The 542,403-nt window shown below is 41.8% G+C and overlaps 9 protein-coding genes and 1 pseudogene across 33 annotated transcripts; 4 read left to right on the forward strand and 6 right to left on the reverse strand.

Moving 5' to 3' along the window:
* Window positions 1-37,230: 37,230 nt before the first annotated feature.
* Cflar (CASP8 and FADD like apoptosis regulator) lies at window positions 37,231-119,665 on the forward strand. 17 transcript variants are annotated; one of them, XM_027396959.2, is made up of 11 exons: window positions 37,233-37,384; window positions 39,873-39,950; window positions 55,354-55,780; window positions 58,027-58,132; window positions 59,560-59,695; window positions 60,664-60,749; window positions 65,068-65,122; window positions 68,774-68,823; window positions 69,553-69,634; window positions 80,016-80,523; window positions 81,450-82,650. In XM_027396959.2, the coding sequence occupies exons 3-11, from the start codon at window positions 55,485-55,487 to the stop codon at window positions 81,583-81,585; spliced, it is 1,455 nt and encodes a 484-aa protein (XP_027252760.1). In that variant the 5' UTR covers window positions 37,233-37,384; window positions 39,873-39,950; window positions 55,354-55,484; the 3' UTR covers window positions 81,586-82,650. The 17 variants fall into 17 exon arrangements, 16 of the variants coding, with proteins under 16 accessions (XP_027252766.1, XP_027252760.1, XP_027252764.1 ...); XR_003481496.2 differs by lacking the exons at window positions 37,233-37,384; window positions 39,873-39,950 and adding exons at window positions 101,234-101,523; window positions 119,180-119,665 and having other exon boundaries at window positions 55,485-55,780; window positions 81,450-81,813; XM_027396965.2 differs by lacking the exon at window positions 55,354-55,780 and having other exon boundaries at window positions 37,231-37,384.
* An 8,934-nt stretch (window positions 119,666-128,599) lies between these two features.
* Window positions 128,600-155,851, forward strand: Casp8 (caspase 8; the record flags this gene model as incomplete). The annotated part of the gene is given in 9 exon segments (NM_001246796.1): window positions 128,600-128,685; window positions 139,005-139,337; window positions 144,010-144,118; window positions 146,522-146,660; window positions 146,741-146,791; window positions 148,310-148,374; window positions 150,213-150,354; window positions 153,661-154,159; window positions 155,578-155,851. Coding segments are annotated over 8 exon segments (1,446 nt in total). The 3' UTR covers window positions 155,714-155,851.
* A 4,071-nt stretch (window positions 155,852-159,922) lies between these two features.
* On the reverse strand, window positions 159,923-183,820 carry Flacc1 (flagellum associated containing coiled-coil domains 1). Its single transcript, XM_035440966.1, has 14 exons — window positions 183,708-183,820; window positions 183,020-183,097; window positions 182,210-182,258; window positions 180,524-180,657; window positions 178,218-178,311; window positions 176,621-176,682; window positions 174,301-174,398; window positions 173,329-173,381; window positions 171,492-171,591; window positions 169,676-169,779; window positions 164,432-164,494; window positions 161,412-161,501; window positions 161,188-161,297; window positions 159,923-160,278 (listed from the first exon to the last, which is right to left on the reverse strand). Exons 1-14 carry the CDS (start codon window positions 183,818-183,820, stop codon window positions 160,155-160,157), a joined length of 1,272 nt encoding a protein of 423 aa, XP_035296857.1. The 3' UTR covers window positions 159,923-160,154.
* A 13,243-nt stretch (window positions 183,821-197,063) lies between these two features.
* Window positions 197,064-254,411, reverse strand: Trak2 (trafficking kinesin protein 2). Of its 3 annotated transcripts, XM_027396976.2 has the most exons (17): window positions 254,194-254,411; window positions 241,279-241,502; window positions 226,882-227,171; window positions 222,709-222,903; window positions 220,483-220,559; window positions 218,273-218,389; window positions 215,749-215,958; window positions 215,111-215,189; window positions 213,878-214,008; window positions 213,391-213,465; window positions 210,402-210,539; window positions 207,006-207,082; window positions 206,426-206,629; window positions 205,205-205,500; window positions 203,695-203,961; window positions 201,558-201,663; window positions 200,055-200,733 (listed from the first exon to the last, which is right to left on the reverse strand). In XM_027396976.2, exons 3-17 carry the CDS (start codon window positions 226,970-226,972, stop codon window positions 200,055-200,057), a joined length of 2,742 nt encoding a protein of 913 aa, XP_027252777.1. In that variant the 5' UTR covers window positions 226,973-227,171; window positions 241,279-241,502; window positions 254,194-254,411. The 3 variants fall into 3 exon arrangements, with proteins under 3 accessions (XP_027252779.1, XP_027252777.1, XP_027252778.1); XM_027396978.2 differs by lacking the exon at window positions 241,279-241,502 and having other exon boundaries at window positions 197,064-200,733; window positions 254,194-254,410; XM_027396977.2 differs by lacking the exons at window positions 241,279-241,502; window positions 254,194-254,411 and adding an exon at window positions 234,712-234,928.
* A 108-nt stretch (window positions 254,412-254,519) lies between these two features.
* On the forward strand, window positions 254,520-275,147 carry Stradb (STE20 related adaptor beta). Its single transcript, XM_027396979.1, is given in 13 exon segments — window positions 254,520-254,789; window positions 257,583-257,682; window positions 259,558-259,638; window positions 264,524-264,626; window positions 268,318-268,439; window positions 269,651-269,759; window positions 271,145-271,268; window positions 272,046-272,217; window positions 272,495-272,599; window positions 272,757-273,001; window positions 273,630-273,672; window positions 274,324-274,357; window positions 274,360-275,147. Coding segments are annotated over 12 exon segments (1,257 nt in total). The 5' UTR covers window positions 254,520-254,789; window positions 257,583-257,670; the 3' UTR covers window positions 274,467-275,147.
* Window positions 275,148-277,144: 1,997 nt separating this feature from the next.
* Window positions 277,145-373,261, reverse strand: C2cd6 (C2 calcium dependent domain containing 6). Its single transcript, XM_035438834.1, is given in 21 exon segments — window positions 277,145-277,261; window positions 277,264-277,382; window positions 277,385-277,493; window positions 281,898-285,298; window positions 285,890-286,716; window positions 286,822-287,276; window positions 288,765-288,836; window positions 291,513-291,575; window positions 296,830-296,891; window positions 303,143-303,179; window positions 323,750-324,025; window positions 330,430-330,535; window positions 334,503-334,634; window positions 339,541-339,620; window positions 342,244-342,312; window positions 343,339-343,383; window positions 344,459-344,584; window positions 347,540-347,685; window positions 349,350-349,401; window positions 350,470-350,556; window positions 372,926-373,261. Coding segments are annotated over 21 exon segments (6,717 nt in total).
* A 5,935-nt stretch (window positions 373,262-379,196) lies between these two features.
* Tmem237 (transmembrane protein 237) lies at window positions 379,197-406,014 on the reverse strand. Of its 2 annotated transcripts, none has more exons than XM_027396986.2 (13): window positions 405,837-406,014; window positions 403,852-403,883; window positions 403,312-403,322; window positions 401,828-401,884; window positions 400,020-400,157; window positions 395,158-395,278; window positions 394,276-394,433; window positions 385,537-385,660; window positions 385,098-385,289; window positions 383,870-383,943; window positions 382,989-383,079; window positions 381,744-381,865; window positions 379,197-379,804 (listed from the first exon to the last, which is right to left on the reverse strand). In XM_027396986.2, exons 1-13 carry the CDS (start codon window positions 405,879-405,881, stop codon window positions 379,743-379,745), a joined length of 1,227 nt encoding a protein of 408 aa, XP_027252787.1. In that variant the 5' UTR covers window positions 405,882-406,014; the 3' UTR covers window positions 379,197-379,742. The 2 variants fall into 2 exon arrangements, with proteins under 2 accessions (XP_027252787.1, XP_027252788.1); XM_027396987.2 differs by lacking the exon at window positions 405,837-406,014 and adding an exon at window positions 405,234-405,341.
* An 814-nt stretch (window positions 406,015-406,828) lies between these two features.
* Mpp4 (membrane palmitoylated protein 4) lies at window positions 406,829-447,550 on the reverse strand. The gene is made up of 21 exons (XM_027396988.2): window positions 447,461-447,550; window positions 445,883-446,004; window positions 440,341-440,418; window positions 437,775-437,855; window positions 436,684-436,815; window positions 435,947-436,028; window positions 433,253-433,338; window positions 431,278-431,349; window positions 429,572-429,768; window positions 428,693-428,757; window positions 425,873-425,890; window positions 424,469-424,507; window positions 422,351-422,371; window positions 418,769-418,783; window positions 416,440-416,481; window positions 414,360-414,530; window positions 413,145-413,225; window positions 410,881-410,974; window positions 409,994-410,102; window positions 408,799-408,933; window positions 406,829-407,020 (listed from the first exon to the last, which is right to left on the reverse strand). The coding sequence occupies exons 1-21, from the start codon at window positions 447,534-447,536 to the stop codon at window positions 406,829-406,831; spliced, it is 1,908 nt and encodes a 635-aa protein (XP_027252789.1). The 5' UTR covers window positions 447,537-447,550.
* On the forward strand, window positions 440,797-445,289 carry LOC113833110 (annotated as a pseudogene).
* A 5,747-nt stretch (window positions 447,551-453,297) lies between the features above and the next one.
* Window positions 453,298-525,357, reverse strand: Als2 (alsin Rho guanine nucleotide exchange factor ALS2). Of its 6 annotated transcripts, XM_027396983.2 has the most exons (35): window positions 525,209-525,356; window positions 511,532-511,609; window positions 509,174-509,328; window positions 506,062-506,732; window positions 505,831-505,977; window positions 501,121-501,475; window positions 499,080-499,248; window positions 497,953-498,049; window positions 494,899-494,976; window positions 491,030-491,212; window positions 487,878-488,049; window positions 484,804-484,984; window positions 482,879-482,944; window positions 478,715-478,877; window positions 477,789-477,920; window positions 477,362-477,490; window positions 476,486-476,556; window positions 476,045-476,111; window positions 475,250-475,452; window positions 475,066-475,131; window positions 473,833-473,931; window positions 473,114-473,278; window positions 470,276-470,387; window positions 469,870-469,947; window positions 468,996-469,129; window positions 467,254-467,421; window positions 465,885-466,002; window positions 464,230-464,387; window positions 461,654-461,776; window positions 461,055-461,231; window positions 459,647-459,692; window positions 459,414-459,475; window positions 458,721-458,870; window positions 458,133-458,229; window positions 453,298-454,531 (listed from the first exon to the last, which is right to left on the reverse strand). In XM_027396983.2, exons 2-35 carry the CDS (start codon window positions 511,549-511,551, stop codon window positions 454,493-454,495), a joined length of 4,851 nt encoding a protein of 1,616 aa, XP_027252784.1. In that variant the 5' UTR covers window positions 511,552-511,609; window positions 525,209-525,356; the 3' UTR covers window positions 453,298-454,492. The 6 variants fall into 6 exon arrangements, 5 of the variants coding, with proteins under 5 accessions (XP_027252784.1, XP_027252783.1, XP_027252781.1 ...); XM_027396982.2 differs by having other exon boundaries at window positions 467,254-467,418; window positions 505,831-506,732; XM_027396980.2 differs by having other exon boundaries at window positions 505,831-506,732.
* Between the last annotated feature and the right edge of the window lie 17,046 nt (window positions 525,358-542,403).

A 542,403-nucleotide genomic window follows, 5' to 3' on the forward strand; every position in this document is an offset into this window, starting at 1 on the left:
CTCCAGTTGTCTTACATGTGACCATTATTTAAACTAGTACACATATCATGTGGTTTTTGTCTCTCAAACTTGACCAAAGAACATTCAAATGATACTAATTACATGAACTTAGCCTCATAAATAAGCACCATACATGATAATATGTAATAGTGTTATTAGACCTACTTTGTATGTGGGACAAGTCCATAGAATAAAAGTCACAAAACCCAAAGTGATTTGGGTAATAAGCTTGAAGTTAGATTTTGAACATGGATCTGATGTGAGAACCAATAGGAACACTATTGTTACATTGTCTATCAGGGTGTACAGGACAAGCAGGACCGTGCACTGACATGGAAGGAGAAAGCATTTAGACTTCTAATCATACTTATCTTCTTGTTTATTGCTGATGAATTATATCTGGCTGACTTTCTTTTCAGCACTGGAGATTGAAACTATTGCCTCATTCTCTTTTATTTTAAAGTAGCACCTCAGTAGGTTGCCTAGGCTGGCCTTGAACTCCTGTAACCTGAATGGGTCTTATGGTACTCAGCCACAGTCTCTCAAGTACCTGGGATTTCAGCCGTTTGCCACCAGACTGAGATCTAATAAGTAAATTCAAAATGGGGTATTCTCTCACAAACTGGGTACTGAGTGATTACCTAGAATTTAGGAAGGGACCTTTTGAGAGAGAGGTATTTTAACCTCCACAGGAGAATACAAAGGTTGTTCAGAAAATCACTACAGGCTGCACTTTATGTGTGCCAGCTTGGTGGAATTTATAATCCACAAATTTTAAATAACTAACCTTCATTAAATACCAGAGCAGCTTAAAGATAATTTTACAAAGAAACCACTGACTGAAGCTAATACCAATAACCAATAACACAAGAACAAGCAAACAAGAGAATCGCACAGCTATAGACTGTCAGCAGTGTTGCGTGTGACATCTCATCACTCGAAAACCATCTACTCCCCTCCAAAGTATCAAGAAGACAGAACTATGGACTTGGACCAGCTATCAGTACAGGGAACCTTGCCCCAGGAGTGTGCTGACTTGGCTAATGTAGCACAGAATCAGTATGCTTAGAAAGGCCTTAAAAACTATAATTCATCTATATCTTGCCTTCTGTTTCTACATTTATGTGTTTTCATGTACATATCTGATAATATTAACATATAAAACATAAACTCACTTAAAGATCATTAATGCTTTAGACTCTATTAGAATGAATTACCTTTGCTATATATGAGCAATGTTAGACAGGACCTTAATAGTAAAAAAGAAATCCCCATATTTCAAGATGTGTTTGTTTTTCTATTTAATCTCACATGCAACAAAGTGAAGTAATTCTTTTGAAATATCCCACAAGTTACAAAACAAACTGGAAAGAATTTTAGTTGTTACTAAAGACTTATGTTTCTGGGAATGCACGTTGCAAAATAAGAACATTGTGTACACTTCAGCTAGAAATCGGGTCTTGTGTCATTTGAAATACCATATATTGTTAGGTTTTGTTTTAAAACTGAAGGGATAATTCTTAATCATAGGGCACACCAAGCTCCTCAAGATAAATTATGTCTAAAAGAAATAATTTACATCTAGGCTTTTGTAAGTTATACACAGTTTGTAAACTATTAAGTTAAAACACTATAAAGAAAGGGTTTAACATTCACTATAAATGTGTCATCTGTTTTATATTTATTTACTCGGTTGCAACTGAATTTGGAAATAAGAAAAGCATTTGATGTTTTCTGCTGATTTGATAATCAATCAAACATCTTTTCAACTTTCTTTTTTAAAATATACTAGTCTGGAATTTTTCCTTATTTAGAGTAACAAGGAGGTTAAAAACTTTTTAATTATGTATTTAATTGAATCACACGATTGAGGGAATGTTTTGCATGATTGCAGTTCTTGTAATATATATATATATATAATGTATGTATATATACATATATAATATATATACTATATATGTGTATATATATGCGTGTATATTTTAATTTCACACATTATCTTGTTTCTAAATTTCCATGGCAAATACTAACTGTTCAGGGACGTAATCCTGAAGGCCAACTCTGTGGTTCACGGTAACCATAGCAATACAGTCCTAAAAATAAAGAGTGCCTCTGTCAGTACAGATGAAATCATCTTGCTGAGGAAGATTCAGGGTTGCAGGAGGTGGTGTCACCAGGACCTGAGAGTCCATGTGATAGTAACCAAACGCTGAAGCATGAGGGCTTAAAATTGGATATTATAATCAGACAAGACATAATTAGAAACTAAAATGTAACCTGTAAACACTACATAATTTTCAGTGAGATAAATTTTGCAACTTCCATATCTAACAATGGGGAGTTCACTGAATTGGTGACTATACACAAGATCACAAAGGAACTGTGGTGATGACTTGGACATAGATTGCAGAGTCAGGAAGCATTTTCTTTCTTTTTTTTTTCTTTTTTGTTTGTTTTGAGACAGGGTTTCTTCGTGTAGCCTTGGCTGTCCTGGAGCTTGCTCTGTAGACCAGGCTGGCTGGCTTTGAATTCAGAGTGCTGGGATTAAAGGCGTGTACCACCACCACCCACCCAGGAAGCATTTTTTTTTTTTTTTTTTTTTTTACTCCAGTAGCAAGGACTTTACAACCTAGTGGGGCCTACACATTGACACATGTGATATAACTACCCCCTCGTCATTCGTGTTAAAAACATTGGCCATCATGGGTCTAGAACAGTTTATAGTAAGACCAGCCAGTGACTCCATCTGTGGCAATTGCATGTAATAAATGTTCCTCTTTTAAGATGCTGGTCTTTGTTGGAGGTGGTGGAGGTAGTAGTAGTAGTAGTGTGTGTGTGTGTGTGTGTGTGTGTGTGTGTGTGTGAGAGAGAGAGAGAGAGAGAGAGAGAGAGAGAGAGAGAGAGAGAGAGAGAGAGAGAGAGAGAGACTTGTGTGGAGCTCACTTTTGAGGGTCATTTCTCTCAGGAGTCCTGGAAAGGGAACTCGGGTTACCAGGATTTGCAGAAAGCACCTCTAACTACTGAGTTATCTGGTCAGCCCTGCTATTTTATGAGTTGTAAACTCATCAGAAACAGAAACCCAAGTGCAAATTATGGGATATATGGGCGCAACTTCTTCCAACATCAGAATCAAGGAGACTCCCTGGAATGGCAACTAGAATGGAAGCGAACATTTCAGCACAGCTTCCTTGAACTTTGTTCATTCATTTCACAAATACGTATTGAGCGCTTCACAAGTGCCGGCATTATTCATGGCACTAGGGACAGGTGAATGAACAACACATATTTCTCTTCTCTGGACGCTTGCATTCCAGGGCAAGGCTGCTACTCTCTCTTTTTCTTCTGATACTATTAGTGGGATCTGTACTACCTACTAAGCCTCGGAGAAATTATTTCCACACAGAGTATATTTTGCCAACCAGCCTTTTCCAGGAACATAAATCTGAAATTGTGGTTTGAATTAGGGAAATGTCATTATTCGTCCTCTCCCTCCTTTCCCTCTCCCCCCTTTCCTTCTCCCACTTTTCACTATGCTTCTCCCCACCCACCCCTATACTTCTTTTTCTTTCTTCTCCCTTCTCCCTTCTCTTTTGTCCTTCCTGTGAAACAGAGTCCAGGCCGGTCTCAAGCTCTATTGTCTCAGGTTCTCAGGTTCTAGGGTGATAGACACAAGGCATGGCTTGGGCTTTGAGGTTTGGTTGTTTGTGAGGAGAGGGAAGGGGAGGGATGGAAGACTGAGACAGGTCTCATGTAGCCTAGTTGGCTTCCAAATCACTATGTAACCAAGGATAACTCTAAACTCCTGATCCTCCTGCTTCTGCCTCCCCAGGGCTGGGGTTGTAAGTGTGCAGTGCCAAGCCCAGATTTTGATATTTGATTCATGACTATAGTCCAGTCCTACAAATTGCACATAACTTTGTCTTTTGATAGCTAAGAAAACAGATCTTGCCTTGTCTTATAGCTCAGATTTTTTCATACTTGTCCCATTCTTCTTTACCAGATTATAAATCTTGAAAACCTTGCCTTATTTAGCCTCTAACCGTCTACATAGTAAGTTGCACACATTAAACCATCAGCAAATGTCTAATGTGGACTTTAATTCCTTAATAATGAGCACATTAATCACAATTTTTTTTTTGAGACAGCCTCATCATGTAGTTCAGGCTGACCTGAAACTTGTGGCAGTTCTCCTGTCTCAATTCTTGAGTGACAGCATACAGGCATGAACCACTACAACTGGCTCATAAGTTTTATGAGTATAAATATAAATTCTCATTGAAAGAACCAACATGCAGTCACACTAATATTTTTACAATACTTTGTGAAAAGGAAAACTTAATAAATATTCATAAAGTGAATATTTAAGTGACTTGAATTGAAAATGTTTGAAATAATTTTACTCTTTTTTTTGTTTTGTTTTGTTTTTCAAGACAGGGTTTTGTCTGTATTGTTTTGGAGGCTGTCCTGGAACTAGCTCTTGTAGATCAGGCTGGTCTCGAACTCACAGAGATTCACCTGCCTCTGCCTCCCGAGTGCTGGGATTAAAGGTGTGCACCACTAAAGCCTGGCTGATTTTACTCTTTTAATTTTCAAATCAGTCTTTACAGAAGTGTAAATGTCTCTTACACTTAAGGGTCAAAATCAATCCAAGACAGGTAGACAGCAGCAGCAGGATCTGTGCTTCAAAATACAATGTTTCCTTTCCATTCCATTCACATTAATCTTTATTTTTTTCAGACAGCAACTCACTAAATAGCCGAGGCTGAAGTTGAACTCACCACTCAGCATCTTCCTTCCTTGGCCTCCCAGTTGGTGAGATTATAGGTCTGGGCTATCACACCTGTTTAGAAATCTCTCTCTGATGAAAACTATTACTCAGTAATTCATTGATTCCCTCTCCTTTTTTTTGTTTTTTTTTTGTTTTTTTTTTTGTTTTTTTTTCGAGACAGGGTTTCTCTGTGACTTTGGAGGCTGTTCTGGAGCTCGCTCTAGGCTGGCCTCGAACTCACAAAGATCCGCCTGCCTCTGCCTCCCGAGTGCTAGGATTAAAGGCGTGTGCCACCAATGCCCGGCTTTCCCTCTCCTTTTGATATCATTCTTTCTCCCCTTCCATTATCCCTTCAGGCCAATCTATTATTAGTATGAATAAGAAAGAGCATAATGAAATGTATAATTCTAAAACATACTAAAGCCAGTTAGGTATATAAGCAGACTGTTGAGAAATGCAGAGGACATATTTGCATAGCTGGCTGGTAATGGGGAAGAGATGGCCTGGTCATGCAAATTTTCTGGCAGCTTTGTCTTTGCTCAAGGACTTGTGGCCTCCATTAGCCACAAGAGGCATCTGCTTGCTAAGCCAGAAACCACATAGGCGTAACTACAGCACCATAGAGGGCCAACATTCAACATCTGGTGACGCTGAAACTCCAGGCTATCTCTCCACCTCCTCTTCACTTTAGAGGGAACTGATTCCTGCCATCAATGTTGAAGTCCCACCTCTTGTAGCCCTTGTCGTGATGCTTGGACTTGCTTTACTGTTGCTCTCATTTTGCTGTGCTCAACTGTTCTCTCACCTCTAGACTGTGAACTCCTTGAGTCTAAGGCCAGACAGTTTCATGTTCATTTCTCACCCCTTCCTTCTCATTCACCCTGGGTGGTGAAGCTCATTAAATAAGAGTAAAATTCTGGGGGTGAGGGGGGGCTGGAGAGATGACTCAGCCATCAAAGGGCACTGGATGCTCAATTCCCAGCACCCACGTGGCAGCTCACAATTGTCAGTAACTCTGGTTCCAGGTAATCAGATACGCTCACACAGTCATAAAATCAAATCAAATTAAATTAAAAAATAAAATAAAGAGTAAACTTCTGTTCTAGGATTTCTTCGACAGTAGCTTCCTTTGTGACTACTAATGCAGCAATGTTAATGGTTCATTCTGGGTTATCATATAGGCCACAGTGAAGGGACTTTCTACAAATGAGTAACTATGGTGTGTAGCTGGTGTATATCTGAGTGGTATTAATAAGGAGTAATATAGTCAGAAACCAGAGTGTATGGAAAGATTACTTTTATTGACAATACTAGAAGGAAACATTAAAAAAAAAAAAAAAACACAAAAGGCACCCAAAAATACTTCACTCACCTTGCCCAAGAATGCCCTGTTACTATTTGCTCCTGATCCATGTTGACTGGGGTAACAAGCATACATATTTAGTTCTCCTAAGTCATATTTAAAGTTCGAGAATCTGTATTTCAATTCAGCCTTTTAATTTATAAAACGAGTGCAATTGAAATTCTCAGCTTTCAGCCTGATGAACCCAGCATAGCAGTCAAATGAATCTAGGCATTGTTTAGAATATGGATACATAGTCAGAATTTTTTTAGCCATTTCTGGGAATTTTTCACAGGAAAACCAGTAGGAAGGGTGAATGGTAAAGTCTGCTGGAAATGAGGGCAGAAGTCTGGGACAAAGGGTTCCTGTCAAACCATGTCAAGAGAAAGTGCTGAGAGCCAAAGCTAGAAAATCCTGTCCAAAGGGATTGTGAAAAGCAGGTTGTGCAAGATGTAAGCATGGATTAGAATTCAAGAGATCAATCAGAGTGCTGAGCAGGCAGAGAAAACAACCCTGAACAACCAATGGCAGGCCTTCTAGAGGAAAACTGGTGATAATGGCTGCAGCCTATTGCTGGAACCCAGCTGTCAGGACTTCAAAGGTTGTCTTAAAGAGTCTGTAATGGGGTGGGCATGAAATTTGGTGTGTTGGCTGGTGTCCAGGGCTTCCAGGTCTTTAGTTCAGTCAGGCTTTGGCCAAAGGGAAAATTCCAAGACTGATTGATAGGTCAGTCTTGTCCAGGGACACATTGTGGCAATACATTGTGATAAAAATACCTCTTATATTCTAAGAGACTAGAACATTTTTTGGAACTCACAGCTAGAGTTAAAAATACACCTTGAGGTCAGGTAAAACTTAAGACTTCTCTCCTACTATGGACTCAGCCTGTTTGTTTAACCTGCTTTTAAGAGAACATTAATAAACAACCTTACCTGCCTTAGATTTCCCATGTAATCCAAGTTTACAACCAAAGATAATTCATAGCTGTAATCTTATCTACCCTCCCATGCCTCCTATCCAAGAGTAAAGCACGTGTGTTATTCTATCATTTGCTGAAAACAGCAAATAGGCTGCAAGTGGCCTTATAAATGAATATCCACCATAAATGATGAAAGCAGTGCATGTATATTGCTTAATAACCAATGATTTGTTTTTTTGTTTTGTTTTGTTTTTGGAGACAGGGTTACTCTGTGGCTTTGGAGCTCTTGTAGACCAGGCTGATCTCAAACTCACAGACATCTGCCTGCCTCTGCCCCCCAAGTGCTGGGATTAAAGGCAAATGCCACCACCATCTGGCAATAATCAATGATTTTTGTAATACTGTTTGTTCTCTGGGTCAGTTGGAGCCAATGATTTAATCCCTTATAAAATTCTTTCAAAGATTTCTATAAAATATCCCTCATTCCTTCCCCATGTGATGATGTCCGTGCTGTTCAACAAAAGGGAGAGCAAAGGCCTTTGTTAGGGATAGATATACACACAGACACATTCGCATAGACAGCTGCAAGGACAGATTGACAAGTCAGCATTCAGGTAGGCACAGATTTGGACTTAAACAGCAGAGAGACAAGGGAGAACAGAAGATGCAGGAGTAGTAAGGTAGAGAATTCAAATCCGGACTCACTCTTGGTTAAATGACACCAAGGAGAAGTGCTTTGGTTTCTTTCCTTAATGTGACAGGGATACATCATGGGTGACTCAGAGTTCATTATTAATGTACCTAATCTGCTCAACATGTCACTGTCATCAGGTGGTTGATCACCATGTTTTTTTGGTGTACTTTCATTTACGGCTTTTGTACTGGGCATTCATGGAGCTTCTTTGATCTGTGGGTTTACGGCTCTCAACTGACTCATCAATTGTCGAACATTATTCATTCACATATCTTATCTCTTCACACCCTTCTCCAGGAGCTTTAATTGCACAGACATTAGCCTATTAAAGTTGTCGTGCCACTTTTCTGGTATTCTGTTTATTTTGTTCTTTCTGTCTCTTTCTCTAAGTTTCATTTTGAATGGTCTCTATTCAGGTTCACTAATATTTTCTTCCTCAATTTCCAAGCTGCTGTTTAGTTCATGCAATGCAGTTTTTTCATCGAAAACACAATAATTACATCTAGAATTTTATTTTAATTTGTGTATGATGTATGCGTGTGTATGTGTACTCATGTGTTTGTATAAAAGTGGAGACAGAGGTTGATGTCATGCACGAGTCTTCTGCTCTCCACCTTATTTACTTTCTAGTGTAATTTTCCTGTTTTGCATTACACCTATCTATCTATCTATAGTATGTATGTGTGTCAGTACATGTTGGGTACTTAGGGGTAGTATCATTGTGGCATGGCAGGTATGCGGAGGTCAGAAGCCAATTTACACAAGCTGGCTCTCAGCTTTACTCAGTTGTCTCTAGTGCTTTTTTGCTGGAAGCCACGACATAAGAACAGCAGATGGCAATTAATATTCAAGGTGTCAGCCTACCAGGAAGAAAGTCTCTGGTGAGAGAACCTTGTTAAGGCAAGGCCATGAGACTCCAGACTCCAGAATATCTTTTGCTTCACCCATGCTGTTACAATTTTTGCCTAATAAGCTATGGGAAATCCCCCATTGCCTGTATCTAGTGTGTGGGTATCTCATGAATACATCCCAGTCTACTGGGCATTTTCATCTGTGGATTGTCAGGAAGGTGGATCCTCCTTAAGCTGTGTTGTCTAATTGATATTAATAATGATAGCTTACACAGTTTTGATGAATAAAAATGAATACAAATGCTACTCAAGTCAGGGGTTATAAGTCACCCCTAAGATCTGTCTTGAATCACATTTCAGCCTGACATTAAGAAAACAGCTTTATTTCCCCAGCTGCCAGATAGCTGTTCATGATTAGCTGACTGAAAACTTCAAAGTAGCTTTAGATTAGACCAGGTGCCTTGATAATGGGGTTTAAGTAAATTATTCCCAGAAAAAGCAGTCTAAGGACATATAACAAACTGTCTGATCTGTTGTACTAAGGTAAAAAGTGCAAAGCAACCTAATTGCTGTGCCAGTCTCCTTGCTAGGCCTGGCTGATAACCTAGGACAGTGAGTAACTCTCTGCACAAATTCCTAACCTTAGTTTTATGGCTTCTGTTCAGATACACCTCAAGGAAAGATTCTCTAACTGGCCAGGGCTTCAAAAAATAATCTGACTTCATAACCCCAAGAAAGAGTTACAAGTTTTCTTTTTTATCATCAAGGGTTACATACAGGGCAAAAAGTACATTTTCAGATTTAAAAGGCTTCATCTTTCGAAGTGCTGATTTGAGCTGATACTAAGAGATTTATGGTTATAAATATCTTTATAACCTTTATGAGCTTTTATAACCTTTATAAGCCTTTTTCTGAGTCTGAAAAAGAACGGCCTTTACCACAAAATGTTTAGTTTAGTTTAAAATGTTTATACACTTACAAGTATAGGATATAGCACACAATTTCCTTATTTTTCTTAGACTCCTTAGTAGTTTAGTTTTATAAGGTTACCTCTATAGATCAGATAACAAACAAGACAATTCTTTCTTTGCAGCTGCAGGTTACAGCCTACCAATTAGGAGTTGACTGAGAGAAAGTTCTCCATCCTTGCTCTTGACAAGTTACCTAGATTTATTGCATGTAAGTTGTCAGGATGACTCTGCTTTTTATCATATATTTAAAAAATGAAATGTGACCTTCAAATGTAGTGTCTGAAAGATTTTATAGGTATTTAAGCTATAAAGAGCAAAGGGAATGGAACTTCAGGAGAGAAATGCCATGAGTGAAGGATAGCATTACATATGAGAGAATTAGAAAGGAAACATTAAGTGTAAAGATAAAGTTAGGCAGGGCGTTGGTGGCGCAAGCCTTTAATCCCAGCACTTGGGAGGCAGAGGCAGGTGGATCTCTGAGAGTTTGAGGCCAGCCTGGTCTCCAGAGCGAGTGCCAGGATAGGCTCCAAAGCTACACAGAGAAACCCTGTCTCGAAAAAACAAACAAACAAAAAAACAAAAGAAAAAGATAAAGTTAGAATGAGAAAAAAAAATGTAACAAAGGAACACCATGAGAGCAACTTAAAAGAATAAAGACAGAAACCATCAGAATAGATGTGAGTGTGTTTTTTCCTAACCCCCTCAGATAAAACAGTCTTAGTTTGTGCTATGCTGTGGAGTTTCCCTTTGAGCCCTGTCTGCAGACTGGAAGCTAGTTCTTCTGGACTGCTATTCTTTTCCCCCCGTCCAGCTTGACATGTTCATTGGTGTCATCTTTGTTCAACTCATGTTTGCGCAGTCATGTTGGTGAGATTTTATGTGTGTAGTTTCAGATGTAACTAGGAGGCATAATTTCACAGCAAACTCCCTGGTCCCCTGAATCTTACAATCTTTCCACCTCTTTTTCCATAATGTTCCCTGAGTTTAAGGTGCGTGAGTGTTTTGAGGATGTAGCTGCCACTGGGACTGGACTCCACAACTCTGCATTTTGATTGGTTGTGGTTTTCTATAGTAGTCTCCATCTGTTGCAGAGAAGTTTCCTTGATGAGGGTGAAGACTATACTTATTTGTGGGTGTGAAAAGAAATGTTTATAGATTGTTGCTAGTGATTATGCTGGTTTAGTAAATTAATGGTTGCAGATTCTCCTCCAATAGCCATGACTTCACTAGCACTGATTAGCTAGTTAGGTTTCCAGTACGGGGCATGGTATCCCTCTTGGTGAGCACATCTGAAGTCCAATTAGAGAGCTGTTGTTTACCACAAAGGTATGTGCTCCATCACTGCACCCAGTGTTATTGTGTCATGCTGGCCATTGATGTGGATCAAAGGCATCACAAGTGGGCAGGACTGTTGGTTTCCTCCATTCAGAAGCTTGCATAGCGTCTCTGATACCATGAAAGTTAGTCCTGGGGTAGGGGGTTTCAGGTCAGTTTCAACTCAAGGTTCTCTGGGCCCCGTTTCTAAAGTGCATGATGTCTTGGCAATAGGGACTAAGCTTCTACTTCTGGGAGGTAACCAAGAGCAACAGCAGTAGGCTGCTATGCTTGGGACAGCTATTAGACAGTCCTAGCTAACAACCCCAAAGAGGGCTTCTCATGCCTGGTATTGGGGTTTTTGTTAAGGGGTCTTTGATTCTTGGAGGAAGCGCTGGCAGCTCAGATGAAAAAAGTTCATTAGGACTATTTATGTATTTTTATATAACGAATTACTTGCATTACAGTTTTTTAGTCAATAGTGTAAGTCCTTCCGGCTTTTTCTGACATCCTAATTAGTATTTGACCTATTTCCCTCTTTATCCTGTATTTACCTACCTCTCCTCCCCTAAGGACCCCCTCTCCCAGTTCTCCATCAGATGACTTGTTTCCTGCCATTACCCTTCACCCTCTTCCCACCTTCTTTATTATCCTGCTCCATGTCCCAAAGAAGCCTCCCCTTTCCCCATCTGTTTTACTATTTCTATTCTAGATACTAATTTTATGGTCTGTGGAATTTCTTTTTCTTCTCTCTCTCTCTTTCTCTCTCTCTCTCTCTCTCTCTCCCTCTTTTTTTTTTTTTTTTGAGACAGGGTTTCTCTGTGTAGCTTTGTAGACCAGGCTGGTCTTGAACTCACAGAGATCCACCTGCCTCTGCCTCCCAAGTGCTGTGATTAAAGGCAAGAGCCCCTCCTGGCTTGTCTGTGAACTTCCTAAACCTAATTCTATTGGTTGGTTGTTTTCTTCATTATGTATCATATTTTCCTTAGTCTTTATAGTTTCATAATTTTAAATTAAACACTTGGCATTGTGAATCTATTTTATGCACTCTAATTTTTTTTGTATTTCTATAAATTTTTTTTAGCCTTGTTCTGAAATGCAGCTAAATCTCGTATAAACGATTTAATCTTTTTCATATGTTTAGGCTTTGCTATATGGACCAGAATCCACTTTCATCTGGGGGCTAACATTTCCCCATTCTAAGAGGTCCATGAATGTTAGATTTTTCATTCTGTTCAGCACAGACTTAAACTATTCCTGTCTCTGTGTGAGCTTTGAAAACTGGTGCCTCTCCCCAGCAGGTGGTTCTTCTCTTAGTCATAGGCACTGATTAGCACCCCACTGAGCTTGTGGGGGTGACTTGCAGATTCTTAGCATTATCTCTTTTACAGCAGTCCTGTCCTGTCCCCTCTGGTACTTTGCCCTACAAACTCTAGCCACCTTGGCCTTCCTGGACTTTGTCTCTTCTAATGAGGAAGACACTCAGACTTAGCCCTAGTCCTTCCTCCTTGACATGACCTAGAAACTCTTTCTAGACAGCAAGCTAAGGTGATTATGGGCTTTTGTGAAGATCACTACCGCTCACTGCCTGATATCCATTGTCTGAGGTTTGTTTAATAGCCTTTGCAGATCTGGGTTTTAGTTATGTCCAGTAGGAGGGTGCCTTGGTTACTGCTCTGTTGTGATAAAAACACCCTGACAAAGCAGCTTAAGGGAAAAGGGTTTCATTTGGCTTGCAGTTCCAGAGGAACACAGTTGACCATGGGAAGGAAGACATAGCTATAGGGAGAGGAAGAATGGTAGCAGGAGTGAGAGGCTTGCTGGTCACTTTGTATCCATATTGAGGAAGCATAGGGTGAACAGGAGATAGAGCAGGGCTGCAAAGCCTTACAGCTTGCTTCCAGTGATACACAGTCTACAGCAAGACTCCGTTTCCTCAGGTTCTACAACCTTCCCAATAGGGGACCAGCTAAAATATCAAGGGTCCAAATATATGAGCCTATGATGACTGTAGCATGAGTAATAAAAACCCAGAGACAGATATTGGGGTTCAAGCCTAAGATCAGAAAAGCAAAGCAACCAACCACTAGAGAGTTCTTACCTTTACCAAGACTAGGGCGATCCTATCCTCAGAATGACTGAAGATTAAATACAGACTGAGTCCCTGAACTCCTGCCTTTTATTTCTCTCTAGTGCTGGGATTAAAGGTTTATACTACCACTGCCTGGCCTCTATGGCTATGGCTAGCTTTGTATTCTGATCTCCAGGCAAGCTTTACTAGATTTTTTTGTTTTGTTTTGTTTTTGAGACAGGGTTTCTCTGCATTGCTTTGGAGCCTGTCCTGGAACTCGCTCTATAGACCAGGTTGGCCTCGAACTCACAGATCTGTCTGCCTCTGCCTCCCAAGTGCTGGGATTAAAGGTGTGTGCCATCAATGCCCAGCCTCTTTATTAGATTATAAACAAAATATCATCACAGATGGCATTTCACAGTCAAACTACAACATTCCACCTTTTACCCCGATAGGCTTGTAGCCATGTCTTGTTGCAAAATGCATCTTGTCCAATTTCCAAACTCCCAACACTGTTTACAACTCAAAATTTCAGTCTCTTCTGAGACTCCAGACAACCTTTCAACTATGACACCCTATAAAATAAAAAACCAAACTGTGTACTTCCAACACACACAGAGTATACATTTGCATTCCCCAAAGAAAGAATGGGGATGTAGCAAGGAAAGATCTGATCAAAGAAAAACCAAAACCTGGAAGGGCAGGCACCCAATCCTGTGGTTCCACATCTGGCAACTGAGACTTGTATTGGATTCGTCTCTGTTCCAAGGACTTAGGTAGCCCTGGCACTTCTTAACACACAGTGTCTCTCTTGGACTGACTTCACTTCATGAAGTGAAGAAATGTCCACTTCTTGGGTGGACAGCCCATGATTCTTACCTCTCTAGTATCCTGGGTTCCATTGCAATGTAGGCTTCCCCTTCACAGTACTATGCAGTGGCCTCCCAGGACCTCCGTGCAAGGATTTTGACCCTGCTAACTATTGTTTAGCGTCAGGTGGCCAAGCTGACCAAAGACACACCGATACCTGCTACTCCAGCTTGCTGTAACATGAGATATATATCAACAGAGCCACCGATGATTGTATGCAAAGCTCCATTCCCAGAGATTTGCATGCTCTTACTTGTATAAAGAGTTAGTTAGTCCTAGAGACTTTCTTCATACATTCATACACATACAGTAAGTGGTTAAGCACTGTGGCAGAGATAGCTAACTACCCACCAATATCTGTTCATTTTCCATACTATGGATGGCTTTTGAGAAGTAGCTACCAAGCCAGAGACAAAGCTCTTCCAGCCTATGACTGCTCTGTGACTGAATGACCGGTCTTCACTAGTGAGTGCATGTGGACATGCATTGTGTCACTTCTTAAGGCACAACTTTCGAGAAGCAGGTGTGCTTTCTTCACACTTTTTTTCAGTTGATAGCTGAACACTGAGAAGGACAAACACCTTGGGAATGGTGAAGCCAAACTATGAAGAGTCTCAGTTCCTCCAACCACTGCAAAAGTGGAAGATGCACACTAGAAACAAACCTTACACTGAATACCCAGGTAAAGAAAAAAACAAACGTCTACGGCATTATGACACTATGTTGTTGAATCATGCAGTATTACCCAAACTGACACAGAGAGAACTTCTGTAGGTCAGACACTGTCCTAGGTGCTGAACTCACAAGAAACGGAACAGTCATAGTCTCTGCCTTTGTGAATCTTGATGGGATTAAACCCAGAGCCTTATTGCATGGTAAGCCAGACTCTACCCCTGAGCTATACCCCAGCCCTGGCCTTCCAATATTAAAGATTAATCAAGAAAGATACAAAGAAAGATACAAAATAAAGAAGAAGAGAAACAGAAACGTAGTTACACCTTTCCAAACACCTCCCTGGCTCATGTCTTCTCTGTATACTGACTGGCTAGATTGGCTGACCAAGGCGTCCCAGGGATCTGCTCCTCCCAGAGCTAAGGTTATAGAAGTATGTGACCACACACAGCTGTTACATGGGTGCTAAGGATCCAAATGCAGGTCTCCACGCTGACATGGAGGCACTTTGCCAACCGATCCATCTTTCCAACCCCTCTGCTACAGTTTAAACATATCCAGGAATAAGAACTGATTTACGGATACCATCTCATCTTAGTCTCACAGCTATGCTTTTGTTCAATCAGTTCTCAAAGCTACCATTAGTTCCAACCCTCCTCCCCCAATGACGGTAGTTTGGCTTTCTCTTTTGTTCTTGCCTTAATTTATAAATAGAATTTTTATTATATATTATTTTTACTGTAGAATTTAGTGCTATTATGTGTTAGTAATAATCAAAGGCGAAATTTTCCCAGTTGTTTGGTGTCGCCGTTCAAGCGAATACCCTAAATAACTCAATTCCATAAAGCTTAAGCTTGCTTTTGCATTTGAATTATTTTGCACAAAAAAGTCTTTTGAAATGCATTCAGTATTTCTCTCCCTCTTGAAATAGCACACACAGAACATCCTTTAACCTTTGTCTGACTCAGGCGCTGATTGAAAGCATCTGTTATTGTACTGGTCCATGGCACGAAGATGCCCGATACTAGATGGCTCCAGATGCTTTTTCTGTCATGTTCATCATGTATTCTTCTGCCTTGACTGCAGGCAGCTGCCACTACTTGCTTCTTATCCAACTCTGGAAGCTCTCCCCTCAACCCCCTTAATTCACAGCTCCTAATAATCTAGGAAATCAGCCAAAGAACTTGTTAGCATTTGTGATAAAAATAACTAGACCCCAAGGATCTTAAAAATAAACTGAATTAATTTAATAGTACCTTTTGCACACTTCAGTACCTCATTTTTCCCCCTGGTTCTGTTTGCTAAAAATTATTTCTTGACAAGGTATTGTCTTCTATGCATACCCCATATCCATCATCAGTAAAATAATATGCATTATGCAAGAGTATATACACATACATGCTTAATGCATCAGTCAATAAGGTTTTGTTTTTGAGTTTTGTTTCTTGGGTTTTTTACCCCATTTTTCAAGATGGGCTTTCTTTTTGTGTAGCCTTGGCTGTCCTGGAACTAGCTTTGTAGACAAGGCTGACCTCAAACTCACAGAGCTCTGCCTGCCTCTCACTCTGGAGTGTTGGGATTAAAGCTGTGTGCCACCATTGCCTGACTATTCACTAAGCTTTATGTCATGTGTCCTCCTTAGGAATTCATTGAGGACAGATTTAAAAAAAAAAACAAAAAACAAAAAACAAAAAACAAAGTACCTGAAACATAGGGAGAGCTCAACAATGGTTTTTCAATGAATTAACAAGTTTTATAGTATAGCTTCCAGATATGGTAGAAAATTTTAAACATTTATTTGTGTGTGTGTGTGTGTGTGTGTGTGTGTGTGTGTGTGTGTGTGTGTGTTTCACTTTCTCCTTCTTCTTCAGTCCAGGGCTCCAGACCATGGATTGATGCCACCCACATTCTGGATGGGTCTTCTTCCTTGTTTAAAATCTCTGGAAGTGTTCTCCCAGACACCCTAGAAGTATGTCTCCTATGGTTTTAAAGATGAGTCAAGGTTACCATCACAAAGGCTTTTACCTTTTCTGAAACATAGAAGGTGAGGACATTCCCAACTGGGTGAGGGAAGTCAATTGAAGGCTTGCAGTCTATATAGGAAGTCTGAGACCATCAAACAGAAGGAAGACTTGGCCAATTTGGCTGAGATTAAAGTCTAATGAGACAGGAGTCCACCATGTTGCTCTTGAATGGCTTTATCCCACTCATATGGTGAGGTGCAGAGCCAGCAGATGGTTAGGTTTATTCAAGTTTGCAGCTTTCCCAGCAGGATACATGGAACAGGAATTGAGGGTATGAGAAGGGTAATTAAAAAGTTGGTCCTGAATTCTAAGCTTCAAAGGGAAGAAATTAATGAAAGAGGGGACATATTAGGTAGTGAGGGAATGACATGGCCAAGTGGGGAGCTGAATGTTTATAAAAAAAGGAAATTGAACCTAAAGAGAGTTACTATGAATGGTTATCTAGCCATCTTGATCTTCAAGTGTTTGCTGGCGAAATGTGAGCATGAACTAAAAGTTTTCCAGGGTTCTTTCTAGTTATTTTTTCCTTGTTACAGTTTTAGATTATGCTTATTTGTTTCTTTAAAATTTTTTTCGTTGTATATGTGCATGTTACTGTGTCACATAAGGACATTTTCTTACAAAAATTGTACATTGAATTTATTCCTTTTTAAATCCCTCTAACTCTTCTCCCCATCCCCTGTCATTAGCCCCCCTTTCCCTAAATGAAGTAGCTTCTACTTTCATGTATTTATATTATTTATATAAACATAGGAAACACATATGAGAGGAGGTATATATGATATTTGTCTTTGTAAGTCTGGCTTAATTTTCTTACTATGATTATTTCCTGTTGCATCTATTTTCTTGCAAATGTTGTTTATGGTCAAAAAAAACTTTTGTTGTGGGCACTGGGGAGACAGCTCTGAAGTTATAAGCACTGTTGCTCTCTCTCTTTTTTTTTAAGATTTGTTTATTTATTATGTATACAGTGTTCTGCCTGCATGTATGCCTGGACACCAGAAGAGGGCACCAGATCTCATTATAGATGGTTGTGAGCCACTATGTGGTTGCTGGGAATTGAACTCAGGTCCTCTGGAAGAGCAGCCAGTGTTCTTAACCTCTGAGCCATCTCTCCCTAGCACTGTTACTCTTTACAGAGGGCCCTGGTTCAGTTCCCAGCATCCACATGGTAGTTTACAATGTCTACACAACTCCAGTTCCAGGGACCCAACGCCCACCAGAACTGCACACATGGTGTACAGGTATATACATGCAGGAAAAACAGGTATACTAGTAAAATAAAAACAAATCTTTTAACATTTCATTGTGTGTTTTGTGATATTTCGATGGTCCTGAGGCTGACAATAAAGTCTGTTTTGAATCAGAGGGCAGAGGTAGCTACTAGCTGACCAAAATTAACCATAGAGGTTTTAGATGACTGAAGATAGACAGACACAGGAAGTAGTAGGGCGGGGCTTAGAGACGGTTTCAGACTTTTTTTCAGATCAAGACATGAGGGAGATGAGGGAGAGGGAGGGAGGTGTCACTGGTAACTTGGGTCCTTTGTCCATCAGACACAGTGGGTGGAGTAGGAGGGACCCCTATCCATAGTAGGGCAGGGCGTATATTGGAGGTAGTGCCTGGGGGTCTGCTAGTTGCATAGTAACAGTCTCAGGATTGGCACAACTCTGGGATGGGGGAACCTGTCCTGAGTTGATTGGTCAGCTGCTATGCCTTTAGGCTATCTGAGGGCCATTGCTACCTACTGCACTCCACTATTAACAGTAAAGAACATCCAAAGCTGTCAGCTAACTTCTGATTTGTTTCTTACCACATGGAGGGTTTCTGGCAGTTTCTTCCCAGTAATTAGGCATAATGATAAATCTTTCCGCCAAGCTGCCTGAGCCCTGCTGCCACATGACACCCAAAGTAACACACAGAGACTTATATTAGGTGCAATGTTGCTGGCCAATGACTAGGATTTCTTACTTGCTAGCTCAGTCTTAATTATCAACCATAACTACTAATCTTTATATTTTATAAGAACTTACCTTATGGAAGATGGCAGCTGTATGCACCCTCTCTTGCTGGCGATCACTAGGCGACTCCAGAGAAGAGAAGAGAAGAGAAGAGAAGAGAAGAGGAGGAAGAGAGTGATTTCCTGCTTGTCCCTGCTTATATTGAGTCTGCCTGCTATGTCACTTCCTGCCTGGATCACAAGACTTCTCTTTACTACATTTCCTAGAATTCTCCTCGACTCTTAGTCCCACCTAACTTGCTTCCCTATTGGCCAACAGTACTTTATTTCTCAACCAATAAGACAAACATATACATAGAAGGACCTTCCCCATCAATTAGGGCAAGGTCAGGGGGCTCAGCACATCCTGCTGAGTCAGGAGCCTAAATCTTGCTGGGTCTTTTCTGCAGCCTGTCATGGCTGCCAAAGCAGGGGGCTTGGTGAGGGTTTAGGCCCTTCACATACATCACATTTTCTTTATTTATTCTTCTGCTGTTATTGGCTCTTGAGGCAGTATCTCACTGCAAGGCTGATTGGCCTGGAACTCTGATCCACCCTCCTCAGCCTGTGAAGTGCTGGGATTACATGTACAGCACTGGGATTACATGTGCACCACTATACCTGGCTACAATGTTGCACTGAACTGTGGTAATTTGAGAAGTGGTGAGGCGAGAGTGCTAGCACAGCTTTCTAGGCTCTTGGTCTTTTCCTCACTATTTTTACAGAGCCTAGATCAATGCCAGGCAAACAGTATTTACTAGTTATTTGGCACTGTCTTAGTCAGGGTTATCATTGCTATGGTGAAACACGATAGCCAAAAGCAAGTTGGGGAGAAAGGGTTTATTTGGCTTACACTTCCACATCACTGTTAATCATTGAAGGAAGTCAGGACAGGAACTCAAACAGGGTGGTAACCTGGAGGCAGGAGCTGATGGAGAGGCCAAGGAGGGATGCTGCTTATTGACTTGTTCCTCTTGGCTACTTTCTTATAGCGTACAGGACCACCAGCCCAGGGTGGCCCCACCCATAATGGGTTCAGCCCTCCCCCCTCAATGGTTAATAAGAAAATGCCCTACAGGCTTGCCTGCAGCCTGATCTTACAGAGGCATTTTCTTAACTGAGGTTCCATTTTCTCAGGTGACTACAGCTGTCTAAAGTTGACATAAAACTAGCTCACACAGCCTCCTAGACACATTCTGAAGATCCATTTACTATTTGTAGTAACTCTGAGCAGTTAGGACTATGATTACCTATTTAAAGACAGTAAAACGAAAGCACAAGGTCAGGCATTGGTGGCACACAGGCAGGGCATTTGGTGACGAAGCCTTTAATCTGTAACTAGTACGTAGATTAGGCTGTCCTCAAATTCACAGAGACCTGCCAGCCTCTGGCTCCCATGTGCTGGTATCAGAGGCACGCACCACCATACCTGGCTCCTGGCTTTAAAAAATAAGTTTACAACAGCATATCTCATTATATTTAATAATGGGTTTCTTTACAGCATCTCCATACATGTATGTAATAAATTTTGGCCATGTTCACTCCCATTATCATCTCTTACTTGGACTGACCCACCTCTTCCCAAATAACTCCTTTCCTACTTTCTTTTTTTTAAAGATTTTATTTATTTATTATGTGTACAACATTCTGCTTCCATGTGTATCTGCACACCAGAAGAGGGCACCAGATCTCATAACAGATGGTTGTGAGCCACCATGTAGTTGCTGGGAATTGAACTCAGGACCTCTGAAAGAGCAGTCAGTGCTCTTAACCTCTGAGCCATCTCTCCAGCCCCTTCCTTTCCTACTTTCATGTCTCTTTAAAGTATGGGGTTGCTCCAAAACTTTATAGAGTTGTCCCAAAGACTTTCCTTAGGGTTGCTTACAGGAACATCTTAGTTAGGGTTTCTATTGGTGTGAAGAGACACCATGACCATGGTAACACTTACAAAGGAAAACATTTAATTGGTGTGGTGGTTTACGGTTTCGGAGATTTAGTCTGTTATCATCATGGCAGGGAGCATGGTAGTGTGAAGGCAGACATGTTCCTGAAGAAGCTGCTACATGCTGACATGAAGGCAACAGTAAGTAGACTGTCTCACTGGGCAGTTTCTTGAGCAAATATGAGACCCCAAAGCCCGCCTCCACAATGACACACTTCCCCTAACAAGACCACACCTACTCCAACAAGGCCACACCCCCTAATAGTGCCATACTCTTTTGGGAATCATTTTCTTTCAAACCACAAGGAGCATGGGTAAAATGTTACTGACACGAACAAAGGCAACTTACTAGTGGCTGCACCACTGAATAATACGCACACCCTCTTCGAGAAACGACTGTCTCCAGATGTCCAGTGGGGCCTTATGAGACCCTCCTCCACTATGATAGAATGTTGAGCAGGTAATCATGGCTCTTATGACTTCAGGAGTACAGTAGTCATGGCATGCCAAGAACACAGCATCCCACTACTTCCTCTCGCTGTTACAGTCCTTCTACTCCCTCTTCTGCAGTGTTCCTTGAACCTTAGAGTGGGTGATATACATGTTCCTTTTAGGACAGAACATTCAATAATCACCTATTTTCATCATTTTGACCAGTTCTGAATCCTTCAGTAACTGTTATCCACAGGAAAGAGAAGCTTCTCTGGCCAAAGCAGGACTAATCTATGGGCATAAACATCATTATTTTTCCTTTTAATTGCATGCACTGGTGTGTGTGTGTGTGTGTGTGTGTGTGTGTGTGTGTGTGTGTGTGTGATCTGCCTGTTTGTCTATCTGTCTGCCTGACTGTGTATATGGGCATCAAAAGACAACTCAAGACAGTTGATTATTGCCTTCCACCATGTGGGTCTTGGGGATTGAACTCATATCTTCAGGCTTGGTAGCAGATTCTTTCTTGGTAGCAGAGTCATCTTTCCAGCCCCAACATCATTATTTAGAAGGTAATTTGATAGGCATGTCATGTCCATTTAGCAAAAACAATAGCACTAGGGCATCCCCAACCATGGACTTTTGGTCAAGTTTATCACACCAGATTTGAATTCTATTCTGTAGAGTAGGCATCCAACCAATCAGGAAGGGGTTGGTTTGCCAGTATTGGGCCAGTTTACACACCTTGCCTTGCTGTTTGGTAGTACAGCATTCAGGCTCCACAGCTGTGTAAGACTATTAACCCACAACTCCCCTTCAGCACCCTGCACAGAACCTTCTGGCAACATCAGAGTCAGCTAGCAGGGAAGTGTTCAGCTCAGTTTCAACTTGATTTTTCCAAGTCCTGTGACCATAACTTGTGGTGTCTTACCATGTAGTTTTGTGGCAATTGCTTGTATTGTTTTGGTAGTCTCAGGGTCTCCCTGACCAACAAGCTGTGGGGAGGTAGCCCATCTCTGCTGGTGGCAACTGGCTTTTTGTGTATGTGGGTTCTTGGGGTCTTAGGTCCCCATGCTTACGTGGCAAACACTTTACTGGCTGAGTCACTCGTATATGCAATACATCTAAATCTATTTACTGGCTACATAAACCCCATATTCTTCATCTGGGATTTGAATTATGGATGATTGAGGAGGCAGAAGGCATTGGATTAAACCAGTTGTTCTGACGTGTGGGCATACATTGAAACAATGTGGGCGCTTTAAAAACTACTAACCCTGAGTCCCCTTGGCAGAGACTAGGATTTAGTTAGTCTGAGATGACATCCAACTCCAGTTTCCAAAGCTCTTCTGGGAGAGCTCAAGGTGCAGTCAAGGTTAATGGCCGTTAGAGTCAATGAAAACACACATACCTTTTTGTTCTTTATTAGCTGTGGAGAAAGAGAGCCTTGAAACTGAGAGAGCTATCAGGCCCTGATTCTAATGGGCCTGCTCCAGCTTTCCCAGGTTGCATCTTTCTCCCAAGGTGGTGAGCGATGAGGAGAGTCTGTGAGACCCAGGGGACATTTCACAGAAAAAGCTCTCTTCCAGACCAATGTACCCAAAAACTGCAGTCATATGACCAAAGACCCTCAGGCGCTCTGCCTCTTCCCCAAGTCTATAACTCAAGGGCAAACTGTATTTCAAGCACAAGCTTAAGGGATATGTGTGGAGGTCACTCTGATCATGCCTTCTGGGGCTGGCTACAGGTGTACCTGTATCTAGGGGGCATGGACAGGGTGATGTGAGGGTAGTTTAAAAGTCAGGGGCACACGTGGAAAAGCCCCTCTTTTCCCTGCTGCTTCAGCTTGCCCTACTTTTCTGCCGGTTGGCTAGGTGCACAGTAAATAAGACATTTTCCCGAATAAATATATCCTAACCATTACCTGACTATGTATTGGTAATTAACATCAATAGATGTGTGTTTCTGGGGGAGCACGGATGGAGAGTGACTTACAGGCTGGAGTGTTTCCAGATGGTATACAGTCAATGTCTGAGGACTGCTGGATACTCAGATGAGAAAGGTACAGGGGCCAGGGTGTTAAATACCTGGCTTTATTAGTCCATCAAAGGGGAAGGCAATTCTTTTTTTTTTTTCAAGATTTTTTTTACTAATTCTTATTTTACATATCAATCCCAGTTTCCTCTCCCTCCCATCCTCCCATGTCCCTCTCTGACCCCCCCAACCCCCCCACTCCTCAAGGAGAGTGAGGCCTTCCACGGGGATCATCAAAGTCTGTCACATACTTTCGGGGAGGGCCTAGGCCCTCTTTCATGTATCTGGGCTGCAATAGTATCCCTCCATAGGGAATGGGCTCCCAAAGTCCATTTGTGCACTAGGGATAGAGAAACCAACCAATCAACCAAACAAACAAAAATCCATATATGAGTGAGTACATACCATGTTTGTCTTTTTGTTACTGGTTTACCTCACTCAGGATGTTTTCTTCCAGTTCCATCCATTTGCCTGCGAATTTCAAGATTTCATTGTTTTTTTTTTTTCCCCACTGAGTAATACTCCATTGTGTAAATGTACCACATTTTCTCCATCCATTCTTTGGTTGAGGGGCCTCTAGGTTGCTTCCAGGTTCTGGCTATTATAAACAACGCTGCTATGAACATAGTTGAACATATATGTCCTTGTTGTATGAATATGCATTCTTTGGGTATATGCCCAAGAATGGAATTGCTGGATCTTGAGGTAAACTGATACCCATTTTCCTGAGAAACCACCATGCTGATTTCCAAAGTTGGCACTCCCACCAGCAGTGGAGGAGTGTTCTTCACATCCTCTCCAGCACAGACTGTCATTGAGTTTTTGATTTTAGCCATTCTGACAGGTGTAAGATGGTATCTCAGAGATGTTTTGAGTTGCATTTCCCTGATGGCTAAGGATGTTGTGCACTTTCTTAAGTGTCTTTCAGCCATTTTAGAGTCTTCTATTGAGAATTGTCTATTTAGTTCTGTACCCCACCTTTTAGTTGGATTATTTGGTGTTTTGGTGGCTAGCTTCTTGAGTTCTTTGTATATTTTGGAAATCAGCAGGGAAGGCAATTCTGTTATTTCGAACATGACATTAAGCTCTGGTAACTTGATTATTTCGCCTGTCTGACCTTCAGGTTCATATTAACGGACTGGAAATGATGGTACTTTGTGAAGATTATGTGAGATAATTGTATATAAAGCACACATTAATATGTTCAAGACAGAAGAGCTACTGTTTATCATATACTTGCCTTCAAATGGCCCTCCTCTAATAAAAGTTGCTTTGTAGGTCCCAGGAGGAGATGTGTCGGTGAGCCTCGTGATCCCCTGGGGCTCATGCCTGCACTGTAGAGGAAACAACACTATTTTTAACTTCAGTATTAGGCACTAAAGCAGTGCATGTGCCTTTGTGTCTAGCTTCTTTCATTTGGCATTATATTTTCTTCCCATGTATTTTTTAAATAAAAGAAGGGAGACCAGGGTGCCTAAGCATTTTCTTTGTGTTCAGAAAGGACTCTCCTGCGGTGGAGTGGAAAAGCAGAATGGAATTAGGTCAGCACAAGCACAGAGAAGCAGTATGCAACTAAGATGTCTCTATAGCCAGGCTTTGCCTCCATCTGTGTCAGTCTCTCCCTCCGAGCATGTGACGTTACTGAACCAGCTGGTGGCCATCAGCTCTGAGGATTTTGTCTTCTCTGACCTTGACTCCCTCTCTTGGTCAAATTCTGTAGTCCTGTTCCCTTAGTGCTTCAAAAAGGAAGGCAGAAGACAGGCCCTTAACAGAAAATGGGTGAGCTTTCGTGGGTACAGAAACTGGAGGAACACGGCCAAAGATGCTTGGCTATGGAAACATATAAAGAATTTGAGCTTTGGAAGAGGTAAAAATTGTTTAAAAGCAGAGTGTGTCCTTCTGGTTTCTAAATCTATTCCCCACGTGCCTGCAATTTTCCTGTGCCGTGCTTTTAAATTAGTCATGTTTTTTCGTAATCAGATACTCTGTTAGAGAAATGATTTCCAGCCCTGGCTGACATGAGAATTGCTGGGGAAGGTTTTTTTTTTTTTTAAATCCCTGGGGTGGAGTTCAGGCTTTGATAGTTTTTAAAACTCCCCAGTGTTGAGAAAGAAGTTTACAGAATTGAGAAATATACATACATACTAAAGATGACAGTGGCTTTTGGTAGTTTGATAATGTTCTTTTGTTTGCTTTTCTTTTGATTTGCACAAAAATGGGTTTAATGACACAGTTACTGTGTTGTGCTCTTTGTGATCCTGAAGCTGCCTTATAGAGACTTAGAAGTGTGGCTGTGACTCTTTAAGAGTTTTGAGGAGGGTGGACATGGGAACTTGAAAGATGGGGTGGGGTGGGTGGAGGGGGACAGTGCTGAGAGGGATGACTGGAAAGGGGGGCTTTACAGAGCCGGGTAGAAGTCTGATGCAAGGGAAACTCCCATGAATCTGCAAGGACAGCCCCAGCTAAGATTCCTGGCAGTAGTGGATGCATTGCCAGAAAGGACATTCCCTGGGATTGGATTGGTGACTGAAGGGACTAGACCCTCACCCAGGCCCCTGCTTTGGCAGCCATGTCCTCTGACTCAGCAAAATGTCTTTGCTTTTGCATCAGAATTGGTCTCTTGGTGATTTGGGGGTCCAGAATTTGGGCACAACAGTGACTACTCCAGTTGTCAGCAGAGAGCCTACATCCAGTGACTGATGGAGCCAGGTTCAGAGACCCTCCACCAAACATTGGGCCTAGCTTGGGGAATCCTGCTGAGGAGAGGGAGAAGGGATTGTCGGAGCTGGGACAGGGAGGTCAGGAACATCAGGAAACCCCACAGAAACAGCTAGTCTGGCTCATGGGAACTCACAGAGTCTGAACCCAAAACCAGGGAGCCTGCATGGGCCAGACCTAGGTCCTCTGCATGTATGTGACAATTGCATAGCTTGGTCTATTTGTGGGACTCTTGGCATTGGGAGCAGGGCTGCTTCTGGTGCTTTGGCTGGCTCTTGGGAGTCTATTCCTCATGCTGTATTGGCTTACCCAGCCTGAATACAAGGGGAAGTGCTTGGACTTATGGCAGCTTGATATGTCATGCTTTGTTGAACCCCATGGGAAACCTGCCCCTTTCTGATTGAGGTGGGAGGGAGGAGGGAGTGTGAGGAGAGGAAGGAGGGGAGGCTTTGGACAGGATTAAAATAAATAAATTAATAAAAAAAGAGTTTTGAGGAAACTATTGACATTATGTATTTGATTGACTCTGAAGGGTTATATTGTTGCATGAAGGCCTTATTTAAATAAAACAAGGTTCTGAATCAAGCGTGAAAAAGAAGAATAAAATTCTGGTTGAGAAATGAGGACTTTCAAGGACATAACCAGCTTTAAAAGGCAAACAAAGGAGCTGAGTTGTGAAAGCTCAGGCCTTTAATCCCAGCATTCAGGAGGCAGAGGCAGAGGTAGGCAGATCTTATTGAGTTAGAGGCCAGCCTAGTCTACCAAGTGAGTTCCAAGACAGCCAGGACCATTACACAGAGAAACTCTGTCTCAAACAACAATGTTGGATCACCTGGGACACTGTTTCAGGGGATCTTGCTTCATCAAACCATATTAGTCTGGAAGGAATCCACAGCTTTCCATTTTCTGTGGAAACACAAGCAAAAACTCTTTTCCCAAGTAACCTGTCCTTATATTTAAATTTAGAAGTCAAAGCATTTTTAAAATATACAAGTTGGACTAATTTAGCAGCAATTATAATCAAATGTATTTTAGCAGCTGTAGCTCTTTCCTCGGCAATCAAACAATTTAAAGACAATATAGCATACAGTATCCAGACTCTCTGTGTATTTTCCATCTTTACGTGGCTTTTTATTATTCTATTTCTTTTACTTCCCTTTCTTTTCTTTTTTCCTGAGACAGGGTTTCTCTGTGGAAATCTGCCTGCCTTTGCTTCATTCCTTCAGCAAATCTACCAGCATGCACCATCACCACTGGCTTCTTTCTTTCTTTCTTTCTTTCTTTCTTTCTTTCTTTCTTTCTCCTGTTTCTTTTCTCTCACAAGCCTACATATATTTTTAAACACACTGTAAACCTTTAGAGGTTTTTCTTCATCTGAATCTGTCTTTATTGTAAATCTTTATCTTTTTATGGCCACACAATCTTTTATCTGCTAAACAACACTGCTAAAATTAAAGTGGCGGCTGTTTTAGCCACTGTCTTTCCAAGATGGTGGACATACATTTATTGCCAGCACTGAGAGCTGTTTTCACTGCCTTGGTCTATACTGCCATCAAGGAGTATGTTGCCAGCTTGGAGATGTGGTGACTTGCCACTGCCAGCTGCTCATACACACCATTCAATTGTTAGCAAGAGCCCTGCATTTTTTTCCACTTATGTTGAGTCAGGAAACCTCTCTTAAAGGAGCCGCTTGAGTCTCTGCTTGTCTCTAGCAAAACAGAAACCACCCGAGAAAATGTTGCTACCAAGAGGTCGTGCTTGTCTCTGTTCTTTTGTTTCTAAAATCCCTTTTTAAGATTTTATGAAGTTTTTATGTGGAAGTTCATAAAACCACATCCTGACACCATTTTGTAATGATAAATCTTTCTGCCAAGCCGCCCAAGCCCCATCACCACATGGGAGCCCAAAATAACACACAGAGATTAATATTACAATGCTGCTGGCCAATGACTAGGATTTCTTACTTGCTAGCTCAGTCTTAATTATCAAACATAACTACTAATCTTTATATTTTATAAGAACTTACCTTATTGAGGATGGCAGTTGTATGCACCCTCTCTTGCTGGCGATCACTAGGCGACTCCAGAGAAGAGAAGAGGAAGAGAGCGATTTCCTGCTTGTCCCTGCTTATATTCTGAGTCTGCCTGCTATGTCACTTCCTGCATGGATCACAAGATTTTTCTTTACTACATTTCCCAGAATCCTCCTTGACTCCTAGTCCCACCTATCTTGCTTCCCTATTGGCCAACAGTACTTTATTTCTCAACCAATAAGACAAACATATACACAGAAGGACTTGCCCCATCAGATCTCTGTGAGTCCCAGGCCAGCCTGATATATAGAGCAAGTTGTAGGACAGCCAGGGCTACACAGAGAAACCTTGTCTCTAAAACCTACACATCCACACATCCAGATTAAGGTAGCCACTCAGATAAACTCTTGCCCAACATTTGAGTGGCTTCCTGAATTTAGATTTTGTAATTGCTAAAGTTTATATTTATATTTTATATTTTATAACCTGGCATTACATGTGTCTATAATTCCTACTCTTGAGAAGCAAAGGCAGGATGGTCAGGAGTACAAAAGCAGTCTTGACAACATGGTAAGTTTGGAGTCAATGTAGGTATACAAGATTCTGTCTCAAAAGTAGGCTACACAAGATTCTGTCTCAAAAAATGAATAAATAAAATTTAAAAAGCATGTTTATATATTTTTGTGAATATCATTTATATTTTAAATTCTGAGTTTACAGATAATTTCTCTCTTCCTCTCTCTCTCTCTCTCTCTCTCTCTCTCTCTCTCTCTCTCTGGTTTTTCAAGACAGGGTTTCTTTGTGGTTTTGGAGGCTGTCCTAGAACTAGCTCTTGTAGACCAGCCTGGCCTCAAACTCACAGAGATCTGCCTGCCTCTGCCTCCCAAGTGCTGGGATTAAAGGCGTGTGCCACCAACGCCCAGCCGATAATCTCTTTTTAATTAAGTTTTTTATACAATGTATTTTCATCTTTCTTCTCCCCCGACCCCTTCTAGATGCTTGCCACTTCTCTACCCACTCAACTTAACGTTTTTTCTCTCTCTCTGAAAACATGGAAATCAAATCAAATCAAAACAAAACAAAACCTTAAAAAACCAATAAGAGAAAAAATTACTAAAAATTAAAACAAATACACATACGCAAAAACTTGGAGTCTGTTTTCACTGGCCAGCTACTCCTGGTAATAGGCCTGCCCTGGACAGTGATTAATATACACAGAGTTTCCCTTTCCCAGAAGATATCAATTACACAGAACTTCATGGTTAGGGGTGGAGCTTTGTGTCCACTTCACCTTCTCTGTGTCCAGTGTGGGTCTATGTGTCAATTATCATCTCCCACAAGAAGAAGCCTCTCTGGTGAGGGTAGAATGGTGCTCTATTCTACGAGTATAGCAATATGTCATTAGGAGTCATTTTATTGCTGTGGCCTTTAGTAGAATAACAGTAGTAGGTTTTTTCCTAGGATCCGTGACTTATCTAGTCTCAGTTTCTTGGCCACTTTAGCAGCATCATATATGAGTTGCATCTCATCAAGTTAAGTCCAATTTTTAAAAGTGACCAGTTACTCCCATAACATTTGTGCCACTATTGCTCTAGTATATCTTGTAGGCAGGTTGTTGCTGTTATAGGCTGAGAGGTTTGTAGCTGGGTACTATAAACCTTACTTTTCTTCTTCCCATATTCCCTCCTTTACTCTACCCTCCCACCCCACCCACATATTCAAATTCTCTTTTTCTATTTATATTACTATATTCTATTTCTCTGTCCTTAGAAGATCCCCGAGTCCCCTACTAGCTACTTAATCTCTGTGGTTATTTGGACTCAAACACACACACAAATAAAGATTAAAAACTAACATCTTTACAGAAAACATGTAATATTTATCTTTGGGGATCTGGGTTACCTTACCCAGGATAATTTTTTTAGCCTCATCTATTAGTATTCAAGTCATTTGTACTGGCCTGCCCTTGGGTGCCTGACTAGGCTATGTCCTCAGCTGCAGTCACTAAGATCACCTTCTGTGTGCATTTACCTCGTTCCCTTTTAAAACATGGGCCTTGCCCACTTTTAGTCTCTTTCTCTCCCTCCCACACCCCCTGTTTCTCTGTCTCTCCTTCTCTCTCCCTCTCCTCCCCCCTCTTTGCCTCTCTTTTTTTTTGCCACTCCTGTCCCCAGAGGTCTGTCTCATCTCTTCTCTCCCCCCCTTTCCCATTCATTCTCCTCCTTTTGACAGAACCTGGGTGGAGGGGTTTCTCATTGGAGGAAAGTGAATAAAACTCCTGAAGAAAGGACAGACTCCAATACTGGAGCACAGAAACAGCAAGTTGTATGTGAAACATTTGGAACATTTGGATATGGAAGCTATCAAGGAAGTGCTCAAAGAACCAAATGAACACAAAGCTAACTTGAAAGGTCTTTTCTGGGCCAATTGGGAGATAAGTTGAATATCAAAAGAAGTATTGATTGACACAGATTTTCACCCCTTGATAAAAGTGTGAACTCATAAATCGATAGTAATGTATATGGGTGAAGGCATATGCCAAATTGCCCCATCTTCAAGTGCTCACCCTGATGGAAGCTCCTTGAGGCTCCTGGGACATCGAATACTCCAAGAAAATGGGCTATGAAAGGTTCATTGGCTCAGGAAGGAGGCTTCCACTTTACAACACTGTTGCCAGAAGACTTACAGCTGAAGGATAGCAATGGAGGATTTCCATGTGGTTGGCAACTGAAAGAAATATTCAGTTGAGCCCATTACACAGTCTAAGAGCAAATGCAGCAGGTTCTGGTCTAATGAGCTTTAAGATGGCTTTTGGAACCCTAGGCACTCTCTCTCCACCTCACTGCCTCATTTGAGGGATAGGGGCTGTGGATTGGTATAAACTTCTATGGATGGATATGTAACTCAGTGTGATTCTTAAGTTTAAATACTCTCAGGATCCGCAGATTGTTTCTTGGCTTTTACAGCTTGGGCTTCCTAGTTTCAAGTCAACTTGAGCAAGCTATAGTCATCTGAGAGAAGGGAACCTAAACTGAGAAATCGAGTGTGTAAGATTGGGCTGTAGGAGAGTCTGTAGGGCACTTTCTTAATTAGTGATATAGGATGGCCTCTAGATTCCAGCCCTGCTTGAGTTCCTGTCCTGACTTCCCTCAGTGAACTGTGATTAAGGGTATGTAAGGCAAGCATACCCTTTCTTCCCACAGCAATGGTAACCCTAACTAAGATACAGCTAACTTCATTGTCTGTTCCCTGGACACCATGAAGCTTCCTAACAATCATGCACAGTCCGTTTTTTGGCTGCATCAGAATCACTGAAAGCCTTTTTGGATGTTAAGGAATAAATGGATGAGATTTGGGAACTTCATCCAGAAAAACTCAAAGTGCAACTTAAAGTGCATTACTGAGGACAATTGCATTAGGAGATGAGACCTCTGTGAAAACAGAGGAACACCCCAGGAATGTTTCTATGCTTCCCGAACACAACCATTTTTTTGGAGCTGGCTGACCACATGAAAAAAACCCTTGTAGTAAAGATAATGTATGTTTGTGGGATGCAGAGAGAAGTTGAAAGATATTTTAGGAACTGACTTATAAACTCATGCCATTCTAGAAAGACCTGGCTTCCAGCTAGCTTGTGGAATTTGTCATAGCTATCTTGTTAATGGCACCATTCTTGAGTACTCTTGCAATAGCCCCTGGTGTGGACAACATTCCCATCAAATGTGCTGTAACTAGTGATGGGGGGGTGGAGTTAGTATTTAGTAGGCAGAATTTCAACATCACATTGGGTAATGTCCATATTTTATGTCAACTGCCTTGAAAATTTCTTGGAGGAAACCCTAAAGTCAGAATGTAATATTTCTGTGATGGGCTGGAAATTTTAAAAATCGTCAAAATGATTTTTTATTCTTTTAGAAAACATAAGGCAGGGGCTGGAAAGGTGGTTCCGAAGTTAAGATTACTTGCTTTAAGACTACTTGCTGCGCTGGGCAGTGGTGGCGCATGCCTTTAATCCCAGCACCCAGGAGGCAGAGGCATAGGCAGGTGGATCTCTGTGAGTTTGAGACCAGCCTGATTTACAAGAGCTAGTTCCAGGACACCCTCCAAAGCCACAGAGGAGCCCTGTCTTGAAAAACCAAAAAAAAAAAAAAAAAAAAAAAAAAAAAGACGTGCTACTTTTCCAGAGGACCTGAGTTTGGTTTCCAGCACCCACACCACATCAGATGTTTCACAAACAGCTGTAACTCTAGTTCCATGGGATCTGTGTGGTCTCCTCAGATACCCACATACGTGTATGCACACACACAGACACACATTTGCAGCAAAATAAAAAGTATATATACATATATGTACTCATTCAGAGAGAGAGAGAGAGAGCGGCAGGTGTGGTGGTTCATAGCATACACCTTTAATCACAGCACTTGGAGAGGCAGAGGCAGGTGGATCACAATGAGTTCTGGGCCAGCCAGGGCTACATAGAGAGACTCTGTCTCAAAAATCGAAAAGAGGGAAGACATACAGCAACAGGAAAATAGATTGAAATCCCAATAGTTAAGAATAAGGGGGCATAGCTAAATTTCTATAGAACTTTCTAAGTCTGTGACCCTATGGTCAAGTAAAAGTGTACCTATAAAAAGATGCAGTGCTTGACTCTTAGACTAAGTGTGATGTGGTAAAATCTCAATGGGGTTCATGAGATTAATTTGAGGACAGTATGTCACTAGTTGCTTTTTTTTTGGGGGGGTGGGAGTTCTTGATAGAGCATTTTTTGTCTCCTCAGCATGCTCTCCTATAGAAAAATTACACTTTGTTAATTTTTGTTATCCAAGTATTTTTGTAGAAACCCTGTAAGAATGAGAAAACTTGAAACACAAGAAAAATAATAACATATATGAGTGAATGAATGGATGCTCAGGGTAAGAATAAAACGAATCCAAGTACGGATATGGTCCCTCAATGGGCAGCTGTGCCTTATTGTCTTCCAGTGGACATACATCCCTTTGCCTTCTAAGTTACATATTTTACATTTTATTTATTATTTTGTGTGTTCTATATATGACATACATTCTTTTGCTTTTCTTTTTTCTTTTTTCTTTTTTGATTTTTCAAGACAGGGTTTCTCTGTGTAGCCTGACTGTCCTGGAACTCGCTTTGTAGACCAGGCTGGTCCCAAACTCACAGAGATCCACCTGCTTCTGCCTCCCAAGCTCTGTGCACTACTACCACCCAGCTCTTTTGCTTTCTAAGTTACACATTTTACATTATTTATTTATTATTTTGTGTGTTCTATGTATGCATTGTTATTTGTATGGCATGACACACGTGTGAATGTCACAGGCCACCTTTCTGGAGTGGGTTCTTTCTTTTCTCCTTTACTCGGGTTCTAGGAATCCATCTTAGGTCTTTGGACACAGGGAAAAGATTCACAAGCTGTGTCATCTGGCCCAATCCTTAAGTTACATTGTTTTTTCGTTTGTTTGTTTTGTAAGGGGCATTTAAGATTTTAAGATTTAGGAATGGGTCCAAGCTGTTAAAACTCAAAGTCCTAAATAATGTTGGCTTTAATACCCTATGACCCACCACAGTGACCTGTATGCAAGACACACTGGTACAACAGCAGCATGAATGTTATGGGAGTAACAAACCACTGTTGGATTGGATTTAAGGCCCACTCCATGGGATCCCATACATGACACTGCTAAAGTGGCCAAGACCTGAAACTGGATAGGTCATGAACCCTAGGGGAAAATCTACTACTGTTACTCTACTAAAAGAGCAAAGTAATAGGGAGGTTTCTTTATGCAGTAGATGGGAATTAACACAGAGACCCACAACTGGACAGTGTGTGGAGAGTGAGAAATTTTGGAGCACTCAGCCCTAAATGAGATGTCTTCATTATACCCCTCCCCTCAGGGATCAGGGATGTATGCAGAAGAGGAGATGAAAAACTTGTTCCCTTACAAGTAGTGGAGGTAGTGGATGACTCCAAGACACAACAGGACTGATACACAAATGAATTCATGAAGGCTTTGACAATAGGCACAAGACCTGCATAGGCTCAAAACGGACAAAATCCCAGCCCTGAGAAGGGGAAATGGACACAAAGTCTCATGACTAACCATGAAGCTATGTGACACCTGCTGGGAAGAGGTATTCTTTCATTGTGCTCTTTTGGGGACAACAAAAAGCAAAGCAAAGCGGCTGTATCAGTCACAGGCTTTAGCAAACTTCCTAAGTTAACATCCTAGCATCCATAGAGTTGAAAACCATGATATTAACCCACACACCTATGAACACCTGATTTTTGACAAACAATCCAAATTTATACAATGGAACAAAGAGAACATTTTCAACAAATGGTGCTGGCATAACTAGATGCAGACATGTAGAAGACTGCAGATAGACCCAAGCCTATTTCCATGCACAAAGGTATCCAGGGTCCCAGGCCACGATCACGGTCACCCCAATCACTAGGCGGATTTGAGAGCTTGATGCAAACTGCATGAGGCTTTATTATAATTTAACGAGCTAACCCCATGTTAGCTCGGGTCTTTCACCCACCTGCCATGGTGGATGGCTAGAAAAGACAGCTCCTAGGGCCTCCCAAGAGATCTTATAGGACAGCGTAAGGGGAGTGTCTAGGGGTACGCACAGGCTCATGATTGGTGTGCCTCCAGGCTTGGAGGGCTTGCCCTGTGTTGATTGGTCAACTGGTTGATATGGCCCATAGGTCCTCCCAGGGTGGTTGCTATGCTTTGTGCATCATTGCTGTGCGCTTGTCCATAAAGCACACCCAGGGTCGTAAAGCATAGCGCTACCAGCTAACTTCTGATTGGTTCCTTGTCACGAGGCAGGCATCTGACCTCTAAGTGACCAAGGCAGATTTATGGCAAGCACGTGTTATGGCTGCTGAAAGGGAAGCTGGTCCCTTCAGGTCTACCACAAGATCCAGCAATTTTACTCTTGGGCATATACCCAAAAGAAGCACATTCATACAACAAGGACATCTGTTCAACGATATTCATAGCATCTGGCTATTTGTAATAGCCAGAAACTGGAATCAACCTAGATGCCCCTCAACCGAAGAATGGATAGAGAAAATGTGGTACATTTACAAAATGGAGTACTACTCAGTGGAAAAAACAATGGAATCTTGAAATTTGCAAGAAAATGGATGGAACTAGAAGAAACCATTCTGAGTGAGGTATCCCAACACAAAAAGACAAACATGGTAGGTACTCACTCATATGCGGATTTTAGACATAGAGTAAAGGATTACCAGCCTACAATCCACACTGCCAGAGAAGCTAGTAAACAAGGAGGACCCTAAGAGAGACATACACGGTCCCCTGGAGAAGGGGGAAGGAACAAGATCTCCTGAGCAAATTGGGAGCAAGGGAGGAGGGGGGAGGGAGCTACGAGAATGAGAAGGGGAGAAGAGGATGGATGCAGAGGACATGAGGGAGCAGAAAGACTGAGTCAGGTGAAGAATAGAAGACAACAAGAATGGAGATACCATAATAGAGGGAGACATTTTAGGTTTACAGAGAAATCAGGCACTAGGGAAATGTCTGGAGATCCACAAAGATGACACCAGCTAACAATCTAAGCAACAGAGGAGAGGCTACCTTAAATGCCCTCCCCTGATAATGAGATTGATGACTGACTTATATGCCACCCGATAGCCCTCATCCAGAAGCTGCTGGAAGTAGAAGCTGACACCCACAACTAATCACTGAACTGAAATGGAATCCAGATGCAGAGAAGGATGAGTGATGAGCAAAGGGGTCCAGACCAGGCTGGTGAAACCCACAGAAACAGCTGACTTGAACAAGGCGAACTCTTGCTCCTCAGACTGATAGCTGGGAAACCAGCATGGAACTGATCCAGACCCCAGGAACATGGGTTTCAGCGAGGAAACCTCGGAAATCTATGGGACCTCCTGTAGTAGTTCAGTACTTATCCCTAGCATAGGTGTGGACTTTGGGAGCCCATTCCACATAGAGGAATACTCCCTGAGCCAAGACACATGGGGGTGGGCCTAGGCCCTATCCCAAAGGATATGATAGACTCTGATGACACCCTATGGAAGGCCTCACCATCCAGGGGGAGCTGTGATAGGTAGGGTTTTAGTTGGGGGGGTGGTAGGGGAGGATGGGAGGGAGAAGGGAACTGGGATTGTCATGTAAAACAATCTTGTTTCTAATTCAAATAAAAAAATCTGCAAAACAAAACAAAAATCCTAGCATCTTATAGCCAAAAGCTGTACCACTTAAAATATAATTCGAATTTAAGCCTGGCTTCAAGGTTGTAAAAGCTCTTTGACCCACACCCACACTTGGTTGGGTGCTCGGTTTCACTATAAGAAGAGGCCCCAAGTCAGTCCCCACTGCCACAGCTTCACACGCTCCATCCCTGAATGTGGTCCCAGTTAACTGGTAAGCTTTTTGTGTCCCATGGTGATTTTTGTTTTAATAAAGTTTGCTTCTGCTTCAGACTTGGGGGTCTGTTCCCCCACTCTTTGCATCCCTGGACCCAACAAACAACACAAAACAGCATCCTCTGTGTATGTGTTGCTTTGCTTTTGGTAATTTTTTGTCTTACTGGTTTTTGCTTGATTTTGATCTCTTTGGCTTTGGGGTCATTTGGGGAGAGAGAGAGAGAAAGAAAAACGAAGTTGGGTGGGTAGGGATGTGGGGAGGAGTTTGGTGAGGGGAGAAAATATAATAAAAATATACTACCTATAAGAATTTTAAAATTCATAAATAAAAAAGAAAAAGGGTAAGATTCTGCTGGTGTAAGAAGATTATCAGACATTCTGGGTTCTTTAAATCTAAAGAAAGATGATTTATTAGTCAATGTCTTTGTCTTTTAGACAGAATCCCATATAGTCCAGGCTGTCCTTGAACTTGCTAGGTAACCATGGGTGGCTTTGAATACCTGATCCTCCTGCCTCTGCCTCCCAAGTCATGAGATTACAGGCACTAGGCAATTTATCAGTCAATAGTCAATATCTAACCATTTAAAAAGTATGGCTTCTTCTTAGAAAAATTACTGGGGAAAAAAAAGGCTGGTGGTGGAGCACACCTTTAATCCCAGCACTTGGGAGGCAGAGGCAGGCGGATCTCTGTGAGTTTGAAGCCAGCCTGGACTCCAGAGCGAGTTCCAGGACAGCCAGGGCAACAAAGGGAAACCCTGTCTCGAAAAACAAAAACAAACAAACAAAAAGATTAGTGGGAATTAAGAGGGAACTGCAGCAATAAGAAGGGACTACAACACAGCAAGGGAGCAGAAGGCTTGATGGCCACCAATCCTCTCCCAGTGGAACGATTCCACTAAATGAGAAAGGAGGCTGTTTTTACTATCTTATTTGCGTTTTTCTGTATTTTAAACATTTCTACAAATTAAAATAAAAGTGACATACATGACTAGCCAAAGCCCTTTTATTGTCTATATAAAGTTAAGTAAGGGGCTAGGGAGACCGCTCATCGGTTACAGTGCTTAGTGCTCTTGCAGAGGACCTGAATTGTGTGTCCCCAGCACACACAAGATGGCTCGGGATCCTAAATGGTCTCTCACGGCCCAGCCCCGGGTGGGGAGCCGCGCCTGCTGCCACGTCCGCCTCTCCTGGTTTCGGTTTCCGTGTGCCTCCATCTTGCCTGCGCAGACCCGACATCCGCAGAGTCAAGTCCCAGAGATCTGAGCCACCCCAGCCACCACTTAGGGCAAGACGGGTACGTGACCTGCGCGGTGTAACCCGCGCGCCACACGCGCTACTTGTGTCGCTGCGCGAGGCCGAGACGCCATGTTTTCCCTTTCTCCGCTGTTAGCCTCCCGGCTCGGCCCTGGAGGCAGCTGCGAGCCGCTCGCCGGCGCACAGGAGGGTACGGGCGGGCGGAGCCCGGGAGGACTGCAGTTCCTCTGCCGGCTTGGCCCGCTGGGCACTGGCCTGGGCGCAGCGCTCGCAGCCCTGTGCGCAGTCCTGCTTCGCTTCGCTTCTTCTTGCTGTGCGGGTACCAGCAGGGCGGCCGCAGGGGGCGATAGCCCAGCCGGAGGTGGCCTGGTGTGTTCAGGCGATGGGACCCGCGGGGATGTAGCCCAACACGACCCTTGAGCACCCCGGAACAGGAGGGAACCCATAAACCTCAGGGGGAATACCCCTGTGTCCCCAGGCGGGAAACTAAAGATTAACTTGGCTGGTCAAGCCACAAAAGCCTTGCATAAGCATCTTGAGAGTTATTCGTTTCCTGGAGTTGAACTGTCTGAACTACGAATTTTTGAAAAGTTGATGATAGGGATCATTTTTTCTGAGTTGTGTGCGTTCTCGATTGAGTTTACTCAGTTCCTCCAGTTTCACTTTCAAGAGCCTAGTGAAGTGCCTAGGTTATTTCCCAAAGCACTTTAGTGTTGTTGACAAATGACAAGAAACCTTTCCCTAGGAATATCTATCTATCTATATCTATCTATCTATCTATCTATCTATCTATCTATCTATCTATCTATCTATCTATCATCTATCTATTCCTTAAAGTAAGCCCGATCCTGCTACTCTTTCTCATCCACTTAAGATGGGGTAAAACTATGAAGATTTTAAGATGTTTTCTCTTAACCAGGTCTGGATTGGTGTGGGAGGGCAAGTTCGCTTGAACATTAACAAAGGAATGCAATAGAACAAAGGCTACTGTTGTTCATAGTAAGTTCTGGAGAGCTGGAGTAAATTCAAGGGCACCAATAAATCCTTCTGGGTTAGTTACCTTTGAAATTTGTTCTTACACTAAAGGGGTGAGGCCAGTACGGGGTCATATAAGGCAGGCCTTGACCAACTGGGATGGTCTAAAATGAAATCTAAAACCTCTACAAAGAGATTTTAGATAGAAGAATGATGACTTTTAAAAAAGGTTCTGAACAAACAAAATGCTCAGCTCTCCGGTATCACAAACACCCTTGGTTTGTAAGCAAATTAGTATCTATTTTTATGTTTTGGTTTTCTGAGACAACGTTCTCTGTGTAGCCCTGGCCGGCCTTGAACTCATTATGTAGATAGACTAGGGTGGCCTAGAACTCACAGAGATCCTCCTGCCTCTGTCTCCTAATTGCATTGCTAGGATCAAAGGTGAGCACCACTGTTTGTCAGTGTTCCTGGGAGCCCACTCAGCCATAGTTTATAGCCAGTTGAAAGTATTTATTCCAGCCAGCTGGGACTACCCTTAGGTATTCAGAACCTAAGTGTAGCTCTCAATGTTCCTAGCAGGGCTTTGAAGGCAGAAACATGTCCAAGCATCTCAATCGGCAGCTGGGGGTGGGGGTGGGTTGGCACTTTGCTTAAGCAAGCAATTTGACAAAAGGCAAGTAGGCAGGCAGTTTAACAGAAGCTAAGCTAGCCGGGGCGGGCACCTTGAACTTGAGTTCCTCGAACAGAGTTGGGCAATTTCCCACGGAATTCTCTATCAAAGAGTTCAAATTCTAGTTAAACTTGAAATGGCCTTAGCAGGAATTGAAGATGGGGGAACCTCTATCTAGCCCTGTCTTATCACCACCACCTAGCTGTAAGTGAATTCTGAATACTTTTCTTACAGGAACTTTCTTTTTGGTCAAGTTATTTTACTTGTAATCTTTGTGTTGGATGAGTTGGTAAAAATAGGTTTTTTTTTTTGACTGGGTCTTACTATGGCCTGCAATTCGTGATCTCCCCTCCTTGGCAATCCCCCCCCCCCAAAAAAAAATAAGGGTCTGGGTGGGTGCCATCACACTCAGCTTAAATGGCTTTTTCTATAAGTTTTATGTTGTACTTGGTTTTTGGCGACATTTGAACTTTAGCATGTCAATACTTGCTAACCTAAACCAGTTCCCCGCCCCGAGGGTGTTGCTTCCTCTGGGGAAGTAGGCGTGGCGGGCACGGGGGGGGGGAGAGGGAGGTGTCGTGGTGGTGTCGTGGGTGGGTGTCTGAGCCTTGGCTGGTCGGTTCCGCCAGCAGAGGCGGAAGTCGGTTTGGTCTTGTGGCCTCCTATTAGGGTCTTGGGATCCAGCATGGCCTTGGCTCAGTCTTTGTGGTCTGGGGGGCATTCATATCTCTTCGGAGCCCTCCTCTGGTCACTGGAAGGGTGCGCTGTCCTTTGCGCTGGGCGGGTACCAGCGTCCGTGAACCTGTTGGACTTGCTGGCAGGTCACCTAGCTAGCAGCTGGCAACTTTCTAGAACTCCAGATGTCTTGTGTTCTTTCCAGTGTCTTCTGGAGGTCTCCGGCGAGGACAGGCGAGATTCTGGGCCACTGTTGAGTAGGATGAGCCGGCGACCGCCCGGCGTGAGTAAACCGAGACCCTGCCCATTCCCTCCTATTCTGACTTTACCCCCAGGGACTCCGGACGTTGGGGGAGCTGCATTAACAGCTGTCCTGTTAATGCAGGAAAGGGTTCCTTTCCTGTCTGCCACCCTTGGTCCTTTTCTGAGTTTTTATTGGGGACCCACTTGTAGCTCCTCCATACTTGTGATACTTTTAAATTCAAGTCTTTTCTTTTTTTTTTCTTGGAGAGGGTCAAAGATTGATTAAATTAAACTCGTTACTGGACTCAAACGCCTGCTTGTTAATCCAGTGAGCTGCTCCGGATGGAGCAAAGTTCTGGACATGGTACTTGGTTTTGTTTTGTTTTTCTGTAACCTCGGTGGAGAGGCTGCCTGGACAAAGCCCAAGGACAGCCCGTCCTGGGAAGAAGCCTGCTGGACAAGTGTAAGGCAGCAAGCGCTTGGCTCAGGGTCCTTCCTATACTCAAAGCACGTTTGTTTTTCTTAGATCTCTGAAGCAAGAAGCTCTACCAGTTATGCCCTAGCTGACTTTCGCCCCTCAGACCAGACACCCCACCTACAGGAGCATCCCCCACCTTTAACAAGCTGGGGTAGCTAGCTGTCTTGCCCCTTAGCACAGGATTTCACTTCGTACTTTGCATTTTAATATCCAAAACCTCTCTGACAAGTTCCTGTGTTTAGTGCTTGCATAGCAATAGAGATTCAACTCTCCCCCTACCTCCCCCCCCCATGAGCCTATTCTCTAGAGATAGCCAAAGGTTGCTGTTTTCAGCCTTTTATACATTGTGTATTCAACTACAGTCTGTTTGCTTTTTTTTTTAAATGTTCCCTCCCTCCTGCTTCCTCCCTCCCTCTCCACTTATTTTTGTATGATGGATGTTCTTTCTCCAAACTGTCTTTCAGAACTGATGTTTGTGGTATCATTATTTCTGCTTCCCTGGCCTAATGCCCCTCCCTCCCTGTTTCCATCTTTGGGCAATGGTCTCTTCAGAATGTGAACCTCTGTAATTGGTTTCATTTGCCCTGATTTCCCTCTTCCCTCTTCAATTCTTAGCTTTGGGGAATAATTTCTTCTTTTGTGTCACACTTGGAAGAAAACGACTGTGTTGTGTGTGTTCGTGAATCATTTCTTTCCAGGTAAAATTGTACTCTTGTGCTCTTTGTACCTTGTTCTGTATTTATGCTCATTTGATGCTGCACTCATAGCCACTTTTTCTTTAATGCGAGGAAACAAAAACAATTCAAGAGCAAAAGACCTTAGTTGTAGCCGGGCAGTGGTGGTGGTGCACACACTTAATCCCAGCACTCGGGAGGCAGAGGCAAGTGGATCTCTGTGAGTTCAAGGCCAGCCTAGTCTACAGAGCGAGTTCGAGGACAGCCTGGGCTACACCAAGAAACCAATGGTTGGGGTCCATTGGAGGAATTAAGTTCTATCAACTTGGTATCAGCTTCACCACATACTCAAGATTGTGTCTTCTGTAGTGACTGCTTCAGGTGAAGAGGGTAGTATCTTTTCTTTTTTTTTTTTTTTTTTATTTTAAGACAAGCTGGCATAGGTTGTCCTTGAATTCTCCAAATCTACTTGCCTCAGCTTCCCATGTACTAAGATTACTGGCACGAGCCATTAACCCAGGCCCATCAGTGTTTTTTATCTGTATCTATCACCTCAGGTTTTCAGTGCAATTGAAAACTCCTGCTGTTTAGACTTCTTCCAAGGCTTGGTGTGTTTCGGAGTGAATGACTTCCTTTAATGACCTGGCTTCATGAGTGGGAACCAAAGCTTTCATCCACCTGTGAAGGCTCCTGCTTTTTTTTTTTTTTTTTTTTTTTTTTTAATTTCCTTTGCCTTTATAATCTGTGGTCTTAAAAACAAACAAAGAAACAAGAAAAAACAAAACTGTTTTTCTTGAAGCTTTCAAAAGTAGTTTTTGTTTGCCATCAAGTCTCCTGGAGCCTGGGCCATCCTTGAACTCCTGATCATCCTGCCTCCATCTCTCTCTACTGCTATAATGACAGATGTGTATCTCCATCCTTGACTGAAAAGCAGTTTTTAAAGTCAGTCGGTTCTTTGCTTTGAAGGATAGGTACTTCACAGACCTCTTACATACCTCTAGGTGTTAGGAGGGCCCACCAAAGCCCCCGAATGGTCATCATAACTTCCTGGCAGAACTCAGAGTGAAAGTATGTACTTGCATTGTCCTCTGCTGACTGAACTTCCCTTCTGATTAGGAAAACCCAAAGTAGTAAAAAGTTAGGTGCAGAACCTTGGCTGGGTTGACTACTGAAACCTCAATAAAAGTTTCCTGACTGCCTTATGCTCTGTTTTAACCCCAATGCCATGCTATTTAATCTGATAGATAGCTATAAAGTTGTACTTAAGGCCTGGGGAACCTATTAAAATTTTGTGGTGGGAACTGGGAAGCTATTTATAACACAAAGCTGTCCCCGTGGGAAGTGATGCAATTACTCTGCCTAGGCTATCCGTAAACAAGCTGGCCATCGTTCAGCCTAAATGTAGAATAAGTCTCTCTCTTTAACCTGGGTTGTTTTCAGGAATGTCAGAGAATCTTAAAGAATCAGACAGGTGAGAGTATCAAGGATGACCAAATGAAGCAGAGGGGGCAGTTTTTATTTTATTCTCCCTGTTATTTTGTTCAATTCAGAGTCTCTCATAACAAAGAGAACTTTTCATAATTAGAAAAAAAACTATACTGAAAGGAATTTTAGAAGCTTTATATCCTTGGTATATGTATGACTTTTTAGTCCGCAAACTGAGCTGTCTGCTGAAGGATCAATCTAGAGAATCTGTGTAACTGATCAAATGTATTTGCTTGGCTAAAATGTTAATTCAAGACAAGCTTCAAATCTACTAAATATTGAGCTGTTCTCTTAGGCATTCAGGGTTGTTTCTTAGCTCACCTTTGTTTGTTTGTTTGTTTTAAAGAAAGTATCAGTATATTGCCCAGCCCAGGCTGGCATTGAGCTCACTGTTCTTCAGCCTCAGCCTGGCAAGTGTGTATTACCAGGCCTGAGAAACAATGTGGTTCTTCCTGACTGCTGGTTCATGAAAATGTACACCCAGTTCCTCTACACTCCACATCAGATGGTTTAGACATGCAAAAGAACAACAGCATCAAAAGACAAGGCCCATCCACTTCTTCCTTTGTATACCTAGATGAGATTTGGTCTTTGAACTAAGGTTTTACCAAAGAATTAAAATTTGAAATCTTGCCTAAACCAAGCCATTTGGCCTGTTGTTTTTTGTCTGCCAAGGAAATCGAAAGCTTTGTAATTTGTGAGTGAAGCAAATATTTGCCTGTGACTTTCCCCAACAAAGCCAGTGGACACCGCCACATACAAGACAGTAGTAGTTCTGAGGAGAGCAAACTGCTTTCTGTCCTATTTGGGAAAAATTACTTAAAAATTTCTTTTGGGGGGGTGGTTCGAGACAGGTTTCTCTGTGGCTTTGGAGGCTGTCCTGGAACTAGCTCTTGTAGACCAAGCTGGTCTCGAACTCACAGAAATCCGCCTGCCTCTGCCTCCCGAGTGCTGGGACTAAAGGCGTGTACCACCACTGCCCAGCTATTTTAAATTTTATATACATTTATTTGCTGGGCATGGTGACATTTAAGGTGAGGCATCTTGCCGGCTTAAGGAGGTTCTGCCTAGGATCAAATCCAGCCTCTTAGAATCGTATTGTAAGTCCCCTGAAACAACACCGTGGTTATTTCACACAGTGTAGAACAGTCACAAGCACTGTCTCCAGGTTCCAAGTATGATATACCATCATGCTGCCAATCCTGCTTCAGTGTCAGTTGCAAAGGGACAAATGGACATTCTCTGTGTGCCTATCTACTGCAACTGTAGTCATGTGTCATCTACTCAGGGGCTCTGATGGCTGCCCAGGGCCTACCACCCAACTGACTGAAGGTGAGAGCCTGTCCATATCCTGGACTAACTTCTGCATAGCATAAAATAAATGCCCAAAGGTGATTAAAAATGCTGTGAAGCATGACAAGATCCAGTTTGGGGACCAGGACAAGCTATGGAAGAGAGCTTGAAAGATGCAGACTTTCAATATGATGCTGAGAGGAGCTGGGGAGCTTTCTGAGTGGGGACAACTACATAGAGGTAGAAACAAAATGCTGGGGAACACAGAGATATCTGGAATTGGATTGTGGGTAGTGCACAGAAGTAGGAGGATACACTTAGTACTTGGGATAGGTGTGAAATGTTTGTCCCAGCAAAAATTTAACTTTGGTTAAGATGGAGCAGGCCACTCCTACCAACACGTGTTCCATTGCTCCTGGTCGACTCTACTCATGTTTCTGGATCCAGCTAGATCTTTCTGCCTCTATTTCCAAGTATTGGGATTATAGGTATGTGCTACCATGCCTGGCTCTAATCACTTTGTAGGTGGATTTTTCTGTCCTGTAAGCCAGCTTCCAAATGACCACACAGAAACTTCTCATTATTTATGAAAGCTCAGCCTTAGCTTAGGCTTGTTTCTAACTAGCTCGTATAACTTAAATTAACCCTTTTCTGTTCATTTACGTGCTGTCTCGAAGCTTGTGACTTGTTACCTCCTCTCCTGCAGGTCCTGCTTCCTCTGTGTCTGATTGGTGACTCTGGGAGTCTCCACCTTTTTTCTTCCCAGCATCCTCTCTGCCACGAAAATCCTGCCCAGCCACTGGCCATTCAGCTTTTTATTAAACCAATCCCAGTGACACATCTTCACAGTGTACAAAAAGATTATTCCACAACATCACTTCTTGAAGTCCCCAACTTATTTTTTGTTTGTTTGTTTGTAGTATTCAGATTGAATTTGGAGCCTCACACATGCTAAGCAAGTGCTTCGCCACTGAGCCACAGCCCTAACTCTGTTTCTACTTTTGGAGATGGTCTCACCAAGGTACCCAGGCTAGCTTTGAACTCACTGAGTCCAGTCAGGTCTTGAGCTTCGGTTCTTCTGCCTCAGCCAATTCAATCCAGGTCTGTGTCACCAAGTTTGGCTTTAAAGCCCCCCACTTGCTAAGTCTCTTACCTTGGCAACGTGGGAAGTTTGGAAGGGATGCATGCAAAGCAGAGGAGTTTCATCAAAGAACTATATAAAATATGCCTTCTACTTTTGTGTCATTTTATAATTGGGACCATTTATCATCCGTGGCCAATATTTTTATGAATGAACTGTATTGCTTGTGAAGCCAAATAATTTTTTAGTACCTGCTTGTCATCAATAATAATCATGGCTAGTAACATCCCAAATTAGTAGGTATTTATTACTTTGCCTCAGCCAATGGCCTTCTCGACTATGTTTTAATTCATATCTCTAGAGCCACCAGCTGGGAGCTATGAGATGATTATTGCACACCCTCCTTTGACTAACGAGAAGGGGTGGAAAGTGGCATTTGAAGTAGACCTTATATTTAAAATGACCACAGCTGGGAGAGGAAAGGTAAGTCTATTGTATTACCCATCTATGGGTCCTGGGCACAAATGGAAGAATAGATGGGCTCTGTGACATTCAGGGTAAGTGCACAGAGCTCTGTGCGGTGGCAGTGTTGCATTTTCCATTCTCAAGCACTTCGTGTTCTAACCTCACTACAGCTTCTTGAGTCCAGGGAAGCTCCGAGTTTGCATGCTGCTTTCTGCCCCTGGCAGGATAGGCTTAACACGGAACTGCCCAAGTTGCTGAAGTACTACCATTTGTTTTCGCACTGCCTCCACGGAGGTAACTTTGCTGTTGTTGCTATACCCCCCTCCTTACTTCAGGCAAAAGGCAAGGCAAGTAACAGATTGGATACGTCCTAAGGAAGCTAACCGGTCATATTGTTTGCTGTGTGGCTGATGGGAACATTCTATATTTTGGACACGAAATGGTTGGGAGGCCCTTGACATTCCATGAAACAGTTTCAGAAGGCTGACCAAAGTTAACCACATTTTGTTGTTACCTGTTCTGGCTAATGCTAGATGCCAGAGGGGTGAGTTAAGTGATTGACTGGAAGCTTGTCTGCAATGGATGACTATACATAGGAGTTACCGATCATACCCATGTGGGCCCTTCCAGGGGAGATTTACACAGCAGGTGGAGTTCAGCTGGGCCTGCAAGTTAAGAAGGTGTGCAGATGGGTGGAAAAATGTAATCAAGGCAGACGCTCATGGAAGACGACTTGAGGTTTAATTAAGGCTGTGCGTGTGTGTGTGTGTGTGTGTGTGTGTGTGTGTGTGTGTGTGTATTGATAAAGATGAGGACAGACACCAGACCATGAGTAGCCTTGTGCAAACAATATTGGGACTTGCAGTGGGAGAAGGGCTGTCACTGAAAGGGTTGAATTAAGAGAATTTCAAGCTTGAACCTGGACTTCTGCAAGTTCATTTTGATTAATATGGATAGATATGCACAGCTTAAAGTCAGAGGCCAGGGGATGAATAAGTCATTTAGGGAGAATTTAGGCAGCAAGTGCAGAGAGTGCCCTGGGGAGGGTATGATGGCCAGAAAAGGCTTGGGTCGGAATAGTGGGGAGGGGTCATGGAGGGAAACAGTTTTAAAGAGAAATTAACAGTATCTGGTGGGGCAGAGCAGGTGCATGAAGACAATTTAAATATTCTGGTATATATTTAAAACATACCTGTTAAGATAGTTACACAGTAGAATACTTGTATAGTTGGACAGTCATTGTTTAACCTAGCTGCCTATGTCTCCTTCGGTGGCAAGAGTAGTTCTAAATCCACTCCTTAGTAGAAATCCTAAAAATAATACACTTTCATCAAAAATTTTCAGCACAAAAACACTTCGAGCAAAAAATCCTGAGAACAATAGTTCTCAGACTGCAGTTCAGCCTTTTGCTTGCTCATCCTGCCTATCAGTGACTTAATATCCTTTGACCTAATATCTCCCTGCTTCCTGTCTCACGCTTGGCTCTGGTAACCATTGCTATCTCCACCTCCATATATGTGACTTCTTTTTTTATTTATTTTTTTTCCCTAAAGACAGGTTTCTCTGTAGCTTTGGAGGTTGTCCTGGAACTCACTCTGTAGACCAGGCTGACCTCAAACTCACAGAGGTTGCTTCTGCCTCCCGAGTGCTGGGATTAAAGGCATGCACTACCACCACCTGGCATTTGTGACTTTTTTTTTTTTTAAAATTAGATTCTGCATATAAATGAGGCCATGCAGACATTCCTGTGTTTTTCTTAATTTTATTTCTCATTATATCCTCTAATTCCCATGTGGCAAGTGGCAAAATTGGCATTTCTCTTTTTGAGGCTGAATCATATTCAATGGTATATAATCACACACATATATGTATGTTATATTCAATGCTATATACACACACATATATGTTTGTTGTATACCACACATGAATGTTATATTCATTGGGATATACACACATATGTTATGTGATTATAACAATTTATTTCTTCATCCTTGGATGCCTTTTTATATCTTGTTTAAAATATGGATGCAGTGCAGTGGGGGTGCTGGTGTCTTCTAAAAGTTTTTTTTTAGTTTATTTTATGTGTATGAGTGTTTTGCATGTGGGTGTCTCTGTGTACCATGTGCATGCCTTGTGCCCCAGGAGGCCAGAAGAAGGTGGAACTGGAGTTACAGATGCTTGTGAGCATCCATGTGGGTGCCGGGAACTGAACCCAGGTCCTCTGGAAGAGCAGTGAATGCTCCCAACCACTGCACCATCTCTCCAGCCCCAGTGCTCGTATCATTTGCTAAGTTCATTTCCTTTGGGTGCATACTCAGAACAAGGACTGCTGAGTTATCACTGAGAACTTCTACAAGCCCTTGAATAGGACAGCTACGGCTTCACAGAGCCCTGGACAAGAGCAGTGTCATCAAGACTGGGTAGGGTGAGGCAAATGTAGGTATTCATGTTCCAACACCATTTATAAGAGAGGAGAGTGCTCAAAAATTCAGTAATCAAGATAAATAATATTTAGCACAATGTTAAAAAAAGTCAGCATAGGCACCCAAGTCTATGATAAGAAAATTATTAGACAGCCGGGTGGTGGCAGCGCGTGCCTTTGATACCAGCACTCAGGAGGCAGAGGTAAGAGGATCTCTGTGATTCCAGGCCAGCCTGGTCTACAGCAAGTTCCAGGACAGGCTCCAAAGCTACACAGAGAAACCCTGTCTCAAAAAACCAAAATGAATAAATGAAATTATAATTTTGCATAATAAAATGAGCCTCAACATCATTGTCTTTTCCTTCTGCTCTAGACGCCAGTGTGAGGTATTGCTAAGCGGTATTGTGGGGATGGGGGTCCAGGTGGAGTTATACCAAGGAGTGGTCAAAGTGGAAGAAACTGAACCCGAGTGCAGCCTATTCCTTCACAGGGTCCTAGCTCCGTGTGAAAGGAGTCAAAGTGAAGGGCACTCAGGCCCAGCAGCTTTGTGATGGTCACTGTTTAAGATGGAAGAGCCTTCGCCCTGTATAGGAGCTGCTGAGGAGTGCTGCCCCAGGAAAGTGGAGGGAGGACCGGGACGGACTGTGAAGGCTGGAGTCTTCTCTGGGGGGTGTGAAAAGAGGCTGACCAGAATCCTGTAAACAAACTGCCTCAAGGATGCCTAAAATACAGGAAGTGGTGTTGTGGGCTCTGTGCTGTGTGATATTTCTTCCTCAGCTTCCTGCTGTAATTTTATTTATTGTATGTGCTCCTGCATGTGCGTTTACACGTGTACTAAGGTGCTCTTGTAGAATTCAGAAAAACCCAGAGGGGTTTCTCCTTTCACCATATGAGTCAAACTCATGCTTGGTGGCAGGTACCTTTACCCATGGAGTGCGCTCTCTCTCTCTCTCTCTCTCTCTCTCTCTCTCTCTCTCTCTCTCTCTCTCTCTTTCTCTCTCTATGTATGTGTGTGTTTTATATTTTATAACAAGTACATTGACTTCTGGATTCTAAGAATTATTCACCTGTGCTGAGTATCTGTTCAGATGCTTAAAAATTGTGTATTTTAATTAGCTTGCAAAATAGTAGGTTTAATCCTTAGTTTTGGTTAACTCTCTCCTCTCCCCTTCAGCTTCTGCCTCTCTAAATGTGAGTGGGAGAGACTGGGGATCTGAATATGGGGTGCAGGTTGACCAGATGTCCCAGTTAGCTCGGGGACAGAATATTTCCTGTGATATAGGAATTTTGGTACAAACACCATAAAAGTCCTGGGCATGCCTGGTTCGCTTGCCCACCTGAGATGCTATAGGGATGGTGTCAGGAGGCAGAAGATGGGGAATTTAAGACTCTGGCCAGAGAATTTGGTTTCAGGTCCCGTACAGAGAAAAGGAAGTGAGATCATTTCCAGTACTGTCATATGTAACCCATTCATTCATCCCTTTGCGTACAGAGTGCCAGCTCTGAGTCAGACACAGATGTCTGAACAGAGTGACCACCAGCTGGCCTGTGCCCTGGTCTTGGCGATGTGCCTCATGGAGCCCCAGAACCTTTGTTAGAAGCTCACCCTAGAGCCTCTTTCTTCAGCCTTCTCAGCAGTTTTGGAAATCTGATATTAAGCATTTTCTGACTGCGACCCTGTCGCTCTCTGTCTGAGCTATCATCTCCTTTGGTGAGCTTGTGTGGCTGTTACTCCAGAAATGAAACTGAGACTGATTTTAGGTTTCCAGTCCTCTGGTTGCCAAGGTTAGAGACAGCCTGTACCAAATGGGAACATATGTGGGTGTGGAAAAACAGGGGAGACATGGAGGGAGAGTTTCATCTGAAGAAAAGGGGAATTCCTTTAGAAAAGCCCAGTTGCCAGTTCTGTCTGGCCATACATAGAAGCTGCATGGGTTGAAACAGGAACAGGGTTACGTGATAGGATGTTAGTCATTCAGGATTGGGTATTTGATAAGCAGGTAGGAATCAGTACCTCTCTCAGGAGTGAGGAGAAAGTGACTCTTCAGGAGAGGTAAGTGGAATGCTGAATGGAGTCCCAAAGGGGGTTTGTCTGCTGATAGTCAAGTCTTTCTATTGAGCTTAAAAGACTTTGGTCTGGAATGTGGCTCCATTGGTAGAGTGCTTGCCTAGCATGCATGAAGCCCTGGGTTCAGTCACCAGCACTGCTTAAAACCAGGCATGGTGCTGGGCCTAGTGGCACATGTCTTTAATGCCAGCACTTGGGAGGCAGAGGCAGGCTGATCTCCGTGAGTTCAAGGCCAGCCTGGTCTATACAGTGAGATCTCAGACAAAGCAACATAGTGAGACCCTGTTTTTTTTTTTTTTTTTTTAAACAAACATAACAACAGCTCCACCCACAAAAACCACCCCCAACCCCACAAAACAAAACAAAAATCTCACTTGTAGTGGCATGACTCTGTAATCCCAGCACTGGGGAGGGTCAAGAATAAAACAGTATGTTCAAAGCTAGCCTGGGCTACATGAGGCTCTTGTTTCAAAAGAAATAAAACAAAAACTCCTATGGCTGCCCCAAAGCCCTCTCTATCATTTGAACCAGTAAAATCTGCTCTGTCCTTGTAGATAATTCCAGGAAGACTTTAGACATTTTTGTTCTAAAGTCTTTCCATCTGCATGTACAATATACACCAAGGATGTTCTGAAAGCAGTTTCAGTGCTGGGAGCCAAGTTTCTCCGTGTGTGCACTTTCTGTACCTGTATTTCTTTTTTATAGTACTTATATCTGGTAAAGACTCAGTACAGAAGAGACAGAAACTCAAGTTTCGGGTCCCAGACTTCCTAAGTCTTTCTATACCTTAATAATGTCTTTTACCTCAGTTGCTCCATGGCCAGAGACTGTGATGTGAGGTGTACTGCCCTCCCTTCCCTGAGGCTTTGCATTTGGTGGCTCTGCACACTTGTGATCCCAGTGCCAGGGGACAAGGACAGGAGGATGCCTGGGCCCACTGGCCAGCGAGACTTGCCAACTGTGAGAGTTCCAGACTAGTGAGAGACCATCCGTGCCTCAAAATATCAAAGTGGATGATGCTTGAGGAATGATATCTGAGGCTGTCCACTGGCCTTCACATACATGTAGACACATGTGCATATACACCTGTGTACACACACACACACACACACACACACACACACACACTATCATAATATAAATCTTCAACCGTCTACTTCACTCTTAAATGAAGTTTCATGATTTCTCTTTTAAATGTCTTATTACTAAACATGAGGTGTTATTGCTATTTTAAATGCTATCTTCTTGAAATTTACATTTTTCCTGGCTGTTTCTAGTTTATAGAATTGTAGCTGACTTGCTTTTATTTATCATGGATTTCAAAAGTTTAACCTCTCATTAATCTAGCATTTTGCTTGTCATTACTTTTTGATTTGCCTACGTGGGAAATCTTAATGTCCACGAATAATAACAGTTATTTGTTTGGTTAAGATCTATTTTTTATTGTCTCTGCTTTGTTCTTCAATAAACTGTTGAACATAATGTTTATATTCCAGCTTAAGCCTGAATTTTAAGGGACTGCCTCGAACACCTCACCAGACAGAGCAATATTTGCTGGGGTTTTTCCTCCTTCATAATTTCTCTTTGAATGTTTCTGAATTGCTGCCTGACAAGATAATTCTTAACCTATTCATCTGTGTTTTGGGGGAGCTATTTTTCTCATGTGTATGGGTGTTTTGCCTGCATGTATGTTTGTGTACCACATGTATGCCTCGTGCCTGTGGAGGCCAGAAGAGGGGTCATATCCTTCAGGTCCCCTGGAACTGGAGTGACAGTTGATTGTGAGCCACCATGTGGGTTCCAGGAATAGGACCCAGGTCTTCTGGAAGGACAGTCAGTGCTCTGAACCTCTGAGCCATCTCTCCAGCCCCAGGAGCTAATATTTTTATTAGTTTGAATCTTCCTACTCATGAATAAAGTATGGCTCTCCACTTAGCTGGGTCTTTAGTAATGTCTTTTTAATAATTCATGTTTTGTTCCATTAAGGTCTTACATAGCTTCTCTTTGGATCATTCCTACATGTTATCTGTGTGATGTGATAATAGATGGTAAACTTGAAATGATTAGCACTGCAGTTTTTAAACTGCTTTCTTTTTGACCCACTATAATTTTTCTTAGTCTTTTATATCAGATGTGTATTTGAGCAGCTATTTCTGTGTTTCATTCTGCCTCTCTTTGTATACTGTAGCCAGAGTTTTGTTTTTTGTTGTTGTTGTTGTTCAGATTAATAAGCTCCTTGTTTTATTTGAGACATGGATGATCTCTTACTGGCCTGTAACTCTCATGATGGGCAAGTCTGGCTGGCCAGTGAGCCCAGCCGTCCCCCCTGTCCCTGTCCCCTGGCACTGGGATCACAAGTGTGCAGCACCACCGAATGCAAAGCCTCAGGGAAGGGAGGGCAGTATACTTCACATCACAGTCTCTGGCCATGGAGCAACGGAGTTCGAAGACATTAATAAGGCACAAAAAGACTGGGACCTGAAACTTTAGGAGGTTTCTTGGACTCAGTGCTGTGGGGCTGATAGTTCTTGAGTTCAGGGAGATGAGAGATTGAGGGATGTTTAACAGCAATCCTAGCCTCTGTTCACCAGATCCCAGGGCTACCACTGGAGGATGATGACCATAATCCGACATCATCAAATGACTATTGGGGGGGACAAACTCCCTGTGCATAAGAGCTATTGACCTGGCCTGTGGAATGCAGAAAGGCCCGTTTCTCCTTAAAGTCACCTGCACACACTCACGTGAACTTTCAGAGGCAGGCCCTGAGGATTTGAAGTCTGTTTGTTTTGTCTATTTTTGTGGTGATTTTAATTTTTAAAGGGCCTATTTATTTTTATTTTATGTGTATGAGTGTTGTGTATAAGCACCATATGAATACAGAGCCCAAGGAAGCCAGAAGAGGGCGCTAAATTCCTTGGGAGCAGAAGTACAAAGGCTGTAAGCTGTCCAGTGAGGGCTGGGAGCCAACCCCCCCACCCCACCCACCCCCGGGCTTCTGTGGAAGGCGCAAGTGCTCTTTGCAAGGGAGCCATCTCTGCAGCCAATGACTGTAATTTTGTTCATGCTAACTGATACATGAGTTTCCCTTCAGTGGAAGATATTTCTTCTCTAGCTGGGTATGATGGTACTGACCTATCAGCACTTCAGAGGCTGAGACAGGATGATCGCTATGAGTTAGTTTCAGGCTATCCTATGCTGCACAGCAAGGTCCTATTTACAAAGAAAGAAAGGAAGGAGGGAGGGAGGATCGAAGGAAGGAAGGAAGGAAGAAACCCTCTCATACGGGAAGGGGATCTTCTGTGGGGCTTTTGCATTTGCTTCTGGAGACCTTGTTGACTTCCCTACTCTTGGGCAATGTTTTTAAATGATAATTTCTTGGCCTGGTTTAACAGAAAACCCAATAACATAGTGATTATTTAGATTATAGAGGTTGCTGTTACTTCTGTGCCCAATGAAGCAGCCACAAGAACTGCCTGCGCTGCCCCCCAGCTTCTAGACATGGAGGTTCTCTGCTTCTCAGTGGCCTGACTCTGCACAGGAATTTGTATTTTCTTTCCAATTATTTTTTCACCCTACCAGCTGTTCCCTCTGAGTAATTGAGATTTGGCTGCCAAACTGTCCCCCCCCCTCAGCACGGGGGGGGGGGAGACAGCACAGCAGTGCTCTTGTGAGCCTTGGTGACTGGCAGAAGGCACCGTGGGCCTGATAGCAGGAGAAGGTGACCGGAGCAGCTACTGCTGTGTGTTGACTCTGGCTACATTGTTTCATTTGTGATGAACCACACAAGTTAGGTGACTGACTGCCTTTGCAGGCAGAATTAAATGGTTCCTTTCTACTGGTTTTGTTCAGTTCTTTTCCAAGTATGTCTGGAGAATTTGGATTTTTCTTGCTCTTATGTTTAATGACCTCTTATTTTTCCCTTATTTATTTCTTGTACACATAAGTATTTTAGAGGTTAACTTATAATAACATCTACTAAGAATATTACAGCTTCTAGTGAATAAAGTAGAAAAAAAAACTTGGCCTTCTTGTTGCAGAAACTAGCAGTTAAGTTAAAGTGTTATCCTCCCGTGGGTAGCATGCTCGCTCCGTGGGTGGCACAGCCCCATGGGTGGCATGCCTCCGTGGGTGGCACCTCCTGTGGGTGGCATGCTGCCGTGGGTGGCATGCAGGCTTTTGGTATCTGAGGCTCATAGAATTAGTCATTGGGACTTTTTAAAAAAGTATTCTGAGCACTGCTTTTTCTACATTGAGTGATGATTTCAGTAAATCCCATTCCTTTAGTTATAAATAGTCCTGTTTAAGTTGTTTGGATAAATGGGTGTTGTGATTGGCATAGCCACACCAATCTTAGATAAATACTTAAATATCATTATATAAAATATGTGAAACCATTATCATCTAAGAGTTGGATTGTGTTTTCATTTTTTACTTTGAGATCAGAGGATTTTTTGTTTTGTTTTTTGCTCAGAGACAAGGTCTCATGTATAAGGTCCAGCAAGGTAGTTCAGTGGGTAGAGGTGCTTGCTGCCAAGTGTGAGGACCTGAATATGATCCCTCATAATAGGAGAAAACTGACTCACAAAAGTTGTCTTCTGACCTCTAGTTGCGTGTGGAATGCCCACAAATCCTTTCCCTGTATACACAATAAATAAATAAATAAATAAATAAATAAATAAATAGTGTTTTTAAGTTAAAATCAAAAGAACAGTGGCTATCCTGTATATCCTAAATGTGAAAACTGCTCAGTTCTGATGGAAGAAATTGACAGTACACGATCATGCCTTGAGCTGGGCATCTCACTCAAGTGTGGTCCTCCTGGGTCTTCCATACACTTCCACTGATGCCATTGAGAATTTTGATGGCCATTGCTGCCATGGAGCAGTATATTGAGGGTTGGGGAACCTGGAGCTCAAGGTCTGAGCACCTGGTCAAAACTCAAAAAGCTCTTTGCCCAGCCTTGCTGGAAGGGTGGGGCTGCAGCAGAGCCTTCAGCTGTGAGTGAGGGGTGGAACAATGGGAGAGCTACTGGGAAGGAGACTGGGGAAAGGATAGAAATCTTGCTCAGGAGGCCCCTGTAGAGAGGCATTCCTTGTGTTTGCCCAGCCCTGGGTGGAGCTAAGGAGTGGGCGTGGGTAGCAACTCCTGTGACAAGTTTCTCAAGTTAGCTACTTAGTCACTGGACTTTTCCTCTTCCTGAGTTCTCTCATGAAGTGCTCCCCAACTGTGGTTTCCCCTTTACCCTGATTTACATTCTGATTAAACCATGTGGGGTTTTTTGGAGGTAATTTTGTCATTGAATGTCTGGGTTTTCTTCTGTGTCTTTTGGCTTTTGGGTCAGTCTTTGACTCTGTCTACAGATGATCTCTTGAAGCTACCCCCTTACAAGAGACCAGCAAGAAAGGGAGAGAGAGCCTGTGCTTCCAATCTTAGGTGATCCTGATAAGAGGATAAAAAGTGTTCTTTCACTACAGAGCGCCTCTACTGCAAGAACTCTGAAAGAAATGAAGAAAGCCTTCCAAAATGAAGTTGACATCTCTTGGTATGCAGAGCCCTGCTGAGTGGATGGAAGCTGGATGAGAGCCTGGCTGTTGACTTCTGGAACATGGCGATGTGCCCTGTGTCTGCCGAGGTCATCCACCAGGTGGAGGAGTCCCTTGATGAGGATGAGAAGGAGATGATGCTTTTCTTATGTAGAGATGTGGCTGAGAACCTGGCCCCATCTAATGTGAGGGAGCTCCTGGGCAGCTTAAGTGAAAGAGGCCAGCTCTCTGTTGCTACCTTGGCTGAACTGCTCTACAGAGTGAGGCGCTTCGACCTGCTCAGGAGGGTTTTGAAGACAGACAAAGCAGCTGTGGAGGCTCACCTTCGCAGAAACCCTCACCTTGTTTCTGATTATAGGTAACTCCCGAGCTCTGAGCCAGCCTGCACTAGCGGGAGGGAGCTGGGTGGTCTAGACGGTGAGGGCAGTGAGAAGAACCTCATCCCTTCCATTTCCTTCTGCTCAAACTACCTGCGATACCACTTATGGCATGGGACTCTCTGGATTCTGTTTGTTTGTTTTGTAATTTTTGGAAGCCCATTATAGCTCAGGTTAGCTTGGAACTTACTTTGTAGCCCAGGCTGGGCCTCCAACCCATAGCAATCCTCCTGCCTCAGGTGTGGGGTTACACCTGGTTTGAATTCATAAAACACCGTTGCTTATCGGGTAAAAGATCATAATGGAAGTGGAAAGGACAGATAGCCTGTGCATGCCTGAAGGACAGATTAACAAGAAAGGAAGAAAGAAGAAACAGCATAGAGCCACACTTTCTTGCCAGTCCCTGATGGCATAGGAGCTGCGTTGCTTTGGAAAATTCTGGTACCGAGAAAGGAAGTAGCAGTCTTCCTACCTCCACAGAACTGTAGCCCTTTCTAAATTTTTCTCTGTGCTTCTCCGGCCAGCCAAGGAAGTACAACAGGGTGGGTTCCCTTCCTGTAGTCCTGCCTTGCTGACTCTGAGGAGCCCAAGTCTGATGTTTCTTCAATGAACTACCTTTCAGCACCCTTCTGGTTAAAGCGGGAGGACCATCTGAGTCCCTTAAGTCTGAAAGCCTCCTAGTTACTCCCCTCCCCAATCTTCCTGAAGCCACTGGAAGGACTGAGTTTTCTCAGGCACGAAAGAGATCTTGTTCCTTTAAATTGCTTCCTGTTCCTCCAGGCTGCAAGTTTTGTTGGTTGTGTAATATGTATTAGGGGATGGTGTCTATTATGAAAACTACTGAAAAGAGCTGAAGGCAGCATGGGCTTTGGAAACTGTTGAGAGTTGGGTTTGGAAGGGCTGTGCTGAGCCAGTAACTAACTTTGCAAAGTAAAGAATAATATAGTCCAGCTGGCTGCACTTGGTGATGGAGACCTGCAATCCCAGCTCCTCAGGAGACTGAGGCAGGAAGATTGTGAGTTCAAGGCCAGCCTGAACAACTTAATAAAACCCTGTCAGAAAAGATAGGAGGGGCCATGTGTAGACCCACAGCTCAGCAGAAGGCACTCGGTTAATGTGTGCAAGGTTCTAGGTTCAGTTCCAGCACCACAGACAATGACTGAGCGTCACAAGTTTATGAGTCTCTTTGGATACTGTACCAAGTGGCTTTCTATGTGAGATGCTTGGGGTTATTGTTATTCTTGATAAATTTTCACTTGTTCAGTCATCACCTGATGTTAGTGATCTCACACATTTGGGGGACACTTACCGGGACTTGGGGACTAGGTTCAGGTGCAGTGAGTAGGAATGGGGTGGAGGGCCCTCTAGAAGAGGCAGGCAGTTGAGGTGATTCGGTTGACCCACTCACGCATCTGTCAGGAGCCTTCACCAGTGCCTAGTTAAACTCAGGGCAGAAAAGAATCCCTAAGGATATGGGAGTCCACCTGGGAAATCCTCCTACACAGGAGTCCTCACAAAGTTCTGTGTCTGCTCCAGTCAGAGCAGAGGGAGGTGCTTTCCAGACTTAACACTTGTGGTCAGAAGCCCCATGGCGAATGTCTTTTACTTCTCAAATTCAAACATGGGCCAAGAAGTCAGAGATGCTTCTTTGCTTTAGAATCCTGAGATTTGAAGTACAGTTCTTGGCCAGTGTCACCTGGAGCTTGTCAGAGAGGACAAGGCCACTCTGAATTCTGTCTTTCCTGTTACTAATTCGTTTCATTTCACTATTACTTCTAGGGACCTAGGGGTTTTTTCAGGGAAGTCTGCTCGCCCAGTTGTTTTCAGAGCTGTTAGTTAGAAAGGGAAGTACTGTGTGTCCTACTGCAAACAAAGGAAAGGCCAGGTGTGGTGGGGCAGGTGTGTAATTCCAGCACCTGGGAGGCAGAGACAGGAAGATGGGAGGTAGTGAGTGGTCTGAGGCAAGTCTGTCTACACAGTGAGTGCTAAGACAGTCAGGGCTGCATCGCAAGGGGTCTCAAAAAACCAAACCAAGCAAACAAATGGAGGAGGATGAGTTTTCTTTTTGACTTTTTAAATAGTCTCTTGGAGGACTATCAAGGCTTCCTGCTTTATAGAGTAAGGGCACACTCCATGGGACAAGAATTAGTCTAGATGTTGGCCTTGATGAGGCATGGGCTCTTAGATTCTTGTGTGGGTTTACTAAAGAAACTTTTGGGATTTACAGAGTGCTGATGATGGAGATTGGTGAGAATCTGGATAAATCCGATGTTTCCTCGTTAATTTTCCTTACAAGAGATTACACAGGTCGAGGCAAGGTAACCAAGGACAAGGTAAGTTGTCTTTTCTAGATGCCCATTCCAAAGAGCTGTGAGAAGTAGGGCCTACTCCTTGTGGAGAGAGGGAAGTGGGCAGCTTGCTGCCGTGGTTTCGGGAGCTAGGCATCTCAGATGGTTTCTCTATAACACTGGAAGCAAGAGAATGAGTTTTTAATTGAGAAGAAAATAGATTGGTACCTGTGACCTTGGGTGTTTCTTTTATGCTTAGATTTGGTCCTGACTTCTATAAAAGTCACAGGCCTGTCAGGGCAGTGGTGGCACATGCCTTTAATTCCAGCACTCGGAGGCAGAGACAGGGGATCTCTGTGATTTCGAGGCCATCCAGGACAGCCAGGGCTACACAGAGAAACCCTGTCTCTAAAAACAGTCACAGGTCTGGCTTCTATGCCAGTTCTCTGATTTGACACTCTCCTCTGGGAGAAGGATTCCTATCTGCTTTAGTGGAGTGGAGACCTGAAGGGCTTGCTGGTCCACTCTCATTTGCTGGCCACTGCTGTTTTATTTCTCTCAGTGGCCTGTGGAGGTGGGGAAGTGGCTAATGTGTAGATTAGGATAGAAATGTGGTGACCATATTAGAGTTATTGGGGTTGCTGGAAGAGTGTTTGAACTCCTGGTATGGTTAGCCAAAGGATGGGCCCAAAAAAATCTTTGTCTTTGGGAGTGACAGTAAGTCTTCCAAGAGGCTACCCTGCCTCTAAGAGTTTTCTCAGGCTCCTTGATTTTAGGAATATAGGAGAACAGCATGTTCCCACATCAAATATAGAATGAGGAAGAAAAGGAAAACAGGAGTTATTTGGGGGGGGGGTTTCCCTAATCAACTTTTCAATTTATATGTAATTATGCTTATTGTCTTTGTGAACTAATGATTAACAGTTAAGTAACCAAATGTTAACCATCAGCAAAATAAAATTCAAAGCAATGCTTACTTTGGAAGTCTAGTTTTTTTTAATGATCCTGGTGTTTCGGGTTGAACGAGTAGGAGAGCCCCACCTTTTCTGGTGGCCTTCTCTTGAGACAGAATGATTTGGAATGTCCAGCATCAATGAAAACACTTTAAGAACTTTCAGATGGCATTATGAAGATTTCCCATATCAAATTTTCCTCAGTTAACCCCCCCACACACCCACACATTCTGAGACGCCCTTATGGTGTGTGGTGTTGGGGATCAAGCCCAGGGAATAGCTATGCATGCTAGGCAAGGACTCTACCCCCTGAGCTACAGCCGTAGCCCCCCATCTCTTTGAGTGAAACTCAGGAGGGTGATTTGTTCTGGGCAGAACTGTCTGGATTGGGATCTCCAAGGGTTACCCGAAGGTCTCATCTTGTCACCTTTTCCTGCTGTTATGAGCAGATGGCCTGGAGTTTGCACTGGAGACTTGTTGGCTCCACTCATGTGTGTTTCTTGTTGGTGACTCTTTTAGAGTTTCTTGGATCTGGTGATTGAACTGGAGAAACTGAATCTGATTGCTTCAGATCAATTGAATTTATTAGAAAAATGCCTGAAGAATATCCACAGAATAGACTTGAAGACAAAAATTCAGAAGTATACGCAGTCTGGTAAGAAATTTGGCTTCTCAGTGGTCTTTAGTGCACAATAGGAATGGTTGGTGGAGTCATTTGCTGATACATGGTCGAAATAGAACCTAGGCATCCCAGCCCCCTCTAGCCTATGTCAAGAAATTATATTCCTTTATAGCCTTCATATCCCAATATTCCAACCCCATTGGCAAGTCTCCTCCCTCTGAAAATTGCCACCAAGCAGGTCTTAACATTCTGGCCTTTAAAGAAGTCTGTGTCTCTGTTTTTAAAGGGTAGAGAGAGAGACTGTGAACATTTATGACTTGGATTGTAGGTTGAACCCTGTTATCCGGCTCCATGTTGGACCTGATGACCACCGTCCAACTATGGGCAGTGTCTCTGGGTCTGATTGCTGTCCTACACATGTGGTCTGTGTCTCACTTAACCTCATGGAAAAGGTCACTTTTGTTTTTTTCTTTAATAAAGTGGGTTGGCCTTGTCCCTTACACTATTACCATAGGGTCACAGGGTAAAGATCATGACAGAAACTTGCTTATAATTCTGAATGACAATCAGAAATAGGAATAGTCCTTAATTTTCTTTTTAATTTACAAACATGCTCATATATTATTTGTGTGTGTGTGTGTGTGTGTGTGTGTGTGTGTGTGTGTGTGTGTATGTGTGTGTGTGTGTGTGCGCGAGCCCATGTACACACATGTATGCATGCCTACATGCCATGTGGGAGTGAGTCATTTCTTTCCTTCCACCATGTGGGAGGAAATTAAGTTGTCAGACTTGGTGGCGAGTGCTTTTATCCACTGAGTCAGCTCAGCCATCCTGTTAGTCATTTTTGCTGATGGGCAGAAGTCATCTGAGCTGATGATGTTTTGAACTCAGATGGTTCAGGTCTAAGGTGTTTTGAAAGATGACGATCGACTGGGACTGAAGCATTGTTGAAGACTCACTTGACAATTTATGGACCTTAGCCCCTCTCTCTGTCTTTACAGGCCAAGGAGTAGGATCAAATTATATGAACTCTTTCCAGGCTTCTCTTCCAAACTTGAGTATTAAGGAGCCTTCATATAGTTCAAGGGTGAGTCTGGAGCCAGTGTGCGGAGTGCTAGCATGAACCGGTTTCAGAGATGTAATAAAAGTGTGCATCTCATTTCATGTGTTGTAAAAGCTGAACAAATTATGTAGACATGTATTTTATTAAGAATGTGTGCAACTTCTTATGATTATAAACCTTAAAAAATGCTCAGCTGGTGGGTAGTGATGGCGCACGGCTTTATTCCCAACACTCGGGAGGCAGAGGCAGGCAGATCTCTGTGAGTTTGAGACCAGCCTGGTCTACAAGAGCTGGTTCCAGGACAGCCTCCAAAGCCACAGGGAAACCCTGTCTCTAAAATAATGTGTCTGTTACTAGGTATTACTACTATTAATATTTTGGGATACTTCCTTTTGCTCTCACTCTTATGTGCATTAGTAAATGTGTCTATTTATATATTGGACTTTTTTTTTCATTTTTTGTTTCTTTGAAGATTCACTTTTAAAATAAAAGTAGATAGTATGTACCTATAGAGAGAAAAACTTAAATGTCCCCAAAGAGATTTTAAAATTGTGTTTTCTTCCTACCCCATAATACTCATGTCCCAGTTTCTTGACCATGCAGAGATGGTCTACATACATACAGTAATTCTTAGACATTGTACCATAAAGTTCATATGAGATCTCACCCTGTAACACAGCCTTGCTTGGAATCCAATATGTAGCCCAGGTTGGCCTTGAACTTGCAATGACCCTCCTCTTGCTTCAGCGTCCTAAATGCTGACATTATAGGCATGTCCTGCCAGGAAGGCTCATGGCTTCCATTTTCCACACACACCAAAATGTATTTAGTTCTTTTTTGATGATTTATAGAGTGCCTCTGTTATTTTGTTAACTAGAAACAATGCTGTAAAATAAATGTTCTGATTCTTACTTCTTTGTGCATTTTCTTTTTTAAAATATAATGTAAAATATTTTACATTTTATTTTTGTTTATGTGTGTGCATGTATGCCTGCCTGTATGAGTTTTTATATACCACATGTATTCAGGAGCCCATCAAGGTCAGAAGAGGGCATCAGACCCCCTAGAACTGGAGTTACAGGCAGTGGTGAGCCACCATGTGGGTACTGGGAATTGAATCCAGGACCTCTGAAAGAGCAGTCAGCATTCTTAACCTCTGAGCCACCTCTCCAGTTTTCCTTTTGCCTTTTTACTGTGTCTTAATAATTTAAAAATTGGCAAACTTTTTCTTTTTTTAATTGAGTGATGGAGCAAAAGATTTCTTTTTCTAGTTAATGGTCATAAATGTCACATGGTTGTTTATGGTTGTACTCCAAGGAGCACAGATCATCTTGGGCTTCTTCCCTGGTTAATCTTTATCGTGAGAAGAACCTTGGTATAATATCAACCTAACCCCACTTAAAGTTATGCAGAATTTGAGGTGGACACAGACTAGAGTCCAGTTTTGTGGTTGAATTATAAACACTTCTATAAACGTGTATCATGAGAACTCCTATTTTATAAGCAGTTTCTTGGAAAGCACTAGCAATAGGAGGTACTACTGAGCAACAGACTTGCAAAATTAAATGGCTGCTAAGGATTGTATTGCCCCACCCACTGACCAAAATAAGGACATGTATGTGTAAAGCACAGGAAGTATATGTACCTCCTGCAGGCCCCGCCAGGCCCAGCCTCTGTTCATCCCACTGTCTCCTGATATATCTATACAGTCATCTCATTGCTTAGGTACAGTTTTTTTGTTTGTTTTGTTTTTCGATACAGGGTTCTCTGTGTAGCTTTGTAGGCCAGGCTGGCCTCAAACTTGCAGGGATCCTCCTGTCTTTGCCTCCTAAATGCTAGTATTAAAGGTGTGCCCCACCACTGCCTGGCCTTAGGTATAATTTTTAATTTGTCCTTCCAGTCTCCGATATACTAAGTCATAGACAACCCAGATTCAGGATTTTCTGAGCTCTTTCTCCCGCTACCTGTTTATTATAACTTATACTATCTTAGTTAAAATCCTTCTATATTTTCACTACTGTGTTTCTGTTCTGCAAATACAGCCAGGCATCTTCACTCTCCATGTAGCCTGCTTGGATCCAAAATGCTATGTGCTTCATTTCTCTTTGTACATGCTGTAACTAGCACGTGGCTTGATCTCTCATATAGTAAGCAGGCACTATGATATATGAACCTGGAAGCTTTCTCTCAATATTTAGGAACTGCATGGTTATGTTTTTTTTGTTGTTGTTGTTGTTTTGTTTTGTTTTTTGAGACAGGGTTTTTCTGTGTAGCTTTGGAACCTGTCTTGGAACTCGGGATCAAAGTACTGGGATCAAAGGTGTGCGCACCACTGCCTGGCTACATGGCTACGTTTTGTCTCATACAAGGCTACAAAAGTGCCTTACCAGTGACAATGGCATTGCCTGACACAAGAATCTCAGGTGTTAAAAAAAATCAAAAAGTTACCTGGCTGCACTGCCATGCTTTTAAAGTCTGGCTTTGATTTGGTCCTTTTCAATAGCAAGTAAAAGTGAGTGTGCATCTGGTTTGGGTGTCGGTGATTACCAGGCTCTGACTAAATCAGGATTATTCCTGGGGGGAACCATAGCTTGCATATCTTTCTTCAGTTTATGCACAGTTGTCCCTCAGATGAAGCTTAATGGATAATGTACTTCTTTCTTTGGTTAGGATAGCTACAGAGATCAGCTGTTGTTGAGATATGAGTGGTCAGATGGTGATAGGAAGAGATGTGTCATCTTACACAGGTCCTGTCATCTGAGAGGAGAGGTCAGTTCAGTGTTTCAGGAGGGGTTCATGCAGAATTCTAGATTGTCAAGAATCATGCCCACATATCACTTATCTTGCAGCTCAGAAATAAATTTTTAAAAAGCTATAATGGGGGGGGGTGCTGGAGAGATGGCGCAGTGGTTAAGAACATTGACAGCTCTTCCAGAGGTCCCGAGTTCAATTCCCAGCAACCATAGGATGACTCCCAGCCATCCCTAGTGGGATCTGATGTTCTCTTCTGGCATGTAGGCTCTATATGCAGATAGAGCACCATATACATAAAATAAATACATCTTTAAAAAGCCATAATCGGGCCTCACTTATTTATTTATTTAGGAGCGCAGCAGATTGTACCCAGGTCTTTGGGTATATGAATTTATCAAGTGCTTCCATGCACGGTATATTGCACTGGGTGTTTGTGAGTATTGGAACACCATAAATACCCTTTTGGGCTAAGGCTAGAGAGATGGCTCAGTATTTAAGAGCACAGGTTCCATTCTCGGCACCTACATGATGGCTCACAACATGGTGACATGTAACTCCAGTCCCAGATGATCTGATGCCCTCTTCTGATCTCCATGAGCACCTAGGCTCATACATGCATGTAAAACACACACATCAAAAAGCAAAAAAACAGCCGGGCGTTGGTGGCGCACGCCTTTAATCCAACACTAGGGAGGCAGAGGCAGGTGGATCTCTGTGAGTTCGAGGCCAGCCTGGTCTACAGAGCAAGTTCCAGGACAGGCTCCAAAGCCACACAGAGAAACCATGTCTCAGAAAAACAAAAAAAAAAAAAAACCAAAAACCAAACAAACAAAAAACCAACCTCCCTACTATACATATGGCAGGTACTATTCTATTCTTATCCTTATTGTTGCAGATGAAGAAGCAGATAGAGAGGTAATGAGTGCTCAAGACTGCATAAGTATGAACTGGCAGTCAGGATTCATAGCCAGAGTATATGGCTAAAACTCACACTTGTAGCCATGCTACACTTTGCCTTCGTGTTAAAGGAATAACGGAATGTCAGTCTTGGTTTCAGCATGGTCTAAGTTGGGGCTGTTCTAACACCCATGCTGTACTCTAACAGCTGGCTTAGAGTTCTATGAAGCAGCCTAGAATACAAGTTTAGTATAGTTCCACCTTCATAATGTTTTCTTTTCTTTTCTTTTCTTTTCTTTTCTTTTCTTTTCTTTCCTTTTCTTTTCTTTTCTTTTTGTGACAGGGTTTCTCTGTAGCTTTTTGAAGCCTGTCCTGGAACTCTCTCTGTAGACCAATCTGGCCTCAAACTCACAGAGATCCATCTGCCTCTGTCTCCTGAGTGCTGAGATTAAAGGTGTGTGCCATCAACGCCTGGCATGTTTTCATTTCTTACTGAGAGTTGATTTATCTTCGACAGTATAGTGTGGAACTTATGGAGTTAACAGTCCCCGCAGTTCATTTTTAGGTAATCGCGAAGGTGATATTTTTATTTTTCCCCCCTGTGTAAAAATATTGAGCTATTTAAAGAGGTGTAACATAGTGAGCTTCTGAAAAAAACTAACAGTGTGACCTTCTTTTTTTATATTTGAAGTTCCAGAATGGGCGAAGTAAAGAACAAAAATTTGTGGAACACCTTGCCATTCAAAGTAAGGCCATCAATCTCTTACATCTATTCTTTATAAATGCTCAATAATTTAAGTATGAGGGGCTGAGGTATAGCTCCATGGTAGAGCACTTGACTAGTGTGAATGAGGCCCTAGGTTTGAGCTCCAGTACCAGGAAAAAATTCACACTTGTGTCTGGTGGTCCCTGCTTATTGATTTAGTTGCTTGAGAGACGGAAATAGGAGGATCTCTTGTGCCCAGGTGTTCAAGACCAGTCTACTTAGCAACATAGTGAGACCCTGTCATCTAAAAAATGAGAAAAAGAAAGGAAAGAAAAAGAGGAAAAGTTCCATTTTAGAGCTAATTTCTTTTATCCACATATTTTAATTAAGCACTCAAAGGGCAGTAAACACATTCTTCAAATGTATTCACTGACACTCGAAGTTCCTCTCTGACTCTCTCATCTAACCCCGAATAACACCCTGTCTGTCAAGCACATAACCTTGGCTGTCTTTGTAAGACATGAGACATTTGTACATCTGAAATGGAGCTATATGTTAAACATTAATTCAGCCATGATAGTGAACCACATGAAACCAAATATCTAGCAGCAGGAAGAAGAATGGTTAACTAGACATTCAAGGGCAGACAGTCTCTTCCATAAAAAGAAAAGAAATGCAATTAAAAGATTGTCCATTTCAACCCATATGTTCTCGTCTATCTTAAAACAACAGCTCACGGCATTATTTAAATTCTTATCGTTTGTGTGTTTGTTGGGGATGACTACAGACAGAACCTTGCCATGTAGCCCTGGCTGAGCTGGTATTTATGATGTAGCCCAGGCTAACCTCAAACTCACACAATGCTCCCATTTCAGTCTTTTGAGTGCTGGGATTTCAGGGATGTGCTACCACGCACGGTTGGCTTATAACATCATTTTTTTAAAAAAGCATTTCTTTCCTGCACAGAGGCCTTTCTAAAGTGAGAGCCGAGACTTAAGCCTTATGCTGGTGAGGTAGCCTGTGTTTAGATTCAGCATGAACAGGCCTCTTTGCCACAATGGAGGGCCTTTGAATCTATTGTGTGTGCAGTAGAGGAGCACCAACATGAGTGGGGTGGTTCCCTGATGGAGCCTTGTCTGGGTAGCTTGTGTAGCCTGCAGGCTGCGTGTGCTCCAGGAAGCTGAGAACGGTTTTACCGTTTTACCCCCGACTAGCCAGATGGTGCCACTCACGCCTGCCACTCCCTAGCTAGCATTCTTCTCTCCAATGAAAACTGTTGAGAACGGAGTTAATTCCTGAAGTGACAGCCTGTTTCTTAAAACACTGGTGGGGTGGAAGAGTTAGCACTCTCAATGCTGTTTAAAGTGGAAAATGGGAGACCCGGCATCCTTGCTTAGGAATGTAAAACAAACGTGTTCTTTCCACTGTGATCCTATCGCTGATTGATTGGTCCAGGCAAGTAGGTAAGGCTCCCAACACCTGGGGACACTGTTAGAGGGCCATCTTTCAGCCTTGGCCTGGCCGTGACTCACTAATAAAAGGAAAAGCACTCAGTTAGGTTGGCCTTAAACTAAGAAGTTTAAGATAATCAAGCCATGTGTTCATGTCAGTTTGGACTTCGAAATGGTTCCTACTGAAAGATTGATGGTGTTGGTGAATACCACTTAGCTCTTTCTAAATCTTCAACCTAGATAGGCGTGGCACTGATACAGATGTGTCACTGAGATAGATAGGTGTGCCATACACTTTTGTTTTTTGTTTTTTGAGACAGGGTTTCTCTGTAGCTTTGGAAACTGTCTCAGAACTTGCCCTGTAGACCAGGCTGGTCTCAAACTCACAGAGCTCTGCCTAGCTCTGCGTCCTGAGTGCTGGGATTAAAGGCATGCACCACCACTGCCCCGCATCACACACATTGTCTAAGGAAGAATTGTTTGAGTACATGCCATGGGGACAGCAGGCTGGGCAGTAATCAGAGTACTATCTGTAACCTCACTAATGGGGTTTCTTTTCTGTTAAACAATGATATAACAGAAGAAAACCAAACAAAATGCCCTCCTAATTTCAGTAGCAGGGATAGCTGCAGTTAATGTTTGATTTATTTTATTCTATTGTCAATTCTTATTAGAAAGGGTCTCATGACATAGCTCAAGCAGGTTTCAAATTAACAACAATCATCTTCTAATGTGCTGGGATTGCAAGCATGGACTACAACACTCAGCTGATGTTTGGTTTGCATGCTTTTTTTCTTTTCTTTTTTTTAAATATACTGTTGGGGATTGAACCTAGAACTTCACAAGTGCTGGTCAAGTGCTCTCCCAATGAGCTACAACCCCCAGGGGTTGATTTAAACCTCTTGATCTTTATCTAGAAGTATACTCACTTGTCTTTCAGTATCTGTAGGGGATCCAGCATTCCCTGTGGGTACCAGAATCTTCAGATGCTCATCTCTTATACAGGAGGGTGTAGCATTTCCATATAACCTGTCCACATCTATCCCTACGGAGTGAGAGATTTATAGTGAGAGATTTTCTGTAATGAAAACTAAGATGAAAAGTGAGTAAGAAAAACACATCAACCTTGGCCTCCACATGTGAAAGCAGGGGTGCTTGCCACCTGCACACACACACATGCCTATTCACAAATGCACAAGCACAAGTGGGTGCATACACACACACACACACACACGCACACGCACACGCACACACACACGAACACGCACACATACACACACAGACTGGTTTGAAGCCAGCTGTGGCAGCACTGGACTGTAATGCCAGCACTCAAGCTGAAGCAGGAGAAGAATAAGTTTGGGGCAGGCTCAGCCTGGGCTACATATCAAGAGCCTACCTCTGAAACAAAACAAACTCAAAACAAAACAATGATAGAAAACAAGCAAACAAACAAGAACCCAATTCATTTCCCCCAAACCTTACAGATTCTGGTAAGATTGTTTTTGGTTTTGTTTTTTTTTTTTGTCCTATCTTTAGACAGCATTTCTCACTTTTGCCGCAGTCTTGGCCTAGCAATTGAATGAGGAGACAGGATGACAACTGCTCAGCGCGAAGGTGTGAGCCAGCCCTTTCATGAGTGCTTGGCTTTGGAACCCAGTACGTCCCCACTTGTGCAGTCTAATTGAGTCATTGTTGTGGAGAAGAGTTTGCTGTAGGCTCACCACTTTCCAGGCTTGCTGTGCAGTGTCTTGCTGCTGACATTTGAGTTTATCATCTCCCAGCATCACTGAACTATGAAAACATTGGCCATCTGTTCTGTACATGGCACACATACATAAGCTTCCCTTTCCTGCATGCTCCAAGCTGTTCCCTTTAGATGTTATCCATAGTTTTGGCCCGTGGAGGAAAGCCATCAGCATAGTGAAGTGAGATTTTTTGAATTCTTATCAGGTTAAAAGCTCACCAGCCACCTGGTCATTACCTGGAGGAGGGTGAGGGAGAGCCTTTTTACACTTGAATATCATGGTTTTTCTACACAGTCCTGGAATAACAGGAGCTCTTGAGTTTTCTTTTGAGTCAGGCTCTTCCATGTGAGGTTGGAACTTTGGGCTGAGCCTAGCTGGAGAAAGCAAAGGTAGGTAAGGGATGAACAAAGAAAACAGCCATGATAGAAGGAACCCAGCCAGCATGGGCGTGGCTAAGCTCTGCTCCATAACGATTCTCTCTCTCTCAACCCCCAGGAAAACCAGTGAAGACATCCATCCAGGAATCAGGAGCTTTTCTGCCTCTGGTAAAGAACAAATTCTCTGATTTGGTATTGTATGCACAAGTATCTGCTTGAACACTGACACCCTAAAAAAACAAATAAAACAGCCAAACTGTTTTTGAAAAATTCTTTGTGACAACTGGGTACCTATGCATGATCCCTCTTAGAACTCATTGGCCAGGAACCTTGAATATAGCAGAGAAAACAAATGTTCAGGTGGATGGCATGAATGAACTTTGGAATTTGGGGAAATTCCAAGTTGCAGCCCATGTCTTGGCTGGGTAACTACTGAACACACAAGTGGGCAGTGATGCTGCGCTGAACTGTGTTGTGCCCCAGCTTTCGTCTGGGTTGGCAATGTCCTCTGCAGAGGAGGCAGTGGAAGTCCATTGTTTGTAGTGGCTTAGAAAGGTGTCTCTTGTTGCTACTTTAGGTGTCTGTGAAGGCACATGACCCATCTTTCTTCTCTCTTTCAAATTATCTTTATTCTGCAAAACTAAGACACATGTAAAGAGATGAGGCAATTCTCATTAAAATTACGTGAGAACTGAAACAGCACATTATCAGAACGGAGGAAAAATTTGACATTAATGGAAAATGTCAGCTGTGATTACTTTAGGCCACGTCTATTGAGTGACTCACCTGCCAAAGGGATGTTTAAGGCAGTCCAAAAGAAGAAATGGCAGAGGGGCAAGATCTTAAGGGAACAGAGAGGTACCCAGCATCTCTAATTATGCCCACCTTTCTTTCTAGCACATATACGAAGAGAGTTACAGGATGCAGAGCAAGCCCCTAGGGATCTGTTTGATCATCGATTGCATTGGCAATGACACAGGTAGGTGTAGAAGCCACAGAGTAACCGATTCCCTACAGCATGGTCATGACCAAGCAAGCTGGATCTGTCAGCATGGTAAATGCTAACTGCAGTAACGAAGTGCACTCTATTTCGATGCTTGCTTTTTACTCCATGGGGGAGAGGGCTTAGAGTCTTCTCTAGGATCCTCTATGCGACTGATAGAGGGGATGAGGGGATAGAAACTGTGTAGAGGATCTCATTACAGATTTCAGGGACCAAGCCTGAGAGTGATGTGCCTCATCTTACCCACATTCTACTGGTCAGAACTTAACCAAGTGGCTCAAGCTAACGACAATGGACATAGATAAATTAGTCTAGCAATGTGTTAGGAGGAACAGATGGACACGAAAGCCTTCCTCGGAGCTATTAGAAACAGGTTAACTCTGTGTTTACTTAGAGGAATGTGAATAATGTTTGAGCCACGTGTCACTTTGAGCCTGCCTATGAGCCATCATCATTTGGATCTGAATTGTTTTACTCAGTTGTTGGATGTATGATGCAAACTGAGTCACTGGTGATGCATCAAGAGAGAACTAGAAGAGCCTAGATGTTGGGAATAACATCCCATTTAATCATCTCGCCCTTCCTTTAGAGGAGTGAACACTAAAGTTCACGGTTTTCGTGCCTGTCAACATTCCTTAGCATGAGTCAGAGATGACTCCCTTGAAATATTACAATGGGGAGTTTTATGAAAAGAGACTCTAAGAGAAGGTCAAGTTAGCAAAGATGAAACTATATTTTCCAGGATTTCAGCTACGATCCCACTTTCTCGTGTCCTATTTTTGGTAGGTGTGAAGACTGTGTCTCTTTAGCTGTAGAGAAGCGTCCTTTCCCTTTGTATTGGTTTGAATGAATATGGTCCCCATAGGCTCATGTATTTGAATGTTTAGTCCCCCGGTGATAAACTGTTTGAGAAGAATTAGGAGGTGTGGCCTTGTTGGAGGAGGTGTGATGCTGGGATGGGTTTTGAGGTTTCAAAAGTCCACATCAGGTCCAATGTCTCTCCTTCTATTGCCTGTGGATCAGGATGTAAAGCTCTCAGCTACTGCTCCAGTGCCATGCCTGTCTGTTTCCTGCAGTGATGATCATGGACTAACCCTCCAATCAAATATGCCCTTTTTATGAGTTGCCTTTGTCACAGTGCTCTATCACAGAAGGAGTAGCCCTAACTCTAAGACATCCTTTTAGCTGTTAGAGTCTACAGAAGAATGAGGAAATAGCTTCTTAGTGAGACACTGTTCTAAAGGACATTGTGGAATTGTCCTTTGATTCTTGATTGTACTGGATCTTGTTTCATTCATCATCAGGAAATATCTGAAATACATAGCTTTCTATGCTGTACTTCTGTTTATATTACGGGACTCACAAAGATCCAGATGCAACCTGCCATATCCAAAGCACTTAGTTATTCATGGCTGACGCCCAGCGCCCGTGCTAAATTCTGTTGCTGAGTTGTGGATGGGGGCTAAATGCATACCTGTATCTCTCCAATTATAGGAGTGCATCAGAGTTGGGCCCTGGCAAATGATTGCCTAGATTTTAATCATGACTCTGCTGTATCTTAGCTTGTGCCTTTGGGCTCAGTGTCTCTGCTGTAGCATGGGTTAATAACAGAACTTCCCTAGTGTGATGGTTAGGAGAATGAGTGAGATTATACCCATAAAGGGCATAGGTCAGTGCCTGAGACAAAGTGGCACCTAACTTTTTTCTCATTTTGTTTGTTTAACTTTAGTGGAAAACTACTAAGCTTGGCACTTAGTACATTGAGTCTGCTGTCAGATGAGGAAGGGGATGGAGGGTCTGAGGAATACACTCGGTCAGAGTGAGTGGGGCCTATCCCACATTTGGTGGCACAGTGGAATGGAGGCAGTTTACTTTAGAGGGAACAAATTTCAAGTGGAAATCTCAAAAAAGTAAGGTTGACCTGTGACCTCAACACATGTGCACATGTGCACATGTACACACATACGATCATTCATACACACACACACATACACACACACACACACACACACACACACACACACACACACACACGCGCGCGCGCGCGCGCGCGCGCGCGCGTGCTCATTCACTCTGGAACACACATGCACACACAGAATGGAGCTCCAGGCAGCAAATCCTCAGAGTCATCCTTTCAAGGTCAGTATCTTGAAGTTGGAGTGTGGGACTAGAGTGAGCCTGGCCCTACAGTGAAGGGCACTTTAGCTGTTCAGCACTACCCCCCCCACCCCCACTTCAGCGAGAATCAGGGTTCTTTTGACTCCTTTGCTCTTTGCCTCTGAGAGTAAAACTGGAGTGGAGGTCACTTATGAAACCTCCCAGCTCAGCTGGCCAGTCAGCCGGTAAGAGACAAGACAGTATAGCTTTGCTCAAATTGTGTTGTGCTCGTGTCAACGGAGAGGTCCCAGATCCCTTTGTGAGACTCAGCAGGAGGCCATTAATCATCGGAAACGGGAGGACAGAAAGGGCAGCCTCCTCACCCACGTCCAGCTCTGTGTTCGCACTCTCCTCCGAGGACTTCGCACTGAGGACTCCGCACCCTGCTTCGGAGCAAAGACTCTCCGTAGCATCTTTCCCATCTTACTAGCGCTAGAGCCCTTCGCCTAGCGTTACTATGGGGGATTTCCTCTTTCTAGTTAACTTTGCCGACTGGTTAATGTTTAACATTTGGGGGATGTGCAGGGGTTAGATAATAAGCAAGCAGACAAGGTGATTGCCAACTGAAGTTAAGTCTCTGAAAGCAACCAGCAGTAACAGACTGACGATCACGTGTGCGATCACGTGTGCGTCATTTAATAGAACCTGCCGTGTGGCAGGGACTTTGCTAACTGCTTTGCATGGCTAGTCATATACCATAGAGCTGGGTTCTGAAACTTGTCTCCAAAGCCCATGCTTCTAGCCGCTGGTGGAAGTTCCACAAGGGGAGATGGAAGAGCTTATCTGTGTGTTTTACTGTGTGTCACCAGCAGCTGAACAAGTGTCGCATGCACAGGCACACAGTAAATATTTACTAAGGAGTGCCCGGGATGGAGTAGGCTCTCCTAGCAACATGTGTTTCGAAACCAGTCCTTTAATGTTTAGACTTTAATGGAGTCTCTTGAACTTATTTCTCTCTTTTAGCCTACCCCCCCCCAAAAAAAGCCCAGGCTTTAACTAAAGACTATACAAGTCCCCTAAATATTTATAGGCATATTATTTTCTTTGGCCCCGTGTGGAGCACATTTGAGGTGGAGTCTGGTCTCAGGGCCAGTGAGAAAAAAACAAGGCTACTTTTTGGTAAATTATTTTTGAAAAGAAGCCTTATACAATGACCTCCTCCTGAGGTGGATAGCAGTAGGTTTCTGGCCTGTTATGTCAGTTTGGTAGGATTCAAGCACATGTCTGTGGTGTCCAGGCAACTATGTCAGTGACTTAGCAAAGGCTGGGTCTTGGTTGGTGAGCTGTGCTAGCCTTGATCTTCCTAGGCACGCAGAAGCAAATGTCTCAGATCACTGGCAGGTAGACGTAAGGTCTGGTTTAAGGCTCTGGCTGTCTTGCTGGTTCCTGTATAAATGACAGCATTTGCAGATTTTTAAAGAGGAAATATTTTTCCCTCTGTTGCTTCTGATATTTTTGTCATGCTTTAACTAAGACACATTTTCCAGCAGACACTGCAGTTTCTACTGTGATGTTAAGTGAAGAAACTTCCTCTTCTGGCAGTGCCAGGCTAGGGGCTACTCCATGCCTCCTCGTGTGGTTTTTCTTTTAACGGAACTGGCAGGACCTTGAATGAACATCATTTTCTTGTAGTAACACTTATATGATAGGGACATTTCTGCAGAAGTGAAGTACTTACTATGACCTCTGCTCATGGGGACAAGGGGCAAGTGACATTCAAAATGGTAGAGGGATGCTTTGTTCAGAGGAGCAGTAGACAAGCCCTTCCAGCCCCTCCTGGTCTCGTGGAATCATTACACTGTGGATGGTTTCTTCCTGGGAACAGGATGTGTGATGAGGTACTTTTTGTTTTCTGGGCATTTCTATCATCTGGGCCCAAGCAGATAATTTGCTTAAAAGCCTACCATTGTTAATGGAGTTTCCCTCTGAGTCCTTCATTCCACCAGGCCAAAGTGCAGGATGTACTTAAGAAGTATATGTCTACAGGCCCTTGCTGGAGGCCCTCGTATTTTAGAGTTTAAAAAGATAACGTGGTGGCTGGGGGTGGTGGTGCATGCCTTTAAATCCAGCACTAAGGGAGGCAGAGGCAGGCAGATCTCGAAGAGTTCTAGGTCAGCCTGGTCGACAGAGCGAGTTCCAGGACAGCCAGGGTTACACAGAGAAACCCTGTCTCAAAAAACCAAAAGATGAAAAGAAAAGGTAATGTGGTATAAGTAGGGTAGCCCCTTTGATAAGTATGTTAACATTTCACTTGCTATTCACATGATATGGGATAGGCTTCTTTGGCTCATGGAAGGCTTTACCAGAAAATGAGCTGGCAGAAAGGAATGTAAGGCCTTTGAGTGCTGGAAGTGCTGGAATTATGGGTGAGTTTCGGGTATGTACCACAGAGTATTCTCAGCTGTCTTGGGTACCTCAGACACCTATTCTGGCTTGTGTAGACTGATATTATTGTCCCCTGATATGAGGCAGCCTGGCAAGAATTACCAGTAGCCACTTTTGCTTCCTAAAGAGTCTTAGAAGGTACTTTATAGCCTTGCGTGTGTGTCTGCAGCAGTGAAGCTTTAGCTGGCATAGGTGAGCAAGTGCAAAGTTGGGTCTATGCCAGCTCGCCCTGTTCCCACCCCCCCTTGTTGCCCCTAAGTGTGCCTTTGTTCTCCCACATCTCCACCTTGTCAGGAGCATGGGTCAGAGAGACTTTAATGTCCCTTACTCTGATTTTTCAGGCTCTGGCTTAAATTATACCTTTTCCCATAATGCCTGCTCCAGTACCTGAGACCACACTGCCCTTTGTTTCAATTTGCCCCAAGACCCCACTGAACCATGAGACATTTCAGACATTTGCATGCACACACTTATTATCTTACTTCTCCAGCAAGGTTGTACAATCCTTGAAAGACATTGACTGAGTTGTGTGCTTGATCCGTGTCCCTTGTCATAGCTTCTGGTAAAGTAATAAGGGCCACTTAGTAAAATAGCAGTTTGGGGAGGCAGTAATTGTTGCCTTCCCAGGTGCAGAGTGTTACATTGGGTTCCTATGAAGAAGCCTGTTTTATACCCTGTGGCTGCTTGTCTGCCACATGTCTGGCCTCCAAGTTGGCTCAAATAGCATGACAGTTCTCCCGTTCTTCCCAATTCTCCTCCTCCATTCAGCTGCTGAGTTTTCTAACTCTTAGCCCTAGGGGTATTTCTTTTACACTGATAAAAATTGATTGTCTTCAAGCCAGAAAAAAAAAAAGTTAAAAAAAATTGGAACACTTGGTCCTTAAAAAAAAAAAAAAGTAATTTTAGGATTAGATTGCTCATGGGTAAAGGTGTGCGCTTACAAATGTGAAGGCCTGAGTTCGAATTCCTAGATCCCAAATAAACGCCAACATGTAGTGCAAGTGGCTGTAATTCCGGCCCCACTATGGGGAGACAAGAGATGTTCTGGAAGCTCATGGGCCAGCTCGCCTGACATACACAGCAACAGAACAGCCGAGAGAGCTTTTCAAACAAGATGGAAGGATGAGGCCCAAGGTTGTCCCATGACCTCCGTGTGTGCACACCCTCAGAAATCCATTTTTGCCTTGCCCTCCATGCCTGTCCTATACAGTTTGATGGAGAGCTCCATTTTCTTCCCAGGGTATCCTGCCCACCCTGTGTTGCCTTATGGAGGGCACTCTGCAACTGATTGTAAAACGACCGGTGAAAGGTCTCATCTTAATTGTTCCATATACATTTTTAGAAAGCATCAAGATAAGTCTGCTTATTTAACTCAAATGAATTCTTTTTTTAAAAAATTTATCTATTTTATTTTATATGTATAGGTATTTTGCCCACATGTATATACTTGTGCACCACATGTGTGCCTGGTGCCATCTATCTCCTGAAACTGAATTTACAGTTGTGAGCTGCCATGTGGATGCTGGGAATTGAACCGGGGTCCTCTAGAGGAGCAGCCCTACTGAGCCATTTCTCCAGCCCCTAGGATCAATTCTAAATTAATAAAGTCCTGGTGTTTTTCTGAGTTAGCTTTAGAGTCCCTAGCCCTGTGGGTAGTTTACTGGCAGTCTTGCACTAACTGCAAGGTCAGGGAACATTCCATGGCTTCTAGAAGTGTTTTCTAAGAAGCAGTTGTAACTTACCAAGCTGTGGCTGGGTGGGGTAGTGGGGTTTCCAGGGTGAGGAGAAGGAGAAGTGGGCCTTCTGCATTTTGTTGAAGTTTTATTTTCCAAACCCGGCACCCAAGTGTTTCTTCCTCTATTTGTAATCAATGGTATGACAGCTGTCTTAGTTAGGGTTTCCATTGCCACAGAGAAACACCATGACCAAAAGCAAGTTGGGGAGTGAAGGGTTTATTTGGCTTACACATCCAGATCATATTCCTTCACTGGAGGAAGTCAGGTCAGGAACTCAAACAGGGCTGGAACCTGGAGGCAGGAGTTGATGCAGAAGCCGTGATTGGGCACTGTTTACTGGCTTGCTTCCCCAAGGCTTGCTCAGCCTGCTTTCTTATAGAACCCAGGACTAGCAGTCCAGGGATGACAACACCTAGCAGGAACTGGGCCCTCCTCCATTTATCACTAATTGAGACAATGCTTTACACCTGGGTCTCATGGAGGCATTTCCTCAACTGAGGCCCCTTCTTCTGATGACTCTAGCTTGTGTCAAGTTGACACAGAAAACCAGCCAGTACAGCAGCTAAGTCATTCGTGGGACACAAAGTCTGTCCACTCCAAGACTCTTAGTTTAGAGTAGGGAGACCTCCATTCAAGTCATAAGAAGTGGCATTTATGAAGAGATACATGGCAGGGTCCCTGATTTGGGGGTTGATGTGACTACCTTCATTTCCTTTAAAGTTAATCATTGCGCTTGAATAAAATGCAGTTCGTAGCATCTTTACTGAAACCTTGTGGGTTCTACTGTTTCGTTTAGGTGTTGGTATTAATCCTATTTCATAGACAAATAAATGGAAACTCTAATTTACTCAAAGTTGCATGGTCCCCACCCCTTAGAGCCTGGGTTACCTGCTTGTCCTTAGTGGCCCAAGAAAGATGGGAATGCTGATGTGTGGGCCACTCCAGCTGTCATTCTTACCCTCCTGGCCTTGCCATCTAACAACAGAGGAAGTAGGGTACTGGTGGGAAATGACAGCTGTGATGACCTCAGGCTGCATCTGCTGGGTGACTTCACCTTGCCAGGAGCATATTGAAGGATATTGGCTGTTCTGTTTTGTTCCAAGTCCCATTTGGATTTGGGGTTCTTCCTGTTGGTGTCTGTGCCACTTGGGACCTTTGCCTTTCCCATCTTGTACTGGGGAAGGATTTTCTGCTTTAGATTTTAGATGTCTGTCCTATGCTTAGCCCTTCTGAGGAGGCAGAGACTTAAGGAGGAGGTAGGGAACCGGGACTTAAACTCAGATCTCGGGCTTTGCTCCCCTTTGCTTCTGCACATGTCGCAGCCTGCTGACTGCAGTGTGACAGGATGTTACCACTGAACCTAAAGAGAATGGAGGCGCCGGAAGGCAGAGGGCAGCCTTTGTCCTACCCATGCACATCTGTTTGGAAAGGAAGCCCCGCTGAGCTTTCTGTCAAGGCTTTAATAAGGAAAGACTTAATCAGTGAAGAGACTTCTGAAGAAAGCCAGCCAGTATATGACAAGTGAGCAGGATAGTTTTGTAATCTGCATTTCCCTGTTTACTTCTGCCCCCTAGAGGAGAGAATACGCCATAGCAAGAGAATGGAATGAGAGCAATGGGACTGTTTGTTACCCAGGAGATGCTAGCCCAGGTAGCGCTAACAAGCTATGTTCCTTAACCTTTCCTTGGTAGGACAATTAAAAACACAATTACTGATGAGAAGCAGAAAAAGGATATTTATGTGATGTGGCCACATTGGGAAAAAAAGCAAAGAGCTTCAGTGACACTCTAATCCATCTTCAGGGTCCCTACAGCAAGTTTAAGTTTAAATAAAAGACAGGAGTTATGCATAACTAAGCTGTCCTGGCCAAGGTCTGGCCCTGCCCACCATCATCTCCTCTATTCCAGTCTCTGGTAAATCTATCTGCCCAGTCACTGAGCTTCAGCCCTTTCCTTTTCCCAGCTTAAGGTCCTAGGGTAATTCTGGTTTCTTGGGGTTGGTTATTTCAACAGTCTGTCATAGGGAGGGGCACATATGTCTCTAGGATATCTTCATTTCTGGGAGGTGGTTACAGTCCTAATGTAGTGTCTCTTGTTTTCTTGTTCTGGACCCAGTCTGGGTATAGTTCTAGGCTTTAAAGCCTTGCTTACACCCCAGGGAGGTGGCTAGGGTGGGTCAGTGTGGCTCAGTCATTCCATCCCCCAGCTCTTACAAGGGAAGGAGGGGTGTCCAATAGGTTATCAGCAGTCTGTGAATCACATCCCCATTTCCTTAATAAGATGCTCAGACACAAGGCCTCGTGTGTGCTAGGCAAGCTTCCTCAACTAGTCATATCCCTGGTTTCCATGTAGGTTTGGCAGTCATGTACACACTTCCATTGCAGAGCTCAATAGAGACGTTAGCAAGTCTGGTCTACAGTCAATGTAAGAAGTGCCACCCGTCTTTGTAAGAGAGGAATGTCAAAGACTCAGTGAACATATTTTAAAACCACTTTGTCTTGGTACAATGCAGGGCATGGAAAGTTCCAGTATACACTATGCACAGGTCCTGTTCTTAGTATGAGTGACTTAAATTCCAAGTACACAAGCTGGCTCCCACCAGTCAGGGGTGGGACTATCCCAGACCATTGCTTACCCAAAGCTGTGTTCCTTTTGCATCTTTATTTTGCGTCCCCATTTATCACTAGGCACCAAGAAGACAATCTGAGATTTTCCTGTCTTGGATTTATAGTTTATTTGTGGTTGGCCAAGCTGGATGGGCAAGAAGGCTGAAGCTGTGAGTGTGACTTGTTTGTGACGGTCTGAACTTCATACGGATCCTAGTTGACTTGAGTCTTCAGTTGTTTTCTCCTCTTGATCCCTTGCTGTGCAGTCTCGTCTTATATCAGGACTTTGTTCTCAGTAGAAGTTGTGGTGCTGTAGTTATTGTTGTGTGGTTTGGTTTGGAGCAAACTCAGGATAAGACTTCCGGAAGTCCACACCACAGAAGAGGGGTTGGCATTAGTGACAAGGCACAAAAGCAGACCCAGAGAAGTCTGAATGGGAGATGCTTGCTGAGTGTCTCAGTTCAAGATGGAGCAGTTTTTCTGCTCAGTAAATTAAGAACTGGAGGTATTGATCAGATAAAGAATAGAAAAGCGTAGGTAATGTAACAGGATGCAGAATTTTTGAATGGGGAAGAGAAAGAAGTTTTTTTTAATAAAAGATACTAATTGATTTAAGAGGCTGTGTTTATTCTCCCACTAAAGACAAACTGAACAGATGAGAAAAGTGGACTTGATAGGACCTCTAGAGCCATAGAAACTTCTAGAATATGGGGAAAATCTTTTAAACAACAGAATAAGAAGCAATATTTACATTAGCACCTTATCTTTATTTGTCTTGCTTAATCCTTAGAAAATTCTTTGTTAATGCTTCCATCAAGAGCTAGGGAGACCAAACTTTCTTATGGTCCTGTAGCCCAAGGTGGTAGGTAGTAAGGTCAGGATTAGAAGGCAGGTTTGTTGGACTTAATACCTGTTCTTTCTACTACCGTATAGTGCCTTTCAAGGCAAAGGCAGCCCAAGACTAGGAGTAGAACAGGGCAGTCTAGAAATAATCACAAGTTAGATCTAAGGACCTCTGTCTAAGTCCACAGCAAGCAGAGGGAACTCTTAACTCATGCTGCCATTTTGGCAGCCATCTGGACCCCAGCATGGATTTGTACTCTGCAAACACTTCCCATTCCTATGTATTTTGAGGAAAGGGCCTTTTGAAGAATCTTCCACTTCATTTTGGTTGACAAGACAACAGTTCTGTTCTTTCTTGGTTCCATTCCATTGGGTGGGTTGTGTTTGGGCCCTGTCAAATCTGCTGGTGGCGGTGGATAAAGACAGCAGTGTAGCGGGGAATGTGCCTTTGTGAGAAGCCTGGGACATGAAAGTCACACGTTTCATGTTTCCTTACTTCTGAATTGAGAGGCCTCAGAGTATCATTACACAGAAACAGGTACATAGTGGAGACTAGACCATGCTAGGAGTCATATACAGTGTCTCCTTGGCTCTTCTCACTCCAGTGTTGTTTTCTGTTTGTTTTCTTCAGAATATCTTCAAGAGACCTTCACTTCCCTGGGCTATTGTGTCCAGACTGTCTTGTTTCCTAATGCGGAGGATATACCCCAGACTCTTCGTCAATATGCCCACCTGCCCCAACATCGAGACTACGACAGCTTCATATGTGTTTTAGTGAGCCGAGGAGACTCCCAAAGCATGATGGTCGTGGATCAGGCTCGCGGGGGGTTCTCCTTGGAGTCTGTCAAGAATATGTTCATGGGGGACAGGTGCCCTTCTCTCATAGGGAAACCAAAGGTCTTCTTTATTCAGAACTATGAGGTGATAGGTGGCCAGTCGGAAGACAGCAGCCTGGAGGTCGATGGGCTAGCAATAACAAACTGGGACTCTAAGGCCGTGCGTCCTGGCCCCAGCATGACTCACCGGGAAGCCGACATCTTCTGGAGCCTGTGCACAGCGGATGTGTCCCAGCTGGAGCAGCCCTCCAGCTCATCCTCTGTGTACCTGCAGAACCTCTCCCAGAAGCTTCGGCAAGAAAGGTGAGCACTCCAGTCTGTGACTGCCACCTTGATCATTGACCATGTGTTTATTGCCCTTCTACCAAATGAACATCACCACAGTGCTCTGTCTGAAGGCCTTCCCCAGGAAAGAGACTTTACCTTCCCCATAGGGCTGCTTTGGGGTATGATACAGACTCGGCACAGCTTATCAACACTTCAGCTTGTAGTCTGGGTATATTTCTTATACTCTGCTAACATGAATTAAGCTTTACCATAGGTGTGTATTATAGAAAAAGCACAGTGTATTCACTGTAGGGTTCAATGCTGGCCTGCTTTCAGACATGATTCCACTAAGGTTCTTCCACAGAAAAAGGCATGACTGTAAACATTTTTAATGTTTATTAGGAGTATTTCCCTAAAGGATCCATTACTGTCCTGGCTTCTAGTTAATTTAATGAAGCTACAGTGCCCTTCAAGTGTAAGATTAATTGGCCTTTTTTATTTGCCCCTCCCCCAATTACAATGGGCAATAATGTTTCTGAGCTGCCAGTCAAATGCTTGTATTCTAAGGACCTCAGGTACCTCTCTAGCTTTCTCTCACCAGTCTCCTCAGCGCCGGCTCAGTAGGGTGTGTGTTCTGGGAGTGATGCAGCATTCCAAAGGAGATGCTCCAGGGATCAAGGGTAGTGTTGGCCTTTTGCAGTCTTCCCGTCTTTGCATATGTGATCACCTAGCTGGTATGTTCTCAGTAAAATTCAGCTGTCTCTGTGGAAGGAGACACTGACCACTGGGCCAGAGTGCTGCTGACTTGTTTGGATTGTTTGCTAAGCATCTTATGGAGCGTTTAAAAAGAATGAGTTTCAAAGAACGTTCATACCTGCTGGCTCATCTCACCACAATGACAACGTGTCTTCTCTCTTTGGAGTTTGCTTGGCATTAAAATTTACCTTTCTCTTTTCTGCTAGGAAACGCCCACTCGTGGATCTCCATGTTGAGCTCATGGACAAGGTTTATGCCAGGAACAGCAGAGTTTCTCCTAAGGAGAAATACTATCTGAGCCTGCAGCATACTCTGCGAAAGAAACTCATCTTATCTACATGAAAACCCGATGCCTTCCGGATTCTTGGGATGTAGACCAGGGTGGCTTGGAGCTGGCAAATCTCCTGATTGCTGACAGCACTTGAAGGTCACAACTGCTCTGGTTCTGGTGAAAGCCTTGCTGCCATGGACCATGCCACTCCAGCCATCATTCCTCCTCACTATGATGGCCAAGTGAACCTCTCCTCCTTAAGTTCCTGTGTCAGATGTTTTGGCACAGTGTGGAAAATGGTAAGATGTAATCACATTGCTTCTTGGGTTTATCTACCAAGATGTACTAAGTTATTATAAGAGTTATTTATAGTCTATGGTCAAGATTTGAACTATGACGCTTGAATATAACTTAAGGAGGAGATTTGCCTGGGTTCATCATCTAATTGGGTAAATTGTTTCTGTGTTTTGAGTATCTGCCATAATCATACATTAAATTATTAGCTTATTAAGTTATTAGAAGTATCCATTGCATCACAAACTAGGGATTTCTGGCATTGTTGCTCTTGAACTTGCACATTTGTTTTGGATGTTGTTTTGGATGTTTGTGACCCTAGCTTTACATGTATGTTATTTTTTCAAAAACAAATTTTGTTATGTATGTTTAAAATTTACAACATGATGCTTTGGAGCACATACATGTTTCCACAGTGAAACAAATTAGCCTATCTCTAATTTCATATAGTTAACTTTTTTTGTGGAGAGCACAGTAAGATCATTAAACATGTTGGAACAAGTCTGGAATCCTAGCTAAAAACCTGTCATACTAGTACTAGGGTGGTTGAGGTCAGAGGATCACAAGGTCTGATCCCAGTCGGGCTATGTAGTAGTAGCTATGTGATGAGATTGTGTGTGTGTGTGTGTGTGTGTGTGTGTGTGTGTGTGAGAGAGAGAGAGAGAGAGAGAGACAGAGACAGAGACAGAGACAGAGACAGAGACAGAGGCAGAGAGACCAGAGACAGACAGACAGAGAGGAAAGAGACAGATTCCAACATAGTCTAATTTTATTAACTGCTATAAATGTCTTGGGTAATCCAATAATCTAATCTCTATTTGTATTTAAGAATAGAAAAAAAAGAATAGTCATCAAAGGCTGGACGGTGGTGGCACATGCCTTTAATCCTAGCACTTAGGAGACAGAGGCAGGCAAATCTCTGTGAGTTTGAGTCCATCCTGGGCTACAGAGTGAGTTCCAGGACAGCCAGGGCTACACAGAGAAACCCTCTCTTGAAAAACACACACACACACAGAGAGAGAGAGAGAGAGAGAGAGAGAGAGAGAGAGAGAGAGAGAGAGAGTGACTCCTGAGAGAGAGAGAGAGAGAGAGAGAGAGAGAGAGAGAGAGAGAGAAGTGACTCCCCAGCATCTTCCAGACACAATAGAACTGACGCACATATGAACTCAGACTGTGACAGCATATACAAGATCTGTACAGGTGGAAACCAGACAAAGTCCCAGCACTGAGAAAGGGTGTAGGAATGTGGAGGTCCTTGTGCTCACAGATGAGCACTAGGGAAACCAGGAGTGTTAAACGGGCAGGGTTGTCTCCTCAAATGGAGAGAATGTGCAACCCATTTTCTGCCCAGAAGGCTGGGAAAGGGTGTGGTTAATGGCCTGGTGACCTCTGCACTATCTGTGAGGTCAGGCCACACTGCCTCCCCCAGACTCTCATGTTTATCTCAGTCAGTCTAGAGCTCTGTCTCCCCCCCCCCCAGAGCCTCATGTTTATCTCAGTCAGTCTAGAGCTCTGTCCCCTCCCCCTCAGAGCCTCATGTTTATCTCAGTCAGTCTAGAGCTCTGTCCTCCCCCAGGACCCTCACCAGGAGCACAGTTTACCTTGAGCCTGTTTCCTCAGTTTATCCAGGGAACCTATCTTTATGCAAGACGTTACTTGTCCCTTACAAGACTGTTGATGTAGTCATGTCTTAAGCTATTGTTGTACACACAGGATTTTGTTCAATATCACCAGGAAACTTTTTTTCCAAATTGTGCTGCACTTACATAGGCCTAAAATAAACTACCGGGTATGTTTGAGCCAACACTGGCTACTGACCGAGCCATCCTGACCCCGACTTCCTCCTTGCCTCATGTGGTTCTGCACTCTGTTGATCATGGTGTTTGCAGAGACCCCCAACAAAGGGAAGTGGACACAAAGCCCCACCCCAATCAAGAACCTATGTAACGATGTGCAATAGATACCTGCTGATAAATGAAAGTCAGTTTTCTCCAATGGAGTGCCACTGAGTATATCAGCCACACTCCAGGGCAGTCCCCATGCCCAGGAGTAGTTGGCCAACACAAAATAGACTCTGCTTTGTGTGTGTGTGTGTGTGTGTGTGTGTGTGTGTGTGTGTGTGTGTGTGTGTGTGTGTGTGTGTGTGCGCTTTTTCTTTTTACTGGTTTCTTTCTTTTTTTTTTTTTTTTTTTGAGTGAGGAGTGAGAAAGAGAGAACATAAAGTTGGTTAGGGAGGTGGGATGACGTGGGAAGATTAGGGAAGGGGAAATAGTACCTTACAGGACTGTTGCAAGGATGAAGTGTGAGGTTCTTTGCACTGTTTTTTGAGCTGTGCTTTTTAAAACATTGATTGTGTCACTTGACCACATTGTGAAAGGGCCATTTGGAAGGACTGATCAAACGCTGGTGGGGTTTGGCAGGTTGAGATAGAGAAGAAGAAATAAACCAAGAGGAGGAGCAGATGGGAAAGATGCACACTATGTTTAGAAACCTTGGGGATAACTTTTAGCTGGAATAGATGTAAATAGGGACGGGTGATAAGCTAGGAGATGAATGTGGTCCAAATGAGGAGAGCTTCCTTTTAGCTAATTGTCATGTATGATATTTTTCTTTCTTTAGTAATGGGACTTTTGATTCCTTTTTTTTTTTTTAAGATTTATTTATTTAGTATGTATGCAGTACCTGCATGTATGCCTGCATGCCAGAAGAGGGCACTAGACCTCATTATAGATGGTTGTGAGCCACCATGGGAATTGAACTCAGGACCTCTGGAAGAACAGCCAATGCTCTTACCCTCTGAGCCATTTCTACAGTTCCTTTTTGATTCCTTCTATGTCACTTTTGTACACAACATTCAGTGGTTCCCACTGAAATGTTTTAGACACACTAAAAGATAATGATATATGGAAAAGAATGAATACCCTGCTTAATAGCATGTCCTAAATATGTGTATGAGTACTTTTATATAGCTTTTTAAGGCTCTGGTCCTAAGCGTAGAAGTGATAAGTACCCTCAAGCGTTTAAAAGTCAAAAAGTCATAGTTAGCCAAGCATTCAGGTCAGTATAGTTATGGTAGGGTACCAGTAGAAAAGAACTTTATGTTGCTATTAAGATTTTATGTATAAATAAGAACATTATTAATTATCATGCATTAAATACCTGGTCCCAGTTGGTTGTGCCATGTGGGAAGTGTGTCACTGATGGCAGACTTTGAGGTTTCAAAGTTATGCTATTTCCAGTTTTTTTCTCTCTGCTTCCTGTTTGCTCTTCAAGATATGAACACTCGCCTTCCTGCTTTTGCTCCCATGCCTTTACTATGAACTCAAACCTTCTGCAACCATGAACATAAGCTTTTTCTTCTGTAAGTTACTATGGTCGTGGTGTCTTATTACAGCAATAAAAAAAGGAACTAATACAGTAGATACTGTCTACATTATTATTTCTTCCCATTTTATAGATGAAGATGATGTGGCATTGTAATATCAGCTTAGAATCACTCCACACTAGGGTATGAACTCAAACTGTAAAGAGAGTCATGCCATGGCCCTCGAGATATGGGCTCTATAAAGAGTGTTGTCACCTGAACACTGTTTATATAACAAATGCTTATTGCTAATATTATATGAAAGAGGCATAGAAAACATAAAACAATTTGTCTAGTATGTTTACAGTAACTCTGTTTTGGGTAAAGTCAACACCACTTTTCATAGGTCAGAAAGAAACACTCTAAAGTGGGATAGGAATGGTGGGACTGTGACTGATAGGGTCTCTCATTCCTGATTTCTGAATTTTCATCAATACCTGTATATGGTGGTTTGAAAGAAGATAGCCCCCAAGCGAGTGGCACTTTTAGGAGGTATGTCTTTGTTGAAGTAGGTGTGGCCTTGTTGGAGGAATTATGTCATTGTGGGGGTGGGCTTTGAGGTCATTTTTGCTCCAGTTTCCCTCAGTGTGACACTCAGTCTACTCCCTGTTGCCTTCTGATCAAGATGTAGCCAGCACCATGTCTGCCTATACACTGCCATGCTCCCAAACATGATGATAATAGACTGAGCTTCTGAACTGTAAGCCACCCAATTAAAAGTTTTCCTTTATAAGAGTTGCTGTGGTCATGGTGTCTCTTCTTAGCAATAGAAACCCTAACTAAGACAGAAGTTGGTACCAGAGACTGGCATATTGCTGTGATAGGTCTGACCATGATTTTGTTTGGAGGAACTTGAACTTTGGAAATCTGTGTTAGGAAAACAGTGGAATGTTTTAAGCACTGCTTAATGGACCATATTAGTAGGAGCATGGAAGACAATGGTGCTGATAATGATTTGTGGTGTCTGGGGCTGGATCAAGATGTTTCAGAGGAGAAGAATTTTAGTATGTGGCCTAAAAATTGTTCTTGTGATATTTTGGTGAAGAATGTGGTTGCTTTTTGTCCTTGTCTGAAAAGTCTGTCTGAGGCTAAAGTGGAAAACACAAAATATGGCCAACCTAAAGGTCATTTTTTCCCTTTTAGAAATTGTACTATTTTGCATTTTGTGCATCTGTAATAAATTTTGAATTAATTTTGTAAAAAGTGTAAGATTGGTATGGCAATTGTTTTTGTGCTTGCTGGCTTGCTCTGTGCCATGTACTGAAAAAGAATTTTCCTACTGAGTTTCTGTGGCTCTTTTCAAAGGTCATTTGATTACATTTGCAGAGTCTGTTTGTGGACTTTGTTGTGTTCTATTGATACATCGATGTGTTCTTTCAGTATCATGCTGTCTTGATTGCTGTAGCTTTATATTAAGTCTTGATGTAATATATTCTTTTGTGTGTGGGGGCGTATTTTTTCTTTTTACAGGATCTTACCATGTAACTCAGATCTAGAATTTATGATATTCTGTCTCTGCCTTCTGGTTGCTGGGATTCCAGACATAATCACTCTGTATTACTTAAAGGATTTTCTATTATTACATTAAAATATTTTTATAAGAGTCTGATGTCTTTTAATATTTATCAGCACAACATATGTATGACATAATATATCTGTTTTGTCTTCCTTTCATTTATAGGGCCATATCTATGGGTTTTTATATGATATTAAAGCCATTCACATTTTTTCACTATTTAAGCAAAGGGATAAACAAAACAAAAACCTGTATACTGGGAACCTCTATCATTTATTACAGACATAGCAATTAATATTCTAGGTATCAACTCCAGAATATTTGTTGCTGCGAATTTGGCTGTATATAGAAAATATATATACTGGGTGCTTTGTATTCTCAAATAGGCCCCAGAGGAAGGAATTCCTTCTCACCAGGGCATCAGCAGTAAGAGCTGTAGCCTTCGGATCTCACACTACATAGCCTTAGTTTTTTCCTTTGATATTATTCTGAGAAGACCCCTTTAAACAGTTAACAGCACGAGTTGCAAGTCACGTCCCCCACCCCCCAGACTTAAGTTTGCAAGTCCTGTCCAGGGGAGAGACGTGAGGCACCTGCTTTTCTTAAGACCCTACCAGCCTTCCTGCTTGCATGCCCCTTTGTCAGAGAGTTGTTAAATATTCCTGTGAATATAAAAACTAGAAGCCTTGTGGGATAGAAGGCACTTTTGGAGACTTTTTAGGAGGAGAGAACTTTTAGAAGAAGGAACTTTTGGAGAATTTTTAGGAGGAACTTTTGGCAATTTCTCAGAAGGAACTTTTTGAAGAACTTTTAGAAGGCACTTTTTGAGGATTTTGTTTTTTTGTTTGCTTGTTTGTTTTGTTTTGTTTTGTTTTGTTTGTTTTCTAGACAGGGTAGCTGTGTAGCTTTGGCGCCTATTCTGGCACTCGCTCTGGAGACCAGGCTGGTCTTGAACTGACAGAGATCCGCCTGTCTCTACCTCCCAAGTGCTGGGATTAAAGGCGTGCGCCACCAACTCCCAGCTTTTTAGAGGATTTTTAAGGAGAACTTTTGAAAGAGAGCTTTTAGAGAGAACTTTTGGGAAGAACACTCATGAAGAATAAAGAGCCATCCCTAATCCGCCTGCTGTATGCCACCTGACTGAACCCCATACCTACACTGGGTGGCCTTGCCCAGCCAGCCTAATACAAGGGGAGGTGCTTAGTCCTACTACAGCTTGGTGCACCATGCTTTGTTGATACCCATGGGAGGTCTGCTGCTTTCTGAACAGAAACAGAGGAGGAGTGGGTTGAGGGGGAGGGTGGAAGGAAGATGCGGGGAGGGAATGGGAGGAGAAGAGGGAGGGAAAACTGTGGTAGGGATGTTAAAAAAAGAATTATTAAAAATATATTTATTTTTCTTTAATCGCATTGCCAGAATCTTTAAACAGGGCTGAGGAGTCATTTTGAATATTTGAACTCTGGGAAAGGACAGGACTTTCTGCGTATATCATTGTTATTTGCTTCAGTGAACCTTGTGGGCCAAGCTTTACAGAGCATTTCTCATTTGGATTTTCCTTTCCTTTTTTTTTTTTTTTTCCCCCAATTTTTTTTCTGACTCTGCTGCCTCCACTTCCTGTGTACCATGACCACAGCTTGCACCACCTGGCCAGTTTAAGACAAGCAAGCATTCTATCACACGAGTTCATCTTCAACCTTGATCTTTCTATTCTAAAATTTATTCATTAGCTTCTTTTTACTGTGCCAAGTATGACTTTCCTCATGATACTTCTGTGGATGCATAGAATGTCCCTATCCCCACAGTACCTTCAGATATTCCTCCCGCTCGCTGCCCAGATCTCCTCCAACGGTTCGCTTCCTTCCTGCCCTCTCCTGAATCCCACATATGAGAGAAAACATGAGGATCTGGACTTTCTGAGTCTGGCTTATTTTAAGTAACAGGATGATTTCCAATTCTATCCATTTCACTTTAAATAACATTGTTTTGTTCTTTATGTCTAAAATACACCATCATTATAGAATACTTTCTTAACTCCTTTATCTATTGGTGGGGACCTTGGTTGATTTCCTAGCTTGGGTAGTGTGGATAGTGCCCACGTAAGGATGTATGTGCAGATATTTCTTTTCTTTTTTCTTTCTTTTGGTTTTTTTGAGACAAGGTTTCCATGTGTACACTCCGCAGACCAGGCTGGCCTCTAACTCCCAGAGATCCCTTGCCTCTGCTTCCCAAGTGCTGGGATTAAAGGTGTGCACCACCGAGTAGTACTTTTTTTTTTTTTTTTTTTTTTTTTGAGACAGGGTTTCTCTGTGGCTTTGGAAGCTGTCCTGGAACTAGCTCTTGTAGACCAGGTTGGTCTCAAACTCACAGAGATCTGCCTGCCCCTACCTCCCGAGTGCTGGGATTAAAGACTTGCACTACCACTGTCCGGCCCGAGTAGTACTTCTATTTTCAATCTTAAACATGGTTTGCATGTATGTCATATGTCAGCGCATTCCATGCATACCTGATTTCTTTGGAGGCCATAAGAGGGTGCCAGATTCCCAGGGACTTATAGGTGGTTGTGAGCCATCGTGTGAAGGCTGGAAATTGAAGCTGGGTCCCCTGGAAGAGCAGCCAGTGCTCTGAACCACTCTTCTGTCCCTAGTTTCAATTTTTTCTGGAGGGTGGGTCACTCCATACTGATTTCCATTACCATCAATCATGATAGCTATTCTGACTAAGATGAGAGAGAATCTCAATAGTTTTGATTTGTTGACACTTCCTTGATGGCTACAGATGTTGAACATGTTTTCATATACTCATTGATCATTTGTGCATCTTCAGTTGAAAAATGTCTATGAATTAATTGATCAGATGATTTGTTCTTATCGTTTAACTTTTGAGTTCATCTTGTATTTTGGCTATTAATTCCCTCTTGGATGAGTTGCTAGCACAGGTTTTTTTCTTGTTGTTTTTTCATAGAAAGTGGTCTCTTTACTCTGATATTTCATTTGTTGTGCAGAAGGCTTTTAATTTGATAAAATACTGTTGAAAAATTCTTGCTAGTATTTTCCAAGCTACTGGATTTCTACTCAAGAAGCTTTTGCCTGTGCTTACATTTTGAGGTTTTCCCCCTGTATTTCCTTGTGGCCTCAAACTCACAGAGATCTGCCTGCCTTTGCCTCCCAAGTGCTGGGATTAAAGGTGTGCACCACCACCGCCTGGCTTAAGTTCCATTTTGAAGCAATTTTTTTTTGTATAGAGTGAGAGATAAGGATCTAGTATCATAATTTTAGATGTGAACTTCAGTTTCCTAGCAACATTTGTTGAAAGGCTCTTTAATATATATTTTAATATATTTATTGTACATCCTAGGTATAGTTTCTCCTTCTCTTCTCTTCTCTTCTTTGTCCCTCACCCTCACCCCCCATTCCCACCCCTCAATCCACTCCTTCTCCCTTTGGATATCAACAAAACATGGCGTATCAAGGTGCAGCAAGACTAAGCACCTCCCCATATATTAAGGCTGGGCAAGGTGACCCAGTATGAGGAGCAGGGTTCCAAAAGCCAGCCAAAGTGTTAGGGACAGTCCTTGTTCCCACTGTTAGGAGTCCCACAAGAGGACTAAGCTACACAACTGTAACATATATGCAGAGGGCCTATCCATGCAGGCTCCCAGAATATCAGTTCAGCCTCTATATGAGCCCTGTAAGCCCAGGTTAGTTGATCTGTGGGTTTTCTTGTGGTATCCATGACACTTCAGGCTCCTACAATCTTTTCTACTCTTCTTCAAGATTCCTTGAGCTCTCTTTGGTTGTGGGTCTGCACTTGTTTCCATCTGCTGCTGGATGAAGCCTCTCTGATGACAATTAGGCTAGGCATTAATCTATGAGTATGGCAGATTATCAGTAGACACCATTGCACTGACTTTTTTTTCTTCAGTCTTGTTTGGGTCTATCCTACATCTCTGGGTCATCCAGCCTGTGGGTCCAGGTTCTCCAGGCAGTGTCATAGGTGGGCTTCCTTTCCTGGCATGAATCGGAGGCTAGAACAGTCATTGGTTGGCCATTCTGTCAATCCCTAGCCACCCTTACCCTAGCACATTCCATAGGCAGGATGGACTGTAGCTTGAGGGTTTTGTGACTGGGTGGGTTTCCCACTCCCTCCACTGGAAGTCTTGCCTGGTCACAGGAGATGGCCCATTCAGGTTACGTACCCACTATTGCTAGGAGTCTTAGCTGGGGTCATCCTAGTAGATTGCTGGGAGATCCCTTTGTGCCAGGTTTTTACCAGACCCTGAAATGTGCCTCTCCCCTCCAGTAGTTTCTTTCAGTACTCTTCTGCCTATTGTTAATATATAATTTTGACACCTTCATTAAAGAGTTCAGTGTCTGGCTATGGTGCTCATTTCTGGGTCCTCTAGTCTAGTCCACTGGTCCACATGTTTCATGAGGTTGTTCTTTTCTTTTCTTTTTTTTTTCTTCCCCGAGACAGGGTTTCTCTGTATTGTTTTGGAGCCTATCCTGGAACTCCCTCTGTAGACCAGGCGGGCCTTGAGCTCAAAGAACTGCCTGTCTCTGCCTCATGAGTAATGGGATTAAAGGCCAAGTTGTTCTTATATTGCTCTGTAATAACAATTACAGTGATTAGTTTTTTATATCCCAGCATTCCTGTTTCTTCTCAGGATTGCTTTGTTTGCTAGGCCTGGTGGTGCACGCCTTTAAAACACTCAGGAAGCAGAGGCAAGCAGATCTATTGAGTTCAAGGCCAGTCTAGTCTACAGGGGAGTTCCAGGAGAGCTAGTGATATACAGAGAAACCCTGTCTTGGGGGAAAAAGGATTTTTTTTTTAATTTGGGGTCTTTTGTGTTTCCATACAAATTTTAATGTTTTTTGTTTTGTTTTATTTTTTTGTGTGTAGAGCATCATTGGAACTTTTATTGGGACTGAATTGGTTCTGTATATTGTTTTTGTAATAAAACCATTTTTTCTATATTATTTCCTCTGATCCATGAGCATGAGAAATCTTTCCATTGTCTAGTATCTTCTTCAGTGTTTTGAAGTTTTTTCATTGTAGTGGTCTTTCACTTCCTGGTTAGGCTTATGACTAGGTTTTTGTTTTTGTTTTGCATTATTGTCAATGAGATTTGTTTTCTTGAATTCTTTTTCATCCAGTTTGTTATTGGTATGTAGAGAATCCATTGATTTTTTTTTCTTTTTAAATTTTGCACCCTGCACTTTGCTGAAAGTATATCAGATCTAAGCATTTTCTGATAATCTGAGCATCATCTTCAAGGGTCTTTTAAGAATAGTTCATCTGGCCGGGCGTTGTTGGTGCATGCCTTTAGTCCCAGCACTCAGGAGGCAAAGTCAGGTGGATCTCTGTGAGTTCGAGGCCAGCCTGGTCTACAGAGCAAGATCCAGGACAACTTCCAAAGAAATGCAGAGAAATCCTGTCTCAAAACAAACAAACAAAAAAAAACCCAAACAAACAAAAAAAGAGAATAGTTCATCTGAGGGGTGAGAACTAAACCTATCTGTAGTACAAGTATATGTATTTAGGATTAGGAATTATGAGGGTCTAGTAAAGTGGCTATGCTATGTTCTCTAAGATCCATGACCTCACTAGCCCTAGGAAGTTGATTAAGTTTTCAGTACCAGGCATGATACTGGTACTCTGTTGAGTGGGCCTTAAGTCTAATTAGAGAGCTGTTGGTTACCACCAAGAAATGAATGTCACTATTGCACCTTTAGGAGTATCTTACAGAGCTAAATTGTTATTGTTGCAGTTCATGAAGCCATAGCCAGTCAAAATACAGGCAATAGTTGACTGTGGGATGCCCAGCCCCAGTGGATATCTACAACATAACTCCTGCACCTAAGGCCCAGAGTACATCACTGAAAAGAAAGCAGAAAGCCAGGGGACTTGAAAGTCTGCTATGAGATTACGTTTCCTAAAAATGACAAGGAAGCTACACCCATGATATTGTAAAACTAAAGCTGCCTAAACAAGACCCCTAAATGATAACATCGATAGATATGCTAACCTGGAAAGGGGGAATCTCACAGTGCCCCAACCTTAGACAGAACTACAGACAACCCAATGTCAAGTGGTCAGCCCTGAAATCATGTACATAAAATAACACTAAACAGATTCAGTGGATTGTAGTTATATATTTGTGTGTTTGTATATATGTAGAAATAATGATCAAAGAAAGAGAGACCATGAATTTGAGAGGGATTAACAGGAGGGAACATGGGAGGTATTGGGGGAGGAAAGGCAAAGGGAAAAATGATGTAACTATATTTTAATTTAAAATTTATATCGGCAAATGGGAATACTTTATCCTTTCCTATCAAAATTTAATTTCTTTTTTCTTGTCTTTAAAATTAGATCAGTCCCCATAATTGGACATTTAAAAAAGAGATTTATTTATTACGCACACAGTATACAAGCATTGTGGTTGCTGGGAATTGAACTCAGGACCTCTGGAAGAGCAGCCAGTGCTCTTAACCTCTGAGCCATCTCTCCAGCCCCCCTCCTTTTTCTTGTCTTACTGCTTTAGCTGAGATTGAGAGTAACATATGGGGTATTAATAAGGATAGAGGACGTGTGTTCACTTTTCACCCATTCAGGATGACGTTGGCTATCAGTTTGTTGCACAAAGCTGTTATTTTGTTGAGGTTTTATTATAGCAATAGAAACTGTAAGACAACTAGTAAAGGCAAAAGAGCCCTCTGAAGAATGCTGGAGTAGCCAGTGTGGTGAACAGCTGGCCTCTAGGGCTCACGGAGGTACTCAAGGAAGGAACGGAATGGGAAGACTTGTGTTGAGTGCACCAATGATGGGCACAGAACTGGATGAACATGCAGCTTTATCATGAGAGAGAAGTTGATTGAGGGCATGGCCATCAAAGAGGAGCTGGGGAGCGGGGACCTGCCCACACAGATACTGCCACAAATTTCTACTAGTGAGCCTACAGGGTTGCCTCCATGCTCTGGCTACCCTACCACAGGAGCAGGGAAGGAAATTCCCTCCTTGGCCAGGCTTTGCACTGTGCTTTCAGCCCCCTCTACAGATAAAGCTTAAAATTGTGCCAGATGGCTAGGGAGGTCCTCTACAGCTGGCAGATCACACCTTTAGCCTGGAGGTCGCCTGTGCCCTAGGATAGTTTAGGATGGGGCTCAACAACAAATCGTAAACTTATTGAAAACATTATGTATATTTGGGGGTGCTTTTTTTTTGTAATGTGATTGCATGATTTTTGTTTGTTTGTTTACTGAGACAGGGTTTCTCTGTAGCTTTGGAGCCTGTCCTGGAACTCTCCTTGTAGACCAGGTTGGCCTCCAAGTCATAGAGATTCACCTGTCTCTGCCTCCCGAGTATTGGGATTATAGGCATTCACCAACACTGCCTGGCAACTGCGCTATTTTTGAGCATAAACTTTGTAAGTGACAATGTTGTGTTAACAATGTGAAAAACTTGGATGCACCTGCTAGCTACGCTGTCACAAAACAAGATCAAAGAAAAATGACTTTGCAGTGAAGAAGTAGCATATAGAAACTAGGAGGTAAACTGACTTTGATTTTGTAGACAAAAGTTACTCTCTCTTTCTATATATAAATGTGTGTGTGTGTGTGTGTATGTGTATGTGTTTACTTTTGTCTACACTTGTGTTACCCTGAATATTAGCTGTTATAAGTATTTCACGTGTGTTAACTCAGTTGATTTTCATAACTCTCAAGTGCACAAATTATCAATATGAGTGGTATTTTTCTTTTCTTTTGGGGGAGTGGTTTCGAGACAGGGTTTCTCTGTGGCTTTGGAGGCTGTCCTGGAACTAGCACTTGTAGACCAGGCTGGTCTTGAACTCACAGAGATCTGCCTACTTCTGCCTCCCGAGTGCTGGAATTAAAGGCATGCACCACCACCACCCGTCAATGAGTGGTATTTTTCAAACAATAAAATAATAAATGACAAACCACCGAGTCAGGCTACAAAAAACAATGTGTGACTGAGCCTCCCAGGAGGCTGGGGTAAAGGAGGTCATTCCCCACTGGAGTGTCAGTGGCTTGGGCAAAGGTTTGGAGGAGGGTGACTCACATGTCCTGAGCTTAGTCCACATTGTGTCTGGACTGGCCTGAAGCCTTTTTAAAAGCCAAGCTACCTGCCTCCTTTTCTTGTCAGGCAGGGGTAGTATAATTGCCTGCAAGTATGAGGGCTAGCTCCTAGCTGCTAGAGGGGAAGGAGTTAGGTCCCCAGAGCACCTGCTTTGACTAAAACAGTGTATAAACACCACATCTACCAGCTTCCCTCCTGGGCTGAGTAGTCATTTTCACATGCAAAGACTGCTGGCACACACCTTTAATTCCAGCATTCAGGAGGCAGAGGCAGGCAGATTTCTGTGAGTTCGAGGCCAGCCTGGTCTACAGAAAGAGTTCCAGGACAGGATCCAAAGTTACACAGAGAAACCCTGTCTTGAAAAACAAACAAACAGTGGCTGGAGAGATGACTCAGAGGTTAAGAGCACCGGCTGCTCTTCCAGAGGTCCTGAGTTCAATTCCCAGCAACCACATGGTGGCTCAGAACCATCCATTATGAGATCTGGTGTCCTCTTCTGGTGTGCAGATATACATGGAAGCAGAATGTTGTATGCATAATAAATAAATAAAATCTTTAATAAAAATAAAAATAAAGAAAAACAAACAAAAGAACTGGGTCTCAGTGAAGCAAAGGAAGGTGCCTGAGTTCTTAGTGAGTTCTTAGAGGCCTAGCCAGGAGTTGAATTCAGATCCATCTGGGACTAAAGGCCAAGTTCATTCCACAATATCAAGTTGAGATGGGAGAGAAAAGGCAGGGAGAATCTTTGGGGACACCAGAAGGGAGGGGAACCCCTCACTGTGGCATCCAGTTGGAGCTTTGTGCCAACAAAGAAGCAAGAATCCCAGCCTGATTATTAACTGTTCCAGTTGTTAATTCCTTTCCCCATCCCAGCCATAAACCTATAACTGTCGGTTTCTCTCACTAGAAATCCAGTTACAGGAAAAGATAACCCCTTGTGCAACTCTTGTGGTTCCAGTTTAACATTACCAGATTCTAATTCTAGCCAAAGCATTTCCAGAGATACGTTATAATCGCACTAATCGAAACTGAAAGGGAAGACGAGGCTGAGGAAATGGCTCCGCAGCTGAGGGCACTTGCCGTGCAAGCAAGGAAATCTGAATTCAGATTCCCTAGGACTCATGTAAGAGCAGGGCATGACAATGCATGATTGTAATCCCAGCATTGGGGGGCAGAGACAATTGGATCACTGGAGATTTATGGCAAGCCAGCCTAGCTGAAATAATGAGCATCGTGTTCAATGAGGCACCCTGTCTCACATCTTCCTCCATGTGAACACCTAAAAATGACTACTTCATTTCTTCTTACAAGTGTTTTATTTAGTTTGCAAATTTTTAGAAGTTTCTTTAAAATTTTCTGTTGTAGAAAACTTCTGGCCACTTACACCCAGATCCATATCTTTGGCAGAACCATGGGTATTTCACATCAGTCAGTGGTTATTCCAGTTGTGAATTTTAGGCCATTTGTGACAAATGCCTAATAGTTCCACCAGAGGGCAGCAAGGTAACATGGACAAGGGAACGCAGGCCAGAAGGCCCAGTAGAATGAGCTCAGGAGTCTTTAAAAACAGGGAGAGGGAAACTGGAAAGGGGGTTGGGATGAAATTCAAAGGAAAAGTAGATGCAAAGCTCTATACAGTTTTTGTAACATTTAGAGATGTCTTGAATGAAAGGAAGAAGAAGGAGGAGAAGGAGAAGGAGGAGAAGGAGAAGAAAAAAATTGACTTTCAAATGTAAAATTTGCTAGGACATGCTATGGGATTTCCCGTCCCGTTCTGACGCTGCCTTGCCCCAAATGAACACAGAGATGCCATATTAATCATGAAACTGTTGGCTGGTGGCTTGGACTTCTTATTGGCTAGCTCTGTCTTAATTATTAACCCATAACTACTAATCTATGTATTTCTACGTGGTCTTATCTTACCTGAGAATGCCTGACTTCTTCCCAGGCTCACATGACGGTCCCCACCCCCACCCCATCGCCTACACTTCCCAGAATTCTCCTCTGGTAGCCCTGCCCATCCTTCCTGTTTGGCCACTAGCCAAACAGTGCTTTATTCATTAACCAATAAGAGAAACATATGTACAGAAGACATCCCCATCATCTCCTCTTTTCTGCCTAAATAAAAATAAGGGTTTTAACTTTAACATAGTAAAATTATATATAACAAAGCAGTTATCAAGTAAGAACTATAGTTACAATATTTAGTCCATTAACATTTAGCAAGATTTAAAGAAAATATTCTATCATCTATCCTATCTTTGTGAGTCTAAAGTTTTATATGTAACTTATCTCTTATCATAACTAATAAAAAACATAACTATCTATCTTCAACTCCATCAAAGACCACAGAAGGATAATATATAAACTCTAGAATTGACAGAGACATCTTGATGCCTGGACAGTCATCCAAAGTTCCTCTAACGTTGGAGCATCCATCTTTGGCCATAGGCTATAGTGTGTCTGGCAGACTTCTCATCAAAGCAGGAAATTTGAAACTGTTCACCTGTATTGGCAGTTTGTCAGTCATTTTTCTCTGGGTCCTGCAGAATGTCTGGCCGACTCTTCCATGAAGCTTGAACCCATGTTGTTTTGGCAAATTCAGCAGTCACTTTCCTTTGGTCCTGCATGTCCACCTTATACAGCATACAGTCAAACAGTCCAGGCAAGAACAGTTTCTTGCCCAAATGGCTAGTCTTGCCATGATGTCGAAGGCAAACTCTATAACATATGTCTTCAATGCCCATCTTCCTCTCTGAAGTAATTGGTGTTGCCAGAAGCAGTTGTGTCTCACTGTCAAGAAAAACCCTAAACCATTTTAAATGCCATATGCTGTAGGTCTTTGAAAGGTTTGAAGACTATCCATCTCAAATATATCTCTGTATATCTAGGAAACATAACTAACCTAACTATTAGTTTTGATAGGTGGCTATCATCTTATTTAATTATACTTTACATTTTAAAAGATCTGTATAAACATACCTAAACAAGAGAAATATACATATAGCAAAATTGACCTTAAATTTGTATCAATAAATGAAAATCCATGCCAATGCAAAGTATTCATTTCTACATCACAGACACACATCCTAAACATACAGTACAGTGAATTGACTTTCTGGTTTTGTGTCAGAGAGTGCAGGCCTTCAGCAAATAGACCTTCTGCCTTGGGCTCAGACACAGGCAAACCATGACTACCTATTTCCTTTGTTTCCTCTCGAAATCAACAGTTTCACTCCTTTCCCAAGTACATGCTTTTCTCAAGAGATCTGGCTGGAAAGTGTGGCCTTGCACATCAGTGTGTGGTTCTGCATCTTCTGGCTTTAATTTGGCTGGAAGACACCAGCAAAGGTGAACATTAGAGTTCACAGCAGAAGTCTTTATTTTTGCCACTGATTCGTAGGGGCCTGCTCTGTGCAGTGACTTAGCATAGGCTGGCTATTGGGTCTGATGTAGTTAGAAGGAGTTCCAGGGAAGAGGTATTTTGGAATCTCACCAAAAACCTTAGAAACTTTAGAAACACTTCAGGGAGGCTGTATGAAGATGCAACAAACAAAACACAAACGAGAGACACTGTAGTAGTTTTAGTAAGAATGTTCCCCATAGACTCTTGTATTTGAAACTTGGTTTCCAGTTGGTTGGCACTGTTTAGGTAGTGAAGCCTTTCAGGCCGAAGTATATTGTTGGGGATAGGCTTTGAGGTTAAAAGCCTCACACCATTTCTAGTTCATTCTTTCTGCTTTGTGCTTGCGTTTGAAGTTGGGAGCTCTGGGCTTTCTTCTTCTGATGCCATGACTATCCGAGGGCTTGCTTCTGTGCCTGCCTGAGGCTTGCTGCAGTGCTTCTCTGCCAGGACAGATTCTTTTCTCCAGGAACTGTAAGTCAAATAAACTCTTCCTATTACAAGTTGCCTTTGGTCATAGTGTTTTAGCATAGTAACAAAAAAGGAACTAATAATACATAACCTTAGGCTATGTATATGGATCTGTTAGGGTGGCCTTACTTTGGAGGTGGCCTTTCAAGCCAGGACAACATAAAGCAGAGGGCCAAACAGAAAAGGGTGAGAGGACAACATGGCATTCTTCTGAGGTGGAACTGCAATTGAGGGAACCCAAAAACAGCTCTGGGAAGGCTTGAAGTATCTTTCAAGACCCATGGAGAAGTTGTTCTATTTGAACAAATGTGCCTTGCTTTGTGCGAGGTTGCTTAAAGACTTCAAAATAATTTTATAGAAGAGTTACGTCTTCTATAAAGAGCTGGCATGGACCTTTCTGAATCCCAGTTTTCAACAGATATTTTTTTTTTAAGATTTTATTTATTTATTATGTATACAGTCATCTGCATGCATGCTTGCACACCAGAAGAGGGCACCAGATCTCATTACAAATGGTTGTGAGCCACCATGTGGTTGCTGGGAATTGAACTCAGGTCCTCTGGAAGAGCAGTCAGTGCTCTTAACCTCTGAGCCATCTCTCCAGGCCCTCAACAGATAATTTACTTCTTGGTTATGACAAACTTTTGAAAGTGTTACATGGATAATAATTGGGTCCAGGCATGATGAGGCACACACACTTGTAATTCCAGCATTTGGGAGGCAGTTTTACCCCCATAGGTATGGTTACAGCCTGGGCACTGGCAACTCAACAACTCAATAGACCAATTGAAGAGGTCAGCAACAGTGAAAAGCAGAGAAAAAAAGATGTATGCAAATGTGTCCATGCTAGGAAGAGGAACAATTGAAGAGAGCCAGTGATCCCCAAGGCCCCATGTCTCTCAGGCTATCTGATTATTAAACAACAGACCCCAAAGAAATGGGAATTTCTCTTGGAGTCTCACATTGAGAGAAATAAAAGGTTACACCCAGAGAGAGGAATCGGCTCTCAAATAGAGATTTCTCACAGTTCTAACAGCTTGGCAGGCCACCTTCCATGATGAGCCAGAAGCCAGATTAATGAAGGTCAGTGGTGGGCACGACCACAGCTTGACCTGGAGTGCTTAGATGTGCGTTTCCTTGATCCTTATTCAAACTTCAGTTTCACTTCAGGACCCCAGAAGATGCACTTGGGGTGGGGGTGGGGGGCTCTGTATCTCTTGGTCCCTCTTCCTAACGTGGCCACATTGAGAAATGTCCTTTTTCTGCTCTCCACTATTGATTTGTCTCTACCTTATCTTATGAAGGACAGCTAGTCAAACCGGCTAGGGGCACAGGATGTGACCCCCAAGTTCAGTAACAATAGCAGATCCTATCTCACAAAAAAAAGAAGGAAGGAAGGAAAGAAAGTTTCCCTTCCCCTTTCTATGTCTTCTCCTGGTTCCCGGGAGGGTATCTTGTACTTTGGGCTCATTTGCATTTGCTTGTGGTCACACCTCGGGTTTCCTTCCTTTGTCTTTGCAGTTTTCATGCTTTTTGAGCAAGGTCATCCCCTCAGGTGAGACACTTCGGTGACTCCTAGCCTCTGTTGTCACTACATTGGGGAGCTCCTACTTTTGAAGGCAGTGCCTTGGTGTCCTTCAGAGCCACCTGGCACAGCATTTGCCTGTTGAAAACAAAAGAAAAACTCATGACACTGTTCCTCTTTGCATTATCAGTGAACTTTTATTCTCAGAGTCCCTTGGAGGAACTTGAGGTCCCTTTTAGTTCCCTGTGCATGTACCCCCTTTCTTTCTGAAAAGGGAGAAGCCTGCAAATAAGTGGGCTTGTGGGGTTTTGTAGTTTCTGTTTGCCTGTTTGTATCTACAAGCCTCACTACATAGCCCTTGCTAACCTGGAACTTACTATGTAGACCAGGTTGGCCTCAAACTCACAGAGATCCATCTACTTCCATGCACCACCATGCCTGGCAAAGCAAGTGATCTTAAAGTATAGCTCACAGGTATTCCTGGAGTCCTCCTGATACTGAAATGCCATTCATCGCACATGGGAGCCAGGCTACAGCTACATCCACAGTGCCACCCCAGGGCCTGTCTGACCCAGGGAGCTGGCAGCAGAGAGCAAGACCATATTCTCTTTGGCCTTGGATGATAGACCTGAGCAGATTAAGTCAGGCTCACTGAGTTTATCAGGTGTGGAAAAATGGAAAGGCTCTGTGGAAGACCTTCAGGATTTGTAAATGTAATGACTCAGAGAGAAGGGCTGTAGATTACAGAGAACTAAGAAAATCAGCACCGCGCACACATGCTTTGTACGCAACTTGGATCTGTGGAGTAGGCAATTGACAGAAATAGCTAGAACCTTTCTGCACCATTGCAGACATTGCTTGTGCTCTGCTTCAGTGTCTTCTTAGTTGTGAACTTCTGGGGGTCACCTGACAAAGGATTTCGATGGTGCTTCACCAAGGTTATATTTATTATGGGATGGTGGTTCGGGATGCTGCTTTGTCCTGTCTGTTCTCTGGAAAGGTTTTGTTATATAGTGATATAATGCTAACCCCCAAGTGTTTTGCAGATTTGGAAAACAAGCAGGGCTTGCTATAAAAGGAAACAACAACAAAAACCCAAAAGGCACCATACAAGGGTGGAAAAGGACACACCCAGAGTCAAGCTGCAGAGAAGACTCTGAAACCAGAGCAGCTGCCTGAAGGTTTAGACCAACTGAAGCACCTGGGAGGGACAGCGTTCAACCTGTTGATGGCCTGCAGGCTGTGCAGTGTGCTCCAAGTCTCCAGCTTTGTGAGCTGTCACCCATGCTGGGGTGGGCTTTGGTGATGCAGCTGTCTTCGAGTCATTTCTACTCAGGTAAGTAAGCCCTCACTCATATTCCTGTAAGTATCCCAATAAAATTCATTGATTCACAAAGTTGGACTTTGGTGGTATCTGTACTTTGGTCTGTCATCAGTTTCCTATCTGGGGTGAGTATACGTGTGTTGCATCTCCTAGGAAAAGTTTTGTCACACAACACCAGGGGAAGAAAAGTGTCAGCAATGACTCACTTCTTTCAACTAGGCCCCACCTTCTCGTTTTCACCATTCCCAATAATGCCATGAAATATGAGTCCATCAATGGATTGATCCGTTCCTTAGCTCAGAGTCCTTGAGATCTAAATATTTCTAGAAATTCCATCAAATTCAATGCTGGGACTGAAAATTATGGCCTAGTAGAGGCTCGGTGAGAAATCACCTACTAAGACACACCCTAGATTTATAGACTTGAGTGGAACAACAGTTGTCAGGAGCTGGGAAGAGGGGCAAAGGGTCACTAACAGATGGTTATCAAGTTTCCACTTAGCAAGGTGAGCATGCTCCACAAATACACTGCACCATTGGACTAATAACTGACAGTACCGTAACACATACCTAAAATGTCCTAGGGGGGAGATTTCATTAAATGTTCTTACCATAGCTCCGTAAGACTGATGACATAGTGAAAGGGGGACTGGAGTGATGGCTTAGGGGTGAAGAGCACTTGCTGTGCAAGCATAAGAATTTGATCTCACCATCCTAACCTGACATTGTACCTATGACTACAGTCCCAGCTCCAATGGCACAGAGACAGGGGCATTACTGGGGTTTTTTAGCTGCCAACCTCACTCAGAAAACTCAAGCCTCAGGTTCAGGGAAAACCCTACCTCAAAGGAATAGTCAGAGAGTGATAAAAGGAACACTGGACACCTTCCTTGGCCTCTGGGTGCATGCACAGGTGTGTGAACCCCGCCTCATACACCACACACAATAAAAGTATTCACACACAAGTAGGTGAGTGCCAAAGTGAGGGAATCCCTGTGCATGAAAAGGTCAACACTGCATTTCACTTAATAAGTAACAAAAACCAAATGTATAGTCAGTTGAAACACATCAGTTTTTCTGTTATCGAGGCAGTGGCAAGCTATGGGAAAAGAAATTTCTTAGCTCATTTTCTTTCAGATCTTAATTGGATTTATTTGTAATTCTAGAATTGGGCAGCAGTCTGGATTAAAAATGGTTCAGAACAAGCCGCTATACCACGTGGGGTGGCTGTATTTATAGTCACATCCCAGTTTGTTTATCAGGTGCACACATAAGCTCAATGTACTTAGGTAGTTTATCTAACAGCCTGAGGTAGTGGTTGGGGAAATGCCTACCCAGCTATGATGCACATGAATTACAACAACAACCAGCAAGACACAATAATGCTAAAGGCGCGATAGTGGTACACATGGCTTGATGGAAACCAACGACTCTCTAATTGGGCTTAAGATCTGCTCAACAAGAGGGAAATCTTATCTGGTACTAGAAACCTATCCAAACCACTCAGAGCTAGAGAAGTCATGGATCTTAGAGAACCCCATAACTACCACTTTACTAAACCGGTGCAATTCTTAATATATTCTAAATACTTGGCCTTATATCCATGTATGGTGTAGTTTCACTTCTCATCAAAGAAATTTCTCTCTAAAGACCACTTTAGAAAACCACATTCAGTCAAAATGCAGAGAACAAGAGATCATGTGGTGCCCAGCTTCAATGATACATCTATAACTCAACCCCTGTACCTGAAACTCAGGAATCATTGTGGAAGAGGGGGCAGAAAAAGTGTAAGAGCCAGAGACACAGGAAGTTTGCTGTGATGTATCTCCTAGAAATGCCAGAGAGGCAACACTCAGGAAGTCTTATCAACATGGCTACCTAAACAGGACATGAACAAGGATGACACTAACAGGCATGCTCACATGTTGGTGAGAAAGCTCAAGAGATTGCAACCTTAGACAAGGAACTAAGGGCAACTAAGTGTGAGAAATAGTCTTCCTTAGAAAAGAACACCCTCCATTTGTATTCAATACCAAGGGGGTAACCCTGAAATCACAAGTCAAATACATTCAAGTAACTTTATTTGGACTGAGCATGTTGTATTTATACATTTAAGTGTGTGTGTGTGTGTGTGTGTGTGTGTGTGTGTGTGTGTGTGTATAAGAATAATTAAAGAAGGAAAGGTCAGGAATTTGAGAGAGTACAAGGCTGGGAGGGCACATGAAATGATATGGAAGGAGGAAAAGGAAGAGGGGAAATGGTATAATTACAATTTTTAAAAAATAAAAAAGAGTCTGAGTTAGAAAAGTTCTATAACTATCTGTAAAGATTTTGAACTTTTTGAATAATTAAGTGAAAGCTAAAATGGAAGGCAAAGTCCCTAACGATATATACCCACCATATCGTGCTGCATTCTAGAATTAGAAAATTGGACTACTTCGTCGAGCATGTGGAAGAGACTATGGCCGTACCACCTAGAATGCACCTGGTGTCATCAGAATGTGCATAACAGCACTGCCAGCTCAGATACAGGAAAAGCTGGCTAATTCTGACCACAGTTCCCTGAAGAGTCTGGTGAGGGCAAACCTCACAGGTTTCCCTATGAGGCTGCCGTGTAAAAACCTTTGCAATTGCCTATGGTCAGGCCTGAAGGATCCTAGGATCTGGGCCTGGAACAAGACTTCATCTTCAGCCTTTGATTTTTCAAAGCACAATGGCGACACAGTCTCAACTGTCAGGGCTTCGAATGGGTAGTGTAGGGTTTTAAGGAGCTGGGTGAAGAGCCGGAACCTTTATTCCTTTTCCTGTTGCTATGATAAAACACCCTGTCAAAAGCAGCTTAAAAGAGGAAGGGTTTACTATGGTATAGTCCATCCTGCAGGGACTCAAGGCAGTAGGAACTCCAAAGAGCGGGTCACTGACATCTGTTGTCAGAGAAGAGCACAAAGAATGAATGTGGGCTCTTGTCCGGCTCTGCTTCTCCATTTTGTACAGTCTGGCACCCCTCCCTGTCCAGGGGATAGTTCCACCGACATTCAGGTGGGTCCTCCCACATCAACTAATGTAATCAAGATAGTCCTTTACAGGCATGCCCAGAGATCCATCTCCCTGGAGATTCTAGATCCTGACAGCTTTGACCCGTCCCGCATGTCCAGTCATTCAGGGTTCCAAAGGGGGGCTGCCTGAAAGAGTCATGGGTGAGAGAAAGAAAGGAGACCAAGCATCGAAAGAAAGGACAAGAGTCTCTCTGTGCAGTATCAAGGTCTCGATTTATTGGGGCTTAGAGTGGGTTTAAATAGCCCTGCAACAATAGAATTGGGGGGAATAATAGAAGGAACATCAGGTATTTGCTGGGACTGGAACATTCTTCTTGTCAGCCGGAACATCCAAGGAACGGTCTTCCTTGGAACAGCGAACAGAAAAGCCCCAGGCTCTTTCTCGGAACAGAAGTGGTTAGCAGTTCCACTTGGCCAAACCATGTCTAATTATAGGTTACAAGAGGCTCACAGAGCTGGCTTTAAGCCGCAAACTTAAAGGTCATTAAAAGGCTTACAAAAGTGGGCTTTAAGCCACGTAGTTTTGGGCCCACGGCCCCTTACACAGCTTGACGGCTGACAGGGCCATGTGAACCACAGTATAACCAGGCCTTCCTGGAGGATAGAGCACAATCACGGGCCCTAACTATTGCCAAGTCAAGGGAAGTTGGCTCTTCTGGGGTTATGTCAGAGAGGATATTCTTAAACTTGTTGATGGACTCTTCCATTTTGCAAATCTCCTTGGTCCAGGGCAAAATAAGATATTGTCAGTCGCATAGACCTCTCTTTGCCTGCAGAAAGCTAGAGATATGCAGTTACCTGACACACACAAAGAAGTTAGAGATGTGTTTATGTTTCTCAAAGTAAAGTAGTACCCTCAGTGATCAGTAAGGGTCAAAGACAATGAGTTCTAATTAAAAACACAAACAGTGCAAACATTCACTTGCAAACAAGAGAGGAAGTGTTTGGGTATTTGGGGATTACTCATGCCCTGTATGCGCACATTTCAGTGACAGGTGGATATACACAAGGCAAGTCTTTAATAAGATAAATCATCCCCAAGAGAACGTACATAATTATGTAAAAGTTAAGCAGCCAGAAGTCCTGGTGGACATAGTCTGAGTGGAATGGAAACGTTTATGTAAGATGGGGTACAGGAAGGCCTCCGCTACTGAGGTCAGAATTCCCCCAGTGGTATACGCTACTTCCTTCCCCCTGATATTTCCTTTGCCCCCAACTCACATAGGAGCAAGATGGCATCTACGAAGGTAGTTAGTGAATTTGGTGCCTCATAAGTGTGTAGGAGAGAACGGGGCAAGGGAGACTGATCTGACTCTCCATCCCTGTCTTAGGGTTTTTATTGCTGTGACCATGTGACAGCATGTGACACCATGATCATGACAACTCTAATAAAACATTTAATTGGGGCTTACTTACAGTTCCGAGATTCAGTCTATTATCATCATGATGGGGAGCATAGTGGCCTGCAGGCAGATGTGGTGCTGTAGTAGCTCAGAGTCCTACATCTCTCAGGCAACAGGAAGTCAACTGACACATTGAGTGGTATCTTAAGCATAGGAAACCTTAAAGCCCACCCCCACAGTGACATACTTCCTCCCACAAGGTGTACCCACTCCAACAAAGCCACACCTCCTAATAGTGCCACTCCTTGAGATTATGGGAGCCAATTACATTCAAACAACCACAGTTCCCAAACCATGACTCTTAGGTCCCAAAATGTTCAGCTCTACTGGCTGGGGGAAATTTTTTTCTTTAGACTATGAAATTAGTATGGATGGTCTCTTTTATCTGTCTGCCATGAAGATGAACTCTAATTTTGACTCAGTCGATTTTGTGACCCAACAAGTTTTTCTTCAGCACATTGGTTTTCTATCCCATGGGACTAACTTGGGCAGAGCAGCACAACCACCTTAAGGACAATGTTGAATTAGAAACCTCAAGGTGATGTCGATTTTTGAAGCTCTTGTGGGCAAAACATCTATGCTCTGCACCCGAGAGATAAGTGAAGGAGCAGCTTACTGTTGGGAACCAAAGATCTCAGAGCTTGGCATGAGATCCTAGGCCATTCTTGGCCAGCCACATAATTGTATATTAACCTTTACATAGCAGCTCCTTAGAACCTCAGCTCAAGAAACAACTTGACCCAGTCCTCCACCCACAGGCTCAGTCACCTAGGCAACCCTTCCCAGACCTCTTACTTATGAACTCTTTACCTTGCCAAACATCCTCTTTGTGGCTTCCTAATATCCTGCCTACACTAATACCTGGTGCACAAACAACCCATTTTATCCCTCCCCATATCCTGCTCTACTGACTATATAAGTTAGTCTGAGAAAAATAAAGTTTGCCACTTGATCAGAATCCTGTCTTGTGGCCATTCTTTCTGTGTCTCTTGTCCCCATTCCCTATCCCTGACTTTCTTGCCCCAGGTTGACGTCCTGCAGGTTGGGACACTTACTGTCCTCCAGGTAGGGTAATAGCTATTTTAGTCTTACATCTGTAGACAGATCTTTCTTTTGGGCCACTGGTTCACGAAAAATGACACAGAGACTTATTACTAGTTAGGAAAGCTCAGCCTATAGCTTTGGCTTGTCCCACTAACTCTTATTAACTAAATTAACCCATTTCTATTCATCTACATGTTGCCACAATGGCTTTTACCTCTCCTCCTGCATGTCTGTTCCATCTGTATCTACGGGTGACTCCACCTTTCTCCTTCCCAGAGCTCTCTCTGTCCAGAAGTCCCACCTATGTCTCTTGCCTAGCTATTGACTACTTAGCTTTTTATTAAGCCAGCCACAGTGACACATCTTTACATAGTGTAAAGGAATATTCCACAACATTTCCCCCTTTTTGTCTAAATAAAAAGAAAGGTTTTAACACAGTAACCGTATAAAATAAGAACAATCATCAGGGGCTGGAGAGATGGCTCAGCAGTTAAGAGCACTGACTGCTCTTCCAGAGGATCCATGTTCAATTCCCAGCACCCACATGGCAGTTAACAACTGTCTATAACTCCAAGATCTGACACCCTCACAGACATATATGCAGGCAAAACACCAATGTAAGTAAAATAAATTTTAAAAAAGAACAATTATCAGGTAAGAATTACATTTACAATGTCCAGACCATTTGCATTTGGCAAATTTAGAAAAAAATATTACATTATCTATCCTATAGTATTCCAAGTTTATATGTAAGCCATTTTTTTGTTATAACTTGTATTACCATCCTAAAAATATCTTTTTTAGATTTTTAAACATCATTACAGACAATTTAAGCTTTTATGGTTCTCAACCTTATAAACTTTACATCTTTCATGTAAGTTTCTTTTCTAAATTTGTTGACAAGGAAAACTGTAAAACTATAACCATACATTCTTCAACTCCATCAGAGACCCAAGAAGGAAAAGATATTACTTGAGTAAACAGGAAGTTCAGAGAAAACAACTTACAAAACTAAGGAATGACAGAAGCAGCTGGTTTCCTGGGACAGTCACCCAAGGTTCCTCTACAGACCTAGAATATCTGACAGATTTTCTTGTAAAGCAGGAATTCTGAAGGACTATCCTGTTTTGTCTTGGCAAAGTTTGGCAGTTGCTTTCTTTTGTGTCTTGCTTATCCAGTGTGGACAGCATACTGTCAGTAGCCAAGGCAAAGGCAGCCCCTTGCCCACATGGCTAGTTTTTGCCACAAAGAAAGCAAACTCCATATGGAGCTTCTTCAATCCCTATCATCCTTTTTTGAAGTAAATTGGTGCTGCCAGGAGCAGATGTGTCTCACTGTCATTGAAAATCATGTTATTAAAAACATTTTGAATGTCATATTCTGTAGGTCTTTGAAGTATTTGGAGAACACCTATGTCTCGAAAATGTATCTCTGTATGGCCTTGAAACCATACTTAACATGGCTATAAGTTTGATTGTTATAGGTGATTAACTACTACCTTGCATTTATTTATTATCCTAAGTAGTTTGTAATAATAGCTTTCAAGGACTAGAAGTTACATTACATTTTAAAATGAACTGCAGAGGTACAATACCTTAAACAAGAGTAGAACCATATATATAGCACGTTCTAACAAAAATAACCTTAAATTTGTACTAATATACAAAATTCCATACCAATGTAAAATATTTAGTTGTTCAAAAGATTCAACAATGCCGTATTTTCTAGACTGCTGTTTTCAGGCAGGGTGTGTGTGGCATCATCTCTAGGGGACTCTGAGAAAATTGAGATAATGGTCAAGGCCTTCGAAAACTAGACATAACATTTGTTGTCTAATTTCTGTGCAATGGGAAAGCAGAAAGCCAGGAGATAATGTAGTCCTGGCTGGAGTAGTCTATGAGGCTGGACCATCTCAACCAGCAGCTTTGAATCTGTTCTGGATATAGAACTCTGAGGAAACAGCAACAGAGGCAGTCTGAGAGGCTGGATCACCCACCCACTTTCATTGGTGTTATGTCCCCTTACTCTGAAAACACACAAATTTTCCAAGGTAACACACATATCTGTATTAACACAAGTATGGACTTCGAATTGTACATAAGCCAGACATAGGGTTTTTTTTGTTTTTGTTTTTTTATGTTTGAGCAGGTAAAATATATGTCACCTGTCTTGCAGTTTTTCTAGTATTATTTCTTTATGTCTGTAGCCAATATTTTCAGGGAATTCCTAAAGTATCTAGGCTGGTTTAGTTCAGCAGTCCCTTCCACAATCCAACATCTCTCAGCAGTTGTCATTCTCTGTTCATTAGCATTTCAAAAATTAAAAACTAACAAAGCACAGATAAGGTCCAAACTCCTTGTGATATAATATTTTACACCCTTATGTGGTTTACTTTTTTTTATTATATTACTTTACTCTTTTTTAAAGACTTTATTACTTTTAAACTATTTTTTTCTATGATTGTCTATGTGTTCTTTCTTCAGCATCTAAGCACATTTTAAAACATGCTGTACCCCATTTAGAGGTTTTTCTGTGTCTGGATCTGTCTTTACTGAGCATCTGCAGCCTCCCTGATTGCACGAGACAAATCTTAAACTGCTATGTTAGCTGCCAGTGCAGCTCAGCTTGGTGCATGGTGCTGGCGAGTGGTGCTGGCGGCTGACTTCAGCCACTAGGCAGTCTCTACACTGAGTGTACTCGAGAGACCTTAGTCAACAGGAAGCCCTGCCAGGAAGCCACGTTTGACTCTGTGTTTTGAATTTTTTTTTTTTTTTCTTTTTTGGCTTTCTTAGGCCTTATGTGGATATATGTGGCTGGATGTTGGGCGCCATCTGTTGTCAGTGTAAGCATTTCGACAGATCGGATGGGATGGACAGGGATAGATTCTGGCACTCGGGAGCCAAACAATACTGAGCGTCACAGCTTGGATGGAAAGGTATTCTGGAACTCAGGAGTCACAGAATACTGAGTGTTACAGCTCAGATGGAAAGGTATTCTGGTACTCAGGAACCAAGGAATACCACAGGTCACAGTAAGCATAGCAGTTTACAGCCCTACTTTAGGGAAAGGCTTCCCCAGTATATCAGCTCTGCTTCCAGCAGGACAGGGTTTCCCTGGCGAAATTGTTACATTTCTGCTCCAGTGCCTTGGAGAGCGAGTGTAACAACTTCAGTTAGCCAGGGGAAGGTTTCGCTGCTGCTCGGCTCCTCCCAGGGTCATCTCTGGTGGAAAGAAGGTCTCACCCAAACCTCATTCAAGAGATTTATTGGGAGGGAAGAATCCAAAAGAGTGGTTACCCTCTGCCAGGATCAGCAGGAACAGCCATAAGCTGAACAGACATGGGGCTTCTTAGGGGGTCGAATTTCTCCAGGGAGATTTTCAGGGTGGAGATTGGTCAGATTTCAATCCCCGAGTTCGGAATGGATAGATCTCCTGATCAGGAATTGGTTGGTTTTCTGCACAGTATATCAGCAGATTATAGGGTCAGATTTGGCTCTGGTTTCAGGGCCAAAGTGTGTTTATTTGGCTTCCTCAGGGTGTGTTTCTTTAGCTGGCTCTTCTTCCTTACAGTCAAACTTTTTTGTTGGGACCATCGACTACCCAGTAATGACATGGAGATATATATTAATTATGAAAGCTCGGGGGATAGCTTAGGTTTGTTTCTGCTGGGAATCTCCACTCTGTACTCGTCCCCAAATTCTAAATTGTGCCCAGATATTTATAGCTGGGAATTCTCTTTTGGTCCCACCTCTCTCTCTCTCCAGACTCTGGCTTCAGAAACCCCGCCATTAGTAGTTCCTCCTCGAAACTGCTCAAGATCATGTCTACAGGATATTTAAGACCCAGTCGGGCCGGTGTTGAAGCCACACGCCTTTAATCCCAGCACTCTATTGGCAGAGGCAGGCGGATCTCTGTGAGTTCGAGGCCAGCCTGGTCTCCAGAGCGAGTCCCAGGATAGGTTCCAAAGCTACCCAGAGAAACCCTGTCTCAAAAAACAAACAAAACAAAACAAAAACAAAAACAAAACAAAAAAAAGACTCAGTAGGGACCTGCCACGTGATTTCTCTTGCCTTTCCCAAGAGTCACCTGGGAGTTGCTTTGCTCATTTATTAAATCTGGTCTTATTAATTCGGCTGGATTTGGCTTATGGTATGGCAGAGAAACCCACAACCGGGGATTTTCAAAATACAAATCAACTTGGTGAGGAACCCATGTAAGACCCCCAGAAGCTCAGGCCTCCAGGACCATGGTCACCCCAATCACCAGGTGGAGTCAAAAGCTTGATGCAAACTGCATGAGGCTTTATTACAGTTGTTTAACGAGCTAACCCCATGTTAGCTCGGGTCTTTCATCCACCCACCATGGCGGATGGCTAGGAAAGACAGCTCGAAGCAGCTGCATAGAGATCTTGTAGGGCAGCATAAGGGGAGTGTCTAGGGGTACACACAGGCTCAGGATTGGTGTGCCTCTAGGCTTGGAGGGTTTGCCCTGTGTTGATTGGTCAACTGGTTGTTATGGCCCATAGGCCCTCCCAGGGTGGTTGCTATGCTCTGTATGTCATTGCTGTGCAGTTGTCCGTAAGGCACACCCAGAGCCATGAAGCATAGCGCCACCAGCTAACTTCTGATTGGTTCCTTGTCACGAGGCAGGCATCTGACCTCCTAGTGACTAAGGCAAGGTCACACAAGCACGTGTTTGGCTGTTATGGCTGCTGAAATGGGGAGCTGGTCCCTTCATTCCCCCATTTTTTTTTTTTTTAGAAATTCCAATCATGGAATTGCTGTTTCTCTAGCATCCCCATCAGGGAGTGAGAGATATTGGCATCCCCATGCAAGGGAGTTCCTTCTGATTTAGCATTTCAACCAGGGAAGATGGACAACATATTCTTTCCCATGCTACTTCCTGCTGACTTTGGGACGAAGTTAGGGACCCAGGAAGGCTGAAATGCTAGTCAAAAGCAAAAAAGGGAATTTAGGCAATGGGGATTCCATCAGGAGCTTCTGGTTGGCAGATTCTGTTGCAGAGACAGGAGGTGTCCACATCAGCTGGACTGGTTCACATCCACAGCAAGTCCAGGGCTCACAGTCTACTTAGGGACAGCCTGTAGTCAGCAACTGATATACTCAGATGTGTCTGCCAGAAGCAGAAACCTGTTTAAGACATGTTTAAACTAGGAACAGAAGTTAAAATTTATTTACTGAAGCCCACAGTGTAGAAAAAAAAGCAGATATCTGGATATCTGTTCAAACAGCAGGAACATATTTATAATTTTGGGTCCTAGCAAAAATACAGATTTGGGCTATAAGCATGTACATTTTTCTTCTGTCCAGAGAGCCAGGTGTGGATTGGACAGAGGTGCCTTTGGCCTGATGAAAAGCCCTTTAAGTTTATACTTAGATGACAACCAAATAAACCTAGAAACCTTGAGCTTGTGACTGAACAGTAGGTAGTCATTACTTTATCAGCTAACATGCTGACTATAGTCTTGTGGATCTGACTGTCTGATGCTGTCAAGCTGACAACTATTAATATTTCAGAGATCTGAGAAGGGTATATTTTATCTGAAGCTATTAAAAAGTGACAGAAGCCAGTTAGAAGCCAGTCCATATACAGTTAGTCATACCCAAGTCTCTCCATTATCGCTGGAGGCAGATGTCTCAAAGAACAGCAATCTTCACCAGGCCTATAAGGTGAGAGTGTTTTTTTCCTCTCTGTGGAAGAGGGACATGGAAAAGACTGACCTTGTTTTATCTAGGCAAAGGGGGTACAATCAATTTTCCAGTGTCCAGCAGCTTTGTCCACAGTCTCGGCCAGGTCCTGGTAGGTGCCAGGTATCACATCTGAGCATCTCGCTCACTGGTCCAGGTACAGGAACTGGGGTGTCTCATAATCTTCTTTGGAGACTTTGGGTCACTGTCAGGATCTGGCAGTCTGTCTGATATTATAAACTTTAAAGATAACAATTTAAATGCCATATTCTGCAGGTCTCTGAAGCATTAGAGGTCTGTCTGTCTGTTTTAGTTACTTGCCTTAAGCACACATTAAGCATACAGGTGGCTAGGCAAGGTCTTATTTCTGTAATTAATTTTCAGCCTGACTGTAACTGGTTTTAACTTAGTAAAATATTTGAAACTTAGCACAGCTGAATTTAAAACTGCATAGAGTTATCTTATATTTCTTAAACAGTAGCTACATGTACATATTTTAGCTGCTCGCTTAAACTTAAGTTCTTTCTGAGACAGAGTTTTTCTGTGGCTTTGGAGCCTGTCCTGGAATTCAATCTGCGGACCAGGCTGGCCTTGAACTCACAAAGATCCACCAGCTTCTGTCTCCCGAATGCTGGGATTAAAGGCATGTGCCACCAACCACATCAACTTAACTTCTTGTTAGACCCCTGGAAAACTCAGGTATCCGGGGTCCCAGGCCACGACCGTGGTCACCCCAATCGCCAGGCGGATTCGAGAGCTTGATGCAAACTGCACGAGGCTTTATTGTAATTTAATGAGCTAACCCCGTGTGAGCTCGGGTCTTTCACCCACCCGCTGTGGCGGATGGCTCGAAAAAAGATAGCTCGAACCCGATGCGTACTGATCTTATAGGGCAGAGTATGGGGAGTGTCTAGGGGTACACACAGGCTCACTATTGTTATACCCTCTAGGCTGGGAGGGCTTGCCCTGTGTTGATTGGCCAACTGGTTGTTATGGCCCATAGGCCCTCCCAGGGTGGTTGCTATGCTTTGCGTCATTGCTGTGTGCTTGTCCGTAAAGTACACCCAGGTTCGTAAAGCATAGCGCCACCACCTAACTTCTGATTGGTTCCTTGTCGAGGCAGGCATCTGATTTTCTAGTGACTAAGACAAGGTCATAGAGCACATGTTCGGCCGTTATGGCTGCCAAAAGGGAAGCTGGTCCCTTCATTCTGAAAACATAAACTGTAACATCTTATAATAGATTAACAGCTTTTATAAAACAAGAACTTTACATTGTCAGGCTTTGCTTAAAAAATGATTCTAAATTGAAGCTCTTTAAGCACAAACATTAATTAAAAAAAGACATTAAAAAACATAAACATTGCCGGGTGTTGGTGGCACAAGCCTTTAATCCCAGTACTTGGGAGGCAGAGACAGGTGGATCTCTGTGAGTTCCAGACCAGCCTGGTCTACAAGAGCTAGTTCCAGGACATCCTCCAAAGCCACAGAGAAACCCTGTCTCGAAAAACCAAAAAAAAAAAAAAAAAAAAAGCATAAACATTTAAAAAACTGATTTTAAAAAGAAATTTAAAATCCCTTAATGTCTTTCTGTAATATATAGAAGCATTAACAATTTAAATCTTAACTGAAAAAACTTGTTTCTAAGATGGTATCTCTAATTTCCATGCAGTCATCTTTAGTCAAAATGGTGGTTTACGTATCTTTTTTTCAACTTCAGTAAAATGGCTACCAGTCAGCCATGCGACCAGTTTGCCATGTGGCTGGCTACAAAATGGCGGTGACCTGCACCATTTGTTTTAGCTGTATGCTTGTAACAGAACTTAGATTATGCCAGGAAACAGATCATTTTAAAGCAAGTATACATAACTTACTTGAGAAATAAACAGGACTTTTTAAACAGAATTAACTTAATATAGTTAAAATTTTTAACTTATGTTACAAATTTTTAAAATTTACTATTTGTAGACATGAGAAACCATAGCAGTTTACATTTTTTCTCTGACATTTAACAACCTTTCCTCTGACCTTCTACAACTCGCTTTAATCCTTTATAACTTTCTATATACCTTTAGTTCATTTCTCTGATTTTCTTAGACATTCTTAGACAAATTTCTCTTTCCCTTTCCCTCTTTATTACTTTAGTCTCCTACATGCTCTCTCATTTCTCAGTCGACATAAAAACTCTTATCAAAGTCCTTTTTATAGCTATTAATAACTTTAAGGCTGTTTTTTTAGAACGTCTGGATCAGGCCAGATGGTTCACCCACCCCAGCTCCATGTGCTCAGGGCAGAGACCTGGCAGGGGGTGCTGCTGGTAATCCCAGACCCTCTGCCAATGCAGGGGGAAAAAGACCCCCTCGGTTTCCCTGCATACCACATGTGTGGAGCACAGAGAAGACCAGGCAGCTGAGCAAATGGTGGCATTGCAGCCATGTGCTCAGGGCAGGGAAACTCCTTCCATAAGCCAGGACCCACGGCAGGATGGCAGTTGTGGCAGAGACAACCTCACTTCACATGCCTCGTAGACCGGCAGGTGAGGATGGAAAAACAGACTCACCTACATCGGCCAGGCTCAGCTGTGAGGGCTGCAGCAATGGTTGGAGTTCAGAGTAGCAGCCTCAGTGGACTCCGACGCAGTACACTCTAACCCATGGCGCATGGCAGAGGAAGTTCTGTCCCATGCCACGTGCTCAGGGCAGCAAGAAAAGACCCCTGACTCATGCATGCCATGTGCGTGGGCAGTAGGGACAGAAAGAGATGCTTAACACACAGCACGAATGTGAAACTTGGACAGAACAAAATTAACAGAAGCAGCAGACCTGAAAACATAAAACTGACACACCACCAAAAAGCAGGCGGGTAGGTTGTGGACTGCAACACATCAGATAACACAGATAACAAACCTGCTCAACTGCCCAGTCACCCAGCCCATTCCAACCCTCCAAACTTTACAGAAACCGTACAGAAACAAAGACAGAAGAAAGCTACCTAGTGTGGCGACATATGACTCAATGAAAGGGGGTGTCGTGGTGGATCCTGAATTGAAAACCAATGATGAAAACACAGAGACAGAATAGACAGAAAAGAACAGACGCTAATCCAATCCGTCCTCGCTGCTTATAAGGCAATGTCGCCGGGAAGACAGGCAGCAGAACCGGGTGACAGAACCAGGCGGCTACAATCACTGCTAACTGAGGAGGGGCCAAGCGTCCTTGGCCCCCGTCCGTACCTCCTGGGTGTCCTCAGGGAAGCAGTCTGTGATCCTCCGGGCACATCTGCCGATCACAGTTGAGGTGGAATCTGGGGATGGGGGTAGTTAGTATGGAGACAGACACAAACAGCAAAAACAGAAGGACAGACACAACAGACAGGACAAACCGCATGGCAGACCAAAATACAGACATGGCACCAAACCAAAATTGCAAACAACCCTTGGACTTTCATCCAGGGCAGGACCAAGGGGTCTCAGGACACGTCTGCCTCTGAGGCATGTCTGCTTTCCCTATGGTCCAAATCAAACCACTCTCGGACTTTAGTCCAGGGTGGGACTTCAGAGTCTCAGGACATGTCTGTCTCCCCCTGAGGTCCAAATTACCAAATACAAGTCCTGCGCAGGCACAGATCAAATTCAAGTCATGGCACCAAACCAACAAAACAGCAAGAGACATAACAAGACACATTATCAAACATGGACATAACATTGAACATATAAGTTGCGAGCTCGATCGATCTTACCTCCAAGATCGAATCCACTCAGGTGAGGGGTGGTTGCAAATCCAGGACGAGCCCCCAAATGTAAGATCCCCAGAAACTCAGGCCTCCAGGATCTCAGCCCAGGATTGAGATCACTCCAATCACCAGGTGGATTCGAGAGCTTGATGTAAACTGCATGAGGCTTTATTATAGTTGTTTAATGAGCTAACCCCATGTTAGCTCGGGTCTTTCATCCACCCACCATGGCGGATGGCTAGGAAAGACAGCTCAAAGCAGCTGCATAGAGATCTTGTAGGGCAGCATAAGGGGAGTGTCTAGGGGTATGCACAGGCTCAGGATTGGTGTGGCTCCAGGCTTGGAGGGCTTGCCCTGTGTTGATTGGTCAACTGGTTGTTATGGCCCATAGACCCTCCCAGGGTGGTTGCTATGCTCTGTATGTCATTGCTGTGCAGTTGTCCGTAAGGCACACCCAGAGCCATGAAGCATAGCGCCACCAGCTAACTTCTGATTGGTTCCTTGTCACGAGGCAGGCATCTGACCTCCTAGTGACTAAGGCAAGGTCACACAAGCATGTGTTCGGCTGTTATGGCTGCCGAAATGGGGAGCTGGTCCCTTCAATGACAAGATACCTGTGTTTGGTCTTTATTACCACTGGGTTGCTGGGAGTTTCCAGGCCCATGCACCCCTACTCAGGCAGAACCTCATGGCTGTCGTGGCTTGGAGCTGACAATGTTCTACCTTATTATAGCTAAGGAATTGGGTATGGTTAAAAATCTGTAACACAAGTTAACTTATAAGTGGTAACTCCAAATTGAAACTGCTCTGGAAAACACCGCATGGACAGCCACCATTTTGACTAAGGATGGAGAAGGGAGGTCATATGACTTCACCGACATCTTGAATAAAGGTGACCACATGGAGTGTCCCCACCAAGGAGACATTACATCTCCAATATATTTTAGGACACAATATATTTCTGTATGATAATTCTTATTCTGTCCTATAAACAAGATTTATGAAAGATAGGATTTAAAGCAATGTTGGTTTACTGAAGTAAATTGTTTTACAATGTTAAAACTTGGTTTTGCCTTTTACAGACTTTGATTATGCTCTATGTCTTAGGACCACAGCTGAACACCAGAGACTAAGAGATTCCTATTTTATGATGCAGCCAGACGACGACCTAAACAGTCTGACAAAGGGTCTCTCCTTATCTAAAGTCTATCCAGGCTAACCAAGGTCAATTAAAAAAAATATATGCCTAACCTTCTTGCTTTTTACTAACATTGGTAAGCTGTAGCTAATTTGGTAAACTGAATCATACAGAAATCTGTTATGTCCTATAATGTTGTGCTAAGACATACAAGTTCGCCATCAGTTATCTCATAAAGGATCAACTTCTTTGATATGTCCAGATTTATCTTATATATATGTTCTCCAAGTTAAGCCTAAGTAACATTTGTTTAATTTAAATATACCTAACAGATAATGATCCTCGGATTTTCAAAAGCCTCATAGATCTGAGACTATGGCATTTTAATAATAATAAAAAAGCTCATAATAGAGACACACCAACTCCTGGCAGCATCCTGTATCTCCTCCAAGGGAGATGGGTGGCCACAGAAGAGCTTCTACTTGGAGCTTGCCTTAAACGTAGCAGATCCAGCGATGTAGTGGAGAACTATTTTGTACCTTAATGGCTGCCAAGGCCCTGTCCAGACTGTGAACAAGCAGAACACCCGGGAATTGATTACCCCACTTTGCCAAGATAAGGTAGACCAATATACCCAAATTTCTACTCCACAGAAAAGTCTGTCAGGTCTCCTGGGCTTTGCAGCTGAAGACTGATACTGTCTTGACAGCCACGGAGAGATCTGGGGTGGCTGCCTGGGTAGCTGGAAAGCTGTCTTACTTCTCACTCAGGTTAAATGCATTCTTCTCAAATCTGATGGTGTTTGATGACTATGGTACTGACAAATACACCAGTTTAACAGCTCTCCCCCAGGATCACCAAGGCTACAAACACGTTGGTAGCTCATTAGTTAGGTTTCCTGTTAAAAATACAGATAGATTCGCCTCGTTCACAGGCTTCATAGTACAGGATAAACAGGTTTCAGATGTCACTTCAGAGGTTCAGTTTTAGCATTGATAAATGTAGTTTTGATAAACTGATAGAGCACTGGCTACAACTAGTTTTCAGAAGTTCTTAAAAGACTGTGGATTTTACTGGTTCCGGCTTTTAGGACTGCAAATAAAGTCCTTTTCAGCATTACTGCATTGTCTCCAGCCACATATGACAGAACTTTGCTAAAATGCCAACTCCTCCCATCTGAAACAGGTTAGCATTAAAGGGGGTAGGGAACTCTGCAGGTGTGTTCAACTCCATCCTCCTCCACTCCCTCAACCTCTTTTGTTCAGTGAATTTCCTCTGGTTGTCTTTTGTTTGTTTGTTTTTGTTTCCTGAGACAGGGTTTCTCTGTATAACAGCCCTGGCTCTTCTGACACTCATTTTGTAGATCAGGCTGGCCTCCAACTCACAGAGATCCACCTGTCTCTGCCCAAGTGCTGGCATTAAAGGCGTGCACATCACCACCTGGCTTCCTCTGGTTGTCTTCTAAGTATAGACTTAAAGTTGTGTTTCATCAGGCTAAAACCAGGCCCTAGGAAAAATGTTCATAACTTTTAACCCAAAGCCACAGTCTTTTACTATGACACCAATGTATAAATCCAGATGTTTTACAGGTACCTGCATGTTCTGGGGAATGAGTTCTACGACTGCATCAAGAAATCTGTTCTGGTGGATCAATCTCTAGACAGGTCTACTCCTGCTAGACATTTGCCAAGCCCAACCTGCAGAGAGTTCTCCAGGTATACCAGCCCCTGCACCAGCTCTGAAGACATCAGCCAAGAACACTAACTGGGCGAGTACTGGCAAGTTGACTTCACCCACGTGTGCACTCATAAAGGCTCAATTTTCTCTTAACTCTTATGACACCTTTAAGGATGGATGGAGGCATTTTCCTACCTCCAGGGAAACAGCAGATGTGATGACTCAGGCACTCCTGGAATGCACCATCCCTCCAGGTTTTGGTGTGCCAATCCACTCCCCCCGCCATCTCCTGGGACATCAGCACTGACACCACCCCTCCAAGCTCAAGCAGACACCAATCTAGCAACTGGGACCTGGTTTTCCAAGATGTCCCAATAAAAGGCACATCTGCTCTTGGATCTTGTGCATTCATCTTTGTCATTCACCCTTGCCTCTTCTGTACAACCAGGGCACATCTCTGTTCCATTCTTTCTGGCAGTCTTTACTCTTCCCACTGCTAACCCCATTCATAGGGCCAGTGTTAATAATCTATTTATTCTCAAAGCAACCTGCCTTCTCTGCCTCCTCAAGATCCCGGTTCCTGAGGTCTCCAGGATGGCAGTTAACTGAATGCTTCTACACTTATACCTCCCATGAACATGAGCCCAGCCACTCCCTCCCCACATCGTCCCTTGCCAACAGGAAGTAGCCAGACATGAACCAGCGCCCATGCATACCCCAAAAGGTTGAGATGTTGGGACTCTCACTCTGGTCTCACTCCTCCATTCCAGACCCCACCTAGAGGTTTAGCTGGGAACTCCACTTTGGCCCCACCTCTGTCTCTCTAGACCCTGCCTTTAGAAAGCCCGCATTCACAGCTCCACCCCTGAGATACTGGGGACCATGCCTACAGCGTATTTAAGACCCTGTCCATAGACTTGCCATGTGATTTCTCTCCTGCCTTTACTGAGAGTCACCTAGGAGTTGCTTTGCTCTGTTTATTAAACCTCGTCTTATTAATTTTGCTGGATTTGGCTTATTGCATTGGTGGAGAAACCCCCAAATGGGGGATTTTCAAAATACTCATCACTAGCTAGTTCTTAAAACTTAACCCATTCCTATTCATTTACTTTCTTCCTCCTGGCTTTATTACCTCATCTCCATATTGCCCATGCTGCTTGCTGTGTATCTCCTAGCATCTCCACCTTCTTTCAGTGTTCTCTCTGCCCTGAAAATCCTGCCTAGCTATTGTCTGTTTAGCTCTTTATAAAACCAATCACAGTGGCACATCTTCACACAGTGTAAAGGAATATTCCACAGCACTCATCTGTTGTGTGATATTTTGTTTGTGTTATAACAAATAAAGCTTGCCTGGGGATCAGAGGGTGGAGCTAGCCACTAGTTTACCAGAGATCTAGAGGTCTGTACAGACAGGAGACAGGAAGTAATAAGGTAGGGTGTAGACAGGATCCCAGCCCCCTTTTGGTCTGAGATTTGGGAGAGGTAAGAAGTGAGTATGGCTGCTCCTTTACTTCTCTGATATTCCTGCTTTTACTCTGCTATCTGACTCTGGGTTTTTACTGATAAGACTAATTAGGCTCATGCTTCACTAATCTGTGAGACTCCAGAATGGGACTCAAAGGGATAGGAGGGTCTCTAGGAATTCCTTGCATCAAAAGGCTGTACTATTATGTACTATTAGAGGAAGGGTTGCACGACCTGATCAAATGTGCAGTGCAGATGATTTATACCTTTCGGGACACTGAGACCCAGACTGCTTGCCTGGCATGTGTCGTCCATGATGGCATCGTTTTGTTTATTCTCACCAGTCATTTGACCCCGACCTTTAATTGCTCACTAGAGTATTCAATCACACTGGCCATTGTGGGGTGGGATAGACTATGGAACATCTATCATATCCTTTGTGGTTGGCCCATTAATATGTGTCTTGAACCACAAATCTGGGGACTTTGCCAGATGACTTTCATGCCTGGGAACCTTCCAGGGAACATCTGGATTTTGTTGCCGGCAGACTGGTCTGGCCTTACTAGCTTTCACTGGTTTTGGTGTTGTGGTTTGGTGAAATGTCTGCCATGAGCATTTAGTCTCAAGCTGTTGGTGCTACCTGGACAAGCTGTGACAGTGAGCCCCTGGGAGCAGCCTGGTCCCTAGCCTAGTCCCATTTCCTGATTACACAGGTGGTATGACCAGCCAGCCTCCTGCTTCAGCTGCCACGCCTTTCCTGTCATGATGGTCTATTCCTTGGACTGTAAGGCAGAATAGACTCTTCCTTAAATGGCTTCTTCTTGTGTATGTTGTCACAGCAATATGAAGCAGTGTACCCGGCAATAGCAGGAACAAACAGAAGCCTCACACTCTACCCTTCCCACTTCCTCAATGCAGACCAAAGGACAAGAAGGGTGGCCTGCTACCATTCCAGTCTGGAGTGAGGCATGGATCTGAAACCTGGTTATTCTCACCCCCACCCCTCGCGTGTGTGCGTGTGTGTGCGTGTATGTGTGTGTGTGTGTGTGTGTGTGTTGTGTGTGTGTGTGTGTGTATGTGGTCCCTGATGGGGTGTGACTCATGGCTCTTTTCCTGCTAGATTCCTGCCAGGTTACTGCCCCACCCTGGTCTTTTGATTTTGTTTTTCTTTATCCATATTTTAAAACATAGGCTTATTAGTAATCTTGAATCTTCTAATGTCTCATCCTGGAAGATATGGGATTAAAAATACACCCAGAAAGCCAGGCATTGGTGGCACACACCTTTAATCCCAACACTCAGGAGGCAGAGGCAGGCAGATCTGGGTGAGTTCGAGGCCAGCCTAGAGCGAGTTCCAGAACAGCCTCCAAAGTCACAGAGAAACCCTGTCTCGAAAAAAAAAATACACCCAGAGCAAGCCTGGCCTTGGTGTCACAAGCTTGTAATCCCAGCTACTTGGGAGACAGAGGGAGAAGGATATTAAGCCAAGGCCAGCTGAAACAACTTAACCAACATTACATTTCAAAATACAATTTTAGGGGTCTGGAGAGATGGCTTGGTGGGTAAGAGAGATTGCTGTGCAAGCACTGTGATCTAAGTTCAGATCTCCAGCACACAGGTGGAAAGCATGGCCTGTGACCCTGACAATGGGACCAGGACTAGCTGCATGGCCTGTGGCTCTGACATTGGGATGGGGACAGACTGCTTGGCCTGTGACCCTGACACCGGGATAGGAACAGATTGCATGGCCTGTGACCCTGACACTGTGACAGGGACTGGCTGTATGGCCTATGGATCCAGCACTGTGATAGGGACTATCTGCATGGCCTATGATCCTGACACTGGGATGGGGACTGGTTGCATGGCCTATGATCCTGACACTGGGGTGGGGACTGGCTGCATGGCCTGTGATCCTGACACTGGGATTGGGACAGATTGCATGGCCTGTGGCCCTGACACTGAGACAGGGGTCTGTACAAAGATGGGAGGCTTACTGGGCATTGCTGACTACCAGTCTTGCTGGGAAACAAACAAACAAAGGAAAAGTAGTGAGCTTCCAGGGTTAGTGAGAGACCCCGTATCAAGGGAACAAGGGGGAGAGCAATAGAGAAAGACACCCAATATCCTCTGGCCTTCACACACACTTGTCCATGCATGCACACACACCTGTACACCACACACATACATTCTAAAAAATCCATAAAGGGTCTGTGAATGTAGCTTACCTCGCTGCCTGGGGTGAACCCTAGCATAGGGTGTATGTGTGTGTACAGAGGAGACAAGCAGGACACAAGGTCCCTGGCCGGTTAGCCCTTTACTTCCTACCTCTCTCAGACATGCTATGGTCGTTGACTTATTCCCAGAGGATGTGGTTTTCTTAGGACTAGAAGACCTTCCTCTTCTCCTCCACCCCTCTAAGTTTAGACAACTTCTTACTCTGTAGCTCATTTTAAATTGTTGCTCATCGCATGGCTGACTCCAAACCCTAAGTGTTGTGGAAGGGAGCTAGTATGTGGCAGTACATGGATTTTAGTCCATATGTCTATTAGATGTCCTGGGCTCCATAATCCTGGCTCAGTGCTGCAAAACACAGATTGCTATGAATTCCTAGAACATGGCTAGGAACCAGGGCTTTCCCTCTTTTGTGTGCACTTCCCTAACACTTGTGACCCCTCAAGAACAACCCTAAAATAGGATCTTGGCGTGTGTGTGTGTGTGTGTGTGTGTGTGTGTGTGTGTGTGTGTGTGTGTTGGAGTCCCTGAGTTCAGTACTGAGTTTAGACCACTGCACACAAGTAAAATTTTTCTTTCAGATGTCATTTGAAGGTCTAACTTTACAGTTTGAAGGATTTCCAGGGGGTAGTTCTGGCTCCCTTGCTGGTAGTTTGGTGCACAGTATGAAATCCCTTTCTTCAGAGAGGTTGGAAATTGAAATTGGGCATTGGCTCCTCCTGTGTGTGTGTGTGTGTGTGTGTGTGTGTGTGTGTGTGTGTGTGTGTGTGTGTGTTATTTTCTTTCATTGTCTACTGTAGCCCTGGCTGACCCAGGTCTACAGTTCTAATCTCCCTGCCTTTACCTCCCCGAGTGCTGAGATTACAAGCATGCACCATGCATCCAACCGGTTTACCCATCTGGGTTTACAAGCTGTAGGGTTTCTGCAGGGCAAGCAAACACTCCACCCCACACCCACAGCCCCATCCTGTCTCAGGAAGAGGGAGCGAGAGGTGGGGACAATGAGGAAGTGTCCTCAAGAATTGGCGGGAGTTCGTAAGGCGGGGAACAGTGAGGTAGCAGCCTATAGCTAATGATCAACTCAGCATCTGGGGGATGAGTCATTTCTATTCTCTGGGTAGTTTCGCTTAGCTATTTCAGTTGCTAGTTTTTCTTCCTCTTGGTGAAGGCTGGAGCCTGCCGGTCTGCGGAGGGCCCTAGACTGGCTCTCCTTCCCTGACCTAGGGTGATCAGGTTTTAAAACCTGCCTTCTTGGAATCGCTGGTAGAGCGTCACCTGGACGCGTGGGAACGGGAAGTAAGCGCAGCCCTGGAGCCACGAACGCGGCCTGGAGCCCCTGAAAGCAAAAGCTAGCAGCGGCCTGTGGCAGGCTTCGTCCCTGAAGCCGCTCGCCCGGGGCCCCGGAGCTGTGATCCGCAAGCTCGGGAACTGTGGCCCGCGAGACCCGGACCTGTGATCGGCGGCGAGCAGGGACTCTACGAACAGGTGAGTGCAGCACTGCGGCCTCGGTCCACTCCCACCAGCCGGCCACGCGGGCGGCCGCTGCTTCGGTGACGATCTAGCGTGCCGTTTCCCGAAACACAGCCGCTGAGGTGCCTCCCTCGCCGGCAGGACCCTCAGCGACTTTCTTGTCACCTCTCCAGGAAATTTCATACAACTTCCTAGGCTTACTTTCTTTTTCAGCCTGAAGCTGAGCTTATCATTCGGTGACATCACCTTGCGGAGTCTTCCCGCCTCTGCTGCGTGTCCTCCTGCCTTTTATGCTCCTCCCAACTCTTAAAAGACACCTCCCCACCTTAATAACCCCAAGTTCTCTCTCCATTTCTCCCCTCCCCCAGTCTCCCTCTCTCCCTTCTCCCCTCCCTCCTACTATCTTGAACTTTTGAAGTTCGGATTTTCCAACTCTGCACTTAAAACAACAACAGCAATAACAACACACACACACACACACACTCACACACACACACACACACACCTATGACCCGTAAAGTCTCAATATGCCTTAAGCAGTTTCAACAGGTGTTAGCAATTATCGCATAGTCATATTTCTATTTCTTTTTAAAAAAGGGAGCCCTCCATGTTCCTTCTGCTTGGTTAGGTCTCAGTCTTTTTCTTTACAACATGATTTATTGCCGAGCGGTGGTGGCACATGCCTTTAGTTCCAGCACTTCAATCTCACTGAGCTCGAGGCCAGCCTGGTCTACAGAGCGAGTTCCAGGACAGGCTCCATAGCTACAGAGAAACCCTTTCTCGAAAAACAAAACAAAACAAAACAAAATTTTATTTCTATTTTTATTTTATGTCTATGAGTGTTTTGCCTGCGTGCATGTATGTGCACTTGGTGTGTGTGTGTGTGTGGGGGGGCACAGATTCCCCTGGAACTGGAGTTACAGACATTTTAAGAGACCATGTGGGTGCTGGGAAAGACACATGGCAAGACTGGTGAGTGCTCTTAAACTGCTGAGCCCTGTCTCCAGTCCCAACAAATTTATTTTTAGAAATAGGGTAGTGATCAAATTAGGATGATCAACACTCATTTCTTACAAATCCTATTTAAAGAGACAAAACAACTCAAATGTGGACACAGGGGTTGCTGGTTGTGGTTATGTGTCTTCTGTGTCTTCACTCAGGAGAGAGATGACCCCCTAACACCAGGTCATTCAGGTGGTGTTTGATTTTGTCCACTAATGCCACAATAAGAAAATCAAATCCTGTTTGTGGCTAAATCTACTCCAGGAACTAATATGACTTCTCCAGCAGCTATATAGTTGTTTTTTTTTTTTTTTTGAAAATTTTAATAGGAAAGTGGATATCTTCTTGCTTTATTCAGCATTTCCCAGGCTTACTGACTCGTTTGCTATACCGTCCTATGCTTTCATGGACTCGGTGCCCATTAGGGAACTTCATGTTCATAGCCATTGCCCCTTTGCAGGGTTTCTTTTCATTGATGATTTTTAGGCTGTTGGTTTAGGTTCAGTTATTACCATGAAAGCTGCAGTTGCTGCCCCCAGGAAACTCATGGTCTTGGACAGGAAGTTCTCAGGAATGAATGGGCCAGAACTGGGGTAGAGGTTGTGTAGGATTCGGGGGAAACCATAGCAAGTCCTAGAGTGGATTGAGACACAAACAAGATTTGATTCTGTTACTGTGGTCTCTTGCCCAGGTTCTTGGGCAGAATCAAACGCCAGATAAAGGTACTGATGTCATGGGGTGGGTCACCTTTACCCAGACCTCTTGGATGTAGAGGCACTTGCTGACCTCTTATTAATCATCTCAACTGTGAAGTTGGGGCTCTTTACTGTGAAAACTTACAGTCTATATTAGATAGCAGAAAACACAGTTTCAAAGTTCTTTTTCTTCTTTTAACACTAGAAAACATTTTAACCAATTTCATAGCAGGGAGCGTATGTGTTTGTTCATGTGGTGAAGGGCCAGGGTTTGTCTTTGGGTGAGATTGCTGTAGGAAGCCTTTGGTTTTAGAGTTCTTTAAGGAGCTGTAATTGGAAACTGTTGAATTGAGACCAAAGACAGCATCCGTGTGTAACAGAGTTAGCTGTGGGAGTTGGAAAACCCTCAAAGCTTAGGACTTCGGTCCCATCAGAGGTGTTACCAGTAATTATGGAGTGAAAACATATTGCACTTATAATGGCTAACCCAGAAAAAGCTTTAAAACCCTGAAAAATAGGAGCCCAGCAGTGGTGGCACACACCTTTAATGCCAGTACTAGGGAAGCAGAGTAGGCAGATCTCTGTGAGTTAAAGGCCAGCCTGATCTACAGAGTGAGTTCCAAGACAACCAGGGCTGTTACTCATAGAAACCCTGTCTTGAAAAACCAAAAATAAATAGATAGATAGATAAAAAATAAAAAAATTGTGAAATAGGAAAAGAAAGCGCTGAAATATAAAAAGGACAATAACAGTGACACTGGCTTATTTCTTAAGCCCATTTGCTTGGACATCCTTTTTTACCCATTCACATTTAAGGCAGTGTTTGTTACTTTGATGTTGAAGTGCTTTTTTTTTTTTTTGTCGGCAACAAATAGATGGATCCTGGTTTTGGTTTATTTATTTATTTTTTTAATCCAATCTTTTAAATTGTGATACTGGGACCACTAGTATTCAGAATTATTATTGAAAGGTGTTGCTCAACAAGTATGCCCAACGGTTGCCCAAGTGAGACCTCATGAAACTAAAATGCTTCCGTATAGTAAAGGAAATGTTAACTGGGCAAAGAAACAGGCATACAGAATGGGAGAAAAAAATCTTTACACACTGTGTATCTGACAAAGCATTGGCATCTAGACTATACAAAGAACTAAAATAGTAAGCAATATGAATGGAAAAAACCCAGTTAACAAATGAGCTAATGGAATGAACAGGTGGTTCTCAAAAGATGAAATACAGCTTGACTAAGGGGGCAAAAGCACTTGCCATCAAGCCAGACAACCTTAGTTCCATCCCTAGAACACAAACCATGGAAGAGGACAGACTTCCAAAAGTTGTCTCCTGACTTCCACAAGTGGCAAGGATGCTCCTCACTCTCAAATAAACAAACAAATGGTTAAAAAAAATTACAAATAGCTAAAATCCGTGAAGAAATGCTCCACTTTACTAGCCATCAGAGAAGTGTGAATTAAAGTACATTGAGATTCCACTATATCCCTATTAGAATAGCAGTCATTAAGATAACAAATAACAACAAATGCTCCAAAGAAATTAGATAAAAGGGACCCTTCTACCATTCTGATGGGACTGTAAGCTGGGCTGGCCTCTGGAAAATCAACATTGAGGTTGTTCCAAAAATTAACAATAGATCTACCATGCAACCCAGCTGCAGGTATGCACAGGACTAAGTCAACATATCATGGAGACATTTGCATATCCATAGTTATTCACAAGAGCTAAATTATGGAACCAACCCGACAATTATAAGCAGAGGAATGGATTAGGAAAATGTGGCATTTTACACACACACACACACACACACACACACACACACACACACACACACCAATCACACAAACAGAAATTTTCAGCCACAAAGAAAAGAGTATTTAATTACTTATTTAGATATTCAAAATCTTGCATAAAAAAATAAAATCCACCTGGGCAGTGACAGTACACGCCTTTAGTCCCAGTACTTGGGAGGCAGAGGCAGGTGGATCCCTGTGTTTGAGGCCAGCTGGGTCTACAGATCGAGTTCTAGGACAGCCACGCTACACAGAGAAACCCTGTCTCCAAAAACCAAAACCAACCAACCAACAAAAAAAAAAAAAAAAAAAAAAAAAAAAAAAAAAAAAAAAAAAGAAAAAGAAAGAAAGAAAGAAAGAAAGAAAAGACAATTATTTGCAGGAAAATGGACAAAAACTGAGATAATCATATTAAGTAAACTGAGCCAATCTCAGAAAGACAAATGTCATTTGCTTTTATCATTTGTGGTTCCTAGATTTTATATAGTTACATAAACTGGTGAGTACGGCATGAACGTAGAAGTGAAACTATCTTGAGAGTGGGGGACAAAGGAACTAACAGGAGATCCTCAGCATACCCGAGGTCAGCCCTCTTCCTCCTGCCTTCTGTACCGCCTGTGCCAGGAGAGCAGGAAGTAGACAAGGTCTAGCCTCCAGGTCTGGGTTTCCCTCTGCCTGCCACACACTCCAGAGAAGGGGCTTGGGAGCCAAGTGCCCTTGGTGAAGACCTCGCTCGGGTTTGTTTCTGATAAGGTCAGTTGAACTTTTAAGGGGGAAGGATCATGATTCTAGAACTTTCTAGGTTTCCGTGGGATCTGGAGTCCACATGGCTGTAGAGGGATTCAGGGTTTGAATACTGGAAGGGAAGCCAGGAGCTTTATCTATGTGGGTAGCTGCCCGCTGCCCTCTGTGGGCCTTCTGCCACCCCACCCCACCCGACCCCATAGACGTGCTTCTGGTGTTTCTGGAACACAGCAAGTACAGCCGTCTATTGGAAGGCACCTCCTTGAAGAGAAACCAAAATTTTAAAATTTCAACTGACTTGGCCGCTCCATTTCCTGATCCACTTACCTGCCCCCACATTTTCTGATATACACATGCAAACCCCAAACACAAACACTATCTTAGCGATCTGAATATAAATACACACACACCCACACACCCACACACACACACACACTGCAGTCCACCGAACTACCTCTCCAGCCTATCATTTCTCTTAAAAAAGAAACAGGACCGTCCGGAGAACGAAACAGTAAGGAAGGAGAGATAAAAACTCAGAAATCTGTACTGGCAGCGAGGTTAGACGTCTTACACTTAACGTTTAATTAGAAAATGATGGCGTTGGCTGTATATTTTATTGAGGTTTGACTGCCTTTGCTGGTATGTATGGAACACCTGCCTACAGAGGCTTCGTGGTAGGATCTTGGAGAGGCAGAGCTTGGTTAGAGCCCCACTTCCCGGAGCTCCCTTGCCTGGTGGCAGAGGTGTCACTAACAGTTACACTTGGCCTGAGAGAGCCTTTGGATGACTGTAAACTTTTATCCCTGGAAAGTCCTAGCAAGTTGCATTTTATGCTCCCACCCGGCATATTGGAGGTAGTTCTCTAAGTGGAAATAGTTCTCTAAGTCACGGGAGGAGCGGGCTGTGCCTATTATTCAAGGAAGGATAGTGATTAGACAGTCAACTGAGGCACGTGGCAGAGCCCGAGTGAGCTTCCGCTCTAAGGTAGACTACTCCTTGCTCCTCAATGGTGGGCCAGCCACATTCAAGGAACAGCTTTTTCCCGTTTTTCTTTTTTTCACTTTTAATATTTCTGAAAATTTTGATTATTTGAAAATATGATTATTTGTTTTTCTGTTGCATCTAATAGTAAATAGAATAAAATAGTATATCTTTTTATGAGTGTGTGTGTGTGTGTGTGTGTGTGTGTGTGTGTGTGTGTGTTTTCTTCATGTGCTTTCTATCTGGGGTTTTTGCTGGACTGGAACTCACCAAGCAGCCAGGATAGGTTGGCTGGTATTACAAAAATTCTATGTTTTTATGGTGTGTGCTGTTGAAGCCCTTGAGTGACACATGGGAATCTGAGCCCATGTCAGACTAGGTGATCTAAGTTGTGACTTAAGGCAGTAGTAAAATGAAGTCTTCTTGTAAAATGAATTAAGAGAAATGTTGTATGCTGATATGGATGCTTCTGAACACTTACAAGTCATAACAGACATTTACTTCCATTGAAAGATTATAGGTCATACATATATAAAATATTAAATGCTCTTGTATATTATAGTGTGCAAGCATATTTAATGAGATTATTTGACGGCAATAATAGCACATATACATGATATGACCAACTTCTCAAATTTATTTATACTTACACACTTAGGCAGAAATGTGAATAAATTTCAGCACAAAATGCCAAATGTAAACAGAGAATTATTTCAAAGTGTTAGGATTTAAAAGATTTTTATGCTTTTCTATACTTTCTCTGTGAGGTGTTTCCAGGAACAGAAGAACATAGCAGCAAGCATTATTTAAAAAACACTAACAATGGTAATTTCCTGTGAGTTCAGTCTAGGTCCCATAAAAAAAAAAAAAAAAAAAAAAAAAAAAAAAAAAAAAAAAAAAAAAAAAAAAAAAACGAGACCACAGGTAGTCTCTGTAGTCTCTGTTCTTACAGAGCAGGCAGTCTAGCAGCAGTTTTTTTTTTTTTTTTTTTATGTCTCTTAAATTCCACGAAACTGATTGCTTTTGGGATGCTATGACTAGAAAAACATGTGTGACCTAAACAAAAACAGCCAAATAAGACTGAATGTTGTGGGCCATGGAGTGTCTTAGGAAGCTAAGAAAAGTGCCTGTTAACAGTTAGGACTTGTTTGTTACATTATTGCCAAGGTGATGAAATGAGTGAGTTGTGATGTGCACAGGGCCAGAGGCCAGTCACATTATGTCAAAGCTCACTGTCATAGTGGCCTCAGATAAAAATGGGTGGGTGCTTTTGTTTTGTTTTTCTGTAAGAAAATGCTGTTAAAAAGACATGAACGTGGGAAGGAAACTTGTGAGGAAGAGGGAGGGTGACAAGGATAAACATATGTACACCTATGAAATGGTCAAAGAACATGCTTAACCAATTAAAACAATTACAAGCTTTAAAATAAGAGAAAATATTGTTGAATATGTGACAACTGAAAAGGCTTATTAATGTAATTTCTTGATCTTGTAATATTACTTACAGGAAAATATCCTAAGGACATAGGAGTACATTCAGAAATTTGAACTTTCAAACCATCCTAAATTTAATAAGGCTGAGTCTGGAGAGATGGCTCAGTGGTTAAGAGCACTGACTGGTCTTCCAGAGAACCCAGGTTCAATTTCCAGCACCCACATGGCAGCCCATAACTGTCTGTAACTTCAAGATCTGACACCCTCACACAGACATACATGCAGAGAAAACACCAATGCACATAAAAATAAATTATTTTTAAAAATCGATAAGGCCTGGTTATGTGAATTATGTCCATATGGTAGATACCTTATGGATATTAAAATCTGTGCTATAAAGAAAAAAAAGATATCCAAAAGTACTTTAAATATTATAGTGGGAAAATAAGTATGGATAAAATATTTTGGTAGAAGCCAGGCAGTGGTAGCTCACGCCTTTGATCCCTGCACTTGGGAGGCAGAGGCAGGCTGATCTCTGTGAGTTTGAGGCCAGCCTGGTCTACAGAGAGAGTTCCAGAATAGCCAAGGCTAAACAGAAAAACTCTGTCTAAACACATACACACACACACACTCTTTATATATCATATATAAAATATAAAGTATATATATTGTATATATTTTCACCATATATATGGTAAAAAAGCAGTAAAATACTACTATATGTTTATTTTTGATTGGTGGAATTACAGGGAACTTTAATCTTTATTGTAAATATTTTTCTAAAATAAATAATTACTTTCATCAGAAAAAATAAAGGAAAGAAGGAAGTCTTCTTTTCCTTGTGAATTTTTCCATTAAATGGGATTTTAACAGAGATTGAACTTCTTTAAAATTTTAAGGGGGTAGGGACCAGTTTCTGATCTCTTTGCTGAATGGCTTCTTCTGGATGTTAATCCTGATGCCTCTTTCTCTCCTACTCTCTGGCCATACCTGGATTATTTTTTGCAAAATATTTTACTTATTAAAGAAAAGATTTTTTTTGATTTTTAATGACTTTTAGGTTTTCTTTTCTATTTACTTTTACCACTGCATGATCATTTACACATTTTACCTTAATTTTATTTGTTTGTTTGTTTTGTTTTTTCGATACAGGGTTTCTCTGTATAGCCTTAGTTGTCATGTAACTCACTCTGTATGTCCAGCTGGCCTTGAACTCACAGAGATCCGCCTACCTCTGCCTCTCGAGGGCTGGAATAAAAGGCGTGAGCCACCATCGCCAGGCTTATTTTATTTTTGTGAGGTGGTGACATAGTTCAGCTGGTAAGGTTGCTGGGTGAGCAGGCCTGGCGATCTGAGTTTGATCCCTGGAACCATGTAAAGAGTGCAGGGAGAGAACCAATAATACACAGTTGTCTTCTGACCCCATGAGTGCAGGTTGCCATGCACGTGTGCTCGCACAGAGCTGTTTAAAGGGTCAACTCATGGATCCATTACTCGGTCCCTCCCTCCATCCATCTGTCCCACTGTCCCTCCCTTCTCTCTCTGGGCCTCCTTCCTTTTGTTGGAACCTGGTATGCTGCTCCCGCCCCCTGATAATGGGTGGAACTCACTCATATTGGCATTCAGGCAGATACTTAGGCAGCTCAAAAAGGCCCTGTGTTGCGTGGCCACTTCATGGCTACTTCACATGTTACAGGGCTGCATAAGGACTCAGTACCCATGTGCAAGCATCCCCTTTTAAGCGTGTACTTCTACATTTTCTCTCTCTCTCTCTCTCTCTCTCTCTCTCTCTCTCTCTCTCTCTCTTCTCTCTCTCTCTTTCTTTTTTCTCTGTTTCTGATGGTTGACCACTAATACTCTTCTTACTGTCTCTCTTACCTTCCTCGCCCTCTCTGTCTCTCTTTACTTTTCTGTCTCTCTTGTCTCTCCCACTCCCGCCCTCTTCCCCGCGCCCCCCCCCCCCATACGATTAATGTAGTCTCTAAGGTTGGTGTTCCATCGCGCCGGTTTCTTTTTATTTTTCTAATTTTTAAGCTTTTATACAGGAACACCACTTTTGAAGTTTGAGCAATTCTTCTCAAACAGTGTCTTTAAGAGCCCAGTCAAGTTTGCTGTTCTTTGTCTAGTATGTTTGGGTCATTCTTCCTGTGAGTTACTTTGTCTTTTGGGGGGAGTCTACAGAGACTGTCCTCGTCGTGGCTTTTGCGATTACTTCGATTACTTCGTGTCTTTGGGAAGGACATGTGTGCTCTCCTGAGAGAGGTGTGTGTGTGTGCAGCTACAATCTGTCACCCGCTCTGTCAATTCACTCTTCAGGTTTCTATGAGAGATGTGTGAGCTGCTGCTGTTTGGGGGGAAGGCAAGTTTCCAGTTCTCTCAAGAACTTGGGTTCTAATACTTTTTTTTTTTTTTAAGAGCATTTCAGGTGCTGGTGCCTGCTCTGAGAGGTACTTCCTGCCCTGCCCTGGACTTCCCAGAAGTCCACATTCTGTCTTCCACCTCATACAGCCTTTAACACATGAACACACCCAGTCAGTATTCCTTTTCATTTTCATATTCTCTCTCCTCCCTCCCTTCCCCCCCACTTTATTTTTTTTCTAAGGCAGAGTCTCACACTATTAGTTATAGTAGTTAAGGATAGCCTGGAATTTACCTACTCCCTAGATGGCCCCAAACTACGGTGATTCTCTTGCCTCAGCCTCTTGACAACTGAACTGTATGGGTAAGCCACTATATAGGCTTCCAAGACAGCACTTTCATTCTTTTTTTTTTTTTTTTTTTTTTTTTTTTTTTTTTGGTTTTTGAGACAGGGTTTGTCTGTGGCTTTGGAGGCTGTCCTGGAACTAGCTCTTGTAGACCAGGCTGGTCTCGAACTCACAGAAATCCTCTGCCTCTGCCTCTGCCTCTGCCTCTGCCTCCCAAGTGCTGGGATTAAAGGCATGCGCCACCACAGCCCGGCTTGCACTTTCATTTACAAAAATAATATCTGCATATATTACCCTGAAATCTATAGAACTTCCCTAATTTCACTTTTAGTTTTTACAGAATATCTCTGAAAAATCTACTGCATTGCTCTGAATATTATTAAAAAGCAGATGTGTGATTTTTTTTTTGTTTTATTGTATTTGTTTTTCACTTTTATCAACACAGCTTGGATACTGTGGAATGTAGCGCCGAGGGCTGCAGGCCATGCTTCGAGTCTAGCCAGTCCGCCACTGGAGTGCACTGAGCTCTTCAAGGCTACATTTCACACACTTGCTTAGTTGAACACGTATGCTTCCATTGAGAGGGGATTCTTGATTATGTGTAAGTGTGTGTGTCTGTGTGGGCATGTATGCGTGAGTGGAGATGCCTGCAGAAGGCAGAGGAACATGTCAGGTCCCGGGAGCTGGAGTTACAGGTAGTTGTGAGCCACCTGATGTGGGTGCTGGGAACTGAACTCACTTTTGAAAGAGCTTCCAGTGTTCTTAACTGCTAAGCCATTTCTCTAGCCCCAGTAGGGGACTCTTATGTAAGGAATGGGATTATCAGTTTGTTCCCTTGTGTGCCTAGGAATTCTTGTTTGTTGTTACTTTGAACTTGTAACTGTTAAGTGCTGGCCAGGTTTCAAATGCCTTTCTTTAAACACACACACACACACACACACACACACAGCAACAACAAACAAAACACAAAATAGAACAAAGACTCCCAGTACACTTGTGACTCCATGCCTCATGCCTGTTTCTTTTTTAAAAAATAAAATTTTTATTTTATTTTATGATATGGGTGGGTTTTATTTTGTGTTGTTGTTTTTTTTTTAATTTTATTTTATGTGTGTCTGTGCACCATGCCTGGTGCTACCAGAGGCCAGAAGAAGAGGTCAGATCCTCTGAAACTGGAGTTAAGTTTTGAGCAACCCTGTGGGTGCTGGGAACCATACACTAGTTCTCTAAAAGAGCAGCCAGTATTCCTAACCACTGAACCATCTCTTCAGACCCTTAAAATGCCTTTCTTGCCGGGCGTTGGTGGCACACGCCTTTAATCCCAGCACTCGGGAGGCAGAGGCAGGCGGATCTCTGTGAGTTCGAGACCAGCCTGGTCTCCAGAGCGAGTGCCAGGATAGGCTCCAAAGCTACACAGAGAAACCCTGTCTCAAAAACCAAAATGCCTTTCTTAGGTAAAAGGATTTTTCATGGTAATTGGTCAATTTTGCAGTGAAAGATCCAGGGTCCAAAAACTTTGGGAATCAAATGCTAAGTGGATTCTTCAAAATGCTGATCGTGTTTTCTAAATCAAAAAAACTTGCTTAAATGACCTAATCTAGAGCTCAAAAAAGCAAAAGGGGGGCTGGAGAGATGGCTTAGAGATTAGGAGCACTGGCTGCTCTTCCAGAGGTCCTGAGTTCAATTCCCAGCAACCACTTGGTGGCTCACAACCATCCATAATGAGATCTGGTGCCCTCTTCTGGCATGCAAGCATACGTGGAGGCAGAATGTTGTATACTAAATAAATAAATAAATAAATAAATAAATAAACTCTAAAAAAAAAAAAGCAAAAGGAAGTTTTGCTTCATAATTCCAATTGTAATAATACATTAAGAAAAGAGAGAGAGAAGACCTGTAAGATGGCTAATCAGGTAAAAGTGCTTGCTGTGCCAGGCTGGTACCTGAGCTCTATCCCCAGAACCTGTGTAAAGGTGAAAGGAGAGAACACGTCCCACAGAGTTATTCTCTGACCATCACATATGCCTATAACTCACCTCTCTCTCTCTCTCTCTCTCTCTCTCTCTCTCTCTCTCTCTCACACACACACACACACACACACACACACTAATAATGGATTCAGTTTAACTTTAAAAAGGGTAATAATCAAGGATATGTAGAAGATGCAAAAAGTGTCTGAGTGTGGTGTTACTCTAACAATGGATATGTGGATGTACTGGTCATGGCACACATCTTTCATCCCAGCACTTGGAAGGCTGAGGCAAGAAGACTGGCATAGTGCACAGTGAATTCCAGGCCAAGCTGAGCTACATAATAGGATCTCTCTTTCCCTCCCTCCCTCCCTCCCTCCCTCTCTCCTCCTCCCTCCCTCCCTCCCTCCCTCCCTCCCTCTCCCCTGCCTCCCTCCCTCTCTCCCTCCCTCCCTTCCTCTGTCTTTCTTCTTCCTTCCTTCCTTCCTTCTTTTCTTCTTTCCTTCCTTTTGTTTTTTGAGGTAGGGTTTCTCTGTATAGCGCTGGCTGTCCTAGAACTCACTCTAGGACCAGGCTGGCCTTGAACTCAGAGATCCACCTGCCTCTGCCTCTGAGTGTTGAGATCAAGGGCGTGTGCCACCACTGCCTGGTACAGGACCTGTTTCAAAAAGTGAAAACAAAGAGCAAAAACAATGATACAGACTATTGTTTCTAGGAAGTCTCACTATATCTACATGCAATGAATAAAGAAACATAAAAATGTACTTCGTAGAGCATTATTGTTTATTATGAATATCAAGTGAATAAAACCCCAACAATGGGTGTGCATATCGATATATGTAGTATGATTCTAGTTTTTTTAATCCCTGTATCCTTGTGTGTGAATGTGTAAGTGGCATGTGATTGTAATAATGTGGCCATATTTTAATTTATTGTATTTTGGCATTTTACACACAGAAGTCAACAGTTTCTAGACCCAAGGAGGGGAAAGGCACTTCTGAAAGAAAAACTATAAGTCTTTTGGGCTATTAAAAAAGAAGGAGGAGCCGCTTGGGAGGTGGTGGAGCACGCCTTTAATCCCAGCACTCGGGAGGCAGAGGCAGGCGGATCTCTGTGAGATTGAGGCCAACCTGGTCTACAAAGCTACACAGAGAAACCCTGTCTCAGGAAAAAAAAAAAAGAATAATAAAAAAATAAAAAATGGGAAAACTACCGTAATGTGAAAATTTAAAAATGAATATATTTTACTTATTATTTATCTATGTGTTTGTTTGTTTTGATGTTTTGAGACAGTCTTGCTGTATAGACCTAACTGCCTGGGACTGCTATGTGGACCAAGTAAACTTTAAACTTTCGGTCAATCCTCTTGCTTCTGAATATTCAGTGCTGGTATTACAGGATGAGTGACCATACCCAGCTAAAAATATTCTTATTTTAACATCAACTGTGTATTGGAAAGCCATAGGTGCATTCTGTCAGTCACTGTCTCTGAGTGCTGGCTCAGCTTAGTATTTTCAGTCACAAATATTCAAGAAGGACTGGTTAAGTTCTTAAGGCTCAGAAACAATTCTCTTTGTTGTAGGGGAGGAGACAGCTTTTGTGGATAGAGGTTTCTGTTCTGCCTGGTCCCGAAGCCCTTTAGTCCCAAATAAACACACAGTGGCTTATATTAATTATAAAATATTTGGCCAATGGCTCAGGCTTCTTATTGGCTAGCTCTCTCTTAATTATTAGCCCGTTTCTATTAAACTCTGTATTGCAATGAGGCTGTGGCTTACTTGTAATGCTCTGGCATATTACTCCTTTGACGGCTACATGGCATCTCCCTGGGACTCTCCTCTTGTCTTTCCTTTTCACAGAATTTTCCTAGTCTGGTAGCCCCACCTATACTTCCTGCCTGGTTCCTGGCTAATCAGCATTTATTCATCAGCTGATAAGAGAAACATATATTCACAACATACAGAAGGACATCCCCCATCAGGTTTGAGGTTAAGGAGAAGGGCAGTGTCTGAGATGCCATGGTAGTGATGGGGCTGTGTTGGAACAGAAAGGTTTTCTAGTTGAAGGGTCTCAGACAGTCTCCATCAAGACTTACCTCTCGAGGGCAAGGCATCTCTTGAGTAAGACAAGGAGCGCCTCAGCTGAGGATAGGACTGCTACTTCCAAATGAACGTCCACAGCTCTCAACCCAATAGGAGAAGTAAGGCGAGGAAAGCATCCACTATCCCAGGTCTTGAGTGTTTGGGTCTCCTTCTGGCTAGTTTTTAATGTCAACTTGACACGAGCTAGAGTCAGTTTTGAAGAGGGAACCTCAATTGAGAAACCCGGATTGGCCATGGGCAGGCCCGTGGTGCATTTTCTTGATTGATGTATTGATGTTGAAAGGGCCCAGATCTCTATGGGAAGTACCACTGCTGGACTGATGGTCTTGGGTGCTACATGAAGGCAGGTGGAGCAAACCATGAGGAGGAGGCCAGTAAGCAGCACTCCTCCATAACATCTGCAGTGGTTCCCACCCTGACTTCCCTGGATGATGGAGTCTACAAGCTGTAAGATTAAATCAACCCTTTCCTCTCCAAGTTACTTTTGGTCATGTTTTATCACAGCAGTAGACACTAACTGAGCCAGGCCCTGTGACCAGGCTTTGTCTTTCTTGGGGGTTGGCATGTTTTTGGTGTTTATTAGTAGGTGAGCATTATTCGATATCACCTAAGAGTCTCAACGTCAGGAGATAGGTAGCCTTTCTACTCCTCACTTTACACACAAAGACTCTTGCAATACTTCTAGCAGCTTCCCAAGGCAGAGTGGCCTATGGCACAGCCAGGCTTTGATCAAGGTGGAGCCCATGTTCCTAGCCATGACACTTGTTGTCCTTGTATAGAGTTGCTCTACTGAAGTCTGTGTCTGTCCAGTTTGCCTCTACTTTTTGCATGCCCCTTTTCTTCAAGAACTGCTTTTCTAGCCAACTCCCCAAAGGTCTCTTGCCTGTAGGAACCCCTATTCCCAAGACTGTTACTGCACCAAGTGGAGACCGTCTGACCAGTGACTCTCTGTGTATCCACCTCCCTCCAAAAAGCTCCTGAGAAGTAGGAACTTGTTGTTTTCTTTCCCATTATTCTCCATTTCTTCCCTCCAAAGTGTCTGGAACATGGTAGATGCAATTAGTACTTGACAAGAAACAAGCTTGTAGATGGCACTTTACTTCCTCACTTGATCATGGTATCGTGTGTTGACCTAGGTCACCACTCTCCTGCCTCTTGAAAGGAATGGATTTCAGAAACTGTCTTTACAAGATTGCTGAAAACCTGGATAGCAGTGAACTGGCTGCCCTCAAGTTTCTGTGCTTGGACTACATCCCACAGAAGAAGCAGGAGCCCATCAAGGATGCCCTGATGCTATTTCAGGTACTGCAGGAAAAGGGACTGTTGGAGGAAGACAATCTGTCCTTCCTGAAGGAGCTGATTTTCCTCATCAATCGGCTGGACCTGCTGAGCAACACCCTAAACAGCAGCAAGGAGGAGATGGTGAGGGAGCTGCAGGTTCCAGACAAAGCCCAGGTTTCTGCCTACAGGTGGGTAGAAGTGCCAGGAGCATGGGCTGAAAGGGTGTGACTTTGGATGCTGCTGCTGCGGTCTATATTGTGAGGTGACTGGCCAGTCTCTGGGCTGAATATATAACTCAGAGAAAAATGCGGAAGCCGTAAAATCATTTGTTTTCATGCAGCATGGCACAGAAGGGGACTACTGGGGAGGAGAAGGGATTTGGCTGCAGAAGGATAAGACAGGGAAATGTGTGCCGGTGGAGTGGGTGTGTGGGTGTGTGTATGATCAAAGCCCTATGCGTGCCAGTTACTTTCCTGTTGTTGTGGTAAAATGCCATGAACAAAATTAATTTATAGAAGAAGAGTGTAGTTTGTCTTTCTGATTACACCTTTTTTTTTGGACCACCAGCCCCCAAATAGTGACATAGAGACTTACTGTTAATTAGGAAAGCTTGACCTTAGCTTGGGCTTGTTCCCAACTAGCTCATGTAATTTAAATTAGCCTGTTTCTATTAATCTACATTGGCAAATTTGGAGAAAATACTCTTATCTATCCTATCTTGATGAATCCAAAACTTTTACCTAAACCACTTTCTATCATAACTTGTATTACCAGCCTAAAAATTATCCTTTTAAACCTTAAAACATTTTCTTAAACAACTAAGCCTTTATGTTTCTCAACCTTTATAAACTTTACATCTCTTTTGTAACTTTCTTTTTTGAATTTGGTAGCAAAGAAAGCGGTAAAACTCTAACCATCTAGTCTAACCATCAGAGACCTGTGGAGGATAAAATATTACCTAAGTAATCAGGAAATGCAGAGCAAACAACTTCAAAACTATAGAAATGACAGAAACAGCTGGCCTCCTGGAAAGTCACCCAAATTTCCCCTGCAGCATTGTAGCATCCATCTCCTAGAAATATATGATGGACTTTTTCTGTGAGGCAGGAATTTTGAAGAACTGTCCTACCTTGTTTTGGCAAAGTTTGGCAGTTGCCATCTTTTGTGGCCTGCTTGTCCAGTTTGGACAGCACGCTGTCAGCAGTCGAGTGAAGGGCAGCTTCTTGTCCAGTGACTAACTTTGTCACAAATGAAAGCACACTCCATATAGAGGTTCTTCAATGCCCATCATCTTCTCAGATGTAGATTGGTGCTGCCAGGAGCAAATGTATCTCACTGTTACGAAAAGCCTTATGTTATTAAAACAAATTAAATGTCATATTCAGTTGGTCTCTGAAGTGTTTGAAGATCAACTATCTGTCTAGAATATATCTCTGTATGACCTTGAAAACTTATCTCTAACATGACTACAAGTTTGGTTGTTATAGATGGCTAACTACTAACCTGTATTTCTTAATTATCCTAAATAGTTTATAATAATAGTTTTCAAAGACTAGAACTTTATATTACAGTTTTAAATGAGCTGCATAGGTACAATACCTTACACTATGTTGAAACAAAAATAACCTTAAATTTGTATCAATATACAAAAATACCTTAAACAAGAGTAGAAACATAGGAATATGTTATAACAAAATAACCTTAAATTTGTATCAATATACAAAAATACATACCAATGTAAAATATTTGAGATTAATAGTTCTTTTAGCTTAAAAGTAGATTTCAATAATCTACCCTTTTATCCTATTATTCCTATATCTCCCTTTTTCTTTTCAAAAAGATATCCCTGAATCTAACTTCCTTTGCTTAGTTTTTTTCCCTGACCACGACCCCTCTAAACAACAGCAAGCATCCACAACCCATCAAATGACTAAAAGCCACCCACCCCACCTCTAGGGAATGTGGGCATTGTGTTCTTAAGATTACTTCCTATTGTCTGGGGGTGACAGCATCTTTAGGGTACCCTGAGAAAATTGGCATAATGGTCAAGTCCTGGGAGAGCTAGCTGTTGTCCAGTCTGGGTATGATGAGAAAGTGCAGAGCTTATCTGAAATCCTGGCTGGAGTCATCTGTGAGGCTGTACCATCTCAGCTAGCAGCTTTGAAGTTGTTATGGATGCATATTTTTGAGGAAACTGTAACAGAGGCATTCTGAGAGGCTGGATCACCTGTGCTACTTACTTACCTTTATTTGTCTCTTGTCTTTTTTCTTCTGAAAACACACAAAGGTAGCATGCGTGAGCATGAGCTGCATAGGTACAATACCTTACACTATGTTGAAACAAAAATAACCTTAAATTTGTATCAATATACAAAAATACCTTAAACAAGAGTAGAAACATAGGAATATGTTATAACAAAATAACCTTAAATTTGTATCAATATACCTTACAAGTATGGAATATGTGGTGTGCACAAATCAGCTAAAGATGATTCTCTGTTCTATGCTTGATCATGTAAAAGACATCTGTTAACTTTGTAAGTTCCTTTGGACTACATAACCAAACAGTAACATAAATCTCCTTCCATGCCACATGAAAGGATGGCATGTGATAATAAGTCATAAGGGCTCTGTAGCTAAGATTTATAATGTCTCAGCCTATCTCAGAGCTGTTCCCATATAGAGGGACCAGCACATACATCATCTGTCTTGTAGATTTTCTTTGGTTTCCTCCTTTATGTCTGCAGTCAAGATTTTCAAGAGGCCTCCCTTGGTCAAATCTGAACTTTATTTTGAAGGAATCCATAACTTTTTATTTCATGTGGAAACAAAGGCACAACCTCTCCCCCAACACAACACATTTCCTGATTTCCATTCTGATGTTAAAGATCTCCTTAAAATATATAGACTGGTTTAATTCAGCAGTTTTCATAATCCAATGCTCTTAGCAGCTGTTGTTTTATTTTCCTTCATACAAACTTTTGAGTTTTTCTGACTTATTTTTTTCCAAACGTTTAAAGATTTACTTATTTTTATTTTTAATTACGTGTCTGTATTTGGGTATGTCTATGTGAGTACAGATGCCCTCAGGGGCTAGAAACCTTGGCTCTCCTGTAACTGGAGTTACAGCTGGTTGGGAGCTACCTGATTTGGATGCCAGAATTGAACTCTGGTCCTCTGCAAGAGTGTCGTGTGCTCCTAACTGCTGAGCTACATCTTCATCCCAAGTTTTGGTGACTTCTAAAACATCCTTTTGTTTATTTACTTGGCAAGTATTTTCCAAGGTCTTAAATGTGTTTATAAATAATCTTCTGTGGTGTTTTGAAAGAAAATGGCTCTAAAGGGAGTGGCACTATTAGGAGATGTGGCTTTGTTGGAATAAGTGTGGCCTTGTTGGAGGAAGTTAACTGTGATAGTGGGCTTTAAGGTCTGCTTTGCTCAAGCTACACACAGCGAGACAGTTCACCTCCTATTGCCTGTGGATCAGGATGCAGCACTCTCAGATCCTTCTCCAGCACCTTGTCTGCCTGCATGATCTCAGGTCGCATCATGATGGTCACAGACTAAACCTCTGAAACTGTGAGCCACCCCAATTAAATGTTTTCCTTTCTAAGAGTTGCCATGGTCGTCTTGCCTCTTCACAGCAATAGAAACCCTGAGGCAGCGTCTGTCACTTACTGAACTCTTAGTGTGCTGCCTAACTGTTTGGGCAATGATGTGTGTTGTTCATATGTGATGTTGGTCCTGGGAGATTATGCTACCTCACTAGTGGTGTCTTAGTGCTCTTAGTTTAAGAGCACATTGTGATGTTCACAAAATGAAGAAATCCGTTGATGAGGATCTCAGAATGTGCACCTGCCTTTAAGTGACATGTGACTGTAGTTCATGGAAACTTATGTAATTCACAGCTGTCTGTGGGGTAGATATGTATTTAGCTTCTATCTACAGATGAGCAAAGAATTGCGCAACACATCTAAAATTACAGAGTTCAAACATTGCATCTCACAAATATCAGGCTAATGGAAATGAAAAAGGCTTGGGCCAGGCTGTCAGGGGGCTTGGGTGGTTTTTTTGTTTGTTTGTTTCTGTTTTTTATGACAGGGCTTCTCAGTGTAGCCGTGGCTGTCCTGGAACTTGCTCTGCAGACCAGGCTGGCCTCGAACTCACAGGGGTCCACCTGCCTCTGCCTCTGGAGTGCACCACCACCACCACCTGGCATCTTGGGTGGTTTATAGACAGACTGTTGTAATATGTGAGTTGTCTTTCTGGGGGGAAAAATGAAGGTTCAGTGAGAGAACAGAGCCCCAAGCACTCTTGGGCAATGTGGTGTGATTGCAGGGGGCAGTGGACAAGGGAATGCAGGGTGGGGAGAACCCAGGGCGGTTGGTTGTGTTGAGAGCTTCAGGACCTTTGGTATTGCTGATTGGAACGGTGTGTGTGTGTGTGTATGTTCAGAGTACCTTGTATTCTAGAACCAAATGTTTAGCCTTCTTCCTGAAGGAAATAGCTTGGACATTGACCAGGATTCTTAGAAGGGAATCAGTTCTGATGTGCACTGTGGAGAACATGATTCCCCCAAATCATCTCCCCTGGATCTTGATTTTATAACAGCCTAAGAGCAGCATGATTGTTTTAGCTGAAGTTAGTTGGAAGACAAAGGTGATGGGACTTTGCTCAGAGTGGGCTGGTTGGCTTGACTCGGTAGATTTTCATCACTATCCAGCCTTTTCCTGAGGTTCACCAGTCAGGCATAGTTGGCTGTTTTAAGGAGGCCCTGGGAGTGGGGCCTGCGGTTAACTCTGTGCAGCGATGGGAATGATCTAGGGCGTGTTTCTAAAGTGTCTCCATTTCCTACCACAGGGTCATGCTCTTTAAGCTCTCAGAAGAAGTGACCAAGTCAGAATTGAAATCTTTTAAGTTTTTTTTGAATGAAGAGATTCCTAAATGTAAGCTGTATGATGATAACTCGGTAAGACCTGGTATGTCCTTGAGATGGGTCACCACTGGTGGATCTGAGATCAGAGGGGACTGTTCTGCCAACAACAAACTGTATTCAAGGTTGTTTCCACTTGTTTGTTTGTGCTTTCATTTGTTTGTTTGAGACATGGTATCATTAGCCCAGGTTGAACCCAAACCTGCAATATAGCCAAGGATGGCCTTAAACTTCTGGTCTTCCTGTCTTCACCTCTTGGGTGAGGGATTACTGGCATGTGGCACCACTCTCAGTTTCTGTGGTTCCAGGATGGAATTCAACAGCTTTTGCATGATAGGCAAGCACTCTACCAGCTGAGCTATACCTTAGTCCCCATGTTCTCACTTCTTACCTGGGGAAAGTAAAGTAGTGAGGCAGGGTAGTAGTTATTTATGGCTTTGATGCCTTGACACTGTAAAGTGCTACTACTCAGCCATGGGGCAGACCCAGGAGACAGAGTAGGCAAGTTGGGCAGTGCCACAATACATGGGACCAAGCAGGGCCAGGGAGGAAATGCAGCCTGGGGTCACATCTTCCTCACCTCTGCTGCTTTTGAAATGTCACGTTTGCTTGTTTGTTTGTTCCCCCAGTGTGTGGTATGTGTCTTTATGAGTAGGTTGTATGATGTATGTGTCTGTGTCTACATGCTGTGTATATTGTGTGTGTGCTTCTTTTTTCTTCTAATACATTATTTAATATCTTACTATGTTACCTCTCTCTAATATACTCAGTGCCTCAGTGACAATAATGTCATCCAGGCCCCCACAGGAACTACAGTGGGGAAATGAATACACAGTTTGCCTATAATAAGCCCACTCCAACTTCCCTTCTGTTTTTAGGTTTCCTTTTTATTAATTTTTTTACATTCCAATCCCAGTTCCCTCTCCTTCCTCTCCTCCCGGGCACCTCCCATCTGCTCCTCAGACAGGGTAAGGCCTCCCCTAGGAAGTCTACTAAGTCTGTCTCATCATCTCACTGAGGTGGGATCAAGGCACCACCTACCCGCTTCCCTGTGTCTAGGTTAAGCAAGGAATCTCTCCATATAGAACGGCTCTACTAAGTCAGTTTGTACATTAGAGTTAGATCTTGGATCACTGCCAGTGGCCTCATATACTGTCCCAGTCACACCATTGTCAGGGAGTCTAGTTCAGTCTTATGCAGGTTCCCCATTTGTCAGACCTGAATCAGTGATCTCTCACTAGCTCGGGTCAGCTGATTCTGTGGGTTTCCCCATCATGGTCTTGACTCCTTTGTTCATATTATAGCTCCTCCCTCACTCGAGGAGCTTGGCCCAATGGTTAGTTGTGGATTTCTGCATCTGCTTCCATCTGTTTCTGGAAGAGGGTTCTAGCTTCTCTGGCGTTGTGGATTGTAGGCTGGGTATCTTTTGCTTTATGTCTGGTATCCACTTATGAGTGAGTACACACTACATTTGTCTTTCTGGGTCTGGGTTACCTCACTCAGGATTATTTCATACCATTGAGTAGTACTCCATTGTGTAAATGTACCACCTTTTCTTTATCCATTCTTCAGTTGAGAGACATCTATGTTGTTTCCAAGATCTGGCTATTATGAATAAGGTTGCTATGAACGTGTGTGTGTGTGTTGTGTGTGTGTGTGTGTGTGTGTGTGTGTGTGTGTGTGTGTGTGTGTGTGTTTGTGTTTGTGTGTGCTTCTTATGTATATGTGTGGCATATGTACCTGTGTGTGTGGTGTATACCTCTGCGTCTCTGTTGGTCTGAGTCTACCTATGTGTAGTACATATGTGTATGGGTTTCTCCCCACCCCACCCCCCGGTGTGTGTGTGTGTGTGTGTGTGTGTGTGTGTGTGTGTGTGTGTGTGTGTGCTTTTGTGTGCTGTGTGGTGTATTGTAATTCTGATGTTTGCTTTGTCCAAGTGTATCTTTGTACATTTGTTTAGTGTGGGTGCATACGAGCGCACATGAACACGTGTGTACATGCTCATGGCCTCTCTGTGTGTGTTTGGTGCCCTGCACATGTCTCTCTCTCTGTATGTGCATTCGCTGAGGTTTAGAGGTGGATAAGGCAATGCCAGAGTATAATGCAGTCTCCAGGGCTGTTCTTCCCACACTCCTCCAGGCTGGTCCATAGATGAAGGCTTCCACAGATAGTTTGGGAACAAGGCCTGGGGACTGGTGACATCTGACATGGCTTCTCTTTTTTTTCTATGTTTTTATCCTTTTAGGCCAGAAAACACAGAATGGCCTTCCTGATTACTGTCAACTTTGAGGGATCAGTATGTGCTCAGGGGTGGGAGGGCGATCTCTGTGGGAAATAAGACTGGGCTCTTGCTTTGGAAGAAGTGGAATTAAGGAAACAAAAACCTAGTTCCCAGGCCTGAGCACTCAATCCATTTGTCCCTTGCTCTCTCCTCCCCAGAGCCTGCTTGATATTTTTGTGGAAATGGAGAAGAGAGTCATCCTGAGGGAAGAAAACTTGGATGCCCTGAAATCAATCTGTGCCCAGGTCAACAAGAGCCTGCTGGAGAAGATTGAGGCTTATGAAAAATCAAGCAGAGGTAGACAGCTGATGGTTATGAGGCGGCAAAGCCTCCAGAGCCACAGCTGTTTCTGATCTAGCTCTTCCTTTTGAATGCAGGGAGAATGAGCCTTGAAGGAGGGGCAGAGTCGCCAGTTTCAGTTTTAGATGGTAAGACTTCCAGATTCATTTCTTTGATGCCGAGGCACTTAATTCCCTCTTACTCTCTTCCCACCACCTTCTGCCATAGCCTAATATCAGGATGAAAGTTTGGTGGTCACTTGTCACCCCTGCGGCTCTCTGGGAGATAAAAAGAATTTGCAAAAGCCCTATGGGAACATTTGAAATGAGCACAGTTATTCTACAAGTGGGTCTTAAATCTGTTCTGGCTGTGTCTTCTTTTCCTTTGAGATGTGGGTAGCTAGATTCAAATAATTTTCCAGAATATTCTTGTGTTTTGATTTGTTTGAGACAGCCTTGGCTGTCTTGGAACTCTCTACGTAGACTAGGCTGTCCTTGAAATCACAGAAACTGGCCTGCCTCAAGTGCTAGGGTGAAAGGCATGTGCCATATCACACCTGACTTTTTTTTCCCAGAACATTCTTGATCAAAGCTTTTGGCTTTGGGAGAGGCCCTTTGGCCAAGTGTTCATAGTTCTTCTCTGTTAAGTCCAGGCTCCCACTGCCCCTGAATTCCTCCACCATGTGGCTGCCCCAGCCTGGGATGCTCCAGCCATATTCCCTGCCTTGACTACTGAGCTGTCTCTCCAGCCCCCTCCAAATTTTTTATTAATCAAATATTCTGACTATAAAAATCATATGTGTTCCCTTGGGGGTGATTCTTAATTTTAGAGAAAATGTGAACAGCACCACCAGTCTGTAAACATTAATACTGGTAATAGCCTTCTTATGTTTTCACTATTGTTTTTGCTGTGTAATACATTTTGGAGCACTCTGCTTATTTACTTTAAGTTCACATGTAAGTGCATGTGGGTGAGTGAGTTTATGCACTCCACATTTATGCAGAAGCCTGGCTATGTCAGAAGGCAGCATCAGATCCCCTGGAAATGGAGTTGCGGTGCTTGTGACTGTGAGTGCTTGGAATCTCTGGCCCTCTGCAAAGAGTGACAAGCTCTCTTCCACTCAAGGATCACCCTCCTTTAGAAATGAGGCCAAGTACCAGCCAGTTCTTCCCTCTATTCATGCCTACCTGAGCCCAGCAATTTCCGAGTACCTTTGGAAAGTTTGAGTCAGGGACTGACTCATACTGACCTCTTGCTTTGATCAGACCCACCGCACAAACAAGGCAGTTTGCACTTGGGTTTCCAGAAGCATGCTAAATGCCCTTCCTACAAGATCTACACATATGAAATATCCTCAAGGCAGTTTCAATGATTATTTTTAAAAGGACCGGCCTGTGGGGGCCGGTGACTTACATTAGTAGGTAAAAGTGCTACTTTCAGGCCCAGTGAAAGGGGAAGGAGGGAACCAACTCCTCAAAGTCCTCTTTGATCCCCACACATGAGTGCTCCCTACATCAGGCATGTGTGCGTGAATGTTCATATGCATGCATGCATGCACGCAAGTATGTTGACATGAAATGTTTTAAGGTCCTTAGGTTGTCCCAAGCGTTACATATTTCTTTACCGCCAAGCCCCTCATTCTGGATACTTTTCTTGGTTGCTTGCAGGGGAGAGTTACTTCAGAATGCAGGAAACGTGGGACTCCCAAAGAGAACAAGACAGCGACTCACAGGTACACCTCCTTGCTCTCTCTGCATGGAAGTTTCTGTCTCTTGTGTTTGTTAGCTCCTTTTAAGCTTCCAGATAAGCTAATAAGGGGGTGGAGCCTTTTGGAAATTTTGAGAACTCTGAGGAAGAAAAACCTACAAAAGAACCAGTTTTTTTTTTTTTTTTTTGGTGTTAAATTATGTATCACTATTATCTCTGTTCAGTTTGTTTGTATTCTGAGACCGGGTCTCCTATAGCTCAGACTGGCCTTGAACTCATTATGTACCTGAGGATGACCTTGAACTCCTGATTTCCCTGACTTTACTTCCCAAGTGCTGGGATTATAGGTATGGGTCACCACATAGGCTCTAATTTTATTATAAGGCACAGGAATTGTTGGAAGGTAGAAAGTGTGTGAGGCCTCCCTCTTGTTCTAGCAGCTGTGTCAGCTAAAATGAGTGCTTGTGGGGGAGGGGGTGAGGCTTCGAGAACAATGGCTGCTTTGGTGGGGGTGGGGTGGGGTGGGGGAGTTGCTCTAGCAGGCTTCTCTTTTAGCCTGACATTGCAGAGGGATCCCCCCTTTGTGTTAGGCAACAAACAGGATCTCAGCAAGTCTTAGTTTTCATCTCAGGGAAGCCTGTAGAAAGATTTCCTTCCTAGACGTAGCTTCTATTTATAGTCTTCAATAATTCACCGATTACAGTTCAGCCCATTAGCCTCCTCCCCGTGGCAGGAAGCACGAAGCGTCTGGACACTTTGAGAAAGGATATGCACTAGGGTGGCCTTCTGAGAAGATTCTCAGGCCTTGTTCTCAGGTCCAGAAATCAAGAATTAGTCAACATCATATGTTACTTTGAGATGGTCTGGCACTCTACAGTATTGTCCTCTCCAAACAGCTAAATATATCATGTGAATATCTTATTAACTGCCTGTATTACAATATCCCAATAAATCTACTTAATATAAATAGGAGATACTTAGGATAATAACAAATACTGAATATACCCTGTGTTTAATAAAGTACCTTATGTCACAGAAAACATTGAAAAGTGAAGGATTTGTACAATATGAAGAGGAGCTCAGTGTGCTATAAATTGTTAAACACTAGATTAGCTAAATTGCCCAGAGTCCTAAGGTTTTAAGCCTTAGAAGCTGGCTTTTGTCCCCTAGTCTTGGGTTCTTTTCTGTATACTTCAGGAGACAGCACGGACTTCCAACTAAATACTGGGACTCTCAGCTTGAAACAGCCCTAAGAGAAAAACAAGTATTCAGGCCCTCTGGTGTTTACTGTCAGGATTCCATAAACACAACTTGAGTAGTTCCTTGCTCTCCACCTGCTGCCCAGTTCCTTTGCAGTGGCTTAAGGCATCAGCTTTAACCAGAGAGACTGCACTATATCATGTGCGAAGGGCAAGTCCCTCGCTGTTAGCCAAGAAAGGCAGATGAGCTGAGTAGACCCCAGAAAGATTGCCAAGGTCATGGAGGGCCGTCCCAAGAGGTCACCGTTGAGTGAACTCTTAAAGTCCCACATGTTATCTGGCCTGAAGCTCTTCTGGATGCTGAGGGAAGCTGAAGCAAGCACAGTGGTAACAAACTGTGATAATATCAGGGATGTATGTGACATCTGGGGCACTTAGCAGGCCCAGGTCCCCTTACTGTACAGCTCATGAGAGGCTGTGCAATCGGAGGAGCAGAAAGTAGCTTTTCAACAAGATGACCCCAAATCTGGCTGGAGTAACGGAAGGAAGCAATGCTTCCCAGGGGAGCTAGGCAGGGGTCTAGCCTCTTCCTGGGCAGTTGTTACTTACAGGCTGGTATCTGAGCTACAGCGTCAGCTCCCCAGACTCGGCTTTTGTTTTCCAGGTATCACACAGAATTTACCAAATGAAGAGCAAACCTCGGGGATACTGTCTGATCATCAACAATAATGATTTCAGTGAGGCGAGGAAGAACATACCCAGATTCCACAAAATGAAGGACAGAAAAGGAACAAACTACGATGAAGGTACAGCCAAATCCAAAGAAGAGGCATGAATAATTTTTAATTCCTGTGGTGCTTTTAAAAAGAAGAGACAATAGTCCTAAAGGGCCCTATATTTTGAGAAATGGAGTCATGGTTCAAGAAAATCTATCAAGCATTTATTTTTATTCATTTTATTACTATTTCCTTGTGGAGGTAAAAGAACATTCTTACATATCTGTTCTGAGTTTTGTAATTAGGTTTAAAATCAAAGTAATATATACATTGTGATAAAATGACAACTCTTACTAAAAACTTTGTAATGAAGAGCATGAGTGAACTTTAGAAATTTTTAAGTTTTATTTCACTTTTTATTCATGTGTATATGCCTCTATGTGAGTATGCCCATGTGTGTGTGGATGCCCCTAGAGTCCAGAAGAGAACATCAGGTCCCCCTGGAGCAGGAGCTGGGAACTGAACCTGGGTCCTCTGCAAGAACTCTTCACCGTTGAGCCATCTCCCCTGCCCTGAGTTTTCCTTTTAACTCACTAAATGAAAAGTGTTTCTGTAGAATGAATTAGTCCAAAAAATTGCTGTGGTATCAGAGTAACTGCAGGGATTTTGCTCATAAAAGTTATTCCATTGCAGCAGGAGTTGTGAGTGCCCAACAAAATGCTAAACTATCCAGAAATGTTTGGAGCAGCCTATCAATAATTCATAATATAAGAATATAAAAAATGGGGGCTGGAGAGATGGCTCAGTGATTAAGAGCACTGGCTGCTCTTCTGGAGGACTCAGGTTCCCAGCACCCACATGGCAGTTCATGGTTGTCTGTAACTCTAGCTCCAGGTGATCTGATACCTTCACAGACATACCTGCAGGCAAAACCCCAATGCATTTGAAATTAAAAAAATAAAAAGAATTATTTAAAAATAATTAAAATGACAATAACTAAAAATATTAATAGAAATCATCCAAACCAGCCGTTTGAACTTATGAGCCAAGATATCAGTTAATGACTTCTTTCTTAAACTGAGTAAAGTTTGGAAAGTTAGTGTAGACTGACCATACTCATCGGGACATGTAATGATCTCTGTTTCCATGTGATTTGCTTATGCAGAAAGATATTTAAAAGCTTCTAAATTGGAGGCCAAAGGTCAGCATACACTGGGTATTGAAACTAAATTTCAACCCTTTTTTTATTCATTTGTTCTTTTTCTATTAAGACCACATTTGAAAGTAAACACATCAGCACATGCCTATCATCCCAGCTCTGCAAAGCTAAAGGCAGGGAATTAGGAGTTCAAGGTCATTCTCAGTTACAAGTAAGTGGTAGGCCAGCCTGGGCTACGTGAGACAAAAGGAGGATGGATTGTATTTTATTCCATTTCTGTATTTTTCTTGGACTTGACTTTGGTGACTGGGTCTGTGACCTAGATTTGGGGTTGTGTGGCTTGTCTTCCTGTTCTTGTACTCAATACTCCATATTGATGCTGCTGTGTTGTTTTCTGTGACACTTGACTACAGTGCCTTCTGAACTACTTTGTGGTCATTTTTTTCCATCCACTTCCCACATTCCAAAGGAATCCCAAACTTTCCACAGAACCAAAGCTCTCATGGTTTGTCAAAGTTCTTCAGCCCCGTAACGATCATTGCATCCCAGTTTTATTCTCTATTCCTGATGTTAGACCATCTCCTGACAGATGATGCGTATTTAGCTTTGGTAGAAAGAAAACCAAAAAGATTATTCCAGGACTGGGAGAATAGGAATGGACACAAGAGCTGATAAAAGGTTTTGGAAATGAGAGGAGAGACAGTGTATAAAACAGAGCAAATGGGAGGTACAATCTAAGTGATTGTGGAGGAAAGTACAACAGAAACAAACCTACTTACTCCACAGAGTCCTGAAAGAATTGAGGAGTCAGAAGTACAAGGTTTAGGTGAAGCAATGAGCTACAGAGGGAGGGTTTGTTGAACACTTACAGAAGACACAATGAACCCTAGATCTGCCACCTAGAGACAGATTGCGTTTTACCCTCATACAGAGCAGAGAGAGGGCACGCTCATAAAGTTTAGCCAGAAAGACTCTAGATTGGGGAACCAGGTCATGCAAAGGAAGCAGTGTAGCACCGTGTTGAAAAGAGATAGTAAAGAACACATAATGTACTGGATACAGGAAGTTAGGTTTCTAACTCAAGTTGACCCCAGAACACTGTAGATATGGGTTGTCATCTACAGATAATGAGATCTGGTGATATCCTAGTGAAACGGGCAGTGCCCCATCCAAGCAACCGGCTGCAAAATCCCTCAGTGAGTAGCCACACTCCAGATACAAAGCTTTCTGCCAATGTTTTAGTTGATCAGTTAGTCAATATCAAAGAAAGGAAATGCAATCAAGAAAAGAAAATACAGCTGTGTAAATGAAGCTAACACATTGCAGAGAAAAACCTTTAAAATCTGTACTTAACATTCTCACAGAGATTCATAAAAAAAGATTAGCGAAATGGTATGAAAAGAGAAGGAATCATTAAAAATGAAGTGTATAGAAACATTGGTCTGGGGAGATGACTCAGCAGTTAAGGGCACTGGCTGCACATTCAGAGGACCTGGGTTCAAGTCCGAGCACCTCACGGCAGCTTACAACCATCTCTATATAACTCCAATTCCAGGGGATCTGATGTCTTCTTCTAGCCTCTGCAGGCTCCAGGCATGCATGTAGTACACACACAAACATGCAGGCAAAACACCCATACATACAAAATGATAATTTAAAAAATGTAAAATAGATGAGCAACAATACAAGTGTGGGAGGCAAAGTCTCAGAAGGTTGGACAGAAAGAAAATGGCAATGGAAAGTGGGAACCAATGGGTAAGAAAGCACAAGTACTAGTCAAGGATGCCTGACCTGTGACCATGAGTTCCACAAAAAGAGAACAAGGAGCAGAACTATCCAAGAAGACAATGAGCAGTCTTCAGGCTGCAAGAGCTCACTGTATCTTAGAAACCGAGGAGGGAAGAAAGGGAGGAAAAGTCAAATATATAAAGCAGCCATGGATCAAAATATCATTGGATGTCATAGTGAATCTGGAAGCTAAGGTGACAATTCAGAGGGTAGGGGCTTTTGGAAAGAACACTCTCTATAGCCAAACAGAAAGAATCGTGATATAAGAGCTCAACAAACTTGTGTTTTGTGCACAGTGCTTTCGGTAGTAAACATTAGACACCTATAGAGTCCAGTTAGTAGGATAGAGGACCTTGCCCAAGCTCTACCACCGGCCTGCCAGTGTTTTATCCATCTTGAGCTGTTTTCTGGGAACTGTTGTAATATATGGTTTCCCCTTTCCCTTTCAGAGGCATTGACTGAGACCTTTAAAGAGCTTCATTTTGAGGTCAAGCCTTACAGAGACTGCACAGCCAATAAAATCCATGAGGTTCTAAGATTCTACCAAAGCATGGACCACAAGGACAAGGACTGCTTCATCTGCTGCATCCTCTCCCATGGAGACACGGGCATCATCTACGGCACTGATGGGAAGGAAGCCCCCATTTATGAACTGACATCTTATTTCACTGGTTCAGAGTGCCCTTCCCTGGCTGGAAAACCCAAAATCTTTTTTATTCAGGCTTGCCAAGGGGATAACTACCAGAAAGCTGTACTTGTTGAGACTGACTGGGAAGAGATGGTCAGCTTCTTAGACGTGGACTCATCTCAAAAGAGCTATATTCCAGATGAGGCTGACTTTCTGTTGGGGATGGCTACTGTGAAAAACTGTGTTTCCTACCGAGATCCCACGCAGGGAACCTGGTACATCCAGTCACTTTGCCAGAGCCTGAGGAAAAGATGTCCTCAGTGAGTTTTGCCTTCTGGGTCCTTCTCAGGTTTACACTGCCTTACTCACCGCCATAGTCAGAGTCCATTAGGTGTTTGTGGTTGAGATAATATGTACCAAGCAGAGAAATACCCATGGGGAGTGTTTCATCTTTGAATGGAACTCACATAGCTGTGTTTTCCAGGTCAGTTGCAAAGTGGAAGAGATGGCACATATTGCTCTCTTTAGTTCATGGATGGGAAAGACTAATATATTTATTGAGGAGTTTCCTTTATTCAGCAGCCAGGGCACCATAGAGCTGGAGAGGACACTAATATCACACAATCCTACTCTCTGTCTTTGGGCAGCAACATGACAGAGGCAATCCATCTGCTTTGAGGAGTCTTCTAAGATGAAAGCAATCCACTTTAACCTATTTGAACCTTGTTAGAAGTCCTGTTCTAGGGTTGACAAGATGGCAAGGTGGGTAAAGGCACTTTCTGCCAAGCATGATGATTTGAGTTCAATCCTAGGACCTACATGGTGGAGAGAATTCTTTCCAGTTATCCTATACCTCCACATGTATGCCCACCCCCACACACAGATAAGTAAATACAAATTTTTAAAAATCAGAAAGAATTCAATAGCTATCTAGCCTTCACTCTTCTTAGCAAACTGTGGAAAGTAGTGAAGAGTAGAGACCCTTATGTTTTTACTAATTTGATCTGCTTTTAAGCCACAAATGTGGGACCAGGGCCCTATGTCGTCTGGTCCATCTTCAGTTAAATTAGGGCTCCATGTATTTTGGGTTCCCCACATGCACACCAAGCTGACAGCTGAACACTGAGGAGCCCTTCTATAGGATTCTTTTAGATCTGTGTCTTGTTTCCAATGTATGAAGAGTGAGAATTCCCCATGGCATGTGGAGAGTAGACCATAACATCAGTGTGGGGGTTTCTTTTGTAACACAGACTGTGAGTCTGGCAGGATCTGTGTCAGCTACACAGAGACATAAAGAGGTTGCCCAACAAGATTGCTCAGACAGTTGGTGACAGAGGGGTGGAGATGGCTGCAGAAAGCTCTTGACTTTCACATTTTGGTAGAAATCTGTGCATGATTCTATAGGAGCAATGCTGATCTAGGTAGAGGTCATTGGGAGATGTTGAGGTATTTGTGGGGTCCAAATGACAGTCCGTGGGACAGAGCAAGGAATGCACATATTAGGAGGGAGGAGGTCAGTTCTGATGGGAATGCTGAGGTTTCTTGTAATCAGCAGAGATCCCAAGTAAACAGAAGGTAATTCAGTGTGCTTTGAAGAAAGTGGTTAGCCAGGACAGTTGTGGTAGGTCTTGATTCAGTGACTTGTGAGAGACAGAGCTAGAGGACTTGGGCACAGCTGGCAAGACCTTGGGTACTGCTGTGTTCCCCTGATCAGCACCAGTGTTGCTTTGTTTTTCAGAGGCGACGATATTCTCAGCATCCTGACTGGTGTGAACTATGATGTGAGCAATAAGGATGACAGAAAGAACATGGGGAAGCAGATGCCTCAGCCCATCTTCACACTACGGAAGAAGCTGTTTTTCCCTCCTAAGTGATGTGTGCTCTACATGGTTGACATTATGTCAGTCTATGCACTTTTGTTTGGGGGGAGGGGTGGGTTTTAATTTATTTTTTATGATTTCTTTTATTTTGAGATATTATATCATTTACCTCTTCCCTTTCCTCCCTGAAAAGTTGGAATTTGAAGTCCAAAGCAGAAGCTTGATAAATGGAACATCAGTTCTAAGTAAGGTGGCACTCTGAAGCCAGGAAGGTTGTACGCTAACCTTACTGGCTTCTATTTACTAGCTCCATGTCTGTCTGACAGAACGTTTAATTTCTGTAAACATTAGGCTCCACATCAGTAAAGTAGGAGCAATGAATTTCTAGATCAGCAAAGCCCTTAGCACAGGCATGGTATGTGCTAAATGCTCAGCAGCACTCTGGCCATTTTACTGTTTCTTCCTAGTTGAAATGGATGTGTTCCCATTCTGACGCCCTGTAAACAGGGATTGTGTTCATTATTTCTGTGGTTACTGGTGGGTATTAAAGGTGGGTGAATGCTGGTCATGGTGTGTAGGCTCTTGTGTCCTGGAACAAAAACCTGAACAGAGACAATGGCAGTTTGTAAGCTAGAACACACTTCCGAGACAGCAAGTGGGCCAGCTGGGAAGAGGGTTCACACATATTCATGGAGTGTGAAGAATGGCTTAGGGAGAGTAGTGACTTTCAAGTTCTACATTTTCATATTATTTACAACAAAAGCACCACCATACACAGTACAAATTTTCTGGACAAAACAGGTTAGTTGCGAATACGGACACAAAACTACTGTGACAGCATACACAAGCCTGTGCAAGCTCAAACCACACAAAGTCCCAGCATGGAGGTGGGGATGTGGGCATGAAGTCCAGTCAACATCTTATAGCTGCTAAGAAAGGGAGGGAGAGTCAGTTGTTTGTGTTTGTTTTTAAATGATATGACCTATGGCAGGCCAATCATACTTCAAAAGGGCCTCACTCCCAACAAATTGGATTCCATGGGTTTACAAAAAGAAAACCTGAATTTGAGTGTGTAGGAAAAGTAAGATGGGAGAAAGTAGATCTGGGACAAGTTGGGGGAAATTCTATATGAAATTCTCAAAGAAGTAATTAAAATAGTTCCCACGCCCCCCTCCCCCACCCCCTCTGCAATTCCCCACCCTCCCCCCACCCCCGTGCAATTCTTCCAGGTTAGTTTTCATTTGAGGACACTAGTTCTGAAAGAATCTCTCTCCAGGGTAATTTCCTGACCAATTGAAAGCCTTCAGATGGAGAGCTGTTGGGAAACGTGTGTGGTGATAAAAAGAAAACGTTCCCTCGGGTTTTTGGAGGGAATAACTTTAAAATAGTTTCATTGCTAAGTTTACTTGGTGCAGTTAGGAATTAAACTTGACTGGAATGAGGAGGCAACTCAGCAGTTAAAGTATTGCCAAACAACTATGAGGCCCTGAGGTAAGACCCCTAGAGGTCATGCTGACCCTCCTACGACTCCAACATTTGGAAGGTGGAAACAGATCCCTGGAGCAAGCTGTGTAGCCAGACTAGCAGTATCTGGGGCTCTGGGTTCACCTAAGCGACCCTGCCTCAATGACGAAGGTGGAGAGTGACTGAGGAAGACCACATATGTAAGCAAAAGCATGTGCACCCTCACACACGTGCTTATGCATGTGAACAGGCATGCAAGCACCCTCCATATACATACACACGAGAAAAAGTTTAAAAAGTTATCAGTTTTAATATTGTTGCTATATCTTCAGTAAATATATGCAGCATTCTTGTTTTTTAAAAATGTGCAACTTGCTGCCAAGACAGAGGACATGGCTTGATCTCTGGGACCAACATGGCAGAAGGAAAGAATTGACTCCTATAAGTTGCCTTCTGATTTCATTTACACACAACACAGGAATGGATAAACAGATGTAAACAAAGTTTAAGTAAAACTGAAGCCAGTCATGGTGGCCCCAACTGAACACTTCAGAAGAGGCAGAAGGATCAGGAATACAGTGTTATCCTCAACTACAAAATGAGACCACCCTGTTTAGAAAAGAAAAAGAAAAAACCAAGGAGGAGTAAAATGACTTTTGTTAGTTTATAGGTAACTTATAGGTTTTTAATTAATGTACTCTTAGTTAATGGTCCATCAGAAAATTTTATTATTTTTTTCTGGGAGTCTTTTTTTAATTTTTTGTTTTTTTGAGTCAGGGTTTTACTGTATAACTGTCTTGGATGTCTTGGAACTCACTCTGTAGACCACGTTGGCCTCTAACTCACAGAGATCCGCTTGCCTCTGCCTCACAAGTGCTGGGATTAAAGGCGTGCGCCACCGCTGTCTGACTTCTGGAAGTTTTATAAAAGAAGACTTTGTAAAATGTTTTATAGGATAATGATATTAAAATGAAACCAATTTTAAAAACTATTCTATTATGAAATTCTTGTAAATATACAAAAAGTAAAGAAAGCAGGAGTAGCATGACAACATCGTGTGTGTCCCCACCCACTTCAGAAACTGTCCTGTGGTATGTCCTGATTGTGACCCCACCTGCCTGCCTCAGGGGGGTTGGCTGAGTCCCATAAAGTGGAATACTTTTACACCAAGTGTCCCTAAAGAAGAGGCCTTCTTAGATACTAAGTAAAAATTAGTATTCAAAATTCCCCAATCTTCTTGCATTTTTACAGTTTGAATAATGATCTAGCAAGATCTGTATCTTGAATTTTGTTTGTATTTCAATTTTCACAAATACATAGATTTTTTTCTATATTTTCATATATCTTTTTAAAAGAAACTGTTTGTCCTACAAATTGTTCTTTGGTATATATTTTACTGAATTTGAATTGATAGAATGATATATTTTTCTGTGACATCCTAAATAAACTGTCAGTGAGAAGAAAAATCTGTTTTTAAAAGTAGAATGCATTGTAAATTGACCTTCCTGTTTCTAGGGGATGCTTTTGCTGTGGTTTTGTGTGTTTGTTTGCTTGACAAATGGCAATGTTCACATGAGGGAAACATTCAGCTCCTATTATTGGCTTCTACCACTGTTTAACATTCACTGTCCACACTTACAAGGAGCACTTCCACATAAAACCCAGAATTTGGGCTGGTTTTGGCAATGGTGAATGCCTTTAATCCTAGCACTCAGGAGGCAGAGGCAGGCAAATCTCTGAGTTCAAGGCCAGCCTGGTCTACTCTAACTCACAGAGTAGAGTAGAGTAGAGTAGAGTAGAGTAGAGTAGAGTAAGTTCCAGGAGAGCCAGGGATGTTACACAGGAAAGCCTGTCTTGAAAAGAAGAAGAAGAAGAAGAAGAAGAAGAAGAAGAAGAAGAAGAAGAAGAAGAAGAAGAAGAAGAAGAAGAAGAAGCAGCAGCAGCAGCAGCACTTCCACATAAAATCCAGTATTTGGCTAGGCAGTGGCAGTGCACGTCTTTAATCCCAGCACTGGGGAGGTAGAGGCAGGTAGATCTCTAAGTTTGAGACAAGCCTGGTCTACAGAGCGAGTGAGTGCCAGGACAGCCAGGGCTACACAGAGAAACCCTATCTCGAAAAACCAAAAAACAAACAAACAAAAAAACAAAACCCAAAACACACAACAACAACAAAACCAAAACCAAGATTTGTTTTTTAAATCATAGTGACCCCATGCACCCAAATGGCCCGCAATCCAATGAGTTTAAGAAGTGGCATGATCAGGGCTGGAGAGATGGCTCAGAGGTTAAGAGCACTGACTGCTCTTCCAGGGGTCCTGAGTTCAATTCCCAACAACCACATGGTGGCTCACAACCATCCGTTATGAGGTCTGGTGCCCTCTTCTGGTGTGCAGATATACATGGAAGCAGAATGTTGTATACATAATAAATAAATAAAATCTTTAAAAAAAAAAAGAAGAAGAAGTGGCATGATCAGATATGGTGAGGCTCTGAGCTCACCTGGGTTTCCCTCTAGACTCCCACCTGGGCGTTAGCATGCTACTTATGTGATGGGCTCTCTTGTGTCCACCCCACTCCCTTGTAGATGCTGCCTACCCTGTGGGTGTTTGAATTCTCAAAATGACCAGAGACAGGGTAGTCATCAGTGACACTTCCCGAGTCACTGGGCTAAGGCATATGATGTATCAGAGAAGAAATTCTTTTTTGGAATTAAATCAATGAATGGTCTTGCTTGCTTTTTGCACTTGGGATACAAGAGTCACACCTCAAAATGCATCATTTAATAAGAAGTCCCTTCAAACCAGTATTTGATCAAAATATATAACAAGCAGAAAAAATAGTGCATGAGAGTCACCATGTAATTGAGATAAGAATTCAGACATCCCTAATCATTCTGGAGAAAGCAAATTGCACAAAAGACAAAAAATAAAGACAGAATAACCCATCTGCATCTCTCCAGAAAACCTTGCTGGAGTCTGCGGTTCTGCTGGCAGTGTTGCTGCTGCTCCAGCCACAGAGCACAGTTTGTTATCTATGGTGCTTGCTTCTTGTTGCTGCTGTCTTCGTCACAGTTGGGCTCATGAACAGAAGGAGTGGAGGATGACTGCTCAGATACTTCTTCAGAATTTTCCTCATCCATGGTCATGATCTTTTGCCTATAAAAAAGGACAGTGCATCACCATAATCTCAAAGAGTAGATGGGACGCAGGATGTTTGCTGGTGTCGGAGAAATGTGGTTTTCTTCCTGCCTGAGGAAGCAGTCTCTCTCATCACTGCAGTTGCTTTAAATTTGGTGAAATGTGGAGTATGGGTGATCATACTCCCCCTGGAAATTGATGCAATCGGAACTAACTTATCTTCTATGTTGGTGGGTTTAAGAGGCCTCTTCAGGGCCTGGAGAGATGGGTCAGTCATTAAGAACACTGACTGCTTTTCCAGAGGACCCAGGTTCAATTCCCAGTACCCACATGGTATCCTACCATTGTCTAACTCCAGTTCCAGGGGATCTAACACCCTCACACCAATGCATTTTAAATAAAATTTAAAATAAAATTGTGTGTGTGTGTGTGTGTGTGTGTGTGTGTGTGTGTGTGTGTGTGTGAATGTGTGTGTGTGTGTATCCAGAGACACAATACACTCTAAATAAAATATATAATTAAAAAAAAAAGAAGCCCCTTCAGAGAACAGTGGCTCTGATAGGCAGCTGGTCTCAACAGGAAACAGAAGTGCCAAATTTAAGAGTTCAAACTCTTCAAAACAAGCCTTAGTCACAGGACAAAGCGGCTCAGAGATCCAAAGGCAAATTTCCCGTGTTTTACGCAAAAACAGACTAAAGGGAGAGAATCTAGATACACCATAGACAGACACACTGCCCACCTCAGACTAACAGTCTACCTCCATGGTAAGTGTGTGTCCAGGCCCAGTTCCATGCCTCCTCCTAAATGATCAGGACTGTGACATCGCCAGGAGACCTGGTTTGTCTTGACTGAGTCCTCATGTGGACACCCTACCACTCACTCTGGGAGGTGACTCAGCCATGGCCTCCTGAGCATAGGTACCCGTACCTGAGGAAGTTGTTTTCTTCTGTCAGGGTCTGTATGGTGTGCCTATACTTTTCTTCAGTCTCATTGAGTTTCGTCTGGAACAGCTTCTCCAGATTTCCCACTGCAGTTTTCTAAAAGATAAATTTAAGCAGCTGTCTTCTCCCAGAGCCCGTGGGCCGAGGCTCTTGGGCAGAACAGCACAGTGTTCTGTCTTCAGCCCAGTCTCCCCTCTGTCCAGGACTCACCTCTCTTTGGAGCTCCAGCTGGCAGTGGTAAAGGTTCGTGTTAAGTGTCTCCAGAATGACAGCCTGTGCCCGCAACTCAGCCTCCAAGATCTGCACGAGAGGAAACTGCCTCAGGATGCCTTGCTGATGTGATGTCCTTGAGGCAGGAGAGGTCGGTTTCCCTTTCTGGGACACTTGGAATAGAACAAAGTCTGCCAACTTCAGCTACTTCCTCTTGTACCACTTACAGCCTACCAGTCACCATGCTGTCATTTCTATCCTGCATCTTGCTCTTGAGACTCACTGTCACTGCTGCCAAAGCAGCCCTCATCAGAGTGCCAGTGGCTAGTCACAGGGTCACCAGCCACGCATTCATTCATGGTCCTTTTATTTTCATCTATCTATCTATCTATCTATCTATCTATCTATCTATCTTGGTTTTTCAAGACAAGGTTTCTCTGTAACCTTGGCTGTTGTGGAACTGTAGACCACCTTGGCCTCAAACTCAGAGATCCACCTGCCTCTGCCTCCTGAGTGCTGGGATTAAAGGCGTGAGCCGCCACCACCTGGCTAAAGATTTATTTTTAAAATGTAATAGTTTTATTAACTTTTGAGAATTTCATACATGCATTGTAATGCATCTGATCATATTAATTTCCCACTTCTCCCCTAACTTGATCCACATCTGCCCAACTTTGTGCTCTCTCTCTCTCTCTCTCTCTCTCTCTCTCTCTCTCTCTCTCTCTGTTTTTTGTTTGTTTGTTTTTTGAGACAGGGTTTCTCTGTGGCTTTGGAGCCTATCCTGGAACTCGCTTTGTAGACCAGGCTGGCCTCAAACTCACAGAGATCCTCCTGCCTCTGCCTCCCAAGTGCTTTGTGTTCCCTTTTAAAATGTAATATTATTTAATTTTTATTGTCCTGTGTGCACACATGCCCAGAAGACAATGTCCCTGTCTTTCTGCTCTCTACACACACTCTGTCATTATGTCAGGTGTTGGGATACCATCTCTCCTGGTCCACATTCTAAGATGCAGAGATAACTATCTGTATCCAAATATTAAATAGCATACTGCAACCCTTGCTGGCCTATTGCCTAAGTGCACCCATCCCCAACGGGGCTAATGAATGGTTCTTTCCTCCAAAGGAATGATATCATACTTATATTTGATCATAAATATATCTTTTTCTGCCTGTCACGGTGATGCAAGCCTTTAATCCCAGCACTCAGGAGGCAGAGGCAGGTGGATCTCTGTAAGTTCGAGACCAGCCTGGTCTACAGAGTAAGTTCTAGGACAGGCTCCAAAACTACAGAGAAGCCCTGTCTCAAAAAAAAAAAAAAAATTAATGGGAAAGAAAACATTCAAAAATCCTCCCTTCGCTGAATTTATCTGCTTAGGTGATTATAAATTTATGCAGAAAAGCAAAACAAAGAAAAAGAAGTGTTGGGGCAAAGAGCTGAGCCTTTAAATAGTGACTCCCGAGAGGCTGTCATTTGAGTAAAACCAGAAGAGGGGGAAAAGTTTGCGATGGAAATCTCTGGGAAAGAGATGTCTAGGAAGACACACTATCAAAGCAAATACCCCCAAGGCAGGAACACTCTGTCCCTTTAAAGAACCAAGAAGAGCTTCAGTAACTGTGGGGTGGAGTGACAGAGGCGGAAATAAAGGGGATGAGTTGATGAAGAGAAGGCAGGAGGTGGAACAAACCCTCAGATGACACAGGGCTGAGAGTAATTCACAGACCCACCAGCCAGGCTGAGGACTCTCAGAAGGGGTTGCTTTACACTAAGCTTTAATTCCCACTAGCAAGACTTGAAAAGATCAGACTGTTTCCAAATCATGTAACTGCATCCTGGAACAAGGTTTGTGAGCATTTAAAACTTTAAAATTTAAAGAAATATAGACATATCCAGTACCCAACAAGGTAAGTGTGGTGGTGTGAAAGAAAATGGCCTCCAAAGGGAGAGTGGCTTTATTAGGAGGCGTGGCCTTGTTGGAGGAAGTATGTCACAGTGGAAGTGGACTTTGGGGTCTCATATATGCTCATGCCACACCCAATGAGACAGACCACTTCCTGTTTCGTGCGTGATACAGGACTCTCATCTACTTCTCCAGCACAATGTCTGCCTGCATGCCACCATGTCCCACCGTGATGATAATGGAATAAACCTCTGAACTGTAAGTCAGCCCCAATTAGATGTTTTCTTTTGTAAGAGTTGCTGTAATCATGGTGTCTCTTCACAGCAATAGAAACCCTAAGGCAGTAAGCTACACTATGACCAGCACCTATTAAAAACTCAGCAGGCTTGCAAACAAAATAAATCAGAATGGAAACAGACTCACATATTATACCTATAGTAGAATTAATAGAGAATCTCAAAAGAGCTGCTCTCAGAACACAAGAGAACTCCCTAGGTCTGAGGCTGCCTCCTGTACTTGTAGGATGGTGCAGTTTGTTTGGCCCTTACATTGCTGGCCCTGCCTGGGCTTGAAGATAAGATTTCTTCATGATGTCTGTGCAGTGACTAATCTTTTTCTCAGGCATGTCTATTCTGGATACAAATTAAATTTTCAGAGAAAAGGGAAACACAAGTTACTTTTATTTAACAGATTTTTTTCATCTGCCTTCACAAATGGCCTTGTGTGTCTCAGCAGAAAGGAACCCTGCAGAAACTGTCATGTGTAGGGTACACCCAAAAAGAGGGGCTTAGGGACAAGGTTCTGCAGGAGATATTTGGAAGATTCAGGTTCAAAGGGAAGAACATGATGTTTTGTAACTCAAAGTCCTGTGTTTTCAGCTTTGCTAGACACAGAAGTTATTCAACATTGATAACCACACAGTAGCTTGCTGATGTATTTATTCACAGCTGGCTCCAAGAAAGGCTGCATGTGTTTTACATACAGTCCAAGATTTATTTTGACTTATTGAGTCCAACACTTAGATTTAGGTGCTCCACTAATTTTACTAGTTTGGGTAAATTTGCATTTCATTTTCCCGAGAGTATATCATTTGCAAGACACTAGTTTCATAGCAATGCTTACCTCCTTGGATCTCTTCAGCTCCTCCATTTTCAAGATATCTTCATTATGTTGTTTGATGAGCTCCTAAAAACAATTTTATCTGGAAAGGTCAGTACTATGGTTTTGGATATTCTTTTAGAGAATTAAGAAGCCACTGGAGAATTTGGGACTATAACACTCACTGAATCTAGGTGTTATCAATGGAGATGGGGAATTTTTTTAAATCATTTTTTAATTTGAATTAGAAACAAGATTGTTTTACATGACAATCCCAGTTCCCTTCTCCCTCCCGTCCTCCCCCACCCCCCAACTAAAACCCTACCTATCACATATCTTTTCTTCTATTCTGCTCCCTCATGACCTCTGCATCCTTCCTCTTCTTCCCTTCTCATTCTCATAGCTCCCTCCCCCCTCTTCCCATGCTCTCAGTTTGCTTAGGGGATCTTGGTCCTTTCCCCTGGAGATGGGCATTTTTAAGTAATATAATGACTATCTTATTTAACTTCATCATATATATACATATATTTATAAGATGACACACACATATATGACAAACTCTAAAATTTACACAGAAATGCAAAATGATGAAGAAAAGTAAAGCTCATCTTGGAAAATAATACCAAAGCTAATTAATAAATAAAATGAAATAACAGGAGGAAAAACAAAACAAAAAAGCAAAGTCAGACTATCTGTACTAACTGGCTCTAAATAGCACCAAGACAACGCATTGTTGGCTTGAGTGTAGACAAATGATTAAGTGGTTAAGCAGAGTGGGAAAGAGAATCTTGTCCTTCACTCCAAGGACATCAAGACAACTCAGTGAGAAAGGAAAATTTCTCTTTTCAGAAATGACAATGGAATAATTGTATATTCATATAGAAAAATGACCTATGATCTCTGCATCATTCAATACACACACAAATTATTCAACATGGATCATAGAATCAGAAATGCTAAAATTATAAAGTTTCTCAAAAGAGAATATATTCATGGCCTTATGATAGGCAACCATGTTACAGGGAAGACAGAAAAAGGTTTGAATTATAAAAAGAAAAGTTTGACAACTTGTCTTGCATCAAAATTAGAAATTTTTTGCTCATTGAAAGATAACATTTGCAAAATGAAAAAGCAAACCCACAGGCTGGAAGTTATTCTTTGCAACATGTATACACAATATTTGAATCTATATCTTTTTTTTTTTTGAGACAGGGTTTCTCTGTATAACTTTGCAGACCAGGCTGGCCTGGAACTCACAGAGATCTGACTGCCTCTGCCTCCTGAGTGCTGGGATTAAAGGCGTAGGCCACCACAGTTAAATGATAGAAGAGTCAAACAGATACATCAAAGATAGTGAGATGTCAGTGCTACACTCTCCCATCTGGAAAAACTGGCCAATGTGTTTAGTCATTAGAGAAACTACAGATGGTGAAATGCCACTTCACACCCACTAGAATGTCCTTAATTAAAGACAGAATGCACTAGCTGTGGAGGATTTAGTCCAGTCGGAATACACATTATTTAAGGTCTGAGAGTAAACAAGACTTCTGCCATGGAAAGCACGAATTTCCTATGTGTACCCTGGAGCTCCAGTAGCACTTCAAGATAAGTAAGAGCTAATGTCTATGAAACCCATATCTATGTTCATAGACACTTTGTTTAAAAGCCAATAAATGGAAATAGCCCAAATATTCCAAACCAGGAAAACAAGGAACACATTGCATGACATTTCTACAAAGGAAGACTCCTGAGCAGTGAAAAGGAACAACAGCTGGATATGGTCTCATGCTTGCAATCCTAGTACAGGGGTGCCAAGGTAGGAAGATCAGGAGCTAAGGGTCAGCCTGGGTTACACATCAGTTGGAGTCCAGCTTGAGCTACACAGAGAGATCTGTCTTAAAACACCTTTACGAAAGTAATTTTATGAATATGAAAAACAAATGAATCAATTTCATCCATGTTATTTTGAGGGAAAAACTATATATAGAAGGGCATAGCTGCACGGTTTTGTCTACATTAAGTTTTAAAACCCGAAAACTAAGCATTGCTGCTTCTTGGCTAGTTTGAGCTTGCTGGGCCAGGTGTGCAATCAGATGTGTTCACTGTTTGCCCTCCTCTCACCGGGTTCCTAAGCAGATGTGGGCCCAGCACTGTCCAGGTGCCCCTAGGTCTTTTATTGCTCTCGTGATGCCTCCTTTGAGGGCGGGGCCTGAGGCTGGATGTGGGGGTGGTATCTGTGCCCTCACTAGCCCACCTCGGAGGTGCGGCAATCCTGCCATGCTGCAGTGATTTCCCCGTGGGCGTCAGAGTTTGCTATTGGGTGAAGGTGATGGCCGCAAGAAGGATGAGGAAGCTGGGGGCAGGGATGAGGCTGACTCTGGTGGAGATGGGGAGCTTGCAGGGATGGGCTCCAGGAAAAATATGAGCCAGAGGATGGTCAGGAGGGCGGCAGGGGCTTTCCACACCCTGATCCCACAGGAAGTGACGTCTGTTGAGAAAAAGGAATAGGGCTGTCCTAAGAGAAAACTTGGGGTGGAATTTCATCAACTGTGAAAGGGAAGGAAGTGGAGGGATATGAAAAAAAAAAAAGATAATTACTAAGAGAAGCATAAGGAATGGGGACAGGAGAAATAAAGACCAGGAAGGGGAAGGAAAAAAAAAAAACCAATTGTTACGAGATGTTAATATATATTTGGTTTTTTGAGAGACAAGGTCTCTCTCCATAGTCTTAGCTGTCCTGGACTTCGCTCTTGTAGACCACACTGGCTTCCAACTCACAGAGATCCTCTTGCCTCTGCCTCCCTAGTGCTGGTATTAAAGGTGTGCACCACATGCCTGGTTGATAGTAATAAATATTAAAAATAAATTTCACTAGTAGAGAGAAAAATCAGCAAAGAAACCGGAGAAAGAGTGTTTGCACAGAAAGGCAAAGGGAAAGTATTAAGTGTGAGAAAAACAGCTGAGGGGAGGGAGACGAAAGGAGAAAAAAACGAACAATTACAAATCAAGCTGAGGAGGAAAGGGAAAGTGGGGGAGCTAGGGATGGCTGGAGAACGCCATACCTTAAACTAAACCAAGCTACCACTAGCTACAGAAAGCCAACAGAAGGCTCACAGGTCTCCATCGTGGAACCCAGGTCCTGAACCAGTCTGTTGTTACAGAGTTTGAGACCCCACTAAAAAGAAAGACTCAATCTGGGTCCTAACTCACTAAATGTATTGATATTGCTAGCAGGACAAAAACCTCTGAACCAAAGGAGCCCGCCATGCAAAGGGGAGCGAGAGAAGGGTTTTTAAAAGTGTAAACCACAAGAAGACGCTGAGTATCTGCACACGCAAGCCAGGAGTTGTTCTGCTCTACCAAGTTGAGGCAGTCAAGGTAACCTCAAAACAGTCCTTGACTGTCTTCACAAGAAGGGTTCCAGAAGCCAGAAAGCAGTTAGTCATATCATAACAAGCAGATGGTCAGAGCTGTGCATTTCTGGGTGGAGTTAACTGGGTCAAGGTTACTGGGAACTCATCGTCAAGAGTCAGGAGACACAAATGGATAGTGAGCACCAAGATGGACACCTAGCATAAAATGGAGTTTCTTTAGCCATCACACTGTCACACTCTGTTCCACAAAAGCCCATCCATATGGCCCTTCCCAAAGAAACCAAGGATCTGTCAGAAAGAACACCGAAGTCATCATCACCTCTGATGGTTTCATAAGGACACAGCGACCTTTGCCTTGAAACTGGGCAGAGTTCAGAGACACTGTGTGGGGAAAATAGCATTTCTTTACCTGGAGTTAAAAATCAGAGTTATAAAAAAAATCCTGCTCAATTGTGTGATGATTGACAAGCCCCGGCTTTTGTCTTAGTGTTCACATTATCCTTAGAGGGTCACTGAGGATATTTTCTATGTTTGGTTTTTATAAACGTTTTAAGGTTGATTCTGGCATGTTGCAAGGACGACTAGCAACTGTGTTTGTATTTATCTTATAATAAATTATGCTATCACAACAAAACTAACAGTTTTATTTTTTTTTAACAAAACAAAAACTAACGATAAATCTAGTCCCTGGTGGTAGAAACCGAAAGAGTGGTTATCTGGGGACAGGTGTGATGGAGGTGGGCTTAATGGAAGAGGAACCAGCACGATGGTTAGAAATGCACACGTGGGTGAAATAGTCAAAATAGCCCAAATATTGCAAAACTCGCCATTTTGCATGAAAAGGATGGAGGAACCTAAGAAAGCTTACAGCTTGTAGATGTAGAGGTGATACCTAAGATTTGATCCCAGGATGGCCCTTTGCTCTGGCTGCCTGATGGTGACAATGGTTGCTTAGAACTCTGCCTCTCTAGACTACATGTGCTGCCCGCAACCCTTTAGTGTACCCAAAAGCTCAGACATCTGGCATGTGATCTGACATCTTTCTTTGCTTAGTCGGTGTCTATTTGTTTGGGAAAATCTTGTCTAGAACTTTCTTATTGGTTAGCAAGTGTATGGATCTTCTCTTACTTTAGCTCTTAGGTAGCTACTTTCATTTACTAGGAGTGGTTCATGAACAAATTGGTTTGACTAGTTAACGCCAATGACTTTTTTTTTTTATCTATAGAAAGGGCTGGGGGGGAGCAGGTATTCAGAGATACAATTTTGGCAAACCATGGAACTTTAGAGATTTTACATGTTTAGTGTATTGCTATTTCCTATTAATTATAACTCTCATTCCAAAAACCCTGTGCTAAGAGTGTCTGGCTATAAATGACCCCAAGATGATCATTCTCCTACTTAGCTTCAACTGTCAACTTGACACAGCCCAGAGTAACTTGAGAGGGTTTTAATTTGGGGATTGTCTCCATCAGATTGGCTGGTGGGCATGCCTATGGGGCATTTACTTGACTGCCAATTGATGTAGAATGGCCCAGGCTACTGTGGGTGATAACATCCCTAGGCAGGTAGGTCTGGGCTGTATAAGAAAGAGCAAGCAGTGCTCCTCTGTGGTTTCTGCTTCAAATTCCTGCCTTGATTTCCTGCATCAGAAGTTGATGATGGCCTACAACCTGAAAGATGAAACAAATCCATTTCCTTCAAACTGTTTTTGGTCATGGTTTATCACAGCTACCAAAAGCAAACTAGAACAGCCATTGTTTTTGTATATATGTCTAGGAAAGCTGAACAAGGAGGAGCATGTTCATTGTGTGGGGGGGGGCACATAAGCATGTAGGCCCAGCAGACTCAGCTGCACCACCTGGACCACACTCTCAACCAGTGAGCATTCCGTTACCTCCTTCTCTCGATTGAAGTTCTCAAAGACAGCACTGAAAGATTCAGTTATTCTCCTTTTTTCTTCTTCCGACTCTAACTCAAACTTTTTTGTTATCTTATGTTCTGTGGAGGAGAGAACAAAGCAGGTTTGTGTATAAAAACATGGGGAAAGCTGGCCAGACAGAAAGTCAGAATAACTGAAATTAGTAGCAGTTCCAGACTTGACTCAATCTGAAGACCTTTCAGCCAGGGCTGCATGCTCTGACCCTCAGCTGGGGGATGCTCAGCTGAAGAGATGCTTGGGGCAGGGTGAGCATCCTCCTCTGTGCAGGACAGTAGCCACATGGGATTCATTGGCAGTGTTCTTTAGTGTGTAGTTTAGTTTCTAGCTTCTGCTTGTTGCTCTGTTTCCTCTGCTGAAGTAATGAGTGTGCTTATTCTTGGGCGTTTTCTTCTTTAACGCTCTTAGCTAGCCAGATTGTTCATAATAAAAGTTTATGCCCAACACTGGGGCAGAGGTAGGCTCATTGTATTTAGGGCTGGAAGATCTGGCAGCAGAGCCCCAGGACCAAACAGGAGGAAGGGAAGAGCAAACACAAATTCCCTCGGTGTCCAGCTACAGGGATGGTGGGTGTCTCTGGGCTGACTGGGTAACTCCAGTGGGCTACATGATGTAAAGCTAACTGGGGTTGCACCCTGACTTAGTTTTTTTCTTTTCTTCAATGTGGAGCTCTTCTGGTGATGCAGTATCCCAGGAAAAGCCCTATACATATGTACCTCCATATCTCGTTCCAGCCTCAATTCCAGCATCCTCATGCTGCCAAGCCTGGGCAGTCCTTACTAGGAGAGCTGACTTTCCCAGAAACCTTTGTATTTAAGTGATTAATTGGATTTTAACCAATAAATGTACAATGAATGGAGCTGGCATAGACTTTGGAATAGGTGTGTAGAAGGCTCACACCTGTCTCAATTATTCCTCTAGACCCAGGGACAATTTCTTTTTTTTTTTTTTAAAGATTTTATTCATTTATTATGTATACAATATTCTGCTTCCATGTATATCTGCACACCAGAAGAGGGCACCAGGTCTCATAACGGATGGTTGTGAGCCACCATGTGGTTGCTGGGAATTGAACTCAGGCCCTCTGGTAGAGCAGTCAGTGCTCTTAACCTCTGAGCCATCTCTTCAGCTGCGCCCCCCCCCCCCCCGGACAATTTCTACCCCTTCCTTCTTCCTTTCCTAGGAAGCTCAGTGAGTGAGAACTGCATCTGTATGGCATTTTGATCTAAGCTCTAGCCAAGTATTAGAAATATTGAAAATACTTACCAATCATGGCTTCTATTGTGGGGTATGTGGGGGACATGGAGGCTGTCAGTATAACAGACTTGTGTTGTCCCCACCCCTTTCCCCGCCCTGTTCTCCCCCTCAGCTGAATAATTTAAATTCTAATTCTAGAATTCCTCCTTGGATTTTAGATTCCACATTCTTTATAGGTCCCAGTTCCCATATTTGTTCCAACCCATGATGGTTGAACATGTAAGTTTTGGATCCCTTCATTAATAATGTGTCTGAAATGAAAAAAAAAACAAAAACAAAAACCAACTAAACAGACAACAACAGCAACAACAAAACAAGTCTTGCCCTCGGTGTCCTTTGTTTCTTAGCAATGCAAGGCACCGTTCATTCAGAAAGTTCATCATCTGGCCTTTCACCCTTGGTAAATCCAGGGCCCCTTCCCTCAAGTCAAGGTCAAGATTGACAGCAGGTTTTGTTTGTTTTTGTGTTTGACACTCTTGTTATGGTTGAAAAGGCCAGTAGTTTCTGTGTTACTCACTTTGTTGCAACAGAATCTTTTCTCGCTCCATCTTCTCATCCTTCTCCCATTCTGCCTTCCGCCTGGACCATGTATCTTCCATTTCATCATAAACGCTATCCTGTGGGGGCACAGAGGCACTTTGAAAAGAGCTATAACATGGGGGTGGGCACTGCAGATGCTTTGACAGCACCCTTGGGCACTCAGCAGAGCACTGGGACCTTGCTCTCCCTTCAACTGGGCATCACCAAGGGGCCCCTATGTGGGTGATACTTAAAAACAATTCCGGCTAAACTTTTATGTTTCTGGTTATGAGCCTACCCTTTAACAGCTGAGCCATCTCTCCAGCCCCAGCTAAGCTCAGTGGGGAACTAGGATAAGCTCAAGGGTCAAAGGGCTATCTACAAACTTCAAACAGCGTTTGCCAAGCTGGATCTCAACTTCCTTTGAAGACAGGAAAGGCTCTCTGTTTCAGAGATCACATCCGATTCTGCATTTTCCTGTAAGAGAGCTAGCTCCAACTCTGGAACTTGATCAAGTCTGGGGAATTGTCCTATTTTGTTTTCCATTGCTGTGACAACAGACAGATCAAAAGCAACTTGGGCAGGAAAGGGTTTATTTAGTTTATACTCCTACATTCTATTCCATCACTGAGTGAAGTCAGGGCAGGATCTCAAGGCAGGAACCGATACAAAGACCATGGAGAAGTGCTGCTTACTGGCTGGCTCCATGGCTTGCCTAGCCTGCTTCTACATACACCCCAGGCCCACTTGTCCAGAGGTGGCCCCACTCACAGTGGGCTGAGCTCACCCACAAGAGTTATTAATCAAGAAAATGCCCACAGACTTGTCCACAGGCGATGGAAGCAATTTCTCAAATGAGGCTCCCTCCTCCTGTTTGTGTCACGCTGACAAAAAGCCAACCAGCTCAGGGATGAAAGGAATGGGCTATGTTCTGAAATAACTCCAGCGTTGAGTTCATGGACTGTGTAGAATGCGACAGACTTTTTGGATAGCAACGTGACCAAATCCGTGAAAGGCCTTAAATCTGTTCATTCCTTTGACTAGCATGACTAGTACTCCACTGCTAGGATCAACTGTGTTCAAAGTGCTATTTTCCATCACAGCAAGTGACCGAAACAGCACATGGTCAACAGGAAGGGGACAGAGAGATGCCGAAGGCATGTTCATTAGGATGGGCAGTCATGAAAAAGGAAGGAGAGGCACTAATATGCCCAGTGAAAAGATACAAAAATGTACATAGATTCGCTATGCCATAGTCTCAGTGAAAGTTAAAGCAAAGCACAGGTATTTGCAGGGGTCACCTCTGGTGAGTGACAATTCTTTCTTTTAGGTGTTGCTGTTGTTGGTTATTTCCACTGTGTGTGTGGGGGGAGACACTTACTTGTTTTATGTGGATAAGTGTTTTGACTGCACCTATGTCTGTGCATTGTGTGTATGCCTGGTGCCTGAGGAAGCCAGAAGAGGGAGGGCATTGGAACTGCAGTTAGAGATAGTTTTGAGCTACCATGTAGGTACTGAATCTAGGGTCCTCTGGAAGAGCAACCAGTGCTCTTAACTGCTAAGCTATCTCTCTAGCCCTTCTCTCCTCCCCCCATTTCCTTTTTGAAAAACCGTCAACAGCTATTACTTTGATGACCACAAACAGTTTTTTTCAATAGACCTCTTCAGATTTGCACGGTTGGTCTGTCAAGCATGGAAGCCTCTGGTTCATGCTTCCTGCTGGGTACAGTAGTGACACTGTGGTGGAAAGATGTTAGAATCTCTACATGTTGTCAATCAGAGATGAGCCTTGCTTCTCATCCTCTCAGAATCTATCAGACAACTCTGAATCTCACCTGATACATGTGAAACATATTCTTCAGATACTTATATTCTTTGCTCATTCCATCTGAATGGAAAGAAAACAAGGGCATCACTATTTCTGACAGGCACACTTTCCAAATCTCATGTGAACTACTCAGCACCACACTCGAGGTCCTCCCAAGGTGATGAAATCTTCCTATGACTCCCCAGTCACTCTGGAAGCTTATTAAAAACCCAGATGTTGGATCCTGCCCGAGCCAACTAATGCAGAGCATCTGGAGGTGGGGCCTGGCGCTCCTTGACACATATGCTTCTCAGTGATATCGACACTCACCTGCTCTGCTCAACCATTTTAGTAAGAACCCTCGGAAGTACATGCTTGTCTGTGGGAAGAAGGAACAGCACTTCCCAGCATGCACCTGCTTCTCCTCCCAGCATGCACCTGCCTCTCCTCCCAGCATGCACCTGCTTCTCCTTTTAGTAACACTTGTCCCTTTACAATGGTTCTGAAAACCACATATTCTCTTTAGGAAACTGGAAAACAAGCAAAGTATAAATAAGACACTAACTTAAAATAAAGGACTATAGACTCTATAGTTTAGAGTTTCTCCTCTCTGTGGGCATAAGTCTGTAAAGCCAGTATCTGAAGGATGCACACTGCTCTTCCCAAGGGCAGTGTAAGCAGTGAGGCTTACCCAGTAGAGCCCTATGTGCTACAGAGCCTTGCAATCACAATGTCAATTAGGATGTAATAAAACACTGCCATTTTACATGTGAGAAAACCTGAAGAAATCATAATGATATAGTAATTTTAGAACTTCAAAATGCACTTAAAATATTTCACATTCTCACATCACATATAAAAGCAGATTTTTCAGAAAAAAAAGCAAGTGCCATTCTTAGTCACTCTCATTCCCCTGAGCTTCAAAGAGGAAATCTTAGATGTCCGGCTATGCCAACCCATGGCCATGGAGCCTGGACTAACCACCTTTCCTAGGCTTTACCTAGTTTCTCCTGGGCAGAAGCTTTCTCCGACTTCAGCGCTTCTTTATAGCTGCTCTCTAACTTCTCAAGCTCCACTTTGTGAGCCTTTTTGAGATCCCTGTAGGACAATCAGTGAAAAGAAGTCCAGAGTCAGCAAGCTGGCTCAGTAGGTAAAGGTGCTTTGCCACAGAAGCCATGGTGAAAGGAAAGTACTGACTTAGAAAAATGGTCTTCTGCGATCCACAGAACACTGCGACCAAGTGCGCTGTCACTCCAGTTCCAGGGGATCCAACGCTTTCTGGCTTCTACAGGCCCTACTCTCACATATACAAACCCACACAGAGATACACACATATAAGCAAAATTGAGAATCAAAATCAAACTTTTTTTAAAAAGAAAAAAAAGTGGATTTCAAATATTCTCACCGACAAAAAAATTGATTGAGTTGATGGCTGTGCCAACTAGAGCAGTTTAATTATTACACATTGTATTCACAAATTAGAACAGCATGTTTTTACTCCATAAGTATCTGGAATATAAATCATCATTTATAGCAAAAACAGAAATCCTAGTAGAGACAGCACCCCTATATGAGCCACAGCATTTTACATATGCATTGACATATTTTTTCATTATTTTTAACAGTTTAAAGTTTAGAGCAAAATTACTGGAAAGGCGCAGGGTGCCCACACTCCTCTTATGCCCCATCCTACAGCCTCCCTCCTTCTCAGTGTCCCTGAAAGATGTTACGTTTGTCACAACTGATGAACCGGCATTGACACTTCATTGTCACCTGCTTGGGGGGTCATTCCTGGTCCAGAACATTCTTTGTGTTTGGGAGATGTGTGTGGACAGGCATCCACTGTGAGAGCGTTGTCCATAGTGGTTTTACTATCTTACTATGCTCCACCTGCTGACCCCTCCCACCCCTTCCCAAGGCAATGCCTAGAAACCACTGGCTGTTTTTATTGTCTCCACAGTTTTTTTCTTGCTTAATGTTGGAATAATATAGCATGTGGTCTTTGTGGTCTTTGCAGATAGCCTTTTTTTCCTTTAGTGATATATGTTTGTTTCTTCCATCTGATTTATGGTGTGGAGGCTCTCACTTTGATACGAAAACACTATCAGCACATGAATGCTGGCACCGGGCTGGATCTGGGCTTCTATACTTGTTCTCAGGGCTTCTGTAAGTGCATGTAAGCAGCAACTGGTGACTGCTGAGGGGAAGCCGAGGCCCTTGCCAAAGCTCTGTTCAAAGCAGTGACTGTAGGAAATGTCTCACTGGATAGAAGCCAGGAGAATACTCCAGAAAGTGAGGGTCCCACCTCATTGAGGGAGGGTGTGTGTGTGTGTGTGTGTGTGTGTGTGTGTGTACTGTACATGCATGCATAGAGGCTAGAGGTTAACTTGAGGACTCTGTCTTCTTCTATCATGTGGGTCTTGGAGATTCAATCCAGGTCACTAGGCCTGTTGGAAACACTGTCCCAAATTCTGTACACTTTGATCATCACCTCTCAGGGGCTAGTCTAAGTAACCATTTATCTATGTTTTTTTCTGTGAGGTTTAGACTTCAAATATAAGTGAAAACACATTAATCTGCCTTTGTCCTTCCCTTCCATCTCTGTCATCACAAATGAGAGGATTTCCTTCTCTTTGGGGGCAGACTAGATAGCATTTTAAAATCTCATCTGTTGACAGGACACAGGTTGGTTCTATAATGAGGCGATTGTGCACAGTGTGCAATAAGCATGGGAGTTCAGACTCTCTTATCAAGAACCTAAAAAATGTTCTAAAAAACAATCAGAAGTAATTATAAATAAGTGGCTGTGGATGACGCAGCAAGAGGTGCTGTCTCTCCGCCAGGAAGCCTGCATGCCTTCAAGATTCTCCCCGCACACAGACAGCACACTTCCTTCTCACTCCCGTGGACTTGTTCTATTCCTCTCCCCCATTTCTTTCTTTGTTGCCCAGGCCCTGAGCTAGAGGGGGAGAGTGGGTGGAGGGAAGAAGGAGGAGGAACAGAGGAGGGGGGGAAGGGAGAATGTGCTCACAACAAATCATGTATGACAAAGCTTCGTGGAAAACAACAACAACAAAAAAATGGCTTTTCTCCGCAACGGATCAAAAGAAATACTACAATGGAAATGGAAAGGATGAATGATACAAAAGCAGGAACACAAAGCATAAACTGTTTCATCTTAGTGACCTCCAACAGAGCCACCCTGCTCTCTGAGGACACCTCTCACACACCATAGCCAGCTGCCCTTGGTCCCACTGGGAGCCCCAGGGAACTGGAATCCTGCCACTGCTTTGCACATGGGCCTTTGCCAGGAAGCCTACCTGGTCTCATTTTCAAACTTCTGTTTCATCTCAGTGCAGCGGAGTTCCATCTCGTCGGAGAGCTGGAAATGGGGCCAGTGTTAACAACATCGCATGCAGGGCTCCAGGGGGCTCTAATCTACATCTCTGACGCCCCTCCCTTCAGAGGTGATGTCTGCCTCAGTCTCTGCTGGGTGGGCTCTGCAGTGCAGAGGGCACACACTTTGAGGGTGGGTCTGCTTCCTTTGGATTCTTTCACTCTTGGGAATCACTTATTTAGCAACAGACTTGGCTAGAAGAGTAAAAAGAACCAATCATCAGACTGCAGACATATTACAGGGTTACCTGTGGCCACGCATTCCCTCCTCACCGTCCTCCTTGCCCCCAGCTGGGGAGTCGGCTATCTTGGCCACAGGCTCCTTTGAGAAGAACTATCTCCTCCACACTGTGGGACATCCAGGCTCTTCTTCTGAGTCCCAGTGCGCTGAGGCAACGGGGTGTAAACTCCTCAGTCTCTGCCTGCTGTTGTCTGTCTGTTCGTGGTAATGACTCTTCTAAAAATGTCTTATCCCTAACCACCATCTCACTGTCATCCTGAAGTCACACTGAGACCTTTCAAAGGTCTCACTACTAACGGGATGTTCACAGTAGGAATATTTTCAGGACACCCCCAATAAAGACAGTCTCTAAAGCTGCCTTCCATAGGGCCTGTGCCAGGGAGTCAAATGTGAATTTGCCTGAAGCCCGACCTCCTTACACAGGAGACGTAAGTTTCTCAAACTTCAGTTTCCCTTTTGAAGAAGAGGAAGACATCAAACCAGTAGCATAACAAGGTAACAAATCAGAGGTGGCAAAAGTCTCAGCCTGGTCACAAGGCAGTTCACTGTAAGATGCGGATGGCCTGGGACAAATCAGCTTGAGAGGCTGCTATGGGAAGGTAGAGAGGCGGAGCCTCCGGGGAAGGGGTGCCTCAGGGGAGGCAGAGCCTCAGGGGGAGGCATGTTCCTGAACATGACTCTGGTCTGTCATTCCTGCCCTGGTCACCAGGTACACCTGCCTGAGCTGGGGAAGAAGGCATCAAGCCTGAACCAATGACCAAAACGTTAAAAATGCCAACTGTTAAAACAAAAACAAAAACAAAACAAAACAAAAAACACATTAGACAATGAAAGGACTCGAGCTGCTTCTGAAGAATGGGCAATGAGAGCTTAGTAGTAATAGAGACTGGACACGGCGGGGGGGGGGGTTCCTAGAAGCTTTTGCACCACACCAGAGACATGTTCCGTGCTGGAGTCATTAGCAATAGTCTGGTAACCTCTGATGCTTGTATCTTATGGCAAAGGCCAGAGTGAGAGTAATTAGTGATCCTCCTGGAGGAGAAGATAGTGTCACCACATACCCGGAGGCACCTGGAGAGCCTCTGGAATGGAATGTCTTTGAGTTACAGTTCACAGTTATGGGTGAGGGTGCAGGCAGAGAAATATCACCCAGTACACAGTCCTCTTTGCAAAGTCCTGCATCTGAATAGCATGGCTCACTACAGCAAAGTGTTTGCCTGGCGCATAGATGTTCTGAAAGTATTAGTTCTGAGGATGTGGTTAATGCAAGGATCACTCACCAATTTCTGGGCAGACTGGTGGTCTCTGTTCATTTGTTCTATTATTGCTGTCAGCTCGGAGATCTGCTCCTCAAGGTCAGAAATGATGTCAGTCCTGTGAGACAAACACTTCTGTCACCACATGCCAGCCAGGTCCCAGGCTGCCTAACTCAGGTCTGCAGAGCGCCTGCTCTGCCACTTTGGCATGGGGATGCAGCGGTGGAGGCTGGACCTGAATAAGGCATTTCATAGTGGGGTGGCTGAACCTTGTGTCTGGTCCTTAAGGTGAGGTAGCTGGAAGTGCTCAGGGCAGTGTGGTGTTCTGTTGAGCAGAAGAGAAATAAGAGTGTGGCGGACACTTACCGGACTTTGGTTGCCACTAGTTGAACACAAGAGGGAGAGTTCAGAGGATTTGGAAATGGGGGAGCCTGGGAAGAATTCTGACAGCCAACTGGAGACAAGGAATGGCCATGGATGAGACCAAGAGGAGGCTTAAATGAGGAAGTGTGTGAGGCACCTGTCATGTCTGCAATCCCAGCACTCAAGGACAGGAGGATAGGAGTTTGTGTCCAGCCTGGGTCACACAGCCTTATAGTATTTCCCAATTTTTTTCCCAAGACAGGGTTGTCCACCACACCCAGTGTGTGTGTGTGTGTGTGTGTGTGTGTGTGTGTGTGTGTGTGTGGTGATGGAACACTGCAGTGGTGCTGGGCGGGAGTTCTCAAGAAGCTTCATTTTCTTGGTGTCCTGCATTCCTCTCTTGGCGTAGAGACATGATGTCAGGTGTGAAAACAAGAAAAAGGATGTAGAAGAGGAGGGAGCTGGGGGAGGAGGAAGCTGAAAAGTAGCAAATCTTTGTCTTTTAAGTGTGGTCTTTGCTGTGAACAACATTCACAGCTTTAGCTGGGAACAAAATGAACATGATGGGTTTCATTCTACTGCAAATGAGGGCAGCTTCCTTTTGAGACCAAGAGGTTGCTATGAATACTACTCAGACTACAGGCATCTGACCCGTTGTCTCCCTGCAGAGGATGGAGAGTTGAGCAGGGAAGAGAAAATAGAGGCTGGATCCCCTCCCCACCCTACCCTGCCCCTGACTGGATGGGAAGTTGGGGATATGACTCTGGCTTGTCTGAGCCAGCTGAGATCAGTAACTCTATGACTTCCATGGCATGGCCTCGTCCATAACCCTTCCCAGAGGTAATAACTGCCAACAATTCAGATGTTGCCTTTCTATGTAGCAACAGATGGGTGACTGTATGTGTGTGTGTTTATGTATGGTATATTTGAGTGTGTGTTCCTGCACATGAACATGGGTACACATGGAGGCCAGGGTTCAATATTAAGTGTCTTCCTCTGTTGCTTTCCACATTCTTTTATGAGACAGGCTTTCTGACTGAACTTAGAGCTCATGTTTCAACTAGTTCAGCTGGCTAGTAAACCCCAGGGATTGTCCTCCTGTCTTTCAGTGCTAGGATCATGGGCGTGAGTCACCATTCCCAGCTTCTTCCACGGATGCTGGAGACTGAAACTAACTTGATAACTTGAACATCTCCCCAGATCCTTTGCAACAACAGCTGCTTTTTCTTGTTTGCTTTTTGTTTTTGATATAGGATCTCTCTATACACAGCCCTGGCTGTCCTGGAACTTACTATGTAGATCAGGCTGGTCTCCCACTAGATCTATCTAGCCATGCCTCCACAACCTGCCTCTCCACACAGCACTGGTATTCAGAGTGTGTGCCACTGTGCCTTCAGAACAGTAGTTCTTACAGCAGACTAAAGCTGGGAGGAGGAGACACTGGGAGAGCCATCTGGTAATGTGGTAAGGAGTGAGAGGCCTAGATTTAGGTAGGAGAGTGGAGAAATAGAAGGCGTGAATGAGAGGTCTAGGAGGTAGAATTGAAATGTATGGGTATGAGCATGAGAATGACATCAGATGGTAGTAAAACAGGTGGGACTTCAGAGAAAGAGCAATGGTGGGTGCTTAACAGGATGGGCCAGGTTGGAACCTTCCAAACTGCATCTCCCAGAGTCATGGGCATTTTTGGATTACTTATCATGGAAAAAAAAACGCATATTCCTGTCTTCCAGAAACTGGCTTTGCTCTTATCCCTACACTCAGAATCCAAACTATCTGTGACAACTTCACCTGTCCCTTCCTGGAAGGAGCACTTTCCTCTTTAGTGTAAGTCATGCTAGCTGGGCTATTTCTGGGCAGGGACCTGTCAGTTGGACATGGATAGCAGGTATTTACTGGAGCCAGGCTGGGCAGACTAGCTGGGCAGAGCCAGCTCTGAGAAACTGGTGTTGAACCAAAGACTTTACCTGGAAAACTTGATTTTGCTCAAGATGTCTGATTCCCCTTGCTTTTTCCTATTGAACATCTCATCTCCCAAGGTGACAGAAATCTGTTCTCGATTTCGAATGAGTTTATAGCCAGGTGACACATCAATCACTTCCTGGGTCTCAAGGTGGAAGGCAAAGAGAAATTGTGAGCCTTGAGGAGCTGAGAGCCCTCCACCTACTGTGGGCTTCCTCACATCGAATGTACAGGGACACTGTGCTGAGATTCTGGGGCCCGAGATCCTCCCGTGCCACTACCCTCAAATCTCTCAGATCCAATCCAAACACTCACTTGCCCACCCTACAGGAACCACTTAAACTCAGCAGCGCCAACTGATCAATCGACCCCACTCTGTTCCTCCTCCTGTTCCTCCACTGTGGCCAGTAGCTGGGCATTATGGGAACTGCTCCACTTTTGGAATTGGGCAGGCCAATTTTTTAAATATCTGGCCCTCGAGCTATTTCACATTTCTGTGACTCAGTTTCCTCTTCAGAAAAATGGTAAATATAAGGTCTTCAAAGGGCTTTTGTAAGAAGGAAAAACAACAAAATAACACGCAAGGAGATGATTAGCATGGGTGCAGACAAATGCAGTGAGCTAATCCTCCTCCCTTCATTAGCTGCCAAGACAGAATCCTGGCAGAGTCATTGGCTAATGTGAATACAGTCATAGCTTCTAGACATGTGCAGACCACTCTACAGCACTACAAGTGACCCAGGCCATTGTGGCCATCTCCTAACTGGCATTTCTGCCTCACCTTCCTTTAAGTCTGACCCATCATGGATCAAGGGCCCAGCATCTTGTGCTTAGATTCTTAAGATGCTGTACCAGCTGGGCTCTGCTTTCATTCTTGTGCTCCCAAAGTTTGAGACCTTTCCACCTAACAGGGTGATTGTGCTTCTCTTTGCTTACTTTGTTCCTGACCATTAACGCCCTTTAACTACTTCATGGTCCTTGCTTAGGAAGGGGAGGAACGGATGAAATGATAAAATAAAAAGTGGTCAGAATATCCTATGAGAAAGTGCATTTTCTAAAACATAGATATAACCTGATCTCACACCTATGTCAGAGCCATGGAGACTCATATTCTGAGGCCCATGTCAGTGCCTTTGTTGTCTTTAGGTGTTTTGACGGGCCTTGCCTCAGGATTTGTGGCTTCCCTGTATGGCAGAGGGCTTCCTGTATGAGTTGTAGCCTGAATGGCCACCATCTATCCCCCCCTTTGCCCCCCATCTACACAAAGCAGGGGAGAATAGTTGAGGTTAGTTACAGTGTGGACACTTATCGACTACTTAAAACGTGCACCATTAGCCGGGCGTTGGTGGCGCACGCCTTTAATCCCAGCACTCGGAAAGCAGAGGCAGAGGCAGGTGGATCTCTGTGAGTTCGAGACCAGCCTGGTCTACAACAGCTAGTTCCAGGACAGCCTCCAAACAGAGAAACCCTATCTCAAAAAAAAAAAAAAAAAAAAAAAAAAAAAAAAAAAAAAACCAACCAAACAAACAAACAAAAAAAACCCCAAAACAAAAACAAAAACAAACATGCACCATTAATGCTAGGAGGATTGCTCCTAGACTCTCAGTTAAGAGTATGTAAAAAAACTCCATGCTTGCACACAGTAGGTGCTAGGTAAATGCTCATCTGGCCCTTTGCCCACTTTTACTCACAGCAGGAGGTTTGCTGCTCTCCTCTGGTTTTACTGTCGGGGCTTTGTCTCTGCAAGAGAAAGGTGCTCAGAAAGCCATGGGGCAGGGGCAGCTGAGAGGCCGAGCTCAGGAGATGATCCCTGAGGCTGCCACCTCTGGCCTTTGTTCTCCTAGGTCAGTTACTTGACCATCCAGAACCCTGGTAGCTGGGGAGTATGTTGGTACAGGGCCTCAGTGAGGGCGAAGTCTTAAATGGATGTGGGTGGGGCTACACCCTGGAGCTCCTTGCTTTTGCCAGCTTATAGAGGCTTCCGTTTCCCTAGTGGCCGTCTTTCACAGTGGTCACATCTCTCTGAGTGCCATTCTTTTTCATAATTGCATTGGCCCCACTTGGAGAATACAGGTAAAGGAACTTCTACATCTCAGATTAGCTACCTGACATTCTCCATCCTCCACCCCATTGCTCTGTCTTTCCACTCTCCAGGGATGGGGACTGGAACCTCTTCGGGCTATGCTTTCTGCCATTCATTGCTTTCTTCACCTCCTTTGAGCTGAAATCACCAGGCATTTGGTTTGGGGAAAAAATCAATGGATTCTGGCAAATTTTTGACATCCCTGGTAGCAAATTAGCTCAAGTCAGCATGGGTGTGGTGGTTCCATGTGTATGTGACCCCTGGGTAGCTGGGGAAGCTGCTGGTACAGGGCCTCAGTGATGGAGAAATCCAAAATGGATGTGGGAAGAGATACACTCTGGAGCTCTCAGGGTGAGTTCATTCCTTGTGTGGTGGTAGATTATTTTATCCTTTGCCTCACGGAGCTAAAAGTACTTACTTTGGGGATACAGCAGGCTTTGTTGATTGGGACAGGAGGTAGTTGCGTTCTCTTGAAACTGGTGAAGGAAGAGTTTGCCTGAAAGCAATAAACAAACAAACACTGGAAATTAAAAAATACGTCTCAACCCTCCCCAGTAAGGGCATATCCACAGTGACTCCAAATTCGAAAGTATGATATGACAACTGGGATTGTGAAGATTTGAGACTTTGAAGACCTCAGGTCCAAGGCTCTCCTACTTGTAGTTGTCCACTATTTCCAAGGACTCCTGGTTGGGGGAGGCAGGCGGGTAGGATTGGAGGAAGGGAGGGAGGGGGAACTGGGGTAAAAATGAAAAACAAATTAAAAAAAAAAAAAAAGAAATTTCCTGGTTGTCAGGGCAAGCCGTCGTTCCTGAGGAGGGACAGCTACCACCAAAGCTCTGTTTAGGACACACACACACACACACACACACACACACACACAAATTGCAAAGTTGCAAAGTCAAGCCCTCTTTATTGAAATGTTGAGTAAGACAGGCCTGAAAGATCAGGGCAGCCTCCAGGGTGGTTGGGAAGGCAGGAAAGCAATGCTTCCTGTTCTGTGGGGAATTTGTGGCAAGTTCTCAACTGGGGACTCTTATAAGACATAGAGGACTACAAAAGAAACAGTCACTTCCTGTACCTAGCCCAACCCAGTTTATTCTTACTTAGGCTTCCCTGTGGAGGTCTTTGGAAGTGGTTGAGGGGTCTTGATTAGCTTCCGTGGCCCCAAGTTCCAGGGGTCCAAGCAGGTGCAGTAGATGAGAGGATTGGGGTACATGGTCGGGGTCAGACACAGTCTTGGTTGCTAGGTCAGGGGCTCTTGCTGAGATGAGAAAACAACCACAAAGAGTTAAACCACTTAGAATAAAGGCAAACAGAGATTGGGAAGGATCAAAGGGCAGCCTGAGGAACAAGGGTGGAGGTTGAGCTGATGTAGGTTGTGGTTGATTGGCATCAAATTAGGGTTTTCTGGCAAAGCTGCATGTGGTGATATTTTGTTTATGATCGAACAAATAAAGCTTGCCTGAAGATCAGAGTTCAAAGCTAGCCACACTACATAGCCATAGAGGCAGGCAGTGGTGGTACACACCTTTAATCCCAGCACTTGAGAGACAGAGGCAGACAGATATCTGTTAGTTCAAGGTCATCCTGAACAAATAGATCCAGACTAAAAGAGAAACAGAGCTCACACAAAGGAGATCTCAGCACTTTGGATCCCTCGCCTTTAATCCCAGCACTAGAGAGGAATGTAAGGTGGGAGGAGACAGGAGTCTGAGGAGCAATGAGTCAGGGGCAGGCTGAGGTTCCATGATCGCCCCTTCAATCTGAGCATTGGTAGAGGTGAGAGCTCTCTAGTGACTGGATGCTTTTCTTCTCTGATCTTCAGCTTAAACACCAATATCTGTCTCTGGATTTTTATTTTTAATAACAACTAGAATTCCTGCTACGGTAGCAAGCACCCTAAACACTTTGCCATTTCTCTTGGCCCACAACTGTAAATTTTAACGAATGCACTTATGTATGTTTTAACCAGTTTTGTTTTGATAAATGTTTGTTTCCGTTTCCTCACTCTAAAAGTGACTTGATGTTTATTAATCTGCTTTTTTAAAAAAGTTCCCTTTGTATCCCCTGGGACCATATTCAAAGCATTTAAAACCAGCAATACAAAGCCAATGAGCCATTAGAACAGATGAGGGCTGTTAGCAAATCATGAGGTAGGGCTGAGCGTGTCAGGGGAGGAACCTGGGCAAGCAAGGCGCTGTGGAGCACATTCAGAGCCTTGTAGTAAAGGCCATTTACTGGTGTGTGTGTGTGTGTGTGTGTGTGTGTGTGTGTGTGTGTGTGTGTGTGTGTGTGTGTGTCCCCTTCTTTTCCTTTCCTGTATTTTCTCCCCAGTGTTTCCCTCAGGCTGGAAGGGCTGGCTGTAAGCCACAGAGCTTAATGGTCCTTAATGGTTGTTTATGACCTTCCCATGATCTTACCTCAATTCTTTCCAAGATTTTCAAAGATTTGTTTCCCTGTGGTTCCTTCCCAAGTTGAGAGTCTTAAAGAAAGCATAACATTTTAGGGAAAGCCAGACCCCATCAGCACAAAATTAGGATTCATTTTACACCAAATCAAAGTTTTTCAGACCTCATGGATTCAGCACATACCCCCAAGCAGTTGAGATGCCAAAGCAGAAATCCACGGGCCTGCCCTAAAAACTGCACATCCAGCCAATGGCTTTCAGAAGGGTTGAGCAGGCATGCCAGGAGCTCCCCTTAGAAGACAGCTCAGTTGTCCCCAGGTATTACAGATAAAGGCACCCTTGAGGAAAAAGTCATTTTCTACCCAGTCCTTTGAGCATGACTTGTGTGGTTTGCTTTAGGGAGAGGCCCAGAGGGTTTGTTTCTTTATCACTATGGAAACAGATTGGTGGCACCTCATTGGCTCAAAGCATGCTGTTCTTAACAGTAGGTTGAAGAAACCGACAGTTAAATCTTCCTAGACACAAATCAGTGTCCATTTTCAACAGCAGGGGATTCATACAAGGTTTTTACTTCATTATCAGACGCGAAGAAGCCTAAAATACATTTCCAGAGCAATAGAATTATACAGCATCCTGGGCCTAAGTGGTGAATGGCCATAATCCCCAGGCTTTGGTAATTGATTTTAACTTCCTCTGTTTTCTCAAAATCCTAGGACTCTAGATGTGCCTGCCTTTTGACACTTAGACATTGAGACCTGTGGAAGTCCACAGGAATGGGCCATTTTTCAGCTACCCATGGTTTCAGATTTTTTTTTCTAAACAAAGCTGGCCTTGCCAAATAAAAAACAAAACAAAACAGACAAAACCAAACTAAAAAAGTGCTTCCTAATTCATTTTTACTTTCCCACAACTTACTAAACAACACATTTTCCAATGAAGGTTCACAATACCTTATTGCTTACTATTACGCAATAAAAACACAATCTTTTTTTTTTTTTTTTTTTGTCTTGTTTTGTTTTTCACGGTAGAGTTTCTCTGTGTAGCCCTGACTCTCCTGGAACTCTCTCTGTAGATCAGGCTAGCATCAAACTCACAGAGATTCAGCAGCCTCTGCTGGGATCAAAGGTGTGAGCCACCACTGCCTGGTCGAGAAGAACTCTGACTCTATCTACATATAAGAACGACTGTGGTGACTGCAAGGAAGAGAAACAGGTGGAGGGGGCATGATTGGAGACAAAGGAACTGTGTAGAAATGTCTCAGAGGAGGGCCAGCAGTTGGGATGACTAGAGGACAAGGTAGGCTGGTATGTTGGAGGGAAGGAAGGAGAGGCACTGTGACTTCTGGGTCTCCAGGTGCCTGTGGTGGTTTGAAAGGAAATGACCCCAAAGGGAGTGACACTATTAAGAGGTATGGCTTTGTTGGAGTAAGTGTGGCCTAGTTGGATGTAGTGTGTCATTGTGGGGGGTGGGCTTTGAGGTCTCCTACGCTCAAGCTACACCCAGTGACACAGTTTACTTTCTGTTGCCTGTGGGGTCAAGATGTAGAACTCTCAGCTCCTTCTCCAGCACCATGTCTGCCTGCATGCTACCATGTCCTGCCATGATGATAATGAACTAAACCTCTGAAACTGTAAGCCACTCAAATTAAATGTTTTCCTTTATAAAAGGTGCTGTGATCACGGTGTCTCTTCATAGCAATTGAAACTGTAACTATGACAGTGGCATTTACTGGTAGAAGTATGTTGGGGATGAACAAGTTTGGGAAGAGACCTTGCATTCTGTTTTGGGCAAGTTGAGGAGCCAGGGGACACCTAAGTGGTGATGTCTACTGGAGAATTTATTAAAAGTTCTGTAAGTTCAGAGACTTCTAGAAACAGATTTAGTAGTCAATCATTTAAGAAGAGTGTGTATCATTTAAGAATATGGCCTGGAACTTAGCTCCAGGCAATGCCAGTTCAACAGCAACCATTTCTCAAAGTCGTCAATGCAAATGAATCCCGATGTTAGTTACTAGTGGTTTAAGGCAGGCAGGTTTGTCAGCTTCATGTAATAGGGAGTGGAGGCCCTGTGAGCAGTCAGTGGGAGGATTCAGACATAAGCCTGGGACCTGGGTTCTGCTATGTCAGCCTCTTGTGTCAACTAAGGGGAGCCTCATGGCTTCTATAACTCCAAGGGCTGTGGAAGACAAGTGGGGACAGACGTTCAGAACTTAAAAGGAGGGAAAGAATTAACAAAGAGGAAATTTGATACATTCAACTAGATTGAGTATTTACTTAGAACCTGTTCATCATGTAATTTTATTTTTATATTTTTGTGATTAGTAAAAAGGAGAGTGTAAGTTCTGAGTGAACAGTGGCTGAAAATAAAGACAGAAGGGAAATAGATGCTGAGGGGAAATCCCAGTCACTTGCCCCAAAGCACTGCCTTGCTAGCATTACTTCAGTTGTTTTCTTGTAGTCAGGTAGAGTCAGGTTCCTGTCCCTAGTACAAATATTTGGAAGTCAGTACCACCCCCCCCACCCCATCCTTGCTGCTGCTCTCCCCGAAACACAGCTACCATTTTGTCTGCTCCTAAACAGCAGAGGGACATGAAGTGTAGGCCATGCTAGTCAGAAGAACACAGACCTCTTGCTGGATCAAAGGCCAGGATAACTGCTAGAATTCCAGCCCCCAACTCTGACAGAGATTCCCTTCTGGACCAGAGGTCACAGCAGCCACCAGAAATACAGACCACAGAGACTAGAAGACCAAAGAGGAAACAAACACCCAGGAGCAAAACACACATCCAACAAAAAGAAACTCAGAAATCGACACCTATACTTATATCCATTCCAAACCCAGATGCCTAGAGGCCAGCTTAAGAACACAATCAACAATAGCCAGGACAACATGTCTCCACCAGAGCTCAGCTATTCTACTGCAGCAAGCCCTAAATGTTCCAACACAGCTGAAGCACAAGAAAATGGTCTTAAAACCAACTTCATTAAAACAATAGAGGTCCTTAAAGAGGAAATGAATAAATCCCTTAGAGAAATCCAGGAAAACACAAACAATGGAAGGAAGTGACTAAATCCCTTAGAGAAATCCAGGAAAAAAATCAAACAGGTGAAGATAATAAAATTGCTCAAGATCTGAAAAAGGGAAATAGAAAAAAAAATAAAGAAAGAAAACACAAACTGAGGGAATCCTGTAGATGGAAAAATCTAGGTAAGTGAACAGGAACTACAGAAACAAGTATCACCAACAGAATACAAGAGATGAAAGAGAGAATCTCAGGCATTGAAGATACAATAGAAGAAATTGACACAGTGGTCAAAGAAAATGTTAATCTAAAAAAATTTCTGACACAAAACATCTAGGAACTAGGACACTATGACAAGACTCAATATAGGAATAATAGGAATAAAAGAAGATTCTCAGCCCAAAGGTCCAGAAAATATTTTCAAGAAAATAAAGAAGAAAATTTTCCTAACCTAAAGAAGGAGCTGCCTATAAAGGTACATAAAACTTACAGAATGCCAAAGTAGATTGAACCAGAAAAGCAAGTCCCCAAACCACATAAAAATTAAAACACTAAACATACAAAAAAAAAAAAAAGAATATTAAAAGCTGCAAGGGAAAGAGGCCAAGTAACATATAAAGGCAGACCTATTAGAATTACATCCTATCTCTCAATGCAGACTCTAAAAGCCAGAAGGGCCTGGACAGATGTCTTGCAGACTCTAAGAGACCATGGATGACACCCCAGATTACTATACCCAGCAAAACTTTCAATCACCATAGACGGAGAAAACAAGATATTCTATGACAAAGTAAAATTTAAACAACGTCTATCTACAAACCAACCCTACAGAAGGAAAACTCTAATCTGAGGAGATTAACTACATCCATGAATGTTGAGAATCCCCACCTCTAAGTCCACTTTCAGTAACCTAGAGATAGTAGGCCATATCATCATCAGCCACCATGTGTGGCACCATCTCCACTGTTGCCACTAGACACATAATCTCCCTATGAAAAGGCACTATGCCCCCTTATAAAAAGCCAGCGCCTTCTCTTCCTGCTCTCTTTCCCCTTCCACCCTGACTCAGAGATAGCCTATGAATGCCCACCCTCCCCCAATAAACCAACTTGAGTGAGATTGTTGCATGGTGTCACTTTGTGGCATTCCTTGGCTCTAATTCACCAAGGTACCGACTGTCACTTAAGTCATAACATTGAAAACACATGAACTAAATAATCTCAAGCAAAACTAAAAGAAGGGAAACACACACACACACACACACCACCACCAACACCACCAACACCAACAACAAAATAACAGGGATTAACAATCACTGGTCATTAATATCTCTCAATATCAATAGACTCAATTCCCCAATACAAAGACATGGGCTAACAGAATGGATTCCAAAACAGGACCATCCTTCTGCTGCATACAAGAAACACACTTCAACATCAAAGATAGACATTACCTCAGAGTAAAGGATTAGAAAAAGGTTTTCCAAACAAATGGACCCAAGAAGCAAGCTGTGTAGCTAGTCTAATGTCTAATAAAATAGACTTCCGACAAAAATTACCCAAAAGATGGGGAAGGACACTTCATACTCATCAAAGGAAAAATCCACCAAGATGCCATCTCAATTCTTAATGTCTATGCTGTAAGTGGAGTCTTCCTGTGCTGGCAGCTGCTCCCAAATAACCACTAAAAAACTTAATATTATTTACACATGCTCAGCCAATAGCTCAGGCTTATTACTAGCTAACTCTTACATTTTAAATTAACCCATTTGTTATCTACCCTCTGCCATGTGGCTCATGGCTTGCTACGTCATTTTCTACATGTCCTGCTTCCTCTTCATCTGCTGCCATCTTCTGACTCCGCTTTTCTTCCTCCCAGAATTCTCTCTATCCCCCAAACCCTAGCCATCGGCCAATCAGCTTTTTATTAAACCACTCAAATGACAAATCTTTACAGTGTACAAAAGAATTATTGCACAGCATTTCCTCTTTTTTGCCTAACTAAAAAGGAAGCTTTTAATTTTAATACAGTAAAATTATATACAACAAAACAGTTATTAAGTAAGAATTTCATTTACAATATCCAGCCCATTTGTTTTTGGCAAATTTAAAGAAAGTACTCAATTATCTATCATACCTTGGTGAGTCTAAAGTTTTGTACTTAATTCACTTACTATCCTAACTAAGGAAAACTTTAAGTCTAATTATTTAGTCTTTAACTCCAACAAAGACCCCAGAAGTATGTAATGTTACCTAAGGACAGGGACATCTGGCTGCCTCAACAGTCACCACAAGTTCTTTTGTAATGTTGGAGCATCCTTCTTTGGCCTGTAGAACTACTATAACTGTACGACTTTACTGAGAAGCAGGGAATTTTGAAGGACTGTCCCACCTTGTTTTGACAAAGTCTGGCAGTCACTCTCTTTTGTGTTCTGCTGGTATAGTTTGGACAGTATACTGTCAGCAATTGAGCAAGGGCAGGTTTTTTTTTTTTGTACAAATGGTTAGCTTTTTCCATAAAGGAAGCAAACTCCATGCAGAGTTTCTTTAATGCCCACCATCTTCTCTGAAGTAAATTGGTGCTGTCAGGAGCAGATGTGTCTCATTTTAATGAAAAGCATTAGGTTATTAAACTTATTAAATGCCATATTCTGTAGGTCTTTGAAGTGTTTGAAGACCATTTATTTATCTAAATGTATCTGTGTATGACCTTGAAAATATATCTAACATGACTATAAGTTTGACTATTATAGATGAAACATACATATAGTATAACAAAATTAACTTCAAATTTGTATCAGTAAATCAAAATCCATACCAATGTAAAATATTTTGAGATTAATAGTTATTTTTTTGATTAAAGTAAGTTTAATAATAGACTTACAACCCCGAAAGAAATAGAAGCAGTCATTAGAACAACAGCAACAACAAAAAGCCCAGGGTCAGACAGCTTTAGTGCAGAATTCTACCAGACTTTCAAAGAAGAGCTAATACCAATACTCCTCAAGTTATTCCACACAACAGAAACAGAAAATGCTCAATTCATTTTATGAGGCCACAGTCACCATGATACCCAAACCACACAGACTCAACAAAGAAAGAATTATAGACCAATCTCCTTCATAAACATTGATGCAAAAATACTCAATAAAATACTCACAAACCTAATCCAAGAATACATCAAAAAGATCATCTACCATGACCAAAAAGGTTTCATTCCAGAGATTCAAGGATGGTTCAACATACAAAAATCTGTCAATATAATCTACCATATAAACAAACTGAAAGAAAAAAAACCCACATCATCATCTCATTAGATTTTGAAAAAATCTTGGACAAAATACAAGGAACATATCTAAACATATTAAAGTCAATTTACAGCAAGCTGACAGCCAACATCAAATTAAGTGGAGAGAAACTCAGAGCAATTCCACTAAATCAGAAACAAGATAAGGCTGTCCACTTTCTCCATATCTATTCAATATAGTACTTGAAGTTTTAGCTAGAACAATAAGACAATTGAAGGAGATCAAGAGGATATAAATTGGAAAGAAAGAAGTCAAAGTATCACTATTTTTTTAAAATTAGATTTATTTATTATATATACAGTATTCTTTCTGCTTGAATGCCTGCATTTCATTAAGAGGGCAACAGATCCCATTATAGATGGCTGTGAGCCACCATGTGGTTCCTGGGAATTGAACTCAGGACAGCCAGTACTCTTAACCTCTGAGCCATTTCTTCAGCCTTAAAGTATCACTATTTGCAGATAATAAGATAGTATACATGCAAAACACCCAGTAGCCCTCCTATATATAAATGACAAATGATGGGGGAAGTACTTCTGTGTATGTTTATCTTATTGATTGTTAAATAAAGTTTTGTTTGGCCAATGAAACAGCAAGTTAGATGGGACTAGGAGTCAAAGAGGATTCTGGGAAATGTAGTAGAGAAGTGGTGATCCAGGCCGGAAGTGACATAGCAAGGAGACTCATATTTAGCAAGGAGAAACAAGTGTCCCCTTTTCCCCTCCGCTCTTTCTCCAGTGGCGCAATGTGATCCACCCGCAAGGAGCGATGCCAATAAGGCATCTGATAAGTTTTATAAAATATATAATTTATGATAATTGAGAGTGAGCTAACAGATGAGAATCCTAGTCATTGGCCAAGCAGCACTGTACCTAATACAAGTCTCTCTGTGCATTAATTGGGGCCCTAACTCAGGAGGGCGGCTGGCATAGAGCGCACACGTGGCCGTGGGGCTTGGTGGCTTTTGGCGGAAAGATTTATCATAACAGACAAACAGCTGAGAAAGAAATCAGGGAACAGCACCCTTCACAATAGCCACAAATATAAAATATCTTGGGTGCAACTCTAATCAAGCAAGTGAATGACCTGTATGATAAAATTTCAAGTCTTTGAAAGAGGAAATTAAAGAAGATAGCAGATGATGGAAAAATTTCCCATGCTCAACAGGCAGTGGTGGTGCACTCCTTTAATCCCAACACTCAGTAGGCAGAGGCAGGAGGATCTCTGTGAGTTCGAGGCCAGCCTGGTCTACAGAGTGAGTTCTAGGACAGGCTCCAAAGCTACCCAGAGAAACCCTGTCTCGAAAAACAAAAACAAAAACAAACAAACAAAAAATGAAAAACAAAACAAAACAAAAAACTCTATATGGAAAAACCAAGAAACCCAGGATAGCTAAAACAATCCTATACAATAAAAGAACTATACAATAGTTCTATAGAACTATGGAAAGAACTATACAAAGAACTTCCAGAGGTATCACTAGCTCTGATTTCAAGCTCTACTACAGAGCTGTAGAAATAAAAACCATATGGCATTGACATAAAAACAGACACATTGATCAGTAGAGTCCAATCAAAGTTCCAGACATAAATCTACACACCTATGGAAAGCTGATTTTTTATATAGAAACCAGAAATATACAATGGAAAGAAGAAAGCATCTTTAACAAATGGCACTTATCTAATAGGATGTCTGCATGTAGAAGAATGCAAATAGATTCATATCTATTACCCTATCACCTCAAGTCCACTCTGTGGACTTGTGTGTTATAGTTGAGTAGTTTGATATTCTTGTGCGACTAACAGTGGGAGCAGGGGCAGTCTCTGACCCTTCTGCTTGCATTTTTACATAAAACAAGATATACTGAACCTGATAGAAGAGAAAATGGAGAATAGCTTTGAATGCATTGGCACAGGAGAAGATTTTCTGAACAGAACACCAGTAGCACAGGCACTAAGACCAATAGTTAATAAATGGTACCTCATGAAGCTGGAAAGCTTCTATAAGGCAAAGGACACTGTCAATAGGACAAAACAGCAGCCTATAGAGTGGGAAAAGATTTTCACGAATTCCACATCTGACAGAGGGCTAATATCCAAAATATATAAAGAACTCAAGAAACTAGATATCAACAAACCAAATAATCTAATAAAAATGGGGTAGAGATCTAAGTAGAGAATTTTCAACAAAGGCATCTCTGTAGTGAGAGATCTAACTATGCCCCTGTGATTAGGGAACAGCCTGGGAGGATCCCTGGAGCTGGAACCTGTGGCAATCACCCACCTCTTGTGTAAGTGCAGTCTCCCCAAATAAACTTCACTTAACCTGTACTTAGTGAATCCTGATTCCCAACAATAAATCTCAAATAAAGAAATGTGCAACATCCTTAGCCACCAGGAAAATGCAAATCAAAATGTCTTTAAGAATCCATCTTACACCAATCAGAATGGCTAAGATAAAAAACCCAAGTGATAGCTCATGCTGGTGAGGATGTGGAGCAAGGGGAACACTCGTTCATTGCTGTAGGAATACAAACTTGTACACCCACTTTGGAAAGCAATATGGCAGATTGTCAGAAAATTGGGCATCAATCTACCTTAAGACCCAACTATATCACTCCTGGGCATATATATATTCAAAGGAAGCTCCACTTTACCACAAGGACACTTGCTCAACTATGTTTATAATAGCCAGAAACTGGAAACAACCTATGTGTCCCTTAACTGAAGAATGGATAAAGAAAAGTGGTACATTTGCACAGAGGAGTACTCAGCTATTAAAAAAGATCATGAAACTTGCAGGTGAATGGATGGAACTAGAAAATGTCATCCTGAGTGAGGTAATTCAGACCCAGAAAGACAAACATGGTAATGTACTAACTTATCAGTGGATATTAGCTGTAAAGTAAAGGATAACCATGCTACAATCCACAGACCCAGAGAGGCTAAGTAACAAGGAGGGCTCAAGGGGGGATGAATAGATCTCCCTGTGAAGAGGGAATAGATTTTGAAGGTAGAGTGGGGTCCGTTGGGGATGGAAAACAGTGTGGGAGTTGGAGGAAGAGTCCTGGGAGAGATGACTGGAATTGGGGGGGGGGCATTTGAGGGCTGAGGTAGAAACCTAGTGCAATAGAAACACCCAGGAATCTTATAGGGTGAAACTAGTGAAAACTCCTAGTACTGGGAGATACAGAGCCTGTACTGGTCATCTTCTGTAACTAGGCTAGGCTTCCAGTGGAGGGACTGGGGCACCAACCCAGCCACATAACCTTTGATCTACCATTGGTCCTGCAGAACTTGTGGGAGTGGCCAACCACTGACTGGTCCAACTTGAGACCCTTGCCATGAGAGGGAGCCCATGCCTGACACTGCCTGGATAGCCAGAACACAGAGGCTGGACAGTACAGAGACCTGGAATAGAACCAAACAACTGGCATGCGCGTGTGCGCGCGCGCGCACACACACACACACACACACACACACACACACACACACACACACACACACACACACAAAGTCAATGAAATGATTCCTAATGATACTTGGCTATATTTTGTAGACTGGTGACTAGCCCAATTGTCATCAAAGAGGCTTCATCCAGCCACTGATGGGAGCAGATGCAGAGACCCACAGCCAAACATTAGGTGGAGCTCAGGGAATCCCGCAGAAGAGTGGGAGGATGGATTGTGGGAGCCAGAGAGGTCAAGGACACCACAAAAAAATGGTGCACAGAATCAATTAACAAGGGCTCATAAGGGCTCACAGAAATTGAGTGACAATTAGGGAGCCTGCCTGGGTCTGACCTAGGTCCTCTGCTTGTTATAGTTGAGTAGTTTGATATTCTTGTGCGACTAACAGTGGGAGCAGGGGCAGTCTCTGACCCTTCTGCTTGCTTTTGGAACCCTTTTCCTTTACTGGATGCCTTGTCCAGCCTTAGTGTGAGGGGATGTGCTCATTTTTATTGCAACTTGATGGGCCATGTTTGGTTGATATCCCTGAGAAGACTGCCCTTTCCTGAAGAGAAATGGAGGAGAAGAACTGGGGGGAGAGAGAAACCAGTCGGGATGTAATATACCAGAGAGAAGATTTTAAACAAACAAAAATTACTGATTTCAGCAAAATGACAATAAAATTAAGTTTTGTGAAATACTTTTTGAGCTTACATTTTTTCACTAAGACCTCCTCACCTCTGGCACACTTTTCATGCTAAAATTTTTTTTTTTTTTTAGCTATTACTGATGATACCACTTGCCAGCCTGTGGGGAGCCACAGCCCCAAGATGGCGCCTGGCTGGATGCCAGGGATACCGAGCTCAGCTGTAAACAAGCTTTATTTGGAAGCCCTTAGTGGATCTGGCGTGGGTCCTCCAGCTGTGACCTATCCGGGATCGCTAGGTGTCGTGAGCTAATTGGGTAATGAGCTTGCTTTTAAGGGCTTGGGAGGGGGGCAGGCTGGGAGAGATAGAAGCTTATGTACAAGGTTCCTGAATAAACTGCTTAAAGAAGAGTCATGGTCGTGTGTCTCTTGCTGGTTGAGATAGACGCGACTTTTTTTTTTTTTTTCAATTTGAAAATTTTGTGGCATTTGGCTCTTCATATAAAACAATGAAAAACAAAATGATATTAGCATAAGTCAAACTTAGTACAGTGAAAACAGACCAAAGCCAATGTCACATTCAAAGCTCTAATCTTGTTGGGTTTTGGATGTATGAATGTTGACTGTGAATTGTGAAAGAAAATGCAAAGAAACTGGAAATGTACCAAAAATTTCATGTAAAAAAAGTAGTTTCATATTTCATTCATGATTCTCGAAATGTCTATAATTCAGTATGGATTTTGAATCTTGAAAAAATCCAGCATGGGATTTTTTTTTTTTTTTTTTTTTTTTTTAAGACAGGGTTTCTTTAAAAAACAAAGAAACAAAAAACCAAAACCAGGTTTGGCTGTCCTGGAACTCACACTGTACACCACCAGGCTGGTCTTGAACTCAGAGATCCAACAGCCTGTGTCCCCTGAGTGCTAGGACTACTGGTGGGCCACCACCCCCTGATTAGCAGGAGACATACATAGCTCAGTGGTAAAGCACTTGCCTATGAGTGAACCTGAACTCCAAAACCCAGCCCACAAGCAGACAATACAAAAACAAAAGTGCGAAGGAGAAACAAGGATATTGAATGCTCTTTTCTATTAATTCCAACAATGGTTACTCTTAGAAACAATTTCCAAATAGCTGTGTGATCAGAAAATTATGAACTATAGGAAAAGAACTACATCATACTTTCTGCATTTCCACATTTACTATCTTCTTAGCGATGACTTTATTCTTGGTGCTACTCTGGGATGGAGCTATTGTGATATATATTCATGGTGTAGCCTAGGTCTAAAAATACCTGAGGGAGGGCAAGCGGTTCAGTGGGCAAAGGTGCTTGACAACGCCCTTCCGTCCACCTGTATTTGATACCCAGAAGCCACGTGGTTGAAGGAGAGAACTGACTCTTGCAGACTTTCTCTGAACCCTGGCACCATCCCCACATCAATACAATTTAAAAGTAAAAGAAAAAAATCATAAAACATTCCAAGATCTGCTTACTACTTGACTATTAATGTTTTTTTGTATTAGTACAACAAATACAGGATTTTTTTTTTTTAAAAAATAAAAGCCAACATAAAGACTCCATGCTGGATTGTATAGATCTGAAACAAAAATCACAGGGAGACACAGAACAATTTAAGAAGCTATTTGTGTTTATTATCTGAGTTACAATTGATAAAGCAAACAAAGGTGCATAAAGAGCTTTTTTGTTTTGACAAAGTCAAGTTCCAGATACGACACAATGGTATTTTCCTGGAGGCCCCTGGGCCCCATGCCAGGCCTTGGGCCACACTCAGAATTTGAGAGGCACTGTGCATGCCTGTAGTGTATTCTGAGCACAGGTCTCCACACACCTGATGGCAGAGGTGGCCCCAGACAGATGTCAAGCTGATGTGAGAACCATCTGCTACTAATTATGTACTAGGAGCATGGAACACTGTATAAAATGCCTTCAATAGAGGCTAGGCTCTTGTTCCTTCTCTAATGTCCTCCCCTGACAGAATCTGATCATTTATGTCAGACCAAGGGCAAGCACAAAACTAAAAAACAAAAGCTATTAATTAACAATGGTCATTAACTTCTAAAGATTTAAACCTAAGGCTATTTACATAATATTTGGGATCTTCAAGATTCAGGGCAATTTTAATTCTGAGTTCAAAAGGATTTTCCCACTAGGTAACAGGGCACTCAGAAGTACCTGAGAAACAGTCACAGGAAACCCTGAAGGAGAAGACAATTGGGTTTTCCCATGTGAGCATGAAAGCACATATCAGCCGATACTGTAAACAAAAGCGTGCACAGTATCACAGCATACTAGTTCATGGAGGAAGAACTTGCTGGAAGGCTCTAGTTCTTATTACATTTTACAGACAGCCTGATGTAACAGATTCTCAGTACCAAAAATAATTTTAGGTGAAAACTTCACAATCAGCAGAACCCGGTTTTAAGACAGGATTCATTTGCAGAGACAAGCATGCACCAGGGTACAATTATATGTTCCCACAGAACATCAAAATCAATTTAATTTTCAAAAACCTGTCTGGTTTCTTTACCCAGATGTGCTCATTTGGTGCTGAGACACCACCTGCCTCCAGTGACCACGTAGGCACTGACTAAACAAAAGTACACAAGTACTCTCCACACACAGAACTCCGCAAAAAAGAGCTTATAGTGGTTTATGTGACATTTATAAACCTGATTATTTAACACTTTACTACCCGCTTGGGCCTGCACTTCCCTAATTCCTGCTGCTCCTTCTCTGGAAGCTGTAAATGTCCAAACAACAGAAGAGTCTTTTCTTCAGGAAGCAAGGTAAAGCTTGAAGCTTTTGTTGAGGGAGGAACCCAGTTATTTGTAGACTAGAAATACAAATGCTATCTTTTAAAAAAATGAATTGGAATATTTAGAAAATTGAAACCCCTAGGAATCCTTGTTTTAATGCCTGCTTTGCACAAGGTCACTTGCTAACCCGGAATCCTTCATAAGTGTGCGCGCACGAAGACTTGTTGACAGCTAGACTAGGCAAAGGGTGACAAAGGGAGGGACGTCTTTCCGCCCTTTGTTTCTGAGAAATTTTAGAAAAGTTTTATTAAAGAATCTAGAAATATAGAAAACCCATGTGATCTTACCATCACGTGGATTTTTTTTTTAACCCTTTGAGTGCATCTCTTCTTGGGTAGGAGGCTCAAGAGAGAGAAGGAAGCAACTCCCTGCAGAAATGAAGAATTCCTCTCAAGCAAATATTTGCTACTTAAGCACCAAGAGGACTAAATAAGAGACTTCCTGCTTTCACAAACAATACAAGGAGCTCTCTCTTATCTCCCAACGTGTGACATTCTTTCTTGAACAACCCCTCGGAGACAGAGCCACAGCCTGCCACCTCAGAAAGCAGAGCTCTCCTCCCCAGCTCAAGGCCTGCATCACACTGGGAAGGCTGGAGCCCATATTCAGGCCTCACTTGTCTTCAGCTCTCCCATGAACAAGGTCCTTCTCCACTTCTGCAGACACCGAGAACTAGGCAGCTGTTTTAATTTACACAAGGAAAACAATGAAATCCAACAAAAACACACTCTCAAAGCAAGCACCTGGGTTTTACTGCAGTTTACAATTTAATGTGCCTGAGAATTTTTGTGCAAATATATGTCATCTTTCATTAAAAATATGCATAGCACACTTTGGAAAAAGCTAGTTACAACTAACTTTTCTTAAAAATTTACATATATAAATATACAACATAATCTAAATCCTACTGATTGCACTTCTGGTTTAAACCCTTCCGGCCTCCAAGGAAACATGAGAAACATGCAATTATGTTTGCATTCCTTGGCCACCGCATTATCCAGAAGAAATATCCTGAAAAACTTTATTTCCAATTTTCCCCTATTTTCCTTCTTTATCTCTCCCAAGCCCGCTCACATTATTGTTTTTTAAAATTTTTGTTGTGTTGTACAAAAATACAAGTTTAAAAAAACTGAAGTTTTAGTAACCATAAATTCAAAGGAATCTGGGTGGTGTTTGGGTTCTCAGTGCCTGAAAGTTCTGCAATGAGAAAGTCTCCATTTTTGAAGTAAGGGACAGGATAAAACTCCTTATTTTGCTAATGCTGTGACGTACCACTGGATGGATGCATAATTTGAGCAGGCATAGGCAGGGAGAGCATCTACAGTCTCAGTAACAGACAACATACTGCACCAGCCCTCCGGAGCAGCCTCCTGCCGGGACAGCACACCCTTCCTGTCTTTCCTCCTAGGCAGCCTTGTCCTGCCTCTGTTCTCTAGGAACCGAGGGGCCAGCACTTCAGCATTACTGTCATGCTTCAATAGGAGTGGGTTTAGTTTTCTGTTCACTTTTTTATTTTCAAGGCAAGGTTATCCAGCTGAAGGAGCACACTGACTGACCCTTTCTTCCATTTCTGTCTCCAACCTACTCGCGTCACTTGTTCCCACTTTCCGTTTATTCTACTCCATTACCAAAGACCTCATCCAAAGGCTTCCATCCCTCCACCTCTCCACATTCACAACCCTTCTACAACATTCCTTTTCCTTCCTTAGACCAGTCCCTATTCTCAGTGCTTCTCTACCCTTCATGTGCTAATTGATACATGAGGTCAGTTAGTGTTGAGCCTCAGTCTTCCTTCAGGATACCCATTTTGGGTGAGGTTGTGCAAACTGGGGCTCCAAAGCTGGCCATCATGATCGGAAGACTCTGATTCCTCCTCAGTCCACCCAATAAACTGCCACTTGAATTTAAATAAACAGCAGAGTCTGCCTTTTGGAGAGCCACTTCTGCCTCCCGGCTCTTCCCGCTCTCCTGGGGATCAGGGGTCTTGACCACCCTGGCTATCCCTAGTCTTTTTAGCCTGTCTACCAAGTTCATCTTCAGCTGGCCAACATCAGGAGGGGCCCTTGAAGGTCTCAAGCCATACATTTCTTGCAGGAATGTTTCAGCTGGTCGGGAGGCCAAAAAATTCTCAGAGACATGGACTCGGGGCTCAAAGGGCAAGGGAGAGGAGCATGGAGACTGTGATGGGGAATTTGGTGGTGTGGAAGGGGTAGCCAGGGCCTTGGGGCGAGGCTGCAGGAGGGGGTTTTCTGAAGCAGGGCTGTGGTACACCTTAGCAGAGATGCCTCGCTCCTGCAGAAGCTTGGCTAAACTCCGTGTGCTACTGAACGTTATGGTGGAGTCGCGCCGGTTTGTGATGGATTCACCAATGCTGAGTCTATAGGACATGGCAGGAGAGTTCACAGCTGTGTTGGAGGAGCTGCTCCCACTACTTCCACTGGATAGTGATGGGAAGCCGGAGCTGGAAGAAGAGTGAGAGAGCTTAGGAATCAGAAACATCAAGCCGGCATTTAGTGTTTACTATTTGATCTGCTCCATACAGATGTACACCAGGGCAACAATGAAGTGCTCAGCCTTGTATGCAAAGCAACCTTTCATTTGCATGAGGATGACCAACCAGCTGTGTTCTGAAGGACAGCCTTTCCATTTTATTTCACTGAAAAACAGTAAATGTCTAATTGATAAACTGCTATTTTCTCAAACAGTGTTAACTCTAAACATCAGTAAAACATGGACATTCATGAACCACACTATCAGTCTTGCTTTGGAACATGTATTTTTAAGAAACTAAAAATTCTGAAGAGCTTTGACAGATTTTAGACCTTGTTGCTTACTCTCTGCTTAGTTAAGAAAAAAAAGCTAAATAAATCATATATTTATGGCCATTATGGGATGGAAGGGCTCGTCGTTAGTCAACTTCCCTTCGTGAACAAATGCTACCAGGATTTAATACATTTCACTGGAACAAGATGATCACACGTATCAGAATATCAAGACGGTCCTGTGGAGGGTGTGGCTGGCGCCTCAGACCCGGCAGCCTGGTTCACTTTGGGTACAAACAACCTCAGGGGAATCACTTGTTAGCTGTCTGCTCCTGTATCAGCCACCTTCATATTCTATGCCTCAATTTCTTCATTTTATCCAGCATAGTCTGCCTACTTCAAAGAGTTATGACCAAATGAGAAAATGCAATGTCAAAATAGTCTCAGAACACTAATTAATTAAAACCCTGGGCATCTACAAAGGAAACCTGTGTGAGGCCTTTAACTTCCCAGGCCCTCTTACCTAGGGGTGACCTGGGTGATGTCAGAGGGATGTAAGATCCTACAGGTGGTGAAGGTGAATGTCGAGTTCGTGCATGACAGACACTTTCCTGGGTTCGAAGTCGCAACTGAAATACAGATTTTTAGGAAGCCAAACACAGAATAGAAAGACCAGGTTAATAACACAAAAGGCGTACCAATATTTTGTTAGGAATACAGCATTTATCAACTGCCTTTTGTAGCAGAAAGTTCCTAAATATGGAAATGAAATATAGAGAATATACTAGTATTATCTGATTAGTATATAACAGAACTTTGAGCACTTTAAAGTATAAATAAAAGAAGTAAAAATAGCTTAGAAATGAGAGAAAAACACATTAAAAAATTTAAGATCTAGTTATCTAGGTCAAGCTACTCCCCTGGTTCTGATTGTGTGTTGACTCTAGAAAACATCATGGTAATTCCAGGATGAGTCCTCTTTTTTTTTTTTTTTTTTTTTTTTTTTTTATGGGGTTGATATTTGCATTCTGGCACAAAAGCAGTGATGGGTAAAAATTCTGGCTCCTTAGCAATCAAGGCAGTGACACCAGATTATACTTGTATTCTTCATCCTCATATATTCACAGTATTTTTTTTTTTTTAAAGTCAGATTTACTGAAGGCTTCTGACAAAGGAGTAAAATATCATTAAGTCTTGATTTTTTTACTATGCAGTACGTGGATACAGGAAGTGTCCACTGAGTTCCCCTGCTGTCTACAATGCAGTGGATATAAACAGTGGTTACCTAAAGAAAGGCAGTCGTGCACAGCTAACACACAAGCTATAATAATTCCGACTTGGCAATCTGGCAGGCATTTTCTTGGGGAAAAAAAGATGTTAATTTTTTTTTACTAATGACAAATGTAAGCTTCAAGTGAAAATCAGTTTTGGGAAACTTATATCCACTACTGAGAGCTTGAAAACACCCTAACACAGCCTTTCATGCTAATGGAAAGTGTCAACAACTGGGTATCTATGTAACTGTCTTAATGACCAGTGCAGGTTACCAAACCATGAATGAGCAAATGTTCAAAGTGTAGGACAGGCAAACACAATTTTAATAAAAACTAATATGAAATTCATTGCCAGGGTTTCAGATTCCACATTGGTGTAACTATTCAAGAAACTACCACTTGCCAAGTTTTTATCTGATTTCGAACAACATCCATAATTCTTGAAAAACTATTAATATACTTTTTTCTTTTCTAGCTACATGTTCATATAAGGGTACATTTTCTTCACATTGTTCATCATTAGAAGACTGAAGGCAGAAATTGATAATGAGAATCTTCTATTAAGTCATAAATTAGACTTACAAAATTGTAAAACAAAACCATTTTCTTTTCTTTTCTTTTTTTTCTAAGATTTTATTTATTATGTATAGAGTCTTCTGCCTGCATGCCAGCAGAGGGCACCAGATCTCACTTAAGGTGGTTGTGAGCCACCATGTGGTTGCCGGGAATTGAACTCAGGACCTCTGGAAGAACAGTCAGTGCTCTTAACCGCTGAGCCATCTCTCCAGCCCCAAAACCATTTTTCTTACTATGTATAAAACAGTTACTTTTCAGAAAATAGTATTTGCATAACAGAATTTTTATTTTGTTTTCTTTCCTTATTTTGTTTGTTTTTTGAGACAGGGTTTCTCTGTGCAGTCCTGGCTGTCCTGGAACTCACTCTGTAGACCAGGCTGGCCTTAAACTCAGAGATCTGCCTGCCTCTGCCTCCCCAGAGGCATTAAAGGCGTCTGCCACCACTAGCCAGATCAGAATTTTTATTTTTAAATTAGCTAGTGTTTTTATTCTAACTTAATTAGTATCAACAGTCATAACACATACAGATAAGCCTCCTGGCGTTCTCAAGGACTTCTAAGTGTATCAAAGAATCCTAAGACCAGAAGGCTTGCAAACCACTAATGGACCCGATGTATCTCTCTTCCTAATTTACTTTTATAGGCTGGAAGGATAAAATGGAGAAAATCAGAAATTTCAGCAATGCTATAGATTTGTATTATTTTACTTCTTCTAGTGAGTACATGCCAGTGAGATGGCATAGGGTCCCAGGGTAGTGGGACCATGCAAAGCACCGCTTACCAGGCCATGTTCAGCAAGCACCCTTCTCACCTGTAACTGGTCCACCCGCTGAGGTAATGGGTGGCAGGAAAATCCCTGTAACTGGTGTGGGAGCTGCAGGTTTCTGCTCCAGTTGAAGAGGCTGCTGAACCTGAAAAGTGATTCCCTCTTCTTCATCCTCCTCTAAATCCGAGATGTGATAGACGACATCCGTGGGCATTTGGGTGAAACCTTTGGTAATGACCCCTGGTCGTGGGTCAAGGATGGTTCCCAGGTTTGGTTGAGCAAGCTGCTGCCAATGATGTAGAGTCTGTGATCCTGCAGGCAAGCAGGAGAGGCATGCATTACATCTCCCCCCAAATCCTCAGCCGGGAAGACCCTAAGATTAGTGAGTAATAACAATAATGATAAAGACAGTGATACTGATTTGGCTTTGGTATTTTGATAAATTTGTAAATTTAAGTTCTCTGTAGAAAGCTGACATGATGCTGAATGTCTAAGCAATAGCTTTTCTATTTCAAAAGATAATCTTCAAAGGGACATCCAAAGAAGAGGAGAAAAAACCCACTCAGACATTTTTAACAGGATCCAGGCTGCTCAGGCAGGAGGGAGGGAAGCCACCCACTGTAGAGGCGGCCTGCACTTTCCTGGTGGCGAAAACCAGTGTTTACCTAGCACAGTCTGTGAACTTGGAAGCAAAAACTGGGCACTTAGGTTGGAAAATAACTTGAATTTCTTTGTGTACTTCTCTACTTGATTTTCATGACTCTGTTTTTCCTGGACTCCCAGAGGGACAGGAAAATGCAGGTGACAGAGGGGAGAACTCATCCCTTTGGTTCCAGCCTATGGGATGTTGGTGAATGGTCATCCCATGCCCTTGTGCCAGAAGTAACAATTAATTTTGTCACTATGGTAATTTCATCCTAAAATTGGCAACTCTAACCAAAATTTGGATCTAAACTAGGATTCCTTTTTAAATTTGTTTTTCTAACTAGGAGTTCTTAATGGTTACGCATTCAAACTTTTGTTTAATAAAGAATTTTTTTAAAACACAGTATCAGAGAATCATTCATGAACCATCAATATCCCATAAATCAGATATTTATTTTGAATTTAACTTTTATTTTTAGATAAAATTGAACTCAAGGAGAAAAAAGTACAAGCACACATGTGTGCCTCTATGTCAATGACACTTGTTGGGTGGAGTTTTCTGTAGGTGGAGATAAAGCAATTCTCTGGATCATTTTCATTTGTTATACCCTGTTGGCTTTAACAAGGTAACTGCTATCAATGATATTCCATAGCAACAGTTAGGAAAAGACTCTTTCCACTTCCCTTTTCCACCGATACCAAAACGTGTGAAAAAGAATGAATGGCGGAGGACTTAGTAACACAGGGCTCACTGTCCACTAACTGTCCAGTACATAGCATCGCCACACACAGCAGATTTACAGACAGCTTGTGCATACAGTGCTCTCCTAACTGCTGCTGCCCAGATTTCAATTCTAGGAGAGACGTCTAACGTACACACAGCTTCTAAAAGCTGATACTGACTAATTACCTTCCAGGGGCTTGACAATCTGTAATTTTTCTGGCATGAAGCCTCGAAGGCAGCTGGCACTGCCAAGGTCTGTGGTCTCCGACTGGTCAGTGCTAAATGAGTCCAGGTTCCTTGTGGGGCTGTCGCAGCTACCAATTCCTTCCTTCTCAGCCAGAACCTGGATCTTGCGTTCCCATTCTTCAGCAAAGAACTGCTTCTCACTTAAGTAGTTCTGTCTTCTAAGGCTAAGGCGATGCAATGCCGTGGCCAAATCACTGTCTTCAGTGGGTCCTGGGTGGCTTATGGGCCGAGAGTTCCTGTGGGGAAATCACACTTGCTGATGAGATTGTAGGTTATGTGCACAATCTAGACCTGTTCTTTCTACGGGTTCAAAAGACTGACCTTAGGAATGAGGTGCTTTCTAAACTATTTGAAATATGAAGAATGACAGACAAAACCATCAACAGTACTATCTATCATTGTAATTCATCATTTCCAATTACTTCTAGAAAGTCAAAAGTATATTGTGTTTGCTAACTTTTACATTTCATTTAATTCTGAAACTGCAGGTATGTCTACCTTTATGTTCAGATCGGACAATCCCAAAGCGAGTATTACCACAGTTCACAGCATTACTCAGTTCACTGAGTGCAAGAGGTACCATTGGTTTATAACTGAATGAAGAGAAGTGTTAGCCAGAAACTATTACATGCTACTAATCACAAAATGCAATGACTTTAAAAAAGTGTGAGGAGAGTGTGGTGGGACTCAGGAGAATCATGATTTTGATGGCAGTCTGGGCTGCACAGAAAGTTCAGGGCAGCCTGGCTACACAGGAAAACACCCTACCTAAAAATAAATAGACAAAGAAGAAGAAGAAGAAGAAGAAGAAGAAGAAGAAGAAGAAGAAGAAGAAGAAGAAGAAGAAGAAGAAGAAGAAGAAGAAGAAGGTAACTGATTGCTGAAAAAGGTGTGAAAAAATTTATTTTGGGCCACAAACATCCTCTGAATATGCAGAATATTTAAAAGACAACAAGGATTAGAAATTACAAAACCTCAGATCCTCATAGGGCTCTGATGCACATTCTTTTCACTTTTCAGGGTTGTGAAATTGGAGGTAGTTTAGAACTGATGCAAAAGGAACAGTCAGTCCTCTCTCCGCCGCTGAAGTGAGCTGAGTATGTGAATCTGCTACACCAACCCCACAAGGAATGCAGACCCATAGCAGGACCCATGCCTTACCCTGGAACCTCCTCTGTGCTGCCCCCTCGGTTCAGGAGTGTGTTGTCCTCTGTTTGCTGGACACCAGACTCAAAAGGTTTTGCTGTCATGATGACACTTGAACGGTTGGAGCCTGGGATGGGTAGCAAGGCTGGGAAGGTGACAGAGCGGCCCCGAGTGTCATTGGCAACCTTGACAGTATTAAACACCCGTTTCTGCTGGGCCCTGTCAAAAAGAGAAGACAACAAGCATTCGTTCCTGTTCCTATTACCCACTAGAGGGCACCCCTGAGACTTGCGCATGCATAGACAGAACTGGAAATGAAGCCCTCCCTGCACACTCTTAAGTTTGGGAGAAATGAGAGAATAAACTTTAGTACAGGAGAGCTCCCTCATGAGAAGACAATCTGCACAGTACAGAGTCACTCCTGATTGGCAATCATCACTTTGTGTTGTGTTTCTTCCCTCAGTGCCCAGGGATCAAACCCAGGACAGACCTCGCTCTGCCTCCTGAGCTCCACCAGCCTTGCACTCCCTGGCTCTCGCTTCTTTTCAATTTCCACTCCAATGACGCAGTAACAGCCCTTGTGATCTATACTTACTTTTGTTTAAATACAGATTCCTCATCCAAACTCAGCTTTTTACGCATGGTCCCTTCAATCTCAGCTGCCAACGATTCCTAGAAAAAGGAGTTCAAGATTTGTAAAATGATTGCTATTCTCAAATGAATGAAAAGTCTATACAAGCATGCATTTTTTGTTATAAGAAAGGAAATACAAGACTAAAATTCAAATTGGGAAGACAGACTGTGGAGATAGAAACTCTTAAAGAAGAAACTCTCCTTTCAGGAAGCATGTTTCGAAGGTGGCAATGGACAAGCAAGCGAGTGGATATCCTTCACTTTTCTCTGCTCGACTATGGATGTGTTATGAGTAGCTGATTTAGGTCCCTGCTGCCCAGGCTTTCCACAACAGACTTGCAGACCTAGAGTTGTGAGGTAAAATAAACTCTTTCTCTCCCAAGTTGCTTTTTGTCAAAGAAATATATCACAGCAACGAAAATGAAACCAGAGCAGTAGTCATCACAGACATGACCAAAGAACCCTGGATGGAGTTAAAACCAATGGCTAAAGGTTTGATGAAGACATTTACCCTTGATACTTGGTTAATGCAGTATCTACTAGCTTTCATTTGTGTATAGTAAACTAGTAGTGTTAATTTAATTAGTTCATTATTAATATTAACTTTCAAGTGTAAAAAACTGGCAGATAACACAAACTAAAAATTCATAGTTAAACATTAACAATATGATGAACGTACCTCCTGAAATAACATAGTATTATTTCACACCAAAATAACTACACATAAATGTGCCCTGTTTTTCTTAATTTGTGTGTGTGTGTGTGTGTGTGTGTGTGTATGTGTAGGTCAGAAGACAACTCTATAGAGTTGGTTCCCTGTTTCCACTTTTACATGGATTCTGGGGATTGAACCCAAGCCTCAAGTTTTTTGTGCAAAGGCCTTTGACCCACTGAACCATCTTGCTAGCCTCTAAACATATCTTTCAAAGGATATTTTTGGAGCTGGGTGCAATGTCCTGCACATGTAATCTCAAGTAGTCAAGGCTGAGGCAAGAGGATCACTTGATCCTGAAGGTTGAAGCTAGCCTGGCTCTGGTAGAGAGACCCCTTCAAAATGAATGCCTGAATAAATAAATGAGGAAATAAACACACAAACAATAGTTTACAAGTCATAGAATAATAGGTATTGTTGGGAGAACTGGGAAAATTTGAGTGGGCTCTGTGGATGAGAGGACTATGTTGTATTGAGTCAACTTCATGGTAACAGATGGCTGTAGTGCCATTGTCAGGCATGTCCTTGTCTTTAGTAGACATTGTCTCTGTCTTTAGTAAATATAGTTAAGCACTAAGTAGTGATAGGGATATCTGACACCTGCTATAAAACAGTTCAGGAAAAAAAAAAACAATAACAAAAAACAACCAACCAACCAACCAACCAACCAACCAACAACAACAACAACAAAAATCCACTGAGAGGAAATAGCAAAAACATTAATTATCCATGTGAAGAATACATAAAAATTCTGTGTGCTACTTTTTGAAATTTTATTCTAAGTTTCAAATTATTTTAAAATCAAAAATTAACAAACAAAATTCTGGGGATGTAAGTGGTAGAGCACTCGCCTAGCATACATGAGGTCCTGAGTTCAATTCCCTACACTGCTAATTAAATGAATGTTTAGAAAAACCCAAACAATATGGTTCAGTGGGTAAAGGTGTTATCTGCCATGACCAATGACCTGAGGTCAATCCACAGGGCCCACATGGTGGAAGGAAAGGACTGACCCTAGAAATTTGTTCTCTGTTTCCATCAACAGTGGAAGGAAAGGAAGCACGGAGACATGAAAAAGACAGCTACCGAAGAGAAGCATAAGGAATGGGGTCAGGAGAAAGCGTGACTAGGGAAGGAAGAAAACAATCGTTAATAGACATTCACACACACACACACACACACACACACACACACACACACACACACTCACACACACACACTCACACACACACACACACTCTCACACACACACACACTCACACACACACACACACACACACACACACACACACACACACACACAAATGTAAAAACAAATCAGTCTGGCCAGCCTATGCTACATAGCAAGTTGGAGGCCAGCCTGTGCTAAACAGTGACTGTCTCATAAGTTCAGAGTTGCACATAGTTTCTGTAAGAACCAGGTGTTAAAACAGCTCTTTGAAGCAATGTGACAAATTCTGGCATATGCTCAAATTTTAATTGTGTTCTACCATTCCCCAAATATTGTTTATTAATGAATTAAAAAGTCAAGGTTCCTACCTACAGAGACTTACACTCTAGGAAGAGTTAAACCTATCAAGAAACTTATGATCCGTCGATTGAGGGTTAGATGTTTAAAGCATGCCATAAGGCAGACAAGATCCCCGAAACTCACGTGGCAGAGAGAGAACCAACTCTAGAAAGCTGACTTAGAGTTTCTACTGCTGTGAGAAATCACTGTGACCAAAGGCAACTTGGGGAGGCAAGGGCTACTTCTCCTTTGGGATTATGATTGAGCACCCAGGGAAGTCAGGGCAGGAACTCAAGGCAGACACTGGGAAGCAGGAGCTGAGGCAGAGGCCACTGTGGCATGTTCCACCTGTTTTCTTCAGGACCACTGGCCCAGGGTGGTACCACCACAGTGCCTGAGCCCTCTCACACCAATCACCAATTAAGAAAATACCCAAAGACTTGCCCACACACCTATCTTATGGAGGCATTTTCCCAGTTGAGAGCCCCTCTTCCAAAATTACCCTAGCCTGTGTCAAGTCGAAAAAATACTAGTTAGCACAAAACTTTTCTTCTGACTTCCACATGACACATGACACATGACCAGGCACATTCACATGTACATACACTACATGGGGAAAAAGTATGTGGTATGGAGATGGCTCTATGGGCAAAGGCTTGCTTCCAAGTCTCATGACTTGAGTTTCTTAATCCCTGGCTCCCACATCATGGTGGCAAGAAAGAACCAATTTCCACAAGTTGTTCTGACCTCCACACCTACGCTGTGGATCGTGTACATCAAACACACACACACAAAGCAAACAGACATGTATGCCTTAAGTAAGGCATACTTATCTGAGGTAGGATAACCTAGTTTGAATGATTTGTGGTACAGAGGTCAAAACCCAGTTTCCTTAAGAGTTTACTTCAAATACTGTAGCAAATTTAGAATATCATCCTCGAAAATAAGTAAGAGTAATAAGGAAGAGGTGGATATGCAAATTAAAGCTTGACTCAGGAACTGTGTCCCGGAAACAATACAAAGCATGTTCTCTCTTTTCTAGATGCACTTGGCATTGTAAGCCACAGCACACCCTGGAGACGGCATGCAAGCTTCTCTTTTCTCTCTTTAAGCACACGGCAGCTCTTGTCTCTTACCCCTGTGAAAAGTCCGTAAGACTGGGAGAAGCAGAGGTGAGCAGCAGGACCGCATTTGCTACGAAGCTCTTTTATTTCTTCTTGGGACTCGTGTAACATTCCCAGGCACTCCATGTTTCTGTCTTGTAAATCATGAAGCTGGAGGAGAAAAGCGACACACTTATTCTCTCCCCGACAACCCTTGTTAACTGTGAACCCTGGGATAAGGAGTTCCGAGGGATATCAATTTTATCTGGGGCCCAGCAGACTGCAAAAATATCATTTCAACAAAACAACTCCAAAGCAATCTTAGCCATGAACATATTCACATTAAGTTGCCAGGATCTGAGATATCTTGGACAAGTGCTGAAAAAACATGACTTCTCAAAACCTGAAATGTGGCAGAGACAACCTAAACTGTAAATTCAGTATCTGATGGCTCATGCCCAAAACACTCGTGGAGGCAATTTAAAAGTGCTAGCCCATCAGGTTTAGCATAATAGTACATTTTCTCATGAACATCACCCTGAAGTCTTTAAGGGACAAGATTAAGAGTCTAGAAAGTGACTCATTTAATATCAGGATGTCCCATCACCCTAAACAAGTCCCCTTCACCTTGTTTGAAAAACCTTTTATAGCAGTTGGCAAAAGTATAAATTTCAGTGTGTGTCTTAACTGAAAAATTTCTCCACATGTAGCATGAGTCCAGCCACTCAGAGTTAGCAGGGTTGGGGATGCTCATCTAAAATGTATATTACCCTGCCTCTCATTTTGAGAGACTTGGCAGAGGCCTGCCTCTTTGTTTCTTTTCCATGTGCTGCAAAGCCATCCTGAATGGGGAAGACCGGGAAACGTATGGCATGTGTGACCTCACCTCCCATACACACCGCTGCACCTGTAAACACTGGAAGCATCAAGCAGGTGGGGAGGAGGGCTGGTGGGCTGGTGAAACGCTGGTAACATGCCTCACCACACCACCAGCGTCTACAAACATCATCAAGGTTGACTCTGGAAAGCTGGTGTGACACATTCTTGCTTAAAGAGGGACCAGAGCTCCCTTCTGCCCAACTGTCAATCTTGATAAACTGTGGACACTAGTGAGTGCACAGACACGGTAAATGCTGCCCAAAGCAAATCTGGACTGCTCTCATCATCAGTGTGGTGATGAGACGGGTGGGGTGGGGGAGCTCCCTAAGCAGCCTGTCTTGGTGAAAGCGATATGCTCCACAGAAGGGCTGAGGAGATTCAGGTGTTGGGGTGTGCTCTGTCCACACAGGGAGGTTCATTAAGTGCTAACAAGTCCTAAAATGTGAGGCTGAGGTGGTGGAGGCACAGCCAGCACTGGGGAATCCAAGGTAGGTGGATCTCAAGTTTGAGGGTGGCCCGTGTTACACAGAGAGTTCCACGCTAGCCTTAGGCCACATAGAAAACTCTGTCTCAAAGTTAAAAAGATAAATACACTGAAATAGAAATGTCCATGTGGCTTTCACGTGATCAGCTGAACAGAAACTCAGGGTGGTACTTAGGATCTATTTAAAACTTGCTGTTCCCAGTGAGTCTTGTGAATGCTGAACTGTCCCGAAGTTAAATCTATAAGTATATAGAAAGATATATAGAAAGTATATATATATATGTATTTTTGCTTACATATGCAAAAATACTTTCTATTAGAAATCATCTTACTAGGCTAGTTAACACATGCTGATAAGAGGTCTATATTGAATGGAAGACCCAGATATAAACAGCTACAGCCACTTCATTTTTGACAGATGCCAAAAATATGTATTGAAGAAAAACAAACAAACAAACAAACAAAAAACACAAAAATCCAGCTTCCCAGCTTCCTTGGCAAAAATGATGTTGGGAAAACTGTGTATGCATACATAGACGTCTGAAACAGAATCCTCATCTCTCACCTTGCACAAAAGTCATCTGCAAAGTGACAGAGACTTTGAGATGCAGGCACAGTCAAGGACTTGTTGAACAGGGTCCCAGTCATTCCAGAAATGAACAGCTGGGACCTCACGTGATCAAGATAGCAATGGAAACAGCTAATCAGTGAAGATCCAGGCACAGAATGGGGGAAAACCTTTGCCAGGTGTAACCTAACAGAGCATCAACATCTAGAATACACTACTAAAACCTAGACTAGAAACCAAGCAACCCTAGTCAGAATGCAGCCATAGGAAAGCAAGCAACAAATGCCTGTAAGGAGGTGGACAAAAGTGAACCCTTCTTCTGCCATGATGGAGACAGAAGCCAGCCCATCCACTATGAAAATCAGCATAGAAGTTTTCCTCAAAAAAACCAAAAGCAGACCTATTGTACGACCCTGCTGTCAATCCTGTGCATTTACCATAGACTGCAAGCCAACACGGCACAGATACTTGCTCACCAGTGTCTACTGCAACAGTATGCATAAAAGGTACATTAAGGAACCAACATAAGTGTCTAAAACAAACGTACAGTTAAGGAACATGTGGGTATACATAATGCAATGCATTTCAGTCATAAGTTAGAGCAAAGATATGTCACTATCATACTGAGTGAGTTAAAACAGCCTCAGAAAGACAAATCATGTTTTCTCTCATTTGTGTGTGCATTTTTAAAAAAACGTATATAGCTACATAAAATCATGCATGTATATGTGCCATAAAAATAGAGGCGAAACTAACTAGAGAGGCAAAGGAGACTAAGAAGAGTGAGGAGGAAAATGAAGCTAGGTGCATGAGTGGCATATGATATATACTTATATGAAAAAAACTTCAAGTCCCATACTTTTAAAGAAAGTCAAGGTTTTTTTTATTACTCAAGAGGAAGGCTGTCATGATTAGCTTTAGAGACAAGACTTTTTAAGTGCTTTATTTCTCAGATCTCACTAATTTTATTTCAACTGTTTGCTGCTGCTGCTGTATTCCAAATGTGGCAGTTCTCTTCTGGAATTCTTACAAATATGAATGAAATCTCTATTCCCCTCTTACACTGCGAAGACAGAGGAATCCTTCATTACCTCCATCGTCAGCTGTCGCTGGGCATCTTTGGAAGCCTGCAGGTGAAGTCTTAGTTCTTCCTTCTCGATGACATGCTAACAACAAACACATAAGAGGGACATGTGAAGCATTCCCACTTCTTCCTTCTGAAGACATACTAAGTGTATCTATATGGGGTACAGTCTTAGACCTATGACAGTGAACCCACTAGAAGCCAACTAAATAATGTAAGCAGAACACAAAATACATGTGTTCAGAGGATATGGACCATGAATTCCTCCCTGACATCACAACCTTCTCAAGAGAATCTGATATATTTGCAAAAATAAGTAGCACCACAAAAGTTATTTATGATAATTTAGCAGAGGAGCAATATTAAAAGAACAGAGTAAACCATTTAAAGGGGAAGGGCTAGCTTTACTCTGCTCGGTGTGTTAGCACTTTGCAGAACGCAGTGCACCATGACAGGGGTTAGCAGAATTAGGCCAAGTGAGTGAATGTACACACTTCTTTAAGCTTGTGCTGAAGGTCTACAATCTGAGACAGTAGGGAAGAGATCTCCTCTTGGTATCGAATCAGCTCATCGCTCTTCCCCGACAGTTCTTCAGTCATTCTGGACATCTGTGCATTGGTTTCACCTAGGAGCAAAGCCAAAGCTTAGAAACCAACAGAAAGGCAGAAGTGGAGCCAGTGCACAGCAGCTTCCAGGTCAGATGCTGGTTTGTGACAAGCACTGGAGAGATGACTTAAAAAGGCAAACATGCTAAGGAGTTGATAAAGATATGGACTAGTGCATGACCTGGCTTTTTGGAGCCCATTTCCTATGGAGAGATACCTTGCTCAGCCTAGACACAGGCCTTAGTCCTGTCTCAACATGGTGATGGGACAGACTTCGTTGACTCCCATGAGAGGCCTTACCCTTGCTGAGGAGTGGATGGGAGGTGGGGTGGAGGCAATGGGAGGAGGGGAGGGGGAGGGGAAACTGGGATTGGTATGTAAAAAAAGAAAAAAAAAACAGAAAAAAAAAAGAAAATGTGTCAATCTTCAGGAAAGGCTAAAAAGAGAGCTAGGTGAATTATGTGCCTTTGCAAGTGCCAAGAGGTGATTCCACTAGCGCCATTAAGAACACTTTAGGGACAAATCTAAAATCCCACAAACAATGAAAATCAGTCTTAACAGGCCTAACAAAGGAAACCTTCCAGAATGGAGCCATCCCAATCCATGACAGAATGTGACGATGCTAGTGTGATGCTTCTGCAGGCTGGGGGCAGTCAGGGACACCCATCAAACTGAGTGAGGATCCCTTACACCTGTATACATGAAACAGGACCCTTAGAACTGGATCTGGGGATTCCATATCACAGAGCAAATGTGACATCCAGACACAGCAGAAAATCTACTTCCACTGTTTAAACTGACAAGACCGCTTCCTACTGCCGGAGAGTGGCAGCTAAGAACGAAAGGGACAAGAGAGCTCCGGGGACAGTCAACTCTCTGTCAAAATGCAGGAGGCGGGTAAGGAGGTGGAGGGCAGTTGGGCGAGTTCTTTCTAGATCTCTACTATTCTGCTGATCTAGGGGTCCCTATATCTAGGGGACCACACTAAAAGATGTAACCCAGCTGCAGATATTTGTTATAGTGACACAAGAGCAGATCAAACAGCAACCACTTAAAGCTGTATCTACTCAAACCAGTGGTCTAATTTCTGCCTCAAAGCAGAACGAATATGTTACTACTTACGAAGTTCCTTAACACAGTCATTGACCAGCTGTTGTTCCTTCTCTTCATAAGTAAAAGTTTCTGTCTTGATATGACAAGCCTTCGAGAGGGGGAAAACAACAATCACTGATGTGACAATGTGTCCTAATGAATTTGAAGCAAAAGCTACAAAAATCTTTGCCATTTGAAGATTAAAGTTCAGTACTTATAAAGGAAGCAAAGTTATCCATCCCATCTTTGGTTTACGCTCTGACAAAATAAAGGAATGGGAAGGCATGACAGACATCTCCCTTCACTCTTTGAGGGACCTTTGCCCATGCTGGCGCATGCATCTCCATCTCTGTTTGATGCATCGCTAGCCTCAGCCAAAATGTCACCTGCTTGTACATAGGATGTGTTTGCTTCACGCCACTCTATAAACCCAAAGAAACTGTAAAGTTCTGACATGAGCCTCTCTTCTCAGCTGTCTCTGTTAACTATACAAGACGTACACACTATGCCGCCACTATTTTATCTGTCCCACCGGCTCCTACCCATTTCGCAGCAAGCCCTAGGTGACAATGGAAGGCACAGTAGTAATTGGAATGCTATATTGTTTCAATATTACCCAGACTGACCGGATAGCAGATAGCGTTAAAGGAAAGGAAAGTGAGATGCACCTTGGATCGAAGGGCCATGTTCTCTTCTTCCAATTCCCTGAGCTTTTCATGCAGCATGTCCAGTTGCAGCAAACCTTGAGATAAGCTGAAGGACTCATTGAACCGAAGAGGTGTGGAACAGCTGGAGTCAGTTTCACTCTCCTCAGAAGCAATGGAAACGATGCGAAGCAGTTCATCTTTCTTGGATAATTCATGCTGCAGCTGATTAACCTGGACACAAAGCGTGATTAGAACATTCTACACTGTTTACATGCAATGCAGCTTCCAGTTCACGGAGCGAGTGCTTTTTACCATAAAAGTCCCCCACCACATTAACTCCTAGACAAGAGTATGAAGAGAGTAATAAACACTGAATACTTCCTAAGCTACCCATTTAGGTCCTGAACTCAACAAATGTAGCCTTTTCTAGAGCACATGCGAAAAAGCCAATTTTTATTCTTGGTAAAACAGTAATGTAAGAATCTCTTGAGCCTTACAACATACTTTACTTTAGATCCATCCCCATGGCCTGTACCTTTGGCCAACTAATTGGGGGGAATGGCAAGCCTTATACAAGCCAGACACTTGAGTGCTCAACCACTGAGCTACACCTGTAGGACCCTATTTTAAAACTGACTTTGTTTCGTATTTTAACTTCTGAGATACAGTTTCTTGATAACTCTCCAAGGATGACCTTGAACTTGCAGGGCTCCTGTCTCAGCCTCCAGAATAGCGATGACTTGAAGCCTGGGTCACCAAGCTGGGTGATGACTTGTGCTTTTAAGCAAATCTTCCCATTGTGGATGCCCACATTTTTAGGAAACAAATATTTGCTACATAAAGGACCAAATGTGTTCTTAAAGCATAAATAAAATTATATAAAAAAATTACTGCTAGGCATGGTAGTATATGCCTTTTATACCAGCCCTGAGGAGGCAAAGGCAGAGGCAGGTGAATATAAGGCCGGCCTAATCCACATAGCAAGTTCCACGCCAGCTAGAGCTATATGTTAAGACTTTGTCTCAAAGGATGATGGGGGAAGTGCTTCTGTGTAGGTGTTTGTCTTACTGGATGATAAATAAAGTTCTGTTTGGCCAATGAGGTAGCAAGTTAGATGGGACTAGGAGTCAAAGAGGATTCTGGGAAGTGTAGTAGAGAAGTGATGATCCAGGCAGGAAATGACATAGCAGGGGACTCATATTTAAGGAAGGACAACCAGGAAGTACCCCCCTTTTTTCCCCTTCGCCTCCTCCAGCGTCGCCATGTTAGCCACTGGCAAGAGAGGGCGCCAGCAAAACACATCCTCTATAAGATAAGTCTTATAAAATATATAGATTTATGATAATTAAGACTGAGCTAGCAGATGAGAAATCCTAGTCATTGGCCAAGCAGCATTTGTACCTAATATAAGTTTGTGTATTATTTTGTCCATCCACGTGGCGGGCAGAACTCAGGCGGCTGACCGCCCATGTGGTGGTAGGGCTTGGGCAACTTTGGCGGAAAGATTTATTGTAACAAGTCGGGCATTGGTGGCGGGAGACAGAGGCAGGTGGATCTCTGTGAGTTTGAGGCCAGCCTGGTCTACAGAGCCAGTTCCAGGACGGGCTACTAAGCAATACAGAGAAACCCTGTCTCAAAAAAAAAAAAAAAAAAAAAAAAAACCAAAAAAAAAAACCCCCAAAACCAAAGACCAAACAAACAAACAAAACAAAGAGGAAACTGAAATTTAACTATTCAGAATAACAATAAATTACTTATATTTATTGATATTTACTAAATATATTTTTAAATTTACATATTTTCTTACCTTTTGTTCTGGTTTCTGAGTAAGAAACATTTGGGTATTTTGACACCAGTGATTGTCAATAAAAAGCCCACTACCTCTTTTGGAGCTGTTGTCAGTGGGGTCCCACAGACCCTCAAATATTATAGGCTGTGGCCACTGCTCTTGATCACCTTCCAGAACTTGATGGTAAAACACTAGTGCTGAAGATACTGCAAACTTGAGTCATAGAATATGAAGAAATCAAATTGGTACTCACCCAGAAGTTTCATCACTATTGGCTAGTTTTCACAGTGCTGTCAGGTGCTAATACACACTATCAGGGCACCGCTGAGGGTCCTGCCACTGACAGCAACAACCAGCCTAGCAAGACAGGCCCACTGGTGCAATAGTGGCACAAATGTTATGGAGTAACCAACCACTTTCTGATTAGATTTAAAACTTGTTCCATAAGATGGAACTCATACTTGACAGTATTAATTCAGAGTCATGAACCCATGGTCAAGTAGGCCTTAAGGGATGGCCCACTAATAATATTCAGATAACTAGACACAGTAGTACTAAACTAGCTCCTGGTGACCTAGCAGTATACTTTCACCAGAAAAGTTTCATTTTACAGCTAATGGAAATATGTAAAATCAATAGGTACTGGTGTCATTACCTATTGTCAGTATTTCAGGAATATCCAAGGAAATACACTGATCCACTAAATAAGACCTTACTATTACCATTACCATTCCAAATCCAAGGTCAAAGACTTACTTGATCAAAGGCCTGTCCCAACTGCTCCTCCAGGGCTTCGTTCTGCTCAGATAAGACATGGTTCCGCTTTAGCAGAGCTTGCCCAATTCGAGCAGCTAGCTCTAGATCTCTATCCCTCTGTAAAGCAATACATACAAAGGAGAAAAACAAAAAAGCAGATAGCAGATTAGAAATTCTGCAGTGAATTTTGCTCATGTTAAAAGCAAATCTCCTATAAAGGACAGAGATTCATTTTACAACCCTAATAAACAAACAACACGGGGCCAGGCATACAGGTAGTGTTTAGTAAATCTTAGTCAAATGGGAGATTATGTAGTTATAAATGCGAAAGTAAGGTTTTATTGACATCCTATTCATTATGGCCTATCAATCCAACTTCGTAATTAAAATCTTAAGAAACTAGAAAATCAGCACAAGCTTTAGATATGAGGGTGGTGCTAAAGTGGAATGGTAATACAGAGTCAGGTCTAGATATAAAGGTAGTTTCATTAGGAAATTGCTACTCACTCAGATCAGCCTAGCCAGTCGGCAGGAAGCAAGGTAAGTAGGAGCGGCCCACATGTATGTCCCTCACTCTTAAACCTTCCTCACCTCCCCTGACCAAGCGGGCATGGCTAGTATTACCTGTAACCAGCCTCATGCGGGCATGGTTAGGGTATTCCCTACAGGGATGTAGTTCAATAGGAAGAGTGAACTTTTAATACTTGTGCCTGTGTCAATATCTAGTGCATCTCTGACACAAATAAAAAAGTGGACAGAGCCCATATAGTAAACGCCCAGCCAACATTTGTTGAGTATATCAAGTATGGCAATGACACAGATGAGGGATTTAGAACATGGATCAGGTAAGTATACTGGATCAGTTCCATTTAGGGTAGACTATATACATTCAGGATCAGTAGCTTAGAGGAAGGCATGGCCTAGAGCCCAGTTCACAACTCGTGCAAGAATGATAGAATCGGAGACTGGAAATTACAAGTCCATAGGATTCTACCTTGAGCGAGGAGAAGGGAGTCTAAGAAGCTGGTGGTTTTGAGTAAGGAGTGTGGCAAAGCCAAGCAACAGGCATTCTTTCTGGCAGATGATGATATTGAGCAAGAGTATGGGGATCCCACCTGGTGATAATGAGGGCCTTATTTGTAGAATGGAAAATTGTTAATACTTTTAATTGTCTTCTACGTGAATATGGGCTCTGTTTACATTAATCATTAGATGGATAAAACTAGGTTTCTAACTTTTCTTTATCTAGTACATGAAAATCGATCATTTCAGGTCAACTTATCTCACATTAATATAAGCTTAGTGGCATATATGGAAAGCATTCTGAGGATAGACACATATGTCAGAGGAAGTCTTCCATAAGATCAACTGAGCTATGGTATGGGAGAGAATATTGCTGCATGCCAACTGGAAAAGATACACCATGCATGCTAAAACTTCCAAATGGGGCTGGAGAAATGTTCAGTGGTTAAGAGCATTGGCTGTTCTGCTTGGTTCTCCACACTCCTGTGGTGGGTAACAATCATCTGTAATTCCAATTCCAGAGGCTCTGATGCCCTCTTCTGACCTCTGCCGGTACAGCACCTGGGCATGGGTTCACTCTCAGGCAAAAATCCCAAACACATTAAACAAACAAACCAACCCTTAAAACTTGCACGGGTGAACGGAAGCACAAATAATGGCCTGAGCTGGACCACACGGCAGGTGCTGACTTAAATACCACTGCTTTTTTAATGGTATTCTGGCCTAGGTGATTAATGGCAAGGATAACTTAGAAGTGACTTTCGGGGGCTGGAAATATGGCTCTGAGATTAAGGGTTTGTACTGCCCTTACAGAGGGTCCAAAATCCTAGTTCTAAGTGCTCACATTAGGCAGCTCACACCACTTACAACTCCAGCTTCCAAGAATCCAGCACCTCTGCACTTAAGAGCACCCACCCCCCTATAATTTAAAAATAAAATCTTTTAAACAATTACTTTTTCCTAAGACAGCGCGGTCAGACAGCTTTGTAGTCACCCATCTACCCATATCAAAATGATGAGCTTTGGGATGCCAACTGGGTATCTCTTGTTTCGCTATGTTCCCATCTTATGGAAACCAACCTGGAGAATAGGGTGGTTACCATGCTTTTTCTGTGCAAACGGGATACATTCTAAATGATCCTCAAGTTTAGGTTTTTACACTGGAGAAAGAAATGGTATATTCATACCTCTGCCAGGAGATGTGTAACCATGTCGATGTCATTGTAGGTTTTGGTCATCTGTTCCACTCTGTCTGTGCCTAGAACTAAGGAGTTAAAAACAACTCATTGGAGGCTTTAGGTGCATTTGAAAACTTAAAATACAACAATCCTAAGTTTCAACAAAATGCCCAAGTTTTTACAGAAGTTATCCAGAAGAACAAAAGCACACATGAAAACAGGAAAAAGAACAAGTGTTCATACATATAATACCCAAGCTACATCAGCCATTACAAAAGTGCACACATAGTAACTTGAGAAAGTATCAAGTGGGCATGAGGCAATCAAGTCCCGATGACTTCTCTTACTCCTAGGGAGGTAAGTTTTGATCCACTCTTATTTGAAGGTGTGAGCTGGGAGGATGGATTAAGTTACCTACTTTATATTCCAATCAATTAAATTTCTGAAGAATAGCTGTGCAGTGGTGGTGCCTGCCTTTAATCCCAGCACTTGGAGGCACAGGCAGCTGGATCTGAGTTTGAGGCCAGCTTGGTCTACAGAATGAGTTCCAGGACAGCCAGGGCTACAGAGAAACCTTGCCTCAAAAAAACCAAACCAAACCAAAAGTTACTGGAAAGTTATGCTGCTATCACAGAACTGAATTACAAAGTCCTCACAAATTTAAAACTCAAGAAACAAAGAGAAATGGTAATATAAAATAGTTTTCCTTCTGCTATAGTTTTCCAGAAAAATATCAACAATGAATAAGAGCAACACTAATGGACTCAGTATGGTATATACATGTATATATGTGCATATAAATGTAACAATAATAATTACAGAATAAGAGGTCATGAGCTTGAGGGGGTACAGGAGTTGGATTGGGTTAGTAAGAGGGGTGGAAAATAATATAAAGCGGTACTTTGTGAAATTCTAAAAAAAAATTAATATTTTTTAATAAAAAGACAATCTTGGGAGCTTTAATTTAACTTACTTCAGGTATTTAAAATATTAAGGGCAGAAATACATCTTTATTTGGCCTTCTTGATATTTCAAGTTTAATATTTACACCCCCAATTACCCCCCCCCCCCCCCCCGTGTGTGTGTGTGTGTGTGTGTGTGTGTGTGTGTGCACACACAGTTCTAAGAAACTTCCTGGTTCCAGGAAACTACTATCCAGGGCAGGTTAATAATTACTATGAAATGAGCATTCAAAGCAATCATTCTCTAACAGTCTGTCATTAAAAGACATGAAAACATTATGGCTTAGCTGGTTAAGGCACCTGTCACCAAGTTTGAACCTGAGTTTGAACCCTAGAACTGATTCCCACAAGTTGTGCTCTGACCTCCACACATATATTATGGTACAAGTGCCCCTCCCTCCCTACTATATATAAATAAATGTAATCATCATCAGAATAATAATAAACCCAGCTAAAGTGCTTACTGGGAAAATGTGTTAAGATTTGATGTACTCCTCCACGTGAGTCAAATATAGGAATTTCACAAACATACCAATGCTGAGCTTGGAGACTTTTACATAATCTAACAGCTACTATGAACATAACATTATTATACTGAGTGGGTAATGAAACAATTAAAAAAATACAAAAAGAAAAACCAAACTAAAATAAAATGGAAATGAGTCTCTGCACTTGGGACCAGTTTGGTTCAGCCCTTCATTCTCTACGGATCACTGAGTAACGATGAAGACTACTATGTGGGTGACGCGTGCCTGTCCTTGGCATGACAGAAAGTGCTTAGAAGCATGCCTGGAATCCCTGGCACTCAGGTGGAGGCAGCATGATCAGGAGTTCACACCAGCTACACAGTAATGTTCAAGGTGGCCCAGGCCATAGAACAGCCCGTCTTTAAAAACAAAAAAACTTATGTGTCTAAGAACTATGCTCTTTAAGGAATAACATAATTCTTGTGACTGTGTTTAATAAGGAAAGCTAGGAACCCAAAAAGCTCACACACACAATACCAAAGTATTGGGATAATAGATATCGGCAGACAAAATAAATATATACAATTATCAGTAACTGTACTACTTTTTAAGCAATTCTATTCTCTCCTCACCCTGAGGGAAATATCAAGCAAAAGACAAAGGGAGTATAAACTTTGAAGCTTCCTAGTCAGTTACAAGCATGACAACAGTTCTCTCAGACACAATGGCTGCAATCTTCTCCCTGACAGGTCAGGCAGAGTTAAAGCAGGTAAACACCAAGCAAAGGAACAACAACAAAAACTCACTCATGTAGCGGAACGTCTCTTCAGCAAGGACCGGAGAGAGGGTCTCAGGGGCATCTTGGGGCTGGTGTGAAGACTGTGCCCAGTCTTGGTTTTCATAGAGAAAGAGAGAGTCGACTCTTAGCTTATACTGTGGCAGCTGCTCTTCCAGCAGGTTCACCAGCTCAACTTCAGGGAGATCCTCATTGGAGCAGACATCTGAGAAGAGAGTTCCCGTAAGTGAATCTAGTATAATCCATTTACCAAACTGTAGTGACATTAGTCTTTTGAAAGTAGGAGACCAAAGAAATGTTAGACAAGATCCTTTTTCCCCTGACTTTTATTAATGTATTCTAGTCATACTGAGGAGGCTGTTTGAGTTCTAGCCTCTGTCTCTCCATCTGAGAAGGTGACTGGAGGTCTTGACCTCCATGGTGGTTGTGTGAACAAAGTGATACACTATGAAACACTTATATCTTGGTATAATGCCTGGCTCAGGTGGAGATCTGATCAAATGTTAGCTTTCTCCTTAAAAAAGGAAGTCTTTTTCTTTATGTGTGTCATGTGCACATGCAGGTCAGAGAACAACATGGGGTGTTGGTCCTCACCTCCTACCTGCCCTGTCTGAGTCAGGGTTTGTTTTCGCCACAGGCTTTGGGGACTTTCCTGCCTCCACCCCTCATCTCATCTTTGAAGCACTGGTTACTGCATCCAGTACCTTATGCATGGGTGTGTGGCAAGTGCTTTATCCACTGAGCCATCGCCCCAGCCTGGCTCTTTTTATTATTGTTTTACTACTGAGTGTTTAGCCCTCTGATGGTCCGTGTTTATTATCAATTGTGCAGAATCTATAATCACCTGGGAGACAGACCCCTGGAAATGCCCATGGGGATTATTCTGATTACATGAATTGAGCTGGGAAGACTCAACCCAAGTTCTGGCACATTGTCTCTGCCATACCACACATACTTCTATCCAGGGCCTAAATTCTTCAGCTGCCCACTGTCCTGTTTTTCAGCTTTAATATTAGAAGGTACATGGGCTTTGGCATCAAATCTAGTGTCTAAATCTGACTCCTCCACACATTAATGATGGGATATTAGACACAAAACGCATCTCTCTCAAGCCCCAAACCCACACATTTGCAAAATGAAGAGAAATCATCTATTCCATCCGGTGTCATACTTGGCACACAGTAGGCACCCACTGAATACTGCTGATGTCCCTAGTCTTGTCTCTCACAGGCTGGCTTGGAACATAGTTGGTACTTTCTTGTATGTCTGTTCCTGGCTTCCTGTTTATCACATTACCAGCATTTAACACCCTCCAAATTTAGTGTCTACAAAAAAGAGTTATCTTTTTTAGCACAATTAGAATACTAGGGCTTAAAATAAAGGCATACAGCAGGATGACATATCCACCCTCTCATTTTTAGGAGATCTTGTATTTCCTTTGTGGGTAGCATAAAGACACATGCCCTAACGCTGACAAAAGACATCAGTTTAGAAAATAAACACTGAAAGAGCACATTTCTATTAGCTGGCCTGAACTTACCAAGGACAATGTAATAAGTTCAATACAAAGGCTGGCATTATCACACATCTCCACTCAGCCAGAAGATAAGCAGTGGCTTTATAACCACAAGAAGAGATGTGGTCCATTTAAGCCTTCATCATAGTTCCAAAGAACCCTCAAGCCTTGGCAGAGCTATTAAACAGAACTCTGAAAACGTAGCCACTTTTTATTATACAAGTGCCATTTAGGTTCAGGGGTTCTTTTTGGTTTTCTTCCTTTCTTCCTTCCTTTCTTCCCTCCCTCCCTCCCCCTCCCTCCTCCTCCCTCCCTCCTCCCTCCCTCCTCCCTCCCTCCCTCCTTCCTTTCTTTCTTTTAAGATTTATTTATTTATTATGTATATAGTGTTCTGCTTGCATGAATGCTTGCAGGCCAGTACAGGGCACCAGATCTCATTGCAGATGATTGTGAGACACCATATGGTTGCTGGGAATTGAACTTAGGACCTCTGGAAGAGTAAGCAGTGCTCTTAACCGCTGAGCCATCTCTCCAGCCCTCTTTTTGGTTTTCTTAAATATGACTTTAGAACTGGGCTGCCATTGACACACTCAAATCACCCTTCACTCTTTCATCAGATGACCCTCCTACTTAAGGGTAAAAGGTGTGAATTTCATCTCTCAGAATAAACATACACAAACTCTACCTCACTGAATACCTGAGCAATTTAATTAATTATAGAATAGAGAATACTGAAGTAGTGATCCATCTAAAAAAGATGAACCAGCCCCAGAATAAGACCCTTACTACCAAATTATTTATCAAAACAAAACTGAACTCTCTAAGGAAAAATCACTTATCTAGAATATAGCAGGAACACATAATTCAACATTTAAAAATTCAGTCATAAGTGGGTAATGATTATCCATGCTTTTAACCCCAGCACTTGGCAAATGGATCTCTGTGAGTTTGAGGCCAGCCTGGTCTACAGAGTGAGTTCCAGGACAGCCAGGGTTACACAGAGAAACCCTGTCTCAAAAAATCAACAACAACAAACCCCAAACAAATCTCAAAAATCACCTTGACACAACAAGGACAAACTCAATTCATCTGGAATTCTAACACAAGCAGATTTCATCTACACACAAGTGCAAGGTAGGCTGAGGGTTGCCTGGAGCTGGGAATGAGGGGTGGAGATCTGGATGGGAGAGAACTTGCATGGGATGCTCTAAAGTCCTAGACCTTGACTACACCAGTTACATATTTGTCAAAACTCAAGCAGTACATTATTAAAACAGGGACAGTTTTCTATACCTTAATGAACATATGATTAAAGCTGAATCAAAAAACAGCCTTGGATTTATGTGGGTTTCAGAATTCAGAAGGTTTTGGACCTGTTTTTTTTTTTTTTTTTTTTTTTTATAAATCCTTAACTGGTTCTGTAGAAATACATTTGATATATAGCAAATGTAAATCTAACTAAATGAGACAGTCCAGAAAAGGCTACACAAGTCAAGCTTTGTGAGCAAATGATTATTATTAATATGATGATGACAGTGATGTATGTACGGTACATATGAGTGTAGGCACATGTGTGCCACAACATGCATGTGGAGATCAAGAGGACAACCTTCAGGAGTTGGTTTTTACCTCTGCCCTTGTTGAAGCAAGGTCTCTCTCATTTCTGCTGTGCTACACAAACCAGGCTAGTTGGCCTATGTGCCCTGGGCAACCCTGCGTGTGCCTCCCCCCTTCCCATAGGAGTGCTTGGATTACAGATGTATGCTGTTATAGCTGGCTTTTTCTGTTATGTAGGATGTGGGGGATAAACTTGAGTTGTGTGAGGCCTGAGTTGCCACTGCATTCCTCTCTGAACCACCTCCTGGCTCCATTAAGTGATTTTTAAAACAAAACTTTAGGAAAAAAACTTCTAAGTACTCTGAGTTTTTCAAAAGATTTATTTATGTATCTATTTTTGTCTGTTTGTGTCTATGTGAGCATATGAGCATATGTGTATGCAGATGTGTACATGTGGAGATGAGAAGAAGACACTATGTCTCCCCTGTCATTCTCCTCCTGTGTGTGTCTTTGAGGCAGGGGCTCTCCCTGTACTTGGAGCTTGTGTTTTCTAACTGAGCTAGAAACCAAGCAAGCCTCAGAGGTCCTGTCTCAGCTGCTCAGATCTGGTGCTACAGGCATGCACAGGACATCCAGCTTGTTATGTAGGTACTGGGGCCCAAATTCTGGTCCTCATGATTGTGCAGCAAGTCCTCTCCAACCCCCAAGGTTTTATGTTTTAATTTTTAATTTATTTATTCTCGCAAATAAAACCTTAAGGGCCTACAACTCTGTCTGTATACCCTCCAAGTTCCAAGGGCCTCTTGTGTGCCAGGCAGTGTGTTCAGACACTTGTAGGTACAAAAACACAGGTGTGTTGCTCTGACAAAATTCCTGCTCACCCCTGTGAGTATATGGGAGTATGGCACAGAGAAAGAACTCCACAGAAGGCAGATTTTGATAATGGAATTGGAGACCAAGGGATGGAGTGATTCATTCAGTTTGTCTCTGAGGCCTCCAGGCTGGAAAGGGAGGCTGGGGTTTTGTCAAGGCAGGTCACACAGGTCAGACTGAGGCATTTGCACTCTGTCCTGGAGAAATAGCACCTCAACATTATGGAAGTGAACTCACCAGTGATGCTCTCCGAGTCTCTGTGATTGCTATTCATGAGGTTTTCTTCACCTGTTGGTGATGTAAAAATGGCATTCTGGGATTGACTCATGCAGAATCCTTTCCTGCTTTGGTCGAAATGGGCAGCTTCGGTATGAATCGGAGTAAAGGAAATCCATTAAGCCATTTAGTAAAGAAATGAACGTGGTCATATGTATATTTTCTTCAAGACAGATTTTCCACAATGAGTCACGTGACATCTGCAGCTGTAAGTGCTCTCATGTGATTATCATCCCTTGGACAGTCATGGCCTAAAATAAAGAACAGACCAAGTGGTTAGAATTCAGCACGCTCTTTAATTTAGTAACAGGACTCTAATTACCTGGCATGCCTGTCATTGAGAATGTTTTTCTATGGTATACACAACAACAAGAGCAACTCTCAAGGGAATTAGGCTGGACAACATAAATAAATAAATAAGCCAGCTCATGGTTTATGATTCCATTTCTGTAAGAATCCATAGGGGGAAAAAAAACCAACAAAACCCACATGTTTATGGTGCCAAAAAGCAGATCACTGGCTGGGTTAGGGAAGAACTTACTTATATGCAAGAGAATAGTTTGGGGAATGAAGCAGGGAGCCACTGTGACGGCTTTAGAAGGGCATAGACATGATGCCATGTAGAATGCAATTATACAGCTAAGTATGCAAGCTGGTACATATTACACTTCAGTACAGCTATACATTTTTAAATAAAATCAACTCTACTATAGTGACCTATTATGGAGTTGAAGTGAAATGCATTATAGTAGTAGCACAAGGCCAGGAGGGGAAATGGAAACACACACCTGTCATATTTTTAGACTATATGTACAATAGGGCAAACTATGTCAGTGGAAAAATGTACACGACAAACCAGAAAGCAAATAATGCAATAACTCAAGAATTACAGATAATAAACCAATAAAAGAGACAAAATGGAAACAATTGTTCAACTCTGGCCACTACTGGCATTTGGGCCGTTTGTGTGGAACACACTGTATGAACTTTAGCAACACCTGCCCTGTCCTGACTAGGGACTCCTTTCCAGGTTTTCTCCTAGATATAGCAGGCAAAATGTCTCCAGTCACTGCCAGATGTTCTTGGGGGCAAAAGTGCACCAAGCTGAGAACCACTGATATAAAAGAAACTCAACATCACTCATAATTAAAAGAAGTAAAAGTGTAAGCGAAACATTTCACCCGCTAGCCCATCAAATGCTAAGTTTTACTCATTTTTGAATAGGGTATGAGAAAGCAACTCTTTAAAGCTCCATCGATACCAGTGTAAATTACTGTAAGATTTTAGGAAGGCTTTCACAATGTCTACCAACCTTTTAGATGCACAGACACTGTAACTCAACAATTCTACCAACAGAATTTATACGATGGAGATATTCACATAGCATACCAAGACATAGGACCAGAACTCCCTACATAGCACTGACTTAAATGTTTTCAAAAGCACACACATCAAGTAGAATGCCCATAAAGAGATGTCTTAGTAATAGCATGGAAGGAAGCACAATCTAGGCCAGCTTCTGTTACCACAACATTCAGGAGGCTTAGGCAAAGGATAGAATTTGAGGCCAGCCTGGGCTACAAAGAGAGCTTCAGGGGAGGCTACACCACTTAATGAGACCTGGTTTCAAAACAATCAAAGAGCCAGACCTGGTGGCACATGGAAGGCCAGAGGCAGGCAGATCTTTGCGAATTTGAGGCCAGCCACTACTATATAGTGAGACTCTGTCACAAAGAAACAACAAAACAAATAAAGCAAAATAAAGGTTGCAATGCACTAAATAGACATGTCTACTTAAAACAAAGAACAACAAAAACTGGGAACTGTTATTAGTTAGAAAATGTTCAATTTGGTTACATGTGGTGGTGCACACCTGTAATCTCAATACTAAATAGGGAGAGGTAGGGGAACTGTGAATTCAAGGTCACAGTGGGTGAGCTACACGGCGAGCCTGTCAGAGGTCATAGAAGAAGGAAGGGGGTGTTCAGTCCTAACTATAAGCTTTGTTTACATAAAAAGACAGTCTACTAAACAGTTTTAGCAATTTGCAACTTTCGTCCTATGACTACTTAGAGGCATCAACACTCAGTTATGTCTGAGAAGAAGAGAGCACAGAAAAGAACAAAGGAGCCTGGGAAATGGTTAGTGAAGAAAAAAAAGGGACACACTTAAGAACACTGGGGACACAAGTTTCAGAGACAATGTGAGCAGAAGTATCAGAGAGGTCAAAGGGGTATATTGACCTCTGCCCCACCTCCCATGCACAGGAACCTGCACACCAGTGAACACACATATACAAAGAATCTAGTGATGTATTTTAAAAGATAGAATGGCAATGTAAATGTTAAAAGTGACCTTGTCATCAGGCAGGTCATCTAGTACAAGATCGGCAAACGACTGCCAACATCCATATTTGACCTGCCTCCTGTTTTAGCACACTGTGTGAGCTAAGAATAGCTTTTACTTTTAAATGGCTGGAAGAAAAAAAATTACACAATGTAAAAATAAGACAGAATTTAATTTTCAGTGTGTACAAATGAAGTTTTACTGAAATACAGATATGTTCCTGTTTAGATACTGTTCCACTGATTGCATTCATGTTCCATGACAGCTTAGAAATTGTGGTAACTGTGCCACTGGCTATAAATATACAGCCTGCAAGATATTAGAAAAACGCTCTCTCTCACACACACCATCTGATATTTGACAGAAGAAGTTTCTCAACCACTGATTACTAGCAAAACAATTCATCAAAGTACTATTAATGTAAAACTAAGTTTTCCAAGACCAACTTCTGAAAACTGGGTTTCCTTCTACATTTATATACTTGTAATTAGGCTAAAAGAGCAGGCTTTTACTCTCTACACCCAAAGCATATTTAAAAGTTATTTTCAATTTCTACAAACCCCTTTTTAAAAGCAGTAAATTATAAATTTGCCTGAGAGAGAAGGGAAAATGGGGATAGTAAAGAGGGAAGAAAGTGAAAAGTGAAGAGAATTAAAGCAAAGTATCTCCCAACTGGTCCAAGTTGATTTTTTTTTTTTTGTTTGTTTGTTTTTGTTTTTCAAGACAGGGTTTCTCTGTGTAACAGCCCTGGCTGTCCTGGAACTTGCTTTGTAGATCAGGCTGGCCTTGAACTCACAGAGATAGGCCTACCTGCCTCCGGAATGCTGGGACTAAAGGCATGTGGCCACTGCCTGGCTTCCAAGTTGATTCTTAAATAGAACTGCTTTTTTGTTTGTTTTGTTTTGAAATCATGACTTGATAAAAGACCACTGTGAAATGTGACTGAGACTTTGAGACTGTCTGCCTATTGTTCTGTAACTTGCCAGTTGCTTTATTCTTACATTCATGCTGTTGTTACACCTCCCTCCCTCTCCTCAGTTTTTTTTTTTTTAACACCATTTTGAGTAGGACCAGAAATATTTGAGCACTTCAGAATTTATTTTTAATTCTGGAATATTTGTATATGTACAATGTAATATATTGGAGATGGGACTTAAGTCTAAGCATGAAATTTATCTAGTTTTCATGTACACATAGCCTGAAGGACATTTTATAGAATAGTGTCAATGATTTTTTTCCTGTGGACAGAAGTTTCATTGTTGGATGTTTCCACTCATGGCATCAACTTGGTGCTAAAACATCCCTATTTTGTATCATTTTGAACGTCAGATTCTCAGATTAAGGATCCTGCACTTGTAATGCAGCATCTAATCCATGAATAAAATTCAACCCTAAATCATTTGGGATTTAATTTCTGCTTTTTAAAGAAATAAACAGAGTACTTTGCTCCATGTTTAATTAATGTGATTATTTGTACAAACAAGTATGAAGAAGAAAAAAAATATAACAAACTTTCAAACATCATTTACTTGGAATGCTAATAAATGTCACAAATTAAATGTGTTTTTTTTCTCCTTTTTTTAAATCATTTTTTTATCTAATTAGAAACAAGATTGTTTTACATGACAATCCCAGCTCCCTTCTCCCTCCCGTCCTCCCCTACCACCCCCTCAACTAAAACATATCCTTTATTTATTCTATCCTACCTATCACATATGCTTTATTCTATTCTTCACCTGACTCAACCTTTCTGCTCCCTCATGACCTCTGCATCCTTCCTCTTCTTCCCGTCTCATTCTCATAGCTCCCTCCCCCCTTTCCATGTTCTCAATTTGCTCAGGGGATCGTGACCCTTTTCCCTTCTTCAGGGGACAATGTTTGTCTCTCTTAGGGTCCTCCTTGTTTACTAGCTTCTCTGGCAGTATGGATTGTAGGCTGGTAATCCTTTACTCTATGTCTAAAATCCACATATGAGTGAGTACATCCCATGTTTGTCTTTTTGTGACTGGGTTACCTCGCTCAGAATGGTTTCTTCTAGTTCCATCCATTTTCCTACAAATTTCAAGATTCCAGTTTTTTTTCCCGCTGAGTAGTACAGTATTTCTGTATTCCTGGGTTACCCTGACACTTTGCTGTAGAAGAGGATAACCTTGAACTTCGCATCATTCTGCCTCCACATCCTGAAATTACATGGCTGGAATTATAGGTAAGAGCCACCATGCTAGGTTTCTTTTTCTTCTTTTAAAAAACATTTTCATGTGGACCAGTGTTTTGCCTGTATTTATGTCTGTGCACCATGTGCATGGCTGGTACCCGAGGAAGCCAAAAGAGGATGTCAGATCCCTTGGAACCGAAGTTACTGACAGTTGTCAGCCACCATACTGGGGATTGAACCCAGGACCTCTGGAAGACCAGCCAGTGCTCTTGACCTCTGAGCCATCTCTCCAGCCCTCCATTTCTATTTTTTAACTTTGCTTTTTTATATTCATACATCACCACCTAAGAACAAAAATTTATACACAGGTTTTTGACTATGGGTTCCAGACCTTTGCTCTGGAGGTTTGATGATTCGGTCTCAACGCTTGCATCCAGGAACTAAGTCGACAGTAAGAGTCATGGGGAAGGAATGCAGACCTCCAGGGCAGTCCAGGGACCTGCCCAGCCTGCACAGGGCACACCAGGCCAGAGGTGACTTAGCAACGCAGCATTTTCCTGGGGACACCATACAAGGTGTCCCACCTAACCTGGTATCCTTAGGAAGGGCAGTGTGGAGTGTCAGCGGTGACTGCTGGCCAGTTTGTGCATCCTGACATTAGAGTCTGAATTTTAATCTGATTTACTGTGCTTCCATCCTTGTGCTCATTACTTATTGTTTCTGAATTTTATTTCTTTTTTTGCCAAGGAGGGGTTTTCACAAATAAGAGGGGTCAGATATGAAGACTAAATAAAAAATAAGAAGCCCAAGTTTGGCACCTGAGACACAGCAGCTTTTCTCTATTAAGCCTGAGGAAAGCACGTTTTCTGCCTAGTGTTTCTTAAGTTCCCAGCATGTCCAATACAGAACAGGTGCATCTGAAGAGCAGCCCTGGGTAATCTTCAATCCAAAAGAGACAAGAACCAAGGGGGTGAAGGAGTGACCTAGGGCTGGGGCCACTGAGAAGGCTTATCACTGGAGTCCATTCCCTGTGGATTCTCAGCAGGTTTGTTTGTAGTTGGAAGTCTCCCACTGTCTTTCTCCTTAACAAGGCAGCCAGCAAGCTACCATAAACTTAAAGCTTAACCCACCTTCCCCATGTGACCTTAAGCCACCTTCCCCATGTGACTATCCAGTTCTGGGGTCAGAAACATAGGCTGGCTCTGCTGACTGTACTAAGATGTCGGCAAGACCATGCTCCTTTGCGTGCAAGCTCCAGAGAAAAGCCTATTCCCTTGCCTTCTAGCTGCCGCAGCTGCATTTCTTGGCTTTGAGCCTCTTCTAACTATCCTGAAAGCCAGAGGCATGCATCTTTAAACCTCTTCCTCTGCTTCTATTGTCACACTGCTGGCTTCTGCCACCAGATCTTCCTCTGCTTTTTTTTTTTTTTTTTTTTTTTTTTTTAAATAAGAAACCTATAATCAATGCTTAAGGCCCAACTGGATAATCCAGGATAAACTTCCTCTCAAGATCCTGTCTGCCAAGTCCCTCAACCTAATATGACAGTCACAGGTTCCAAAGAGTCAGAGTTGGATGGTGTTGAAAGCTGTGATTCAGGTGACTACAGTCGTTAAGAATGTGAGTCCCAGTGCCACCGCTCACCGGTTGTACCATTTTTTCTCCTTCCATTACGTGTGTCCAGGGGATGGAACTCAGATGGACAGGCTTGGTGGCAAGTGTCTTTGCTGCTGAGCTATTTCACAAACTATTTAACCATGTTTCTTCATCTGTTAAATGGGCTTACTTACACCATCTACTCTGGGTTTTGTGATGAAATTGAAGGAGCTACAAGAGCAACAGCAGCAAGCTCGGAGGGGCACTGGGACAGTTACAGAACTTGGTGAGGTAGAGCACAACAACTGCTATGTGAATACTGTTGTCACTATTTCTGCCACCACCAGAGTGCTAGTTTACTACAGTTCTCATTAATGTCATCATTCGTTCCCAATGTCCGGCACAACAGAAAGCCTACCATCTGCTGCTTGATGGCATCTTCTTGCCACCTAAGAAGTCATGCTTCCTTCCTGTCTTCTGAGAGTGATTTGGTCTGGGGACAGTCATTTTTTTTTTTTCCCTTTCAGTACATGAATAAACAGGAAGCACAGTCCAGAGGCCTAACTATCAGAGACGAAACCCTGGCAAGCACAGACAGAAGGTCCTCAGAGTCTCCTCTAGCTGCACACAATTCTTTGTTCTTCCTTCAGGGTCACTTTCTCTGCTGGATCTTTACTTCATCATTAGAAACAACTACTTTTCTCTATGAGCCACCAAATCAAGCACAGTACATTTAACAAGAAACAGCCCTCTGTAAATCACCCACATTTAGGAGAAAAGCAAATAAAATAACCAACTACCTTATTTAAATAAGAATGAGACTTCAAATGAACCTCTGGAACATGTCACTGTTACAATCATTGCTGGCAGACAATATGACTGAGGACTTAGCTCAGCCATGGGACTCCCCGGCCAACAGTGAGTGCAATATAATAAGCTCTATGCCTAAAAAGCATGGCTACTTCCTTAAAACAGTGTGCTCTGGACAAAAGAGTCCATGGAAAAGACTAGATACTCAGGGAAAGAAACTCACGCTATGTGAATGCAGAGCCTGGAATTACAGTAAATGAAGACTTAATAAAACACATTGAAAATATATCTCAAAAGTTCATTTTATAAGCAGTACTTTGGGGATTAATTTGAAGCACATGTCTGCTGCTGAGTTGCATGTAAGGGTGGTAACAATGCCAATCAGCACTGTGCAGCAGCTCCCCAGGCAGCGGCAAAGTACGCCAGACCACAGATAAGCTTGAACTTTTAAAAGTGAAGTAAATTTATCGTGTTTCTACATGAAATAATTAACTTTTGACCAAGACTAACTGATTGTAACATATATGGCTACACCTTAGACAAATTTACTAAAAAATTCACAGGAACTGAAAAATCAGATAGTGTCCCACATTGGGACTATCATGGCTTTGGGGCTAAGAGCTGAACTTTAGTGCTGAGAGCTGAATTAAAAGGCATGGGGGCAGTCACCACCAAAATCTAAGGAGGCCAGTGAGCAGCACACATCTTGAAGGTGGAGACCACACACACTGTCTAGCAGCATGGTAGCCAGCCACCGAATGGGCCACACCCAGCACAGATTCTCTAGCAGCCATCTCTCCACGTTTCTTCATTTCATAATTGCCACTCAATTTAATAACCAGTAGTGTTTTCAGAATATGAAATATATGAAGGCAGCTTTTACTTACAGACACACTGAATCCCAAAAGGCAGTTAAATCCACCAGGTAGGCATCCAAACCATAAATAAGATTAGGCTTCTGGGGCCAACATTTCCTCCTGCATGATATATATATTCTGGGCTTGTTTGTCTACCGATGTCAACACTGGAGAGGCAGGCACCCCTCCCTGCCACAATCTCCACCACCAGAAGGGAGGTAACCTCTGGCAAGGAAGGAATGCACAGGGCTTCACCTGAAGATAAGAAAACTCTTGAGCCCAAGGTGGCATCTGTGGTTTTGGATAAATTCATCCACTGCACGTCCTTAGCCTTTAAGCTCTTAAACTTTACCGAAGCATTCCATGTTAACACCGGTCTTCAGCCCAAACCACTTCAGATTATCACATCATGTTTCTTTACCTCTGGATGATCATTAATGGCAGAGGCCTCTTTCTTCACAACTACAGAACTGTCCTTCATAACCATCTCTATTATCTAGTCGCAGTACGTGAAATGATATTTTAATTTTGTATGCTATTCCTACTTTGAATCCACAAATTGGTTACCAACACTGCTTTTAAGGCAAAAGGAAATGCGTAATATTTTTACACTTTTTGAAACATGGCGTCATGTAGTTCAGGCTGGCTTCAAACTTGCTGCATAGCTGAGGATGACCTGGGATTTCTGATCCTTCTGCCTCACCTCTTGAATGACGGGAATGACAGGTGTGTGCCATCACACCTGATTTACTTACTCAGTACTCAGGCTTTCATATACACCCACCAAACACTCTACATCCAGAACCCCAGGTCTGAGTTTGTAGGAGAGTCTGTGCTTCAGAAGACTTGCAAGAAAGTTAATCCACAACACAAGAGCAAGGCTTGCTGTCCTGTCCTCTGCGACATGTAAAGCTTGCTTGGCACATACTGAAGTCTTGGAGAAATCTGACCTGGTATCTCCTGAGTGAAAAACATGCATTATTTGTAGTTTTCAAGTTGCCCAGCTCCAATCGCTAAAGTACAATGGATACTGTTTCTGTGTTTTGTTCAACAAATGGAAAGAGAAGAAAATAGGAGATTGCTGATAAGTATCTGTGATTCAAGACCTTCAAATGACTCCGCCTGGATACAGCTGAAAGGTCTAAAAAGCAACCATGAAGAAGGCTTTGTAGGTGAGGTACCATTGTGAGCTGATCACTTTCACAGAAAAGGGACACATTACACAGCCTTGGCTCTACTTTCCACACTCACCTTTTATCTGAATTGGGGAAGAAAAAAAAGCCTAAAGCAAAGGTCTATTATGAACTTTTTTTTCAAGAATGCAAAGTGTGGTCTTTACTGGAAGCTGTTCTGTGTCATATTTCACAGCTATATCCTCATCTAAATCAGTAAGAATTATCAAAATATAACCCCATTATGAGGAAAATGCTAAATCATGCTGTACTACCTATCATGGAAGAAGCCAGGAAAAGTATTGTTTTATAATAAACATTTAAAAGATTTTTATAATACTTAAATATATTTTATCCATCTTGAAAATTCATATTCCAGGTGTGCTGAGTGCCAAACATAGCATTTAATAGAGATTATTACTACCTTTTGATTTTATTTTTTTGTCTTTGGTTTTCAAGACAGGGTTTCTCTGTGTAGCCCTGGCTGTTCTGGAACTCACTCTGTAGACCAGGCTGGCCTGGAGATCCGCCTGCCTCCCGAGTGCTGGAATTAAAGACATGTGCCACTACTGACCAGCAGGATTTGATTTTTTATAATACAAATTCTTAGTACTGTAAAAGCTAAGCATGTTAATACATGTACATACTGGTATTCCAAAGTTGAAAGTCAGAAACATTAAATATCACTCCTCTATTTGTGAGAGACTATGAAATAATCCATACTGCATACCTCACTTTCACTGACTTTTCACCAGCTCTCCATATTCCTTAATCTGTAAGAAATGGAAACTGAAAAATAACTATCTTTGGTTAAGTTAATCTTTCTGTGTTTTATCCACCTTAATATAGTAATAGTACTTACACCTTATGGGATTGTTATGTGCATCAAATAATAAGCTGATATTTGTAAAACATATAAAAGTATTTAATACATAGCATTATCTATTTAATTTGTCAGGTTATTATTCATGTGTGTGTGGAGGAGTGTACATGTAAAGTCAAAGGGCAACTAGAGCTGGTTCTCTCCTTTCACCATGAGTTCTGGGGGGATCTAACTCAGGTCACGAGGTTTGCTTACTCACTAAAGCCATCTCTTGGTCTAATAAGCATTATTTACATTTTAAATATAGTGTAAACTTAAGCACTCAGAGAGGTAAAAATATAAATTACAAAGAGACCATTTATGGTACCTGGTCATCTGGCAAAGATTTAGAAGATGTGTAATTCAGATCAGCTTCCACCTTTCTACCTTGCTAAGAGCCCTTCCCAGAAGGCAGACCCCTTCTTACAACACCATGCTATGTATTTTCTGGAGCTGTCACCTAGCCATAATGCAGGAGCACTGAGAAAAACAACATGCTGCTCTAAAAGAGCTTCTTATACATTCTTTCCAGTAATAGCTCACAACAGAATCCAGACTGGTGCAGTCATCAGAAGTGAATTGGTTTCCTCAGACCAAGAACTTCTGCTAGATTATCTACTCCGAAGAAAGAGATGCCAGCTAGAGAGAGACATGGCTGGCGTTGTTTTCTGTAGCAGTGTTGAGGGCCTATTTCCTTCAAAGTACTGGTAAAATGTGGTAGAGACACGCTGTGGGCAACATGCACCAGAATCAAATGCTATGTGAAAAAACAATAATCAATTCCTATTATATAAATGAAATACTTGCATATTTCATTTGAATACTTGTAAATATATTAAAATATTTACCTTTGAAGTGAGGAATATGAAGGTTTAGGGTTAAAAAAGAAATACTGAAATTATTATTAAAATAGATCAAATTATTTAATTATTGTTACATCCTTCCATTCTTAAAGGCTAAACTTGTTCCTGGGCACACCAACATGTGTTGGATGCTCTGATTATAGTAACACAAGCAAGCTCTGCAATGTAACTATGTGGGCACAGTTTCCGGTCATTTCTCAAAAAAGCCATGATGTTTTCTGATGTAAATGAACGGCTCTAAGAAAGGCATGAAACTAAAGAAATTTAAATAGCAGGCAAGTCTGGTTTAGTATCTTCCTCCCTCTAAGCCCTCCAGCCTCTCGCCTCTGCCTTCTGAGCATTGGAATCATAGGCACGTGCCACCACATCCGGTTCTTTCAAGCATTTTACTATAACTCCTTCGTCCTTTGACACTATCACTCTGAGACATCAAGCATCAAATGAAATTCCCGTCCAGAAGAGCAGTTATAAAAGCTTGGCCTTTTCAGTGTGCTTGCGTGTGTTGTATGGGTTTGGTGTCTTTGTGGTCATCCACTCTGTACAAAAAACGCCATGGCTGTGATTCTAGATCAGAAGGCAGCCAGCTGGAGCAGGGAGCCATAGTTAGCTGATCCTCTAAATGAAGAATGGCTTTTACATTTTTAAAGAACTGAGAACAACAATCGCATGCAACAAACTGTGCAGCTTCACTAAAACATTCAGTACCCGATTTCTCACAGAAAAATTTCAGAGTCTTGTTACAGATTCTAGAGTTTTGTTTTTTTGTTGTTGTTGTTTTGTTTTTTAAGGCAGGGTTTCTCTGTGTAGCCCTGACTGTTATGGAACTCACTCTGTAGACTAGGCTGGCCTAGAACTCACAGAGATAATGCCTGTTCTGCCTCCCAAGTGCTGGGATTAAAGATGTGCACCACCACTGGGTGGATTCTTGATTTTTAAAGTGGATTAATAACCTGTTAATTGTTTGGAAATCATAAATGGAAATAACTGGTGATTATGAAATTGTATATTCTAAATACTGGAAAGTCATGAATACAATGGCCAGGTGGCTAGTATGTTAACATGGAAAAAAGATAAACACTTCATAACAGCAAACCATTGTATCTTGTGAAGGATAGTGAAAAATCATTCATAATTTTCAGTTGATTCTTTGTATGTCATCTGAATTTTCTAGATGCACATATTGTATTCATAACAAGAAGCAAAAATACATACAGGAATATGCATATGTTATGTTTTCTTTTTGTGCTGGGAAGGTAAAACAACTGGTTAGGAACATTCAGTGTGGCTTGTGGCTAATGAGATAGAGGAATACACGTAATCATGCACCATGCTTACAGTCACAGTCTTACCGTCTTAATCATGCACCATGCTTACAGTCACACACAGTCTTACCATCATAATCATGCACCATGCTTACAGTCACAGTCTTACCATCTTGCATTAGAGCATTTACTAGGTAACCAACCACACTCCTGAAAATGTCTACACTGAGGCTATCCACTTACTTTCACTGTCATGTTTGCTGATCCTACAAGTTTAGTATGCATCATTTAAATAGTTGAAAGTTGGATAGCTGAAGAAAGAAAGTGTTACTAAAAGCATTGTTATTATTAAATCTTACTGAGTAAAGTCCACACACACTGTCCACAGCTAGACAGCTGGTAATAATGTGTTTCTTAGGAAGAAGTTGTGGGGAAATACTTAGTAAGCAAGTAGGCCAAGACTGGGCTCAAGTCCAGCCACCAGGGACTATGTGGAAAGGTCACTCAGGGTGGAAGGTCAAAGGAGGCTAAGCTGTTTTGCAGGAGTGTAGGAGAGAAACAGGCTTTTCTTTTTCCTGAGGAGAGGGAACAGCCTCTAGGAGATGGTAACAGCCCCGGGGGTCACCAGAGTACCAAAACTTTGCAGAGGTGAGTCATAGACACATTAAAATATTAGCTCATACTTACTGTCAAAAATTTAAAACCCAGGATATTGATAAAATCATCAGTTACTTCAAAATCTTTTTTAAACAAACAAATGTACATCTGTTTAAATATAGCAACAGATCAAACAGGGAAAAATGAATAGAGGTCTTTAAAATATGGGTAACATGGAGGAAGTAGTATAACATATTTGTGGATTTCCTGGAGCAGAGGCATTTTATATAAGAGGTTCTGTAGATACTGTCATACGGCTGTACTTGTGGGATAAAACAAACCCATCCCAACAAGACAGAAAGCACTTTCCATATTGAGTGGCAAAATTAAGATACCAGATTACATCAAGAGGTTGGCAGTTGCATTTCTAATATCACAGAGTACTGAGAACCAACTAAACAGATGCAATTGTGCTATCAGACTTAAGACTATTATTGCAAAACCTACTCTTCAAACAATTAAGACCCTTGAAATCACAATATTTTCAATATAGCAGTAAGGAATATCAAACTTCTAAAAACAATAGCAAGAAGAAAATTTATGTTCTTATATTCTTTATATGATCTCTAGCAATAAAATAATTTGCTTTTGGTATTAAAATCACCATAAATCCTTCAGTTGCTTAAAAATTATAGAACTTAGAACTTTCAGAAGCAGAAGTTACCATACATTAGGTGCCAAGAGCAAAACTATAGGCACCATAGAGTTCTCTTCAAACAAAGCAGGCCATGCTCATGAACAACAGAAATACGGTCAGGGTGGAGGACTGTTTATTACAAACATAGTTTGTAGCATATGTAGCTCTGAACTATCTGTACACCTAAGACATGTAAGTACACAAAAGGATTTTCAATTATATTTGTCACAGACCTAAGCCTCCTTTTTCAAAACCAGTTGTTGCAAGCATCCCCAGGATTTCAAGACATGATTTTTTTTTTTTTTAAAAAAAAGACTTATTTTATTTTTATGAGATGAGTGTTTTGTCTGGGATGTGTGCCTCATGTATGCCTGGTGCCCATGGAACTTAGAGGAGGATATATAGACTTATAGACTGTTGTGAGCCACTGTGTGGGTGCTGGGAATGGGACCTGGGTCCTCTGCTAGAACAAGTGCTCTTAACTGCTGAGCCACCTCTCCAATCCCCAGGGTTACTTTTTTGAGAGAAAATTTTTATGTAATCGATGATTTCTGTTTATCAATAAAATTCAGAGAACAAAGAGTAGGTAACTTTTTGAGCAACAGCTACTGGTAACTCAGGAAACCATTGGTGGGGGGGGGCTGAGGAATTTCATAGTCTTTCTCCATCTGCCTCTAACAGCCTGTATCCCCACATTTTCAAGGCCTTCTTTCTCACCCCAGGAGCCACATTACTTTCAAGACCTTTATTTCCAACTCCAAGATAGTCACACCTTAAGTTTCTATCTTTAGTTCAAACTGGCATTTCCTAACTTTAAATTCGAAATGTCATTATCAGTATATATGGGTACCATAAAACCTCCACATTCTAAACTCAACTTTTCTCCAATCTCTCATGATCCCTGCTTTATTATTTCTATTTTAGTCAATTAGCTGCTTCACTTTATAAGAATATGTAGTTCCAGAATCATCCACATATCTCAAGCTCATCCATGCCACAGAGCCCAAAACAGTCATGTTCCCCTCTTCTCTGTTTTCCACCTAGTCTCCAGTTCCCATGAACTTACTCTCCAATCCCATTGCTACTATCTTAGTTCACACCTTCCCCTTCAATAATAGTTTGCTATAATCAACTTTTTGCTTACCCATTCTCTTTGCTTCCTATTCCTATGGCTTCAATGTGCTCAGTCTTTACACTGGTGGCAATCTGGGTTCTCAGGCAGATATTCCTATAAAGAGCATATGCTGAGTATGGGGAACAGATATGTAATTGGTTTCGAAAGCTTGCCCATCATTCTGGTTATTGTGACACTTCTTCAGACTTGGAAGCGAGCACACTGAGGCGACTGTAATATCCAGACCTGTATAGCTGGAGAAAGGGAAAGACTTCTGAGCAACACTAGCCCTTGACACTGAAGACATAACCTCAAAGATTCTAGTTAAATTAGAGACTTTCCTAAAGAATATGCCAAAGGAAATCACAATCACAAGTTTTCTAAGATCAGTTCTAGGGGAAATAATTCATAATAGTGGTGTAAGAACTTCCTGAGTTTCAGTGAAAAACTATATTCACATTTCTGTTTCAAATTGGCTTTCCTAATACAATGCCTAGTGTAGACTGACTTCAAAGCTTTGTACCCACAACCCCCTTTCATCTTCACAGTAACCCCATGACGTGAATATTACTGTCACCATTTTATATACAAGGATGCCAAGGCTTAACAGTTGTGTACCACGCTGAAGTAGTAAGAGTCAAGAATCAGTCAAGCCTATTTTTCTACATTTGGTATCTCTAACCTCTGAGGTCTGATAAGTGACTGGAGGAGTGGGGGTAAGAAGGACAAGAAGCATATGTCATTTGAAAGGGCTTCAGAGAACTGTAAAACAATTTCCCCACTTTTAAAAAACGTAAAAAAGATTCCTGAATAAAAAGAAAAAGCAACAAAAAAAGAAGAAAAAGCAAACAAATCCAGTTTGTTCTCCCCCCTCTCTCTCACACACACACACAGACAGAGAGAGAGAGAGAGAGAGAGAGAGAGAGAGAGAGAGAGGAATTAAAGAGTTATCTGGGGCCAGAGAGATGGCCTAGTGGGTAAAGGTGCTTGATGTCAAGCCTGACAACTTGAGTTTGATCCATAGAATCCACATGGAAGAAGGAGAAAAAATTCCTGCAAGTTGCTCTCTGACCTCCACACATGCTCCCCCTACTCTCACCAATGATGATGATGATGATGGTAATAATAATAAAAGCATAGATGATAAGATAATTTCAATTTAAAGTTAAGACATAATAGTAAGGAAAAGCCAAACAAAATGACTAAGGGAGGGGAAAATGGCCTTTGCTGACCGTAAACAGCAATTATTATATATGCAATGTGTGCATACATAATGATGTGAAGTCCTCCAGGGCAGCTTTCAAAGACTTCTTTCTACACTAAACGTCCAAATTGATTTTTTATACACTTATTTATTTATTTTAGATTAAAAAAATTCACTTCTAATCTTGTTTTTTCATTCCTTGTGAGGTGCCAGCATGCCCTGCCCTTTCGAGCCTGATGTTGGGATGAGAAATCAGATAACCAGGTTATCAGAGAACCACAGGTGTCTGAGACCCAACCTTAGGACCTCTTTCCTACACCTGGCACTTTCTCAAGTGCCTGTTTCTTACCCTTCCAGCACTAGGGATTTAGTTGGCGTTCTTTTCTTCCTTTGGTACTGTTGCCAAGTGCTTTTCTCACCTGGCGTTCTTTCTCCTAGGCTGGCTATGAACACTCTGCTCTTTCTTTACTGCCTCCCAAGGAGACTGGAGGTCCTCCTTTCTTCCTTCCTAAGAGCTTTCCTGTTAATCAATATAGAGACCAGGAGTGCATTACAAACATGGAAAGAAAGTTTAACTTTGCTCATTGTGATTTTAGTATTTACAGACTCCTAGTCTGTAGACTAAATTATCCCAGAAGACAATGAGCTCATTTGTTGTCTTTCCCTCAAGGCACTCAGAGTTCTTTGAGGTATCTTATTTGCATGACCCAAACCTAACGGCAACTGGCACATAAAGAGATGGCAGTACAAGCCTACCGGATTAATGATTGAAAGTAAGCAAGCCAGCCCAATGTGGTGGCACAGGTCTGGAGGCAGTGACAAGTAGCTGTCTGTGAGTTCAAAGCCAGCCTAGTCTGCACAGTGAGTCTAGGACAGTCAAGACTAACTACATAGAGAGATCTTGTCTCAAAAATAAAAACAAAACAACTAAGTAAGCTACAGAAGAATTTAACAAACTTGATTGATTACTGATTTAATTGATCACTCACTACTGTTGATTACTGATGAAATTTCAAGCCAATACCAATGAAATGAATTGTCTTATGAAGCAAACTTAAGCGAAGATCGATGTAGCATGAAAACTAAAAACTCAGATATTGGGGTATATGCTGAAAGATCAGAGTAGTAAAGGAGCCAGCAACTAGAGAGACTTATCTCTACCGAATCCTCAGACCAAATGAGCTATCCTGTCTCTAGGAACCCTCAGACTGAATGCCTAGACTGCCATGCTCCTCAGACTGCATGGACTCCTGTCTCTTCCTGCTCTGTATTACCCTTTCCACCTGTCTCCTGTCTCCACCTCCTTAGTGCTGGGATTAAAGGTGTGTCACTCCAAGTGCTGGGATCTCCTTTGTGAGTACTCTGTTTTTCTCTTTTAGATGGGATCAATTTTGTGTAGACCAGGGTGGCCTTGAACTCACAGAGATCCATCTGCCTCAGTCCCTCAAGTACTGGGATTAAAGGTGTGTACCACCACTGCCTGGCCTCTGTGGCTAACTAGTACCACTAGCTTTACACTCTGATCGTCAGGCAAGCTTTATTTGTTCTATCATAAACAGATCGAACATTCTAAAGAAACACTGCACTGGCTTTAGGAAAAACTATGTAAAATGGGCACAGTGGTACAGACCTATAATCTGAGTCTGGGAAGATGAGACCAGAGCCTGGGCTGCACAGTCAGACACGTTAAAAGCTCCAATGTCACATAGAAGGGGTTGGTGTTGAATGACCTATCATTTTTATAGCAATAACAGTACCCACTTTTATGTAGTAAATGAAAAGAAAATAAAAGGCTGATTTTGGCTTGTTGCTACTATGCACGTGCAGCTGATAAAGCATTTCAAAAAGTCCCACATCAAGAAATAATCAGCTTAAAAAACTCACAGCTGCTAGTATAAGCCTCACTTGTAGCCTTTTAATTCTGTGACTAAAAGAGAAAGCAAAATCAAATTCAGTAACTTAGGATAATAAGCTCTGCCCCCCTCCCCCCACCAGTTGTTAAATCTATGCTTTAGGAAGAGCAATCCCATCTCTCAGACACTTCTTTGCTGGTTTCTAGGCTCCTCCCCTCTTCTTCCAGACAGTGAGCTCTTTCTTAACTGACAAGCTTCCCATTGTTTTGATTTATAGCACTGGCCTGAATAACCAACTCCACAGCCCTGTACATGACATGAGAGCAGAGCTTTGGAGCTGCGACCCCAAACACCATTCACTTAAAATGAGAGATGAATCTTTGAACAGTCTAGTTTTGAAATTGACTACATTTTAAATATAAAACAATTAAATTCTCCAGAAGCGTCACAAAACCACACGGCATGAGGTTCCTGCAAACTCAGTCACCAAGCGTGGCATCACATCACAGGCTTCAGTGTCCCTTCTCTTTGGGGACTACTGCACATCACCTCTTCCTCGTCCTGCCCCATTATTCTCAGCAGCTCCTTCATTTTCCACAACAATAAAGGTCTAGGTCCCATAGCTTCCTTCTGCTCACATGCACATTTGACTGGGGTGAAAAGCAATAACCTCTGAAAGGAGGAACTGGAGCAGGGAGTGGTCATGGATTCCTAAAATCCCTCATGGAAGGTTAATGCAGGAGGACCCCAAAAACTGATGGCAGCCCGAGCTGAATAGCAAACTTGTCTTAAACAACAAAGTAAAAAGCTACTCTTCAGTTTTTCTGCTATGTATGTACATACATCATTACAAATCATGTAAGTCACTTAGCCACCCACTCCTGCCTTCTCTGAACCCTGGTCCACGGGTTACCTCTGCCTACTAACTTTACCATCTTCCTTGAATCATCAAGATGCTCAAAATCTTCTTTAGGACTTTTGTAGTCAGGGTCTCACTTTGTAGCTCAAGTTGGCCTGGAGCTTCATATGTAGTTCAGGCTAGCTTCCAACTTGTGATTGTCATGCTCAGTCAAAATCTTCTATTATTAAAACCACAAAAGAGTATAAACCACCTCCCTTCCTCAGGGCTTTGAAATTCTCCACCAGCTACTGCCCTCTCAGGAGGCTCACTGAGGCTTCTTAGAGAGCATTTGTTTATTCTCAGTTTTGGTCCCTCATCTCTCATTCCTCCCTCCATTCTGGCACAACCAGATCGCTCCAGAAACAGCTCTCGCTTTCATGAGTCCCTCTGGTAACCAACAGAATCACACCTCCTTAGCCACGGCATCATTTCTAGTTCAGCACTGAGCCCTTCCTTGGCCTTCTTGTGGTTTACATCCTCCCAGGCTTATTCTCAGACTTCCCACTCAATTACCTTGGTGGTCTGGGTGAAAAATGTTCCCCACAGACTCGTATTTGAAGCCTTGATCCCCAGGTTGTGGTGCTGTTTGGGAGGCTTTGGAACCTTTAGAGGAAATATGTCACTAGGAAGAGGTGGTCTTTGAGGTTTTATAGCTTCATTCCACTTCCGGTTTTTTTTCTTCTCTTCCTCTATCCTTCCCTTGCACCTTCACCCCACATCTCTGCTGCTCCCCCCCCACCCCCAGCAAAGGACTCTGTCTCTCTGGAACTCTAAGCCAAAAGAAATTCTTTCTTAGGTTGTTTTGGTCACATGGCCACAGCAACAGAAAAGTGACTAATGCCATTACCTCAACTCCTTCAGACCCTTGTATTTGGTACTTGTGGGGTTTGGCTGTAGTATTTTTTGTTCTTGTTGCTATTTCCTTTTTTCTTTTTCTATTTGCCACGTATGTCAGTTGTCATCACCACAGTTAAGACACCTCTTCAGTGCTAATGACACTCAATCAGGCTCTGCAGTACTTTTCCTGAGTTCTACTTAAGAGAATAAGTTTCCTCCACCCTGATTAGAGTTCGTTGGTTCTTCCTTCCTCACCACACCACATTTAATCCATTAGCAACCCCTCAAAGTCTACTACCACTCAAATCTACCCACTATTCTCCCATGCCTTCTTCCTCCATCCCATTTCAAGCCATCGGCATCACCTCTTAGCCTTCAAGAATCCTCTCAGGACTCCAGGCATGATCTCCTGCTTCCCTTCCTTTTTTTTTTTTTTTTTTTTTTTTTTTTTTTTTTTTTTACAAGGCAGCAAGAATCATGGTTTTAAAACCAAACTTTTTTTTTTTTAATTAAAGTGTTTTCTTTTTTTTTTTTCTTGATGACAGTCATTCTGACTGGGGTGAGATGGAATCTTAGTGTAGTTTTAGTTTACATTCCCTGGTGGCTAAGGGCACTGAAATACTTCAAATATTTTTGGCCATTTTTATTTCTTTTGAGAGCTGTCTATTTGGCTCATTAACACAGTATTTATCCTACAGGGGTTTTGGAGTTTAATTTTGGAGTTCTTTATATATTCTTGATGTTAATCACCATCAGATCTGTAACTGACAAAGATTTTCTTCATCCTATACCCTGTCTCTTCTCTTTGTGATGTTTCCCTTATTATGCAGAAGCCTTTTAATTTCATGTAATCCCGATGATAATTTGTGGGGTTATTTCCTTGTGCTGTTAGGGGTTATACAGCTCTTGAGTATACACTCAAAGGACTAAACCAACATCACAGAGATACTTGGACATCCATGTTTATTGCTGCACTACTCATAACAGCTAAGAAACAGAACCAAATTAAGTATCCATCAGCAGATAGATGGATAAAGAAAAGACTGAACTCAAATACAAAGGAATTAAAGAGCCATCAAGAATGAAATCATGACATCTGGAAGAAAATGGAGGTCATTAGATTAATAAGCCATCTCATAAAGATAAACATTGTGTGTTTTCTCTCATGTGCAGAACCTAGATTTAAATTTATGTGTTAGTGAGTTGTGTCTATGAGAGGAGAGGGAGAAATCTCAGGAGGGCAGGAGGGCAATGGAATATATGTGGCATGAAAGCAGAAGGGAAACCACTGCCAGGGGAACAAAAGGAACAGGTTTTAGTCATATGTGTAGGCACATACAGGTTTAGTCATGTGTGTATGCACATACACACCGATATATATATATATATATATATATATATATATATTATATATATATATGTACACATGCATGAAAATGTCATAATGAAACTCATTGCTTAGTTACTAACTTAGAAATTTAATAACAAAAGCTCCATAGTGGGCCCTGGCTACTTTTCTCCCACTTTCTTCACACTGACATGTCCACAGAAACACATCTTGTTTCCTTTCGCCTCCTTACCACACTTTCTCCTGTCTTAGCCTCTGTAACTGGTAAATGTATGAACACACTTCCTTCCTGTTTTTATATTAACTACTGCCAACCCCAGTCTAGAAGTCACCCACCTGGACACTTTATCCCTTTGTGTCTGGCCTATTACTTCCACATATATTTTACATTTACTTCAAAGTCCTCTTGGGAAGAAAGGTGTTATCTTCCTTTGTTTGTCCTGGCTGATCAGAATGGGAATTCAATGGGAGGAGCCCAAACAATTCAATAACTTGGCGAAATAAACTATCAGAGGCCTTGTTATAAATAATCAGAGTTTTGTGCCTCCTGCAAGTACCTGCCACATCTGCAGGTTGGGGTGAACTAGTAACACAATTGCTGAGCAAATTCTTTCCCCACAGACTTGCATAATTAATCAACTCTTAAATTATGACTTAAAAAACAGTTTATTCCATTTTATCCGAGTCTTCAAAAAGTTTTCTATACAAAAAAAACTCAACATCTGGCAAACATTAGCAGATAAATACAGATAAGCTTCAAAGACCTCAGTGATATTTACAAAATGAACTAGTTGTACTTCTGTAACACTGAAGACTCTGTATGTTCCATTTCTAGCATGAATAACCTGCAATTCTGGGTGATTAACAAGACATCCTCAAGGTTCTGTGTGTCAGCAGTAAGGCTAGGAATGAAGTTGGCATGTTACATATTAAAAGGTTAATTATAAAATAATTTCAAAAAATAATTCTATTAAGAACTAGTAAAGCTGGGCAGTGGTGGTGCACATACTTTTAATCCCAGCACTTGGGAGGCAGAGGCAGGTGGATCTCTGTGAGTCTGAGGCTAACCTGGTCTACAGAGATAGTTCCAGGACAGATAGGGCTACCCAGAGAAACCTTGCCTCAAAAAAATGGGAGGGGAAAAACAAACAAAAACTAATCAACAACTTCCAATAAATGCTTCTTGAACTAAACTTAAGTATTAAAAATAGATACACTAAAAGATAGATACACCATAGTATACAACAGTCTCTACAAAAAGGAAATTAAAGAGTAAGAAATCTGAGCTCTAACAAGGGAAGGGCTAATGATCTTGTGGTCTAGATTAGATCTCAAATGTAATGACCTAAGAAATCAAAGAAAACAAGATAATTTATATTTAATGGGCATTACCATGTCTCTATCGTATAGAGAGGTATCAGAGGAGGGAGGTCATTTCTAGCTAAAATGTCTGTCTTTATACTCAGGTTTTTAGTGGGTTTCTTAAGTATGAAAGAGTTGGCTGAGAATAAGACAGTGGTTCTCAACCTTCCTAATGCTAAGACCCTTTAATACAGTTCCTCATGTTGTGATGACCCCAGCCATAAAATTATCTTGTTGCTGCTTCATAACTTTAATTTCAATACTATTTTGAATCGTAATGTAAATATTTTTGGAGATAGAGGTTTGCCAAAGGGGCCAAGACTCACAGGTTGAGAATCACTGCTAAAAGACAAAGTAAACAAACAACAAGAAAAACTGAATCCGACAGAAAAAGGGGTAAAAACAGAGATCCTAAAATATATTAGCTACTAACATGACTGGGAGGGATTATCAGCAAAGTGGAGATTTACACCTGACTAATTCAAGTTAAGAAATCCTAACTTGATTCCATAGGAAAAGGCATTGCTGAGGAACCAAGCTGGAGACAGAATACAGGATAAATTTCAAGAAAAGAAAGACCAGACAGACAAGAGGGAAATTTAACCACACTACACTTGGATTATTGTAAAGGCCTAGGATGGGGAATGGGCTTTGGGGATCTGAGAGACAGTGAAAACAACAGGTTAACTGGTGACCTGGGACTAGATAGGTTTTCTTCCTGCTGTGAAAGAAAATGGCATCCAACATATGCTTCATTCATTCAGGCTTAAAATGGGTCTGGTGACTTGTCCTCTTGAAAACTTTTTGTTCTCGCAGAGGATCCAGGGTCGAGTCTCAGTACCCATATGGCAACTCACAATTGTCCGTAACTCTAGTCCTAAGGGACCCAATGCCCCTTTCGAACTTCCAAGGGCACCAGACATGCACATGGTGCACAGACATGCATGTGAGCAAAATGCTCACACACATTACAAAAATAACCAGCCCCTCCACAAGCTGGTTCCTGCTTCCTCCACCAGCCAGGCAGTATACTCAGCCCAAACAAAGGACAGCATTAACTAGCTCTCTAAAAACACCAGGAAATCCTCAACCCTATAACTGGTCACAGCATTTCTTCGAATCCTGATGTGCTCTCTCAATTCTACAAATCCAAATTTAATCAGCTCAAATGCCTTCCCCATCGAGTCTTCCCAGGAGCCTCAACTCAAAATCCTCATTACCTCCTGTCACTCTTTTTGTTTTTACACAAGCATTTGAAAGGTTTTTCTTATAGCCATTCCTCATCTCCTCAGATAAATTGTCTATTCCTTACAGCAAATACAGTGATTTCAATTCTTCCCGGCTTCTTGGCACAGGGAAAGATCTTGAGTAAATAGTATACAGCAATAGCACAGTATAAAGTTAAGAACACAGATAATGACAGAATAGTTAATTCTGAATTTTAACTTGGCTATTCATTAGTTGTGTGTGCTTGAATAAACTACTTAACCTATGTTCCTGTATATTTATGTATGCATGGAGACTAACAGTACCTATTTCATAGGCAGCCAGAGGATGGGCTTACAAGAGTATAAAATTATAAAAGCACCCACTAGATAACAACAACAACAACAACAAATCACTTCTTAGGGTAGCAAACTGCTGAATATTTTGTGATAGTTATGTAAAGCTTCACTATGAAGGCAAAGTAAAAAAAAAAATCAAACATAAAGCCAAAGTTTAAGTAAAAATGAGTATATGCAAATTCTTCCTAAATCACCTTATAGGTGGCCCAGGGATTGGCTGTGACTTTGGAAGACAATTTTTGCTATATTTATTTGTTTGGTGTATGTTTGTGCTTGTCGATGCTATGGTGCACATGTGACTGTCAGAGGACAATGGGAGTCACTTCTCTCTTTCCATCATGTGGGTCCCAGGAATCAAACTCAGGTGACAGTGCCTTTATCCAGTGAACCATCTCCCTGCATCCAGCTGTGACTTTAATAGTGTACCTTATATTTTGAGAGTTTACATTTCCTATGGTAAACAGCCACCTGAACTGGTGCCCCCCCACCTCAGCTTTCCTCCCATTTGCTAATATCTTTCTAAACAGCAAATGTAATATTTTCCCACTGCTACAAAACCCTCCATTTTATCCCTTCGGTTAAACCTCTTTGGATCGCATACAAAGTCGTCTTAATCCTCCATGCCCAGTCTCCAGCTTCATCCCCAAAGCTCATCAGAAACCTGAAACAGTCAGTCACATCTCAAAGGTATTTTTTGTACACCATGCCCTTTGCCTCCAACACCTGTTTGTTATTTGCTGGGGCTGCAAGGACAAAATACCACAGACTGGGCAAGTTAAATAACAAATTTATCTTCTCTTAGTTGGGGAGCTGCAAATCCAAAATGAAGGTATTGGAGGGTTTGGTTTCTCCTGAGGCCTCTCTTCTTGGCCTTCTTGGTAATTTTACATGCTACACAGGTGTATCTTATTTTTTTTTCTTCTTCTAAGCATACCTGTCAGATTGCATTAGATTCTCTTTTATGGTCTCATTTCAACTTAATCACCTCAGAAATCCTATGCAAACATGGATACATTCTGGGGCAATGAAAGTTAGGTAGGGCCATCACATAAAAACTCTGAGGGACATAATTGAGCCCATTACAGGTCCTACCCCTTCTCTCTGCCCAAGCTAACTCCCATCTGTTTTTCCAAGACTGTCCCACGTCTTCCCCTCCTGCCCTCTATCTGTTCCCAGTCTCTGTACACAACGGCTGTCATATTGCTCAATACACTAACACAACTCTCCCTTCTCTTCTCCACGATACATTCCTTAACAGTGAAGATTTATCCTTATCATCTAGGACAGCGACTTATAAAAAACATTTAATAAAAACTTGATGAGAAGTAGAGGGGAGAACACAGACCTTGAAGTAAAAGTTATCTGTAGGTTTAAATTCTGACTCCATTGTTTCCCCATGAAGGTAGGAAAATCACTTAATGTTGACTTTCCACTCTAAATAAAGTAGTTGTAATAATGAAAAATTGAATTTCAATAAAATGACTCAGCCATGGCTTTGTTACTCAGTTAAGTGCTTAGATGTTGAAGTAAAAAGGTTTGATCATGGCTGGTTTGACAGCTACTTCTACCATTCGGTAATTAAAGGATTTGGGGTATGTTTACTATTCTTCTGCTTTAGTTGTCTATCTGTTAAAAATGAAAACCCTGATGGTGCTATTGTGATAATGATTACTAGGTAAAAGATTCAGTTGGGTTGCAGGACATTTTATTATTTCTATGTTTCCTATTATTGCTATTATAAGAACACTGCAGGTCTCAACAGATATGATTGGATGCTCAATGTAACTATCACTTCAATGTCTCAGGTTTCTTTCCAATTAAATATAATAATTTAATGAGGTTAAAACACTGGCACAGGGCCAATAAGGCGGCTGAGAAATAAAGGTGCATGCATATCCCCAACACTGACAACCTGAGTTTGATCCGGTACTCACATGATAGAAAGAGAAAACTGAACCATACAAGTTGTCTTCTGCATTCATGCATGAATGATCCAGGCACACATACACAGCAATAAGTAAATAAGTAAATAAATGTAATTTTAAAAGTTAGTTGTGTGTGTGGTAGCACACAACTTTAATTTCAGCAATCAATGAGGCAGAGATGGGCAGATCTCTATGAGTTCCAGGACAGCCAGGCTTACAAAGTGAAAGTGTCTCAAAAACAAAACAAAACAAAACAAAATACCAATAACAGCAAATCGAATACAAAGAAGAGAACCAGATGCAGATGAGATGAAAATGAGCGTGCCCTCAGTGCTACTACCTCACATCCCTTAGGTGGGCTTTAAGGTAGTATTTTGGGCAGTGAGGTACAAACAGGCAAGTTTTCCTAGTCTCTCTGCCTATGGATGCTAAGCATTCACAGGGTACAATAACACTCCTTTGTGACTATGGATGTTAAGCATTCACAGTGGAGAGTAATAATCATAGAACCATAAGACCTGTGAGCCAGAAAAGACCTTTGTGGTACATACCCAATCCTATCTTTTCTTTTCTTTTCTTTTTTTTAACATAAGTACATCCAGGTGAATTTGGAATGAGCCCTTAGTGTCTTAATGAGCAGTTCTATGAGGGATGAAACTAGCAGACAGAGTGTACAATTTGTTCAGAGTACTAAAGTAGGGGTTATGGATTTATCCATATCCAAGGTATGATGGAACTAGTACTAGGAAACAACACACAAAAAAATTCTTTTTAACCATCAGCCTTTAGTGTAAAAGATACCTGATCCATAACTTTGGAGCAGAGCAGGTCTAGACTTAAATTCCCACTTGTTACATCAAGTCTTTTGAGCCTCACATTATAAGCAACTGGCTTGTTAAAGTGGTTAAGTGAACCATGTACATACAACCCTGAACTTCGGTGTCCGGCAGATTTCAAGTATTCAGATGTTGGTTCTTCCCTTCTTCCATCACATAAATAAAAATGTGTAAGATCAAAAGCACCATCTTCTACATAGCTATCTATGTATGTGAGGGTTAAATGTCTGAGACTTGTTGGATACTACTTAATTTTAAAAATAGAAAGTTGGATAGTTGCTGAGATGATAAAGTGTTTTTAATTTTGCCCTTCCCATCACCAAGTGTCCTTCACAATTTGTTTTCAAGTGTCATGTCACCACCATTAATGTGCTATTTGGAGATCACTGTAGCTCAGACTTTCAATAGAACAGCAAAGATCTGAAGGTCACATTTTTTTTTCAATTCTTTTTTATTTTTTTACCAAGGTAGAGCAAGAACTCTGAGTCCAGTTCATTATGTTCCGTGGTCGATAGGTGAATTTCCAATGAAAAACTACTATCTTTCCTGATGCAGGAAAATGTGCATAAGCAGGTATCTGACTTCACTACCATAATTGTGATTTGTTTTTAAAGTGTTCAGGACTCAAATGTGCTGGCACCAAAAAGGACACCTGCCATTCTTACGGCTTCAACCTAAAGTCTACCCTTTTTTCTTTTAAAAGACATGTGGCGTCTGACTCCAAATCAATTGCAAAGAAAAGCCCAACACAGAAAGCTCTTTCTAGCTCCTCTCCTCCTGTTTACATCACAGATGGCCACCGAGAGCTTAAGGTTTAACGTCCAGACACTAAAGCCACTCATCCTAAAACGACGGAGCTCCAGATGGATGCTGTCTGGCAGAGGATGGGAAGCTGCCAATCTTCAGAGGTGCTGATGGGGTGAATCCGGAGGCTAGAGCCCAGCTCCCATCGTTTTGCACCTACACTTTGGAAACATCCCTTACCCATCTCGGGGAGGAGGTACTCCAGGGACTGACCTCCGGGGACCCGAGGGACCCAGGACAGGAAGACTCCCTCTGCCTTCGGGAGAAGTTGACAAGGGCAAGTTGGAGTCGCGCGCGGGAGGTTACTCACGGGAATGGCTCGGCGTCCTCGCTCCTCCGCCCGCGCTCGCTCAAGAAGCCCCTAAAGCCGCGGTAGCCTGAGGGCAGCAGCCGCAGCTGCCGCCGCCGCAGCTAACCACCCGGGCGTGGCAGGGACTGGCAGGCGAGTTCACATCATCACTCGGCGACCTTGGATCTGCAGCGACGCCCGGTCAATGGCAGCTCCCACCCAGCGAGGGAAGCTAAGAGACCCACTTTCCCAGCAGTCTTCGCGACTGTAGCGCGCGGCCCGCTGGGAGCTGTAGTTTTCTTTCAGTCCCGCCTACAGAACGAAGGCCCCACCTCCCCACCGAGGTGGAAGCTGGAGGCGCGGCGGGGCGGAGCGACGGGCCCCGAGCCCGCCGGGGTGGGGCGATCCCGTCCCGGCCAGTTGCCCCGGGTTGGGGCAGAGGTCCAGGCCAACGGTCCTTGTCGTAGCCGTGCTGCACTTCTGCACCCTGAGGCCCGCGCTGGAAGCGGGCCTAGTGTTGTTGCCTCACCCCTCCTCGAGGCAGGTCCCGGGGCTCGCACGCGTCTCATCCCCTCAGCGCCCGCCGCCTGGAGTCACCGGCCTTGGTCTCAGCCCGGGTAATGAGGGGAGGCAGGCGGGCAGGGGACGGTGCGGGCACCCGGGGGTTGGGGGGCCAGGGAACACAGCTTGCTAGGTGCACAGCGGAAGCCTTACAGGCCAGTCTCGCCTCCGCGCCTCACCCGTGCTGGAGCGACCGGCCGAGGAGTGGCCGCAGTCTGCGGGAGCCCGCGCCGCGCGTGCCAGCGCACTGGGGCCGAGGTGCCCGATTGCCCAGCGGCGGTGCCAGGTGCAGGAGCCCAGCCGCCGTGCTCCCGACCCCTGGTTCTTACCTTTGGTGGTGCACACAGACCTGGCGACTTCCCAAGCCAAAGACACCCGCTGGCCCCAGCCTTGTCTGCAAGGAGACTTCGAAGGGACCTTTCCCAAGATTAAATGCCCAGGCGTCGTTTTGTCTTAAGTATTTACATTTGGTGTTGCCTTTACCCCTCGTGGGTTTGTTGTGTCAAATATCTTTCCTCCAAACCTGATCACAATTTGTGACAGTACCTACATAGCACAGTGTTCGGCACTCCGTAAATATTTGTTGAAAGCGTGAGTCATGATACTAAGTTTGGAAAATTCTACTGAGCTGTGTGCATCGCTATGATCTTTGTTAAGGTTTTATGAGATCGCAAGATCACCTTGGGAATTAGAATAATTGTGAAGCCTAACAAAGAAGAGAATTGGTAGGTTGTTTTGTTTTGTTAGCATTTCCTGAAACAGTAGAAGGTTGAATGCCTAGATTAACTCAACCCAAGTCCTAGAAGTACATAGGCCCGTTGGGATCCACCTAAAATGTTAACCTTTGAAATGAAAGGCTATGGTTATGCACGTCTATGTTATGGAGCAAATTAGATTATTTATAAGGCTTTATTGTAATAGCTTTTTAGGTAGAACTGTAAAGGGCTGCACTGAGGTACTCATCTATGCATTTGGGAATGCAGGCCACACACACACTTTAAAGATAGGGTCTCACTATTAGGTAGTTCTGGCTGGCCTGGATCTCACAAAGATCTACCTGATTCTGTCCATGTTCCTAGAATGCTGGAATTAAAGGCATGTTCCATAAAGACTCAGCAAGCGTTTCTTTTTCCTTTTCCTTCCTTCCTTCCTTCTTTCTTTCTTGCATTTAAAATCAGTGTAATAGTGAAATCTTTTACTCCATTCATTTGTTGGGTACAACTGCTGCCTTGATCTCGAAATTTCTTGAAAAATTAACTGTTAAAAGTGTAGTGTATCCAAGGCGAAAACTTCTGAGATTAAACCACCCCACTGAAGCAATCGTTTTGGTGGTAACAGGTTTTTTTTGTTTGTTGGTTTGTTTTGTTTTGTTTTTGTTTTTCGAGACAGGGTTTCTCTGTGTAGCTTTGGAGCCTATCCTGGCACTTGCTCTGGAGACCAGACCTACCTCTGCCTCCGGATTGCTGGGATTAAAGGCCACCAACGCCAGGCCAGTTCTAGCAGATTTTGACCTGCATTATTTTCCCAATTTGTTTTGATGTTTAAAGCAGCAAACTCAGTAACAACTTGCTGATACTAAGTTTGTTTATTGTTTGTTTTGTTTTAGAGACAGGGTTTCACTAAGTAGCTTTGGCTGTCCTGGAACTAGCTCTGTAGATCAGACTGTCTTTGAAGTCAGAGATCTTCCTGCCACTGCCTCCTCATGGCCTGGCACCACCTGGCTGACACTGTCTTTTGCATAAATAGAGTGTATATAAAATGTAATACACGTTCATTTGATCTCTGCCATCCTGAAGGGGTAGGCTGCACAGGAATAGCTTTCTTCGCCTCCCCAACTCCCCACTGCCTTAAATTGACAGAATTGCTTGGCTGGTGACAAAAATCTTAAATTTTTTGGTCCTTCTTCCCCATTCTCTACCTTTGGCGTATAGTGGATGCCCTGAGAAAAATCCACTTTTTCCCTCAGCAATAAAATTGGATAAAACTTTATAACCTTTATGGTCTAAAAACCTTCCTTTTCCCATTTATGGTCTAAAAACCTTCCTTTTCTCATTTTGCTTAGCTATTTGTTGATGCCTTGATCAAATTGGGGTCTGACTAACGTAATGAAACCCAGTTTCAAGAGATGATGTTTAGAAGGGAATACCTGCCAATACAAATATTGCCCTCACTGTTGGAGAAGACCCAGAAGATCTTGGTGGTGGTTTTGTAGCCCCTTGAATCTGAAGAAGTTACCATGCTAACATTCTGACTCTTAATGAAAATGGACAGGAGTTGTTTGCATAATAATATGTATAACTTTGTGTCTGTCAACACATTCTAAGTTGAATGCAGTTGAGAACTAAAAATCAAGGTGAAAAAGATTCGACCTATGAAAATGTTTTTTTTTTTATATGAAAACTTCGTCTTTTTTAAACATGTGGCAATAAGAACTTATTCATTTTAGCCCGTTACAAATCCTGTTTCAGATTTGTGAACCCTGGGCACCAAATAACTTAGTAGGTGCTTAGTCAGCAGTCTTTGAAGATCTCAGTTTACTTGAAAATGGAATGGTTAGATTCCTAGGATTTATTTGTAAGTGGCACCACTTATAGAAAGAGGGTCCAAAACTGCTTCTCTATATTGCCTTCTTATTTGTTCAGGGCAGAAAAAGACAGGAGAGCTGCAGTGTCTTAAGGCTTTGGAGATAGAAAGAAAGTCGCTTTAGCTTTCTGCCCTTTGGGAGCCATGTCAGAACAGTGCTTATTAAAGATGCCTCAGGGTGTCACTAGTCCTTGTGTCAATGAGCAGCTGCCCAAATCTTTAAGGAGTTTATATAAATCTAAATAATTTTGCTTTTGTTTTTATAGTGGGATATATCTGCAACTTGAAGATAAAGCAAAAATCTTCTTTGAAATAGATGGAATTTTGTCACTTTCTGTGAACTAAAGCGATTCAATGTCTCTTTTGGTAAGTTTTGTCATAATTTTATACTACTATTGAAGTAGTTAGATCTGGAATAAAAGACATTCAAGCTTAAGCTCTGGGATGGATCTGAATGGCATGTGTTCTTGAGGATGATATAAACTCTCAATGAGTTTTGTCGTTTTCAAAAATAGTTGCTCCTATACTTCCTTTTAAAATACACCCATTATTATTTGTCCCAAACTGATTTTTCTCATGTATTTTTCTTAGAGTCCAATGTATCTAGTAAGCTATGCATTTTCTTTTAAAACTCCCCAAAATCCCTTTTATAAATTTCCATGTGCCCCAAGGCAGGTAAGTTAGCATTTAAAATAAACCTTTGACTTAATCAGACAAAATAATTGAATCATTGCATCATGTTAGCTACAGATGGAATATATTTGTTTGTATATTAGATACAAGACATCTGCTTTAGATTAAGTAGCTTGGGGACTTTCTGTCAGTATAATATGGTATTTGAAAAAAGGGTTTTGATATTAAGACAGTGAACTTGCTCGGAGCTTGGCAGGACAGGCAGCAGCATCCTCATTTGAGTTTGCTCATGACTGCCAAAAATTGGAGCCAGGGTTCAGACTCATGCTTGCCATCCTACTGAAGTAGCCAGGCTGGGAGATAGTTCTATGAAGTTAGGAGACTATAGTTGCTTTATATGGAAAATATAGAACACATTCGTGTGTGTTTGGAAAATTGAAATGCTTCATTCTTTAAAGCAGGGTCAGCAGATACTTTCTGTAAAGGCCAGAAGATGTTAACATGCTGCTGCTTTTCTGCCTGGCAGCTCAAAAGCAGTCATCAGCAACATGGAAGAGAAAAACTAAAGATCTGAACACATACTAGCCATCGTTTGTTGACCCCTACCCTAAAGGAATTTTAAAATTTACAGTTTTACATCAGTGAGAAAAGATGTGTGATGCCCTTTTCCTTAGTCCCTTCATCTGAGTGAAGATTCTGAGATTCAGAGTGCTAAAGTCAATGTAATATAATTAGTAGATTGGCCTGGCTGAAAAACACTAGTTTGATTGTTGAGAAATTTTGGTATATCCAAAAAGGAAGGAATTTGGTTACTTTTAAGGAACTGACAATATACAGCTTTAGTAGACTCGGGTGAACTCTGAGGCTCATTTGAACTGTGTTTGAGTGCTCATGGATGTGAGTGTTGATAAGGTGCTGGAAATCATGTATTATAAAAGTCCCATGCTTATTTTTTCCTTTTGACCTTTTTTCTTCCTGAATAGATTAGTATTGTTCTACTAATTGCTGATAGGATAGACAGCATGTAGATAATACATTTCATTATAGATAATACCTGATAGTAGAACCATGAGTCGATATTCAGAAAAGTGTAAATTTTGGTAATAGAAGCAAGTTTCTTAATTTGCTTTGAGTTGAACATGTTGGTCACCTTAAGAAACAGAATTGGTTACAAATATATTCAATGTGTTTGTAATTAAGTAAATGGTTTAGTGTAGGAAAACATGGTTCCTACATTCAGGAAAACAATCTGAGGAAAAAGTAAAAATAGTGGCTACAGCAGACTAATTTTTAGCTAAATATTCAGACGATAATTTTTAACCAGATATTCAGGAATTTGGCACATTTCTGGGGTGCTGAAAGACTGAGAGGGCAAGACCAACAGTTAAAGTAGATTCATAATCTCAAGTGAAGGCAAGGAGTGGAGATGGCACTAAGCATGGCATAGCAGAGTGACATCAGCCTCCTGTGCACCTGGCCACTCTCTGTCTCACCCACGAGTACCTCCATCTGGGCTTACAGCCCTGTTACCAGGTCTTTTTGTATACACAAGCCAATGCCATGTATGTGCTGTGCTTTTCACTTACCTAATGCATCTCTAACTTCCAGGATTGTTTCTGTGCTTCACGAACACGAGTTGAATCACTCAGACCTGAAAAACAGTCTGAAATCAGTGTCCATCAATACCTGGTAAGAAAATGGTTGACACAGCTAATGCTGCTCCTGTGCCTTCTGCAATGCTCTCCATCCTTATCCTCTGCTTATCACTCTTTCCTCTTCTTCCTACTGCTCTCCAAGAGTCTGCAACTGATCTCTTCTTGACCCGCTCTCTGTGAGCAGTGACATCTATTCCTGGGTTTTCGTTGCTGAGTTTCACAAGATCCTAGAGCTATCTCAGTGTTCTAAGAGAACCATGGCGATTACCAGACTTTCTCTTTCCTGGGGCCTGGGATTGTCTACAGAATATATCCTAGGATTTTTCTCCAGGGTTTCTACTGATTTGAGTGAAACTTTAGTCTGCTTCTCACTTTGGCTAATGAAAGTCTGACTATTAGTTATGCATACTAGAAACTCTGGAGTTCTTCTCACACTGCCTGTGCCCCTCCCCTCAGGAGCAGGAGCACTACTACTCAGTCTCATTTCCTGCCTGGCCTGTGGGGTATAGATCATTGCCTGTAGTCTGTATACACATGTGACCTCTCCCACAGTGCTTACACCAACCTTCAGTACTGTTCCAAAACATATGCTTATGCCATTTTGAAGCCAATGGGATAAAGCCCAGATTTCTTAGCATGTATATAGAGACTGTCAATGATGTGGTATGGTATATGACCAGTTTTTGAGTCTCCTTTCTTACTGGGTATATTCTCTTTTCTCTGTTTGAAATACCCTTGCTTCTGCCTTCCCCTGAAATTTCTCCTCATCCATAAAGAGTTGTTTCAAATATCATATCTTTAAACTCTTCTCCCTTAGATCCTTTTATTTCATTGTGCAGTCACCTGTCTGTGGCACTTTCATCGAATAGTTGTTACTATTTTGTCTTACAGTGATTGAGGCTGTGTCTCTTCAACAATAACGTGATCCCTTTGTAAGGGGCATTCTTGTCTTACTCACCCTAAGCAGTGTATGACATATTAAGTAATCCTTAAAGAGACATACTTGGTAATGTGTCTGTGAAATCTTTACTCCGCTTAATCCTTAATTTATACAACAATTTTTACTATGCAGTGAAACCTGCTTTGAAAATTTGTTACAACATGAAATAGTTGCAGTTATTTTTGCTTATAATTTTTCTCAGGACTTACTTTAACCATTGCCATTTTTATTCACCATTCTATCTTCAAGATATCTACTTTTGTGTATGGTAGAGGTGGCACCCTTACTACCGTTCAGACTGAGGTAACTTAGTCAAATGACTCATATCCATACTGGTATCCTTCTACCCTCTAGGTTGGAGCCCTTTTATATTTTAAGTTAGACAGAAATCTTAACTAAGGCAAGCTGAGGTGCAATTTTGGTATGGGAAAGCAAAACTGGAGAAGTTCTGTAATGTAAATTGAGCCCCGCTGAAAACTGGTGCCCAGTGATTGGCAAAGGCTTCCTGGGTTCTCCACAGTCACTGTTGAAGAACACGATTAGAGCTGTCTTCTGTTTGGTGACTGGTAGCATTTTGTCAGCCTGGATAAAATGTCAGATTCAAAAGATACAGATCTAATTACCTTGACATCTGACATTTGTCTCCCATTATACATTATAAAACCCCTAATTATGACTTTTTTTCATGACACTTTAGCCTGATGGTGCTAAAGATATATTCATCTAAACAGCATGGCTAGTAAGAATACACCCTAGGTTTGCTGACTAAATCCAGTTTCTGACTCTGAGATAAAGAACAGACCTCACTACATGGTTTAAAAACCAAACTGGTGAACAGTCTTTGTTAGTCCCACCAATTGAGGATAAGACCACTACCACAGTTTAAAGCCAAATTTGAAGCAAGCTTTAATTAAATACTGGTCAGGTGGATGGGCTCTGGCTAAGTCCATACACCCAGGTTCCCAGGAAATGGCCCCAAATCAAGGTTTACATCGGCTTAAGTATTTTTTATCAGGTCTAGTCGGGCAAGTATATATCCTGACTTACCTCCAGTCTACATCCAATCACGGGCAAGCACACATCTTGACATATTTCCTGCCTGTGAACCTCCCACCCACATGATTAAGCACATCTGGTGCAGATGGGTCAAAAAAACTTGTTTAGGGGAGTGAAAAGTATGTGGCTTATTATCGCCCATTAACAGTAGCCTCAGGCATTTCAGGAACTACTATCTGTCCTTGGGCAACGGGCTTGCAGATCAGAGACATTTTTGTTTCATAGATCTCTTAGGCATAATAATTAAAACTTAACATATAACTTTGGCTCTCACATTTTCTGTCAAGTATTTTTAGAGATCTAGCAGATTTTTCTTCTTTTTTTTTTTTATTTATTTTGCTTGCTTGCTTGGTTTGGTTTGGTTTTTCAAGTCAGGGTTTCTTTGTGTAGCCTTGGCTGCTTTGAAACTCACTCTGTAGATCAGGCTGGCCTTGCCTCTGCCTCCCAGGTGCTGGGATTAAAGGTGTGTGCCACCCAGCTCGGAGTTTTCTTCTTACATTAAGCCTTTTGCATCTTCAGGAAGTCATCAAAGAACCTACTGGAATGAAGATAGTTGTGGTTTGAATTTGAAATATCCCATTAGGTTTATGTGTTTGAACACTTGGTCCTCAACTGGTGGTACTGTTTGGGACCTTTATAGGAGGTAGAGCCCTGAGGAAGAAATATATTACTGGGGGTGGGCCTTGAGGTTTTATGGCTTGGTCTCACTTCCTGCTCTCCCTCTGCTTCCTGACCTTTGATGCAATGTGATGAGCAGGCCTCCTGATTCTCCAGCCCCACTTTTGCTGTCATGATGGACTATCACTTTGGAACTGTAAGCCAAAGTAAACCCTCTCTTCCCAAATTTGCTTTTGTATTTTATCACAGCAACGGATGAACTAGGACCAGGAGCCTGCCATGATTTTGCTTCTTAGTTCTCTGGTCATTGTGTCACTAAAAGAAGTGAGGTTAGTTTGAGATGATTCAGTGTCTATAAACCCATGCTGTCTTCTTGTGATTACCAGGACTTTTTCTTCAGGGCTAATATTTCACCTGTTAGTTTGATCTCAGCCTCTTCTGGGCAGAAGCATCAAACTTGCCACTTTACAGTGTTCTACTTTTTGAAATTTGGATCTGTTGCCAGGTATGGTGGCTCATGTCTGTACTCCTAACAGTTGAAAGATGAGACAGGAGGATTGCCGCAGGTTCAAACACAGCCTGGGCTAGGGAGTGAGACCTTTCCTTCAAAATAAAAACAAAAAAACGAAAGAAAGAAAAGAAGGAAAGAAAATCAAAGCAAGAGAAAGAAAGCTGGATAAGGGTGGTAAGTATAGTTGTTCTTGGGTGAGGGCTTGGTAGTTCAGTATGTACTCATAGCAATACAGAGAGTGGGGCAGGAGGAGTGTAAGTTCAAGGTCAGTTTAGGCTACAGAACTAGACCCTTTCTCAAACACAAACAGAAAGACCCTCAGCTTTTGACTAATTGCCTATAACATCTGTACTCTGCCTTGCTTTTAAGAAGACTGTTTCCCTAATGTAATAGATGGAGGGGATTAGAGGCAGTGTGTTAGCTGATTTCAGCCCATCATGTAGTAACATGATGTCATTTTTCTTTCTTTTAAAAAAATTATTTTATTTTATGTGTATGGATGTTTAGCCTGCATGTATATCTGTGTAAAACATATGTGAAGTTCCTGTAGAGCCTAGAAGAGAGCATTGGAGCCCCTGAAACTGGAGTTACATGCAGTAGTGAGCTACCATGTGTATGTATTGTGTATCAACCTTGGATCCTCTGGAAGAGTAGCCAGTGCTCTTAACCACTGAGCCGTCTCTCTGCCCCATGCCATTTTTTTAAATTATGAAAATAAACCTTGGTGCTTTGTGTCTCTAGCCTTCCTAACAGACTTACAGATTGATGGCATGTTAAGTTTAAGACATTGTTATACATTCTTCTCTTTCTTGTGTGTTCTCTTTACACTTTTTATCTGAGTGCTTCCTGTTCTAAAGAAACCAAATTGACTCCTGGCATTACCCACCCCCACACCGGGCTTATTTTCACTGATATGCTAGAATTCCTTTCCTACTCTTTGATTCTTCTTGGATATTATCCATAAATAGTGTTAACAGTCTGCTTCACACTCTACGTATTTCTCCTGATTAAAGAGTTGGGTATGAAAAGGAGTTAGCACGATTCCTAACACATAGTAATGTTGTTTCCCCTTCTCGCCTCATTGAAGGCAGTAACAAGATTCTTGCCACCTGCTAGTTCCTGTAAAGGCTTCTAAGTATCCTTTGGAGTCCTGGTGTTCTTTAGGAGATCCATTGCTGTCATATTATGCCAGCCAGTTAGGCCTCCTCTTTCTGCTTGGTGTGTGATATTTCACTGACTATATTTAGATCCAAACTTGACTCTAGCTCCAAATCACCCATGAGACCAGACCTCATTGCTATGCAGTCAGGAGGCCTGTGCCCTGAGCTCTCATCTCCTTGGCCTTATTTTTCTTTTGACCTTCCTCTTCATTTCATCATATGAAAGACTTCTTTGATTATTTTAGTGGAAGTTGTTCTTGACTGTTAACACAGAGCATAAACCTCAGGCTGAAAGCAAGAACATAAGCCTGGAATGTCCCTCACAGTTCCTCCCTTAAGCACTTTACAATTATCACACATTCTTAGACCCATCTACAAGTTTTACTGAAAATTGAGATGCAAAGTATTTCTTGCTCTTTGTAAATCTGCTTTTCTTGCCTTTCGCTTTTCAGGCTAAAATCTCTTTGACATCAATTAGCAAGTGATAGATTCCTTGTAGATATTAAAACAATCTCTTCAGCCACTTTCCAGTATCTTCCTGATGACTATAAATATATTCTGTTGGGATAAGGAGACCAAACTGGGGGACTAATGATATTTATCCTATTTTATTTTCATACAAAAAAAAATGCAGGTTGATGAGACAGCCGTTTCCTCCTGGTCACCTCCATCAGCTGGAGCCAGTGAAGTGATATGTTCCACTAATGTTTCTCACTATGAACTGCAAGTGGAAATAGGTAATGATCCTGGATTTCACATCATTGCCTCTTCACTGCTAGTAATGAAGTTGATGGCACAAAGATTATTTTATAGGCATGGCTTTCTTTGTTGTCACTTCCAGTATAAAACTGGATTTTTAACTGGGTCTGCTAGATGAATCTAATACATTTTATGTATGTCTAAAAATAATTTCATATTTTAAGACCTCTGTCTAGTTTTACTTTTCCATTGGGGGGGAAGATGATTCTTTTTTTTTTTTTTTTTTTTAGAAAAAAAGAGGACCTTAGATAATCTTAAGTACTTATTCCTATCATTTTTTTAGGAAGTCTCTAATTTTATGGGTTTAATTTTTACAGCGTAGAAATTTAAACCAAGTCAAATAAGTCTTTTAAGTCATGACACTTAACCTAAATGACTTGCTAATTTATATTTTTAATAATTTCATATAATTTATGTTTTCATCCAAATTTTCAGTTGTGCAAACTATTCTTATTTAAGTATAGAACAAAATCAGTTCCTGTTTATAATTTTATAATTGTGAAACATTTGCTCTGAACATTCAGGAGCATTAATCACTAAAACCCAGTGACTGTATTGGGTTGAAGATATGAAAAAGCTTTATGACTTGAAGTGAGCACGTAGACTGGTGCATTTTCAGGCACTTGAGGGCACTGGAGTACAGCTGTATTAAAACAACCTCTCTATTAAAGGAAGATGTCTACCCCAACCCCAAGCTTTGAATGCTGATTTTTAATTATTTACTCCGTTTAGTATAACGACTTTATTTCCCTAATATAGTGGATGGAAAGCAATGAACTAATTTAGGGAAGATAGAGCATCATACAAACACCTCTGGAAGTCAAGAATAATGGCAGAAGGGGCTGGCTTCTTAAGCACCCCCCCCTTTCTTTTTTACAGTCACAGAGAACAATCCTGGCTGTGTTAGGAAGTTTTGAACAATAAAGGCTTAGGAGGAACCAAAAGAAGCTGAGTAATCAGAATCAAAACCTTGGGCCAGAAGCAGCCTTGGCAGTGCATTGCATATGCATGGGTATTCCTGCCACAGACACTAGGCCCTGCTGAGGAAATTCTATTGAAGAAGGCTTGGTTCCCTGTGAACAGGTGGAGCTTTTGAGCATGAGGGCTCAGGCATCAGGAAAGAATTCATCAGTTTATGGACTGATACCTTAGAGGCTTTGAGAAGTGGATGAGCCAAGCAGTTACAGCTGTCATGCATTGTTTTTAAGAATAGAAAAATAGTACAGCTGCATTAGGAAACAATTTGGCAACTCATAAGTTCAAACCTGTATTTACCACATGACCTGGCAATTTCATGTGGTATTTATTTGCCAAAAAGAAAGGAAGATGTGTTTTCTTAAGGACCTGTATAGGAATAGTTGGGGAACCTTTATTTACAGTCACCAGAAACAAAGTAACTCAAATACCTTGCACCCATGAATGCATAAAACACCTGTGATATAGATGTATAATACAACAGAAGAAATCAGATACATGAAACATGGTTGAATCTCAAAAGCATTGTGTTAAGTGAAAGAAGCTAAGTACAAAAGGCTCCATCTTCTTTGGTACCCTCTCCACAATAAACAGGCACATCAGTAGTTGCCAGGGCCCGTAAGTAGAGGCTGGAGATTGCTGAATAACATTCCATTGTTTGCCTATGTGACAATTTGTTCATCAAGTCGTAATTTTAGCAATTACTATAGATATGAAGTGGTATGGTATGGCTTTAATGTACCTTTCTCTAGCTTAAGCATCTTTTCATATGTCTTTTTTTTTATTAAATTACTTGCTGTGTTGTAGAATTATAAGAGTTCTTTATATTTTCTGAATGAAAATTTTATCAAATATAGACCTTGTTAATATTTTCAGTCAATGGCTTATCATTTTTATATATTTTTATATTTTATAATATGTATATTATACATCTAATATATTTCATATATTTTATATATTCATTTAAAAATAAATATATTACTTGCATATATATTTTTACATATAGCATAAATAAATATACACTGCTTCCTGATAAGAACATTTACTTCCCAAGTACAATTTTAATAATGACAAGAGAAAGTGCATTGATAAATAAAAGTGAAGACAGAGCAAGTGATTAGAGTCTAACATAGTAAGTGCTTACTGTCTGACATACAGACCTTCATCCAGTTTGTCAGGCATCTGGATGAAATAACCTGTTCTCTGCGTGTGTCTGTGTTGGAAGTGTCTCCATCAAAGCTCAAAGATGCCTTTCCATTGACTGCTATATAACCTTCTTTAAGACATTCAGTAGAAGGAAAACTTGAGACCTGAGAATGTATGGCATATGACCCTTTGTGCAAAACCTGTCTAATAAGTTACATGACTATTTTTTTTCATTGTCATCTTTTTTTAATTTGAATTACAAACAAGATTGAATTACATGACAATCCCAGTTCCCTTCTCCCTCCCTTCCTCCCCTACCACCCCCCAACTAAAAACCCTACCTATCACATATCCTTTCTTCTAATCTACACCTGACTCAACCTTTCTGCTCCCTCATGACCTCTGCATCCTTCCTTTTCTTCCCTTCTCATTCTCGTAGCTCCTTCCCCCCTCTTCCCATGCTCCCAATTTGCTCAGGAGATGGTGACCCTTTCCCATTCTCCAGGGGACAAAGTTTGTCTCTTTTAGGGTCCTCCTTGTTTACTAGTTTCTCTGGCAGTGTGGATTGTAAGCTGGTAATCCCTTACTCTATGTCTAAAATCCACATATGAGTGAGTACATATCATGTTTATCTTTTTGTGATTGGGTTACCTTGCTCAGAATGGTTTCTTTGAGTTCCATCCATTTTCCTCACATTTCAAGATTCCATTGTTTTTTTTTCTGCTGAGTAGTACTCCATTGTGTAAATGTACTACATTTTCTCTATCCATTCTTCGGTTGAGGGGCATCTAGGCTGCTTCCAGTTTCTGGCTATTACAAATAGTGCTGCTATGAACATCGTTGAACAGATGTCTTTGTTGTATGAATGTGCTTCTTTTGAGTATGTGCCTAGGAGTGGAATTGCTGGATCTTGTGGTAGACTGATCCTATTTTCTTGAGGAGTCGACATACTGATCTCCAAAGTGGTGTTACATGACTCTTAGTTATTCCAAAGAAGTTTCCTTAAGATGGAAGACTAGAAAGTCAAGGAGGGAACTCAAGTTACGTGGACAGGAAGGAAAGAGAGAAGAAAGAAAGGAATGTTTAATGTCTTTTTGAGGGTGGACATAGGAGGAGTTGGGGGCTAAATGTGACCAAGATATACTTATGAAATTCTCAAAGAATTAATAAAAACATCATTAAAAGAAGTCAAGAAGGGGACACAATTCATTGAAGTAAGGGTCACGTCTGGATTGCAGTACCAGTAGGCAATTTGAGTCATGGGGATCAAGACTTGTGCTTTACCATGCAAAACTGCTGGCAGCCAGACTGCATTGCCCAGAGGTGGGGCTGACCCTCGAGGGGTAGCTGGGAATGGCCTGGGTTGACATGTTGGTGAGTCAGGTGTTTGAGTTCTAGTCTGTCACTATGGTGCTGAGGATGTTTGAGCCTTTTCATTTGCTTAGTGGTTTTTGAAGAGCAGGGGGGTTTAAATTTTGCTGAAGTACACATCAACTTTTTTTTTTTTCCTGCTTTGATTGTTACCGTGGGTTTTATGTCTGATTTCAGGAAGAGGGTTTGACAACCTGACCTCTGTTCACCTCGCACGGCACACTCCTACAGGAACACTGGTAACTATAAAAATTACAAACCTGGAAAACTGTACGGAAGAACGTCTGAAAGCTTTACAGGTAATGATAGGAAGGAAGGAAGTGCTGGCTGTAATGTCTATTTGAAGAGGTTTTATCTGTAAGAAATTTTCTGTCTCCAACTGATAGTTCTGTTAGAGAAAGTAGATTTAATAAAATCATGCAGTTACAAGATGGGAAAGAATACATGGAAGTGAGATGCGTTATCTGGTAGTTCAAATATATTCAGAATTTGGTAAAAAACTATGAATTCCTTCAAGTGAATGGCATATCTCAGTGCTACACTGGAAACTGACAATACCCTCGACCAGTCTATTGACAAATAGAGAGAGACAGGAAAACAGGAGTTTATTTTCTATCATGTAGGCAAAACTAACCTCAGAATTGATAAATTTTAATCGTTTTGCAGGCATATAAATTTTTTTTTCTAATAGTTTTTTATACAAAAGAGGAAGTTTTTTTGTTTTGCTGTCATCTCAATTTATAATGGGGGTGAGGAGATGGCTGAGCAAGTGAGGGTGTTTATTCCAAGCCTCATGACCTGAGTTTGATCCTTGGAGCCCACATGATGAAAAGAGAAGACTCCTGCAGGATGCCCTCTGTGTACTGTGTCATGTGCATGCCTTACCCTAATAAATAAATGAATGTAAAAACATTTATTTGTTCAGATCCATACATACAATAGGAGAAGAAGGCCAGGAGAAACTATGCTAGAATATTTACAGTGATTCTCCATGATGTGGTGTTAGCAATGACTTGCCCTGTCCTCAATTCTCTGTGTTTTTAGACATTTGTTCAACAAAAACTAAGGTCTTAGATGTATTCCCTTTGAGGCAGACTAAGTTCACATTCCTCTTTCACAATGTTCTTCTGGACAGGTTTTCTAACATTGTAAAAGCACCTTATAAAACACAAATCACACCGGGCGTTGGTGGTGCATGCCTTTAATCCCAGCACTTGGGAGGCAGAGGCAGGCGAATTTCTTAAGTTTGAGACCAGCCTGGTCTACAAGAGCTAGTTCCAGGACAGCCTCCAAAGCCACAGAGGAACCCTGTCTCGAAAAAACAAAAAAAAAAAACCCAAACCAAAACAACAACAACAAAAAACCCACAAATCACAGTGTCATTTTCTGGAGCAGTTATGAAATTTAGAAGCAAAAGCCAACATGATCCCTTGAGTATTATCCACAACCACTGCTATTGTGAAAGGGAAGGTGACTTTTAAATGTCTTTTCTCTTGTATATTTATCCTAGAAAGCGGTGATTCTGTCTCACTTTTTCCAACACCCCAATATCACAACTTACTGGACAGTTTTCACTGTTGGCAGCTGGCTTTGGGTTATTTCTCCATTTATGGCCTATGGTAAGAAAATGGTCTTAAGTAAAACAACTGATTCTTTACCTGGATGCTATCATTGTAAAAATGAGTGGTGTCTTGTATCTGTCTTTCACTACTTTTAATTTATAAATTTAGTGGCTAATTCTAGATTTCTTACTATATTTCTGCTTCATGTTTTTTTTCAGTTTTAGAATGGAATGGGTATGATGATCCATAAAACCATAACTAATTCTCTAAAGTTCTATGCCTTGGCATATCCTGTCCTCCCTTCAGTTCCCTTGCCTCTTTTAGCAGAGAAGAGATGTAGTTTTGCAAGCACAAGTAATTTCCCCATATAAGCACACCATCTTTCCCTCTGCTTCACTGTACTGTGAGCTGATGCCACTGTACTGTAAACATCCATGTGTGCCCAGCTGTCTTCCTTGTGCTTCTTGAAGGAAGTAGTCATTTATGTTTTCTATTTTGATATCCCTAGGTGCTTAGAGAACACATTGTTCAATAAGAGTGCTGAATCAATAAGTGAATGGATTCTAGAGCTTTGGTCTTTGGAATAGCTCTTGTGAATTACTTCTAGATTTAAAATATGACATATACAATATACATTTTTATTCAGCAATAATGAAAAATACTCTCTTACCTTTTAAAAAGTCACTAAAGGCTGGGCGTTGGTGGAGCACACCTTTAATCCCAGCACTTGGGAGGCAGAGGCGGTTGGATCTCTGTGTGTTCAAGACCAGCCTGGTCTACAACAGCTAGTTCCAAGACAGGCTCCAAAACAATACAGAGAAACCCTGTCTCGAAACCACCCCCCCCCAAAAAAGAAGTCACTAATGCTTGTGGGTGTGAGTGTAGGGGTATGTATGTGAGAGACTATGGTTAATTGAAACCCAGAGCCTTGAGCAGGATAGACAAATACTCTACCTTTGAATTATATTCCCAGCCCCTCCTCCAAAAAAAAAAAAAAAAAAAAAACCAAAAAAACAGGGAGCAAGGGGGTGTGGGATTGTGGGATTAAGGATTAGGATTAAAGATTTCAAGACAGGTCTGGTGGCACAGAACTATAAGCTGCTGGGGTGCTGAGACAGGAGGATCACATGGCAAGGCCTGCCTGAGTGGCAGAATAAGTTCAAGGCCAACCTCAACAGTTTAAGTGAGCTCCTGCCTTAAAATTAAAAATGGATAGAGGGGATGTAGCTCAGTAGTGGTATGCTTACCTAGCATGTGTAAGGTTCTAGATGCAAGCCCCAGTACCACATTGTGTTGGTGATGGTGATTCATGAAGGAAAATTATGTTTGCATGGGAAAATGGCTAGACTCAACAGGTAACATGTGTTTGTCTCCTTATGATTGAAAAAGAATATTTAAAACATTTCAAGTGCGTATCTGAATGTATAAGGGCTTTCTTTCAGGCTCAGCAAGCCAGCTCCTGAGAACCTATTTTCCTGACGGGATGAGTGAAACCTTAATAAGGACCATTCTCTTTGGAGCAGTGCAAGGCTTGAACTACCTGCACCAGAATGGCTGCATCCATAGGTATTTGCTTGTTCACATTCCATACAAATTAAAGAATTTGAATAGAAGCACTCAGGGAGACCTTACGTGAGTTTTAATAGCCCGCTCTGTCTGAGTGGTCTTAGCCCAGCAGAGCATATACAAATTCCCATCCCCTGTGCTCTTCCAGGACCTTGGTTTTCATTGTAGATTAATTTTAGTAGACTTGTTTGCTGCTGTTTCCATCTCCTTAGCATTTGGGGCTGTGCCACTTGTTTTTCAGCAGCATTCTAGCTGAGGATTCCAAACTGACTGTATTCAAATTAAGATCTGTTTCACCTTACCAGATTATTGACTGTGCCACTGTTAGAATCCATAGTAGTGTTTTAGATGGAAAAGTAAAGCTCTTGCTTTAATATGACATATCTTTATAAATGATGTTATCCCAAAGATCCTTCTATTGTATTACATTTAACCTTAAATGATAATGGTATGCTTCAGTGCAACCTAAAATAGCAAAATAAATCATTTGATTTCATTTCTTAAAGAATTCTCCCAATTCTAAACATGTAGCTTTGTGACCCCCTCCCCACACCCCACACCCCACCTTCAACCCCGTTCTGGTACTATATAAAGTATCTAAGGAGTTCCCAGACTCCATAGAAATGTCATGTATTTTAAGTGCATTTTGTATACTGCTGTTTTTTTATAAAAGGTATTTACTTTCCAAGGTAATACAGAGATGTGTTCTCACCAGACTTTTATTCATTCTTCATTGGCCAGATTCCTAGTACTTAGGATTGTTTCTTTTTGTTCTAGGAGTTTTAAAGCCAGCCACATCCTCATTTCTGGTGATGGCCTAGTGACCCTCTCTGGCCTGTCCCATCTGCATAGTTTGGTTAAGCACGGACAGAGGCATAGGGCTGTCTTTGATTTCCCACAGTTCAGCACATCAGTGCAGCCGTGGCTGAGTCCAGAACTACTGAGACAGGTCAGGTGTGGCTGTTGCATTGGGTTGTCTGTGCGTCTCAAATGTCTTTGAGTTTGACTAAAGGACAGTTGTGTCCTTGTTTTTTTTTTGGTGAATGGCTGCCACAAGACCTTTTCTCTCAAAATTGTGTTAGGAATTTTCAATCGTGAAAACATCTTTTAGGTAGACCTTGTTTTTGTATGGGGTTCTTTTTCCATTGTTCACCATCCTTTATCAAGAGGATACCTGCATCCCACCCTTGGTTATTTGTACTGAGGTCTTCAAATTGTGTTTGCAGGATTTACATGGCTATAATGTGAAGTCAGATATTTACAGTGTTGGGATCACAGCATGTGAATTAGCCAGTGGGCAGGTACCTTTCCAGGACATGCACAGGACTCAGGTAATGCTTCTGAACTCCCTGCACCTCACTTTGGTAGCTTTCTTAGGTCTAGATAACTTCCACTGAACATGTTTGTTGTAGACTCTAGAAATTTGCTATCATTTTTGTCTAAATATTTTACCTATAAAGCATATAAGAATGTTTTCCTTTCTCCTAGATGTTATTACAGAAGCTGAAAGGTCCTCCATACAGCCCACTGGATATCAGTATTTTTCCACAGTCAGACTCTAGAATGAGAAATTCCCAGTCAGGAGTAGACTCCGGGATTGGAGAAAGTGTGCTTGTCTCGACTGGAACTCACACAGTCAATAGTGAACGGCTTCACACACCATCCACAAAAACGTTCTCTCCTGCCTTTTTTAGCCTGGTGCAGCTGTGTTTGCAGCAAGATCCTGAGAAAAGGTAATATTGGTCACCTCTAAATAGCATAAAACATACGTGCTTTATATCTTTTGTGAGTTTTGTGATATTACCCTTCCCATAAAATTTACATCTTTTGATCAGAAACTTAAATCTAGAAACTATCAGTACTCAGAAAAAGTCAGTGATAAGCAAGGATGAAGAACACTGAGCTCAAAATCACAGGAGTTGACTTTGTTAGTAGCCATACCAGACCATCCACACCGCCTTCAAATCAGCTGCTCTTGTGTATCTTTGTTAAGGTACTTATAGAAACTTCTAAACAGTATAAAATGGTTTTGAAACTATTATACTAATATAAACTAGGATTTTAAGTACTGATATGCTAGGGCATTTTAGAAATAAGATATGGAATCTTAGCAGAGCCATAGTTCCGTATAAACACAATAAAAGTTGAGTATAGATTAATTTAAGGGTATGTCTAGAATTATTTCTTCCCATCAGTGGCTATTGTTAGGAATTACTTCTAATCTATGTCCTTTTTTCTTTCTAACTTTTTTGTATTGAGTTTTATAGTTCTAAACCTCATTTTTAATGTAATTATATACCTAAAAAAATCTACATTCTAATATTAAGTTTTGTTTTCTAATAATTTTTTCAAAAATTTCAGGCCATCAGCAAGCAGTTTATTGTCCCATGTATTCTTCAAGCAGGTGAGCTGGTCTGTTGTTTATTGTCTGTAAATATTTTAAAATGTTATTTTTAAAAACCATTATTTTGTTTGACTTCATAGAGTTCTACTAATAATGTTCCTATAAAATAGAGTTAAAGGAAGAAAGCATTTTTAGTAGTTTAACTTTAGGCTTATTTTATTGTGTGTGTATACTTGTTGTTATGTTCATGTGTGGTGGGGGCGGTCAGAGGTCAACTTGCAGAAGTTGCTTTCTCATTCCACCATTGCTGTGATAAAATAGAAAACAGGTCTTTAGGTATCGTGGCAAATGCCTTTAGCACCTTTGCCCATTTAGTCATCTGATGACTCTAATGATAGACTATCTGAAAAGGATTTTTCAAAACACATGAGTAAAAACAGCAGGATCATGTTATATAGCTATTTTCATTAACTTAAAACTGGTGTCTGACTTACACTAGAAGTAATGACAGGGCTTCCTAATTCAGATTTTAAATTAGTTTATTTAGCTTTTAAGTATTTCTGTTTTCCATTAACAGAATTGGAGGCATTATAGAAAAAAAGACCTAAGAATAATTTTAATCTTTTATAATTTCTTTAAAAGTTATTTATTCCTAATAAAATTTGTGTTGAATGTATATGCCCACATCACTGTTTTAAGGCACTTTAACAGATGAAAGAGCAAAGCCAAGATTCCATACTCTCACTGTGCCGCCTGTTTATAACAGGCCGTCAGTGGCAGTGCCACCAGTGTCACCATGGAGTGAGCTGGAATGCGAGTTTCCTGATGACAGAGACCCAGACTGGGAATTCTAGGGTTGCTGAATCATTTCATGTCCTCTATACTTGACAGCTTCTCCATGCTGCTTTTCTTCTGTATTGTTAGGTACAAATGCCAGATCTATACTTGAAAATACAGTTGGTGCACTGGAGATGATCAGTTAAAACCACTCTGTTTGTGGGCGTGGTTTCACCCTCTGCTCAGATCAGAGTACCTTCCTGACTTCAACATCAGAATTAGACAGTTAGTGTCATCCATCTGTTCCCCCCCCCCCGACACTTTTTTTTCCTTTTCTTGAAGCTGTGATTGGTGTGTTCTGGATCTCAGTGTAATTATTTGAGCCAGCTAGTTCTCTTCTACATTTTGCTGTCCTCTGGGGAATAAGCCCTTCCTCTGAGGACAGTGATTCCAAGGACATCCTTTCTTCCAGATTCTCTAGCCTTTTTGATTAGCTATTGTTAGATGAACAGGCTGGTTTATTCTGGTACAAAGCCCTTTTTTGGAGAAGGGAAAATGTTTGTACTATCCCTTTTACATATGGTAATATCAAACTGAGCCTTGCTCACATTAAATAATTCACTTAAAATATAAAGAGAAGATGCAATTTGCATTTTAAAAGGGAGAGGGCTAAAGTAACACTTCTACCTGAGTAAATTATAGAGCCTTAAATCATGCACCCTGTGGGAGCGCAATAAAAATTGATTACATTGAACATATCTTTTATTTTGTGTGACTTAACTAAGCTAAGATTCTAATTTGGTGCTTAAGAGAAGGTCTTTTGCAAACAAGTTACATAACCTAAGAAACTAGGTAATCTTGAGTAGATGTTAGGGACAGATGTCATTCTGGCCTTTTTACATGATTATTTATGTAGTTGATGCTGGTATTGCCTCTTTAGAGGAGATGCTGTGTTTTTTGTTGCTGTGATAAAATTCCATGATCAAAAGTGACTTAAGCATGCAGAGGGCTCGTTGTCCGTAATGACAAGGCAGGCATGGTGTCAGGAGCAGAGAGCTAAGTGGTCACATGCCATCTACGCACAGGAAGAGAGAGTGAGCTGGAAGTGGGACAAGACTATAAACTCCAGAGTAACTACTTCCTCCAGCAAGGCTCACAATAACCTTCCCAAACAGCATCACCAACACCAACTAAGTGTCTAGATACATGAGCCTACTCTCCAGACACCCCCGTAACATCTTCCTCCAGCAAGGCCCACAATAACCTTCCCAAGTAGCATCACCAACACCGACTAAGTGTCAGATACATGAGCCTACAGGGCTCTTTTTCATCCAAACCAGCACACTGTCTCAAAAATGGTTTGTAGTTTAAGTTGTAATAAACTGGGGTCTGTGTCAGTTGGTTTTCTTAATCTAAATGACTATATACATTAGAAGTGATAGTATTGCTTGGAATTATTGTAAAATGATTACCTAAGACTAAATAGGCAAGCATCTTGAAGCAGTTCGTTTATGTTTGTTGGCTATACCCCTGGATGAATGAATGAATGTTAGGAAATCAATGAATGAGTGAATGTTAGGGTTTTCCAAACAAGAAAAGGTAAACCAAGGTGAAAGGAGGACCTGGTAGAGGAGATCCCACACAAGACAGAGAACATATACATGCTAAGGTGTCTGGGTAGTTTTATTTTCAAAATGTGCATAATTTTGGAACAGTAATGGTTGGTGAACACTGTGCATGGGGTCCATGAAATGTTGACTCAGCAATCCTCTGTAGGAATTAGGCCACAGGTGTATATAAGTATCTCGTTCCTGTAAACACACAACTGTAAAGAACAGAGAGTGACTAGTATCATCTGCCAGTCAGCTTTAATAACCAAAGTGAGTGCAGTTCAAGTTTACAGGAAATCAGTACTGGGGGAATGAAAAATTTAGGATGTATTTGTGACAATCCTGGCCAGGAAAGAGAAAGTCTGTCATGGTGACTTAGATGAGGCTGAGGTGTAGGAATTTGAGATTGCCTTCTAGGAAATGTATTTTTGCTAAAGCCAGACCTAGGGTTTCTCTTTAGATCAGTTGCCTGCTACCCCTCATTTTATGTCTTAGCTATCCTCTGCCTCTGCCTCACTGGAACTAAATTCTCATGTATGCCTTGTTCCTCTGGCATCTGGAGCAGAAACAGCTAAAACCTTTTTTGTTGTTTTTAACTGATGGTGGGGAGGCCATTCTCACAGATGAACTCGCTTCTAATACTCCTTGGCTGCAGCTGTTTCTTCATTTTCTGATGTCTTTGACTGGTAACACCTCCTCTCTGAATGGTGGAAGCACTGGGTTTTCTGGCTCTGGGCTTTTCCCACTGTACCTTTTGGCTTCTAGCCTGGATCCATCACTCAATAAAATAAGTCCCTGTATTCCTTTTTCGGCCCAGAGAAGTGTAGACTGTTGAATTTGGAAATTTAACTGGAGCTAAGTAAAGTAAAGTTGCTAAGCTCAGACAGCTGCAAATGGAGAACTGGCAAACTGGGTGTGTAGGAGTAACCCAGTACCACAAATGCTGGGGGAATTAAAGATTAGTTCACTCCAAAAGGGAAAGGCTGGGGTGTAAAACTTTGCTAATGAACACCAAATGTATATACATTTTTAAAGTTTGTTCTGGAAGGTTTATAAACAAAACACGTTTACATAGAATGTGTTTATTTTTCATTTTAATCATAACAAAATGGTCTAACAAGATGAAATTTAGTTGCTGACTTGTATCACACACAAATTTTCTCTTTCCTTTCCCCTTTCCTTTCACAAATGAGCGGACGTTTTTCAATGTTTTCTTTTAATTTTCTTTTGGACCGAATTTTACGTATCTCATACTCTGGGGTGGTGGTATCTGTATATGAACTAAGCCTGCTGAAACCATCCGAGGACTTGCAAATTTCCCGGGGATACTTTCTCTTCGTTTGTTAGGCTCTGGAGCAGTGTACGGTCGTGCACAGTGTTTCCCCGGTTATTGGAATCATCTGGACTCTTGCCTAAAAGTCTTGCTCTTGATTTTGAGTTTTTAGGAGGCTTAACTGGGGGTATTTGTAAATCTTCATATCTATCCAAACAATCCTAAATATTGAAACAAAACATCAAATTGGTAAGTTATGCTTCTTAAAAACACATTTTAAGGTTATAAGAACTAATGTTTGTAGTACCAGGAGTTAAGTGAACGCCTTAGTGTTTTTAGGTAGTCCCAATGCATGCTGTGTACCCAGTGCTTCCCATCAGATATTCCCTTAGAAATCAGGTGGGTTTGTGTTTTATTTTTTTTAATTCTTACCTTTTTAGAGGACTTGCTGCTTCAAAATGGTAAAAAATATGAAACAGAAACCCTGACACACTTTAAGGAGCTGTCCTCTGGGGTCAGACTCAGGCAAAACTAGCCAACCTAGTCTACAGTTCTTATATGCCTAAGTATCTTTCCCATGACCTCAAATATAAATTATAAACTTTGATGTTTTACTTTTATATCATCTAAATTTTTGTCAGTCTCTACAAGTTACTTTAATAACCATCTTTATCAGTGTATGTATGTATATATACATACATATACATACATATACATATAGCATAACATTTAAGAAAATGTAGTATTTGTATGGGGTTGATTATCAGTATATAGTCCAAGATGGCCTCTTACTCTAAAGCTTCCAAGTCTCAGTCTCCAGATGGGTTATTAGGATGTTTACATTAGTAATTTGCCAAGTGTGGTGGCTTAGGCCTGTAGTCCCATCACTCGGTAAAGGAAGGAGGGTTGCCATGAGTTCAAGATTACCAAAGTAACAAGAGGGGGAAAGTAACAGTTTTCTTGGCAGATTTTATGGCTGTATTTTAATATGAAGATCTATATGTACCCCTAAAAGGGTATGGAGCTATTAGCCATGTAACAGTGTTTATTCACATAGTAGTTCACCCCATTTGGGGGAGGGAGCATGGCAGCCACTCACAGGAATGGCTGTTTTGGTGGGAGGTAAGGCAGGAATGGACTAGGTCAATTGTAGGGTCATGAAGGTTAGGTAGGACTAGTAAGAACTTGGATGACTAGAGAGATCCATAAAGGAAATCTGTTCTAAGAGACTAAAAACCAATCCTACTCCCTTGAGTTTTTGCCTGGTTTGGGCATGACAGACTTTTCTTCCTTCCTTCCTTCCTTCCTTCCTTCCTTCCTTCCTTCCTTCCTTCCTCCCTCCCTCCCTCTTCCTTTCCTTTCCTTTTTCCTTTCCTTTCTCTTTCCTTTCCTTTCCTTTCCTTTCCTTTTTCCTTTCCTTTCCCTTCCCTTTTCCTTTTCCTTTCCTTTTACCTTTCCTTTTACTTTTCCCTTTCCTTTCCTTTTTCCTTTTTTCCTTTTTCCTTTTTCCTCTTTTTCCTTTTTTCCCTTTTTCCTTCTTTTTCCTTTTCCTTTTTTCCCTTTTCCCTTCTTTTCCCTTTTTTCCCTTTTCCCTTTTTTCCCTTTTCCCTTTTTTCCCCTTTTCCCTTTTCCCTTTTCCCTTTCCTTTTTCCTTTCCTTTCCCCTTTCCTTTCCTTTCCCCTTTCCTTTCCTTTCCTTTCCTTTCCTTTCCTTTCCTTTCCTTTCCTTTCCTTTCCTTTCCTTTTTCTTTTGTTTTTGAGAAAGAATCTTACACTCTAGCCCATACTAACCTGGAACCCAATGGCTTGGAACTCACTGTGTAGCTTAGGCTCATCTGGCCTTTGGAGTACATGGTGTTTGTTCCCATTCCCAGTGATTCTTTGCCCACACTGATTCTTAAGAGAGGCTCTGCTACATTAGTAATCACTAATGACTTCAGCTCCACAGCTGGTGACCAGGGCATCAGTGAAGGACATGAGAACCACACCACTAGCTCAAAAGAAGTCCTTTCTGTTCCTGGATTTTTAAAAAGGGATCTGCTGCTTCGAAAAGTGAAAAATACACAGAAGCAAAACCCTTAAGGAGCTGTCCTCCCAAGGTCAGGTTCCCACAATAGTTTTTCTCTCTTCTGATTGATTCATCTCAGAAGTTCTTAGATTTTAGAAATAGAAGGGTGTCTTTGTGATCATTTGACAAAAACTCTAGTGCCATTCAATTCTTTTGTCTATCCTAAAAGTTTAGGAACACTTAATCCTAATATAGGGGAATAACTGTAAACTCCTCCCTTGCTCTTACAGAAAGGATTGTGAATGCTGGGGAGATGCAAGCATTAGGACCTGAGTTCATTCTCCAGAATCCACACGGAGGGCGGGGAGTTGGTGGGGAACATGGGAGGATGGGAGAGGGAGGGAATGGGGGAATGGATATGTAAATATGAGTAGCAATTAAAGAATAAAAAAATTATGAAAAAAAAAGAAAAGAGGATGGTCTAGGCCCTGCCCAGGATGATATGACAGATTTTGGGGATCCCTCAGGGAGAGTAAGGCCCTCCCTGGGGAGCAGAGGGGGGATAGGATGGGGAGTTGGTGGGGGTGTGGGAGGAGGGGAGGAAGAGGGAGAAGGGATTGACATGTGAAGCAGGCTTGTTTCTAATTTGAACTAATAAAAAATTTCTTGGTAAAGAAAATAAAAATATAAAGCCCCCCTCCAAAAAATATACCTGGGCATGGTAGTAAGCTCTTGGAATCCCAGGGCTGGGAGAGGGGGGTGGGGATAAGAGGCTTCCTGAAGTTGGCTAATCAGCCAGCCAACCAACACGAATTGTCAAGTTCCAGTCCATTGGGAGACCCTGTCTCAAACCAAACCAAAAGACAGACAAAAAGTGGATAGCACTAAGAAGCAACAGTCAGGATTGACTTCTGGCCTCCACAACATATGCTTACGCACCTATACACACACACACACACACACACACACACAGCGTTATGAGATCACATATGCTTTTATACCATTTGACATGAACACAGTTTCTTCATTCGGAAAAAAAAATGTCTAAAGGAACTTGATAGTTTTTGTTTCTTCAGAACTAAAACAATCTGTTCCTTTTAATATGCATATGCCTATGTGTATACACATATACTAACTCAATACTAAATTACTATATGTAAATAGAAAAATTTAAAATTAAGAGTATAAGCTCTTATCCTATTACTACAAAGCTGTTAGAGTATTTATGCTACATGTAATATAGAGCTGTCTGTCCTGCCACTATAAAGTTAATAGCTTGCTTTACTGTATAAAACAATCTCAAAGTTAACTATTCTGAAATTATATATATTTTCCCCTTCAAAGGCAGACTTATGCACATCAAGTTACTGTTCTAAGATCAATTTTAGATCTTAACAGTTTTCCAAATTATGAATAATACCCATTTTACAAATTAATGGAGAAGAGCCATGATCCAAAGAATCAAATGCCTTCTATTTCTAGGTTTTCTTGCTTTAGAATGTACACACAAAGCCTAGTAGCCAGCTTACTATCCTAATCATGGATCAGGAAGGGTTAAATTGGTGGGGGGTGTAGGGAGAGTGGGATAGAGGAGGAATATGGGGACCTTTCAAAAAAAAAAGTCACATGGAAACCCATCTGCTTCTCTCTCTCTCTCTCTCTCTCTCTCTCTCTCTCTCTCTCTCTCTCTCTCTCTCTGTGTGTGTGTGTGTGTGTGTGTGTGTGTGTGTGTGTGTGTGTAATGGTGTTGCCTTGTGACTGTACCTATAGAGGGATAAGCTGCCCCTATTAGATGCCATAGGTTAACAAATTAAAAGCCTCATGCCAGGAATGAGTTACTGCTTTTGGAGTTATTTACCAATGAGGTCCTATAGACCCTCAAATATTACAGGCTATTGCCAATGCTATTGGTTATCCTCCAGAATTTAATGATAAGACTATATTGCTGAAGATACCATGAGTCACAGAACATGGAGCTATCCAGGCTGGCACTGCCCTAGAAACTCTATCCCTAATAGCTAGGTTTCATACTATGTATGCTACCGGAGGGGAAAAATAATCGCTAGTCATACCCAGCTGTGAGTGAACCTTGTAAGCTAAAATAGCATCTGCCTGGCAAGGCATGCCCAGTGGTGCAAGGCACAGACATCATGGGAGTAACCAACCACTTTTTATGTGGATTTAAATCCTACTTGACAGATAAAACTATAGCTGCATCCTTGTCAGGTTATTAGACTATTATTAATTACAGTTATGTCCGTAGACTAATGCATCTCTCAAACCTCATCAGAGAAGCTTCTATACTGTAGGTGGTGATTAACACCGAGATCCACAACTGGCCAAGGTGCAGAGAGTAAGAGTTGCGGGGTGGTGGAGCACGCCTTTAATCCCAGCACTTGGGAGGCAGAGACAGGCAGATGTCTGTGAGTTTGAGGCCAGCCTCGTCTACATGCTCTACAGAGCAAGTTCCAAGACAGTTACACACACACACACACACACACACACACACACACACACACACACACACACACCCCTTCATTTAGAAAGCATACATATTCCAAGGCAAAATTATTACAAAACTTTGCCAAATCAGTAGAAAACAGGAAAAGCATTATTACATGTATAGTTTTCCTTGCAGTCCAGTGAAGTAAAGTTCTTGGAACAGATTTCCGGAGATGAGGCCTTGTAGGGGGCAGTGTGGCTGGTAGTATCCTAACTATCTTGTGAAGTGACTTCTTTGATTTGACGGCGTAATCGCTTTCTTTTCTTGTGGATTTCATGTTTTCTTTCTTCAATACTTCCGGGAAGAAGAATGGCCTTGAGTTTTTCTCATTTCCTTTATGTTTAAATGACTGTGAGTCAGAGATCTTGGCACATTTTTCATTGCAAGCTTCATATGGGTTTATATAAAGATTTTCCATTTCATTTTTGAATTGTGCAAATGTTACCAAGTGTTTTTTGTTGTTATTGTTACTTCCTTTCCATCTCTGACAATACTGGTCTAATTTGGACTGTTCCCCACTCTCTGGGTTGACATAAATTAAAGTGTTAGCCCGCCACGTAGGGAAGGAGAGTCTGTTTAAGTGTTCATTTTCTCTTGACATTTTGCAGGTAGGAAGTTTTAGATAAGGTGAAAATCCTGTATCGGGTTTTTCCTGAGCAGTCAATTTACAATTGTTATTGTTCTCTCTCTTATCAAGTGGCCTCACTTTTAGTGTCTTTTCAAAGAAAGGTTTTGATTGAATTGTTTTTGATCTGCCATCCCAACTGTATGGCTCTTGAGTCTCTGTTTTGTAAACAGAGTTTTCTGCTTGAGGAAGTTGCATGAAACCATGATCTTTCTTGTGTTTCTTAAGTAATAAATCTGAAGGTCTTTCTGGTGACTTATTTAATAGGTTTGCCTTGATATTTTTGTTGGGAGATTGTACTTTTATTACATTTAGTGCTTTAACTTCCCTACTATAGACATGTTTATGGTCCCAAATTGTTGGTGGATTTTCTTTTAAATTGTGTGAGAAAGCACTTCCCTTTTCTTGCTTTCTGGCCAGTTCTGCTTCTTCCAGATATATTTGTAAAGTGGCATTTTGACCAATTTTTGAATATTTTATTTGCTCTTCTAAATCTTCCCTCATAAAGTAACTTTCATCTCTAAAAGATAAATCTGTTTTTATGTGTTTTAATGGTGTGGGAGGCGAAGTAATCGAGTTAACTTGCTCGTTGATCCCCTTTAACTGTCTTTCTGTCATTAGTTCTGATTTATGGAGTTTGTCTTTAAAGAGGACCTGGAAATATTCGCTCAAGTCAGCTTTTATACTTAGTAATTCATTTTCTGATACAACTTTAAGATTATTCTGTAGAGATTCATTTAAAGGGTAGTTCATGTTTATTTTAAGCCTTGAACCAAAACTCCCACTGGAAATGTCTTGCATCAGCCCATGCAGAGACCCCTGGGTGCTCTTATTTCTCAGAGATGGCACGCTGGGACATAGAGCCACACCATCTGTCTCGTTAAGTAAATTGTTCTCTGAAAGATTCTTCAGAAAATAATTTTGGAGAATTTCATTTAGAAAAGATCTAAGCTTTATTTCTAAATGTTTATCTATGAAATGATGGTTAAAGTTATTTACAAAAGACATGATTTCCTTGACAGTTTCTGAATACTTGTCCTGAAAAGGGCTTTGTTCTTTTAGCTCTTCTTTCTCTTCTTTCTCATTCATCTGATAGAGGTTTTGGTAAATATTTGTTAAGTCCTCCTTGGTGATGTGGCCGGCCTCTGAGAGCTTTTCTATAATGTAATGCTGAATGTGCTTACCTAACTCGGACTTCATATTTTTTACTTCTGACTCTGAGAGTTTCTCTAGAAACACACACAGCTTAGGATCCAAAATGTGCTTCCTGTCTTCTTTGTCTGCCTTATTAAAATTCTCCTGATTTTTTTCTAAGTGTTCTGTACCATGTGGTGAAGAATGTTGAATTAGTCTGTCAAACTCTTTTTCTGGGTGTTCTTTTCTTTCTGACTTGAAAACATTGAAGATATTTTTTAGGCAGGATTTTAGCATCACTTTGTCGGGGTCTTTAAGTCTGCCCAGTAAGCTACTTAAAGTCTCTGAAGTGGAACTTGGCCCAGCCTCCTCTGTGTCCAGACTCTGGTGTTCATTTGGTAAATCTGACTTTTTGTCTGCAGTTGGATATTTTGACTCTTGTGCTGACATACCTTGCCTGTCTTCTGTGTAATCAGCTCCACACACAAAGGTGTCAGTGGGGTTAGAGGTAGGTGTATTCTGTCTTGCAAGCAGTTTTGTTTGGTTTTTGACATTACTGTGCTGCTCTGTGGGATTCTGCAGATTCTCCTTATGAGAAGCTGTCTGCATGTTCAACAAAGAACTCTGGTTTTCTTTATCTAGTTCTATCACTTTGATTATTCCATTTTCTAAGAGAGTTTCTACAGGAAATGACTGCATTATTTTGCTCACACCAGTTTTGGGATGTGACAACGGAACTGCCTTGCCTTTTTCTCCATAGTTAAGAATCTGTGAAGATACGCATCTCTCCCAAGATGTGAAGAGCTGATCCTGTAAGGCCATCTGTGCCTCACTCGGTGTCATTCCTGTCTCCAGCTGTGACAGCATGGGTGTTGATAATATTTGCTTAACAACACAGTCACATGCACTACCATTTGAACCTGGATTGGAAGCTGGTACTTCACTTACTAAATGTTTTGTTTTGAAACTACTTTTTCTGTTCATTGGGAAATGTGTTTCAACAGCCTCTAAGAGTCTGTCAGAGATATGTTCTATGTCTGAAGATGTTCCTGGCCCACCTTCTGGAAGTAAATCTTGAGGAACACTTTTAATCACAGGACTTAAAAGAGTCTGTGAATTTAGAATGTCTTTTGGTGAAAACCAACTGTTTATATCTTGGACTTTTTCAAACACTCTGTCTTGCATCCTACCTGATGGCTCAGTGTTTGTGGAGACTTCTGATTTAGAAAATAACTCATCTGAAAGGTGTTGCAGATTTTTACTTAAAATTGATTTGAGTACTATTGACTGTTTTAAATGTTCAATATCAGAGGTAAAATTTATTGAGCTCAAGGTGTGAAATATGTCTACTTTTCTGGTCATTGATGATTGTCTTTGGTAGCTTGGTAAAGATACATTTGATAGCTGTTCTAACTCACTCTGCATATTTGAAGAGTCTTCTGTGAAGAGATCAGGACCAAGTGCTAGTGTATCCCTCAAAGCTGGACTGTTTGCTGTGTTGGTAAGATCTGAATTGACAGTACGATTACTACTTGATAATTTATTCTTACTATCTAAAGACTTTGTTGAAGTGATACTAGGATCATGTGACAACTTTTTCTTAGGATCGGAAGATTTTGTTGAAATGGTACTAGGATCACGGGACAGCTTAATAAGATCTGAAGATTTATTTCCATTGATACTAGGATTTTGTGACAACCTATTAGTGCCTGAAGGCTGAGTTGAATTGGAACCAGGGCCACTGGATAGCATCATATCTAAAGGCTTTATTTTATTGGATAGCCTTAAATCTGAAGGCATTGTTGAATGGGAGCTAGGGCCACTGGACAGCATCATATCTGAAGGCTTTGCTGTATTGGAACTAGGGCTACTGGATAGTCTTGAATCTGAAAGTTTTGTTGTATGGGAACTGGGGCCACTGGGTAGTCTTGTATCTGAAGGTTTTGTTGTATGGGAGCTAGGGCCACTGGATAGCCTTGTATCTGAAGGTTTTGTTGTATGGGAGCTAGGGCCACTGGATAGCCTTGAATCTGAAGGCTTTGTTGTATCGGAACTGGGCCCACTGGATAGCCTTGAATCTGAAGGCTTTGTTGTATGGGAGCTAGGACCACTGGATAGCCTTGTATCTGAAGGTTTTGTTGTATCGGAACTGGGCCCACTGGATAGCCTTGAATCTGAAGGCTTTGTTGTATCAGAACTGGGCCCACTGGATAGCCTTGAATCTGAAAGCTTTGTTGTGTGGGAGCTAGGACCACTGGATAGCTTTGTATCTGAAGGCTTTGTTGTATGGGAACTGGGCCCACTGGATAGCCTTGAATCTGAAAGTTTTGTTGTATGGGAACTGGGACCACTGGATAGCCTTGTATCTGAAGCTTTTGTTGTATGGAAGCTAGGACCACTGGATAGCCTTGAATCTGAAGGCTTTGTTGTATCAGAACTGGGCCCACTGGATAGCCTTGAATCTGAAGGTTTTGTTGTATGGGAACTGGGCCCATTGGATAGCCTTGAATCTGAAGGTTTTGTTGTATGGGAACTGGGGCCACTGGATAGCCTTGTATCTGAAGGTTTTGTTGTATGGGAGCTAGGACCACTGGATAGCCTTGAATCTGAAGGCTTTGTTGTATCAGAACTGGGCCCACTGGATAGCTTTGAATCTGAAAGTTTTGTTGTATGGTAACTGGGGCCACTGGATAGCCTTGAATCTGAAGGTTTTGTTGTATCGGAACTGGGCCCACTGGATAGCCTTGAATCTGAAAGTTTTGTTGTATGGTAACTGGGGCCACTGGATAGCCTTGAATCTGAAGGTTTTGTTGTATCGGAACTGGGCCCACTGGATAGCTTTGAATCTGAAAGTTTTGTTGTATGGTAACTGGGGCCACTGGATAGCCTTGAATCTGAAGGTTTTGTTGTATCGGAACTGGGCCCACTGGATAGCTTTGAATCTGAAGGTTTTGTTGTATGGGAACTGGGGCCACTGGATAGCCTTGAATCTGAAAGCTTTGTTGTATGGGAATTGGGGCCACTGGATAGCTTTGAATCTGAAAGCTTTGTTGTATGGGAACTGGGGCCACTGGATAGCCTTGAATCTGAAGGCTTTGTTGTATCGGAAGTGGGCCCACTGGATAGCTTTGAATCTGAAAGCTTTGTTGTATGGTAACTGGGGCCACTGGATAGCCTTGAATCTGAAGGCGTTGTTGTATGGGAACTGGGCCCACTAGAATCACTGGGTTGCATCATATCTGAAGGCTTTGTTATTTGGGAACTAGAATCACTGGGTAACCTCCTCGTATCTGAAGACTTTGTTGTGTTGAAACTAGGATCAGTTGACAGTTTAGAATTAGAATCTGAAATCTTTGTGATGGTGATAACAGGAGTACCACTTGCAAATATATTCTTTATATTTGAAGTGTTTGTTGTGTTGAGAGTAGGAGCATGTGACTTGTTCTTCCTGTCTGAAGTCATTGTTGTGGTGGTAATATGGTCAGGAGGCAAGTTATTCTTGTTTACCATGTGGATTGCGATGAGGTTAGGATCTTCAGCCCAGGTTGTATTAGATCCTGCAGACCTTGAATGTTCTGGGTAAGGAGGGTCTTGATCTTCATGCTCTGCAACCTCTGTACTTAAAGTGCTTGGATATATGTATACGTCTTGGTCGTTCTTCTTTCTGAATGGCATTTTGCTGTTTATGTTCCTTAGAAAAGGATCAGGACCACCCTTGCTGAGTTTCTGAAAGTGCAATATAAAAGAAGAAAAGAAATTCCTTAGCATTTATTTAAAATTATAATGACTCTTCTAGTCAGTTTTTGTTAGAACAAGTTGTCAATTGATTCATCATCCCACCTGTTTTATAAAGGGCGAGAGAAATCACTTTTATTTAAAAATACTTCAAGTTTGAGTGAAAATAAATTTTTAGTGAAAAAAATTTAAATTTCTAATTCTAACACTATATCCTTATGGGAGTTTTTGCTACTTAGAATTTTTCTGGGGAGGCAGTGGCATTGCTGGCTTTTAAACTTACTTTTTTTGCTTATTTATTTATCTACTTACTTTTGAGATGAGGTGTTCCTGTGTTGTCCAGGCAGGCCTGGAATGCCCGGGTTTTCCTTACTCAACCTGTCTACTGTGAAACCTTTAACTACTTGAAAGCCACTTGTAAATAGTTCCTTTTAATGGTTAAATTTAATTGTGTCTGCTGAGACAGTCAGTGGTTAACACTAAGGTCAAAATCTTATCTGCTATATTTACCATTTATTAATAATTTCAGAATTAAAAAATACATACAAGTAGTAAATGTCCATGGCATTATTCTTTAAAGACCATCTTAGGGTGTGTATCATCTGCCTTTAGGACTGAGTTTCAACAAGGAAGGCCTCTGCTTAGTCCTTAATATACCACAGTAGAATTGTGCTTTTTGAATAGGCAGAGATGGTTAAGAGAAGAATGTCAAACTCTCTGGCTTACAGTGAAATTTCAGTATAACAGTTCTACTAAATTGAGATCTATATATTCAATCATTGAAGCAATCTTTAAGATGAAATATGTCTATATTTTAAGTTTTTATTTTATGTTTTTATTTATATGTGGTTGCCCATAGAGGGCAGAAGATGACTTGGATCTCTAGAGCTGGCATTATGGATGGTTGGGAGGTACCAGCTCTGGGTACCCAGAACCAAACTCAGGCCCTCTGAGACAGCAGCAAGGACTTCACCATCCAGCTAGAGTGCTAGCTCAGCTATTAAAAGGTTCATCTTCTAAACTCTTTTCTGGTAGCCTCTTATTCAGTCTCTTTGTGCAACTTCTACATGGTAAGACTGAAAAAAATGCAAAATCTGAAATAATCAGCCTAATAATTCACTTCAACTCATCTTGAAAGTGCATTTTAATGATTGTAACTTATTATAATTACTTTCAAATGCTAATAGATGCTCAGGTGACATATTAAGATTTTTTTGTTTTGTTTTATTTCTTTTTGTTTTTCAGAAACACATATTCCAAGTTTTCATTTTCAGATTGAAATTGACAAGCTCAAATGATTTTGGAAATACATATTTTTAAAAGTAGTCAGCCATTTACTAATTCTGGTTTGAGACAAAAATATATGTTATTTATGTATACTCAAATATACATAGATATGCATATGTAGTATTGGAGATACCTGGTAAATGAATATAATTGGTTTATAATTGAATATAATTACCAGACTACAGTAATAGGACTCACCGGATGTTTTGGTTTGAATTCTGTATATTCTGCTCTGAAAATTGGTGTAGTATACTCGTTTTGTGCAAAAGCCACCTTGTAAAAGAAGAAGTTTTGATTTTAGACAACTTATAATACAAAAGTATTTTCCAAGAGTATTTTACTTCAATAGTCCCTAAAGGTATAACCATTGTTTAAAGCTAAATAAGAATTTTGTCTCATAATGACTTTGCTTTAGAGATTATCAAGTATATAGGGATCTTCTTTATCTGGCTCTAAGTTTAATTTGTCAGATATAGCCACTCTTGTTTGCTTTTGCATTCCATTTGATTGGAAGATCACTTCAATCTCAACCTTTTTAGTCTGTGCATGTCTTTGCAACTAGGCAAGTCTCTGGCAGACAGCAAACACTTAGACCTTGGCTTTTCATTCATTCAGTCAGTCTCTATCTTCTAATTAGATTTAAGACAATCTACCTCTAGGTTTGTTGTTAACATTCATGTACTAACTCTGGAGCTGGAGTTACAGGCATTTGCAGGGTTCTTTGATTCAAACTGGTGTGCATGATTGCATAAGTGCTCTTAACCACTGAACTATTTCTCCAACTTCCTAAAAATATTTCTTATTGAATTTTTGTGAATTTATTATTTTGTCATTCCTTAACTCAATTATTTTCAAACACTGAGCAACTACAGTAGACAAGGCACTCTCCTAAGTTCTAACAATGGGTAACATTTAAATATAACCAATTTTAGCATGCAGTATGTACATTTGATTTTGAAGACATCCTAGGATTTTATGATGCTTGCTTTCAAACAATATGCTTCATTACAAATGAGAAATGTTCATTTAAGTAGGAGGTCTAAGGGCTAGGCATGGTTGGTTGCAGCCATTCCATGTAATCAGGACTCATCCATAGCTCTCCATGTTGGCTGTCACAGGCATTCTCTCTTTACTAGGTAGAAAAACAACCCCCACTAACTACTGACATAAAAGGATGAGGCTTTGAAACATTCTTTTTTGGTTGTGAACCTACCCTTTAACTGTTGAGCCATCTCTCCAGCCCTTTAAACATTCTCATATAAATTATATGCTACCAGTTTGTCTTGGTGATAAAATAAGAAAAGGGTCAAAGTATGTAAACTACTTGGATAATTTTATGAAATAGCATTGAGACAAATGAGTTTCTTTTGTTACATATAAAAAGAACCCCAGAGGGTTTGTGAGCTAAACATGAGCTGGGTACACAGTTTAGTTGGCAGAGCACTTTCCTGGCATGTGTAAAGCTCTGGGTTCAATCTTCATCATCACATACACAAAAAGAGGTAAACATAAAAAAGCATATAATAGAAAAATCTAGAATACTGATGTCATCTTGGGAAGAAGAAGTATTTTCTAAACAAGATATTATAACTAGATATAAGCTAACAACTGTAGAGGAAAAGCTTCTACATTTGACACCATCAACATTTAAACTGAAAACCGTAAGTAAACATCACAGATTACAAAGCATTATATTTTAGAATATAAAAATAATTTTACATGTAAATAAATAAGCATATAACTATTTGTAAACATAGCAGTCAAATAAGGATGACACACACATGAGAACTGTTCACTCTCAATAATCAAAAAATGAAACAAGTATTGGTAGAATATTGTTAGCAAATGAACAAAACACTGAAATTCGGGGAAGGATGATGGGTCTTTACCTACATTTGAGTATGCATGCATGTTAGTCCATCCATTTTAAAGGATAATCTCGCAGTGTTTATGCTCATATTTTCTGATACACTACTCCTACTTTCCATCTAGTGCTTATTCTCATATAGGGGATAAAAGGGTGCTTACCATTCAACAAATGCCTATAATGGTTGAAGTTCTTTGAAGTTTCTTGAAATAGGTGCCAGCACATGGTATTAATTACTCAAAGTTTAATGATGATGAAAATAGAAGAATATGGATTTGAATCTAGGAATTTCTGCCTAACTCCTGTGATTACTTTCACAAAGTCTGCCCAAGACTGGACCTACTGACATCCCTGGCTTGAGCTAAAATGGAGGAGTACATAAGGGAAACTTATAACGTGAATAACTACAGTGTGACCTTTACTATGGGTTCCATGGACAACAGTATCTTTCAAGCTGTCAGATGTTTTCAAAATTTTTAAGTGGAAGTAACAATATACTAAAGGCAGTTTAACAGCTATTAAAAGCAGAGATCCACAGTTAATGTACTTTAAAAAAAAAGAAAGAAAAGAAAAAAGCCAGGCGTTGGTGGCACACACCTTTAATCCCAGCACTCGGGAGGCAGAGGCAGGTGGATCTCTATGAGTTCCAGGCCAGTCTGGTCTCCAGAGCGAGTGCCAGGATAGGCTCCAAAGCTACACAGAGAAACCCTGTCTCGGAGAAAAAAGAAAAGAAAACGAAAGAAAAGAAAAGAAAAAGAAAGAAAGAAAGAAAGAAAGAAAGAAAGAAAGAAAGAAAGAAAGAAAGAAAACACAGTTAATGTACTTTTGAAGTTTGGAGAAGATTGTTTTCCATGGAGAAAAGAGAATTCTTGGAATTCCAGCTCTAGTGATACCTTAGCAGGAGACAATGCCAGTATGAAGTCAAGTGGTAGCCATGGTTGGGTCAGCTGCAAGACATCCTTCTAGCTTTACTTGAAGGAGCTTGTTGACAAGATTTGCACCTGCACAGTTTCCCATGGCCCTCAGTTTGCTGAAGACCCTCCACCCCCATAAATTGTCTTCCAGCCAGATATCATCCTTACCTTTCGGAGACGACCGACAATGTCAGTAGGTTGTCTTTCCCAAAATGTCCTTAGCTGGTTGGACTGTAGTTCAAGAAAGGTTTCAGAAGATCAAGTTACAATCTCTTTAAAATCATAGGTGGGACAACTGTGGCTGTGCAGGCCATGAAGAGACACTTAGCACTGTTTTTTTCCACTTAAAAAGGGACAATGAAGGGGCGTGATATGTGTTTAATTATTCATACTTAGACTGAATTTGTGATCAAAATGTAAGTCTACTGTCATTTAACATTGAACTGCTTAGAAAATAAAAGACCAAAGGGCCAATAAGAGTGACACATGACCATAATTTTCTTGGTGACTTTTCTGCCTGTTTTATTGTTGTTTTTGAGTGTGTACAAATATTTAGATAATAAGAAGCTCCAGGAACTTCACTCTTTCTTTTAAAATTGTAAAGGACCCTCCACCCCCATAAATTATGTACTTTTTAAACTGAACACACTTCATGTGATGCTTGCTTATCCCAGGGCCTCAGATTACTTTATATGAATTATATGAGGATTGTGCAATCAGTACAAATCATTTGACAGTAAAAGATGTTATGGATTGGAACACTCCTAAATATTCATTCTTTGTGGGGGCTGGAGAGATGGCTCAGTTGTTATGAGCACTAGCTGCTCTTCCTGAGGATCCTGGTTCAATTCCTGACACACCACATCGCAGCTCATCACTGTCTGTAACTGTTGAATCCAGAGGATTCAACACCCTCACACAGACACACACAGGCAAAACACCAATGCATATAAAATAAATAAATATTTTAAAAATACTCATTCTTTGCTTTGAAGGCAAAATATACTAATGTGTTCATTTTGAAGATGCTGAATATAAAATCCTTTTACTTAAACAAAATTGGACCTATCGGCATCTGATATGGAGGCAGGGAGACACCTGTGAGGCCCATTCCTCCCTGAGAGGACAGACAGTAAATGGTCACTAGGGATGAGGCATTTTCTTCAACAGTGCAGTAACTGGTAAGGTGCCTGTGCCCCTGTAAATAGGCTCTCACTGGTTCCTGTAGGAACCCCAATGAAGCTCACTGGACCACCAAAAAGTTTTTACAGACATGAAAATAGAAGGGGGACTAGAAGGAAGGAGCAAGGGATCAGCAGCAAGAGGACGACAAGGGGTGACATAGAGTGAGGATGATCAAAGCACATTATAGATATTAATGCAAATATTACAAAACCCCTCACCTTATATACTTATCATTTGCTAATCATTTTTATTCTAAATATTTTGTTTATTCTATACTATACCACACCACACCATACCAATTTCTCTTTGTCATTACCAAATAATCTCTTTGTTGAGTAAAATTAAGTTCCCACCCTTCCCAACCTTTCATGCATCCTGATCTTGGAGGCAGGATTTAGGATCCAGTCAATGCCAGTGTTTAGATGGAAGTTAGTTGAGCCATATTGTCAAAGCTTTAATTTATGAAGGTGTTATTGAAAGGTGGCCACCTGGATGAGCTGGATGTGGAAAGGGGCGCAGTCAGTCCTTCCCAGTTCAGATTTGTACTCCAGGCGTTGGTCTCAAAATAGAGCATTTCTTTAACACACTGTGCACCTTGGTTCGTGAAAAACTCCCCCTTCAACTTCAAATTACTCCAAAGCTTCTTTTCCCAGGGAATTCTGAAGATTTTGCAGCTTGATTGTGAAGCTTAGCTGTTTAGTTATTTGTTCTAGAACTCTGAAATGTCTTCAATTTATAAATCTGTTGCCCCGGTGATAGATTCTTTCAAACTTCTAAATCTGGTGTATGTAAGTTGTCTTATAGGCTGTCATTTGAATTTCTCTTGGTTTTATTTTAGGGGTGTCTGTGTGTGTGTGTGTGTGTGTGTGTGTGTGTGTGTGTGTGTGTGTAGATTTATCATCCTTAAGAAAGACATTTAAGGTAAGTTCTCTTTTAATTAAAAAAATAGACTTTCTTAAGTTATAAGAAGTAATGGACAGCCTTGTACCTCCCTTAATAGAGTTCCGCAGTAGTGGCATCTAACACTACTGTTGTACAATTTCACAATGAAGACATCACTGTTATAAAGGTAAGATGCAGGCTATCCCACAAGAAATCCTTTCTTTAGTCACATTTATTTCCCCCCTGCCTCCATACACAACCACTAATATATTCATTTCATAATTGTACTATTTCAAGAATGTCACAAAATACAACTATAGAGCCTATAGTATTTGATAGCTGTCAATTTTTACTTAGCATAATTCTCAAAAATTCAAAAAAGTTACTTTATGTATCAATAATTTGTCCCCTTTCACCACTGACCATTGCTCCATGGTTTGCTTATGATTTAATGAACATCTGGTCGTTTCCAAGTTCAAGCTATAAGTAAGGCTGTTGTGAACATGATTCCCAGGCTTCTCTTCATAACATATAACTTAATTTCTGTAGGATAAGTACTCAAGAATTCAATTACTGGCAGGTACAGATCTAGTTTCTGTCTTTCATTTTTTAAAAGAGAAACTATTAATCTTTTTTAGGAGCAACTATAAAATTTTCCACTATATTTTCTTCCACATTTCACTAGTATTTCGTTTCATTCTATTTTAAATTTTAGATGACACTTAGGCCACGATTCATTTAAATTTCTGTCTGTGAATGTCTAGTTGACCCAAACATAGTTGGAAAGGTCTCTTCTCTTCATTACACTCTATATACATCATTATCAACCATTTCGTTGTATTTGTGGGACTATTGCTGACATTTAAAAAAAAAACATTTTATTTATTAGATTTATTCATTTTACTTTTTGTTTGAGAGTTTGCCTTCATGTTTTTATGTGTACCATTTGTATGCTTGGTGCTCACAGAGCTAAGAAGAGGACATCAGATCCCCAAGAACTGGGGTAAGCCACCATGTGAGAGCTAGGAATCAAACCCCAGTCCTCTATAAGAGCAGCCAGTGCAGCCCCACTGGTGCGTTTAGTATCTCCTGCTGATCTGTGTGTCTGTTGTGCCTCCAAAATCATACTCTCTTGATTGTTTGCTACATAATACAAAGTAATTATTCCTAAATTGTTCCTTTTAAAGATTATTTTCAATATTGTGAGGTCTCTGACTTTCTACATATATTTTTGGAATGATATTTTCTCTACAAAAGCTACAGTTTAGACAGAATTTGCATGAAGTTTTTGGAGCAGCTTGAAGAGAATGACAGCTTGACTACACTGACCTCTCCAGTCAGAAGTACAGTAGGTCTCTACTTAGACATTCAATGTCTTTACTATCACTTGTCATTTTCACTATATTTTGTACATGTTTTGATATATTTATAAGTATTTTATCTTTTCTGAGTTATGTTATTGTACATTAATTTTTCTGGATTTTTTGTTAGTATATATAAATACTATTGCTTTTGCATAATTAAATCTGTATTCATCAGCTTTCCTGCATTCACTTGCTAGTTTCCTATTTATCTTTTATAGGCTACCTGATGATTTCTATATAGACAGTTGTATCCTTTGAAAATGTAATTTGTTTCCTCCTTTCTATTCTTTATGAATTTTATTTGCTTTTCTTGCCATGTTGTAATGGCCAAAATTTCTTGCACTCCACTGAAAGAGAATTATTAGCAAACACTCTGCCTTGTTTCTGACCTTTGAGGGTAAACAGTCTTTCACTGTTCAATATAATGTAGTATGTGAGCTTTTTTTTGAGAAAGTTACCATTTATTACAAGTTTGTTCAGAGTTTTATATAATGGTTGGATGTTGAATCTTCTGAAAAGCCCCCCATATCATTCTGCATTATTTCATTCCAATAATCTGACAACACACATTTCCTTAATACTTATGAGACTACTTAGGCTGTCTACTGAATCATGGTTGAGTAGGGAGTTTGTGTTCTATTCTGTGCTATGACATTCATTTCTATTGCTATTAACTATACCTTTTGGTCAGTGGCTGACCACATACATGACAGTGATCTCAAAATCATATCACCTAGTGGTGTCATAGCAGTCTTAAGTTTTTGTGTGGTTTATGGAATTTTGCTGTATAAGTGTTTCCATCATTAAATGGGATGAAACTGAGTATCTTTAACTTCTCAAGGTGGGTAGGAAGGTGATTAACTGTATGCACTCTAGGATCAAATCCTGACATTCCTATGCAGTTTATCTAATGTCCGCTTCAGTGTCCTCACCTATAATGAAAACCAGTAGAAATTCCCACTTTGTGAACATTAAATTCAAATGACGCTCATTATCAGCTTAAAATGGTGCCAGTATTAAATGTTAATTTCCAGGGCATACTGCACAGTAAGGATTCCCATACAGGTATCACAAACTGTGTCAACGTAATCATAGGTGACAGTGGAAACACTGATGCCCAGGTCTTCTAACTTGGAATCTCAGCCTCCTGTAACAGCATGATACTGTACAGAGGCCATGGCCTTCCTCCTAATGCAAGCACAGACTATGGAGTCAACTGGAGTCTTTGAGCTATTTTTTGATGCATGAGTTAGTATGAAAATGTGAACACCACACATGAAAATCTCCATGACATCTTAATGGCTTACTGGGACAACTGGTATGAGGATTGAGAGTCAGCAATGTCCTAAAGAATTGAGGAGTGAAGACTTTACAGTGAGTACTATGTCCTGTTGCAAGGACTCCAATACATGCTCACATCAAACCTACTCCCTATGAAAGAGAATTAGTGTGAAATGTCAAGTTAGTTAATCATTAAATACCGTGACAAAAAGCACTGGTGTTTCCTTAGGGCTTGGAAACCTTTCCTGTGAGCATGGTTCTTCCCTTCCAAATGCAAATCTGAGATAGATCAAAATTTTCTTTCTCATTACTGTTCATCTAGACATTTCTTTCTTGTTTGATCCTTATTCCAAGCCACACAATTTCTGGAATACTTGCTGCTGTTAGCTTGACAATGCATATAAACAAGAGAAATCCAGTAGTAAACTTGAAGTATAAATGGGCAATTAGGATGAGATGGCCTTTTCAAAATTCCTGTCATTGAAGATGGACTTACCTCCACTTTCTAGTCTGTGTTTTACTAGTTATGTGGCTTGTTTATAAAAAAAAAGCATTGAATTAAATCATAGGGCTTGCTAAAGTCAACAGGCCATTTATACTGCTGTATAAATTTACAGTACATTAATTTATATATTATTATAATTATATAATTATTATTTATATATAGTTGTCACTGAATGCATGCATGCACATTGAAGAGTATCAGTAAATATTAATTAACTCTAAATAATAGAGGTGACAACATTTTTTAAAGGATATATACATCTACTTACAGTTTTCCCTTTTTGATTTGTATTTTCTTGTCTTGTGAGCTTATCAGGTATTACTAACTCATCTGAAAAAGAATGAAAAAAAAGACCACCAAAGTCATATAAATTGGTTGGCACTTGTAACATTTGAGAAGTGGGCTTTAGAAATACAGCTCTTTGCCATGAATGAAAGCACAGTGGCCAGAAGTTCAGGACTTGGATTCCATGAGTTTGTACAACTAACCATTCAATAGGATAAGTAAGCCTGCCTCTTCTGGCCTTGTTTCACTGCTCTGTCAAGGGAGGAGTGTTTTGTGATGTAATGTCTAAAACATCTAACACTGTGCCTGGTGCATAGGAACGTGAATGCTATTGATATCCTTAACTGTCATTAGCACCCTCTTCACCCTGGTCCCTAGACAGACCCTTACACTTGGGTCTTCACCTACTTACTCCATGATTTTCAGTATCCCTGTTGGAATATGTGTGGTAAGAAACAGAAGTTACATGTCACCATGCTCTGTACATGTCATGCATGTAAGAGATTAATTTAGCTTATAGTAAATGTTTATGTTAAGTATTTCCACATTTAACTCTGGCTCTTGGTGGCAGTTCAAAAAATATTAATTAAAACTATCATTGTTAACACTCCTAGTTAGCTTCTATTGGTGGTGTATTATACAAAACTAGGTATATTATACAAAACTGTGCTTCATGGCTTGTTTAAAAGGTGGCTCGTATATATCCTTTGGAGCTGTGTCCTGTTCTCTGACAAACATTTGGGTAATTTTCCATTGTCACTTCACTATCCATACCCAATTATAGGCAGACAATCTATATTCTAGATACCTTTCATGAATAATTTTGTAATTCCTTAATTCAATTTGTGCTACTAGAGAAGTGTCTTCTGCATAAACCAAGAAAATTATAAAGTGGGGAGTGGAATGAACATAATTTCAATGAATTATACTGCTTGGCCAGAATGTGTGTGCATAAATACCAGAGCTCAGAAGGTCTCAGTGAAAGGTGCTGAAAGTAATTGGGCTAGCCTGGCACAGTAGTGTATGCCTTTAATCCCAGGGCTCAGAAGGCAGAGTTGGAGGCCAGCCTGGTCTACATAATGAGTACCAGGACACCCAGGGCTATCCTGTTGAGAGACTTTATCTCAAAAAAAGAAGAGAAAAAAGAAAGAAAAAGAAAAGATAGTAATTGTCTAGCTCCTCACTTCTAATTTATCTACAGATGATAGTAATTGAAGGAAATTGATAAGGGTATCCTGTGAACTTTACTAAATAGCCCTTTAATGCACTAGATTTTATTTTATATAATGTTAATATGCAATGTATATTTGTATATAATTTATTATAGAAGATTGGTCTGCATGAACAAATTGAAATATAATGCAAAGTATAGAAAAACCACCTTTTTGTTGTTTTGTTTTTGTTTTTGAGATAGGATCTCTCTATGCAGCCTTGGCTCACCTGGAACTTGCTGTGTAGACCATGCTGGCTTGGAGATCACTACATAGTCTAGGATGGCCTAGAACTTATAGAGATCTGCCTCCTGAGTTCTGGGATTAAAGGTGTGCACCACCATGCCTGCTACAACCACTTTATTTTTAATTTTTTTGGGGGGGCCTTTCAAGACAAGGTCTCAGGTAAGCTAAGGCTGACCTCCAATTGGCTTCATAGCTGAGGACAGTTTGGATTACTGATCTTCCTGCTTCCACCTCACCCAGCTGTACCTGAACCACCACACCCAGCTATCAAAAACACTTAATACATAATTAGAAATCCCATTTATGTAGGGTTTTGTTGTTGTTGTTGTTGAGACCAGTTTTTGTTGTAGCCCAGGCTGGCTTCAAACTTACTATGTAACAAAGCTGACCTTGAATTTCTGATTGTCCTGCCTCTACCTCTGTGATTACAGAGTGTGCTGAGGATGAACTGCAGAGGGTTTCCTGCATGCTCAGTGAGCCTCCTACCAAGTGACAACACCCTCAACCTCAGTGACCTCACCTGTAAAACAGAAGTGTCAGCATAGATAAGATAGATACATGGAGTATTTACAGAGTTCTGGAGACTGACTAAGGCAGTTTAAGGCAACAGAGAAGTAGTCTTAGCATATAGCTCCATGCTTTGATTGTTTGAGGCACAATTTCACTAGGTAGCCTAGGCTAGCCTGAAACTCACCATGTAACCAAATCTAGACTCATAATCCCTTTGCTTTTGCCACCTATCTAGGATTATAGGCTCATGTCACCATCTCTAGCCCACTCTTTCATTTTAAAAATGGGAAAATGGGGGTGGGGTGGGGATGTAGCTCAGTGATAGAACACTGACTTAGCATGTATGAGGCCCTGGGCTTGCTTTCCATATACATGGAAAATTGAAGCAGTTACAAAACAATGACTTAAGATCACAGTTGCAGTGGCAGAGTCAAGATAGGATCTACTTTATAACCTCATTTTATACAAAGAATAACTTCCCATTTCTGATACATGGTTGAAAATAATAGAACTCAAAATCTGTTTTTGCCAGTTTACTCCAAAAGTCCTTCTATGGAGATTTTCGAGATATCCATCAATTTTGTGCTACTAGAACAGATTATCTGAGGCTGGATAAATGATAAGGAAAGAAATGTATGTCTTAGTTTTAGAAGCTGGTAATGCCAAGATCAAAGGACTAGGATCTGGTGAGGACTTTCTTACTACATCACCTCATAGCAGGAAGTAGAAGGGCAGGAGAGAGAAATGAAGAGACACACAAAAGGGGGGCAGACTCACTCTAGTGAAACAAAACCATGCCTGCAACAAGAAGCCCACTTACGGAATAATAGTATTAAATCATTCACCCTCTTCTCATAGAATAATAATATATCACTAGGGACCATCTCCCAACACTTCCATCTTGGGAATATTTCCAACACACACTTTCTGTGAAGCATTTGGCTCCTGGCTCTCGAAATTCACATTTCTCACATGGAAAAATCCATTTATTCTATCCAGTAGCCCCAGAGTCTTAACTTTTTGGCCATTGTGGTGGTTTGAAAGAAAAAAGGCCCCCAAAGGGAGTGGCACTATTAAGAGGTATTGCTTTGTTAGAGTAGGTGTGGTCTTGTTGGAGGAAGTGTGTCACTGTGGAGGTGGGCTTTGAAGGTTCGTATATGTTCAAGCCATGCCCAATGAGACAGTCTACTTCCTGTTGCTTGCATATCAACATGTAGCAGCTACCTCTCTAGCTCCATGTCTGCCTGCACACCACCATGTCCCACCTTGATGATAATGGACTAAACCTCTGAACTGTAAGTGAGCCACCATAATTAAATGTTTTCTTTGTTAAGAGTTGCTGTGGTCATGGTGTCTCTTCATAGCAATAGAAACCCTAAGACAGCCATCAACCCAGAAGACTAAAGTCCAAGGTCTTGTCTACATCAGACTTGGGTGAGATTAAGACATGACTCATTCTGTGGCAAATGTCCCTCTAGCTGTATGCCTGTGAAACAAGTTACCTGCTTCTAAAACAAAATGCTGGCACAAGAGTGTGATGAATCTTCAGCCCAAGAAGAAATACGATCAAATACTATGGCTCCAGAAGGATCTTCTTTGACTTCATACCCCATTCTCTGGGCACTCTGGGGTGAGGGTTAGGACCCATGGCCTATCTTCAGCCTAGGCCATCAGCACTTCTGGGCTCATGCCTGCAGCTCTTCCACACTCATCTTGCATGCTGGCAGCAATTGAGGTCTTCTAGTTCTACTGTGCATTGCCCTAAGTGGGATCTCTGCAGCGGTGATGCCACTGTGACAAGTCCCTACCTGTATTCCCCTCCCCAGGTAGCTTGACAACTGTGTGTACCTGCATAACCAGCTTTCAATGGCTTCTACCAGAGTATTACTTTGGCTTTCTGATGCAGTGGCATAGACCATACTCAGAGTGACCGAGGAACATTGTGGCACATGGTGGAAGCAGACATTTGTGGTGGCAGAGAAGTGAATGCTGAGATTCTACAAACTCTTCTCTGGAAACCTTGCTTTCAAGGTCCTAGCTTGCCTCAAAGCTCTCGGGAGTGCCTTGGAGTTCTCATCCCATTAACTTAATGAAGAGAGAGTTGCTTTCCGTTCCTCATAACTTCTTTTGCTCACCAAACATGGCTTTTCATTCTTGACATGATCAGACTATAAATGTTCCAAATCTTGCCAGTCTGCTTCCCTTTTGACTATAAATTCTTTAAGTCACTCTCTTCAGCATTTTGCTATATTCAGTTAAAAGTAGTCGTGCAGCAACTTCAGGTTTTGTTAGAAATTTGTCAGATATCCTGGTTTACTAGTTGTTAGTTTGCTTTCTGCAAAGCCCTTGGGCCTCAGCATGACACAGCCACGATTTTCCTCTTTTGAGCCCTCACCAGGGTCCCCCACACCAGTTCCTCTACGACAGTCTAGACCTTTTATAGTTTGCCCCCCAACCCCAAATTCTTCATCTCTATCCGTTGTCCCTTTTAAAGAAGCTTCTACATTTTCAAGTACTTGTTGGAATAAAAGCCCACTCTTCAATACCTGTATTATATCGTAGTCTGTCTTGCACTATGATAATAAGATATACAAGACCAAATAATTGATAAGGAACACAAATCTATAATGCTAGAAGCTGGGAAGTCCGCTGTCAGGGGCCACATCTAGTGAAAGGCTTTTCACTACATCATCCCATGGTAGAGAGCAGAAAGGCAAGGAAGGGGGGGATTAAGATCACAGATCCCTAAAAGCCCACTCTTGTGATAGCAGCATTGACCTCAGTTCACCCTCACAGTGTGTCACCCTCATTAGGCCCCATCTCCTTACACTGTTGCACTGAGGATTAAATACATGGTTTGGGGGAGACTCATTCAAGTCATAGCAGTATCACGTTACAGGAAACCAAATATCCCAATCTCCTGAAATGTCTTATTAATTCTGAATGATTTTTCAAGCAGTCATTTGTTTTCTAGAATAATCAACACTTTAATTGTACCTTAAATAATTTTTACCATAATTTAAAATAATTAGCTTCTGAAAGTGAGATCCTGTTCTACAATAGCTTCCTGAATAGAACGGCTGTATAAATACACACACGGCTGAAACATTGCTATAATCATGTTTAAATCCTTCATTTTACCACATTCTGCCATTCAAATTTCCCATTTGCTGTAATTGTTCTAAAAAATAACCCGTGTGCTGGCTGGTGTTTTGTGAACTTGACACAAGCTAGAGCCATTTTGGAAGAGGAAACATCAATGGAAAAAATCTGCTCCCACCAGATTGGTATTTGGGCTAGTCTGTGGTGCATTTTCTTGATTGATGTGGGAGAGCCCAGCTGGTGGTTCTAGGTGAGAGAAGGCTGAGCAAGTCATGGAGCATGCCAGTAAGCAGCGCTCCTCTCTGGCATCTGCTACAGTTCCTGTCCTGACTTTCTTGGATGATGAACTACAAACTATAAAATGAATTAAGCCCTTTCCTTCCCAAGTTATTTATGGTCATGTTTTATCACAGCAATTAAAACCCTAATTTTGACAGCTTGTTCCTTACATTTTGACTTGGTTCTTTTCTACACAGGCCCTTAAATGAGTGCTATTCTTTGCACCCCACAAATGTATAAAGAAACATAATTACTTGCTCATCTTCTGTCTGTAGCATGAACTACAGATATCTTGTTAATTTACCTTCATTTTGATTAATTACTTTGTCTCTTCTGAAGGAATATGTGGTCATTGCAACTCTGACTGTTCCAGTTGTTAGAAGGGACCACTTTAATATACACTGTGTTGGCTACCTTGATTCCTTGGGAATCTCCTGTTTCCTTCAACCCAACATAATTCCTCAGGGGGGCCTCTGGAACTCTGATTCACCAGTTTGTATGATCTTATTTTTCTGTGTTTATTCTGGGTTGCTTGTTAAATATTTTTATTACTGCCTTTTGGTATACAGGTATGTTGACTGTGTCCGCATTAAGAAGCCTTGTGAAGTAGGAATGTGTGTTCATAGGAACTATGAGGTAGACAAAAACTTCAGAAACAGATAAATGTGGTAAGTGACTTCCTAAGTCCATTGGAACATATGTTCAAAGAAAACTATCCAGGACTCCTGCTTTTAAGCTTCTGTATTTTGTTTAGGTTTCCCATGGTTACTCTGAGGCTATGTTTTTATAGTGAGGAGAAAATAGTATGATTTATATTTTGAAAAAAATTGTGGTAATTATTTTATGAGAGATAGTGTTCCAAACTTCAATGACCCAATATTTGAAAATTGTAATAATTTATTAATAAATAAATAAAATAATATAAATAAAAATAAAAAAATAACTTACATGGAAAATGAGGAACTTTTTCCTTCTTTTGTTTATCCTACAATAAAAAATGAACCAGAGAAAGTTGATAGAATTAAATATCAATATAATTTAAAAACAGCATTATTGATGGTAATAAATGAAGTTGCTAACATTTGGCTTTGTGTTATATTAAAATAATTTAACCAGTGTAATTATGGGTTGTAACATACATGCCTGGCTGAAGCATTGTATAAATAGACTCCTAAGCAGCAAGTGATTTGTATTAAACGAAAATGATATTACATTTATTGTTACCTATTTTCATTTTTCCAAGTCTCAGGAAACAAAAATAATAATTTAAAGAATAAAGAGAAACAGCCCATTCCACGTGGAGGGATGCTGTCTCAGCCTGGACACATGGGGTAGTGCCTAGGCCCTGCCCCAGATATGACAGACTTTGGGGATCCTCCATGGAAGTCGTCACCCTCCCTGGGGAGCAGAGGGGAAATGGAGTGGAGGGTTGATGGGGGGAGGGGAAGGAGAGGGAGCTGGGATTGACATGCAAAGCAGGCTTGTTTCTAATTTAAATAAAAATAAAAATAATAAAAAGAATATTATAGAATAATATGCCCCCAAAAGAATAATTAGAAACAAACCAAATAGGAGATAACATGTATGTCAGAATGATCCCTCCACCGAAATAAATGAAACAGTCAATCCCTGATGTGTTCAACTATTTTAGATTCTAGAATATAACCCAAAACTTACAGCAAATAAGGGACTGCTTAGAGAAGGAGGAATTTTTCTTAAAAAGGTGAGTTTAGTATTTCAGGAAATCTTGACTACAAAATTAATTAAAATAGAAACTGTCTTTGCAGAATTACTTTCAATGAGTCAGTAAACACATCCATCCACAGTCAACTACAGCTCTTGAAAGAGGGGAGAACTTATTCCTAGAGTTAAAGTACCCAATTTTTAACAAAAAGTTACAAGACATATTTGAAATATGGACTATTCCAGAAAAAACTGAGTAAATAGATAAAAATAATAAATTGCAAAGAAATATAAAATATAACCTACAAGAAAAAAATAGAAGACACCTCAGAAGAAGCCTAGGTTTTGAACTTAGTAGGCATGTGTTTTATGCTTTCCTAAATATGCCCAGAAATATACAAAGAAACAGGGACCCAGAAGGCAGAGTAGCGACCCCACCACTCTTGAGTAAAACCCACGAGCCAGGGAGCCCACAGTCATCTCAGAAAGAAAAGAAATGTTGACTAGATTATACTGTTTTTTTTTTTTATAATTTAAAATTTTTTTGCTGGCTTGGTTTTGGTTTTGATGAGTTCTCTATTTCTTTAAAAAGATTTTAGATTTATTTGTTTTATGTATATGGTGCACTACCTGCATGTACACCTGCAGGCCAGAAGAGGCCACCAGATCCCATTACAGACAGTTGTGAGCCACCACGTGGTTGCTGGGAATTGAACTCAGGTCCTCTGGAAGAGCAGCCAATTCTCTTAACCACTGAGCCATCTCTCCAACCCCTCTTGTTTTTCTTATGCCTTCATTACATATGCTTTCCTCTCATTCACATTTTGTTTTGCCTTTTTCTTTTACCCTACCTCATTCGCTTTACATATATATATATATATTATATATATATATATATATATATATATATATATATATATCATGCACTTAAATTTATATATGTATATATATTTAAGTGCATGAATGTTTACCTGTGCCCCATGTGCAGAGGCCAGAAGAGGGCATTAGATCCCCTGGAATGTGAGTTCCAGAAGGTTAGGAGTTGCTAATGTGGGTGCTGGGAATTGAACCCAGGTCTTCTAGAAGTACAACAAGTATTCTTAACCACTGAGTCATCTCTGCAGCTCTTTATTCTTTTTTTATTTCTTAGTTAAAAATACCATTAACTTTAATAATCTTTAAAAATCCTGGTTTATCCTATGAGTGTCCAGTTATAAGCTAAGTACTACGTCGCTTTTTTATTGCATTTCACTGTTTTAACTATGACTGACTGCTTCCTCTCTTCTATATGGGGCAGGAACCATCAGTCTGAGAGAAGACCACCACTAAGAAAATATAATACAAAACAACAACAAAAGAGTAGGGGAAATAGAAATACATACCCATTACAACAGATGCACAAATTACAGTGTAGAAACACACAAGAAAATGTGAAAGCAAGCTCATAACTCCCCAGTAACTGCAAGCAATGATAGTTTGTGAAATGCTGAACAAGGAATGTTTTTAATTTTTATTTTTAAAAATGATCAGTTACTTCAAGGGGGACTTAAACAGATGAATGAAGTAAGGAAGTCAATTCAGGACCTGTATACAGAAGTCAGTAACACAAACGAGAAATTCAACGACCCGGAAGAAAACTTAAGCAAAGAAATTTAAATTCTAAGAGGGGAAAATAAACGTCAAAACAGAAATACTAGGAACAAGAAACTCCAATAAGTCAAAATCAGTTGAGTTTTGGTGAGTGATCTCTGAAACCAACAAGTCAGCAGTGGGAAGAAATCCCATTTTGTCACTATACCTGAGAGAGGGGAGTGGCCGAACACTATCCAGAGGGAGAATCTACTGCTAAAATCTGAATTAGCCTGAGGACCTGACTAACTACATGTCAAGGAGCCTGAATCTGGCCTGCTCCCAGCCTCAGGGTGAGTAAAGGGAAACAGCTGTGGAGAACCGGAGGGTTAGGTGCTGAAAGGTCAAAGGCTGTGGACTACAAGAGGCTTAACTCCAAAAGGGGAGGGCATAGGGATAGTCCCTCCCTCGGGCTAGGAGCAGGTAGTATCACCTGAGGATGATAGCCCTGGCTTTGACTCTGAGTTCTACAGAGGCCAATGGTGGAATAACATCTGGAACAACTTACCTGTTATTCACTGCTGTAGAGCCCAAGAGTTCCAGGCAGGTACTTGTTACCCACAGCTGCATCCATAATGCAGGTGACTGGTACTTAGGAAGTCTTGAATATAAGACAGCATCTGTCTGTACTAATCTGCATGCTATTGTTGCTTCCCATAGTTCCAATGTACTTGGGAGACACTTGCCAGTTTAAACATTAGCCATCCCAGAAACCATTATCTGGGGAGCCTTGGGAGAATCCGAGAGCCTGCCTAGCCCACAGACAGCAAGACTAAATGTGTCCAGCAGAGGCCCTTGGTATACAAAGGAACTACCAAGATGAAGACAGTTCTGGTGAATGGCAGTTACTCGTTCAGTACATAATTGGCAACAGCGTAAACTATAGAAAAGAAACGTGAACGGAGTCCAGAAGTCAACTGGCCCCAGCCAGGACCTGTGTAATTGGCAATCCCCAAGCTTTGAAGGCACAGAAAGCTAATCTAACACCACATCCTTTTCTCGCTGACAGTTTTTGTGTATTTGTTTTCTGAAACAGGTCTATGTAGCTTTGGCTGGCCTGGTACTCACTTATATAGCCCAGGCTGGCCTTGAATTCACAGAGATCTGTCTGCCTTTGCCTCCCAAGTGCTAGCATTAAAGGTTATGCCAGCATTCCTGGCCCTTCTCTCTCTCTTTTGATCCCTCCCACTTTTATTCTTTTATTCCTTTTAGCAGCATTTTCCTTGTAGTTTTCTTTTTCAGTTTTTTCTCTCTTTTTTCTCTTTCTTTTGTCTAGTGTTTCCTCATCCACCACTCTACATTTAGTAATATTTTTGTTTTATCTTACTGGTTCTTTAGCACTCTGATATTTATATATTCATTCCTATCTTATTTACCTAATTTTGCTTTTGAATTTTTATTGAAAAATTTAATTAATTAATTAATCAATTAATTTTTGAGACAGGGTTTATTTGTATTGCTTTGGAGCCTGTCCTGGAACTCACTCTGTAGACCAGGCTGGCCTCAAACCCACAGAGATCTGTCTGCCTCCATCTCGTGAGTACTGGGATTAAAGGCATGTGCCACCATTGCCTGGTTGAAAAACATTTTTTAAATTTTCTAATCCTTTGCTCTTCCACACCATCCATTCTTCTTCATCGTTCTCATTTTCTTTCATCTTGCTTCTCTTCTTCTCCCCTATCTCCTTTTATCTTGTTTATTTATTGCTTCCATACTTAATCTAAACAATTTAGAACTTGATAGCACCATCTATAGTAGTATGCCATTTTCAGTTCTGTGACACTGGTGCCTTATTAGGGGCTTTAATTGATTTTAAGTGCATTTCTGTATCTTGAACGGTTTGATGACATCCTGTTGCATCAATTAATTTTCTCCTCACTGAGTAGTAGTGCAGATGGATTATCATGAGTAGGCTGCTCAATAAAAAGATACCTAAATGAAACCAGGACAGATATTTAAACCAACAGATACACAAATTGTAACACAGAAGCACACATAAAAAGTGAAGAAGTAAGACAATGTAATACCCCCCAAGGGTCAGAACTGAACAATTACTGAACTAGAAGAAATACTTAAATATGTAAATTTCAGGTGAAGACTGGTAAAGATGATCAGTGATCTTTCTGAAATCAGACCCAAACAAGCAGATAATTCAACTCAGTACTTGGAGAGCAAAGTCAGCAATGTAGAGGAAAAAGTCTATAAAATGGGTGGATAAATCAATAACATGGATGAAAAAGTTAGCAATGTAGAGGAAAAAGTCAATAAAATGGGTGAGAAAAATCAGTAATATGGATGAAAAAGTCAGCAATATGAAAGAAAAAGTCAGCAAAGAAATTGAGACTGCGTGGGGTAGTGGGGGTGGGAATTGAAGTGATAGAGTTGAAAAACTCAATGACTTAAATTAAAATACAGTGGGAAGCATCACCGGTGGACACAACCAAGCTGAAGAATGCCAGGGATGGAGGGCAAGGTTGGTAAAATAAATACATCCAAATATCAAAAAGGGAGAATGTGAGTACAGCCAAAATGTCCAACAACCCTGGGATCCAACTAAGAGAGCAGACTTCAGAACCTATGGGATAAACAAAAGATAAAAACAAACAAACAGAAACCCCAAACACTGTAAGTACAGAGAAGCTGTACAATGAAATCATAACAGAAAACTTCAAAAGTCTAAGAAAGAAATACACATCCAAACATAAGAGTCATTTAAAAAGGCAATAGACATGTCTGAGAAGAACCTGTCCACAACATCTTATAATGAAAATGGAGAACAAACAAAGCAAGGGAATAAAATTGAAAGGAAAAAAAAATCACCAATGCATCTATAGTGGCAAGCATCACAACAATATCATCTCTTATCAGCAACCGTAAAAGCTGTACCACATGGCATGGTGTATTTATAGCTGTGAAAGTAAATGCCTGCCAACTGAGAGTGCATGATCTAGCAAAGCTATCTTTGAAAACGGATGGAGAAATATGAGCATTTCAAAACAAGCACAAATGAAGGCGGTATCTGACCATTAAGCTGTACTCTGCACACAGGGGAGAGAACGATAGAACAGGAAAGAGTCAGTTTCACCAGAGAAATAGAATGAAGTAGAGATAGGAAAGACTCCATCATGTCCAGTATAGTAACTCAGAAAATGGGGAGAAAGCAAGGAACAAACAATCCAATTAAAAATAAAAAAAAGGAAACCAATCGATAATGACCGTAAGTGTAAACCACTTCAAGTCACCAATAAAGTCTTGGGATGTCTGATTGAGAGAAAAATAAGATCCAACAACTATTTGTTGTTTCCAAGGGACACACCTCATCAATAAAGACACAGATTACACAGAATGGGAATCAAAGTGTGGAAAACATCCTTTCAAGGAAATAGAAGTGGCTCCTTCCTGTCTCCATTGTAATTCCCCTGTCCCATCCCAGTCCTGTAGCAGGCCATGTGCAAGGACCTGTCTTCCCACTCTACCGCCTGGGGACTCAGCCAAACCTTGCTGTGGATCCAGCTCCTACCCTGCACCCCTCTGTGTCAGCTGTCAACACTCTCCATCCAAAACTCAGTGGCCACACCAGCCTGGGAAGCAGGCAAGCCACCTTCACTCTCCTTATGTTCCTACATTGTAGTTTCCCTAGTCTCATGCCCTGTAGCAGACCTTTGCTGGGGCCTGCCCTCCCTCTCTGCCTCCATTCCCCAGGCACTCAACCTAATCTTGTGGTAGACCCTGCTTTCCTCCTTCTGTGGACCCTCTCAGTGCCCCCTTCTAGTCCATCACCTTTGCTTTGTGTCAGTCCCAATACCTAAAAATACTTTCTACCAGACTTCCACCAGCCATACCCAGCAGGGACCCAGGTTAAGTGCATGACACTATCTTTCTTGTCCTCCTTTTCAATCTCTCCATCTCACCCTCACCAGTAACAACCTGCTTACGCTTGCCCCTCCTTCCACGTCAATTCCACTCACTGAAGATTCCAAGTCTTGCTTCAACCCAAGGTCCCCCTAGCCCTTTCATCCCTGTCTCTTCAGATAATTCTTTGCTTTACTAAAACCTACTTGTCGGGTCCACTCTTACCATCACACCTCCAACTTCCAGTGGACTCCAACCTCTAGATGTGAACAAGATCTCCTTAGTTCTTTCCTTGAGCCCAGCTCTAGTCCTCTTTATCACCATTGACCTGCAGAAGCATTCTCTAAGATCCAGAGAGGGCAACAGAAAACAAGAAATGGAACACAGCAAAGACAAGATCAGCTATCAAAACCTAGACTCACAAGGATCCCAATCCCAGATGCCTAGAAACCAGCACAAAGACACGATCATTAACAGTCAACACAGTATGTCTTTACCAGAACCCAGCAGACTCACTACAGTTGACTCTGAGGAATATAATATAGGTGAAACACAAGACAAGGACTTTAAAGTAACTATTATGACTATATTCAAAGATTTTAAAGAGGATATGAATAAATCCCTTAATGAGGTCTGTGAAAGCACAAACAGTGGAATGAAATGATGAAGAGTTCAAGACCTGAAAGTAGGAACAGAATCACTAAAGAAAACCCAAACAGATAAAACTGGAGATGTAAAGTTGGAGAAGCCAAATGAAAACCTCAGAGGTAAATCTCACCAACAGAGTACAAAACATGGAAGAGAGAATCTCTTGAATCTACACTGAAGACAGGGTAAAAGAAATGGATGCATCACTCAAAGAAAATGTTAAATCTAAAAAAAATTCAGGCACAAAACATCTAGGAAACACAGGACACTATGAAAAGACCAAATTTATGAATAAAAAGGATAGAAGGAGTAGGAGAAATCCTTTGATGCACCCAAGAAGCATATGTTAACATCAAGGATAGCTGTCACCTCTGTGTAAAAGGATGGAAGAATATATTCCAAGCAATTGTACCAAAGAGGCAAGCAGGTGTAACCATTTTAGTATCTGAAAAAAAGTAGACTTTAAAGTAAAACTGACCAGAGGAGATGGGGAAGGACACTCCATACTCATCAAGGAAAAGGTCCCCCAGGAAGATACTGCATTTCTAAACATTTTTGCACCAAACAAATGGACATCATGTTCATAAAAGAAACATTACTAAGTCACATATTGACATTCACACAGTGATAGTGAATACCCCACTTTTGCCAATAGACAGGTAAGTCATGAGACAAAAACTAAACAGAGACATGCTGGAGTTAAATAATGTCATAAATCAAATGGACCTATCTTCTCAGCATCTCATGGAATTTCTTCAAAATTGACCACATATTTGGACACAAAGCAAGCTTAATGGATATAAGAAAATTGAAATAACACCCCAGTGAGAATAGTAAACCTCAGGAAACCAAGGACAAAAGATGCTGTAGTGGATATGTAGAGAGAGTGTAGAGAGAGAGAACCTATAAACACTACTGGTAGAAATGCAAACTTGGGCAATCATTGTGGAAATCAGTATGGAGTTTTCTCCCAAAACCAAAAAGTAGAATGACCTTTTGACTCTGTGTTTATTGCTGCTGTGCTATTCACAATAGCCAGGAAATGGAGCCAGTCAAGATGTCCATCTTAAAGAATACATGGCCCATATACACAATGGAGCTTTATTCACTCACAAAGTAAAATGAACTCATGGCATTTGCAGGAAAATTGATGGCACTGGCAATTGTTTATGCTGAATGCAATAAGCCAGACTCAGTAAGACACAAACCATATGTTTTCTATCATATTCAGAACCTAGACTAAAAATTATCTGTACATATAAAATGCTAAGTAAAAGCCAGACACAAAATGTTATATCTATATAGCTTTGTTTACAATAATTATTCAGAAAGGGTAGATCCTTAGAAATAAATGCAAACTGGTAATTTCAGGGGCTAGGGGCAAATGCTTGGATGAAGCTGTTTTCTCTAGCTGATATAATTCCCAGAGGACTGAAAGAAGGAGGCTGTCTTCTAGAAGTATGCCAGCAGTTTAGGAACAAGTTCTGCATTCCTAAAGGAAGACCCAGATGGAAAATTACAACATCCACAAAATTCCATCCCTTGTGCTCTGGACAGTCACTTCCTGTGTGTGTTCTGAGAGGATTCTCATGTACCATTCCTCCCAGGTGAAATCATAGGAACGTGGGAGTGACTGTAACTCCCACAGTTGCAGCTGGTTTCACGTCAACAGGGTCCATACTTTCCATCCTTTACTAGCTGTTTAAATTCCACTAACTTTCATATCACACACATCTGATCTTGACAGCTAATTCCGTCTGCAATAAGATAAATAGCATGTCTGTTATCAAAACTGAGCATGGATTCCTGGGCATCAAAGTATATCTCTTCTATGCTCCTGTTGTATACCAGCAACCCCACCTGTCCTGAACAATAGTCATCATTGCCTTGACATCTAAGACGGCCACTACATTCCATGCTTACTTGCACTTTGTCTACTAGAACTGCCTAGGCAGTGGCCATAATTCATAGTGTAATCTCTTCTTTTGTCTCCTGATGAGTGTGTTCCCCATTTGGGGACTAAGACCTTTAAACCTACAGAATTCAGAGTTCTGGGGTAATAAAAATTATCCAAATGATAAGGTTGCCAGATGAAACACAGGAAGTTCTATTAAACTGAATTTCAGATAAACATCATAAAAGTATTATCTCAAATATTGAGCGAGATAAATTGTTCATCTGAAGCACAACCAGATTTACTTATTTCTATTTTCTACCAAGAGAGCCACTGGGAACAATCCAAAGTGGCTACTTTTGTTTTCATTCTCAGACTCAAGTACTCTCCTGATTGGAGTTACAGATTTATGTAAAGAAAAGCGTGATTAGCAAGGTATTGTCTATGTGTTGACACTATACAGTCTTAACAAGTCATTTCACATTTCATTGATACTATTTTTTTTTAAAGATGGGGTCTCATATATCTCATGCTCACCTCTAAAAGGCTTTACAGCTTAGTATGACCTTGAACTTGCAATTTTCCTGACGAGATTATAGACATGGTAGTCACTTCTGCACCTTCCTCACCATAAAGTGGTTCTGATTAAATGATATATGATACCCTGAGCTACTGGATCACACCTTGCAAATTTGGAATAACAATGATGATTGAGTCCATGTAGGAAGTGAAGAAAAATTTACTTAGAATATTTATTTGCATGTGTCAAAATACATTATCAATACTTCAAGGGGGAAGGATTCTCAATCTATGTCAAGTGACCAGCTGTAGCAAAAGACAGCACTGTCTTGAGAGGGTCAGCATTTTTCATTGTTGCTGGCAGATCAGACATTAGATAGAATTAATAACTAAATCAACCTTGGTAAATGGGAACCCAGGCTGTTGAGCACTTGCAAGCCTCTCGTAGCCACCACAATCACTACTTCAGGACTTCACCTATGGTGCCATTTTTGCAGTATCTGATGACAGAAGCGGGGTGCCATGAGCTGACTGTCTTTTGTGTACCTGGCTACTCAATGGCTCTCTCAGACTCTTGTACCCATTCCACTGTGTCCCATCCATTTGCCACCCACCCGATACAGGGTGCCTCCAAATACCTCCATCCCACACCTTCTTGACATTTGTCTTCAAATGGCGTTTTCCTTTAGGATTTCCTGATTGGCTGGCCAGGATATTTGTCACTACTCACAGGTTACTATACAGTGAAACCTCACTAAATTCACAATAGTGTTTACCACTGGGTCAAGAGATACTAGCGACAAAGGAAACTTTGGTGTTATAGTTTTATTTTTAAAAGAGACTCATATTACTGACAAAGTGGAAATAATATAGTATGTCCTCTTAGCACTTTATTTTATAGAAAGACTCAAGAAAGAGCCCCCCCCCCCGATTACTGTCATCAAGGCACCCAGGCATAGTGGGGAAAGTGCCCATTATATGGGATTCTTTTTGGCACTGGGATCATGGCTCAGCCAGTAAAGTGCTTGCCTCACAAACATGAGAATCTGGGTTCAATCCTCAAAACCCAGTAAAAATACTGGGCCTAGTGGTGTGTACTTGTAACCCCAGCACTGGGGAGGCAGCAGCAGATGGAGCTCCTGGATTTGCTGGCTAGCCAGCCCAGCCTAATCAGTTAGTTCTAGGCCAATAAGAGGCTTTGTCTCAAAGGGAGTGGGTGCTGTTCCTGAGTGATATTCAAGGTTATCATCTGACCTCCACACATGCATATACAAGCATTCATGAGCATGTGCACACAATCACACACACACACACACACACACACACACACACACACACACACACGCGCACACACACACATTTAAAAAAGAGTACTAACTTTGTGCCAAATGTGTAATCTTTCATAAACCAATTTGGACTTTCAAGTATGACAAACTTTGCCTAGAAAATACATTCCCTCTCTCCTTATCATTGTGAAAAGAATGAGTTTTCTCCATTTGCCACAACACAAAGTAGCCCAAATGACATGCAAATATCATAGTGCTATTCTGCTCCTCCGGCCCAAAGCAGTGAAACCTGTCATCTCTGGACCTCTGGTACTATAAATCAAATATATATTTTCTCTTTAACCTTTCTTAGTTACTTTGTCACAGCAATGAAAAGCATGACTAACTCTATAGTTTCTTTGTGTGACTGCTATAACAAATTACCACACATTTGGTGCTTGAGACAATCAATTTATTCTCTCACAGTTCTGAAGGTCAGCAGTTCAAAATCAGTTTTACTAGGTTGAAATCACAACAGGAGAGCCATGTTTCCTCTGGGAGCTGGGGAGGATGGATGAAGAGAATCCATTCTTGTGCCCACCAGCTTCTGGTGAGCATAGGTGCCCCTTGACCCGATACAGGGTGCCTCCAAATACCTCTGTGTCATCTTCCCAGCACCTGCTCTTTGAGTGTCAGCCCTATCTGAGTGTCTCTTAGAAGGATTCTATGATGGAATGTACGACCCACCTTGATAACCCACCATTATTTCCCACCTTAAGACCCTTAGTCATATCTGCAAGGTTTTTGCCAGATAAGATGAATATTTACAGGAACCAGGGATTAGGACCCGTTATGTTTAGGGACCACTAGACAGTCTACTACAGTGTATTTAAACTTAAATGATTGTCCCTTAGTATCCGTAGGAGATTGATTCCAGGATCCTCACAAGATACTAGAACTCTCAAGTAACAACCCATGTCCCTTAGTCTAGTGTTTGCATATAACCTATGTATATCTTGCTATGTACTTATAACACTCAATACAAGTGTCATAAAATAGTTATATGCATTGCTTCAGGAAAATATAATATTCCATGCAGACACATTTTGTAAAATATTTTAAAACTTTTTATTGATTTTTTTGTGATTTCACATTATGCACCCCAATCCCATTCATCTTTCCATCCCTTTGTATCTGCCATTCTATACCACCCCCAAATAAAATAAAAATTTAACAAATATCATTGGGGAAGCTGTAGTGTGTCACAGTGAGTCACACAGTATACCTTTTAGTCCATACAACTTTACTTGTAAGTGTTCATTGCAACGTTGGTCTTGTTTAAGATTTCTGCTACACTATCAATACTGGGCCGTCACTGGGACTCCTCTTGGATATCCCATTGTTGCCTTGTGTCATGGAGGTTCTGCAGTTTTGAATTTGCAGGACCAACCCCTTCAAGTGCTCCAGCAGTTTATAGATGGGGCGGATGTTGGGGTGGGCCAACTCATAGCCCTGGTTCTGGGCCTGGGTGGTAGCTGAGCTGGTCAGCCTGCCAGCTCTCCCTCGTCCTCACCACCAGGGCAAGCTCTCCAGCACTACCCAGGCTAGCTCACCCAGTGCAACAGGCAGCAAGGGATAGGGACAGTTCTTCTGCTCTCACACCCTCAGGACTGTCTCACTCTCACACCACCAAAGCCAGCTCTACTTTGCTTCCCAGGCAAGGTGCAGGGCTGCAATTGGTGAGGGACAGGACTAGCTCTCCTGCCCGACACTGATGTACAGGGGATAGGGAGCGGGAGGGGAAGGGCATCTTTCCCTTGAGCACACCATCACATGGCATGTGAGGAGGGTCACCTCTCCCACTCTCATGCCTGTTCCCCCATCAACAGGGGCAGTTTCTATATTTTGTAGAATAGTTTAATGTGCAGTTATCTGGATATGCAGTTGTGATACGCATATATAGAAGGATGACTAATATTCATATACTAGATATGTGTACCTCTAATAAAAACTTTAAGCTGTTATAACAGAAGTTCCCTATTATAAATAAACTTTTGTCAAGAGAGAGACTCTGAGACAGCATACAGTTCAGAGATCAGCCATCCAAGGATCCTAATTGATGCCATTCTTCCAGCTATTTCTAATAAGGTACCCGACAAGTGAAGAACCATGTTGGGGATGACAAACCCCAGGATGATATACTTAGGTGGATAAGTATAAGTAGTGTAAGTATAGACTATGAATCAAGTCTTGAGAGTAAAGATGTTTCCAGACACTGAGCTATATAAAAACATCATTTCTTCTGAAAAAAAAAATCATTAAAAGCATACAGTCAAGACCCCAGGGCACACTTGATAACTCGATAGATATTCATCTCTTGTCTAGTCTATGCATCACATTTCACTCTGCCCTCGGGACACCAAGGGGCTTCCAGCTGGCAGAAGATGCAAATTCTGTTCCCAGTTTACTGCTGTGTGGTTGTGTGTGGTGGACAGTTAACTGAGAGCAGCCATACTTGAGCCTGTCACATGTCCCTGGTTTAGATGTTGAAATTCTGTATTTCAAGCCTGAGTCTGCTAAGAGTAATAGCATGAGACTGAGTGGTGTCAGTGAGCAGGATAACCCCATGCCCCAAGGTTCCCAGACAAAGAGGGAAACCTGCCGCCTGTCGGGTCGCTGAGAGGCATTGGAGCAGCTTCCATACACTAGTGCCATCCCGGTGCTCTTGGGCATTGTACTCAGCACTTCTGAGATGATAAAGACAGATTCAGATAAAGAAAAACCTCTAAAGGTTTACACTACATTTAAAAATATATGTAGGCTTGTGAGAGAAAAAGTAACAGAAGGAAATAGAGTAGATGGTTGTGGTAGGATTTGCTGAAGGAAGCAGAGGCAGGCGGATTTCCACAGAGAAACCCTGTCTCAGAAAAAAAGAAACAAAAGGAAGTAAAAGTAGAATAGTAAAAAAGCCACCTAGAGATGAAAAATACACAGATAATCTGGATACTAAATGCCATACTGTTGTCTTTAAATTGTTTGATTGCCAAGGAAAGAATTACTGCTGCTAAAATACATTTGATTAGAAATGCTGCTAAATTAATCCAACTTATACATTTTAAAAATGCTTTGACTTCAAAATTTAAGTCTAAGGACAGGCTACTTAGAAATAAAGGTTTTGTTTGTATTTCCACAGAAAATAAAAACTATGGATTCCTTCCAGACTAATATGGTTTGATCAAGCAAGACCCCCTGAAGCTGAGATGATACAGCCTTACAGACTACAAAAACAAGGACTTGGTCAGGTTTCTATGTTTTATCATGATCCCCATGGTATGAACATCACCCCAAATCAGCAGGAAGCAGTTTAGAAAGAACGACACCCATATTCCCAAATATTGTTTATAAATGTTTTCATTTAAATGGGGTTGGTTATAAATGATAATGAGCATAGTCAATTTTTTTTTAAAGAAAGAAAAGGGAGAATAGAATATAGGAATGAATACTTTGCATTGGTATGGATTTTCATTTATTGATATAACTTTAAGGTCAATTTTGTCATATGTATGTCTCCTCTTGTTTAGGTATTGTGTTTATACAGATCTTTTACCTATAATAGTCAGAACTTATAATTAGGTTAGTTAGATTTTCTAGATTTACAGAGATGTATTTGAGATGGTTAGGTATTCTTCAAACCTTTCAAAGACCTACAGAAATATGGCATTTAAATGGTTTAGGGTTTTTCTTGGCAGTGAGACACAACTGCTCCTGGCACACCAATTACGTCAGAAAGGAGGATGGGCATTGAAGAAACTTGTTATGGAGTTTGCTTTCAACATGGCAAGATTAGCCATTTGGGCAAGAAACTGCTCTTGCCTGGACTGTTTGTTGCTATATGAACTAGACATGCAGGACCCACAAGAAAGTGACTGCTGAACTTACAACACAAGACAGTACTAAAGGGTTCCTGTTAAAATGGAAAAGTGTGCGAGACACACTGTGGCCTATAGGCTGAAGATGGATGCCCTAACGTTACAGAAGAACTTTGGGTGACTGTCCAGGTAGCCAGATGTCTCTGTCAATTCTAGAGTTTATATATTATTCTTCTGTGGTCTTTGATAGAATTGAAGACAGATAGTTATGGTTATAGTTTTCTTCAGTTATTATAAAAGATAAGTTATCTTTCTTTTTATTTAGACAGAAAAGAGGAGATGATGGGGAATGTACTGTGTATGTTTATCTTATTGATTGTTTAATAAAGTTCTGTTTGGCCAATGAGACAGCAAGTTAGGCAGGACTAGGAGTCAAAGAGGATTCTGGGAAATGTAGTAGAGAAGTGGTGATCCAGGCAGGAAGTGACATAGAAAGGAGACTCATTTAAGTGAAGGAGAAATAGGAAGGGCCCTTTTCTGCTCTTCCTCCAGCAGCGCAAAGTGACCCACCGGCAAGGAGGGACGCCAATAAGGCATCCGATAAGATAAGTCTTATAAAATATATAGATTTATGATAATTAAGACTGAGCTAACAGATGAGAATCCTAGTCATTGGCCAAGCAGCATTGTACCTAATACAAGTTTCTGTGTATTCATTTGGGCCCTAACTCAGGCGGGTGGCTGGCGTAAAGCGCACATGTGGCAGTGGGGCTCGGCAGCTTTTGGCAGAAAGATTTATCGTAACAACTGAGTATCTGGGAAGGGAAGGGAAAATATTTCACATGTAAAGGGGATGTTCATTGCTGGGATATTAATCTATTGTAACTTATATTCTAATTATTATATTTAGAATGCTTGGGTTGCCACATACCAAGTTCAGCTGTCTTGTTAAAAGACTTAGAGAGACCATATGAAGAAAGCCACAGGGAGCGTGTGAGGGATAATTCCTGACATTACATGACAGAGGGACAGGAAGAGTGGAGCAAGTGAGGGAGAGAATATTAGATTATGAGAGACTATCAAAGTAGAAGACTACAGATCCTAAGCATTTCTCATGGAAGTGTCTATCATGTAAGCAAGCCATCATGAGTTCCAGCCCAGTCCAGTGTATAAATGATTTTAAGTCTGTATGACATTCAAGATCTTGGGAAGCAGAACTGCCCAACTAAGCACAATCAACTTAGTATCCTTAACTTACAACGGTCTCACTGTAAAATCTAAGAAAAACACCTCCAAGTCTTCAAATGAAATTCAGACAAATGACATATAACCTATTTACTCACAACAGGAAAACAGAAATGACTAGAAAGCACAAAACCTTTCATTATTATTTAAAGGACCACTAACACTCAGTGCTTTTGGTGAAAATGTAAAACAGCATTGGAGAATATTCTATGTCTGAAAAATTACTGAGGAAATTCAAGCATAGTGTGTGTGTGTGTGTGTGTGTGTGTGTGTGTGTGTGTGTGTGTACTGTACACACGTTCAAAAAATCCTGTTAGGCTACCTTCTCTCCTTTTCTAGCCCCCAAATTCTGGTCTCCCAAGCCCCACTGCTTACCAGGGATCTCCATGTCCTCCCTGCCTCTTTGGGAACTCGACAGATTCCCAGCCTGCCTCTTGACAGGGACTCTCCTGCCACCAAAGGTGACTGAAGATCTAGAGTCTTGCCAGTTGCCTGACTAGAACCCTCCAGTTGGCTGTATGGGACCCTCCAGTTGACTGGCTGGTTGGCTTTGAGACCTGGGATCAATCCATACTGCCAGGGAAAACTTGTTTCAAGATCCTTGACCAAGCTGCTGAAGGCACATGACTATAAAAGACAGAAAACCTGGGAACTTTCAATATCGGACAAACCGGAAACTAGATACCAAACCTGCTATGAATGTGATCCTCTTGAACACTGGTAAATCCCTCTGCTAAAAGAGGAAAGGGAACTGGGAAATAAAAGAAACTCAACCAACAAACTAACTCCAGATATGCAAATCCAAATGCAGAAATAAAAACACAACAAAAGTAACATATTTCCACCAAAAACTACAAATCCCACAGTATTGACCCTTAATGACAATGACATGAAAGAACTTCCAAAGAACCTGAGCTAGTGAGAGATCACTGACTCAGGTCTGACAAATGGGGAACCCACATAAGACCAAACTAGACTCCCTTAATATAGGGGACAATGGTTGGACTGGGACAATATATGAGGCCACTGGCAGTGGGTCCAAGATCTAACACGAGGGAGGGGGGAGGGGGAGGGAGTTAAAAAAAGAAAACAAGCAATGTCAGGACAGGCAATCAAAACAGCACAAAATCAACAAAATGAGAGGAGTTAATATACATCTTTTCAATAGTAAGTCTGAATATTAGTGGTCTCAATTACCCAATAAAGACACAGACTAACAGATGCAATTGGATCAACAGGGGCTGGAGAGCTCAGCACTGCTGTTCTTGAAGAAGATGGAGAGGTTCAGTCCCCTGCCCTACATAGTGGCTCACAACAGTCTAACTCTGTTGCTGGAGAGATCTGGCATCCTTTTCTGGACTCTGCAGGCATAAGGCATGTACATATGTGCATGCATACATGCAGGCAGAACACCCATGCATATATATATATATATATATATATATATTTTAAAAAAAGGAGACAGTATCCATCTTTTTGCTGCCTTCACATTACCATACTGCACCATCAATGGTAAATATCACCTTTGGGTAAAAGAATGTCAAAAGGTATTCCAAGCTAATGGAAGTAAGAAACAAGCAGGTATAGCCATTCTAATATCTGAAAAAATAGTTTTCACCCCATTACTGGAGGAGCTAAGAAAGGAAACTATATATTCATTAAAGAAAAAAAACCAATAAACAGAACATTGCAAGCCTATACATACACACATCAAAAACAGGGGCACCCAATTTCATAAAAGAAACACGTGTAGATCTAAAATCATAGATTGACATAGTGATTACTGGGTAATTTCAATACCCCACTCTCACCAATAGCCATCTGGAAATAAAATAAACAGAGAATGTCTGGAGTTAAATGACACCATGAACTAGGTGGACCTAACATAGCTACAGAATATGCCATACAAGGACTAAATAATATTCATTCTTTTTAGCTATCCACAAAACTTTCTCCCAAATTCACCACATATTAGGACCTAAAGTGAGTCTCAACAAATACAGGAAAATTAAAATAACATCCTGCAGGAAGAGATAATCAAAACCAGAGTTGAAGTGAAATAGAGACAAAGAAAACAGACAACATAAAAATTGATGAAAAAAGAATTGACTCCCTGAAATAATGAACAAGATTGACTAAACTTTAGCCAAATTAAATATGAAAGGATTCAAATAAATAAAATTGGAGATGGAAAGTAAGACATCATAACAGACACCAAAGAAATCCAGAGAATCATAAGGACAAACTTTAAAGATCTATATCCCATCAAACTGGAAAGTCTAAAAGAAATGGATGAATTTATATATATATGAACTACAAAAGCTAAATCAAGATGAAATAAATCATTTGTAATAGACCAGGGAATTCAGTGAGAGAGAAGCATTAATTGAAAATCTTCCAACAAAAAAAAAGAAAAGAAAAGAAAAGAAAAGAAAAGAAAAAAGAAAAAGCAAAAACCCAGGGCCAGATGGTTTCCATACAATTCTGCTAGACCTTAAAAAAGCTAACAACAAATTTCCCTAAATTATTCCATAAAATGGAAAATGAAGGAACATTTCTGAAGTCTTTCTAAAAAGCTATTATTACATTGACACCAAAACCAGACAAAGACACAACAAGAAAGAAACTGTAGGTCAGTATGTGCAAAAATTCTCAATTAAAAAAAGAAAAACCTGCAAACAGGACAGATTTTAGGTTGAAGGTTTTGTGGCTGGGTTGATGTCGCAGTCTCACTGCTGGGAGCCTTGCCCAGCTATATAAAGCAGTCAATTCCAGCTCTCTATCCCCCATTACTAGGAGAGTTCACTAAGGGCACTCCAGGAGTAAAGTGGTGTAGAACTTTGTGGGAGGGACCAACCAATGATTGGTCCAACTTGAGGCCCACACCGCAAGAGGGAGTCGTGCCTGACACTGCCTGGATAGCCAGGAACCAGAGGCTAGACAACCCAGAGACCCAGGATAGAAACAACACACAACTGACAAATTTTTTTTTTAAAAAGTCAATGAAATGATTCCTAATGATACTTGGCTATCCTCATAGATCAGTGCCTAGCCCAGTTGTCATCAGAGAAACATCCAGCAACTGATGGGAGCATATGCAGAGATCCACAGCCAAACACTACGAGGAGCCACGGGAAACCCACAGAAGAAGGGGAGGAAAGGATTTTAGGAGCCAGAGGGTTGAGGACACTGCAAGAACACAGGCCACAGAATCAACTAAGCATGGCTCATGAGGGCTTTACAGAGATTGACGCTACAAACACAGACCCTGTATGGGTGTGACCTAGGTCCTCTGCATATATAATTGTGTAGCTTGGTGTTCTTGTGGGACTCCCAACAGTGGGAGTAGGGGTGTCTCTGACTCTTTTGTCTGCTCTTAGCCCCTTTTCCTCCTACTGGCTTGCCTCGTCCAGTCTTGATAAGAGGATTTGTGCCTAGTCCCAGGCATGAAGTCCCATCCTAGCTAAGGAGCTACCGGAAACTGGTAGTTGCTGAGAAAGGGAGAGTCAGTTTTCTTTAGGCTTCTGGCAGGTTGACCATGTTCCAGTAAATTCCTGCACAGCCAAGAGTGTACTGGCAGCGCAAATTATACTTGATGGGTTTAAAAAAAATAAAAAAGAGTACACGGCATTGTGTGAGTAGGGAAGGGGGCATAGATGCGGGAAGAGATAGGAAAAGGGGTGAATATGATCAAAATCCATGATATGAAATTCTCAAAGACCTAATACAAATAAAAAAATGTATTTGACTCAAGTATGAAAATGGATATACATATATGTGAGAATAACAAAGATTAAAAGACCTAAAATTGTTAATATGGTAAGGGAATTATAACTACTTTTATTTAGCTTGTTTTTCATGCTTTCCATTTTCCAAAATTTTTTTTGGGTGGGGAAGCAGGGTTTCTCTGTGTAGCTCTGACTATCTTGGAACTCGCTCTGTAGACCAGGCTGGCCTTGAACTCACAGAGATCTGCCTGCCTTTGCTTCTTGAGTGCTGGGATTAAAGGTGTGTGCCACCACTTCCCGGCCTTTCAAAACTTTTTAATGAGCATGGATCAAGTAAAGAAGAACATTATTAGTTATAGAGCTTTGAGCTGTTGACTTAGGTAATTAAGTTCCCAGCTAGAGTTATTTAATATAATTCTATCTTTTGAAATTTCAGAGGGAATTTAGCGATGGCTTTGATTCCATCAAAGGATGAGGAATAGAACTAGACACTTGGATGTCAAAAGCAAGTTGGACAGAGTATTTGGAAGCAGAACCTTAACTGAGGTCTCGAACTCATTCTGGTCCTATGCTGCCTTTTAATACAGCTGTCAGCATCAGTAATTCAAATGGGAAGGAGAGACTGCCTAAAATGAAGCAGTATGTGGAGAAAGGTTTGCCTGGAGTACCTTCCATTTACATTCAGAGTCTGAAACAAGGTGCTATGTTTTGTAATATAACCATTTTAAAAATTCTACTAAAATAATTTCCTATGCTTTTACATGTCCTTTGAGTTTATATTTATAATCACTACTACATTTTCAGCAGAATCGCACACTAACCTGGGGGGTTAATTGACACTTTGCTTTTCTTTCAAAGGATTTTCCCCCTTAATTGATCAGTACACACAGAGTAAGAACATTTAGTATATTTAGAGACATTTCTACCTAGAGGCATTTGAATAATTTTGAATTTATTGGTAGTTAATTGATTTAAAAGTGACCATTTTTGAATAAGTATTTGAATAATTATTCTTAAGTTTTGCTATGAGGGAGACACACTTAGCTGAGCTTCTGTTGGATTTTGCCTTTGAAGCCACCTTTTCATTTCGAATCTCAAGAACCCAAACTAACCCTCCTACTTTCAGTTAAAATGTTTGCTTTGATACCTCATTCTTTCGGAGAGAAACATAAATTCCTCCTCCTTAAACTCTCAGGGTTTATGGGTAAACATCTCGACTTTACCTCCTGTGGAGATGAGACTATTCTTACAATGCTTGGACGTTTGTGGATTAGGGCTTCGCCTGGTGCAAAGGCTATACTTCTGTCTTCCCTCCCAAGAGGTACGTGTAACCGTGGAGGTGCTTCATCTTCTTTTATCAGCAGGGTGTGAATAGGGGGCAGCAGAGTCTCTTCGGGTATTGACTCGGCACTTTCATAAAGAGCTGGATCTGAGAGATCTTGGTCCAACACTTTCAAAACTGGTATTACCAGGCTTTCCTTATCACCCTTGTCCACAAGCTACAAAAAAAGCAAGAAAACAAACTTAATCATTATTCACTAATGAGCATTTAAGTTAATAAATCAAAAATTCATTGTATGCTTGTTCTTTATGTACTACTAATGACATTTTTAAGTTAGGGCATTCCTGAATAAGACATGGAGAAATCTTATACTTGCCTGAGACTATTACCACAACGTGAAAAGCAGTGGTTTATGCAGCAGTGGTTTGCATGTGTCTGGACTGCATAAATGAGGGACATGCTAAGGAAATCTGGGGACTACTGTTTCACTGTCATTGTCTCCATGAAACAAGGAAAACTTCAGTACCAAAATACTACAAAGGGCAATATCACAACTACATCAAAAACACAAAGGAAAATGTAATAGCAAAATAATACTTAGAAGGGTAACATAAAGGCTAGCTTCTTCAGCTAAATAAATTCCATGTTATACAAAAGTCTCTATCTTGCTTCCCAACTCCTTTCCCTGACTTGGGGGAAATTGTACACGTGGATTCTTCAACTGAAACTTGGGAGCTACTGAACCTAGGTGGGAACAATGAAGTAGCATCAAAAAGCAGAGACCAAGTTTTTATTCTTTAATGGTTTGCATGAAGATCCATTACTTCATAATGAAAAACTCTATTACATTAATTCCCCCTTTTCCTGATTTCTATCATGAAATGTATACAGTTATTATTACATGGACAATGCTCACTGCATGGTGAGCGCTTCTGGTCAAAGTCAAAACGTGCATTGACACCTGCTTTTCAGAGCTTATGCAGAACTTCACGGCTTTTCTCCTTCTCTTCACTAACACCTTTAACCCTCCTTCCTTGCTGTACACTCTAAAGTGTTACTGTTTTCCTAGAGTCTGTATCCATAGAGTAATTTAACCTAAAAATATCTGAGTATAGATATTGTCATAATTTCAGTGATGCTTGGTTAATTTTCACCTGTAAGTACTTCTTCCTTCATAGAATAATGATAATTAGAAATTCTCTTGGGGCTGGAGAGATGGCTCAGTGGTTAAGAGCACTGGCTGCCTTTGCAGAGGAACCCGATTCCCAGCACCCATTTGGTGGCTCACAACCATTTATAACTCCAGGATAGATTTAGCCCTCTTCTGACCTCTGCAGGAATCAGGCATGAATGTGTTGCACATTCAGGCAAGACACAAAATAAACCTTAAAAAAAAAAAGAAATTCTCTTACCCCATTTGAAATGGTTTCAGATTTTCTATTATAGATACCTGTTTAAAAGAAAATAACAAATACTCTGTTTTATAGAACAACATTGTATTACTTACATGTATGTACACTGATAAGCTTGGATTATAATAACATTCTATTACTTACATGTATGTACACTGATAGGCTAGGATTATAATTGCTCTCCCTTCAAGTAAAAGGCTATTAAAGCAGCTATTCAAACATGAGCACTATCTTAGTGAAAACAGGCTGAGAAGTCTCTAGGAGGATAAGGGGAGCAGATGAGAAACAAAGAAATGGAATGGAGCATGTAGGAATTGGCATGCAATCTTTATACTGTTCCCAAAGTCCCCTGGGCCATTTTACAGTCTACCAACAATGTACCAAGTTTTCCATATCCTCACATCCTGGCCAATGTTATCTTTTGGTATCAACTGTCTGACAAGGTCTAAGATGATATTTTATTTTGACTTTTACATTGAACTAATGGCTAGTGATGTTGAACATTTGTGTTTCTCTTTGTAGAGGTTTATATACAAGTTCCTTGGCCAATTTCAATCAGGTTATTTAAATTGATTTGTTATTGTTGTTAGTGAGTTGAGAAGATTCCTTATATAGTTTGGGTATTAGCTACGTACCAGATGCTTTGCAGATATTCTGTCCCATTCTGTACACTGCCTCTTCACTCATCGTGCTTTTTTGCTTCCCGTCAAAGCACTTTAGCTGGAAACAGCTCAGCCTTCTGTTTTTGCTTTTGGTACTAGCACTTTTGCTTTCTCACTAAAGGAATTAGCACTTGCACCAATGTCATCCAACCGTTTTCATATGTCACCTACAAATCTTACAGTTTCAATTCTCATGTTGTAAGACTCTAATTCTCTTCAACTCACTTGCTTTTTTAGAAATCCCATGGCTAATGGATAGAATGAAACTGCCTGTTCCATGCTTTTATAACTTGCAGCTTCGTCAAATTTATTTATTAGTTCTAGCATGTTTTTCTTGTGGAGTGTTTAGGGCGTTGCACATACAAGATCATGTCCTGTGCTGTCAAACTGCCTTCTTCAAGTCTGTCTGTTCCCACAGATTAGTCCTGCTCTCAGCCTTGGCGGGAAAAGCTTGTGTCTGCAGCAGTCAGGGTGGAAACTCAGAAGTGGTCAGTGTGCTGAGAAGTGAGCAGTGAATGCCCAACCTTAAATGCAGCGTTTATATCAACCCCCTTCAGGCTGGGGTGGGGGTCGGGAAGTGTGCAACAAAGAGTAGGAAGGCTTTCAGAAGATGAGGAGGAAGGAACACTGTGAAATGCTGTGTTCTGGATATGACACTACCATTGTACTCACCAACTCAGCAGCTACAATTACCTACATGAGACCTGCATGAAATCTAGCCAGTCATCACTCCAGCATGGATGGGCTGGGCAGGGTCTCATGAGGCTCCGTCCCTAGCTGGGGAGCTGTTGACATCAATGTCTACTAGAGAAGAGAGTAGTTTTTCTTTGGGTCTGTGGCTGCGGGTAGGCTGCTTATGTTCCAGGGCATGGTGCCTTACACACGCGCAAGCAGGCAGCCCTCACTGGGCTCATGGGACAATGACATGAAGTTGGGAAGGAAAGGTCCAGAAGAAGGAAGGGGAGATTTGGATTGGATACAGCCAAGACACACCATATACATTGTATGTGAAATTATCAAAGGATAAATAAAGATTCTAAAAATGCCAGGTCATGTCCTGTAAAAATATAATTTTGCTGTTTTCCTTTCTGAGTTGGATGATATTTACCTCTTTTTCTTGACTAATTGCTCTATTAGTACTATGCTCAATACAAGTCTCAGTGAAGGGCATCCTTGCCTTGTTCCAAGTTTAGAGAAAAACTATTTAAAAAACTGGGAGAGGGGCCAGTCATAGTGGCATGTGGGAGGAAGACGCAGGTGGATTGCTTGACTTTAAGGCCAGTTAGCCTGGTCTACATAGTGAATTTTTTTCTTTCTCTTTTAGATTTATTTTTATTTTATGAGTATTTTCCTATATGTATGTCTATTCCTCACATGTGTGCCTGTTGCCTGGGGAGGTCAGAAAAGGGTATTGGAGCCCCTAGAACTGGAGGCTGCATAATCACGTAGTGTAGGTTGAAAACAACATCTCTATTCTCCTAGATTAGTACAGTGACAGAGACATGAGCACACACACATATGTATCTATGGCTGATAGAGCTGAGGAATGGAAATAGCCTGGAAAGATGATTAAATTGCAGCACAAATCTTGCAACAGTAAATTATATTACACACTCCAGTTAAAGACTTTAGAGATATATAACCACATTTTTAAAAGTACAGTGGTATACTTCAACTTGCTTTCTAAATAAGTGTGAGAGAGATGTTTGGGAGATTGTGTGAACACTATTTTTCACAAATTAAATCTCTTACTGATAATTTACACTTAAGTTCTCAAATTAAGTACTAATTGAATTTCTTCCACTACAATTTCTCTATTTCTGCCTGTCTCTCTCTTTTTTTCTGTGTCTCTGTCTCTCACACACAGACACACACACATACACACACACATACACACACACAAACACACACACACACACACGCCCTACCTCAATAGTTCTACAGTTCAAAATGCTTAACAAAAAATATCTTTATAAATATCACAGTTGGGATTTAAGTTTTTTCTATCTTTAAAGAAGTAAAGAACCATTGCATTTTGTAAAAAACTGCTGGGGTTGGAGAGATGACTCAGCAGTAAGACATTGGCTGCTCTTGCAGAGGATCTAGATTCAATTCCCAGCACCCAATAGCAGCTCACAGCCACCTGCAACTCTAGTCCTAGAGGAAATGGTGCTCTCTGATGGCTTCTGAGGGCACCAGAAATACACTTGGTAGACAGACAGACATGTAGACAAAACACCCATACACATAAAATAATTTTAAAGGTTAAAAAACTCTTAATGGGGTCTAAGACTTGACTCTGAAATTCTTGCAAAATACAAATGTAATTGGTACAATAATAAAGTGTATATTTGATATATGACAAAAATGAAATTCATTTAAAACAAAACAGTAACTTTTATAATATAACTCCTTGCTTTAATTAGCTTAATAATAAACATAAAACTAACATGATTTTTTTTACCATGTGTCATAATTTCAGGCTTTTCTTCATATAGACTAAGCGATTTTTTTTCAGTTGATCTTTCATTCAAATTATCTTCCTAGACACACACAGAAAGAAAGAAAGAAAACATGTTGGGCAAAATACTTAAAGAACTAAAATGTTTTGTCTGCTTTCATAATTTTTATTTAAAGAATATTTTATTAGTTTCTGTCATAAAACTCACACTGATAAGACTACAAAGTTAACAAAATTTGAATATACATTTTCCTTCTGATTTTTACAGAGGATAACAAGGAGTTGGTGAGAAAATTAACCCATGCAGCATGATTTCAAAAGGAGTTGTTGCTCCCAAAAGAAGAAATACAAGAACCGAGATTCCTATTATTTAAGTAATGAAATGAAAGTAAAAGAGACACAAACTTCAATGCTAATTGTATAACTTCAAGCAGAAAGTGAGACTACCAGGGAATATATTTTTATTGGAATACATTATGGCCTATGTCTTTAAAATTATGTGTATATTTACAAAAGTTAAAGGAAATTTGTTTAACTTTTTTTAACAAAGTACTTTTTTAACTTTTTTTAACTTTTTTTAACAAAGTACTTTTATAATTAAGAGCACAAATCCATACCCTCGCTAACAACTGCTCTAAGTTTCCTCTAAAATGGTAACTCTATATTAGCAAATAGTAATTAATTTAACTCATAACATTACATTGCTGGCCAATTATTGCAGAGCAATTGTAAAACATAAAAATATCAGCATGACTAGTATTTCAGGGTTGTGATCATAGTAAATGTTTTATCTGAGCTAGGAATTGTTTATTTCTTGATCAAAACGTATAGGTTAGATTGCATACCTAAATTTCAAATACATTTTTAATTCAAATACATTTTTAAAACCCACTGCAGTCCAATAAAGCAAAAAATTCAATTTAAAATTTGTTGAAAAATTTAAAAGTATTTATCCAAAGAAGATAGACAAACGATCTGTGAGTGTATGAAAAAATATTCACACCATCCATCATTGGAGAAATGTAAACTTAAAAATGCAGAGTCAGCACTTTGAGCTCTTGAATGTCAGTAACACTATTAGGACTAGCAATGACAACTATATGGAAAACCAACAAGTGGCCAAGATCCAGAACCAGCTCACATTTTTTATTGGAATGTAAGATAGCAAAGCTACTCGTAGAAATGGTTTGGCATTTTTTCAAAACTTTAAACTGGGAGTTGCCATTTCACCCAGCTTCTGTTCCTGGGCATACACAGAGGAAAATTGAAAACATTTGTTCACACAAAAATGTATAATAAGATAGCCAAGCATATTGGTCCACATCTGTGATCTCAACACTTGGGAGTGTAAGGCAGAAGAATTCCAAGTTTGAGGTTAGTCTGGACAACTTAGCAAGTTTAAAACCAGCCTACATAGTGAAACTCCATCTCAAGAAAAACCACAAATGTTTGCACATGAATGCCCGCCCACAACAGTATCCTTCACCATAGCTCAATAGTGTATATAACCTAAATGTTCATCAGCAGATGAGCACATAAATAAAATGTATCTAGAAACAAATAGAATGCTGACATATGCTACAAGAAAACATATGGAAAACATTATGGTAAGAGAAAAAAAAGTAAGCTACGAAAGACCATGTATTTATATACAATACCACTTTTATGCAGTGTTTGGAACAGGTGAATGTATAACGGAAGAAAACAGATTGGCTGTTACAGAAGGCTGGCTAGAAGGCAGTGGGGAAACTGAGAAAGAATTGACTCACAGTGTTGGGCTAGTTCTGTTTAAAAATAGGGAAAATGTTCTAAAATTGATTGTGGTAATGGATATGCAACTTGGTGGACAGGCTGAATGCCACTGAAATGTAGAATTTAAATTGGCCAATTAATTAAACCTGATAAATTATGAATAAACACTTACTGAATGGTACATTGTTAATATAGAGAAGAATGTGAACTGTGAATAACATTTTATTTAGTGGTAACAGGCAATTATCTGATCGAACATTTGAAATTATCAAAGCATGCTTCTATTAAATATGCATTACATGCTACATATGAGAGAATTCATTTTGCCAGTTACCTCAGAACCTTTGTGAGCCACTTTTGGAGTGATAAGGTTTCTTAAATACTCAGCTTTTTCTATCCATGTGTCCAGATGTCTATACTCTGTCTTCATTTTTTCCAATCTAAACAAAGCAATCAGCTACAGATGAAAAAGAGCAAGCAACAGAGGGATATGTATGGCAAAATTCACATAAGAATAATACAGTATGATCCATTTATAAGAAGGCCCAAAAGTGACTAACAACATACCATCCAAGGACACAGTTGAAAGAAATGATTACAACAAAAATAAGGGTCATAGTTATAAGAAATGATTAAGGAGAGAGATACCTCTCATAAAGGCACACAAAATACATCTCTGACATTAGTGATAATGATGTATTTCTTATGTAGGTAATAACTTTATTATCATGATTTAAGCGTCATAAAGACATTTCAGAAATTATTCAGTTGTGTACTATGTATTCTTGGTGTTTTAAGTTGCTTATTTTGGTCAGTTTGGGCTGCAATAACAGAATCTCATATATTGGGTGGATTACAAAACAGACATTTATTTCTCAGAATTCTCAAGGCTAGGTACCAGCTCTCTCAGGTTCTGGTGAGGGTCTTCCTGGCTTCAGATGGCCATCATCTTATATCCTTATAATGGGGGGATGGATGCCATGTCTTCTCCTTTTGTAACTTTTATAAGGGCATTGATTGCATTACAAGGGCTTCATCTTTAAACCTAATGTAACCCCAGTTATTTCCCGAAAGCACTAACTATAAACATTGTTGCACCAGAGATTAAAACTGGAGTTATAGCTCAATGATAGATCATTTGCCTAGAATGCTTGAAGCCCTGTGTTCAACTCCCAGCAATACAAATAACAATGGTTAAGAATTGAGGTGGGGGTGAAAACACCTGCTCTACCACTACATATCCACACTTTTTGTCACTGAATGTATATATAATAATTTTCAACAAACTGTGTTTTCCCCCTTTAAAAGCATTCTTGCTTCATAACTGATAATCATGTGCATTATATGGTAAATTGCCATGTATGCTTGAGCTCACTGAGAGGAAGTGACATGGAGGTAGAAAGTCTGGGGATGACAGTGGCTGCAGAGGCAACACAATCTCTGAATCTTTTCAAAATCCCTGCAGAAAGTAATAGAATATAAGCAGGAACCAAAACATTGTAACAAAACTTACAGCAAAGTATTTAAAACTTCCTTTAAAACAAAAAGTTAATATTGAGGATTTCCACATACAAGAATTCAAGGAACACTGTAGTTGACCACAGTGTTTCTTAACTACTTTTCTCTCAAAAGTCTAATTGTAGAACTCCCCATGGATTGATCCCCAAGGATGGCCATAAGACTTGCCTTGGCCAATGGGACAGCATTAATGGGACATAAACCTAAGTATGAGGAGCCCTTCTTCATTGGTGGTTTCAGAGTGCAATTCTATAACGAAGACAGGATAGCCTACCAGAAGCCAAAAGGAAATTGCAGGTTGCAGCTCGTAGCTGGAACCGACTGGCAGATGGGTAAGCAAAGGCTTCTCGTGGTCCATCTATTCCTACTATCATCTGACTGTACAAATGGACCCATCCAAGAAAAAAATATTTTAAACAGTCTACAGAAACTTGCAATATGGCTACTTTTAGGGTGGTTCTCAATACAGCATTGCTTTTGATCCCAGAAACCAACCTTGAAAACCAGGTGACTGAAGGAAAAAGACAATCGAGAATTCACTCCTTTTTCCCTACAGAAAATGTAACACTGGGCAACCAAGAAGGAGACTTATAAAATTATTTCATTTAATAAATAAAAAGAAAGTGATAGAATTAGAATAACTCCATTTTGATATTGTATTCCCAGAAGTACAATATGGACTCTAACAAAAACTAACAAGTTAAAAAAAAAAATTGCCATGGCACATGCCTTTAATCCCAGCACTCGGGAGGTAAAGACAGGTGGATCTCTGTGAGTTCCAGGACAGCCAGGGTTACACAGAGAAACCCTGTCTAGAAAAGCCAAAAAATAAATAAAAATAAAAATAAAAAATTGCAACAGTATTAAATAAATAAATTTAAAAATAATTGCAAAGGCAAACATGATAAAAAAAACTCAATATCAGTCTTACCAAAGAAATTATACCAAATCGAACTGATTCTTGCAGTGTGTGTCCAGTTTGGGGAAAAGCATAAGACAGACCAGATTAAATCTCAATATAAGGATGTGGTCAACAAATGCAAGGTCCTGTCCTGAAACAACATCAATACGGACTCATGGCTTCAACATATGACTTTGGGGAATATAAACACTCTATCTGTAGCAACCATTGCTATTCAGAACCTAGATCTGATAATTCTGCTATCTGGGTTTCCTGTAAGTCTGTGCTTAGTGTAATTATTTCACTTTTTGCTCTCTTTCTGTGCGTGTGTATGTGTGTGTGTGGGGGGGGGTTAATATTACATTCTCTTACGTATAGCTGTCTTGCTGAGTGCAAGACACTGTATTTGAAAATTTGTAGAATTAATTTGAGGCTCTTGTATATATTTTCTTCTAGAGAAGACATGCATTTACTTCTGGCAGCCAACTAGGCTAAGAACACTGGTAACTCACATCACTTCAAAGCAAAGATTAGAGTGATCCAAAGCTGGGTCTCCATTTCCAGAAAGATTAGTGGTATTTTAGGCTTACTCATACTTCTAACTCCAGAGCAGGGATAAGTTGTAGGCAACTAGAGCAACTAGGGCATGGCATTTAGAGACACAGTCTGTTATAGCTCATTGGTGGCCCAAGTAAAAGTCTGGGTATTATGAAGCCCATCTTCTTTGGGATACACTGAACTCTGGCTTTTGTTGCTTCATAATTGCATATCTGTCTTAGCTCTGCTCAGTTTTTTATCATTGTGGAAACCACCAAGTCCCTTGGAAAATGATGGCACCAAACAATGGACTCAATATCGCTGGACCTCTGTATTTCCTAGAATCGTGGATCGGCAAATACTGCTTTTATAACTCACTGTTTTCAAACAAAATTTCAGAACATATTTCATCCAAATTTTGTTGTCCTTGTTGGATAATGAGATACTCTCAAATAACCTAGGAAAACTTACATAGAAAGTATGTGCACATATTAGTTATCCATCTTCATAAATTTATTAACATGAGCTGGATGACTAAAGGACACACCTTTGTCCTCTAGTCTGACATGTTGTCTGTTTAACCAAGACTTATTGAATATCTACTGTATGTCAAGTACACGATGGTATGTTTCAAGGACCACACTATCTTTCCAAAAAAAAAAAAAAACCTTAAGAATTTAATGGCTAAAGACTGAAAAGAGTAACAAATACATATTAAATTATAAGTCATGAAATGCATTCAACTAGTGTCATGACGCTGGACTTATTCTCCAGAATTAGGATAAATAAATGTCTGCAGATATTAAGCCACATTGGCTGTGGTTATTTACCCAAGTCTAGACTGTTTAGCACAAAGAGTACTATGACCAAGGGATCAGAAGCCAAGGCTCAGGACTTGGGCAGAGAGGAACTATACAAATCAATGGAAATTCCATAGCTGAGGGAAATAAAACTAAAATTCAAGTTTGAATTAGTTCAGCAGAAGATTTAAAGAAGAGGAGGAGGAGGAGGAAGAAGAAGAAAGAGAAAGAGGAGAAAGAGAAGGAGGAAGAGGAGGAGGAGGAGGAGGAGGAGGAGAAAGAAAAGAAGAAGAAGAAGAAGAAGAAGAAGAAGAAGAAGAAGAAGAAGAAGAAGAAGAAGAAGAAGAAGAAGAAGAAGAAGAAGAAGAAGAAGCCAGTGAGATGGAATGTGGAATGTAAGCCAGAAGGGACCAACAGAGAAGAGGGTGAGGAAAAATAGTACAAGAGACAGCAGAAGAGACTTGCATGAAGGAAGCAACTTGCTTTCTTTCTTTTGTTAGTAAAGTACCTAATTTGTGGATAAATAATCAATGGGCACATGAAACAGTATCACAACGAGTATTTCTAGACCAGTGGATAGCTCATAGCTCAACACAAGGAAGTTGGAATGATACAGACTACATGTAAATAAATGACGTGTGTGCTTTTTACCTTTCCCGGGGTTTCTCATGGAGTTTTGTAAGTCGCACTACATTTGTGCTGGTTTCAGGAGCCCCAATGCTAACATTAAGATCTGGGGATAAGAATGCTGGGTATTCTACTTGTTGCGGTGTAATAACATTTCTGAAAAATAATAATAGAGTTAAATGCCGACACTATAAAAAAAAAGCACATCCCTAAAATTAGTGTGGTAACTGCTGTTTTGAATTATTCTTCTTGTATCAGCTCACCCACTGCCATCAGCTGACAAGAAGACAGAGCTAAGGAAGAAGGCAAGAATAGTCAGAATATTGGGAGAAGTGCTCTCTTCGTTACTCATCCTATCAAGATAGCAGACAGTAGGGATGGAAAAGGAGGAGACCCAAAGGAAGGAGAAATAGAAAATATTTGAGTCCAGGTCTTTTGGCCACCATTTATAGCCAAATCTGCCTTCAGAGTCTCTCATTCTTTCAAACAACTAATTCTATGGATTCTGTGCCAGGCACTGTACTCATACATCTGTCTGCACTGATTGTCTTATTTCACCTTCACAGCAAATCCACAGGAGAAGAATTACTGAATCCACTTGACAAACAAGAAAGCCAGGAGTAAAGAGATTAAACAATCCCCTTACCCGCTTAACAGCTAGGGAGTGTCATAGCTAACATTGGACAGTTTTGTTAACATTAGTCTCTGCTGTATAGAGTGATGAGCACATTAAGTTTAATATGTCCATAATAGAATGCATAACTTGTCCATTCTCTAATCATGTTCTATCCACAGTATCCCTGGTTCAGGAAGTGGTAGCACCACACAGGTACCCAGTGGTCTTTCTCTGTCAGCTCCCAAATAATGACATGGGGACTTGTTATTAATTGTTCAAGCTTGGCCTTAGCTTAGGCTTGTCCAACTAGCTCTTAAATCAGTCTACATTCTACCATGTGGCCTTTTCCTCTCTCCCATTCTGTGTGTCCAACTCATTCCACATCTCCATGGTGCCCTTCTGAGCCTCGATGACCTCCTACTTCCATTCTGTGCCTGGAAGACCCATCCATACCTTCTGCCTAGCTATTGACCATTCAGCTCTTTATTACACCAATCACAGCAACACATCTTCACATAGTGTACAAAAATCCCACAGCAGAGATGGTCTTGCCTCTGGCTTCCAAGTGCTGGGATTAAAGGCATGTCTACCACCACCCAGCCTTTCTTCCATCATCCTTAAGCTCTAAGTGAAGACAATCATATGACCACAGTTCCACCTGACATGATACAACAGGCTGGAAGAGGAATTAAAGTTTTGAGTGATATCTACTCTTCTCCATATCCCAAAAATTTAATATTGTGATGTGTGCTATAGGGATAAGAGAGGAAAAAACAAAGCTGTTTATGTATACTTATATATACACAACTATACTCATAACCAGCTGGTGAGGAAATATTCCTAACAATCATAACATAACCTGTGATCCTGTAACTAACGATATGTCACAGCCTATACCGTTTTCTTCTTCCACCGCCCATTCTGTCCTTCCTCTTTAGTAATCACCTCAGCTGGCTCCTTACCTGGTGGTGTGATTAAAACTTCGACTCCTCAAGTCCATGAAGAGTTCTGTGCAGATTAAGATGTGGTAGTTTTCTATTAAATTCTTATTTGGGGACAGTGAGATGGCTCAGCAGGTAAAGGTACTTGCTGCTGAAACTGAACCTGAGTTCCATCCCTGCCATCCGGTGGAAGGAGAGACCCAACTTCCACAAGTTATCCTCTAACCATGCACACCACGGCATATGCCCCCACGCCAAAAATTTTGTCTTGAAACTTTTTTTTTTAGATTTCATTTACTTATGTGTATTGGTCTTTTGCCTGCATGTGTACCTGTGCACTGTGTGTGCAGTGCCCACGGAAGCCAAAGGAGGAGACAGACCCTGGAATTGGAGTTATAGATGGTTGTGAGCCACCTTGTGGGTGCTGAGAACCGAACCCCAGTACTCCGGAAGAGCAGCCAGTGCTCTTAACTATTTTTCTAGGCCCCCAAATAGTTTTTAATGCAAAAACCCCTTAATCTCAGGGGATGGTAATATTAAGAGATTCCCTAATGGGCCTCCTGTATTTTAGGCACACCTTCCCCTTTCTCATGCTCTCTTTGGCAGTTGGGATCAATTCTTTACCAGTGCAGTGACTCCCTCCTTTGTCTGTTGATTCTGGGTCAGGAGGACCCTGTGGCTGTGTATTAGTTTTAACTTCTAGTTCAGTGCAGTATCTCAATGGAACCCTTTACATTTTTGTAAATAACTCTAGGGCAGCAGAAGATACAGTCACAGGAACAGGCGAGAAAGTTTGGTTCATGAATCGCTAGGAGTGGTGATGAGGGGCAGTTCTCATTCCCACCCCTTGATTCATGGACCGCTGAACACTGGCTATGGGAGAAAATACATCAGAGTATACAGAACCTTCTGGAGAACCATTGGCCAGAACAATGCACCTAAATGGAGAATGGGATACCTCCAAAATTGAAATAGGTCTACTGGGAAAGAGAAAGTCACAACAACTTCCCATCACCATGGAAGGGTTATCTCCACATTTTATGACCATAGGATTCCTAGAAATTTCACTGAGGTAGAGGGTTCTAAATTTTTTGTAATATAATTTCCCCATTTTCTTATATGTACAAAAAATTATTAAAAAGTCTACAGTAGTTGTTACATCTTGTTCACTAGATCCAATCAGTTAATTTTATCAATGCAATGTAACTGTATATCCTATAAGAGAAAAAGGGGTGAAGATCTCTGGAAATGAAATAAAGACTTAAGTTTAGAGAACTGATATATGTCTGAGCAGGTGAGTGAAGATGTATTTCTCCCCTTGTCACTAAAATCAAACTATTTCTGATGGTCTTTATTAAGAAATACCAAGTCTATAGCTCCGTATGACACGCTAGGGGAGATGTTCAATTGCTCAGATGGTGATAACACAGTTGGCACAGTGGCTTGCAATTAGTCACCATCCAGGTAATCTCCCAATAGCCACCTGCCATATTAATCTGTCATTTGCACAAACTAAACAAACTGAAGAGAGTTGTAGTGAGAATCTACCATGCCGTCCCCTCCAGAAAGGTAGCATTACTGCTTCCTTGGGCAAAGGGAGTCAGTGACTGCTGTTTGGTTCCTATAGAAAACACTCCTGTCACAGATCAAGAACCAATGTGGGGGGTCCCAGCATCCATAAGATATGTCTATGCCAATCGTGCCTTCTCGAACCGGGGAAAAAACAGCAATATTACAGTGTAGGGCTTTAATGTAACTTATTTAGTCATCGTGGTCACTAAGTTGAATGGCTTTAATTTTAATTTTTCTTTCTAAATAAAGGCAAAGGGCCTAAGTAACTTGCCTGCGGTGAAACAGTGAGTACAGGGGAAAGCCTGGATGGGAGCCTGTCCTGGCTGGCATTTGTCACCATGCTTGGGCATCCGTCTTCCCCACCCCACTGTCCACCTCCTTGACCCTCTGTTCTTAGATACTGGAATTTACTGCTCACTACCCCAACACAACATGGCATCTTACAGAGCTGCTTTTACATATGTGCCTTTGTGGGGGACGGATCCCCTTGGGTTCATTTTTCAAATCTCCCTTTATGCTTTCTTTTGTAGAGTGTTACTTGGAAATTCTTTCCTTGTTAACTTCCCCAAGAAAAATCAAGAGCTTCTCAGCTGACTTGCAGCTCTATATATTTAGCTCTTAACGAGGTCTCATTCCATAAGCAAACAATCATGATAATCCATTTTCTTCAAATTACCTATGCATTAAACTATAATCACAAGGCAGGGGAACTAGATGTCATTTCTCTTTGTATTTTCAATGCTTTAGGAATGTGGCAGATATTTAGGAAATGTTTTGTAAATCAATGGATAAAGACAAGAAATATAAGAAAAATTTCAACTTTATAATTTCATAAATCACCACTCTCAATTTTTAATGCAATAGCCAGTGGTGAGACCATAAGAAAAAAAATCCCTTCAGAACATGGCATTGTATCCCATATCTTACTTGGTTTTTTTTGTTTGTTAGTTTTTGTTTTTTGAGACAGGGTTTCTCTGTGTAGCTCTGGCTGTCCTAGAATGCTCTACAGAGTGAGTTCCACCAACCATATCTAGTTTCCTTGACTCATTTCAGCTTTTCAAAACAATTCTTTTTTCTTGGATAGCTCTTTTGCTGATGCATATTGTTCCGTACTGTATTTTTACTGCTGTAGTGTTAAGACCATTTGGAATACTATATTTTAATAAACCACATTTCACTTGCTAATAACTTAAAATAGTTTTGTGTGAGGAGGTATGGGGGTGCATTCACATAAATCTCTCTCTCTCTCTCTCTCTCTCTCTCTCTCTCTCTCTCTCTCTCTCTCTCTCTCTCTGCCTTAGTCCCCTGGGACAGGGTTGTTCACTGAGCCTGAAGCTCACCATTTCAGCTAGGCTGGCCAGCTAACCCCTGGGATCTGCCGCTCTCTGTCCCTCAAAGCTGCGGGCTATAGGCACCTGCAGCCATGACTGGCTTTGTGCATGGATGCTGGGGGTCTGAACACAGCTGGCAGAGCATCTCCCCCGCCCCACTGATAACACTTTTCTCATAGTTTTGTTGTTGTTTTGATTTGTTTGTTTTGTTTTACAGCTCATTTGGAAGTTACAGTTGGAGTGGTATGGGGGAGGCTAACACTGCTGTCCTATAGAGCAGAGACAGACAACCACTAGACATATAGGTCTTAGAAGCCCTTCCTGCTTATTCCAGAAGGAGGATCTTGCTGGCTAATTTCCTCATAAGCCACCTCTTCATCCATGAAGGAGTCACCGGTCTCCTCTCATCTCTAGACCTCAGCTCCTTTCTCCAAGGTGACACCTAGAATCTCAGTGTCTCCCCCATCTTCTTGTTTGTTTGCTTGGTTTTCACAGAGTTTCAAGAAACCCCTGAACTTGCCAACCCCTTGCCGATACCTCCCAGGGGTTGGAGTTTAAAGTGCCACTTGATCTTAATATAGTAATGAAATCAAAACACTCACGTGGCAGGATCTGTTCTATCTGGAGGAGGTGCAATCTTCATGAACATAGATGGTTCGATGATTTTTTGAAGAGGTTTTAACTGAATAAAAAATGTAAGTATACTATGGTATAATTCACCATAACAGGACTAACAGCCCCCAGCTCCCAAAGGCCAAGACAGTTCTCATATATGTAAGGGGAATCAGAATGAAGAAAGGAAATTAATTTGTTGGGTACTAAACATTTGCCAAGCATCACATACATTTGATTTTTTCTAACCCTTTTGATAAAAATATGAGGTAAGTGTGAATATTTTATAGATCACGTTGAAGAACAGTGATTCATTCAAAATTACAAACTGGTGTGCAACATGGGGGATGAGTGTGCAACACGGGGCATGAGTGTAGGCTTTTCTGCCTTTTATATAGAGCTCTTTTCAAACCATCACAATATTGCTCTTCTGTTGGACAGCCACTTCTTCTCCCATACAATACCTTTGTTCTGTTTTCAGTAAGGTCTACATGTATAAAACAATACTTGCCTAGTTTTATCTGAAAATAGGCTATTGCTTTCTCTCTGTGTGCATTTGTTTGCATACACATGTTTGTGCTCATTTGTATCTGAAGGTATGTGCTATGTGTGCTGCGTGTTGCTGCATGTGTGTGCTACGTGTGTGCTGTGTGTAGTACAGAGGACAACCTCGGTTTCTCACTGACCTGGAGCTCATCAAGTAGTCTATACTGGCTGGCCAACAAGCCCCAGAGACTTTCCTGGTTTCTGCCTCCCCAGAGATGGGATTGCAGATCCAAAAATAACCACTCTCTTTAAGAACAATCTTACATGTTATGCTTATATTTGGACACAAAACCTACTTCCAAAATCATATTCATAAGCTATGACTGCTAAAGGCAACTTAGAGAAATAATGGCAGGGGAATTCTAATAAGGCATGCTCATCCCAAGAAAAGACTATACGGGCTAGAGAGATGGCTCGGTCAGCAGAGTGCTTTCCATGTAAGTCTGGAGACCCAAGTTCAATATCAAGCACCCACCTAAAAAGCCAGGCTTGGTGACATGCCCTGTAGCTCCCAGTGCTGGGGAGAGCCTGGAGGGTCTTGGGATTATTCTAATTGGTAATTCCCAGGTCCCAGTGAGAGAGACTGTCTCCTGGGGAATGCCAAAGTTACCTCTAGTCTCCAAACACGTGTGCACAAGCACACACACATGCACCTTAACGTGTACACACACACATGCACCTTAACGTGTACACACACACACACACACACACACACACACACACACACACACACACACACACACACAGAATAAAATAACCAGGCATGCCAGTGCACTAATGCAATAACCTCAGCACTCACTAGTCTGAGGCAAGAATCTTGAGTTTAAAGTGAACCTGGAATCCACAGATAACTCAAGACCATACTGAGTGGTATAGAAAGTCTCAATTTCCAAAAGCCGTGTCCTGGACATGTAACTCAGTGGCAGAGCATTTGCCTGCTGTGGCCTGTGCTCTGTGTTAGCACTCAGCATTAAAATAAGTAATAATAAACAAATGGAAATAACAGTAAAAAGCAGATGAGAAAAAAAGGCTTGTTCTTTGTGGCTGTCATCTGTACACTTCTGTTTCCAAATACATTAACAATCATGACATACTGTGGACAAAAATTTAAACGTATTATAGGGATTTTTTTAAAAAAAATTAACTTAGCAGTAGACTTATTTAGTAAGATTAATATCCTTATTCTCAGTTACTAATCAAAACTCACCCAAGACTATTCAACAAAAATCTGAAATGAAGGTCACCCCTCCCACACACACACACAGCAGCAGCAGCATCAATAAGGCCAGGTTAACACACCTAGAGTTCTGATGATCCAGGGATATCAAGAGTTCTTTCACCGGGTGGTGGTGGCTCATGCCTTTAATTCCAGTACTCAGGAGGCAGAGGCAGGTGGATCTCTGTGAGTTCGAGACCAGCCTGGTCTACAGATTGAGTTCCAGGACAGACAGGGACACACAGAGAGAAACTCTGGCTCAAAAATCAAATCAAAACAAACAAACAAAAAAATGAGTTCTTTCAAATACTAAGTAACAGTGTTTATATTGATATGTTTTTCTAGAATAATTTTTTCATCAATGTGAACGCTGGAATTACAAGCTTGTGTCTATGATCAATGACTCCATGTTTGATGGATATTTCTAGATCTGAAATTCCACACTCAGTTAAATGCCTAAAATAACATTATTTTAATTTTTAAAATGTGTAGAAACAATAAAAAGTCTTACAATAAATTCATTTTGAATAAAATATCATCATTTAACATGTATGAGTGAACACATGATAAAGTGTTTTGGTTTTTTTGTCTGTTTTGTGTGTGTATATGTGTGTAGAATAGCCCTTATATCTCAAGAGAAGAATGTGAAAGCATTTACTTTTAAATGATTATTTTTAAACATTTCTTTCTTTAGGGGAGTGCATGTGCCACAACACACATGCAGAGGTCAGAGGACATGTTGTGGGAGAGGACTCTCTCTCCTTCCACTGTGTGGGCTCCTGGGTTTGACGCCGAGTCATCAGGCGTCATACACCGGCCTTAAAGGTGCTTATTTTCAAAAGTTGCCCAGCTGGAAAAAAAAGGGCTAGGGGTAGAATGGTTTGATTGATGAGCTAAAACAGAATGCATATTTTAACAGAAGGGAACTAACCTGATGTGAAAATCCATAGCCAAATGCTCCATAGGAAAACATGAACTCCACCTCTAACCTGCAGATAGCCTGAAAGCCAACGATGATGTTAGAGAAGTGACAATGTCATAAACTTATACGTTTAGAAAAGCCCAGAAAGAATCTTCTGGTTAAAAAAGACCAACGCGTCATTTACACAAAGAACTCCAAAAGAGTTCTGCTCTGTTCACAGGATGTTGTAAGCTTTTCATCTTTAAATTACGCAATGCTAATGGTCAAATCTACAAAATTTTAATGTAGTTATTAGTAGGATTATGCTAAGATATTGATATATATGTTTATATTTTACACATGCATATATTTCAAATGATTTACTCACATACCCTTCATCTCTACCCCATATCAAATTTAGACTGAAATAAGCAACCTCTCCTCTGAACCCAGGCTGCCCATGTGTGAAGGGAAAAGAAGCCCATACTCAGTGAGTTTATATGTTCCTCATCCCCGTTCTGGCAAGCACAGCAAAGCGTCTTGGATTGCTCAGTTAATCAAATTACTAACATCTAACATTCCTAACATTAGGTACTAATGATGTCTCTTCAGAGACTCTCCAGCAAGGGTGTGGTCTGTGCACTGAAAGCAGCCAGAGACATTTTGCTGTCTCCTCCAGTGATTGCTAATCCCCTCTTCCTCAATTTCCTAATAAGATCAAAGCCTTGAAACATATTTACTTATGTATATATGTAACAATTAAAGGAAAAGAGCCGTGAATTTGAGAAAGAACAAGGGAGGTGCATGAGAGGAATTAGGGGGAGGAAATGGAAGGGGGAGATACTATATTGTAATTTTGAAAAATTATTATAAAATATTTTAAAAGCTAAATTGAGTCTGAAAATGATAACCAACTTTTATATTAAAAATGAAGAATTTATGAGTAAATGCTATAATTTTCTATGTCACATATTTTTACTAATTCACACAGCTATGGTTAGTGTAATGAAAAAATTAAAAACTTTAGGCTATAAACTATCAGAGTAAATTCTATCAGAGTAAATTCTATACAGTGTTAAAATATCACACATGCATAAATCTTAGGAAGGTTTGTAAAGCTCTTACAGAGTTTCTGTGCTTCATCTGTAATGCTTCAGTAAAGCAGCCTTTCTAGAAAGTAAAGGTAGAATTATTCATGTATGTATCTATTGTTATCTAAGGCATATTATAATACAAAATCAGATAATCATTTTTAAATATACATGAATTCAATAGCTAAAATACAAGTAGAATGTAATTTTAACTAAATTAAAATACAAATATAAGGAAATGTTCAGTAGAAGAAAAAAATCCAGTTGTGAATGGCAGAAATAGATGTAGATGTTAGCATTTACAAGGGCAGAATGCTTCCCTTTCTGGAAATCCACCCCATTCTGGTTCTGAGGGTTAAATGCAAATCTCCACGACAAGTTCCTGGACAGGTGGAAGACCCCCTCACACCCCAAGGGCATGGAAAGGTTCTGAAATCTTTGCCATCCTTGGTCCCCATCTGTGGTTATCTCTGCTATCCTGAGTTATCTCACCCAAGCCAACATTGGTGGTCTGTTCTTTTTCCTGAACACTTTGTTTGTTCCTAAACTCCTGTTTAATGGTTAGGAACTGTATACACTATATGCTGAGCACATTGGTAAGCACTCTCTTTCTATCTTATCACCACCCTGCACTATGCTTCTTACGCACCCCTGAAGCAAAGGCACTACTCCAAAGCCCATACACCAGACAAGGTCAGAAAGTAATGCCGGCTCCTCTGTTAACCTCAGCTGCTCCAAATTACATGATCTTGTGTAGAAATTCAAAGTTTTCTTATTTTAAGCTTCGTGTTATCTGATAATTCTAATATTTTTCATATATTTAGAATGAGCTTTGTTTACAATGCACGTGAGTCTGTCACATATCAGGGGCCACCTGGTATATAACAAATACCAACTGGACAGTGTGGTGCCAAGATTTAAAAAAGAAAAAAAATGGTTTCTTTTTACTTTGTTTTTTTTTTGTTTTGTTTTGGGGTGTTTGTTTGTTTGTTTGTTTGTTTGTTTGTTTGAGACTAGGTCTCATGTAGCCCAGGTTGGTCTTGAAATCACCATGTGGCTGAGGTGATTTCAAGTACCTTGGAACTGTCAAGTACTAGGATTAAGGTATGGGTCGCCTTGTAGCTGGAAAAAAAACTGGGCATTTTTATACATACCTGTATTACTTCATAAAGATGTGATTCAACACTGCCTAAGGAAAGGGCGGGTTTTCCTGTATCTCCTCCATCTTGCATTAGTTCCAAGAAAATATTATTCCGCTCATCATCTTGACGTCTGGGAACCTCAACGTCACAATGCATGAAAAGAAATATTAAATTTCTAGTCTGAATTTCAGACATAATCTCCAAATACATACATCCACAAGGTATACTATACCATGGGCATCACTAATTATTAGTCTTTACATGTTAGCTTTGTGATTTTTCAAGTTCATCATTCCACATATTCTAATCAGGACCTGTTTATGCTTAATACTATGACTTTTGAATCATCTATTCTTTTTAACTATACCTAAAGCGGTGCCCTCAACACTTGGTGCGAAAAATATACATAGGAGAAAAGACAGTTGACCAACAGTGCTAGAAAAAAACCAAATACCCATATGCAGAAGAATAATCTAGATCCCCCTCTCTTGCCTTGGATAAAACCAAATCCAAATCCGATGGAAGAGATTAGTGTAAGACCTGAGACTTTACAAGGCAGAGAGAGAGGCGCCAGGCAGTGGTGGTATACGCCTTTAATCCCAGGACTCGGGAGGCAGAGGCAGGAGGATCTCTCTCTCCAGATCAGCCTGGTCCACAAGAGCTAGTTCCAGGACAGCCTCCAAAGCCACAGAGAAACCCTGTCTCAACTTCCCACCCTCCAAAGGAAAAAAGGCTGAGAGAAAAGCATGTCAAAACACACACAGAGGCAGTAACAGATTTCTAGCAGCTCAGGAGACAACAGCAAGAACTGGCAAGCAGGAATGCATCAATTAAAAAAAGCTTCTGCCTGGGAAAAACAAATTCTCTTTGTCAGCTACTCATCTGGTAGGTGATTAATATCCAGAATATGCAAAGGACTCAGAAGACTAAACACTGAAAGAATACATAACCCCTAATCAACAAATGGGCAAATGAGCTGGATAGTAACATTTCAAATGCTAAGTACAAATAACAATAAGAGCATGAAGAAATGCTTAACATTTTTAGCCATTAGGGACTGCAAATCAAAACAACATAGATAGAATCAGCCTCACTCCAATCAGAAAAGCTCTCATCTGAGGAAAAAAAGACAGGCTTGGGAGGATTCTGGGCAGGGCTTATGCACTACTGGTGGGAATGGAGAGCGGTAAGAGTTCCTTAAAAATCTGGAAACAGTACTACCCTCTGATCCAGTTACATCACTTCCAATATAAAAGAATCCAAGTCAGTACACAGTAGAGCTAGCCTCCATACCCATGCTGATTATGGCACATCAAAATGGATTGAATGGGTATCAAAAAAGGAGCATACACACACAGTGAAGTTTTATTCAGTCATACAAGAATGAAAAAAATGACATTTCCAGGAAAAAAAAATATGGGACTGACGATCATCCCATTGAGCACAACATGCCAGGCTTACAAAGACCAGTAATCTCTCATAACTGGAAGTGAGGGGAAAAGGAAGGGGACACAAAAGTAAAAGGGGAGTTATTCGTGATTTAGAAGTAGGAAAAGGGAAGGGATAATGGAGAGGTTAGTATGACCAAAGTATGTTCTTCACATGTATGAAAATGCCAGGGAAAGCCATCACTTTATATAACTGATATTCTAATAAAATAAACTAGTTAATTTAAAACTATGCCTGTCTGTTATTCTTTCTACATTCATTTATTCCTGTATGTATGTATGTATGTATGTGCATGAATATGAGGGGAGCACATGTGCCATACATAGCGCACATGTAGCGAGGTCAGAGGGCAGCTTGTAGGAACCAGGCTCTCCTTCTACCATGGAGGACCCAGAAACCAAATTCAAGTCGTAAGTTTTGGTACAGTGCCTTTACTCACTGAGCCCTGCCGTTACTTTTTAAGAATTCAGCTCTAAAAATTATCTTTCCTACTCGACAATTAAAATAAAGTTTACAAAGACGTGGGGCACAGATGGGATGTTTTAGGATTTCAGTAAAACTCGATATAGTAAGTTTTAAAAAAGTGGTTGGACTAAGTAATGAACCTGCCACTCTATAAAATAGCACCACTAATTTTAAAGACTTGATTGTTTTATGTGTATGTGCATGTGCTTGAGTGTGTGTATACATGCACACTGTATGCGTGCAGGTACTCAAAGGAGCCAGAAGGGGACGTCAGATACCCTAAGATTGGAGTTACAGCCTGTCGTGGGTGCTGGGAACCGAGGCTCAGGCCCTCTTCAAGAGCAGCAAGTACTCTAGACCACTGAACAATAGGTCACTATTTTAAAGGAAGCTTTGAGATATATGTAAGCTTTTTAAGAAGCTTAACTGTAAACAGAAGCAGAAGTTCCGATTGAGAGACAGTTTAATGGAATCTGATTTCAAGCTGGAGTGTATACAGGCCCAACTCCATCACGTCCCAGCCCCATGGCCCCCAACGAATCCTTTAATTCCATAGTACCTAACTTTCTTCATTTGTAAAGATAATAAGTGTGTGTGTGTGTGTGTGTGTGTGTGTGTGTGAGAGAGAGAGAGAGAGAGAGAGAGAGAGAGTCTGTCTGTGGAACAGAGAGCGAAAGGGGGAGGGAGGGAGAGAGGTATTTTGGGTTGTTACAAAGACTGCGCCATCTATGTGACTACAGTAAGAGGAGTCTTTATGAGGAGAACATATTAGAGGAGAGAAAGGAATGGGAAAAAGAAACAAGGAAGGGAGGAAGAATACTGCAGACTGCACTGCAGATGGGAGAGGAGGAACAAGGGAAGAAACCCCTCCTCACAGTAAAAGCTTAGAGCATCACACAGCAGCATGCCAGGGAGGAAGTGTCCAGGGCAGGCGCTTCATAGCGCTTCATCCCCCCCCCGCCCGCCCCCTGTCTCTGTCTCTGTCTCTGTCTCTGTCTCTCTCTCTCTCTCAGGAAAATGTCACAGGCCACTTCGGAGAAGTAAAGAACTGCAGAATCTCAAATGAAAAATCATTGCTTTTGGTTCTTGTTTACCTCCCCCCGCCCAAAGATGTTAGCTGTTAGAATATTTGAAACTATAAAGACACATCATTGTATCAAAAGAGAATTTTACCATTACCTGTACAGAAAAATACTTCACTTCATCAAACCTAAGTACAAGGTTCCTTTCATTGTTAATAGATTTCAAGTTCCGAAGTTTTGTGTATTTCACCACGTGGTTTATAGAGATACGAATGAACAGATTAACATGTTGTTGTACAATGACTGAAAATAAAATATTCAGGAAACAAGTTTTGTTGTCAATGATCAAATAACACATTGTAAAATCTACTAAACAATCCAGGCCAAAATATAAAAATCAATCAAGTACATATAGAAATTAATCTTAAAGTATATTAAACAACAGGAAAACCTTTAAAATAACATTGTTGCTTCTCATTGTTGGGCACAATGTCAATAGGAGTGTTTTTTCTTCTCCTGCCTATCATATCTTTATTCTCACATTCTCACCAGAATTCCTTTGCAAAGTTTCTACACATTAATTTTAAGGTAACTAAGTATATATAATATACAATTGACATTACTGTCCACGTTTTAAAATTAATTAATTACTTTTAATACTGATTGCAGCTTCCCTCCCTCCTCTCCTCTCTCTCTCTTCTCTGTCTGTCGTCTGTCTGTCTGTCTGTCTCTCTCTCTCTCTCTCTCTCTCTCTCTCTCTCTCTCTCTCTCTCACACACACACACACACACACACACACAAACACACACACACACCAATCCACTCCTCCTCCGTTTCTGCTCAGAAAAGGACAGGCCTCCCATGGGTGTCAACAAAGCATGGCGTATCAAGTTGCAGTAGGTCTAAGCACTTCCCCATGTATTAAGGCTGGGCCAGACAATCCAGTATGAGGAATAGGACCCCAAGGGCCAGCCATAGCATTGGGAACGGATAAGCATATAAACTAAGAATAACGAATCCAAAGTGTTCTACTCTAATTCTCATTACTATAGTCTTCATTTTCACTGTACTATTTCGCTTTCACAGTACTTTGTGAACTAAAAAAAAAATGTTTTCAAGATTTAAGTATCTCAAATATAAATAATTTTTGAAAAACTCCCTTTATGCAAAAAATAAAAAGAAATACCATAATGAGAGTGGTTTAAAAATAAGAATAGAGGGATAATAACACATGGGAGGCCTGGACTAGAGGATGGAGAGTTTTAGGCTAGCCTGGGATACATGGAAAGACACAGTCTCAAAGAATCAAAAACAGGGCACAAATTTAAATAAATTCTTTTTTAAAATGTTTAAGTAGCCTTATTGCTTATAACTAAATTAGCATTATATCTATGGATATCACATTTTCCTTTAGCTTCCATGGAGATTGAGGTAAATCACAGATGGCCAAATTATTATTATTTTTTTTTACTTCTACATTAAAAAGTACAATTTATTTTCACTGTCCTTGAATCTGATCAGGTATTTATGATCATTTTAACATAAATCCAAAGAATACAACTGAAAATGGCATTAGGATGGGTGACAGACACATTCATCAGAGAGTAAGATTCAAGGGAACATGAAAAGCTACGGTAATCGAGGTCTTATTTTAAATGTGTATATTTTGTGAATGGAAAATGAGTGCAGGAGGATGAGTGATCCACGAGCACAACAAGCATTCTAACCATCCCACCCTTGCGGGCATCCACAATGAAGGGCCGGACACCCCAGGTCCTTTGAACTGACAAACTGTGGTGAAGCTAACACTGACAAGCAGAAGTTCCACCACTTGGGTGGACAGAGTGTTTGGTGATCAAATGGTTAGTGTTTCAAGCTGCTCTATTTTCCAATGGTTAGTGACTCAGAACATAAGTAACCAAAGCAGCAAGGTATGCTGATACTGTGGTCTACAACCAAAAGGATACACCTGTGAGAAAACTGTCTACAACTCTTTATGTGAACAGCCAGGCAGCCGACCTACAACAACCAAAACAAAAACACAAAAGGCGAACATATTTTTTAAGTTAACTTTCTTACACTTTACATTGAACTGTATTTTTAAATTTTTAAAACACAGTTATGCTGGGTTTTTCACGTTAGAAGTACTCTGTTGTTTGTTCTTACTAGAAGTATGGTTTCTTGGGGCTGGGAAGATGGCACAGTGATTAAGAGTGTATGGTACTCTGCAGAGGACTCAAGTTCAGTTCCCAGCACCCACATCAGTTCTGAGGAATGTGATGTCATCTTCTGGCCTCCATGGGTACCAGACACACACATGATGCACATACATACAGGTAGGTACTGACATGCGCGCACGTGCGCGTGCACAAACACACACACACACACACACACACACACACACACACACACACACACAAATAGAAAAAGCTTTTTAAAATACTGTTTCTTTTTAATTTTTTTATTACATTCACTCTCTCTCTTCTCTCCTTTCTCTCCCTTTCACCATCCTATATATGTGTGTGCAGGCGCGCGCGCGTGTAGACATGTGCATAACAGCATGTGTGTGGTGGTCAGAGGGCAGCTTGCAGGAGCTGGTTCCCTCCTTCCATCATTCGGGTCCTGGTTCAAACGCAGATCCTCAGGCTTAGCAGTGGCAAGTGTCTTTATTCACTGAGCCATCTCACCAGGCCAAACAATGTGGCCACATGGGAACTATTACTTCTGAGGTTTGTCGAGGAGCATGAAGGAGTGATGAAGGGGTCAATTTCCAAACCATGGGTCAGTTTGGAAAAACGTATAATCACTTGATGATCTCAACCAAAATCCTGGTTCACAGGCTCCTCTTTCAGAAAGGCATTCAACATTAAATCTTAGGTGGGACCCCAAAGCAACATCTTACAACTATGTCAAGCGATCAGGAATGTTTATTATAGAAAACATTGTTTCTGTGAATTAGAATGGTTTCCATAATAATGGCTTTATGATTCATATAAATAAATGAATATTAGAAATAATAAATTATTTCTAATTCTTAGCAAATTAGAAATAATTTGTATAGGCTTATTGAAGGTTACTCATACATACCACTTCTCCAAATGGTATCAAATTCGGTGTTTCCTGTGCTACTATCATTTCTTCACTCTGAGACCCTTTAAGAGTTTTTCTTAGCATCTGTAATTAAAATAATTTAACACTTTAGAAGAAAAAGTAGAACATAACTAAATAAAATAGCATTCCAACTCAATATTTTCTGGGTGTCTAGTAAGTATTTGGTGCTCTGGGCAGTGTATAAGTAACTTTGAATAAGAAACCTGTTCCTATCTCAATAAGTGTATCAATAGGCAAACAAAGAAATATAAATGTACATAATTAAATATGGAATGATCAAGGCACTCAGAAAGGAGGAGAAAAGCACATATGCATATGAACAATAGGCATTCGGTTTGTTAATGGATTGAAGACAGAGCAGGATATATTGAAATATTTGTATCCAGTATGGCAATCACCTGGACAAGAACTTCTTTTTTTTGGGGGGGGGGGTTCGAGACAGGGTTTCTCTGTGGCTTTGGAGCCTGGCCTGGAACAAGCTCTTGTAGACCAGGCTGGTCTCGAACTCACAGAGATCCGCCTGCCTCTGCCTCCCAAGTGCTGGGATTAAAGGTGTGCGCCACCACCGTCTGGCTCAGAACATCTATTCAAATATAATTATATCAAGATGACAAACACAGATGAAACACAGGACACATCAGAGAAGGGCCTCGCAATATCCAGATTTCCTATAAAGAGGGAGATAAAGTAAAAATTCTGATATAAACCTATGGGAACAGAGACAAGAAAATCCACAAGTGACTGTAGAGAGGAGTAGGGACAATAAAAGAGACAAAATCAAGGAGAAAGCCAACACCACAGAAGTTATGACTGCAGGTTGTACAGCACTGGGTGAGAGAAGAGATCTGGAGAAGGACCAGGTACAGCTGCCTTAGAGGAATACTGCTTCTCAGTGAAGAAGACAGAGAACAAGGGGGTCCCCTGAATGTGTGGCAGTAAGAAGAAAGAAAGATGTTATGGCAGGAATTAAGGATAACAGGACAACAAAGAAGAGCCCCCATCACATTCACGTCATCCTTCACCTCCCATCACTTAGAAGCTCATTCGCCTAAACTGCACGTCAATATGCTTTAAATGCGAGCATGCTTGAACCCTGTATAAGGTCACCAGGATAAGAAAAATCAGACCAACATCATTAACACCTGTCATAGGAAGAAAACTGGGAGAGATCTTTTTTATTGACGGTCATTCTCCATTTGGAAGCCTCTGCCGTGAGGTCTTGCTTTCATGGTATGTGACGGTGTTGTGGAAGCCGCTAAGGGAGAAAAGCAATCACCAGTTCTACCTAGCTCTAAAGCCTAAGAACCACAATAATCACCAGCCCAGAAAGATAGCCCCAATGGAACAATAGTGACAATTCTATTTTTCTTTCATTTTTTAAAATTTAAATTAGAAACAATCTTGTCTTACATGTCAATCCCAGTTCCCTTTCCCTCCCCTCCTGCCCCCCACTGACCCCCATCCCATCCCTTTTCTGCTCCCCATGGGAGAGTGAGGCCTTCCATGGGGGATTTTAAAAGTCTGTCACATCATTTGGAATAGGGCCTAGGTCGCCCCCCCCCCATGTGTCTAGGCTGAGAGAGTATCCCTCTATGTGGAATGGGCTCCCAATGTCCATTCGTACTCTAGGGATAAATACTGATCCACTACCAGAGGCTCCATAGACTGACACTTTAATCTTGCTGGTAGCCAATAGCTTTCTAACTGAACCTGAGGCTGACTCATTGGGAGGGAATTCATGCCTATCATTGAAAGCCTGGCCAACTACCCATGACTAGAGAAGTCACAGACACTAAAGGAGAATCTACAACTGCCATTTTCCTAAACTAATATAATTTCTAATTATCTTCTAAATATTTATTCTTATATCCACAGATAAATGTACCTCTTACCCAACAAAGAAGTTTCTCTTTGCAATAGATGGAGACTATTACAGAGATCCACAAAATAGGGTGCCCAAACCCAACTGATACATCTGCAATGCCACCACACATCCAAGGGACAATCATTGAAGGAGAAGAAAATTGGTAAGTGATGGGGGAAGTGCCTCTGTGTATGTTTATCTTACTGGTTGATAAATAAAGTACTGTTGGCCCATAGGGAAGCAAGTTAGGCAGGACTAGGAGTCAAAGAGGAGTCTGGGAAATGTAGTAAAGAGAAGTCTTATGATCCAGGCAGGAAGTAACATAGCAGGCAGCCTCAGAATATAAGCAGGACAAGCAGGAAATCGCTCTCTTCCTCCTCCTCTCTTCTCTGTGGAGTTGCCATGTAATTCCGGGAAGATAGGATGCTAAGGCCAGCATCCTCAATAAGATAAGTCTTTATAAAGTATATAGATTAATGATTATGGTTGATACTTAAGACAGAGCTAGCATATGAGAAATTCTAGTCATTGGCCAGCAGCATTGTACCTAATATTAATCTCTGTGTGTTATTTTGGGTGCCCATGTGGCGGTGCAGCTCGGGCAGCTTGGAGGAAAGATTTATCATTACAGGTAAGAGTCAGAGGACCAGCACAACTTGTGGGCAGCTGAGGAAGCCTTGAGTAAGTGAATAAAGAGCAGAAGCAGAAGTCCTGAGTGAATCTGTAATTGCTGACATGGGCACAGCCTTGTTGAGGACTAACACCTTGGACCCATGGGAATTCAGCAAAGCCTTACCCTGGGTCAGGCTGAGGGGCAAAGCCTTCCTCTGGTATGAGTGTGTATGTTGGCGGTGTGTAAAAATTAGCAACTATGGCCTGAGACTGTGCACCTACAGAGACCTCCTACCAAGAATAACTAACTAACTCCACTCTACTGGGCTATATGTAATAAATACATGGTGGTTCTGGGCTGTCAGGTAATGGCTGCAGCTCCATCAGAGCTTCAATAGCCCACCCGGTCCCAGCTTTTCTTTATGTGTGTCTGTCAGCTCTGCGTTTCTTTCACTGCCCCTAGTCAGATTTCCAGGGTTCCAGGACCCAAGCCACACAGATTGTTGCAACACATCCCATGAAATATTGTCCCGTAGACACGTCACAGAAATTGACATGTCTACGGGACATGAAATCTTAACAATATGATTGCCTGAAAAAAGACTGGCATAATGATAACACCAGTTGATACGCTGATGTGAATGGGGAAATTCCACTGGGTCCTCCTCTAGATGAAGAGCTACAGGCAGTCAATGGCTGCAGAGAGAGGGAGAGTCCATTATTTTCCAGGGAGGATGTCCCATAAAGATTGTCCAATTCCAAATGGTCAGACCTGGACACATGTAGATAGGAGCAACACTAATGGACTCAGTGGGGTGAATTTACAATAGTAAATTCCACAATGATACGAAAGGAAAAAGTGAAATGAGTGTTGATCAATTCAAAATGTGTGTGTGTGTGTGTGTGTGTGTGTGTGTGTGTGTGTGTGTGTGTTTCAGGAAGTTGTTTCCTGTGCCAGTGTGCTCAAGACTAGTCCGTGCTTTCTCTTCCATTAGGTTCAGTGTATCTGGTTTTATGTTGATGGCTTTGATCCTCCACTTGGACTTGAGTTTTATGCAGGATGACAGGTACGGATCCTATTTGCATTTTTCTACATGCTGTCATCCAGTTAGACCATCACCATTTGTTGAAGTTGCTTTCTTTTTTCTATCGTGTCTTTTTGGCTTCCTTTTCAAAAATCAAGTGTCAATAGGTGTGTGGATCTATATCTGAGTCTTTGATTCCATTGATCAACCTGTCTGTTTTTATGCCAATCCCATGCAGTTTTTATTACTATAGCTCTGTAGTAGAGCTTGAAATCAAGGATAGTGATACCTCTGGAAGTTCTTTTCTTGTACAGGATTGTTTAGCTATCTTGGGTTTTTGGGTTTCCATATAAAGTTATGAAGTTGAGTATTATCCTTTCAAGGTCTGTAAAAATTGTGTTGGAATTTTGAGGGGATTGCTTTTGGTAAAAAATAAATAAATAAAGTATGGGAGATCTTTCCATCTTCTGATATCTCCTTGAATTTCCTTCTTCAAAGACTTGAAGTTTTTGTCATACAAGTCTTTTATTTTCTTCCTTAGTGTCACCCCAAGATATTTTATATTATTTGTGGCTGTTATGAATGGTGTTCTTTTTTCGATTTCTTTCTCAGTCCATTTATCATTTGAATTTAGGGGGGCTACTGATTTTTATATTAAGTTTATTTTTAATTTCATTTTGCATTCCAACCACAGTTCCCCCTCTCACTCCTCCTCCTGCCCCCTGCATCTCCCCTCTTCCCACCTCCATCCAGTCCTCCCACATGGCAAGGGCTCCCATGCGGGTTCAACAAAGCCTGGCCCATTCAGTTGAGGCAGGACTAAGCCCCTCCCCACCTGTATTAAGGCTGAGCATAGCATCCCACCACAAGGAATAGGCTCCAACAAGCTAGCTTGTGCACCAGGGATAGATACTAGTCCTTCAGTTAGGGATCTCTCAGATAGACCCAGCTACACAACCATCTCCCACATCCAGAGGGCCTAGTTCGGTCCCATGGAGGCTCCATGACTGTGGGCCCAGAGTTCATGAGTTTACACGAGCTTGGTTCAGCTGTTTCTGTAGATTTCTCCATCATGATCTTGACCTCCCTTGCTCATATATTCCCTTCTCCCTCTCTTCAACTGGATTCCCTAAGCTTGGCCTGGTGCTTGGTTGTGGATCTCTGCATCTGGTTCCATTAACTACTGGATGAAGGCTCTATGGTGACAGTTGGGATATTCACCAGTCTGATTACAGGGGAAGGCCAGTCCAGGAACCCTCTCCACTATTGCTAGGAGTCTTAGCTGGGGTCATCCTTGTGGATTCCTAGGAGTTTCCCTAGCACCAGGTTTCTCTCTAATCCCATAATGGTACTCTCTCTGTCAACATATCTCTTTCCTTGCTCTCCCACTCTGTCCCTCTCCCAACTTGATCATCCTATTCCCTCATGTTCTCATCCCCTATCCCTTCCCATTTACCATCCTCCCACCCCCAGTTCACCCAGGAGATCTCATTTAATTCCTCTTTCCAGGACAATCCATGTGTCCCTCTTAGGGTCCTTATTACCTAGCTTCTCTGAAGCTGTGGATTGTAGCCTGGTTATCGTTTTTTTTTTTTTTCTTTATATCTAGTATCCACTTATGAGTGAGCACTGTTTGTCTTTCTGAGACTGGGTTGCCTCACTCAGGATAGTTTTTCTAGTTCCATCCATTTGCCTGCAAATTTCATGGTGTCATTTTTTTTACAGCTTAGTAATACTCCATTGTATAAATGTACCACATTTTCTTTATCCATTCTTCAGTTGAGGGGCATCTGGTTTCCAGTTTCTGGCTATTACAAATAATGCTGCTATGAACATCGTGGAGCAAATGTCCTTGTGGTATGTTTGAGCATCCTTTGGGTATATGCCCAAGAGTGGTGGTATCACTGGGTCTTGAGGTAGATTGACTCCTAATTTTCTGAGAAACTGCCATACTGATTTCCAAAGTGGCTGTACAAGTTGGCACTACCACCAGCAATGGAGAAGTGTTCCCCTTATTCCACATTCTCTACAACATAAGCTGTCCTCAGTATTTTTGATCTTAGCCATTCTGATAGGTGTTTTTTATTTGCATTTCCCAGATGATTAAGGATGTTGAACAATTCCTTAAATGTCTTTTGGCCATTTGAGATTCTTCTGGTGAGAATTCTCTGTTTAGCTCTCCACCCCATTTTTTTAATTGGATTATTTTGTATTTTGATGTCTAGTTTCTTGAGTTCTTTATCTATTTTGGAGATCCACCCTCTATCAGATGATTTTTTTAGTTAATCTTGTATCCTGCCACTTCACTAAAGATGTTTATCAGATGTAAGAGTTCCATGGTAGAATTTTTTGGGGTCCCTTATGTGTGCTATCATATCTGCAAATAGTGATGCTTTAACTTCCTTCTTTCCACTCTGTATCCTCTTGATATCCTTAGTTGTCTTATTGCTTCAGCTAGATCTTCAAGAGCTGTAGTGAATAGATATGGAGAGAGTGGACAGCCTTGTCTTGTTCCTAATTTTAGTTGAACTGCTTTGAGTTTCCATTTAATTTGATGTCGGCTATAGGTGTGTTGTAAATTGTCTTTATTATGTTTATGTATGTCCCTTTTATTTCTAATTTCTCCAAGGGGTATAGGATTTTATCATGAAGGGGTATGGGATTTTGTCAAAGGCTTTTCCAGCATCCAATGAGATGATCATGTGGGGTTTTTTCTTTCAGTTTTTTTTTTTATATGACGTATCACATTGACAGATTTTCATATGTTGAACCATCCCTGCATCTCTGGGATGAAGCCACCTTGGTCATGGTGGATGATCTTTTTGTTGTGTTCTTGGATTTGGTTTGCAAGTATTTTATTGAGTATTTTTTAAAGACTTTATTTATTTATTATGTATACAGTCTTCTACCTGCACGCCAGCAGAGGGCACCATAATAAATGAAGGTGGTTGTGAGCCACCATGTGGTTGCTGGAAATTGAACTCAGGACCTCTGGAAGAACAGTCAGTGCTTTTAACCGCTGAGCCATCTCTCCAGCCCTATTGAGTATTTTTGCATCTACATTCATAAGGGAAATTGGTCTATAATTCTCTTTCTTTGTTGAATCTTTGTGTGACTTTGGATATCAGAGTGAATGTGGCCTCATAAAATGAATTGGCAATATTCCTTTTGTTTCTATTTTTGGAATGATTTGAGGAGTATTGGTGTTAGCTCTTCTTTGAAAGTCTGGTAGAATTCTGCACTAAAACTCCTGGCCCTGGACCTTTTTTTGGCGGGGGGGATTTTTAATGACTGCTTCTATTTCCTTAGGGGTTCTGGTTCTAGGTGTATTTACATTGTTTATCTAATTTTGATTTAACTTTGGTAAGTGTGATCTATTAAGAAAATTATCCATTTCTATTAGATTTTCCAATTTTGTGGAGAATAAGTTTTTAAAATATAACCTAATGATTCCTTGGATTTCCTCAGTATCTGTTGTTACATACTTTCAATTCTGATTTTTGCTAATTTGGATATTCTCTACAGACACAGGTCTTTTAGATAGTTTGGATAAAAGTTTTTCTATCTTGTTGATTTTCTTAAAGAACCAACTATTTGTTTCATTGATTCTTTGTATTGTTCTCTTTGTTTCTATTTTATTGATTTCAGCCCTCAGTTTGATTATTTTCTGCAGTCTAGTCCCTTGGAATGAGCTGGTTTCTTTTGTTTTATTGCTTTTAGGTGTGCTGTTAAGTTGCTAGTGTGTGATCTTTCCAACTTATTTTTGTAAGCACTTTATGTAAGCTATGAACTTTCCTTTTATCACTGTTTTCATTGTGTCCCACAAGTCTAGGCAAGTTGTGCACTGATTTTCATTGAATTCTAGAAAGTCTTTAATTTCTTTCTTATTTCTGCCTGGACTGAGGGTTAGTGAGGATAGAAACAGGAGGGATCAGGTTGGAGACGGGAGTATGGAGGGAGGGAGAGATGACTGGAATTAGGGGGTGTTTGGTGTGTGTGTGTGTGTGTGTGTGTGTGTGTGTGTGTGTGTGTGTGTGTGTATAAACCTAGTGCAGTGGAAACTCCCTGGAATCTTCCAGAGTGACCCTAGCAAAGACTCCTAGTAATGGGGAACATGGATCCTGGACTGGCCATCTTCTATAACCAGGCAAGGCTTCCAGCAGTGGGACTGGGATACCAACCCAGCCATGAAATAATCTTCAACCTACAACTTGCCTGCAAGGTGTGCTGGGGTAATGATGGCACAAAACCTGTGGGAGTGGCCAACCAGTGACTGATTCAATGTGAGGCCCATGCCATAAGAGGGAGCTCATGCCTGACACTACCTGGATGGCTAAGAACCAGAGGCTGGACAGCCCAGACATGACTTGGGAAAAATTAAATAACATGATTATTAATGACGTTCTGCTATACTCATGAATAGGTGCCTAGCCCAATTGTCATCAGAGAAGACATTCAGCAACAGACGAGAGCAGATGCAGAGACCCACAACAAAACACTAGGCAGAGCTAGGGGAACCCCACAGAAGAGGGGGAGGAAGTATTGTAGGAGCCAGAGGGATCAAGCACACCATGAGAACACAGTTCCCAGAATCAACTAAGCGGGGCTCGTGGGGGATCTCAGAGACTGAAGCAACAATCACAAACCCTGTGTGGCTCTGAGATAGGGCCTCTGCATATCCATTGCGGTTGTGTAGCTAGGCGTTCTTGTGGGACTCCAGGCAGTGGGAGTAGGGAGTGTCTCTGACTCTTTTGCCTGCTTTCGGGACCCTTTTCTAGCCCTGCCCAGCCTTGATGAGAAGGTTTGTGCCTAGTCTTATTGAAACTTGGTATGCATGTTCAGTGGATGCCCCTGGGAGTCCTGCTCTCTCTTTAAAGGGATAGGAAGACGAGTGACTCTAGGGTAGAGGGGAGGTGGGGAGGAACAGAAGAAGGAGTGGAAAGAGGGAAGGGAAATTGTATTTGGGATGTAATGTATGTGAGAAGAACAAAAAAGAGAAATATAAACCCATCTCAAAAAATGAATAGAATTTCAAAGTGCCCAAGATAGCATGAATTCAAATGACATTTAATAAAGGCAATGAAAGAGACAGGAATCAAGTGGAGAGAATGAAAATGAGACAGAGAAATAAGTAGAGGGTTAAAGCAGTGTCTTCAAACTGGAAGAGAAGTAAAAAAGGAAATCACTGAAGAAAAAACCCCAAAAACACTGGGAAAGAACACATATTAAATGGTAACCAGAAAGACAGATATGGTATGTATTTATTTATTTATAAGAGGATATTAGTTGTAAAGTAAAAGGCAATCATGCCATGGTCCACAGACCCAGAGAGGATAAGTAACAAAGGGAGAGCTCAAGGGGGGCACAAGGATCTCCTTGGGAAGGGGTAATAGATTTTGAAGACGGGGGTGAGGGGTAAGGTTGAGAACAGGAGTGATAAAGTGGCGGGGTGGGGGGGCGGGGCCGGGATACTGGGAGAAACGACTGGGCATTTCCTGGGCGAGGAGGAAACCTAGTGCAATGGAATCTACAAGAGTGACCCTAGCAAAAAGAGTCCTAGTAATGGGAGACACGGAGGGGACCGGGGCACCAACCCAGATACAAAACCTCCAACGTACAGTGTGTCCTGCCTACAGAGTGTTCTGGGACCAGAGCCTAGCAGAATCATCCCTCATGAAAGAGACTAGAGCGATTTCATCCAGCAACTAACGGGAGCAGAGGCAGAGTCCCATTGCCAAGCATTAGGTGGAGCTTGCGGAGTTCTGCAGAGGAGGCTAAAGCGGAAGGATCAGAGGAACCAGAGGGGACAGGGATAGATGCCACAAGAACACGTGACCTGGACGCATGGGGCCTCGCAGAGATCAGAGAGCCTGTAGAGGTCTGACCTAGGTCCTCTGCATATATGTTATGGCTGAGTAGCTTGGTGTTCTTGTGGGACTCCTAACAGTAGGGGCATGGGCTGTTGCTGACTCTTTTGCCTACTGGTGGGAACCTTTTCCTCCTACTGGGTTGCCTTGTCCAACCTTCATACGATAGTATGTACCTGGAATTACTGCAACATATTATTTGATTAATGTCCCTGGGAAGCCTGCTCTTTTCTGAGGGGAGACAGAGCAGGGTGAATCTGGGGGAAGAGGAAGGGGAGTGAGGGGAAACTGTGGTTGGGATGTAATATATATGAGAAGAATTTAAAAATAAAATTATCCTCTTCAAGAAAATTTTAGGCAATAAGAGGAAATCCACATATTTATAGGATCCATTGTGTGTCTGAAAATTAACTCACAATGATCCACTAACAAGATACAGCTTGAAAAATTATTAACCTCTATGAAGACACTCTGTGCTGGTAAAATGTTACTAAATTGCTTATAAGAATAAGCAATAAGACTTGCTTCACTTTACTGCTTCATTATTAAAGAGTAACATAGAAGCCAACACAAGGCTAAACATCAGTAATACAGGAAGGATAAACCAGAGACTGGTACCTCATGGACTGTGATGGTTTAGAGAGAATGGGATGCAAGGGAAAATGTATTCCCAGAGTACACCTTACAAAGTTAACTTTTGGCAGTATGCCTGTGTTCTGTTGGCAAGATAAAAAGTCTGCAGCTCACTGTTAGAATTGTGGACATTTTAACAATATTAATTCCTTACATTTATTTGTATTCTCTTCAATTCTCTCATCAATGTTTCATAATATTTATTGTAGAGATATTTTGCCTCTTTGGTTAAATTCATTCCTAATTGCTTTGTTATAATATCTATTACAAATGGAGATGTTTTTTTGATTACTTTTCCAAGTCACTTTTCTATAAGTGTAAAGAAACACTAATGATTTTTGCATGTTCCTTTTGTAACCTCCAAATTTACAGAATTCTTTCAATTTAGTTTTGACAGTTTTTTTTTCTCTCTTTTTATTATTATTAATTCAAGTTAGGGAACAGGCTTGTTTCACATGTAATTCCCCTCTCTCTCTCCCTCTCCCTCCCCTTACCCCCATTCCTTCTCCCCCACCTCCAACCTACCCCCCACCCCATCCACCCACCACTCCCCAGGCAGGGTAGGGCCCCAACCGGGGCTCCACCAAGTCCACCAAATCTTCCTGTGCTGGGCCTGGGTCCCTCCCCATGTGTTCAGAGACAGAGTGCATCCCTTCAAGTGGGATGGGCTCTCGAAGTCCCCCACATACACCAGGGCAAAAAGCCAGTCCACCTCCGGAGGCTCCCAGGAGTGCAGGGGCCTCCCCGATGGCATCCATGATCAGGGGGCTGGATTAGTCCTGTACTGGCCTCCCAAAGAGCGTCTGGGGTCGATATGCTTTCCCTTTTTCAGGCCAACTGTTTATGTGGGTTTCTCCAACCTGGTACAGACCCCTTCGTTCTTCATTCCTCCCTCTCTTCAACTAGGTTCCAGAATTCAGCTCAGTGTATTTCTGTGTATGTCTGTCTCTGCTTCCATCAGCCACTGGATGAGGACTCTAGGATAGCATAGAGAGTAGTCATCACTCTCATTCTAGGGGAGGGGCTTCTAGGCCATCCTCTCCTCCACTGCCCGGACTGTCAGATCGTGTCATCCTTGTAGGTCTCTGGAGATCTTTCTAGTTCCAGATCTCTTCTCGGACCTATAGTGGCTCCCTCTGATATGGTATCTCTCATCCTGCTCTCTCTCCTCTATTCTTCCCCCAACTCAATATATCTGCTCCTCCATTTCTTCTCCTCTCCTCTTCTTCTTGTGCTCTTATTGTGGCAGCACCCACTCCACTACCCTCATGCTCTCAATTAGCTCGGAGTTTATGCCACTTCCCATTCCTGGGGTCCATTTATCCCTTAGAGTCATTCATGATTTCTAGTTTCTTTGGGGAAGAGGATTATAGGCTGGTAAACCTTTGCTCTATGTCTAAAAATCATATATGAGTGAGTACATACCATGTTTGTCTTTTTGTGATTGGGTTACCTCACTCAGGATGGTTTCTTCTAGTTCCATCCATTTGCCTGCGAATTTCAAGATTCCATTGCTTTTTTCTGCTGAGTAGTACTCCATTGTATAAATGTACCACATTTTCTCTTTCCATTCTTCAGTTGAGGGGCATCTAGGTTGCTTCCAGGTTCTGGCTATTACAAACAATGCTGCTATGAACATGGTTGAACATATGTCCTTGTTGTATGGACATGCAGTATTTGGGTATATACCCAAGAGAGGAATGGCTGGATCTTGAGGTAGATTGATTCCCATTTTTCTGAGCAACCGCCATACTGATTTCCAAAGTGGTCTTACAAGTTCACACTCCCACCAGCAATGGAGGAGTGTTCCTTCTTCTCCGCAACCTCTCCAGCATAGGTTGTCATTGGTATTTTTGATTTTAGCCATTCTGACAGGTGTGAGGTGGTATCTCAGAGTTGTTTTGAGTTGCATTTCTCTGATGGCCAAGGATTTTGAGCACTTTCTTAAGTGTCTTTCAGCCATTTCAGATTCCTCTGTTGAGAAATCTCTGTTTAGTTCTACACCCCACTTTTTAATTTCATTGTATGGTGTTTTGGTGGCTAGCTTCTTGAGCTCCTTGTATATTTTGGAAATCAGTTCTCTGTCAGATGTGGGGCTGGTGAAGATCTTTTCCCATTCTGTGGGTGGTCGTTTTGTCTTACTGACTGTGTCCTTTGCCTTATAGAAGTTTCTCAGTTTCAGGAGGTCCCATTTATTGATTGCAGCCCTCAGTGTCTGTGCTTCTGGCGTGATGTTCAGGAATCATTCTCCTGTGCCAATTTGTTCAAGGGTTATTCCCACTTTGTCTTCTAGAAGATTCAGTGTGGCTGGATTTATGGAGAGATCTTTGATCCATTTGCACTTAAGTTTCGTGCATGGTGACAGGTATGGATCAATCTGCAATTTTCTGCATGTCCGAATCCAATTGTGCCAGCACCATTTGTTGAAGATGCTATCTTTTTTCCATTGTATGGATTTAGCACCTTTGTCAAAAATAAGGTGTTCGTAGGTGAGTGGATTAATATCTGGGTCTTCAATGCGATTCCATTGGTCTATCTGTCTATTCTTGTGCCAATACCAAGCTGTTTTCAGAACTATGGCTCTATAGTAGAGCTTGAAGTCAGGGATGGTGATGCCTCCAGAAGATCTTTTATTGTAAAGAGTTGTTTTGGCTATCCTGGGTTTTTTATTTTTCCATATAAAGTTGAGTATTGTTCTTTCAATGTCTGTGAAAAACTGTGTTGGGATTTTGATAGGGATTGCATTGAATCTGTAGATTGCTTTTGGTAGGATTGCCATTTTTACTATGTTAATTCTGCCTATCCAAGAGCATGGGAGATCTTTCCACTTTCTGGTATCTTCTTTAATTTCTTTCTTTAAAGTCTCAAAGTTCTTATTGTACAGGTCTTTCACTTTTTTGGTTAGTGTTACCCCAAGATATTTTATGTTGCTTGTGGATATTGTGAAAGGTGATGTTTCCATGATTTCTTTCTCATTGAGTTTATCATCTGTATACAGTAGGGCTACAGATTTTTTTGAGTTAATTTTGTATCCTGCTACCTTGCTGAAGGTGTTTATCAGCTGTATGCGTTTCCTGGTAGAGTTTTTCGGGTCACTTATGTAGACTATCATGTCATCTACAAATAGTGAAAGTTTAACTTCGTCCTTTCCAATTTGTATCCCTTTGATCTCCTGTTCTTGTCTTATTGCTCTAGCTAGAACTTCAAGTACAATATTGAAGAGGTATGGAGAGAGTGGACATCCTTGTCTTGTTCCTGATTTTAGAGGAAAAGCTTCGAGTTTCTCTCCATTTAGTTTGATGTTGGCTATTGGTTTGGTGTATATCGCGTTTATCATGTTTAGATATGTTCCTGTTATTCCTGTTCTCTCCAAGATCTTTATCATGAAGGGATGTTGGATTTTGTCAAAGGCTTTTTCAGCATCTAGTGAGATGATCATGTGGTTTTTCTTTTTCAGTTTGTTTATATGGTGGATTACATTAATGGTTTTTCGTATGTTGAACCATCCTTGCATTCCTGGGATGAAGCCTACTTGATCGTGGTGGATGATTTTTCTGATATGTTCTTGGATTCGATTAGCCAATATTTTATTGAGTATTTTAGCATCAATGTTCATGAGGGATATAGGTCTGTAGTTCTCTTTCTTAGTCTTATCTTTGTGTGGCTTGGGTATCAAAGTGATTGTAGCCTCGTAGAAAGAGTTTGGCAATATCCCATCTGCTTCTATTGTGCGGAACAGTTTGAGGAGTACTGGAATTAGCTCTTCTTTGAATTTCTGGTAGAATTCTGCAGTGAAGCCATCTGGCCCTGGGCTTTTTTTGGTTGGGAGGCTTTTGATTACTGCTTCTATCTCATTAGGGGTTATAGGTCGATTTAAACTGTTTATCTGATCTTGATTTAATTTTGGTAAGTGATATTTATCCAGAAAGCTGTCCATTTCCTTTAGATTTTCCAATTTTGTGGAATACAGGTTTTCAAAGTATGACCTAAAGATTCTCTGGATTTCCTCAGTGTCCGTTGTTATATCCCCCTTTTCATTTCTGATTTTGTTAATTAGCATGCTCTCTCTCTGCCTTTTGATTAGTTTGGCTAGAGGTTTGTCTATCTTGTTGATCTTCTCAAAGAACCAACTCTTTGTTTCATTGATTCTTTGTACTGTTTTCCTAGTTTCTACTTTGTTGATTTTGGCTCTCAGGTTGATTATTTCTTGGCGTCTACTCCCCCTTGGTGTGTTTGCTTCTTTTTGCTCTAAAGCTTTCAGTTGTCCTGTCAATTCTCTAATGTGACTTTCCTCCAGTTTCTTCATGTGAGCACTTAGTGCTATGAACTTCCCTCTTAGCACTGCTTTCAGGGTGTCCCATAAGTTCGGGTATGTTGTGTCCACATTCTCATTAAATTCTAGGAAGTCTTTAATTTCTTTTTTTATTTCTTCCTCAACCCAGGAATGGTGCAATTGGGAGTTATTCATTTTCCACGCAAATGTAGGTTTTCTGCAATTCATATTGCTGTTGAATTCCAGCTTTAATGCATGGTGGTCTGATAAGATACAGGGGGTTATTTCAATACTTTTGTAACTGTGGAGGTTTTCTTTGCTGCCAACTATGTGGTCAATTTTTGAGAAGGTTCCATGTGGCGCTGAGAAGAAGGTATATTCTTTTGTGTTTGGATGGAATGTTCTATAGATATCTGTTAAACCCAGTTGGGTCATAACTTCTTTCAGATCCTTTGTTTCTTTGTTAAGTTTCTGTCTAGTGGTTCTGTCCAATGGTGTAAGGGGGGTGTTGAAGTCTGCTACTATAAGTGTGTGTGGTTTTATGTGTGGTTTGAGCTTTAGTAATGTTTCTTTCACAAATGTGGGTGCCTTCGTATTTGGAGCATAGATGTTCAGGATTGAGATTTATCTTGATGGACTTTTCCTGTGATGAGTAAGAAATGCCCTTCTTCAATTCTTTTGATTGATTTTAGTTTAAAGTCCAATTTGTTAGATATTAGGATTGCTACACCGGCTTGTTTCTTGAGGCCATTTGATTGGAAAATCTTTTCCCATCCTTTTACTCTGAGGTATCGCCTGTCTTTGAAGTTGAGGTGTGTTTCTTGTAAACAGCAGAAGGATGGATTCTGTCTTCGTATCCATTCTGTTAGCCTATATCTTTTTATGGGTAAATTAAGACCATTGACATTTAGGGATATTAATGTCCATTGTTCGTTGGTTCTTGTTTGTTTTGGATTTATTATTGGTGGTGTCATTGTGTGTGGATTTTGCCCTTCTGCTTCTTTTGTGTTTGGCAAAATTAGATTATCTATTGCCTGTGTTCTTGTGCATGTAGTTATGTTCCTTGGGTTGGAGTTTTCCTTCCAGAACCTTCTGTAGTGCTGGATTTGTGGATATGTATTGTTTAAATCTGTTTTTGTCATGGAATATCTTGTTTTCTCCATCTATAATGATTGAAAGTTTTGCTGGGTACAGTAGTCTGGGTTGACATCCATGCTCCCTTAGTGCTTGTAGGGTATCTATCCAAGACCTTCTGGCTTTCAGAGTTTCCATTGAGAAGTCAGGTGTGATTCTAATTGGTTTGCCTTTATATGTTACTTGGCCTTTTTCCTTTGCAGCTCTTAATATTTTCTCTTTATTCTGTAGATTTGGAGTTTTGATTATTATGTGTCGGGGGGACTTCTTTTTGTGGTCCAGTCTGTTTGGTGTCCTATAAGCTTCTTGTACTTTCATAGGCATATCTTTCTGTAGGTTGGGGAAGTTTTCTTCTATGATTTTGTTGAATATGTTTTCTGTACCTTTGAGCAGTGTTTCTTCACCTTCTTCTACACCTATTATTCTTAGGTTTGGTCTTTTCACGGTGTCCCATATTTCCTGGATATTTTGTGTTAGGGATTTGTTGGACTTGAGGTTTTCTTTGGTTGATGAATGTATATCCTCTAGCGAGTCTTCAATAGCTGAGATTCTCTCTTCTGTCTCTTGGATTCTATTAGTTATACTCACGTCTTTAGATCCTGATCGTTTATCCAGTCTTTCCATTTCCAGCATCGCCTCATTCTGTGTTTTCTTTATTGTGTCTAATTCAGCTTTCATGCTTTGAACTGTTTCAAGAGCTTCCTTCACTTGTTTGGTTGTTTTATCTTGGGTTTCTTTAGCTTCTTTAAGAGATTTGTTTATTTCTTGAATTTTTTGGTTTGTCTTTTCCTCTATTTCCTGTAATTTGCCCACTAACCTACACAGTTACCTTTCTTAGAATGCTTTTGCTTCCTAGTCCTAGCTGAAGCCCCATTTCCCTTAAGTTAATCCTTTAGTGAATACCCATATGCTGACACAACTCCATGTCTGGCACCAGCCAGATTCTAGTAGTATTCTTGCCCTCAAGTGGTAAATTCTGGTGTTGAAGACAAGCAGGCAAAACATAACTACAGTTTCATCATTATACAAAACTGCTTCCAAGAAGGGAAACATTTGCTGGGCCGTGGTGGCGCACGCCTTTAATCCCAGCACTCAGGAGGCAGAGGCAGGTGGATCTCTGTGAGTTTGAGACCAGCCTGATCTACAAGAGCTAGTTCCAGGACAGCCTCGAAAGCCACAGAGAAACCCTGTCTCAAAAAACCAAAAAAAAAAAAAAAAAAGGAAACATTTGTCTTCATGCTCCCTCCAGCCCAACTCTTATACATCAGAGGAAGAGTCAACTGCCCCATTAGCCAAGTCTTCATTATGCAAAGAATTGGTAACTCAAAATGTATTTTTATGTATATATATATTTATATTTATATAAAAAGGCCAATAATGGCAGTATGTTATGCATCAATAGCAGTAACAGCTTTTCCAGGTTCTGCAGTTATTTGAACAAAATTGTAGAGACATCCAGCACTCTCCATTTAAAAAAAGTAAAAAACAAAATCCCAGAAAAACAGCACAGTTCTGTTACTCTTGTGGTACCTGGCACCATTTTTTTAAAAATTAGCTTCTCAATCATCATCTGGAAGGAAACCATTCCTGAGCAATATCATTAAAAACAGCACTGATAAAGCACAGTCACTACTATGTATCATAAAGCAGGTCCACATATGAGTGAGTACGTATCATGTTTGTCTTTTTGTGATTGGATTATCTCGCTCAGAATGTTTTCTTCGAGTTCCATCCATTTTTCTGAAAATTTCAAGATTCCATTGTTTTTTTTCTGCTGAGTAGTACTCCATTGTGTAAATGTACCACATTTTCTCTATCCATTCTTCGGTTGAGGGCCATCTAGGCTGATTCCAGTTTCTGGCTATTACAAATAATGCTGCTATGAACATGGTTGAACAGATGTCCTTGTTGTATGAATGTGCTTCTTTTGGGTATATGCCTAGGAGTGGAATTGCTGGATCTTGTGGTGGACTCATTCCCATTTTCTTGAGGAGTCGCCATACTGATTTCCAAAGTGGCTGTACAAGTTGGCACTCCCACCAGCACTGGAGAAGTGTTCCTCTTTCTCTGCATCCTCTCCAGCATAAACTGTCATTGGTGTTTTTGATTATGGCCATTCTGACAGGAGTAAGATGGTATCTCAGAGTTGTTTTGATTTGCATTTCCCTGATAGCTAAGGATGTTGAACACTTTCTTATGTGTCTTTCAGCCACTTTAGATTCCTCTATTGAGAATTGTCTATTTAGTTCAGTACTCCATTTTTTAATTGGATTGTTTGGTGTTTTTGAGAGTAGCTTCTTGAGTTCTTTGTATATTTTGGAGATCAGCCCTCTGTCAGATGTGGGGTTTTCCCAGTCTGTGGGCTGTCGTTTTGTCTTGCTGACTATGTCCTTTGCCTTACAGAAGCTTCTCAGTTTCAGGAGGTCCCATTTATCAATTGTTGATCTCAGTGTCTATGCTACTGGTGTAAAGTTCAGATAGCGGTCTCCTGTACCGATTAATTCAAGGGTCAAAATGTATTTTTTTAACATTCTTTTCCCTAGCCAAGTTTAAGAGCAATGACTAACCTCTGCCTTTTGAGGTTCTTTGTCCCCACGAAACAAGAACCACCACAAAACAAAACAAAACCCAGGCATTAACCCTAGAGCTGCAGAAGAAAATATTATTATGACTTCCCATTTCTCATTAGCAAGAAAGCAAGCATAAATGACTGGCTCTGGGGAGTAGATGGACATCCCCAGGCAGGTTGTGGTGGCCCATGCCAGTAGGATTTTCTGAAATAGGCAGAGGCAGGAGGATCACGAGTTCGAGAACATCCCCAGGAAGTGCTAATTGATAAGCAGCAAACACACCAGTGCTTCATGACTGCATCTGAGTTCAGAGTATTGCCTTTGCCAGTTACATGGGTCAAGCAAATGCAGTATCTATCAAGTCTGAATTTAAAGATGGATAAGGAAAGATAAAAAAAAATATGGAAAAAAATTTCAAGGTGGTATATGTGGAGAAGTATATAATAAACTTCAGTTAAAACCAAAAAAAAAAAAAAAAAAAAAAAAAGCAAAGGGAAGGTTGGAGAGACAGGAAGATCACTGGTCCTTGCTGGCTGTCAGCCTAGCTCCAAGTTTAGTGAGAGGCTATTTCTTACAGATGAGAGTGATAAAGCAGTGTACCTAATGTTCTTCTTTGACCTGTGCACGTGTGTCCACACACACACTCATATGTGTGCATTCACCATACATGCATAAACAGATACACAAAAATGCAAATGAAGAATCAAAAGCAAGCCCTGAAATAAACTGACGTTACAACTGGACTTTCAGAATGTGCTTCTCAAACACGGTGATGGTTTGATTGTGTACTAATGTGTAGGAAATAGTTAAATCAATTCGAAACCTCCCTTGGTTCCCTTGCTCATTCACTCATTCCTTTGTTCTTCACCCACAGCCTAGTACCTGCTAGCCAAGTCCTCTGTCACTGAGCCCCTGCTATAGTTTTACTTCTTACTTTGAGACAGGGCTCCTCAGGTTGCCCAGTGTGGCCTGGAACTCACTCTGTAGCCAGACATGCCCTGAATATGTGAAATTCCTGCCTCTGCTTCCTAAGAGTAGCTGTGCATATATAGGCCTATGCCACCAAATCTGACCATTTATCATCTAAAAATTTGGGGCTTGTGAATTTTGAAATATATTGCCACACACACAATGTATACATACATAACAAACCTTTCTTGTAGGTGCTCATATGTTTTTCTACTGTTAAGGGTACAATTAAAGAAATTTAGAATAGCCCCTATTGTGTCACAATTAGATAGTTGTAATATTATCATTGATATTTTGCTTTTCTAAACTTTCTGGAGACATAATCCTGCCATATCCCATGCATGTGTCATAAATCTGAATCAATACATTGGGCTAAAATCAAGGGGTTATTAGGACCATCCACTCAGGAGGTTGTAGGGAAAACCTGTTCCTGCCCTTACAGACTCCTTGGCATCACTGCTATCTCTGCTCCCATAGCCTCTCTTTTCCTCTTCTGAGCATGCCCAGATCCTCCTCTAAATCTCTCATATGAGGACATTTGTGGGCCTCTAGGGCCCACTCTGATTATCAGGATAATCTCCCCATCTCAAGCTTCTAAATTCCATCACATTGTTTTGCTGTATAAGGTAATTGCTACAATTATGAACAATGTTCTTCCAACATAAACACTTCTGATGAACTGGAAGAATCCGTCAAAAGACATAAGTGGCCTCTTCTGATAGAGCTACGTGGAGATTATGCAAGAACCTCCAAAGCCTACCTAGCCAGCACACCCATACCAACATAATCTACCCAACTGTCTACCAAGTCTGTTCCCTCAGGTGCACAGCTGTAGGCCCAGGTCTATAAAAAGAACACACACACACACACACACACACACACACACACACACACACACACACACAGGGAACCATGACATCACCAAAGAACAATTTCCTAATAAGCAACCCTAAAGAAAAGGAAATCCATATATTTCTGAAAGAGCATTCTAAATGATTGATTTAAGAATGTCCAGGGATGATGTGGTAGATTTTTGGGGAGCCCCTTTTGAGGGCCTTACCCTGCCTGGGGAGTGGAGGGGATGGCTAGGGGCAGGTGGGATGTTGGGGGATAGGGGAAGGAGAGGGAGGAGGGATTGACATGTGAAGCAAGATTGTTTCTAATTTGAACTAATAAAATAACATAAAATAAAAAAAAATGTCCAGGGAACCAAAGAAAACAATTCAATAAAAATGTGGACAGCAAGACACAAAAGTTTGGAGTTTAGCACAGAGATAGGATTAAAACAGCTAAATATTCTAAGGCTGATGATACAATCAATAAAATGAAAAATATAATAGATAGTATCAACCGTAGCCTTGATCAAGCAGTGGCATATACATGACTTATCTCTGATATAAATGATGGGGGGAGAGGGGAGACACTGGAAGGGGAGGATGGGGAGCAGCTGAGGCTGAGATGTAAAATAAATACATGAATTTAAAAAAGTACTGTTATGATAATTTGTCAATGAACACACAAAATATTTATATATAAATAGCATCACCAAATCAAAATGAGTGGGAGGGGTAAAAGAGTAGTTTTTGTATGTCATCGAAGTTAAGTTGTTACAAATTCCGACTATAGCTGTAGTTGTTTTACATAATCTCATAGGAACCGCAAAGACAAGACTACATTGGATACACAAAGAGAAAGAGAAAAGAACTGAGACTTTAGCCTAATAGAAAATGGTTAAATCAGAAAGGAGGGCAGAGATAAGGAACTGACCCATCCAAAGAATAATGAACAAGATGGCAACAATAAGTACTTACAAATAACTACTGTATGTGTAAGAAGATTAATTCTCCAATCAAAAGTCAGAGAATAGTCAAATGACTAGAACAGAACAACGCTGGCACAATGGCAGACCCTTGTAATCTCAGCACTTGGGAGGCTCAGACAGGAAGACCTGCCTGTGCTACACGGTAAGACACACACACACACACACACACACACACACACACACACACACACACACACACGAAAAGGACAAATGAAAGCATTATGTAATCAAAGGATCAAGTTCTCAAAAATTATGATAACTAATATATTCATCTAATATCAGAGTACGTAAAAATATTGCTGTACCAGAAGAGACAAATGGAGGTAAAACACTACTGGGGCTCAATACCCCACTCTTTAAAATTTTATTTTTTCTGTGCTGGGGCTTACTCTTTAAATTTTATTTTTTCTGTGCTGGGGCTTAAATTCCGGGCCTTGCACATGGTAGGTGTCTTAGGGTTACATTGCTGTAATGAAACACTGTGACCAAAAGCAAGGTGGGGAGAAAAGGGCTTATTAGGCTTACACTTCCACATCACTGTTCATCATTGAAGAAAGCAAGGACAGGAACTCAAACAGGGTAGGAGCCTGGAGGCAGGGACTGATGCAGAGGCTATGGAGGGGTGATTTGCATTAAATATTTATCTCTGATTTATATAAGAGTGTTTTGCCTGCATGAATGTATGTGTGCCATATGCATGCCTGTGACCTTTGTCGGATCATAGAGGTTTTTGAATTCATGGAACTAGAGTTACAGATGGGTGTGAGCTACCATGTGGGTGTTGAGAAACGAACTCATGTCCTCTGCAAGAAGCAACAAGTGTTTTCAACAGTTGATCCAGGTTTCCAGCTCTGTTTGTTTCTTTGTTTGCTTGCTTGTTTTTTTGGACAGGGTTTCTCTGTGTAGTCCTGGCTGTCCTGGAACTCTCTCTGTAGGCCAGGCTGTTTTCGAACTCAGAGTGCTGGGATTAAAGGAATGCACCACCACTGCCCACATTTCTAGATAATTTAAGTGCACTGTTTCTTAATAATGTGAGGCCAGCAAAGAATGAAAATTTTCCTAATAATCCTCTAATGACCTTTATGTAGAAAGAATTCCAATTTGGTTTTCCTTTGCCATTTACGCCTCCATCCTCTAGTTACCACTAAATACTGGAGACCTGATGAAGAATTAGCCCTCCAGGGTCATAATCTAAGGGCCTTGGTAATATCCAGGTGTAGTGGCACACACCAGCATCCCATCACTTAAGTATATAAGACATGGAGTTGCCAAGAGTTTGAAACTAACCTGGTCTGCATAGCCAGTACCAGGTCAGCCAGGGCTTATATAGGGCAAAACAAACAAACAAAAAACTAAAGACCCTTCATAACAAAATAAATTAATAAAAATAAGGTTTCTGGGGTTCGGTACATATCCAGATAAATGACATGTCAGCAATGGTATTGACTGCCATGAGCATGTAGTGATGGTTCTTTGCCCCTGTTAAACATCATCATCATCTTTATAGTCACCGTCTTTCGTATAACCGGAAGTTAAAGTAATTGCCTAAGGTCTCTAGTGTCACCCCTTTTAAGTGAGAGAGGTCTTGGGAATGCTGACCCTTCCAGTCCCTAGGGCACCTCAGTCCTCCATCCTCAGCCTACCCTGCACTCGGGCCACTCACGTTCAGCAGCCGAGTCCCCGTGCTCTTGCTCTTCTCCTTGTCCTCTTTGTCTTTTTCCGTGGCCGAGCGTGTCTGCCCTTCTTCATCCGCATATCGCACAGAAGAGACATTGGATCCTCTGCGCATCATGGGGGCGTCTGAAGGGCTGAGGGATCTCCTCTGGAGAATGGGGTTGGGCTGCAGGGACTGGGGCCGCAGAGTGGAGAGCCTCGAGGTGCCAGCGGAGACCATAGAAGGGCGGTGGCGCACCATTCCTGAGGAGATGGAAAACTTTTGAGGTGTCTCTTGGGGGTTACTGATGGAAACCCTCCGGTTTCCCGGAGGAGGCAACTCCATTGTTACATTCTCTTCAGGGCCCTGTTTGCCACTAACCTAACCGCTGTTGGCTGCGCACGCGCAGCTGCCTTTCCCGCGCTTTCCTGGACCAACCACGTGCAGAACGCCTGGGCTGCGCGGCTGGAGGCCACCTGTGTTTGGAGGGGTGAATTTAGCAAAGTGGACCATCTGCTCTGGGCTCCTTGTCAGGCAGTTTGCATTTCCTCCGGAATTCAGAGGCTGCGGGTGAGCGACCTCCTCCACATTGTACTAAATACTACTTAAGTTTCAGGGGCCCTCTTCTCTCCACACCATTCCATTAGATTTATATTATCAGACGTCCTTTTCTGTGCAGTATCACCTGTGCGACAAGTGTATATTTCCAGCAACCTACTTGGACACCTTTATCTGACTATTCCACAAACATAGGACACAGCCATATATCTTTCTTACCCCCTGAGCTCTAGTATGTTCCAAATTAATGTAGTAATGTCACATTCACAAAATTCTGACCCTCAAGACAGTCTATGGGACTTCTAACAGTGGATCCAGTCTTTAACCTCAGAGCACAAATGGGCTTTGGGAGCACATTCCCTATGGAGGGATACAGCAAGGAGGGCCTAGGCTCTCCCCCAGATGATATGACAGACTTTGATGGTCCCTAGTGGAGGGCCTCACTGTCCCTGGGGAGGAGTTGGGGGGGTGGGGGTGGGGGACATGGGAGGACGGATATGTAAATATGAGTAGTAATTAAAGAATTTAAATAAAAAATATCCTTTATACAAAAACCTTACTTCTCTTTAACTGTTCCTATTCTGGGACGTCTCTCATATAGATTTACTCTATGGTTTCCCAGCCTGACTCATAAATTCCTTCTGCTGTCTCAGTATTAGAATAATTTTACCATTATACACAAAGCAAACCCAGAAGCTCCCAGACTTTATTGGCCATTTAACATTTAAAAAATATTTTTAAGGTGGCTCTAAGGCAAGCTGGATAGCATATTAGACTTTTTGTTTGTTTTTGTTTTTTGAGACAGGGTTTCTCTGTGTAACATTCCTGGCTGTCCTGGAATTTGCTCTGTAGACCGTGCTGACCTCAAACCCACAGAGATCCACTTGCTCCTACCTCCTGAGTGCTGGGATCAAAGGTGTGTGCCACCATCTCACAGCTACACACAAGACTTTTAGAAACAGAAAACATTTTAAATATGTTTCCCTACCTCAGAGCCATTATTTACTGCTATAATATTTGAAATGTAGCTGGGCAGTGGTGGCGCATGCCTTTAATCCCAGTACTAGGGAGGCAGAGGCAGGCAGATCTCTGTGAGTTCGAGACCAGCCTGGTCTACAAGCTAGTTCCAGGACAGCTCCAAAGCCAGAGAGAAACCCTGTCTTGAAAACACCAAAAAAAAAAAAAAAAAATGAAATGTAGTCTTATAAGCAAGAGTGAGCTCAAAAGCCACCTTTAGTTAATCTCTACCACTAGAAACTCCGTTTCCACAGCACCTGCTCACATCCAGTCTCACCTACAGACCTTTCTGAGATTCTCCACTCCTGTCTCTCTCTCTAAGTAGATCAAGACCCATCTGATGGCAGACAGAATGTTTGCCATGTGCTCTCACATATGCTCCAAGGACACAATTAACAGCTGTCTCCAACCTGCTGCTTGGCATGCATGCCCCTGACAGCTGGCTCACCCTGGTAGCTGCTAATCTCTAAGGACAAATTCTTTAGCAACAAGAACTTGGTCCTTGCCTTTCCCTTTCAGGCTGCATGGCACAAAATCCCAAGTCCCTTAACTCCTATGTGTTGTCTGTCAGTGTGGGTCTATGTCCCCCAGTGAGACTTGTCTTCCCAGCTCATTCTGGTTTCCTAAGGGTTCATGTAAAGCGACACGGAGTTTACCTAGCACCACAGAGGAAGTAATCTCGGTTTTTGCTTTGTTTCACAATGACATGGTTTTATTTGTACTGTAAAACTATTCCTGCGGGGAGGTGGTGACAAATGCCTTTAATTCCAGCACTTAGGAGACAGACATAGGTGGATCTCTGTGAGTTCCAGGCCAGTCTGGTCTAGAGAGCAAGTTCCAGGACAGTCAGGATTATACAGAGAAACCCTGTTGGAGTGAGGGGGGGGCTTTAGGAGAGTCCAGTTCTGCAGGTCAGCTTAGCAATTAGTTCTATGCATTTTCCAGAATGCATAATGTTTTCTGGCGGATAGAGCAATAGGGGACAAGTTCATCACCATTTGAAATCTCTGGTTAGTAAAGAAGCTCTGTGCAGCAGTTTCTGGAGACACCTGCTGGACAATAATGGCATTGCTGGTTTACAGTGAAATACAGGAAGGGTCCACAAAGGTATTTGAACCTAATTGATGCTAATTGCTAACAAACTAGCAATTGTTTTCGAATAAGACAGAAATGAAGTCTTGTGAACAAATTTACATCTCTAGGTATTTTAGTCCAGTAGTGTTCTACAATTTAAAAAGAACAGAAATGTATTTCTCACAGTTTTAGAGGCTGGCAAGTTCAAGATCTGAGTGTCAGAAGGACTGCTGTCTGCTGAGGGTCTAGTCTCTTCTTCCTAAATAATGCCTTGGGCAGTGTCCTCTGGATATCTGTGCTCACACGATAGAGGGCAGAGGGTAAACTAATGAAGTCCTTCTGCGTTTTCTACAAGAATTGTACCTGTCCAGGTCTAAGGTTTGATCAGGACATGAAGTTTGTGTTCCCCAAAGCCACATGTGGAAGGAGACCTGACTGCCATAGGTTTATTTCTGACCCTGCTGTGCACATCCACACACGCATACAAAGAACAAATAGATGTTAAAGAATTTAAATTTAAAATCTAAATATATAATTTTTTTGGTTTTTCCAGACAGGGTTTCTCTGTGTAGCTTTGGAGCCTATCCTGGCACTCACTCTGGAGACCAGGCTGGCCTCGAACTCACAGAGATCTGCCTGCCTCTGCCTCCCCAGTGCTGGGATTAAAGGCATGCGCCACCAACGCCTGGCTCTAAAGATATAATTTTACATTAAGAGATAAGCACCAAATGAGATATGATTTCATCTGAGCAACAACTAGGAAAGTTTGAAATGGACTGGATATTAGATATTACAGAATTATGTTTTCCTGTTGCTTTAATGATTCTGTACATTTATAGACAAATGCCCTTAATTCTCAGGACGAACTTCCCTTCCAAAGATTTTGAAAGAAAAAAGGGGGGAACATACAAAGAAAAGGCACATGAGGTAAAAATTGAATATTAAACCTAGGCTAATATCTCACAACACTGTGTTTTAAAATCTACAAAAAGATGCTACTCTGAGGGCCTGGAGAGACAGCTCAGCAGTTAAAAGCACCTGCTGTTCTTTCAGAGGACCTGAGTTCAGTTCCCAGCACCTGCAATGGGTGGCTTACAACTGCTTGTAACTCCAGTTCCAAGGAATCAGACACTTTTTCTAGCCTGCACGGGCACCCATATGTTTACATAAATAAAAATAAAACTTTTTAAAAAAATGCTGAGCTGAGCTGGTAATCTGGCTCAGCCAGTAAAGATTCTTGCATGAACCTGGTGACCTGAGTTTGGACCCCAGAACCCACCCATGTAAAGGAGGAAGGCAGACCAACTGCACAAAGTTGTCCTTTGACCTCCACATTTGCTCTGTGGCACAATGCCCCTCTCCCATTATTTATACACACATATGGTGATGATGGAGGAGCAGGAGAAGGAGAAAAAAAATTTCTAAAGGGCTAAGCTCACTCAGCTTTCTGGCCTTCTGTGTGTGTGTGTGTGTGTGTGTGTGTGTGTGTGTGTGTGTGTGTGTGTGTGTGCGCGCGCGCGCGCACGCGCACGCACCATCTCTACCAGTAGAAATCACATCCATCTTACACAGCCCTTGCTCACACCAGACCTCACCTACAAACCTCTCCTAGATTCTTCCATTCTCAGCTCTCTTTCTAAGTTGAGTAAGAACCTCCAAAGGCAGACAGTATGTTTATCATGTGTTCATCCTCCCTATCCCCTCTCCCATAAACCTAAGCTTCATCCTCAAAGATTCAGATTTGACAGGTCTGACAGTCTCATCTACAGCCTTAGTCAATTGCCTTGAATTAAGCACTGAGACATTCATCTGCTTTGAACTTCCCTAATCATCATGGTGAAGGAATATTTGGCATCCACTGCTGGGTTTTTGCTGAAGGATTTGTCCCATCAGCTTCTCAGGGACTGTGTGCTTGCTGGGGTACATTGGGAGATTTTAAATCCAAGTCTTCAAAGACCATCCTTCCAGCGTCAACTATACATTATTAATGTAGCCATCTGCAGTACAAAGTTCCCCATTCTCTATGCTTAGGAACATGCCCAGCAGTTTACCTAATAGTTTATCTATCTATTATAACTGTGTTTCAGTCTAGTACAAAAATAACTGGATTTAAACCAAGGGACCACAGCACTTTGTTTCTTCCCGGAGTCTCTATAGGAGGATCGGCTGTTCATCCGTGATAGAATACCTGGGCTGGGATGCCTGTGTTTCTGTTGGGTATTGGATAAGAGTCTGTTCCCAGACTTTTGGGGTCACTGATGGCCCTTCCAGCTTTATAAGCAGAAGCATCACAAATGACCAAGAGCTCTTTGACGAGATATTGGAAAGGTTCAGTCCTTTAGGAAAACATCACCAGGCTACAATGAGCCACTCCCACAATGGAGAAAACTCCCCATTTCAAGATTCTTATCCCCAATGCCATCTGCATAACCTCTTTTGCTGTAGGAAATAATATACTCATGAACTCCAGAAATTAGACCATGAATGGCCATTAGGGGCCATTACCCAGCCTACTACATCCCTCTCACTGATAGCAGCTTTTCCTATTTCTCCTCGATGACATAGTTCAGATGTGATAAATCTCAGATCAACTTCCCTGCAGTTTCTGCAAAGCAGACTCCATACTCCCAGCTGCTGTCAATCATTGCCTGTCACAGTGACAACTAAAACTGACCGGATAGGCAGCACGGCCCTTGGAGTCACAATTCTATCAAATGAGTGAATACCTGTTCAGCAACTCTGGCCTTACAGACCAATCCTCAGGGACAACCACCTCAATTATCAGTCTGTCAATCATCTGCTATACAACATTCAGTTGTGTGCTAATAGGGAGGCCCAATAGTTCCAGGGATGTGTCCAACAGCCTTTAGTCACTTTCTGTTCTGGCTGGTCGTCTCGTTGACTTATGCTGTAGACACTCACAGACACCAGCTGAAGAAGCATTTGAAGTGTGTGAAGACAGCTTTTTCCACGCAGAACCCACCCCAAGAGTAGAATCTCCCAGAAACCTAAAGATACCTGACAGACTGTGAGAATGAGGATGGTGAGCTTCCACTCATGCTTTTTGTGACTACAAGACAACCAGGGACCTGCAACCTCAGCATTCAAGAGGCAGGGAAAGGAGAATCCAGAGTTTGAAGTCAGCCTGGTATACACAGAGAGACCCTTTCTCATCAAATAAACAGAAACACAAGGATTAAGTATGTGGCCTAGTGGTAGAGCACCTGCCTACCAGAATGAAACCCTAGGTTTGACATCCATCAATTGTAATGGGGGGGAGTGGTGGGGGGGTGTAGGGCATGGACAGGAGGGATCTCTACAGAGGTTAGCCTAAAATCACAGGCCCGAGCTGGTTCATGGCTCGGCCTCTCTGTTGCTATGTTTGAGTCTGTGGTGTCTGAAATGGACTCTCATGTAGCTGAGGCTGAACTCAAGCTTGCTAAGTAGCTGAGGGAAGCCTTGAGCTCCTGATTCTCTGCCTCCACTCCTGGTGCTGGACTGCAGGCACACACCACCACTCCTCACTGTTACAGCTGTTTTCCTGAAGAACTCCAGAGATCCTGATGTGCAGCCAGATAAGACAGCACAGATTTTAACAACCGGCACAGATTTTAAAAGGGAAAAATAAAACTTTTCAAACAAAAAGATACCTGTCTGTTTTATTAGCCATGACATGAAACATTTTTCAATTCAAATTACAACATAATTATTACATGATACACAAACACTTGGCCAGATTCAGAAAATATAAATTTTATACTGTAGTGTGTTCAATAAAGAGACATCAAAAAAATAAAATGAAATCATTTAGCCTTCTACCCTATTCTCTAAGTTGATATTGAAACGTGATATATATTGTGTAACACTGAAGTTATGGCTTTTCTAAATTGGTGCTTTTTATTATGAATGCAGCAAATTTGAGAAAACAGGAAGAAAACACTTTCACCTGCTTTTTTTAGCTCATTATCTCCTGTATCACTAAGGTGACAATACTACAGAAATTAATGTTGGGTATAAAGACCAAATACAATTTAAACATTTTTCATAATCTTCAGAAGCATTTCAGCATCATATAACAAAAGCTCAATTATAAATACACATACACACATCTTATAAAAATATACTTAAAAACAAGAGTGGGGAAATGCAGGTCTTTACTGCAGTGAAGGAGTTGGCACTATGAGGATGCTTGGATTCCTTTATCAGGGTACTCCTCAACATCAGAGAAGAACATTAGCTCTGGAGAAGAAAACGAACACACCATACTTTAAACATTTTCCCAGCTCCTCAAAAAAGAGTTTTGCAGCTTAATAAATACTGATTTATGCACAGTAATACAAAGTCCTCAAGCACAAGCATAAATTATTCAGGGAGTATTTTTTTTAATCTAAATGCTAAGCTGGTAGCAAGTGTACATGTCTTATATTTTTAAAAGTTCAAGTTTCAAATTCATTATAAACCTCTTAAAAATAAAATACCCATAATAAAGACAATGTAACACATCTTACCAAGAAAATTAAGTCACCTAGGAAGCCTAGGATCATTCAAGACCTAAGAGGTTAAGTCCTGTCAGGTAATTTAAAATGCAACGGAGAAGTAGAAGGATTCAGAACTAACACTGAGTGTCTACTAAAATACCTTGAATATGCTATCCCATTGCATCTCCAAAAGACCCAATAAGTTAGGTATTACACTCATTTTGTTTTCACTTTTTAAATTTACCATCATTAAAAGACAACAGGTTTCTGAAAGTTGTTGCTATGCATCATATACATTGCAACTAGGACACAACCTGGACAAACAAGGCAGATGTAGGGTCAGTCCCAGCAATACCAGAGTGCTGTTAGTTGACATTTTCAAAGTGAAACCATTGTTTCACATTTTATTATTAAAATGTCAAGAAATATAGAAAAAAATTAAACTTGTGAATACAGAAAAGTCCTCTGACACAAACCATTAGATAAAAAATCTTTGAATGACCAAAAAACACAACTTGTGAGAAAAAAAAGAGCAAAACACATAAAGTGCAATGTTTTGTGTATGAATGTGTGTACTGTATACATGTTCATATGAGTGTGTACACATAGAAGCTGGAAGTTGATATCAGCTGTCTTCTTCTATCGCTCTCCACATTATTTTTGAGGTGGGGTCTCTCACTGGAGCTCATCAGTTTGACTAGGCTGGCTGGCCACGATCTTAGGGATTCACCTGCCTCTTCCCTCTTCATGCTGGGACTGAAGGTTCACAACACTGTGCCTGGTTATTACACAGGTACTGGAGGTCTAAATTCAGCTCCTCGTGTTTGCATAACAAGCACTTTGCTGACTGGCCAGCTACCCAGCCCCAAAGCCCAAGACAGCAAACTGAATAAAGCAGCAGGATATTTAGTGGAACAACAGGAGAATTATAATGCAAAAAGGTACATTCATAAATGAAATACACAAGGAAATTACATTCTGGTTTGGTATAATCTGGTTCACGTGTACATATGGGCAACACTAGCTGGGCTTAACAGGCTGTATATTTATATACATATATACACATTTACATCTATAAATGTAACAAAATAATTATAGAATAAATGGTCATGAATTTGGAAGGAGGGGTATGGGAGAATTTAGAGGGAGAGGGAAGAGTGGAAATGACGGAACTACCGTGCTCATGTGTGAATGGATGAAAATGGGGAAGCCCTGTCAAGTGTACAGTAAAATACCAAGTGTTCCTAGAGATTCTGAGATGAGCTAGCCCTCTGCTAATGAGACCTTTGCTTTGCCTGCTCTGAAAAGAGCTTTGGGTCTAAAGATTCGTGACTTCACTGGGCACTGCACACTGAAGGTAAAAACAGAATGAAACGAGACTCACCTTCTGTGTGACAGGGGCTACACTGACAAAGCATGACGTCATCAAATGAAGACAACCGAGCATAATGAAAGTAGAGCCTTAGCAATGCCCGAACATTCCAAGAAGGCACAGCACACCGTCCGGATGTGCAGAAGGCTAAGGACCCTCATTCAGTGTTTCCAGTCTCCAACTCTCTAGGCCCTCCTCCCTGTTTGTTCTGCCATTCTGAGACCTTGTTTGTTTCATTGTCCTTCTAATATTTTATTTTAAATGTGCTTGTCACTAAAGTGTTATTGGAGAGAAATTTCAGAATGCATATATCTTTTTATTTTAATACCTTCACTAAGATCCACGGATGGCCTGTAAGACAAAAAGAGCCAGGATAATCCAACCAGAAGGGCCACCACCAGATTCACAATGATCCATGGCTGGAGAAACCGCTCCTCAATTTCTGCTGCCCTGGAGAAGAGAAATACTCTTTAGAAATGCCTTCATTTTTGCTTACATGTCCAAATGTAACTATTTTATAAACTTTCAAAAAGTAGTCCTCTTCTAGAGAAGTACCAAGTATGAAATGAAGTGTGAGTCTCCCAAAACAAACAACTACAGAAGTTTCAGCATGTATCTGCTGAGTTCAAAGCCAGCTTGAACTCAATACAGATCTCTGTAGATCAGTATAAATGAAAAGTTAGTATTGCCCTCAAGAGTCCTGACAATTTCCCTTACAACATCATGGCAATATTCTTTAATTGACCATCTTCTCTTTCTCTCTTAGCCCACCCATATTCACTCTCTCAAAACAGACTGGAATTTCAGCCATCCTGTCACCCCAGCAGCTGACCACTCATCTGTAAAGGCCGGTTCCCCCATATTCTCTTCCTAGCACTTCTTACTGAGTTCCTCCTCTATTCCAGCTACCCTCTCCACCACTGTTCCATGGTCTTATAGCTCCACCTGGGGTAAAGGCATAGAGCACCTCCAATCCACTGTATGATGACTTGAAGAGTTACAACATATTTTTGAAAAGAAGATAGTTCATTTTAAAAATCCAGGTATAAGCTGAGCAGTGGTGGCGAATGCCTTTAATCCCAGCACTTGGGAGGCTGAGACAGTTGAATCTCTGTGAGTTTGAGGCCAGCCTGGTCTACAGAGGGAATGCCAGGATAGGCTTCAAAGCTACAGAGAAACCCTGTCTCAAAAGCCAAAAACAAACAAACAAACAAACAAACAAACAAAAACCCAGGTATAAGCTGGGAGTGGCTGCTCTGCCTGTAATCACAGCACTTAGGAGATACAGGCAGTATGGCAGTATGATCAGAAGTTCAAAGCCTGCCTCAGCTAAATAAGGAGTTTGAAGTTAGCCTGGGCTACTTGAAACTACATGTCAAGAAAAACAAAAGTAAGTCTATAAAAAGGTCATTATCCATTAACCAATAGAATAGGTATTTTCCTTGTGTTTTATTATAAACAAAAATGTGGTCTGGTTGTGATCCATGGGTGAAAACGTAGAGAAGTATCATTAGCACCCTACCCCATGTCTGCTGTTACCATGACAACTGCTAACATCCCTGTGAATTCTTACCAGAGGCTCCCATTAACAGACGGTGCGTAAAGGTGGATCCTATCACTTGTCATCTGCTGACTCAGAGACAGTATTAGAGCAGCAAAGTACACTGAGAAGAAAAAAAAAAAGGTCAAATTACTAATAATTTTATCTTCTGTGTATTTTGATGAATGACTGTACAAAAGAAACTCACTTAACTTCAGTAGGCACCTTTTATTACTTGGCATGGATATGATAGAGTATAACAAATGAGCACAACCTAGAAACCTAGAAGATCTTCTAAAAATTTAAATGACTTGCTCAAGCTCCTCAAACTAGTTTTTAACACAACTCCTGTAACCTAGAACAAAATGTATTGTAGATTGCCAGAAATACATAAATGGTACTTATTACTAAAAGGCCGGCTGTGTCTGCCTACAGCCACATACAGACACACAAAATAAGTAATGAAGGCCAACACTTGTTATTTTGGGGGTGGGGCATTAACCCCAGGACCTCACTAACAATTCAACTTCTGAAAGTCATTTTGATGATCCTCTGTTGAAAACACTTGTAAAGCCAGGCACGGCAGTGCATGCTTGCAAATCCCAGAACTCAAGGAAGAGCACAGAGGATGAGGAGTTTAAGGCTATCCTCAACCACACAGGAAGTTCAAGGCCAGCCTGAGCTATGTAAGAGAGCCTGCCTCAATATGGTATGTAAAATAAGCTTGTTTTAAAAATAAAAAAAGGAAAATAATACTTCTAGCAAAGTTAGTCCTACCATGTTTTAAATTACAATTTCACTGACTTATAATGACTTAAAGAAATAATGTTAAACTTCTGTAAAATATTTTTCTTGATTCAAAGTGATAATATAACTCCTCAATTATAACAGTTATCAAGTAAACTATTACTTACAAAAAGAAGCTAAAGCTGTTGGCTCCAGGGCCAAAAAGTTCCGGATAGCTACTGAGGTTTTAGCAAAGTCAGTCCTGGAATGAAAAGTGAAAGCTTTCTGTCACTGTGCTGCGGTGACCTCTTCCTTCACTAGTTTTCCCTCTTTAGTCTACTGGCACCAGGTCCACTGTCGCCTACCAGTCTCTACATAGTTAAAGATTAAACTTAAACAGGAAACAGTATCCACCTTATTTACAAAGGCCTCATCAAATATCTAACAAGAAGACTGTTAAGTATTAAGACATCATGAAGAAACAAATTAGCCCAAACCTGCAAAAATCATTAACTTCCTCCTCTTCCAGTAGACTATCAAACTACAGTGCTAGTTAGTTTTTGACAACCTACACAAGCTGGAGTCATCCAGGAAGAGAGAACCTATGCATTCAAGTCTATGGGGGCATTTCCTTGATTGAGAATTGATGTGGGAGGGCCCAGCTCACTGGGGGCTATGCTATCCTTGTGGCAGGTGGTACTAGGTTGTATAAAAAAGCAGGCTGAGCAAGTCACAGAGAGTAAACCAGTAAGCAGCAACCCTCCATGGTCTCTGCATCAGCTCCTGCTGTGTGTTCCCCTAATGAGGAACAGTAAAGTGTGTAATAAAACAAATCATTTCCTCCCCAAGTTGTTTTGGTCAGTGTTTTATCACAGAAACAGAGAAGCAAACTATGACAACAATAAGTAGGCAGGAACTTTTTTTGGTGATTTTATTTCATTTTATTTAGTTTGTGTGGACAGGTGGGTGCATATGTGCACACACACACACACACACACACACACACACACACACACACACACACACACACACACACGGTGCACATATGGAGGTAGAGGACAACTTTCAAGAGTTGGTTGTCTCCTTCCACCATGTGGGTCCTGGTAGCAAACTCAGAACATCAGGCTTGACAGCAGGCATCTTTGCCCACTGAGCCATCTCTGCAGCCCTGCTGGGTTGACCTGTGTTCCCCCAAATAAGTGGTGGACTTCTAAACCTAGTATTCATGAAAGTGACGGAAACAGGATCTCCACAGATACAGTGAAGCTATGAGGCTATGCTAATCCAAAGACTGGTTTTAAAATGATTATGTTAATATCTATCGTTCTATTTTAAAAACTAACAGTTAGTGACACATTTGCTCACCATTTCTTCCTCAAGAAAAGTGAGGAAGACTCACGGTCACAACAGTCTTACCTGTCAAACGCTGAAACCGTACTTAGGGCCAAAAGCAGGTAGAGGAGGCTCTGGAAAGGGTATGCCAAGTGCTTGTACTGCTGCAGAAGGTTGGAGAGGTCAGACAGCTCATCTCCCGCAAGAACATAGATCACAACAATGTTCCACACAGCACAGCCAGCCAAGAAGCCGTGAGAAAACAGACCAATCATCCTGCATGGAAAAGGGTTTAATTAGATATAATCACTAAAATAAAAAGCTAAAACGTTTTTAAAATCTCTTCACATGAAATAAAATTCAACATATTATGAAAAGAACAAGTGGAATGTCTATAAAAATCAATCTATATACCATTGTAAATTGTCCATCTTGTTTAAAGTATGGGACAGCCAAGTCTTTTGTTTTGAATGATGAAATCCAATTAACACATGCTTAATGAACATCAACAAAAAGCGGCCACCTGAAAGCTCGGTGCACTGAAAGCGCCACATCCCGGGTGGTCCAGGATGGCTTCATGTCCATCGACACATCTATGTTTTCTGTGGTCTTTATCAACTCTGAACGATCTGCTGCGTGAAATCTCCCTGGAGTGCAGAGCAGAAAAACACAATTACCAGTGACTAGCAAGAAAGAACCCATTCTGCATGACAGAGCCTCAGCCCAGCATAACAAACAGTGCATGCCTGTCACTTCTGCAGCAGGTTCAGGAGGTCCAGGTCACTGGGCTACATGAGAATCTGTCTCATGAAAACTCAAGGCTGGGGAGATGGCTTGGCAGTTAAGGGGGGGGATGGGACACTTTGTTTGGGTCCCAACTGCAGTTCCATTCGAGAGGGACCTGACACCCGTGGCCTCCACTGACATTCACACACATCCACATAACCACGCACAGAGTCATACACAAACACATATCATTAATTGAAATAAAATAAAATCGCCCTTTCCGTGGACTCATCGCAGACCAGGTGAGCCACCCCCTGCTTTTACCCAATTCTTGTCCTAAGCGCCATCCACCCAGATCCCTCCAGGCTCGTCCCTGCTTGAAACAGACAAGCCCAGGCAGGGTGGAGCTTCCTGAATCTGGCTTGGTTCAGGACACTCTTCCTTCCCTTTCCGTGAACTCATCGCAGACCAGGTGAGCCACCCCCTGCTTTTACCCAATTCTTGTCCTAAGCGCCATCCACCCAGATCCCTCCAGGCTCGTCCCTGCTTGAAACAGACACGCCCAGGTAGGGTGGAGCTTCCTGAATCTGGCTTGGTTCAGGACACTCTTCCTTCCCTTTCCGTGGACTCATCGCAGACCAGGTGAGCCACCCCCTGCTTTTACGCCATCAGAGTGAGGAGGCTACGAGGAGAGGCAAAACCTTCCAGAGCTTCAGAAATTGAATTCCTGGCCCACACACACTACAGAGTAACAAGAGGAGATAGAGAGATCCTACCTGCACTCACTGGAAAAAGATATGGGAAGAAGACAGAATAAGAACCCGCTCAACAACAGAAAGACCAATATGACACCACCAGAATCTAGGGACTCCACTCCAGCAAGATCTGAAAAGCCCAACACAGTGCATGAAGAAGAGATGGACCTCAAAAATTATCTGAGCAAGATGATAGAGACCTTCAAAGAGGAAACAAGAAAATCCCTTAAAGAAATAGAAGAAAAAGTAAGCAAAAAATTACACGATATGGAGGAAAAGACAAACCAAAATATTCAAGAAATAAACAAATCTCTTAAAGAAGCTAAAGAAACCCAAGATAAAACAACCAAACAAGTGAAGGAAGCTCTTGAAACAGTTCAAAGCATGAAAGCTGAATTAGACACATTAAAGAAAACACAGAATGAAGCGATGCTGGAAATGGAAAGGTTGGATAAACGATCAGGATCTAAAGATGTGAGTATAACTAATAGAATTCAAGAGACAGAAGAGAGAATCTCAGCTATTGAAGACTCGCTAGAGGATATACATTCATCAACCAAAGAAAACCTCAAGACCAACAAATCCCTAACACAAAATATACAGGAAATATGGGACACCGTGAAAAGACCAAACCTAAGAATAATAGGTGTAGAAGAAGGTGAAGAAACACTGCTCAAAGGTACAGAAAACATATTCAATAAAATCATAGAAGAAAACTTCCCCAACCTACAGAAAGATATGCCTATGAAAGTACAAGAAGCTTATAGGACACCAAACAGACTGGACCACAAAAAGAAGTCCCCCCGACACATAATAATCAAAACTCCAAATCTACAGAATAAAGAAAAAATATTAAGAGCTGCAAAGGAAAAAGGCCAAGTAACATATAAAGGCAAACCAATCAGAATCACACCCGACTTCTCAATGGAAACTCTGAAAGCCAGAAGGTCTTGGATAGATACACTACAAGCACTAAGGGAGCATGGATGTCAACCCAGACTACTGTACCCAGCAAAACTTTCAATCATTATAGATGGAGAAAACAAGATTTTCCATGACAAAAACAGATTTAAACAATACATATCCACAAATCCAGCACTACAGAAGGTTCTGGAAGGAAAACTCCAACCCAAGGAACATAACTACATGCACAAAAACACAGGCAATAGATAATCTAATATTGCCAAACACAAAAAGAAGCAGGAGAGCAAAATCCACACACAATGACACCACCAACAATAAATCCAAACCAAACAAGAACCAACGAACAATGGACATTAATATCCCTAAATGTCAATGGCCTTAACTTACCCGTAAAAAGATATAGGCTAACAGAATGGATACGAAGACAGAATCCATCTTTCTGCTGTTTACAAGAAACACACCTCAACTTCAAAGACAGGCGATACCTCAGAGTAAAAGGATGGGAAAAGATTTTCCAATCAAATGGCCTCAAGAAACAAGCAGGTGTAGCAATCCTAATATCTAACAAAATGGACTTTAAACTAAAATCAATCAAAAGAGATGAAGAAGGGCATTTCATACTCATCACAGGAAAAGTCCATCAAGATGAAATCTCAATCCTGAACATCTATGCTCCAAATACGAAGGCACCCACATTTGTGAAAGAAACATTACTAAAGCTCAAACCACACATAAAACCACACACACTTATAGTAGGAGACTTCAACACCCCCCTTACACCACTAGACAGGACCACCAGACAAAAACTTAACAAAGAAACAGAGGATCTGAAAGAAGTCATGGCCCAACTGGGGTTAACGGATATCTATAGAGCATTCCATCCAAACTCAAAAGAATATACCTTCTTCTCAGCACCACATGGCACCTTCTCCAAAATTGACCACATAGTAGGCAACAAAGCAAACCTCCACAGTTACAAAAGAATTGAAATAACCCCCTGTATCTTATCAGACCACCATGCATTAAAGCTAGAATTCAGCAACAATACAAATGGCAGGAAACCTGCAAACTTTTGGAAAATGAATAACACCCAATTGCACCATTCCTGGGTTGAGGAAGAAATAAAAAAACAAATTAAAGACTTCCTAGATTCTAATGAAAATGCAGACACAACATACCCAAACTTATGGGACACTCTGAAAGCAGTCCTAAGAGGGAAGTTCATAGCACTAAGTGCCCACATGAAGAAACTAGAAAAAAGTCACATTAGAGAACTGACAGAACAACTGAAAACACTAGAGCAAAAAGAAGCAAACTCACCAAGGAGGAGTAGACGCCAGGAAATAATCAACCTGAGAGCTGAAATCAATAAAGTAGAAACTAGGAAAACATTACAAAGAATCAATGAAACAAAGAGTTGGTTCTTTGAGAAGATCAACAAGATAGACAAACCTCTAGCCAAACTAACCAAAAGGCAGAGAGAGAGCACACTAATTAACAAAATCAGAAACGAAAAGGGGGATATAACAACGGACACTGTGGAAATCCAGAGAATCTTTAGGTCATACTTTGAAAATCTGTACTCCACAAAATTCGAAAATCTAATGGAAATGGACAGTTTCCTGGATAAATATCACTTACCAAAATTAAATCAAGATCAGATAAACAATTTAAATCGACCCATAACCCCTAATGAAATAGAAGCAGTCATCAAAAGCCTCCCAACCAAAAAAAGCCCAGGGCCAGATGGCTTCACTGCAGAATTCTACCAGAAATTCAAACAAGAGCTGATACCAATACTCCTCAAACTGTTCCGCACAATAGAAGCAGATGGGATATTGCCAAACTCCTTCTATGAGGCTACAATCACTTTGATACCCAAGCCACACAAAGATAAGAATAAGAAAGAGAACTACAGACCAATATCTCTCATGAACATTGATGCTAAAATACTCAATAAAATATTGGCTAATCGAATCCAAGAACATATCAGAAAAATCATCCACCACGATCAAGTGGGCTTCATCCCAGGGATGCAAGGATGGTTCAATATACGAAAAACCATCAATGTAATCCACCATATAAACAAACTGAAAAAGAAAAACCACATGATCATCTCACTAGATGCTGAAAAGGCCTTTGACAAAATCCAACATCCCTTCATGACAAAGATCTTGGAGAGAACAGGAATAACAGGAACATATCTAAACATGATAAATGCGATATACACCAAACCAATAGCCAACATCAAACTAAATGGAGAGAAACTCAAAGCATTTCCTCTAAAATCAGGAACAAGACAAGGATGTCCACTCTCTCCATATCTCTTCAATATTGTTCTTGAAGTTCTAGCTAGAGCAATAAGACAAGATCAGGATATCAAAGGGATACAAATTGGAAAGGACGAAGTCAAACTTTCACTATTTGCAGATGACATGATAGTCTACATAAGTGACCCGAAAAACTCTACCAGGAAACTCCTACAGCTGATAAACACCTTCAGCAAGGTAGCAGGATACAAAATTAACTTAAATAAATCTGTAGCCCTACTGTATACAGATGATAAACTCAATGAGAAAGAAATCATGGAAACATCACCTTTCACAATATCCACAAGCAACATTAAATATCTGGGGGTAACACTAACCAAAAAAGTGAAAGACCTGTACAATAAGAACTTTGAGACTTTAAAGAAAGAAATTAAAGAAGATACCAGAAAGTGGAAAGATCTCCCGTGCTCTTGGATAGGCAGAATTAACATAGTAAAAATGGCAATTCTACCAAAAGCAATCTACAGATTTAATGCAATCCCCATCAAAATCCCAACACAGTTTTTCACAGACATTGAAAGAACAATACTCAACTTTATATGGAAAAATAAAAAACCTAGGATAGCCAAAACAACTCTTTACAATAAAAGATCCTCTGGAGGCATCACCATCCCTGACTTCAAGGTCTACTATAGAGCCATAGTTCTGAAAACAGCTTGGTATTGGCACAAGAATAGACAGATAGACCAATGGAATCGAATTGAAGACCCAGATATTAACCCACGCACCTACGAACACCTTATTTTTGACAAAGGTGCTAAATCCATACAATGGAAAAAAGATAGCATCTTCAACAAATGGTGCTGGCACAATTGGATTCGAACATGCAGAAAATTGCAGATAGATCCATACTTGTCACCATGCACGAAACTTAAGTGCAAATGGATCAAAGATCTCTCCATAAACCCAGCCACACTGAATCTTTTAGAAGAGAAAGTGGGAACAACCCTTGAACAAATTGGCACAGGAGAACGATTCCTGAACATCACGCCAGAAGCACAGACACTGAGGTCTGCAATTAATAAATGGGACCTCTTGAAACTGAGAAGCTTCTGTAAGGCAAAGGACACAGTCAGTAAGACAAAACGACCACCCACAGAATGGGAAAAAATCTTCACCAGCCCCACATCTGACAGAGGACTGATTTCCAAAATATACAAGGAGCTCAAGAAGCTAGCCACCAAAACACCATACAATGAAATTAAAAAGTGGGGTGCAGAACTAAACAGAGATTTTTCAACAGAGGAATCTGAAATGGCTGAAAGACACTTAAGAAAGTGCTCAAAATCCTTGGCCATCAGAGAAATGCAACTCAAAACAACTCTGAGATACCACCTCACACCTGTCAGAATGGCTAAAATCAAAAATACCAATGACAACCTATGCTGGAGAGGATGTGGAGAAGAAGGAACACTCCTCCATTGCTGGTGGGAGTGTGAACTTGTAAGACCACTTTGGAAATCAGTATGGCGGTTGCTCAGAAAAATGGGAATCAATCTACCTCAAGATCCAGCCATTCCTCTCTTGGGTATATACCCAAATACTGCTTGTCCATACAACAAGGACATATGTTCAACCATGTTCATAGCAGCATTGTTTGTAATAGCCAGAACCTGGAAACAACCTAGATGCCCCTCAACTGAAGAATGGAAAGAGAAAATGTGGTACATTTATACAATGGAGTACTACTCAGCAGAAAAAAGCAATGGAATCTTGAAATTCGCAGGCAAATGGATGGAACTAGAAGAAACCATCCTGAGTGAGGTAACCCAATCACAAAAAGACAAACATGGTATGTACTCACTCATATATGATTTTTAGACATAGAGCAAAGGTTTACCAGCCTATAATCCTCTACCCCAAGGAAACTAGAAATCATGAATGACTCTAAGGGATAAATGGACCCCAGGAATGGGAAATGGCATGAACTCCCGAGCTAATTGAGAGCATGAGGGTAGGGAAGTGGGTGCTGCCACAATAAGAGCACAAGATGAAGAGTAGAGGAGAAGAAATGGAGGAGCAGATATATTGAGTTGGGGGAAGAATAGAGGAGAGAGAGCAGGATGAGAGATACCATACCAGAGGGAGTCACTATAGGTCCGAGAAGAGATCTGGAACTAGGAAGATCTCCAGAGACCTATAAGGATGACACGATCTGACAGTCTGGGCAGTGGAGGAGAAGTTGGCCTAGAAACCCTTCCCCTAGAATGAGATTGATGACTACTCTCTATGCTATTCTAGAGTCCTCATCCAGTGGCTGATGAGAGCAGAGACAGACATCCACAGAAATACACTGAGCTGAAATCTGGAACTCAGTTGAAGAGAGGGAGGAATGAAGAACGAAGGGGTCTGTACCTGGTTGGAGAAACCCACAGAAACAGTTGGCCTGAAAAAGGGAAAGCATATCGACCCCAGATGCTCTTTGGGAGGACAGTACAGGACTAATCCAGCCCCCTGATCATGGATGCCAATGGGGAGGCCCCTGCACTCCTGGGAGCCTCTGGAGGTGGACTGGCGTTTTGCCCTGGTGGGTGGGAGGGACTTCGAGAGCCCATCCCACTTGAAGGGATTCGCTCTGTCTCTGAACACATGGGGAGGGGCCTAGGCCCAGCACAGGAAGATTTGGTGGACTTGGTGGAGCCCTGGTTGGGGGCCCTACCCTGCCTGGGGAGTGGTGGGTGGATGGGGTGGGGGGTAGGTTGGAGGTGGGGGAGAAGGAATGGGGGTGGGGGGAAGGAGAGGGAGAGGGAAAGTACATGTGAAAATATTAATAATTTAATAAAAAAAAGAAAAATAAATAAAATCTTAAAAGCAAAGAACAAAAAAAAGGAACCTGCAAGATGGCTACAGAGGTAAAGATGCTGCCTCGAATCAAGCCTGATGTCCTAAGCTTGGTCCCCTGATGCACATAAAGGTAGGACAGACCTGATTCCACAAAGGTGTCCTCTGACCTCACACACATGTCATTCATATACACCACACAAGCACACATGCTTAAAAAATTAAAAGCGGTGAAACTAACATTGAATTTCTGCTGTTGTCTTTTTTAATCTAAAGTTTCTCCTTGATTATAAGTTTTTTTCTTTTCTTTTCTTTCATTTCTGGCTGCTTAGACATACAATTTTTTCATCTTTAAAAAAAATGCAGTGCCAATAAGCTTTCTTCACAACCCAAAGCTGATGTTAAAATAAATAATTTTAGGTGTCAATGGTATTTAGTGAAATACAACTTTCAACTCAGAATTAAATTTAAAAGCCTTGGCATGACGGTCTATAGAAGTAATTTAGTGACTTTAAGAATATTAAAATTAAAATGTTGGGAACTAGAGAGATGGCTCAGTGGTTAAGAGCTCTTACTGCTCTTACAGAGGGCCTGGGTTCAGTTCCCAGGGCTCATGTGGTGGCTCACAACCACCTATAGCTCCAGTTCTAAGGATGAGATACCCTCTTCTGACCTTTGTAGACACAAGACACACATGTGGTACACATAGGCAAAACACTTATACACATAAATAAAAAAACAATAGGTTTCTAACAATAAATAATTTTTAAAAATTAAAATGTTTATACACTATCAAGGCAAGCTATTATTTGAAAACTTTAATTCTTGGGAAAAGATGTTGGAGTGTGCACGCAGCCTTCTGTAGGAGCAGGAAAGATGTGGGATATTGTGGGATATTTCATAAAGTTCTCCTGAGATTCTGAGTGGGACTTCACACTTGCACTGCTTAGGACAGTTCTTTAGATGCAACAATCCAGATCTCAGCAGGCAGGATTCCATCTCAGGAACCCTCACAAAAGCCGTTGCTCAGGTATCTTGAAGGAATGCAAGAATAACTCATTTTCTCAAAAAAAAAAAAAAATTACTGGATAGATAGCCAACAGAACTACTTGTGCCTTTTATGATCAGTTTCTCAAATAAGGAAGTTTTACACTAAAGGAAACCAGAATAAAAATTCTGGGTAACACTGCTAGAAAAAAGAGGGGATGAGGGGATGGCCCAGTTGGTAAAATGCTTGCCTTCCAAACACAAAGATCTGCCTTTGATCCCGAGATCCTACCTGAACTGTTAGGCATGGTGGCCATACTTGGAGTCCCAGCATTCAGAAGCAGAGACAAGACAATTGCTAGGGCTTGCTGGCCAGCTGGGCTAGTCTGGTGGACACTAGCCCAATTAGAGCTCCGGTCTCACAGGAGCTAGAGGGTGCTACTATGGATAACACCTGACTTGGGTGAGCGGAAGCTGAAATTGTAATATATTGTATAGGGGGAAAAACTATTTTCAGTAAAAAATAAAATCCAGCTGGAAAAAATAGTGTAATAACAGTTTTGTGTGTCAATTTTTGCTCATATTTTTATTATTTCCTTCATTCAGGTCATCAGAACAATATTTTTGGTTGTGAGCCTAGCTGACAACCTAGGCTGAGCCTTCTTTCCAGCCCTGGGTCATTGGAACTACAACTACCAGGTAAAAGATATCCTTCTACAATATTTAGAGCAATTGTATTCCAAAAAAAGAATTACTTACGGCTTTTTTCCACAAATACTTTGCTGACAGGCTGGCTAATTCCCGTGGGTGCTGTGAACCTGGAGTGCTGCTCTAGGGTACGCTGCTCATCTGTAATTATGTCTTCATCTTCTACCCCTAACTCATCAGCATACTGTAGCTCTGCTGGCTGCGTTTTCCTGAAATTGGGAAAAGTCTTTGAGAAAAATAGGTCATTCCTGAATTTTTAAAGACCCACATAAGAAGTTACCCATGGACATAATGGAAAGAGTCCTTCCTGAACTTGAAGTATAAAAATATGCTGTTTATTCAGATTTGTTATGGACTAGTACATTCCTCAAAGTGCCCACATTTCTGTGTACCCCAGTTTTCTCAAAATGGTCAAGGACTGGGCTAGATTGCTCCTGACTTAATATCATTAAACTCTAAATGTAACTGATTGCTGTTTGTAGAGTAATTTTTAAGTACAAACATCAATGTTATATAACTTCCAGGGTATTTTTAAAAGTATGCTCTTGTATTTTTATATAAGACTTAACTTCCTATATTAGAGCACAATAGTTATGCTTATCACAAAATAGTTCAAATTCCATTAACATGAAAAACAAATCACAGTAGCTTATCTTTAATGGTTAACCCTTATCTCATCTTTTGAACTTATTTGAAAATATTTTTTTTAGAGATGACTCTTTAGCTATTTCCATACACTATTCTTTTCTTTTTTTAATGTTCTATTCTTTTCAAATCTCTCATATATTGGTTTAACTTATAATTCTATAGTATCACTTATTTCAACACATACAAATACGGTGTTTTCCAAGACCCAGTGAGGAGCTACTCTTTAGGATCTAAAACAGCAGCACTGGCTCCTAGGGACAGCTAGAAGGGTGAGTAAACTATTACTTGGCCTTCCTTCGTGGTTTTGGAATGACTGCCTCTGCCGGTGGCTCCACATTGACACCATTTTCATTGCGTAGGAAAGATGGACTAGATGATGGCTTTTCAGCGAAGGAAGTCTCCAACTCTGAAAATGAGATGCGTCACATGATTACAAGGTGAAAATAAAACAACACGCAGTCAGTCTCCTGACTTTTGTGAGACTGGAGAACTTTAAGACTTTCAGTTGGACCAATTCTTTTCTGCTACAGGCAGAGCTGGTGTTGGAAATGGGGTCTCACTGTGTAGCCCCAGCTGCCCTGGAACTTGCTGTGCAGACCAGGTTAATCGTAAACTCAGAGAGCTGCTGTTAAAGGCATGTCTCAACACTCAGCTAGGATTAGATTTCTTAAATTTTTTCCATATTGGTTGACATTAAAACTTGGAATTACAGTGTAGAAGTATAAAATTTTCTAAATAAAAAAATTGGGCGGGTGTAGTGGTGCATGCTTTTAATCCTAGCACTCAGAAAGCAGAGACAGGCCAATCTCTGTGAATTTGAGACCAGCCTGGACTACATAGGAAACTGCAGGCTGCCCAGGTTTAGACAGTGAGACCCTGTCTGAAACAAAACACTAATTCCCACATTTGGAGTATCCCCAGATTTGGCAACTTGCTGTCAGGACTCAAGGGACTCAGAAGTTATTACACTCACAAAGTGTAATTACAGCAAAGAAGAAAAGCAAAATCAGCAAAAGGAAAAAGCAAACAGACCAGATTCAGGTGACACACGCACAGTACCCCACAGCCCTGAGTCAGTGGAGTCACACTCCAGGCTCAGTGCTCCGAAGTCCTCCATCAGTGGAGTCACACTCCAGCCTCAGTGCCTAACAGTCCTCCATCAGTGAGTCACACTCCAGTCACAGTGCCCAACAGTCCTCCATCTGTGGAGTCACACTCCAGCCTCAGTGCCCCACAGTCCTCCATCAGTGGAGTCATACTCCAGTCACAGTGCCCAACAGTCCTCCGTCAGTGGAGTCATACTCCAGTCACAGTGCCCAACAGTCCTCCATCAGTGAGTCACACTCCAGTCACAGTGCCCAACAGTCCTCCGTCAGTGGAGTCACACTCCAGTCACAGTGCCCAACAGTCCTCCATCTGTGGAGTCACACTCCAGCCTCAGTGCCCCACAGTCCTCCATCAGTGGAGTCACACTCCAGTCACAGTGCCCAACAGTCCTCCATCAGTGAGTCATACTCCAGGCTCAGTGCATCACACTCCTCCATCAGTGGAGTCACACTCCAGGCTCAGTGCCCAACAGTCCTCCGTCAGTGGAGTCACACTCCAGGCTCAGTGCCCAACAGTCCTCCATCAGTGGAGTCATGCTCCAGGCTCAGTGCCCAACAGTCCTCCATCAGTGGAGTCAAATAGGGTTCCTGTTATTCCAGCAACAACTTATGACAACATAGCAGATGCAGTCTGCAGGGAAGCTCCTTAGAGACCTAACACCCAGGTTTTTACTGACAGCTAATCACACAAACTTACACTTACCAAAATTCCAGATTATAGCCTAGGCTAGAAAGACAACACAGGCCAAACAGCATATCATGGTCATTCTGGGTGAAACAAAACAAAAAACAGAACTTTAAAGCCCTAAAAAAGCTAGTGCTATGGTTGCAGCTCAGCTGGTAGCATGCTGGCCTGGCATACACAAGGCCCTGGGTCAGTCAGTACCCAGCACTGTAAAGACCAGTGTGGTGACTATAATCCCAGCAGCTGGGAGGTGTTGAGAAAGGAGGATCAGAAGTTCGGAACCATTCTCAGCTACACATTGAGATGAGCCTGTCTTACATAAGACCCTGCCTGAGAAGAACAGAAAAAAATACTAAAAACACTGGACCTGAAGGCTGGGTGCATTTTAGAATGGCATTAACGGGTTCCCTGTGGCCCAAACTTCTTTTGGTCTAATTTTTCTTGGTGGCTTGTTTTGCGGTTTGGGCTTTTTGCTTATTACATGCTTCTTTTGTTTTGTGTTTTGTCTTTTTGAGACAGGGTCTTGCTGCATAGCCCACACTGACCTGGAACTCATGATCCTTCTTCCTCAGCCTCAAAGGTGGTGACACTCCAGGCATGCGCCACCACACCCAGCTGGGTCCAGAATTTTCTTAAAATGGCTAAGCCATATTTATACAGATACTCTTCACAAACATTTTAAAATTGGTATCCTGATCAAATGATTAAAGCATTGTTTTCATCAAACTACACTAATGCTGGTGATTAAGTAAGTTCAGTCAAAATTTAGGATAAAAAATAATTAAATGAGATAGATATGCATGCAGAAAACCCATGAGAAAAGTTAGGCCTATGACCTAACTGAGAGCCCCCTGGGCTTCCTTCTGCCCCCTTCTGCTCTTTCAGTGCCCCGGGCGCTGTGGCACACACTTCATTGATTCCCAAAACTGCGATGTATTCTTGTCACTTTTAGTTCCTGCCACTCTGCTCCTGGACTTCTCTATATAGTAAGTGCCTGCTGTTCTCCAGGAGCACACTAACTAATTATTAGTCAGGGAACATACTTTTATTAAATTCTCAAGGGCTAACTTGTGTTAACAGTGCATACTTCACTTTGTATTATCTTAATAAAGTCAGTCCACTGTCCTCATCTAATTACTATAAAAGTAGTAAGTATTCGTCAATGGAAAAAAGTGAAAATCGTGGTTTCTTTGCTTTGTTTTGTTTTGTTTTTTAACTCTACTCACTGTTAGCACTGCTCACTTTTCCACTGTTTTCACTGTGTATATGTGTGCTCAGATCTGTGTTCAGGATTGAATTATGCTCCAGAAATGCACATGCAAGTCATAACTCCCAGAATCTGCTACCATAACTTCATTTGTAAACAGGTTTGGCAGATATAAACAAGTCAAAATGAAGTCATGCTGGGTGAGGATGGACCCTAAATCCAATGACTGCTATTTTACATGAAGAGAATCAGGAAAACATGGAAAATTAAATAATGTCAGAGGGGGCAGAGATGGGAATTATGCATAGACAGCCAAGAAATGCTGAAGATTGTCAGCAATCACTGGAATGTAGTGGACTTTTCTATGAGCCACCAGCTTAAAAATAACATTATTACTAATTACATAATTATTACTAATTATGAAAGCTTGGCCTTTAACTCAGGCTTGTCCCACTAGCTCTTATAACTCAAATTAATCTGTTTATGTTAATCTACATTCTGCCATGTGGCTCAGTTACCTCCTCAGTAATGTATGTCCAACTTCTTCAGTGTCTCACTGGAGTCTGCCTCTCTTCTTCCTCTCTCTCCCCAGAAATCCCATCTATCCTCTCTTGCCTAGCTATTGGCCATCCAGCTCTTTATTAAACCCATCAGTATGCACCTTAGCAGAGACACATTTTCTCAGTGTTCAAAAAGATTATCCCACAACACCAGATGCTCCAAGGGGCAAGGAAGGCACAAGCCCTAAAGCCCCTGGAAGTAGCACAGCCTCATGGATGCCCTGATTTTAAACTTATATCCTTTAGAACTATGAAGAAATAAATGTTGGTTGTTTGAAGTCTCCCAGTTTATGGTAACTTGTTACAGCAACCACAGGAAATTAATAAAGTATATTTCTGTGAACATGAGACCCCCTCTCAATACACACTGTTTTATAACCTCTTTTGTTGACTCAACAATACTTTATAGATGGTTTCCCAGGACACTAGTTCACTTGAACAGTCCTTGTAACCTGCACTTGCTTTACACTTATTTAGATAAATTGTGATTATTTAACCAAAACCACAGGGTTCTAGTGGTTATCCATCTCCACTATAAAGCTACATTCTTTGTTGTATCAATTATTACAGCTTCTTCTACTCTTAGACATCTGGACAGTCTGAGGCAATTTATACTTCTATTACTGTATTACTGTACCTGTTTTCATTAACTCTAGATTTTATTTTATTTTTGTATTGTAGTCTTTCTTGAGACAAGATCTTGCTTTGTAGCTTAGGTTAGCCTGGAACTATATGTAGCTGGCCTAAACCTTGAATTCCTCTTGCTTCATTCAGCCTTTTTGAGTGCTGGGATAACAGGTATGTACTATGCTCAGATCAACACTACATTTTTCTAATTTAAAAGCAAATAACATGGCCAACTTGATACACATGCATATACATACACACAGACACACACACACACACACACACACACACACACACACACACACACACACAGAGTATTTTTGTTTACATTGAGAGCACTGCCTGAGTCACAGATACTCAATAAATGGTGAGTGTTGTGTTGCAGAATATTTGTACACTGTGTGAAGATGTGTTGCTATAACTGGTATATTACTGGACACGTAATGGGAGAGAGGTTAAAGCCATGTGGTAGAATGTAGATTAATAAAATTATTGGTTAAGTTACAAGAGCTAGTGGAACAAGCCTAAACTAATGACAAAACTTTCATAATTAATAAGACTCAGTGTAGTGTTGTTATTTGTAGACTATCAGTCCCAATGAGAAAGCATACTATACTGTTGTTTAATTAGATTACTGGTTTGTTTGTTTGTTTGTTTGTTTGAGACAGGATTTCTCTGCGTAGCTTATTGTTAATACAGAATTCATCCTACTAATCTGAAATGTCCACTTCATCCACTAAATTCTTGCATGCACTGAGATCCGAGCTTTCTGTGCTGGGCCTGAATTTTTTTACTTCTTCTCTCTTATACTGCATGTATATGACCAGAGACCTGAAAAAAAGCCTGAAGTCATTAGAGCTCAAGTGGTGGGCATTTTCAGGAAGAAAACAAGAACCCACCTTTGGGAACAAGGTTCAAAATCACAACTTCTGTCACAATCTAACCTTGGTTTCCTCACATACCAGGAGGTGGCCTTATCTTCTTCTGTCTCCTCTGAACAGGAGCCTCTGGATACTCCTTGAGATCTGCAGCTGGTGGCTCACTGCTCTCCGACCACTTACTAACAATGGGCTCGGCAGAGCCTTCCAAAGAAGCAGTAGCTACAGAAAGACAGGAGAAAATGAGTCAGCTTGAGCAGAGACCTCTGAGTTAGAAAGATGAGACAAGGATACCTTCCACATGCCTTGATGACTTTATGCTTTCCCCTCTCTAACTTTGGGCTTTGTATTGAAAAGAAATAAATATGGAATTAGGAAAGCAGAGGAGGAGGAGGGGGCCAAAAAGAAAACCCACAGAATGAAGAGGAGGTGTAATTGCTTCAGAACATTCAAAGCATTCAGAAAGGTACAAACAAATTAAAACTGACATGACAGACAATGCTCTTGCCCCCTGCCCTAAGAACTCTACCGGCTCTATAGTTTCTTCCTTCACCGGTAAGTCAGCACGTGATGAAGTCATCAGGAATTATTAACTGGAAGTAACAGGTCATTTAGAAGTTCCAACTTTTCCCCTAATGAAACCTTTTAACAGAATTTCAACATAATCTGGGAAATTTGAATCATTCTTGACTACCTTCTCTGGCCTACAGCTACTCCTTACAAAATAAAAATAAAAACAAAATAAAAATAAAATTACACTGAGAACAAGGGCCTCCCTGGCATTTAGAGGAAGGCCAGCTGTGGCCTGAGATGTAGGTGAGTAGAAGATCATTTTCACAACATGTACGGGCAACTGTGTTCTCCTAACACTGGGAAAAATGGCTGGGAAACACAAATGCAAGATAAGCCTCTTTTCAATCACTAAACTGATGAATATTAAAGATGAATATTAATTGCTGAATATTAAATATTGTCCAGTTTTGTTAGAAATTTAGAGAAAGTGACACTCCAATGCCTTATGGTGGCAGAAAATAACAGAAACTTTCTGGAAGACAAGTTAGCAGAACCCATTGTATCAACAGTGCTTGCTTCCACTGCTAGCAATCTATGCTTTAGAAATACCTTTGCCCCGCTAGCCACTATTGTACACAGAACTGCAATACTGTTTGGAAATAAATCGCAAAGTAAATTAAATGATAGGAAGTTAAAGATTAAATAATATAATACTACAAAGTCACTGCTTAGAGATATCTAGAATGCTCTATAAAGAGCCAAGACAAGAAAACAATCATTACTACACAGGCTTTTTAGGCTTGTGAGCGGGGTTAAGTCAAGAATGAAGTTAAGAGATCAACTAAAGGTGAGTTTGAGGTTTCAAGCCCATTAGGGAAATAATGAAAACCAAAAACTGATTACTGAAGGTGATGAATTCTGAATGTGTTGAGTCTTAGTTACTAATAGACCACCCAGGATTACCAGTTAGACAACTCCAACAAAACAGGTTCATGGTCCTGCTGTTATTAGAGCTTGAAGACACAGATCATGTGACCCGCCTCAGGGTCTTGCTCTTAGATAGGAGAGCTGAGAATCCCTGGTCTCTAAATCCATTATTGTTTTCAAAAGTCTAGAACCAAGTAGGGCTTAAAAACACATTATCTAGGGACCAAAGACCTGAAGAGCGCAACAATATTGTAAACATTAAACATGGGCGGCACAATAATTCATTCTATGAACATACCTGGTCACTCTCCAGGCTGCCCATGGCCTTGCCTTCCCATCCTCAACATATTAGTGATTTGGTGCCCGGGAACCTTCACTCTGTAATTTGTGATGCTGACCATGTTTAAGGTCCTGGGAAAGTGTGTGATCTCCCACAATACACAACATCTTACCTAGTGTGCTTTTCGTTCTGGATTTCTTTTTCTTAGGATGACTAAGTGGAATATCATCTATAAAACAGAAAGAACAGCAAGAATGGCAGAGAAACAACTGGAACAGAACTTCCTGTAAGGAAACCTTTCCCTCCCTTCTCTGGAGCCAACCAACATTTACATATGAGAAGAAAGGTAAGAAAATGACAAGGCCAATTGGCACCACCCACAGCACGGTGCCAGTAGTATAGTGTTGCTCAGTGATGTTTACAACTGTGACTTAGAAAGTGGGCTCAAGAAATGTCCACCCAGTCCCACACAGTCTCCAGCCCCTTACACTGAGGTATGGACAAGACTGGTTCTGGCCAAGAGGCTGAATAGAAGTGATGTGTAGAAGTCTGTAGCACTGAAGCTGCCCAATCTTGTCGACCTCAGAGGCTAAGCAGATTGAAGCCTGGTCAGTACTTGGATGGGAGCGATATATGTCACTTGTGAGTCAAAATACTGAAAAGGCCAGCTGCATGTCAGAGGAAGAAGCTTTATATTAGGATGTCAGAACCACATGACAAAAAACGACCTAGATCTCTCTGCATCATTAACCAAGACAATTGCTCTGGACTGTTGCCCAATGACTTTGCAATTAACCCAGTAGGGTTTTTTTATTCAAAGAAAAATTAGTATTTTTTTTTGTGTGTGTGTGTGTGTGTGTGTGTGTCTGTGTGTGGATGTGCACACCACAGCTTATATGTAGAGGTCAGAGGACAACTTGTAGGAGTTGGTTCTTTCCTTCCACCATGTGGGCTCTGGGGATCAAACTTGTGTTATCAGGCTTGGCAGCAGGGGCCTTCACTTACTAATCCATCCTTCTGATCCAACTTTGTATTTTCTCTAACAATCTTGCAAGATATTAAGTGAATAAAAATTTTGGAGTTGTTAGTGTAGCATATCCTTGCCTACCCTGACTAAAAGAGAAAAGGAAAAGCACAGTTTAACACAGAACTATAAACAAGTCAAAGGATATACTCTTGGGTCTGCAGAGGGCAATCTAGTACTGTATATCAAACATAATTTTAAAATTGCAGTCACAGGAGATTGTGGTAGTAAATGGGTATCTAATTTTGCAGAGTATATATTCAGGTTCAATTCTAAGTAGAACAAACTAAGGAATCAAATAAAATCATCATCATCATTATTATCATTATTTTGAGGCAAGTTTTGACCATTACCCAGGCTGGCCTTCAATTCACAAGCTCAAGCAGCTCTCCCCTCTCAGTTTGTAAGTGGCTGGCACCATACGTGTATGACACTGTCCCCAGATTCCACTTTTTAATCCCTCTGAGTCAGGATCTCACTATGTAGTCCATGCAGGCCAACTCACAGTTTCCCTGCCTTGGCCGTCCCAGAATCAGGATTTGGTATGTGTTACCATACTCATCTTCATGCTTGCTTTAAAACACCAAATACTATATTTAGGGTTTTTTTACAGGAATAGTAAACTAACTCACCTTGAATAGCACTTCATATGACCCCAACCAAATGTAATCAGCAGGACAAAAAAAGAAAAAAGAAACTTAATTATTATCTGACTGAAACTTGACTTCCATCACTACAACCTTAAAAATAAAACTTGCTTTCACATACTGTCAGCTGACTTATAAACTAGCTTATTATTTGTAAGTAGTATATTGTTTAACAGCACTGCCAAAAAAACCTTTTGAAAGCACACACACATATTCCCTACTAAGTGTTAATTAATGGACTAAGCAGATTAAGAACTCTCCTGTGTTGGTTATAATCAGCTTAAACTCTGACAGAACCCACAAACACAAGGGCATCAGGAGAATTCTGGTAAATAGGGCATGAGAACATTTGGAACAGATGCCATCATTTTGCCTCTAAATTTTTAGGAAGACTTTTCCTAAAAGTTTGAAGGTTTTTGTTTGTTTTTCCTAAAGCATTGTAGTTTTTTAACCATACTATTCATTTTTTCTACTTATTTTTACATTTTTAAAGTTCAATAATAAAATGACTAGATTATTTTTTACCTTGGCACAGGTGGAAGGGCTCGTGGAGGACGCTATAGGAGTAAGGAAAAGGCAAAACATTCATAAATAAAAGCTGGTTCATCTTAACCTTTATTTACCTCAAGTGCCACAAAGCCACTCATTAAAAAATCTAGTGTTCAGATGTGAGACAAATAAAACAGTTCAGTAATTCTCTTCAATTTTTTTGAGAACTGTTTTACGTGAAACTTGGGAGGTGGTGATGTAAGCTGGACTGCCGAGTTTAGACACACTCTGCCATTTCTATATACCACATGAAGTCCTTTTCTTCTTACATTTCAACCAACCAGCCTGGCCTACTGTGAGCATTGAGAACAAGATCAAAACAGAGCTCACCACCCTTTACAGAACTTCTCTTAGTGGCTAAGTACTGGAAGATAATGTTACATAGGCATACAGAACTAGAACATACGGTGTGTGTGTGTGTGTGTGTGTGTGTGTGTGTGTAAGGTGTGTAAGGCTTGGAAGATAATGTTACATAGGCATACAGAACTAGAACATACGGGGTGTGTGTGTGTGTGTGTGTGTGTGTGTGTGTGTGTGTGTAAGGTGTGTAAGGCTTTCACGAAAGCCTAGGCTGGGAACGCTCCAGGTACAGAGCACCACCAAGGCCGAAGCACAGTTACCATGGACAGCAACGCGGAAGCTGGCTTAATTAGGGCCTTGAAGACCAAGGGAAGGAATATGGGTTTTATTTTATTAAGTAGGGAGCCAACTAAGGTTTTATGCCACAAAGTGACATGTTTTTTTTTAAGTCATCTTAAATAGAAATAGAAAACATATTCTAGACAGAATGTATTGGGGGTAGGGTATAATTTGCACTGCTCTACCTGAGTAAGAGAAACCAGGGAGCATTAGTGCCAGGAAGACAGACAGCCTCTTCTGACTTCTTTGAGCACCAGGCATACAAGGGGTGCACAGAGATAGACGCGGGCGAAACACTCAGAGAACAAATAAATCTTTAATAAAATTGAACACTAACAGAAGTGCCTAGAAGTCAATTTAATATCTCAAGTATCTCATGCTGCTTACAGAGTGCGCTGATTCCAAAGGCTTAAATTTTAGATAATCTTGTTTGTCCTATTGTTGCATTCATCCGAACAGATTTATGAAAATGCTACAAGATTAGGGCACTGAAGGATGCCCCGATGCTATCCAGCAGTCAAAATGACAACTGGGAAAGAACGATGGTCCCACGAAAGCGCTACTATTCTCGAGACGCTATCAAATGGGACCCAGTCCCTTGATGGTCCACATTTCAAAAGTCCCGCAAAAAAAATGACGCATCTCGCCCATCTAGAGGCCGCAACCCACGCCCCGCAGAGCCAGAAAGGCTCAACAGAAGTCCAGCAGCTCAATAGTACCTGAGGCTCGCTGACCACCTGCTTCTTCCCCATCGCGTCTCCAGGGTCCCTGGCGGAGCATCGGGCGCTGCACCCTCCTGCCCCGCCCCGCCCACCCCACCCCGTCCATCCAGGCGCAGGCGCAGGCGCAGAGCGTCATCTTGCTGCGCCCCTCTGCTGCTGGGCCGAAGCGCCCCCATCCCACCCCCTCCCACGGAAGGTTTCGGGTCTACCGGACCCGAGCCCCGCTCCGACCCCTTCAAACTAAGCTTGAAGGGAAAGCCTCGGCTTCGACCGACGTTTCGGAGGGGGGTTGGGGGGAACTCAGCCACGGTTTCCCGGGAGATTGTCATGGTTTGCGCGGGGATGGGCACGGCGTGACCAGATCCGGATTCAAACTCCCCACCGGAAACAGCCTCTTTTCTGGGCTTCGCCGGGAGCCGCCGGGAGGCGTCGTCATGGCAACGCGGCCCATGGACTCCCCGGCCTGTTTGGGGGTCGCCCAGATCCGGCCCCGTCGCACCCCTTCCCCCCTCCCCCACATTCCCGGCTCGACGTTGATCACTGCTGGTTAGGGCACCCCCACATGGCCTCACTCCGGGTCCTGCACCCCTCTTCTCTCACCGCATGGCCTTCCTCCAGCGGAGGCCCCGAGTAGTCGGCCCTCATGATGCTTTCCCGCAGGGCGGCCTAGGAGCAACCGCCGAGCCCGAGGCCAGCTCCCCGCGACGCCGGCCTCCGGGGACCCGCGAGAGGTGGCGGCTCAGCGGAGCCTGGAGAGGCCGCCACCCCCAGGCCTGGTTCCAGCCTGCCAGGGCGCTCCCTAGAGCTGGCGTTCGGGGAAGGCTTGCTTTCACTGGCCAGGCCCACATTCCCAGATTCCCTGCCGACCGAGAGTGGAATAGTTCTGATAGATTTTTTCAGTGGGGACAGCTGTAAAAAACGGGTTCTCAAACCTGTGGCCAAATCCCCACCTTTGTTTTAGATAGTACGTTCACTTTAAGAACAAGCGTTTTGAATCCTTTTATAGTTAAAAGAGTAGAATGGAGGAGGGAAGTGTGGATGTGAAGATGAACAGATACGAGGCGCTGGGAATGCCATTCCAAGTGTGGCATCTATGGAAACCAAGGTTGCTCATTTTGGAGTTTGCTCATACACGGGCTTCCAGGATTAGTACATTGTCCTTTACTAATTTGGGCACAGTGTCATAGGTTTCCTTTATAGATATGTGTGTTAACCATTCTTGGTGAGTTGGTCAACTAGGCACTTTTGTAAAAATAAAACAGAAGACACAATATTCTTCAAAGCAAAATACTGTTTCATCCATTAACTATTGTCTGATATATTTAAAAGAGACTTTTAAAAACTAATTCGTACAGACACCATATGAAATCTGTAATTCCCACATGAATACTGTCACATTTAGAGAGTTGGCATTAATTCACATTCCTACCATTAGCTTATATGGGGAAACGACGGGAAAACTTGTGCCAAATGAGTAGCCGTAAAAAAGCTGAAGCACTTTCACAGTTGCAGTTCGAATGGTTCGAATTGCAGCTGCTATTCTGGATCTTTAGGACATAATCTTAGGCCTCCAGTTTTAAACAGGAGACTTGTTAAGACTCAGTGCCAGGAGATATCCATGCTTCTGGTACCCACTGCAGTTCTTCCTGGGCCTTCTGTATGGCAGACAACAGCTGGGCACACGCATCCTGTAAGTTGTCATTCACAATCACATGATCAAAAAACTGACCAAACTGACTCTCCATTTTTTGGGCTAAATCCTCCATCTCTTGTAGGTCTTCATCCTTCAGGAGAGATTGAAAAATATGAATAGCCCTGGCAATAAGACACCAGGTTGTTAACCAGGCTGTGGGGATGCACACCTTTAGTCCCAGCATTTGGGAAGCAGAGACAGACAGATCTCTGAGCTTGAGACCAGCCTGGTCTACAGAGTGAGTTCCAGAACAACCAGGGCTACCCTGAGAAACCCTGTCTTAAAAGAAAGAAAGAAAGAAAGAAAGAAAGAAAGAAAGAAAGAAAGAAAGAAAGAAAGAAAGAAGGAAAGAAGGAAAGAAAGAGAGAAAAAGAGAAAGAAAAAGAAAAAGAAGGAAAGAAAGAGAAAAAGAGAGAAAGAAAAAGGAGAGGGAGGAGGGAGGAAAAGAAAGGGAGAGGGAGAGACATCAGGTTGCTACACAAAGTTATGAGGCTATTTATAAAAACAATTGTATCAAATAAGTGTCCTCTATATTCTTTTTGCCTTTTCTTTTTCTTATTTTGGATTTTTGAGGCAGAGTCTTGCTATATAATCCAGTTTGGCTTTAAACTTGTGATCCTCCTGCCTCAGCCTCCCTCAGTGCTGAGGTTTCAGGTGTGTGCCAGCATGCCCAACAAAAACACAATTTTAAAAGCACCCAAGACCTAGAAACTAGTCTGTCATAACCATGGACTTGTCAAGAAGTCAAACAGGAGAATCATAGTCTCATAGTAATTGAAAAGATATGAAGTTTTCAAGTAAAAAAGTTTATTTCATGACATTATATAGTCAATATATATAATATATATATAATATAATATATAATATAATATATAAATATAGTCAATATAGCCCAGGCGGTGGTGATGCATAACATTATTCCAAGCACTTAGGAGGCAGAGGCAGGCAGATGTCTGTGAGTTCAAGGCCAGACAGAGCTAGTTCCAGGAAGGCCAGAGCTACACAAAGAAGCCCTGTCTCCAAACACACACATACACACACACTGCTAAACTATATACTTAAAGTAGTTCATTTTTAAAAGTTATTTATACATGTATTTACTGTGTGTGTGATATACTCAATACAGCAGTTTAAAAAGTAAAGTAAAATTAATCCAAAAATACAAATATGCTTTTATAAACACCAATTTCTTTGGCTTTGCAAATTGTGGCTTACAGGTCTTTTTGTTAAACTTAGAAAATTAGTATCACAGAATTTATTAAAACTTATCTGTAAATAAAATCTAATAAAAATTGTTGAGTTTTTGTTTTGTTTTGTTTTTAGTTTTTTGTTTACTTTTGGTATTTTTTTATTTTGTTTTTGTTTTTCAAGACAGGGTTTCTCTGGGCAGCCCTGGCAGTCCTGGAACTCTCTTTGTAGACCAGGTTGGCCTTGAACTCAGAAGCTCCCAAGTGCTGGTAAGACTAAAGGCATGTGCCACCACTGTCTGGCTAAAAAGGAAGACTTGTAAAGGTATTACTCATTAAAACCTTTAAAGGATTCTGTGGAAATAAGCAATTTGGTGGAGGAGGCTTGAGATAGGGTTTCTCTGTGGCTTTGGAGGCTGTCCTGGAACTAGCTCTTATAGACCAGGTTGGTCTCGGACTCACAGAGATCCACCTGCCTCTGCCTCCCGAGTGCTGGGACTAAAAGTGTGTGCCACCACCACCTGGCTATGATTTTTATTTTTTAAACAATTTTCTTGAAGTGCTCCCAAGGAGAGGGTCAAATAAAGACAAAAACAATGAAAGGTTCTCAGCCCAGCCCAGCCCACCCATCTTTCTACCTGGCCATAACTGAAAGTAATACCACGATTTGTACTCGATTTACCTTGAATTTCATGTCCACAAAGTAGTCAGTAATAATCTTAGCATTTTTCCGAGACTGTTTCATGTAACTCATGTTAGGTGGCTTGATAAATATGACATAGGGCTTCAGTTCATGGGTTCTAGCCAATTGAATATCCTACACAGCAAAATTAAGTGCACAGTTAAAAGACAGCAAGATAGCTCAGCTGGCAAAAGCACCTACCATGCAAGCCTGCTGAGCCCTTTCTGAACCCTGGAACCCACCGTACAAGATAGAACTGGCTCGTGAAAATTGTCCTCTGGCTTCTACACAGCACATTCAAATACACATTATTATCCACTTTTAGAAAACCGAATGGAAGTCCTAGCTTCCTATAGCCAATATGAGCATAGTTCCTTGTGTCCCCAAGTTCTCCATTGTAAAGTCAAAACAATTTAAAAATAAATGTGGCTCTAGAATCGAGGGTAAGTTAGAATCCTAGCCCTTCCTCTTTCTAGCAAGGACTAGCTATTGCATTATTGAAATAAATCTTACATATGACAAAATGCTGTTTACTGAGAGTAGACTCCATGTATGACCTTATATGACAAAAACAAGGAAAAGTTCAGGAAAGGTCCATTTGCCCCCACTTGCCTTTCCTCTAGCTAGCACCTTGCATTGGACACCACTTCCATTCATCCCCCAATGCCCGATTCAGAAAAGAACAAATCGCTTTTCCCTAATTTTCGTTAAAGTTAGCATATGAAGTACAATCTTAAGTGAATAAAGAAAATGCAAGGAGCAGGAAAACTGGGCCTACACAAATATTGACCATACCTTAGCTCTTTTCACATGTGGTTCAGGCATGTAACACATTTTTGCCAACATTGGGCATTACCTTTTGTATGAAGCAATATCTTCCCCCACAAGAGGTTTCCTTGACAAGTTTGTGATCAGTATCAGAGCAGGAAAGAGTGGGACTTTTTTTTTAATAGCTATCCATTCAGGCTTTGGTTCTGGATGGAGAAGTAAAACTTCCTCTCCAATTAAAAGCAGAATGTTGCCAATTTATATTTCAAGGAACAACCTGGCCCTGACATGTGAGAGGTAGTCTTAGTCTTAAAAATCTAGCTGAATAAAAAGTCTCAATTACAGCCTAGAGCATGTGCATAACATAGATTACATTCCATACATTTGTGACTTTAGGGTGATGGAAAATGCTCTACCACAGACCCACCTGAGGCTCCAAATCCATGACACAGATCTTCCCTTCATCAAGGACAGCATGCACAGCACTCACACTAGTTCCATACAGGTGGCCTTTGTACTCCCCATACTCCAGCATCCTATAATCGTAAGACAAAGGAAACAAGTCTCCACAAGTAAAATATTAGCGGCAGTATTATGAATTGTGTTCGTTAGGTTTTTTTGTTGTTGGTTTTGCCAACTTGACGTAAGCTAGAGTCTCAGGGGGAAAAAGAGAATCTCAGTTGAGTGATGGCTCCCATCAGGTCACCTTTAGGCAAGTTTATGAAGGTGTTTTCTAAATTAATGATTGATGCAAGAGGGCTCAGCCCACTGCAGGTGGTGTCGCTCTGAGCAGGTAGTCCTGGGCTGTATAAGAACGGTAGCTGAGCAAGCTAGGAGGAGCAAGCAAGTAAACAGCATTCCTCCACGGCTTCTCCTTTAGCTCCTGCCTCCACGTTCACATCTTGATTTCCTGTCCAGACTTTCCTCAGCGATTCCCTCTGACATGGATATGTAAGCCAAATAGACCCTTTCCTCCCCAACCTACTTTGGTCATAGCACTAGAAAGCAAACTAGGACACAAATGTGAACTCCAACAGGATGGAATACATGAATTTTGCCAGCACATAAAGAATGAGCGGATATTCAGCAGGAGGAAAAAACTAGAAAACCAAAGACTTAGCTATTTCAAATTCTCTGAGGCTTGCAGCTCAAGTCTGCCCCCTTCCGAACCTGATTACTTGGCTCTAGTACTTCAATGCCTATTCCTCTCTCAACTTTTCAGAAATGAGGGGTTATTGCTGACAGCTTTGGTTAATGCACAAAAATGGACTACTCTCAAACAACCCGAAGGAAGAACTGGCTTCCCGACCATACCTGTGTCCATACATGAGGCTTTCAAATGTTTCCTTTGACACGTAGTGATACTCACGTCCATCCATTTCATAGCTCTTTGGAGAACGGGTGGTATCTACCAGAGAAGAGAATGAAAATTTTCAGAGTCTTCTAAATACTTTCTTTGATTTGATACAAATGTATATTTGGATAGAAATTCCATTTAAAAGCAAATAAATGAGTGCATAATAAACAGATAAGATACTGCAACCAACATGATAAGAATTGGTGATAAAGAGCCGGTAGGTGGTGTCACATGCCTTTGATCCCAGCACTCAGGAGGCAGAGGCAGGTGGATCTCTATGAGTTCGAGACTAGCCTGGTCTACAAAGCTACACAAAGAAACCCTGTCTCAAAAAATGGAAAAAAAAGAATTGGTGATAAAGTGATCACTCCCATGTCAAATTCCACCAACTACAAACTTTTATTGGTTGCTCATAGTGTGGGAAAGATTATATCATAAATATCAGACAGGGGATCACCTGATGTTATTTCAAAACAGGTAATACTGAACTAAATGAGAGGCCTAAAATGCATATATTCTCCCTCCTGGCAATATCAATAACATCTTCTGTTTCAATAATGCACTTGTAGTTACCTTATTTTATCTGTCACACTGCTCTCCAGGTACGTTATGAGCACGGATGAGTAACTACAGCATTTGGAGAGTGAGCCATTTGCTCACATTCATAAGACAAATGCTTCCTCCTAGACTGTTTTTCATCATGCCACATTGTCTCAGGTTTGAAAGAGAGAAAATCCACGGCACTCTGTTGTCTTGGTAATTCATTAATACCAAGTAGGTTTTGGAGACAAAGAAAGGGGAAAATTGGCCAAGTCTGGGTTCAGTTTGATTCTTTGATGTGGCCTCTGAAGGGACCAGACCCTCCCTCAGCCCCCTGTTTTAGCAGCCATGACAGGCTACAGAAAAGACATGTAGGCCTGTGACTCAGCACATGTCACAAAGAAACTCCAGATCCTCTGGCCTCCTGGAGCCTGGGGCCAAAACTGAGCACAAAGAAACTCCTGACCCTTCTCCCCCAAACTCCTAGATACTTGGGTTCCTGGGAACTGTTTGGCCACAAAAGAAACTCCAAAACTCCCCTGTAGTCTCCAGGATACAGTTCTGAAAACTATTGGTATCTATGTACAACAGGCCACCTGCAAGTAACAAGACAAAGCCATAGAAACCGCAGAATGTTCCCTCTGAGCACTACCAATGAGAATTTGGCATGAGTATTTCATGCAAAATATGACTTTGAGAAATTCCCCTAGTTGTTCCCCAAATGTCAGCTAATCAGAAACCAACCCGTACCTACTGAACTAATCCTGTGATTTCTGCCTTTAAAAACCTGGCAGTGTCCCATATTTCCTGGATATTTTGTGTTAAGGATCAGTACTTATCCCTAGCATAGGAATGGATTTTGGGAGCCCATCCCACATGGAGGGATACTCCGTGAGCCTAGACACAAGGGGGTTGGCCTAGGTACTATCCCAAAGAATATGACAGACTTTGAAGACCCCCTATGGAAGCCCCCCCCCAGGGGGCAGGGGAGGAGGGGAGGGAGAGGGACCTGGGATTGACATGTAAAATAATTTTCTTTCTAATAAAAAGAAAAAAATAAAAACCTGGCAGTAGACAGGGAACTCGCTTCCTCTGGTGGCTACTGCGTCAGCCAGCTAGACGAAGTCCCTGTCATGGTTGGATAAAATAATAAAACCTTGCTTTTACAGTTTGGTGGGTCTGTCTCCCTGGTGGTCTCTTTTGGGGATCCTCATGACTTGGGCACAACAGCCTCTTGAATTTAGACTCCTCAGTTTTATCTTGTACATCTGGTACAGAATACACAAGTTCCCCCAAATACGTAAAATGTTTTTATTTATTGTCCATTTATTCAACTAGCACATGCTATGTGCCTACTATATTCCAGGTATTAGTTTGGGTTCTAGAACTCAGGAATAATACACCAGTCTAATTCTGTAGCCTACATTCTATAATGCTTGTTGTCCCATATCCTCTGTTACAACAAATTCCCTACTGAACAGTTTTAAAATGGAAGCCTTGCGTCATGTACTACATGCTAGTAAATCAACATAATTATTAAAACAAATAAAGGTAGAACTATTTAAGGACTTGTCCTTACACTTTTACAACAAAGGTAATATGGCATAGTTAAGTGACATCAGTACATTCAGAGACAAAGTTTTACCAAAACATGAGCCACCAGGAAGAAAGATTAACATACGTGGCACAGCACTTTGGAAACAGCTGGGATTATGCCCAATGAGTTGTCGCCTCAGTTCATTGACTCCAACGCCAGAAGGTCCTAAACACAGACAGTCATAGCAGAGATAATTAGAGGGGGACATACAGGGTTACGTGCTCCAGCCATCCCTCGGTCACTCTGTTGCAAGCACTTGAGAGTCAATGCTGTTTAGGAAAATTCTGCCATAACCCTTCTTATGAACTGCAACAAACCAGAAAGCTCTTGAGAACGTTCCTGGAGACCCGTGAAGTATCTCACATCATGCCAACATTCAGAGGTGGGGTATGAAATCACAGGGACCTGCCAGAAATCCCACTACATTTGATGCTCTGTTCTGAGACTGTCCTGAGCTTGCGTCAGATAATCTGAGACACGGCCCTTCTTCAAATAAAGTCATAGTCAGAATGCAGTAGTGCTGTCCCCACAGATGCTGTAACATTTCTAACAGGTGGTTGAGTGAGCATCCTTGTATCCTGTGGGAGGTGGGACTGGGCCTCAAACCTGCACATTTACGCAGAGCCCACACATAGAACACCACCACACTTGGAATAAGGCTGCTCTACCTGCAAATACAAAGGGTTTTATAATTTCATTTTACAGTCAGTACTACAAGTAATGTAGCTGGGGTAGCTGCCAGGCCCGCTTTGCTCTGCAAGCCGCCCCCCCACCCCCGCTCAATCACAACAATCACAACTCAACAAGCCACACTGGCAGTGAGTTATCTTCTACTGCTTCAGGGAGCCAACTCTGCAGAGATCTTGGTCACAAAACCAGACCACCCAAGCCCTTTAGTGTCAAAGCTACATCCAGAAGATTCAGACACTTTCTAAAGAAAATGGCTAAACATTTCTTAGAGAAATGGAATTGCAGGGTGATTTTCTAATATGGAGTAGTGATGCGGCCTGGGGTAGACCACCTGTGCTTGGAGACCAAATTCTAGACAGATAAAAGTTAACACACGGGTTCTTACACATCACGGCATAGCATGTTCAACTGTAGATCAAAGTATAAGAGGAGCAAAGAAGGCAAAGAAAGCTGGCCTTTGAGAGCTACTTTATAAGCACAACAGGCTTTCATAACGTATCTACATAGGGGTCTGGAAAGAGTTCTACTTTTACTGTTACTGCCAACACAAAACACTAAATCTAGAAGGACAACTCCCTGGGGCTGAGTCGCATGCACGACAGGCCGTACCCACGAGCACTATGAGGCGGTGCTTGTCTGCTGGCTGCCGCTGGTACCTCACCACCTCCTCATAAGGGGCACCTACTGCACTGAAGCAGCTGCAGGAGCAACCCATGTTGGCATGCAGCCGGCTGAAGTGAGACTTCCTGCGGCAGAGGCGCATGCTGCGGCGGAAACCAGCTGAAGTGGGAGGAAATGCACAAACTGTCAGAGGCAGGACAGGACAGGACAGACAGACAGACACCCGCTTTAAGGAGAGTGTGGTGGTGCACACCCTTAACCCCAACACTCCAGAGGCAGAGGCAGGCAGATTTCTGTGAGTTCAGGGCTAGCCTGGTCTACAAAGTGAGTTCCAGGACAGCCACATAGTGATACCTAGTCTCAAACAAACAAACAAACAAACAAAAACAACTAAACAAAATAGAAGAAGCAGATAGTGTATCCTAGGTGCTAGTGATACAGTGACCAAACTAATCCAGGTCATAGTCTCATGAAATTTACAATTCATGGAGGAAGAAACACAAAATAAGAACAATAAAAGCAAGTGAGCCCTCAGAAAAAGGGTTGAGCGGTCAGAGAGTGACAGGTGGTTTATTGGAATCGACAGTTCAGTAACAGGATCTGAAAAGCTGGCAATGAGTGGTTGGCTGAATACATCAGGGCCAAGATGGTATCTGCAGGATAGAACAATTGCCAAAAGATAGAAAACAGGCTGTTCTCCGAAGGTTGAAGGCTTCTGAAGAACTACAGGGCAGCGAGCAACAGGAAGGTGGTGAGAACTGGTGCCGAGGAAGGAGCCAAAGCCAGATCACACAGAGTCTTGATGCTGTGTTGTGTGGTGGCTGATCTATGTTTCTGGAAGATTCCTTAGGTTGCTCTAGAGAGGACACAAACTTTAAAAGGAGAAACATAGCCTCAGGGAGAGCAGTTAGGAGCCTCCTGCAGTAGCTCTGAGGCCAGGGTGGAAACACTGGGCACTCTTATCATTCCCATTTTTCAGATGGATACACTAAGATGTAGACAGCTTGTGTGGTTACATAGGTTAGGTAGGTAGGATCGTCTACAAAGTTAGGACCCCTAATCATTATTGCTGGCTGAATTCTTAGAATCCTTTTCATGCCACAGAACCAAAAGCCTTTTTGGTATTTTCACAGGTCTTTGCAGGTTCTCTCTGAAGGTAAAGCTAGAAACTATATGTGCATCTATAAACACGCAAACACATTTATATCTTGTAGTTATCTATATTGAAATCTATGGGCCTTCACCAGTACCTACTCTATAAATGCTACACTATACAGGACTCACTGCAAACTTTCCCTTTCCTCATTTGCAGCTCCCTTCTCAGCCCTGGCTTTTACTGTTCTCAACATACTCACTTATATCAAGCAACAGCCCTAGGGCTAGGGGGCACCTCGATGGAGGTTGTTGGGTATCAGAGCTGCTGCCTCTATCTCCTGTAGCGCTGAGCACTGTGACAGGCCACCACTGTCCACAGATTCCCTCCTGGCCCTGCTGGGGCTCCTTATTAATAGCCTTTGTGCAGCCACATACTCTGTCCAGCCTTACTTAATGGTGCTGAGGTTGATAATTCTGTAAGCAAGGCACAAAGGCAAGGCCCTTGTGACTTCATGCTCCTCCAATGATCCCAAAGTGCACCTAGGCTTGGGGCCAACATTCTAGATTTTAGACTGCAGCTCTGTCTCTCTTCCCTGTCTTGTGAAAAGGGGGGTCAGGGTGGTTTTAATCGGGGATTCCTGTTCTTTTAGAGAAGTGACAGAGTCTAGAAACGTGGACATAAAAGATGGCTTTAGTAGCCATGAGACTGATCTCTTTACAGTAACAGGTTATAGAACAGTCTGGGGAAAAAAAATGAGCAGATGTATGTTTGACAATTAAAAGATATGCAGTGAATTTAGATAAATAACGAGTAATCAATAGATCAGATTGTTAGTGAGGAAAAGCAGACAGAGGGAAGTCAGAACAAGAAACAGCTTAGAGAAATTGCTCAGCAAAGGCTTTCAGGAAGGCGTCCGGATAGGGAATAGCACTTACAAGAGCAAACACACACCTCTTATCAGCTGTCACCTACCGATATAGAACTTCTGTCCATTGCCAACAAACTCCTCTTTAGCTGGAACACAGAGAATGGAGAGTATGTGAGGATATAGAGAGTAACACAACAAGCAAATGCATGGCCCTGTCTTCCAGTTTCAGCGATGCTTTCTGTGGGTGGCAGGCCAGCTGGCTTCACCCTTGGGCAGCGTGCTAGGGAGGGCTCTCTGCGCTTTCCATCCCACTGCTCTTATGCACTCTCTTTAGCATTGCATTTTTAGGATTTGCCTATAATGACTGAGACTAGAAAGCTATTTTAGGCTTGATTAAAGTTGTAAGACAGAAACTGGACACAGTACACACCTATAATCCCAACACTCAGGAGGCTAAAACAGGAGGACCACAATTTTGTATCAAACTTGAGCCTTATATTGAGAACTTGTCTTAAAAAAACAAAAACCAACATATTGAGTTAGAGTAAAAACATAAATGCTGGTTATTACATTTTCAAATGTCCTATAAAAGCTGATATTACAAAAAAAAAAAAAAACAACCCAACAAGCTGGCTTTAGCATTCACTTGAAGATAGTGGTCTTGTGGGCCCTATAATAATGCTGTTGTGGCAGTTTTGATGAAAATAACCAGCATAGGCCCATAAGGAATGGTCCTATTGGGAGGTGTGGCCTTGTTGGCATAGGTGTGGCCCTATTGGAGGAAGTGTGTCGCTGGGGGTGGGCTTTGAGGTTTCAAATGCTTGAGCCCAGCCCAGAGTCTCTTTCTTCCAGCTAATCCAGAAGTAGAACTCTCGGCTACCTCTCCAGCACCATGTCTGCCTGAATGCTGCCATGCTTTCCCACCATGACAAAAATGGACTAAACTCTGAAACTGTAAGCCAGCCCCAATTACATGTTTTCTTTACAAGAGTAGCTTGGTCATGGTGTCTCTTCACAACACTAGAAACCTCAACTAAGACAGCTATGATAGACAGTTTAAATTGCCAGTGTGAGACAATCTAGAGTCACCCGGAAAGACAACTCAGTAAGGAACTGTCAAGATCATTCAGGCCTATGGGCACATCTGTGGGGGATGGTCTTCATTACATTAACTGAGGTGAGGAAACCCACCCATTTGGGCCAACACTACTCCCTGGGTTTGGGTCCCAGACTATATAGGAATGGAGAAAGTGATCTGAGGACATGAATGTATGTTCTCTCTGTTCTTGACTGTGGATGTGACTAGCTGCTTTAAGTTCCTGCCTTAACTTCCCCACAATGATACACTGCATTGTAGACATGTAAGCCGAACAGCCCCTTTCTCCCTGAAGTTGCTTCTGTCAGGAGATTTTCTCATAGAAACAGGGAGTGAAACTAGGACAAAGGTTTTACTGGATTTTGATTGCCTCCTGTAGAAAGTGGTTTGTTCATTCTATAAAAAAGTCAGCACTTGCTCTATGATGGCCAGGAATACTCAAGACAAAGGAGGAGAGGGTGCCCAATCCCCTCAGCCTCTAGGGCTGACTCAGGCTCCTGTTTCTGCTTCTACTTGGAACTAAAAAATAATCAGTTTTGAGTTATTTTTACTTAAACCCCTTGCAATTTAAACAGATCTGTTTTGATTATTGATATAATAAATAACAAGCATTTGTTCACAGGATGAACTCACATATACAACCTTCTTTCTTTAACCTTCTTTTTACAAATTGTTTTGTTTGTTCTGACAAGGCCTCTGAGTAGTCTAGGCTGGCATCAAATTTGCTATGTAGCTGAAGGTGACCTTGAACTCATGACCCTTCTGCTGCTGCCTAAGTGCTAAAATTATAGGTATATGCTACTATCCCTGGTTTGAAGAAAGCATTTTAAAATACAAAGGAAACACTAGGGGCTGGAGAAAGGGCTCCATGGGTAACTGAGCCTGCTACTCATCAAAGGACTTGTGTTTGGTTCTGCACCTATGTTGGTGGTTCACAACCACCTGTAACTCTAGCTCCAAGGGATCTAATGCCCTCTTCTGGCCTCCACAAGCACCCATGTATACACAGCGTAAGCTCACAAAAGCACATGCACGTAAATAAAAATTAAAATAAATCTGAATAAAAAGGAAAATAGCTGTATTAATCCCATTTCCTAGTGATGAGTCACATTTTTCTACATTATGTAAATATGTTCACAAGGAAATCTCACTAACATATAGATTCATAAAGCTTAATCGCCTTCATTACTCATTTAAAATGTTTTCCATGAAACCAGAGAGTTATTGATCTGGCCTTTAAAAGACATCTCTTGGAAATTATGCTACCACCTTATGGCAGTGAAAAACCTTGAGTGTAGCACTGCATGGTATAGATGCAGGAGACAAGGAACACTTACCTTCTGCAAGTTCCTCTGGATATTAGAGCAAGTACAGAAAGAGACGTGAAAAATTAATCTTTGCAAAGATCGAGTTAACCATTAAATAAATATGAATGACCCAGCAGGAAAGCCATGTCACCCACAGCAAAAGCTATAACTTGGCAAGGCAGATGAAAACCACACAGTTGGGACTCAGAAACTTATTTGATCTGACTGTACTGTTGCGTGACAGTCACTTGTCCTGCAAGTTGAGTGTCAAGATTGTCCCTGAAGGTGTTGTTTATCCATGGAGACTACTGATTGGCACAAAACTGTACTTGAAAGAAAATATACCAAGGCAATGGCTTTGAGCCTTCTTTCTACTCTCCCACAGCCGCATTGGCACATTCCTGGTAAGGGTGTTGGTTAGGTGGATGGGCAGACTCTATAGCAGCTTGATGTCATCCTTCCTCCACCCTGGCTGGCCTAACACACACACACTTTCTTTTCCAGCTGGGAAGACTTAGGCAGCAGGGTGGGGGTGCTGTCTGAACACAAAGCAAATTATTTGGGTATTTTTGTTTGTTGTTATCTAGACATATTCAAGTGGCTGGATTTTCTGTTGCTGTTGTTACATGGTTTTTCTAGTTAAGTAGACTGCATCACTGCCTCCTGGAGAAGTTCAAGAAGGTCATATTACATTTCACTCAGAGGCAGAGACGGAAACTGGAGAGCCGGAACTAGGCACGGAGTTGTCCAAAAAATAGGAGTGTCACCGACTGCCAAGGGTGATCTACTTAGACAAAACGCCAGCTGGGCACTAACGATCCCTTCATTGAGCTCTTGAGAGAGCTGAATTTAAAAAGCACTCTTGGGAGCTTTGGGTTAGTTGCACACTTCCCTTGGTAGTACAGGTAGCAGTTGGCTACCCCGTGAATGATGTCACAACCTCAACACAAGCTAATACTGATGTATATAGTGCTTACTGTATGCTTGGCTCTGTTCTGAATGCCCTACTAATGAAGAGTGTGGCTCATTTTAGAGATTCGGAATCTGAAGGTCAAAGAGGTGGAGGGCCATAGAGGCCACAGTCATATTGGATCATGTGGCTCCAGTTTATAGTGTGCCCACTCCACAACACCCCCTTTCCTTCCCCAGATACTTCCCCAGATCTCTGGGTCTCAGGTACAGCTTTGGAGGGCAGAGCATTTTCCAGAAAAAAAAATGATGAGATGACCAGAACAAAGAAGGATGAATATAATCTAAAAATATTAGAATGAAGCCAACCACAAACTCTAGGTCAAGTACAGAAAGTTAAATTATCCATAATGAGCCAACTAGCTGATGGAAAACAGACATTTAGAAAAGATAAAAAAATGTAGGTGGTAAATAAATAAGTGGTTCACAACTTCATCTGTCTTCATGCTATATTTAATTATGAATACTTATAGGGACCTCTCTATTCTTTTTTTAAAAAATGATATATATTAGTGCTTGCCTGAATGTATGCATATGTACCATGTGCATGCTTATTGCATGTGAAAGCCAGAAGAAGGCATTAGATCTCCTGGAACTGGAATTACAGATATTTAGTAGGTGATGGGAATTGAACTCAGGTCTTTTGCAAGAGCAGCCAGTGCTCTTAACCACTCAGCCATCTCTCTGACCCCAGATCTCTCGATGTGCAGGAAATGAATTCATAGGAGAAATAATCTATCACACATTTAATTTTAAAAGATGGATACAATGTCCTAACTCTATTGTCAAGGAAAGTATTAAACAAAGCCATTCATATTTGAGAAGTATACATATCAAAATATAATTTTTTAAAGATTTATTTATTATGTATACCATGTTTTGCCTGCATGTATGCCTGTATACCAGAAGAAGGCACCAGACCTCATTATACAAGGTTGTGAGCCACCATGTGTTTGCTGGGAATTAAACTCAGGACCTCAGGAAGAACAGCCAGTGCTCTTAACTTCTGAGCCATCTCTCCAGCCAAAATATAAGTTTTTAGGCATGTTTTTTCCAGAATATTGAAGAAACTATAGAGACTGATATCTACTTCACATGGTGAAGCACTGGCTTTAAAAGCAGTGAGAGGACCACTGGACATTCCCTATAGAAGTATGGAAGAGAAAAGAGCAAAGGGACAGGTGGACTTTCAAGTGTCCTGTTCAGTGATGACAGACTAGTTTATGTATCCATGATAAAAGGGTGGAACTGCCTCAGGTAAAGCAGAGGCAGTACATCAAAAAACTTAGAGACTGATGAAACAGGAAAGCTGGGAATTGAGTGAGTAGCACACCCAGACAGGTTGCCCATTTAAACACAGAAACCATGCTGTAGGATCTATTCTGCTACTAATGGAGTCAATGGTAATTTGAAGAATAGACAATGGGAAGTGCCTTAATTATTGTAAGTAATGTATTAACAAGAAAAGAAAGCTTATTCTTCAGAAACGCTGGACTTCCCATCTCTTTTGCTGTCCATGTGGAAAAGAGTGTGAAAACAAAAGCTTCAGTAACTACAAGGCAATGTCTTTATTCTAAGTGTCTTCCACCAGAGTGACTGCCTTCACTGTGTGAGTCTGTGTTTGAGAGAGTGACTGTTAGTGAGTGTGTGTGTGTGTGTGTGTGTGTGTGTGTGTGTGTGTGTGTATGTGTGTGTGTGTATGTGAGAGTGAGTGTGTGTGTGTGTGTGAGTATGCGTGAGTGTGAGTGTGTGTGAGTGAGTGTGTATGTGTATATGTGTGAGTGTGTGTGTGTGTGTGTGTGCGTGCAGGCACACATTCTTGAGAGGGAGTGTGCATGCCACAGTCACATGTGGCAGTATGAGCACAACCCATGGAAGGCCCTCACCTTCCACCCTGTTTGAAACGGTCCCTTTCAGTCCTCCACTGTCTTGTCAGACTAGCTGGCCGGCAAGCTTCCAGTGATTCCCTTGTCACTGCCTCACACTGCAGCACTCTGATCACAGATGCACACCACTGTGCCTGACTTTACATGAGCTACAAGGATTCAAACCTAGGTCCTCATGCTTATGTGGTGAGTGCTTCATCCATGGAGCCATCTCCCCCTCCTTCCATGCATCAGGTTACAAAAGCTTACATCACTATCATGTGTTAAAGAGATGCTTATTTGTAACTGCAGTTGTTGTTGTCCAGTAGGAACACATGAGGGTCCAGAGACAACCCTTCATAGTGCAGGTTGGTTGCATACACTTCAGGACACTAGCATTCCTCATCTTACCAGTTAGAGGATGCTACTACTCTCAATGTATGCAACCACCAAACAGTGCCCCACAGAAATCTAGCTGCACCCCCATCCTCAGTACAGCTCTGGTCCTATGAGAAGCAACTGGCTAAGTGAAAATGATAGTATCTCGTATATAAACATAGTTTCAGTTCATATATGAAGCCTGAAATGCATTATGCATAGTAGTAATAAAAAGCTACTGTAGTAAGGCAAATGAACCTATTATCATCTCATGTGGTTTAATAATTTTATGCCTCATTTAAGTAGTTACTGTGTTATATCCCTAAATACCTTTAAATTATACCAAAACATGGAATATATACATTTACAAGTTAGTACTAAATATGCATTTTTAACTTACCAGATTCAAAAGTTTCTTCATCTGTGGTTTTCAGTGGAGGTGAAAAGCAAAATTATCATTACATGTCTGTCCTCACCAAGTCTACATTTTAGCAGTGTAAGTCTGGTCCATGCTTTGCCAATACAATACTGTCTTTAAAATGTTTTTATTAGATCAAAATCAAGATATATGGCATACATATGTCTTAAATGAGATAGATGGTATTCAATAGTTGGGCTACGACAACCAAGAGGGATGCAGCACTAAATAGAAATAAAATAATGTGAGAGAAAAAAATAATTTAAAACATAGAACACCATAGGAACCTCCTCCAGACCACAGGATGGCACAGAGGGCTGCTCCAGGGGTCATCAGTGTGGGATGTGTTTGGCCTCTGCGGAGTCAAAGTTTCCCAGGCAGAGGATATAGGAAGGAGAATGAATTAATGAATGGCTGGCGTGAGTAGCATTGTTCAAGTGATTGAGACAGATGAGATAATTCAACCCTCAATAGTTGAAACAACTTTTGTTATCCTCATAAACTTATCTATTTAGTACTATAGGTGAGAGAGGATACACACACACACACACACACACACAAAGAGAGAGAGAGAGAGAGAGACTGAGAGAGGGAGGGAAGGAGGGAGAGAGGGAGGGAGGGAGAGAGGGAGGGAGAGAGAGAGAGCACTGTTAAGCACTGTCAAAGGGTGTGTGTGTGTGTGTGTGTGTGTGTGTGTGTGTGTGTGTGTGTGTGTTTGGGGGAAAGGTAGTGGGAAGGCAGGGAAAAGAACACACATCATTGCTTTTGTCTGCAAAGAGTATGTTTGGAGGACACTACAGGCAACTGAGGTTTCACAAGATGGCTCAGCAGGTAAAATAACTTGCTTGCACAAGCATGGCAATCTTGGTTTGAACCTTGGAACCCCGTTAAAGGTTAAAGGAAAGAACTAACTCCAAAAGCTGTCTTTTGGCCCCTACACACACCAGCACCACTCATCATCGCCATCATCATCATCATCATCATCGCCATCATCATCGTCACCATCATTATCATCATCATCATCATTATCATCATCATCATCATCATTATCATCATCATCATCGCCATCATCATCATTGCCATCATCATCATTGCCATCATCATCATAGCCATCATCATCATCATCATTATCATCGCCATCATCATCATTATCATCATCATCATCGCCATCATCGCCATCATCACCATCATTTTCAAAGGGGGAATCGAACAGGAAAACACACAGAGAGGAACTTCTAACTGAATATGCTGTTGTGAATTTTGAGCTATGTCAATATATTAATAATAGAATTTTAATTTAAACTGTAGAAAGGAAATGAGTAGTACTTCAAGTTTTAAAGAAAGATTATGGTTCCTGTTTTTTTTTAAGTGTCCACATTATAAATGAAATCTTTCAAAACATTTCTTTATTACTAAATAGAATAGCCCATAACATCAATACAAAGTCACCCAGTAGAGCGGGACATGGTGGCTCACACTTGTAATCTGTGCACTCAGGAGGCTGAGTCACGAGGATAGCTGAGCATTAGAAGCCAGTCTAGACGAGGCAGTGAGTACCAGGCCAGCCTGAGACAGAGTCAGAGCCTGTCTCAGAAGGACAAACAAGCCCACCTGTCAGACCAATGCCTCTCCAGCTGGTTTCCTCATAAAACCTAGTGGCTCAAGAGCCAGTCCTAGCACCACTGTTAAATTTGAGAAAAAACTTTTCAGAATTTACCAAACACGTCAAGAACAGAAATAGAACCCATTACTATCTGCCCAGACTAAAATAATTAAATGTAATAGCAAGAATCTATATTGCATTTTAAATATTTGGTATCACACTCTTCAATTATTCCACACGGAGCATGGGTGTTTCCTGTTATTCCACCACCTCACTGGTTATCTCTGAGATAATTTCCAAGATGGAATCCTGGAGACAGCCCAGCTTTGCTTCTCCTTCTAAGTGTAGAGCCACAATAAAAGCACATGGGTGGGTTCATTTTACACATGTCTTCCAGAGGAAAGGACTGTGGCCCCCTGACACCTCTGCTTCTGGTCATCTAGAGCTGAAGTTCTTCCCCTTTTTTTCCTGTGGTGACTCAATTAGGGGAATGTTACCTGCTTCCACACACTTCTCATCAATCTTCATGTTATCTTCTACAAAAGAGCATAGACAGGGGACTCAGATGTGCCCACATTAAAAACAAAAATCTTACTGAGGCCATGTCAACCAAACACAGACCACCCTTCAGTATTACCCTTAGAACTACTGCTCTATTGAAAAGATAAAACAAATTCTACTGTATGGGGCGGAGGGGGGGGATACATGTTGTGAACAACGGAACCTAAAACACTACAACTTAAGCAGCGTTGGCTGTGCTCATTGTGCCAGATGAAGTGTGCAGCCTGCTAGAAAAGGCATCAGCAGCAATGCCCATTGGTGGATCCTGACTGTTACAGTGCCGACTGGCCAGGAAGTGGCCCACTGGTGCAATAGCAGCACACTTGTTTGGGGCTAGTTAATTACTCTCTGATTGAATCTGAAGCCTGTTCTGTGGAAAGAAATGCAAAACTGATATTGACAAACTGGAGCAAAACCATCTATGGCTTGGATGTCATAGGCCCTAGGGCATAATTTTCTATTGATATATGGCCAAACTGCCTTCTAAATATTTATATTTGTACCCTAAGACCAGCGCTGTTATCCATCTTAGCCAGAAAAACTTCTTGAAGTAGAAACACTACAGAGTCTCATCCCTGGTCAAAAGGCAAAAGCTACTTCCCTCATTGCAGCTGAAAAGGAGAGGGACAGAAACAGAAACATGCAGAGAGTAAAGAGAGAGACAGACAGAGACAGTGAGACAGGGACACACAGAGAGCAATGAGAGAGACAGAGATACAGAGAGTAACAAGAAAAACAGAGACACAGAGACATACAGAAAGTGACAAGAAAAACAGACACAGAGAGACAGAGACACACAGAGAGCAACAAGAGAGACAGGAAGACACACAGAGAGCAACGATAGAGAGGAGAGAGAAAGGAGAGGGAATCAACAAGCAGATGTTTGAACAAGAACAAATGGAAAGGTAATTTCCAAAGGTTCCATTTAACGGCCAACATGGGCATCCAGGTGGAAGCTTGAGCCTCTAGATGACCTGTTTTCAACTTCAGACAGCCATTAATTATCTTTTTCTGAGCCTCAATTTTTCATACATAGGATGAGAATAACAATAATCTCCTTACAATGTCATGAAGTTTGTATAAAGCAGTGTAAACAAAACCCTACTGGACTTAACTCCCAGTGAGCTTACACTGCACTCTGTTAGACTCCAGGGCTATAACATGATGTCCCCCTCCTTGATCTCTCAGATCGGGATAATTACCTTTCTTGTGCTAACTCACTACCAGATATGCAGGGAAATCTTCTCATAGCTGAGGGGAGTGGAAATGAATTTGGAAGGCTAGAGGAAATTCCTAGGAGTATTTGGAGATAAATGTATTTTCCTGAATCTGTTTCTTACCTTCTTCCATAGAAAATGCTGGAAACAGGGAGAAAAAGGAATAGTGGTTCACATTCTTGCATTTTTTCAGATTAATTTACCATAAGAAAAGCAAAGCACCAACACTGCAATTAGTATTCTGGGATTCATGGAGTTAGGACAGCATTTTGTAGGAACTCAATTCTAGGGTTGAAGGAAGGAAAAGAGTGGGGGAGGAGAGGGAGGGAGGGCATGAAACAGGGGTGAGAATAAATGTATTACAGTAAACAACTTTTTACTAATCATCTTAATCTAACATAGGAACAAAATTTTCAAAAACTTGGTTAATTAAGTGGCTTATTCCTCTTAACTAGTAACCTGTGCATGACACATGTTTCTACATGGTAAGATTTAAACAGAACAGAGAGAAAAAAAAGAACATTTACCACAGCATCATTAATAACAGCTAAAAGAAATGACCTAGTAGTTTGGGGGCATGATGCCACTCCATCAGAAACATTCCCTAAGAAATGTTATCCTGTAAGTCAACGGCTCTAGCCTGAGGTTCCCAGACTCAGGGCTGGGCGCCAACACTAACATGGTCAGGCAAACAACTTTCTTTTTTTATTTTTTATTTTTTTTATTTTTGGTTTTTCAAGACAGGGTTTCTCTGTATTGGTTTGGAGGTAGTTCTAGAACTCACTCTGTAGACCAGGCTGGCCTCAGACTCATAGAGATCTGCCTGCCTCTACCTCCCGAGTGCTGGGATTAAAGGCGTGAGCCACCAATGCCCAGCACAACTTTCTATCTGGACTTCTAAAATCATAATGTAACTCACACAGAGCACACAGGCAGATTTCATGTCAACCTCTGGTCATGCTAGTTATCAGATACTGACTAGAAACCAATAGCATCTCCATGAACCCTTGATGAATGAAACAGGAGAGTGAACTAGATTCTTTTAATCTATAGCAGTAAAGTTGTTTTTTTTTTTCAAAATAAAATGAAACATCACAAGGAAGATTATGACGTGAAAATGCTTCTGGAGAAAAAGAGAAGAAAACATGGTGTTAGAGCTATTGCGGTAGCATGGAGACACGTGTCTGTGACTGCAGATGCAGGTCTGTAACTGAGGGAGAAGTTAACACAGTGTCAGGGAGAAGGAAGGCACTGCATGGACGTTTGCTCTGTGAGTTGAGCTGGTGCACACTTGTAATACAACACTTGGGAGGTGGAGGCATGAGGATCGGGAGTAAAGTCATCCTCAGCCACATAGTCAGTTCTAGGCCAGCCTGGACTGCATGAGACACTGTCAAAAAAATTCATAGTCATTATATTTTCCAAAATATAATGAAGGGAAATTGAAATTTCCCAAACAAAATTGAAGGGAAACATAACTTTTGGCTGGAAAAACTGGGAAATAATAAACAGGAAGGCATGCCATTTGCAAATCAGTGATACTGGGTGTTGCTGTCCATGATCTATGTTGAGTCTCCTCTCTGTCCTTTCTGTCTCCATCTCTCCCCTGCCTTAACACCCATAGGGCTGCCAGAGGGCCATTCCTGAAGGTACCGCTCAGCAGACTCCAGTTTGCTTCTGTTGTCTGTCAACCTACCTTGGTCACTGTCTCCCACTGCCAGCAGCTTTATTAAGAAGGCCTTAAGTAGTTTGCAAGCACTTATGCCAAGATTCCTTCCTGACCCCTCTCTTCCTACCATGTGAAGAGCCCTGCAGAATGATCGCACTGAATTTCTTAAGTGATGACTCAGTCTCACAGTTAATCAAAAAGGCCAGAACTGGGGCTGGGGACATTACTTAGTGGGAGAGTGCTTACATAGTGTGCATCAAGTCCTAAATCCAATCTACAGTACAAAAAACGATAAGGAATGGGTTGGAGAGATGGCTCGGTAGTTAAAGACACTGGCTGCTCTTTCAGAGGTTCCCAGCACCCATATAGAGGCTAACAACTATCTGTAATTCCAGTCCCAAGGATTCTGATACTCTCTTCTGGGGTGCTGGACGCATGTGGTACACAGACATTCGTGCAAGCAACACCTTCCCCAACATACAAAATAACTATAAGAAAATAAATCTTAATATTAAAAAAGGAAAGACACAAAGGCAGTTTGCACAATAGCACAGACACAGGTATGTTTCCAGGTATGACACTCACATAGTTGAAGGTTCCCTTAAAGGACTTGAAGTTGGGGAGGGGAGGTAATTTAAGCAGGGACTGTGTCTGGCTTGTGCTGGTTGTTTTTTGTTTGTTTGTTTGTTTTGTTTTGTTTTTGTTTTTGTTTTTTGTCAACTCGACATAAACCTAAGCATATCTGGGAAGAGGAACTCTTGATTGAGAGAATGCCTGCATCATATTGGCAAATCTGCTGGGGTATCATCTTGATGAATATTTGATGTGGGAGGGCCCAGCTTACTGTGGGTGGTGCCATCTCTCTGCTGTGGTCCTGCATTGTATAAGAAAGCAGGCTGAGCCAGCCATGAGGAGCTAACCAGTACACCGTGTTCCTCCAGGTTCAGTACCTGCCTCCAGGTTCCTATCTGACTTCCTTTGATGATGGACTATGATGTGGAGGTAATAAGCAAAGTAAACTTTATCTCACCAAGTTGCTTTTTGGTCATGGTGTTTATCACAGAAATAAAAATGCTAAGAGTCCTTTTCATCAACTGAACGCTAATGGAATGAAAGCCTATGGTGTTTGTTGGATTTCCGATGGCTAGTTGTGGGGAAGATTATCTTGGGACCCCCTCTCTCAGGCAGACAGCTAGCATGAGATAAGGAGCAGCCTTCTTGGGTGTGCATGCTGAGTTGGAGGTCTCTGCACACACTCATATACGCACATTTACATCGGGTGGATTTGAGGCAGGTGTGAGGTTGGTACGGCTGAGACCACCAGAATTCCCGCTGCTTCCTAGGCAGAAAGAAAGCAAAGACTGGCTGACTTTATAGTGCAGGTTCTCTTGGGGCCGTGGCATTGGGCATGTATTTCAGAAGACACAGAAAGATGTCATCTGGCTCCAGCACACTATTCCATTGAGCCTGGGACAGCAGCTGTACCGGATTCCCACCAATGTTTCCAGAACACCCTTCCTTTCCTTTAAGAGTCCCCCACTTGGAACGTCATTCCCCATTCTTTCTGGCTGCTCCCAGGCTCTCCACACTAGTTGTAATTTTGGATGGTTTTAGGCAGGCAAATGTCCCTTCTAACACCTGGACCGCTTGGGTCCTTTATCCTTTATCCAGCAGCCTTTGGCTCATCCTACCTGTGCCATTAGCTCCCACTGCCATGCCCTGAGGCCATGCAGTGCCAATAGCTGCCAACTTTCCAGGACTTCAATTTCTCACACCTCTCATTCTTACCAACACCTCCACCATCACAATCTCAATAATCTTACTTCATGACCCAATCAACTCCTAAAGGCCTTGCCTTTTAGTACTATTTCACCACACGAATGGCAGATCAGGTCAACATATTCAGACCATAGAAATGTTTAAGTTTAATTTAGTCTCACAAGTGCTTTTCTATCCCTTCTAGCTGATACAACTATTCTGGTCCCCTTAGTGTTTAAGAAGCTCAAAGCATATCTGTAAGTTGACATTTTGGTTTATAAACTTTGGTGTCTATGTTCTTCCATCTCCTTGTGTCTTTGCCACATATTCAGGAACTTGATGTTTGAAGCACTGCCTGATGGTCTAATTCTGATGCCAAGAGTGACCTCCCTTACCTCTTCAAGAGGTGGTTAGAAGGGATTAGCCCGGCACAGATGGCAAGGTCTGAGATTTTCCGGGCCTGCCACCAGAGGGCATCGTTCTGGTCCACAATCTGCAGAATGTCTCCTTTCAGAAAAGGCAATCCAGCCTCCATGCAGGGGATGTCAGGATCTTCCTGGGGCCAGTAATCAATCATGGCACGAACATGAACCTGGCAGCAGGTGCATATTGGTACTATCAGAAGAATGCTTGCCCAGGAACCATCACAACTTAAAACCATTACCCCAATCCTCATCCTTCTTTTCTACCGTCACCATAAAAGGGAGATAGCTGTTCTTCTAAACTAAATGCTGGAGAGGGAGGGGTGCTGTTGGTGTCTTGGTCACAGGACATAGAGAAACCAGGACGACTCTTCCTACCTGCTAGCTAGCTGCTGGGGAGGAATTGTCATCGACAGCTTTACTTATCTGTGGACATGGATGTAGTAATACCAACCAGTCTGGTAAAGCGAGATCTTTGGTGCAACAGTGGCAAGTTTGTTATGGCCACAACCAACCACTTTCCAGTTGGACATGATGCTCACTCCATAAAATAATTCACATCCAGTACTGTAAACACAGTCAAAAGTCTGCAGCCAGCTGAGGGGGTCATAGACCCTAGTGAGAAGCCACTGCTGACATTTTGCTAAATGGGCATGACGTATCTGTCAAACCACATTCCCAATAACTGTGCTTATGCCTGTAGAATAGTGCTGCCGCCAGCTCTGGTCGGAGGAGTTTCTTTTTGCAGTGGCCATCACTTACTGCAAAGACTCTTAAGTTGTCAGAGTATTGAGACTACAGATTACTGAATAAATAGCCATAAATGGGATGTCTATATTATCCATAGCTCAAAGAACATTGTAGAAGAAGCAGAAATAATGTATGAGCTAGAGAAAGTGGGGGAGTGGTGTGGACACTGCCTCACAGGCATGGCGTAGCTGTTGCACTCTTTAACTTACAGCCACTATGACGACCTACATGACTGGGCAGGTCAGCACCCTGTCATAGGGCTCGTGGGGTCCCACCCGCCTCAGGATTTATAAACAGTCAATGGTTGATGGGAAGACTGAGACATTTGCTTCAGTGTTAACAACTCCACTAACTCTCACTGACACTCACACATTTACAGACAGACAGACACATAGACACACAGACACACATGTACACACACACCACAGACTCACAGATACACACCACATACACATGTACACACACATACACACAAGTACACACATGTACATACACACTAAGTACAACCAGATACGAAAGTAGAAATAGCACTAGTTGGGAAGATAAAGAGTATTAACGAGGGTGGGATATGAGATGGATTAAACATAATCAAAATATATTACATACGTATGAAAAATGTCATTATACATATTATTATATATACTAATATATGTTACTAGAGATTTTAAAATGTGTTGTAGAACAGAATCCCTTAGTCCTGATGTATTTTTCTTCAAATTCTCTTGATTTTTGATGCTGCATCTTAATTTCGTGATGTCACACTCCCTTTGTTGTGTGTTCCTTTACCCATTCTCCATTTCAGGCCATCAGCATTGAGAAGCATCCAGAATACTGAACCCTTGTCCAAAATTGTATAGTGAATAGGACTGTTATACATCGCTCTTAGTAACTGTCCTTGTGTGGGAGGCGAAAAGATGAGAAGTTCTTACCATCTTCTGGCTGCTCACAGGTGGGGCAGACACTGGAACCACCTTGAACATGATTGTACCACAAGACATAGCCTAGAAGACAGCAAAGAGGAGAAGGGCAAAGCATGGACTCTGCAGTGCAGAAGGTAGAGTGGTATCTGAATATGCCCTGGTCTTATGACAGCGTTTACCACAGCAACTGTCACAGGTGTCCACAGCTAATTGTCACCACCCAGAATTGGAAACTGGGAAACAATTTATTTTTATACCTGCCTCAGTGCAGGGCACCAGAGTCACTGACTGCAGAGACACACATTGAGGTGGCCTCTCCCCAGGACCCTCAATGCACTGCTGAGGGCTGCCTCACTCAGCAGGGTCTCTCTCCCATACACCCTGAGGAAGAGATAGCATCTGTGACATCCTTCCTCACTTGTCATTCCTGAGCATTTCCTGAACACTCACTTCTAAGCCAGCTGCCTCAGCCTGATAGGAAGGATAAGGGGGTCCCCCCAGTCTTCTGAGGGATCCAACAAGCTTCCAAACTAAAAATGAACAGGGGAGAAGAGACCCTCCTGGCTTGATGTGGGCTACAAACCCTGTGACAGGCATCGAATTAGTGAGACCTCATTCTTACTGCTGGTGGCTTCCCAAGCATTGTCCTGGCCACTCCACAGTGGGGCCAGGTAGGCAACTGGAATAGAGAGCTGCTTGGTTGATATCTAAGATGGATATACTTTAAATTCCCGCTGCAGGACCTTCCACACCACATGGAATCTTGAGTGGTCACTTACAAAATATTTAGATGTTCTGGATGTATTTCTTACCACTCTCACCTCAGTTTCTCAGCCACCACTGTGAATATCCAGAGTGAACCTAGGGAGTACCTTGGGTGTACTGGGACAGATGTGTATCTGGGGTGTCCCTGGGGGATATGTCCCTAGGGGGATGTGTCCCTGGGGGGATGTGTCCCTGGGGAGATGTGTACCTGGGGGGGATGTGTCCCTGGGGAGATGTGTCCTTGGGAAGATGTGTCCCTGGGGAGATGTGTCCCTGGGGGGGGATGTGTCCCTGGGGAGATGTGTACCTGGGGGGATGTGTCCCTGGGAGGATGTGTCCCTGGGGAGATGTGTCCCTGGGGGGATGTGTCCCTGGGGGGATGTGTCCCTGGGGGGATGTGTCCCTGGGGGGGATGTGTCCCTGGGGGGGATGTGTACCTGGGGGGATGTGTACCTGGGGGGGATGTGTACCTGGGGGATGTGTCCCTGGGGGGATGTGTACCTGGGGGGATGTGACCCTGGGGAGATGTGTACCTGGGGAGATGTGTCCCTGGGGAGATGTGTCCCTGGGGAGACGTGTACTTGGGGGTATGGGTATTGCCTTGCTTCTATGAGGAATAAGTGCTGAATCGCTGACAATCCTGACAAGTGAGAATGGGAACTGGCCATGGAAGGCTGAGATGCACAGGCATACAGGCTGAGCAGACACTGGACCCACCTTGAGCCACTTTGATTTCTAAAACTCCCAACGCTGGCCACCAAGGAGCAGGAGCAGACCTGAGCAAGCCCTATCCCTGCCTACATGATGCCTTCTGATGACCTCTCTCCCCACCCACCAGAGAAAGATGTAAACAGACTTAAGCTGTATGAACATATTAGGGAGTGAGGGGACATCTCTCAGGTCCAAAGTCTCAGAAACCCCACTCTGCCCAGGCTGTTTCCCGCTGAGCACAGGCGACGAGGGACTTGTGTGTGTATAAATGTGTTGTGGGGGAGACAGCTGTGGAGGAGATGCTTGGGACAGGATGTTTCCTAGCCTTCACCAGAACTTCTGGGGATTAAACACGAAGCTTGGTGAGTTGTGTGGTAACAGACAAGGTCTAGCGCTGGAGACAGAAAGCTGCCAAGAAGGACTCAAGCGCCATCACAGTACAACACACACACCACGGGACTTGGCATGTCACGAAGTCACTAACAAAGAGTGGAGGTAAGACACTTACCAGAATATGGATCACTTGCTCAGGGTCCAGGCCCTCCACTGAGATACCATTAACTTCCACCAGCTTGTCTCCAGCGTACAGCAACCCTGGGTAACAGAAACACAAACAGAGGAAGGGTTCAAAGAAATAAAACAGAGGCCACTATCCCAATGACTACAAGCTCATGACCCCAAGCATGCTTGACATTTTCAAATAAAAAAAAATTAACTGCTTACTCCAACTTATACCACCATAACTATCTGTGAGTGCTCTATTTTCCACCTCTTTGCCAACTCCAAAGAGTGAATCAGTATTTTTTTTTTCTACTCTGATGTTGTAAAATGGAACCAAAATACTGGCCAGAAGAACACTAAAGACATCAGGGTGGTGAGTAAATGGCACATGAAAATGGAAAGGAATAGACTATTCTTCAAAAGATTCAGTGTGGAGGAACTTGGGGGATAAGATGAACTGGGTGCTGACACACATCTATAATGCCAGCATCAGGGAAGTAAAGCTGGGGAATAGTGAGTTCAAGGTTGCAGCTCAGTGGTAAAGCACCTACCTACCATGTTCAAGGCCTGGACTCAGTCCCTAACAACATGTACAGACACAGACACAAACACACACACACAAATAAGCATACATACATACCCACATATAAACATACATACATGTATACACATATGAGCACATACATAAACACATACACACATATAAACACATATAAACATATAAACATATAAACACACAAGACACATATACACAAATGCACATGCAAACACATACATACACATACATATAAACACACATAATCAGGTAAACATATAAACATACATACACACATACATAAACACACACATATAAACCTACATATACACATATAAATACACACACATATACATACATAAACCCACATAAACATGCATACACATACACACCTATAAACACACACACACACATATACAGACACATATATACAAGGCTGAAGCCTTTAACTCTAATGTTCTAAAGCATTGTAGGAGGCCTGCATGTCAGAATAATGGGCTGTGCATTTTAGTTTAAAGGCAGAGAGGAGGAAGGACCACAAGATTCCTCAGTATAAATAAGCAGTGGACACTTAAGGAGAAGGGAATTAAGATTCCACACCTGACAATGCTTGGGTAGCCATGGGCCTAGGCAAAACCAAATGCATTGTTCTGCTAATGGATCACAGCAATAAAATAGCTCCTAGCAACATCTTGCTATACCCAGACATCAGTGTTGTGCTCAGTCATCATCAGAGAAGTCATCATCAGAGAAGCTTCCTCATGCAGTGGATGGGAACAAATCCAGAGACCCACAACTCAACAATGTGCAAAGAGTGAGAGACAGGGACATACTCGGCCCTAAATGGGATATCTCCTTCAAACCCCTCCTCTCGGGGCTCGGGGAACTGTGAAGAAGAGGGGTGGAGGATTGTAAGAGTCCAGGGGATGGATGACACCAAGGACACAGTGTCTTCCAGACACAACATGACTCACACAACAACTCAGAAACTGTGGCAGAAAGCACAGGTCCAAGTCACACAGGGACCCAGCACTGAGGGGGAAAACGACATGAGCCCTAACAAGGAGTCTCACTAGGTATACAAACCACGCCCCACACCCAACAGCAGAGGCCGCACACAAAACAAACTCAATGGTATTTTTGTAGACTTTTTTGGTCTTATATTGCTTTGTTTAAAACATTTTTACCTCACTGGTTGATTGCTTATATGTTGTGGTCTCCAATTTTGTATTTTGTTTGTGTATGTTTCTCATACTATTTTCTTTTCTTAAAAAAAAATTTGTTCTGTTTTGTTTGTTTTCTAAAGAAAGGAGAAGGTGTGGAGGTGGGGAGGATCTGGGAGACAGGGAAGGGAAAACTGTGATCAGAATATACTGTATGAAAAAATTATTTTCAATTCAAAAAAGAGAAAGCAAATACCTCGATTATCACTACATTTTAACACAGTAGCTTGCTAATATACGTGATTATTATGTGTTGGTGTTTTTTAACACCTTGAGAAATATCAGGAGTGATGGGAGGTTTAAGCAACAGGATGACCATCTGGAGAGAAATCAAGAATAATGATGGTCCTGAGGCAGAAAGATGAAAGAAGGGTCAGGGGACTTGCAATGAGGAACACCTTAGGATTTTCTAGAAGGGTGTCAGGCTGCCAGCCACTTGCAGATTCCAGGGGGCAGTGGGCGACAAGGACATGAGGCAGCTGTGGAAACACAGAGGCGAAAGGGGGCTGTGATAGGCAGAAAGCACAAACAATTGCCAGGCCAAGATGAACAAGAGCTCTGCCATTTTGGAAGCAGAAGGGTCAAAAGGCTGGAAATACAGAATCAGGGACTTGAGTCCCGACTCAAACTGAGTAACCTGATCAAATTAATTACTCCTCCTCCGTGAGACCCAGTTCTTCTATCTGTAAAATGTCATGATAATGCTTGCTTAGTTTGGTTGCCTTGAGAATGTTCACAAGAATGCATCCCTTGTAGGGGCTCTCTGGACAAGGGTGCTGGAGTCTCTTGAAACATTTGTTCCTGGTTTCTTTTACTGCTCTAGCCAAGCAAAGGGACATCTGAAGGCCCTGACCTAAGTGCAGAAAGAGACTTCTTGCTTCTGGAAAAAACATGGAATCCAGTGTCCCCTGTGTCTGGCTTACACAGTGCCACCCCAGCTTACCACTCCTCTCCACCAGCCCGCCATGGATGACCCTGGCCACCAGGATATCCCCTGTTATCTCATGGCGCTTGATGGTAGCTCCCTGAAGAGAGAACACAATGAATTCTGGGCTTACTAACACAACTATTTTTCTGGTAGCTTCCCTCAGTCAGCACAGCTCTTGTCTTTTAGACAGGATTTTTTTTTTTAACTAAACAGAAGTTGCCCCGATCGCCCTGTGGCCATCAGCCACATCATGCCATCAAAAAAGAAAAGCCATCAGACCTTGGCTTCATAAGGCCTCCATATGATATACAGACAGACAATATCTAGAACCTTCCAAAAATAAAGTGTCCATGATTGTAACACAATGGAAAGAAGTGCTCTTAGAGTCAGCTAACATCTTACCCACTTCCTATTAGTAGAAGAGAAAGATGTAGGCTAATGTATTAGAATTGAGTAAAATACATGAATGACAAATAAAATATATAATACAGATGTCTTGTTTTCACCAGAGAAGTTTATATTATGTCTTGTCTTCTCATAAAAGAAATACACTAAACAGAAGCCCTTTGGTCATGAAAACATGACCAGCAGTGTGTTCGAACCACAGGGACAATTACACTAGCTACCATGCCATTATTTCCACTCTGTGTGTGTGATTGAGACAAAACTGCATTCAAGTAACCATTAGATACGACTTAGATCACAGTGGACCCTGGCATAGCCCTAAACAAAAGATAGAATTATTTCCTTACCAGGGGCTGGTGGTTTTTCACTAAACAAACAATCCTCATTGCTTCTTCACTGTCGGGGATATTGTCCGGCAGTGGGGGGAGAAGGGGTTCAAAATCCTTCTGAGCTACTGTATCATGGGCACTGAGCAAAGCCTGGGAACAGAAAGGGAAAGGTGAGTAAATGTCCCACATGACACACGAGCATCTCAAAGATGGTGACGCGATATTATATCAGACACACAACTGCAAACACTACACCTATATGTCAGGCATGATTCTAAGCAAATTTCAGTCACAGTCACCCTATAAGATAGGTATATTTATTACTCCCTGTTTATGGACAAGGGGTCAGGGAATACAGAGGTTAAAAAGTGCACAGCAATCTCTTCCAGGGGATGGAGAGATAAAGAGCTTACTCTTTCAGTGGACCTGGGTTCTGCTCCCAGCGCCCACATCAGGCAGCTTACAATTGTCTGTGACTCCAGTGCCAGGGGATCTGATGCCCCCTTCTGGTCTCTGCAGGCATCTGCACACATGTGGTGCAATAAACACCCAAAGGCACATATACATATATACAAATAAATACATATCTCAAATAATTTCATATTTTGTATTCAAAACTCAAAATCTTTCCAATGTGGAAAGTAAGGAGATTATTTCTTTGTAAGCAGAAGCTACCCCAGATAACTGCCCAGAATTCTGCAGGGATAGTATCCTTTTAGGAGAACAAGACACCCTGGAAAGCTCTGGGTGCCTCCTCATACATGTGACAGCACTGGTTCAATGATTACTCAATCACATGTGAGCCCCATACCTTCAAGTATAATCTGTTGGTTGTCCATGTACAGAAACAGAATATATAACCAGAGACAACATTTTTTTTTTCGAGACAGGGTTTCTCTGTGTAGCTTTGGAGCCTATCCTAGCACTTGCTCTGGAGACCAGGCTGGCCTCGAACTCACAGAGATCCGCCTGCCTCCTGAGTGCTGGGATTAAAGGCGTGCGCCACCAACGCCTGGCCAGAGTTAACATTTTATATTGTTTTTATTTACTCTTCCCACCTCTGTCATACGCCAGATGGGCAGATTTTGTCCATTTTAGCAACTGCTTACCTTGCAGTGTGGAGCCTGGAGGACTTGTCTTAGCTCTTGGATCTCAGGAGAACTGGAGGCCTTGGGCAGTAGCTCCAAGACCTGATTCATGATGGAAAAATGTACAGCATAAAGTATATTTAAGCTGGGTGTCTTATACCTGTAATCCTAGCACTTGAGAGACTGAGTCATGAGGGTCACCAAAACTCTGAAGCTAGCTTGGCTACAAAGTGAGTCACAGACCACCCTGGCCTACAGGTGAGACCCTGCTTCCAAAAAGCAAAATGAAATGAAATAAAATACTTAAAATTTTTATCACCGGGGGCTGGAGGGATGGCTTGGGGGTTATGAGAGCTTGCTGCTTTTTTTTAGAAGACTCAAGTCTGATTCCCATCACCCATTCAGGTGGGTCACAACTGCCCATAACTCCAGCTGGCCTCTGAGGGAATCACCACACATGTAACATACACTTACACAGACATTTACACATAAATAACAATAATCTTTATCTCTTGGTCGACTTCAAACAGGCTGAAAGATAGATGTACTGACATGATGTTGACCTAAGTGACGTTGTTACTGAAGCCTCCTTTTCTGTCTCCAGAGACAGGGCCTAGTCTTTCCTTAGCTATTAAACTTTACTACAGCAGATAGAAGCCAAGGCTCAAGACAGATTAAACCCATGATAGCCCATGTAGCAAGGCCTTTCCCCCTGTGGTTGCTAAAATGGATCTTAATGTCAGTGCATTATAGGCAGATGAAGCCACAGACAGAATTCAGGCCATGCAGACTCACGAGAAGCTCCATTCTTTGAGTAGAAAGTGGGAATGATGATTTTTTTTTATTTAAAAGTGTATCATTTTGGGCTGGAGAGATGGCTCAGAGGTTAAGAGCACTGACTGCTCTTCCAGAGGTCCTGGGTTCAATTCCCAGTAACCACATGGGGGCTCACAACCATCCATGATGAGATCTGGTGCCCTCTTCTGGTGTGCAGATATACATGGAAGCAGAATGTTGTATACATAATAAACAAATAAAATCTTTAAAAAGTGTATCATTTTATCAGTAATTTCGATACTTGCTGCAAACATGAAATGACTTAGAATGAACTGTAAACCCGATTTCAGAGTATGAATCCTCAGCACCCATGCGTCACTGCCCAAGGCCAAATAAAACATGCAGGTTATAGGCTTCACGCCTGTCCCCTGGGGTTACAGTGAGTAAGATGACATGTGTATGGTATCCTGCAGACATCTGGGGACAGTTTGAATTGCCGATTGCTGGAATGGAGGGTATAGTCTCTTCCTTCTTTCTCCCCCACTTTTTGATTTTTTTCCTATGGCTTTGAACACATTGCATGTAGTGGACATAAAACAAACAAAAATTCTCACTGTCTCGGAGCTCACATCCTAGTGAGGAGGCCTAGGCAATAAATGAAACAGAAATGAACATTTTTGTCTGATATAAAGAGTTATGAGGGAAAATAAAGCAGGGAGCTGGCCAGGGAGTTCCAGGAAGGGGCCCAGTTTTAGATGAGTGGCCAGGAAAAGCTTTTCCCAGAACGTGGCCTTCTGAGGAGTGGAATAGGAAGATCATGAGGGCTCACGAGCAGGAACGCCCATGGCTTAGGGAAGGGCAAGAGCACAAAGGATGCATCAGGAGCTTGTCGACCATGAAGCCAACAAGACTGGAGATGAGAGAGCAGGTGGAGGAAGTAAATGTGAGATAAAGCCACCAGAGAGGCCCAGGCATGTTCAAGTGTGTTAGAATTTGGGCTTTTTTTTTTTTTTTCACAGATGGGAGGTCTTGAGGAGGACTGGGGCAGAGAAACAGCACGGTCTGGCTTGCTTTTAAGGAAAATGCCTTTGGCTTCTCTGCTGGAAGCAGACATGAGGGAGCAATGGTAGAGCCGAAAGAGTCAGTGGAGGTGACACCTAGTTATTTGTGTAAGGCGTGTCAATGGCCTGTACTGAACTATATTAGGTGGCACAAGACTGGTGAGGGTCCGGATGTATTTGGAGGTGGAGCTAGCAGGGTTTGCCACAAGATTGCATGAGATACGAGAGAAAAATAGACTCACTGGTTATCCCCAAGATTCTGGCCTGACAGTGGAGCTGTCATTGACTGAGACAGGAAGGGCTATGAGAGCCGTGAGTTGAAGGGGACATGTTGAAAGCATGCTAAGCTTGAGGTGTTCATCCAACATCCAGTAAAATGGGGAGAAGGAAGTTAGACAGCGAAGACTGGAGTCCAAACAAGGTCCACATTAGAGATAGAAACTGGAGAATAATTACTGCAATGTCAGCTTGTATAATAGGGCCAGTTGAACATAAAGGACGGAGCAAAGGCAGAGATAGTCATGTGCTAAGAATGTGCATGCGTGTATGTGTGTGTGCGGGTGCGTGTTTGCATGTGTGTTAATTTTGGAAGACAATTTTCTTCCTTATATTAATTCCAATTAACATTTATTAAAATGCATACTCATTTGCCAAGCTCTTCCAACAGAAACCTCCACTCATTTAAACAAACTACTGGTCAGAGGACATCAGCAAAGGCTCTATAGGTCTTCTGGGTAGAGCCATCTTACCTCACAGCATAAGATCTGCGCATGAGTTGTCGCAGGAACTGGTTTCCTTTCTTTAAACTTCTGGAGACAGTCATAGACCTGCAGAAGGGAGAGTGACATGGAAGATGTGACCAGTACCATTTTAGAGTAAAGGCTCTCAAAGGAAGAAACAGCCGATGCGGCTGTGTTGACACCTGAACAAGTGACACTGTGTGACTTTAGCGGCTGAGTGGAGGTCCCAGTGCTTCAGAGGCTTCACTCCTGGCTGCCACCAGGAGACTGATAGCCCCAGAGCAATTTCATGAATAAAACGTATGCAAATGTTGCCCTTGTTAAAGTGAGAAAGGTAGAGAAGATTTCTGATGCTGACACTAACAGGGATCTATGGACAATGTACATGACATGGGGGCTTCTCAAGGGAGGGTCTATGGGGTAGAGACCCCCCTAAGACCTCTGTGCTGGGCAGTTGTACAGGGCATGAATCGTGTGGGCTCACGACCCACCAAGGGTCCCGAAGCCAGACATTCGGAATGTGCTCATCCATGCTCTGCTGTGTTCTCTGAAGTTGTTCAGTGCCCCTTCTCAGGCAATTCTCCAGTGTGGATTCATTTGTGCAAATTCCAGCTTCATCTCCCCTGACCCTTGAGGATTCTTTTCTCTACTGGATGAGGAGTCCAGCTTCACAGTGCTGCCCTTCATCTTATTCTGGTAATCCAATTTCTCTTACAGATAGAGAAAGTCAGTTCAAGAGGAAGATTAGCCTTTCCCATTTATAACTGTGATGAGTGAGCTTCCTGCCGTACTGTAGAGCTCATACCCAAGAGTGTGTGGGAGTGGCCTAGGTTGATTGACAGCTGTAGGTAGTACTAAGCTCAGAGAGCCTGTTCTCACCAAAGATGGTGAGCCGGGGGAGCATGTATAATGAAACTCAAACTCCTGGCCCTGGGAAATGTGTGTGTGTGTGTGTGTGTGTGTGTGTGTGTGTGTGTGTGTGTGTGTGTGTGTGTTTCCTGGTAGGGATCAAGTGCTAGCTAAGCATGGTCTACATAGTGAGTTCCAGGCAAGCCAAGGGTCAACATGAGACCTGGGGTCAAGTGATTTAAAACAAATGATGTATCTTTGGTCATACAGAAGATGTTACCACTTCAATTCTAAAGACTAAAGCACGCGTCATAAGGCTGACCATATTTTCATGCTTAATCAGAAGAAACACTCACAGCAATCTTAAGGGATCTTTCTTAAGAACACTTGTTCAGAACATCTACTCTGTATGATGCACAGAATTTTAATCAAATTTAAAAAAACTCTACCAGGATAAGAGTGCCAACCAGATCCATGGATGTTTTAAGTTCCCGATTTTAACAAAAAAGGAATGGCATTTTGTTTTGCTTCTTGTTGAGGGTTTAGGCAAGAGGCTTACAGCAGGCGGGCTGAGGCAGACTAAAATGACCTGAGGGCCAATGAATCAGTTCATACAGGCATCATTTTTCTCAAGGCTCTTTATTCTTCGGAAAATGTTCTTCCCAAAAGTTCTCTCTCAATAAGCTTTCTTTAAGATTTCCCCCCAAAAGTTCCCTCTAAAATTTTCTCTTCAAGAAGTTCTCCCTCTAAAAGCTCTTAAAGTTCTCTCTAGATGGTCTCCTTAAAAATTCTCCTCCTTAATGCCAGGCGGTGGTGGCGCACGCCTTTAATCCCAGCACTCGGGAGGCAGAGGCAAGTGGATCTCTGTGAGTTCAAGACCAGCCTGGTCTACAAGAGCTAGTTCCAGGACAGCCTCTAAAGCCACAGAGAAACCCTGTCTCAAAAAACCTGGAAAAAAAAATTCTCCTCCTTAAAAATTCTTTACAAGTTCTTTCTAAAACTTCTCACAAAAAGCTCTTTTTCTCCCACAAGGCTTCCAGTTTATATTCCCACAGACACAACTACCAGTTCTCTGATACAGCAAAGATATCAGGCATAATCTCTCAGAGCCAGGAAGACAGATAAAGTCTTGACAAAAGCAGGACACCTAGTGTCTCAAAGGGGACATGACTTGTAAAACGCTATTAGCTGGTTCAAGGGGCCTTCTCAGTGCTATATCAAAGGAAACACTACAGCTATGCAGTGTGAGATCCAGAGGCTGCTGCCTCCAGCCTCGGGGCAGGCAGTGGGAACTTACCACTGAGTCCTGCCTGGTGAGAAAGAATTTCCTTTCTCTGGGGCCTTTTTGAGAATATTAAGCACCCAGTATATAGTCTATATATCAAGATTATACAGCCAAATTTATAGCAACAAATATGATGGAGTCTGTATTTTTTGCAGACTTTGCAAGGCAAGTTTTTTTTTTTTCATCAGAAGTTAAATCTGGTGGGTTGATACCTAGAATGTTAATTGCTACTTCTGTAATAAATGACAAAGGCTTTCAGCAATTTCTAGAGACAGGGTTTCAATATGTGTTCCCCACTACCTGAAACTTACTATGTAGGTAAGGCTGCCTCACAGAGACCCACCTGCTTCCGCCTCCCAAGTGTGGGAATAAAGGTGTGCACCACCATGCCCATCCACGAGCGGCTTTTCATAAAAGCACTATTTGTCCAGGGTTGGCCTTAAGAACAAAGGATTGTGGGGCACTGAGAGGGAGTTGCTGGTGGCCATTGTGGTAATTGGTTTGTGATCCTAGAGGCTTCTGAAAAAATAAGTTGGGGACAGTAAAGAAAGGAGCAGACACACTTTTTCATTCCTAACTGCTTCCAAAGCTAACAGGGATGTGTCTGTCTGTCTCTGTCTGTCTCTGTCTCTCTCTGTCTCTGTCTCTCTCTGTTTCTCTGTCTCTGTCTGTCTGTCTGTCTGTCTTTCTCTCTCTCTTTCTGTGTGTGTGTGTGTGTGTGTGTGTGTGTGTGTGTGGTGTGTCTGTCTGACTCTGTCTCTCTCTTTCTCTCTGTATCTTCTCCCCCACTTTTTTGGAGACAGGGTCTCATTGATTCCAGGTTGCTGCCTTCAACTTGACTTTGTAGCCATGGATGACTTTGAACTTCTGATTATACCACGCCCTACTTCCTGAGTGCTAAGATTACAGGCATGTGCCACCTCACCTGGTACAGTGGTTTGAAAGAGAATGGCTCCCATAGGCTCATATATTTAAATGTTTAGTCACTAGGGAGTGGTATTGTTTGGGAAGGATTAGAAGCTGTGACCTTGTTGAAGTGGGTGTGGCCTTGCTGGAGGAGCTTTGGGTTTCAAAAGCCCATTACAGGCCCAGGGTCTCACTCTCTTTGGGTTGCCCATGGATCAGGATATACAGCTCTGTTACAGTGGCATGCCTTTCTGCTTCCTGTCATGAAGATCCTGGACTAACCCTACAAAACTATAAGCAACCTTCAGCCAAATGCCTTCTTTTAGAAGAGTTGCCTTGGATATGGCGTTGCTTCACAGAAAGGGAGCAGTAACTGACATAGCTGTTTTGCACAGTGCTGGGATCTAACCCAGGGCTTTGTGCATGTCAGGCAGGTACTTTACAGAGCTTGCTCTACCATCCAAAGTGATCCTTTACTTTTCATAATACCAGCAGAATAGAGGAGAAGAAAGTTGGTGGTGAAGAAGCGCTCCTCCTGATGGCTTTCCCATCACTCTCAGGAGATCAGTGATGATGACGTAGACAAAGAGAAAGGAGAAAAAGATAAGGATGAAGAGAAAAAGCCTAAGCCTGAAGATGTGGGATCAGATGAGGACACTGGCAAAGAGAAAAAGAAGACTAAGGATAAGTGTGTTGATCAGAAGAACTGAACAAGGCCAACCCCCTTTGGACCAGAAACACTGATGACATACGTAACTCAGGAGGAATATGAGGGATTCTGTAAGAGCCTCACCAGACTGGGAAGACACTTGGCAGTCAAGCACTCGTCTGTAGAAGGCTAGCCAGAATCCAGGACATTGCTATTTATTCTTTGACCCCTTTGAAAACGAGAGGAACAACATCCAACTATGCCCATCATATGCTTATAATGGACAGCCAAGTATCTCCACTTCATCTGTGGTGTGGTTGATTCTGAGGACCTGACTTTGAACATCTCCAAAAAATGCTTCAAAAGAGCAAAGCCTTGAAAGTCATCCATAAAAACATTCAGAAGGGCGGCCTTCGACTCTTGAAGCTGGAAGAAAACTACAAGAAGTTTTACAAAGTATTCACGAAGAATCTAAAGCTTGGAGTCCTTAAAGCTTCCACTCACCAGTGAAGCTTCTCTGAGCTACTGTGCTGCCATGCCTCTCAGCCTGGAGAAGAGATGACTCCCGTGTCAGAGTACGTGTTTGACATGAAGGAGATGCAGAAGTCCATCTATGGCATCACTGGTGAGAACAAAGAATGGGTGACCAACTCTGCCTTCACGAGTATGTGAGGGAGCACACTTCCTCTTGACAAGTACGGCATGCATCAGCTCAAGCAGCTGATGGGAGGAGCCTGGTCTCTGGACAAAGATGGTCTAGAGACACCAGAAAAAAAGTGGAGGAGAGCAGGTGAAGTTTTGAGAATCTTTGCAAGATCGTGAAGGAGATTCTTGATAAGAAAGTGGAGAAGGTGGCAACCTGCAATGGGCATGAGTCCTCACTCTGCTGTGTTATGATAAGCACCTGTAGCTAGACAGCAAACACAGAGCAGTTCATGAAGGCCCAGGCACCACGAGACAGCTCTATCATGAGCTACATCATGGTCAAAAAGCACTTGGAAACCAACCCTGACCACCCAATTGTAGAGATCCTGCAGCAGTTGACTGAGACTGACAAAAAAACAGGGCCGTCAAGGATCCATGGCACTGTTGTTAAAAGTCATGCTTCTCCTTTCTGGCTTCTCAGAGCAACTCCAATATGATCACAATTGGCCTGGGCACTGATGAAGACCCAGTGAGGCATCAGTGGAGGAGTTAGGCATCACTGTCCCTGATGCTGACCTCCTATGTAAGGATGCTGAGAATGCATCTCACATGGGAGCAGTTTAGAGTTCCCTCTGGAAAGCCTGCAAGCTCTGCATCATTTTTCCTATGGCTCCTCCAGCAGCCATGCCTGGCCTTCACCCATCCAACTCTCTGCTGGTTACTTCTTTCCTGTCCTTGTTTCTTTTTTAAAAAATATTTTATTTATTTATTATGCATACAACATTCTGCTTCCATGCATATCTGCACACCAGAAGAGAGCACCAGATCTCATAAGGGATGGTTGTGAGCCACCATGTGGTTGCTGGGAATTGAACTCAGGACCTCTGGAAGAGCAGTTGGTGGTGCTCTTAACCTCTGAGCTATCTCTCCAGCCCCTGTCCTTGTTTTTTAAGACAGGAAAATTTTCTCCTTACCTGACAGCAAGATCGAGTGTTGTGTATCGGGGTTTTATGGAGATTTTTGTTGTTGCTGCTGTTTGTTTTTATTTTGTTTTGTTTTTGTTGTGAAATTAAAAGTATGCAAAACAAAGAAGATGCAGTTTTACTTTAAAAAGCAAATAAATAAACCAACATTTTTGGCATGCTTTTACAGTAACCAGAATGGACCAAGATACTGTTTTTTTCCAGCCAGAGCAAGCAAAGGCTTTCCAAACTCACCTTTAAAAGAGCCTGCAGCCATGGGGAGTGGAGGAGGTCATATAAGAGACACAAGCCATTCACATCTCGACTATAGAAAAGACTCAGTTCCTGCAGGAGGAGCCTCAGGATTCCAGAGAGGCCTAGAGAAGGAGGCCAGAGGCCAGCAGGTGGTTAGTGGTGGCAAGGAAGCTGGTGTGGCCAAAGCTGCTAAGAATGCTGGGCTTGCCAGTCACTGGATGAGTGGGAACAACACTGGATTTAATGTCTAAGGGGGGGTGGCTCAAGCCCTGTCCCATCATTTACACCATAAATTTCAGAAGACCGAGTGACTATGTGAAAAGGTTACTTTTGGCAAACTGCGAATAAGCTAGCTTTCTCTGAAAGTAAAAGTAGATGACTGGTAGTTAGTGTGTAGACATGAGATACCATGAGAACAATGCAATCTCTTTCCCTCTTCCACCTTACCAGACAGGAATGTATCCCTAACCCATCCAGCTGTTTTCTGGACCTTCTTTCTCGAAGTCAAACACAGTTGGTTATGTGTACCCTTTCTGAAAATACTTATTGAAAGTATTAATGAAAACCTCTCCCATTGCACTTAGCTTTTTTAAAAAATATTTTATTTATTTATTATTTTTACAACATTCTGCTTCCATGTATATCTGCACACTAGAAGAGGGCACCAGATCTCATGGATGGCTGTGAGCCACCATGTGGTTGCTGGGAATTGAACTCAGGACCTATGGAAGAGCAGTCATGCTCTTAATCTCTGAGCCATCTCTCCAGCCCCGTATTTTAGCGTTTTAAAATTACATTGAGTTATTTATTTCTTTGTGTAGGGCAGGGTGGCCAGGCATGGCACAGCATTTGTGTGGAAGCCAGAGGATAACTTGCAGGAGTCGGGTCTCTCTTTAAAACCATGTAGGTCCCAGGGATTGAACTCATGTTGTCAGCCTTGACAGCAAGTATCTCTACCTACTGAGCCATCCGGCTGGCTCTCCCATTACACCTTTTCACATCCATCCATCCATCCATCCATCCATCCATCCATCCATCCATCCATCCATCTATCGTGTGTGTGTGTGTGTGTGTGTGTGTGTGTGTGTGTGTGTGTGTTTTGTATGCATCTGTGGAGGTCAGAGGACAATTTGAGGGACTTGGTTGTCTCCTTCTAACTCGAGGTCACCGGCTCTGATGACAAGTACCCTCACTCACTGAGCAATCTTGCCAGTCCCCCTTAGACTTCCTAATAGAAATTTCAACATTCTACTGAGTAAAGGAACTACATGCATAGTAAATCCTTAATTTTTTTCATTATAAAAACAAGTGTCTTTCAAGTGAATGTGAGCAAGTCATGCGGGTCTGAGTTTTATATAAAACAGTGTGGCCTGGTGGGGCTCTGCCTCTCCCACCGCAATTGTCTTTCTTGCACTGACAGTTGCCCTCAGATTTATTGACATTAGTGCTAGTGGGCAAAGGTGCAGAACGAGCCCCCCATAAGGATCACAGCAAGTGTCCCCGTGTACTTGATCACATATTCAGATATTACTATATATGTCTCCTCGGGGCTAGAAAAGGAGCTCTGGTGACACATACCATTCTCAGGACTGGTTGCCGTGGTGAGTGTTCCGTCCTTGTCGGTCACCTCTCCTCCTCTGTCTGACTGTTTCATCCTCCCTGCTGGAGCTTGGAAAGGGAAGTCAGAAACAGGAAGAAGACTGACAAATGGCATATAGTCACTTGGCCACAGCAGACACACAGTACTCAGTTTACTCAAGTATAATCTCAACAATGGTTATCCTGCAAGCCAAGTACTAGATCACACATACTGGGATCTACATCACATAGAACACAGCCTTGGCCAGCAACACTTCCTCTCCAAATCAACTGCTACTGAAGGAACCAGCTTCCCTTTTGGCAGCCATAATGGTCGAACATGTGCTTCTATGACCTTGACCTAATCACTAAAGTCAGATGCCTGTCTCGTGACAAGGAACCAATCAGAAGTTAGCTGGTGGTGCTATGCTTTATGGCTCTGGGTGTGCTTTACGGACAAGCGCACAGCAATGATGTAGAGAGCATAGCAACCACCCTGGGAGGGCCTATGAGCCATAACAACCAGTTGACCAATCAACACAGGGCAAGCCCTCCAAGCCTGGAAGCACACCAATCGTGAGCCTGTGCGTAAGCCTGTGCGTACCCCCTAGACACTCCCCTTACACTGCCCTATAAAGATCTATGCACAGCGGCTTCAAGCCGTCTTTTCTAGCCGTCCGCCATGGTGGGTGGGTGAAAGACCCGAGCTAACATGGGGTTAACTCGTTAAATTACAATAAAGCCTCGTGCAGTTTGCAGCAAGCTCTTGAATCCGCCTGGCGATTGGGGTGACCACGAACGTGGCCTGGGACCCGGAATACTTGAGTTTTCGGGGGTCTAACACTACTAGCTGTGTGGAAAAGAAAACTAGTATTCCATAAACACTCCCCTACTCCATTGTTTTTCTAAAATAAACCTTTTAAACTAGTTTAAACATACACACACACACACACACACACACACACACACACACACACGCACACACACACATGCACACACTCATGTGTGTGACTCAGCTCAGGTTTGGGGTCAGAGGATAACTTTCAGGAGTCAGTTCTCTTCCTCTACCATGTGGGTCATGGGGACCAATCCCGGGTTGTCAGCCTTTATGCACTGAGCCATCTCCTGTTGCCTGCAAGATGTAGGATTCTTAGCTCCTTCTCCAGCACCGTGTCTGCCTGCATGCCACCATGCTCCTCGACATGATGACAATGGACTGGACCTCTGAAAATGTAAGCGAGCTACCCCAATTAAATGTTTTCATTTGGAAGAGTTGTGTGGTCACGGTGTCTCTTCACAGCAATAGAAACCCTAACTAAGACAATCATTGTGACTCTCATCTCACTGGAGAAACAAACCCAAGCCAAACCTAGAATGATTTGAACTTAGAAATCAACTTTCTTTATAAACACAAAATAGTTTGTAATTTTGAAACAAATGCTACCACCATTGAAGAATTAATTTAATTCATTGCACATTAAATCTTACCAAATAGTTCACCAAATCAGCAAATTGTTTCTTCAAAGTTAATCCTGCTTGTGACTCAGGAAATCACTATAACATGCCACTCTTGGATTGTATCTGCATCTGCCTTCCAAATTGCTACATCCTTTGATTTTTTTTTTTTTTTTTTTTTTTGGTTTTTCGAGACAGGGTTTCTCTGTGGCTTTGGAGGCTGTCCTGGAACCTGTCTTTGGACTAGGCTGGTCTCAAACTCACAGAGATCCACCTGCCTCTGTCTCCCCAGTGCTGGGATTAAAGGCGTGCGCCACCCTGCCCAGCTAATACACAATACCTTATGATCAACTACTTCAGTTTTTTGATTTTTGCTGTTGTTGTTTGATTGGTTTCTCTTGTTTTGAAGCAGGGTCCCATGTAGCCCTTGCAGGCCTCAAATTCACTGTCTAGCTAAAGACTAACCAGATGATCTTGACCTTCTCATCCTCCTGCCTCCACCTCCCAAGTGCTGGGATTAGAGGTGTGTGACTACATCTGGTTTAGGTGGTGCTGGGGATTGAACCCTAGACTTCACATACACTAGGCAAGCACTCTACCAACTGGCTATATACCCAGCCCTGCTATCTTTAATTTTTTCTTTTTATTACTGGCAGGACATTATATGGATTAAAAAACTAACCAGTGCCTTGGTTTAAGTGTCCCCAGAATCAAGGATTCTAGGCAGGTGTAATTTATAGGGTAAAGAGGCAGGGAGTATGAAAAAGCCATTAAAAGGTGTTTTATCAAGCAAGTGATCATTATTGACGGGACCAGCTTCCCTTTTGGCAGCCATAACGGCCGAACACATGCTTCTATGACCTTGTTCTAGACACTAGAAAGTCAGATGTCTGTCTCGTGACAAGGAACCAATCAGAAGTTAGCTGGTGGCGCTATGCTTTATGACCCTGGGTGTGCTTTACAGACAAGCGCACAGCAATGACGTAGAGAGCATAGCAACCACCCTGGGAGGGCCTATGGGCCATAACAACCAGTTGACCAATCAACACAGGGCAAGCCCTCCAAGCCTGGAGGCACATCAATCCTGAGTCTGTGCGTACCCCTAGACACTCCCCTTACGCTGTCCTATAAGATCTCTTGGGAGACCCTAGGAGCCGTCTTTTCTAGCCATCCGCCATGGTGGGTGGGTGAAAGACCCGAGCTAACATGGGGTTAGCTCGTTAAATTACAATAAAGCCTCGTGCAGTTTGCAGCAAGCTCTCGAATCTGCCTGGTGATTGGGGTGACCGCGAACGTGGCCTGGGACCCCGGATACTTGAGTTTTCGGGGGTCTAACATTATGAATACCTGGAACTTGAGCTTTACCTTAAGTCAGCTTTGGGCCTTCAAGGTGGTTCGGCAGGGAAAGGCATTTGCTGCCAAGCCTGATAACCTCGAACCCACATGGTAGAAACAGAAAACTATCACCCAAAAAGTTGTTCTCTGGCCTCCACTAGCACTCTGTGGCACTAGGGCCCCCACAAACACATGTGAGCATGCACGCACACACACACACATGCACGCACGCACGCACGCGCATGCAAATAAATGTAATTAAAATATTTTAAGTCAGCATTTCCTCTTTCTTTAAAAGGCACACTAATTGCCATTCAAAGTTCTGACCTCCTATCCATTATGCTTGTTTTCCAAAATACTTTTCAGTTTGGAAACCCTGAATGAAGCACATGTACAACCATGAGAAATGGCCCGCTGGCTTCCCGTGCATCAAAGGCCCCCAGGGGAGATGGGGACGAACACTCAGCTTTACCTGAAGCTGGTGATGACTCACACAGGTGACTTGAGGAGTCAGCCACTTTGAAACAGACTGCCCAAGATTCTGTTAAGCGGCTGCAGGTGCCTCTGGGAAATGCAGGCTGCAAGCAATCTAGTCTCTTACCTGCAAGGATGGAAACATGCAGTGTCAAGAGAAAAGCAAGCAGGAACCCCCGCGGCTGTCAGCTGCCTAAATCACCTCGGTGCTCTGGATAAAGTCCCTGCACATCCTCAGATTTAATCCTGACCTTGCAGCCGAACCGCTGTAAGCTTCCTGTCACCAATCCTCTCCTCACACGGAAGCGGCTCATTTGCTTTATCCGCCACCTCACACGGGTTTCTCTCACACTGCTTCCACACCCCACTACGAGTTGCTAATATTTTCTTTTTGTTGACTGTTTCAGAATAGCAGATACCCCATCAGATTTTCTTTTCTACTTTTTTGTTGTTGTTATTTTTGCCTTTTTTTTTTTCTCACGGAGCCCAGGTATCCTCCTCAGGCTTCGTGTGTGTGCCACTACACCCATCTGAGGTTTTATTATTTTCTCTTACACTTCAGTTTCTCTTTTAACGTCTTCCTAAGGCTGCAGGAAGGAAGCATACTTTTTTTGTTGTGCGCGCGTGTGTTTTAAGATTTATTTATTATGTATACAGTTTTCTGTCTGCATGTACCCATGCAAACCAGAAGAGGGCACCAGATCTCATTACGAATGGCTGTGAGTCACCATATGGTTGCTGGGAATTGAATTCAGGACCTCTGGAAGAGCAGTCAGTGCTCTTAACCTCTGAGCCATTTCCCCAGCCCTAAACTTCAGTTTTTCAAGTCTGAATGCAGAACTCAGCTCTCTGCAGGGCCATCTGTGGCAGGAAAGAGGGGAGAGCAGGGAAGCTCTAGTTTGGAGTCTCAGCTCCAGTACAGGGCAAACCACAGCTATTCATTGCTGAAAATGGGGAGAACTGGGGTTGACACTTGCCTGTGAGGGCCGCTAGGAGCAACATCAGGACCATCAGTTACATGGGTGCTGGGCATTTCTAGTCACAGTTGGTGGCCTGGAGATTTAGGATTTCACAAACACACACACACACACACACACACTGAAAATTTACCGTTTTAAGATGCAACTTTAAAAGTATATAGAATGAGGAATCTATAGTGGTTAGACTGCTTCACTTAAGACTGAAGTAGGAGGAGGAGCTGCCATGTGTTTTCAGAGATGAGATAGCATGCTGCCATTTGAGTGAAGGACCCAGAACCTCACCCAGCCCCCTGCTTTGGCAGCCATGACAGGCTGCAGAAAAGACCCAGTAGGCCCCTGACTCAGCGACATGTGCTGAGCTCCCGACTTGCCCTAATTACTAGGAAGCCAGATCCCCTCCATGTGGCAAGGAACCAATCAGAAGTTAGCTGGTGGGCTCTGGATGTGTTTTACTGGTAACAGTGGGATGCAGAGTGTAGCAACCACTCTGAGAGGGCCTCTAGGTATAGCTACATTTCTGCAGCTTCAGGGGACCAATCAACTCAGGAAAGGTTGCCCAAGCCCAGAGGTGCATCAATCTGTTGCTATGCAACTAGCAGACCCCCAGATACTCCCCTTGTTCTACCCCAATGTATGTCCTGTCCCACTGCTGCTCCGGATCCCTCTTGCTCCACCCACTGTGTCTGATGGACAGAGGTCCCGGGTTAACTTGTAAATTAAAAAAAAGACTCTGCTTTTGCATCCGATCTGGTCTTGTGGTGGTTTTGGGGGGTTCAGAGTCTGGGCACATGAGAACTCTTCTGGCTCCATTATCTGAGTTTTCATCCCTTTCCATTGTTATTCCATCTATCTATCTCCAGGAGCTGGGTGTTTAATTGCTTTGCCTTTACTAGGCAAATGTGGCATTAGTGTGTTGGTCCACAAAGTCAAAAATATTTGAAAAGGGAAATCCCACAGGGTGCAGGCTCACTCTGGCAGATGCAGTGAGTGGAAAGGTGGAAATAGTCTCTAGCCCTCACCCTACCTTTCCCTGAAGACAAAGTGAACAACTACCAAATGTCTTTTATTCAAGGAAACATTTCCCTCGAGACTCTCGTCCTTGGGCTATCAGGATCAGAGAGTTAACTTGCTCTCTGTCAGAAAATCGGCTGCAGTTAAGTAAGCTAAAATCCCAGGGGTCCTGAGGTCAGAGGCATGGGTTACAATGTGGGCAAAAAATAGTTTGAACTGGACAGGGGCTGTCCTGCATATGTTTCCCTTATTGGTTTATGAATAAAACATTGTTTTGCCAATGAGGCAGGATGACAGGCGGGACTAGGGGAGAATTCTGGGAAAGGTAGGCAGAGAGGGCCCGCCAGAAGGGTCACGATGTAGGCTGCCAAAGGAGTAACAGGTCCGGACCCTTCTCGGGTAAGATAACACCACGTGGAAATACTTAGATTAATAGAAATGGGTTAATAATTAAGACAGCCTAGCCAATAGAAACCCTAGTCTTCGGCCAACAGTTTCATAATTATTGTAAGTCTCTGTGTGTTTATTTGGGGTTGAGGTAGCTGCGGAACCAGGCTGGGACAAGAAGCGCCACAACAGAGCTGAGATGAATGTCTTTTTATTATGAAAACTGCTGTTACATTACAGCCAACATTCCAAAACAGTATTTTAACAAACACGTGTCTTGATTATAAAGTAGCTTGGAAATCATGATCCTTTTCAAAAGTAATTAACGCCTGCTGAGTCATTTCACATGAATCAGGGCACTGTGCTCACCATGGAGTACAGCAGATGAGACGGAAGAGCACCTGTGTTACTCAAACAGCTACGAGGAGTTACCGCTACAGTGTAAACCAACAACCTACAACGGGTTTTGTAAAAAGCAAACCGTGGAAATGTGGTGGTGCCACAATACTTTTGAGGTGGGAACAACCAAAGTGTGTCTTTCCTTTCTTCCCTTCTGAGTTCAGTGTGAGGTACAGGGAAGGCCACACACTGGGCTGGGGACAGTTGCAGTTCCCAGCTTCCTTCCTCATTTCCCAGGAGCCACACAAAGCCTGTGCTGGCCTCCTGGGAACTCGGTGACCAGTGAGGCTCTGGAGCAGCTCAGCATCAGGGTTTGAATTCCAGTGTATCCCTATGTCCTTTCAGGTAGAAGGCAGAAGTTCCTATTTGGATGCATTCCATGCCTGGACCAGGATGTCCTAGGCACCTCATGGATCTTCCTTCACCGCAAATACCCTAGAGGATGGGCTTATATAAAAGGTTAAAACTGCAGTTTAAAAATTCTTCTCCCCCCGAGCAAAGTAGCATGCTGCACATGTGGCTGGAAGGGTTCTAGGAAGGCAAGGTATGGCTACTTCAGTCTCAAGTACAACCTGCTCCTTGCCGAGGGATGTGGGGTAACTGCAAATGGATGTGGACAAACCAGGAACTTAAATACAGTCATCAACTTCTTCAACACAAGCAGCTTTCTTGGGAAATTTTCCTGTAACTTCATGGAGCTGACACCTCTTCCTATAAAGGAAAGGGGTAACCGGTTTCCTTTTTCATGGAGGTGTATGGATCTTAGTACAGGCCACAGATGGTCTAAGCTGACTCCTATTTCCTTTTTGAACTATACAGTATGTTTCCAACCTGAGCTCAGGACCTTCATTATTACTAAGGCTCAGAAATTACAACCAAAATAACATATAGTCCATTCCAATTTCAACACTGTTCTTTGCCACCACTGGACAACTCCAGATGGTGCTGTGGCCTCTGCAGCAGATAATCCAGTTCTCAAGCTGTCAGGTGCCTAGTTAAGCTTCTCACGCTGGATCTGGTAGTAGCATGCCTGGGAAAATGAAAAACAAATTCACATTTCCTTTTTAAGACTAGGGAAAGAGCAATCCCTTATTAATACAGATGCCCAGATTCACTTACCCTTGCTTTTCACTAGTGGCTGGGAAGTCAGAAGGCACATAGGGACAAGTGCGATCAGAGTTCCCCAGGACAGTTAGTTAATGACAAAGGATCTGAGCAGCTCTGCACACAGCAAGTCAGATTTTCCAGAACACATTTTGGAGAAGCAGGTGCAGTGATCCCTCAGGGCTTATGTTAGGAGTCACAAGCTACAATGCACACACCATACATGCTTTCCACTCCTGAATATGATTTCTTAGGATAAATTCCAGGGGTGGGATCCCGAGTCAAACACACCAACACTTTGCTATTGTTGGTCAGAATGTTAAAAATCTCTAGTAACTGTTCATACAAGGGTGGCCTAACTGCTGTCTACCCCACTGTCTGCAATGTGGGAAAGTGACCTCGCCACAAACCCACTGGTACTGGGATAAGCTGAACACACTTCTGCTGGTATTTAGGCACAACAAGCTTCAGTTTGGACTCCTCTGATTCTGAGTGAGGCTTAGCATTTGTCCTCATGTACATTTACTTATTTTCCTTTGGAATGCTTCATACTCTTCATGGAAATACTAATAAAGTAATTTGTAGACAGTATGTGCTCCACTTCTCTTTCTCAGTTTATATAGCAGAAATATTAATGTTACAAAGTTAGTGCAGGCCACAAACCTGATGTTCAGCCCTAAGGTTTTGCTCACTTTAATGGTCCTGTCTGTCCTTTGCTCATCCTTCTCCACAAAACCCACAGCACCTATACCCTGCTGCCTCAGCCTACCTCCCAGATTGTCCCAAATGACAACAATGCCTTTTGTTACATTCATTAAATATGGTTACCAATTTTTGTTTGCTTCTTCCATTTCTGATGTGAAAACTGTATTACTGTGTTGTTAATATCCTTTCCATTAGGGACTTTCTATTCATGTGACCATAATATACTGCTTCATATTAAATGTTATACTTTTATAAGATTTCACTACCTGCCAGTGTAGGTCTTATTTGTCCTGATTTAATGCATTATTATGCTTTTAGTACCAACAACATATATTCTGAAGGTATTCAGTCTACTCTGAGAGGCAACTCAGACCCAGAAAAACAAATATGGTATGTATTTGCTTATATGTATGTGGATGTTAGTTGTTAAGTCATTGATAAGCAAGCTATAATCCATACAACTACAGAGGTTAGGTACAGAGTAAGGGACTAGGGAGAGAGATGGATCTCCCTAAGAAGGGGAAACAGAATAGATAGTATGGATGGGTATAGGGGAAGGGGGCTGGAATGGGAGAGAAAACAAGAAGGGAAATAGAAGGGGGGAAGGAGGGATACGGGGAAAGACAGTCAAAACTAAGGGACATTTGAAGGGTTGTATGGAAACCTAATACAGTAGAAGCTTCCTAAATGAAAATACATTTATGAAAGCAATTTAAATGAAATCACTAAGTAACGGGAGACAGAGCTCCAACTGGTCATCACTTGTCACCAAATGAAGCTTCCAATACTGGGAATAGGATTCATCTAACTGAGCTCTCGGCCAAAGGGGCCCTATGAAACCTCCCCCAGACAACTCAAGTTATTGCCGAGGCTTTTGGTGGCTCTCCACAAACTGACAGTAAGGCCCTACCTAGCCCTGAGGACAATACCTACACAACTCATTGAACATGGAGAAGTTGAGCTGGTGCCTACATAGCATTCCTAGTGACTAGTGTTCAAGGTACTGGACAGTGTTCTGCATACTACCAAAAGAGAAAGATAACACCAATCCCTACAAATCCGTTTAATCTGTAAGAGTGACCTGCCTGTAAGCATGCATTTTGGAGAAGTATTTTCTGTGATCAAAGTGCTGGCACAAAGCTTGTGGGAGTAACTAACCCATATCTGATTTGAGTTAAGGCCCACGTGGTGATGTGAAAGAAAGTGGCCCCCAAAGGGAGTGGCACTATTAGGAGGTGTGGCTTTGTTGGTGTAGGTGTGGTCTTGTTTGGAGGAAGTGTGCCACTGGGGAGGTGGGCTTTGAGGGTTCATATATGCTCAAGCCACACCCAGTGAGACAGGCTACTTCCCCTCTGCCTGCATATCAAGATGTAGCAGCTCCTTCTCAGCACCATGACTGCCTGTATGCCACCATGCTCCCCATCGTGATGATCATGGTTTAAACTTCTGAAACTATAAAGCTGCCATCTCAATTAAATGTTTTATAAAAGTTGTGTGGTCATAGTGTGTCTTCATAGCAATAAAAACCCTAACTAAGACAGCCTACTACATGAAATGGAACCTATATCCAATGCTGCTTGGGCAGCCAAGAACTCAAGACTAAATAGGTCAGGGACCTAGGGCAAAACCAAATACTGCTGTTCTGCTAAAGGAACACAAGAATAAAATGACTAAAGACATTCTGCTATACTCTGCTTGCTCAGCCATCATCAGAGAAGCTTCCTCCCATAGCATATGTGAACAAATACAGAGACCCACAGCCAGACAATATGCAGAGACTGAGAGGCCTAGGACCAATCAGCCCTAAAAGGGATGTCACCATCAAATCCCTCTCCTTGGGGCTCGAGGAACTCTGCAGAAGAGGAGGCAGAAAGATTGTAAGAGCCAATGGGGATGAAGACATCAAAGAATGAGGCCTTCTAGACACACAGGATTGATGCACATATGAACTCAGAGACCAAGGCATGCACAGGGCCTGCGTGCACAGGTCTGACCCATATGGAGTCCTAGAACCGAAACGAGAAGTGGACGCAAGCCCTCATTCCCTAACCCAGAGGCTATCTCCAATTGAGAGCTATTTGCCAATGAAAAATTGGTTTTCTGCAAGGGAGTCTCATTGGGAAAGCAAACCACACTTAAGGGCAGGTGAACTCAATAGTATCCCTGGAGTTCCTTTGTCTCATAATGTTAAGTCAGGGTTCTTTTTTCTTTTTTTTCCTTTTTTTTTTTTTTGTTAACCTACAGGTATTTTGCATCTATATTGTGGCTTCCAGTTTTGTATTTTTATAGGATTCCTGTGTGTGTGAATAAGTGTGCCTTTGTATCTAAATGGGTTCCTTGTGCTTTTTCTTGTTTGGTTGTTTTGTTCTATTCCAATTTTCTTGGTTTTTATTTATCTTATTGTATTTTATTATTAATCCTTAGATGCCTGTTTGAATTCTAACAAGAGACAGAAAGGGTGTGGATCTGGAGGGGAGGACAGGTGGGAACTGGGAGGAGTGGGGGACAGGAGACAATAATCAGAAGATATTGTATGAAAAAAATCTATATTCAATCAAAGAAAAAAGATAAAGTCTACACTGAATTTTTCCACAAAAAAGAAAGGCACAGTAGCTTACCCTTGCAATTGCAGCCCTTGGGAAGCAATGGCAGAAAAGTGACTAAGAGTTCCAGGCTAGCCTGAGCTATAGAGTCAGACCCTATTCTCAAAACAATGCCCCCTGCAAGAAGAAAGTGAGAAAAGGTGGCTACTGAATGACCTGTAGTGTGGTGGGCGAGTGAGGTACAGCTTAAGATTAAAAATGGTAAAGTGCTCCACTCACCTTCAGGGTGGTGAACATTATGCCTTGTTCCCCATGCTGCAGATAGGGGTCCATCAGATCCTCAATGAGGTGGACTTCAGAGCCTAAATTCCGAATCCTGTCCCAGACAGAGAAAGGTGGGAAGTTCATTCTGCTTCAAGCGGACCCCCTTGAGTCAATGGATGATGGCAGAAAAGGAGTAGTCTGACACAAGGATAGTACCATATTGCAGTGGTTCTCAACCTTCCTCGTGTGGCGTGGCTCTTTAATACAGTTCCGCAAGTTGTGATGACCCCCCAACCAACCATAAAATTACTTCATTGCACTTTTTAACTGTAGTTTTGTTACTGTTATGAATTGTAATATAAGTATCTGATATGCAGGTTATCTGATATGCAGCCCCTATGAAATGGTGGTTTGACCCCCACGGGGCTGCGACCCCAGGTTGAGAAACACTGCCATTGTGGAATGGGTTAAGAGAAGTAAATTCTATTCTGGTGGTAGCATCCTGCTAGCATCAATTCAAGAGAAGCAAAGAGCGGACTTGGGAAACAACCACAACCAACAATGCCAGAGTAAACGACGACGACAGCAGAAAGGACTAGCTACCTGGCCCGTAGCACCACATATAAGAAGACAGGGAACAAGTCATCCATGGACCACAGGAAGTCCTCCTGCAGGGAGGCCAGGACACTCTGGGAGATCTCCTCAAAGGTCTGCTGAATGACTTTAAGTTTGTCTGATGGAGTAAATGTTGTGCTGTTGTGAAAACAAAGTGGAAAAAGACAGCCTATGATATCCTTATAAAGCCATCTCTTATTCATCCTTAAAAAAAGTCCCCCCTGGATGTCACATGCCTCAAATTAGATACAACAGGCAGCCACAGTGTGGCGGGGAGGCCTCTGCAATCCTACAGTGTTTGGGAAAAGAAGTCTCCAGCTCTCAGAGGTTCCTGTAGGAGAACCCAAGAGAATGTTTCCTTTGACCCACTGGACCAAAAGAATCTCTTTTGTGCATGAGAAGTTGGTTGATTTCTATCTGGCTAAGGAGATGAGCACATAGATAAATCTTGAGGTAGGCTCTCTACTCCTCGGAAAACACAGGGCATTTCAGAGTAAAACAGCCCAAGACCTTGCAATTTGCATGTTAATTCTCACATCTAGGAGTGGAGAGGAGAATCACACAGCAAGATCTTGTCTGGAAAAAAAAAAAAATTGGAGGGGAGGACATGAGTTTTTTCCACTCGCCCAGTAGACTGACCACTATTTTGATTGTGTGACTTTTCAACGACATCAGCATTACCTGATCTGCTGCAGACACTCTACTGCAGAGGCAAAACAAGCGTCTCTTGTGGTTGGCAAAACCTGCATAAGGAGAATGACTATCAGAGAAGAGAGGAATCTTCTGTAACAAGAGAGTGACCAATGCTGGGGGAGGAGCCAGTGTGCCGGTGAAAACTGACATTAACATGAGCACTACTCACATAAAATGGGATACTTCACAGCAAAGAAAAGCATACCAAAAATCTACCATACCTTTTTGCTCTCTCCAAGGATTGACAAGGTTGCAGGCCAAAATTTCCTACAAGGAAACCATAAATTGTTAATTTAAGCTACTCCCCCTTTTAAAAACGTGATCCTATCTTGGTTTCCCTGTTCCTATTAAAAATAACTTCTCTACAAACTGCTTCTGAGTTTCATGTTTTTATTTTCCCCCTAAATTTTAGTAAATATCCTAAAAATGATTTAATAGTGTGAATGAAAATTCCTGAAAAGAAGCTGTGTCTAGTGTGAAAGAAAAACTCCTGGAAGAAGCTTGTGTTTGCAGAGCCTGAAGGGCTGACTAGAATTTCAGTACTGTGAAAACACTGGAATTTGTAGGTTCAGAGGCTAATTACTTTATCTTGGGCTAGATTTAGCCTTCTGGAACAGACATCTCTGGCCCCACTCTATATCTGAAAAAACCACTTTGTGATAATACATAAAAACCTCTTAGAAGCTGTTAACTTAGAACTAACATCTTGTGATACTAAATAGAAACCTTTTAGATGGTATTAACTTAGCAGAACATTATTCCACCAATCCAAGAGCTACGAATGTCATCAGACAGCATCCTGGGTCTACAGAATAGTTCCCATCTCAATGAACTGCCTCTCTGGTGTACCTACCAATGCATTTTAAACTTGCCTTGATTTATGACCTTCTTTGTTCTGTAAAACTATAAATACCATATAAAATTGCTTCTATGTTAGAACATGGAATTTGGGGTAACCTAATTAATATGTGTTCCCAGGTCATGGTCACCATCTCTTAGTCCCTTTAAGATGAGAGCTGTGGTTTTTAGGTTGACAATAGCATACTAAAGAGGTTTGGCATTCTGTATTCCAATAACCTCACACTACAGCCCAGAATATTTCCTTCATTTACTTTTATCACATTTTTGTTACTAAATTATTCAATAAAAATTTCTCAACAAGTGTATATACTTTTTTTGTAGCATGAATAAGTAACTCATGGGTGGGTTGGAGACCGGCTTTATCCCCACTCTAGAGAAAGGGTGATACCCTAGAACAAGAACCATGGTCTGAGATAAAAAGCAAAACTGAGATAAAAAACTTCGAGGTTCTTAAATTTTAAAATACAAATGAGGCAGGAAGGAAAAAGAGGCAAGAAACAACAAAGATTTAAAGTAAATAACTTTTCCTAAGAAACAGGGATATAAATTATGCATCTTTATTAGATCAGATGAGTCATTTAGTTCATATATGATGACGAACATGTTCACATGAATAAGCAATGTCACAATCTGCGAATATTCTCAGAAATGAAGACCGTGAGCAGGCTGGGAAACTACATGAACATACACATAAGTAGATGCCAATAAATTCTTGGCAGTGCTGAAGGATTTTCAATTCAAACTTGGTTCTCTCACGACAGTACTGACCTCTGCACTCCGAGAAAGCCCAGGAGAGCGATATCTGCCTGTTTGTTCAGTCGAAGCACACATTCCCAGTAAATGTCTTCTTCTCGGTCATTGTCCAAGGCATAAAGCATGAACAGCGGGGGGTAGAGCCGAGGCAGCAGGACAGGAAGCACTAAGCCAGAACTTGTTACCACATAACTACAAACAAGGAGTGGGAGGCAGGAGCATTAGCATGAGTCACAGACGGAGCCTCCTCTCCTAGACTACAAGGCTCACAGGACAATGCTACGCTATACATGCTATACACATGGAGTTGACCTTCATGGACCAATTGTCAATTCTATTGGCTGACTGGAAATCAAACTGAAAATCACTTTTGCTTCTATCTTGAGGCTGGTCTTGCAGGGTCACCTAACTCATCATGTGTGTCACCTTAGCTCAGTTGCCTTCATGGCTGGCTACATGTGGCTGCTCCTGCCTGGACTGTGATTGGGACCTCTAGGAACCTTAGAGGGGTCGCTCAAGAACTGAGGAACTGGGTCTGGGGGAAAGCACTATCTTGAGGTTCTTTTGGAGTCCACCCATCCCACTTCTTCGCCTCCTCATCCAGCTCAGCTTACCCAGGCTCTGGGGACTCGGATGTGGACTCTGACTTCCCAGTGCAGAAGGACCTCCTTCCGGTGGGTGGAGGAGCAGAAAGAGGAATTGTGCTGCCCTCTTCAGGAAGCTCGGGAAATAAGAACCTAAGTGGTGATTGAAAACAAACCAAAAATTTCTATGTCCAGAACAGCTGAGGAAAGTAACTATCAATTTCTAGTAGCTGGGCTATTTAAGGGCCTATGAAATCAAAATTTATCATTAAGTAACTATTTGACCTCCCTGGGACTCTCAAATGATGCTTCCTATAGAATGGGGAAGCAGTGCTTGTGAAGGGGACTCCTGCACAGCCGGGGCTCCCTTCCAGGCCCAGGATTAGTTACAGACCACACCAAACACCTGTTTTCACAGAGATCCTTCATTTAGCAGGGAAGAAAAGTTAAAGTGACTGCTTTCTGACTGTGAGAGAAAAACAGCAGTGAACGGCCCTGCAGGTGTTAATTCTTAAGAGAAAAAGAAGAGGTCTGTGTTAGAATGGGCTAGGATGTGGTGGTAATGGAGATAGGGGCACTCGGGAGAAGGGGAAGGGGACAAGAGAAAGGGGAAGGGATATTTGTCCCAGAGGGACAAAGCACTGCTTCTGGATAGGGAGGAGACAGACACTGCACATGGGCAATAGCGGTTTCTAAAGATAAAAGGGGAAACCCCTTGTTAAGATGAGGTGTTAAATTTTAATTGGACATGTTAATTAGGTGAGCCAAAGGGGGTTTCTGATTGCTGGACCTTGGTAGTCAGCCTCAGGAGGAGGAAGTGGCCAAATAAGGGAACAGACCTTGGTGGATGGCATTAGGCAAAGGGAATGGGTGGTGGTGGTGGTGGGGGGGAGATGGACAGGCCTGCCAGAGCCACATGGTCAAGTGGGCTAGTGTCCCTGCAGGTTGGGTGACATTTTCAAAAGCCCTCCTGAGCAGGGGCTTTGTTCTGTCTTGTAACTAAGAAATTCTCATCTACTCATGATACACATTTCTTACTGGTAAGTCTCATTTGAGGCCAGCTTGCATCAGCTCTAACCAGAATTTGCATTAACTCTAAACATTAGTCTCAGAATATAGTCCCAAGTCAACTATAGCCATCTCAGTGTGAATTTCAAAACTTTTCAAAAATATACTTGTTGAGAGTTAATTTTTAAATGATAAAGGACTAAATTATTAAGGATTTCCTAGTGTTACTTTTCCCCTGTGCCTTGATTTTTTTGCTCTAGATCACTGGTTCTCAACCCATGGTTGTGACCCCACAGTGGTCCCATGCCAGATAATTACATTTTCATTCTCAACAGTATCAAAATTACATTTATGAAGTAGCAACAGAACAATTTTATGGCTTGCAGGGGGGGAGGGTTGCCACAGCATGAGGGACTGTATTAAAGGGTGGCAGCATCAGGAAGGGTGCTGCTCTAGGTTTTTAATCTTCTGCTATGATGGTAGGGTCTACCTTAAGTATGTTTATTGTCTGGCTTATTTCAGAGACTTAAATCTTGAACTTTCAAAGACAGCTTGTAATTTCGCCTATTTTTGTGGAGCTATGCCTTGCCACCTACCTCTGCTCTAGTTTTATAATTGGGAATACTAAAAGCACAAAGTAGGGAAAGTTCTTTCCATTGCACACACACGGCTAAGGTTGGAGCCAAAACACTCCCATTGCAGTGATCCTTCTTATAGGCACACTGCTCCCTCCACACCTGATCATTCCAAATGCGCCTGGCAATTTGTTGGTTTAAAACCCATCTTACAAGGTCCAACTTGCTGCTGCCTGGATCTGTTCTCTATGACAGTTTCCGGCTCATTGAACTACTTCTGGTCTCTGCTCACTGCTTCCTGTGCAGGCAGGCGTCCAGACCTGAGTCAGACAGCAGCACCTCTCCCCTTCTAGCCCCAGCCTCATCCCCCTTCCTTAGTGATCTTTAAGGAGCTAATCTCGCTGGCACACTGCATGGGTTACTTCTTCTTCCTCACTCTGGCTCCTAAGCTGAATGAAAACAAGTTTTTTTTTGTTTTTTTTCACTTTTCAATGTTTTGCTTGGTTAAGAGACAGGAGTGCTCAACTGTCACCTGCTGAGTTAATGAGTATATAGGAGCTTCTGTGAAGGGATGGGACTAGACATATCCTCAGAGCCAATGGGACTGGACATATCCTCTTTACAATAAACTCTACCTGTTTTGTGGTTAGGGTTTGGAGATACGATTTACCTAGAAGTTAAGCACTGCTAAGTTTTACACCAAATTAGACTTGGAAAAGCACACATACATTTATTTTAGCCTTCCGTTACATTTAATGAGTGAGAACACTAATAAGGCAGTAAATATCAATGGCTAGGGTTCATCTTTTTAAATGCATAAGCATGAACAAATGAGAAGTGTACTTCCACTATTTAATGTATTTAAGGCTCTGCAGCATAGAACCATTTTCCTATGAATACTTCATATGATAAAGGGAACACTGAGGCATCTCACAAAGCTGTAACATCTAGATTTGGTTGAAGATAGCCCTGTGTTAACAGAACTCTCTACAGTTTTCAAACATCAGCGTAACGCTCTCTTACCTCACAAGCTGGAAAATCCGCTTGAGATAGGACTTAATCTCCTTTACAGCTTCCTGCAGTAGTCGGCGGTTGGCCCCCACACCCACATACGTCATTCTGTACACTGCAACCAGGGTCTCCACAAGCCTGCCCAGTGGGTGCAGAGGAGTGTCACAGGCCTGGATAGCAGACCAAGGAAGTTGTTCAATATACAAGAGAAACAATATGCAAGAGAAACAGCAACCAGTGCATAATAAACCCTTCACAAATAAATAACAATTTCTGCAACATCAGGAGTCAATCTGGGGTCAGGAAAAATACCTTACCATTCCAACTATCAAGTCGATCTAAATTGTAAGGAGCTAGGGTTGTGAGTATTTACTATTGCTGTGAGACAGGTTTCACACTGTGGTCCAGTAAGAGCAATGGTCAATATTTGCTTTTCTTCAAGGTACCATTCCATACACATTTTGTGACTTGTTTTATTCTTGCCTTTCTTTCTATATATTTTAAAGTTTTTTTTGTTTTTGTTTTTTTAAATTATGTGTGTACATCTGAGTGCAGGAACTCAAGGAGGCCAAAATCTCAGAACCCTGGAGCTGGAGTTTCAGGCAGTTGTGAGCTGCCTGATGTGGTGTCGGGGACAAGTCCTCTGCTCTTGGCTGTTGAGCCATCTCTCCAGCACCTACTCAATCTTGCTGCTGTTTGTTTGTTCTGAAGGTAGGGTCTTGATGTGTAGCTTAGGATGGTTTCAAACTTGTTATCCTCCTACCTTAGTTTCTCAAGGGCTAATATTACAAAAAAGTGCCACTGGGCCTGCTGGCTGTTATGAAGTTTAAAATGTTATAATCTTTCTTGTAATGGTATTCTTTTTCTTTGATTCTTTCTTTCTTTCTTTCTTTCTTTCTTTCTTTTCTTTTCTTTTCTTTTTTTTTGAGACAGGGTTTCTCTGTTAGCTTTGTAGATCAGTCTGGACTTGAACTCAGAGATCCCTCTGCCTCTGCCTCTAGAGTGTTGGGATTAAAGGTGTGCGCCACCACCACCTGGCTTGTAATGGTATTCTACATCAGGAATTCCATTGTGTCCTTTTTTATGGCTAAACAGTTTTCTAGTATAGTAAAATTAGTGATGGTGGTTGTTATAGTGGGGGATTATGGTTAATAATATTGTATAGCTCAAAATAGACAGAAGGATTTGGGTTTTTCATCACAAAGACATTTAAATATCCTGAAATGACCAAAAATATAAATGTACTGAAACATCATAGTGTTCCCACAAAAAAATGTAATTATTGTCTGTCAATTAAAAAAAAAAATAGAGCCAAGTACAGTGGCCAAAGCCTATAACCTCAACATCTGAGAGGCTGAGGAAGAGGACTGCCCTGAATTCAAGGTCAACCTGGGCTGAAAACAAAAATCAAAGATCTAGCAAACAACAGAGAAAGTAAAACCAAGATTAGGTTAATATTTGAATGATGATTTTGCTTGTTTTGGAGGGCTTGGGGGTGAGACAGGGTTTCTTGTAGCTTACGCTGGCTTCAGAATTATTAGGAGAAGGCCTTAAACTCCTGGTCCTCCCTCCTCCGTGCTGAGATTTCAGGTATGCATGGTCACATCCAGCTGTCTACAGCCTTTCATCAGTAACTCATAAAAGCCAGGCCATTGTGACTTGTTTACCTTTATTAAATACTTCTTGATATTGTCGTATTTCTCCACAGAGAAGGCACCAACGTGCTGGGGAATGTACTCCAAACTCTCCAGTGTCTGAGTCTGTGAACGGCTTAATATTTCTGGACTGTTAAGAGAAGAGGAAAGCCCAGCATTTCACGTGAGAAAGCAAAACAGTCGTAATTGTGCACATCAGTCCCCAACTGAGGAGGAAGTAGAGCATCTGGCACAGAACCATCTTGCTCAACATGGCTGACCTGCTACTCTGAGCATCTGCTGACCTAGCACAGGCCTGATGCACAGACAGCCTGCAATGCTATACCTTTCCCTGCTCAGCCCTTTGCTGAGTACTTACTGATCAGGCTGCACGGTGCAGAAGGCTGGCTTGCAGAAACCAGGAGGACAGAAGAGGCCACCAAGCCTGACACACCAGGAATTCCTACCACCCACATCTCTCCCATAGCTGGTAGGGCTGCAGCTCTAGGTAAAATTTATGGCCATATTGCCCCCTTTCCCCAGAAAGCCTTCTATGATTCAGCCATGACTGATAATGAACTTAGTTCCAGGTTCAAAATACAAAACACACTTTCCTTCCTTTCAAATGAAGCTCTTCTGCTAGGGATAGAGCAATCCAAGCTACCCATAGTGCATTCTGTGTGGGAGCGCCCCCCCCAATCAACTTTCAAACCGTTGAAGGGACTGGCTCCCCATTTTGGCAGCCATAATAGCTTGTCTGACCTTGTCTTAGTCACTAAGGTCAGATGCTTGCCTCTGTCGGCAGTCATAACAGCTGAACACATGCTCGTTTGACCTTGTCCTAGTCACTAGAAAGTCAGATCCCTGCCTCGTGGCAAGGAACCAATCAGAAGTTAGCTGGTGGCGCTATGCTTTACGGACAAGTGCACAGCAGTGATGCACAGAGCATAGCAATCACCCTGAGAGGGCCTATGGGCCATAACAACCAGTTGGCCAATCAACACAGGGCAAGCCCTCCAAGCCTGGAGGCACACCAATCCTGAGCCTGTGCGTACCCCTAGACACTCCCCTTACACTGCCCTACAAGATCGCTCCGAAGTCAGTTCGAGGTGTCTTTTCTAGCCATCCGCCATGGCGGGTGGGTGAAAGACCTGAGCTAACATGGGGTTAGCTCATTAAAAAACAATAAAGCCTCGTGCAGTTTGCATCAAGCTCTCGAACCTGCCTGGTGATTGGGGTAACCTCGGTCGTGGCCTGGGACCCCGGATACCTGAGTTTTTCTGGGGGTCTAACACTGTATTACACATTACATTTGTAGCTGAATACACAAACTTGACCACTGCCTGGTTTCAAGTTTCTGATTTAACATGCTCTGCCATGTGCTGTGCAGGTGTTTGCTCACCTGTCTCTGTGCTGGCGTCGATTGGTGGTCAAGGCCACAGCAATGTTATCCCACGCTTTCCAAACTTCCCCTTGGCCTGGGCTCTCGCAACCCAGTTGGTGCCAACATTCATCGAACACTGCTTTCCATTTCTCATCTGCAGCCACCGCCAGGTTTCCCAGCTTCCTGCTAATAAAGCCACACCAGCCTTTTATTCATCACACTTTTGTGAAAAATCATCCCCAACAATAAAAACTTTCTAATATACAACTTAAAACATTTTGTGGGCCAAACTGTCAACACACCAGTGGGAGTTTGATCTCAAAAACACTGGAAGAAGATTTAGAAGGGATTTCCTCTAGTTAATTAGTGTTTAACGTGTTGATCAGATACTAATGTATATGCTTTGTTATGTATGCATACCAAAATTGACTCTGGCATCCGCATTTCTACAGAACTGACTTTGGAAAACAGACTCCTGGTAAAACAAAGGTTTTCTCTACTTCAAACATTTTGTGATAAGAACTGTGAAATGTATTACATACGGGTCTCTAAGAATACTCTGAAAACAAACAAGAAGTAAACATGGACAGAAAATGTCAGAACATGGTCCAAGAATGAGGTCCTGTGAGGATTCGGAGTGCTTGTGAGAAAACTCCAGGGAAACAAGAGCAGAGTCTTGTGACCACTGTTTCTTCTAAACACAGAACTGTTCTTGGAATGTTTCAGTGCTCCTCCCAAGTGTAGCACAAAGGAGTGAGTTCCCTTCAGGTTATTGTCATTTGTTTATGTGCCTCTAAGGAAAAACATGTTTCTATCACTCGCAGCTTGTCTGCCATGTGTGGCTTGTCACTGTGATTGTACACTTTTCTCACGAAACTGTTCTTAATTCCCAGAAGATAAACCAGTGGTTCTCAACCTTCCTAATGCAGTGACCCTTTATAGCTTCTCATATTGTGGTAACTCCCCAACCATAAAATTATTTCCATTGCTGCTTCATAACTGTAATTTTGCTACTGTTATAAATTGTAATGTATATAATTTTAGAGATAGAGGTTGAGAACCACTGGTAAAAACTGTTTGATGCTCTATTGCATGAGACTTTAGTCTGCCTCCTTTATCAGCTATATCTTCCCAGGTCCCACTGCCTCTATAATGGTAAACACCAAAATACATAAAAAAAAAAGATCACTCCCCAAAACAACAACAAATAGTGTGTAGTGCATAGCTATAATCTTAGCCCTTAGGAGTCTGAGGCAGGAGGATTAAGGGCCCAAGGCCAGCCAGGGATACATAGTAAGACATCACAAAAACCAAACAAAAACTCAAAGATTAAGATGCAATCAGTAAGGAAAAGACAACCAAAAACTTGAAAGAACAAATTATGCTTAGATTCTGCTTTTTCCTCACTGATGCAGGTTGTATTCTCTCTCTCTCTCTCTCTCTCTCTCTCTCTCTCTCTCTCTCTCTCTCTCTCTCTCTCTGTGTGTGTGTGTGTGTGTGTGTGTGTGTATGCATACACCCTTCCCTGCAGGATCACAGCCTGTCTGTAACTCTGAAACACCTGTGCACTATGGCTTATGCTTTCAGCTAGGACTACAGATGTAGCCATCTATACAGTTGGCAGCTGACAATTTATGCAAGTTATAGCTTGTTGAAAAAGGACAACTGTAAAACATCAATTTGCTTTAAAATACCAATCTACTTTAATAAAAGCAAGACAACTCAAAACACCCAGTAACTACCCCAGGGTTAGTACTCACAATGCTTTGGGCCTGTCTTTATCACTCTCATACAGGCTAGGTTTGAAGTAGGTGCCAGTGATTTTTATCCCTGACCCCCATTCTCCACTAAAATAACCTTCAATGTAATCTCCATTTGGCATGGTCAGTGTTCCCTGGGTAAAGCAAAAGAGAAGTGGAGTTAGAAAAGTATTTAAATTTACAAAATTAAGAGGAAAAAGTACTAAGTACTTAACACTTCCCCTTTTAATTTCTTCTTTGCAGCCTCAATTCTGATAAACAAACAAAAGATGCATGAATGTACATGCCCAGAAAGAATGTATGAAAACAATCCATGGGTAAAAGAAAGAATCCACAGGAAATTGGGAAGTCTTTCTGTTGTGTGAAACACACTCACTGTATCCCATTCTCAGGCCTCGGCTGAAGCAGTGCTCAAAGTCATGGTTGTTCCCATCTGTCTTAGAAAATGGTAAAGCGCCTAAGTCCCTAACCTGAAACTCTATCTTAGAGTTGGGGAACAAATTAACCCCAACATGAGAGGGATCAGAACAGACATCAGTGAAACAGAAAACCAAGCATTGAGGAGGAAAAAAAATACACATGCACTGTATCAAAGTTGCTCTTTTGAAAACATACAAAAAAATGAAGTTGAGATCATGGTGCACTCCTCTAACATGGAAGACGGAGGCAGGAGGGCCAGCAGTTCACGTTTATCCTTGACGACCCAGGGGCTTTATGGCCAAGTAGTTCCAACAGGCATCAAGAAGATTTAATGGGAAAAGGTGCTGAGGTAATTAAATATTAATGCACAAAAAGCAGTTTAGATGCTAAAGAAATGTAAAGTCGAGAAAAATAAGAGAGAGAGTGTAAAGAAAGAACGAAGTTGTTTTCTGACCTTTCCACTAAGGGTCCAGTCATCAGAAAATTCTCCTTCATAGATAGTATCATCTTCTGAAAGCAAAACTCCATTTCCCTGTGTGAAGAAGCCAAGCACAGGTCACAACACAGACTGCAGAAGGCCTTAACGTGCAAGCAGTCACGCTCCCCAAAGCTACCCACCATCTAAGAAAGTCAAACAGGGCCAGGCATAATGGCTGGCTCAGGCCTGGAATCCCAGAATCAGGAGGCAGAAGCAGTTTTTCCACGAGTCCCAGGCTAGGCAGGTAGTTAGACAGTGAGTCCCAGACTGGCCTAGGTTACAGAGTGAGCCCTCATCTCAAAAAGCCAAAACAAAAGTAAAATATTAATTGAAAGACCTTAAAGGTTAGGAACACAGGAGATTTTAAAAGTATTTCACTCACCATCATTTTATTGAGGTGGAAGTTGCCTTCGTAATATAACCCAAACTGGGTAACTACCACCCCATTCCCTTGGCACACATCATCTTGCCACATTCCCATGTACTTTTCTCCCCTGCGTAGAAATAAGAAGAAAGAAAGATAAAAATCAAATAAAAGAAGGACAAAGTGGAGGAAAAGTGTTATCACAGGGGATCTGATTTATACCCCTGATGCCATCACTCTAGTCAAAGTGGTTCACTCTACCTCTTCAAACAAAAGACAGTGTGACAGTCTGACAGCTCAGTCAGAGCACTATTCACACAGAAAGTGGATAATGTGTTCTACCCAACAGGCTGAATACACTCTATACACTTCCTTGATAACTTTAAAATATGTTACTAAGTCAGTTATGGTGGAGTGTACCTTAAATCCCAACACTCAGGAGGCAGAGGCAGGCAGATTTCTGAGAGATCAAGACTAGCCAGAGCTACACAGTGTGACCCTGTCTCAAAATAAAATATGTAATTAAAAAAGAATACTACAAATTTAAACTATAAAAGAATCAAACTGAATAATTTTCCTTACCCAACAGTTTGTCATAAAAGGTTTAATTTTCACCCCATTTAAACTCAGAAGGTTCTTACTATCTCCACTAGAAAGATAAAATGTGGCCAGGCAGTGGTGGCACACACCTTTAATCCCAGCAGTTAGGAGGGAGAGGTGGGTAGATCTCTGTGAGTTTGAGGCCAGCCTGATCTACAGAGTGAGTTCCAGGACAGCCAAAGCTACACAGAGAAACCCTGTCTTGAAAAACCAAAACAACCCCCCTCCCCCCCAAAAAACAACAAAAAAAGATAAATGTGAATTAGGTATTGCAATACACCACTACAACCCCACCACTTGGAAGGATAAGTCAGGAGAATTTCAAGTCACACCTGGGCTAGAGAGTAGGACCTGGTTTCAAAGAGAAAAGAAAAGGATAAAATGAGGCCAGGATGAAGCTCAGTTATACTGTGGTTCTGGAGTGTGCTCAAAGCTCTTGGTAGAGAGAGACAGGGGTAGGAGGGAGTTGGAGAAATATAAACTACTGGTTATATCAAACAGTTTGCTGGGCATGGTGGTGCACACCTTTAATCCCAGCTCAGGAGGCAAAGGATGTCTGTGTGAGTTTGAGGCTAGCCTGGTCTACATTGTGAGTCCCAGGCCACCCAAGGCTATGTAGTAAGATCTCTCAAAAAAGAAAAAAAAAATCATTAAGTAACAAAAATTCTTACATTTTGTTCATTCATCTTGTGTGTTTTTTGGGGTCGGGGAGATGCGTAAATGCCACAAGCACATGTGAAGAGGTGAAAGGACAATTTGTGGAGTTAGTTCTCGCCTCCTATCACATGTCCTGGAACCAAACTCAGGTCCTTAAGCCCAGTGGCAAATGCCTTTACACACTGAGTCACCTTGCTGGGCCATAAAAGTAATTACAAAAATTCACATTAGTACAGGGCCTGGTGACACATGCCTATAAATCTCAGAATATGGGATGTAATAGGAACGGGGAATCAGGAGTGCAAGGCTAACCTCAGCTACACAGCGAGTTGGAGGCCTGACTGGGCTATATGAGACCATGTCTCAAATAAAAAACCAAACACTCACTCACTCACTCACTCACTCACACACACACACACACACACACACACACACACACACTCTCCCACATTATGGAAGCTATGTTATAAAGGTAGGTAGCACATTAAATCCAATGTAAAGTAGGCCAAATCAAATATGACAGCAAAGGAAATAATACTGCTCTCAAGGCTTGCTTAACTGAATGTAAGCAAGTAGGCTTAATTCCTGGGCTGTGAGTATGACTGGAAGACATACTGTATTTAGACATCATTCCATCTCTAGCCCCAAAGGTAGTATCAGCCACTGACCTCTGCCTACGCCCTATTCCTATTTTCTACTGACTTTCTTTGAAGGTCTGTGTCTGTATAATAGAGATTTGGTAGGCAGAGGATGTAAGTTGGCAGAATGCTTGGCTAACATGCACAAAGCTTGGGTTTGAGCATACACCAGGCATATAACATAACTATAACTATCATCCCAGAACTTAGAAAACAAACAAACAAACAAACACATTTGGTAGCTCTTTTGAGGCAGTAAAAAGTTTGCATGTGCAAAAGTGTAGGAAAGATGATATGCATGTGAATTCTGAATGGCCCTGATTTTGTGAAGAAGTAGTTTATTGTTTGGCCCATAAGAAAAAAAAAAAAAAAAGAAAGAAAACAAGACAACTGTTTCCTTATGGTAAGTTCTCTTTTTCTTTTCATTGGTATGTTGGGTGGAGTGAACTCAGTCTCACTGTGTAGCCTCAGCCTCCCTCAGCTGGGATTACAGGTGTGCACCACTGAGTGCCACCAGCTCAAGCTGAAAAGTTTTCTTAATGTTGTCAAATTAAGATGTTCCAGTCAACTGCCTCTTGGTCTTCTGGCTAAGATCAAATGTATGATGCTCAAGTCTTCATAAAAGTATCATGATTTGTGGGGCTAGAGAGGTGGCTCAGAAATCAAGAGCTTGTACTGCTCTTATGGAGGACTCAAGTTTGGTTCCCAGTACCCACATCAGCAGCTCATAACCACTGGCAACTCCACCTCTAGGGTATCTAACACCCTCTTCTGTCCTCCTTAGGCACCGCACTCACGTGTGTATACACATACACACACACACACACACACACACACACACACACACACACACACACACACACACACAGTACACACACATAATTAAAAATAAAGAAATAGCATTGGTCTATGAACATTATCTTCTCACTGTATACACTGAGACAGAAGCAGAGCACTGTACCTAGTGATATCATCAAAGACGCCATATCCTGCCTTCTTATCCATTACCCACTGGCCAATGAACATGCTAGGAGAAGAAGAAGTCAGTTTTCCACTCCGGAGGAGACCATGCCCATGGCGCATGTTATCTTGAAAGCAGCCTTCAAACACTTCACCAGAGGCATAGCTGTGGTGGGAAAAGACAGAAAGGCAACATGTACATCTACATTACAAACTGCAGGAAATACAATGCTATGCTCTTACAGGTAGCTATGGTTATTTGTTTATATAAGCAAAAAAAATCAAAACACTCAGTTTGAAGGGCTAAGCTTCAAAAATTGAAATTAATATAATTAATATTCTGCATTAGAATGAAAAGTTATGTGCTTAATCCCTTATGGGGAGTAAAATAATGAGCTCTAGGAAGAATGAGAAGGAAGAATGCAAAAGTTGTGTTCAAATTAGAATCAAGTAAAAAAAATTAGATTTCTAGGTGAGACTTGTGTAGAAAGTCATGGTTTATTCAGTAAGTACAACAGAGACACAAACCACATTTAATAATACTATCTTCATGCCGTAGAGGAGGGCATGCTCCTTAAGGGAAGACTCTGCACACAGTTTTGGTGATTACAAAGACAAATAAGGTTTGCTCCTCATAAGTTCTGTCCACACCAACTTTAGCTTTCCAGTTCTTTGAAAAGGCAGCACCAGATCAACAACCCCTCTCATTCCCATCATTACCTGTAGACTCCTTGGCCACACATTTTCCCTTCTTTCCAATGGCCTACATAATGGTCTTCTTTGTTTAGGGTTTTGTTTGGGATTCTGTATTCACCATATCTGCCAAGGAAAATAAAAGCATAAGAAGATGCAGAGATGCCACGCTCACCTTTTGTTTGTAATTAATATCAAGCACCTCACTGAGGAGGGCAGAGAAGACTTACCTATAGGAAAGGGGTAAGTGAGTCTTGACTGAAGTTGTATCTACTAGCTAAGTTGCCTGCTCCTGAGCCACTGGTGAGACACTTTATTCTAATGCTAATGAAAAGCAGGGCATCTGTGTCTTCTTCTATCTTTGCAAATAATTTGCAGATCTCTTTGGGGAAGTTATAGTATACAATAGCTTGTGCATCTCTGTAGTAAGTATGGTAAAACAAGTTATCCAAATACCCCTTTCATTCTAAATACCTATTTAAGAGCTTGAGATCACAAAATTTGACATTGTCACACATGTACATTAACTTCTCCAATTTATGTATCTTTTTATAATAAGACAAATTTCTCAACAGGACAAAAAATATTTAACTGCCAAAATTTTTCTTGTAAATAGATTTACAATGTTAGAAAATATGACAAGATGAGTCATGAGATAGGTTTGTAGGTAAAAGCACTAGCCACCCGCTGACAAGCCTGGTGGCCTGGGTTCAAATCCTAGTTGTCATCTGGCCATGCATGTGACATGGCACATGTACACCCACACATACATATGCACACACATATAATGAATGAATTAATGTGATAGAAAAGAAAATATGACAAACTTATTCAAAATTGATGTCAGTAGAGTATCAGTCCAGTAACACACTTCAAATATTCCCCTTTTAACAGAGAAGTGAATTTGAAACTACTTAGAAGCTGGCCTGAGGTTGCAGCTCAGTGCTAGAGTACCTGCCCAGCATTCCCAGGGCCCTAGAGTCCACCCTCAACACAGCAAGAGGGAGAAAACTGTCTCTGCAAAACTACTGAAAATAAAACTGCTCGATGTCCTCTATGTAGAGGTGACACTGTGTGCCAGCTGACTCACATAAACACTGCCTTAGCAGTCTACAAGTCTACACATCTTCTGCATGGATCCTAACACTGCAACTGCAGGCCTACACATCAGAAATCAACTGCTTGCTTGAAGAGCAATTACCAATAGTCAATAACTTGTGACCAGATTTAAATTCATTCTACCTTAAACAATTTCCTTACCCTTCTTCCAAGCCATTCCTGAACATGCCAGAATACATCTTTCCATCAGGCCATTTCAAAACACCCCTGGAAGGCATAAACAAAAAGTAATGACTGTCAACTTATGTTTCAGATAATCATGCTTTTTTCCATAATGTGACTGTCACCCTTCCTTTCCTGGGAACAAAGGTGAAGCACTCTTCACCTGCCATGAGGCTTCCCTGAAAGCCAGCGCCCATCGTAAGTGGCATCCTTTAGGCGAGGATCCTTGTAGAAAGTATATTTGGCACTTCTTGAGATGGGTGGCTCCTGCCTCTGAACACTGCTGCCAACTCCATAAATTGGAAAATCGGATGTCCCCCTCAAAGCCTGGTCCACAGCTTGGCTGATAGCCCGCAGCCACTTGGTCTAGAAGCAGAAAGTCCATGTCAGGAAGCTCCCAGCAATAACCCATCATGCACTGCACTGAGTTTTGCTGGTTTTTCTCGCTGTACCTTTTCTATCATATCCTATTACTTTTCTTATTGAGTGACATGAACCAGCTCTTAGAATTTATTGCTATTGGTTTAAATTAAGTCACATTTTACAAAACAATAAGGACTGCTGTGAGAGTTCCAGGCTAGCCTGGACTATTCAGTGAGTTTCAGGTCAGCCTGGACCACACAGTAAAATTCTACCTAATAATAATAATAATAATAATAATAATAATAATAATAATAATAATAATAATAATAAAATAAAATGAATTATAAAGAACAGCCAGGCATCAGGCATACTCCTGTAATCCCAGCAACTTGAGAGGTTAAGGCAGAAAGAATTCTGTAAGTTTAAGGCTAGCCAGGGCTACACAGCAAGACTTTGTTTCAAGAAAACAAAACAAAAAGGCAAAAATCTAGTTTTGATTTAAGGCTCATTAATGAAGCAACAATAATGTTTGTTTCTTAGTAACATAATAGACAGGAAAGGCCAAAGTTGAAAGAAAACATGATGTGGGACTAACCTTTTCCTGGGGGGTTGAGGAAATGAGAGTGAACTGTTCTTCAGGTGTGGTTATCTTTAAGCCATTCCTAAAATGTTCACAAGGATAAACACCAGAAGATGCAGCAACCTGTCATTCTAATAGCAGATGCCCTCACCCCACCCCTCCCTAATTATTCAAGAGAAGACAGAGTAAAATGCTGATGCTCCAAATTTGAGCTCCACATAGAAAGGAGATACAGAGTAACAGGGCTCTGAATCCCCACTGCAATTCGAGCAGTGAGGATGCCCACCTAAAACTTATCAGGATCATCACAACAGGGAACTTTATTACCAACAGGCACTTTACTACCTAGTGTGCTGGGAAGTGACAGTGAGGACCCCGCTTCCTGTGCCCCCTCTAGCTTTCCCCAGCCATTCCACTTACGGAAACAAGAGGAGCAGGAAAAAGAGGCACACTTACACGCTACCAGCTTCTTCAGAAAGTGGCTCTGCCCAGAGTGTGGCCAAAGGGAACACATGGTGTGTGGAGAACTGAAAGAGAGAACACGAGGCACACCTGTGAAGAGCCCAGGACAACCTCGGGTCTGTTAGGTCTTTTCACATCACCAGCTCATGTGGGCCCTACAGCACAAGCCCCTTGTGAGGTTAAAAGCAGGTGGGTGGCACCATCTCTGCTATAGTCACGATAACTTAGCCACCTGTGGTGGGCCTTCCCGTCTCTGCTAAAACGATCCTTCACATGGCTGACACTCATTCTCAAGCTAGAAAAAAATCTTGGCTCAGGGTGTAGCTTAATGGGAGAGGAAGTGTTTCACATTTAAGAGGGCCTGAATTCAACTCCTAGCAACAGAGAGACAGAGAGAGAGAGAGAGACAGAGACAGAGAGATTCTCTCAAATGTAGCCAACACCCAAGGTAAATATTCTGTTTTATTTAGTAATTACAAAGAAATCACAACAATGCTTAACGTAAATTGACAATGGTAGCCATGTGTTACATAATGATGCATCAGTCAACAAGACAATGACTGTCCCAAAAAAACTACAAGAGTTGAAAATTTCCTTTTGCCTAGTGATCTCATAGCCAACACTAATGCTTACCATTGCACTACAGTCTTCAGTACAATAGCCCACTGTGCAGGTCATAGCCTGGCATCACTAGGCTGTACCATATAGCCTGGATGTACCACAGGCTCTCTTCCAGAGTCCGTGAGTACACTGACATTCATATAACAATGAAATTGCCTACCACCACATTTCTTACAACACAGTCCATCATGACACAGCTCATAACTGTCCACTTTCCAAGGCTTCTTTTCAGCTAGGAATCCAGCCTACCTGAGCATGGACCAGGGCGTCATTGAAGAGAATAAACCAATTCACAGAAAACCTGCCTGCGTGCTGTAGCGACAGGGCTCGGTTACTGCTCTCACACAGCAGTCGGCGCTCAGGCTTCCTCAATGAATCCTACAAGCAAACAGGCATTTCAGTGAAACGTCAAAATCACTTAAATGTGCGAAGGAGGATGAACTGGGTTCAAGGCACATTTGGGGTAACCTTCTAGTCACAGCTTATTGCAGCATTAAATACTTCCTAAAATTAGAGCCCAAAGGAGTCTGAAACAGTGGCAAGACAAAGGCAGTGAGTCTGCAGAGGGTTCCTGGGAACCAAGGAAGGCGCTGGGACTCCGAACACTCACTGCTAGAAACAACCGAGGAGCAGAGAGAGGCTGCCTGGGGGAACCAGCTACAGAGGGCAGGGTTACCGTCATTTTTCCAGGAAAGGTCTTCCAGAAGCCCAGTGTGTACTCTGCTTCCTTCCTCTTCCTGCCAAGATGGAGAGCAAGAGACTCATAACAAGAACTGGAATCCTGCAGCATCTGATATTCTGGAGATGCCTAGAGACCAATAACCAAGACAGAAGAGTTAAAACATTATCCACAGGCTGCAGCCTCTGTGGTTCGGGTATGTTACAGTCAACGCAGAAGAAAACCCAGCCTGAGGTCACGAGTGGTACAGTAAAGGTGGAAGGGAGGGGCTGTTCTCAGAGTACTCCACTGAAGCGTGTGTGGAATGGGGTAGACACTGGCAGTGGTCAGGGGAGGCCAGCATTTCTCAGGTGTGCCTCAGCTCTCTCAATGGTCACAGCTATTCTACAGGGTTGGAAATACACAACATGCTCAGAACAGTGACTCAAAAGTTGGGTGTGCTGGTGCAGGACTTTAATCCTAGCACTCAGAAGGCAGAGGCGGACAGGTCTTGGAGTTCAAGGCCAGCCTGCTCTACAAAACAAGTTCCAGGACAGCCAGGACTAGACAGAAACTCTGTCTTGAAAAGTCTGGAATGTGAATTGCACTAAATAAATGTGTGTGACTCAGAGTCAGCCTGTGTTCCACAAACCCTGATGTTGCTAAATGAGGAACACCCACAGTGGGTGCTCTATTCTAGAAAGCTTCACAAAGTGAACATGGTCTGAATAAGGTCCTGAGTGGAAACGGAATCCACGGCCCAGGAACAAGCTTGTTCTACCGTTTATCCTTTCTCTTCCACTTCCTCACAGAGAAAGGACTCTTAATTAGACACACATAAGTATTAACTTAACGGGGCCCAACATCTTACGGTGACTTGATCCAAACAAACTACTTTGATTCTTGGCTTCCCCAGTATTCAAAGGGACACATAGGGAACCTACCACTTCAAAGCATGTGGCGAGTTTTAGCAAAACTTTTGCATAATTATGAAGTCGTCTAATTGGCAAGAAAAACAGCGTATTCAGTATTTCCATCAACTGAGTGTTCTCATTGTTCACTTCTGACAAATCTTGTAAGAGTTCTTGGTTTTTATTTAGGAAATCGCTGGAAGAGAGAAACAAGATTCAGTCGATCGGTTGGTATAAGGATATAGAAAGTTTTATTGCAGCAACTATTCAGAATGCACAGTCTTGGTGTTATGAAAATGAATATAGATACAATAAAATGACTCAGGTATAATTAAAAGAATTATAAATTTTTAACCTATAAAATAGGAGTTTAAAGTGAAAGATATAGCAATGGGGGCAACAGTAACTCTAGTAGAAATGGATGGTAACAGGTCTTTCCTCATGTTCTAGGAAATGAATCAGACATTCCAGTTTCAGGGATAAGTGATAAACGACACAACTCTGTTATTTTCACAGCCCAAAGTCGCAGCAATCTGGTAGGTCTGACCACTCTGCTGAGCTGTGCTGAGCAGAGACACCAGTGGAAAAGCAGAGCTCCTTGCTCCAAACACTAGCAGGGAACTAAATATGTCTAAGTTCTTCCTTCCCACTTGACTGTCAACACAAGGTGACCATGAACCAGGCTTGAGGAATAAGTGGTAGTGGTACACGCCTGTAATAACAGTATTCAGGAGATAGAGGCAGGAGGGTCAGGAGTTCAAGGAAAACCTCAGCAGTGTAGCAAGTTGAGAGCCAGCCCTGGCTACTCAGTCTCAATAATAATAATAACAGCAATAAATGAACTGTCTAAATTTATAAATCTTAAAGATTCATAGGCAAATACAAATGAAACAGCAGAACTTAATGAAATAAAAACAGGAGTCTCAACCCTTCCCTAAAGGCTTATGAGAAGTTAATGGTTAATGGGGAAGGGAGAGGCATTTTCTTCAGTGGTATAGTCACTAGTATAAAGCTCCTGGTATATAAATCTTTACTCATGATCCTGTAAGCAACCCTAACAACACCACTGCAACATAAGAAAAAAAAAAGACTTGGAAGAGGAAGGGGTCAGAGGGAGTGGGAAGGCAAGAGAAGGCAATATGATCAAAATAATTCTACACATGTATATAAATGTTGTAATTAAGCTGTTACTATATATAATTAATATATGCTAATATAACATTTTTTAAAATGAAAAGGAGCCACCAATCTTTGAAAATATTAAAAGGGAGCAAACTGCTGACAAGACTGGTCAAAAGTTTTTTAAATAAACAAAATAGACTCCAGCCAGGGGATCAGATCACTGATGTTGTCAGCCCCAACTCATAAACACTGGTGAAGCTCCTGAGGACAAGTGACAGGTTCTGGGACATGGTGGCCTAATTTTTACCCATAGGTGGGCATTTATAGTCACCCCTCTAAGGCTCTGAGATCACTGGAGAAGAGGGGACAGAAAGAAAGTAAGAGCTGGAAGAAGAGGTGAAGAACTGTGTAACGGTTTCCTCTTAGATTAAAACATTCCATCTGCAGGGAAGCTCCTTAAGCAGGAAGATAAGCAACCCAAATAGCTCCAGGAAGTCCCTGAAACCGACCAGATTTACTAAGTCCCTTCTTCCCAAGAACAGACAAACCAAGCTGCAAAGCAGACTCTTGAGAACCCACTAAGCTGCCTGGAGAGTTTTAGACTGGAGTCACTGGGAAGGGACACTCGCCAGCCTGTTGACAGCCTGCAGGCTGTGCAGTGAGCTTCAGATTCCCAGCTTTGGGAACTGTCACCCATGCTGGGATGGGCTTTGAGTGATTTCTGCTCCTGTACCTCATCCCTCACCCATATTCCTGTGAGTAACCCCAATAAAACTCATTGGTTCACAAAAACAAATGACAAAATGTCTTAAATAAGTAACAGCAAGGAACAATAGTGGGGAGAACTGCAACTGAGACTGAACACCTGAAGACAATACTAGAGATATGTTAATGAAACGGAAGCAGATGAGATAAATAACTTTCCAAATAAAAAATGACTACAGCCGTAAGAAATAAGACCCAGACACAACCAAACCAACAGTTCAAAAATTCCCCAGAGGAAACACTCCCAGGGCATATGGTTTTTTATAGACACATTCTACCTAATCTTCAAGACATAGACACTCTGCGGCTCACAGACACTATTTCAGAAGACAGAAAAGGAGAGGAAGCGCCTCAACTCATGTTAGAACTTCTAGTGTAATCATTTGCTGAAAACTAATTAAAAAGAAGGATTAGACTGAGAAAAACCAGAAGTGCGACCAAGATGTCAGCACTTCTATCAGCATAGAAAAATAAAAACAAACTTGGCCAAACCTGTAAATCATGGTAGTGAATGAATATTTGAAATATTTTCTACTAAAATATAAAATTTTCAGTGTGCCTCTATTATTAGATCAATGTATTATATCAGAGGCTCTTACATTATTCATCCAAAAGCTAGACGCAAAATAATGTGAGATGTATTTTTCTAAGATCAAAACAGCCATTATCTTTCTTTATCATGGGGAGAAAACATTCACATTTTTTAGATGAAAATAAAGTAGGCTTCCTGCTATGAAGAAGAGTTGGCCAAAGTGTGGGATCTAACAAAAGGTGGCACTGGAGAAGGACCAGATCTTGTATCTTTGGCTTTAGTGCTCTTTCAGAACCCTACCACACCTCATGACAGTGCTAAGGGTCAATGAAACTCTATACTTTGATTCAATGGGTAAACGACTACGCCAATACTTTCCCATGGTACTCTAAATAACCTCACTATAACATAATCTAAGGCCTTTTGAAAAGCCATATGGAAACCTCCCACTGTAGAAGCTTCCTAATATATATAAATGGAGTTATCATATAATGAGACAGACAATACCCTAACTAGACATCAAATGTTACCGAATAAAACCTTCAGTATCAAGAATAGGTAACATTTTTTTTTGGAGTTGTTAGCCAAAAGGGTCCTATAGATCACCCTCAACACTAGAGGCTATTGTAAGTGTTATTGGTTACCTGACAGTGAGACCCTATTGCTGAAAATATTACATATTTATTTCATAGAACATGGAGAAATTGAGCTGCTGCTCAATTAGAAGCTTCACTCCTACTAACTAGCGATTATAGTGCTGAAAGGTTTAATACACAGTACTGGAGAAAAAACTAATCATTAATTTCTCCCAGCTATGAACTCTGCAAGCTGTAATAGTGATGGGCCTGTAAGAAATGCCCATTGTGCAATAATGGCACTAATGTTACAGGAGAAACCAGCCATTTAAAAAATGGCATATAAGGCTCACCATAGGAGACGACCCCATATGCGACATTGTTAATGAGGTCAAGAACCTGAGACTAGATGGGTCATGTGCCCTGGGGGAAACTTACTACTCCTACTACTCTTATTCTGCTAAATAAACATAGCAATAAAACAACTCCTACTGACATACACACTGCTATACCCATTGCTCAGTGTATTGCTCAGCCTTCATCAGAAAAGCTTCTTGCAGTAGATGGTAGGTAACATAGAGCCCCACAAGTGGACTATGTGCAGAGTGAGAGACTTTGCTCCACTCAACCCTAAATGGGATATCTTCATTACACCCCTCCCTCAAGGCTCAGGGGTCTAGCAGAAGAGGAGACAGAAAGATTTTTAAGATTTCCAGACATAATGGGCTGATAAACACATGAACTCACAGAGACTAAGACATCACGCATACAACCTGGACAGATTCACACCAGACAAAATCTCAACACTGAGAAGGAGAGGTGGACACAAGTTCCACCCCTAACCAAGAACCCATATATAATTGATAGCTGCTGGTAGAGGGAAAGTCAGCTTCCTTCCATGGTGTGACACTGGGTATATGAGCCATACACCATGCCAGGTCTCATGCTCAGTACTTGAACACAAAACAGACTACATGTTTTTTAGTTTTGTTTTTTTAAAGAGAAAAAGACATGAAATTGGGTGGGTTTCAGGGGAGGGATCTGAGAGGAGCTTGGGGATGGCAAAGAATATGAGAAAAATAGTTGGTATGAAATACTCAAGAAATAAACAAAAACAGAAAAAAGGAAAACAAAACAAAACAAAAACCCAAACCTCTGATCTATGGCTATCGGAAGGGTAAGTGGAAGGAACAGACTGCTTACATGGCAGGCTTAGCGAGGAGCTGGAATCCTCCCATAACCAGGAAATTTGAAACTGATGTGCAGTACCTTGGGTGGAAAACAAGACACACCGGCATTAGTGACGGAATGTAAATTAGCTCTGCAGAGTTTCAAATGCATTTCTAGACAGTTTTGGACTTCAGAACTTCTGTGACATCGATGTAAAGAACTGGTACCCTCAAGAAGAGAACAGGTAGATGCACAAAAGCAGGGTAGTAGGAATGTTAACACAATTGGGGTGTCAGAAGTACCTTGTACCCAGCAGGTCTGCCTGGTAGGTGGCACTTACTAACCTAACAAGCTGGAGAAAACATGGCTCAAACTGTAGGATTTCTAATGAAAACTTAATCTTCACTTCAAGTTCTCCAAATAAGTCTTCAGAAAATGAACACTGAAGGTTAAAACACTTAGGGGACTGGGTGAGAGCGATATTAGAAGATGCTGATTAAATACCGTCAGTGCTCCTAAATATCCAGCGCTCTGGAGCAAACTACTCTGAGCACAACACTCCTTTCATACTCCTGGGCTAGTAAGCAGCTGAGACTGGAAGTGCTTCCTAAAAGGACCCACGGTAGTAGAGACTTTACACATGTAAATCACCAAGCCGGGGTGGTGGCTCACTTGGGAAGCAGACAGGCAGATCTCTGTGAGTTCAAGGATAACCTGGTCTCCAAAGCAAGTTCTAGGACAGCCAGAGCTGTTACAGAGAGAAACCCTGTCTCAACACCTCCCCAAAAGTAAATTGATTTTGTCCTACTTATAGGAATAACTATAACTATTATGCTTTAAACAGTAGCCCAAGGCATCAAAAACTGCATCTTAAAGCAAAAGGCTGTAACAGGGAAAGAAAAAGAAATGCAGGGATGATGGAATAAATACAAGACAAAAAAAGGGGGAGGGGGAATTATACTAATAAAAGGTGAAACCTTCATACAAATCATAAAGCCTAATTTTTAAAATAAATCAGTGTCAAGCTCTATCATTATTTTTCATTATTTTTGACAGTTGGAAGAGTAAAGCTAAGACACTTCTTCCTAGACAATAGCTTCCTATGTATTTAATTTGCCTGGGGCTGAAGTCACTTATATACTATGTCTGAAAGGAAAATACCAAGGTGACTGCAGGCTATTTCTACTGGTAGGAAAAAGGGCAACTTTAAATGTTCTTTTGATTATCATTGCCTGCAGCTCTTGATAACAAACACACATTTGTCCTTGGGAACTCCCTGGCAACAGGTGTTTCTCGCTGGCCCATGCTGTAACTGAGTGAGCAGTGCCTGGCACTCGGTGGCACTGAGTCAATTTCTGGCAGATGGATGGAAAATAAATAAGCTTCACATAAAAACAATACATCCTTCAGAAAACAGCATCACCTGATACACATTAAAATAACACTTGAATTAATGCCTTGAATTATATCAAAATACAAATCAAGAAAAAGTGAAAAATAGTCTAAGTCTACAAATATCCTTGATGTATTTTACTTGTAAAACATTCTTAGTGTTATTCAGAAAATAGTTTTGTTAAATGTAACGGGTCCTGTCACACAGCAGTTAAAAAGCAGGCTCTGTAAACAGCACTTTCTTATTTCCTCAATTTTCGTACAATTTACCTAAGTATACAAAAGAACTAGACTTATGACAGGACTTTGTATGTAAGTAACGTATGTTACCAATCTCTGTTGGATACAGAAGGAAATATGGAAATTCATTAATGTTAGCCTTTTCCCCTTTAAGGAAAACTGAACTTCAGCACTGCAGAACTGTGGCTAGCTGAGCTTCAATACTGCCTCTCAGTTCTGTTGCCTAGCAGCACTCTCCCTGTGTACAATCCTCTGACTGAGGTGCAGCCCCTTGCAGAATCACCTTGCTGAGACTGAACATGACAACCAATGGGACTGATACTTGCTCTGTGTAACTGTCCAAGAAAAGACTCGAGTGTTTCATGATGACCAGGCTCCTGGCTTCCTTCACGCCCTGCAGGAAGCTGCTCAGTGAGGCTCCATGCTGCCCTATGAGGTAACACAGCTTGCTGAACCGACTTGCGACTTCCTGCAACAGCTGGACAGTAGTCACAGTACCTAAATTTTCTGCAACAAAATGATAACAACATGAAAACCAAGTGCTTTCTTATGACTTTCCCCTTCCTAAAATTACTTTTTCTGTTGAAATTGTAATCTTTGGAACCCAAATCACTACCAAAAATGTTACAAAAATCTGTAAGAACTATTGGGTCTCTGACTCAGTAGACTTGGTATTACTATCTCAGAATGGTGTTTCTTTTAAAAGTTTCCCAGGTGATTTTTAATATCAGCCAAACGGAAGACCCACTGAAGCTAACACTTGTTAAACTTTGAAAATAGGTAATGTAAAACAAAGACAGGGAAACAAATAATTAACTTCCCATAACGTAACAGGGTAGCAGATAGATATTTCTCTCTCTCTCTCTCTTTTTATTTTTAGATTTATTTTTAGTTATTATGTATACAGTGTTCTGCCTGCATGCCAGAAGAGGGCACCAGGTCTCATTACAGATGGTTGTGAGCAACATGTGGTTGCTGGGAATTGAACTCAGGACCTCGGCTAGAGCAAGCAGTGCTCTTAACCTCTGAGCCATATCTCCAGCCCTATTTTTTTCTTTTTGAGATTAAAGTCTTATGACCTAGGATGACCTTGAACTTTCACATCTCCTGCCTCTACCTGAAAGAGCCAAGTTACAGGTGTATGCTATCATCCCCGTTTCAAGCAGTGCTGGGAACTGATACAGGGTTTTGAGTATGCCAGGCAAACATTCCAGCAACTGAGCTATGCCTCCAGCTTAGAGTTAGCTCTCATTTAGAAGTCTGAACTTTTTGCACTGGCTGCTGCTCCCATGGAGGAACCCAACTCTTTGGTACACAGGTAACCTAACCTTCAGGTGGCCTGGGTCACTCTCAGGGTTAGAGGACACCAGCAGACTATCTGCCTTTCCCAGCCTCAAGTCCCTCACTTCTAGCAATGAGACTGGTGAGGAGAACAAGTGAGCAAAGAGATCAAGACCTGGTCAGACGACAGGCTCCATTTTCCTTCAGAGCAATCCAGGAAGTCCTGGCTGCTTCCTTCTCTTGCCTAAGTTCTTAGCCCATCCTCAGGAGACTTTATACAACTGGGGCTCCATAAACTGTATTCACAAACATGGTTAAATAAGTCAGGAGTGGTGGTCCCAGCCTGTAACTGTAGTTATAGGGGGAAGGTAGGAGGAACAGGAGTTCAGAGTCATCTTTAACTACGTAGAGGGTTGAAGATTAACCAGGACTACATGAGACCCTAACTCAAAAACTAGAAAACAAACTCCAAATAAATAAAAACAAACTGCTTAGTTGTTTAAGTAGGTATTTTTCCATTAGAAACAACAAGTTCACCTCACCAACATTCCCTTAAAAGCGTAAAATTGATGTGCTACTCAGCTAGCCTAAATTCTGGGTCCTAATTGTGGCCAGGGAGAAAAAGAAAGAGTAAATCCCATCTCTGTTTTCTAAGTTCAGGGCCAGATACAGACAAGCCAGAGGTCAGGAAAAGGCTACTTGGTTGTTTGGGGGGTGGGGGAAGGTTGTTTTTTGAGACAAGGTTTTACTGTGTATCCTAGTTATTTTTAACAGCTCCCAAGCCCCACTCTACATTCCTTGCTAATGTCCTTGAGAACCCAGATACCTTGGATACATGGATAGGAGCACCCCACTGAGAACTATTTCCTCTGTCTTACTGCCACACTTCCAAGTCCTCTTTGTGATTGAATAAACATTTGGTTAATTCATACTGATGTGGAGTGAGTGAGACCCTTCACACTCTAGTGGCTTTTTGTTTATTTGGTTTTATTTTATTTATTTATTTATTTATTTATTTTGTTTTTTCAATACAGGGTTTCTTTGTGAAACAGTCCTGGCTGTCCTGGAACTCGCTCTGGAGACCAGGCTGGCCTCAAACTCACAGAGATCCACCTGCCTCTGCCTCCCAAGTGCTAGGATGGAAGGTGTGCACCACCACCATTGCCTGGTCCAGTGGTGCTTTTAAGAGATTATAAATCCAAATAAATACATACATACACACACTCATATATATGATACAATCCTAAGAACTATAAGAAAAAAATCCCATGGAAGTTATAGAATATCTAAAGACAAGGATGCAGAAGTATTGCTCAAATCTAGTTTCTAGGGATACCTTTCCCCAAAAATATACTTTTCTCTTCAGTCACATCTTCCTAAAGCTCTAATTTCTATGGGTGCAGGAAGAGGGAGCTCTGGGAATATGAAGATAGACAGGATGGAGGCAGCCCAGCTCTTAAGCTGCAAACAGGGTGTGAACTGTTGAATGTGTGAGTGTGTGTGTTTGTGTAGAGGTGAGAGGAGGGAGAAGTGTGTGTGTACAGAGGAGGGGAGGGAAGGGAAGAGAAGTGTGTGTGTGTGTGTGTGTGTGTGTGTGGAGGCAAGAGGAGGCGGGAGAAGTGTGTGTGTGTGAGAGAGGGAGAGGGAGGAGAAGGAGCAAACCATTAACACAAACAGCTTTCTTAAAGTAAGGTGCAGAGACAAATGCTTCTAGCCCCAGGTAATGGTAAGATTAAGGTAAGAGACTTGTTTGAACCCAGAAGTTTGAGGTCAGCCTGTGTCTGAAAAAAAAGAAAGGAAGGAAGGAAGGAAGGAAGGAAGGAAGGAAGGAAGGAAGGAAGGAAGAAAGAAAGAAACAACAAGAAGAATAACAACAAACAACAACAACCCAGCAGGCATGGTAGCTCACACTTTTAATCTCAGCAACTGGATGGTGGAGGCAAAGGATCAAGAATTCAAGACCTTCCTCAGCTACATAGTGAGTTGGGCCCAATCTGGACTACAGGATGCCCTATCTAAAAAACAAACAAACAAATGGACTTCTTTACAATACAGGAAGAACAGCTAAAATGAGAGCCCTGATGATCTAGGGATAGGGTGATAGAAGGTGTCAACTTACCTAAACTGAGAAGAGGCCTAAGTATCTGAGATTTGATTTCACTTAGTTTTGAGTAAAACCGTCTTTCCGTAGTAGCCAATTCATGGAGACTGGCGATATACCCCATGATGTTCTTGTCCGCCAAGGCAAGATAGCTATCTTTTCCTGCTGTTACTCTGCTTATATATCCAAGCTGAAAGGGGGGGAAAATAAAAAGTTCACTGATAGAATGTAATTTATGAGCAATGATCTGGTATGTTGCATGGGCTCATAGCAGCAGACAGGAATCAAAGGTTAAGATACTCAGGAGTTGGTAAGCAGGTTATTAAACTACAATACCTTAAAAGTGAAAATTTATAAATACTGTATATTAGAGCTCTTTTGTTTTGGGATTGGTTTATTCACATATCACTATTAAATGTGAATAACTGTAGCCGGGCATTGGTGGTGAACGCCTTTAATCCCAGCACTCGGGAGGCAGAGGCAGGCCGATCTCTGTGAGTTCGAGGCCAGCTTGGTCTCCAGAGCAAATGCCAGGATAGGCTCCAACGCTACACAGAGAAACCCTGTCTCGAAAAACCAAAAAAAAAAAAAAAAAAAAAAAAAAAAAAAGTGAACAACTGTATATACTTACTTGTATTTATTTCTAGATACCTTAGACATATCAAAGAGCCAATTGGTAAGAATTACACATCAAGACTCACTTTTCATGAAATAAGATTAAGGAGAATAAGATTAATGGTATATCCCTCTGATATACCAAGGGCATATGTGTTATCTTGTCTCTTCAAAGTGCCAACATAAAGGGATTTTCTTTAAGAAAACATGGGGCAGATATTACAGCACTCAGACTGCTGGGAGTTCAAGGCCATCCTGGCTACATAGCGAATTTTAGGTTAGTCTGGACTACAATATGAGACCCTGCATCAAGAGAGGGGAGAAAAAAAAATCTGGTACGGTGGCACACATCTGCAATTCCAGGAAAGGGATCGTTTGAGGCTAGCCTCAACTATATGATACTCTACTTCACAAATCAAAGTCAAGAAGCAAAATAAAGAAAACACAGAGGAAATGCCTCAGGATACTGTCCTGGGCAAAGATTTTTTCTGGTTATGACCCCAAAATACAAGCAGCAAAAGAAAAAAAAAGGGGGGGCAAATTAGACTAAAAGCTTTAATTCATGGGAGAAAAGGCAATAAGGCAAAGAGACAATGTATAGAACAGGAGAAAATGCCTTTGGACTAACATCCAATAAAGGGGTATCCAGCCCGTAAGAGGAACTGAAAAACCTCAGGAGCAAAAAATCCCAAGTAATCCAATTGAAAAGTGAGAAACCCACCTAAATAGAATTTTTTCAAAGAGAATACTCAAATGGTTCCCCCTCCCCCACAAAAAAACCTAAGCAAACAAAGAAACCTAGAAAAAGAGCTACTACATGATCCAGCAACCCCACTACTCAGAACACCTCCAAAGGAGCTAAAATCAGTATGCCAAAATGACATCTGTAGTTACACGCCACTCACAAGAGCCAAAAAAATAGAATTACATAGGTGTCCCTTGGCAGCAGAAGGCATAAAGAAAATATGTAATAATGTAACACCATTCAGCCACAAAAGTGAACTTGTGATATTTGTAACAACATGAGCAGGACCAAAGGACAGAAGGGAAATAAAAAAGCATGACTTATTTTTGGTTGTGAGCCTAGCCTGGTCTACAAGAGCTAGTTCCAGGACAGCCTCCAAAGCCACAGGGAAACCCTGCCCCCCCCCCCCAAAAAAAAGCATGACCTAATGGACTAGAGGGGTTTATCTCAAGAATTAACAAAGTAGAAAGTAATTAGGAAATAGCCGTGGTTACCAAAGGGAGAGAGGACAGGAGGGACAGTTAGTGGACATAAGGCACAACTGGGAAGGAGGAAAGAAAGTGTTGACTGTCACGTAGGGTAGGATAAGTATTATTAAGAGGCTGATGACGATAATCAATTGAAAATGCAGACGTGGTGACACATGCCTTTAATCCCAGCAAAGACGGGAGGATCTAGACAGGGAGCTCCAGGACAGCCAGAACTATGTAGAGAGACCCTTTCTCACAAACAAAACAAAGCAAACAAAAGAATTAATTGAATGCCTCACAATAGCCAGTAGAAAATGGTTCTGAACATTCTTATCACATAGAGAATGTCTGAGGTGATGTACATGCCACATACCCTGATGTAGTCATTACCACTTGTACATATGTGCTGAATGTCACACATAATCCACAACTGTCTATAACCAGTGTGGGCTAAAGTTTTTCTTTGAAAGGAACTTTTTTTTTTTTTACATTTGCCCTTCCTACTATGAACAAAAACATTCAATGTCTTTCTTCATATTTCCTTATTACAGCAGGCTGGCTGTACACATTATAGATATTAATCTTCCAAGAAAAGGCATACACACAGTGGCATACACACATCAAAGCCTCAGCCCTTCCATCCTTTATCTAGACTGAAGTCTTTCACAGGGCATGTGGTGACAGGCCAGCTACTGAGTGGAGCCAATCAGCATGCCCCAAACAAGCTACATGTAGGTCAAGAGCCAATGCTGCCTCTGACAATCAAGGTCTCATCTCAATACGTTCAGGGCTTACTAACCAGAAATCCAAAGTCTATACAGTCCTAAAACACATAGAAAATCTAGGATGTACCAGCACTAAGGGTTATATTCCCTGTTGACACGTCTCTCTTTGAGGATGTGAACTGCTTTAATAGGAGGAAAAGGAGAAACAAGCTAATGGCCTCAGTGTAAAAAATGAGTCAGGAGTTAGAAAAGCAGACATCAATTTAGATCTTCAAAAGAGAAAGAAGTGGCTAAACTGACAGAAATGAAAAGCCAAAGGGGCGGAGCCTGCAACTTGCTGTGCAGGCCTCCAGCCTCCTTCTCCCGAGGAACTGGGATCACTGGTGTGTGCTCCGGTGTAATACATATGCTGTAACCAGCTGTTGAGGGAGCACTCTCATGGAGGAGTGCTATGCCTGTGCTTTACATATGCTGCAAGCAGCTGTTGAGGGGGCACTCTCATGGAGGAGTGCTATGCCTGTGCTTTCTGTTTGCTTGCTTTTTGTGCTTTGTTTTTTTTTGTTGTTGTTGTTTTGTTTTGTTGTTGTTTTTTTTTTTTTTTGTAGCTCTGTTCACCTTGCTACAGGAGAGAAGTACTGGAGTCTTTGTACCACTGGGATTCTCTGGAAGGGTGTCACCTTCTTCAGGGTCCTGTCGGCCACTATAATACAGCCCAGGCTGGAAGTCTTCGGTGTCCACTAAAAACAAGGAATAATCCTGGCCTGCAGCTACACTCCAGACTCCATTTTCACTGCTAACCTGAAACGACAGAAAGATAGTGTCTGTTCAAGGTAACCAAGGGGAACTCCAGTTGCATGGAACACATTACTTAAGCAGGCATGGGCAGTCAGCCATACCTTAGAGAGTGAACCTCACCCAGCAAGGTACCCAATTATGCAGTACAGAGCAGAAGGAAAAAGAAACCTGATGTTCAGCTTTTAAACTTGAACTGAACTTTAACAAAAATCTGAAAAGGTGAATATGGAAAGGGAAAAACATAGTTCTTTATGGTTTTTATGTTATTTCTGTAGGTCTCTATAAGCAGCTTATTTTACAGTGAGGAGGCTCTAGAGCCCTGCTCTAAAGGTAACACCTAGAATGTACCGTTGTCCATCCACATTCGGCTGTATGCCAAAAATCTACATAAAAAGAAAAAACCTAATAGGCTAAATTTCATTATTGCCAACTAAACCCTTGGGTGCTGAAATTCAGTTTCCCACTTGTAACTCACTATCTCTCTGATGTGACTTCACTGTGCCAACTCCCAGGATGCTGAAACAGGCAGGACCACTGAAAAGCCATCTACGTGGACCTAGGCAGTGGCTCTCAAAGAGTGGTCTTTGCAGCAGCAGCAGGGGCCATCACCTGGAAACATGTTAGAAATGCAAACTCTCAGCCACAGATTACCCAGGAGGGATCGGCTTTCTGTCTTAACAGGTGCTCCAGGTGACTCTGACAGATGTAAACGCTTGAGAAACAAGCTGAAAACTGCTGTAAACTGATGGTTTTCAACCCTTCAGACTCCACACAGTGATTCAGGAGCTTCCATCAGAAGAGCCAGTGCTCTAGGTGTCCTGCAATCCACCACTTAATATTATCCCCCATGGTTCTGTCCGATGCCCGGCATTCCCCCCTAAGATTTCACTAAGAAAGTGTGCAACAGCAAAATACTGTCCCAACTTCCAGCTTCCCTCCTGCCCCTCAGATAAACAAAGAACTAGATGACTGTGTGAGTGTGTGCGCACACATCCCCACTACTTCAAAGTATGAGGCAACTATGTGAAAGTGCATGTGTGTGCTCAAATGTCCACTTCTTACTTCTTGATATAACACTATTCTCAAAATCAAGCCATCCAAATAACTGACTTCTAGTTCATTGTGAGAAGAATAAACTACAACATTTACAAGAGTCACCCAGTCTTTGTTTTTGAGACAGGATCTCTGCTATGTGGCTTAGGCTGGCATTGAATGCCCCCACCTTCTGAGTGCCAGGAGGTGGTACTATCAAGTCCAACTACCAAGTCTGACAAGTCAGTAAGTATTGACAACAAAATCTCCAAGCAAAACAAATTCAGGGGGCTGGAGATTATGGCTTAGCTGTTAAGGGCACTTGTTGCTTTTGCAGAAGACCTGGGTTCAATTTCTAGAACCCACACGATGGCTCTCCAATTTCAAAGGGTCTGAGACATGCATGCAATGCACTTACGAACATGACAGTAAAACATTCATATACATAAAACAAATAATTTTTAAAGAAACTTCCAAAAGAGGGCCTGTGCAATGGCTCAGAGGACAAAGGTGCTTGCCTCTAAAGCCTGAGTTCATTGCCAGGAAAACACATTAAAGACAATTTTTTTTTCAGATCTTGGGCATGGTGGCACATGCCAGTAGTAACCACAGCAATCTGGAGGCTGAAGCAGGAGGGTCAAGAATTTAAAGTCAACCTGGACTTTACAAAGAGAGTATGTCTCAAAAAAAAAAATCAAACCCCAAAATATATAAATAAATAAGATAAACAAAACCTAACTCAAATCTCATTATACTTTTAGCTTTCATAGATTAATTGGGATGATTTCAAAATCATCCATGCTCAGGCTGTGGCTGTGACCTGGCGGCTGGGTGGGGGTGGGAGGAACGGGACTGTAGCTCAGAGTTGAAGGTTTGCCTGACACAAACCTTAGATCTCATCTCCACACCACAAGAAACAAACAAATACACATCCATTCCCAAATAAAGAAAACAAACTCCCAGTGCTGTATTTCTGTATGCAGAGTTCTGCGACTAACCCCCTAACAAATTCCACCAGGCTACATGGTAAATGCAAGTCAGACTTTCACACAACAACATTTTCTCTGGTATGGTTTCCTTTTGTTTGATTTTTGTTACTTTATCTTTATAGTGCTGGGGATGGAACCTGGGCCTCACATTTGCTGTATGTGTGACTATTCCAATGATGAGTTAGAACCCCAACCCTTTCTGGAAGACTTTGAAACAAGAGTCTTTCTGCAGTGTCCTGGTTGGCCTTGAACTTGCTCTGCAGCCTAGGCAGAACTTGAATTTCAATTCCTTCTGTTTCAGCATTCTCAGGAGCTGGGATTGAAGGCTTGTTGCCACCAGGTCTGGCTTTCAAACCTTTCCCTCATATGAATAAGAGCGCTTTCCATTTCATTAAAATGACAAGGATTTGGAGCAACGATTTGTTATATCATTGTGCCTAATGGGATGAATACTGAGGAAATGTTTTGTGCTAAATTTAGAGCTGGAATGATGGCTCAGCAGTTAAGTGCATGTATGGCTCTTACAGATAACCTCAGAAACTCAAGCTCCAGGGAATCAGATGCTCCCTTCTGGACTCTGTGGGTACCCACAAATATGCATAATTAAGAATTTTTCTAGGTTGGCATCTTAATCCTTTAATCCCAGCACCCGGGAGGCAGAAGCAGGAGGATCTCTGTGCATTTGAGGTCAGCCTGGTCTACAGAGCCAGTTCCAGGACAGCTAGGGCTGTTACATACAGAAACCCTGTCTTGGAAACAAGAAGAAGAAATTTTTAATTAAAAAAGAAAATGTTAACTACTGAAACTAGAAGCAGTAATGTATTAGCATTCTCTAATGTTTTCTTCAGTCTTTCGTCTAAGTAGAATGAAGCTCACTGAAGGGAGGCTTTAGGCAGTGCTCCGTGCATTCTGTTGTTTATTAGCTTTAATATACATCTGAGCCATGATTCCAGAGTTAAGACAGCTATCCCCTTGTTCTCATTACTCTAGCAGGGAAACGCAGCACCAGGCCATATGCCATTCTGATGTGCTCCTGGCTCACACTGCACCGCCTCTCAACACCACAGCGGGAATTTGCACCATTGGCTGCATTCTGGCATTTTTTCAAAGTGTTAGGACAAGGGAAAGGTTGGGAATCTGATCAAGAATGAAATAAAAAGGACTAGAAGCTACTACTCTCTCAATAGTGTTATATAAATGAAAACCAATTTATAAATCAGAGAAGGGGCCATCAACCTTTAGTTTTGCTACAGAAAAGTGTTAACAAAAGGTTTACTGTGATATAAGCTATAAAATAAACACATATAGCACCAGAAAATTATTGCTTGTCAAAACCAAATTTAAGCAAGATTTGATGGTATATAGACCAGAACACACCAAAGAAATAAAAGTTTGTTTAAAAGAAGTCACTTTTCTTTTTTCTTCTTTTGTTAGAAAAAAGATAGAATTACTATAAATATTCAATGAACAGTTACGTCTGTGAAGTAAAAACATTTTTTAAAAAATTATATTTAGTTGGAAAAGGAGTGACTTCATGTTATAAAACAATTTTAATCAATTTTTTAGAAAAACTATATTTATAAACTAAATTTGGCTGCAAAAACAATTTCCCTAGACATATATAGCACAGAATTCCAGAGGATATTGCTATTAAGTTCACAAAAGTACCTTTGAGAGCCGAGGAACTGTTGTTGGAAAATCAGAATGCCCGAGCTGACCAAAGGTGTTACTGCCCCATGAGTAAACCTATCAGAAACGACAGAAGAGCAGGTAAGACATGTGCATTTGATTTTGCATGTTAACTCTGAACCTTTATAAGACTACATCTATAATCACAGAAATTATTCACTCATTTTCTATACTATAAAGTAACATATAGTAGCTGTCCACAGTGGCTCACACCTGAAAGCCCCACACTCAGGAGGATGAGGTGGAAGAAGCTCCTAGTCTGAGCTAAACTGTCAGTGCATGGCTAGCCTGGGCTACAAAGTGACAGCCTGTCTCAGCCCATTCAAAAGAAGGAGGAGGAGGAACAAGGAAGAAAGAAGAGGAGGAAAAAGGAAGAAGAAAGAGGGGGAGGGGGAGAAGAGGAGGAGAAGGAGAATAAAATGCATGTATTAATGAAAATATTACTGCTCTTTACTCCGGGCAGTTCTGCCTCAGCATCCCAAGTACTAACATTACAGGCCCAGCTAAATCAATGTTTTCCTGATGGTTCACACCTGTAAGTCCAGCACTCAAGAGGCTGAAGCTATAAGACTGCTGAGTCAGAAGTCAATCTGAGGTGCAGGTGAGATTCCATTTCAAAACAAACAAAATAGACCATTATTTTTAATGACTACATAAAACTGCATTGTGGGTATGCCTTTGTTAATTATTACTGGATTATTAACAGGCTAATAATTTTAAATGATATTGCAAACCCTTCAACAAGGCCAGTAAGATGGCTCAAATCAGGAAAAGTGTTGGACATGGTAAGTCTGGCAGCAGGAGTTCCATCCCAGAACCAAGTAAAGGAGGAAGGAGAGAACCAACCATCCCATAAAGTTATTCTCTGACTCCACAAGTGCCATAGCATGGGCAAAGCCCCACCTCATGCACACACACACACACACACACACACACACACACACACACACACACTCACACATCATATAGAAACACCTACACATACATCATACAGACACCCCTCACATCATACACACTCCCACACATACATCATACACACACATCATACACACACCTACACATACATCATACATACACACACACATCATACACACACACATCATACACACTCCCACACATACATCATACACACACATCATACACACACCTACACATACATCATACATACACACACACATCATACACACACACATCATACACACACCCACACATACATCATACACACACACACATCATACACACACCCCTACCATCATACACACACACATCATACACACACACATCATACACACACCTACACATACATCATACATACACACACACATCATACACACACACATCATACACACACCCACACATACATCATACACACACCCCTACCATCATACACACACACATCATACACACACACATCATACACACACCTACACATACATCATACACACATATCACACACACACCTACACATACATCATACACACACACACACATCATACACACTCCCACACATACATCATACACACACACACATCATACACACTCCCACACATACATCATACACACACACACACATCATACACACTCCCACACATACATCATACACACACACACATCATACACACACACATCATACACACACACACACACACACACACACTCACACATCATATAGAAACACCTACACATACATCATACAGACACCCCTCACATCATACACACTCCCACACATACATCATACACACACATCATACACACACCTACACATACATCATACATACACACACACATCATACACACACACATCATACACACACCTACACATACATCATACACACACCCCTACCATCATACACATACACATCATACAGACACCCCTCACATCATACAATATACCCACACACATCACACACAGATATCTTTACATCATGTAGACCCCCACACACACCATAAACCATTTACATACACTCACACACACACACCATACAGACACTCTCACCTCATACACATACACCCTTACATACAGTGGACATCGACTCCACACACTTCATACATGTACATACACCCATATACACATTACAAATTATAGAGATACCCCACAGAGATATCACACTCCTAGATACACGCATCATAAATCAGACACACACACACACACATCATACAGACACCCCCATATCATACAGACATCCCACACATACATCAGACGCATACACCCAATAATAATACATTTTAAACTCCTTGAATATAGAGATTTATAGATATATGTGCATCTGTTTCTTTAGGAAATTCCTGAGTAAAGAGTTCTCGATGAATATGCACTTCTTTCATCAAGGTCCCACTTAGATTTCTGCCACCATTGCTTTTTCTGATGTCTTAAATAGCACATGAGAATAAATGCAATATCATCTATTAGGAGACAGCAGTTTTAAATTTGTTTGCTAAATTATTGGCCATTCTATTTTGAAATTCCCCATGTGTGTGTGTTTTATTGTCTGTGAGGGGAGGTGGAGACACACACATCAGGGGAACACGTGCAGGTCCAAGGACAACTTGCAGGAGTCAGTCTCTCCTGCCACCTTATGGGAAGGATGCAGGGGAATCCAGGGTTCAGGTCTGAGGACAAGCATCCCTACTGGCCCTACCTCTCTCCAAACCTGCCATGTAACAAAGGATGGCCTGGGACTCTTAACCCTACTCTTTATGCCCCAAGTGCTGGGATGACAAGCATGTGCCACTAGGCCTGGTTCATGTGCTGGGGATGGAACCAAGGGCCTCCTCGCGTGCGTGCACACGTGTGTGTGTGTGTGTGTGTGTGTGTGTGTGTGTGTGTGTGTGTGTGTGTGTGTGTGTGTAAGACAATCTGAGAAACTTGTCTTGCTCTCCTTTCCTCACCTACAAATGGAAATACCGCCATGTGAAACCTAAAGCTCAAAGGAGACAGGCAGCGCTTCCTGAAGGTACAGTTGCTCAGAGACAGTGGCACACCTGACTGGGATAGTCTCCCATTGAAACAAGAGCCACACTCCAGAGTTTTACCTGAGATTTCGCAGTAAGTGCAAGAGAATGGGAGCCACCTGCCTCAAGGTGGATCACCTCTTTACCATCCAGACACTTGACACACAATGGCTGAAGCCTTGAAGAAAACAAATACACAAAACACACAAAAGTCAACATATTTTCAGTGTGAATCATGGCCTTTCTCAATTATAGAGTCAGTGCTGTTAAATAAAAATGTCAAAAATAATGAGGATATGTTCAAACTACTACTAAACATTATTATCTAATTTTCATTAGTTCTGATTGCAGCATTGTCTATCATAATTAACCCCTGAAATTCAGAATCTATTAAAAAACATAAAACTGAGCTGGAGGTGGTACACAGGCCTAAATCCCGGCACCCAGAGACAGGAGGATCATGGCCGATTCAAGCCCAGTCTAGGCCAATACAATCCTATCTCAAATCAAAGTAAAATAGATATGTAAAGACTGTAGGACTACACATGACTCAGTAAAACCGTAAGAACCATAGGGAGAAGTAAGGCAACTTTTTATTTCAGTTCCCTTAGCTCTGCTAAGAGACATGTTAGTCCACTGCTGTAAACAATCTACTTACACATCTTCAAGCTTCAGAAATCAAACATGTTTATACTCAAAGAATGCTATTAAACAAAACGACAGTTTTCCCTGATATATGCAATTTGATGCTTTAGTTACAGTTATTGAAACCCATGCTCCTCTTTCTAAGTAAATGTAACTATTCAAGTATTTCAATGAAATATCATCTTATCCCTAACACCATTTTCTGAATTCCAAGATGAACACATATCAAAACAGACATGGACAAGTGCGCACGGATACTCCAGTCCTTTATTGGTTTGTTATTATTTGTTTTGAGACAGGGTCTCTCTATGTAGCCCTAGCTGGCCTGGAATTCATTATGTAGACCAGACTGGCCTCAAACTCACACAGATCCGCTTACCTCTCTTGAGTGCTAAGATAAGATTAAAGGCGAGCACCACCATGCCCAGCCTGCAGCCCTATCCTGTTAGACACTGAGAACTAAGGTGACAGTTTTTTTATCAGCACTAATGTTTATCTGTCCTGTTGGAGAAAAAGGCTATTGCCCAAGCTGATCCCCATCAGTAACTCCTGGTAGCACTCACCTGGGCAGGACGTCACCGTGCCCCAGCTGCCCTTCCTTGCCTTTCCCCCAGGTCCACACCTCTGTCCTCAGGGAAGGCAGGAGGGCATCTGCTTCTCCACTGTATGTGGGAGTCAGAACCACTGTCCGAGTTTTCACCCTTGCAGCCTTTCTTAAGAGCCTGGGGGAAACTGCAAACAAGGGAGATGAGGTGAAGGAGAGGAACACAAGCAGGCAGACACAATGATTTAACAGCAAAACATTTGGAAGAAACCACTAACACGGTGTTTGTAAAACATGTCCCAGCTTCTCTGAAAGAGTGGCTCTGCTGGTCAAATGAGTCTGGGAAATGCCCCCTGCTCTTTTGTATCCTGCCTGTCACTCACCAGCCTGCAGAAAATGCTCCTGAGACCTGCAATTAGAAGCCTGTTTAAGTGTTTAATCTGTCACACCACCAAACATTTGGCTACAGAGCCCTGCTTTGTGTAACATTTATCAACATCCTAGAGAACTTATATTCTAAAGAGTATGATAATACATGGGTATGGTAGCTCATGCCTCTATTGCCTGCAGCAACAGGACTGCTGAGAGTCTGAGGCCATCCTGAACCATACAGAGTTCCAGGCCAGCCTGGGCTACAGTGTAAGACCCTGTATCAAGAAAATGAACAATCAAAAAACAAAAACAGAATATACTTGAAATAAAAATACCACAAGGTTGACAGTATCTTTCCTATTTCAAAACATAGTTAAAAGTTAATCCTTTCTAAGCCAAGTTTTAATTTCATATTGTGGGAACCCAAAGAATTGACTCCATTCCATTTTGACTTACGATCAGGGAGTTTTTATCTGCCCTTGCTCCTCCAAGGTGAAACAAAGGTGTCATGCTGAAGATGTAAATGTAACAGAATGTTTGGCCTAAGGTGTGGTCTCTGCATGTCCTACCTAAACCACAAAATACTTAACTCAGGATATAGTTACTTGATGTTTCGGGTAGTGAAGAGGTAATTACTCTGTTTGCTCCTTCTATTACTGGAAAGGAAGTCTTTTGCCTTCTCCCCCTCTTTTAATGGGGGTATAAAAACTTTGAACATTAAAACTTGGGTGGATTCAGTATTTACTGAATGCCCTCCCAACTCTCTATCTCTTGTTTCTGTCTGCTTCTTTCCTCAATTCACACACCCTTCTCAGTACAAACCCAGATTAGCTGGGGGGCACAGCCATAAAATATGTAAAAAATAACTGTAATAAAGGATTAATTTTAAGACATTAAATTTTAAATTTCTTGGTGGGAAGAAGCTTTAAAAGGGGAGTATAAAAAATCTTTCACAGGGACTGGCAAAATGGCTCAGCAGTTAAGGGCACTGATTATTCTTCCAAAGGACTTGGGTTCAATTCCCAGTACACACATGGTGGCTCACAACCATAATTCCAGTTCTAGGCAATCTGACATCCTCTCTGGCCTCTATGGGCACCAGGGATGTTTATGATAATGCATAAACATACATGCAGGAAAAACATTCAAACAGAAAATAATTTTTTTAAAAAAGCTTTTATATATTTTAGATGATTATATCAGATAATATGTTTTCCCCCCTTGGTTTTCTTTTTGTTTGTTTGTTTGTTTGGTTCATTTGTTTTGCTTTGAGACAGTGTCTCACTATGTAGTCCTGGCTGTCCTGTAACTCAGTATGTATATCAGGCTGTCCTCAAATTCATAGAGATCTGCCTGCCTCTGCTTCCAGAGTGCTAGAATTAGAGGTGTGGGTCACTATGCCTTGCTAGGTTAATGTTTTATTAAATTAATCTTTTGAAAGAATGTTACTATCCTTTACAATGTTGAAAACAATGTATAACATGAAGTAAATCTTATACATCAATTTGGTAGCAGGACAAACTTTAAATAAAGTCATTAAGAAAACTGAATTCATATTCTGTGACTATTCTGAAACAGAGAAAACAGGTAAACCACCATTACAGAAACCTTGGAATCTGAATACGCTAATTTGCTATAACACAGCATGTGGTGTTGGGAGCTCCTAGGACACATCCCCAGGGCCTTACCTTGTGACAACAGTCCCGGGAGGGAGAGTCTTCGACTACCTCCCTCCGACTCTTCCTCTCTGATGTCCACCAGACTTGAGCTCTTCTTTCCTTGCATTGATTCCTGTTTCACCTGCTCTTCTCTGAGATCCTTCAGACTTTCTGGGCCTGTGGGAGCACTGCCTGACTGAGCTCCTGTCTCCCCAGGGGCAGTGCTATAGAAGTTCATAACTTTCTTGAGAGACAAGGCCCCAGCTTCATATGTGGCAGCCACTCTCACACCCACAGCAGATGCACAGGAGACCACCAGGCTGTTGAGGGCTGAGGTACTTGTGGTTGGTGGACTGTGAAGATCAGGAACAACTTCTACAGGAGGCTAAACACACACACAGTATATAAAAACACTAAGTAATAACAAGCAGTCAATAGGAGTTAATGCTCACAGCTATCTGCATAAAAATCTAAAGCAGACCCAATGCCAAGGTCCTGTCTGTAACCTTAGCATGAACAATGTTGTCCTGGGCTACACAGCATATGCCAGGCTAACAACAGCAGAAATGCTCATCTGGAATCTCAGCCTGTCCCCTCCTGGTTGTAGAGTTAACATATTATATGGAAGTGGCGCTTAAAATATAGTTCTTTACCTAAAGTACTTCCTCTTGTCTGGGTGTTATGCTTTTTAGCAGCAATGTTAAGAGGATCTCTAGCTGCTTTATAAAACTAAGCATGGGAAAAGGAGAATGAGGCACAGAAGGTAGGAAAGGCCCTGGCTGCAGCCCTTGGGAGGCTGAGGCAAGAGGAGCTCAAGGTCAAAGCCAGCACAGGTTTCACAGTCAGCCTCTGTCTCAAAAACTAAAAGACAGAAAAAAGACATACACTGGATTTAATTCAAGGTGCCCTGGATAGAAGGTTGGAAAAACTCCAATTACTTGAATACCTTCAGGAAAATCTATACTGATTGCTTGCTACTAAGAAACAGAAGAAGAAATAAGATTTTAAGAAAAGGAGGCCTTTTCTGCAACATTTTATAATGAAAATTTACTAGGATGCATAGGGGAAAATGTTATGCCTCTGAACTACCATTCCTCACACTACATTCTTAGGCTGACCTATTGGTGAGTCACCTCCCATGACACAGCAGCTGGGCATGCTACAACCTTTGTTCTGGTTACCACAGAATATAAAAGTTACAGGTTAATAATTAAATATATGGAGCTAGTGTTCTTAGCATGCTGATGGGTGATGCCCTTCTGTATGCTGTGAATATATGTTTCTCTTATGGGTTGATGAATAAAACTGTTTTTGCCAATGGACAGGCAGGATGTGGTCAGGCAGAAAGTGTAGTCAGGGCTACCAGACTAGGAGAATTCTGAGAAGAGGAACACAGAGAGTGAGTCCAAAGGAAGACACCATGTAGTTGCTGAGGGAGCAAGAGGTCCAGGCATCACCAATAAGCCAAGACTATGTGGCGATAAACCGATTAATAGAAATGGGTTAATAATTAAGAGAGAGCTAGCCAATAAGAAACCTGAGCCATTGGCCAAACAGTTTACAATTAATACAAGCCTGTGTGTGTCTATTTGGGACTAAAGGGCTATGGGACCAGGAGGGACAGAAACCTCCATCCATAGCATGCTCTGTGGAAAAATTAAAAAGTTCAACAAAAAAATTTCTAGTACCAGTGAAAAAAATAGGTTGAAATATCAAATACCACTACTTAGTAAAAGGGAAAAAAAATCATTAAATATACCCAATAACACAAAAAACTTTTGACATATAAGCATAGTTACACAGAAAAATTATTGCTTCTTATGGGGGCTGAGGGCTGAAAAGATAGCTCAGTAGTTACAAGCACTTGCTACTCTTGCAGAGTACCCAGATTCAGTTCCTAGCACCCATCCCAGACAGTCTACAACCACCTGTAACTCCTGCTCCCGGGAATTCAACACCTCTGGCCTCCATGGCACCTGCACTCACATGCACATACCCACCTGCAGACACATACCTACACATAATTAAGAAGAATAAAAAAGCTGGGTGGTGGTAGCACACGCCTTTAACCCCAGCACCTGGGAGGCAGAGGCAGAAGGGATGTATGTGAGGTGGAGGCCAGCCTGGTCTACAGAATGAGTTCCAGGACAGCCAGGACTACACAGAGAAACCCTGTCTCTAAAAACAACCAAATAATAATGATCATTTAATAAAAATTGCTTCTTATACTCAAAGATCCCAAAGATATGCACATTATTCCTTAATTTGTCCTAAATTCAGAACCAAGCCCAGCAAAGCATGGTTGCACAGTTGCAGGCCAGCCTGTGCTACATAGTGAGAAGCTGTCTCAAAAACAACAACAATAGGGGCTGGAGAGATGGCTCAAAGGTTAAGAGCACTGGCTGCTCTTCCAGAGATCCTGAGTTCAATTCCCAGCAACCACATGGTGGCTCACAATCATCCATTATGAGATCTGGTGCCCTCTTCTGGTGTACAGATATACATGGAAGCAGAATGTTATATACTTAATAAATAAAAAATCTTTTAAAAAAACAAACAAAAAAAACAACAACAATAACAAAAAAGTAACATTGGTTTCTGATTTTCTTGAAATAATTCCCAGTGCCTAGCATAGTATTTGGCATATGGCAGGTACTCAATATAATTTGTCAAATTACAGATTAAATTCAGAAATTACTTCTATGCAAAGGAGTAATCTAATTTAAAAGGCCAGCAGCGGTTTGAAAATACATAAAATTAAAGACAAGTACTTTCATGATTTAGTTCTCATGTCAAGTTGTTCAGTATACTATTATGATATTCACCCTTTGTTTATGATGGCTACTAACAGCTGCATTGACAGTATTTGAGAGGGACTACTTTGGGAAGCTCTTACCATTAAGGAAAGGAAAGGCAAGAAACATTGCCCATAAATCTTAAGCTACTATTCCCAATCTATAACACACACATGTATAGATGGATGGATGGAGGTGTGGGTGAGTACTTTTAAATCCTTTATTTCAAGGTGCTGAACAGCTCAAGCATGTGAAGCAAGTGCTTTACCACTGAGCTTCATTCTAACTATTTATTGTAGTTAAATGAATAAAGTAATGACAAACTAATTACTAGGAATTTTGATTGAAGACATAATTTTAGAATTCATAGTCAACTAATTACAAAGTACAGCATATAAATTTGTCACTGTTGGATGTAAAGCTGAAATATTACTAACAAAGATTAAGTCATATTTAGTAGGAACACACACTGTCAAAACCAACATACATGATAAAAACTTCATATCAAAATAAGTTAAAAGGAAAAATACAATTTCTGTTGTTTTTTTTTAGAATGCAGAATTTTAATAGTGGCAATTTGATAGCCTAATGAGCAGTATACAACAAGCCTTTAGCTTTATATTTAATAGAGGAATGACTTCTAAAAGGACAAGCTCTTTTGTCTTCTATGCTAGTTTTTGAGATAAGATCTCTACAGCCTGCAGTGGCCTCAAACTTGAGATCTAGCAAAGTCAAATGTTTCTTAAACATGTACAACCTAAGGATTTTCTACAGACATTTTTGAAAGATTAATGCTGCTTTGTTTGGATTTTTGTAATACCTTTTTATAAACAGCTTACTCTTAATTGGAAAAAAAGTCAAATACCAACAAGTTCAGAGAATATGTGTGAAGCAGAAGATTTCTAAAAATACCCCACTTTCTCACTCTGACAGAGTAGACTCGAGAATAAAGAACTGAAAGCTCTTGTGGTTTCAAAGACCCTGAGTTAAAAAGATAACAGACAATAGTTCCCTCGTGATTAAGTGGTTTTGCCCTGCCCACCAGCTCCCTTTTGGCGTAAGGCAAATCAAAAGGTAATCCCAAGGGAAAGCCAGAAACACTGTCCTTTTGGAACAATGTGCTTCCAACAGCAGTGTCACCCATTTCATATGTCTTCAAATGAGAATATTTTAAACAAGACAAAAGTATTTCCCCACCTCAAATAAGGCCTACTGAGGCCCAATCATAGCTGAAAACAAAAAACTAAAAACATCATATCTGAAACATAATATTAAGCCTTGAAGTTTTCTTTTTGTTTTGTTTTATGAGACAGTGTTAATTGGAGTCCTGGATAGCTTGATATTACATAGCATAGGCTAGTCTGGAAACTCAACAATCATCCTGCCTTGGCCTCCTAAATGTTGGGATTACCTGCATGCTCCAACATGTCTAGAAACTGTAAATTGTTACACATTTGCCTTCAGCTAAACATTCTGTAACCTGGTAACATCTGTAGCCAGAAGAAAAGAGTTTTACAGAACTCTGAAGAGACCACCAATGCAATCCAGATTCAGCTCTGTGAGCCCATGGTTACATGGAGTTAAACTCTTCTGGGGACTACCAAAATGTGGTGCCTCAGCCAGGATGGCAAAACACAAGCAAGGAAACAAACACACAGCACTTGGCCACTTCTAAAGCAAGCCTAGCATGTCATCTTCAACAATAAGAAGGGTCAAATAAAGAGCAATTTAACACAGGCTCCTCCCTCTCTAGACCTAACAAGACAGAATTACAGAAGCCTGATGGGGTGGGAGGGGTGGTACAGGGATGGGGGGATGGGGGAACAGGGATGGGGAGGCGGGGTAGACGGGACATGATACTTTTGCCAAGATTCAGGACTTCTGTCCCTAAAGAAACACAGATACTTAACTCCAAAACACCTTTGTTATGAAATGTAGCAGCTACCTGGTCCTGGGGTGGCTTTTCTCCATGCTCACGGTTCTCCCTCACTGGATGCTCTGACAGTTTCTGCAGGTACGCAGTTACTGCCTGGGTGTCGGGGTATGTGGGAGCTGTTCTGGCTGAAGATACTTCGGCTGTTCCCATGATGTTCTGCTGAGAGGAAGTGACATTGCCACTTGTTGTCTCAACATTTCCCACATTCAGTTCAGCTTCTACCGAAGTGTTCTCAAATACCTCTGCCTGCCCGTCCAGTGTCTCCGTGTGAGGGCTGGTGGCAGCTTGGGACTCAGACAGTGTCACACCTAAAGGGCAGCAATGGCTGTCTGATATTATCACATGGTCCTCTTTGTCTGTCATAGTGATGAGCAGCTGGCTGCACTGGTTGCATCTCTCCGGGACTGGCTTCAGATCCTGGGGAGGGAGGCACTGCACAAGTGCCAGGCTGTGGAATGCACCACAGGCAACCTGGAGCACCACACGCCCTGCAAGGTGCTCCACTTTTTGCGGCTTTGTCACTGGGAAGGTGGTGGTGATGAGACCCAGCTGACAACCGGTGCCCCATGCCCAGATCTCTCTGCTGATTGACAATGCCAGTGTGTGTTCCTCACCACATGCCAACTGCAGAATCCTAACTGCTAACAAAGGGCTGGTCTCTGAGTCAGAAATGCTGACAGGACTCGGCTCCGGCACATACTGCTGGTTAGCTACTGCACACTGGCCAGCAGCGTTTTCCCCCCACATGTATACCACCCCACTTTCTGTCACCGCTCCACTGTGGAAGCTCCCGGCTGCCACCATAACAACATGATGCCCAACCAGGGCACTTTCTAGAAGGGGTCTGCTTGGACAAATTTCTGCTGATTCGCTTTTCCAGGGAAGAGTCCCAAAGCTGTAGACCTCGCCATCTAAGGTTCAAAAGAGAAAGAGGGCAGGTTAGTGAGCTAACCAGACATTTCATCAGCAAAAACCTTCAGAAGCATAGCACAATGATTTGAGAAAATAAGAGCATTTTTAACCTATCCATCTTTTGGTACTTTGGAGAGTGGTGAGAATTTACAAGGTAAGGTACACAGGCCCACCACTAACAGCCAGCATCCTAAGCCACTAAAAAGCAGCCAGCAAACACATAAAATAGCAACTGTGTGACATCGCCTCACCTGGAAAACACAACTCTGGAGCATGGCATGTGCCATGAGATGAAAGTTTTTTTTTTTATTGTTAGGGATTCAATCCAGGGCCTTTCACGCTAAGTATGTACACTCTACCACTGAGCTCCATAGGTTCCCCAGCTGAGATGAGTCTGCAGTCTTATGTAACTTGGACATCTGAGAACAATTGAGAAGCTTTCCCTCAACAATCCCAGCTTTTGTGAGACAGGGTCTCCCTCTGCAACTAAGGCTGGCTTGAAACTAACCATGCAGCCCAGGGTAGCCTCAAACTTGTGGGAATCCTCCTGTTTTGGCCTTCTAAATGAGCTACCACATCTGGCTACAACTCTAGGCTATTTTTCTATTGAAAACATTATTATTAGTGAGTATGAGAGCTGTGGGGGAGGCCCTTCCACAATCCAAGGAGTTGGTTCTTTTCTTCCATCTTCATGCAGATTAGGGAGACCAAACTGAGGTCATCAGGCTTGTGTGCCAAGTGCCTTTACCTACTGAGCCACCTCACTGACCTAACTCGAGATTTTAAAGGTACCATGTTAGTGAAAGGTTTCCAAATATCTCAATAAAGGTTTTCAGGTATCCTAGTTAACATATTTCAAGTGTCATATCTATAACAAAGGCTAGGTCTATAGCTCAGTGCTGGAGTTTTCACTTAGCATACATGAGGCCCCAGGTTCAACCCTCAGTTCTGCCAAAGGAAAAGACCACCAGAATTCTTCCATATACTCTGGAGAATTATACATTTTGAGATCCTTAGTATAGATATTAAACTTACAGCTCACATTTTTCAAATAAGTATTTCCTAAAATCTTAATAGGTATCATAATAAAAGCAATGTAATAATACACTAGAAAGATCACTTATATGATCATGGTTATTTCATAACACTTCTAAATCCAGGTTTAAGCTGTGTCCTAGAGTTTTTCTTCTCTTAGTTCCCACAGTGAAAATGTAAAGCATTATTAATACTTAAATGTCTACTAAGCAGAAATTTAAAACTAGGAATCAATGGGAATCTTGACCCAAATCAAACTTCGTGTGACTAGGTTGGTAAAGAGGCATCAAGACTTAGTGCCTCTACTTTAGCTGTGCAGGTCATCACACTGTGCTTCTCAGAACACTGTACTAAGACCCCATGGCCCCTGGCCATGCAGCAGGGGCAGGAAGGCTCTGAAAACACAGAGTTCAGTTGGGATTCTGCACTCACATCCTTGCTTATCTGTTAATAACACCATGAGCAATAGCATGAGGTAATGAAGTTACACGGGAATTCTTGGGTTAGCCCCAGCTCTTATTGGCATTACTGTTCTGATATGCCAAAACAGTCTCTGAGGTTAGTTATGTGTTAATTGCTATAAAAAATTTAAGACTATAATTTTCCCTTTTATTCAAGTTAATAAAATGTCTTAAATTTAAAATAAATGTGATTTTTTTTTGTAAAGGCAGTCAAGATATAAATTGAGAACAAGAGGGTAAAGCTGCAGCGAAGCTTAGAAAGGGCTTGCAGTAACCAGGAGCCCTTTGATGGGGAATGTACTGTGTATGTTCATCTTATTGATTATTGAATAAAGTACTTGTTTGGCCAATGAGACAGCAAGGTAGACAGGACTAGGAGTCAAAGAGGATTCTGGGAAATGTAGTAGAGAAGTTGTGATCCAGGCAGGAAGTGACATAGCAAGGAGACTCATATTTAAGCAAGGAGAAACAGGACGTGCCCCCTTTCCCCTCGGCTCTTTCTCCAGCGGTACAAAGTGATCCACCGGCAAGGAGGGATGCCAATAAGGCATCCGATAAGATAAGTCTTATAAAATATATAGATTTATGATAATTGAGACTGAGCTAACAGATGAGAATCCTAGTCATTGGCCAAGCAGCATTGTACCTAATACAAGTCTCTCTGTGCATTAATTGGGGCCCTAACTCAGGCAGGTGGCTGTCGTAGAGCGCACATGTGGCAGTGGGGCTCGGCGGCTTATGGCGGAAAGATTTATCTAACAGAATGGTGTCAGTGAGCGGGATGACCCCATGACCCAAGGTTCCCAGAGAAAGAGGGAAACCTGCGGCCACAGCCAGCCCTGTCGCTCGGCAGCTTATGGCAGAAAGATTTATCGTAACAGCCCTTTCCTGACCTAAGCCTGGCACAGCAGCCCTCTCAGCATCACCAAGCCACCTTGAAATACCTTCAGTCAGAAGAACACCATGCCTCACACCCAGGGCTGCCTGAAGAACTGTCTTTCCTCCCCAGCCTGGCAGCCTCTCTGGTGTCAGAGAAAAGGATCCTGCCTGCCAGACGTGGACCAGGCCTCTTTCTTTGGATCCTTCTGCCTCTGTTGAACTACAAACATTTAAAAAGAAAAAAAGAAAAACAATGATTATTCCCACAACACAAAACCGTTGTCTTCTGCTCTCAACAGTTCTCCAGAGCCGACTTTCCTTCTGTCTATCTGTGTATGCACTGGGGGAGGAAGGGCTGTGAACCCGAGATTGCCCCTCCAACCAGCACAGAGATAGGGGTAGCTGGGCCAGACAGTTCAATTAGCATTTGCTTTACACTTTGGTTATGTATGACACCGGGCCAAGATAAACAACTCTTTATATAGAAGGCTAGGAGATAATCTAAACCCACAATTTACTGGCCTCTAAGCAATAAATAGGGCTGAGATATTTTTTATGGTGTATGATTGGCAGTACCAAGTTTCTAATTTGATGAAAGATATGAGGAAATAAAATCTTTTATGTTGACTTTCAATCTAACTGCTATTTACATTTGCTGGTGGTGCTAGGGACTGAACACGGGGCCTTGCACATAACAGGCCGGCACTGTATAACTGAGATCTATCCTCAGTCCATTCCAATTTAAACTTTTTAAATATTATTATTTGTATCTGGCATATACTTGAACATATATAGAGAGTACAACAATATGCTAATTATATTTGTATGTATGTGCAATGGTCAGATAACTGTCATATTCCTTACTTTGAACATAAATTATCACTTTGTATTTGGGGCACTCAAAATCTACCAGCTATTTGGAAATACATAGAACTGGCTGTGGTGGCCCTTGACTGCAATCCCAACACTAGGGTACAAGCATTCTGAGTTGACAGTCTGAGCTACAGAGTGAGACTCTGTCTCAAAAGCAAAAAGGGAAGAAAGAAGGAAGAAAGAAAGAGAAAGAAAGAAAGAAAGAAAGAAAGAAAGAAAGAAAGAAAGAAAGAAAAGAGAAAAATCATTACTATCTACCATTCACCCTAAAGTCAGACAGAACATTCTAAGGTATTCTTCCTACACAAAGGCACCCTATATACATTAACCACGTCCATCCTTCCCATGTTCTGACAATCACTATTCTGCCCTCTAGTTTCAAGAGATGAACTTTTTACCTTCCACATGTAAGAGATGTGGTATGTGTCTTTTTATGCATGACTTCACTCAACAAAATGCCCATGCATGTTGCTGCAGATGACAAGATTTCATTCTTTTTTATGACTGAATATAGGCCACTGACAGTATACACCATTTTTTTTAACCCATCAATGGATACCTAAGTTGACACATATTTTGCCTACTGTCAGAGGAGTACGTATTTCTTTTCAAGATAGGGATTTCCTTCCCTTTTGATATATGTCCTAACTGGCACTGGTGGTTCAGTGGTAGAATTCTCACCTGTCATGTAGATATATGAGCCACAGTGAGATGGCTGGATTATACGGCAATTCCATCTCAGGAGAGGGTGTTTATAAGGGCTTGTTTTTTGAGGCAGGATCTCCCTTCAAATCCACACTCCTCAAGCCTTAACCTCTCATGTGCCGGGATGGTAAGTGTACACCACCATATCTGCCTATTTCAAGCTTTTTGGGGAACCTTTATTATTTTCCACTATTTAGACTTCTTTAAGAATCAAATTTGTAACTGACAACAGTCTTTCATGCTTTACTTATACTATTAAGAAAGATCCACTCCTCTCCCACCACCCAACAGGGTATCACTGTGTAATAGCCCTGGCTGGACTAGAACTCATTACGTAGACCAGGCTGGCCTCGAACTCACAGTGATCCACCTGCCTCTGCCTCCCGAGTGCTGGGATTAATAATGTGAGCCACCATACCCAGCTACACATAGTGTTTTTGTTTGCTTGTTTCTAGAAAACACAGATTCTTCTATTTTAGTGAAAGCAGAGTTTTTTTAAATGTCTTTACTTTTGCTAAACAATATTCCCTTAAATTATAACTGGGCTTAATAATCTATGGAATGAAAGCCACAATTTAACCTTCTTTTTAAATATCTTCTGTGAATAGTTTTCTAAGGAGTGATTGAAACAAAACTGATTATAAGAAAGGGTGTCTACAAGAGTTCTAAGATAAGAAGTTCCTTTACAAGCATAAGAAACTAACAAAGCTTTTCTCTAATCGCCTTTACCTACCAATTACAAATGCAACCATGCACTCGCATGTAGTACCACCGAAAAGAAAAGAAACTAAACATTACTTATAACCACACGGAGTTGTCTGCAGGGGAGGAGAAAACGATTTTACCTTTTCGTCTTTGAGTCCATCGGTCAGAAGGAACACTCCATCACCAAATCATTCCCTTCACAGAAGTTCTATTAAGACCTAAACAGAAAACACTATTTAGTAAACACTAAAGCACTAAGTAGGAAGCACAAAGAGTAGTGGGAGAATACATGAATGCTCTGCCATTGTATCCCTTCAAAAGGAGAGTGGGGAGGGGAGGGCGGGCAGGCCTCTAACAAGTGTACACTCACTGAGTAATACATATTCAGAGGAACTATTCAAACTATTTCAGAGCCTGCCTACCCAGAGTCAGACATCAAGACTGAGCCTGCCCACTAAGATTGTAAAATACCTGCTGACCATCAAATGAAACATCGAGAAGAAAAGGAAGTCTGCAAGAAGCTCAACTCTTCCAGGCAATGGATTTTTCAGGTTTTTAAAAATCATTATAGAGGAGGTCATTCAATCTGCAAATCAATGCATTCAGTATAAAAAGCACATATAGACTGTGGTAGTTTGAATGATATGTCCCCTATCTATTTGAATGCTTGGTCCCCAGTTGGTGGAACTGTTTGGGATAGATTAGGAGGTATTGCCTTGTTAGAAGTGTGTCACTGGGGCAGGCTTCAAAAGCCCAGTGCCATTCCCAGGGCACTCCGCCGCCGCCTCTGTCTACAGCTCCAGACCTCTTGGCTGTTGCTGTCTCTTTCTTTCCCTTTGCTCTGCCATCATGAATTCTTTCTTTCTTTTCTTTTTCTTTCTTTCTTTTTTTTTTTTTTTTTCCCGAGACAAGGTTTCTCTGTATTGTTTTGAAGGCTGTCCTGGAGCTCTCGCTGTAGACCAGGCTGGTCTCGAACTCACATAGATCCACCTACCTTGCCTTCCGAGTGCTGGGATTAAAGGCGTGTGCCATCAATGCCCAGCTGCCATCATGAATTCTAACCCCTTTAGCCTTAAGCCCAGTTAAATACTTTTATAAGTTGCCGTAGTTATGGTGTTTTATCACAGCAGTAGAAAAGTAACTAATATACATATTAAGGTTACTTTTTAAATACTTCTGGGACACATAAAAATTTAAATTCCAACTGGGTAATACATCACATCCAAGTCATTTTAATTTTCAGTAATGAACAAAAAATGTTAATTATTAAATTAATTTATGCATTTAATTAAAATGCATTTTCTATTCATTGGAACTTATGTGGTAATTTCCACAAATCAATCTCATTTCAAAACTAACATGCTTCAAATACAAAAGGGCTAGAAGAAATCTGGATTTTAAATGAGCTGATTCTAGGCCCACCACTTGCCATTTATCTAGACAAGCTAAGAGTATTAGTATGGCAGAAGCCCTTCACCCTAACCAATCACCAGCTCAGAATCTCTGTAAAGGTAAGGTTACTTATGCCCCAGCATGTTGACTGGTGGAGGTGCCATCTGCTGCCACCTGTGCCACAAGCTGGGCCTCACTAGAGCTCAGTGCAACTCCTTTCCAAGACAGCTGCCCATGGTGCTGGAATGTCAACGATGCCGTTTAACTAGATGTGACATGGCTCTTATTCCTACAAAACCTGGAGTTCTATGTTTTGGAGAGACTTCATAAGGACAAGCTGGTAAGGGAAAGATCAGAAATAAAAAAGAAAGATCTTAAGTATCTTGGAGTAATTCCACATTTAAATGGTTTGGCGTCTTGAAGTTCCCACTTAGTTTAATAAAACTAACCCTTCTGGGGATGTAGCTGAGTGGTAAGAGCACTTAGTACACACTGGCTCTGGATTAGCTCCCTAGTATTTCCACCAAGTAACCAAATAAAATACAGTCCCCACCCAGAACCCAGGCATAGAAGCAATTGACCACAATTCCAGCTCTCAGGAAGCGGAAGCAGGAGACTGAAAGTTCAAAGCCAAGCTGGGCATGGTGGCTCACATCTGCACTTAGAGGGTGTAGCTCCATTATCTTGAGTTCAAGGCCAGCCTGGGCTACAAAACACTACCTCAATAAATTAATACATAATAATTAGTAATAAAGAAAAAGTTCAAGGTTAACTGGGTACACAATAAGCCCTTGTCTTATTGTGACATCCACTGGAAAAAGCTAAATAAAGATTACTGTACAAAAATAATGGCCCATTAATTTAAAAATCAGTGTTTAAAAAAGGAAGAAAAAAACAAAGGAAAGGTTGAATGAATTTCAATTTAAAAATTCATGTTTTTAAAGGCACCCAAATTCAAAAACAAAATAACAACAAAAAAATACAAGCAATGAAGCCCTATCTCTGGGGACCTTCTAATACTGGGACCAGATTTATAATTTTCCGCAGAGGGTGTGGCATGGTCACTGCTCTGCAAACAACCCACACTGGCAGGGTAATCTAAGGTCCATCTGTTTATTACAGACTGCCTGGAGTTCTCACTGCTTCCCATCTGTGTATCCGGAGGAAATTACTTTCTACTTTGTAAGAGCTTAATTTAGAATAGTTTTGGGTCCTTCAAAGTTGGATGATAGGTACTATGTAAACAGAAGGTAAATCTGAATAAACGTGATGCTGTTTGATAAACAGCATTGTTAGCTGCTACTGACTCTGTTTGAGACAGCAACTAGCTTTAGTAAGATGTCCATTTCATGCCATGCAGGGAAACGCTGAAGCCAGACATACTCTGTGCTCATTTGCAGAGATCAAGGAGTATACTTCTGATTACAATACCTAGCAGGAGCCAGAGGACCCTTCTAGGAGCCATTTCCTGAAATAAATTTACCACATCAAGACTTAATTTTGTCCTATTGACTGACAACCAAAACTGCCATAAACTGGGTGTGCTGGCTTGTGATCCTAGCTATCAGGAAACTGAGGCAGTAGAACTGCCATGGGTTCAATGACACCCTGAGCTACAATAGTGGGTCCCAGTCTAGCCTGGGCTAGAGTGTAAGAAACTGTCTCAAAAAAGAAGGGGTGAAAAAAAAAAAAAAAGGCTGGTGAGATGGCTCTGCACAGGAAATTCAAGGCCACCCTCAGCTACAAACAAAGTGTGAGGACAGCCTGGGTTACAGGTGACCCTGTCTCCCCGCCTCAAAAAGGCAGAGGGGGACCCATTTTACTTTATTAATATTGTTGTAGAAATAGTTCCTGTTCTTTCTTTTTTTAATATGGCCATTCTATGTAGCCCAAGCTAGCTCACACTGGTGATCTCCCCCTCTACCCCACCAAGTACTAATTATAGGTGTGCACCCCTACACCTGGCTTTGTTATATTGGCTTTAAGATGTTTAACTTTTCCGGAAGACATTAAATAGAACAATGAAAAGAAGAGACACTATGGGAGAACACTGCAGGCCAAAACTCACATGCTTAGGGGGGTGTTGGCATTAACACCTCTCCTCAATTACCAATTAACACAGTAAAAAGGAGAAAGAAAAAAAAAGAAAGAAAAAAAAAGAGTTTCTCTAATTGCTTCTCCATTCACATAGAATTTAAGTTGGTGAAAATGGCCCAGCTGTGGGGCTCCTCAGAGACAGTTCTCCCTGGCTAAAAAAGATTAAGGTCCTTGTCCTGATCCCTGCTGCTTTTCCTCTGTTAACAGTGGCTTTCTTCCACTGACTTGCTCTGTATTAACTAACTCTGATAAAGGTGCTGTATAAACAGATCTTACTTGAAGTCAGAAATGTGGAGTCCACTTACCATCAAAGCCTTTCTTTCCATAGATCAACAGAATCTCCATCAAACAGACAACCTAGGCTCTAGTGGTTCTAGGAGCCAAGAGCCAAAGCTAGACTCACTTTAGAGCATACCACTCTGCAAGCTCGTCTCTCCTGCACAGTAAGAGGACTCAACCCTCAGGTGACACATTACAACTAAGAGCAAACCTTGGTTCTCACCAAAGGGAAGCCACTTTTAGAACCCACTGGATACGAACCTTCCTGTGAGGGGAAAATGAGATGCGTATAGTTAAAGATGCTATTTTGACATCAGGATCTGGGAATACCCTAAAGGGAATATGGTCTAGTGTCCTAATGGTAGCTAAAAAGAGCTACAAGCCACACATGGTGGTACATGTCTATAATCCCACAACTTGGAAGGCTAAGGCAGGAGGACTGCCTTGAATCTGAGGCCTTCTTGAATAATAATGCAGATCCTGTCTTAAAAAGAAGAGCTATGAACCACCTGTATTTCCATAATATCAGAACCAGAAATTCAAAGTCTGAATTTGACCAATTTGACCTTCCATTTAGTCAGCTGTAAAATCCAACCTGAACCAATGAGGGATGTGCTATTTTGTCCTTCTAGGGCAAATATTGACCTGCCCTCTTGCTGCAGAAATATCAATATGATCAGAGGCTGGCACAGACCCAGGGGAGGTGCCACATAACACAGTTTATACACCTGTTCAGGGGAGAAAAATCTCAGCTCCAAAGCATATCTCTAACAGTTCTGAAGTAAGGGACTTGGGACCTGTATTGAAAAAAAAAAAAAAAAAAACACTATAATTTTTAGTATGTCTCCCAACTTTTAACTTCTTCAAGGCTTCATTCTGCTTCTCCAATGTGGTTGGTTTTTACTTGGGGTGAGGAATGTGGGTAGATGAAGTCTTACATGTTGCCCTGGCCAGCCTCCACCCCTGAGCTGAAGTGATCCCCTGCAAACAAGGGTCCACTGTACTATCGTGGGTCTTTCTAATATGATAGATGTCTCTAGAGAAGACAGTATCCTCAAGACATAAGGAAGCTAACTATGTTCTCTCTCCCTCTGCCCTTTCTTCTTCCCATCATCTTATTTCCCATCCCCTTCTCTCTCCCAAATGTTTTTTGAGACAGTCTCACTATGTAGTTCTAGCTGGCCTAGAATTGACTACGTAGACCAGGCTATCTTCACATTTGAAGAGGCAATTCTTATCTCTCTGCCTGGAGAGTAATGAGAGTACAAGAATGTGCTACCACACCATGCTACTTCTCTTTTCACATGGGTTTAAAATGGGTCTTTGGGGGCTGGAAAGATGGTTCAGAGGTTAAGAGCACAGGCTGCTCTTCCAGAGGTCCTGAGTTCAATTCTAAGCAACTACATGGTGGCTCACAACCACCTATTATGAAATCTGGTGCCCTCTTCTGGCATATATGCATACAGAACACAGTATACACAATAAATAAATCTTAAAAAAAAAATGGGTCTTTGGGACGGGTAATATAATTTGAAAGTAGAACGCTTGCCTAACAAGTCTGAGACCATGGGTTTGATTCCAAGCCCTGCAAAGGGTATTTTGATTTAAATAACAACAATGGCTGGGTAGTGATGATGGTGGTGGTACCTTTAATCCCAGCACTCAGGAGGCAGAGGCAGGTAGATCTCTGTGAGTTCAAGGCCAGCCTAGTCTACAGAGCTAGTTGCAGAACACAGCGAAACCTTGTCTAAAAAAAAAAAAAAAAAAAAAAAAAAAAAAAAAAAAAAAGCAAAGATATATGTAAAGTAGCAGTAATTAAAGTTATAAAAGCAAAGATAATAGTGACTAAAACTGAACAGGACCAGCAAACGGCTCAATGGGTAAACTTGGCCACCGAACCTGATGCCCTGAGTTCAATCCCTGGGACCCACATGGTGAAAAGTGGCTCTTAAGAGTTGTACTCTGACCTCCACATGCTCACCATGTTATGAGAATACCCACACACATATAAATAACATATGTAACTTAATTTTTTAAAAATGACTACACATTAAGATAGGAAGGTAAAACTAACAATCTAAGCAACAGAGGAGAGGCTACCTTAAATGCCCTCCCCTGATAATGAGATTGATGACTGACTTATATGCCATCCTATAGCCTTTATCCAGCAGCTGGTGGAAGTAGAAGCAGACACCCACAGCTAATCACTGAACTAAACTGGAATTCAGTTGCAGAGAAGGAGGAGTGATGAGCAAAGGGGTCCAGACCAGGCTGGTGAAACCCACAGAAACAGCTGACCTGAACAAGGAGGAGCTCTTGCTCCCCAAACTGATGGCTGGGAAACCAGCATGGGACTGATCCAGACCCCCTGAACATGGGTGTCAGTGAGGAGGCCTCGGAAATCAATGGGGCCTCTTGTAGTAGATCAGTATTTATCCCTAGCATAGGAATGGTCTTTGGGAGCCCATTCCACATGGAGGGATACTCCCTCGGCCTAGACACACAGGAGAGGGCCTAGGCCCTATACCAAAGGATATGACAGACTTTGAAGACCCCCCCCCACAGAAGGCCTCACCCTCCTTGGGGAGGAGAAAGGGATAGGTAGGGTGTTAGTGGGGGGCAGGGGAGGAGAGGAGGGAGAGGGAACTGGGATACATATGTAAAACAATCTTGTTTCTAATTTAAATAAAAAATGGAAAGAAGGAGGAGGAAGAGGAGGGAGGAGGAGGAGGAGGAGGAGGAGGAGGAGGAGGAGGAGGAGGAGAAGAAGAAGAAGAAGAAGAAGAAGAAGAAGAAGAAGAAGAAGAAGAAGAAGAAGAAGAAGAAGGGGTCTGCTGTGAAAGGTTACTGCCTTCTTAACTGTTTTACTTGTGCCAAAGAACACAAAAAAAGAAAAGAAAGAAAGAAAGAAAAAAGATAGAAAGGTAAACTGGCCATGGTGACACACCCCTTCAATCCCAACACAGAGAAGGCGGAGATAGGTAGACCAAAAGTCAAGAGCAGCCTCCACTATAGCAAGCTACAAGCCGCCCTGGGCTACACAGGACTCTTGACCTTGTTTCAAAAAAAGTCAAAACCAGAAACAGGAAAGCAATAAAACAAAGGAGCAGAGTGTATCGTAAACTCTGAAAGGGAGTTACAGATTATCTAGAGGTATTAGTGACCCAAAATTACTAGATTTTCATACACAATTTGTTTTCTTTTTGTCTGCACAGGTGAGGTGGAGTTAGGAGACAGAAATTGACACTATAGTCCAGGTTGCTTTGAACTATGTAATCCTACTGCCTTAACCTTGTAAATCCCGAGATTACATGTGTGAGCCACTATACCTGTCTAGTGTTTTCCTTTTGAAAACTGAGTTGGTTGCAATTTGTTATAATGTAATAAACCAGAGTTCACACTGTGAATACGGTAACTAGTTATTTAAGAGAGTCTGGTATGTCACACAGGTAAAATACTTAATAATTATTTGCCCCTGGAGTCTTGGTCACTATGTTTACATGTGGATTAAGGCATGTGTGGACTGCAACATTTGACTACAAATATCCTAGACACCAGCAACTGTTTCTTGCCACTGACACCTTCACCAGATGCAAGGCAGAGGACAGAAGACTGCTTACCTGCAAGAACTGACATACTAATCAACTGGAACTGCCATAGCCAGTTCAAATTCTAGCCCCTCCTCCGTAAGACACTCTATACCTTTACTCAGAGTAAGGGTACTCAGTACATTAGTGCACTGGGTGAATCCAGGAGCCTAACTTAGAAAGCTACTTATTACTTATAACTTTGTATTAATGGGATAATGTCCTTAGTAAGTCTTCACTTATTAAGAATTCCTGAAGGTCAGAAAGCACAGATTTTTTTTATGCCTTGTAACCACACTGACCACTACAAACAAGCTGACTATATTTAAAGGAGAACCTAAATGCAAGACACAGCCCTTGATCTGAAGTTGCAGGTGGTTGGCCCAATACTCAGTCTTTTTCTACCTACTTTCTAAACACGTATGATTTAGAGAGAGAGAGAGAGAGAGAGAGAGAGAGAGAGAGAGAGAGAGAGAGAGTGTGTTGCATATGGACCAGAGGACAAATTTTGGGAGTCAGTTCTCCTTCTACCACGTGGATCAAGGAGACTGAACTAATGTGGTCAGGCTTGGTCCCTTTACCCTCTGAGCCTCTCCCTACAGCCAACCCTTCTTTCAATGGCTTACAGCTTTAACCCAGACCTACCAAAACTTAGCATACTTCTGACTGTCAGAATCCTCTAAGAAGTAAGGGTTGTGGCCATGGCACAAGAAATGTCCAGTAATGCTCATTTAGTTCCTTTCTGTACCTACTGCAGTTTTAAATTTTGAGTTTTCCAAATTTAGTAAAATTCCCAGGAAATATTTTATAATATTGCCATGGCATATGTCGTTGCAGTATTGCAGTGTCTGGGAATTTGCTGTTTAACTGTCAGAATTCTAATATCTCAGAATAATGCGTTTACTAACTAATGTAACCAATTCAAAATAAAGTGCTCATGACTTCATGACCATATAAAATATTGGTAGCTTCCTAAGTCAATCCATATCCAAATTCCTCTCAGGGAACTGTGGATGAATTTGCTCCCGGCACTTTAGGAGCTCAAGATGGGTTTATGTCCGACTTCCCCAAGAATCATAGCATGCTGACTCCTCTGCGGCCTTCAAATGGGGCTCACTCCTCATTTGCTGAAATGAGAAAGCACTTCCCAGGACATGGGTCTGTTTCCTCTCCACAGAGCAGCTCTGTGCAGAGGTGCTGCCCGGCACATTCCTGTCTTCCTGCAGGGAGACAACAGCTGCTTCAGACTCCACTGTTCTGAAGCTACAGAGTAAAATAAAGTATATGGGGAAAGCGCACTGATTATAAATAAAAAAAAAAATCAAAATGCAGTTTCACAAACCATCTTAGCCATACATAAAAATAAATATCAAACCTATGTCCTCACCACCTGGTTTTTAACAGAACAACATACTTCAGATCTGTTTCACTCCACAGCCCAGGATGGCTTTGAACTTGCAATTCTGCTTCAGCCTCCCAGGTACACGACACTGCCCAGTTAGCTCCTTTTCATAGTAGAAGAAAGTTACACATGGAGCTGAAGGCAGTTACTTAGTATCCCTAAAATACAGCGCATGTTCACTCTTACAGTTTATGTACTCTCATTAGCAGTATACACACAAGTAAACTAAACATAAATATACCTTATTGTATGTAAAAACATACAATATGCTTCTTTCACCCAATATAATGTCCTTAAAATGAGTATATACCTAATTAGTTCCCTTTTTTACTAGGCAATAAGTACATTCAACTGCATGAATAAACCAGTTTATCTATCTTCCTACTGATGTACAGTTGGATTGTTCTGCTTCCTCACCATTTTAGAGTTCTATCATCATTCTCGATACATTCTGAACTTTGTTCAGAAAGTTGCTCCAGATTTAAGCTGAGAAATTGGCTCAATAATATTTAGGTGGTGGAAGAAAAAATAATACTGGAATGGACATTATCCAGATGCCATCATTCAGTCAGAGCCACAACCAACATCTTAACCAGGGGTCACATGAACAGGAACTGTGGATGATCCAGAAGAAAAATATTTATAAATACTTGATAATTAAAGAGAAAGATGAATTGGTCAATTTGTGGCCTTAAAGAGACTAAAGCTAGTCTTCTCTTTGGGTATAACTCACTAGCAACAAAATGAACTGCCAAAAATCTGAAACACAAAATACATCTTTTGCTTGTAAGATTGAAAAAAAATCTTCTTCAAACTTGAAAGAATAACATAATTAGAGAAAGTTCTCAATAACTCACCGATTTATTTATTTATTTTTTTGTAGCCAGACATGGTGCTGCATGCTTGTAGCCCTAGCACACGGAAGACTGAGGCAAGAGGATCAAGAGTCTGGTCAGCCTGAACTACATAGCCAAAAACAATACCAAATTAAACAAAAGGCATAAATTAAACACACTACCATTATCACATATTCAGAGGACTCAGGGTCCAGACAGGAAAATGAGTGCAACACTAAAAAGAACAATCACCTGCTCTGCCGCTATCTTATATGTACACTGCTGGTTACCGAAGGACACTGGCTGCCACTGTTTTATTACTAATTGTTGGCAATTAATGGGAAAGAGTTAGAAGTAGAAAAAGGAAGGAAGGAAGGAAGGAAGGAAGGAAGGAAGGAAGGAAGGAAGGAAGGAAGGAAAGAAGGAAATTAAAAAAAATAAAAGTCTCCTGAAAAAAAAGAAAAAAAGAAAAAGAAAGGCTGGGGAGACTGTTCAATAGGTAAATCTCGTGCTGTGCAAGCATGAGTCCCAGTTCAGATCCTCAACATCCATGTAAAAGCCAGGTCAGCAGCATGTGTCTATCACCCTGGGGAGGTGCAGTAGGAGAAACAGCATGCCATGGAGATAGGACCATCCCTGGAGCTTACTGGCTAGCCAGTCTAGGGAACTCCAGATTCATTGAGAAACCCTACTGCATACATAAATAAAGTGTAGAGGGATGGCAGAAGACAGAAGATTTGACCTGTAGCCTCTACACCACATGTACACACATGCATGCACACACACAAAAATCCAAGTCAGGTGTGGTGCGTACACCTATGATTTCAACTCTTGACAGGTGGAGGCAGGAGGTTCAAGACTTCAAAGCCATGGAGCTATAAAAACTGTCACAAAAGATGGAGGAAGGGAGGAGAGTGGGGAGGGAAGATCCATCAAGAAAAAAAAAAAAACTGTCTTTAATCCAGTTGGAATCTGTGATAAACATAATTCTGAAAAAGTTCTAAATGGAGCCATGGTCTCGAAGTCACTGAAATGTTCACAGCTCTCCTCCCAGTTCCTGCAACAGAGTTCAGAGCAGGCCTCCTAATGCCATCTCAGCTATCACTGCCTGCCTCCTCCCTTCTTGTTCAACCCACACTCACCAAGTCTCTATTGAGTTAAAGTTGTGGATTAGGTATAACAATCTATGAATGCTTTATTGCTTATATGGTTTGATGTCTCGAGTGATGACTTGTCTTCCAAATTCCTACTGAGAGATGGTCCCCCAGTCTCAAAGATTTCATGAGTCCCCGAGATCATGCAGGCAGAGACCATCCATCCTTGGCTGAGCAGGATCTATAATCCTATTACAATCAGTAATTAAGTATTAAGAAGTGCTAGAAAATGGGAACTTCAAGGTGAGAATGCTGCTCATCTGGCAGAGTGCTTGCCTAGCATGGTGGAAGGAGAGAAACTCTGGCAGGTTGTCCTGAGCTCCACTTGCATTGGCAAACACAAGCACACCATAAATAAATGTAATTTTTAAAATGTTTAAAGCATGTGTCTAGATATCCTTGCGCCTGCACAAAGAACTCTTTTGACCTTTTTATATTACCAAACTACTAACCTATACAATGTACCATGAACCACTCTAGAATCTCATTTACCAAAGGAAAGTTTTTTAAATAATGTAAGCATATGGAAATATGGGAATGCATTTACTTAATTAAAAATTATTTCTTGCGCACACCTTTAATCCCAGCACTCGGGAGGCAGAGGCAGGCGGATCTCCGTGAGTCAGCCAGCCTGGTTTCCAGAGCGAGTGCCAAGATAGGCTCCAAAGCTACACATAGAAACCCTGTCTTGAAAAACCAGAAAAAAAATCATTTCTTGCCCTATTTTTTTTTTTTTTTTTTGGAATTTGGGATAGGGAAGTTGAGGCAGTCTTTTGTAGCCCTAGGTTAGCTTCAAAGGACTATATAATCAAGGATGATGACCTTGAATCCTGACCCCCCTGACTCTATGCTGAGATCACAGGCATGACTGAGTTAACATTTTAAACTCTTTGAAAAATGTTAACTTCAAAAGCCACCCACCCCCACCCACCCACCCACCCACACACACACAAGATACTTAAACACACAACCCTCTTGAAGTCTTAATAAAAGACTGGCCTAAAACTCACTAAGGTGTCTCTTTTTCTCAACACCTGTACCTGATTTTTCAACACTCAGGAGACTGAGGCAGGTGATTCTCTGTTGAGTTTGAGGCCAGCCTGGTCTACAGGGTGAATTCCAGGACAGCCAGGGCTATACAGATAAACTCCATCTCTTAAAAAACAAACAAACAAACCAAAAAATATTTTCTTGAGGCCTGACCTACAGAATGAGTTCCAAGCTAGCCTAGAGGTCAGAGGACAACTCAAAGCAGTCAGTTCAGCCCTTTTATCACTGGGTTTCAGGAACTGAACTAAAATCATCAGGTTTAGTGACAAGTGCTTTTACCCAGTGAGCCATCTCACTGGGCCATGTTTTCAAATTTTAACATTATGAAACAGCTTTGAATTTTCTTTATTCAACTATGAACTCTTAATCTGCCAATACTAGTCATAATTAGGAAGTAATAAATATTGACTAGGTATAGATTATATCAGCATATTTTGCATATTAAAATACCTTTACGAAATACCAAAGTTACTAGGGATCAACTTGAAATAATTTTTTCTCTATATACAAATATGAAATTATTTCTTAAAATGAAGAATAGTTATGGTTCTATCAGAGACTGTCAGTAGAGAAGCCCATGTCCTTAAGGTCCTATTACCTACAGGTGACTATAGATAGAGAAGCTTGTGCCCTTATTAGGGTGTCTACTACCATCCTCTTACATGTCTCCCACTCTTTTAATGTCTGTGGTTAAATCTGTGTTTTGAATAAACTTTTTGAATAAACTCCAATTTTGCTTCTTTCAAAATATTATTGTTCCTACTTCTTAGAAAACAAAAGGTCACAATGTAGCCTGATTCATGATATACTAGAAGAAATTAGTAACTATAAAAAGAGTTAGGATACATCAGTTATTTCCCATGACCCAGGTACAGTAATAAATGAAGCATGAACCATACACATAAAGGTACTAATAGCAAGAAAATCTAGTGTAGAGATAAGGAAACTGAGGCACAGAGGTTCAAAGAAAGGTATCCCAAAGCCTAGGACTCTTAACCTCTGTGCTTCTGTTATTAAGGTTAAAATATTACAACTCACTCTTTGTATGGCAGCGCCCACCTATAATCCCAATACTCAGGATGCTGAGGCAGGAGGAGCTCCCCAAGTTCCAGGCCAGACTGAGCTACACAATGAGTCACTGAATCAAAAATATGAAATAAAGCACAAATTTTTCACTGATCTCAATTACCTAACATGAATATGATAAACAAACAAAAACAAAAAAGTATGACCTATGGCTTTGCTGCATTTCGGTACCTGCTCAGAATAAACCTACATCACACAGTTTATCCTTGACAGCCATTTAAAGAACATTTAGAAATGTAAGATCAATAATAGAATACGAACCTTAATTTGGGTACAGCAGTTTCCATCCTAAACCAAAAAGAAAGTGCTGTTCTTGGCCACCCCAATTCAGCCAGTGTGTTTTCCTCTTTGGCTACCACAGAAGTCCTCTACAGTAGCTTGCTTCTACAAACCCACAGTTGCTCCTCTGCAAAATAGCCCTGTTGCCTGGAAGACCAACATCAGTGTGTGGACCATTTCCTCAAGATCGCCCCTGTGTTCTTTCCTGTCTTCCCGATGCTTATTCTCTCCTCTGGTGGATCACCTGATTGGATTTGGTCAAACTACCGATTACTAATATCAAAGTCCTTTTTTTATTTTCCACAAACGCTGTTTCAAGCCACCAAAAGCCACTTTTCACCGCGATTTGCCCCCTGGGGCAAACCCACCTTGGACACTCAGCAAGGTTCACGGGCTTGCCAGCTCGGCGCCCACTGTGGGCATTCAAGACACCCTCCTGAGGGAATGGGCGGAAAGCAGCGTGGGTGGAGGCGGGAAGAGGGGACACGAAGGAATGCCACGCTGCCGGACCGCGGCAGAAGCGCCGGGACCCGGAGGGTGGGACCCGGGCCGCGCCACCACGTCCCAGGCTCCCCGGAGGCCAGCGCAGCACGCTCCCGCACCTCGGCCGACCCGCCTTGGAACCCAGGGACCGCCCGGACCCGCGCGGGCTCACCTGACGCTCCCGCAGCTCGGCGTTCTTCGCCCGGCGCGAGCCCGACGGCACCGCCGGGACGCGAGATCAGCTGATTCATGGGGGCGGGGCCTCCAGGGAGGGGCGGAGCCGCAGGAGGCCGGCTGGGGAGGTGGGCCCGCGGAATGGGTGGGGCTAAGCGGGAGCTGGCGACGGCGTCCGGCAAGGATCAAGATTGCTTGGGACGCATCAGCAACTGCGGGCAGGATGCTTAGCTTGGGCGGAACCATTTGTCCTAGGGCGCACTTCAGCAGCAACCGTAGATTTGGTGAGCCGACCTAGCTGCCTAAGCGTTTCCACGGTAACGGTAGGCCACGCTTGAGGATGGAGGCTACTGCAAGTTATGTTACCTCCTGAAATTGTGAGAGATACAAGAGAAAGAAAAGTGAAAATCTTACCTCGTATAGGATGATCGCACACGTCTGTAAGTAAGCACAGCGCTCGGAGGCAGAGGCAGCAGAATCAGGAATTCGAGGCCAGCCACGTAAACAGCCTGAGCTAGGTGAGACTCTGTCTCGAGAAAAATAAAAGGGAAAACACGAACTATCTTCAAGTTTTATTTATGGACTGTTCCCTAACGAAGACCGCTTCTTTTCCCTCGAATGACGTCATCTCTTCACGAGCGAGCGTTTGCCTCGTGTCCACCCCAAAGGTAGAGAGAGGAGCAAGGCCGGAAGAAATGAATTGTCCTCCCTCCTGATTCCCTCAGGGCTCGTCAATCTAGAACGTTAAAACTGTTTTGCTTGCTTCATAGTTTCACAACATCCGTACTTGTCGTGGTTCCAGTCCTCTGACTGCACCTCTAAATCCTCCCCCTGAACATTTTTCCGGAACAGCGACCCTCACAGCGCAGCAGGAGGGTCGCTGCTAGACAGTGTGCATCGCTGGACCTACTTAAATTTCCTCCATTTAAGATAGATATATATTGCGGATCTGAAGTTCCTACATATAATGCCCTAACTGGTTCCTCCATCGAGACTACATTACGTAGAACAAAGGGATCAATCAGTCCAGTGACAGCCCCACCACCACCCGGTGAGGTTTAAATGAAAGGCCAAAGAGCTATGCTCAAGGTGTGGTCCTGCCCATCATAAGCACACCATACCTCAGCTCTTGGTCTGTCCTACGAAGTAGACTGATAAGCTGTCAGACCTGAGAAACAAGCTCTCCCTCTCTGGTTTGCACCTCTCTGGTTTCCTTCCCCTTAAGAGACTCTTGAGGAAATTCCAATTTGGGGGTGGTGGTGTCCCATTATCCTATTAGTTCAATAGTCAAAAGTAGGAGCATGTGGGTCTCTCCTGAGAATATCTGCACTCCACTCAGGATGGTCACACAGCTTCAACTGAGACAGCCATGTGGCCAAACTTTATTACTAAGACTAAAACAGTCACGTTTGTACACCACTACTGGCATCATTTCCTGTTCCCTTCCCATCTAACCCCACCCTCGCGTGCCCTATGCTCTTGCTGAACTCTATACTGTCCACCCTTTTGAATAAAAAATAAAAATAAAAATAAAAATCTCTATTTACATTTCTGAGGAAAGGGAAACTCCTGGAGGTGAGTTTCCTTCACCCCCTCCTCCTCCCAGCTGCTAAGGAAAAATCTACCTGCAATGGAAGCCTTCTTTTTCCTCTCCTGGGAAGAGATGTTGTGTCCTCTCAAGCTAACCCTGCCCCCTTTATTAAGGAATACTTCTAATCCATTTAGAGACGCGCTTATTTTTTAAAATCCCCCTCTTCATCATCAATTACACCTCTCATTCTTTCTCCTCAATAAATAAGCTGCGGTGGTGTCGTTTTTAGTCATTTTCCTTCTACCTCACCACCTGTGCAACGGAATGTTCTACCTCTACTTCTTGTTGTTTTGTTTTGTTGCTCTGGCTGTTGTGGAACTCATTTTGTAGTCAAAACTCAGAGGTCTGCCTCCCTCCCCTCCTGAGTGCTGGGATTAAGGGTATACACCACCACTACCAGGCAAAATACTCCAGTTGTTAAGGAAACATAAAGGGCTTGGTATGAGAGAATGGGGGAGGGAGCTACTGTGGAGACTGTTCTGAGGCTCTCTCCAAGGATGCTCTGCTCCTTCCCTTTAAGATTGTATCATGCTTAGATCTCCAGACATCATACTGTTCCTGTTTAATGCCACCTCTGCCTCCACTTTTTAATCTCACGGTCTTTGTCATCACAATCTGTAATCTCTGCTTGTTCTGGTCCGCTGAGGGCAGAGGTCGCCGCCTACAGCTCTGCAACAGAACCATTCAGTTCAACCATTTAAAAGAAAAAGGATAGGAACCAGTCATGCATGTACAAGCCTAAATCCCAGCACTCTGGAAGAAGAGTCAGGTTCAAGGCCAGCCTGGTTCACAGAGCAAATCCCAGGACAGCCAGGGATACACAGAGAAATGGTGGAGAGGGGAGGGGAGGGGAAGAAGGAGGGAGGGAGGGGGAGAAATAGATCTGAAGTTAAGAATACTGGCAGCTCAACTGTCTAACTACAGTTCTGGGGCATTTGACAGACATACATGCAGGCAGAAGACCAATGCAAAGAAAAAGAAGAGGATGATGTATGTATCCTGATCTACAAGTTAGATTGACGGGGGAGCTGATGCTTAGATATATTATTCTACCAGTTATATGGCACCTATGTGGCCTTTTACATAGGATGGTAAATAAATAAAAATGACATTTATCCTTATAAAGTATATAATCTTAGCTCTGAAAGAATAAGTTAAAAAATGGCCCCCAAGCAGAGCGGTAATGGTGCCTGCCTTTAATCCCAGCACTCAGGAAGCAGAGGCAGACATATCTCTGTGAATTCAAGGGCAGCCTGGTCTACAGAATGAGTTCCAAGATAGCCAAAGAGAAACCCTGTCTCAAAAAAAAAAAAAAAAGAAAAAAGAAAGGAAGGAAGAAAAGAATGGCTCCCAAACCAACACAAGCTACACAAGCTATTGGCATTGCTCTTGGTTGCCCACCCATTGTAACTAGATGGTAAGACCCTGCGGCTGAAGACACTATACACTTTCATTGCAAGACATGAAGAAATCAGTATGGAATCCATCAGGAAACTTCTTCCTTGGTGACTAGTTCTCATAGTGCCAGAAGGACACTATTTTATTTTTATTGTATGTATAGGGCATTTCAAACGAAAAGATAACAATGGTTTTACTCATCATTGGAACATGTATGATACAATACAGACCTGCCAGGCATGATATGTCCCTGGTGTAGTAGTGGTATTACTGTTTAGGGTATAACCAACTGTTTTCTGGATTGAATTGAGGCCTGCTCCAAAGGAGGGGATTCATTTATAATACTCTAAAGTCCATGGCTGCAGAGGTCATAATTTCCTAAGAGAAATCTGCACTGTTGTTTTTCTGATTGATAAAGTTGTGAAATGTCTTCTAAATATTTGTGTGTATAACCATAGACTAGTGTTTCTCGAAATCTTGGTCAGAGAATATATTTTTGTAGTAGGAAGCAGTTAATATCGAGACATAAATTGTCCAAGTGCTGAGAATAAGTGATTCTTGAGTGCTCAGCCATAACAAGGATATCTATATCTGCCCCCTACAAGGTGCAGAAGAAGAGACAGAGAGAATGTAAGAGCCTGAGGATGGGGAGGGGTGCTGAGAAAGGCTGTCCCTTAGACAAATGACTGCATAAAGTTTGGAGGGGGCTGTGGAAGGGGTCAAAGGGAGTTGGGGGGAGAGAGAGGTGAATATGATCAAAATACACTGAATACATATAATAGATAAAATACTACAAAAAGAATGGTGGGGCTAGAGAGATGCACAGGGGTTAAGTGTTTACTGATTCTACAAAGGACCCAAGTGCAGTTACCAGCACCCATGTGGAACAGCTAACAGCCACCTCTTCTGGCTTCACAGGTACCCTCACACACAGCATAAACACACAGATATACACACATACACATAAATAAAAGAGAATGGCCACCCCTGGAGAAGAGGACTGGACCCCTGGGAATAGGAATGGGGGAAGAATGAACTTTTCTCATTCATAGACTTAGTCGTAGGTTTTTTTTTTTTAAAAAAAAAAAACTTTTCTTTTGCATATCTGTTTGTTGGTTTGGTTTTGGTTTTCTGAGATGGGGGTCTCGTGTAGCCCAGGATGGCCTCAAACTTGCAGTGTAGCCAAGATTGGCCTTGAACTCCTGATCCTCTGGCTCCCACCTCCGGAGTGCTGTGATTACGGGTGTGCTCCACCCCACCCAGCTTCACAGCTTGTGTACGTGAAAAAGCTGGAGACACAGTGCTTGTCTATTGTGCACAGGGCTCTGGCTTTGATCCCCAGCTGCTGTGTTCTGAAGAAGCTTGCCAACTTTAAACAGACAAGGAACAATGTGAACAAAGGAGGCCACAGGGAGGAGCCCTGAGGTACCAGGTACAGAGTGGAATCTCTGCCATGCCAACCCATTCACCAGCTGAATGCAATGAAGTGACACCAGCCAATGGCAAGTGATCCGGAAAAAAACAGCCTCATCAAGCTGTGTCTAAATTCCTGACCCAATTCCCCACACAGACCTTGCTTCTCTAAGTCACTACATGTGGGATGTTTGGTTATGTAGCAATAATTGAAACAAAGACTGAGTGATGGCTAATAAATAAATCTAAAATAGGGTAGTGACTAGGCCTTCAGAAGTGGGCAGCAGCTGAGGTCACATGCTGGAGACTGAGTTCAACCTCAGCACTTGGCTTTGTGACCTTGACAAGAGTCATTTTAACCTGTGTGTGCCTTGACTTCCTCATCCCTAAAACATGCCTAGCTTATTGGTGAAGTGAGGACCAAATGGTTTTCTGTATATGGAGTACTTGTCATATGCAGTAGAGACCAAAAGCTATTGTGACCAGACACAGTGGCACTGACCTATAGTCACAGCATTAGGGAGGACAAAGGAGGATTACAAGTTTGAAACAAGCCTGGGCTATACAGCAAGACTTTATCTCAAAAGGGGGTGTGTATGGTAGGGATGAATGAATAGCTGAATACATACCTGTAATCCCAGTACTCAGGAGGCAGAGGTAGGAGATCAGGAGGGTCACACACATCACAATCACAAGTAGAGGCTAGCTTAGTTCACATAGTGAGACCCTGTCTTGCAGGAGGGAGAAGAGAAGGATGGGGCAGAAATAAAGAGAGAATGGAGGGAAAAGAGGCGGGTTGTTGGTAAGGCCGGGACTAAGTTCTTTGTCTACCCAAACTTGGAACTTGAATTGGGGGAGGGGAGGCACTTGCAGTGAAGGCAAATGTGATAGTTTGAATGTAATTCCCCCACCCCATAATCTCACAGGGAGTGACACTACTAGGCGATGTAGCTTTGTTGGAGTGGATATGGCCTAGTTGGCGGAATTGTGTCACTGTGGGGGCGGGCTTTGAGGTTTCCTACGCTCAAGATGCTGCTCACTATCTCAATTAGCTTCCTGTTGCCTGCAAGATGTAGGACTGACTCTCGGCCACTTCTTCAGAACCATGTCTGTCTGCACACACCACTGATGGGGAATGTTCTTCTGTGTATATACTGATTGGCTGATTGGCCAGACAGGAAATGATGTAGCGAGGCAGAATCGGGATATAAGCAGGAACAAACAGGAAATCGCTCTCTTCTCTGTGGAGACACTGAGCAGTCATCATGTAGCAGGCGAAGGAGTTGCAGGTCCAGGATTCTCTGGTAAGATAAGACCTCATGGAAATATATAGATTAGTAGCTCTGGGTTAATAATTAAGTCAGAGCTAGTCAACAAGAAGCCCAAGCCAACGGCCAACAGTATTATAGTTAATATAAGTATCGTGTGTTCGTTTGGGGCTGATGCAGCAGTGGGCCCAAGCTGGAGGGAAGAGTTATTGTAACACGCCACCATGCTCCCCGTCATAATGATAATGGACTGAACCTCTGAAACTGTAAGCTGCCACATCAATTAAATGCTTTCCTTATAAGAGTTGCTGTGGTCATAGTGTCTCTTCACAGCAATAGTTAGAAGAAATCCTAACTAAGACAGCAGAAGACGAGGTAACACAATGGCCCCTGCAGGAGAGAAAGGAAAGATATTTCCTTGGAGAAGTTTGTTTTGAATTATATTGTTTTTGTTTTGGTTTGGTTTGGTTTGGTTTGGTTTTGGTTTTTCAAGACAGGGTTTCTCTGTGGCTTTGGAGGCTGTCCTGGAACTAGCTCTTGTAGACCAGGCTGGTCTTGAACTCAGAGAGATCCACCTGCCTCTGCCTCCCGAGTGCTGGGATTAAAGGTGTGCGCCACCAACGCCCAGATTGAATGACATAATTTTTAATGGAGCAATAGTAATAGAGGATGTGAGGTGAAAGTGTGGAACTGATTTTCAGGGCTGGGGGCATAGGTCAGTGGTGAAAACAGTAACACCCAAACCCAATATGCAAGAAAACAAAAACAGGTAGCATGATAGTAAACCAAGATCTCCTACTACTGAGAATCTGACCTCAAAGGGATAAAGAAAGGGTAGTTAAAAATCACTGTGCTTGCGTATACATGTGTGCCGGTGTGCCTGTGTGTGTGTGTGTGTGTGTGTGTGTGTGTGTGTGTGTGTGTGTGTGTGTGTTTTCAGAGACTCATATTCCATCAGTACGAAATTTGAAATAACCTTGTTCATGTAAGTTCTTTATCATAATATGCATCACAATAATTACAGGCTGACACAGTACAGGGCACAGTTGTAACCCTAGCACTTGGGATTGCCACAAGTTCAAGATCATCCTGTCTATACAGCAAGTTCTGGGTCAACCTGTGCTACTTAATGAGACTCTGTCTCAAAACAGCGATAATACTAATTTACAAACATGCCAGTACCTCCTTGTATAGTCTAAGTTTCCAGACCATGATTATTCTTTCTTTTTCAGGTGGAAAGGGGGTAGACAGAGTCTCATTCTTTAGCCCACACTAGCCTCAAACTCATAGCAGTCTTCCTAATTCAGCATTCATGGTGCTGGGATAACAGATGTGAGCTTGTTGTGGAACAATGTTTTTGTACACTGTGAAGATGTGTTGCTCTCATTTATTTAATAAACAGCTAAATGGCCAATAGCTAGGCAGGAAGAGGTTAGGAAGAACTTGCAGACACGGAGAGACTGCTGGGAGGAAGAAAGGTGGAGTCACCAGGAGACTCAAGGAGAAGAAAGACATGTTGAAGAAAGGTACCAAGCCACGTGGTAGAATGTAGATAAGAAATATGGGTTCATTTAAGTTGTAAGAGCTAGTTAGTTACAAGCCTAAGCTATTGGCTGAGAATTTATAATTAATAATAAGTCTCTGTGTAGTTATTTGGGACCTGGCTGGTAGGATAGAAAATTACACCTATATGAGCTTCATTTTAAAAAGACGTGTTATTTTTATGTATGTGTATGTGTGACAGTGGGACTTTATGTGTAGCATGCATGTGTGCAGGTGTCCACGAAGGCCAGAAGGTCTCATATCCCCTGGAACTGGAATCACAGGCAGTTGTGAGCTGCCTGATGTGGGCGCTGAGAACCAAACTAAGGTCCTTTATGAGAGGAATATGCTCTCAAGCCCTGAGCCATCTCTTTAGCTCCCCACTTCACTCCTTAATTCCTTAAAGATTAGCATGGTAATTGGTGCTTTACTGACCGTTTAATAAGAGCTTGTTTCTTGAGATTCAGCTATACTCCTGTGACGACACAGTGTTGGCCTTTTCCACCAGCCTCCTGGTTGTCAGACTCTAGGTCATATCCTCTCACTGTGCTGGGAGGAATTAAGAGTTTCTCCACATTTCTGCCCTTAAAAGTCGTAGAAGACAGGACCTTTCTCCTCTCAAAAGACAAAAAGAGCTGCCCTGGGGCTGTCTACAAATGAGTGGTTAGGGGAGTTCTATCACAGCATTTGTGAGAGAGTGGGAACTGGGCATGGTGGCTCACACCCGAAATCCCAGCAGTCCTGGAGACTGATGCAGGAAGATTGCTGAGATTTTTTTTTTTTTTTTTTTTAGGCTAGCCTGGCTTACATAGTAAGCTCCAGGCCAACCTGGGCTACCAAGTGAGACTCTGCCTCAAAAAGACAAGAATGAGTAAATAAATAAAATAAGTAACATAGATCTTTTAGGCTTTTGCTGTAGAGTTGTAGTCTATGTATTTTATTTTCTATCCTCCTTACCCAATATACTTGAGTCAACCTGTGTGTTACATTTTTCATTCTTACTAAATTTGGCTGCATTCTTCTTCTTCTTTTTTTTTTTTTGTAAAAAAAAATAGTGGTGAAGAACAATTTGATGTGGAGAGACTGTTGTAGCAGCTAGCCTTGCCAGTGAATTTGTGTTAATGGCCACACCCCTTTGGGCGTGGTTTTAGGTGCTGCCTTGGCCGGAAGGTGGAGAAGCACCAAGTGGGCTCTCTCTTTCGGGTCAGGGATCACATCAGAAGGGCAGAGACTGCATCTTCTGGAGCAGGAATGCCCTGGTGTTTCTTTGCTATTATCTGTGTAAGTTGTTCCCCGTTTATCATTTATCTTGGGTCTAGTGAACTCATTAACACCCCCACTTCAGAGAGAGGGCTGAAAGGTTAAGAGCACGTACTGCTCAAAGAAGACCCACACTGGGTGGCTCACAACCACCTGTAACTCTAGTTGCAGGGCATCTGATTCTCTTTTCTGACTCTGTGGGAACCTGCACTCACTCGTGCACACACGTACACCCCCAACAACACATACACGCATGACTTTAAAGGAGACCTAAAAACTAAAAATAAGTAAATAATAAACAGATCTTTAATAAACAGATCTTTTTTTAAAAAATATAGATGCTAAGACTCTAAGTGGCTGAGACTTTAGACAAGGGCACCCACCTCACTGACACCAGGGAACACTTCCTCATGGATGAAACTTTATGCAGAACGCTAAGACAAGGAGCAAAGACCCTCTGATGACACTTGGTAAAGTGGGGGCTGACTTAAATAGAAGCAGATACTCAATTCACACCGAAGACTAATCAGGGATAGAGTGACTGCCAGACGTCGGCAAGCAGAGACGATATTAGAGGAAGCAATGCTATTTGGGAATATTTGAATCATATGTTCAAAAGGCCTACATTATGACATATACATAATTAAAAATCAGAGATACCATCTTTTAATAAAATTTAAATATCTGTACTTAAAATGTCCTGTTTCTGAATGTTTTTCTATAATCCGCATTACTTCTTTCTCTTATTCTTTTTGTGTCTTAGGATTTTTTTTCTGACAAAATCCACCATATATCCTAGCATTCTGAAGTTAGAAAAGATTACACATATAATCTTCCAGAAATAGTTTTAGAGCATTAAGCTCCAAGCTCAAAAAAAAAAAAAATCACATCTCAAAGATGTATTGGCAAGTGGATTTATTTGAAACTTGGAAACTGTTTTCTCTTGGAACAGTAAGGTAAATAATGGCTCATTCCCAGACTAACTTACGAATGTTTTTTGATTTATGCTTTCATTCTAAGCTGAAAGTGGTGGTTTTGCTATATTTTGTAGTTAATAGTCATTTTTCATGAATTCTAGTACTTAGAGAAAATCGTGGTTGAAGAGACAAGATAAGGTGTTTCACAGACACTTCGAAGCTGTGGCATTCAGGGAAGAAGTCTAAAGGATGAAAAGCAGTGCCAGTGTAGTTGGAGGCCAAAGGGAAAGTGTGCTTTGTACACTGTGGACCAAAACATTTCATAGGGGCTGGTGAGATGACTCAGCCAGTAAAGGTGCTTGCTGCACAAACCTGACAACCCGAGTTCAATCCCAGAAACCCACCCATATAAAGGTGGAAGAGAAGTGCTGACCCTACAAAATTGCCCTCTGAGCTCTGAGCATTACTTTTTCTCCACACTGAAGTTTTATTATACATACATAAAAGTCCAGAAACTGATACACAATAGCCACAACATGATAAAATCTATTTCCAAAAGGATATAGTTCAGAGATAGAATGTTTGTCTGATATGTTCAAAGGGCCCTGGATTCAATCTTCATAACTGGAAAAAACACAAACCTCTCAAATGAGTCTGTGAGAGGTAAACCCTAAGTGTAAGAAACACTGTGTAGGCTTTTCCAGAGGCAACCTTTCTCCCACAGGAGCAGAAAGTAACCAGGTGCCTTAAATCCAATGAGAAGTGGTGATGTGCCTGTCTGTAAGCATCTTGGTAGTCACCTATTCAGGTGGAGGAGCAGGCAACAAAATCATTGCTTTTTCACAGTGGCCACCCAGGTAGAACATTCCTTTGCTATTTCTTTCAGATTAAAGTACAGGTTTTTTTTTTTTTAGTGTAGTATTTTTAAAAATTTTGCTAGTGTGTGCTAGTTGTAGAAAATAGTTTTGTTATGACATTTTCATATATGCATATAATACAGTTTCATCATGTCTACCCTCCCTATCACTGTTTCTCATTTGTCTGCCTGGCCACTGGCCACCTACCTTCCCAATGGTACATGTATGTATGTATGTATGTATGTATGTATGTATGTATGCATGCATATATTAACTATGTATGTGTTTTTGGTAGATTTTTTGTTTCATGTTTTTGAGACTGTTTCTTTTTGTAACAGCACTGGCTGTCTTGGAACTCGCTTTATAGAGCAGGTTGGCATCAAAGTCACAGAGCTCTGCCTGCCTCTGCCTCCCAAGTGCTGGGACTAAAGGTGTGAGCCACCACTGCCTGGCTTGGTAGATTTTTTAAGGCAGGGTCTTATGTAATACTGGATAACCTCAAACTCACTAAGTAGCTGAGGATGTCTTTGGACAGATCCTTCTTATCTTAGCATTTACTTATTTATTCAATATTGAGATTTAATCTCGCTATGTAGCACTAGCTGGCCTGGAACTAGCAGCAATCCTTCTGCCTCAGCCTCCCGAATGCTTAGATTTAGTCATCTTAGTAACCGAGTGTTGCTGGTGGCTGCTTATGCCCCATCTCAATTCCAGCACTGGAAAGTGCTGAGAGAGAACTGGGAACACACCGTCCAGCGAGAAATCAAGACCAACTTTCCTCTGCTTATTCCTCCTTCTTCCCTTTTTCATTCGTCCCCCCTTTTCCTTCTCCTTCTTTCTTGCCGTGTTTCTCCCTCCCAAGTTGTACCCTCTTTTTCTGACTTTTGGGCCACCATCTCCCCACTTGCTATCACAAATGACAGCAGCATGGGGGAGCAAATGGCCTGGGGGCCGTGTGCAAGAGCTGGAAGGGACTGTATTTCTGAAGAGAGGAAGTGAACTGAGTGTTTTGCACAAGGTTTTGAAACGCTTGATTTTCAAGGTCATTATTCACACCTGTACATTTCAGGCATAGTGGAGTGTAGCTGGTGTGGCCATAGGTAAGCATCGAAGCCACTGCTGGCTGAGTTGATGTTAATGACTGCCAGGCTGAAGGAAAGTTGAGAGAGTCAAAATATTTATGAACAACTGAATAACACAAAGAATTTTTTTTAAAAAAAAAATCGATTTGTGTAAATGTGGGGACTAATACCTGAGGTGGGATCAAGGCAGCTCTGAGTTGCCAAGTCCAAGGAGTTTCAAAGAAAAACTGGACCTGGTCAGTTCTCATCCTAGCCACCAAGTGGTGCTGTTGGTACAAAGCTGTCCCCGTCCAGGAACCAGAGTCAGAAGGGGCTCAGGCACCCTGGGAATGGTGGGAATGGGACTGGAGGGGGAGCTTCCTATGCTCTCACACAGTTCCTGCTGATCAGATTTTAGGTCACATTTTTTTTTTTTTGCAGTTTGCATTTATTTACATTTACATATCCGTAACACAAGCATCTTAGAAAGTAGTAATAACTTCCAGTGTGCATTTTAAATAACAGTCCTAACCCTACTTCTTGGACTGGGGTGTGCACTTCAGTCTCCAAGGCTCCAGGCTAGACTGCTTTACCATGACAGAGCAAGAAGTTTAGGACAGTGCTAAAGACAACAGGAACATTTTAAAACACAGAGACTAACAACAACAAGTGTACAAATGTCTCAACATTATTGTTTTTGTTTGTTTTACACATTTTACATTGTTCATCTATTTAGTGTATATATGCATGGGTATACCATCTGCCTCGTCACACTGCAGCGTGAAGCTGTATGTTTTCAAAGCTTATTAGAACCTGTTTGACAAAGCCAGGAACTTACGCAGAACAAAGTAAGCTTAGGTGACCATTGTCTACCTGATAACGTAAGTATCTCAGAGTGTCTTGCTAGTCTTATGTCAGATCAGCTGACAGCTGCTCCCACAGGTTCTTGCAGAAAAGGTGTCAGGTGACCCTTGTGTCAGCAAAATCCACAGCAACCCGAGAGAAAAGACTCCCGAGCCTTTAAAAAATATTCCTTTGTTAATTCTTTGACAATATCACACAGTATACAAAGTATCTTGATCATATCCACCTCCTACCCACCCTTTCTTCTTCTCCTGACACCCTGCAACAGGACCCCCGACCCAGCCCTATCTTTTTATGGTTCACTGAATTCAGTTATACCCCACTGCATACTCATGGGTGTGGGGCCATCTACTGGATGTTGATACACCACAGGTAAACTCTCGTTTTGGAGGTGAAGGCCATGGTGTGGGAAGAGCCAGAATATGATGCAGGAGTCTATTATCAGGGCAAGGAACATGGAATGTGTTTCTCCTGTCTGCTAGCCCTGTACATGCTAAGGAAGGATCTATCCCTGATTATACTTCCAGCCCTTGAGAAAATAGAATTTAAAGCCAGAAAACTAAACATAGTAATTGGGTATTTGACATTTCTGTGCAAGCAATGCCAAAATTCTGAATTTTGGGAGATGGCCATTTTCTTCACATATGCTTTTTGTAAACACCACCAGTTGGTACCTTTCTCTTTCTTTAAGATAGTGGAAATAAAAGACAGTGTGGAAACTAATACCACCAGTTTCACAATGGAAATTAAACACAAGCAAACAGCACATTAATATGCAATATTAATAAAATACACGAAGCATACATGCAAGCAAAAGTACAAGGGAGACCTAGATACCGTGTCAGATGACTATCCTTGGTTGTTAACTTGACTACATCTAGAATTAATTACAACTCAAGTGTCTGATTAGATTATTTGAAATGGGAAGACCCACCCAAAATCCAGATTATTTGAGGTGGGAAAATCCACCTCAAATCTGGGACACACTTTTTGGGGACAAACTGTATAAGTGACATGAAATAAGGAAGCTTTTGCTCTTTGCCTGCTCATCAATGCTCTTGCTTCATTGGTATTAGAGCCTGCTTCTTTGGGATTCTGACATATACTGAAGACCAGCTGAGACATCCAGCTGCATGGATTGAACAACTACTGGATTCTTGAACTTTCAGTTGGGAGACAGCTATTGTTAAATTAACTAAACTACAGCCTGTAAGCCACACACACACACACACACACACACACACACACACACACACACACACGTATATATTCTATCAGTTCTGTTCTTCTAGTGAACCCTGACTAATATACCATGTGTTTGCAATTCTGCTTGGTTTCAGCTCATAGAATGCTCCATCTTGCCTGTCCAAAATGTACATCACTTTTACCAAAGGTGACATCACATGCCCCTTATTAATGAGACAGTGGCTTATGTATTCCTGCCCTATTCATACTGCAATGAATCATTTAAATTTAGCAATTATAATGAATAAGGAATGCAACCAAACATAGATTTCATGTTTTTTTATGAAAATATAGTTTATTAGTACCTTCTCATTAAATACATTTGTGAAGTTTACTAGGTTGTCTTTGGAGAGTTTTATAAATTGCATTTTCTAAAATTAGTTACTTTTGGAAGGCTACATAAACTGAAGGACTCTGTTCACCCAGTGTCTAGATGGGTATCGGAATCATACTCATCTCGTTGCCATGATACTATGAGCATCAGTCACTGAGGCAGCATGGAGCGTGGCACCAAGCACCACAAAGGGGCTATCACAGCAGTGGTAACTGTTGTAATTTTATAACGCCTTCCCATTTTTATTAGAAACAGGTAGGAATAGAAATAAACAAACAGATAGGTATATAGACAAACAGATAGATATGGACTCTGTGAATGCATTTCAAGAAATATTGTTTTTCTACTTCTTTATTCAGAATATTCTAGGGTTTTTTGTTTTGTTTTGTTTTGTTTTTGTTAGTTGATTTTGTTGTTTTTGAGACAGGGTCTCAGTATGTAGCCCTGGTTGGCCTGGAATTCTCTATGTAGACCAGATTAGCCTAGAATATGTGGCAATCTTCCTGACTCCTCATTTTCAACTTTGTAGGATTTTTGTTTTGTTTTACTTTTTATGACTTTATTGGTTACTGTTATTTATTTCTTCACTTACTTAAATTCTTTTTATTTTCCTTGTGGGGAAGCTTGTTGGGGAGATCACTCATTCTGATAAGATGCTTGCTTCAAAAGCATGAAGACCCAAGTTCAGATCCCTGGAAGCCATATAAAAAATCCCAAATGGTGGTGGTGGCACATGCCTGTAAACCCAATGTGGCAGCAATGGCAAGGGGATGGGGAGAGGTGAGAGCCCAATAATTAAAGTCAGTCTAAGACAAATCAGTAAGTGTTACGTTATCTAGGGACCATATCCTAAAACATAAAAGTGGAGAGAGATTGAGGAAAGACACCAACATCAACCTCTGGCCTCCATACACATATGGACATACATGCACACGTGCACAAATCCACATTAGCAGGTATATACACCATATAGCTAAAAAGCCTTCATTCTGTGTATTCATTAGACACGGTACTGATACATAGGGACATTTTCAGACAAGTATGTAATGTACACATAAGCATCCACCCTCATAATTTTGTGTTTTTTATCCACAGCATTATTTTTTTTCTGGAATATTTTAAAGTAAGCCTAGAAATTCCCATTCCCCTCATAAATCCTTCAGCATGCATCTCTAACTATGGGATTGTTTTTTAATAACCATGCCAATTAAAAATAATCTGTTAGAATAACTAAACGCGATGCTTAAATCTCAATGCTAGTCTCAGAAATGTCCTTTTACAATTGATCTATTAGAATTAGAATCCAAACGGCATCTATCATGTTACATTATTACATTCGTCTGTCGTTGTGTCTTACTTATTTAATTTGTAGGGTTTTCTTTCTGTCTGTCTGTCTTTCTTTTTGGTTTGTTATTTTAATAGAGTGTCTGGTCTCACTTTGTAACCCAAGTTGGCCTTAAACTGGAAATCCTCAGCCTTCCTATGTGTTACAAACTTGCTCCACCAGCTCCTGTGTGTTGCCCCACCCCCACCCCAAGGCCTTCCTGTTTCTCCAGGCTGTCATCTCTTATGACAATCCTCCTGCCTCAGCCGCCCAAATGCTGGACTTACAAGGTATGAGCTACCATTTTGGGGTCTTTTGTCTCATTTCTTTATGACAGGACTAACACATCATAGACATCATTCTTCATTTTGTTTCTTCACCTAAACAATGCACCTTGAAGATGACTCTGTCATTAAATAAAGATGGAATTCTAGTTCTGAGCATTAGTATTCCATCGTGTGGGTATTAGGATTATTTTCAACATTTCTGACTGTATTTTTCATGTTAGTACTGTGGGACATCTGTGATTACCCACATATTGAAGAAAAGTTATTAAATCATATTTCTTCCTCTCTCCCCAAAATTGTTAAATCTAATAAAAGCAGAATGGATACAGGAGACATAAGCAAACTCTCAAATAAACACAGTAATTTGAATTCACAAGGTTTAAGAAAGAAAATGTGACCACCAAAATACGATAGAGAAACTAAACTGAAATTATCAATAACCTACAGTTTTATTGCTAAGTTAAAAAGGGGGGCAGGCTGGTTGTGGTGGCCACACTTGTAATCCCAGCACTCAGAGGTGAAGGCAGGGGGATCAGGAATTCATCGGCATCCTTGACTACACACCAAGTTCAAGTCCAGTATACACTACGTGGGACTTTTTCAAAATACCATATTGATAAGTAAGTAAGTGAATGAATGAATGAATGAATGAATGAATGAGTGAGTGAGTGAGTGAGTGAACGAACGAACGAACGAACGAACGAACAGAGGCTACCATTTGTCTTAACCCAGCGTCCCCGAAAAGAAGACTGGAGAGAAAGAGGAGCGGTAAACACAAGCCCAGGGAAACAGAAGGGGAAGAAGGAGGTCAATGCAGTCGGATGAGCCATTCTGAGCTGGCCTGAGGGTCTTGCAGCTTCAGTCTGAGTCCTCTGTTTAGGCTGGGACAGGCACAGGGTCTTCTCGCTGTCAATCAGCTTCTCACTGGCAGCTCTTCGCCACAGGGAAGCAGTGACAGTGCGCATGCCTGAAATTTTTGTACATGTGTGCATGTAGCCTACCTACACCCTATGGTTGGCATACAACAATGGCAATGGTGTTATGAGTCTCTCACAGAACAAAAGTTCTGCCCAAGATCACAGACTGCTTTGCAGTCTGATCCAGATTCCTGAAAATGCCAAGTACTAATATAGTATTTGCATACCCTGAACATTAAATATATATGTATATGTATACATATTTAATGGAAGGAATTGGGGGAAATGGGAAGATACCTTATGGGCACATACACATTCCTTCTTCTGTTTCTTCTTTATTTGAAAAAGAATCTTTCTCCATAGCCCAGGCTGGTCTTGACCTCACTCACCATCCTCCTACTTCAGCCTGCAAAGTACTGAGATTTCAAGTGTCCACACACCTGACTCAAACTACTCTCTGCACCATTGACTCTCATCACTGTGGAGTATTACCAACATAGATGTTTATTACACTGTGCTTGAATAAATGAATGAATGACTGCCCTGTCAGAATATGAGATGTACTTTAACTTGGAGGCAGAGGTGGAGGAGGAATCCTTGCTTCCTTCCCATCCCACACTCTGTGGTTTCTTTGACTCTAAAAGTTGGCTAGATTGCAAATTTGCTCTAATGTTGGAAAACCAACCTGAGTCAGATTGCAGAGGTGGCTGACATCTGCAATCCCAGAGCTGGAGAAGCTGAGGCAGGAGGATTGCTTCGAGTTCAAGGATAGATGGGCTATTACCTCAAATGAAAAAAAGTAAAAAAAGTTTGAAAACCAAAAGGCTTTCGGATGAAAGCAAGGGATGGAACGCTCCTTAGCTGGCCCCTACCAGGGGAGCCCAAGAAACATGCATCAGTGCAAATTCCCGAAAA

Source organism: Cricetulus griseus, chromosome 2 (assembly GCF_003668045.3).
Source record: "Cricetulus griseus strain 17A/GY chromosome 2, alternate assembly CriGri-PICRH-1.0, whole genome shotgun sequence".
Classification (NCBI taxonomy): Eukaryota; Metazoa; Chordata; class Mammalia; order Rodentia; family Cricetidae; genus Cricetulus; species Cricetulus griseus.

Coding starts and splice junctions, on each gene's coding strand:
- Trak2 (XM_027396978.2), bottom strand. CDS start 226,972: ATGAGTCAATCCCAGAATGCCATTTTTACATCACCAACAGGTGAAGAA. Junction 222,904..226,881: donor AGACTCGGAGAGCATCACTG/GTGAGTTCACTT, acceptor CTCTCTTCTCAG/ATGTCTGCTCCAATGAGGAT. Junction 214,009..215,110: donor TGACTGTGTTAAGGAACTTC/GTAAGTAGTAAC, acceptor CTTTGCTCCTAG/GTGAAACCAATGCACAGATG.
- Als2 (XM_027396980.2), bottom strand. CDS start 511,551: ATGGACTCAAAGACGAAAAG. Junction 506,733..509,173: donor TGGTGTTCTTCTGACTGAAG/GTATTTCAAGGT, acceptor TTTGAACCTTAG/ATGGCGAGGTCTACAGCTTT. Junction 501,476..505,830: donor AAAAGCCACCCCAGGACCAG/GTAGCTGCTACA, acceptor GTGTGTGTTTAG/CCTCCTGTAGAAGTTGTTCC.
- Tmem237 (XM_027396986.2), bottom strand. CDS start 405,881: ATGAGGGCCGACTACTCGGGGCCTCCGCTGGAGGAAGGCCATGCG. Junction 394,434..395,157: donor AAACCACGAAGGAAGGCCAA/GTAATAGTTTAC, acceptor TCCCAATTTCAG/GAAAACGCAGCCAGCAGAGC. Junction 385,661..394,275: donor AGTATTTGTGGAAAAAAGCC/GTAAGTAATTCT, acceptor TCTGCACTCCAG/GGAGATTTCACGCAGCAGAT.
- Mpp4 (XM_027396988.2), bottom strand. CDS start 447,536: ATGAAACAGTCAGACAGAGGAGGAGAGGTGACCGACAAGGACGGAACA. Junction 431,350..433,252: donor AGCAAGTGATCCATATTCTG/GTAAGTGTCTTA, acceptor GCTGTCTTCTAG/GCTATGTCTTGTGGTACAAT. Junction 410,975..413,144: donor TTTCCAAAGTGCTGTGCCAC/GTATGTTAATCT, acceptor CTTCTCTGGTAG/ATACCACCCGTTCTCCAAAG.
- Cflar (XM_027396959.2), top strand. CDS start 55,485: ATGGCGATGTGCCCTGTGTCTGCCGAGGTCATCCACCAGGTGGAGGAG. Junction 58,133..59,559: donor GCAAGGTAACCAAGGACAAG/GTAAGTTGTCTT, acceptor TGACTCTTTTAG/AGTTTCTTGGATCTGGTGAT. Junction 68,824..69,552: donor CAGGAGCTTTTCTGCCTCTG/GTAAAGAACAAA, acceptor CTTTCTTTCTAG/CACATATACGAAGAGAGTTA.
- Flacc1 (XM_035440966.1), bottom strand. CDS start 183,820: ATGTACCCCAATCCTCTCATCTACTGCACCTGCTTGGACCCCTGGAAC. Junction 182,259..183,019: donor AAGCCTGCTGTATCCCCAAA/GTAAGTACTTTT, acceptor TTTCTCTTGCAG/AGACAAAGCCCCGACAGTAA. Junction 178,312..180,523: donor AGCAAAATCAAGTTTTCCAG/GTAAAGTCTTTG, acceptor TTTGTCTCACAG/GACTGACATCATTTCTGACC.